At 37.1% G+C, this 576,716-nt stretch overlaps 2 long non-coding RNA genes and 1 pseudogene across 8 annotated transcripts; 1 reads left to right on the top strand and 2 right to left on the bottom strand.

Annotated features, from left to right (window-relative positions):
* Positions 1-305,539: 305,539 nt before the first annotated feature.
* Positions 305,540-424,907, bottom strand: LOC118145489 (uncharacterized). 5 transcript variants are annotated; one of them, XR_013523388.1, is made up of 5 exons: positions 424,738-424,907; positions 373,785-374,134; positions 323,649-323,741; positions 310,567-310,761; positions 305,540-308,403 (listed from the first exon to the last, which is right to left on the bottom strand). It is a non-coding gene; the product is annotated as an uncharacterized LOC118145489 (long non-coding RNA). The 5 variants fall into 5 exon arrangements; XR_013523387.1 differs by having other exon boundaries at positions 305,540-310,761; XR_004730624.3 differs by lacking the exons at positions 305,540-308,403; positions 310,567-310,761; positions 323,649-323,741 and adding exons at positions 337,787-347,829; positions 356,210-356,326.
* An 85-nt stretch (positions 424,908-424,992) lies between these two features.
* On the top strand, positions 424,993-556,987 carry LOC118145488 (uncharacterized). 3 transcript variants are annotated; one of them, XR_013523390.1, is made up of 5 exons: positions 424,993-425,035; positions 427,198-427,299; positions 500,986-501,037; positions 555,414-555,523; positions 555,733-556,987. It is a non-coding gene; the product is annotated as an uncharacterized LOC118145488 (long non-coding RNA). The 3 variants fall into 3 exon arrangements; XR_013523389.1 differs by having other exon boundaries at positions 555,414-556,987; XR_004730622.3 differs by lacking the exons at positions 500,986-501,037; positions 555,414-555,523; positions 555,733-556,987 and adding exons at positions 433,571-433,660; positions 436,984-447,599.
* Positions 556,988-571,138: 14,151 nt separating this feature from the next.
* LOC108593924 (large ribosomal subunit protein uL6 pseudogene) lies at positions 571,139-572,044 on the bottom strand (annotated as a pseudogene).
* Between the last annotated feature and the right edge of the window lie 4,672 nt (positions 572,045-576,716).

The following is a 576,716-nucleotide window of genomic DNA, read 5'->3' as shown; positions in this document are numbered from 1 at the left end:
TTACCTGAGCTTCACTATTTTACAAAAATGAACTCATGTTGGACTATGGATCTGAATATAAAGTATAAATCTAAACCTTTATGAAAACATAGGAAAAAATTCTGTAGGTCCTAGAATTGGATGAAGAGTTCTTCTGATGACAACAAAATATAATCCATGAAAGAAAAAATACATATGTTGGACTTGATTAAAGTTCCTCTTAGTGAACATCTCTAAGAGGATTAAAAACCAAGTAGTGACTGGGAAAAAGTATTGGCAAATATATATCTGACAAAGGTCTTCTATCTAGAACATAAAAAAAATTTAATTAAAAGTTAAATAAATTGAATAGATGGTGGAAAAGACATAGATATTTTAATGAAAATAATATACAGATTGATTGATGAGCATTTGGGTTGTTTACTTTTTGACCATAATAAATAATGCTTCTATAAACATTCATGTACAAGATTCTTCATGTACCTTCATTTCTCTAGTGATTATACCTAAGAATGGAATTTCTAGATTATATGAAAACCTTATTTTTTTTAACTTAACAATTGTTAAATTGTCTTCTAAAGCAGATGTACAATGATATATTCCCAACTAGCAGTGTGTGAGGGTTCTAATTTTGGCACTTCCTTACCAACATGTTATTATCTGATTATTTGTTTCTGATTATACTAGTGGGTATGTAGTAGTGTCTCCATTGTATGATTTTGTTTTTGCTAAACCTATTCATATTTTCTTTTCTTCTTGAGTCTGATTAGTTGTTATTGCTTCCCAGAAAATTGTTTGTAATATCTAAGTTTTCCTACTAAGTAGCACAAACTTTTAAATTGTATTATTCTCTTATTTTTTAGGTATTCTGTATTTATTTATAGCTGTGTCAACGTTTTATTTTATTTCTCTAAGGTTTTGCCTTCTACAATCTTGCTTTATTAATTTTACCAAAAGTTCGCTTATTTTGTCATAATTTTTAATAAACCATTTTTAGTTTTGTTAATCTACTCTAAAAATAATAAAGAAAAATTACATGAAAAGGTGTTCTACCTTATTAGCTATTGAGAAAATGACAATTAAAACCACAGTGGTATGTTGGTATGTGAAATAGTGATGACATCAAATGCTTGCAATAATCTGGAGAAACTGAATCACTCACATTTTTGGTATGAATGCAAAATAGCATATCTGTTTTATGAAACATGTTAACAATTATTTTAAAACTACAAATGGCTTTAGAATATGACTCAGAAATTCTACTGTTTGACATTTACAGAAAAATTAAAACATATTCCCACAGAAAATTACATGCAAATGTTCACAGCAGGTCTATTGATAATAACCCAACACTGAAAAGTTACTCAAATGTCCACTACTGTATTAGTTGCCAAACAATTGTTACTGCATCTTGTATTATTTGAGATTCTTCATATAAATAGAATTAGTGGGATATATTTTATACATAGGCACAAACACACACACACACAAACACATACAAAGAGAGAGACATTTAGAGAGAAATTGAATTTGGTCACATGATTAGCATACTTATGGGCATCAGAAGTCTCATAATCTTCCATCTACAAGAGGGAGATTTGGAAAAGCTGGTAGTGTAATTGAGTCAGTATATGAAATCTGAGAACCGGAGACAAAAAGGAGTGAATTCTTTTTCTTAATCTTTTGTTCTATTTAGGCTCTCAATGAATTGGATGATGCCTGCTCAAATTGGGAGGAACACCTATTTTATTAAGTTCAACAATTCATATTCTAATCTCATCTGGTAATATCATCATAGATACAGTAAAAAACATTTAATATGGGAACCCGTGGCCAATTTGACACATAAACTTCATAATCACAATTCCGTAATATGGAATATTGCTCAGCAATGAAAAGGAACAAACTGTTCATGCATATGACAATTTACATAAACCTCAATTAAGTTGTATTGTTTAAAAACAAACTTAAAGTGTAGAAAAATATTTTCAGAAGGCCATATATTATGTGATTCCATTTATATTACATTTTTAAAGCAACAAGACTAGGAGATTACAGTTACGGAGATGAGGGATAATCGATGTGACACATAATAATTTCTTGTATATGTTTCACAACTTCCTGTAAATTCATAATTATTTCAAAATAAAAAAATAATGAACATATAAAAAAATAATGAACATATACATTTTATAGCTATCCATTAAATTAAAATAATCTAGTGTTCTTTATCATTTATATAGATGACCCTTCCCATTTAGTTTCATATTTCTTATGTTGAAAACCTTGGTTTATAATATTTTAGTGAATGTTTATTGGTGACAAATTATTTCAAATTTTCAATGCCTTACAAATTCTTTTATCATTTTAGTTTGAAAGCTATTTTCATTGTTTATAGATTTCTAGGACGTTTTGTTTTTTCTTTCTGATTCTAAAGATGTTGCTCAACTCTCTTCTGGATTCCATTATTTCCAAATGGAAGTCTTCTGTCATTGTCATCTTTGCTCTTCTGTAAATAACATGTCTCTTTATTCTGGCAGCTTATAGGAGAATCTTCTTATCACTGATTTTAAGCAATTTAATAATTATATGATTTGATGTGGTTTTCTTTATTATTTGCTTTCTGTTCATTGAGTTTTTTGGCTCAATATGTAAACTATATTTATAATTTTTATCAAATTTGTAACATTTTGACATTTATCCCAATGCATTTTCTGCCCAGTCTTTCTTCTCTTTTACAGAGGTTGCAGTTATATGTTGATTAAGCTTTTTGAATTTTTCCTACAGTTGATACTCTGTAAATTATTCTTCAGTCTTGATTCTCTCCATGGCAAATAATAGAACACACTTGAGGTTTTTTTAAGCTTTTTTTTTTCAAGGAGAAAAGGACTTACTACAGGGAAATATGTGCTTACAAGATGCCTTGGAAGAGTGCTCTCTCAACTGGACTTCCATGAATGACTACGATAGCCAGAGTACAAGATTGATTCCAGAAATATATAACTTTAATTAATTGTTCAGAGATCTGGAAATGGTCACCACAACTATTGACTCCAGGGTCACACCATTCTTGCTGAATCGTTCTAGCAAAGTATGAATTCCTTCAGATGTGACTGATTACCTTCCATTATGCTAGGGATCAACTCAAAGTTTTACTACCTTTTCTACAGAAACAGTCAAACAACTAGGGAAAATACAAAAATTAACAAAGTGAAAACAAAACACAATGCCTCTAGAACTGTATTTGCCAAAATCAACAGAAGAGAAAAAGATCAAGCTCGAACGTGATTTCTACCTTTTATAGCATGTGTATGTGCTCTTGATTAATCTCAAGTCACATCTGAAACACTTGCTACTAGAGAATCTGGGAAATGTATTTTTTATTTAGCTTTTCCCAGTTTGTGTCACAAGGAGACACACAAGAAGTAAGGTTGAATAAATGTCATGAGCTTTTTATATCTATCACATTTTTATTCTTGACAGATAGTTCTAATAAGTATGGAATTTGAGGTTGACAGTTTTGTTTTTCAGTTATTTAAAGATATTATTCCACTATGCGTTTTGCTTCTAAATTGACATATGAAGTCAGTCTTCAGCCTGGAATCATATAAATACTGTGTGTTTCCTTTCTGATTGTTTTAATAATTATTCAAGATTTTATACATTTTTATCTTCATGTGTCTAGGGCTGGAGTTCTTCCCTTTTTTGGGATTTTTTATAGCTCTTTATATGATAATTAGTATCTTTCATCAATTCTGGAAATTTTAGGTAATATTTCTTCAAATATTGTCACTCCACGTTTTCTCAGAGAACCAATTGGATGTATGTTAGACGGACATATTCCACCCTTCATGCCTCTAAACCACTACTTTAGATTTCTACTCTTGTTTCTCAGTAATAAATGGACATAACGTTGTTACATACTTTTTACAGTTTGCTAATATTTTGTGTGATTGATATGCTTTAAATTACTCTAACTTTATTGTTTCTCATAACATTCATGTAAAGTGCGGTAAAATAATAGGAATCATTGTTATTACTATTTTCCAATCACAAATACATACACTTACACAGGGTCTAAGACATATACAAAGTTTCTGAGCCTGTATATTTTAACTCTTTACAATGTATTATATTATTAGTTTAAACCCTATAGAAAATAAGTTGAATCACCATGAGTTTATTAAACTATTCTTTTCCCTTTAAAAACAACATAATTTGATGAGACGAGGTTCACCAATTAACTCTGATTAGTAGTTTCAGGGTTTGGTAGGAAAAGATTGGGTAGTGACAATTAGTATAGTATATCATGATTCAAAAATAATTGCAAATGCATACATAAAAATAGGAAGAGTAGATATTCACAGTTGTTATACTGATGTCAGTGTTTCCCTTTAGCATGATTCATGGTTTTTGTTTTGAGATTTTGTGTACTATGGATTCCTATTTAAAGACTCACACATCTACACTATGGATTTTTCAACATATCCATGTAGGAGGAACCAGTTCTTCATCATGGGATTGATTCCAGAGCACACTTGTAGAACATCTATGTTTAGGAAAGATTATGGACAGTTGTTAATCAGTGGTTCTAATAACATAGATGCTATTCCAGAATAGAGGAGGAGCCAAGACTGTGGATTGACCAGAGATAAAAATTCACCACTCAGTGTCCGAGTAAACCAACATGTTTTTCAAACCCAAGAGGGATATTTTAGAAAGAATGATAGATCACTCTACTAGTCATGTCTACTGGTTAATATGTCAGTTGCTTCTGTGTTTTGGGAATACATTGAATATCTCTTTGGGAGGAGATATTGTAAAAAGGCATGCAAAATTTATAGCTCTCTCCCCTGCTTAGCCATGTGAGGATAGTGTTTGCTTCCCCTTCACCTTCCACTATTATTTTAAGTATACTGAGCCATGCCTCCTGTACAGCTTTTGGAATGGTGAGTCAACTAAACCTCTTTTCTTATAGATTATCCAGTCTTAGGTAGCTGTTTATAGTAATATGACAACAGAATAATACAGACAATTGGTATTGGGAGTGGGGCATTGCTATAAAGATACCTGAAAATGTGGAAGCCACTTAGGAACTGGGTAACAGGCAAAGGTTGGAACAGTTTGGAGGACTCAGAAGAATTCAAGATCAGGGAAAGTTTGGAACTTCCTAAAGGCTTTTTGGAAGGGTTTGGCCAAAATGCTGATACTGATATAGACAGTGAAGTCCAGGCTGAGGTGGTCTCGGATGGAAATGAGGAACTTTTTGGGAACTGGAATAAAGGTGATTCTTCCTATGCTTCAGCAAAGGGACTAGAGGCATTGTGCCCCTGCCCTAGAGATTTATGAAACTTTGAACTTGAGAGAGATGATTTAGGGTATCTGGCAAAAGAAATATCTAAGCAGCAAAGCATTCAAGATGTGGCCTGGCTGCTTCTAGAGGCCTATGCTCATTTGCATAAACAAAGAAATGACCTGAAGGTAGAACTTGTATTTAAAAGAGAAGCAGAGCATAAAAGTTCATAAAATTTGCAGCCTGACAATGTGTAGTAAAGAACATATCATATTCTGAGGAGAAATTCAAGCTGGCTGCAAAAATTTGTGTAAGTAAAGAAAAACCAGGCCTGGCACTGTGGCTCACACCTGTAATCCCAGCACTTTGGGAGGCCAAAATGGATGGATCACCTGAGGTCAGGAGTTCAACACCAGCTAGGCCAACATGGCGAAACCCCATATGTACTAAAAATACAAAACTTAGCAGCATGTGGTGGTGCATGCCTGTAATTCCATCTCCTTGGGAGGCTGAGGTAGGAGAATCACTTGCAATCAGGAGGGGGTGAAATTGAGCTGAGATCGCACCACTACACTCCAGCCTGGAAAACAAGGTGAGAGTCCGTCTCAAAAAAAAAAAAAAAAAAAAAAAGAAAAAGAAAAAGAATGAAAAGCCAAATGTTAATAGCAAGAAAATGGGGGAAAATGCATCCAGGGCATTTCAAAGACCTTTGTGGCATCCACTCCCATAATAGGTCCAGAGGCCTTGGAGGGAAAAATGGTTTCATGAGCCAGGCCCAGGCTCTGCTACTCTGTGCAGCCTTGGGACATGATACCCTGTGTCCCAACTACTCCAGATTCAGTTGTGGCTAAAAGGGTCTAAGGTAAACCTCAGGCCATTGCTTCAGAGGTTGCAACCCCCAAGCCTTGGTGGCTTCTATATGGTGTTGGTCCTGCAGTGAGCAGAAGGCAAGGTTTAAAGTTTGGGAGCCTCTGCCTAGATTTCAAAGTATGTATGGAAATATCTGGATGTCCAGACAGAAGTCTGCTGCAAGGGCAGAGGCCTCGTGGCAAATCTGTACTAATGTAGTATGGAAAAGAAATGTGAGATTGGGTCTCCCACACAGAGTCTGAACTGGTTACTGCCCAGTAGAGCTATGAGAAGAGGGTTACCATCCTCTAGACCCCAGAATGGTAGCTCTATTGATGGCTTGCATTGTGTACCTGGAAAAGCCACAGTGGATCTGACCTGCAGAGCCGCAGAGGTGGAGCTGCCCAAGACCTTGAGATCCCACCCCTTGCATCAGCATGCCCAAGATGTGAGGTGTGGAGTTAAAGGCAGTTATTTTTGAGCCTTGAGACTGAATTACTATCCTGTAAGGTTTTGGACTTGCATGTGTCCTTTATTCCCTTGTTTTGGCCAATTTCTCCCTTTTGGAATGGAAATGCTTATGCAATGCCTTTACCCCCATTGTATCTTGAAAGTAAGTAACTTGTTTTTTTATTTTACAGGCTCATAGATGGAAGGCACTTGCTATGTCTCAATGAAATTTTGGACTTTTGAGTTAATGTTGGAATGAGTTAAGCCTTTGGGGGACTGTTGGGAAGGCATGGTTATGTTTTGAAATATGAGAAGGACATGAGAGTTTAGAAGGGCCTGGGGGAGAATGATATGGTTTGATTCTGTATTCTCACCCAAATCTCATGTTGAATTGTAATTCCCAGTGTTGAGGGAGGGTCCTGGTGGGAGGTGATTGGGTCATGGGGGTGGATTTCCACCTTGTTATTCTTAAAATGGTGAGTGAGTTCTCATGAGATCTGGTAATTTAAAAGTGTGCAGCACTTCACTCTCTTACTCTCCTGCTCCACATGTGATGATAGCACTTGCTTCCCCTTCACCTTCCACTATTATTGTAAGTATCCTAAGGCCTCCCAGCCATGCCTCCTGTATAGCCTGTGGAACAGTGAGTCAGTTACCCTTAAGTTGTCCAGTCTCTGGTAGTGTGAGAACAGATGAATACAGTAACATTATGGTTTCTTTTTTAATACTGTAGAAATTTGAAGGTTAAAATGCCAAATATTATGTGGCTAGTTAAGAGTAGATGTGCTATTTAAATCCAGATTGTTTAAGTCAAATTGGTGCCCATTCAATATTCAGGAAACAAATATGTGTAGATGTTTTATCCTTATCTTTCTTGTGTTGAGATTAGGCATAATGACAGCATAGCACCTCCAGAGAAATAGTAGGAATAAAAATAATGTTGGGGGAAAAGGAAAGAAAGAGGATGTGAGTGATTCTTAATTTTAACTTTACCTAGGTGCCATTTCTATTAAAAATCTGTATGACCCCAAAGGAACAGTTTCCAACCTATATTCCAGTTTTTTTTGTAACATTACTGGAAAATAAAAATAGCACTAATAAAAATCCAGAGGCATAGACAGCCAAACAATAATTTGGCCAACAATAATATAAGCAAAATTAAACAGGTTCCTTTACTTAAAATATGTCTTTGCCTTTACTACAGCAGTATAAAGAGAAGTGAACTTAATTGACCGTGAAATCCTTTTGACTTTTTTCCCATGAGCTATAGCACACTTTGTTCACAAAACACGCCTAAAAAACAATGCATCCAGAAATCATTCATCTGTATGAGGGAAATCAGTCCACACTAGAATTTACACAGGAAAAATTAAGGAAAAAATGCATATGCAGTTTTCTCTAAATAGAATTATACAATACAACAAGAGTAGTTTGTTGCTTAGTGTTCTAATTATAAAGACTATATGCCTATATTTCCAGACAGAAAATTCATTATATACTATATTCTTCATCAAAACTGGGCCACAGACTTTAAGGGAACTATGTGATAAATTGTCTCTGGAACTCTCAGTCTTTGTGTTATTGATGTTCACAAGAAATTGCTCAACAAGAAATTTTTATTAAACTACATGTGTACATATTTAGAAAATAAAATCTATTAAGAAAAAAGCTCAAAGATTTATTTTTGAATAGGCATCCAAGGTGGCTTCCTCATTTAGGAGGAAGAATTCTAAAAACTGGCTAAGGGGGTCATGATCCATGAAAAAACTTGACACTTTGGTTTAACTCAAGTCAGCACAAATGGGCCTATAGTCAGATCCTTTTTGACCCCAGATGATTAAATAGACAGTGTTGCTCAATATAGCAAGGGAACTGTGCCCTGACCTCTCTTCTGGTTCATACACTGTTTTTTCAAGACACTACACTATTTGGATTTCTGCATGGGGTAGAATAATAATGCTTCTCTGGGTTTTTTCTTTTAGTTCGTTTTTTAAATGTCTTCAGTAAGTTTCCCCTACAGGAAGATAGAAACAACCTGTGTTGGATAATTAATTTTTAGTATTCTAGATCTTTTAATAGCCTTTCCACACTGAGAGTTTTCTTCTGCTTATGGATTATTTCCAGGGGAGTTTAATAGCCATATGTAATTTAAGGACAATTAGAAACTTTAGCAGGATTCGATTTATTTCCCACCCTGTTCCCTGTATTTCCATCACCAACTCTGCTGTGGCACCAGTCCCTAAGCTGCTGTGAGTTCATTGATTGATATCTGCATTATTTCCCTGAAGATTGTTCTTGAGTGGTTAAAGCTGCCTTCCCCAACAAGCTTGGGGGTTAGGTATCATCCTCCTCCCCTTGCTTCCAAGAACAGATGCAGTTTAGATTCCAAAAATCATATGAAGAGAATGTTGAATTTGAATTCACCTGAAACCACACTACTCCTTGCCCCTTCAGCATTCCTATCATGTTCCTTTCATCCTACTAGTTTCTCTTGAGAACTCTCCCACAAGAAATCAAATACATACAATGCTAACATCAGATCCTGCATTGAGAGAAACTAATATAAAATGAATGCCAAAGAGAAAATACTGAGGAATGAAGGCGCAAGGATGCGCAACCCCAACATTTATCTAAGAATCCAGGGACCAAGAATGACCCAGTGCACTATAGTTTCCTGGCCTATTGACTATGACAAACAAACAAAACACAAGTAGGATTAGTCAGATGTTTGTAAGTCATTAATAATGAAACAGACTGGAGAAACTAGATAAAACTATTAGCTAACAGCAAATGGGGCACTCGAGAAAACAACATAGGAGTGAGTAACATTAATTTTATGTCAAGTTATGATGTAAATGGATTTTAACACTTGTATTAGGCTATTCTTGCACTGCTATAAAGGAATACCTGAGGTTGGGTAATTTATAAAGGCAAGAGGTTTAATTGGCTCACAATTCTGCAGACTGCATAGGAAGCATGGCACTGGTATCTGCTTGGCTTTTGGAGGGTCTCAGGAAGATTATACTCATGGCAGAAGGTGAAGTGGGAGAAGGCATCTCCCGCGGTGGAAGTGGAATAAGGTGGGGGAACCAGGAGCAAAGGTGGAGGGGAGGTGCCATACAATTTTACAAAACCAGATCTTGTAAGAACTCAGTATTGTGAAAACAGAACCATGTGGATGATGCTAAACCATTGATGATAAATTCACCCCCATAATCCAGTCACTTCCCACCAGGCCCCATCTCCAACATTAGGGATTACAATTCAACATGCTATTTGGTGGGGTCATATATTCAAACTATTTCAACACTGAAAAAAAATCTGTTTAGTAGACATACTTATATGCCAGGCTCTCAAAGAATGGTGGATTTAAGAAAGCCCAGGAGAACTCGTTTCAGAAAAAAGGAGCTGTGGGCAAGAGAATAATGCCTTCCAGAGAATATGCCAGGTTAAGAGAGATCAACAACAAAGTTGAGCTAAAGCATCGGTGAAGAAGGTGGAGAAGTATGGAGTTGAGAGTCTAATATAAATAAAAGCAAAAATAATCATCTTTATTCTGACTATTTATAACTCTATTTTGCCTCAGTAAATGACCAGAAATGTAACGCTGAAAAGAATAAAAAGTCTCTGAAGGCTTGAACATTCTTACCATGCTTATTAGAGCAAAATGACCACTATTGCTGATTCTGAAGATGAAAACATGAACCAACGGCATCTTAGACCAAACTTCAGAGATAATAATGATTGGTCACTCACAAGAAGGGTCCACAGTAGCACACTAGTTGGTGGTTGGGCTAACCAAAAATTCAGTCTTATTAAAAAGTAAAGGTCAGTTGCAGATTAATTTCACACTTCACCTTAGTTGCCAGACATATCAAAATAACTCACCATTTCTGAGAAAAACAGAAAAATGAAATAGTAAGTAGTACACTTCAAATTCCACTATTCTTTTATATACAATTTCTTGCTTACAATTAAAAATATGAAACAGGCAACAAATTAGGCAATATTTAAAAAATAATTATGTATGTTCAAGGACTTACAGGCAAAGAGAAAGTGAATAAATGAACAGAAATATATTTATTCTCAGCTAAGAAAGGGAATCTGTACAAAATAATCAAGTCAAAATTCTAGAAGTAAAAAAAATCACATATAAGATAGAAAAAGGAACAAAAACTAACCAAGGAAGAAAACAATGAACATTAGATAAATTTGATACTAGAGTAAAAACTGCGGAAGAAAGGATCAATTAACTTGAAAAACTGAAGAAGGTCAATAAGCATCAATGATGCAGAAGTATATAGAAAAATTTTTTAAAACCAAATAGAATGTAAATAACTAGAGGGACAACGTTAAATAGTCTAAAATATGTGTAAGTGGAGTCCAAGAAGACTAAAAATATATGAAATAGTTTTGCTTACATCTTCATATAAAGGAATCGCCAAGACTTTATCTAAGTGGATCCTGTTTTTGTTTTGTTTTGTTTTGAGACGGAGTTTCGCTCGTTACCCAGGCTGGAATGCAATGGCACAATCTCGGCTCACCGCAACCTCCGCCTCCTGGGTTCAAGCAATTCTCCTCCTGAGCAGCTGGGACTACAGGCGTGTGCCACTATGCCCAGCTAATTTTTCTATTTTTAGTAGAGATGGGGTTTTACCAAGTTGACCAGGATACCAGGATGGTCTCGATCTCTTGACCTCCTGATCTACCCGCCCTGGCCTGCCAAAGTGCTGGGATTATAGGCGTGAGCCACTGCACCCGGCCCTAAGTGGAATCTGTTTTAAGAAATCACCCATGAGGGAGGCAACTCTAAATAATGGAAACCTCAGTGTCCAGTTGAAGAAAGAGGTTTTGAGTTTTTCATTTCTATATTCAGGCATCAGTGTATTTTGCGGTCTCATGCGAGTAATCTAGAAACTATTTACTCTTGTAATAAAGAGAAGAATTCAAGCATTCAAGATGGCTATAAGGGAGATATGCAAAAATAAGATTAAGGCAACTGCTTTTTTGTTTTCAATCAGAAAAAATGTAAATTTAGTACAACACAGTGGCTACTCACTGAAGAGTGAGTTGGAATATCTAGTTTCTAGGCCAGAATTACTCCCTAATTAGTATGGTGAATTTGGGCAGAGTAATTTTCTTTCCCTTGGAGTCCCAGTCTCCATTTCCATAAGATGAAGTATTAGAGATTGATCTTGTGGTCTTATATAACTCTAAGAGTCTATGAAATTAATGGCTTAATTTAGGGATCATTAAACTGTGGCAGAGAGCCAAATCTAGTTCACTGTCTCCTTTTGTAGATAAAGTTTTATTAGAACACAGACATGGTCATTTGTTAACATACTGTCTATGACTGCTTTGAAGCTACAATGGCAGAGTTGAGTAGGTATAACAAAGACCATATGGCCTGCAAAGCATGAAATATTTACTATCTGCCCCTTTACAAAAAAAAATTCACCAACCTTTGGCTTACCTGAATGGAAAGTACACCTGTTAAAACATCCTCAGTGTCCTAATTCAGTATTCAGAATCATAGCCCTGCCTGCCTAATTTTTCTGCTGCCAAGAAGCACTGACTGCCCTTTTCAAGCAATTGAGCACCATATTCCCCTGAGAGAAGATAATGACACTAAATTGTAGTAAGAAGCAGCAGAAAGGGGTTTCAAGGAGAAAGGAATCCATAATCAAAAAATGAATTACAAAACGGAGAAAATATATGCATGTTGTCATCTGCAGAAGATATTTTATATCTATATAAATCTATATAAAGATGTTTTATTATTGTCATTAGTATAGTTGACACATAATTCAATCCTACTGTTTCTAGACATATAGTAGGATTTCATGTCACATGGCAAAAATACCTTTTTGTCATGTGACATAATCACAAGTACAATATATCATCATTTTACATTCCCAGTGATTAAGTTTGAAAATCTTGGGGGAAATTATGGGGATGGACTTAAAATTCTAACTACCACATTTGCTGAACAAGATATGATCCAAAATGACATGTTTTACTTCCATGAAGTTAGTTTTATGAGCCATGAAAATTTTACTATATCTTTTTTTTAACTTATCTCCAGCAGTTAGCAACATTCCAATGACATCTATTTTATCAGCTGGAGTTAAAGAGTAAGATAATATAGATTTGAGACTCCAGCTAACCTGTATTGTATGTAATGAGAAATATATTTTTAATTTTTTAAATTAAAATCTACGTGGAATAAAATACACTCACGTTAGGAGTAAAATCAAATGAGTTTTGACAAAAATATTTGTTAAATATTTATAAAATATCTGGCCAGGCGTGGTGGCTCATACCTATAATCCTAGCACTTTGGGAGGCCAAGATGGGTGGATCTCTTGAGCTCAAGAGTTCAAGTCCAGCCTGGGAAACATGGCGAGACTCCATCCCTACAAAAAATATAACAATTAGATCGGTGTGGTGGTGCATACCTATAGTCCCAGTTACTCAGGAGGCTGAGGTGGGAGCATTGCTTGAACCTGGGAGTCGGAGGTTGCAAATGAGCCAAAATTGCATGTCTGTACTCCAGTCTGGGTGACAGAGCAAGACCCTGTCTCAAAAAAAAAAAAAAAAAAAAGCACACACACACACACACACACACACACATATATATATATATATATATAATCTGTATAATACACACCAGTAAAGACACATTAGGTATGTGTTATTATGCATGTTCCTTCTTTTGCTCAACATAGTATTTTTAAAATTTACTTCAAGTCAGTAAATTTCTCAGTTTATTATTTTCATTTTAAGTGATATTTTATATTAACGTATTATATATTTATATACTTACATATAATATTTGTATGCATAAACATACTAGGTATATATATATTTGGAGACAGAATCTTGCTCTGTCAACCAGGCTGGAGTGTAGTGGCATGAGCTTGGCTCACTGCAGCCTCAAGTGATTCTCCTGCCTCAGTTTCTGGAGTAGATGGGACTACAGACATGCAGCACCATGCCTGGCTAATTTTTGCATTTTTAATAGAGATGGGGTTTCTCCATGTTGGTCAGGCTGGTCTCGAACTCCTGATCTCAGGTGCTCTGCCCACCTTGGCCTCCTAATGTGCTGGGATTACAGGCATGAAGCACCATGCCCAGCCTATATACTATATATTTATAAAAAATATTCTATAATTTTGTATCGATTATTCTGCTGAGTGTCATTTGTATAGTATGACTAAAATTTTTATAAAAATTCTTGAATTATATTTTTCATTTCCTTTTGGTAAATACTCAGGAGTAAAACTCTTGCACAATGTTGGGTTCATGTGCCTTAAATTTACAAGCAACTTCTCCTTTTCAAAAGTGCTTTTATTACTTACACTGCCACTAACAACACTTTGGAGTTTTAGTTTTTCCACATTTTCCAAATTTGATACTATCAATTTATAAAAATACAACTTTTTGTATACATATTTCTCTTCCATTGTATTCCTGTCTCAATTCATTTGTGTAGTTTTGTTTTGTTTTGTTTTGTTTTGTTTTTGTACAAACAGGGTCTCATTATGTTGTCCAGGCTCTCTCAAGCAATCCTTCTGCCTTAGCCTCCCCGAGTGCTAAGATTGTAGGCATGATCTATTGCACCAGGCCAAGACAGTTCCACTTATACTTTCTGAACTTTATGCCACTTATTTCTTTTCCTTGACAACAATTGAGAACCTTAAATAAAATGCTGAATAGAAGTGATATGAGTAGATATACTTTCTATGTTCTTTATTTCAGGGTGAAAGTGTTTAGTCTTTGACAATTAAGTGTAACAGTGCACTAATTTTAGGTGACTATTACCAGACTGAGAAGTTTCCTTTCAATTTGTGACTTGCTGGGAGGTTTTATCATAAAAGAGAGTTGAATTTTGTTAAAAATATTTTTGGCTTGTTTCTTTTTATGGCTGCGTAGTATTCCATGGTGTATATGTACCACATTTTCTTTATCCAGTCTGTCATTGATGGGCATTAGGGTTGATTCCATGTCTTTGCTATTATGAATAGGGTTGCAATGAACATATGTGTGCATTTATCTTTGTAATAGAATAATGTATATTCCTATATGGGATTGCTGGGCCAAATGGTATTTCTGGTTCTAGATCTTTGAGGAATCACCACATTGTCTTCCACAATGGTTAAACTAATTTACACTCCCATCAAAAGTGTAAAAGCATTCCTATTTCTCTGCAACTTCACCAGCATCTGCTGTTTCTTGACTTCTTAATAATCACCATTCTGACTGGCAGGAGATGGTATCTCATCGTGGTTTTGATTTGCATTTCTCTAATGATCAGGGATGTTGAGCTTTTTTAAAAAAATATATTTGTTGACCACACAAATGTCTTCTTTCGAGAAGTGTCTGTTCATATGCTTTGTCCACTTTTTAAATGGGTTGTTTTTGTTTCTTGTAAATTTGTTTAAGTTTCTTGTAGATTCTTGATATTAGACCTTTGTCAGATGGATAGATTGCAAAAATTTTCTTCCACTCTGTACATTGCCTGTTCACTCTGTTGATAGTTTCTTTTGCTGTGCAGAAGCTCTTTAGTTTAATTAGATCCCAGACATGGATGGAGCGGGAAACCATTATCCTCAACAAACTAATGCAGGAACAGAAAACAAAACACCAACTGTTCTCACTTATAAGTGGGAGCTGAACAGTGAGAACAAATGGACAGAGGAAGGGCAACAATACACATTAGGGCCTGCCTGTGGGGTGTGGGGTCAGAGAAGGGAGAGCAAAGGAAAAATAGCTAATGCATTCTGGGCTTAATACCTAGGCGATGGGTTGATAGGTGCAGCAAACCACCATGGCACACGTTTACCTATGTAACAAACCTGCACATCCTGCACATGTACCCAGGAACTTAAAATAAAAATAAAAATTCAGAAAAAATATTTTTCAACTATAGAAATGATCCTATGGGTATTCTCTTTGTACTGTTAATTAATTATACTGATTTTTAATGTTTAAAAATTTTACTTAGTGATATTATATTATTCTAGTTATACATTACTGGATTTCATTTATTTATTATTTTTGTGATATATGTGTGATACTTTTTGTCATATTTTAATCATATTCTGGTTTTAGGATTACATTGCCTTCATAAAACAAATCAATGAGGGATTTATTCTCCAGTATTTGATAAAAGATTAATGTTTAGGATTACATTTTTTTAAAAATGTGCAACAATTAGCCTGAAGAACCATCTGGGCTTGAAATATTCTTTGTGGAAAGATGTTAGTTTAAGAATTTCATTTCTTCATGATGTATAAAGATAGATTTTTTTTTCTTTTTGTCATTTTTGAAAAGTTTTGTTTTTTGGTAATTTATTTCATTTCTTCTAAATTGTTACGTTTATTGTCATAAATTTTTTTGTGTATTACGTGTTGTACTTTTTTTTTTTTTTTTTTTTTTTTTTGAGACGGAGTTTCGCTCTTGTTACCCAGGCTGGAGTGCAATGGCGCAATCTCGGCTCACCGCATCCTCCGCCTCCTGGGTTCAGGCAATTCTCTTGCCTCAGCCTCCCGAGTAGCTGGGATTACAGGCACGCACCACCGTGCCCAGCTAATTTTTTGTATTTTTAGTAGAGACGGGGTTTCACCATGTTGACCAGGATGGTCCCGATCTGCTGACCTCGTGATCCACCCGCCTCGGCCTCCCAAAGTGCTGGGATTACAGGCTTGAGCCACCGCGCCCGGCCTGTACTTTTAATATGTATAAAATGTCTAACAGTACCTCCTCTTTATTTTTTCAATTTTGCATCTCTGATAAAGAAAGCAACTTTTAGCAGTATTTTTTCTTCTGTTTGTTTTCTAATTTATTGTTCTCCACTCTGACCATTATTATTTGCTTCCTTATATTTATTATGAATGTAAGTTACATTTATTTTCCCAGATGTAGATACTTAGTTTTGAGCTTTTCTTCTTTACTGATATGAGGATATAAAGTTACACATTTCTCTGTAAGTACTGTTTTAGCTATTCTATTTCATAAAGTTTGATATGGTATAACTTTACTGTCTTTCAGTTGAAACTGTGGTTTCTATTTAGCTTTTTTTGACATATAAGTTATATGCAATTGTGTTATCTTTTAAATATTTGTAGCTTTTCTGGATATTTCTAATGGTTTCTACTTTAATTCTATTGTGATCAGAAATGCTTTAATACAATTTTAGTCATATGATATTGAGTGATATTTTATTTCCAATCATAAGGTATATCCCTCTTATCACTCCATGTACACCTAAAGTATGTATTCTTCAGTAATTGGATTTCATGCTCTACAAACTTTAATTACAAGTCAATTTACAGTATTTTTCAGAATACTATAAGAATAGAATACTATAGCATAGTATTCTATGGCTTACTAAATTTTTTTATCTAGCTATTTTACTAACTATTTAGTGAGGGATGTTAAAATTCTCAATTACAACTGAATATGTGTCTTTTTACCTTTATTTTTCTGTCAGTTTTTCTTTACCTGTTTTCAAGTGGTATTATCATTTGCATATATCTTCAGGGTTGTCATATCTTTCTTGTGGAATTTTCTCATTATAAAATATATTCCTTCTCTATGATTTATTTCAATCAAATTCTACTTGGGATGAAGTTACTTACACTAGTTCCTTTATGCTTACTGTTTGTGTATTATGTCTCTTGTAGACAATACAGAGTAGTATCTTTTGTTAAAATGCAGTTTGACAGTCTCTCTCTTTTATTCATAGTTTTTTAATTTTTAATTTTTTGTACTTACAGTTATTTAACTTCATGAGAAAACAAACATTACAAATAATATATTTACCTTCTTATGGAGTATTGTTTTTAAAAAATAATTAATTCCTTTTTAAAAAAATTTAATTTTTCTGAGCACATAGTAGGTGTATATATTTGTGGGATACATAAGATGTTTTGATGCAGGCATGCAATGTGAAATAAGTGCATTCTGGAGAATAGGGCATCTATTCCCTCAAACATTTACAAACAATCCAATTACACTCTTTAAGTTATTTAAAGTTATTTTTAAATGTAAAATCAAGTTATTATGACTATAGTCACCTGTTGAACTATTATAGTAGGTTTTATTCATTCTATTTTTTGTACCCATTAACCATCCCCATCTTCCCCTCAGTCCCCACTACTCTTCCCAACTTCTGATAAACACCCTTCTACTCTCTATGTCCATGAATTCAATTGTTTTGATTTTTAGAACCCATATATGTGAGAACATGCTATGCTTATCTTTCTATGTCTTTTTTATTTCATTTAACATAATAACCTCCAGTTCCCTCCTTGTTGTTGCAAGTGATTGGATCACATTCTTTTTTATGACTGAATAGTACTTCATTGTGTATTTGTACCACATTTTCTTTATCCATTCATTGGGTGATGGGCACTTAGGTTGCTTCCAATCTTAGCTATTATAAACAGTGCTGCAATAAACATAGCAGTGCAGATGATATCTTTGATATACTGATTTCTTTTCTTTTGGGTATATACCCAGCACGGGATTGCTGAATTATATGGTATCTCAATTTTTAGTATTTTGAGAAACCTCCAAACTGTTCTTCATAATGGTCGTGCTAATATACATTCCCACTAACAATGTCCCAATGCTCCCTTTTCTCCACATCCTCATCAGCATTTGTACTGCTTGTCTTTTGGGTACAGGCCATTTTAAAATATGGTGATCCCTCATTGTAATTTTTTTGATTTCCATTTCTCTAATGATCAATGATGTTGAGCAATCTTTTGTATATATGCCTGTTTGCCATTTGTATATTTTCCTATGAAGAAATGTCTATCGAAATCCTTTGTCACTTTCTTGATCAGATTATTAGATTTTTTTCTATGAAGCTATTTGTGTTCTACATGTTTTTAATGTATTTAATCACTTAATAGTCAATATAACTTTTGAAATGACTGGTTTTGAGTCTCAAATTTTGCTATTTTTTCTTTAATTGTGCCATTCTGTTCTTTTTTTCTTGGATTCTTTTGAAGTAATCAAGAACTTTTAAATAATCCCTTCATTTCCCTCATTGGTTTTTAGTAATGATGCTTAGATGTCTTAAAGGTTTACAATATCATTTTTAGATCATAACAGTCATGTTACATTTTGTATTCTTCTTCATAATTTAACCCTCTCTTTTGTAATATGTCATCATATGTTGCCAATCTTATATGTTGTCATAATATTATTTCCATATTTATATTAAATACATAAATAAAATATTATTTTTGTTTTAAACATTCAGTTATCTTCTGAGAAAGTTAATGTAATAATAAAAAGATGATCATTTTTATTTGCCTATATACTTACCATTTTCTGTGCTCTTTTATATATATAGATCTGAGGATTTGTTTAATGTACCATACTTTTTGATCTGAAATTTTCACTCCGTAATTTTTGTAGTGCTAAGTTGTTGGCAACAAATTTCTTTAACTTAAATTTACCTGAAAATGTCTCTAGTTCTATCTAATTGTTGAAGAATATTTTTCACTGGTCATAGTTTTCAGGATTTACATATTTCTTTTGCACAACGCAATAAAGATGGTTTTTCATGGTCATCTAACCAGAATTGTTTGTTATAAGATAGTAACAGTTATTTTATTATTCTCCTGCATGTGATATGTCCTTTCTCTCTGAATCTTAGGATTTTAAAAAATTTTGATATTTTGAGTTTTCCTTATCATGTACTTTGATGTAGTTAATCTAAAAACATATTTTTTCTGCTGTGATTTGTTGATCTTCTTGAATTTGTAATTAGATTTTTTATTTTACCCATTTGGTAAATCTGGCCATATGTTTTTGAAAAAATACTTAACCCAATTATTTTTCCTCTCTCCCTGTCAAACATCACTTATAAATATGTTACATATTTTGATATTGTCTTACTGAGATTCTTTTTAATATTTAAAATCTTCTGTTTTTTGATCTGCTAATTTTATTGATCTCTCTTCAATTTCACAATCCTTTGAGACCACTAGTTTATATATCTAATGTTGTTTCAATACTCTAGGATCCAAAAATAAAAACAAATAAATAAAATTCTCCTATTTCTTTTTTTTATGATACATAAAACCTTCTATGATTCAAAGGAATGATGGAACCTACATTTCTCCTTCCTGTTTTTTTTTGGTAATATTTCAAAGAAAATGGACCTCATCAAGCAGCTCCCTGAGACTAAAGCCAGGTAAATCTACAAAGATGGGAAAAACCCAGTGCAAAAAGATGAAACCATCAAAGACCAGAACACCTCTTCTCCTTCAAGGGATCACAACTCTTCAACAACACAGGAACACAACATGACTGAGAAGGAGTGCAAAAATTGACAGAAACAGACTTCAGAAGGTGAATAATAAGAACCTTTTCTGAGCTAAAGGAACACGTTCTAACTCAATGCAAAGAAATGGAAAACCTTAAAAAAAGGTTACATGAAATGCTAACTAGAATAACCAGCTTAGAGAATAACATAAATGACTTGATGGAATTGAAAAACACAGCATGAGAACCACCTGAAGCAAACACAAGTTTTAATAGCCAAATCGATCAAGCAGAAGAAAGGATATCAGAGATTGAAGATCAACTCAATGAAATAAAAAGAGAAGGCGAGACAATAGAAAAAAAAGTGAAAAGAAATGAACAAAGCCTCCAAAAAATATGGGATTGTGTGAAAAGAACTAATCTACCCTTGTTAGGTGTACCTGAATATGATGGGGAGAATGAATCCAAGCTGGAAAACATGCTCCAGATATTATCCAGGAGAACTTCCCTAGTCTAGCAAGGCAGTCCAGCATCCAAATTCAAGAAATACAGAGAACTCCACAAAGATATTCCTCAAGAAGAGTAGCCCCAAGGCATATAATCACCAAATTCACCAAGGTTGAAATGAAAGAAAAAATGCTAAGGGCAGCCAGAGAGAAAGGTCAGGTCACCCACATAGGGAAGCCAATTAGACTCACAGCAGATCTCTCAACAGAAACCCTACAAGCCAGAAAAGAGTGAGGACCAATATTCAACATCCTTAAAGAAAAGAACTTTCAACCCAGAATCTCACATCCAGCCAAACTAGGCTTTGTAAGTGAAGGAGAAATAAAATCCTTTGCAGACAAGATATTACTGAGAGATTTCATCACCACCAGACCTGCCCTACAAGAGCTCCTGAAGGAAACACTAAGCATGGAAAGGAACAAGTACCAGTCACTGCAAAAGCAAACCAGTTGGCAAAGACCAAAAATGCAATGAAGAAAATGATTCAACTAATGGGAAAGAAAATCAGCCAGTAACAAAATGGCAGGATCGAATGCACAAATAATATTTACATTGAATGTAAATGGCCTAAATGCCCCAATCAAAAGACACAGACTGGCAAACTGTATAAAAAGTCAAGACCCATCAGTATGCTCTATTCAGGAAACCCATGTCCCATACAAAGACACACATAGACTCAAAATAAAGGGTGGAAGAAGATTTACCAAGCAAATAGAGAACAACAACAACAAAAAAAGCAAGGGTTGCAATCCTAGTCTCTGATAAAACGGACTTCAAACCAACAAAGATCAAAAGAGATAAAGAAGGACACTACATAATGGTAAAAGGATCAATCCAGCAAGAAGAGCTAACTATCCTAAATATGTACAAACCCAACACAGGAGGACCTAGATATATAAAGCAAGTTCTTAATGACCTAAAACGAGATTTAGACTCCCACACAATAATAGTGGGAGACTTCAACACTCCACTGTCCATATTAGACAGATCAATGAGACAAAAAATTAACAAGGACATCCAGGACTTGAATGCAGAGCTGGACCAAGCAGACCTAACAGACTTATACAGAACGCTCCACCCCAAATCCACAGAATATACATTTTTCTCAGCACCACATTGCACTTACTCTAAAATCGACCACATCATTGGAAGCAAATCCTCAGCAAATGCAAAAGAATGGAAATAATAAAAAACAGTCTATAAAATCACAGCTCAATCAGACTAGAACTCAGGATTAAGAAACACACTCAAACCCGCACAACCACTTGGAAACTGAACAACTTGCTTCTGAGTGTTGACTGGATAAACAATGAAATGAAGGCAGATAGAAAGATGTTCTTTGAAACCAATCAGAATGAAGACACAACTTACCAGAATCTCCAGGACACTGTCAAGAGGGAAATTTATAGCAATAAATGCCTACATGAGAAACAAGAAAAGATCTAAAATTGACGCCCTATTATCAAAATGGAAAGAGCTAGAGGAGGAAGATCAAAAACACTCAAAAGCTAAAAGAAGACAAGAAATAACTAAGATCAGAGCAGAACTGAAGGAGATAGAGACACAAAAATCCCTTTGAAAAACCAATAAATTCAGGAGCTGGTTTTTTGGAAAGATCAACAAAATAGGCAGACTGCTAGCCAGATTAATAAAAAAGAAAAGGGGGAAGAATCAAATAGATGCAATAAAAAATAATAAAGGGGATATCACCACTGATCCCACAGAAATACAAACTACCATCAGAGTTTACTACAAACAGCTCTATGCACATAAACAAGTAAACCAGGAAGAAATGGATAAATTCCGACACTGTACTCTCCCAAGACTGAAGTTGAAACCCTGAATAGACCAATAACAAGGGTTGGAGTAGAGGCAGCAATCAATAGCCTACGAACCAAAAAACGTCCAGGTCCAGACGGGTTCAGAGCCAAATTCTACCAGATGTACAAAGAGGAACTGGTTCCATTCCTTCTAAAACTGTATCAAACAATACAAAAGGAGGGAATCCTCCGTAACTCATTTTATGAGACCAACATCATCCTGATACCAAAACCAGGCAGAAACTCAACTAAAAAAGAAAACTTCAGGCCAATATCCATGATCAACATTAACGCAAAAATCTTCAATAAAATACTGGCAAACAGATTGCAACAGCACATCAAGAAGCTTATCCATCATGATCAAGTAGGCTTCATCCCAGGGATGCAAGCCTGGGTTAACATACACAAATCTGTAACCATAATCCAACACATAAATGGAACCAAAGACCAAAACGACATGATCACCTAAATAGATGCAGAGAAGGACTTTGACAAAATTCAACAGCCCTTCATGCTAAAATCTCTCAATAAACTAGGTATCGTTGGAACACATCATAAAATGATAAAAGCTATATGTGACAAACCTACAGCCAATATCATACTGAATGGGCAACAGCTGGAAGAATTCCCTTTGAAATTAGGCACCAGACAAGGATGTCCTCTCATACCACTACTATTCAATATAGTATTGGAAGTTCTTGCCAGAGTAATCAGGCAAGAAAAAGAAATAAACGGTGTTCAATTAGGAAAGGAGGAAGTCAAACTAGTCTATTTGCAGAACCATCATTATATACCTAGAAGACCCCATCGTCTCAGCCCAAAATCTTCTCAAACAGATAAGCAACTTCAGCAAAGTCTCAGGATACAAAGCCAATGTGCAGAAATCAAGCATTTGTATATATGAATAACAGACAAACAGAGAGCTAAATCAAGAGCAAACTCCCATCCATAATTGCTACAAAGAGAATAAAATACATACCTAGGTATACAACTAACAGGATTTGAAGGACCTCTTCAAGGAAAGTACAAACCACTGTTCAACGAAATAAGAGAGGACACAAACAGATGGAGAAACATTCCATGCTCATAGTTAGGAAGAATTAATATCATGAAAATTGCCATACCATCCAAAGTAATCTATAGATTCAACACTATCCCCATCAAGCTACCAAAGACCTTCTTCACAGAACTGGAAAAAAACACCTTAAACTTCATATAGAACCAAAAGAGAGCCCACATAGCCAAGTCAATTCTAAGTAAAAAGAACAAAGCTGGAGGCATCATGCTATGTGACTTCAAACTATACTGCAAAGCTACAGTAATCAAAACAGCATGGTACTGGTATCAAAACAGAGACATAGACCAATGGACCAGAAGCAACAACACACAACTACAACCATCTGATCTTTGACAAACCTGAAAAAACAAGTGTTGGAGAAAGGACTCCATGTATAATAAACGGTATTGGGAAAACTGGCTAGCAATGTTCACAAAGCAGAAACTGGACCCCTTCCTGACACCTTACACTAAAATTAACTCCAGATAGGTTAAAGATTTAAACATAAAACCTTACTCCATCAAAACACTAGAAGAAAATGTAGGCAAAATGATCCAGGACATAGGCATAGGCAAGGACCTCAGGACTAAAACACCAAAAGCAAAGGCAATAAAAGCCAAGATAGACAAATGGGATCTAATTAAACTTCTGAGTTCTGTACAGCAAAAGAAACCATCATTAGAGCAAACCAGCAACCAACAGAATTGGAAAAAATTTTGCAATCTACCCATCTGACAAAGGGCAATATTCAGAATGTACAAAGAACTAAAGCAGATATAGAAGAAAAAAACAAACAAACCCATTTAAAAGTGGGTGAAGGATATGAACAGACACTTTTCAAGAGAAGACCTGTATGAGGCTAACAAACATGAAAAAATGCTCATTATCACTGCTTCTCTGATTTGCATATCAGAGAAATGCAAATCAAAACCACATTGAGATACCCTCTCACACCAGTTAGAATGGCAATCATTAAAAAATCTGGAGACAGCAGATGATGGTGGGAGTGTAAATTAGTTCAATCATTGTGGAAGACAGTGTGGCAATTTCTCAAGGATCTGGAAATAGAAATTCCATTTGACCCAGCAATGCCATCACTGGGTATATACCCAAAGAACTATAAATCATTCTACTATAAAGACACATGCACACTTATGTTCATTGCAGCCCTATGTACAACAGCAAAGATCTGGAACCAACCCAAATGCCCATCAATGATAGACTGGATAAAGAAAATGTGGCACATATACACCATGGTATACTACATAGCTATAAAAATGATGAGTTCATGTCCTTTGTAGGGACTTGGATGAATCTGGAAACCATCATTCTCAGCGAACTGACACAAGAACAGAAAGCCAAAAAGCACATGTTGTCACTCATAGGTGGGTGTTGAACAATGAGGACACGTGGACTCAGGAAGAGAAGCATCACACACTGGGGGCAGTTGGGGGTGTAGGGGAGAGACCACGGAGGGTGGGGAGGGTGGGGAGGGATAACATGGGGATAAATGCCAGGTTTAGTATGCACCTAAAGTAAAATTAAAAAAATATATATATATTTAAAAGAAAGTAAAATGAAGACCTAGAGAACATTTGTCCAGCTCATTAGAGTCAGTATTAAAAGTGAAATACATTGGCTTTTATTCCTTTGTGTTTCATTGCAGCTATACCACTTTTTATTCCTCTCATCTTTGTGTTATCCAAGGTCTGCAAAAAATATACATAGAATTATGTGCTACACGATCCTCCTGTTATAGTCTGCCTAGGACTGGTTTTCCTTTCTGTATCTAACTAAAATAAAGGGACCAATTAACACTGCTCTTGGCTACCTTCATCCTTCTCCCCTATGGTCTGAAACATATAGAAAATTAAAAGATAAAGCATTGCATCATGAAGTCCTCGACGAATCTGAACTTTAAATATGGAAAGTGCAGTTACTGACTGAAAAAAAACCAAAAACAATAAATGCTAATCATGAACGTAGTGCTTTTGGGTCCTGCAAAAGATAGTTAACTGCAACCTGCACATAAGGCTTACAATCCGAGACAGATGCCACAATCTTGTTCTTTTTCTAATTTTGTTGCTATCTAGTTTTATATCATGACAAGTAACTTTTATAGGCCTCAAATATTTTATAAATAAATAAAGTTAGGGCTTGCATTGAATCAGCATTTCCCAGTCTTAAGTGCCTCTTTTTCTGGTTTCCATAATCTCATGCCCTACATTCCTTCTGTGTAATATCTATCTTTAAAGAAATTGAAAGCTTTCTATTGCCATCTAACAAGCTACTACAAACTTACAGCTTACAAATCATATACAATTTATTAATCTCACAACTCTTACACAGTTGGTGGGAGTGTAAATTAGTTCCTGAGTCCTTTGCAAAGCTGTAATTCAGGTGCTGTCCAGGATTTGGTTCTAACATTGTCTAGATTCATTCAACAAAGAAACCACTTCTAAACTTACTCATGTTGTAAACATAATTTATTTCCTTGAGACTGTAGAACTAACAGCCCTCGTTTTGTTTGTTTGTTTATTTATTTATTTATTTATTTATTTATTTATTTATTTATGAAAGGTAACAAAAGATTGCTCTTAGTTCCTAGAGGCCATCTGCATCCTCCAAAGGACACCGTGGTTCCTTGCCTCATGGCCCCCTCTCCATAGACTTTCTCACATCATGGAAACTTGCTTCCTCAAAGACAAGGGTGAAAGAGAGTGTGTCTGCTGCTGCATCTGATCTCTGATCTAGGCAGGAGAAAGAATCACTCAGACAATGACTCTCAGTATCCACAAGTCCTGAAGTAAAATTAACCAATAATTCCTAAACGTAGAACAATTTCAAAGCTTCTTTACAACAGTCAGAATGGCTATCACTGAAACGTCAAAAAAAAAAAAAAAAAAAAAACCCCAACACATATTGGCAAGAATGTGGAGAAAAGGGAACATTGATACAGTGTTGGTGGGTATGTAAATTAGTCCAATCTCTATAGAAAATAGTACGGAGATTTGTCAAAGTACTAAAAATATAACTGCCATTCAATTTAGCAATCTTCTACTCTTACTATGTAGCTAGCCAGAGGAAGAATAAATCATTATATTGAAATCACATCTATACTCATGTTCTTGCAGCACTACTCACAATAGCAAAGTCATGAAATCAATCAGTGTCCATTAATGGATGGCTGGATAAATAAAATGTGCTCTCTCTCTCTCTCTCTCTCTCTCTCTCTCTCTATATATATATATATATATATATATATATATATACACACACACACATATATACATATACATGTATATATACACCATGAAGTGTTACTTTGCCAGAAAAAAAGAATGAAACCATATCCTTTGAATCAACATGGATACAACTAGAAGCTATTATCTTAAGTGAAATAAATCAGAATTGCATGTTCTCACTTGTCAGTGGGAGCTAAACAATGGGTACATATATATGTTTAGCTCCCTCTGACAAGTGACAACATGCAGAATGGTATAATGAACATGGGAGACTCCAAAAGCTGGGAGGGTAAGAAGTGGGTGAAGGTTGAAAAATTACCTATTGGGGCCGGGCGCGGTGGCTCAAGCCTGTAATCCCAGCACTTTGGGAGGCCGAGGTGGGTGGATCACGAGGTCAAGAGATCGAGATCATCCTGGTCAACATGGTGAAACCCCGTCTCTACTAAAAAAATACAAAAAATTAGCTGGACATGGTGGTGCGTGCCTGTAATCCCAGCTATGCGGGAGGCTGAGGCAGGAGAATTGCCTGAACCCAGGAGGCGAAGGTTTCGATGAGCCAAGATCGCGCCATTGCACTCCAGCCTGGGTAACAAGAGCGAAACTCTGTCTCAAAAAAAAGAAAAATTACCTATTGGGACAATGTTCACTATTTGGGTCATGGATACACTAAAAGCCCAGATTTCACTACTGCACAATATATCCCTATGACAAAACTGCAGGTTTAATCCCGAAATCTGTAAATATAAAATAAAGGAAAAACAAAAAAACATTTTCCAGAGCCAACTGTACTTCCGGTTAGTCTTTAGATAATTGTGGTAACTCTGGATAACAAAGTAGTTTTCAAGTTTTTTTATTTAACAAGCTCTTATTTGAAAATTCAATGTCTTCTGATTATTAGAAGCATGACTAAACATCACAGTGGCATTAGTTTTACAATATAGCTTCAAAATGTCCTGAATAGTCTGAATACAAACATTGCACATAGGGTCAATAAAGTCTTGAATTAGCAGCTTCTGGGTTAAGAGTGTAAACATTTATGACCCAACACAATTAGCACATGTTTTAACAATTTTAAGATAGCTTATTTTTATCGATGGAAATGGAAAATACTGAACTTTGGGTTCTGCAAATGTCTTTCATTTTGCTTACAATCTACCTACAACAGAATGTCTATAGGTGCCAAGTGGATTCAATGATACTTTCTTCTTAAGACAATCACATAACAGAAAAGATGATTTTTTCCCACTACTTATTTGATTTCAATAAAACAAAAGCAACCTCAAAAATTGGAAAGCTGGTTAGCTTCCAGCCCTTTAATTAAAACTTTACGTTTTTGTCTCGTTGCATAGAGAAGAAAAAGCAAGTGTTATTATGTCATCATGAAGCAGAGAGAAACATAAAGTTGGAATAACAACCAGGTTCCGATTAGACAGGTGTTTTTCAAATGCCTTGAGATCTAGATCTTGTAGTTTGAAAGATATGAACTTTATAAATTCCTTCCATTCAGTTTTGCTCATATAATAAACACATTATCCCAGCTGCTGTTTTTAAATAGGAAATATCAAAGTTTGTCATTTTCTTGGATATTTATTTTGGAACATTTCATTGGTAGCAAACAAATATTAAAGCTTATATTACACATAATATTTATTGCTAGTTATTTACCAGCTTTTGCTGCCTGCATAGAGATATTTTTAGTCTTTCTTCTATATGAGCTCATGGTGATGAAATTTAAGACGACTTCCTTTGTTACTTGAAGTAATTTATACATGTGAAACTATTAGTTTGTGAATACAATGTGGTTTAGAACTGCATAATATCAATATTATTCTTTCAATCATGATAAGACTCAGACTCCTCAAGGCTAACAGTCAACCTAAATCCATTCTATATATGTTTCTAGTTTCTGATAAAAATGTAAGCATTTAGGAAAAAAGCCTGTTCTGTTTATTATTCCTAGGAATGTGAAAGTAGTATTCATTCAAAATTTGTAAAGATGTTACACATAAAATACTAAAATCAACCAAAATATCCAAATAGAGGATTGTTCAAGTCAATCCTAGTGTGGACATATAATAAAATATAACACTGAACCATTTGAAATAGCCATTTTGTAGGTGAAAAGCAATTGAATATTGGCAATTTTCTGTGGGTCAGTCTAATATTATCCAGCATTTTAAAAGAAAGAGGATCTTTATGTCTTTATAAAGAAGTGCTCAAAATATGTTTAATTAAATAAAGAAAGCAAATTATAGAAGAATATGCACTGTACAATCTCATCATTTTTATATAGAAATAAATATACTTGAAAATATATGCAAAATTATGAAGTAACACAAATAATACACAAACTCTTCAAAGACGCTTGGAAATAGGGAAAATAGGTTTTTCTATTTACATGGTCATCTATTATTTGATTTCTCTGTTTAAGCATTAATTCATAGCAACACACACACACAGAGACATATACACACACATACACATACACGCTTTATTAGAGCAGGTTTAAGATCACAGCAAAATTGAGGGGAAGTTACAGAAATTTCCCTACGTATGCATTGCATTGTTCCTACATATGCATTGCCTCCCCCCAGTTATCAATATCTTCTAGCAGAATACCATATTTGTTAAAATGGGTGTGCTTAGATTGATATATCATAATCATCCAAAGTCCATAGTTTACATTAGAGTTCATTCTTGGTATTGCACATTCTGTGGGTTTAGACAAATGAGTAATGACATGGCTCTACCATAGTAGTATCATACAGTGGTAATCACTGATTTTTTTTACTATTGTAGTTTTGCCTTACCCAGAATGTCATATAGTTGGAATCACACCATAGGTAACCTTTTCAGTTTAGCTACTTTTACTTAGTAATATACTTTTAATCTTTTCTTTGTGTTTTTTTATGGCTTCATAGTTCATTTCTTTTTTGGTGCTAAATAATATTTCATTGTCTGGATACCTGATATCCTAGCGTTTATTTATCTATTTACCTGCTGAAGGATATTTTGGTTGCTTCCAAGATGAGGCAATTATGAATAAAGCTGCTGTAAACATCTCTGTACTTCTCAGCAAACAGACAGAAGAACAGAAAAGCAAATACTATGTGTTCTCACTCAGAAGTAGATGTTAAACAATGAGAACACATGGACACAGGGAAGAGAACATCACACACTGGGGCCTGTCGAGTGTGGGAGGGCTAGGGGAGGGTTAGCTTGGGGTGGGAGGATTAGGGAGGGATAATGGTTGGAGAAGTATCTAATGTAGATGACAGGGAAATGGATGCAACAAACCACCATGGCATGTATATAGCTATGTAAAAATCCTGCATGATCTGCACATGTGCCCCAGAACTTAAAGCATAATAAAAAACAAATAAATAAATAAAATGTTTAAACTACTTCTAATTACAGCAAATAGAAGTATGTATTCAGGGAAACTTCAATCTATGTTTTTGGGAAGCCATCCTTAAGCTTTGAGCTCAAGTAAACTCTATGCTTAATAATAAAAAAAAAAAAATCTATGTACAAGTTTTTGTGTGGATGTGAGGTTTCAGCCCCTTTGGTAAATACCAAGGAGCACAGTTGCTGGTAAGAATACATTTAACGTTTTGTAAAAAACTGACAAATTGACTTTCAAAGTGACTGTACCATTTTTCTTTCCCACCAACAATGAATGAGAGTTTCTGTGGCTCATTCATTTGGTGTTGTAACTGTTTTGGCCATTCTAATAGGTATGCAATGGCACTTTCTTGTTGTTTAACATATTCTTTTTAAAAATTAAAAGAAATCAGGTTCTTTCTCATCAGTATTACTCAAAGTGCAGTCCATGGATGACACCAATTTACAAACATAATACATACAGATCAAGAGAAGCATTGTAAAACTATTATAACAATTTGATGAGAAATTGTATAGTTACTGAGTCTCACAAAGAAATACTAGAACTTGTATTTAGCATGTCCCATTTAATTGTATTAGTTTAGTAACTGATTTTCATTGTAGTTTTCAAAAGAATCCACCCATGACAGATTAAAAATTTAAAAAAAGAAACAAGATCAATTTTAGATCTTTACTTGTTTCTCTTGTGGGCATTTAGTGCTATAAATTTCCCTCTACCCACTGCTTTAAATGTGTCCCAGAGATTCTGGTACATTGTCTTCATTCTCATTGGTTTTGAAGAAACATCTTTATTTCTGCCTTCATTTGATTACTTATCCAGTAGTCACTGAGGAGCAGGTTGTTGAGTTTCCATGTAGTTGTACAGTTTTGAGTGAGTTTCTTAATCCTGATTTCTAATTTGATTGCACTGTGGTATGAGAGACTTTGCTATGATTTTTGTTCCTTTGCATTTGCTGAGAAGTGTTTTACTTCCAATTATGTGGTCAATTTTAGAATAATTGTGATGAGGTGCTAAGAAAAATGTATATTCTGTGGATTTGGGGTGGAGAGTTCTGTAAATGTCTATTAGGTTCACTTGATCCAGATCTGAGTTCAAGTCCTGGATTTCATTTTTAATTTTCTGTCTCACTGATCTGTCTAATATTGACAGTGGGGTACTAAAGTCTCCCAATATTATTGTGTGGGAGTCTAAGTCTCTTTGTAGGTCATGAAGAACTTGCTTTATGTATCTGGGTGCTCCTGTATTGGGTGTGTATATATTTAGGATAGTGAGTTCTTCTTTTTGCATTGATCCCTTTACCTTATGTAATGCCCTTCTTTGTCTCTTTTGATCTTTGTTGGTTTAAAGCCTGTTTTATCAGAGACTAGGATTTTGACCCCTGCTTTTTTTGCTTTCCATTTCCTTATTAAATCTTGTTCTATCCCTCCATTTTGAACCTATGTGTGTCTTTGCATGTGAGATTGGTCTCCTGAGTACAGCACACCAATGGGTCTGGACTCTTTATCCAATTTGCCAGTCTGTGTCTTTTGATTGGGGCATTTAGCCCATTTACATTTAAGGTTAATATTGCTATGTATGAATTTGATCCTGCCATTTTGATGTTAGCTGGTTGCTTTGCCTGTTAGTTGATGCAGTTTCTTCATAGTGTTGATGGTCTTTACAATTTGGTATGCTTTTGCAGTGGCTGGTACTGGCTGTTCCTTTCCATGTTTAGTGCTTTCTTCAGGAGCTCTTGTAAGACAGGCTTGGTGATGACAAAATCTGCTCAGATCAGAGCAGAACTTAAGGAGATAGAGACACAAAAACCCTTCCAAAAAATTAATGAATCCAGGAGCTGGATTTTTCAAAAGATCAACAAAATAGATAGACTGCTAGCCAGACTAATAAGGAAGAAAAGAGAAGAATCAAATAGAAGCAATGAAAAATGATAAAGGGGATATCACCACCAATCCATACAAACTACCATTAGAGGATATTATAAACACCTCTATGCATATAAATCAGTAAATCTACAAAAAATGGATAAATTCCTGGACACTTATCCTCTCCCAAGAACAAACCAGGAAGAAGCCAGATCCCTGAATAGACCAATAACAAGATCTGAAATTGAGGCAATTAATAGACTACCAACCCAAACATTTGCAGGACCAGACGGGTTCACAGCTGAATTCTAACAGAGAAACAAAGAGGAGTTGGTACCATACCTTCCTAAACTATTCCAAACGAAAAAGAAGGAATCTTCCTTAACTCATTTTAAAACATGAACATCATCCTAATACCCAAACATGGCAGAGACAAAACTAAGAGAGAACATTTCAGGCCAATATCCATGATGAACATTGATGTGAAAATCCTCAATAAAATTCTGTCAAGCTGAATCCAAGAGCACATCAAAAAGCTTATCTATCATGATAATGTCTGCTTTATAGATGCAGAGAAGGCCTCTGACAAAATTTAACAGCCCTTTATGCTAAAAATTCTCAATAAACTAGGTATTGATGGAACGTATCTCCAAATAACAAGAGCTATTTATGACAGACCCAAAGCCAATATCATACTGAATGGGGAAAAACTGAAAGCATTCCCTTTGAAAACTGGCACAAGACAAGTATGCTCTCTCACCATTCCTATTCAATGTAGTGTTGGAAGTTCTGGCCAGGACAATCAGCAAGAAAAAGAAATAAAGTATATTCAATTAGGAAAAGAGGAAGTCAAATTGTCTCTATTTGCAGACGATATGATTGTAACTTTAGAAGACCCCATCATCTCAGCCCCAAATCTCCCAAAGCTGATAAGCAACTTCAGCAAAGTCTCCAGATACAAAATCAATGCACAAAAATCACAAGCATTTCTATACACCAATAACAGAAAACAGAGAGCCAAATCATGAGTGAACTCCCATTCACAATTGCTACAAAGAGAATAAAATACCTAGGAATACAACTAACAAAGGATGTAAAGGACCTCTTCAAGGAGAACTACAAACCACTGCTCAAGGAAGTAAGAGAGGACAAAAACAGATGGAAAAACAATCCATGCTCATGGTTAGGAAGAATTAATATTGTGAAAACGGCCATACTGCCCAAAGTAATTTATAGTTTCAATGCTATCCCTTCAAGCTACCACTGACCTTCTTTACAAAACTGGAAAAAAACACTTTAAACTTCATATGGAACAAAAAAAGAGCCTGCATAGCCAAGACATTCCTAAGCAATAACAACAACAACAAAAAACCAAAGCTGGAGGCATCACACTACCTGACTTCAAAGTATACTACAAGCTACTTTGTATACTTTGGTACCAAGCATGGTACTGGTACCAAAACAGAGATATAGACAAATGGAACAAAACAAAGCCCTCGGAAGTAACACCACACATCTACAACCATCTGATCTTTGACAAACCTGACAAAAACAAGCAATGGGGAAAGGATTTTCTGTTTAGTAAATGGGGTTGGGAAAACTGCTAGCCATATGCAGAAAGCTGAAACTGGACCCCTTTCTTACACCTTATACAAAAATTAACTCCAGATGGATTAAAGATTTAAGCATAAGATTTAACACCATAAAAACCCTAGAAGAAAACCCAGTCAATACCATTCAGGACATAGGCATAGGAAAGGACTTCCTAAAACACCAAAAACAATGGCAACAAAAGCCAAAATAGGCAAATAGAATCTAATTAAACTTAAGAGCTTCTCCACAGCAAAAGAAATTCTCATTAGAGTGAACCAGCAGCCAACAGAATGGGAAAAAATGTTTGCAATCTACCCATCTGACAAAGGCCTAATATTCAGAATCTGCAAAGAACTTAAACAAACTTACAATAAAAAAACAAACAACCCCATCAAAAAGTGGGCTAAGGATATGAACAGACACTTTTTGAAAGAAGACATTTATGCACCCAACAAACACATGAAAAAAAGCTCATCATCACTGGTCATTAGATAAATGTAAATCAAAACTACATTGAGATACCATCTCATGCCAGTTAGAATGGCAATCATTAAAAAATTGGGAGACAACAGATGCTGGAGAGGATATAGAGAAATAGGAACGCTTTTACATTGTTGGTGGGAGTGTAAATTAGTTCAACCATTGTGGAAGACAGTGTGGCAATTTCTCAAGGACCTAGAAGTAGACATTTCATTTAACCCAGCAGTCTCATTACTGGGTATATACCCAAAGGATTACAAATCATTCTATTATAAAGACACATGCACACGTATGTCCACTGCAGCACTGTTTACAATAGCAAAGACTTGGAACCAACCCAAATGCCCATCAATGATAGATTGGATAAAGAAAATGTGGCACATACAAGACATGGACTACTATGCAGCCATAAAAAACAATGAGTTCATGTCCTTTTCAGGAACACTGATGAAGCTGGAAACCATCATTCTCAGTAAACTGACACAAGAAAAGAAAACCAAACACTGCATGTTCTCACTCATAAGTGGATGTTGAACAATGAGAACACAGGGACACAGGGAGGGGAACATCACACACCGGGGCCTGTTGGTGGGTGGGGGATTGGGGAGGAATTGAGGGGGTGGGGGGATTGATGAGGGATAACATTAGGAGAAATACCTAATGTAGATGATGGGGGGATGGATGCAGCAAACCACCATGGCATGTGTATACCTATGTAACAAGCCTATATGATCTGCACATGTGCCCCAGAACTTAAAATATAATAAAAATGTAGCATGATAACTATAGCCAATTAGAATGTAATGTAGATTTCAAAATAGCTAGAAGAGAGGATCTTGAGTTATCACCACAGTGAAATGATGAAGCTTCAAGGTGACTGCCATGCTAACTACTCTGCCTTGATCATTATGTGTATACATGTACCGAAACACCACATTTTACCTCATAAACATATATAATTATTATGTATCGATTATGTACAAAATAAAAATAAATACAGAAAAATGAAATTTAAAAACAGAACTTCATTTCACAAGGTTGATTTATCTCTTGTCACTGGCAATCTTAGAAGGAGCATCAACGAACTTTTGGCCTCCAAATGATAATATGACAATAGAAGAAAGAATCCACACTGCAACAGGTTGATTGCCGTGAACCACCATTCATCAGGTGGGAAACAGTCATTTATCCTAACTTGAAAAATATCTGGGGTGGTATTTGCTTCTTGTAGCCCATCACTCATTTGCCTAAAATTTTACTTGAAAACTCCCTGAACAACTTATATTTTGTTATCTTTTCAAGGAAAGAATGATGAAGCAATGACATTTATTGAAATCACTGGTCTTATTGTGTATCTCATTACTGAAGAACAAAACTTGCAGAATGGTAAAATGGCAAGCAAAATTCATGTATGCTTTAGCTTAGAGGGAATGTTTTATCACGATGAGATACTATGGTATAGGATGTGTAGCACTCATTCCTGGATAGACATATAGATTTAGAAACCAAGGAACAGAAATAGAGGTTGCTCTATTTATCATTACTCCTAATTACCTGCTGGTGACATTTTAGTTTTCAGACTATGACTCTGGACTCTTTGGACTCAGAACCTATAATGTTCAAAGTAAAAATGCTTGCATAAGAGAACCCAACGCCATCCCAGACACGGGTTCAATTACATTGACAACTAGGTGTTGATATGTTTTGCTTCTCCGGTCAGTGAGTAAACAGATAACACAGAAAGTTATTACATGGTTGGGTTATCTATCCTATCAAGGGAAAATAAGGATGCTTTTAAGCAAACAGACATAGAGCAGTCTAGAAACAACCCAGATAATCCCTATGGTGGTTACTTTATCCTACTCTACTTGATATTAAAAGTTAATGTAAGAATGCAGGAAGCATATCCAGGAAACACCAACATACACAGTTTCCTCAGAAATAAAGCTGTGGTTCCCCAGTTGGTTAACAAATTATAAATGACTAAATTGTTGAAAAATTAGCAACCACACAAAGCTAGCTGCTCATATTTCTTCTCTACTGGATAATGTGACTAAGTGATGTATGTAACTTTGCACATGGACAGGCTGAGTAGATGCTATCCGTGTGTGAAAAACACTTGTTCAGGGAAAATAGGCTGTTGGAAAGACAGCCATTCTTAGTTCTTGGAAGCAATAATAGGGTCATTTCTCACTGCCTATATGACATGGTGTGCTCCAGAGAGAGAGAGAGGCAGGCTTCGACACCAGAGCTATTCTCTCACCCTTTCTTTTATAAGACTTGTCAAAAGCCTTAGGTAAAGTGAAAAATGAACCAGACAGCAATGGGGTGAAGAATGAACTTAGGGGTTATGAGTTTTAATCGACTCTGATGTGTCTGGAAGACATTTTCATTATGTGCAAGCTGACTGGGGAATAGTGGGTGCCTTTTCTTTTTGAAAAAAATAATGAATTCGATTTTTTTTTCTATCTTCTGAGTAAGAATCCAATGCTCTTTCATTATTGGGCTGCACTTTTGAAATGCCTGAGGATTATTGGCACTCCAAAAAAACAGGCCAGAGAATTCATTTCTGAGATAAACAGTTTATGTCCTATGATGTCTTCAGCAGGGAAGAGTCTCTGGGGATTCCACTCATAGTATTCTGTGTTGGGTAAAGCAAACATCTGACTATAAGTCAATCTGTACATTTTACTGGATGCAAGAAAAAATAAAATTCTTTCAAATACACAGCTTATTCAAATATCCTTTTATCTATTGATCCATCTATCCATCCATATAGCCATTATAATTAAATTCATTTATTTCTTGAAGGATTATGATGTATTCAAAATTATATAACTTTTATTAAAACCATGAGAAACAAGATCAGAAATCAAATAAAAATGTGAACTGTAAAGAAAAATAGACTAAGGTAAATATAAATAAATATATATATGAAATATACATAATATATTTATAACTAAATATATAAGTATTATACATAATTATATATAAAATTTTATATATTATATAGTATTATACCCATGTATGTGGAATATTGACATATAACATATATTCACATATATAACAATATATTAATATACTGACATTATTTATAGTATAGTACATGCATATATAATGCAGAGAGCACAATCTCTATATAGATTATATATACATACATCATAATATATACACATATATAATATACACACATATTAGATATGTATGTATTATAAATATATGCAAATTATATATGTAATATGTAACATATATCATAAATGTATAATATATGCATGTATCATATATATGTATATATTTGTAATATATGCATTGAATAATATATATGCAGATGTAAGATATATACATCAATTATATATATACACACATACTATACATATATATATTATGTGTGTATATGTATATATTCCATTATGTACATAGATTATATATACATACATTTTAATATATACATATACTACAGATATAAGATATATGCATATATCTTTATCATTATAATAAATGATAAATGCGCACAGCCTGAGGTGGTATGGTTTTGGAATAGTCAGAGAAACACCTAAGGTGATGTAATTATGTAAGTACTTAGTTTGAACTATGGTGGTGAATAAAATTTATAAGAGGTGGAGGGAGATATGTTAGGTAGAATGTTATGAATAAAATTAGTACAATGTGTTGGTGGAGATATTAGCAGTGGATGACTTGACTTTCCTTGCTGCATCAGAAAGTAAGAGCTAGCAACAATGATTAAGGTGTATTCATTCTTTAATGACAAACTTCACAACTCTAATCCCTGGGTAAATAATTAGGTGGTTTTTCCTCTGGTTTGCTGTTGCTGTGGTTTGAGTTTTATTTCAATGTCTTATTTTTTGTCTAGTTGCTTTTTTGTTTGAATTTATTTTTCAGAATTGCAGAAAATTAATGTGTCTTTGCATTTATTCCCCACTTGAGAATCATCCATGAAGAGAGTGTGGTGGTGTCCATGGGCAGTGCAGGAAGAGTTCAAATTCTCAAAATGTGAAGGAGACTCAGTTCTTCAGACCTCAGTGCAGTCTCTTCCAGTGCATTGGCCTGCTTTTCCTCACACAGATTTCTTCAATATGTATTGGCAAATCTTCACAGCTTTTACCCTTGCTGATCTGCATAACAGACCCCTACTAATTCCTAAATTGCAAATTAAGTGCTCGAGACTGAACAGAGATTACATTAAAAACTTCACACTTCATAGAAACCAGCTCAGCAGGAGCAGTCAAGACTCCTTAAGCCATCTTGAAAGAGTGAAAACAGGCTGCTCTTGTGTGGAAACCCATTAAAGCAGGATCTATAGGAGTTGTAATGTGATATTAAAGCTAATTTCCTACAGGCTGAGAGTTTCCTTGGACACGATAAATGATAATAATAATATTATATGGTCTTGTTAAAACATGCTTTATCCACAGCTTAATATGACTTATTATTTAACAAGAAGAGTGTTGGCTATAATCTCTTTCACATCTACCAGCACTTAATGAAATGAAATGAATATTACATTGGAACCCTTTACTGAGGATTGTAGCAAGACACTGTGTGTGCCAGAGTGCAAGTTGTCTCGAGATGTAATTACTCATAATACACTTCTGAGCTGTTTTTGTGATACATCTTATTAGCAAAATTCTCTCTCTGAGAAAATATAAAACAGAGTATAACTGGCAATTGGAAACTCCCCAAATTGGTTTTTTGAAATTTATTTACCCATTAATTAATATATTATTAAAATGGAGCAAAAATAATGTAATCATTTTAATGAACTATATATGGAGTTAGGAGCTTCTGCTCTCAATGCCTTACAGACCTAATATATAAATTTATTTTTTCATACTCTCATTATATTATTCAGTTAGTTTTAGTGAACTGTTCCCAATGGATGGATTAGAATTGTATAGTGTTTCAACCGGAGTCACAGTAAGACTCATGGCTGAAGAATAAATATTTGATATGCTAATGCATTATACATAACACCAAAGCCTCTGACGTGATCTGAGCTTCGCTGTTATTCAACATGGCAGAAGCAGTTGGTGGCTTGTCCTGCAGTCACTTTTCTCATCTTCATTAGTAACTAAATTCTTATATTTTAAAAAGCAACCTATACCCACCTTCTTAGGATAAATTATATTGATTGGACAATTTTGGCAATTCTATTCCTTTCTCTCTATGATGAGAGGGAGCAAAACCCAATTCTAGCCAGTACAGAAGAGTTAACTATCTAGAGACTTCTGGAGAAAAAAATCCCCCCAATAAAAAGAAAGAGCCATAGAGATAAGATACCCTTCCCGCATCACTTCCCTTCATTATTTGTAGAGATGAGGCTTGGCACCACAGCAGCCCTGTCAACAGCCTATAGAATAGCATCACAAATACACTGCAGATAGCAGATAATCTAGCTGGTGTCACAATGAGAAGGCAAGATGTGTTGGTGGCTAGAAATGGGATGATGTCAAGAAAAATGAATGGGACTAAGTAGTATTTTATTAGGAAAAAAGCAATAGAACTTGGGAGATGACCAAAGATTAGCAATGAAAGAGAGCCAAATCATGCAAATTGATAAGATGACTCAAAGAAATAATAAAGAATTAGAGAAAAAATGCGTTTTGTAAAATGCCCTGAGTAACATCAATGTAAGTTCTAGGCAAAGGCAGAGGAAACTGTACAGGAATGGATAGAAGTAAACTGTAGAATATATGGTGGCACAAAATGAAGGAAACGGGTTGTTTCAAGTTGGTGAGAATGGTCCATCAACACTAATAATAAATACTGACTGAGAGTAGGTCAATAAATTCCTTTATTAAGAATGCCTAAAATATTTGGTAATGAAGGAGCTCTTGCCCTTGGCATGATCAGTTTTACTGGGACTTTGGCCTAAGAGTTACCAGAAATTTTGAGGGCCAAAATCAAGTCTCTGAAAGTGTTCACGAATCTTCCATTGCTGGTCACTCTAATAGTTCATTAAAAATACTAGACAACAGCACCAATATGGTTTGCCTTGGTAGCCTAATAACTGCAAGTGAAGCTGGAAATGCAGAAGCTTGCTGATAGTGAATGGACATAAGATTAGGATCAGATATAAGAAGGAAGCCAGAGGCCAAAGGCCAAGTAGAAGCCATAGGCTAGATAAGGCAATTCAAAATAGAAGTATTTCAGAATCAGAAACTTCAGTGAAGTTTCTACTTGATTAGATCTACCTGATTAGGTGTCTACCTGATTCGAAGTCTACCAAAAAGTCAATTTTTATTTCATTCTATATCCTTACCTTAGATCATCTCATCATTATACATGATTTTAATTACTGTTTATGATTATGACTCTGAAACTTATTCTTCCCACCTATACCTTGCTTTTGAGCTTCAAATCAGTATGTCTAACAGCCTAGAGAGTATCTCATCTTAAATGTTCTACCATTTATTACACCAAAAATTAATCCTGCAAAATTGAAATCATAATCTGTCTCTTTCAAACTTGCTTTTCATATCCTCTCAATTGATGTGCTCTTAATTCATTTAGATAGCCAAGCACTCAAGCACTAAATGATGTGTTTGTCATGTATCTTTTTTTTTTATTGCTAACTTCTAATCATGCACCAAGTCTTGTTGATTTCATTTCCTAAATATCCTGCAACTGCATTCACTTATTTTTATCTTCCTTGACATGACTCCTTTCTAGGTCACCATTACCTCTTATCTGATCATTGCAACACCTGCTGATTCGTCCACCTATCACCATATCTGACTCCTGACAATTTACCATGCATAATGTAAATAGAATGGTAATTTCAACATGTATAATTAATTTTTTCATTCTTCTTATTAAAACTCTTCAAAGGCTATCCAGTGCTCTTAGAATAAAGCCTAATTTTATTAACCTATTTTTAAGACTGCTATAATCTGGACTTTACTTATTTCTGAAGTATTATTTCTCACTATTCTCCTTGCTTCTAATTACAGCCTCACAGACCTCAAACTGAAAGATCAGAAGTTACTTGTTCATGTAAATAGTCTTTGTCTCTCACAATTTAGATTTAGGTGCTTTATTATATGTGTTCCCACTGCACTCTAAAGATCCCTTGAAAGTCACTCATATTGTATTATATTTATTATCTTCTCATCCATAAACTATAAGATGACATGAAGCATTCTGACCCATTTATCAATGTATTCTCAAAATATAGTGTCATAAGCAGAAAAGTTTTTCAATAAATAGTATTGAATAAGTAATTAAAAGATTTTTTAAAAATTGTCTTGGATTTGGCATTTCACAGCAGGAATGCCAGTATCCATCGATGCTACATCCAGGGTAGGTATCCCTAACTGATGATGCCACTTTTCTTTTCATATATATATATATATTTTTTTTTCTTTTAATTGTACTTCAGGTTCTGGGATACATGTGCAGATCATGCAGGATTGTTGCATAGGTACATACAAGGCAATGTGGCTTTACAATCCTTCTAAACATGTAGCCACTATCAACCTTCTGGAGTTGGCATGTGAGATAAAAGTTATTTTTCTTCCGTATCTTGAACTATACAGACAAAAACCAAATGAATAACTTAATTTCCTTAAATTTCACTTACATTCATGTCTTTTTTTTAATGTGTTGACATCTTAATACTTCTTTTTTTTGGAAGCATGATAAAAGTTGTATAATTTATTCTAGATTTTAAAAAATTGTTCTACAAAATGTCAACATTTTCCTAATGAAGCTGGATAATAAAACTTAGTATCCATGGTCTGTGTTGGTTTCAGAGAGTCTTGACACAAGGAATAAAAATAAGTCACTCAAAACATTCATTCATCAAACACAGTTATTCCACAGATACATATCATTACTGTGTGTTCAAAATTGCCATGGTTACTCTGGTGAATCGAGCATTACCTGCACCTCTCAAGAGTTTACATTGTATCTAAAGAATAAATCATGTAAGTGACCAAGGACAGTAACGTATGTGAAGTGCTGAGAATGAGTGATGCACGAAGAACTGTGGGGTTACATAGGAAGAACCAATGAATAGTGGCAGGGCAGGGAGAAAAACTCCACTGAAGAAGTGATCTATGACATGAAGCTGAACCTCCAAGATGAGATCTTAGTGCTTTTCTGTAGCCCTACACATAGCGCTAGTCATCATTCAAGATCCTTCTGTCTTCAAAGTCTACTTTCTTCCTGCATCTTTTCCTCAAGTCTCCAAAACCTTTCTTCTGCTCTCCACTTTCAAATTATGACTTTAATTTCTATTTCACCAAGAAAATAAAAATGCCTAGCAAATAACTTCTAGAAGTTTCTGACACCATTCTATCTACCTTCTGCTTGAAGACCCAGTGATCTTTTGATACCTATCTAATCTCCTCCCCTACTGCCATGGTCACTCTGGTGAATCGAGCATTACCTGCACCTCTGAAGAGCTTATATTATATGTAAAGAAGAAATCATGTAATGCTCCCTGCCCTGCCCACTCCCCTGTATGCACATGGGCCTCCTCAGTGTTTCTCCAATAAACAAGGCATATAATCCTGCCTCATGACTGCCGCACTTACTGTTCCCTACATCTGAAACTCTTTCCCCATTTACCTGAAGCACTTGATCTTTCACATCATTCAGATCACAGGTAAGCAGCTACCTTATGTCTAAGGTAAACCTTGGTTGCCTTGCATAATATCACCATTTCTCTCCACAAGTTTATGTTCTCCCAACCCTACTTTATCTTTCCTTGTACCACTTACTCCTAAACACACGACCTACATTCTCTATCCTTGTCTCTGTCCCCTATTAGGAAATAAACTCTATGAGGACAGAAACATTAACAGTCTTATTCATTGTTATCTTCCAAAAGATTAACAGTATTGTTTACTGTTATCTTCCCATTGCCTAAAATAGAGGCTGCCATATATTGAATACTCAATGAATATTTTTGAATGAAAAAATGCACTGAAAGAGTAGAAATGAGCACATAAGTTATATTCCATAAATAATGTCAACTGAATAAATTAAGAAAAGCAATGAATTAATAATTAACAATGCTATGCTGTGGAGAAAAAATATGCAAAGGTCATAATAAAACCTTAAAAGCAACTATTTGATCAACACCTGTGGAAGAAAATAAAGATAAAATAGCAAGTATTTGAGGTGATGGACATGTTAACTAGTTGTTTTAATTATTCCATATTATAGAAATCATTCTGTACCTCATAAACTTATACAATTGTAAATTCTCTCAGCATCTCTTGTTCCCCTCTGTGTCCATGTGTACTCACCATTTACTTCTACCTATCAGTGAGAACATGTGGTATTTGTTTTTTGCCTTCTGTGTTAGTTTGCTAAGGATAATGGCCTCCAGCTCCATCTGAGTTCCTGCAAAAGACATGATCTCATTCTTTTATATGGCTGCATGGTATTCTGTGGCATATGTGTACCACATCTTCTTTATCCAGTCTACCATTGATAGGCATTTAGGTTGATTCCATGTCTTTGCTATTGTGAATAGTGCTGCAGTGAACATACATGTGCATATGGGTGGAGGGTTGGAGAAGACAGACAATCAGGAAAAATAACTAATGGTAGTAGGCTGAATACCTGGGTGACAAAGTAATCTATACAACAAACCTTAATGACATAAGTTTACCTACATAACAAGCATTCACATGTACCCCTGAACTTAAGTTAAAACAATTATGACTTGTCAATTTACAATTTTCAAAATAGAGTAAGTCTGTGTCTTATTATCTTTCAAGATTTAAAGTCTGCCACAGTATCTGGAAAGCAGTAAATATACAGTGAATGTCCACAGTATCTAGAAAGCAGTAAATGCACAATGAATGAATAAGTGAAAAATAAATACTACCTATAAACCCATTAAGGCCAGTACATCACACTTGAATATTTATGTGTTTATTTTGTTTGTTTTTCTTTGAGACGGAATCCTACTCTTGCTCGGGCTGGAGTGCAGTGGCACAATCTCGCTTCACTGCAACCCGTGCCTCCCAGGATCAAGGGATTCTCATGCTGCAGCCTCCTGGGCAGCTGGGATTACAAACACACACCACCAAGCCCAGCTCAGTTTTGTGTTTTTAGTAGAGTTGGGGGTTTCCCCATGTTGACCAGACTGGTCTTGAACTGCTGGCCTCAAGTGATCCACCTGGCATGGCCCCTCAAAGTGCCAGAATTACAGGCAGGAGCTACAGCTCCCAGCCATACGTGGATATGTAACAATATGTGACAATATTTTCAATAAATATTTTACAAAAGAGGGATGTTATAGAACTTTCTGCAAAGTATCATTCCAATATGCAAAAGAATATATTAAAGATAAGTATAGGCATAGAAGGGAATAATAAAAAAATGGTAACAGTGGTTATTTCTAGGTTATGAGACAAAAAAATGAGTCATCTTCCACTTTGCACATAGTCATGTTTTCTATAATATGTATCTTAAAATCAATGATAAACATGTCATAAAAATCACATTATGGCTTTAAAAAAGGAATGGGAGAAGTGAGAAAAGAAAGACAACAACCGGCGATCTGGGGCCTAAGATTCCCTTTTCCCATTAGTGCAGCTTTATGAACAATTCAGACAGTTGGTGTTGTGCACAAAGACCGAGCTGCCATCAGCAGTTTTCAGAATGTCGCTTGAACTCCTGTCAAGTACCATGATATTCATTCATCTTCATCAGCTATAAATTTGGAATTGCAATTCAATTTAAAAATATTTATTGAGACCTTAATATGTGCCAGGCACTTTGCCAGCCATTGAGGACACAAAGACAAGCAAGACATAGCCCATGACCCCATGGCTTTCCATTTAAACAGAGGAGAGGCATGCTTTAAAGAGAAAAATTTTAAAAAGGAAAACATAAACAACCATCCATTAAAAAAGCCACCAAAATTCAGTATATTTATTATAATAAAATATCTACGAAGACAGAGGTCATGTGTGCTTTATCCAAATGTAGTGTCCCAAATGCAGAAGGCAACCAACAGCTATTTGTTCCAGTTTAAGTTAGTGAATGATAAGTGAAGCTCTAGAAGTGTTATCAGAGTGCAGAGTGTTGTGAAACAAAACGCCTTATTCAACTGAAATAAGGGATACTGGTCTTAAGTTCTTAGAGGCAATTCCACAAAAGGTAATACTTTGGCCTGGTTGGTTACTTTTTTGTTGTTTGTTTTTTGTGGGTTTTTTTTTTGACATGGAATCTTACTCTGTTGCCAAGGCTGGAGTGCAATGGCACAATCTCGGGTCACTGCAACCTCCACCTCCTAGGTTCAAGTGATTCTCCTGCCTCAGCCTTCCCAGTAGCTGGGATTACAAGTGTGTGCCACCACGCTCGGCTAATGTTTGTATTTTTAATAGAGGTGGGGTTTCACCATGTTGGCCAGGCTGGTCTCAAATGCCTGACCTCAGGTGATCTGTCCGCCTTGGCCTCCCACAGTGCTGGGGTCACAGTTGTGAAAAACCACACTCAGCCTGACCTGTTTCTTAAATGGGCTGTTCTTATATTTGAAAAGTAAAATTTCACTCAACACATGCTGCATTCAGCAGAGATGGGGAGTAATGGCAGGTGGAAAACTTCTTTGAGGACCTGCTTATAGCTGGTGCTTTTTTTCATTATAGCACCAATGGGATGGAGGAATGAACATATCAAAGAGAACATGTAGAGAGGGAGGAGCATAGATTTTTGAGTCAGAACAATGAAAAATTTAACCATAGCTCTCTACCGATGGTAATAGACACATCTCAAGGTTACCTTTAAAATTAAATAATATATGAAAATATCTACAAAAGTTAGACATAATAAATATTATGTATTAGATTGCTAGGGCTCCCATAACAAAGTCCCACAGATTGATTGGCTTAGAGAAAAAAATATATATATTTTTTCACAATTCTGGATGCTAGAAGTCAGAAACCAAAGTGTCAGTAGCATTAGTTTCTTTGGGGGGCCCTCTCCTTGGCCGATAGAGGCCCATCTTTTCCCTGATTTTTTTTCCATATGGTCTTCCTTTTTTGTGTGTTTGTGTTCTAATCTCCTCTTTTAAAAAGTCATATTGTATTAGGGCCACTTTAATGGACTTGGTTTAACTTAATTACTTCATTAAAGGCAATATGTCCAAATAGACTCACATTCTGAAAAACTGGGATTTAAGACTTCAAAATAGGAGTATGAAGGAGCCACAATTCAGCCCATAAAGCCACAGTTTCCTTTCTTATTTTCCCATCACAATTTTTAGTAGAATTTTGATGTTCTAGGTCATTGAAAGCCACCGGGAAGTAAGACTCCTTCATGCCAAAGCTAAGCAAGAATAATGGCATGACTTGGCAGCAGGAATATTCTTATTTGGGATCAGCATTTATTCTCAGATGAAACCTACATTTAATATACATACATTATGATGTTTTAGACCTGATAGGAAATGGGTAACTTTAACAGCTACTTTAAAATGTTTTGTATATTTATACACAGTCAAACTTTTAAGTGGAAAGAAATTGGGGTTCATAGGCTACTTTCGGCTCATTTGACTACTCCTAAAACTCAATTTCCACTAACATGTTGTATAAGTCAGAAACAGACGTAATAAAACTAAGTATATAGATGCTCCATGTTGCAGAACTTACTGATCATCCCGGGCAAACTCAGACAGGTGCAATATTACCAGCGTCATTTTCTGTGCATAGTAAAATTGATATAAAGAGCAGCTCAATAGAAGAGATACAGTCTGCAGTGAAGAGTTTATAACACTTGTCATAATGGATCTGTCAGAAGAAAAAAATGTTTACAGTTCATTGCAGAATATAAAATGTTTGCTAAATCAGCAGTAAAAGTCGAAGCTCAGATAAATTTGCAGCAAGGGTAGCAACACAACACAGCATAACATAAATACACCCAGCAGGAGAGTAGCAGGAAAAAAAGCAGCAACAACTTAGTTCTGAGCAGGATTTGATTTATGTCATAAATAAATATAATGGGTATTAGGAAGATTAGTGCATTAGAATGTTAACACAAATCAAGATGCCCTGCTCAAAGTGAGATTGCTTGCACAACAATAAACTGTGCCAACATCAGGTGAGTTGTTATGACTTCTTATTGAGCTCATTCCAAGCTGGGAAGTTTCTGCTTGTACTGTAGCAATGTCATCATGATTGATGGTTTTAGGATGTCCTATCGGAATTCATACGTGTGGACCATTGCCTGACCATTGACTTAGCTCATTCTAAATGAGTGGAAAGTTGCCAGATTTTAAGTTTTGAAAAGGCAAAAAAAAAAAAGAAAGAGGAAAAAAGGGAAGAAGAGGGAAAGAGGGAAGGAAAGAAGGAAGAAAGGAAGCAAGGGAGGGAGGGAACAAAGAAGAGAAAAGGAAAGAAAGAAAAGGAGGAAAGAAAGCCATGGTGGGTGGGCAGACGGGAAGGCAGGCAGACTATAAAAGAAAAGTTAATGTTATTTTAGGAAGTGACTCTTCTTTGACAGTAAGAAGATCACTAGGAAGTACGTGTAAAGATCTACAACATCACAGAAGGCTCTGGCAGCCTTGTTGGTCTTTGGTGGCTCTCCCTTTCTGGTTACAGTTGTGTGAATCTGCAGTGATTAAGAAACCCAAGCTGGACAAATCAAATGCTTTCTGTAAGAACTGGGAATTGGTTGTGAATGAAGTAGTCTCTGTGTCATTAAATCTGTAATATGTACGCTCCCCTGGGACATTGCATTCCCTGCAGCCAAACTGCTGGTCTTGGAGGGAGGGTGTGTACTCTCCATGCTCCCAATTTCTGCTTTCAAACCAATCTTCCTCCTACCTTCATAAAAATTCCCATTACTTAGCTTTGCTGTCCTCACCTTCATACTCAAAAACTGTCTCCTCATTCCGTGAAGATTTTAGTCCTTGGTTAACTGTTTTGCTCTTCAGCATTACCCCCATCATAACTACTGGTGATTTTAATGCCCATCCAGATATTATTTCCACCAGCTCCAAATTTCAATTCTTGGCCTTCTCTGACCCAATAATCATGTCCTCTCCCCTACATTTACCACTCACTGCCATAGTGGTATCTTAGGACTAGTTAACACCTGTAAATGCAATTCCTCAAAATTTTACACACCCCACTTACACCATCATCTGTCATCTTTCCAAGATGCTCCTCAGAGCACATTTTCTATGCTGCCAGTGCCTTCAGTTTTTTGATCCCACCTCCTTTTCAATGTCCTTAATTTTCTCTCTGTGTTCCCAGATTGATTCTGCTTTGACAGTTTGGATTTAGTGACCCATGATTGTAAAAACTCCCTTGTATTCATCTACAATTATCTGGCTATTTTCTCATCTGATATACTCATTTGACAAAATTCTAACCTGGATTATATCTATCTTACCACACCTTGGTTAAACCCTACAGCTGAGCATAGCTAAAGAAGCAACATACAGCTATCCTTCCTTGTCTTACTTTAAAATAAGAGACCATTATTCTCAGGTGGACTGCTATGACCACTATTCTCAGGTAGACTCTGAGTTCTGTCCAGCCATCCTAATGACATGGCAGTATCCATTCACTCTCCCACATGATTAGTTAACTTCTTTCCTTCTTTAATTAAAAATCCAACACTGGCCAGGCGAGGCGCCTCAAGCCTGTAATCCCAGCACTTTGGGAGGCCGAGGTGGGTGGATCACGAGGTCAAGAGATCGAGACCATCCTGGTAAACATGGTGAAACCCCGTCTCTACTAAAAATACAAAAATTAGCTGGGCATGGTGGCGTGTGCCTGTAGTCCCAGCTACTCAGGAGGCTGAGGCAGGAGAATTGCTTGAGCCCAGGAGGCAGAGGTTGCGGTGAGCCAAGATCGTTCCATTGCACTACAGCCTGGGTAACAAGAGCGAAACTCCGTCTCAAAAAAAAAAAAAAAAAAAAAAAAAAATCCAACACTTCCTCTTGCCTCCTCTTTCCTAGCTCTTTGCTTTCCATTGTATTTGAGAAGAAAGAAACTAAGGAAATAACTTCCACAAATTTCCATCCAGCTACCTGCATCAATCCTTTCATCCTGTTAAAAAGGAAGAGCTGTTTGCACTCTTCTCTGAGGTCAATACCTTCACTTGTGCACTAGGTCCATCCTGTCTTACTTGCTTAAGAACCTCATTTCAGTAATTCTCCAGTCTCTCCTCCATTGCAAATCTTCCTCATTTTCCATGTTTACCAACCTGGAACAAGATTTCCCATCTCAAGGAACAACAACGAAAACCTCCCTGTTGGCTTTAATCTCTCCAGTCCTTGACGATACTTTCATACCACTTCACAGAACTGTTTTTGTAAATGTCAGCATTGAACTTGTGACTAAACCCAACAATCCTCATTCTAGTTATCATCTTACCAGAATTTGATGCAGGTGATAGATACAGTTTTAAGGCTGTCTTCCATTGGCTTGGAGGGCAGTAGAGGCTCTTGGTTCTGTCTTATTTTACCAGCCTCTTGATTTCACTGTCTTTTTCTCGTCATCTTTTATCACCCAAACAACTAAAATTCTTAATAGTTAGACCTCTGCATGTGTGTTTACTCTCCCTGGATCTTGCTATTCTCGTGTAGACTCATGAATCTAAATACCACTTATCTGGTGCTGTCTCTCAAATGTGATTCTCTATCCCAAACTTCCCTCCTGAAATTCTAATTTATGCATCAGATTTTCTACTCTACTTTTCTACTTGAATGTGTAAAAGGTGTCTCAAATTTTATGTGACCAAAAATCAAATTCCTGATATCCATTCTTATATGTCCTAAAAGCCACTGATCCCATAAGATAACAGTTGTATTAGTCCAGTTGCTGGAGCCAAATATTTATAAAAATTAAGTGCCAGTGGCCAACCTGTGGCCTTTCTGTGTCACATGATTATCTAGATCCTGATCGAATCTTCCCCTACTATAATAACTCATGAAATTTATAGGAGTATGATATAGTCAAGCTGAGTGAGATTATAACCAAGGTTATTATGTACGGGAGCAAACACCTAAAATTAATTGTTGAGGCTGTGTATTGAAATTGACTAACCAGAGTCTATAAGATACAGCTGCACCAGAAAATGAGCACAGAGTACAAGAGAGGAAGGGATCTCAGAGCTACTGGCTTTGCTGGGCTGATGTCAACTTTTCCCCCTCAGCTTCTCTTCCTATGAACTTGTCCATGTGGAGTATATAGTGATTTGGGGATTTCATAAATTGCTCATGTAAGTCAAGATTTCTGCTATGCCATTGCCATGACACAGGAACAGTAAACCAAATGCCACATGTTCTCACATAGAAGTGAGAGCTAAATTATAAAAACATATGGACACATAGAGTGGAACAGCATGTACTGGGGCCTTTTGGAGGGTGGAGGGTAGGAGAAGGAAGACGATCAAGAAAAATAACTACAGGGTATTAGTAATAGGCTTAATACCTGGGTGATGAAATAATCTATACAGCAAACCACAATGATATGTTTACCTATGCAATGAACCGACACCTGTACCCCTGAACTTAAAATAGAAGTTAAAAAAATCTTGTCCTGCATACTTTCTTAAAGCTAAGTAAACATGATACCTATAAAAATTATTATATCCAATGAATTTGGCCATCAATCGGAAACTAAGACCAGTACTGCTGGTCAAGTGTTATTATAGTTTAGAATCACGTTCCACTCTTCCTTCTCTCATCCCACATATCTAATAAGTCAAAAAGTCCTATTGGCTGTGTCTTCAAAATATATCCAGGATCAGATAAAATCTCACCCATCTGCACTATCTCATTCTGATTCTAGCCACAGACAACTCTCTCCTAGATACTGTTATAGCTTTCCTGCTAGTGTTCCTATTCTTCTTGTCCATCCACCTCTTCTAAAACCTGGAGACAGACTGTTTATTCATGATATGACTCAGATGATGCCATTATTTCACTGAGAAGCCTCCCAGTGACTTCCAATCTCACTCAAAGTAAAAATCACGTACTTTCAGTAATCTGTAAGATCGCACCTGGCCTGGTCTGTGCCTCCTTTCACATCTCTTTTCTGTTTCTCTTTCGATAGATCTCTCTGTCTGAGCTGTGTGGGCATCCTTGTTGCTTTTTGCAAATGAAAAGAACTCCCACCTTGAGGATTTTGCACCTGCAGTTCTTTCTACTGGAAGATTCTTTCTCACAATGTTCATATGACTTGTCTAATTCTCTCCTCTAAGGTTTTTGCTCCAGTATCATCTTCTCAGAAAGCATTCCTTAGCTATTTTATTAAAAATTTCAACTATTTCTCTTCTATAATTTCTTCACACTCCTTAATAGTCATTGTCATATTAAACAGTTTATTTATTTATTACCTGTCTCCCTCTACTAGAAAGCAAGTTCTAATAGGACATGACTTTTTGTTTGTTTTATTCATTTCTGTTTTTCTAGCATGTAGAATAAGCCCAGGACTTGATTGGATAAATATCCACTGAATACATGCAGACCATAAAAATGATGTAATGACTATTCTGATGCTTCCCACGGGTGCTCATCTCTGGACCAGTGCACTTGTATGCCTGCTGCTGTGAGTCTACTGTTAATGACACACAAATAGCTCCTTCTCTGAATTATTGACCTTCACCTACCAGGTGGTACCCGGTTGATTATACCTGCCTGGGTGAGCCAATGTATAGCCATATATCTATACCCATAGCCAATGAATAGCTTACATAATGGCACAAAAGATTGCCTCCATGCTTCTGGAAAACACCAACTTTGTGGCGCATTTATTGTCCAGACACTGGAATCAGTCTGAAGGTGGTCTTCAGCTAGAAACACAAACTAACTTACCGTTTTTCCTTTCTCCATCCTGGTTTCTCCACTTCCCTTCTCCTTGCTCTCCTTTTCTAATAAGTCACTAGAATCAGAGACCTCAGCAGCTTAAGCTCTATTTCTAGAGAACCCAATCTAAGATCCTTGAAGAGACTATGAGAATTTATACAAACAAAATCAGGCACTTAGCTTTCAATCTGTTTTGAAGAAAAATAGAGAAGGAGTGAAAGGAGAAACAACTGTCTATAGAACACTTCAGTGAACAGCTCTTAAAAGTGACTTATTATGTCAGTCTATGGTCTTTTAGTAAGCGTATAGGGTAAAATAAAATCTCCTAGACTTCCAATGTAGTTTTGCTTTTATTATGTTACCGGGATTTGAGGAAAATTTAACTTCCAGCTTCAGATGACATGTAAGAACTTGGACATATTTCTTAAATTGAGCCACATATAAAGTTTGAAATTCAAACAGAATGCCTAATGTGCAGGGCTGAAGTGAGAATTATATTGCATTATGTAGGTGAAACCACGTAATACTTCCTGGCATGTAATCTGTAAATCAGCATAGACTTCCACTGGAGAAGGAAGGGTGGAAGTAAGACACTAAAGCAGAATCATAATGTATTTGTTTATAATTAGATACCTTACAACATTATAGGCTGAGTTCCTTTGGAAAGTAGATGCTGCGACAGAGATTAATTTGCAGTATGTTCACTGAGGAGTGTCTTTGTGATCAACATTCATGGAAGGGAAGGTAGGGAAACAGGATTGGGAAGAAGAAAACGTCATATTGATATGTAGGATCAATGGCAACCTTTACAATCCTAAGAGAACTCTGGAGTTTTATTGGCTCCTCAAGTTTGTTCCCTTTTGGATGAATTGGCCAATGCCTTATTATATCATGTGGAACAGTCATTGGATATAGTCTACCATGAAAACGAGTATAACCTTCAGCCAGGCAGCTCTTTGCAGATGAGACAATCTCTACAGGTGTTGAGAACTGAAGGCTGGCTGCTGACAACATTCCCAGAAGCTAGAGCAAAAAGTTGAAGGAGAATCCAGGTGGCACATAATCTCAGTCCCCACAAATCCTAATATATGAGAATAATATAGACACCTTTATTCTTTCTTTCATTCACTCTTTTCAGAACTATCAACTGAGCTCTTACTGTGTAGATGCCACTGTGGTAGGTACACAAGGTATAATGAGGACTAAGACTCAGTCCTTGACCTTGAAGAGTTAATAGTCAAATATGGCAGAAGAACTGTATGTAAACAAATAAGTAGAAGCTGGTGAGTCCTATTTCAGAAGTAAGAAGAAAGTGCTGTTGGAGCACAAAGGACAAAACAAACAACTCAGCATGGGAATTTGGGGAACACTTCACCTTGGCTTCACTACTCATTTATGTCTAAGTAGCTGAGCTGTTTCTATAGACAACTACAAAGAAATTGCTTGCATAATAGATCACTTTCAATAGCTGCTCACTGAAACATTTTAAACTGTTGTTGAGAGCAAGACTTTGTCTCCAGACAAATGTGTGCCTCAAAGTGTCCATTTAGCTTACGGCAAATAGCAAATCAAGCTCTTGCTTAAAATTTACAAAGATTTAGATATGCGTGTCAAGGGATGCATATTCTTTGACTTGAAGAAATTTTAAATGGCTGAAGATAAGATCCCTAAAGCGAGGGGAAGGATTTATTTAGGAAAAAGAAAAGAATCAGCACAACTTATTAACCCGATTCAACATGGAGATCAGACACCAGTACTCGACAAATGCTCGTTGTTATTCAGCCATGCAAATGACTGATTCCATGATTGAACGAATGCATACTGAAGGTCTATGATGATCATTTTCTGAACTTGTATACCTTTATGTTCATTAAAAGCATAAGTCACTCACCAGTAATGAGAGATGAGAGTATTGAGACTTTTATTTGATCACTGTCTGAACAACATAGACTTTAATCACTGATGTCAATATCTATTTCTGAACTTTTAGAGATGCACTAAAATAAAATCTTAAAGAACGTACCAGCCAAACGTTTAAATAAGCATAGGGAAAATAAAGCCTGGTTTGGAGATTAGCTCTGGGAGGTTTTCGTCAAAGAGGGCTTTGGAATCACAAGGCCCTGCAGCTTCTTACTTAAATTCTCTAAGCCTTAGCTTCTTCATCTGTCAGATGAGAAAGATAATATTTTCCCCAAACATTGCAATGTTTAAATAAGACATGTTAAGTGATTGGATCAGAGTGATTTATCCCAAATGTCAGTCCCTTTGCTCTTCCATTCCTGAAAATACTTCTAAGAAAATTACAATGAAAGTCTTTGGTGATTAACAGGACCAGCTCAGTCAGTGAAGGAAAACAGCATTTTATTTCAATGTTCAGAATAGTTAATAAGTCAATACTTATTGTAAATAACTACCATAAATATAACAGTCACCTATACTTTTGTTTATGTAAATAAATAACGGTGATGACCTGTACTGGTATTTACATAAATACATGAGAAGAAAAGTTCCTGTTATGCACAGAAAATGTTGGGAGGCTTTCTAAAACAGTAGAAAGACAATGGACATTTCCACACGGAGACTAGAATTTCAATTCCAGCATTCCTGTAGTATGGCAGTATGACCTTGTGAGGGTGATTACTTAACTTCTTTGAGGTTCCATCATTCACATAAAATTGGAAATTTAATAACTCAATTTTACAGGGATTTTGTAAGGATTAAATAAGATAATATGCATTAAGTATGTCTTGGTGTTTTAGTGAGTCATTAAATGAGTATAGAATCTTTATGGAACCTCCAAGCACATCACATCTGTACATCCTTTTGGTTCTCCTAGTCAACCCCTAAACTCTATAATTATCTGGTTTTTCCTTACCTTATGTTATAAAAGTTTTAAAAACAATTTTTCAAATAGCAACAACCTGCTTTACAGCAGGTTACAAACCTATTTGCCAAATTTGATTTCTATTTATCATACAGTACCCCAAATTGTCATTAATAATATAAAAATAAAGTTCCAGAACATAAACATTGATAGATTTCTAGATCGTTAGAATGCGAATGGACCTTGGAGATATCTTCTCTGCCCACCCCATTATATACAAGAGGAGACTGTGATTATTAAATTCTTCTTCTGGGAGTTGTCATTCAGGCAAGACACTTGCCATGTACCAGATAAGACCGATGTCAGTTCATGGTGAGTTTGGAATCACCTTCAGTTCATAATATGTCCTTTTTTGTGGGTGTTAGTCCGTTTTCACACTGCTGGTAAAGACGTACCCAAGACTGGGCAAGTTACAAAAAATAAAAGAGGTTTAATTGAACTTACAGTTCCACGTGGCTGGAGAGGCCTCATAATCATGGTGGAAGGTGAAAGGCATGTCTTACGTCACAGCAGGCAACAGAAGAGAATGATGAGAGCTGAGTAAAATGGGTTTGCTCTTATCAAACCATCAGATCTCTTGAGATTCATTCACTATCATGAGAACAGTGCAGGAAAGACCTGCCCCCATAATTAAATCACCACTCACTGGGTTCTTCCCATGACACGTGGGAATTGGGGGAGTTACAATTCAGGATGAGATTTGGGTGGTGACACAGTCAAACCATATCATTCCAACCCTGGCCCCTTCCAAATCTCATTTCCTCACATTTCAGAACCAATCACGCTTTCTCAACAACCCCCCAAAGTCTTAACTCATTTCTGCATTAACTCAAAAGGCCACAGTCCAATGTCTCATCTGAGACAAGGCAAGTCCCTTCTGCTTATGAGCCTGTAAATTTAAAAGCAAGTTAGTTACTTTCTAGATAAAATGAGTATATAGTCATTGAGTAAATACAACCATTCCAAATGGGAGAAATTGGCCAAAACAAAGGGTCTAGAGGCCCCATGCCAATCCAAAATCCAGTAGGGCAGTCAAATCTTAAAGCTCCAAAATGGTCTCCTTTAACTCCATGTCTCAGATCCAGGTCACACTGATGTAAGAGGTGGGTTCCCATGGTCTCGGGCAGCTCCAACCCTGTGTCTTTGCAGGGTACAGCCTCCCTCCCAGCTACTTTCATGAGCTGGCATTGAGTGTCTGTCATTTTTCCAGGTGCACAGTGCCAGCTGTCAGAGGACCTACCATTCTAGGGTCTGGAGGACAGTGGCCCTCTTCTCACAGCTCTCTGCTAGACAGTGCCCCAGTAGGGACTCTGTGTGAGGGCTCCAAAACTACATTTCCCTTCATCGCTGCCCTAGCAGAGGTTCTCCCTAAGGACCCCCACTCTGCAGCAAACTTCTGCCTGGAAATCCAGGTGTTTCAACACATCTTCTGAAATCTAGGTGGAGGTTCCAAAATCCTGATTTTTGACTTCTGTGCACTCACAGGCCCAACACCATGTGGAAGCTGCCAAGGCTTGCGGTTTCCACCATCTGAAGCTGCAGCCTGAGCTGTAACTTGGCTCCTTTTAGTCTTTTGGTTGAGATGCAGGGCACCGAGTTCCTAGACTGTACACAGAAGATAAACCCTGGGCCTGACCCATAAAACCATTTATTCCTCCTGAACTTCTGGGCCAGTGATGGAAGGGGCCGCAGCAAAAATCTCTGACATGCTCTGGAGACATTTTCCCCATTGTCTTGGTGATTAATATTTGGCCCCTTGTGACTTATGCAAATTTCTGCAGCTGGCTTAAATTTCTCCTAAGAAAATGGGATTTTTATTTTCTATTGCATTGTCAGGCTGCAAATTTTCTAAACTTTTATGCTCTTCTTCCCTTATAAAATTGAATGCCTTTGATACCACCCAAGTCACTCTTGAATGCTTTGCTGCTTAGAAAAGTGTCTTCTGCCAGATACCCTAAATAATCTCACTCAAATTCCAAGTTCTTCAACTGTCTAGGGCAAGGGCAAAATGCCCACCAGTCTCTTTGCTAAAACGTAACAAGAGTCACCTTTGCTCCAGTTCCCAATAAGTTTCTCATCTCCATCTGAGACCACCTCAGCCTGGACCTTAATGTTCATAATCACTATCAACATTTTTGTCAAAGACACTCGACAAGTCTCTAGGAAGTTTCAAACTTTCCCACATTTTCCTGTTTTCTCCTCAGCCCTCAAAATTGTTCCAACCTCTGCCTGTTACCCAGTTCCAAAGTTGCTTCCACGTTTTTGCATATTTTTTCAACAATGCCCCACTCTACTGGTACCACTTTAATGTATTAACTTATTTTCACACTACTGATAAAGACATACCCAAGACTGGACAATTTACAAAAGAAAGAGATTTGATTGATTGGACTTATAGTTCCACATGCCTGGGGTGGCCTCATAATCATGGTGGAACATGAAAGGCACGTCTTGCCTCACAGCAGGGAAGAGAGAGAATGATGAGAGCCGAGTGACATGAATTTCCCCTTATCAAACCATCAGATCTCATGAGACTCATTCACTCTCACAAGAACAGCACAGAAAAGACTCATCCCCGTAATTCAATCACCTCCCACTGGGTTCCTCCCATGACACATGGGAACTGTGGGAGTTACAATTCACAATGAGATTTGGATGGGGGCATAGCCAAACCATATCATTTTGTTATTAATTAATGTTGAAATAAAGAGTTTTCTATAATCTGTGACTTCAGATACACCTGCACTTGAATATGTGAATTTAACTGTGTGACGTTGAGTTTGTTCCTTTATTTAATTGCAATATGGGGATGGTATTGACTATTGTCCACTGGCACATAATAGTTATTCTATGTACATTCTTTGCCCTTCACATTTATTAATTGTTTGTCTTCATATCAATCTATGAAGTAGGCACTGTTATTATGACCATCTTACAGATAGGAAAATTGAGTCCCCCACATTAAATAATTTGCCAAAATTTACATATGCATTAAGTGGGACAATGAGGATTTGAACCCAAATACACTGGGTACTCATTGAGTCTATATATTACCTGTCACCTATAGAGAACTGAATAAATGTTTTACTCACAAGAGTATCTTTAGAAAATAAAGACCAAAACAATCTGAATACATTTTCTTCAGTGTTCTTGTGGCTGTTGTTTGTAATTCATTCCGTTTCTTAGATTTCTGTTTTGTATACTACAGTATTGGAAACTATAATGCTATAGATACATCATCATCATTTAATCCTTGTGTGATATTATTTAAAAAACAAAAGTTTATGCCTTGAATTAGCTAGGTCCCATGACATTCTCCTCAATGTCCTTCCTGCCCTTGTTAGCAGCAGAATCAGCAGCTGTAGCCAGGAGTGTCAGTAAAGAGACTTGATTGTATGTCTGTGGAATCATATTTAAGGCAAACATTTTAGGTCACTGCAGTTGGGAATAGAAAGTAATTTTGGATTTTGAGTGTGAGATTAATTTCTAAATAGATGAGGCTGAAAAATAGAGTACATGGCACCTGTGTGTACTTTGAATCCAGAGAACAAGAAAAAATATTAAGAACAGCTTACAAACTTACCATGTGAAATATGCTGTAATATCTTTACTTTATCTTCCCTCATAAAAAAAATCCCAGCTAGAAAGATTGCAAGTGAAACATGTATAATAACTTCCACCAGTGGCACCATTTAAAATGAAATAGAATTTTTTCCCCACTCACCTAACTCTCTAACCATATAGGAAAATAAATAATGTAAATAGAAGACAAGTGTTAAACTCATTGGAATGTATGCTGGGAGTTTTCCATGAACATTCGGGCTTTAACAATAATGTGAGGTGATTGTTGGTTCTGGCCCCAACAAGGTAGTCCATTTGTCCCAGGTCCTCCTTCTTACAACTAAAAAACCTGTGACATAAAACCAAAAAAATAAACACAGGAAGTAGGAAGAGTGAAAGATGGTAAAGAAGGAGGGGTGGGTGAGGATGTTGAGAAATGACACAGTGGCACAGTGGTGAATTCCCTGGGTTTACTTATTAGCTCCCATATATTCCAGGCTGGGTGCCTCCAATCCAGAACAGTCAGCAGAACAAAAGCAGATCCGAGAAAACCTGTTAAGCCTAGTTAAACAACCAGAGATGAGATGGCCTAAGAGAGAAAAAAAATCTTTTCAGCAAAATATTGGCCCATTCAAACTAAACACCTATGGAAGACTACCCTGCACCCATCATGGTTTCTGGAGGGCTGATTTAATTGTCAATATCCCACCCCACCAACCTGCAACTGGCGAAAACAGACAGTTGGTGCTATAATTTCTCTGCCTTATGATAAGGATGCCTAGCAATGAGCTAATCTTCCATCCCTGGCTCAATGCAAGTGGGTGCCACTCTGTTTCCCCAACAAGTGAAGGTGGTGTACCTGGGTCTGAGCTGGGAGCTGGTCTCTCTTCTCCTACTCAGCAGAAGCAGGCAGTGGGTACTGTGTCAGCAGAGTCCAGTAGCTAGTTGAGTCTCCACCCCGACCAAGCGGCAAAGGATGCAAGTCAGGAAAAGACAACATCCCACTTTTTCATCTTTGCAGTCAGTGAGAGCTGGTGGGGAGCAGGATCCCCACAAACCACCTCGCACCAAGGAGAATGAGCAAAGTAATTCAAGGCAGGGCTGCCTAGACCTCTAGTTCCAGTCACACAGAACCCTCAGCGCTGTGTCAGACAGATCCAGTAGGGAGCTGAGCCTCCAACCCTGTCTTTCCTTAATGGAAAAAAATGAACTGGTTTGTGCTGAGGCTATACTCTTAACAGCATATCCTCTATCAACTGTGTTTTTTTCCTTTTTTTTTTTTTGGTTGTCTACATCTTCTACAGATGTTTCCTTCTGCTCCCAAATGAAATATTTGTTCTTGAATTCTTGCCTCAGCATCAACTTCTCAAAGAAACAAAGATAAGACATCATTCAACTAATGTACTCAGTATTTTCTAGATTCAAAACATTGTTGTAGGAGTACTGAATTTCTAGAATAAAACAATATAAAGTAAGCTGTCTCTATTCTCATGGAGCTGATACTTCAGTGGAGAAGAAAGAGATCCATCCTGTCAGTAATTATTTAACTTTAGTTTATTATGTGCTCTGAGGAGAAAGGAGGTAACTCAGGGCGATGCAATGCTTATAAAAATATTAATTTCCTTGGATTCATCACAATCCCATTTCATAATACAGGCTCAAATCTACCCTTATGAACAGTTCATCTTCACTACTCTAGCTCTTTCTAAAAATTTGTCAAATGGTAGGTTAAAGCAGCAAACATTTATTTATTAATTCATTTGTATGCCAAATAAAACATTATTAAGAATCTAGCATGTATCAGGTACTGTGTTACAAAATAAAAATCGTTAAAATGTTATACTGGCACCATAAAGTACATAATCAAATAGAACATAACAAAAACGAAATGTTGATCTAAATAGAAGAGGATGACGAAAGAGAGGAAGACCCTGATCTGGAAGCATAGGAAATTTCAGCTTTGAAAAATTCCCAGCCCCTCTAAAAAGAGAAAAATATCAGGATGCAAAAACAAAACAACTCTTCTTTTCACTATTTTTAAAAGTACATTTGATGAACTGAAGGGTTCATAGAAAAAAAATGAATGTATAAAAATATATTTGGCCAGTACGTTTCAATTTATTTGAGTTCATTATTCTTTATCTGTCTCATCTAAAGAGTTCCTTTAGCTTAACAGGAAGGAATTGTGGAGTGCTCACTGGGGACTGTAGGAGCAGGGATTGTACCTCACTCAATGATGGAATCAAATCTCTATCCCATTGTGCCTTTGCACATGTGCTGTGCCAGCCCCCAAGCCCCAGCATCCTTATATTTCTGTTGAGATGAGTGAATGCCAAGTCAATTTAAGAATCATGGCATTGAGCACCAGGAAGGAGTTAAATTATCCCTTGATGTTAGAATACCTTCTGATATCTGCTACACTGAATCACTCAATTCTATTTAAAGAGAGAGGAGCTTAACTGTGAGAAATGTCTTGAAGCCAGTATTACAGTTTCACACGGGTCTTCTCGTCTTCAGTTTGCTGTCTAGTAAAGGTCATTCTCTGGGTTACGTTGACATCATATGAAGTCATTTTATCATATCTTCTTGGTTTTTATCTGAAATTGTACATTTATTTTATATACACCATCACAATGCCAAGATGTACCAAAGATATTGTTAGTTTTCCAATTGTATGCTGTCAAATACCTCAAAATTCTTTATTTTTACCACATTAACCACAATTGCAATGACATCATTAACTGAAAATGTCATTGCTTAATAGTTTTCTCCACCACTAACGTTTGCTCAGCTTCATAAAGGCAGACCCATGTCTATCTTGATCATCACTGACTAATTTTCAGAAAAGTGCTTTATACAAAATAAGTACTTGTTGAATGAAGAGTGAAATGCTAAGAAAGCTACTTTTTATATCAATGCATATCAATCTTTAGTATATAAAAACATCCTTTTCTCTGGCTTCTTCCACAGCTGGAGGTTTTGATTCATTCAATTGGGATGCATGATTTACATTTCTGACAAGCTTAGAAGTGATGGTCAGCCTGCTGGTTTGGACACCGTATTTTGGAGAACATCGGTCTACATGATGTTGGATCACTGTATGGTCTAGCTAAAAAATACGTGACAATGTTTTAGGTCTGAACTTAAATCTTTGTGGCCTACATAGCCCATTTAAAATGTTGGACACAGTGATTATGAAGCAGGAAAAGTAGATAGGAGGCTGTACTGACTTGTCTCTCTGAGTGAAGCCCAGCAGGCCCCTTTCACAGTTGGCTCTTTTTGCTTCCACTTATCCATCAGCACCTAACTTTCTTGTAAGTAAGTTATATAGGACACCAGCAGAACATCAGATGGCTACAGGTTCCTGATACCTAGTACAGCCTGGGAAAGAGAACAAAAGCTCTTATTCCTGATGTAGATTGGCTCAGTCTCCAGCCAATTAATCAGCACTAAAAGCCCCGGAAGTTATTAACTACAAATTCCTGCTTGAGGGAGAGGACCAGGGACTTCTCCAGTGCCCCACATGCACAGCTAACCTCAAAGTTTACTGTATAGCAAACTTTTCCTCATTTTAATAGTAAAAACACACTCCTAGGTGGAGATTTTATATGCTAATGATACTTGCAATGTGCATTAGAGCATGTAGATACCGAGCACATGTGCCAACTGCAGATTTCCATCTGCATCTGTGACCTCACCACTATTTTATATCTATGTAAAACTCCTGTAAAAGAAATTATTCTTAAGGCACTAGCTGCTTTGAGCAGGCTTCTTTTCCTCTTAGGGCACACTTCTGCTTTGCAATAAACTTCTTTGCTCATTCTAACTTTAGACTCACTCTCAAATTCTTTTGTGTGCTAAATCAAGGACCAGGACTGGCCTACTGGCCATGGGTTAGAATGTCTTGTGTTCCCATGTAAAGAATAAATCTGTATAAAGTCATGACCTGTTGTGTGTGTGTATACACACACACACACACACACACACACACATATATACACACACACACACACACACATTTGAGTAGGTCATAAACTGTTGACCCACATTGTCTTTCTCCTAAGTTTTCCTAAAATCTGATTTGTTTCTGAGTTTTAGAAGACAGTTTTCAAAGGGCTTGAAGTTTATATTCACTTTCCTGTTCCCCACCAGCCACAGACTCATTGCCAAAGGCCACATGTCAATTGAAATCTCTGAGTACATACAGTGCTATGTCTCTTACTGACACCACAACTGGTTCATCTGCCTGCTGCTCCCTTTCATTGTAATTCACTACTCATATTGTCCAGCTTCAGAGAAATTTGAATTCAACTCTGCTATTTATTGCAATACTTCTGAGTTAATTGACACTCTAGCAGTTTCTTGGAACAGAATTACAAGTTATCTCTGCTCGCTGCTGGTTTAGGAAGGGTGGCTGACTTAGGTTTTCAGGAGGTATAAAACAGTGAGTTAGTCAAGGAAGATGGAAAGTAGAAAGTAATAGTACATGTACGGAGCACCATTGCAATTGCTGTAGTTCCTGCTCCCATTTTCAGGGGGCAAAGGTGGGCTGCAATTCTAACCCTTTGAATTTTATACACTCTGCTTGTCCTTACCATAAATTTCCCTTTACTGGTGGTTGACTATAAATAAGCCTTTTCCAGAAATTAGGCAAAACAATGGAATAACCATCAGGTCTCAAGCTAATCTTCGGCTCTTTTACTTCAAGCAGATGTGGAACTCTCTGATCTGCTGCTGCTCCGCATGAGAACTGAGACCTTCTCATCTTTCCTATCCTTTCCTAGTCATCTTGTGATTTCCTGGTCTATACAGGGCATATTTCTTCCAAACACCTCCAAGTTTCCAACTTTCTTTAAAAACAAAAATAAATAAATACACTCTTTAGACGGCATTATATTTGGCACATAGATGGTCAAGAAAAAGTGCATTTGGATATTTTCCTCCAAGATTCTAATTTGCCTCTTGGTGTCACAATGCATTCTCAGAAATCATGTATTTCTCAGCACTCTAATGAAACGGAAGGAGCTGCTGCTATATATTAGAAGCTGTCATCAATAACAAATCCATCTAATCACCCTAAGCTCTGAACGGAGAATGTCTTCCCTCCTTCTCATTTACACCCTGTGCTAGAAGTGATTGTTCCTTCTTATTGTCTCCTCTAGCTTACTTTGTGCTATTTCCTGGATCTGCATCTGTGTATCAATCATGTTGGCATTATAAAGCCTTTAGGAAGTGGGATTCTCCTACTTCAGTTTTCTCTTTACCTCCTACATTAGTCTTCAGCCCCCTTTCTTTTTGGTGATTTCAAAATTGATGATTTCTTTTCCTCCTTTTCGGTTTCTTTTAATACAGTCATATGCTGCTAATGATGTTGTTTCTATCAACGACAGACCACATAAATGACAGGGGCCTATAAAATTCCAATATCACATTTTACTGTACCTTTTCCATGTTTAGATATGTTTAGATACATGAAGATTCACCATTGGATTATAATTTACTATGATATTTAGTACTGGAACATGCCTCACAGCTTTGTAGCCTAGTAGCAATAGGCTATACCATACAACTGAAGTATATTATGGGCTATACCACCTAGGTGTGAATATGCACACTGCGATGTTTACACAAAAATGAAATTGCCTAATGACATACTTCTAGGAATGTATTCCCGCAATTTCATGTAGCGTGACTGTATATACCTTTGTATTCTTCAGCTAGGTAGAGCCAAGTTATCACTCTGTCCAATTTACAGAAACTGAAATGTGGGACCCTGACTTTCTGACAGCTTTGTATGTAAGAATAAACAGATCATATTTCCGTTGCCCCAAGAAATTGACTGTCTCTGAGAAAGGTTGTACAAAGCAGGCATAAGAAGAACAACAACTACCATACTTGATATCCGTAGAGTTCTTGTTCACTAGCATCATCACCAATGCAGAGCTTTCGAACATTTTTGGTAAATATTTCCTAGCTGTGGTACTTAAGTGTCCTCATTTAGCAAAAGATAGCCTGAGATACAGAAGAATAAAATGCCTTACTTGAAAATGCACATGAATAGAGAGTGTTACATCTCGTATAGGTGCTCAAAACTATTTATTGGGTTGGATAAGACAGCAAATGAGTTAAAGCCCTTGGAAAATTGTATAGCGATCCAGCTCAGGGGTGTTCGCCAAAAGGTATCATTCCTCTGTACAAGTAGCACAGCATACAGTCATAGGGAGTAGGGGGGCTGGGATGTCCTTATTTCTTCACTCTCTCACTGTATAAACAACGACACCTGCCCTTCTTTGCCTAATACAGTTGCATCATAATTTTAATAACACAAAGAAGCAAGGAAGCATGTCAAATGGAGCTTGTGGCCACAGAGCCTAGCACCATGCCTGTGTTGTATTAGGTTTATGATGGATATTCTCTAGATAAGAAGAATACTGGAGGGAAAATAAAAACAAAGCCATGCGAAGCTCTGCAAATCACACCCTCTCCATTCAAATATTCATGACCTGATGAGGCGGAGAATTGTTCTGCTCTGTTACAATATCTGTCCCCGTTCCCTCTTCCACACATGTAAGCAGCAAGCACTTACTGTCAGATTGTGACCCTGGGGAAGTCATTCATTTCCACTTGAACCAGCTGTTTCAAATAACTTGTGCATGTTGCGTTTACCAACGGAAAATTATACCTTTCTTTTCTTTGATTCACTGAGGGATTTTTATTGGGAAAAAATTTACTAGTATCTTTCAGCTGCTGTGATAGCTTTCGCAGCAAACTTCTCATTATAAGAGAAGAAGTTCCGCAACGTCCTAACCTTCAAGGTCTCTCGTGGTGTCCCGTGAAGGGGAACATGAAGGAAGGTGGAAGGGGAAGCGAGTGTTCTCCTGGAGTTAGAAATCACCAGGGGCTAACTCACACGGGGCTGCTTCTGAGCGCAACTATTAAAAAGAAGCCTGTGGGGCAGGGGGAGACAGCAAAAGAAGGGAGCATTAAGAATAAGGTTCAAACCTTGGATTCCAGATGTTGAGTCATTGAACCCTTATATTGCACCTTCATGAAATGAGAATGAAGATACAACTCTATAAGGTATGTAATATAATGTTTCTAATATATAAGAGGTGCTCAAAAATTGTAGCTACTAATTTAACCTTTAAAAAAAAAGTTCTGCTCTTTTTAATGAGACAAAAATAAAACTGAACACATCACCAGGGATATCATTAGAACAATTTGAGAAAACTTTGAATATTGTTTCCATGCAGGTTACAGAATTGCACCAACAAAAACAGCATTATTCCATGTACCATATTATCTTATGAGATCTAACTTGTAAAAGATAATCTACATTTCTAGAGAACAAGCTCTTTATGGTACCTAGAAATAGTCCTGTCATACAGTGGGGATTCAGTAAGTATACATTTAATAATAAAATGCATGGATTAGTGATACAGGGCATTATGATGATAAACAATAGTGCAACATTTATTTAGTAAGAACTGAGTAGATGGGAAGTTTAGGTGCTATGAAGGATAAACATCCTTAAGAAGACACTGCCTTGGCCCTTTAGCATGATTTGATAGTCAGAGCACATAGGACATATTCTAAGAAGAGTGAATCATCTTGTGACTCGAGCACCAGATTTGGGGATATTTGAAATTTAATGTTAAATATATTTATTTGCAAGTGTGGTATGATATGTTGTAATACATTACTTCAAATTCTGAGAAACCATCAAGAAAACTTGATCCAGAAGAAACGCCGATCAGATGGAAGGAGGAGGATATTAAAATAGTCTGGTGTGCTAGTTTTCCAACTATAACCTACAGGATACAAAGGAATGAGGCAGGGCTTTGAGATCAATATCTTCACTTTCACCAGAGTCAGTGTAATTTTAAATGGGTTATATATTTTAACAATAAGTAGTCTTGGTGAGGAGGGTAGAAGATGACAAACCTCTAATGTAACATGTTGAGAAAAAAATAAGTCAAGTTTGGCCGTTATGAAACAATTACATTTCGGAGTTTGGTAAAAAGTTCAGGTACAAGGAAGAAAAATCAAAAGTTGTTCATGACATGATAGTGCCGGAATAAAGATTAAGTTAAGCAAGATAAAAAACATAAGCGGAAGAGCAGGCTTGACTGTGTCAAGGAACAAAATTTTAAGGAGTTGAGTTTTAAAGATCTAAATGGCTTTCCTTAGCAATTTGTGAGTCCAGAAGCATTCACTCTACAAAATATTATAAAAGGCACTCGACTAACCTGAACAGAAGAAGTGAGTTTTATAAGCAGAAAAGGCTGAAGAGAGCAGAAATAAAGAAAACAGATTGATTGTTGAAAGTCACTCTTCTTATTGGATGAAAGCAAAGAAGACTTCTTTGTCATGCTGGCTCTGGTTAACTGTGTCTCTTTAAATTGATTGGGGTGAATCTTCTGGTTTTTTGCAAACTGCCCGCTTTCTAAGTTCCATTTGATTATCTGGCACATAGCATCAGTATTCCATTCTAGAATTACTCTTTTCTTTTTTGACCTGGTCTTTTATAGCTTAGTGCAGGAGCTCAGTCCAAAACAAAGGCCTCTCAAAAATTTTTAAGAGGCAAAATTAGTTTATTTTATTTAACAGGTGAAAGGACGAACCATCTTATATGTGGAATAAAGTGACACTAATTATTCTGCAAAGAAAAAAACAAGTGACCTCATCAGTAAGATATTCTTTAAGTGTCTTAGATTAACTAAGATTAAGCATGTATCAGGAATTAACTCTCCAAAACTGGCCACAGTCTTCCACCCAATGGCTGCCCCAAACTGGGGCAGAGTCCTGGGATGTCCACCTGGATCTAGCTATGGTTTGGGAGACTGTGAATAAATGGTGGACAAATAACTAAAGGAAACAAGGATGAAAATTATATCTATCAATAAAAAAGTACTTTTTTCATTGATTTCTAATGATGGGAAAGATACATTCTAGCCCCACAGAACTGGAAGTTTTGCTTTGGTTAATCTGATCCTTTCAAAAAGGAAGTGCCCATTTTTCTTCATGAATACATCCCTTCTTTGATGCTTAAGTCTTCAAAATAATGAATTTCTTCTCATAAATAAAATTGAAATGTAAAAATTAAGTAGACTCTCACCATTTTAGCTTTTTGAGTAACCTTATTACATAATCTAAACATGTCACTTAACGAAATAGAAAATGTCAAAGGAATTCTTTGATTTCTCCTCTAGGTTAAAAGCTGCTTAAGGGTGAGGAAAATTTCTTGCTCTTATATTTTCTATGCCTAGTGCATTTCAGGTACTCAGTACCTGAAAAATTAATTTATGTGCTATATTAACTTACCCAAGATGTTTATTTCTTACTTCCTTTTTTCTCTCTCTCACAAATATGTGAGCATGCGCATACACACAGATATAAACATGCATACACATATCAATAACAATCGATGGTTCAGCTCCAGGCAGTATAATATCAACATTGATCACCTGCCAAAATGTAGCTTAACTGGACAGAGCAATTACCTATGTTTCCAACAGATGAAAAAAAACTGTAACAGTGATACAATGAGGAATTCCACACTAATTTGTAATTTTTAGACTAACTTTTCATATATTCATGTCTCTGTCAAGACAAGATGGGAATAAAATTTCAAGGTTACGGAATTTGACACAAGGTTGTCTATGACGTTTTGCTAAAATTACCGCTTGAATAGCTATCAGGACCCAAATTGAGTAAGTTCATATCACAAGTGAAATCAAAGGAGAAAACTTATCTAACAAGAGTTTAAAAGAATGGAAACTCTTTTAAATCTTCCTTCAAGGTGTGAAGATATTTGCAGGCTTTGTTTTAAAAAATGACAGTGAACAGTTTAATCATCCATACATTTATGAAGGGTAAAGAGTGTAATAATTCATACATTTCTAGGGGGATTTCCAATTTGCAAAGTGCTCTCACAGACATTATCCCATTTAATCCTCACAGCAACCACAAAGTAGTGGTTCCAATAGAAATTAGGGTTTCCAGTTTATAGGTGAGAAAACTGGGACATCAAGAATTAATCAAAGGCATTCAGACTGAGTTTTTTCTTCCATTTAAAATGCTTTTATAGTCTCCTTGGTTACATTTAACAATCAACCTGTTGGAAGACAGAAGGGATGCTTCACTACTCTTTCTTAACGGCCGGAAAGGACCACCTTTGAGAAGAGACCATGTGATGGTATTACAGGCAACACACTGAGATGCGCTATTGAAAATGAATCTGGCTGAGCTAATAACTGACTTCAAGCAACTTCATTTTTGCCTTTGAAGTACATTTTATCTTGGTGAAGACAAAGAACACACTATTTTCATTCTACATCGCTGCCTCTAGGATCCATAGTAGCTCAAGCCAATTAAATGCCTATTCAGCTTTACCATTTCCGTTACACTAGGTGGCTCTGCAAAGATAAAAGAAGTTGAACAGGGCAAACCCCATCTGAAGAAGAACAATTCTGCATATTGATTCACATCATCACTGTCTTCTGTAAACTAGGTTGGAAATGCATTCATTTCTAGGGGCTTCTAGCAGTCATTGTTTGCAAAAAAAAAAAAAAAAAAAGCAAATTGATGGATGTATTGGTCCTAAACCATAAAGAGAAAGGAATGTTTGGAATGTCTTCAATGCTTTGTACATATTTTATACCATTTTGGGAACGCACAACAGCTTGGACTTTAACCCATAATGATCTGGGAAGAAAAAGAAAACGAAATGATGTCTGAGCTGAATGTGTCCTGACAAACTGAATTTATGTCTGCCAATGTGAAATATTTATTTAAGCCAGCATAGCAGAGGGTGATATTCCATGGAATAGAAATAGGGACATGAGCTCTAGATGTCCCCGGTAGCTCTCAGTGTTTTAGGCATAAATCATTAAAGTTTGATGAGTTTGTTATAGAAAACCAAGGCAAAGGATTGGTTTACAGTGAAAAATATAGTATATTTGCCCAAATCTTATGTTGACTTGTCATTCCCGGTATTGGAGGTGGAAACTGGTGGGAGGTGATTGGATCATGGGGGGCAGATTTCTCATGAATGGTTAGCCCCGTCCCCTTGCTGCTGTCCTTGTGATAATGAGAGCTTGCAAGATCTGGCTGTTTATAAGTATGTGGCACACCTCTGTCTCTTACCCTGTTACTCATTCTCTGGCCGTGTGATATGCCTGTTCCACCTTCACCTTCTGCCAGGATTGTAAGCTTCTTGAGGCTTCCAGAGAAACTAAGCAGATGCCAGCAGTAGTCTCCCTGTAAAGCCCACAGAATCATGAGCCAAGTAAAAATGTCTTTTCTTTTGAAATTACCCAGTCCCGGGTATTTCTTTAGAGTAAAGCAAGAACAGCCTAATACAAAAACCTAGAATGGATTCTACAATCTATAAGGAACTCTTCATTCTCTAAATGTAGCTAAATCATGTGCAGTCCAAACACTTATATGATGCATCTGACCTATGGCTTAAATTAAAATAATGATTAGCCCTTTCTCCTTGGACCTTCCAGACGAAGCCAACTTTTAATTGAGAGAGAAGCTTAAATCTCACTTAACATAGAGATTCCAGTAACATGTAAAGTCTGAGCTCCCAGGGTAGCCAGGAAAAGTATAAGTTCTAAGAGATAAAATCTCTCATCATGTCAAAACTAGTCTCAATACATCCCTTTGTTTTCAATTTTAACCTATCCTCTGGAAGTAAATAGGGAATGGGGCAAAGGGTATGCAATAAGAATTCTTGAAACTACAAATATGTCTCACAAAGTGTCTATATAGGAAGATGAGTTAAATAATGTTAGTCATTATTTGTCATCATTATCAGCAGTATCAGCAGCAGCAAAATCATCCTAAAGGCTGTGAGGTAGTCTTATCAAGTCTATGCTTTAGCAACTTTGAGTGTAGCATCTATTCTCAAATGTCTCAATATGAGTTTTTAACTTATAAGGCTACAAATTAAGGGAAGAATGTCTTTAGTAATCACATAAAACAAGACAGAAAATGACACTATATATGTACAATTATAAGACATAGAAGAATAATGCATAGAATTATTTAGGCTGACCATGATTTGGTCAAGTTTCCTTTAACCTTATGAAAAAGCCTAATGAAAATAAGAGAGAGTCCCAACTCATGACCTCCCTGATGCAAAATATCTTTTAAATGATCCAATGTCTTCCGCATCCCCATTCATGTACTTGACACTCAGTCTTTCTGTGGGGCAGGTGAATATCACCCAAACTGTCTGTTCTGTTGGTATAGACAAAGAGAATGTGTTAAACTGACTTTGCTCAAGCACTCTCTTCAGAAAGAAAGATCAGATTCAATTATTCAAACTGAATGAGGTACCCAATGGCCACCAGTGAGCTGAGTCTACGATGAAAGTACCATCAGTCTGTACCCTCCAATTCATGCAGGTTCCACATGAAGGGTAAAAAAGAAATAACTTTTTTTTCCAGGGGTACCATACACAAGTTCCTCACATTTCTGTATGTCTGACCTTTGAGACTGCAATTTGTGAGTGGAGTTTGGATATTAGCTTGCATTCCTCCTAAGAACATGGTGACTGCACTTTAGAAGTTGCCACAGACACCTTAAATTATTTAAGGAAATAGCACCAATAGGTCATGTAGCCCTCAGGTGACTATAGATATTGCTCTAAAGTCAGGTTACCATTGATTACTCAGGTTTCTTCTTGGAGGGAAAACTAATGGATTATTTTGGTGTGCTCTTCAAATAGTTATCCCAATGGATATCATTTGGTATCCTAACAGAGGTCATTCAGTTAGAAACACTGGTCAAAATTTGTTTCTGACTCTTTATGAAGCAATCAATGATAACATCTTGGCCCTGAAATACATGCAGGTCGGGCTCACTGTCCAGGGTTATTACGGATGATCAAATTACCCTCGACTTTCTTCCTGCAAACCAACTTAGTGCAATCACTAAGAGATCCTTCTGTACCTGGATTAATGCCATAGGCCAAGTGAAAATGTTGATATAGACTCTCAAGGAGAAATCTACATAGATTTCTAAGTTATACTCTAATAATTTCAACTCATTCAACTTGTTGATTTCAGGATCCTAGGAAGCATTGTTGAGGTCAGCACTGTAGGTTGACTTCATTCTGCTGTGTGAATCCCTGTCGATATAAGATTTTCAATACTACCAGATACAAAAGGAAGTGATTTTTCCACCCTATATTGCTCAGATTAGGGTGGTCAAAGAAGCATTATATTCATGGAAAAAATTGTTAGAATCAAAGACAATGTAGGAATGAGGAGTATATATTTTGGCAATTCTTCATAAGTTCCTCCCATTTCTCCATGTCTTAAAAGCAAAGACACTGCCTCTTTTGGTTCTGTCTTATCTTTTCAAGCATATTTGTACAGCAAATAGCCTCGGAAGACAGCAATAATGTCTCCCTCCAGAGAAAAGGGTAGGTTTGTTTATGGTACCATATAGTGAAGATGACATTCCATGCTAGGCAATGACCAGGCAGTTTTACTGTCTATCATCAAGGATTTGGGTTCTCTAACCTAGAGTTCTTTTCCTATAAACACATATCACATTTGTACATACCAGGTAGTGTTTTTGTTTGTAACATTCCATGGAATCTCAGGCTGTGAGAACCAACACAAATGCTCACACTCTAGAAAGTATTATTGCCATAAGTAACAAAGCTCTTTCTCTTTGACCCAGGAGTCTTATGTACTCTGCCATCTGGCATGAAACTGTGGCAATTAAGTTTTTAGTTTGCAAATAAGATAAAATCTCAGACCCTTCAGAGTTTTAACAGAGGGTGGACATAATTATGATAGAAAATATTCTTATTTTTCTACTATATTTATACCTTATAGTTTTTTTGTGTGATAATGACTGAATTTGTTGTGAGCATAGAAAATTACACTTAAAACACTCAATCTCAAATGTGTAAGCTGACTCTTCATGAGATCATCATGTTTAGTTTTTTTAATTCTCTATGGGAAAATAGTTGTGTTTATCACTTGTGACTATTTTCTTTTTTTTCTTTTTTCTTTTTTTTTTTGAGACGGAGTTTCGCTCTTGTTACCCAGGCTGGAGTGCAATGGCGCAATCTCAGCTCACCACAATCTCTGCCTCCTGGGTTCAGGCAATTCTCCTGCCTCAGCCTCCTGAGTAGCTGGGATTACAGGCACACGCCACCATGCCCAGCTAATTTTTTGTATTTTTTAGTAGAGATGGGGTTTCATCATGTTGACCAGGTTGGTCTCCATCTCTCAACCTCGTGATCCACCCAACTCAGCCTCCCAAAGTGCTGGGATACAGGCTTGAGCCACCATGCCCGGCCGACTACTTTCTTTTTTTTTTTTAAATTTTTTATCGGATTTTAGGTTTTGGGGTACATGAGCAGAGCATGCAAGACAGTTGCATAGATACACACATGGCAGTGTGCTTTGCTTTTCTTCTCCCCTTCACCCACATTTGGCATTTCTCCCCAGGCTATCCCTCCCCACCTCCCCCTCCCACTGGTCCTCCCCTTTTCCCCCCAATAGACCCCTGTGTTTAGTACTCCCCTTTCTGTGTCCATGTGTTCTCATTTTTCATCACCCGCCTATGAGTGAGAATATGTGGTGTTTCATTTTCTGTTCTTGTGTCAGTTTGCTGAGGATGATGTTCTCCAGATTCATCCATGTCCCTACAAACAACACAAACTCATCATTTCTGATTGCTGCATAATATTCCATGGTGTATATGTGCCACATTTTTCCAATCCAGTCTATTATCAATGGGCATTTGGGTTGATTCCAGGTCTTTGCTATTGTAAACAGTGCTGCAATGAACATTCGTGTACATGTGTCCTTATAGTAGAATGATTTATAGTCTTTTGGATATATACCCAGTAATGGGATTGCTGGGTCAAATGGAATTTCTATTTCTACGGCCTTGAGGAATCGCCACACTGTCTTCCACAATGTTTGAACTAATTTACCCTCCCACCAACAGTGTAAAAGTGTTCCTTTTTCTCCACATCCTCTCCAGCATCTGTTGTCTCCAGATTTTTTAATGATCGCCATTCTAACTGGCATGAGATGGTATCTCAATGTGGTTTTGATTTGCATCTCTCTGATGACCAGTGACGATGAGCATTTTTTTCATATGTTTGTTGGCCTCATATATGTCTTCTTTCGTAAAGTATCTGTTCATATCCTTTGCCCACTTTTGAATGGGCTTGTTTGTTTTTTTCCTGTAAATCCGTTTGAGTTCTTTGTAAATTCTGGATATCAGCCCTTTGTCAGATGGGTAGACTGCGAAAATTTTTTCCCATTCTGTTGGTTGCCGATCCACTCTAGTGACTGTACTAGTCTTAAAACAAGAGCATGGGCCGAGCATGGGCCACTTACTAGGAGCAGATTTACAAGAAAACATAGTATCTGTAAATACAAAATGACTTTTTTTTTCCACAAGAGTTGTGTATTTGTAAAGATGGACTAGGTTTATGCTGAGGCAAGAAATAATCCTAAAATTATTGTGACATAACACAAAGTTTATTTCTCACTCACAAATTCCACTGACAACTCCCTAGGAAAGATGCACGTGTGCAATACATCCAGGCTGCTAGATCGTGGCTATTTTTGCTGTCACACTCAACCTACAAAGAGGAAAAGACTGTTGGAATGCTGGGCAGGCATTTCCACTGCCTCAGCATGAAAGTGACATATGACAGTAACTCTCAGACTACATTGACTAGATTTAGTCACATGACCCACCAAATCAAAAGGAGAATGAGAAGTGTAATCTCATATGTAGAAGGAAGACAGTGCTTGTTAATTTTCTATAAAAATGTAAAACAATTACCTTTGTATCCCATCAAATGAATGCCATGTTTGGGTCATTATTGGTTCCCAATGTCTATATGAAAAAGTCAATAAATATGAACCAAAACACCTTCCCTTTAGCTAGAATAGTCACTTGGTTGTCTCTGAAGTTAATGAGCTGCAGGCATTGTGTAAAACCACTCTTGGTGGGGCATGGTGGCTTATGCCTGTAATCCCAGCACTTTGGAGGTCGATGTGGGTGGATCATGAAGTCAGGAGATCATCTTGGCCAATGTGGTAAAACCCCATTTCTACTAGAAATACAAAATTTAGCTGGGCATGGTGGCATGTGCCTATAATCTCAGCTACTTGGGAGGCCGAGGCAAAAGAGTCACTTGAACCAGAGAGGCAGAGGTTGTAGTGAGCCAAGATTGCACCCCTGTACTCCAGCCTGGTGACAGAGCAAGACTCCGTTTCCCCACCCCCACCCCACTAAAAAAAACTACTCTTATATTTCTTACATTTATCTTTCTATGAGATAATCTAAAAACCAATGCTAATTCCCAGCTTCAGTACATTTGGATAGTTATTTCAGTAGTTTAAAGTATAATTTATTATCTAATTTAGTCCTCCTAAAATCCTACAAATTAGATTGTTGTAATATTTCTATCTTTTAATTGAGGAAAGAGGTCAAATGATCTGTTCAGAGATTCAAAGCCTGAATCTCTGGATTGGGGAATCCAGGCAGTTTAGCTCTTGAGACCAAACCCTTCACTACTTCAGTATACCACCTTTTTATAATATTCACATATGACTAGAGCATGCATTTGGTAGGTATTGCCAAGTGATCAATATCTCTTAGAATGATACAGGGACAGTCTTGCTGCAAAACAAAAGAAAAGGATGATCTGGTCTCAACTATGTAGACAGACCCAAGTTTAGTAAAACCCAGAATAGAAGGGTAATTTGAGAGCGAAGAAAATTGAAGACATTTTGTCAATATAAGCTACCTTTTCCTTTATTGTACTTTATAATTTCCATTGTGAAGACTGATGAGACACTTTGGGGTCTTGATTACATGACTTCGTTTTATATCTAGAGTTCACATGATCCCTATCAATGTTTTAAAACCATTCTTTCAGAACATAATTGGGAAAGGCATTATTATATTTGGGGTAATAATCATAAATTGGTGGATTTCACTAGCAGCAGTGTTTAAATTTTACTAATATTAAAAACATAGCATAATTAATTGGCTATCTATATGTTATAATTATAGAACAGATAACATTTTATCAATGCAATTTTATGTCAATTATCTGACTTAAGATTTCAAGCATCCTGTTAAAAAGGTAGAAAATTATTTGTTACTACCATATAGAGATGAAAAATTTTATGGCAGAGGTTAAATGGCCTTATTTATTTTTTAACACAAATTAATTATATGACCTATTTATCCAGGCTGGGTGACAAGGAGTGAAATAAGATACATCTCAGATACAACTTAGATATTAAAGAGTATACAATATCTACAAGACAGAAAGGTGAGTTGGTAATGAATCTAAACTGATCAAATTTAATTTGATTAAGTTTCCATTAGGATAGTATTTTGATGCTTTGGTTCTGGCCTAGTTCAATTAATTATGAACACAAAAAGAAGTTACAATTCAAATTAATTTTGCTCATGGCTCAATTCATAGTTAATATTTTGAAACAACTAAGTACATTCAAAGGCTTATTCCAGTTTTAGATTTGAAATTCATTGTGAGCAAGTTGTTAATGAAATTGGAGCATACTTAGGAAGGAAACAGAAGAACAGAATACAGTTTTATATATATATAACTGGACTCGGGTACCTGTGCACATCCTGCCATCCTGCAGCCTGCAGGATTGTTCCATAGGTACATACATGCCATGGTGGTTTGCTGTCTCCATCCCGCCCCCATGCCCCCATCACCTACATGAGGCATTTCTCCCAGTGTTATCCCTTCCCATCTCCCCCACCCCTTCCTGTCCCTCCCCTCCCCTCCACCCCACTACCTAGTCCAGTGAGTGTTGTTCCCTTCCCTGTGCCCACGTGTTCTCATTGTTCATCACCTGCCTATGAGTGAAAACACATGGGGTTTGGTTTTCTGTTCTTTTGTCAGTTTGCTGAGAATGATGGTTTCTAGATCCGTCCATGTCTCTACAAAGGACATGAACTCATTGTCTTTTATAGCTGCATAGTATTTCATGGTGTATATGTGCCACATTTTCTATGTCCAGTCTATCATTGATGGGCATTTGGGTTGATTCCAGGACTTTGCTATCATCAACAGCACAGCAATGAACATACCTGTGCATGTGTCCTTATAATAGAACGATCTATAATCCTTTGGATATATACCCAGTAATGGGATGCTGGGTCAAATGGAATTTCTTTTTATAGATCCTTGAGAAATCACCACACCATATTCCATAATGCTTGAACTAATTTACACTCTGACCAACAGTGTAAAAATGTTCCTTTTCCTCCACATCCTCTCCAGCATCTCTTGTCTCCAGATGTTTTAATGATCACCATTCTAACTGGTTTGATTTGTATTTCTCTAATGACCAATGATGATGAGCACTTTTTCATATGTTTGTTGGCCGCATAAATGTCTTCTTTTGAAAAGCATCTGTTCATATCCTTCGTCCACTTTTGAATGGGTTTGTTTGATTTTTTTTCTTGTAAATCTGCTTTAGTTATTTGTATATTCTGGATATTAGCCCTTTATGAGATGGCTAGATTGCAAAATTTTTTTCCCTTTCTGTTGGTTGCCAATTCACTCTAATAATTATTTCTTTTTCTGTGCAGAAGCTCTTAAGTTTAATTAGATCCCATTTGTCTATTTTAACTTTTGTTGCAGTTGCTTTTGGTGTTTTAGTCATGAAATCCTTGCCTGTGCCTGTTTCCTGAATGGTGTTGCCTAGGCTTTCTTCTAGGTTTTTTATGGTGTTGCCTAGGCTTTCTTCTAGGTTTTTTATGGTGTTAGTCCTTAAGTTTAAATCATTAATCTATCTGAAGTTAATTTTTGTATAAGGTATAAGGAAGGGGTCCAGTTTTAGCTTCCTGCACACGACTAGCCAGTTTTCCCAGCACCATTTATGAAATAGGGAATCCTTTCCCCATTGCTTGTTTTTGTCTCATTTGTCAAAGATCAGTTGATTGTAGATGTGTGGTGTTGCTTCTGAGGCCTCTGTTCTGTTCCGTTGGTCTATGTCTCTTTTTGGTACCAGTATTATGCTGTTCATAGTCATATTTTAAGAGATTACATACATGCCTCTACTTTATTTAATCTTTATAACTCTGTGAAATACTTGTCATTATCTTCACATTACAGGCAAGTAAACTCAAAAGATTATCTTCACTAAGTAACCTTTCCAATAGTCACCAATGAGAAAAAGTAAAACTTAGAATTTCTCTGATTTTATTACTTGGATGCCCATTTACATTTGATAATCAGTGTATAAATTTCATGTGTGAGATAGTGTGGCCAGTCTATATAAGCAATTATTTATGAATAACTTTCTATTTTTTTCTCTTAGTAAATGTGTAAAAATTTTGTGTTTCATCTGCCCAAATAGTGCAGAGTAAAGGGTTGTCAAGAAAGTTCCTCTTAAAAATATAGTTTAGTTTATAATTTTAATAGCACATTAAACTATTTTCTGTGACAAAACTCACATATGTATACCCTGGTAAACTCTTTTCAACACATCTGTTAGCTTTCATATAAATATGGCCCCTAAGTTATGGAAGATTCCTAAAGTCCTGAGGGAAAATTAGTTCAAATTTATGTAAAAGTAATTTGGAACAGAAAAAGGAGTATAGAATCCACAATTCTATACCTGGATTCAGGAGAATTACCATTTAGATATAGTATTGACCCTGACTCAGGAGAATTGTTTTGATATTAAGAAATATTTTTTTGTACCACCAATATCTTTTCAAGCTAGTGTCCTTCCATTTTTCAAAAAATTATGAACTAATAAAATCTAAGGGAATTCACCAGAGAATTTAAATTCCATACATGCAAACTGTCAGCTTTAAGTAAGTCATGCAAAACTCTATTTAAATGATTCAACCTTTCCCTGGATATGGAAAATGGGAAATGTTATTTGGTAGTTAGAATAAAATGGTTTGAATGGAGAGGAATAGATTAAACCCGCTCACAGTCACTGAGCAGAGATAATAAGAGATTATTTGAAAGTGGAAATAGTCATTTGTGATGGGCTTTGCTGTTAACACACTAGCAAGTGTGAATGCTTTAGAGAACATGGGTGAAACCAGTAAGCATTCCTCCATCTTTGTAAATGAAGCATTCACTGGAGGTTCCTTCCTGCTAGAATTTCTTTCACTTTGCTCTTGACTTTCATTTGCCAACCAGTCCACAAGGGACACAGAATAGAAATACATCAGTGAATTCAAATCAGGAAACCCTGTGGAAACGGTCCTGTGAAGAGAACTTAGCAGGGTGATTCCTAATTGACAACAAAGATTCACGTAAAAGAATGCTATGGGCAGGGCCAGGCGTGGTGGCTCAAGCCTGTAATCCCAGCACTTTGGGAGGCTGAGGAGGGTGGATCACGAGGTCAAGAGATCGAGACCATCCTGGTCAACATGGTGAAACCCCGTCTCTACTAAAAATATAAAAAATTAGCTGGGCACAGTGGCGCGTACCTGTAATCCCAGCTACTCAGGAGGCTGAGGCAGGAGAATTGCCTGAACCCAGGAGGCGGAGGTTGCAGTGAGCCGAGATTGCGCCATTGCACTCTAGCCTGGGTAACAAGAGTGAAACTCTGTCTCAAAAAAGAAAAAAAAAAAGAATGCTAAGGGCATACTATTTTAATTGTGTATGGCAGAGAGTTTTAGAGTACTGCTTAGGACTTAAACAAAACGTGATTCCAACCTGATTTATGCCTTTCTAATTTTTGTGCTAGCTTTTATGGGTAAGTTAATCTCTTTGAGCCTCAGTTTCCTTGTTTGTAAAAGAGAAATAATTGTGGTACACAGTCACCAGGATTGAATTAGGCCATAGATACAAAATGCTTGGCACAATACCTGGTCCACAGTAAGCTGTCAGTAACTGTTATTTAAAAATCAAGACAAAAACAACTCTGTCACAATTATACACTTGGGGACTGTTTGCATATGGAAGCAATATACTGACAAGCATTCTATACTTCATTGAGTAGTATTGGTTAAAGTCTTACTATGCACCTGTGCTGAGTCCTGAAGTTCGCAGACACCAAGATAAGACATATTCTAGAAAACATGTAATTTGCCCTGTCTCATAAATTCCTTCAAGTTTACAAACTTCTGGACTTTTAATATCTTAGCACTTGCAAAATATGGAACTTAATGATAACTCTCCATACCACAATCCCCTCCCTAAACTCTCTTCCAGAGGGAGAAATCAGTTTGCAATTGTCATTGTTTTTTTCTCTCATTCTCTCTACCTCTTTTAAACTGCCTTTTTATGTAAAACGCTTTCTGTGACTGATAAATGTCTTCTTCTATGTGCACTAGTTAATTACTTCCCAAAGCATCTGTTGCTTTTTAGAAGTACATATTCCACATGTTCTTAAAAATAGCTCTTCTTTCTAGAAAATTTAGTTAAGACATTCTGCACAGATAATAAGCAGATAAAGTACCTTCCAAATGTTAGGCACCTATTATCCGTCAGGTATTTCTGTAACAATTTCCTTTAATCCTTTTAGCAAGCAACCCAAAGAGAGGAGGAATGCTATATCCATTTTCCACATCAGAAAATAAAAAGCAGAATCATAGAAATCAAATTATTTGCTACACAAATGATACCTACATTTACCTCTGTATTTGTTTTATTTGTGGGGGAGGGTAATGTTTTCTGATTTGACATTTGGATTGTGGAAATCATAGGATACAGTCATATTACCTCCCTTGTATAAAGAAAATGATAATGATATCACCACTATCAAAACCACTTCCCCAAATACTCAGTAATTTTAGATTACGTAGCATCATCCCTAGCAAAGGGCTTTATATACAGCAAGCAAGCACAGAAGGCAAATTTATTAGGCAAAATTCCAAGATGGTCTGAAAAATTCTGGCCTTCTCCTTAAATATCCCCAATATAATTCTCTTCCCTGGAGTGTGAGTGAAATTTATAAATATACTGGGTCATTATGCCTGTGATCATGTTAGATTATTTGGCAGAATGGACATATCAGATTTAATGAATGTCCCTAATCCGTGACTTTGAGTTAATAAAATAGAGATTATCTCGTTTGGGCCTGATCTAATTAGATGAATCCTTAAAAGAAACCAGATGGATTCAAAGTGAGAGATTACTGCTGCTGGCACTGAAGAAGAAAGCAACGCTATCGTGAACTAAGGATGGACGGCGTCCCATGGCAAAGAACCAAGGATGGCCTCTACTTGCTGAGGGCAGTCTCTGGCCAATAGTCAACAAGAACTGTGGAACTTACTCTGATAACAGCAACAAACTAAATTCTGACAACAACCACACAGCTTGGAAGAGGACCCTGAGCTTCCAAAGAGATTACAGCCTTGACTGACACTCTGACTTCAGCCCAGAGAGACCATGAGTAGAGGATCCAGGACAGCTATGCCTAGACACCTAACCCAAGCAAATTGTGAAATAATAAGTGTCTATTATTTTAAGGCTTTAAATTTGTGGTAATTTGTTACACAGTACTAGAAAACTAGTATGTCAAGTTAAACGTCAAATAGGATGTAGATAGTAAGTACTATAGAAGGTTGGTAAGGTAGAAATAATCAATTTGGGGGATGGAAGGGATGGTTATACTGCTACAGAAAAAGAGTCTTCAACTCAATAAAGATGGATGTTTCATGCCAAAGTTTTCAATTCTGCTTTCCCTTGTAATATGTCATTTTCTTAGATTGGTTTCCCCAGAAGCCAACCCTAAGACAAGGATTCAAGCGCAAAAGATTCATTAGGGAAATGATCTGAGGAAAAGCTGGGCAGAGAAAAGGAAAAAGCCAATTGCAGTTGTAAAGGGACAATATCAAGCAGAATCTCAGAGACAGCTGAATCTCATATGAACATTCATAGTATAATTATACTCTAAACTTTATCCTTACTTGAGACAAGGGTATAGGCACTGCCAATTCACTGCATGCATGAGCACATCGGAAAGCTGCCTCAGTAATTTAAGAGGAGTCCTTGTAAGCCCTTGTAAGAAAGACACAGGTGTGGACAGTTAGAGGAAAAAAACTAAAGAGGTGTATGGTAATTTCCCAGAAATGTATAAAAGGAGGTAAGTGCATACAGCTAATGTATCAGCAGCATATACTAAAATTATGAACCATTAAAAATATTACAATTACCAGTTCAATAACGCTAGAGTGCTACTTATGAAAAAAATTAAAAACAATAAATTGATTAAGAAATTGAGTCTCTGACTACTATTGTTGCTGATATTTATTAGATGACTACTAAGTTCCAAACACGATTTCATTTAATGCTTAGACAACATTAGTTCTATTATAATCTTCATTTTATATTTCAGAAACATTTTGGATCAAGGAGATTAAACATCCTTAACCAGTAGACACCTTGTGGATGAGTGAGCTAAAGTTTGAATGCTTTGAGTCACACTGTGTCCCCTTCCATTCCATTACACTAAGCCACTATGTTTTCAGTAGGCTTGAGTTGAGAAGTTTGCAAACTACATGACAATAAAAATCATAAAAAGTGCTTACTGTGTGCCAGTCTTCCAAATACTTTACATCGTTACCATAAAAGTCAAGAGTGAATGTCTTTATCATCTTTTGGGGTGAAGTGTTTCATATTGCAGTATACCACAATGAGACACACTCTACTATCCATGAAAGATTGTCCTTACAATTTATTTTTCTCTTATTCTCCTTTCTCTCCTTTCTTTTGCTTCCTTCCTATATTGACTTAATGTTTAACAAACTGGCATTGCATAACAAATTACGCTGAAAACCATGATGGTATTCAGTAAGGAACAAAAGATCAATTATAAAACCTGCCTCCTAGGAACCTACAATCTTTTACAGAAAATCAGATGAATGCATAAATGCCTATTACATAAGTTTGAAAAGTAAACTCAGAGAGACTATTCTATAGATATTCAAAGGAGAAAGAAATTGTATATATTAGAAATTTTTGACATTGAACTAGACTTTGAAATGGATTTCTAACTTGTTGCAGGGAAGAAAAACCCCCTTAGGTGGAATGAATAGTATGAACAAATCCATGAAGACAGGGAGGAGTAGTTTTTTCTGCTAATGGGGTAGTTTGATTTGTTTTTAGCAAAGAAAAAAATTAGGTAGAGGATAATGAGGATGGGGACCAGGTTATGAGCTCTAAATGCCAAATTAAGACATTTAGGCTTTAATTTTTGCTCACATAACAAAGTTCCAATTTCTTTTTTCTTTTCTTTCCTTTTTCTTTCTTCCTTTTTTTTTGAGATGAACTCTTGCTCTTGCCCAGGCTGGAGTGCAATGGCACAATCTCAGCTCACTGCACCCTCTGCACCTGGGATTCATGTGATTCTCCTGCATCAGACTCCCAAGTAGCTGAGGTTATAGGCACCAACAACCTCGCCTGGCTAATTTCTGTATTTTTAGTCACAATGGGGGTTTGCCATGTTGGCTAGGCAGGTCCTGAACACCTGACTTCAGGTGATCCATCCACCTCGGCCTCCCAAAGTGCGGGGATTATAGACATGACAAAGTTCCAATTTCTAAAACTGTTTTGGATAAGAAAACAATCAGATTTTGGAAAATACCTTTTTACTCAAGATAATGGTGCATCCTTTCCTTTAATGCAAAGACAGAAGAATGTTTTAAGAGGTTTTTGTTTGTTTGTTTGTTTTTTGTTTTTTCCCACCATTTCACTGGATACCAGAGAAGAGGATAATGTGAGTTGAAGCTCCTCTAAAACATTTTCTTATGGCCAAGGAACACCTGCCACAAGACTGTGTTTATTTTTTATGTCTTTTTAATCTGCTTACCAATTTTCAGTTAGAAAACAAAGCAACTAGAGGCACATTAAGTCTGGAAGCACTGTAATCCTCACCTCTCTCTTAGATCAGCATCACTTCTATTGAACAAGCTTAATTGTTTTTTGTTTCTATTTAAGGAGAAGCATAAAAACCTTATATATGAAACTTTCACTAATAACCTGAAATATCACCACAGAGACAGTCAGGTTATCCTGTGTTTGTTTAGACATCCAATTATTCACTTGCAATGCAGGTATGTAGAATTGAGCACAGAAAATAATGAGCAAGAACTATTAGCAGTTTCATTATTAGTCAATAGATGTAAAAAACACCCTAAAAGAATGGATTTTTGAATGTCTTCCAGGCTGCAATTAAACAACTCAAAGTAAAGTTTCCTTCATTCACAGGTTCTATCACTGGCAATTGTTAGCCACTCTATGCCTCTAAATGTGCATAGGTAGGGTGGACATGAAATTTATTGTACAAAGAGGGATGGTTGTGACAAGGAAAGGAGAGGATATTAATAATATGATAACACAACCAGCATACATGTGAAGTCAGGCAAACTGGGACATGCTGTCACCCAATTTATATAGAAATTAAAGGAAGTTAGGAGATCAAGTATATATCTTCGGCCATCACCAACTTTAGCAGTGAGCGTGGCTTCTAACTTTAGTCAATTTCTTAGAACTTGGGGGAAAAAAAAACTCTGCAAGGCTTGTGAGTGACAGAAGAGTGTGTGAGCACCCCAAATTCTCATTCTGGCTGTAATTTACCCTGGCCTAGGAAGGTGTTTCCATTTTATGGATAGATAACTTTTTCTTAAAAACCTTAGCCCAAGGGTCATATGACATTATTGCTCCAGGGAAGGAAAGAAAGAAATGGGACTTTACAGATTCCCTATCTCAAACACTTCCTTTGAGAAATAATGTCCATCCTGACTCCAAATATGGAAGTGATTCACTCAACTTCTTTTTTCATGCTAGTTATAGGATTTATGAGAAATATACCTTTGGTAATGATAGACAAAAACTACTTTCCAGGAAATTCATCTATGTTGATCTCTCTCTCTCTCTCTCTCTCTCTCTCTCTCTCTCTCTCTCTCTCTCTCTCCCCTTTCTGTAGCTCTCAACATGTAGAATCTCTGGATGGAAAGCTGTTTGTGGGCAGGCAAATTATATTTCAATTCTAGCTCTGCCACTTCCTAGCTGAGTAGATCTTGGTTGGATACTTAACCTAGGTGGACATTAGTTTCTTCATCCCTTTATAACACTCCCTAAAAGCCAAGCACTCTGCTAAAGTACCTTATATGAATTACATCCCCAGGAAATTCCCAGCAAAGGAGCCCCACAGGTCACCAGCATGACTCTTGTGGATGGTGCGGCAGTTCTTGGTGCAGAGTAAATGGGACTGGGGCTCCTTTTGGTCGACGTTTGGAACTCCGAGAAGGCAGAGTTGCCTATTCAGTTGATTGAAAAAGGGACTCAAGAAGGTAGACAGACCCAAGATTCCCGGGCAGAAAAGCACCATGAAACGTAATGCTGCTGTTTTAGTCAGCATAGTGGGTTGCTCAGATTCTGGCACTGGGAATCAACAAGTTGGATGTCCACTGAGAGACCTAATTTGAAAGTCAGTAATTACAAAGATCACAGGTGGATAAATTTACAATGATGGGAAGAAACCAGCATAAAAAGGCTGAGAATACCCAAAATCAGAATGCCTCTCCCTCTACGGGGTATCACAGTTCCTCATCAACAAGGGAACAAGGCCTGATGGAGAATGAGTATGTTCCAAAATTAGGCTTCAGAAGGTGGATAATAAGAAACTTCTGTGAGCTAAAATAACATGTTCTAGCACAATGCAAAGAAACTAAGAATCTTGAAAAAAGGTTTGATGAAATCCCAACCAGAATAGACAAGCTAGAGAGGAATTTAAGTGAATTAATGGAACTGAAGAATACAATATGAGAACTCCATGAAATATGTACCAGTTTTAACAGTTGAATTGATCAAGCAGAAGAAAGGATATCAGAGGTCAAAGGCCACTCCTTAATGAAATGAGAAGACAAGATTAGAGAAGAAAGAGTAAAAATGAATGAGCAAAGTGTCCAAGAAATATGGGACTGGGGGGGGAGGACTCAAGATGGCACTGTGAGAACAACCCAGGATTGGAGCTCGCGTTGAATCCGCAAATGGTGAGTCAGAGCTGCATTTACAGACTGATCTTTGTTGCCCACAGAACGGGGAAACTCCCAAGTATAAGAAGACATGGGACGCTGGCAGTAGGTCTGCCTGGCGAAGCTGGCAGCCGGGGCGGCGGCGGCCGGCCCTACCCAGCAATCCCCACAGGGCGTGCTTGTCCAGGTGCCCTGTTGAACCGGCAACCTGAGACTTGAGAGGGCCGGACTTGAGACTGAACGAGACTTGGACAGTAGCCCAGCCCAGGGGATTGCAGGAACAGATCGTTTGGGATACCCAGTGGGACGAACAAAGCCGCGATTTCAAACTATCCTGAGCAGACGGTCTGAGACGCTCTGTGGGGGAGGGGCGTCCACCACTACCGAGGCAACCCGCCCCAACTGAGATACACGCCCACTGCTGACGCAGCCAGCCGTTGCCGAGGCAACCCGTCCCTACTGAGATACACGCCCACTGCTGACGCAGCCAGCCGTTGCCGAGGCAACCCGCCCCAACTGAGATACACGCCCACTGCTGATGCAGCCAGCCATTGCCGAGGCAACCCGTCCCTACTGAGATACACGCCCACTGCTGACGCAGCCTGCCGTTGCTGAGGCAACACGCTACAACGAAGAGACTCTGCCGCAGGGCATGGCGGAGACCACAGCAGAGCCTGCAGGAACAGGGTGAATCACACAACAGCAGGGCGGAGCCTCGGCAGCCAAACAGTGGCTAGTTTGCCTTCTAGCTGGGCAGGACACCTCATCGAACATCCAAAAATAAAGCCAAAACCCCTCAACACAGAGCATTTGAGAAAAAAAAAAAAAAAGGGTTTTTTAATGAGCTCTGTTGCAGCAGAATCAAACATAGCAGCCTAACAGCCCTGAATGAACAACAGAGCACACAGCTCAGCAATTAAGCCCATATAAACTACAAACTGTCCCCTCAAGCAGCTCCCTGACCCCTCTATATCAAAAAGACTGACATTAGGCAGGCATCATCCTGGGACAAAGATAGCAGAAAAAGAAACTGGTAGCATCCCTCGCTGTGCCACAGCTGCTAGAGGTGCACCCCAGACAAGCAGGGTCTGGAGCGGACCTCAGCAGTCGTACAGCAAAGGGGCTAGACCGGTAGAAGGAAAACCAAGCAACAGAAATACTTCATCATCAACATTCCGGGTGTCCACTCAGAGACCCAATCGAAAAGTCAGCAACTACGCAAACGACCAGCAGACAAATCCACAAAGATGGGAAGAAACCAGCGCAAAAAGGAGGAAAAAACCCAAAACCAGAATACCTCGCCTCCTAGAAAGGACCAAAACTCCTCACCAGCAAGGGAACAAAGCTGGATGGAGAATGACTGTGATGAAATGACGGAATTAGACTTCAGAAGATGGATAATGAGAAACTTTTGTGAGCTAAAAGATCATGTATTAAATCAATGCAAAGAAACCAAGAACCTTGAAAAAAGATTTGAAAAAAGATTCGAGGAAATGATAACAAGAATGGATACCTTAGAGAGGAATATGAATGAATTAAAGGAGCTGAAAAACACAATACGAGAACTTCGCGAAGCAAACACAAGTTTCAATAGCCGAATTGACCAAGCAGAAGAAAGAATATCTGAAGTCGAAGACCAACTCAATGAAATAAAACGACAAACCAAGATCAGAGAAAAAAGCGCAAAAAGGAATGAACAAAGTCTCCAAGAAATGTGGGACTATGTGAAAAGACCTAACCTACGTTTGATAGGTGTACCAGAAGGGGACGAAGAGAATGAATCCAAGCTGGAAAATACTCTTCAGGACATCATCCAGGAAAATTTCCCCCACCTAGCAAGACAGGCCAACACTCAATTGCAGGAAATACAGAGAACACCACAAAGATATTCCGCAAGAAGAGCAACCCCAAGGCACATAATCGTCAGATTCAACAGGGTTGAAATAAAGGAGAGAATACTAAGGGCAGCCAGAGAGAAAGGTCGGGTCACCCACAAAGGGAAGCCCATCAGACTCACAGCAGATCTCTCGGCAGAAACCCTACAAGCCAGAAGAGAGTGGGGGCCAATATTCAACATTCTTAAAGAAAAGAACTTTCAACCCAGAATTTCATATCCAGCCAAACTGAGCTTCAGAAGTGAAGGAAGAATAAAATCCTTTGCGAACAAGCAAGTACTCAGAGATTTTGTCACCACCAGGCCTGCTTTACAAGAGCTCCTAAAAGAGGCACTACACATAGAAAGGATCAACCAGTACCAGCCATTCAAAAATCACACTGAATGCTAAAGAGATTCAACATAATGAAGAATCTACAACAACTAACAGGCAAAACAGCCACTTAGCATCAAAATGGCAGTATCAAATTCACACATAACAATATTAACCCTAAATGTAAATGGACTAAATGCACCAATCAAAAGACACAGACTGGCAAATTGGATAAAAATCCAAAACCCATCAGTGTGCTGTATCCAGGAAACCCATCTCACATGCAAGGATACACAAAAGCTCAAAATAAAGGGATGGAGGAAGATTTACTAAGCTAATGGAAAGCAAAAAAAAAGCAGGAGTTGCAATTCTCATCTCTGATAAAATAGACTTTAAAGCAACAAAGATCAAAAGAGACAAAGAAGGACATTACATAATGGTAAAAGGATCAATACAACAAGAAGAGCTAACGATCCTAAACATATATGGACCCAATGCAGGAGCACCCAGATACATAAGGCAAGTTCTTAATGACTTACAAAAGGACTTAGACTCCCACACAATAATAGTGGGAGACTTTAACACTCCACTGTCAATACTAGACAGATCATCCAGACAGAAAATCAACAAGGATATTCAGGGCTTGAACTCAGACCTGGAGCAAGAAAACCTGATAGACATTTACAGAACTCTCCACCCCAAATCCACAGAATACACATTCTTCTCAGCACCACATCACACCTACTCTAAAATTGACCACATAATTGGAAGTAAAGCACTGCTCAACAAATGAAAAACAAATTAAATCATAACAAACAGCCTCTCAGACCATAGTGCAATCAAGTTAGAACTCAAAATTCAGAAACCGACCCAGAACTGCACAGCTTCATGGAAACTGAACAACTGGCTCTTGAATGTTGACTGGGTAAACAACGAAATGAAGGCAGAAATAAAGAAGTTCTTTGAAACCAATGAGAACGAAGACACAACGTGCCAGAACCTCTGGGACACATTTAAAGCAGTCTCTAGAGGAAAGTATATAGCAATAAGTGCCCATATGAGGAGAATGGAGGGATCCAAGATTGACACCCTATCGTCAAAATTGAAAGAGCTAGAGGAGCAAGATCATAAAAACTCAAAACCCAGCAGAAGACAAGAAATAACTAAGATCAGAGCTGAGCTGAAGGAGATTGAGACATGAAAAACCCTTCAAAAAATCAATAAATCCAAGAGCTGGTTTTTTGAAAAGATCAACAAAATAGACAGACCACTAGCCAGATTGATTAAAAAGAAAAGAGAGAACAACCAAATAGATGCAATGAAAAATGATAAAGGGGAAATCACCACAGATTCCACAGAAATTCAAACCATCATCAGAGAATATTACAAACAACTTTATGCGCATAAACTAGTAAACCTGGAAGAAATGAATAAATTCCTGGACTCCTGTGTCCTCCCAAGCCTAAACCAGGAGGAAACTGAAACTATGAATAGACCAATAACAAGGTCTGAAGTTGAAGCAGCAATTAAGAGCCTACCACACAAAAAAAGCCCAGGTCCAGATGGGTTCACAGCCGAATTCTACCAGACACACAAGGAGGAGCTGGTACCATTCCTTCTAAACTATTTCAAACAATCCTAAAAGAGGGAATCCTTCCCAAATCATTTTATGAGACCAACATCATCCTGATACCAAAACCCGGCAGAGACCCAACGAGAAAAGAAAACTTCAGGCCAATATCCATGATGAACATAGATGCAAAAATCTTCAATAAAATATTGGCAAGCCGATTGCAACAGCAAATCAAAAAACTTATTCATCATGATCAAGCAGGATTCATCCCAGGGATGCAAGTCTGGTTCAACATAAGCAAGTCTATCAACGTAATTCACCACATAAACAGAACCAAAAACAAAAACCACATGATTATCTCAATTGACGCAGAGAAGGCATTTGACAAAATTCAACAGCCCTTTATGCTAAAAACCCTCAATAAACTCGGTATCGATGGAACGTGTCTCAAAGTAATAAAAGCTATTTATGACAAACCAACAGCCAATATCATACTGAATGGGCAAAAACTGGAAGCATTCCCTTTAAAATCTGGCACTAGACAAGGATGCCCTCTCTCACCACTCCTATTCAATATAGTCCTGGAAGTTCTAGCCAGAGCAATCAGGCAAGAAAAAGAAATAAAGGGTATTCAAATAGGAAAGGTGGAAGCCAAATTATCTCTATTTGCAGATGACATGATAGTATACCTAGAAGACCCCATTGCCTCAGCCCAAAAACTCCTGAAACTGATAAGCAACTTCAGCAAAGTCTCAGGATATAAAATCAATGTGCAAAAATCACAAGCATTCCTCTACACCAATAACAGACTTAAAGAAAGCCAAATCAAGAGCGAACTGCCATTCGCAATTGCTACAAAAAGAATAAAATACCTTGGAATACAACTCACAAGGAACGTAAGGGACCTCTTCAAAAAGAACTACAAACCACTGCTCAAAGAAATCAGAGAGGACACAAACAGATGGAGAAACATTCCATGTTCATGGTTAGGAAGAATTAACATCGTGAAAATGGCTATACTGCCCAAAGTAATTTACAGAATCAACGCTATCCCCATCAAGCTACCATTGACTTTCTTCACAGAACGGGAAAAAAACCACCATGAACTTCATATGGAACCAAAAGAGAGCCCGCATAGCCAAGTCAATTCTAAGCAAAAAGAACACAGCGGGGGGCATCACACTACCGGATTTCAAACTATACTACAAGGCTACAGTAATCAAAACAGCATGGTACTGGTACCATAACAGAGATATAGACCAATGGAACAAAACAGAGGCACCGGAGGCAACACAACATACATACAACTATACAATCTTTGATAAATCTGACAAAAACAAGCAATGGGGAAAGGATTCCATGTTTAACAAATGGTGTTGGGAAAACTGGCTAGCCATGTGCAGAAAGCAGAAACTGGACCCCTTCCTGACACCTTACACTAAAATTAACTCCAGATGGATTAAAGACTTAAACATAAGACCTGGCACCATAAAAACCCTAGAAGGAAATCTAGGCAAAACCATCCAGGACATAGGAGTAGGCAAGGACTTCATGAACAAAACACGAAAAGCATTGGCAACAAAAGCCAAAATAGACAAATGGGACCTAATGAAACTCCACAGCTTCTGCACGGCAAAAGAAACAGTCACTAGAGTTGATCGGCAACCAACGGAATGGGAAAAAATTATCGCAGTCTACCCATCTGACAAAGGGCTGATATCCAGAATTTACAAAGAACTCAAACAGATTTACAGGAAAAAAACAAACAAGCCCATTCAAAAGTGGGCAAAGGATATGAACAGATACTTTATGAAAGAAGACATATATGAGGCCAACAAACATATGAAAAAATGCTCATCGTCACTGGTCATCAGAGAGATGCAAATCAAAACCACATTGAGATACCATCTCACGCCAGTTAGAATGGCGATCATTAAAAAATCTGGAGACAACAGATGCTGGAGAGGATGTGGAGAAAAAGGAACACTTTTGCACTGTTGGTGGGAGTGTAAATTAGTTCAACCATTGTGGAAGACAGTGTGGTGATTCCTCAAGGCCTTAGAAATAGAAATTCCATTTGACCCAGCAATCCCATTACTGGGTATATATCCAAAAGACTATAAATCGTTCTACTATAAGGACACATGTACACGAATGTTCATTGCAGCACTGTTTACAATAGCAAACACCTGGAATCAACCCAAATGCCCATTGATAATAGACTGGATTGGAAAAATGTGGCACATATACACCATGGAATATTATGCAGCAATCAGAAATGATGAGTTTGTGTCATTTGTAGGGACATGGATGAATCTGGAAAACATCATCCTCAGCAAACTGACACAAGAACAGAAAATGAAACACCGCATATTCTCACTCATAGGTGGGTGATGAAAAATGAGAACACATGGACACAGAAAAGGGAGTACTAAACACAGGGGTCTATTTAGGGGAAAAGGGGAGGGCCAGTGGGAGGGGGAGGTGGGGAGGGATAGCCTGGGGAGAAATGCCAAATGTGGGTGAAGGGGAGAAGAAAAGCAAAGCACACTGCCATGTGTGTACCTACGCAACTGTCTTGCATGCTCTGCTCATGTACCCCAAAACCTATAATCCAATAAAAAATTAAAAAAAAAAAAAAAAAAAAAGAAATATGGGACCATGTGAAAAGACCTAATTTACATTTGATACGTGTACCTGAATGTCATAAAGAGAATGAATCCAAGATGGAAAATATTGTTCGGGACATTATTCAGGAAAACTTTCCTAACCTAGTAATTCAGGACAATACTCAACTCCAGGTAATACAGAGAACACCACGAAGATATTCCTCAAGTAGAGCAACCCCAAGACACATAATTGTTAGATTCACCAGGGTTGAAATAAAGGAGAAAACTCTAAGGGCAGCTAGAGAGAAAGGTCAGGTTACCCATAAAGGGAAGCCCATCAGACTCACAGCAAATCTCTCAGCAGAAACCTACAAACTAGAAGAGAGTGGGGGTCAATAGTCAATATCCTCAAGAAAAGAATTTTCAACCCAGAATCTCATATCCAGCCAAACTAAGCTTCAAAAATGAAGGAAAAATAAAATTTTTTGTGAACAAGCAAGCACTTAGAGATTTCATCACCACCAGGCCTGCTTTACAAGAGCTTCTGAAAGAAGCACTATACACAGAAGGGAAAAAGCAGTATCAGTCATCCCCAAAACTTACCAAAAGGTAAAGAGTATCTCCATAATGAAGAATCTATATCAACTAATGGGCAAAATAGCCAGCAAGCATCAAACAACAATATTAAACTCACAAATATCAATATTAATCATAAATTTAAATCGATTAAATGCCCCAATCAAAGACACAGTCAGGCAAATTGAATAAAAAGTCAAAATCCATCAGTACGCTGTACTCAGATCCATCTCATAAGCAAGGACACACAAAGACTCAAAACACAGGGTTGATGGAATACTTATCAATCAAATGGAGAGAAAAAAAAACAACAACAGGAGTTGTAATTTTTATCTCTGACAAAATAGACTTTAATAGTAACAAAGACTAAAAGAAACAAAGAAGGACATTACGTATTGGTAAAAGGATCAATGCAACAACAGGAGTTAATGCTCATAAATATATATATGCACCCAATATAGGAACATCCAGATACATAAGACAAGTTCTTAATGACTTATAAAGAGTCTTGGACTCCCGCACAATAATAGCGGGAGACTTTTACACCACATTGTTAATATTCGATGAATCAACGAGATAGAAAATTAACAGGAACATCTATGATTTGAACTCAGACCTGGAACAAGTAAAGTCAGCAAATATTTATAGAATTCTTCACCCCAGGTCTACAGAACATAAGTTTTCTCAGTATCACATTATACCTATTTTGAAAGTGACTAATTGGAAGTAAATCACTCTTCAGCATTTGCATAGCATTTCACAGACTTAAATAAAATATTAGTTGGCTGTTTGTTTGTTATTTTCTTCCCTTATTTCTTCCTGTCTCCGCTGTTCAGCACAATTATCAGCATAAAAGAGGTTTTTAATACCTATTTTTAGATTGCATTCCAAACTGGGCAATAGAGCAAGACTCCTGTTCTCTCTCCCCCTTTCTCTTTCAAAAATTTCTTTCTTTCTTTCGAAGAAAAAATGAAGTACATCATTTCCATTGTCACAAAAGACCTTTGAGATAGATATTATTATTCCCATTTTAAATGATAAAACAGATTATTATCTAACCTCTTCCCGTGCTTCATTTTTATTTATGGCATTTTAATGTCTATATTTCCAAGTAATGTATAATTTACAGAAGAGAGCTTGTGTCTTTTAGGTCAATACAGACACACATCATATAATGCTAAATAAATATTTGTTGAATGAAAAGGTGTATAAATGAATGCAAGAAAGTTGCTAAAAGTGATGTAGCTATTCAGGTTTGGAATTAAGAGTTAAACCCAAGCATTCTGAACTCATAATCTAGATGTCTAGCTACTCCTTTACATTGTCTTCCTGGGTTATAGTGCCATTGTGAATATTAAATGAAAAACTTCTTACAGTAGGAACTCATAGATATGAACTCACTTCTTTTCCTTCTTATTAAATTTGTAGACCTTGGATATACTGGGGAAACAAGCACTAAAACAACTGTCACTTTGTCTTCTCCAACTCTCAAGGGACTCATTCATACTAGAGAACTCATTTAATGATTTACAATGGGTGAATATCTCTTTCCTTGGCAGGAAATCTATTTAAAAAAAAAAAAGAAAGAAAGAAACAGGATCAGTTACTTGATGCATTCATGGGATGGGGTTCAGGAAAACCTATTAAGAAATTACTTTGTCCAAGTCAGTCTCTCTCAACAATATAAGCGACTTTTTTAATGTTTCTTATTAGAGTAAATCCTTGATGTATATTATCATTATCATTATTATTAATGAAAATAGCATGAGCACATACAAAAATGCATAAGTGAGTCATGGTGTACCATTCTAACATTTCCAAGATGTGAATTTGAATCTTGCATGAAAACAGACCAGTATTCACGATAAGACTTACAGCTATTTAAAAACAAACAAGGCAAGAATGTGGAAAAAATTGGAACCCTTGTACATTGCTGGAAGGAATGGCAAATAATTGAACCAGTATTGGAAACGGTTTGACAGTTCCTCAAAAACCTAAACATAGAATTACCATGTGACCCAGCAACCTACTCCTAGATAGATATCAAAAAATCAAAAACTGGGATTCAAATAGATATTTGTATACCAATGTTTATTGAGGTATTATTTACAATACCCAAAAGCTGAACAAAACTTAAGTGTCCATCAAAAAATTAATGGATAAACAAAATGTGATATATACATACAATGGAATATTATTCAGCTATAAAAAGGATGAAGGTCTGATACATGCTATAACCTGGATGAATATTTAAAATTATGCTAATTGAAATAGGTCAGATACAAAAGAACAAATATTGTATAATCTTATTTATATAAAATATGTAGACTAGGCAAATTCATAAAGGCTGAAAGGAGATTAAACCAAAGGATAAGAAAAGACAAGAACTGGGAGTTATTGCTTAAAAAGTTATTGAGTTTTTGTTCGGGGCAATAAACATTTTTGGAAATCAATAGTGTGACGATTGCATGATAATGTGAATGCAATTAGTGCATCTAAATAGCATACTTGAAAAGGGTCAAAATGGCAAATTTTATGTTTTGAATATTTTTTGACAATCTTTAAAAGATAGAGAAAAATAACAATGTGACTTTTTATTCTCTTTAAGTGTCAAATGTAGTAACTCTCACAAAGTAATATAAAAAACTTTTTAAATAGAAAAAGAACAGAATGTTTTCTGAAAAATGAAATTTTTGATAAATTTGAAGAGGCATTAGATTGTGGCAAAGGAAATGCATAACTAACTTTGGGAATAGAATAAGGGAAGAAACACGGTGCAAACTATTTTGCTCCCAAATTTAAAAATTTGAAGACTTTTCGAGAGAAATTTCTGGTGAATGTTATGAGTTTACTTTGGTACAAAACTTCCTGGAACTAATATCGTTGTAATAGTATTTCTCAGCATGAAAATAGGTCTCAAAGTAAAAAAATTTGAAATATTTGGGATTAAATTGATTATATAAGCCCTATAATAAGATTATATAAGCCCAATAATAAAATTATTATTGCAGCTCTGCTCACATTGTTTAATATGCTAATGGACATTGCCAATCACTAAGAAAAAGATAATATCTTCAGCAGTTCCCAAATTCAATTTACCATGTAAAAACATATTATCACTAAGACAATATTTATCCAAATTGCAGTCTTGTTGAGGCTGCCACACATAGTGTCTACTCTCTTCCCAAATGAGAGGCCAAAAGTGATAAACTACAGTTTTGATAAAACATATTCATATCCCTCCCAGAATGAAGATTAATTTTCCCTACTCTCTTAGTGTTAGGCATGCTCATGTAACCTGCTCTGGTTACGAAATGTGAGTGAAATTTCCTGGAAGAGCTTTAGAGAATCAATATGTGGTACTCATTCTTCTTCTATCAGACAAGAAATGTTCTATGTAGAAGCTACTCTGTCAGCCAAAATAGTGATAGACCTGTTTTGAATGGGGGAGAAAAAGAAGGGTGAATGTCAGTGATTGAAAAGGTATACTAACAGACTGTATTACTGCTTAAAAATGTTTTCAACTTCTCCCTGTAGAAGGATTGCATTCCTCTTTTTCAATAATATCAAGCACGGTCGTGGTGACACAAGAAAAGTTCCCTTGTCCCGCTCGTGGGGTGTGTGATGAGGTGTGGCTCACTTCTTCTTCAGTACTTCACTGTTCATACCTCTATGGGAGCATACAGAGGGGCAGCTTGTGGGGCTCCAATCCCACTGCAGTACCTAGGAATGTGTGTTTACAAATGAAGCCACAGAGGGTGTGTGTTACAGGGTGTTTTTTAGTTTCGCCATCCGTAGGTGGCTACCCTGGCCTTATTGCAAGGACAGAGGGCTTTCTGCATCCCAGTTTTCTTGCCTTGGTGTACCAGAAGAATAAGATTATCACACGTGGGCTTGGAGAATGACTGCAAGGTTTTATTGAGTTAAAGAAGCTCTCAGTACATGGGGAAGCCAGAAGGGAGAGGGTTTTCCCCTGGAGTTCAGCCGTTTGGTGGATCGACTCATCTCTGACTGCCCCAGGCAAACTCCATCTGGTTCCACTGGTCAATGACCTGCAAGCATGCTGGCCTCTGCCATGTGCTCTTCTGCCAGCATGCTCCCTGCAACTTCCAGCTGTTTGTGTCTTCTTCCACCAATGTGTTTCTCTCTATGTCCAGCCTCTTGTGTGTGTGCCCGCCAGGGTTCTTGGGTTTTTATAGCAGAGGATAGGGGTGTGGCAGCCCAGGGTGGTCTTGGGAAATTCATTTGGGCAGAGAAACAAAAATGTCTGTCCTCACCTAGGTTTGTGGGCACTGGCACAGCAGGAAGCCCTAGCCAGGGGCCACGCCCTTCCACACTTCTGTAACATTTAAAAGGACTTAAAATGATACAGCACTTCACTTCCCCTCCTCTGTATCAATGGGGCTTATTTGGCCAATTCCATGTGAGCAGAAGTGATGTATATCCTACATAGTGAGCCAGTGTATGGTGTGCCATGCTTATTTTCTCTATTCATCATGCTGGAATTAGTCCAATGGAGTCTGTTCAGTAAGCTTGGATCTTCGATTAAATATGACATAGAGAAGAGCTACAGCTTCAATGTCTTACTCTGCTATGTGTAAGAAATGAACCATTATTATTTTAAACCACTGCAATTTTGGAGTTGTTACCTCAACATAGCCTAGCTTAGCCTGATTAAAAATTAGGAAACTCATCATTTAGGCTAATTAAGTATCCCATCTCCATAGACACTGTGAATGTTCCAGGAATAGGTTATAGATCAATCCTTTCCCAGCATTTTTTGAATTTGAGAAGTTGGTTTCAAGGTAGTAAATATTAAACTCTATTCTTTGAGGAAAGCTGACATTCAATAATCAAGCTACTAAGCATAGATCAGTAGAGTCCCTGGCAGAGAGACAGAGACAGAAATTCAGTACCTTTAAGGTCAGATTATTAACAGATAGAGTTGTTCCTGAAACGATCTGTTCTTCTCAAGTTTGCTTACATGAGCCAATAAATGATCCTCTACTCACATCAGTTTTCTCATTGCTTATATGTGCATTGCTTTTTCATTACCAAAAATGAAACTGTTAAGTAGGTTCCTTAGTTACAGGGCTTGTCAGAGCTTTTTTATATACTAATATGTACTGTGTTTCTCCAATAAGGGGCTTTACCACATATAGTTTTTTCCTCTGATTTATTTTTATTACAGAATCCACCTATGTTTTGTAAACACATTTTGTGAAACTCTTTTTTATAAACAGCTTGTGGCTTTTGAATGTCTTCTGTCATGAAGGGTGGGATTTCAGCTCTATGTAACTTAAATGAATGTTGTGACAACAGTTCAAAATATTAAACTGAGATTTGTGTTCTGATCACTGTAAGTTAATTCATAAGGACATAATTTATACATGGGGACATACTACTCAATGATCATTATTTTCTGGAGAAATCACAGGAAATAATAAAATTCTAATAATCACAAATGAGATTAGTGAACAAAACATTAAGCCTATAGTTATGTGTTGGAAACTTCAGACCAGAATGTAACATACTTGCTCTTATCTCTAATGAAAAACCAGCTATTTTCAAGAATTTGTGATGACCACAAAACTTTATTACTATATTTTAGAGTATCACATCGTTTAGAATATCAGTCAGTAATCTATGCATGAATTATCTAAAATAATTCCTTTCTATACATCTAACTATGTGAACTCAAATATCCACTTCATACCTCAGTCATAAAACAGCTGACCCCAATTGGACCAGATTACATTTTCTTGGGAATTGTAATTGAACCTCCCTATTAGTCTGTTTTTATGCTGCTGATAAAAATATACCCAAGACTGGGCAATTTACAAAAGAAAGAGTTTTAATGGACTTAAATGAATGCCTGGGGAGGCCTCACAATCATGGCAGAAGGCAAAGAGGATCAAGTCATGTCTTACATGGATGGTGGCAGGCAAAGACAGAGAACTTGTGCAGGGGAACTCCTCTTATAAAACCATCAGATCTCTTGAGACTTATTCACTATCACAAGAACAGCACAGCAAAGATTTGCACTCATAATTAAATTATCTCCCACTGGGTCCCTCCCACAACACTTGGTAATTCAAGATGAGATTTGGATGTGGACACAGCAAAATCTGTGGACAAATCAACTTGTAAGCCTGCTTCTGCATGCAACATGAAATATTATATGCATGCTAACATGTAATAACATGTAGGAATGTAACATGTAAGTACACTCAGGATATACGCATAAGCATTTTATACTCAGTGGATGGAAAAGCAGAAAAAACAAGACTGTAGAGGCAAGGGAGATAGAAGCAGATGTTCCATAAAGAGCTGTTTCAGATGGCCTTCCACGCTCAGGTTCTAGTTCCTTTTAATAAGAAGTTCTTCAAGGGAAAATAAGAGATTTGAACAAGAATGACTTGAACATCTTTTTCAGCTCTTAGCATCATTTAATGGTAATAAATTATATAGGAATAAACATATATGACATATAGTGGCATATTAAGAAAGTTAATACATGTCTTATGTTTTTCACATTACAGTACTGAAAAGTGTCTGTAAAAAAATGGTATATATAGATACACACACACACACACACACACACACACACACATATACATATATTTTTTCCCCTATGGCTATTTAAAACATTAGGAGACCAGATCTTTATATAACATGGCATTTAAACACACAGGCTTTGTTGATCTATTAACCTAAATTCACATCCTGTTTGTCACTTACTAGTTATATGGACTTGAGTAATTTCTTAATTCCAGAGTTTCAGTTTAAATTATTGGATAATAGGAGGGATTAACGCCCAGCTCCCAGAATTTTTGTGATTATTTCGTGTGAATATGAAGAGCTTAGCTCATTGTATATCATGGCATAGCCAATTAACACATAATATTGATCTTTAAATCAATTATGTGTATTAAATCAATTACCTTGGTGTCACATAACCCTTTTACCTTACCCACAATATATTGCTCATATACTCTTAGTTTACATAAATAAATATAACAATTAAATAGTTATGTTTTATTCACAGAATTACCCTAGAAGTGCCTTCAGAGCAGGTAACATGGCTTAGAAAAAAATGTGCAGAGGTTATGTACGATTATTGTGATTGAATAAACGGATAAACTCATTAGCACCCTAAATTTATAACAATATACTAGGTTTTGTCCAATAACACAATAGTGTCACATTCACAGGTAATTACCTATCACCTAGGCATAGCATAGCCCCTTAGAGAATAATTTGCATGTTGAATACAAAATATCAGATTTTTATTATTTTTTATCTCTCCCTATGTTAGTTTGCTAGGGCTGCCGTAACAAAATGCCACGAACTGAGTGGCTTAAACCACAGAGATTAATTTTCTCATAGCTCTGTAGGCTACCAAGGTGTTTGGCAGGTCTGGTTTCTCCCGAAGCCTCCTTCCTGGCTGGTAGGTGGCTGTCTTCTAACTACATCTTCACCTGGTTTTTCCTGTGTGTGTGTGCCTATCCCTGGCGTCTCTCTGAGTGTTCAAATTTCTTATAAGGACACTAGTCAGATTAGAGCTTACCCTAATAGCCTCATTTTTAACTTAATAACCGCTTTAAAGATCTTACCTCTAAATATGATTAGATTCTGCAGTAGGAGGGGATATGACTTTAACATATGAATATTGGGGAATACAATTCAAACTGTAACACTATGCTTTCCCGTTTTGTCTTTAATAAGCCTGTTGATTAGCTGTTGAGATTTGAATGAGTAACTTGCTGTTGTATCTTTCTGTGTTAGGTGCATCCATGTGGGTGAGCATGTTTAAAACAAATACCTCACGATATGTGACATGCTTAATGGAAAAGTGAGGAAAACATACAAGACTGCCCTGTTTTTCATCAAGTCACAAGTGTAATTCCTCAGATTTCTGACGAGCTGCAGACATCCCTTGGGAGGGGGATTTGTGTCAAAGCCGCTATAAAATTTGTATTTGATTAAAGATGTTTAAAATCTTCAGGATAGTATCCATTTTACACTTGAAAATTTATGTCAAGAAATTTTGCTTCTCCCTGAGGAGTGAATCTCAAGTGCTATTTGAAGTTGAGGTAAGTTTAATCCTTTGCTTTTTTTTTCTTTTTCTTTCTTTTTTTCTTTTGCCTTGAGTATGCACTGTGTCTCCAGCTGACAGATCTTTATGTCTCTTCTTTGGAATTGCATTTCACACAACCCGTTAATCACCACAGAGAGTCGCCATGATTAATCAATGAAGGCCAGAAAAATGAAAGAGTAACCACTTATCTGTGCTCAGTTTCCTTTGATGCAATACACATAGGGGGAGCTTGAGTTTTATGAGTTTTAAAGCTAAATTTGATTATAGGCTGAACTTTTTAATATATGGAGCTGCTTCATCTTTGCATAGAACTCTGCTCACACAGAAATTTGTTCAAAGCCTATGCAAAGAACTAATCAGAATTAATAATGGAACTAGAAAAATTATTTTTAGAGAGAAACACTGTATTTGTATAGATAATTCTCATTATTTTATGGATTCTTTGGTGCATGGTGATATTGGCTAACAAATTATGGCTATCTCAGTGACAGAGGTTCAACTAACTATTGGTGATTTTGGATTTTAACAAATAAAAATATTTGCTGACTTCTGACATATTTAAATAGGGTTTCTAATTCCTATAAATGGAGTCTTTGAGAGAGACCTATACTTAAAATTTTCTTTCTGAATTCCCCAGAATAATTAAGTTAGCTATCAAGAATCATAGAATAGAAAGAAATCATAGAACAGAAAGACAGGATTTATTTCTATCATACTCAAAGATTTCTTCTTCTTTGGCTGTGGTTACTGATGTATCATTCTTTATCTATTTGTAATAACCTTGCATAACAGCTGTTGCCCATCATTAGATGCCATCTGGATTCCTCTATCTATACAATAGTGCTAGCTGTTATAGAGCTTTTAGAGGAGTTTTAATAATAGATTATAATAGAGGAGATCCTAAGATGGCCAAATAAGAGGCAGCTCTGGAAAGCAGCTCCCAGGGAGAGAGACTCAGAAGCCAAGTGGTCTACACAATTCCAAACTAGGTACTAGGTTCATTTTGTGGGTCTGGTTGGACAATGGGTATAAACCTGCTCCCACTGGAGCAAGGTGGGGCACTGCTCCACTCAGGAGGTGTGTGCAACTGACCAGAGAACTGGGGGATCTCCCCTTCTGGGACTTTGGTTCAGATACAACACTTCATCCAAGCCCTCTACAACCCACAGAACAGGAGATCTTTGCTAGGCTGAAAGCCTAAGTGAGCTGCCTAAACAGGGCAGAACAGCAACTTCGGCTGGTGCCCGGGGAAGTCAGCATAGATCTAGGCAGAAGCACTGGCTGATTCAGAGAAAGCCAAAAAGCCAGCTGGATGGAGATACCCGCCCCCCGGAAAGAAGGGAAACTGAAAACAGGGAAACAGCCCATACAGCAGGTTGGGTCCCCCACCCCACAAAGCCCAGCAGGCTAAAAATCTCTCACTCCAGAGTTTCACACCCAGAACTTCAGCTAAAGAGTGACCAGGAGAGATTGAGCTCGGTGGAGGGAAGGGGAGTGCCACTGCAGAAGCCGGCCTAATTTTTCTGAGTAAATAAAAGAAGCAGCAGCTCCACTGAATCCCTAGCAGCCCAACAGCACCTCTGCAGGCAGACAAAGAAAAGGCCACTTCCCCAAGCAGCTACCTGAGATCAAAACTATATAAATCCAACAAGATGGGAAGAAACCAGAGCAAGAAGAATGAAACCATAAAAAACCAGAATGGCTTTCCCCCACCATGAGATCACAACTCCTCTCCAGCAAGGAAACAAAGATGGATGGAGAACGAATTTGATGAATTGACAGAAGCAGGCTTCAGAAGGTGGGTAATAACAAACTTCTGTGAGTTAAAAAAAACATCTTCTATCCCAATGCAAAGAAACTAAAAGGCTTGAAAAAAGGTTAGAAGAAATGCTAACTGGAATAACCAGCTTAGAGAACATAAACAACCTGATGGAGCTGAAAAACACAGTACAAGAACTTCGAGAAACATACACAAGTTTCAGTAGCCGAATAGATCAAGCAGAAGAAAGGATATCAGAGATTGAACATCAACTCAATGAAATAAAACAAGAAGGCAAGATTAGAGAACAAAGAATGAAAAGACATGAACAAAGTCTTCAAGAAACATGGGATTGTGAAAAGACCTAATCTATGCTTGATCAGTATACTGGAAGATGACGGGGAGAATGAATCCAAGCTGGAAACACTCTTCAGGATATTATCCAGGAGAACTTCCCCAACCTAGCAAGGCAGGCCAACATTCAAATACGGGAAATACAGGTAACACCACAATGATACTCCTCTGGAAGAGCAACACCAAGACACATAATTGTCAGATTCACCAGGGTTGAAATGAAGGAAAAAATACTAAGGACAGCCAGAGAGAAACATTGGGTCTCCCACAAAGGGAAGCACATCAGATTCACATCACAGTGGATCTCTTGGCAGAAACCCTACAAGCCAGAAGAGAGTGGGGGCCAATATTCAACATCCTTAAAGAAAAGAACTTTCAACCCAGAATTTCATATCCAGTCAAACTAAGTTTCATAAGTGAAGGAGAAATAAAATCCTTTATGGACAAGTAATTGCTGAGAGATTTTGTCACTACCAGACCTGCCCTACAAGAGCTCCCGAAGAAAGCACTAAACACAGAAAGGAAAAGCCAGTAGCAACCACTGCAAAAAAGAACCAAATGGTAAAGACCAATGACAAAATGAGTAAATTATGTCAACCAAAGGGCAAAACAACCAACCAGCAATAAAATGGCAGGATCAAATTCACACATAACAATATTAACATTAAATGTAAATGGACTAAATGCCCCAATCAAAAGACACAGACTGGCGAATTGGATAAAAAACAAAGAACCATCAGTGTGCTGCATTCAGAAGACCCATCTCACATGCAAAGAAAGGCATGGACTCAAAGGGATGGAAGAAGATTTACTAATCAAATGGAGAGCAAAAAAAAAGTAGGGGTGGCAATACTAGTCTCTGATAAAATGGACTTTAAACCAACAAAAATCAAAAGAGACAAAGAAGAGAATTACATAATGGTAAAAGGATCAATACAACAAGAAGAGCTAACCATCCTAAACATGTACACACCCAAAACAGAAGGACCCAGATACATAAAGCAAGTCCTTAATGACCTAGAAAGAGACTTAGACTCCCTCACAATAATAGTGGGAGACTAATACTCCACTATCAATATTAGATAGATCAATGAGACAGAAAATCAACAAAGAAATCCATGACTTGAACACAGATCTGGACCAAGTGAACTTAATAGACATTTACAGAACTCTCAACCCCAAATATACAGAATATACCTCTTCTCAGCACCACATCACACTTACTCCAAAATTAACTACATAATTGGAAGTAAATCACTAATCAGCAAATGCAAAAGAATGGAAATCATAACAAACAGTTTCTCAGACCACAGTGCAATCAAATTACAACTCAGGACTCAGGATTAAGAAAATAATTCAAAACTGTACAACTTCATGGAAGATGAAAACCTGGATCCTGAATGTCAACTGGATAAACAATGAAATGAAGGTAGAAATAAAGACGTTCTTTGAAACCAATAAGAACAAAGACACAACATACCAGAATCTCTGGAACACATTTAAAGTAGTGTCTAGAGGGAAATTCGTAGCAATAAATGCCCACACGAGGAGAAAGGAAAGGTCTAAAATTGAAACCCTATCATGAAAATTGAAAAAGTTAGAGGAGCAAGATCAAAAAAACTCAAAAGCTGGCAAAAGACAAAAAATAAGAAAGATCAGAGCAGAACTGAAGGAGATAGAGACACAAAAAACCCTTCAAAAGATCAACAAATCCAGGAGCTGCTTTTTTGAAAATATCAACTAAATAAATAGACTTCTAGTCAGACTAATATAATAATAAAAAAGAGAAAAGAATCAAATAGATGCAATGAAAAATGATGGAGACTTCACCATCGATTCCACAGCAATACAAACTACGATCAGTGATTACTACAAACAACTCTATGCACAAAAACCAGTAAATCTGGAAGAAATGGATAAATTCCTGGACACTTGCACTCTCCCAAGACTAAATCAGGAAGAAGTTGAAACCCTGAATAGACCAATAACAAGGGCTGAAGTTGAGGCAGCAATTAAGAGCTTACCAACTAATAAAAGCCCAGGTCCAGAGGGATTTACAACCAAATTCAATCAGATGTACAAAGAGGATATGATACCACTCCTTCTGAAGACTTAGACTTCTGAAGCTATTCCAAAAAATAAAAAAAGAGGGAATCCTCCCCAACTCATTTTATGAGACCAACATCATCCTAATACCAAAAGTGGACAGAGACACAACGAAAAAGAAAAATTCAGGCCAATATCCATGATGAACATTGATGCAAAAATCTTCAATAAAATACTGCCAAACAGAATGCAACAGCAAATCAAAAAGCTTATTCATCATGATCAAGTAGGCTTAATCCTGGGGATGCAATGCTGGTTCAACATAAGCAAGTCTATAAACGTAATCCATCACATAAACAAAAGCAAAGACAAAAACCACATGATTATCTCAATAGATGCAGAGAACCCCTTCAACAAAAATTAAACAGTCCTTTATGCTAAAAACCCTCAATAAACTAGGTATTGATGGAATGCATCACAAAATAATATAAGCTATTTATGACAAACCCACAGCCAATATCATACTGAATAAGCAAAAACTGGAAGCACTCCCTTTGAAATCTGGCACAAGACAAGGATGCCCTCTCTCACCACTCCTATTCAATATAGTATTGGAAGTTCTAGCCAGAGCAATTAGGCAAGAAAAAGAAATAAAGGGTATTCAATTAGGAAAAGAGGAAGCCAAATTGTCTCTATTTGCAGATGACATATTTAGAAGACCCATCATCTCAGCCCAAAATCTCCTTAAACTGATAAACAACTTCAGCAAAGACTCAGATACAAATCAATGTGCAGAAATCACAAGCATTTCTATACACCAATAACAGAAAAACAGAGAGCCAAATCAAAAGTGAACTCCCATTCACAATTGCTATAAAGATAATAAAATACCTAGGAATATAACTAACAAAGGATGTAAAGGACTTCTTCAAGGAGAACTACAAACCACCACTTGGTGAAATTAGAGAGGACACAAACAGATGGAAAAACATTCCATGCTCATGGTTGGGAAGAATCAATATTGTGAAAATGGCCATACTGCCCAAAGTAATTTATAAATTCAATGCTATCCCCATCAAGCTACCAAGGACCTTCTTCGCAGAACTGGAAAAAACCACCTTAAATTTAATATGGAACCACAAGAGAGACCACATAGCCAAAACAATCCTAAGCAAAAAGAACAATGCTGGAGGCATCATGCTGCCTGACTTCAAACTATACTACAAGGCCACAATAATCAAAACAGCATAGTACTGATACCAAAACAGAGACATAGACCAATGGAACAGAACAAAGGCCTCAGAAGTGACACCACACATCAACAATCATCTGATCTTTGATAAACCTGAGAAAAGCAATGGGGAATGGATTTCCTGTTTAATAAATGGTGTTGGGGAAACTGGCTAGTAATGTGCAGAAAGTAGAAACTGGACCTCTTCCTGACATCTTACACTAAAATTAACACCAGATGGATTAAAGATCTAAACATAAAACCTAACACCAAAAAAACCCTAGAAGAAAACCTAGGCAACATCATTCAGGACATAGGCACAGACAAGGACTTCATGGTTAAAACATCAAAAGCAATGGCAACAAAAGCCAAGATAGACAAGTGGGATCTAAAGATAGACAAATGGGATCTAATTAAACTTAAGAGCTTCTGTACAGCAAAGGAAACAATCATTAGAGTGAACCAGCAACCAACAGACTGGGAAAAAATTTTTGTAATCTACCCATCTGACAAAGGGCTAATATCCAGAATCTACAAAGAACTAAAGCAGATTTATAAGAAGAAAACAAACAAACCCATTCAAAAATGGGCAAAGGATATGAACAGACACTTTACAAAAGAATAAATCTATGAGGCAAAAAAACATGAAAAAATGCTCATCATCACTGGTCATTAGAGAAAGGCAAATCAAAACTACATTGAGATACCGTCTCACACCAGTTAGAATGGCAATCATTAAAAAATCTGGAAACAGATGCTGGAGAGGATGTGGAGAAATAGGAACACTTTAACACTCTTGGTGGGAGTGCAAATTAGTGCAACCATTGTAGAAGATAGTGTGGCAATTCCTCAAGGACCTAAAAGAAATATCATTTGACCCAGCAATCCCATTACTGGGTGTAAACCCAAAGAATTATAAATTTTTCTATTATAAAGACACATGCACATGTACGTTCACTGCGGCACTGTTTATAATGGCAAAGACCTGGAACCAACCCAAATGTCCATCAACAACAGACTGGATAAAGAAAATGTGGTACATGTATACCATGGAATACCATGCAGCCATAAAAAATGATGAGGTTGTATCCTTCATAGGGACATGGATGAACCTGGAAACCATCATTCTCAGCAAACTTACAGAAGAACAGAAACCAAACATTGTATGTTATCACTCATAGGCAGGTGTTGAATAATTAGAACACATGGACACAGGGAGGAGAGCATCACATACTGTGGTCAGTTGGGAAGGGCTAGGGAAGGAACAGCGGGGCTGAGGAGGGTGAGGAGGGATAATGAGGGGAGAAATACCAGATATAGGTGATGGGAGGATGAATTCAGCAAACCACCTTGCCATGTATTTACCTATGCAACAGTCCTGCATGACCTGCACATGTACCCCAGAACCTAAAGTACAATAAAAAAAAAAATAGATTATAGGCCGGGTGCGGTGGCTCAAGCCTGTAATCCCAGCACTTTGGGAGGCCAAGGCGGGTGGATCACAAGGTCAAGAGATCGAGACCATCCTGGTCAACATGGTGAAACCCCGTCTCTACTAAAGATACCAAAAATTAGCTCAGCATGGTGGTGCGTGCCTGTAATCCCAGCTACTCAGGAGGCTGAGGCAGGAGAATTGCCTGAACCCAGGAGGCGGAGATTGCGTTGAGCCGAGATCATGCCATTGCACTCCAGCTGGGTAACAAGAGTGGAAAAAAAAAAATAGATTATAATGAATTCCAAGGAAGATGATTTGTTTAAGCTTTTGCCTCATCAGAGGTGGTCTAACATCACCAAGTTTGAGTGCAGCTTGAAATATAAACTGTTAATATTTGGGCCTCATTTTGACCAAATGTTCTTTTACACTTACATTTCAAGGTTGTGTTCTTTATTAGCTTTTCAAACTATAATACCAAGCTATTCTGTAAAAACACTGAAATAGGAGTTCTTCTCTTTTAACCAAGTGAGAAACCGTTTGGAGGGTCCTACAGAGCTATGAAACTCCTCTTCAACAAAACACATGTAGGTATTTACACGTATGTTTTTGCATGCAAGTTCAAGGTAACAGATCCTTTGATGCTCTTTTGCCAATCTCAATTTTAAAAAATCCTTTCTAATAAATTAATTTGATCCTGAGAATTTTCTGAGATTATTTTTTAGGCTTGCTTTAAGAAATCTCAAGAAGATGGGTATTGCTGCTTAGATTTTGTTTAAAAGTAATACTTACACATAATAATGAACATACTATCTAATCTCCATTTTAAGTCAAGTCAAATAATGTTGCTTTGAAATCATTGCAATAAAATCCCTAGACTGAGGCCATTAAGTCTAGTTAAGTCAGGAATATTTATTGTAAAAATAATCACACATAAAATAAATATTACCCTTATGCACCTCAGAATAAAAGTATATAACTTCCAATGCAGTTATTATACACTGGTAAGTCGTGATTTATATATTGATATGCCTATGGTATAGATTAATGGTAGTCAATTATATATTATTGTACATCAAATGCCTATTTTATATCAAGTTTTGATCCAGTTACTGAGAAAAGTAAATACATATTTGACATGGCCCTATGGATTTATGGATATTAAAATCAAGATAAAACAACACATAAACCAATTAGAGAATTATTATATGCACCAAGTTTTGGAGTTTTTAGAAAAATCTTTTTGAAAAAGAATATCAGAAATAAAATATTGTTTCATAGGGGACATTTGGATAGACAGAGTCAGAGACAGAGTCAGAGACGAAGCATTTAGGTTTATAGCAATTTTTGCTGAAACAAATAAAAATATACATTAATTGTGTTAATTATTTATATCCACCAGGTATACTTGGCTCTTGCTGCCAAGTTTGCACCCTAAATAATGTACTTTAGATTATAAAATAGTCTTTTTTTCTAACATTTGATTTGTTCACATAAATATTTCCAGTCCAAATAAGATCTTGATTAAAAACAGCTATCTAGTTGTATTAATCTGTTTGTGCTGACATAACAAAATATCACAGACTCGGTGGCTTAATTAAACAAGATAAATGTACTTTTTTCACAGTTCTGGAGAATAGACATCCAAGGTCAAGTGGGGTCAGTATCTGATGGGACCAACTTGAGAGGTCCCATCAGACACTGACCCCACTGGCACCTTGTACACGAACTCTTGACTTGTACACACTGCCGTGTTGCCTTATGTGCCCTATGCTCACATGGTGTCTTTGAACACACACAAAGAAAGAGTTAAAGCCCTCTATGATCTTTTCTCAAAAGGACATTAATCTTATGGATCAGGGTCCCACCCCGATCATTATTTAATCTTAATTACTTCCTTAGATGCCCTATCTCCAAATACACACACAGGCAAAGCTAAAACTTCAACATAGGAATTTTGAGGGAAACGCATTCATCTTGTAACACTACTTACAATCAAATAATAATAAAAGGGATAAGACAGAAATAAACAAATAGAAAATGTTCAAAAACACTAAAAGATATGGAGAAGTGTAGAAGTGTCAAACTTCTATTTCTCTCAAAGTAGAGAACCAAAATGTAAACTGGAGAGAAATAATGAAAAACAACAACTGTATGTCTGGAAATGAAAAAACCTAAGACTAACTTTTAGATTAAGCAAGAAATCATAAAAGGAATTTTTAATAGCAATCAACAATGTCTGACCTAATTACTTAAGAGAAAAATATAGTAAAACAACACTTTACATCATTTTAGACTTACATAGCAGTCCAAAATAGACAGTCATATAATTTTCAGTGCTAGCAAGAGTATAGGTAAATTGAAGAGTATAAATTCATACAAAAAATTCTGTAGATTAATTGAGTGGAACTTAATACACCTAATGACAGAAATTTATTTATTTATTTATTTATTTGAGACAGAGTTTCGCTCTTGTTACCCAGGCTGGAGTGCAATGGCGCGATCTCAGCTCAACGCAACCTCCGCCTCCTGGGTTCAAGCAATTCTCCTGCCTCAGTCTCCTGAGTAGCTGGGATTACAGGCACGCACCACCATGCCAAGCTAATGTTTTGTATTTTTAGTAGAGACGGGGTTTCATCATGTTGACCGGGATGGTCTCAATCTCTTGACCTTGTGATCCACCCACCTCGGCCTCCCAAAGTGCTGGGATTACAGGCTTGAGCCACTGCGCCCAGCCCATGACAGAAATTTTTATTGCTGAATATATATCCACTCCTTTCACACAGATTTCAAAAGGAATGAAATAGCTAGTGCTTCTTGCTGTTGTTTTTGATAATAGGACACTGTAGGCACTTATGTATTTTCATAAAGGAAATAAGTTAGTAAAATGAGATGGACACATGCCGTGGAATACTATGTATTCGTTATGAACAGGAAATCAGATGTATCAGTCAACATGAATATGTCTTTAAAATATAAGATACCTAACAAGTTGTATGTAAATCAAAAATATAAGTAAATAAAAAATAATGATTTCAATTTTTAAAAGACACATATTAAACATATTATAACAAATGCTTGTGGGGAGGGTAAGGAATACTACATAAAGAAAAAAGATAAAATAGAACAAAACAAGGAGGGGAACTCCCAAAGAGCAATTAGGATAATTTTTATAAACTGATTCATTAATACAGCTCTTGAAATCTCAAGCCTAAGGTTGATTTTATTTTATGTAAGATAAAACAAAGGATTTGGTAAGATAAGATAAAACATTAGGATAAAATTTAATTTTAGAAGAATAATTTTTTTTCTGAGATGAATAAAAAATTCGAAGCTTAGCTAAAAGAGCAATGAACTGAATTATGAAGGTGGAAAAGCAGATGTGTGAGAAAACATTTATTAAATAGTTTGAAGTTTGTCGCAGAGTTACTTATTGAGAGTAAACTTTGGAAAGAACTATGTTTTTAAGAATAGAAACAAAGTAAGATAATGTAAAATGCATCCAACACTGTTGTTTATCTAAATACAAAGAATTTATAATTGTTGGCTAGGTTGGTCTTGAACTCCTGACTCCAGGTGATCTGCCTGCCTTGGCTTCCCAAAGTTCTGGGAATACAAGCGTGAGCCACTGTGCCCCGCCAATGAGGTGAAACTCTGTCTCCACTAAAATATACAAAAATCAACCAGGCTTGGTGGCATGCACATGTAATCCCAGCTATTTGGGAGGCTGAGGCAGGAGATTCATTTGAGCCCGGGAGGCGCAGATTGCAGTGAGCCAAGATCACACCACTGCACTCCAGCCTGGGCAACAGAACAAAACTCTATATATAAAAAAAATTACAATTGTTATATAAAGGTTTTTTTTTTTGTTTCTATAAATGTAAAAGTTACAAGTACCGGTTTGTTACATGGATGTGTTGCACAGTAGTGAAGTCTGGACTTTTCTTGTAACCATCACCTGAATAACATACAGTGTCATCATTATGTACTTTCTCATCCCTCACCCCTCTCCCATCCTCCCGCCCTAAAGTTTTGTGTCCTGCTCCAGTAGAACCCTATGGCCCTGTAATAGGAGAACTATGAAACAAATGATATGATGAATAGATATAGATAAGATTGATAAAATTCTCAGAGGGTAAATTTTTCTTGGTTCTAAAAATAAAGTCACGGGGGAGGAAGAGGATCAATATTGCAAGAAGTAGAGTAAAATCCATAGAGCAACAGGAGGAAAAGTAGTGATTCAAGGATTTGGTGATACTTTAAATGAAACAGGTTCAAAAAGATTTTTAGAAAAATTATGTAAAACCTATGAAATATTTTAAATGTGATTTATACTAAGTTTTGCTAACTTATGCAGCAGTATCAATTTCAAAATCTCATAGGCTTACCAAAACGCAATTTATTTCTCACTCTTGTCACATGTTGTGGCTGCAGACCAGCTACAGCTCCCCTTTTCTGCCTCATGGGTTATCTTTATTCCAAGAGTCAGACTGAAGAAGCTGTCTCTATTTGGGAAATGACTTTTTTTGTGGCAGAGCAAGATGACTGGCTCTTAAATCTTCACTGGCTCCTAAAGCTTACATTTAGTCATGCTTATGTCACATCCAATCACATCCCATTTGTCAAAGTTAGACACCTAGATCAAGTCCAATATCAATGGGATGGGGTGTATGCATATTCCTCCCAGCGGAGATCCAATAAATCTCATGACAATAGGGGATTTATGTTTCTCCTAAGAAATATGGATAGTTAAGAACAATGATATGATCTACCATAATAATCATAGATAGGCTGGTCCATTTCCTGATACACCACCTTCCTAGGAATAGAAAAAGTTAACTGCTAGTCCATGCTTTAGGGTAAGTAGGTGAAAGGGCTGCTATCATGACACAGGATCTCCAAATACCAGAATGAGGAAGTCTTTGTTCTGGAGGACTAAAATCCATATTAAAAATCTTGTTTAGGCCGGGCGTGGTGGCTTACATCTTTAATCCCAGCACTTTGGGAGGCCTAGACAGGCAGATCATGAGGTCAAGAGATCGAGACTATCCTGGCCAACATGGTGAAACCTCGTCTCTACTAAAAAATACAAAAAATTAGCTGGGCATGGTGGCACACACCTGTAGTCTCAGCTACTCAGGAGGCTGAGGCAGGAGAATTGCTTGAACCCAGGAGGCGGAGGCTGCAGTGAGCTGAGATGGCGCCACTGCACTCCAGCCTGGTGCCTGGCGACAGAGCAAGACTCAGTCTCAAAAAAAAAAGAAAGAAAGAAAGAAATCTTGTTTATTTCCATGGAGTGTGTTCACTTTGGTCAAGCAGTTTGGTAATTGTGTTCCACCAGCGGTAGGTATGTGTGTGCGTGTGTTGTTCTAAAAAGAATAATCTGCAAGTATAGCAATGCTGTAAAACACTTCAATTAAAACTAATTAATACTCAGTTCACAGAATTATATTTCTGCTCTTTTTTTTCTTTTGCAAGAGCCTACTCTGAGCTGGAAAAATTTTCTGGTTCCCACTTCCATCATAACTCTAGGATGTATAATCTGGACTGTGACTTTCTTAACAGTGATGGAAAGATCACTATTACTACCCATTCTTTTTTTTCCAACAAATAAGAGAATTAAATTGTTAGTGTAGTTTTCATGACATAATTTAATTAACAATAAAAATAGTAAGAATTCAGAATTTGGAGAAAAAAATATGAGGGATAAGAGTTGTTCAGCTTGGCCAGAGAGATTAGGGAATGCTACACTGGGGAAATATATAAGTTAGGAAGGGATGTGGGAATAAGAAAACATGATTGAACACGAGGAGGATATAGTAAAGCCAGTGTTGTGCTGAACTTAATTGTGCCTGAAAGCTGATTATTAAACTTTCAAGACTGTGTGAGCTGGTTGTTAAACACAGCCACTATTAAAATTTAAATTAACTAAACTTTTATTAAAAACAAAGATAATAAATACTCAAAGCTTCTCATGTTCTAATTATTTTACTGCTTTTAAAGTTATTTATATTGACTGAATCCATATTATAGATCACATCTATAACAGTGTGCTATTATGCATCCTTTCCAACTCCATGTTTAGTGGTGCCATGTTGGTTGCCTAAAATAGGCCGTCAGGGAAATGTTACACCACAGAAATTGGCAAATGCTACCAGTCAAGGTGAACTCTAGAGTTTTCTTTGTGTGTGTGGGAGCTCTAGATGTTAAACATTAAGCAGCACACCACTGATTACAGCAAAGTATAATCTGATCTCATAATCTTAGAATTTCTCCTTGAAAGAATAGAAGTGTGCGTGTGCAGGTGCGTGCAGCTGTGTATGTGTGTGTGCATGTGTGCGCTTATGTGTATATTACACACAAAGAAGGAAGAAGGAAGAAGGTGGGAAGAGAGAAAAGAGGGACAGAAAGAAAAATAGAAACAACAGAAACGGGGAACTTCCATAACCTTTACCACACTTATTTGTTTCAAGATTTTGTGATAATGAATAAATTTAAAACATGAAATCGATCAACAGTTTTGTGTATAAAACACAAAGGCTCTTTTTCCCTAGGAAGCTATATGCCACCTGTTGTACGTTTCCAAGCATCCTTTGTTTGAAGGGTGATCATGTGACTGAATTCTTTCCAATAGGATTTGAGCTGAAAGATGTATATCACTTTCACCCTTTTTCATTAAATCCTTTCTACAGGGCCTCCCCACTTTCTCATGAGCTACAGAGGTAATGATTGCAGTTATATAGACTTTAGAAAACCCAGGGCTAATGAGGGCAGAACCACCAAAATCTGTTTCTAGCAGCATGAAGCAATCTCTTCCAGATCCCTGACATGGGGCCTTGAACCACACTAACTTGAAAATTTGCTAGACTTTTATGTGAAGGACAAATAATCTCATTGCTCTTGACTTCTTACATTTTGTATTATTTGTTCCAATAGTTTAGCTTATTCTAAGAGTCTATTTTAGGCATGCAAAACGTTTAAAGGATAACTAAAGAGTTTTTTCTTTGAATGATAGATATATAGACATGTGGACCCAGCCAGAGACATAAACTCAATCTGTAATCCCAGTGGATAATATAAATGTGCTTTGCTAGATCGTGTTCTTCATCAGCACTGATCCACTGCATTTCTCTACAGATATAATTTTCATTTTTGGGATAAGAGCACAAGAGAAAGCCCCAAAAAGGGGCTTGATTTTAAAGCAAACCCCAATCTGCTATGCAATTTCAAGATTTGACAAATTATAAGTGGAAAGGAGGAAGAGAATAGAGGCAAGAGATCACAGAAAGAAAAGCTAGAAAGCGAGAAATGGAGGAGGGAAATCTGGTTTTAAGAAAGACCAATGCACCATGTTGATCCATTATTGCTGAAGAATGTCAAATTTAAGACTCTTGATCCAACTTTTATTAAAAAGTAGGCTCTCTGCTTAGTATCTGATGGAAACCACCTGCCAATAATACAGCTTTTCTCCTTTACTATCTAGGAACCCATTTGGAAACTAGGAATGCTACCAGGCCAACTGAATAGCAGCATATTTGTGAATGAATGAAGCCAAATGAAGGAAGTGGAGAAGTGGGAAGTGGTGTTGATCAAATAATTATCGAAAAGGTACAGAAATATAATGAATCTGGGAGCTCAACATTGTGGTACACAACTGTAGTCCCAGCTACTTTGGAGGTTGGAGAATCACTTGAGCCCAGGAGTTTGAGGCCACAGTGAGGTATGATAGTGCCACTGAACTCCAGCCTGGTCAACTAGGTAAGATGCTGCCTCTAAATAAATATATAATATCTAATGAATCCTGGATGCTCTTTCCAGGTGTCTGTACCAACCCTGGAAAGCAAGACATCAACCTTATTTTTTTTTTTTTATTGCATTTTAGGTTTTAGGGTACATGTGAAGAACATGCAAGATAGTTGTTTAGGTACACACATGGCAGTGTGATTTGCTGCCTTCCTCCCCTTCATCTACATCTGGCATTTCTCCCCATGCAATCTCTCCCCAACTCCCCACCCCCACTGTCCCTCCCCTATTTCCCCCAACAGACCCCAGTGTGTAGTGCTCCTCTCCCTGTGTCCATGTGTTCTCATTGTTCAACACCCACCTATGAGTGAAAACATGCAGTATTTCATTTTCTGTTCTTGTGTTAGTTTGCTTAGAATGATGGTCTCCAGGTTCATCCATGTCCCTACAAAGGACACGAACTCATCATTTTTGATTGCTGCATAATATTCCATGGATACCAACCTTATTAAATCATAAAGGACTCTTATTCACTCTGACAGCTGATATGACCTGACATTTTTTAAAAATTTAAAGTTGGCATACAAAATATGATTTGTTATCAAGACTCTTTCCTTTTCATCTTACGATGATAATGATAAAAATACTTTTAAGAACAATAAAACAACTAATGTTGGTTTCTCCCAATTTATAGACACTCTCCTGGGTGGTACAGTCACTGGATGTTCTCACCTCCTACACCATCCATTCTTCTCTATCCTGTTTTGTGCCCTAGTTGTCTGAAGACTGCTTTACTTGAAGTCTTTGGCCCCTGGCTTACAGCTGGATTAGGCCAAGGAAAGACAGTTGCTAGGAGGACAGAAGGAGAAAGTGATCAATATGGATTACACAGTGAAGTTTGAACTTCAGTAAGGGCATCTTTTTTTTTTTTCCTAAAGTCTAAGGGCTTCATAAGAAGTGAGCAGAGCACCTCTTTGTACATCAAAGGGACTACCTGTAAAAGAGGGATTATAATCCACTCCATCCTTGAGCCAAGTAGGGAAAAAAATTGGGGATAAAGAGATAACAAGGATTTTTTTTTGCCTCTCTTTAAGAATTATGCATTCTCTATTAGTCTCAAATGATAAAATTTGCATTCCCAGATGTTTACATCCCAGATGGTTGGGGTAAATTTTTTCTCCAACATCCTTGCTGTGCTATTACCATCATTATCACCATTAATGTCATCCATACCTGTGCTATTAAAGGGATGTTATGAATTGTTCTGGTTTATTGCCACATGAATATTTTTTAAATCAACAGCTTTAATGTGTAGATAATACAGTGTTTACTCACGACCCTTGGAATATATAAAATATTGACATGGCCACTCAAACCTTCTCAACATATTCATCTACCCTCTTTAGCTATCTTTGATCTCTGAATCATACTCACAATTCAGACTTGTTCAGGTCAGCCAAGGTCTACTCAGTCATTTTGCTCTTTTTGGCTTTATCTTAAGTTCTTAAGTTAATAACCTAATGGAACCCTTGCTGTGGAATATGCAGCAACCTATTTGGACGGACAAGTAGGGCTACTTATGACAGCCTTATTTTTTGTGCCAACCAAAGCACTGCAATATGAATTAGTCCCTCCAAACTGCTTACTCCTCGTAATTAAATTTGCTCTAGGAATAGCTGTTTTATAACCGTTACAAATCAAAGTACTGTGCCACTGAAGTATTCACTTGCCGGGAGACTGCGACATCTCATCTGTTAAAAAGATGATGTTTAAAAACAGCCACTTCTCCTTCTCCTTTTCTTTTTGAAAGATTGTTTCACTGAATGGACATTTCCTTGAGTTGTATTGAGGGAAATGGGAGTTGAATCAGCAGCACTTACACAATGTATGACTCCTATTACTGTGCTCCCAGGAGCATAGGGATTTGCATGGCTTAGCAGACTGGAGGCTGTAATGATAGAACTCAGAGTGGGTTGGGAGCACCGGAATGTCTAAGGATGTACAAGGCCCATCGTGTCCATTTTTCAGAGCTCACTTCTTAAGACGCAGACGGTGCTTTTGAGGACAAAGCTAATAGTACCTAATTCCTTGGGTGTTCATTGTGAAATGCTATTATCCATGCTAAGGTAATTTGCTATTAATATGGATGTAATACAAAATGCTGTTAAAATTTCCACTGTAATGCCGCCTTCATAAATGCCTATTGGTTTTCAACAGTTCCTGTTTCATAGTTTGAATTAACCTCTTCGAAGATGAGTGAACATTTTATGCGCAGCACAGCAGTGTGTATCTGCAAATTGAGGGAGAATTAGTTGCTCACCTAGAGCATGCCTTCATCACATGGTCGAACATATGGTACAAATCCAGACCGCGTGACTCACACAAAATGTGCCTCTTCGTCAATTACTGGAAGCTCAACAACAAACTAGAACATATGCAACTAAAAACATGTTTCTTATTTACTTCAATTGAATAATTAACAATTTAATCTGTTGAGCATATATAGTTAGACATTCCTGGGTTTTATGCCTCTGATGAAAATTTAGAAAGATATAATAAAATAGCATTATTTTCTTTTATCAATTTTTGCAATTAGGAGTTAAGAAATTATGAATTAAATACAAGATCAAGTTAAGAACAAATTAATGCTGACAAATTAGAAGGATTAGAACACAGAGACTTGGAAAAGGAGTAAATATTTGAATAAAAATAATTTTGAAATGCAGATGAGTAAAACTGTATCTCTGATTCTGCAAATAGATTTAAAGAAACAGAAGGCTATAAAAATAGTAAACCTTGATAAATGTCTTTTTTTCCATATTTTACTTTTTAAAATTCTATTCCTTCTATTAATCTGCATGAGTGACTCTTGTTCTTATCCAGGGGTCCATATCTCATCTCCTTTATTGGATTGTGGACTCAAGATAAGAAAGCAAGCTTCATTTCGCTCTATAGCCCCTTCAGTGCCTAGTGTGTTGTTTTGCACAGAGTGAGTAAAAGCTGTTTGTTGAATTAAAGTATGAGTTAAGTGGTGGCAATTTACACTGGCTGTATATCATTCACAATTTTAAAATAAATAAATGAGCACATGCTGAACTTCTTAAGCAGATCCCCTACTTTATTTACATTACACCTTTCCTAATTTCCTCAAGGTATATTCTTATGTGTGTCATGATTGATGATCAGATTAGGGGGTTCTGGTTAATCTGGGTCATAGGCTTATCATTAAAAATAAAGTTGTATAAAATTTCTTCTACCAAGCCTTCAAAAGTGGATTAATAAGCCAGACGATTCTTTGCACACATAAATTTAGTGTGCTGATGTTATCCAATTTACAATATGGAGAATATATTTCAATTCTATTTTTTGGCAAAAAAATAATTCTCGGCCTGGAAAGCAATGCAAATAGATGTCCTAAATTTGCAAATATTTGCTTGGCACTGACACTAAATTTATTTAATGCTATGACTTAAACATATTTTAATAGATTTCCACCATAAAAAGACAGTAAAAGAGTTTGGCCTGCTCAAATAAAATGATGAATAAATAAATATAGCAGCTAATAATAGAAAGAAATATGACATAAATAATGGTAAACTGAAAAGTAATTGTAGAAGTTCATGGTTACTGGGCTGAATCTAATATGATACTAAATTTCTACTGGCATTTCAAGAGCTGTCCTAATTAATCAATTGGTAATTGCAGCTATGATTACCAGTTGTGATTATGATTAATTGCCAATATTGATTGATCCTTCAGTAATTCTGGCATGTTCTTCCAAACAGAATCTCTGCTGCATTAAGAAGGATATGAGAGGCATAGTTATTAAAAGCAAATAACCAAACCCTTCATTCTTATTACAAATATGTCCTTGGGGCACAAGATTTGTAATGGTGAAATCATGGATAGATTCACAGTAGGGGAAAGCCAAGAGAGGACAACATTATGCCAGAGATTATTTTAATGAAATAGACTCATCGTGGAGATGGAGTGTCTATTTTATAATGATTCATTTACTTTGGGCTTACATTTATTATACCCCCTACTAGTTGAGCCTTCTTTCATTATAACAGTATGATCTCTTCAGCCCAGCCCAATCACTGCCTTTCTCAGTCCTATGGGGGGTGAAAATAAGTATCTCTGTGTTTTTCTAACTGCCACGTTATTTTTTGTAAAAAAGGTTAATTATTAAGTTTTTAGGGAAGTGCCAGGAACTTCAGCAAAGGAAATACTTTTTTCTGGCTTACATTATAAATGAGAAAGCCTTGAAAGTCATTTTCTCTAATATGTCATTAACCTAGTGCTGACTGGGGGTGGTAGTTATATTATCAGGGAGCAGTGATACCCTGCAGCCTAAAAGGGTGGCTTGTTACCATGGCAGCTCCCCAAAACCACAAATAGAATTGATCTTAGAAGAGCTTCTCACTTCAGACTAAAGTAATGACTTCAGTAAGGTGACATAATTGGAAAACACTGAAAATCTCACTCATTTTCAAAAAAGAAAGAAAGGAAGCCATTACGTATGTTTCACAAGGGCAGGGGACTTGTCTATTATGTTCCATTGTAGCCTGAGAACTTTTTGAACTTTTAAAGTGCCTGATACAGGGTGGAAATTTAATAAATAACTCCTGGATAAATTAATGAACACATGTGTACACTCCCAGATGTTGGGACTTGGCATGTATTGAGCATCGTTCCAATATACACATTTATATATTGCATTGCATACATTATATTGCATTATATACGTTCAATTTTCCCAACAACCACATGTAGGAGGCTCAATTAGTAACTTGTAGGGAATCCATGAGCCCCACAATTTGGTGCACCAGAATGTAAGGATCCATGAGCCCCACACTGGGCACCAGAATGTAGGTAGCCAGCACTACATCACTCTTGAGTACCCCAAGTTGGGTGGTGACAAAGGAATGAGAAAAACATTAAAAGTGGGACCAGGAGGCCATCACTTTATTACGGTGGAGGAGACAGTGAAGGCCCTGAGCTCTGATCATCCACACTATTTATTGATTCCAATCCCTTTGATCTATAGGGTAGGGGTGGAGAGATGGTAGAGTGAATCAGTGAGCCGGAAGTGAGTCAGTGAGTTGTCACTGGTGTATTACCCTAAGGACTGATAACAGTGGTGGTTTGGGAGTTTCACAAAACAAGAACATGTGGTTATCTTTAACTTATTATTTATGTGCAGCTGGTGGAACTTGAGCCTTACAAGGAGGCGACAAGTCTGGCTACGTCATAGTGCTAAGAAGGGGTTTTACATCCTTGAGCACAATGTTATGGTAACAAAGCCTAGATCACCCTGCACCAGAACATGAGGCATGGAGAGGCCTTCCTCCTCAGAGGCCTCCTGTGGCCTTCCACAGACTGTTGTTCCTTGTTTATATGTTACTCATAACCAATTTATGTAGGCACTCTGTAAGTCCTTCCTCCTTTGCAGTGTTTCCCAACAGTAACCCTATTTTGGAAATATGGAAACAACTTTGAAAGGTAAGTAACACAGTCAAATACACATGATTAGTAAACAACACTTGAACCAAAGGAATTGAGCTAAGCTTGCTAAAGCTATAAGATCCATGCTTTTAACTATTGTAATTTTCTGATTTTCAAAAATGTCCAGAAGGTTAATTGCATTTTTCGTCTTTTACAGAACAACCTATGAAGTTACTTGAGTTTATAGCAGAGTTTGGACTTGAGACCATAAGTCTGTTGCCAAATAAATCTCCTCCCTCCACCCACTGCTTCCGCCTTGCCTTCACCTTCTGTGTACCCACTTCTTCAATGTGGATACCCTGTTCAGAGAGGCTGCTCTTCGATATCCAAATGATGCCATTCTCATTCCTAACTCTATGGCCTGGTATATGGCCTTTTATTCGCTTCCAGTTGCCACTGTGACACATTATTACAAACTTAGTGGCTTAAAGCAACACAAGTTTATTATTTTATAGTTCAAGGTGTGAGAAGGCAAAAATCAGTATCACTGGGCCAGAAAGACACCGGCAGGCTTATTCCTTCTGACGGCTCTAGAGGAGAATTCATTTCCTTGCCTTTGCCAGTTTCTAGTAGTCATGTACTTTGCTTGGCTAGCATCCTCTCTGTCCATCTACAAAGGCTGCTGCACACTGTCGTCACACTCTGTTTACAGACTCTGTTCCTGTCATCACATCATTTCCTCTGGCTGATGCCCCCTGCTTCCAGTTTCTAAGGAGCCTTATGACTACATTAGGCCCACCCTGATAACTTAGGTTAATCTCCTCATCTCAAGATCCTTAATTTAATTATGTCTGCAAAGTCTTTTTGACCATATATGGACATATTCACAGAGACGGAAGTGATTTGTCCAAAGTCACATAACAAGCCACAACCTAAGCTCCTGACTAGGCTTAGTTGACTTTCTTCATTAACCTATAGTCACCATAGGAATACCTGGAAATGTAGTTCTTTTGTAAGAATATCTTGTCAGATGTCTGAAGAGTGAAAGAAATGCCAACCTTTCAGTGACACAGCAGGTTGGAAGGCCCACATGGTTTGTTGCTAGACCAAATCATAGCATTAAGTGTTGGAGCCAGAAGGAATCATTAATCAACTCTCTCCTTTTACAACTGGAGTCCAAGGAGGTTAAATGAGGTTTGTTGAGATCATCTTACTAAGAGCAGCATCAGCACTGGAATTCCAGGGGAATTTCGTGTTATCACACTACTTCCCTTTGCTGTCACTTGTAGTTATTGTTCCTTTGGTTTCTTAAATGAAAATTTCTACTCAAGTCCAGCCTTTTCTTTAAATCATAACTGTACTTAATATTGCTAGGATATAATATGAAAGTATTAAAGCTTTTATTGCTGAATAATTAAGAACTGAGGAGGAGAAAATAAAGACTAGATTTTCTTTGTTTGTTTGTAGAAAGTGATTTATGGCCGGGCACAGTGGCTCAAGCCTGTAATCCCAGCACTTTGGGAGGCCGAGGTGGGTGGATCACAAGGTCAAGAGATCAAGACCATCCTGGTCAACATGGTGAAACCCCATCTCTACTAAAAATACAAAAAATTAGCTGGGCATGGTGGCGTGCGCCTGTAATCCCAGCTACCTGAGAGGCTGAGGCAGGAGAATTGCCTGAACCCAGGAGGTGGAGGTTGCAGTGAGCCGAGATCACACCATTGCACTCCAGCCTGGGTAACAAGAGTGAAACTCCGTCTCAAAAAAACAAAAAAGTGATTTATTTAGAGAGAGTAATAGGAGAAGTAGAAAGAAAGAAACAGCTAACTCTCACACTGAGTGAGAGAATCCAGAAAGATGGAATCCAGGAGAGGAAAGCAGCTTCCACACTGAGTGGAAGGGAGTAGAGAGAGATGGAGTTTAGGAGGGGAAGGCAGGCTTCCACGAGAAAGTGTGGAAGGGGACTCCAGAGGGGAAATCCAGGAGAGAGAAAGATGGCTTCCAAGAAGAGAGTGTTCATAGAAGGGGAAAGAAGATTTTCTTACCAAATCAAGTCAACCTGTAATTGTACTCTAGGCCATGTGAGAGTTTTAGAAGGAACTTGAAGGAAGGGTGCTGAACTATTTGTTCTTCATCCTACACCCACTTTCTCATTGAACATCATCAGCAGTTAAAATAAATAAATATGTTAATAAGAAAAGAAAGCGACTCTTATATGGAAGGTCCTGTGCCAGGTACTTTACAAACTATATCTCAGTCAACACATACAACACCTCATGAGATTGATTTTTTTATTAAGACCCTTTATGCTCTGGGCACTGTGGTTCATGCCTGTAATCCCAGCACTTTGGGAGGCTGAGTCAGGCAAATTACCTGAAGTCAGGAGCTCGAGACCAATGTGAGTAACATGGGGAAACCCTATCTCTACTAAAAATACAAAAATTAGCCAGGTGTGGTGGCAGGTGCCTGTAATCCCAGCTACTCAGGAGGCTTAGGCAGGAGAATCATTTGAACCCAGGAGGCAGAGGTTGCAGAGAATAGAGATTGCCCCATTGCATTCCAGCCTGGGTGACAGCGAGATTCCATCTCAAAACAACAACAACAACAATAAGAAACCCTTTATGTTGTAAGTGACAAAGTCCTAACACAAGGCATGTGCTATGGTTTGATGGTTCCCTGCAAATTAATGTTAAAACTTTATCTCCAATGTGGCAGTATTGAGAGGTAAGGTCTTTAAGAGATGATTAGATCATAAGGACTCTGGCTTCATGAAAATGGATTAATCTACCTATGGACTAATGAACTAAAGCATTAGTGGATTAATGAGGCATCATGGTGGATTTATCAGAAGAAAAAGAGACAACTGAGCATACCATGTTAGCACACTCAGACCCCTCACCATGTAATGCCCTGTACACGTCACCTCAGAATTCTGCATAGAGATACCACCAGCAAGAAGGCCCTTATCAGATGCGGCCCCTTGACCACATTTGTGCCTCTATAACTGTAAGAAATAAATTCATTTAACTTATAAATTACCTAATTTCAGATATTCTGTAACAAGCAACAGAAAATAGATGAAGACAATGTTTTAAATATAAATGAGCATTGTGGGTCTCATATAGTTGCAAATTCTAGGACTGTTACTACCCCTTAAAGAGTATGAGTCTCAGAAACTTTTGTTTCTGTCTTCCTCTACCTCTCTTTCTCTTTATGATGTAGCATTATTCCTTACACAGCAGGACAGAATGGGCAACTTGGAGTTGCTGACTTAATCATCTGAACAAGAAGGAGGATGCTGGTTAGCCTGCCTTGGGCCTTGTGCCATCACTGTGACAAACTTTGTGGCTAAGGAGGTAGACATGAAGATTAATTAAATCTAAGTGACATGAACAATTCTAGACCTCTGGACGAGAAGAGTATGGGAATAGGCAGACCGATGAAGACCTCATTAAGTGGGAAGGGGCACTTTCCCTAAGAAAGAAGAGTTCTCTTTAAAAACAGGAGGGCTACTGAACCAGCAAACATAAAGAAATGTTCATTAGGGTGTAATTATCTTTATGTAGGGATGAGTATATGAGATATCAGAAATATCTGATGGTGCTTTTATTGTTTGTACAACTAGTACATAATAGCCCAGACTATGAAGCCAATTTCATCTGGTTCTAATTTGTCCTCTTTCTGCTGTAAGTCTTGCACAACTGTGATATTCATAGATCTTTGTAAGGGATATAGCTTTTCTTTTCAAACATTAGAATTATTATATTCAAGTGAGTAATCGAACTCAAAATAGCACTATTGAATTGTAAAAATGATTATTTTGTTAGGGGGATATAAAATGTCTGTTTCTCTGGAAATTGTTTAGCGAGGAGCATGACTTTTGTTGTGTTTTTAAATGTTTTCAAAGGAATTTCAAAATCTTTTAAGGCCATTAAAGGAGTGTTTTAGTGGCTTGAAATGTCCTTTTACATGGTCTAAAGATTTTTCTCACCTACACAGCCATCATCAAAAAATTACCATCTTAACTGTTCAAATGGAGTAAAACAAATCCTGCTCTCCTATAATGCTAATAGGATATTTAATTGTTCCACCTTTAGAGGATGTGGAAAATTTAGCCAAAGAATAAAAATTCTAAAAAACAAAAATTCTGACACCTTTGAATTCACTTTCAGTAATTTATTCTAGAGAAATAACGACAAGTTTATAAATTTGATTTCACAGGGATTCTTCAAAGTCTTAGAACAGAGAAAATAGAAAATAATCAAAACATTAAGCAATAGAGGATTAGCTAAATGAATTATGACAATGATAATACCTAACATTTGTTGAGTCCATGCAATGAGTCAAATATTGTACACACTATTCATGCCACTTATTTATCTCACTTTATCCTCACCATAAGAAAACATACAAATTAGGTGGTATTACTATTATCTCCCTTATCTTCTTTTGCAGTTAAAAACAATGAAACAAAACAAATAAACAAAGAACAGTCTATGATTTAAATAGATAAAGCTAAATGCAAGAATATCTAGTTTTTAATTAGCAGAGCCCAGACTCAAATTTGGGTTTATCAGACTCCAAAAATGCATGCATTTAAAACACTATGGAATATTGTTATGTATTTGATTAATGACAAAATATTCCATGATTTAAAAAAATTATATAAATCTATAAGCCTGAAGAGGTATTTAGAAAAATTATTAGATTTAAACCAGAAGGCTCAGTTTTTAAATTAATATTTACTTGTGTGTATTTTTATTAACCAACTTGTTAAGCTTGTCTATCTTTATGTAATAAAACAGCCCATTTTTATACACGTCATTTTATTTTTCTGTAATGAATTAATTGTTTACAATGAGGATAAAATACTTTTCTAATTATGAGAGTAAATTAACAATTTCCATTTTGGAAAACAGTAAAGAAGGAAATATTTTGTCTATCATTGATCTCGTTCCATCTAACACAATAATTCCTCTTGCCATTAGAATTTAGATTGTTCATCTGTTGTGTCCAAACCTTCCCAACAAGAAATATTTGATACCTAAGATACTAGGCACCTGGCTAACAGGATAACAAAATAGAATTTTTAACATGGAAGGCTCTAGCTTATAACTGAAACATAATGCTGCTCCTTGGGAAACATCTGCAAGAGCTGAAAATAATTTTTTAAATGAGTTAATCAAATATTTTTCAACCTCCAGAAATATTCAAGATTCATTCAGCTCTGGCAAGTGATTAGGCTTTCTGCTTAATCCCCTGCTGAACTCATATCTTGCTAATCCTGTGTTGTTCCCTGAATGATTGCAAAACTCTGAGTCACTAATGCTCCTGTATAAAAAATAATAATTATTCTTCCCTTAACCAAGAATACTTTTCAGACCCTGCAAAATATCTTTCTGCATTATAAAGATGTAGGAAAACCACACAATAAAAATTATTTTAAGAGGAAACAGATTCCTTTAATTAAATTATTTACTAAATGATAAGACAATGTTAAAGGGTTTATGTCCCTCATATCTCTAAAATTATAAATAGAAAGTTCTAAGTTGTTTTTCACCTCCATCTACCAATGTGCTGTAGTCATTAGAAAGCCCAGACAAGGCCAGAATCACATCCACATTTAACACTCTTCATTGACAGACACCTAATATATAGAAAACATGTTTTTTTCATGATGTAAAAAGCTTTCAAACACAATGTCTAAATGAAGCATGGGTCTTAGATTTAACAGTGACATTTCACAACACCCATCCTCTTGACTTCAGACCACTTTTCTCCTTCCTGAGCTTACAAGTCCACAGGGATTCTTGCCCCAAATCCTGGAATAACAAAATAGCTTTTAAAATGCTCCTGAGGTGTTTGGCCTACTTGTTAAATCTGCTGCCATCAATTGGTGACAAGTGAAGAGGAGAATAAGGGCATTTATAACTCTTCAATCTTGGGTCCTGACTATACATATTAAGGACAGAAAACTTCCCTCTGTCTTTGTGCTAACACCCATGCAATTCCCCAATATTAATAGGCATTTCTTTTATTCCACAGAAATAGAAGTGTTTCCACAAAGAAACCAACAGAATGAATCTTACTCTACTTTGAGCTTTTTTTTTTTTTTTTGTGAGAGAAGGAAAGAAAAAAAAAGGAGTGAAGGAGAGGAAGAAAGAGGAAGAAAAAGAGGGAGAAAGAATGGAAATGTTGCTTTATTCTAAAAAAATGGGTATTAATAATGGCCAATCGATATTTCATTTAAACCTATGAGTAGGTGTGATGTGGTATTGACAAGAATGTATATTTTGTGTATTTAAAGTGGAGAGCTCTATAAATATTTATTAAGTTTACTTGTTCCGGATCTAAGTTCAAGTCCTTGATATCCTTATTAATTTTCTGTCTCATTGAGTCTAAGTCTCTATGTATCTGGGTGTTAGGATTGTTAGCTCTTATTGTTGCATTGATCCTTTTACCACTATATCTTTGTTGCTTTAAAATCTGTTTTATTAGATACAAGAATTGCAACTCCTGCTTTTATTTATTTATTTATTTTTGCTCTCCATTTGGTTGGTAAATCTTTCTCCATCCCTTTGTTTTGAGTCTTTGTGTATCCTTGCATGTGAAATGGGTCTGGATGTGGCATACCGTTGGGTTTTGGCTGTATCTTTTGATTGGGGGATTTAGTCGATTTAAATTTAGGATTACTGCCATTTGATGTTAACTGGCTGTTTTATCCATTTGTTGATGTAAATTCTTTATGTAGATGCTCTTTACTTTTTGGTATATTTTTAGAAAGGCTACTACTGGTTGTTCCTTTCTATGTGTAATGCTTCTTTCAGAAGCTCTTGTAAAGCAGGCCTGGTGGTAATAAAATCTCTGAGTACTTGCTTTTTCATAAAAGATTTTATTTTTCCTTCAGTTGTGAAGCTTAGTTTGGCTGGATATGAAATTCTGGGCTGAAAGTTCTGTTCTTTAAGGATGTTGAATATTGGCCCCCACTCTCTTCTGGCTTGTAGAGTTTCTGCTGAGATATCTGCTGTAAGTCTGATAGGCTTCCCTTTGTGGGTAACCTGACCTTTCTCTCTGGCTGCCCTTAGTATTTTCTCCTTCGTTTCAACCCTGGTGAATCTAACAATTATGTGTCTTGGGGTTGCTCTTCTTGAGGAATATCTTTTTGGTGTTCTCTATATTACCTGGAGGTGAATATTGTCCTGCTTTGCTAGTTTAGGAAAATTTTCCTGAGTAATGTCCTGAAGAGTATTTTCCAGCTTGGATTCATTCTCTCCATCGCATTCAGGTACACCTATCAAACATAAATTTGGTCTTTTCACATAGTCCCACTTTCTTGGAGACTTTGCTCATTCCTTTTTATCCTTTTTTCTCTGATCTTGTCTTCTCGTTTTATTTCATTAAGTTGGACTTCAACCTCTGATATCCTTTTTTCTGCTTGAACAATTCGAGTGTTTAAACCTGTGCATACTTCTCGGAGTTCCTGTATTGTATTCTTCAGTTCCATTAATTCACTTATATTCCTCTCTAAGTTGTCTATTCTCATTAGGATTTCGTCAAACCTTTTTTCAAAGTTCTTAGTTTCCTTACAGTGGGCTACAACATGTTCTTTTAACCCACAGAAGTTTCTTATTATCCATATTCTGAAGCCTAATTCTGTTAATGGGATGTGCTCGTTCTCCATCAAGCCTTGTTCCCTTGTTGATGAGGAACTGTGATCCTGTTTAGAGGAGAGGCATTCTGATTTTGAGTATTCTCAGCCTTTTTACGCTGGTTTCTTCCCATCATTGTAAATTTATCCACCCTTCGTCTTTGTAATTACCAACTTTCAAATTAGGTCTCTGAGTGGACGTCCAAGTTGTTAATTCCCAGGGCTGAAACATGAGCAACCCAGTGTGCCGGCCAAAACAGCAGCGTTAAGACTGATGGTGCTTTTCTGCCCAGGAGTCTCCAGTCTGGCTTCCTTCTTGAGTCCATAATAGGTGACTCTGCCTTCCCGGAGCTCCAAACCTTAGTCAGAAGGGGAACCAGTCCCGTTTACTCTGCACCAAGAGCTGCCACATCGAGGTGCCGGCAAAACCGCTGCGCCGGCCACAAGGCTTGCGCTGGCGACCCGTGCAGCTCCTCCACTGGGAATCTTTTGCTCCGTGATTGACATAAATTTGTCTGAAAGTGTGGCATCCTCTCGTTCACTGCGCTTTCACTGGGAGCTGCAATCCTGAGATGTTAGCGATCAGCCATCTTGAATCGTTCCCCCTACTTTGAGCTTAATGGTCAAATTTGAGGTATGTTGATGTAGGAAAAGGAATACACAAAAGACTGAGTTGATAACTTCCAATAAGATGGAGATAAGAACAGAGGTTATGTGGATTTGTTAAAGCTTCAATATCTAAAAGGTTTATAAGCACTCTTACTAATATGTGATTTCCTGTTCACCAAAGTTCCTCCCAACTCTTGACTTTCTTACCATAGACATTACTTTTCTTTACTGTTTAGAAATGTCCTTACCTCACATATACAATACTGAGAAATAGTTTCTTTGTGTTACAGTGTTTGTAATAAAACTGTAGCATAATCAAATATATTATAATCACCTGAGCTATTACCCCACTTTAGACCTGTCAAAACCTATTAATACAACTAGTTTCTTCCAATAATTGAGAAATTCAGAGTTAAACCAGTATCTGCTAACCTTCTCTCTCACCTTTTTTTCTTCCTCTTTGCCAGCTGTTTTAACAGCCAAAAGAGAGATAGATGTTAGGTATCAACTCATTAATTTGAAAATCAAGGTTTACAAGGCACTGTATTGAATATAACCGGCACCAAAGAAAGTCCAGTCTCTGTGTAAATTCAATCTAAAGGAAGAACAATCCTGTAAAATATTACAGCAGAAATAATTCTGGTGTATACTTGGTCTCTGGAGACATTATCTTTTAAGGTATAGGCTGGAGGAGACTAATGGGCAGAAGTAAGAGCAGTGATTCTCAACCAGAAAACTTTTGAATCCTCTGGGGATATTTGGCAATGAGTGTAGGCTTCTTTGTTTGTTTGTTTTTGGTTATTACTACTGGAGGGCAACTCCAGAAGTGGGAAGACGCCAGGACCAGGGACACTGTTAAATATATACAGTGTACATGACAGAACTACAACAAAGAATTTTCCAGTCCAAAATTTCAATAGTGCCAAATTTGAGAAATCCTATTCCTAAGTGTTTTTAAAAAAATTTCCAGGTATGGTGGCTCACCTGTAATCTCAGAGCTTTGGGAGGCCAAGATAGGATAACTGCTCAAGGCCAGGAGTTCAAGATCACTGGGCATCATAGTGAGACCTCATCTCTACAAAAAATTTGAAAATTAGCTGGTTGTGGTGCCACATATCTGTATTCGCAACTACTTGGGAGGCTGAGGTAGGTGGACTGCTTGAGCCTAGGGAGTTTGAGGCTACAGTGAGCCATGATTTCACCACTGGGCTCTAGCCTGCCTGACAGAAACCCTGTCTATAAATGAATAAATAAATAAATACAGAAGAAGAAGAAAAGACTAAAATGAGGAATCTCTCCAATTTCATATTCCAACTCCTGAGCATGGCATTAACATTACAGACTAATTCCAGAAGTTTTCAATATATAGGAAAAAGCATTTTTCTTAAGTATGTTGCAGAAACTAAAGTGTATAAAGACAGCAAGTGAGAGGAGGCAGGATTTTACACTACATAATACGATGAGATGCTGACAGCTGTGAACTGTAAGAACAACTCCTAAAGCAACCCTTAACTGAGTCAGCCCCATCCCAGCCTCACTGAATATAGCATCAAAAATGATCTTCTTTAGGAGTAATAAACTCCTTGGTCCTATATTCTCAAGTTGTATGAAGGTAGATAAATAAGGGAGCTTTATGAGTTGATGCAAATGGACAGTTGAGGGAAGAAAGAAAACTTTAGTTTTAGAAAATAGATATGTGTTCTTTGCTGTCATCAGTTGCAATACAAAAACCTATGAAGCAAGTATCTCAGAATGTTTATGAAGCCTGTAGTCTTCCCAGTAGGTAAGTATTTCATATGGCCACTTTAATGTTTTATAGAAAATGTGCTATGGTGTGTCTGGCTTATCCAGCAAAGTGATAGTCCAGGGAGAGGAACATAAATGAGTTCACCATCCTCAAATCTGCTTTTTTTTTTGACATATAAGATTCCAGTGTGTACATGTATATCATACTGAAATAATTCCAGCAGTCAGGATTTCTCTTTCTTTTCTTATTATTCTTAATAGAAAATGGGTCATTGGAAGACTCTACAATAAATTATGAATTATTAAAATGTGAGTGAATAGGCAATATTTTTAACCAAGTACAGAAACTTACTTTTGAAAAGCTCTTCAGAGACAAATCTATATGAGTTAGATAACACAACGTATCTCATAAGCTATTAAACATGTATTTAAATATTTTTCAGAGTTTAAGAATCATGTCTTTGAAAAACCTTAAAGATTGTGGGAAAAAAGAAAGATGCAAAAATTATTGGTTCTAACTTTATCAAAGATAAACATAACCATATATATGTTGAAAGAGAACTTTTGTAGAAACTAAAAACAGTAATGGTTATCATTGTTGAATGATTATAAATAATTTTTACTTAAAAAAATTTTTATTTTCCCCAAATTTTCATCAATGAAAATATTTTACTGTGGAGAGAAAAAGAAATGTTATATTTTTAAAAGAACCTACAGAGAATATTTGTTTAATTTAACACATTGCTAAAACCATTTCCATATCAGCTCTATCCACTCTTATCTTAGAAAACAGGGAGAAGAATGAATTTGTAATAATCGAAGGCAGCAAACAACAAAATGTGGCCAAATCCATAAATCCCTTTGCTTAGCAAAGCAATTGTTTGCAGCTGCAACAGTTGGAATCAATTACTGAAGATTTTCATATTGTAATGTCAGCGGAGTTTCTACTTTTGGGGTTGGAGATGGGGAGAAAGCCACTTATGTTGGGCAGAGGGGCTAAAGAAAAGAGCAATTTGATCAGAATGGCTTCATTTCACAAATTATTATGCTATTATCCTGTGCTTGAAGATAAATAGTTTAGGCAGGGTCATAATTTAGCAGTCTCTTAAGACCCTACTGTTAATTAGCATGGCTCTTAAAAAAACTGAGCTTAGTTCATTTCTCACTGGCCCAAAGGAAAGGAAGGCATGTTTTTGTCTTCTATCGGCATCTTTCCAGCTTTATTAGCCTTGTGGTATACATGGTACAAATGGGAGTTCATCTTTGACTGAGAAAACTCAGTGGGCAGGGTTTGAGCCAAGATAACAAAATTTCTGTTAAGAGTTGAGAATAGCACATCTTTAATGCTCGAGATCCACAGGCAGCTCATCTCTCATGTTTTACTTTTGCAAAACTGTTTTTGCATTGTGTTTTGTTTGTTTGATTGGTTGGATTTTGTAGAGCAGCCTATACAGTTTATCAAAATTCCTTCATTGCAAAAGTCTCCTGGGCGTTTGAATTTTGAGAAATGTTGCTTTTACTAGTAATTTTCTCATCATTCATTGGATCTAAGAAATAATTAGGAATGTACAGTTTTACAAAGAAGTACTTACAAAGTACAAACCTGTATATGCATAGGACAATCCCGAGGTCTCTTCTAACCTGCAAACTTTTATATCTTTTGGTCGGCTAGAAATCTCCACTTGAACGTCTCATATACAACTCAAATAAGCAGCAGGCTAAACATTGAATTCTTGATCCACACTTCTAGCATTGTATTTGCTCTATAAAAGCAGGAATTCTCATTGTCACTTATGCAGGAAACTGACATTTTTGACAAGTCTTTCATAAGCACCTAACATGCCGGTGATCTGCAAGTCTTTTTGAGTCTACCTCCAGGTTAGATCTAGAAGCTATCTATTCTCTCCATTTCCACTGTTGGCCTGTTAGTTCATACCACCATTGCAGCCTCTCTTGCTATCACACTTTTTCCCCCCACTCCCATCATTCCCCTTACAGCAGCCAGGTTGCTTCTTATAAATCACAGTTCAAATTCAACCTCTTTCTTGGCAACAGCCTATCGATGTCTTTTAATTCATGTAGACTAAAACCCAGATTCTTTAACATATAACTGATGGTGATTTGATTTATGCTGCTTCTTTAAATTACCTTCTGGCCTATTTCCCATCTATATGCCACCCTCCAGTCACCCTGTGCCCCTTTCATTTCCTCAAACACGGCAACGTTTTCCCCAGCATGAAGGCTCTTTTCTAGGCAAGTTTATGCCATTAAGTTTTGCCTGGCTAAACATTTATCTATTGTTTAAATCACAGTCAAAATGTTCCTTTTTTGCCACAACCCTGGCTGAAACCGTGAATACTTCCCAAAGGTGCAGATTGGAGTCTAACTTGGTGTGTAACTGGAGAAGAGGTCCCACATACCAAAATCAGGCACTTAAACTTTGACTTGAAGCCTCTCTTCCATCCCTGCATTAACTAACCTAGTTTCTACCACTTCAACACCAGAGATACGGCTCTGCTAAGTTCTTGGATTCATTACGCTAACAGAGTAGTTCAAATATGGCTCCTTACATGTTAGTAATAACTTAAGACTTGTATTATACCATGCGCCAAATGTGGTAGCTCAATAAAAGTATAGACTTTTGGATACAAAGTATGGGTTATTTTTATAGGGTTCTTATTTTTTCAAAAGTAGGGTAGAGTAGTGTTTTAATGGCTTAGCTACTACTTTTAAGCATACAAATAAATATAAATTGTACTCTAACACCTGCTGAAATTTGGGTCTTGATGTTATCTAATGTATAATAGTTTCTCCATCGTAAGTCACCCTCACCGAAGAAGATACTTTGAGTTACGCAACCTGAAGACTTATGCAGGCAGTGCCTATAGACACAGACATATTTTTATAGTGTGTTTCTCTTTTGTATTACTTCAACTCCTACACTACTTACATATTTATAGAAGCCTCTGGTGATTCTTAATGATGTTGTTCAGTTTGGTTTCTTAATAATTTCCTTGGTTTTATGCTAATGTTCCTGCTGTTGATTGTTCTTCTATTTTAATTATGCCACACTGTAAGCAGTACTTCTGGGAGTGGGTTGAAGTTTTTCATTGCAGAACATAACAGGTGAAAACAATTTTTAAAGTCCCATTAGAGCAATAGTTTTTCCTTTGCATTTTGGTAGGGTGGGTGGGTGCACAGGGCCCTATCAATAGTAGAAACATCACATTCCTTGACTATAGGAGCTGATGGCTACTTGTAGTGAGTTAGAAAATACAAATTACAGTGGCTAGAACCTATTGAATCCATATTACATACAGACTGGATTAAGTAATCTACGTTCATCCTGCCATTTAATTATCACTACAATATGTAATTTGCATATGTCATATGCATATGCATGTTATTTGCATGCCCATTTGACAAACATGAAAACAGAAGCCAAGAGAATCGCAATTCCATGTCCAAAGGCATGCATAAGCAAACAATGGCAAGAAACAAGGCCTTATCTGACTCTATAGCTCATGCTTTTAACCACTTTCCATTGAAAACAGCATTTAGTTCCATCCTAAAAGTAGAAAGAACATAACACACACACACACAAACACACACACACACACACACTTTCTTGCAATCATCACGTTTTTTTTCAAGTAGTTGTTTATTAGTTTAAGAAGACATAGCTGCAATGCTCAAGGTTGAAGATAAATCACATCACTGTTGCTAAAACTTGGCTGACATAACATATTGTCAAAAGAACATAACTTTGGAATTAAGAGTACTGATTTGAAATGTTGAGATAACTGTGCATTCTCAAGGAAATTAGGTAATTTATTGAACCCTCTCAATCTCAGTTCCTACATCTGTAGATGGAAATAATAATACATATATAAGTAATTTTAAGTACTAAATTAGGAAATGCATAGAGGATGCCTGGACACAATCTCTGTCATACATTTTCCAAATCAATATTAGTATCCTCTAGTTTCTAGTTATATTTTTATCTACAGAATAGTAAACAAATAATTCTCTTTGTTTTTTTTCTCTTGAAACCATCACCAAGGACCACTAGATGCCCTCAGTGATGGCTGCCAATCACTTTACTGATCCTATTTCCTACTCAACCAACTTTAGCTTCACTGACCACCTTGTTCTTTTACTGCAGTAGAAACATTCCAGTTTTAAGGGGTCTTTGCACTGGCTATTCCCATTGCCTTGTGTCATGTTCCTTAGACATCTACTTGATTCGCTCCCTCATCATCTTAAAGTCTTTGTTCAACTGTCACTTTCTCAATGAGGGCAATGAGGGCATTTCCGACTGTCTAATTAAAAATTGTACATATGCACCCCTCACTCTGAATGCCTCCTGAGCTTGAGTCTTCTTGATGTTTTATGTGATTTAATTGTTTTATTTATTGTATGTCTTCCTTAACCCCTGGAATATAAACTCTATGAGAATAGAAACGTTTGTTTTGTTCCCTGGTTTATTCCCTGTATCTAGGACAATACCTGGTATTTAATAGATGCTCAATAAATATTTAGTGAATTAATGAATAATTCTAAATGAACATTTTCAATATAAAAATAAAATTAAGAAAGATCATTATGTATTTCACAGAGTATTTCAACTGCTGTGAAAATCCTCTGGGCTATGTGTTAATGGGATCAGAAGTAAGACTGAAGTATCGGTGTAATTAGAGAAATGTTATTCAGATACAGTATGTTTGATTTTTCATTATCTCCATGTTTTTATAAAGCCCTTCTTTTTTAAGACTTCATTTACTGGAGCTGCTTTAGGTCCACAGCAAAATTAAATGTTTAAAGATTTATTATATACATCCTTCCCTCATATATGCATAGCCTTCTTCATTATCAACATCCTCCTAAGAGTAGCACATTTCTTACAATGAAAGAACCTAAATGGATCATCATCACCCAACGTCTACAGTTTATATTAGGGTTCACTCAGTGTAGAATAACTACACTGAGTGAACAAGTGTGTAATGCCATGTATACACCATTATAGTATCCTGCAGAGTATTTCAACTGCTGTGAAAATCCTCTGGGCTATGCTTTGTCCATCTTCTGTCCCTAGTCCCTGGAAACCACAGATCTTTTTACTACCTTCATAGTTTTGTGTTTTCTAAAAAGGCATATAATTGGAATTACACATTATTATATGTATTCTTTTTGGATTTACTTCTTTCCTTTTGTAATATAGGCTTAACATTCCTTTATGTTTTTTAATGGCTTGGTAGCTTATTTATTTTTAGCAATGAATAATGTTTCATTGTCTATACATACCACAGTTTATCTATACATTCACATTATGCTTTAAAGCATCTTGTTTGCTTCCAAGTTTTGGCAGTTATGAATAAAGCTTCTGTAAAGAATTCCATGCAAATTTTTGGATGGTCATAGATTTCTACTTTTTTGAATACCTATCAAAGAGCATGAATGAATATTAAGCTAAAAGTATGTTTAGTTTTAGAAGAAACTTCCAAGATGGCTGCACATTTTTGCATTCCCACTGGCAAGGAATGAGTTTATCTGTTCCTCCGCATCTTCACCAGCTTTTGCTGTTTTGTATTTTGGCCATTTTAATAAGTATGTAGTGAAAATTTATTGTCTTCATTTGCAATTTACTAATGACATGTGATGTTGGGCATCTTTTCATATGTTTATTTGCCATCTGTATCTATTCTTTGATGAAATGTCTGATCAAGTCTTTTGCCCATTTTTAATCAGGTTGTTCTTTTTCTTAATGTTGATTTTTATATTTTGGATGAGACTCCTTCATCAGATATATCTTTTGCAAATATTTTCTTCCAGTCTGTGGCTCATTCTTTCATTCTCTTGACAATGTCTTTTCCAAAGCGGACGTTTGTTTGTACTTAATTTTAATAAAGTGAGTTTTGTTTTCCTTTATGAATTTTGTCATTGTTACTGTAGCTAAAAAGTGATTGCTACACTCAAGGTTATCTAGGTTCTCTTCTTTGTTAACATCCAGGAGTTTATGATTTTGTGACCTAGGGCTATTATTCATTTTGAGTTAATTTTTATGAAACATGTGAAGTCTGTGTCTAGATTTACTTTTTGGAAATGTAGGTTAAGTTATGACAGCCTATTTGTTGAAAAGCCTGTCTTTGCTCCATTGTACTGCTGCTGTTTCTTCATCAAAGATTAGTTGGCTACATCTATGTGGGCCTATCTTTGGGCTCTCTATTCTGTTCTGTTTCTGTATTTGTTAGTTCTTTAGTTAACATCATGCTGTCGAGATTATTGTAGCTTTGTAACAAATCTGGAAGTTGGACAATGTCACTCCTCGAATTTTGTTCTTCTTTAACACTGCATTATCTTATAGGTCTTTTGCCTCTCCATACAAACTTTAGAATTAGATATTTGGTGTCCACAAAATAACTTGCTGAGCTTTAAGATCAGGCCAAATATATAGATTAATTTGTGAAGGACTGATACCTTGACAAGATTAAGTTTTCCTATCCATCAACATGGGATATATTTCTGTTTATCTAGTTATTTGTAAATTTTGTTCATCAAAACGTAGTCGTTTTCTTCAGATAGACCTTTACCATATTTTACTAAATGTATTCCTACATATGTCATTTTGGGAGTACTAATATAAATGTTACTGTGTTTTTTATTTCAAGTTCCTCTTGTTTATTGCTGGCATATAGGAAAGAGTTTTTTTTTATATATTAACCTTGTGTCCTGCAACTTTCCTATAGTTATTTATTTCTGGGAACTTTTCCACTAATTTTTTTAGGAATTTCTAAATAAACATTCATGTTATCTGCAAGCAAAGATCAATTTGCTTCTTCCTTCCATATATGTATACATGTTCTTTTCTTGTCTTGTCTTACTGAATTACCTGGGATCCTTAGCACTATGTCCTAAAAGATTGGTGAGAGAGAATATCCTTATCTTGTTCCTGATGTTGGTGGGAAAGGTTTTAGTTTCTCACCATTAAGTATTATGTTAGCAATAGATTTTTGGTAGATAATAATATCCAATTTTCTGACCCATATTATTTTCCTTCTTTATAAATAAACTGGCAACAAATTCTATCAATTGTTATTTGTTCTAGAAAGTCTTTATTTCTTCTTCATTTTGAAGGATTATTTCTCAGGGTACAGAATTCTATTTGGTGTTATTTTTTCCTCTCAAGATTTTAAACATTTCACTCCACTCTCTTTCTGTTTGCATGGTTTCTCAGGAGATGTCAAATGTAATTTGTATCTTTGTCCTCCATATGTAAGATATATTTTCCTCTACCATCTTTCAGGATTTTTTCTTTAAAAAAATTGTTTATTTTCTATTTTTAAACCTCCTTATATCTCTTTATTTCTCAATCACCTCAGCTTTATTAACATATAATAAACAAAAAGTATATATATGTATAATGTACAATATGATGTTTTGTACATCATATTGAATATACATGAAATATATGAATACATGATGAAAGTGTTAAATTGACCTAATTAACATATCCATAACATCACCTACTGATATGGTTTGGCTCTGTGTCTTCACCCAAATCTTACCTTGAACTGGGTGTCTATAATCCCCAGGTGTCATGGGAGGGACCCAGTGGGAGGTAATTCAACAATGGGGCCACTATTCTCATGCTGTTCCTGTGATAGTGGGTGAGTTCTCACAAAATCTGATGGTTTTATAAAGAACTTTCTCCTCTTTTGCTCAGCACTTCCCCTTTCAGCTGCTATGTGAGGAAGGATGTATTTTCTTTTTCTTCCACCATGATTGGAAGTTTTATAAGGCCTTCTCAGCCATGAAGAACTGTGAGTCAATTAAACCTCTTTCCTTTATAAATTACCCAGTCTTGGGCAGTCCTTTATAGCAGTGAGAACAGACTAATATAATAAATTGCTAACAGGTAGTGGGGTGGTGCTGTAAATATACTTGAAACTGTGGAAGGGACTTTGGAATTGGGTAACATGCAGAGGTTGAAATAGTTTGGAGGGCTCAGAAGAAGACAAGAAAATGTAGGAAAGTTTGGAACTTCCTACAGACTTTAATGGCTTTGAAAAAAGCTGATAGTGAAATGGACAATGAAGTCCAGGAGGAGGTGGTCTCAGACGGAGAGGAGGAATATGCTGGGAACTATAATAAAGGTCACTCTTGCTCTGTTTATCAAAGAGACTGGCACCATTTTGCTCCTGGCCTAGAGAATTGTGGAACTTTGAAACTGAGAAATTATTTAGGGTATCTAGTGGAAAAAATTTCTAAGCAGCAAAGCATTCAAGACATGACTCAGGTGCTGTTAAAAGCATTCAGTTTTATGTATTCACAAAGATATGGTTTGGAATTGAAACTTATGTTTAAAAGAAAATCAGCATTAAAAAATCAGAAAGTTTGTAGTCTTTCTATAGGCTATATAGAAAAGAAAAACCTGTCTTCCTAGGAGAATGTCAAGCCAGCTGCATAAATTTGCATGTGTAATGAGGAATTAAATGTTAATTGCCAAGACAATGCAAAAATGTCTCCAGGGCCTGTCAGAGGTCTTTACAGCAGCCCCTCCTATCACAGGCCCAGAGGCCTAAAAACATAAAAATGGTCTTGCAGGGGGGTCCAGGTCCTTGCTGTTTTGTGCAGTCTTGGGACTTGATGCCCTGTGTCCCAACTGTGGCGAAAAGAGACCAAAGTACTGCTCAGGCCATTGCTTCAGAGGGTGCAAGCCCCAAGCTTTGGCAGTTTACACATTGTATTGGGCCTGTGGGTGCACAGAAGTCAAGAATTGAGGTTTGGGAACCTCTGCCTAGATTTCATAGGATGTATAGAAATGCCTGGATTCCCAGGCAGAGGTGTGCTACAGGAGTGAAGACCTCATAGGGAACCTCTGCTAGGGCAATGTAGAAGGGAAATGTGGGATTGGAGCTCCCACACAAAGTCCTCAATGGGGCACTGCCTAGTAGAGCTGTGAGAAGAGGGCCACTGTCCTTCAGACCCCAGAATACTAGCTCCACTGACAGCTTGCTCTGTTTCTGGAAAAGCTGCAGACACTCTGAGCTAGCCCATGAAAGCAGCTGGGTGGGGAGCTATACCTGCAAAGCCACAGGGGCAGAGCTGCTCGAGGCCTCAGGAGACCACCTCTTGCATCAGCATGCCCCAGATGTGAGACATGAAGTCAAAAGAGATCAGCTGGGAACTTTAAGATTTAATGGCTGCCCCGTTGGATTTCAGACTTGCCTAAGGCCTGCATCCCGTTTATTTTAGCCAATTTCCCCCTTTTGGAATGGATGTATTTACCCAATGCCTGTACTCCCATTGTATCTAGAAGGTAACTAGCTTGCTTTTGATTTTACAGACTCATAGGCAGAAGGGACTTGCCTTGTCTCAGATGAGACTTTGGAGTTGGACTTTTGGGTTAATTGTGGAATGAGTTAAGATTTTGAGGGACTGTTGGAAAGGAATGACTGTGTTTTGAAGTGTAAGATGGACATGAGATTTTGGAGGGGCCAGGGGTGGAATTATATGGCTTGGCTCCATGTCCCCACTCAAATCTTACCTTGAATTGTTGTTCCCATAATCCCCACGTGTCATGGGAGGGACCTGGTGGGAAGTAATTTAATCATGGAGGCAGTTACCCTCATGCTTTTCTCATGATAGTGAGTGAATTCTCATGAGATCTAATGGTGATTTTCTCCCTTTTGCTTGGCACTTTTCTTTATTGCTGCCATTTGAAGAAGGACATGTCTTCCTCCCCTTCTGCCATGACTGGAAGTTTCCTGAGGCCTCCCCATCCATGCAGAACTGTGAGTCAATTATACCCCTTTCATTATTATTACACAGTGTCAGGCAGTTCTTTATAGCAGCATGAGAGTGGACTAATACACATAACTTATCTTTTTTGTGTGATGAGAACATTTAAATTTTAATGTTTTAGCAATTTTATACTTAGTAAATATAAAATAAGTACTCAACTATAGTCACTTGCTGTACACTATATCTCCAAAGATTATTCATCCTATTTTCCTGAAACTTTGTACCCTTTAACTGGCATCTCCTCATCCACTTCCCCAATCTCCAGTCTTTGGCAACTATCACTCTACTCTCTGTTTCTATAAATTCAACTTTTTTAGATTTCAGATATAAGAATATGCAGTATTTGTCTTCCTTGCCTGGCTTATTTCAATAAGTATCGTGTTCTCTCGGTTCATGCATGTTGTTGCAATGACAAAATTTCCTCCTTTTTTTATGTCTGAATAGCCACCCATTGTGTGTGTGTGTGCGTGTGTGTGTGCTAATTATTTTTTATTTGTCAATGGACACTTAACACTTAGATTGATTCAGTATCTTGCCTAGTGTGAATAATGCTACAATGAACATGAAAGTATAGAAATCTCTTCAACATACTGAGTTTATTTCCTATGGATATATGCCCAGAAGTGGGATTGCTGTAACATATAATAGTTCCATTTGTAACATTTGTTTGTTTTGGAGACAGTCTCACTCTGCCTCCAGGCTAGAGTGCAGTGGTGCTATCTTGGCTCACTGCAATCTCTACCTCCTGGGTTCAAGTGATTCTCCTGCCTCAGCCTCCTAAGTAGCTGGGACTACAGGTACATGCCACCACACCCACCTAACTTTTTTTTTTTTTTTTTTGTATTTTTAGTATGGACAGGGTTTCACCATGTTGATCAGGACAGTCTCAATCTCCTGACCTCATGATCTGCCCACCTTGGCCTCTCAAAGTGCTGGGATTATAGGTGTGAGCCACCATGCCCAGCCCATATAATATTTTGAAAAGCCTCCATACAGTTTTCTGCAATGGCTTTACTAATTTACACCCTCACCAATTAACAGTGCAGAGAATTTCCTTTTCTCCACATCCTTGCCAACACTTATCTTTCCTTGTTTTGTTAATAGTTGTTCTAACAAATATACAGTAATATCACATTGAATTTTTAATTTATATTTACTTGATGACTTGTGACATTGAACATTGTTTCACATACTTCTTGGCCATTTGGATGTCCACCTTTGAGAATTGTCTATTCCTATCCTTTGCCTATTTATTAATTGAATTATTTGTTTTATCTCCTATTTCCTATGTTTGAAAATAATTGTACCTAAGTATAGGTTATTTTGGCATTTGTCCTGCTTGATGTTGTCTGAGTTTTCTCCACCTATGATACTGTGTCTGACATTAATTTGAGGCAATTCTAAGTTACATTGTTTGAAATATTTTTTCTCTTTCTTTTTCTTATCCTTCCTGTATCTCATTGTGAAAGCATTACACCTTCTGTAGTTGTCCTACAGTTTCTGTACATTCTGATTTATTTTTTTCAGTCTTGTCTCATTATTATAAAGATTCATGCACATGTATGTTCATTGTGGCACTATTCACAATAGCAAAGACATAGAATCAACTTAAATGTCTTCAATGGTAGACTGGATAAGGAAAATGCGGTGCATATACACCATGGAATATTATGCAGCCATAGAAGCAAATGAGATCACATCGTTTGCAGGGACACAGATGGAGTTGGAAGCCATTATCCTCAGCACACTGACACAGAAACAGTAAAACAAACAACCCATGTTCTCACTTTATAAATGGGAGCTGAATGATAAGAACATATGGATAGTTTGGAGGGAATGACATACACTAGGACTATCAGGGGTGAGATAAAGCATCAGGAAGATTAGCTAACAGATGCTGGGCTTTACACCTAGGCGATTGATGATTTGTGCAGCAAACCATCATGGCACACATTTACCTATTAACAAACCTGCACATCCTGCCCATGTACCTCTGAACATAAAATAAAAGTTGAAGAAAAATAATTTTCCTGAATCTAAAATCCAATACTACTACTACTCATAAGGTATTTTAGCAAGGTCACAAAATATAAGATAAATATTTTTTTTAGTTATCAGCAATAAACAATTGAAAATTTAAAATTTTTTAAAATAGTGCCATTTACAATATGAAAAGCTATAAAACTTATTTATAAACCTAATAAAATATTTGTAAGATCTGTGTACTGCCAAGTGTAAAACAATATGGAACGCAACCAGTTTTGGAAATTTCTATTGATGTAATCTCAAGCTCAAATATTCTTTTCTCAGCCGTGTCCAGTTTACAAATATGCTCATCAAAGATGTTTTCCATTTTTGTTAGTGTTTTTGTCTGGCATTTAGTTTTGGTCCTTTCTTAGTATTTCCAACTCTCTGCTTACAATACCCCTCTGTTCTTGCATGTTGTCTCCTTTATCTAATAGGCCCTTAGCATATTAATCATTGCTCCTTTAATTCCTAGTCTGATATTCCAACATTCCTGTCATGTCTGCTTCTAATGCTTTGTCCATTTGTTCCAAGGTATGCCTGTTAGTATGCCTTGTAATTTTCCTTAATAGCTTGACAGATGTACTGGGTAAAAAGAAGTGCTGTAAATAGGCATTTAATCATATGGTTGCCAGGTGTTGAGGGAAGGGAAGAGTTCTAGAGTCCTGTGATTAGGTCTTGGTGAACCTATGTCTCTGGACTGTGAAATTCACAAGTGTTTCTCAGTCCTCCCCACCTCTGCGGTGGGACAACATGATGAGAGTGGGCTAGAGTTGGATATTCCTTTTCCTGTGGTCAGTTAGGCTCTGATAAAATCCTGGCATATCAGGCTTTGGTTAAATGGTTTGTCCTGAGAGCCAGCCTTGTTAAGAAGAAAATAGTATTCTGGCATATTTCAAAATGTTTTCTTTCCTCTTCATCTACCAGGAGGATGTGAAGATTTTCTTTTGATATTTGCTATGAGAACCTGGTCAAGCTCCAGAGGGTAAAATTTATAAAAGTCTGGAGGGCTGCTAAGACTGAGTCCCTATGAAGTTTTAACTCTCTGACTTGTCCACACTAAGACTCCAGCAATTTGTTCGGGTTTTTCTACCTCATCTCTAGTTCTCAAGGTGGTTTCTTTAGTTACTCTATACCGTGGTATTTCCTTACCAGTGAAGACCTCCGAGCACACTGAGGACCCTAATATTCTTCCTAAGGAAATAAAGAGTAGATATTGATGTGTTCATCTCAGCCTAACATGAAAATTCTCTGAAAAAGAACATCCAGGGAGGTGAAATGTCATAGGCTACCCAAAGCTATAATCAGTGTCCGGAAGATGCCAAGATGAGACAAGTAGAAGGCAGTTGACTAGACATGGGGAGAAATTTGAGGAAAAAAAAAACGCCTTGCCTACAGGTTTGTATTCATGCAAAGTTTTAATACTCTGGTCACCAGCATCACAGAGGGATTCAAGTAAATACACAGGACACCATAGGGATATTTGCATTTTTATATGAACATTTTTTTAATAATGTCACAGAAAAATGTTAACTAATTTTATATTTAATTAGTCGCTGGGTGTAGAAGAATTAAAAGTGGTTATATTTAGAACTTATTTAATTAAAATGGATAAACTATATTTCGAGAGCATAATATAGATAATCTCACTAAGTTCCACTTCTGGCTATACCGCTGATTTAATTAATAGGAAGCATTGGGGCATATTAGTAAAAAACAAAAACAAAAAGCCCAACCTTTGCTTTTTCCTTTGTTTAGATTACGAGCCATTCTGAGTTCTGGATAAGTGGGTAGTTGATATTAAAGGCAGGATATGTTTATTATTCAATGCAGTAGGCGGCAGTGACATTTCTTATCATTTCAGCATAACTGTGCCAGAGGGTCTGTAAATAGTATTTGCCAAAGGCAATTTTACACATTCATAATATTCTTTGATGTCTGCGCTGGGCCTGGCTGACACAGCCCTGGAGGCTATCTTTCTGCTTCTCTGGCAGGCTGATAAACCAGTGTAGGGGATTATGGAGAAACAACACAAACCCAAAGAATTGAATTTAGTAATTTCTGAATTAAATTCACCTTAAGGAAGCCAATGTCTAGCAGGCTGTGGCCATTTAATACGTTGTTACTGAGTGAGGGAGGACAAGGTTATGCGGTATAAATAATCTCAAACAGGAAATTTTACCTTCAGGAAGCATTCTGGGCAGATGGGACTTCCTTCTGCACAGGAAAGAGGAGATGAGAAAAGTGAAGTCCTCATTCTCAGGAATATGAATAACATTTAATAATGCAGTGGCATTTATTGAACCTTACTCTGTTTGCTAGTGAAAGCACATTGTGTGTATTTAATCTTTTAATCACAGCATTGGACCTATAATATAAGTGAAAAACTGAGTCACAGACCAATTAACAAAGAGTATGCAGCTACTTAAGTGGCGGAACATTAAAACAGCAACAAAACTGCTGACCACATTTTCTCTCATTTATCAATAATGATCCACAAAATTATCCTGTGCTTTTCTTCCTAAAATATATACCTTTCTGAATTATATTAATGTATTTAGGTTGTTATTTCTTCTTATGTTTACTGCTTGTCTTTGTCTAGTAAAATATAAGTTTCATAACAATGGGACTTTGTCTTATTTTCTGCTTGGTCCACCACACCAGGACTACTCCCTGGCACAGAATAGGCAATTGGTAAGTGTTTATTGAATCCATTTCTTAAAGACATAGCAATTTGTCTCAGAAAGTGTTCTTAGAGGCAAAATGAGGCTCTATCTTATGCTAAACATAAAATGGTGAAAGACCCAATTTAATTTCCCAAAATGTGTCAAAATATGAAACCTGTACTGTACTCCAAATCAATGCCAGAGTTTTTATTTTCCTACTTTCAGAATAATCCTGGGTAGGAAAAGCACCTCACAGGCAGGTTTTATAACATTCTGGCAGTGTGGAATTGGTGGTTTAAAAAAAGGCACTTTGAAGACAGATATGGGTTCGATTGCCAGCTCCATCATTTCTTTGCATGGTGACTTTGGACAGGTTTTGTTACAATATGTCTTTTGGTCCTCATTTTGTGTGTGTTATGTCATGGAACTTCAGAAATTTCACTTTTCTCATTCTGGCATCCTAATCAAGAAGATGGTGATTTATAGTTTTACTGTCTACAAAATATCTTTTATCCCTCCACCATGTTAATATTTGAAAGCTCCACTTTTATTGTATGACTTCCATACTGAGGAATTTAGTTTTGTATTTCATTTTCAGGGACATTCAGGCTCTTCAATCTGGCATTTAAGTCATTCTGATGTTTCCTACCTCCTAATCTTTTCAAACTTGCCTCCCTCTGCTTTAGGGGAGACACTCTTCTGATCTTCCCTTGCAGATACCTCTTTCCCCTACCTGTTTTATCCATAGCCTGTACAACCTTCTGTCTTCTGCACCAACCATCTTAGTCCCAGCTGCCTGTTTTGCCTAACAGTGCTCTCAAATATACAACCCATATCCAGGCCCCTCATCCCAGTTGATTGCCTTAATATTCATTAGCATCTTCTTTATGCTAATTTTTTACCAATTTTCTTTTCCTCAGCTACCAGTTTGTAATGTGCTGCCTGCCTTTAAGTTAGCAGTGTTGCATGGATTAAATTTCTCTCTTGAACAAAATGTCCTGTACCAGCTGGGCATTTTTTCTCATTACATCTGTTCCAGTATTAGGTGATCAATATGTTATGGGTAAATAATATACTAATAGCTACCTATACTACTTCATAGGATTCATTGTTTTTAAATATAAAATAATTATTCATTGTTAGTGTGAAAGATGCTGTGATATGGTATCCGAATCCTTATTCAGGAATGATGAACTTCTTCCTTCAGCTTCTGAGAGTAAGGTGGACAAAGGGCTATGCCCTACTGTTCTAATTCAGAAAGTGCCTCCATTAAAGAGAACTGCCTTGCTCAATACTGGGTGCTGCTTCCTGAGCTACCAGCATCTATGACCAGTTTATAGGGGAGCATTAAAGTCGGGCACCCTTGCTCCACTCAGGACTCTGAAGGGTCATGCATTCTTCTGAGATTTTTGTAGAGTGACTTGTAATCTCCATTAAAACTTCCTGGCAGCCTAAGTTTCCCCTCTGTCCATTCCTGCTTCTTTCCTTTCTCTTTTGCAGATATGAATCCCAAGACCATGCTCTACAAAAGCTCCTATATTCTAAACTTCTCAGTCTGAATCTCAGAGAGACCAACGGGTGACATTCACTAATCACACGCTTTTTTTACTCATGAGGAGAGTAGAGGATATGGATGAAATGAGAAGAGAGACAATCAAAAGTGAAAATCAGCAGGAATTGGTGAACCTTATATTTGCTTATCACAAAAAGGTTGTGTTGGTTTTGTTTTGCTTGTTTGTTGGATTTTCTTTTCCAAAAAAGTATTGCTTTTTTTTTTTTAATTTTCATTATCCCTATACATACAAATCATCATAGTCTTTAAAAATTATAGATAGAAATATATGCAAAAAAGAAAATTAAAATGAGAATTGTACTTGAATTGTATAGTTAGAATGAATGAAATGGGGACAGATTGCTAGGCTTTTCCTTATTACAAAAACCAATTTCCAGCTTCAAGGAGAGCCGATTGTATGATTTATTTTATTTAAGAATGAGTATGAAATGTGTCAGAATGGCCTAAAAATGCTCTCTTATGTATTTTTATAACCACAAATTTGAACACTCTAAATGTCCTAAAATAGGAAGAGCGTTATTGCCTTTATCTAAGACTTTAATCTGTAGTTAAAAAAAATACTCCAGTAGCATGCATCATTATATTTGCCCTCTCTGTGAAATCAGCTGTATACAGTCACTTTAGCAGCACTGACTAATTGTTTCAGTTCTGCCAATAAATGTACTGCCCATGATGCCACGTTTTAGTTTTATAAACATTCAGAAATATTCCCTCAAATTGGCTTGCTCCCTAGCAACCATTTTTTGTAAAGATGAACACCTTCGATGGTGAGAACAAGTATTTCAACCCCTCAAAAATAACAGCACAGATTTTTTTTCTATTTGCCCTCCCCAATGAATATTAAGCCTCATTTTTCTTCAAAAGAAAGAACATATCAAGCAAAGATTTTTCACTTCTCAACTTCATGTTAGTGGCAACCATGGGTCAGAAAGTGCTTTTGGGGTAGGCTTGATGCCTGTTTTTTTTGTTCCTGAGAAAAACTGCATTAGAACAAAAAAATGCCCCTGAGATTTAATTATCTTTTTATATTATTTTTTACTACAAAGCCAGTTACTCTTTTATTGTGTTGCTCTGTTGGAAAAAAAAATCTTTAGTAGATGTATTTTTTTTTTTGTAATGGTAAAGGCAGTATAACTTCAAAGATAGAGGGCTCTGCCTTTCTTGTGTCTAAAAAGGAGCTGAGTGCTTTGAATAGTTTCAAGGTGACATGAAGGTTTGGGACTAAAACTGGTATAGAAAAGGTCCAGGATAAGGAATTTGGGGTATTGCCCCTTCAGATGTCATGTACTCTTGCCTGTTTTTAGCCTATTTTGGTTGTTGGTAACATAAAATGTATGCATTTAGGTTATTCACAAGAGTGCTCTTCCATAAAAGTACAAGTTGTTTTCACAAACCTCAGACAGGAGAGGGATAAAAATGAACATCCAGAATAGGCCAATGCCAAGGACTATGAAACAACAGGAAGCCAAGGAAGACCTCTTCTTAATCTTTCCTGTCTTTGTCTTCACACATCTGTTGTTGCTTTAATTGTTCTTTGCCTCACCAGGCTACTTTTTCCCTTTCCTTGTGAAGGGACATGACTACCACCAAAAAATAGAGTTACAGTTTGAGTGTTTATGGCCCTCCAAAATTCTTATGTTGAAATTCTAGGTTAGATGTGGTGGCTCACACCTGTAATCCCAGCACTTTAGGAGGCCAAGGTGGGCAGATCACCTGATGTCAGGAGTTCGAGACCAGCCTGGTCAACATGCGGAAACCCCATCTCTACTAAAAATACAAAAATTAGCCAGGTGTGGTAGCAGGTGCCTATAATTCCAGCTACTCGGGAGGCTGAGGCAGGAGAGTCGCTTGAACCCAGGAGGCAGAGGCTACAGTGAACCAAGATCGCTCCATTACATGCCATCCTGGGTGACAAGAACAAAATTCCATCTCAATTAAAAAAAAAAAAACCACAAAATTCTAACTCTCAATGTGATGCTATTAAGAGGTGGGGGTCTTTGGCAAGTGATTAGGTCATGAGGGCAGGGCTCTGAAAACTGGGATTAGTGTTCTTATAGAAAAGTCCCCAGAGAGCTGCCTTGCCCCTTCCACCATGTGAGGACACAGAGGGTGCCAACTATGAAGGAGAAAGGGTTCTTCATTAGACACAAATTAATCTTGGACTTCCTAGACTCCAGAATTGTGAGAAATAGAGTTTGGCTGTTTAAAGTCACCCCAGTTTATGGTATTTTGTTATAGTGGCACAGATAGACTAATATAAGTAGGTTTATAACGTTAGTGCTCAGCCAGACTGACACTCTTATATTTTCTCAGTTTTTAATTTCCAGGAAAGACTTTTGATTAATCTGTTCTAGAGTGTCTCTTGTCTTTCGACTGTCTATAAATTATGTCCAGGAGTGAAAGTTAAGCTGAAAAACGATGGCAACTCCCATTTCAATTATGTGGCCAAGTTGAAGAAGAAATATAAAGATAAATAATCAGGACAATTATCTTAAAAGTAGGCATTGGAAAGCAAGAAGGCAGAGACAAAACAATAAGTATCCACATTACAATTTGTGTCATGTTTGTGAACTATTAGTCTGAAAAATAAGAAGTGCATAGGAAGGAATATTTTAGGCATAAAACTCCATAGTTAAATTCTTATGTCAAGCAATATACTTGAATGTGGTGTTAGTCTATCTGGAAGAATATCTGGAGACTTATTTAATTGTTAATTATTTTTAATTTTATCTTTCCTCTGTTTATTCATTCATTCATTCATCCACTCATCTGTTCATTCATTCTGAAAGTCGTATGTATTTATCTGATACAGAATTAGAGACAGGTAGAAGCATGGAAGCAAGAAATGTATCCAGGGTAAATCTCAAGGTTAGTGAATGTGTTGGGCAGAGTATGCCAATTGCTAACACATAAATACACACACAGACACACACACACACACACACACAACAATGGCTTAAAATAAAAATAGCTTTATTTTTATCTATTAGAGTCCTATTTAGATCGGGCATCAGAAGGAGTTTGGTTTCACACAGATATTGAATAACTTGGACTTTTTCTATTAAATGATTCCTGCCATTCCTTAGACACCCAGAGTGTTTTGCAGGATCCTTTGCATCTGGCCATCTGACGAATGATGAAAGAGAATGAGAGGATCTCATGACAACTTTTAAAGCAAGGGCCTAAAATGGCATGCCTCACCTCTTCCCACATTTCATGGCTCGGTACTCTGTAACACAGATGCACCTAAGCTTGCTTGGAGGTTACGGTATGAAATCTACTCTGGCACTCACTCAGAAAGTGAAAAAGAAGAGTAGTGCCCTCAGACCCTGAGCAAGAGAAGCCCTGCTGTGGGCCTAATCTTTTAGACACATACTTTCAGGATTTCTTTCAGATATACCACCCCCAACAAGAAATGAGAACGTAAGGCCAAAGTCCAGGAATGCCTTGGATACTGAAATTTTCCAGAAAAAACAATCCCATTGTGTTTATTTCCAGGTGCAGCTTGGTGCTTGTCCATAGGTTCATCTTCCAAAAATGTTGAAGGTGCCTCCTGTATATGAATCACTAAGTGCGAGTGGTGTCCAAGGGCTGGATATTTGTGAAGAATTGGCACAAAACTTGCATGAGCAAGCTAGATGTGCATGATGTAACTCAGTGCAAGATGGAGCTGGAAGTGGAATGAGAAGGGAAAGACCATGCTAAAGGAGTAGGGCCTGGGCTCAGGTCTTCCCATGCTGCCATTTTCTAGCATCCAGAGAGCCTAAGCAACCTAGATTTAAATGTGGTTTTCCATGTTGTTATGAATGTATTTGACCACGTGGAAAGCTGGAATTGCTTTTTATTTAGCAGGTTGCCAGCTTGATTCACAACTCTTAAACATTGAGATGTGTTGTAGGTGGGCATCCATGGATCCCCTTGGCCTGGGCCCCCGAAGTATTGAGGAAGCTCCTTGTGTTGAGCACTAGCTGTGTCTGCCACAATGGACAACCAGTATGATTTTAGGCTTCACCCTGCATGCTTCTAAAAGGAAGGGGAAACTGAAAATAGCTACCTTCTATTAGACAAAGTGAAAAACTTAATTGCTATGTTTCATCAAGCCTGATTCAATGGACCATTTTGCCTTATATTATCCTAAACAGTAATAAACTCTAAAAAGCAACTAATTAAAACCTCTGGTTTAATTTAATAATAAATACCTTTTTTTGAACTCTTGGTATGTGTTGGATACTATGCTAACAAATTAAATTATTCTATTTAACAATTATATCAAGTGTTAGTCCCATTTGACACATCAGGAGACATAAGCTGAGGAGAGAAGCTGCAGATCTAGTATAGGTATGTAGGGTTATCATAATCAAAAGTTTGTATTCTTTTCAGCAATGGTGCTCCACTGTCTTAGGCTGGAATGGATCTTTGATGGCAGGAAGTCCAATGCTCTTTGTGCCCATTTGGATCCTGAATTATCTCTTTTATGGTCCTGTCTGAAAATGGTTGACCTGCCTGTATATGGACACTTCCAGTGACAAGCTCTTTATAGATTTATACATTAGGAAAACTAGCATATTACATTAACTCATGAAATGTGATGCATTTATGTATATGTATCTTATCTGGACTATTTGCTAAGTATCTGGATAGCCGGTGTTAGTGGGTCACGGACTTGAAAATCAAGTTGGGAAAAATAACTGCATTCAAAATTTAAAGATTCCAATTTGCTGAGTTGTCTGTGTTTATTTTCCTTTTTTGTGAAGACAAAGGGATTAGGGAGACAGTTGAGAAGAATGTGGAGATTTTTTTTTTCTGATATTTGGCCTCAAACCAATCCTCCATGGAGATGTGTGTGTGTGTGTGTGTTTGTGTGTGTGTTTATAGTATGTGTGCGTGCATACTACAATAAATAGCACAATCCTCTAATGTATTATCCAGATTGAAAAACTTTTGAGAGTGAAAGTGGGGTGTATTGATAATTATGCATAAATTGAAATAGTCCCAGACAAATGGGACCATGTTCAATTTTGTCACAAATAAAAACAAATATATATATATATGCCCAGGATGCATATTTAGGTGACATTCAAAAAAAGACTAAATATACCAACAGAACACAGATTAGTAACTGCCAAGGCTGAAGCTGGAATGAGGGGAGCACAAGGGAATTTCTGGAGATGATGGAATTGTTCTATACCTTGATCATGATGGCTGCTACATGACTGCATGTACTTGTCAGAGCTCCCAGAATTTGCACCAAAAGTGGATTTTACTGTACGTAAATTCTACCTCATTTTTAAAAAAAGAAAAGTGGTATGGTAAGGAGATCCTGGTGGAAACCTGACTTTAGAAGGAATCCTTTATTTTTACTTTTAATTATAAAGAAAAAAAGTAAAAGAAGTGTCTACCCTCTTAAGAAAAGAAAAGAAACAACATGACATAAAAAACAGTCATTAGATTTACTTCATGACAAAATTAAAGAAATGGTACCAATCTAGAATCATCCCAAAGAAGTAAAATCTAAAAAAAATAGGGGCATTTTCTTCCCTTATTGGCACATACCACATAGCAGTTAGGGGACACTTTGGACTAGAGAATCACCAGTGTTCTGTGTGGGGAAGCAGCGGAAGTGAGGAAGTACTCAGCAAGGAGTGACTCAGGTTCTGACAGAGGGTTAGTCCCTTGTAGGTGGATCCTGGAAACCCAGGACTAAATTGCAGGGGAGGGAGTGCTCAGTAAACTACTCTGACAAAGAAGATTTGTTTGGGAAAATACTTGAGACATCCCCTGAGTAATATTAATATTTGGGGAGACTGTTTTTACAGATGACTAAGTAAGTGGGAACAAGAGATAATCAAATATGGGTTATTCAGATCAATGTGACTGCCTTGATACCATGGATGGTGGAGGTCAGCAAAGCTTGACTTATGTAAAATTTAAAGTATACTATGTAGGAGCATCTTATCTGCCTTATAGGACATCTTCTTGGCAGTTCATGTCATTTTCATATTGGCAATATCACTATTCCCCAGGTCCTTAAAAATACATGGACATAGTTAACATTAGCTCAAGTTTGGTCTGCGATTGCTTTATTCTACATCTTGTCCTAATTTTCCATTTCAAAAGATACATGTATTTAATTTTCCAGGGTAAACTGAGATCTCCAAGACCCATTATACTTCTAAAATTCAAGGATCCTAAAATTAAATTTTTATTTAAAAGCCCTAATCAACTTGGTGCAATTACTGATTTTCACAGAAAGCAATGCACATAGTATAATGAAGGGCCTCAAATCTTGGTCCTATCTCTAACTGTGGGAACTTAAATCCTATCTCCACTTGTGTAAAAAAGGAGAGAATTCATACTACTTTCTCATAGGTATAGGGTTGTTATAGAAATAAAATGTAGAATCAAAAATAGAAATACCTTTGTAACTCTTATACCAGCATGTAACACATAATAAGCATTCACTAAATGTCAACTGTATGGTGCAAGGCATGAAATAAAGTTTCCGGGTTACATGCTGCCTTAATATCTGAGACTGAGTCTCTCAGATGGCCTAACTGCAAGCTCTTCTCCTTGACTCTATTCTTGCAGATAAGGTTCCCTTACCTAACAACTTTGCTTATCATTGAGACCATGCGTAGTCTCCTTATCAATATGGACCATGTAGAGACCATGTACAGTGGCTGCTTATTGCTGAGTAGTGGGTTTCTCAATGCAGAATGATTCAAATAAGTCAATCACATCTTCTCATGGGAGGCAAGATTCATCTCTCCTTGTTACTATAAAGTCTGCCTCACAGAGCCCCTGATTATTCTCTCTGTTCCTGAGAGTAACTCCCTGTGAGTAGCCTTGTATGGCATATGGTGTCCAGCTCCCCTGGGCTGTGAATTTAAGAGACCAATAAACTGTTCTCTATCTCATCTGTGTTGAGGGTCAGGTGTACAGCACTCTTTCTAATAGGGTGAAACAGAGGCAATCAAACAAGCTGTTTCTAAAGACAACTAAAAGTAAAAGTATTAGTGATGTTAAGTAACAATACTATCTATGTGAATACTCTAAAACCTTAACTGAGAAAAATAAGTACCCACACAGACTACAGCACTGAGACTAATTAGTAAAACTTCTTTTATTTTTATGCCTCAAAACTTTACAATGCTATGATTTTTATTCCCACCTAGGAGATTAACCAAACACTGTCGTTTATAGAGAACTATTTATAGTGTAGAAACAAATTAGCAGATTCATTGAAGGATTTGTAACCCTCCTGAAGACTGTTTGGGGGAGTCTGACATAGAACTGTAGACCTCTCCCTGAATCTTAAAGACTTAGGGGTATATATATGGGGATGTGGGTATGTCTATATAAGATACATAGGGATTTTTGCACATCTGCTACTTAAACTAAGCTCATGACCTTCTGAGTGGAGACTGAAGTGGCAATAGCTGAAGAAGTCAAGGAAAGGGAGAAACATATTTGTTCTCCAATGACTATACACACAACCCACACATTCCCAGGCCACACCTGCTATGAGCACTAACGATACCATACAATCAAACACATACATCATATAATGACATGACCCCTATTTGATTGACTCAAGTCTACCAATTTTCCCCAATGAATTGGCTTAAGGGTCTCCTGAGAGAATCCTGTATTATATTGCTCTTGTCTGATATCATTGTCTAACTTTGCTTAGCCATTTAATATCTTATGGCTGCCGCTGTTGTTGTTGTTATCTGTTATCTCATTTGTGGCCATTCCAAAGTTAGTAACCTCTAATGTTTCCAACTTTTAATTGCATGTTGCTGTGCAGAGCTTATAGCTTGCAGTGAACGCCAAGAATGAAGTACTCAGACAATTCCAGCTGAGCGGGGCGGGGGACCATTCTTCTGAGAGAATGTCGCCTCAGAAACCATTTGCCAGGTATTTATCGAAAGGACTTGTATTAACTACAAACATCTACTGGATGGCCATTTGAGGTCAGTCAGTGAGGCACCTGTAACCTTGTACAACACTCCAACTGCAATCTCAGGGGGCTTTTTTCAGTGTTCCTTGTCACACCACACATTCCACTCCCTGTCCTGTTTTGAGGGTCAAGGAGTTTCATTCTCAGGCCAAATAACATACACACAATGCCTCTGTATTTTTCTATGCCCCAACCTCAAATGCCTTGTACATAAGCTTGAATATGTTGCCATGTGACCCCCACAGGCTGGAGTAGCACGTTCACTGCAGTTTTCCTCTTACGGAGTCATGCTGACTACCATGGAAACATAAGGATTTCTTTCCTCTTCTTCACCTTCTGTTTATGCCCATTTTTCTCTCAGACCCCTCTGACCACAGGCCTGGGCATCACTGCCCCCTGCCCTTCACTGTTTCTTCTGTTTAGGCAAGAATTGACCATCACTCTCTTCTCACATTGACAAAAGCATCCTAAGCCAACCAAATTCTAAATGTCTATCCATTCATTTTACTAGATATACACAGATATGTATGAAATTCCCATTCGTTTCAGGCCAGGATCCCTAATATGTAAGATCTGAGAAGTGGCAAAGAGCTCTGCAGCCAGTGTGTTCATTCCAACAGTCATTCATTCATTCCCTCACTCATTCGGGATCTCAGTAAACATATATTGAATCTCTTCTTTGTAGGAAACACTGTGTTAAGCATTGGATCATTTGCAGTCTAGGGCATTTGTTCTTTGAATAGCTGCATCACAATAAGGTAAAGCATTTGTCAAAAACGTAGAAATCCAGATCTATACTTGCTTTCTGAATCAAAATCTCTCTAGTAGGGGCAGCACTAAGTGGGAAAGTTGGGTTCTTTTATGGATGAAAAAAGGCTAAGTTCGAAAGCACTAGAGTTAGAATCATTACTGAAACACTTGGCCAGAAAAGCCAATTCAGTGAGAGTCAGTAGCAGACATGGGCAGGTTATGGGGGTGGAGAGGTTGCGGTGGTACTTGAAGAGGAGATTTGCATCAGCCAAGCGTGTAAATCATAGACAGCTAATAGATGGGGCAGTTCCAAACTTTCCCAACAGCCCTTTCAGAGATGTGGTCTGCTCTCCAAGTGGAGCAGGTCTTGTGGGCTGGGCTGTTTTCTTCTGATTACACAGTGCCTGCATCTTGAGGAAAAGGCATTAGCAAAGTGACTCGACATCAAATCTGTCAAAGCAAAGAGGACCAGTCCATTGCTGGCTGCAGTGACCCTAACAGTCCCTCTAAGATGGGACGTCTAAGGCTTTCTGATGAGGCCACCCACAGAAATAGGGGCCCTACGGAGTATACTCTAAGAGTCATCACTGATGCTTCTCCCTTTACCAGCTTGAAGCCCTGCTGCCTTTCAGGAAAGACACCTGCCTGATTTTTCTATCAGTCTTTAATAGTTAATTCCCTCCTTGTCAGTTAAAGTATTTCAGCAACTCCCTTAGGCCAGATAAATCCAAGTAAGTTTAAATTAGATGCCTCAGCAACATCAGGCATTCAAAAAGCTTCCAGAGAGAGCAAGCCACACCCTTTCCCTCATAACAGACCGAGGGTCTTGAATGAAACCTCTTATTGGGCTTTCTCTGTGGCTCCGGGGCAGAATTGGATACGTTTGTATTACACCTCAGTTGGACTTTTGTAATAAGCCATAGGAAGGATACATGTTACATTTAAATGAAACCTCAACATTTCTCAACATGGCTGTAAAATTCTGTTTTTAGCAGAGTACCGTGAGCAATGCAAAAACCTGATCACTTTCCTCCGATGTTAAAACACATTCAAGGACTCTCACCACCTAGTGAATTGTGCCTTACCTTCTTTTGCTAGAGTAGAGTCTACTACAGTTTAGCCAGACACATGTTTTTCAGTATCGCCTCCACCTCATACCCCAAGTACTGTTATATCTCCAGCCAAACAGTTCTGTGTATTCTTTTCCAGGACAGATTTGCCTGAATATTGATCCATACCTGGGCTCACATCTGTCTTTCTATGGAGAATGCCTTCTGAGCTTATGGAAATTTTGCCCATCCTTTAGAACTCTTTTCAAATACCACCTTCTCCATTATGCCTTTCCACAACCAAATATGGATGAAGTATCTCCAGTCTATAAAGTCTCATAAGACCCTACCCTTCTGTTATCTAACCATAGGAATAGAAAACTCCAGTTCTGTGAAGCCTTCCAGCTCGGTCCTAGTAACAGTCATCTTTATATTGGTCATCTATGTTTTGTGTTGGCCATCTATGTTGGGGTCAACATCTTATGCATAAAATCTTCTCAGTAATAATATTTTGTTGGATATGATTTATTTTCACTTCTCTCTTTTTGTGACCCTCATCCCATTTTTTGTCTCTTTTGTCTTGTTTATATGCTGACGAACAATCCCCTATGGGGTCAGTAAGCAATGCCATCTTCAAATTCCAAACCTTACTGTAAACTTCAGGTGAATAAAGTTTGCTTTTGCTTGTGGGATTAAAGAATGTTTGTAAAGCACTTTGGAAGAAAAAAATCTCCCTGCACATGTTAATTGCTATTGTTAGTGACTTTCATTCATGTAAAATGTCTCAGAGAACTAACACCAACCAGAGACCTTGTGTGGCACACTTAGAATCTCAGCAAGTAGAAACTGGTATTGAAATTGTTAAATGGCAAAGTCTGTTTTGATTCTGAGGTTAACCTCAAGGATAATTATTTTTCATTTTAGAAATCTGGCCAAAGTGTCAGTGACATCTGCTTTGGGGAAGAGAAACAAATTATATTAAAAAGTTCATATCTTGGTTTAATTTTGGCTTGCTTTCAAAAATATTAGAGCAACTAATTTATATTTATGTTAGTGGTTTTGCTTTTTCCATGCTTACCACCTTTTCATGCTTAATGAACACTTTTTTCTTTCTAAAATCGATTAAAAATTCATTATCATAAATGTATGATGATAAAATCTTACCTCTATATTGAGAACTTTTTGTAACTTGCCTTAGGAGGACATTTTTTGAAATTGTTCAGCTAATGTTGATTTGCAAAGTGCATAGCCTCCTGTGTCTTCCAGTGGAATAAGAGCTGAAACAGGGGTTGAGGGCTCTTGTTTATCTCTGCAAAGGCAGTTAATCAGTAGGCATCCAGATAAAAGAAATTTGACTGAAGGAAATCATGAAAACATGCTTTCAGGTCCTTCAATATTTCTAACTCAAGCAATTTAAGCGGTTGAACACATAACAATAATCTTTCTCAAAATATAATAATTCCTGCCAGCATCTATTTTGTAGAAACTTAAGACATAAACAAATGAAAACATAATACTATGACGACAACAAGAAACCAAAGTGTAAAATTATAACAAAATTCCATTTTATGACTTTTCTAACTATGCAGGGTTGCATGAATTGCTTGTATACAAAATATGTCTGATTTGAGATTTCTCAGAACTTGACAAATAAATAGATAACAGTCACCTATAACTAGGGCATTTTTAGGTCTCAAACATCTCCTAAATGCTAGATACTTCTTTATCCTTTCAAGCAGAAATTTCCCTTCTCCAATTTTTAAGATAATACCAATTATTACAGTGTAAATTGTACTTAAAGTGCAAAAGTAAATTTCAGACCAGCACCAATCTAATCAAATCCATTTCATATTTAGAAAGCTTAATCTAAACTAAGTCATATGTTAACATTTATTTACATTAATTCATTAATTTATTTAGCAAACATACTCCAGTTAATGTGCTGAGTGCTCAGTTTGAGAAAACGAAGACACTATTATATTCTGCTGTCAAGAAGCTCGGCCAGTGACTTTAAACCTAACCTTAACCCTACGTCCATCCTATCCCTATCACACATAAACTATAAATCACAAATCTTCATGATAAGGTCTATGGTAGAAGGAAGAACAGGATTCAAAGCGGCCCACAGAAAGGTACAACCAATGAAAACGAGTGGATTTTATTCATTGAAACAATAAACTCCAAACCAAAGTGAGCCAACCTCAGAGATGTTCAGAACAATTCACTGGGATAATGGAGGAAAACAGAGAACAGCTATACATATTTATTGTTATCTTGTATTATTTATTTTTGTTTGTGTATGATTTATATGTGATACAGAACTATATTATTTAAAATTAATTAATAGAGTCCTGGGAGTGATTACTCTTTATTTTTAACGTATGGTGTATACAACAAAAAATCATAGACCACTTATCTTGGAATCAGCAAGCCACTGATTGATTTTAAGATGGTAAAAACGTAGCCTTTTCTACTTTAGAAAGATGACTTGGTGACAATGTGAAGGGTAAATGGAGTAGAGTGAACATGGGCACACATAAAAGTGAAGGATGATGCATTTCTGAATGAAGGTGAGTAAAGTGAAAATGAAGAGTAGAAGACAGGGCTGAGATACGTCAGGGAGGATGAATCAACAGGACTCAGTTTCTGAGGGGAAAGAGTACCTAGAGAGGCCACCTCTCAGATTCTAGGTTTGGTGATTTGAATTAATGGTAGATGATTAATTGGGATATCTAACATAAGAAAGGATTGGGCTAATTTGGAAGAAGAGGAAGCCTGAGTTCATTTTGGCACTTGAGTTGTAGATGGGGGAGGCATCTTTCTAAGTAGAGATGTTCAGGTAGCAGTTGAATAATTAGCTCTTTTACTGAAGAAGGACCAGATGGTGATTCAGATTTATGGGTGCTTTTAAACATAGATGGTAGTGGAGTTGTTTATCTTTTAAATGAGGAGGCCAAATTTAGATTTCTTGGAAGCACTTAAAACCTGGTGCTTAGATGGAATAAATAGTTGCTTCCATAGTCTCATTTCTCAGTGCTAGAAAATTCTTCCTGAAACAAATTATTTGTTACATAGGACTTTATTTGCAGTCCCAAAGATGGGAATCTTGGAGTACATGCAATGAATAGAATGAATAAGACTGTTTAACATTACAATGGCTACAGAGATCAAAACAGGGACATTAAGCTAAATAAAATAATACAGGCTTAGAAAGGCCAATACTGCATGATCCCATCTATACATGGAATCTAAACATGTTGAATTCACAGAAGTAGGAGTAGAGTGGTGGTCACTAGAGGCTGAGGATGGAGGTGGGAAATTGATGAAATAGGGAATGACTGACCAAAGTGTACGATATTTCAGCTACACTGGAAAAGTAAGTTTTGAGACATATTGCACAGTAGGGTAACTTTAGTCAAAAATAATCTATTGTAGGCTGGGCGTGGTGGCTCAAGCCTGTAATCCCAGCACTTTGGGAGGCCGAGGCGGGTGGATCACAAGGTCAAGAGATCGAGACCATCCTGGTCAACATGGTGAAACCCCGTCTCTACTAAAGATACCAAAAATTAGCTTGGCATGGTGATGCATGACTGTAATCCCAGCTACTTAGGAGGCTGAGGCAGGAGAATTGCCTGAACCCAGGAGGCGGAGATTGCGGTGAGCCGAGATTGTGCCATTGCACTCCAGCCTGGGTAACAAGAGCGAAACTTCGTCTCAAAATAATAATAATAATAATAATAACAATAATCTATTGTATATTTAAAAATAACTGAGAGTACATTTCAAATGTATCACTACAAAAAATGTCCATGTAAGAGAAGCGATTGATGTGTTTAGCTTGATATAATGTGTTTAGCTTGATTGATTAGCTTGATACAATCACTCCACATTGAATATATATATAACAAAATATTACATTGTACTAAATAAATTACAGTTATTATTTATTAATTTAAAATAACGTTTTAAAATAGTTTCAAATACAATCACAAGAAGGCAGAATAGGGTGATGGGCAGGATGGCTTTATGAAAGGCTGAATTAAACTTGGGTCATAATAAAAATTTAGGGCCAAGACTGGGCACAGTGGCTCATGCCTGTAATACCAGCACTTTGGATGGCTGAGGTTGGTGGATCATGAGGTCAAGAGATTGAGACCATCTTGGCCAACATGGTGAAACCCATTCTCTACTAAAAATACAAAAATTAGCTGGCGGAACATGCCTGTAGTCCTAGGTACTCAGGAGGCTGAGGCAGGAGAATCACTTGAACCCAGGAGGCAGAGGTTGCAGTGAGCCAGGATCATACCACTGCACTCCAGCCTGGCAACAAAGTGAGACTCCATTTCAAAACAAACAAAAAAAAAATTAGGGCCAAGAAACCTGTAAGAGTTGTATCTAAACAATACAATAAATGAGCTACTATCTGGATGGATTGTAATTACTGTTGATATAATAAAATTTGAAAGTGTCACATGCAAGAGATAATGATACAACACAAAATAGGCAGCCAATTTGATCTGATGATTACTAATTGATGGTCAGTGGATTTTGACTGATAGACTCAGGTCTCTTGGATTTTCTCCTTGTTATTAAAGGGCAAATAAGTGAATACTACAGCAAATTCCAACTGCTTACTTCTAAAAATGTTGACTAATTAGACTCCCATGTCTAGTCATCACTATGAAAAGATGTATATACAGTGTGTCTTGGACCTGGGTGTGTGTGTGTGTGTGTGTGTGTGTGTATGAATGTATGTGATATTAATTCATGTAAATATTACGACTATGAATATACATATAGCTTCAATTTTTTCAGATATATGAGATTTTAAAACTTATACTAACATGTAGGTTTTATTCATGAAACACTTTCAATTTGTGTAGACCTTTCTCAATTTTACTTACTTTATAATATTCTATATTATAGAGTTACTGTAACTTAATGTTAATGCAGTAGAAATTTATAGATCTCTATTCTTTAACTGTTATAAACAATATTTCAGTGATTCAGGGGGTATTTTTAAAATCACAGTTCCCTTGGAAATTATGGCTGTTTATATAAAAATACTTATTTAAATTTATAAATGTCAATATAAAATGCAGTTTGAGAAGAATACACATACTAAAATCATCTGAGGGAATAGCAGAATTATATCTGTTATCTCACACTCTTTCTGGGACAGACATAATTACCTAATTTAAATTGTATACATACCTGCATGTATATATACTGATACATGTATGTATGTATGTATAAAATTTACATGTGTTTTTATGTCTGTAGGGGTGAGTGTTTCTATGTATCAATAATTGGATTTGTATTAGTTAAATGCAAGAATGCGTATGTAATATGACTCCTAAATTTTATCTCCCCAGAACTATATGAGTTGGGTGTAAGGTATACTAACATTGTCTCAATGATATTTGAACCTAAGAAACTTCAATCTGGAAAACATTTTATGCTATTCACATGTCTTCTTTGTTGTCGTTGGCAACAAATAATACTGCCTTCAATTAAATAAACTATAAACTTCAGTAATAGTTTTCCGTTAGAACTAGATTCTGATACTCAAATGTTGTTGTCAAGCTCTTATTTTCTCTCAGCTTTCTTCTGGGGAGATTTCTTCACTTGTGGTATGTAGAGTCTGATACATGATGGGTGTTTTCAAATATTCTTTGAGAGGATGAGGATGATGAGCTGCATTCCTTTTTTTTCTTTTCTTTTCTTTTTTTTTTTTTTGAGACGGAGTTTCACCCTTGTTACCCAGGCTGGAGTGCAATGGCGCGATCTCGGCTCACGGCAACCTCCGCCTCTTGGGTCCAGGCAATTCTCCTGCCTCAGCCTCCTGAGTAGCTGGGATTACAGGCACGCACCACCATGCCCAGCTAATGTTTTGTATTTTTAGTAGAGACGGGGTTTCACCATGTTGACCAGGATGGTCTCGATCTCTTGATCTCGTGATCCACCCACCTCGGCCTCCCAAAGTGCTGGGATTACAGGCTTGAGCCACCACACCCGGCTGATGAGCTGCATTCTTAAAAATATGGAAGAATATTTCTTCTTCCATGTTTGCCAATAATTTGAGCAAAAGTCCCATTATTAAGTACCATTGACCTGGTATGAGTCACTTGTCTATCAATGCACCAATATTGTGAAGGGAGATGAAATGCACAGATGGGCCAGGTGTGTCTCTGAGATATGATACAGAGAAGGATACAATCTGATAAATGTGTTTTAAAGCACAGATTTTGTGTCCAATAGTTTGCAAGATATTCTGAAGGATCTGAATATGTGTATGATATATTCTCTGTCTTCAAAGAATCTACCACCTGGTAAAAGACATTAGCTCTAACACTCAGATATGCACAGGTTAAATTTGATATTATCCACCTTTTTACTGTGAGGATTTAAAAATTCTTTTACTTGGTATGCCTCATGAAATCTTCAAGTAAAACTTTGTAACTCTGTGAAGTCCTGTGTTGAATTATTGTTATTAAACTAAGATGTGTTTGGTATTCAATAATATAAAAAAGTCTTTTTATACATAATTTATATATTTTCCTTTCTATTCTAATCATTACTACATTTCTGTAAACAGACTTTCCCAAAGAAAAATTATCCTGGAAGTCTAATATTGTTTATTTTGTCCACTGGAAAATATACATTTTAAAAAATCTGTTCTTTGCAGGATGTAAAAATAACACTCCAATGAGATATTTGAGTCAAAGCTGTTATCATGCACAGATAGCCACGCTGTAGTTTATTCTTCATAGTGATGCCATATGTTCTGACTTTACTGAGAGCTACAAGTTAAAACTCTCAAGATTGAGGCCAAATGCATGCAATTATTTGGAAAGCCAAGTGGAACTCTGTTGCTTATCCTATCAACTTTTCCATCATCTAAGGTCTTGGCTTAGAATGTTCTAGTGATAATGTAAGAAAATTGTAGCAAAAATATAGCATGGTCTGTCTTCATCTGGAAGGAATTGACAGAAATGTGGCTTTGTCTATCATCAGACCTTCTGTACGGAGAGGATTAAAGCTTATAAATTGACCCATATGAAATTGCCCATTTTTATTAAATGTCAACACATTCAATCTAACATAGAGGCCAATAATCTATATAAATCTAAATTTATCTAGACAAATAAAAAGCTATCAAATTACATGAATATAGAGGACACAGTAAAAATGGATGTAACTTTTAAAATCCTGTGTTGTTCATTCTCGTGTCTAGCTTAGCCAACCCTCTCTTCATTGCTAGTACTAGGTAAACTTTAGCTCAAGCACAGCGGATGTATCACAAATATTTAATTAGTGTGACCCAAATTAATGAAATTGAGGTTCTGCTATATTGCCTTCTTAATCCCATGCACATTGACGTTTTGTGGTAGGGAAACCATAAGCAAGGATTTCGTCATCTCCACCCAGTTACTCCAAATTCGAATAATACTGACTTTAGCATCTCATCCCAAGAAATTGACATAATTAACCACCCTTCAAAGCAAAATAGAGTCTGCTGTCTCCAATGCTATTAAATATGTATTGTGCACATCATCACAGTAAATTTCCTGACAGAGAGTGATTCTACCAAAGTAGATCAAATGAGAACATCACATTGCCTTGTAGCAAGCGTATCCACCTCTATATATTATTAAACAACTTACATCTATATGCATAAAATATAAATGTAGTAGCTGCATAGTATGGAGTCTGAGGAGTCTATGAAGGAGAGTATGTTTAGAGTGTGTTTCCCAATACTTCCAATTCTTAGCTCAGATGAGACACTTACTATACTTATTTCTTCAGGCAGATTCCTTCCTGCTTAATGTAATTAGATGTAAGAAGGAAAAAATAATAATTAAATTATGGGTAGTCCTCTCCTGCAAAAATGTTACATCAAAGTAATGAGAAAGGATACTGAATTAGAAAACCAACCCAGTCCTAGAGTCCCCAAATAGGCTTCTTCTGAAAGTAAAATCAACTTAAATTGTCAAAGGAAAAAAAAATCTGGTCAATGATATTTCATGGCTATTTTTATCTTATGTTCTAGTTGTCCAGAGAAAAAAACATATTCATCAGGAAGATGGCTAACCAGAATAACAGACCCGTCTTTTGCTTAAACAGAATTAACTTTAAACCTTTGAGTGTCTCTGGGTTACAGATGGGAGAATAGAAGTGCCAGAAATTTTGCAAAATTGTTTGGTTTAAAAATTAAAACTAAAAGAACAATGACAGTATGAAATACCCAGACTTTTAGTAAAAACTAAGAAGAGAAGTTGTAGCTAGTTGGCTTGAAGGACTCAAAACTGCATATTCCAACTATTCAGCTATATTCCTCAGGATAATACCAGTGAAACCATTCTCAAAATAATTCCATACCTAGTTATAAAGTTAGCCAGTCATTGGCATGGTAATTGAAAAATAATTTATTCAGAGCAGCACCTACAAATATTTATGTATTTTATATATATATATGTATATACATATACATATATATGTATAGTGTATATGTATATATATACAAACACATTTATGTGAGAGTTGAATATATATTCAATTGAATGAATATAGATATCTATCTTATATATATGTAAGAATTGAAAATACATAAATATTTAAGTTGTTGTTGTCATGAAAATGGCCATACTGCCCAAAGTAATTTATAGATACAATGCTATTTCCATCAAACTGCGATGGGCATTCTTCACAGAATTAGAAAAAACTACCTTAAATTTCATACGGAATCAAAGAATACCCCATACAGCCAAGACAATCCTAAGCAAAAAGAACAAGGCTAGAGGTATAATGTTACCTGACTTCAAACTATACTACAAGTCTATCGTAATCAAAACAGCAGGGTACTGGTACAAAAACATACATATAGACCAATGGAACAGAACAGAGACCTCAGAAATAACACCATTCATCTACAACCATCTGATCTTTGATAAACCTGACAAAAACAAGCAATGGGGAAAGGATTCCCTACTCAATAAATGTTGCTGGGAAAACTGGCTAACTATATGCAGAAAACTGAAGCTGGACCCCTTTCTTACATCTTATACAAAAATTAACTCAAGATGGAATACATACTTAAATGTAATTATTAATAAATTAATACAGATATATTTATTAATATGTTTTTATCAACATGCCATCAGCACTGAGTATTGTTTTAGAAAAAAGAATTGCTTACTTGGTAGGTTAAGATAGATGATAGATAGACAGATAGACAGACAGATACACACAGACTTAAAAATAGTTTCAGACATTTTTCCTTCCTCTGTTTTCTATTATCACATGATATTACAATTTAGTTTATTTAAAGCTTATGGAATATTTTTATTATTTATATTATATATCAAACACTTCTGATTTAGATCTGTTTTCGTGTTCAGTGTTCTACCCAAATTTATTTAGGTTATTAATGATAAACTGCATGCTGAGTACTATCTTTTACTGCTCTTAAAAGATTTTCATGTTATGATCTGTGACTTTCGAATTTTGATGTGCATTATTTTTTCTTGCTCTCTTTAAAAAATAACAAATACATTTATAATTCATTCTTTCATATATACTGTTCTAAATACCTTTTATAAATTATCTAGTTTAATACACATGGCTTCTTCTATTTAACCTATTTTGGACATGAAGACATTGAGGAACTACACAGCTGTTGTAGTAATCTGTACTACAAAGTCAGGCTGTCTCTAAAGCCTGTGTATATAACAAACATACTACATCATTTCTTTACTGTGATTCAACAAGTTTTTTTTTTTTGTTTTCTCTGTCACGAGTTTTTCTAATTATCAGACACATAAAATATCAGATGATGACTTTTTGTTACCGTCAAAAAAAAGTAGAAACCTACTTCAGTTTACATTTCTTAAATCAAAACTTTTTCCCCCTCATAACTATATAGATAGAGATTTTTAAATAATACTCTTCTTGGAAAAACAAGCAGTTAATATGAATAAATAAAATAATGTATTTCATGGAGAAATAAGGTAGGATACTAATCAGATGGTTGGTTTGATTTTGTTTTATTCGGGAATCAGCAAACTTTTCCGTACAGGACCAGGTAGTAAATATTTTCTGCTTTCCAAGGTATGCAGACTGTTACAACTTCTTACCTCTGTTGTCACAGTGTGGAAACAACCATAGGCAGTACACAAATAAATAAGTGTAATTGTGTTCTAATAAAGCTTTGTTTATAAAAGCAGGCAGTGGGCCAGACTTGGTTCCTGTGCCGTAGTTTGCAGATAACTGTTTTTGTTTTTAACACCTGGATTCTTTTTTTTTTTTTTTTTTTTAAAGACAGAGTCTTACTCTGTCACCAGGTGCCAGGCTCTGTCACCAGGCGCCAGGCTGGAGTGCAGTGGGACAGTCTCAGCTCACTGTAACCTCCACCTCCTGAGTTCAAGCAATTCTCCTGCCTCAGCCTCCTGAGTAGCTGGGACTACAGGTGTGTGCCACCATGCCCAGCTAATGTTTGTATTTTTTTTAGTAGAGATGGGGTTTCACCATGTTGGCCAGGATGGTCTCAATCTCTTGACCTTGTGACTTGCCTGCCTTGGCCTCCCAAAGTGCTGGGATAACAGGCTTTTGCCCTTTTCCTTACCAAAAGAATATTATCCTCCATACTGAAGCTGCTTCTTCAGCAAGATCCTATTCTAAAGAAAGTCTTTGGAATACAGCTGAGCTGAAAAGAACTGCAGCTGAGCCATCATCAACTTGCAGCTGACATATAACATGTGCGAGAAATAAATCTTTGATGTTTCCAGCCAGTAGGATTTTGTGGCCATTTGTTAGTAAAGCAAAGTTTATAAATACATAGTCTCTTAATAGATGTACATGATAAGACAGGAACCTATGGGAAATAGGAAAGGTGGTCTGGGATAATTGGCAGAATCAAATACACCTGGCTGTTCAGAAATCAGTTTTCACAAAATAGAAAAATAAAAACACAAGGGTATATGTGCATATATGTGTATCTGTGCACAGACATATGTGTGTATATGTGTAGATAAGTAGGTAGGTAGATAGATTATAGATATAGAGATAGATAAATTCATTTTAGGGAAGAGCAGAATTGTGGGGGAGGACAGTGAATCAAACTACTTTTAGAGCTTCTGTGGCCATCTGGGCTATTCTGGCTCAAAACCCATATATATATATCTATATATATAATAAGAATATTTTAAATATAGATATATATATAATAAGAATATTTTAAAATTGCCAAAACCATAGATATATATAGTTTTTGCCTGTCTAATTTTAAAATATTCTTCTAAATTCATCTTTATTGATTATGCTGTTATTTGAGATTTCCCCCTACATCTTGCTTTCTGGTCTTGTTTTGTCATTTATAGTCTGATTGTTAGCTTTTGTCCTTTTTATATCTTTTTGAGTATATTAAAGGCAATTTATAGGAGGGCGTATTGAGAAATATGTGTGCTTCTATATTAGATTTATTTTTCCAGTATTTTTGGATGCTGTTTTTGTCTTCTTTAAGAATAATGTAAACAGGGCACTCCATATTTTTGCTGATGTGGCTGGCTTACTTGGAAACAAAATTGATATCTTAGGAAGAAAGAGTCAGTGATATTGGTGGTCATCATTATTGGTTCAGTGATATTGGTGGTCATCATTATTTCTCTTCATTGCTGGCATGTTTTGGAACTGTAAAGGGACATTCTCATTTTGGGGAGGACAGATGGAAGTCTTGGTGTTGTAGTGTTTCCTTTCTTTCCCAGATACACATTCCGTTCATAGCAGAGAGGCACTTTGTGCCCCCTTTGCCTTCTCTTCCACCAGGAAACAGTATCATACCATATGCCAGGGAAAATTTATAGCTTACTGAATTCACCTGTATTTCTTTTCTTCTTCAAGAGCAATGTGAGCAATAAAAAATACAAGCTCATGAAAAGACATAACTCTTTTTGTCAGCTGTGTCACTACAATTCAATACATTCATGTACAGGAAGACAGTAGTACAGCTTTACAAACTCTCACCCTTTCCCCTCCACCTTGATACCTTCCTTAGAAATAGCAGGAGAAACAGTCACTTCGTCATATTCAAATTTCATCACAACAGGACATATTAGGTGAGAAGCTAAGTCTTCCAAAAAAATCGAACCGTGTCTCTTCTTGATTTATAGTTTCATTTCAGTATCAAGCTCTTTTTCTGCAGTTTGGGGAGCAGGCTTAGACCAGCCTTCTTATAATTCATCCTTGCTTTTCAACTTGTTTATATTTACCAGTCAGAAAAAAATGATGATTTCAATAGATGAAAAGGAAAACCACAAATCATTTTCTTTATCTCTTCACAGGTGCCTGGAAGAATCATTTATTGGAGAAAAAGGGAATTTAATGCCTTATTCTTCTAATAAGCAGGACTCTTTCAAATAAATAGACTGTTTTAAACTATTTTTATAATGGTTGTTTCAGCAACCATTTTCCTTCTCATTGGTAGTACAAGAAACATGTGAATAAAAGTCCATCATATATAAAGGAAGAACTCTAAAATTGATTGAAAGTTGAAGCAATTGTCTCTCAACAGAAATTACTATATTTCAATGAATATTATTTTATAGCGGCATGTTTAAAATTGATTTTGTTAAAGTTTTGATAAAAAATTAATATATTTTGGATTTTTTTCCCTAAACATCCCCCTAGACTAAGTGTAGGATTGTCAACTCCTATTTATAGTAAAAACTGAATATTGGAAATTTATAGAAATATTATGTAAAAAAATAAAGAACAGAAAGGAGAAAGAGAGGGTGAAGAAACTGTAAAGAAAAGAAACTGACCAAGATTTACTGAATTTAAATACGTTAAAGTTTTCTAAACGCTACTGTGTAGGGTAGGGCCATAGTAAGTGCTCTGTGTGTGCTTAGTAAATATAGAAAAACTCGCCTTCTTGAACCACTGAGTTGACTAGTTAAACAAATAGCATCAAATTTCAAAATCGAATTAATCTTGGGAGCATTACTATCCTCTTAGATCTCGGACAGCAGTATGATTAGCACATTGGAGGAAATTTCTAAGGATTTCCCCTTTTACTCAATTTTGACAGGTCTTATTGATGATGATAAATGAGTTCTGTGTCAGTTTTCTTTTTACAACCTCACTGCCTGCTAACACTGGCACAAGTTTTGATATCTTTTTTATTTGGTGGCAAAGAGCACTGTCCTTGGTGTGAGCACAATTGCTTCAGTTTTGAAATTCTAAATAAGATAATGAGACCCCATGAGTCACTGACAAGGAGAGATTAGATGGAGTGAGAGCTCTGCCTCCAGAGATTTCCAGTAGTTAAAAAGCTGCTTAAACCTTCATTCCACAATGAATCTAACTTCCCAGGGGCTTGACTGTGAACTAAAAGCAAGTTTGGCACTTTGCAAAATCCATTAAGAGGCAGGGTATAAGTTTACAGTGAGAAAAACTATCATGATCTCTTTGAATGAAAATTGGTTGGCAATTGCTGTCTGGACAATTGGTGACAACAACTACAGAGGAAAAACAAATTACAGTTTTGCTATAGTAGAACAGTCAAGAAATTGACAAGTAATTAAATCTTTTACCTGCCACTAAATTCAGAAACCTTTTCACAACTCTAGGTTGTGGCATACACAGATAAATACCCTGGGTAGTTGGCAATCTGTTGTATTAGAGTCTTAATTCAGTGCCTACTGTGCTCAGTTAGTGCTAAAGAATCCTTGTTTTAACACATTAAAGGTGAAAAATATGCATTGCTACATCTGAAAATTCACCCAGGCTTCTATTCCACACAGTTGTTTCTCGACCCAGAGGATGCGTCTTATATGCATTGACCTTCAGCCATTTCATGTGCATGAGATGTGGTAGATAGTTTTCAGCTGGAATTAATCCTGAGCTGCAGACTGACAGAGTTCAGGGTTAGCTCAGGAGCTAACCAAAGGAAAGACATTCATGGGAAACGTGGTTTAGAATCATGGTGAGAGACAACGTGATTTAGTGCTTGTGTCACACTTTTCCTGCTTTTAATTACATACTTTGGACTGCTACTTATCCTCACTGAGCCTTAGCCATCTTATCTTTAAAGTGGGATAATAAGATGCCATAGCCCTCCTATGGGGATTATCTTCATAGATCAAGTAAGATGATAATAAATATGAAAGCTATTGAATCATAACTGGGAAGTAGTGCATGGACAAATATTAGTCTTCATGGTGCTTTAATTTAGTCACCATTTATTGAATGTGTGTCAAGTGTCAGGTTCTGAAAAGGAGCTAGAAATACAAAAATGACTTAAGGTTCAGTTTCCATTCTTAAGTGCAAACATATAATTAATAATAAAATACTCAAATATTCAAGCTAGTCCTAGAAACCTCAGTCCAAGATGTCATAAAGACTTAGACAGATGTCATAGTATTTTTAATTACTTCTTTAACATATTTATGTTTTTGATAGAATAATTGCTCTAAAACCGTGACTACTACTTCCTATTATATCATTCCCCTTCTGCCTACTTTCCCTTCTCAGTACAGATGCTTCCAGTAAAGGCATAATTCCCACTATTACTGTAGAGTGGGCAGAGGGCATGAAGGCAGTCCCAATTCTGCTACTGATGTGGTTTCGATTTGTGCCCCACCCAAATCTCATGTCGAATTGTAATCCCCTGTGTTGGAGGAGGGGCTTGGTGGGAGGTGATTGGTTCATGAGGATGGAGTTTCTCCTTGCTGTTCTAGTGATTTCTCATGCAATCTGGTTATTTAAAAGTGTGTAGGGCTGGGTGCAGTGGCTCATGCCTGTAATCCCAACAGTTTGGGAGGCCAAGGTGGGCATATTACCTGAGGTCAGAAGTTTGAGTTTGGTCTGGCCAACATGGTGAAAACGCATGTACTAAAAATACAAAAATTAGGTGGGCATGATGGCACACACCTCTAATCCCAGCCACTTGGAAAGCTGAGGCAGGAGAATTGCTTGAACTTGGGAGGCGGAGAGTTGCAGTGAGCTGAGATCATGCCACTGCATTCCAGCCTTGGTGACAGAGCAAGAGCAAGACTCTGTCTCAAAAATAAACAAATAAATAAATAAATAAATAAATAAATGGAAGTGTGCAGCATTCCCCCTTCACTCTCTTCCTCCTGCTCCAGCCCTGTAAGACTTTACTTCTCCTTTGCCTTTCGCTATGATTGTAAGTTTCCTGAGGCCTTCCCAGCTATGCTTCCTATACAGCCTGTGGAAACCATGAGCCAATTAACCCTGTTTTTAAAAATAAATTACCCAGCCTCAGATAGTTCCTCAGAGTAATAAATTACCCACTCTCAGGTAATTCTTTAGAGCAATATGATAATGGACTAATACAGAAAATACTGCTTACCCTTCTTTTCCAAAACACCAACCACAACTAACTCCTAGTGTTGTCAGATTACATCTATCCACTGGTGAAAACCTCCATGGACTGAACCTAGAATAATATTTACCTTGTTTACCGGCACTGTGTCTCAGCTGTCATCTCTAATCCTTCTACCCTGTCTACCATGCCCCAGTCACACCGCTTTTCTCCAGTTTTACACAAGCCTGCTCCAGCTACAGTCACTCTTCCCTTATGTAATCTTTGAGAGAGCCACACAATTATCTCCTTCACTTTCCTCTAGTCTCTTCAAAGAGCTAAGTCCAGAAAGGTTTTCTTTGTCTTCTATCTAAAATAGCATGACACTTCCTTTATCAATTTCTGATATTTTATAATTTTGAATTTTCAGTGTCTATTCTTACCTACCCCATGTAGCGCCTTCTACCTATAACTTGCTATTGTCACATGTACTGCATTTAGGGACCAATGCTCATAGACATCCATCACCCACAGTCACTGGAACAGAAAAGCTATTTCTAAAAAATTAACTTGACCTCATTACACTGGCTATGACTTTTAGTTGATGAAAAAACAAGAGTGTATTTGAATGGGCTTTGCAGTTTTCCAGATTGCATAAGGACTAGTATATTCTTCCATTTCGTGCTTCATGGAACCCAAACAGTTTTTACTTATATGTTCTCTCTGCATATAATCTACAGAATTGTGATCTACAGAAAGTATATCCTCCCATAGCTAATAGCTTCTAGCTCATCTGTAGAACAGGAAAAAAAGAGCACATGTATTGCACTTCAACAAACAATCATGTGTCTAATTTACATCCACATTATCTGAATTTTACAGATGCGGAAACTAAGTTTCAGAGATGTCAAGTAACTTGCTTAAGGTGAGTGGTGGGGCCAGGTGTGGTGGCCCATGCCTGTAATCCCAGCACTTTGGGAGGCCAAGGCGGGCAGATCATGAGGTCAAGAGACCGAGACCATCCTGGCCAACATGGTGAAACCCCGTCTCTACTAAAAAAAATACAAAAATTAGCTGGGCATGCTGGCACGCACCTGTAGTCCTAGCTACTCGGGAGGCTGAGGCAGGAGAATTGCTTGAACCTGGGAGGCGGAGGTTGCAGTAAGCCGAGATTGCGCCACTGCACTCCAGCCTGGTGCCTGATGACAGAGCAAGACTCTGTCTCAAAAAAAAGATAAGTGGTGGGTCAAGACTTGGAATCCACGTCTGCATAACTTCAAAACCACTACTATTTAAATGATTCCATTCTTCTTTCTTCCTGATACTTCCGAATTGTAACATGGTTTTAACATGCCTCAAATCCATTCTTAGATCGGCAAACCGGTTGTGGATATTACAGTATCCTCTCTTTGAACACTGAAATTTAACAACTTCAAACAGTCACGGGACCAAGGTCTTCATGCTTCAAATAAACCTGTATTAAAGAAACCTGGCTAGAAGACAGAGATCATGCTTTATTCCCCTCGAAAGGATTTTGTTTAGATTTAATGTTGATGCCTCAGTTAAGTGCTCACTTTGAAAATCAATACAACACTGTGTGCTTGGTTGGCTCAATACCTCTCAGTCAGCATTAATAAAAAAGCAGCCACAAAACAATGCACTTTGACTCTTTATTGCTTGTCTCTGAATCTCCAGGCCTCATAACTGTTAATAGAGTATACTTATTCCTTATACACGATAGCAAGTATGTAGTTCATTCAATAAGTGGAAAACTGAGGCAAGTTGACCTATGGCAAGACACTCACGCACCTTTGTCCTCCCAAAGGGAAAAATCGATGCCTGTTAGTGAGTGCTAACACAGCTTATGTAGCATGGAGCAGAAGTCAGCCCCAGCAGAGGAGTGTTTTTTTTTCCTTCTTCCCTCTTAGATCATGTGTAGAGGCAGTAAATGTGAAGAAAAGCCAGAGGCCCATAAGAATGTACTTTAATTAGCAACTATATGTTATCCTAACTGAAAAAAACTTCAACTACAACAGTCCACAACGACAAGACTGAACACAGAGACTCCCTGATGAACACAAAAAGAATTGTGTTTCTGTTCAAGATAAGTGGAAGGTCAACTCAAATGTGGAGATAAGATGACCAGAATTGCTTTCTCCCTTAAGCTTGGATGAGAGTAGTTAGGCTGAACGAGTGTGCATGGGGTCCCGCACACCATGTTTTGTGTGTGGGTAATTTAGCACACACTCCTGTTAGCTATCATACTTTTTAGTTTAGGACCATGTTGATCGTAAGGTACATCACTAACTTCATGGCTTTAAGGGGAGAAAATAAAAAAGGACAAAGGAACACTAACTCACTAAATGAAAACATTGACTGTCAGGTGAGTCCTAGTTTAGAAAATGTTTTTAAAAATCTGTACATCTCCAAATTAAGGAAATGCTGTATCAATGCCTGATTAGTACCTCTTGGAAAGGCTCTTAGAAGAAACACTTGGAGAAATGTCATTGTTTACTGTAATTCTTCCTGGACTACAATACCTATACAAAGTGTCATTTACCCCTGATATTTATGTTAGCCTTTTACCATTAATTGAGTATGGTAAGTATTCACTTAAACGCATCAATAGGTTCTTACAAACTACAACTTTACGCAAAATGATGTATAATGAAAATAATTTTACCATTGGCTAATTGATATAAAAAATTAAGCTCCTGAGGCATATTTCTCATCATGAAAACATTACTGTACTTCTAAATACAGATGAAAACTCAATATTAAATATGGAAATGCATGTGAGCTATACATACATTTAAAACAATTACTGAAAACAAGTGAGATATTATTTACCCATTTACTCGAGTTAAAAATCATGGATGGCCAGAACCTTATCCCAGCAGCTCAGGATGCAGGGTAGAAACCAGCCTGGAACAAGACCCCATTTCTTTGCAGGGTGCAAGCACACACACCCGCACTCACTTGCACTGGAACCATTTAGACACAATTAATGTGCACAGGTTTGGGATGTGGGAGGAAACCAGAGCACCCAGGGAAAATCCTTGCAGACATGGGGGAAACCACCAGGCTTTACACAGACAGTGGCCTCTGTTGGTAGCCAATTTTTTGTTGTCGTTGTTGTTATCTATGTTATACCAAAATGACACTGAATGAAAGGATGTTATTCAAATGTATTTACTACATGCCTAATAACTACATAGGCACCATTTCATTGAAGTTAGTTTTATAAGTTATCTATGTTCATGGGAGAAGTGGAACTTAGGTAGCTCAAAGAATGTCCTGAATATCATATGGTCAATAAATATACAAATCCATACGTGGGGATTCAAAAGCCGTTACCCGAAGCCTTCACATTACACAAATACTAAGCTCTGGGTTAGGTATAATTTCTTAATTGATTGCAATAGAAAATGACTAAATCTAACATAAGCAGGAACTGAGTTACCAGAAGGATATGGGAATAGACATAAAGGAGGCTAGAGAACCGGAGAATCCCTGGTTATCCAAACTGAAAAACTATTGGACATCGTCTTTGACTGCTACTATTGCTGTGAATTCACTGCAAGCATTTCCAGTCTTTTGGCTGCTGTTGTTAATTTTCAGAGAAAGAGAACACAACTGGCCAAGGTTGGGCTATCTTCCCATATTTTAGTTGTGGGTGAGCAGTGTCCTATGCTTGACTGTTCTTCCAAACCATATCCAGTGTTGGATGCAAGCAACACTCAACACAGTGCATTATTACAACAAGGAGAGAGGATGGGCGCTAGACAGTAAAACATCAAATGATTATTGGAAAGTCTTTATTAGAGGGTTGCTTTGAAAAGCCAACAAAATTATATTAAATTTGGATAGGAGACAGATTTAAATTGGAACAAAAATGTTGTGGTGGTATATTTTGGTCCTGAGTCTTTATGTCATTTTAGCTTACCAATACATCACAGAGCCAGCCCTCCTGCCCCAGTCCTGACCTTCTTCCCCATCACATAACAAAGTGGTCTGGCCTTCTGCTTTATGCTTGGATATCACAGCAGGCATGAACATCTTAACAAAATATCCGAGTTGTCATTGTGTCTTCCTTAATTCATTTTTTAATAAATTAGTTTGCGATTATCTAGTAGGTGCTAAGCAATTAACTTGGTAATAAATACGTTTGATCCTGTTTATGGAGTTTGCATTCTAGGGACATTGGATAAGAAAACCAAAGTAAATTATAATTTTAAAATTAAAAAAAAATTCATATGTCAGACACTCAGCAATCATCTGTGTATGCATATATATGTTTGTATTTTTCATTCAGGTAAAAACATTTTTATATTAAAGACAAGAAAGCTATTAGTATCTCTACCAATTTTTTTCTAAAATAACATTTTCTAAAAGCTATTTTAGAAAAAAATGCATATTTTTAAACAAGTAAAGTATAACATAAAACCATTTTCTTCCTTTTTTTTTTTTGAGACAGAGTTTCGCTCTTGTGGCCCACGTTGGAGTGCAATGGCATGATCTCAGCTCACCGTAACCTCCGCCTCCCTGGTTCAAGCAATTCTTCTGCCTCAGCCTCCCGAATAGCTGGGATTACAGGTGTGCAGCTAATTTTGTATTTTTAGTAGAGACGGGGTTTCTCCGTGTTGGTCAGGCTGTTCTGAAACTCCCACCTCAGGTGATCTACCCACCTCAGCTTCCCAAAGTGCTGAGATTACAGGTGTGAGCCACCTTGCCTGGCCAAAACTATTTTCTGAATAACATTATTGTTATTTAATTTGGGTCTATGGCATAAAATGAATTACCATGTCTCATGAAGTGTTCTGTAAAACTTTTGACTAGATGACTAGAGGATCGTTGAGGACCCTGAAATGTTATTCTCATCCTACCTATCAGGAAATTAGGATACTAGATCAGTTGACCTTTAAGATTCCTTGAAGTTTCAGAATTTCATATCTTGTTATGTATAAACTAAATTCCAATGTGATGATATATACAAGAAAATTCTGTAATCTTACAAGCCAGGACAATAGCATAGAAAGTACTGTAAATAAATAAATGAATGAATCTGTTCAGCAAATATTTATTAAGTCCTCACTCTTTGCATAGTTTTTCAGGACATAGTATGCATGGACTCACACATAACACTGAGAGGACAATTCTGAAGGAATTAAAGCTGTTTCTTAGTCAATATCCACATACAAAGCTTCAAGAGAGATTTATATTTCTCTGTGATGTGAATACTAGGTCTGCAGATGCCTGCTCCCTATTTGTTCAAGTGATTTTGATGAATGTTCTTAATTTTTTTATGGCTCTTATCTGTTGGAGGTTGCCCAATAAGTCTTCATAAATGTCTCAGGAATGACATTCTTCTTCTTTCCTTTAAAAGGACACTATAAAACGGAAAGATTAGACTATATATATTTTTATGTTCCAGGCTTCACTCTGGTAATTAGAGGTAACAATATAAATGAAGTACTGTGATTTATTGTAAAATGAATTAGAATTTCTGGTAAAGACAGTAACATCTTCAGAAAAAATAACAAAGGTGAGCTTTTTATTCTTTAAGAAGGAGATCCTTAGCCATAGTATTCAATATTTTTGCAGTTTCTCTAATACAATCTGAAGTAGGATAGATTTTCTTTTCCCTAAAGTTTGAATGAAAACTTTCCCATGAGCAGTATTATTTTCTCCTTGAAAGAATATTACCTATCCCATTTATCTAACTTTTCAGTTCATATTAATAATAGCATTTTAGCTAGAATAAAAATAAATAAACTGACCCTAAAATAAGCTTTATTTATCATTAGGTACCTACTGCTGCTTATGTGAGTATCGGAACCAGGTATGGAACCCTGGGGTGCTGGATTCTAGCCATTCTCTTCTTGTTAAATCATACTTGGCTCTGATATGAATGTAAGATGTTGGGCAGATGTTATCAAATATGCTTCAATGAGAGGGGATCATAAAGCTCTTAAGTCATTTATGCTTCTAAATGTCAAGTAACTAAATTGATATTCCCATCTGCTTGGAACCTTACTGGGGAGAAAGGAAAATGAGGAATGGAAATTCTAATTCTCTTTCAAAATGACTTCAGTGTGTTATCATGCCAGGGACATCTATTTTTGATGTTTCAAGTTTAGAAAAGAGGGATGGATAACTTTAGCGGCTCTTTTAAATTTTATTTCTTTGAAATGCCAAATCATTATGTGCATTCTCCATACCCATGATTGAAAGCAACGGGTTGTTCTTTAAAGGCAAGAGTGATAAAATGTTAGGTTAAAATGGCAATGGGTCTGCCATTGTTGTTAATTCTCTACATACTTGCCTTTCTTTCTTTTTTAATTTTTTTTCATTATCATAGCTGAGGACCCTCTTTTTCTTTGCCTCTACTCTCCCTACTAACATGACCTCAATTTTCCTCCCTGGATGTAAATTCTGCACTCTATTAACCAATCTCCAAGTTTTTGCAATAAATGGCTTTAGAAATGTAGATGCGTGAAGACTTTACAGCATTTAAAGGATGAGAAATCAAGTCACTGAGACCATTACTGTTGCCCTTTAAGAAAGTGCTTATAGCTAGTACTTAATTGCCATAAGCCAAACACTACATTAAATTATTAAAACATATGTTAATTCTTTTGGTCCCCTATACTGTCAGGTAGCTATCATTATCATTTCCATTTCACAGATGAGGCAAATGAGACATGGAGTGCTTAAAAATTTCTCCCAAACAACAGAACTAGTCAGGGGAAGAGCAAGAGCTAGAACCCAGATTTTTCCGGCTCTTAGCTTTTGTCTTGGGTTCCTATTACTGCTATAATAAATTTAGTTACTGCAGACTTAGTAGCTGAAGAAATACAAATGTATTCTCTTACAATTCTGAGGGTCAGAATCTGGCATGGATCTCATGAGGGCTATGGTCAAGGCTTTCTGAGGGCTGTGCTCCTTCTCAAGGCTCTATGAGAGAATTCATTCTCTCTTTCCAGCTTCCAGAGGCTGCTCACTTTTCTAGGCTCCTGCCTTCTTCCTCCATCTTCAAAGCCAGTAACATCAGGCTGAGTCCCTCTTCTGTTTCCATCTCTCTGGTTTTTACATTTTATTCCTTCTTCTTTTAAAAATCCTTGTGATTTTAATGGCGATCATTAAAAAATCTGGAGACAACAGATGCTGGAGAGGATGTGGAGAAAAAGGAACACTTTTACACTGTTGGTGGGAGTGTAAATTAGTTCAACCATTGTGGAAGACAGTGTGGCGATTCCTCAAGGCCTTAGAAATAGAAATTCCATTTGACCCAGCAATCCCATTACTGGGTATATATCCAAAAGACTATAAATCGTTCTACTATAAGGACACATGTACACGAATGTTCATTGCAGCACTGTTTACAATAGCAAAGACCTGGAATCAACCCAAATGCCCATCGATAATAGACTGGATTGGAAAAATGTGGCACATATACACCATGGAATATTATGCAGCAATCAGAAATGATGAGTTTGTGTCATTTGTAGGGACATGGATGAATCTGGAGAACATCATCCTCAGCAAACTGACACAAGAACAGAAAATGAAACACCGCATATTCTCACTCATAGGCGGGTGATGAAAAATGAGAACACATGGACACAGAAAGGGGAGTACTAAACACAGGGGTCTATTGGGGGTAAAAGGGGAGGGCCAGTGGGAGGGGGAGGTGGGGAGGGATAACCTGGGGAGAAATGCCAAATGTGGGTGAAGGGGAGAAGGAAAGAAAAGCACACTGCCATGTGTGTTCCTATGCAACTGTCTTGCATGTTCTGCTCATGTACCCCAAAACCTAAAATCCAATAAAAAATTAAAAAAAAAATCCTTGTGATTACACTGATCCAGGTATATAATCCAGGATAATTTGCCTATTTTAGTCAGCTTATGAGAATCTTAACTCCATCTGCAACTTTAATTCCCCTTTGACTTGTAATGTCACGCATTTGCAGAGTCCGGAGAGTAGGATGGCCACATCTTTGGGGGCATTATACTGGCTGCTACAACTTTTACATTGTGCCACCTCGTCTCACTAGGATTGCCTCAATAGTATTAGCTGCCTCTTAGAGACCAGGTTAGGTTTCTTTATACATGATTTTACTCGGTTCTCTCAGAGGGCAGGCAGCCTTCTCTGTTATTAACAGATGAGATCGGTTCTGAGAGGTGAGTACCTTATGAACAGTAAAGGGGTGGAGTTAGAATCTACATTTATCCACTCCAAAACCCTGTTCTTTTGTTGTACTGTGAAATTTTGACTAATTTCCCTATTCTTTAATTAGTACTGTTAATTAATAAAGTGCTAAAGAATTGAATGACTCCACCTTTCCCTTTTATAAAAAGAAAAAACCACACACACACACACACACACACACACACACACTCCACAAAAACCTGTTTCCAGTCTTTCTAAAATGCAAGAGCTTATTCCTTGCTTTGGTAAGCACAGTTGGCTGAATTTTCTGTGAAATACCCTGTGCAATGACCAGCATACTAAAGACCCCAGATAAGATTGTTGTTTCCTTGATGGTGTAGAAATCTACCCAATGTCAGGGCAACTGTCAAGGTTCATAATGATCATGGTATAATCATGAGAAAATAGCTCCAGAGGCTCAAATGTGTCATGTCATACTTGTCCTCATCTGTCTTCTGCAGATTTTGGATTTCCTCATCTGTGAAATGGATATGATAACATCTACCTTGAAGGGTAGTGAGAATTAGAGATAATGCATTTAAGACAAACCATCTCCTAAAGAGTTCATCTTAATATATGGTAGAAATCATTCTGATTTCAAATATATGTCTGGTATCTTAGCTGCTTGTAGGTCTGCTTTCAAAAAAGTATGACAATAATAATCGACGTGTTTGGAAAAATTAATTAAATGTTAGTTCTTTTTTAATGAATAATGACTCTGAGGCATCCAGGGAGGCCATGGCAGGGACCCTCTTACTCAAGGTTTCCTGAAAGTGGCAGAGACCGGTATTTAAGAAATTTGAGGCTCAGGTTTATGCAGACTTCTGTTTGAAGTTCAACTCCACGGACTTATGAAACCCTGTAAGTCTAACATCTCCTTTGATTTCTTTTCTGTCTTAACCCTCAAAGTACTGTATAAAACATCAAATCTAGGACATCAATGATTATGAGGTGCAACATTTGTGTGTGTGTGTAACATTAAAATAAACCCCGAAAACACCTATTAAACCACAAAATGTGATTGATTGTGCAATAAGAATTTTAGAACTAATTAAAGACAGTGCTACATACTTTATTTATTTTGTTTTGGTGTGTGTCCTTACACTCTGTGATAACCTTTATTAGGGTAGGGATTTCTTTAATGGTTAAACACCATTATTTCCTCAGCATCAAAATCAGTGCTTGGAACACAATTGATGCCCTCCAAGAGTTCCCTGTATATTCATATAAATAATAAAATGGGGTCCAGGAACTAATAAAGTGTCTTGGCATATAACTGCATTTTTCATAAAGTAATTTGACATACACAGTCTCCTTTGTTTATGACCTGCATTGTGTAACTCAGGTGTGGGAAAGGAAAGCACCTGGCCCCATGGCCTGACTGTGGTCAAGTAACGACCCAATTCTAACTGAGAAACAATATATATTTTTTTCTTGTTTGAAACTATTGTAAAATAGGAGGAGACTGAAGAACTATTTTGATGATTTTATTAACTCCTGCATTGAACTAGCTAGACCAGTCTGTGGAAGTGGGCCAATACCGGTGGATTCAAAGGCATGGTTGACTGGATGGTCAGTTGTTGTAAAAGTGTTGACCCTTGTGCTTAAATGTCACACAAAAATCAGCTGGTGGCTGAACACAGCGGCTCACGCCTATAATCCCCACACTTTGGGAGGCCAAGGTGGGAGAATCACATCAGGTCAGGAGTTCAAGACCTGCCTCTCCAATATGGTGAAACCGCATCTCTACTAAAAACACAACGAAATTAGCAAGGTGTGCTGGTGTGCACCTGTAGTCTAGGCTATTCAAGAGTCTGAGGCAGGAGCATCACTTGAACTTGAGAAGTGGAGATTGCAGTGAGCAGAGATCATAACATCGCACTCCATCCTGGGTGACAGAGTGACACACTGTCTCAAAACAAACAAACAGCTGGAAGATCAATGAGATACGATGGTCAAGAAAATCAGTACATGGCCCAGGGAAAAAATAAGCTAAGTCAGGCCCAGGCAAAAAAAAAAAAAAAAAAAATACAGTGAAAGTGGATTGAAAAATCAAAAGATTTTTAAACATTAAATACCATTAAATACGTATATAATAGATGATAGATGATAAGGTAACACTTGTCTATAGACAGGTATATTTTACAAATAAACACACAACTATATGTTTATAGTGTATAAATATGCACAAGACAATAGTTTTTATACTTTAACATTTTTAAAAATAGTTTTATAAAAATAAGTGAAGTGTATAAATTTTTCTAAAGATAAGATCCCTGGAATCTCTTCTTCCCCATCCCTCCAACAATAGCAACCATCATTAACGATTGGCTGTCACGTTTCTACTCATGTCCTCTAAATCAACTTATACCCACACACACAGCTATACAACTGTTGTACATTTTTAGCCAAAATGATATCCCACTATAATACTTTTTTCTATAAATGATTATATTTACTCAATCATTTATCATATACTCTTTTATGAAATATATACAAATTATAATCCTTTTTAAAAGCTGTATGTTATTAAATAATATGACAGTGTTGTGACTCATTTTCTCATGAAAAATCTTTCAGAAAGTTTCTTTCTTAAATTGTGTATATTTAAGGTGTACAACATGATGTTTTGACATACATATATAGTGAAATGATTATTACATATTCATCATCTCATATACTTTTTCTTTTTCCTTTTTTTTTTTTTTTTGGTAAGAACAGCTAAAATATACTATCTTAGAAAATTTCCAGTATTCAATACAACACCATTAACTATAGTCTCAGTGCTACAAGTTAGACCTTTAGACTTATCCTCAATATTGTGCCCTTTGACCTACATCTAAGAACACTTGTCCTGAGATGGGAAGGGATGATTAGTAAGGGCACTCCCCACCACCAACACACACACAAAAAATTAGTGGGAATTGAATGCCTGATTTAGGAACAAATTCCTTTGTTTTTGTTTCTATGCTTATTTTTCTGTAACTACTTTTTATATATTTATTTGTTTGTTTTAACATTAAGCACATTTCCAAAACAAAAAAGAAAAACCAAAAAACTGAAAAATGAAATCTTGAAGTTGAGAGCTCTGACTTGTTATCCAGCCTGACCTCCCACTTCACACAGAACCCTTCTCTGTAGAGCTTCAGGTCTCTTAAGCTTCTTTCTCATCCTGATATGACCTTCGGCCCCTTCACCTAAACCTTTTTACCTTCCAAAGTTTCGCTTGTGGTCCCGAATCCAAGGACCTTTTTCTGTTTCCTCTGAGGGATTTGGACTCCCTTCCTGTGCTCTGAGGAACACAGAGCAACACAACACGCTGTGTTGGCATTTATCAGATACTTTCCACATGCTACTGTGTTTGCAGATGTGTCTTTCTATTTCCTGTGAAATTATGAGCATCCTCAGGGGAAGGAAATTTACCTTTTTAATTCACTTTGGTGCTTCCTGTGAATAATATGCTGTCTAGAGAAATATCAGCCCTTCTTTTTTTAAGAGAATGATTGAATGTATTAACATATGCATTGCTTTATTTTTTCCCTTTTTTGGCTAATATCTGTGTCTGTGAATTTAATTGACATGTGTGCTGTGTTAGCTTTGAGGTGCAGAATGCTGGAAGGATAATACCTAACTTTGGGTAATCTTAAGCAGTAAGAAGTGGCTATTTGTACAAGGATGGCTTGTTTGCTTCAATTTATTGATGGGGAGAGGTAAGCTAGGTTATATTCCATTTGTTGCCTTAGTGCGAAAGGATGCACCTCATATCTGCAGTATCTTTTTCTCATTAAAGAGTTGTCTTAAGGAAACAACTCAGCAATTGTCAGGGGAATGGCAAAAAGAGTCATTGATTTGTAGTCAGGATAGCCAACTCTATGCTAATAGATTTGCCAATTTTTCAGAGCCTCTTTTAGAATTCAGCTTCCTGTCACCCAGGATAGCACTTTGATTGCTACTTTGAAGTGAAGAATGTCCCTTCTTGTGACCCAAGCTGTCTGCCCCTCTGTCACCAGATGCTAGCTTCTAGAATAAGTTTGTACCTTTCACTCAAATAAATGCCACTAGAGCTTAGGGTGTAAAGATTCACCTCGATGTTTTTTTCAAGATAAATTGTGATGGTAAAGACATTCTCAGGTGGAATGCTGAGGTTCCACTTATGTGGGGAAATATAAGCCCATTCTCCCAAATTCCATGTAGTCCAACAGAATCCAAAATGATAGTTATTTCTTGACAATGAAAATGACCAAGCAGCCTGAGAAACCATTTGATCTTACTTCATTGATAACTGAAGCCCAAATTTCTGAGTGCCTGTGCTTTCCCAGAAAGAAACGGACAGGACAAGACCCAAGTGCAGGTCTGATGATGTTGCCACATGGCTAGAAATGGCTCCTCCCTTTTTCTTCTCTGCTATGGGCTGGCACTGGAGGTGTGTGTGATTGGTTGGTGGATAGTCAGGATGTTGTGTTGAATGGTTAGGCCAGTTCTTATAAAAGCTATCCTGGGTCTTCATTTTCCTTTTCTCCTATTTCCCAAATCAATGTAGCATATCATTTAAATGTAGAGGCTCTTAAGCCAAGCCACACTGGTTAGGACTCAACATTCACCTGTATGTAGCTATAATAAATAAAAGAATTGGGTAAGTGACTTAATTCCTCTGTGCTTCAGTGTCTTCAGTAACCAAATTGGATAGTCATGACATGCTGTGAACAAGTTAAAAGAGTTAACCAAAGTCCAGTACTTAGAATAGTGACTGTCACATAGTGAGCACTCAACCAACCTTACGTGTGCTTAGTCATAGGAGTGTGTAGGAATGAGCTGAGAGCTGATGTCTTCCTACTTCCCCCTTTTTATTTAAAATTGGAGCGAGATCCTCATTTTGCTGTATATTACTCATGGTCTCAACTCTATCTCATTTGTTTTAGTATATTCTTAGATCTTCTGCTTATATTTGAACTGTGAAAAAATAAAGACAGAATGGTATAGAGGCTAAGAGCATGGGTTTAGGAGTCAGTCATACCACATTTTGGCAAGACTGGAATCAGCCCACATGTTTTCTTTTCCTGCCTTCAAAGTCTCAGCCAGAGCCACTATCTAAGGCATATGGAATGTTTTATGTATCAACACAAGCTCCAGTGTAATGTCACAGAGAACCAAAGGACCCACTTCACAGCAAGGATGGTGTGAAATTATAGATATGCTTATGGAATCCACTTGTGCTTTTGTATATCACATCATCCAGAAACTGCTGACCTAATAGAGCAATAGATCAACCTGTTGAAGAAACAGCTGAGGCACCAACTTGCATACAATAACCCGTAGGGATAGGGCACCATCTTCCAGGACACAACACTCCCCTTACATCAACATCCACTACATGACATCGTATCTCCATTGGGTAAGATATATAGGTCCGGAAAGCAATAGGCAGAGCCAAGAAGGTCTCTGCTTTCCATTATTTTCAGTGATCTACTTGATTAATGTGTGTTCCATATCCCTCAACTTTGTGTTCTTTTGGGTTAAGACGATATGATTTTCAAAAGGGAAATGCTTCCACCAGGGAACCACCAAGATATCCATTGAACTTTAGTCTAAGACTTACTAAAGCACCATGGGCTTCTTCTTCCAAGGGATCACCTGGGAGGAATACAATCAACAAGCCTGGTAGGTACAATTCATCCAGATATTTACAAGGAGGAAGAGCTGTTGTCACGTGATGGAGAGACAGTCAATATGGTTGAAATTCAAGATATTGACTTGGATATGTCTTAGTTCTCCCTTGCCCAGTGTTGATGGTACAAGTATAAGTTTAATGGCTGATGCTTCAAAATAACATGGGAAACCCAGGTACAGACTACTCATGAATGAGGATCCTGTCCACTCCACAAGGTGAGCCACCAGGATCAATAGAGGGGATAAGTAAAGGTGAGGGGTTTCTAGAGTGTACAGTAATAGATGAAGGCAGTAATTAGCTGTGACTGCAACACCAGTTATGGCAGTGGGGGCTGCAGTTCATCCTACTAATCTACCACTTGCTTGTATTTCTTTTTCCAGCAAAAGAAGCCCACCAGAACTTTTTATATTATCTAAATATATTAAACTGACAGAAGGGTAAACTATTATATATTCTGTGCTGTGCTATGTCAATCTCTCTTTTAGGATGATATAGTCACCCAACTGCTGATTAGATTGCTGCTAAAAAGTTTTGGTTTTCAGGTGAAGGTTGACTAGCCTCAAAGTTTTCCTTAGCAGTACATCTTACATGCAATTACTGATTGCTACGGTGGTGTGAAGGCCTGAAGCCCTCACCTTAAATTGTGACAACTCTGAAGGGCCGTCCTAGCTCCAGAGCTCCTTACAGCACTGACTGCTGCCTTCCTTTAATACTGCATCAGAGCCTGACTTGTCTCTTTGCTCAATCCTGCTTTCTTTCTTTTTCCTCATGAATATTTATACTGAGAAACGTCATTAGTAAAGTTTTGCATGTGAATCTTTATCTCCTATTTCCCAAGGACTTCAACCTATGGTGAACCTTAACATACACCTATCCAAGTAGGAAATAATGTAGGCAGAAGTTGTCTAGTTCAGCACCACTCCAAAGAACAGGGTTTCATGAGCAAGACTAAACTGTCCGTTAAATAAACTATGATAATTCTCACAAGGCAATACCACACAATCTTCAAACAATAAGAAAAATTTCCATGAAGTATATGGAGATAATCTCAGGACATACTGCAAAGTAAAAATAATAAAATAAAAAAGCTTCATAACAATAAATAATTTGTAATTTTTATGTATGAAAAGACAGAAAATAAAAATAGAAAATATGTGCATTTTCTATTGGGTAGGGTGATGAAAAGCTAGTCCAAGGAAATGATAGGGACAAAATGGTCAAAACATAAAGTGTGGAGGCGGACTCAAGATGGCGCTGTGAGAACAACCCAGGATTGAAGCTCTCAGTGGATGTGCGGAGAGGGTGAGTAAGGAGTGCATTTCCAGATGGATCTTTGTAGCCCACAGAATGGGGAAATTCCCAGGTATAAAAGAGATGCGGGACACCAGGCAGAGGTTTTGACTGGTGTAGCCGGCAGCTGGTGTGGCGGCGGCCCGCACTGTAGTGCAGTGGCACTCCACAGCGCTCCGCACAAAGCGCACTGGTCTGGGTGCCCTGTTGAATTGGCAACCGGAGACTTCAGAGGGTTGAACTTGAGACTGAATGGGACTTAAACAGTGAGCCAGCCCAGGAGATTCCAGGGACACAGCGTTTGGGGTAGTGCAGTGCGACAAACAAAACGGTGATTCCAAATGCTCCCAGTGGAGAGGTTCCCTGAAAGTGCATCTCCATGGGGGAGGGGCGTCTGCCATTACCGAGGCAATCAGCCCCTACTGAGGTACACGCCCATTGCTGACGCAGCCTGCCGTTGCCGAGGCAACCCAGTACAACAGAGAGACTCTGCCACAGGGCGTAGCCCATGGCAGCAGGGCAGAGACTGCAGCAGAAGGGCAGAGCCTGCAGCAACAGGACAAACCTCACACCAGCAGGGCAGAGCCTCGGCAGGCAAATAGTGACTAGACAGCCTCCTAGCTGGGCAGGACAGCACAATGGACACTCAAAAATAATGGACACCCCCCAGACAGAGCATCTGACATAAAAAGGGTTTTTTTTATGAGTTCTGTTGCAGCAGAATTAAACATAGCAGCCTAACAGCCCTGAATGAACAACAGAGCTCACAGCTCAGCAATTGAGCTCCTATAAAGTACAGACTGTCTCCTCAAGCATCTCCCAGACCCCTGTATATCCAAAAGACTGACATTTGGCAGGCATCATTCTGGGACAAAGATAGCAGAAAAAGAAACTGGTAGCATCCCTCACTGTTCCGCAGCTGCTATAGGTGCACCCCAGACAAGCAGGGCCTGGAGCGGACCTCAGCAGTCGTACAGCGAAGGGGCTAGACTGGTAGAAGGAAAACCAAGTAACAGAAATACTTCATCATCAACAATCTGGGTGTCCGTTCAGAGACCCAATCGAAAAGTCAGCAACTGCACAGAGGACAGGTGGATAAATCCACAAAGATGGGAAGAAACCAGCACAAAAAGGAGGAAAACACCCGAAACCAGAATACCTCACCTCCTAGAAAGGACGAAAACTCCTCACCAGCAAGGGAAGAAAGCTGGACGGAGAATGACTCTGACGAAATGACAGAATTAGACTTCAGAAGGTGGATTATGAGAAACTTTTGTGAGCTAAAAGATCATGTATTAAATCAATGCAAAGAAACTAAGAACCTTGATAAAAGATATGAAAAAAGATTCGAGGAAATGATAACAAGAATGGATAACTTAGAGAGGAATATGAATGAATTAACGGAGCTGAAAAACACAGTATGAGCACTTCCTGAAGCATGCACAAGTTTCAATAGCCAAATTGAACAAGCAGAAGAAAGAATATCAGAGGTCGAAGATCAACTCAATGAAATAAAATGAGAAACCAAGATCAGAGAAAAAAGCACAAAAAGGAATGAAAAAAGTCTCCAAGAAATGTGGGACTATGTGAAGAGACCTAACCTACGCTTGATAGATGTACCAGAAGGGGACGAAGAGAATGAATCCAAGCTGGAAAATATTCTTCAGGACATTATCAAGGAAAATTTCCCCCACCTAGAAAAACAGGCCAACACTCAAGTGCAGGAAATACAGAGAACACCACAAAGATATTCCACAAGAAGAGCAACCCCAAGGTACATAATTGTCAGATGCAACAAGGTTGAAATAAAGGAGAAAATACTAAGGGAAGCCAGAGAGAAAGGTCGGGTCACCCACAAAGGGAAGCCCATCAGACTCATAGCAGATCTCTCGGCAGAAACTCTACAAGCCAGAATAGAGTGGGGGCCAATATTCAACATCCTTAAAGAAAAGAACTTTCAACCCAGAATTTCATATCCAACCAAACTGAGCTTCATAAGGGAAGGAAAAATAAAATCCTTTGCGAACAAGCAAGTACTCAGAGATTTTGTCACCACCAGGCTTGCTTTACAAGAGCTCTTGAAAGAGGAACTACACATAGAAAGGAACAACCAGTACCAGCCATTCCAAAATCACACTAAATGCTAAAGAGCATCAACATAATGAAGAATCTACAACAACTAACAGGCAAAACAGCCAGCTAGCATCAAAATGGCAGTATCAAATTCACACATAACAATATTAACCCTAAATGTAAATGGACTAAATACACCAATCAAAAGACACAGACTGGCAAATTGGATAAAAATCCAAAACCCATCAGTGTGCTGTATCCAGGAAACCCATCTCACATGCAAGGATACACAAAGGCTCAAAATAAAGGGATGGAGGAAGATTTACCAAGCAAATGGAGAGCAAAAAAAAAAAAAGCAGGAGTTGCAATTCTCATCTCTGATAAAATAGACTTTAAAGCAACAACAATCAAAAGAGACAAAGAAGGCCATTACATAATGGTAAAAGGATCGATACAACAAGAAGAGCTAACGATCCTAAACATATATGGACCCAATACGGGAGCACCCAGATACATAAGGCAAGTTCTTAATGACCTACAAAGGGACTTAGACTCCCACACAATAATAGTGGGAGACTTTAACACTCCACTGTAAACATTAGACAGATCAACCAGACAGAAAATCAACAAGGATATCAAGGGATTGAACTCAGACCTGGAGCAAGCAAACCTGATAGACATTTACAGAACTCTCCACCCCAAATCCACAGAATACACATTCTTCTCAGCACCACATCACACGTACTCTAAAATTGACCACATAATTGAAAGTAAAGCACTGCTCAGCAAATGCAAAACAACTGAAATCATAACAAACAGCCTCTCAGACCATAGTGCAATCAAGTTAGAACTCAGAATTCAGAAACCAACCTAGAACCGCACAGCTTCATGGAAACTGAACAACTGGCTCTTGAATGTTGACTGGATAAACAATGAAATGAAGGCAGAAATAAAGAAGTTCTTTGAAACCAATGAGAACGAACACACAACATGCCAGAATCTCTGGGACACATTTAAGTCAGTCTCTAGAGGAAAGTATATAGCAATAAGTGCCCATATGAGGAGAATGGAGGGATCCAAAATTGACACCCTATCATCAATATTGAAAGAGCTAGAGGAGCAAGATCAAAAAAACTCAAAACCCAGCAGAAGACAAGAAATAACTAAGATCAGAACTGAACTGAAGGAGATAGAGACACGAAAACCCCTTCAAAAAATCAATAAACCCAAGAGCTGGTTTTTTGAAAAGATCAACAAAATAGACAGACCACTAGCCAGATTGATTAAAAATAAAAGAGAGAACAACCAAATAGATGCAATAAAAAATGATAAAGGGGAAATCACCACTGATTTCACAGAAATTCAAACCATCATCAGAGAATATTACAGACAACTCTATGCACATAAACTAGTAAACCTGGAAGAAATGGATAAATTCCTGTACTCCTGTGTCCTCCCAAGCCTAAACCAGGAGGAAGATGAAACTATGAATAGACCAATAACAAGGGCAGAAGTCGAGGCAGCAATTAAGAGCCTACCACACAAAAAAAGCCCAGGTCCAGATGGGTTCACAGCCGAATTCTACCAGACACACAAAGAGGAGCCAGTACCATTCCTTCTAAAACTATTCCAAATAATCCAAAACGAGGGAATCCTTCCCAAATCATTTTATGAGACCAATATCATCCTGATACCAAAACCCAGCAGAGACCCAACAAGAAAAGAAAACTTCAGGCCAATATCCATGATGAACATAGATGAAAAAATCTTCAATAAAATATTGGCAAGCCGATTGCAACAGCAAATCAAAAAACTTATCCATCATGATCAAGTAGGATTCATCCCGGGGATGCAAGGCTGGTTCAACATACGCAAGTCTATAAACGTAATTCACTACATAAACTAACCAAAAACAAAAACCACATGATTATCTCAATTGACGCAGAGAAGGCATTTGACAAAATTCAACAGCCCTTTATGCTAAAAACCCTCAATAAACTCAGTATCGATGGAATGTATCTCAAAGTAATAAAAGCTATTTATGACAAACCCACAGCCAATATCATACTGAATGGGCAAAAACTGGAAGCATTCCCTTTGAAATCCGGCACTAGACAAGGATGCCCTCTTTCACCACTCCTATTCAATATAGTACTGGAAGTTCTAGCCAGAGCAATCAGGCAAGAAAAATAAATAAAGGGTATTCAAATAGGAAAGGTGGAAGCCAAATTATCTCTATTTGCAGACGACATGATAGTATACCTAGAAGACCCCATCGCCTCAGCCCAAAAACTCCTGAAACTGATAAGCAACTTCAGCAGTCTCAGGATATAAAATCAATGTGCAAAAATCACAAGCATTCTTCTACACCAATAACAGACGTAAAGAAAGCCAAACCAAGAACAAACTGCCATTCACAATTGCTACAAAAAGAATAAAATACCTTGGAATACAACTCACAAGGAACGTAAGGGACCTCTTCAAGTAAAACTACAAACCACTGCTCAATGAAATCAGAGAGGACACGAACAGATGGAGAAACATTCCATGTTAATGGTTAGGAAGAATTAATATCGTGAAAATGGCTATACTGCCCAAAGTGATTTACAGAATCAACGCTATCCCCATCAAGCTACCATTGACTTTCTTCACAGAACTGGACAAAACCACCATGAACTTCATATGGAACCAAAAGAGAGCCCCATAGCCAAGTCAAGTCTAAGCAAAAAGAACACAGCGGGGGGCATCACACTACCAGATTTCAAACTATACTACAAGGCTACAGTAATCAAAACAGCATGGTACTGGTACCAAAACAGAGATATAGACCAATGGAACAGAACAGAGGCATCAGAGGCAACACAACACATCTACAACCATACAATCTTTGATAAACCTGACAAAAACAAGCAATGGAAAAAGGATTTTCTGTTTAACAAATGGTGTTGGGAAAACTGGCTAGCCATGTGCAGAAAGCAGAAACTGGACCCCTTCCTGACACCTTACACTAAAATTAACTCCAGATGGATTAAAGACTTAAACATAAGACCTGGCACCATAAAAACCCTAGAAGGAAATCTAGGCAAAACCATCCAGGACATAGGAGTAGGCAAGGACTTCATGAATAAAACACCAAAAGCCTTGGCAACAAAAGCCAAAATAGACAAATGGGACCTAATGAAACTCCACAGCTTCTGCACGGCAAAAGAAACAGTCACTAGAGTGGATCGGCAACCAACAGAATGGGAAAAAATTTTTGCAGTTTACCCATCTGACAAAGGGCTGATATTCAGAATTTTCAAAGAACTCAAACAGGTTTACAGAAAAAATCAAACAAGCTCATTCAAAAATGGGCAAAGGATATGAACAGACACTTTACGAAAGAAGACATATATGAGGCCAACAGTCATATGAAAAAATGCTCATCGTCACTGGTCATCAGCGAGATGCAAATCAAAACCACATTGAGATACCATCTCACGCCAGTTAGAATGCCGATCATTAAAAAATCTGGAGACAATAGATGCTGGAGAGGATGTGGAGAAAAAGGAACACTTTTACACTGTTGGTGGGAGTGTAAATTAGTTCAACCATTGTGGAAGACAGTGTGGCAATTCCTCAAGGCCTTAGAAATAGAAATTCCATTTGACTGGGCATATATCCAAAGGACTATAAATCGTTCTACTATAAGGACACATGCACACGAATGTTCATTGCAGCACTGTTTACAATAGCAAAGACCTGAAATCAACCCAAATGCCCAATGATGATAGACTGGATTGGGAAAATGTGGCACATATACACCATGGAATATTATGCAGCAATCAGGAATGATGAGTTTGTGTCATTTGCAGGGACATGGATGAATCTGGAGAACATCATTCTCAGCAAACTGATACAAGAACAGAAAATGAAACACCACATATTCTCACTCATGGGCGGGTGATGCAAAATGAGAACACATGGACACAGAGAGGGGAGTAGTAAACACTGGGGTTTATTGGGGGGAAAAGGGGGGCCAGTGGGAGGGGGAGGTGGGGAGAGATAGCCTTGGGAGAAATGCCAAATGTGGGTGAAGGGGAGAAAGCAAGCAAAACACACTGCCATGTGTGTACCTATGCAGCTGTCTTGCATGTTCTGCACATGTACTCCAAAACCTAAAATGCAATAAAAAATAAAAAAATATATAAAACATAAAGTGTGACTTTTTTTGTTATTTTCTGGATTAAAACAATGAAAATAAGAAAGTAGATCATGAAAAACATTTGTTGAACAATGAGCAAAAATCTAGATATTAACTAGAGATTAGATGATATCAACTAGAGATCAACAAGTGCTTTGGAGTTTTCTTAATGATAGTACCATTTTAATTATTATGTAATAAAATTTTCTTATTATTAGAAATCAGAAGTTATTAGGTGTGAAGCATCATGATAATTACATTAGTTTTCAAAAATGTGTGTTTGTGTGTAAAAAGAGAAAAAGAGAAACACACACATACACCCAGGGATAGAGAGAGAGGATCTTAGCAATTGTTAAATAGAGAGTATGAGTATGTTGTTTTCTACACTTTCAATGTATCTCTGTGTTAGAAATGTATAAAACGAAGTGGTTTGGGGAAAAATACATGAATTGTTGATGTTTAAAACTGCTATCAGAAGTCCAGTTTGACTAGGTAATAATGATGGAGGTTTGAATCATTTCTTGCTTGTGTGTACTTTATTCTCCTGGATCAGTTCACACATTTTGGAAAGTTATTTTCTCTGACTCTTCCAGATCAGTGACTTTTTTTCATGCTTAGCAGTCATTTTGATGTATTGATTATAGTAATTATCACTGTCCATCTTAGCTGGAAAAGTGAAATGCTTAGGTCTGCTTTTAAAGTTCCAAAATTGCAGCCAAATCTAGCACTTTTATTTTACATTAGGCATCTGTATACAAAGTACAAAGTTAGTAGGGAAGCTAAAACCACTTGTTAGGGTATTTCTTCTGCCTGGGTAAGATGATCTTGTAATATACCTTTAGGGATTACTTGCCAATTTCTTCTGAGAAATGGAATTACAGGGATTCACAGATGACAAAGGACTATAATATATTAATAAAATGCAAGAATTTCAGGTGGATCTAAAAGTAGGGGCTGAAAATTCACTAATCAATACAGAGTGTATGCACTGTAAAAAATTAATAGATGCTGTGCCACTAAAAGATGGAGTTTATCCTTCCCACTAATGAAATAAAAGTACATTCTCTGTTTCTGCCTCTTTGTTTTTCTCTCTTTCTCCTTTCCTCCCCTCCACCACCCTCCAATCTTCCCATGAATAAAGCAGTCTCAAGTTGACATTTTGACTTCAAACCTTACCTTAATTTATTTTTCCGAGTAACATCGAATAAATACAGAATTTTGTTCTCTTTTATTTGGAGAAGAAAATATGATTTTCTCCATTTATTACTGATAGTTTATAGATTGAGAGCTGAATAAAAAGGCATCATTCAAAACTGAACCAGTATGAGTTGTAACCAAAAGAACATTCATTAATGGGAATAAATAAAAATCATTTTTACATTAAGTAATCCTTCCAAACTTTTACATTTTGTAATGGACTTTCAAAATTTCACTCACCCAGAAGAAAATATAAATAATTCTGGACTTTTCATTCTAAAATGAAAATGATTTGAGATACAGTTATATCATGAATGTAGAATGGTTGTAAGTCTATTTGTGAAATGAGAAATACAAATACAAATGGAATTCCTTTAATCACTGAAAAATGTAATCAATATAGTATTAACCTGGCTGAGTTCTAGCCCCAATGTAGTAACCATTTAGTTTTGCCTAGGCCTGTTCTGCAATCCCCCAGCTATGACAACCTCTGACTACTACCAAGGTAGGTGTCTCCATTTTATATATATGTATTTGAGATAGAGTGTTTTGCTTTGAATGCCCAGGCTGGAGTGCAATGGTGAGATCTTGGCTCACTCCAACCTCCACCTCCGGAGTTCAAGTAATTCTCCTGCCTCAGTCTCCTGAGTAGCTGAGATTACAGGTGCCCACCACCCTGCCTGGCTAATTTTGTATTTTTAGTAGAGACAGGGGTTTCACCATGTTGGTCAGGCTGGTCTTGAACTCCTGACTTCAGGTTATGCACCCACCTTGGCCTCCCAAAGTGCTGGGATTACCCATGTGAGCCACTGCACCCAGCAGGTGTCTCCATTTTAAATAGTCCCTTGCCAGGGCAGGCAGGTCAGCCTGAAGCACACTGACTAAAGTGCCTGGCACCTAGTAATTGGATAGCAGATGGAGACAGCGGCGTTTTAACTCAATTGTGCCTCAATACCTAAGAAACTGGCTTGTATCAATTTTTCCAACTGTCACTTTAGGCTTCCGTAAACAAAATCAAAAGTATATCTTTTTTCTCTATTGCTGGATTCTTTCATAATCTGTTTATTGACTGCCCTTGTGTCAGGTAATTAACATTTTTCTATTAATAGTAGACATTGTTTCAGGAATAATATATATAACAATATAGATAATATACTGCTAATGGTTTAGGTAATATTTTCCCTATTTTTATAAATAGGGGAAATGAAACATATAATTAGTGCATTAACACCTTTAACATTTTGGGACAGCAAATATTTTTGGGGTACATATAATAGCGAGCTCCAAACCAAGACTACTTAAGTACTTCAAGAAAATAACCTAAGAAAAAGGGAATTTTTAACCCTAATTCAATTGTGCCGGTTCGCTTTGATACAATGTCACTAGCACAAACACTTCAGACTCCTGATGACATTATCGCTCTGAAATATGAGAATGATGACAAGAAAAAACAAATAAATATTGCATATGATACCTGCATTAGTGGAGATATATTAAGGAGTCGCAGTAATTCTTTTGAAATTTTGTTTCTTGCCTCAAAGATATCCCACCAAAATCAAGTATGAGTAATTCCATGTATGAATCATAGCATTTTAGAACTAAAAGGACTTTGGGGAGACTATCCAGTTCAGTGGTTCAAAGCCTAGTAGAATGTCATGTTTCTTTTTTAATGTCAACCCACTGACTTAGTAGGATTTGCACTTTTATTGCATGGTTCTATGAAAGTGTGAAATGCAGATAGTTGACCCAATCCAAGGAGACATGGAAGACTTTATAGAAGTGTAATTGATCTGACAGAGTAAGAGGTAAGCAAACAAAGGCAAGGTGAGGGAGGTGATCAAGAGAATTCCAGGTAGACAAACAAATAGCCCTCCTGAGGAGGGAGAGCAAGGCATATTTAAATAATGGGAAGTACCAAAGGACTAAGATAAAGAGATGCCAATGTGAAGCTGAAGAGGTAGGTCTGGTCTGAACACACAGGTTCTATTGACCAGGTAAGGGATTTAATGGTTAATCCTGAATGCAGTGGGAAGCCTTTGAAGTGCTGTAAGTATAGAGGGGACAATGTTCAATTTGCATTTCAAAAATATCGCTTAAGGTGTTCAGAATAGATGAAAGAGGTCAGCAATGAAACAGCAGTAGGCTTACCTATGGTCATTGTAAAGAGGTAAAATATACCAATCATCCTGATGAAATAACTTGAAATTTTGAACTATTTTGAGACATAATTTATAGAAATGAAAACTCATTGATTCTAAGTACTGAGACAATGTAGCCCCCACCAAAAGCAATATACAGAATAGTCCTACCACCCTCCCACACTTTTCTTATAATCTCTGTAGTCTATCCACTATATCCTGGCCTAAGATGACCAATTGCCTCTTTTCACCACTATAAACTAGTTTTGCCTATCCTAGAATTTTATGCATGAAATTATGCTCTATGTAATCTTTTATATTGTCCTCAGAATCACTTTTGGAGTAAAATTCATGTTGCCACATGTATTCATTTTTTTTAAATTTAGTAATATTACATGGCATATTATAATTTATTCATTCACCTCTTCGTAGACCTTTTTTCTAGTTTATATCTATAATGGATAAAACTTCTATAAGCATTTGAATTCAATTTGTTTTGTGAGCATCTTTTTGGTGTGTGTGTGTGTGTGTGTGTGTGTGTGTACTTTAAGTTCTGGGGTACACGTGGAGATCTTGCAGGATTGTTGCATAGGTATACACACGCCATGGTGGTTTGCTGTCTCCTTCCCCTCTCACCCCGTCACCTACATCAGGCATTTCTCCCAGTGTTAGCCCTCCCCAACTTCCCCACCCCACACTGTCCCTCCCCTAGCCCCCATCCCCCAACAGACCCCAGTGTGTGATGTTCCCTTCTCTGTGCCCATGTGCAACACCCACATATGGGTGACAACGTGCAGTGTTTGATGCTTGGTGTTTGGTGTTTGACATCTGCTTTTATTTCTCTTACATATTTGGGAGTAAAACTACTGGATTGTGGGTTAGTATATGAATTATTTTTATGCCCTCCAGCTACAAATGATAATTTCTTCAGCTGTTCAGCATCCTTCCCAACAATTGGTATTGTCAATCTTTTTCAATTTTAGCCATTTCAGCGGAAGTATGGTGTATCTAATTGTGGGTTTAATGTGAATTTCTTTAGTGACTAATGATGATTAGCATTTTTACATGTGTTAACTGGTCTTTTGTATTTCTTATTTTGTGCTTTTTAAAAATTTTAATTCAGTTTTCTCATCTTACTATAGTAGTAAGAGTTCTTTAAATATTTTGAATAAAGTTCACTGTTAGACAAATGGATTGAAAATATTTTCTCTCCAGTCTGTAGAATGGCTTTTAGTTTCATAAAGTTGTATTTTGAAGAACAGCAGATTTTGATAAAGTTTATTTTACCAATATTTTCTCATTAGTTTGCACTCTTTTCATCTTATCTAAGACATTGCTGCTCACCTCAAGGACACTCTCACGTTTTCCCTACGTTTTCTTTAAGCAATTTTGTAGTTACATAATTTACACTGAGATTTATGTCCATCTTGGCTTAATTTTTGTTAATATTATGAAGCAAAGGTTATGAATACTTTTTTCTAGATAAATATTGTTTTAAACACTGTTTGTTAATAAGAATACTTTACCATTGAGTTTTCATTCGCATATTTGTCAAAAACTTGACTGAATGAAGGTGGATGTTTTCAAACTCTATTTAATATCATTTATCTGTACAACTACCTTTATGCTAAAGCTGCACTATTGTAGTTACTATATATTCAAGTAGTATGTTTCCCAATTTTGAAATTTTCATGGTGGTTTTGCATTTCTATATAAACTTTAGAATGAACTTAGAATATACTTTTTTGTATTTTTTAAATGACAATCGTATTGATTGCTGTTGTAAATTAAATCTACAGAGCAATTTGAAAAGAATCACCATTTTAATAATATTGAATATAATATCCATGAACATGAATGTATATCTCTTTTTATTATATATAGGTCATCTTTAACTCCTCTCAGCAATATGATCCAACTTTAAGTCTGTTTGTCTTTTACATGTTATTTTAAACTTATCAGAATTATGTGTATTTAGATGTTACTATAAATTATATATATATTAATAAGAAATAATTTATTATTAAAATATATATAATTCTATGTTTTGAAAAAATATATATTCATGACATAACCATCACTATATCAAAATATATAACAGTTTTCTCTCCCCAAATAATTTCTTCATGCCTTTTATATGGTGTTTTTCTACTCACACAACCTAAAAACAAGTCATCTGTCTTCTGAACCTAGAACTGGCCTTTTCAGAATGTCATATGAATGAAATGGTGTAACATGAAACCTTTTGATTCTGGCTTCTTTCATTTGGCATAATACACTTTAGATTCATCCATGGTGTTGAGTGTATATCAGTAATTCATTCCTTTCTATTGTTGCAATGATATTCCGTTGTATATATAATAAGCCTCAAGATCCCCCCAGTTAAACTGGGAACCCCATACCAGAGCATCTAGCAACCCTGCCCTAACATAAAATGAAGGGCAGCTGGGCATGAATGTTTACAGTGTGTCTTTCATGGGATCCATTTTTGTCTGTCCATTTCATTAACGTCTGACCACCACTCTGGTCCTGGGAGCCTGCACTTGTTGTCTTCCAGGCATCCTGGAGAAAACCCAGCCTCAGCCATCCTTTGGTTCTTCAGATGGAAAGAGCCAATTCAATACATCATCACAATAGAAAATAAGGCTAATCTGAGAGAACAATTATCTGTCTTCAGGTCACAAAAGACAGGACTGAATAATCAAGCAGAGAGAGAGGCAACTTACTGTGTATATTTAAAAGGGAGTAAGTTTGCAGGTGATATCTGAGTGGTCCATTTAAAGGAAGTAGTGGGGAAGTCGGGAGCCACATCTGCTGGACAGAAGAGTTGCCTCTACGTTCTTATCTGACCACTGGCTTGTACCATTTGGGTGTGATGTTCTATTTCTAATGCCTAGACTGCTACCTTTGCTGTGTTGTCCTGTTACATAATACCACATTTATACACTTATCAATTGAATATTTGAAATAGTTCATTTAAAAATCATATATAAAGTGATTATGACATTCACATACAGGTGATTCTGTGAGTATAACTTTTCATTTGTCTTGGGGTAAATATTTAGAAGTGAGATTTCTGGGTTGTTTGGTACCAGTATATTTAACTTTATTAAAAACTCCCAAATTGTTTTTCATAATAGCTATACCTGTTTGCATGTCCATCACAGTGTGCAAGAGTAACAGTTGCTCCTTCTAGTATGTCGTTTGGCAAGTATTCACCAATTTGTATCTGAATATGGTTTTTAATTTGCATTTTCCTAATGACTAGTGATGTTAAGCATCTCTTTGTGTTCATATTTGCCTTCTAAACACCTTGTTATGATGAAGTGTCCATTCACATTTTTTACATTTTGTAATAGGTTATTTGCTTTTTGTTGAGTTTTAAGGTTATATTTGGGTTTATATAAAGAGTTTTTTTAATGTTTCCAGCATATAAGGCTTTTGTCATATATGTGCTTTGCAAATATTTCTTCCTAGTCTGTAGCATTCCTCTTCATTTGCTAAAGTATCATCCCAGCTGATTTCCATTTCAATAAAGTTCACTTTATTTTTTTTTATGAATCATGCTTTTTTTTATGACATCCTAATAGTTTTCCAATTCAAAAGTACACATATTGTTATGCATAGTTCCAGAGATTTTACAGTTTTGACTTTTGTGTTTAGGTCTATGACCCATTTTGAGGTTTTTTTTCTAAATGGTGTGAGATAAGATAAACATATTTGGAGCCCATTGTTAAAACACTATTAGTTGGAAAGATGACCTTTGTTTCATTAAATGGCTTCTGTGCCTTTATCAATATCATATGAGTATCTGTCTATGTAGTAATGAATATATATGTGGATGTATGTACATATATTTTCTGGGTTAGTTATTCTGTTTTATTGGTCAATGAGTCTAAACTTTAACCAATGACAGATTATCCTGATTACTGTTGGGTTTTCTTTTTGTGGTAAGTCTTAAATCAGGTAGTCTTCCAAGTTTATTCTTTCTAAAAATTATTTAGGCAATTCTTGATTTGCCTATAAAATTTAGAATAACATTCCCAATTTCTGCAAAGAAAATTCTCCTGTAATATTTTATTTGGATTGTAATTAATACATAGATAAGTTTAAAAAGTGCTAACATCTAAACCAGATTGAATCCTCCACGTCAGCTCAGCTTTCCATTTATTCAGGTCTTTTGTAATTTACTTCATTAGTGTTTTGCAGTTTTCAGCATTAAGATCTTGCACAGATTTTGTATGTTTCCCCCAATATGTTTAGGTTTTCTTTACTGCTATTTTAATTGGTACTTTTATTTCAATTTTTTCTATAAGAATACAATTGTAGGTGTGTATTAGCCTTGTACTCTGCAAGTCTGTTAGACAAATAACTTTTATGTAGAGCTCTTGGGACTTATGATATAGATAATTTTATTATATGCAAACAGAGACTTTTATTTTTCTCTTTTCAATATACAGCTTTATATTTTTCTTTCCTCTTTGACTAGCTGGGACCTCCTGCATAATATTGAATAGAGATGGTGAAAAAAAAATCTTGCTTTGTTTCCAATAATAAGAGGAAGACATTCAGCTTTCACCAATAGGTATGAGGTTAACTGAAGTTTCTTAAGAAGATGCTCACTTCAGGTTAAGAAGTTCTCTTTTATTCTTAGGGTGCCAATATGGATTGATATTTTCTTTTGCAAAATGATTTTTTGAATCTATTAAAAATGTGGTGTTTTATTTCTTTTTTAGTCTGTTGGTATGACAAACCATATTAATTCAATTCCAAATGCTGAGCCAATCTTGAATTCTTAGTATAAATAGTACTTGATAACAATAGTGGGCCAATTAGTAAACTCGGTAAGTTTGAAGGAATAACTGGTTAACTTGAAATGTCAGTAGCACTTTCCAAACTTGAAACACAAAGAAAAAAGGGTAAAGAAGAAAAGGAGAGTTTAGATATACATATATACACATATTTATGTAGATATACATATAACACATATCTATTTTTATCTTTAAAATATGTGTATATATCAAAAAATATATGTGTACATGTATATACATGTGTATGTATATATTTTTAAAAAGAGTAAATATGTACCTATATACACACCCTTTGTTTTATATATATACACATACATAATTGAAATATGAAACAATAAAATAGTATGCCAATGAAGAAGAAAGAAAAGAGAGTGATTATGATCTGATATGTGGTATAATAGGCTGAATAGTGATACCCAAAGATATCCTGGTCCTACTTCCCTGGAACCTGTAAACCTTACCTCGTATGGAAAAATATTTTTTGCAGAAACAATCAAGTTAAGTATTTTGAGGTCAGGAGATTCACTTGAATTATTTAGCTGGGTCTAAATCTAATCCCGATTATTCTTACAAATGGGAAACAGGGAGATTTTGAGTGAAGAAGAGAAGACAATGTGATCTTACAGGTAGACTGAAGTGATGTGGCCACTCTATCTGAATGCAAGAAATGCATCTTCGGATGCTAGAAAAAGTAAAGAACTGCTTCTTTCCTAGAGCCTCTGGAGGAAACATGAGCCATCAGAAAGGTAGATTTTACCCCAACGCCAATGATTTTGGATTTCTGGCTCCAGAGCTGTAAGAATATATAGAATATATATGTGTACATTGCTTTAAGCCATTAAGTTTATAGTAATCTGTGATAGCACATAGTAAAATATATATGGAATTTCAAAACATCTATAATAGCTAACATACTTCTAAAGAAGTTGATCATATTGAGATTATTTGTTTTACCAAATATTAAGATTTACCATAAAGTTACAGTTTATAAAAATCAGAATATTAGTGTAAGGTTAGATAAATAAGCAAATGGCACAGAATAGAAACTTCTCCAAAATTTCCAACTACATGAGGAAATTTAATATATAATAACTTTATGAAATTTACACTGCAAAACAATAGGGAAAATATGGCCTTTTCAATAAATAGTGCTATGGAAAATAATGAAGTGCAACCATATACCATTTACAAACACAATTCTAGGTAAATTATAGAACTAAAGTGAAAGACAAAACTGTAAAGAAATTATAATTGAAATATTATAGGGTAGGAATTTTTTGTTGTTAGGAAACAGAAAGCATTAGTTAGTCATAAGAAAAATGTTGATAAACTAATTTAGTTTAATTTTAAGAATGTTCATCAGCAAAAGTCACCATTAAAACAGTAAAATTTCACTACAGAGAAGTATTTGCAACACATTAAGCATCCAAAGCCTTGTAACTTTACGTGACACAGAAACCTACTAAGCACTAATAAAAAGCAAGAAAATTTAGTAGAATCATGGTCAACTTTCTTGAACGAGAATTATCAAAAAAGCAAAATGTCGTCCAAATACATAACCCCCGCCCCCAGAGTCACACTGGTTATAAAGAAAATGCAAATTAAAATCACAATAAAATACCGGTCTATACCCATGAAGATAGCTAATATTTTTTAAAGTCTTATAACAGCAAGTATCGGAAAAGATTTGAATAAAATTGGATTTCTCATATATTACTGATATAACTATAAATTAGTACAAATATGTTGGAAAGCAGTTTGATATTATCTAGTACATTCTAAATTATGTATGAGACTCCTTATCAATGTATATAACAACAACAAAAACGTTAGTTAGCATGTGGGCTCCAAAGAGTAAGTTCACACATTCTCTTAGCATCCTTTATAGTAGCCCTGAACTAGAAATAATCTAAATGTTCTTAAAAATTTAACAGATAAATACATTGTGATATGTTCATACAATTAAGTTTTAGACAGTAACTAAAGTGAATAAACTATGCCTTCCACAACAGTGTAGATGGATTTCAGAAAGATAATGTTAATAAAAAATTCAAACATGAAATAATTCCTATTGAGTAATTGATTTGATATAGAGTTCAAAGATGAAGAACTAACCTATGGTCTTAAAGGGTATATACACATGTGCTAAAATAATGAAACAAAGCCAAGAGGTTGATTACATTCATTGTCAATAAAGTAGTGATGGTGAGCAGGAGAGCAAGGAGTTGTGATTAGAGGTGGGCTCAGGAGAATGTGGCTGTGAAACTTCGGCAATGCTTGGTTTCTTAAGCTAAGTGTTGGCTGTATAAGTATTTATGATGATATTGCATGGGGTACAGTTGCACATTTTCTGTGTTTATGTGCCATTTCATAATTTAATTTTTTATTTCATATTAAAACATAAATATAGAAAGTAGTTAAAGGCTACTGTAATTCTCTGAGGAAAAGAGGATGCTGGATTGAAGAGCATTGCAAGTAAAAGGGTTTAAGAGCTATCAAGAGATAGTTATAGGGAATAAGTGTTTGGAACGAAATGATACCGTTCTTCATAGAGTAAGTAGCAAACACTTACGGAGCGGTTACTATTTGTATATGGTTTTCTGTGTAGGTCAAGTATCATTTTCTCCATATGGATAACAAGTTAGTCTCGTATCTCTTATTAAGTGATTAAACTTCATCTAAACCTTATTTATTGTCAGCCTTATTTTGCTTGTAAAGAAATTTAGGCAAAGGATGATGAAACAACTTTCCGACAGCATTAGAGCCAAGGTTTTACTTTCAATTGCACCTAAAATATAACAGTAATGATAATCAGCATAAACATTATTACAACATGACTACTATTTGTCAGTATAACCAATAACCGTGTGTCAAAGCATGAGGTAAGTGCCTTAAATACATAGTCTCATTTAGTCATTCAACAAACCTGAGAAGGAGTACCTACAATTATCTCTTTTTACGTATGAGAAAACTAAATCTTACAGACGTAAAGAGCAAATTACCGATAAAAGATGAATCAAGGTTTAAAATCACAGGTTTCTCCACGACTCAGAATCTAACTATTAATCTCAATTGCTTTAGAAATATGTTAAAAATGAACATAGATTTTAAATTTTAATTTTTACTTTTCAATGACAAAGCAATTGGAATTGTAAAGGTTTTCGTTTGGGTGTTTCCATAGACAATGCTTGTGCCAAATCTTCTCATCACAAAGGGAAGAGATATATTGAAACAATCTAAAAGCCCCAAATTTGTATTATTTCCATTCATACATCAGCTTTCCATATGCCAGTCTGTCACATTCACATTTATCACCACATGGGTATTTTAGTATTAAACTTATCTGAACCTTTTAATGTCAATTTGTTGCTTTGCTGCAGAATTCTCTATCCTAAGCTGAGATGCAAATTTAAATGCAGCAGTTAACTAAGAAGTCACTATATGCTCCAGCCACAAAAAATGTTACTATGCACAAGACTCTACTCTTTTCTATTTCCTCTTTCGCTGGTTTGGTTTCACAACTCTGCATCTTTGGCTCTTTCTCTTGGAATAAATCCCTGGCATTCTGATAACTTGCCAATGTTAATTCTTTGTCATTAAATAAGTTTTATTTCCCTAGTGACGTTTCTCCTCCTGGACTCTGACCTTTGAGACTCTGCTGAAATAATTATTATTGCCAGTAGCAGACCCTCAACCCTCATCAGAATGCTCTGCCAGACTCTTCCTTTTTTTGCTTGACATCAGACATTTCACTTTCTGACACCTACAATTTTGTTAGAATTTCAGTGGCTGCCTCAAGACTGCATTTCATCCCTACTAATGGCATCCATGTGAAGCACGCAAAAATGAGTCTGTATGGCTAATGCATTAACCTACCTGTTAAATAATGGTTTTGGTGGTGATAGTTGATGAAATAAGTAATTTTATGTAATGTGCTACCAAATCCAAAGTCCTAGATTATTTTTCCAAGGTGTCTGTTTATATACAATCTTTGCATTGTACATGCCTTCTCAACCTACATGTATGTATGTATTTATTTCTTCAGCAAACATTAATGAGCACCTGTTTCATATATCATAAAAAGTACCGGAATGAAATAATAAAGAAGAGCAAAACAGTGCTTGATAAAAAGTAGTTTCTCTGAAAACATTTGTTGAATAAATGAATAAATGAAGGAATGAACAAAATGACATACACACTGAATATTGCATACCTTCCCAAGAGTTTGTCTAGCCTTCTCATAGCAGAAACCCAGAATTCCATCATCTCAGGGACATTACTGGCATAGGTAGGGAAATTAGCACATCTTACTTCTGGTTCTAGAATAAGAAGCAAAGGGATTATATCTGAACCACTGTTGAGAGTGAACTTCAATGTCTCAAACTGAAGAAGTGAAAAGAAAATAAGAAAACTATTTACTTAAAGAATGAAAAGACATAGAGAACATGTAAACAAACATTCTGAAACTACCTCATGATGTTAAGGTACACAGAGATGGTGTTAGTGATAGAACAGGTGGAAGAAGAGTGCCTGTCATTTGTGACAATGTGGTTGAACCTAAAAGACCTAAAAGACATTATGTTATGTGAAGTAAACCGGGCACAGAAAGACAAATAAGTAACAACATAATCTCACTTATATGTGGAATCTACAAAAGTCAAAATTATTCTGAAGCAGAGAGTAGGATGGTGGATACCAGAGACTGAGGAAGAGGGGAACTGGGGAAAATCTCGGTCAAAGGATACAAAATTCCCATTAAGAGAAAAAATTTCAAGATATCTATTGTACACCATGGTGACGATAGTTAATAACAATATACTACATACTCGACAATTGCCAAGAGAGTGGATTTTACGTGTTTTTACCATGCACAAAAAAATCAGTATATGAAGTAATACATATGTTTATTAGCTTGGTTTAGCCATTGCACAATGGGTACTTAAACATCATGTTGTTTTAATCAACACCATAAATATATACAATTTTTACTTGTCGATTGAGAGATGAAATGCTGGAGGTTTGGGAGGCTGTGCTGGGTGGATCACCTGACAAGTGTGATACTGGTTTAGATAAGGGCAGCAAGTGCCATGTTCCTTACAGTTCCCAAGCATCCTTATGTGACATAATCCTTTTTCTTGTTTTATATTGTTACAAAGAGAATGAGCTATTATCGAGATGTCTGAAAGTGACAAATCTGAAGACACAACTAGAATCAAAGAAAAACTCACAAAGCATAGTTCATCAGTGTATAATACGGTGGCATGAATCACTAATATTTAAAGCACTTGAGGTTCATCCCCATTAATGATTCTTCCCACAAGAGAGTCTGAGCATAATAATCACCTTGGAAAAATTGTGCCAATGGCCTATGAGTTGTTGAAAATGAAATTTTGTACCTGACCATTCTAGAATTTCATTAACACAGAGGAGGCGTATTTACTACTTATGATACTTCCTTGGGTTGTATTCACTTCTTAACCCACCACATCTAGCTTCTGATCCCAACACTTCTGCAGAAACAACCTTCACAAAAGGTTTTAATAAGTTTCTATTAGTAGAGTTCAAAAACATTAACTCAGTTCTTGCATACTTGGCCTCTTGGCAGCACTTGACACCACAGACCATTCATTTTTCTTAAAACATTCATTTTCTTTAGCTTTCATGGCTGCAACACATATTCATCTTTTTTTGGTTGTTTAACATCTGATTCCTTTTTCAATCTTCAACGTTTTTAAGTACAGGAGTACCTAGGAAGGTTTGTTATACAGGTAAACTGCATGCCATGGGGGTTTTGGTGTACAGATTGCTTCACTGCCCAGGTAATAGATATAGTATCTGATGTGTAACTTTTTGTTCCTCTCCTCCTTCCCACTCTCCACCCTGAAGTATGCCCGAGGTGTCTGTTGTTCCCCTCTCCGTGCCCATGTGTTATCATCATTCAGCTTTCACTTATAAGTGAGAACATGTGGTATTTGGTTATCTCTTCCTAAAGTTCTTGAAACTTTAGTTGTTTTTTTTTTTTTAGATGGAGTTTTGCTGTTGTTACCCAGGCTGAAGTGCAATGGCATCATCTCGGCTCACCACAACCTCCGGCTCCTGGGTTCAAGCAATTCTCCTGCCTCAGGCTCCCGAGTAGCTGGGACTACAGGCGTGTACCACCACGTCCAGCTAATTTTTGTATTTTTAGTAGAGACGGGGTTTCACCTTGTTCACCAGGATGGTCTCGATCTCTTGACCTCGTGATCCACCCGCCTCGGCCTCCCAAAGTGCTGGGATTATAGGTGTGAGCCACCGCGCCGGCCTACTGAAGTTGTTTATCAAATCAAGGAACTTCTGGGCAGAGACTATGGGATTTTCTAGTTATGTATTCATATCATCTGCAAACAGGGATAGTTTGACTTTCTTCCTATTTGGATGCCTTGTATTTCTTTTTTGTTTTTGTTCTTGAGATGCAGTCTTGCTCTATCACCCAGGCTGGAGTGCAGTGACGTGCACCTGTACCTCCCAGGTTCAAGCAGTTCTCCCGCTTCAGCCTTCCAAGTAGCTGGGGACTATAGACATACAACACCATGCCTGGCTAATTTTTGTATTTTTAGTGGAGACAGGGTTTCACCATGTTGGCCAGGCTGGTCTCAAACTCCTGACCCCAAGTGATTCATCCACCTCGAGCTCCCAAAGTGCTGGGATTACAGGCACCCAGCCTGTTGCCTTGTATTTCATTCTGTTACCCGATTGTTCTGGTCAGGAATTTCTAATACTATATTAAATAGGAGTGGTGAGAGAGGGCATTCTTATCTTGTTCTGGTTTGCAAGAGGAATGCCTACAGCTTTAGCCCATTCAGTATGATATTGGTTGTGGGTTTGTCATAGATGGCTCTTATTATTTTGAAGTACGGTCCTTCAATGCCCAGTTTGTTGAGGGTTATTGAAAGGCTTTTCGGCATCTCTTTAAATGATCATGTTGATTTGGCATTTTATTTTGGTTATTTGATGGATCATATTTATTTTGTTATGTGGTGGATCACATTTATTGATTTATGTATATTGAACCAACCTTGCATCTTAGGGATAAAGCCTTCTTGATTCCAGTGGAATAGCTTTATCACGTGCTGCTGGATTTGTTTTGCTAGTATTTTGTTAAGGAGTTTTGCATCTGCGCTCATCAAGGATATTGACCCGACTCTCCCTTTTTCTGTTACATTTATGCTCGATTTTGGTTTCTGAATGAGCCTAGCCTCACAGAATAATTCAAGGAGTTTAACTATTTCTTTTAGATTTTCTAGTTCTTGTGCATAGAGGTGTTCATAGTGTGAGGGTTTTTTGTTTTTGTTTTTTTTATTTCTGTCGGATCATTGGTAACTTCCCCTTTGTCATTTCTGATGGTGGTTTTGGATCTTCCCTCTTTTTTTCTTTATTAGTCTAGTTAGTGGTCTATATATGTCATTACTTTTTTTCAAGGAACCAATTCCTGGAATCATTGCTCTTTCCTACGGTTTTTGGCATCTTAATTTCCTTCATTTCAGCTCTGATTTTGGTTATTTCTTGTCTTCTGCTAGAGGTAGAGTTGGTTCTCTCTTGTTTCTCTAGTTCCTCTAGTTCTGAAGTTATATGTTAATTTTAAGTCTTTGTAATATTTTGATGTGTGTGTTTAGTGCTATAAACTTGCTTTGTAACACCACCTTAGCTATGTCCCAGATATTCTGGTATGTCTTACCTTTGTTGTCATTAGTTTCAAGGAGTTACTTGATTTCTGCCTTAATTTAATTGTTTACTCAAAAGACATTAAGGAGAAGGTTAGTTAATTTCCATGAAATTGTTTGGATTTCTTAGTAGTAATTTCCATTTTTATTGTGCTTTGTAACACAAAGGTCTGAGAGTGTGGTTGGTATTATTTCAGTCCTTTTGAATTTGGTGAGAATTGTTTTCTGTCCAGTTGTGTGTTTGATTTTAGAGTATGTGCCATGTGGTAATGATAAAAATGCATATTCTTTTGTTTGGGGTGAAGAGTTCTGTAGATGTCTGTTGGGTTCATTTGGTAAAGTGTTTTCAGGTCCTGAATATCTTTGTTAATTTTCTGCTTTGATGATCTGTCTAATACTGTCAGTGGGGTGTTGAATCCACTATTATTGTGTGGAAATCTAAGTCTCATTTTACATCTCTAAACACTTGCTTTATGAATTTGGATACTCTTATTTTGGTTGTGTATATACATAAGATAGCCAGATCTTGTTGGATTGAAACTTTTACCATTATGTAATGCTTTTCTTTATTTGTTTTTTTTTAATGTCTTTTTTTTTTAATTAAATGAGAACGACAACCCATGCTTATTTTGTTTCGATTTGCTTAGTAGATTTTTATCCATCCCTTTATTTTGAGCCTATGGGTAGCCTTGGATGTGTGAGGGGCCTCCTGAAGACAGCATACCATTAGATTATTATTCTTTAGCCAGCTTGGTATTCCATGTCTTTTAATTGAGGCATTTAGTCCACTTACATTAAAGGTTCATATCAGTATGTGTGGATTTGATTCTGTCATCATGTTGTTAGCTGGTTATTGTGTAGACTTGTTTGTTTTTTCTTTCAAGAGTAAGTGGTCTGTGTACTTACGTATTTTTTGTAGTGGCTGGTAATGGTCTTTTCTTTCTATATTTAGTGTTCTTTTCAGGAACTTGTATAAGATTCATCTGGTGGTAATGAGTTCCCAGAGCACTTGCTTTTCTAAAAATGATCTTATTTTTCTTTCACTTATGAAGCTTAGTTTGGCTGGAGATGAAATTCATTGTTAAAAATTCTTTTTCTTAAGAATGCTGACTATAAGCCATAATCTCTTCTAGGCTGTTATCCTAGTGGGGCTATCCTTGTAGGTATACTGACCCTTCTTTCTAACTGCCTTTACCATGTTTTCTGTCAATTCAACCTTGGAGAAACTGACGATTAAGTGTGTTGGGGATTCTCTTCTTGTTTAGTATCTCACAGGGATTCACTACATTTCCAGAATTTGAATGTTAGCCTCTCTGGCAGGCTTGGAAAGTTTTTATGAACAATATCCTGAAATACGTTTTCCAAGTTTCTTGCTTTCTACCCATCTCTTTCACGGATGCCAGTGAGTCACAGGTTTGGTGTCTTTACATAATCCCACATTTCTTGGAGGGTTGTTCATTCTTTTGTGTTCTTTTTTCTTTTGTTTTGTCTGATTGAGTTAGTTTGGAGGACCAGGCTCTGATATGTTTTTTCCTGTTTGTTCCAGTCTGCTATTAATACTGCAGTTACATTTTGTAATTCTTGTAGTTTATTTTTCAGCTCTCTGATATAAGTTTCATTCTTTCTTATAATGATCATTTTGTCTATCAGCTCTAGTATTGTTTCATTATAAACCTTAGATTCCTTGAATCAGGTTTCAGCTTTGTTCTGAGCCTTGATGATCTTTTTGTTCTGTCCATATTCAGAATTCTATCTCTGTTATTTCATTCAATTCAGGTTGGTTAAGAACCCATGCTGGGAGATGAGTGTATGCATTTGGAGTAAGGAAGACACTCTGGCCTTGTGAGTTGCCAGAGTTCTTGCACTGGTTTTTTCTCATCTCTATGGGCTGATGTTCCTTTAATGCAGTGTAATTTGAATAAAGTCAGTAGATGTCTGGATGTTTTCGGAGGGCCAAGGCTTTCTGCAAGGTCTTTATTTGTAGCTGAATTACTGTCTTTGGTTATAGGGGAGTATATTAGCAAACTATTTTTGATGTTGAAGTTTAGGCTGTGAGCCAGTAGATGGCATTTAAGAATAATGGCCCATATGTAGGCTCCTGGCTCCTCTGTACATCCTCACAATTGTGGCTGTGCTTTTTCTCAGTTCTCTGAAAGTGTGGGCTCTTCTCCCACTCGAATTTTGGCTGCAGATCTCAGCTTGGCACTCCCAGGTTGCACAACACAGCTCTGGGGTGAGCTCAGGCTTTATATTCCTTCCCCAGCTTGGAAGTAGCAGGGGAAGGTACTTTGGCAATGGCTGTGGCAGAGGGCCTTTCACTTGTCACTTGGGGCTCCACCCTAGAGAGATGCAGAGATCCTATCAATCAGTGCAATCTGCCTGGGGTGGGGTGGCTGTGCAGTGGGCTTGAGTTGGGAGAGCCCTGCTTTGTAGAGAGCAGTAGTGGCAGAGGAGCTCTTGATTGCCTTTGAGAGCAGCAGCTCGGAGAAACGTGGAGCTGCTGCTACTAGGAATGTTCAGCCAGTGGGGTGGGTTGTTGTGCTGCTGGCCTGAGCTGGAGACTCCACTTCATTAGGGCTCACAGGAAAGAGAGCACCATACAGTGAGCCCTTCTCTATATGGTGACTGTCGTGCGCTGAAAAAGAGTGAAGCCCTCAGTCTCTTTATTTCTTCCTCAGAACAAAGATAGCAGTGGCAGTGGGGCTCTCAGTTGCTCCGGGAGCCCCTCCCCAGGAAAACACAGAGCCACCGCCAATGGGTCTGCTCAGCTGAGGGTGCAGCAGGTGTTCTGTGGTCCTGAGACAGGGGGCCCTGCCTGATGAAGAGTGGGGAGTGGAGAGCTCAAAGGGAAGAGAGACTGGGCTCCTTACCCTGTGGTGGCTGTGGTGTGCTGAAGGAGCCTGTGCCCGTGTAAGGACCAGGCCCTTTTTTCCTTCCACAGCCTGAGGGTTCTTAGGGTGGTACCACTGCAGCTGCAAAGGTGGAGGAGGGGCTGTGGGCTGCCTCTGGGATTTCCTTATTGGAGAAACGCAGATCTGCCTCTAAGTGTTCAGATGGGGGCACAGCAGTTGTGGTGAAGTCCCAGATTGGGAGACCCCACCCAGTGAGGAGAATCAGGAACAGGGACCCAAGTGGACAATAGTCTGGCTGTTCTTCCACAAGGCCACAGCATTGTACTGGAGATCCTCCCCACTCCCTAATCACCATACACTCTCCAGAACCTGAGGGCAGCAGGAGCTAGAACTACAGAGCAGCAAAATGGTGGCCAGCTGCTCCCTCTGGGAGCAACAGACCTGCTACCTGCTAGTGAAGTGCAAACTGGCTACCAGCCCCAGAGTCCAGATGGGGCTGGCATGGCCACACTAGGGCCCCAGGCCAGTGGGCCTTATCCTGTGAGATGCAGTGGAGGTGAGGCCTGCATTTCCTCACAGGCCTCAGTGTTCTGGATTCAGCCCCTTTCTGGGATCTTGTGAAGGAGCCTGACCTCCCCCATTGTCAGAGCTGCAGCTGCAATGCAGGGATGCCCAAGGATCCAAGGCTTCTAGGACTCTATGTATGCCTGAGTGGCAGCTGTGCCCAGACTCCATGGAGCTCTCTGTGTCAATCTAGAGGCCCCAGTGGGGAGGTCACAGGGGATCTCCTGAGTCAGGATTGTAAATGTTCGTGAGATCCTCAGGGACTCTCACTCACCATTTCCCAGAGTAGGGGTGGGTCCCCTGGGTCCGTGCCACTCCCAAGTGGGAAGCCATTGTGTCTTGCTCCTCTCCATTCTCCATGGGTCCAGTCGTTTCCTTGATGAACCTCAGTGTGTCCACTTGGATGTTCCAGTTGAAGGCCTAGTGTTTATTGGCCACTCTTTCTTCTCTCCATGAGCACAGTGTATACCATCTGCTTCTAGTCAGCTGTATGACAGAACTTCCCTCTTCTTCTTTTTAGTTAAGGCTCACTGTTGTAAAGTAGAACTTCTCCTTCATTTTGGAAACTGAAAATGCCAGAGACTTATTTTATCAGCTTCCCTGACAAATAGAAACGAGTATATCTAATTCTTGCAGTCAGACACGTCTTCCCTGGACTTTGAATCAGACTTGGCAATGCAAAAGAGAAGGGAATACACAGAATCAGTGTAAGAGACAAAGAGCAGCAGAACTAGTCTCTATATGAAAGTTCCGGATGCAGAAATTACAGAATTTTTAGTGGTAGAATCCCGTGACCCGTGCTGGGATATTATTGATACAAACCGTGGTGCCTGTGTCTGGCAGGATTTTCACTATGTCATCCCTAGAACAGTTTGATATATTTATACTTGTCCTTCACTTCTGTACTTACTAAGTCACATGTTGTGTGTCACACATTGTCTTAATTGACTCTGCCTCAAGAATGATAGAGTATATTCACACATGAATATAATTACATCTAAAAATCTATGCAAAGAAACCAAAATTCCCTCATCTTTCTGTTCTCTTCCTCTTCCTTGCCTTCTCTCAGTAAACATTTTGGCTGTTAAGATTAAGATGATAAATACGAAATGGTCAATTTTCCTTTAGTTAATATCTCATTAAATATTAGGGGTTAAGGACCTAGTTTCAGTTTGGGTTATATCAACTTAATGCCAGATTTATTAAAAAAACTTAAAGTAATTTTAATTCCATCATGCATTTGATGGTTAAATCCCCTAAAATACTTCTGACGTGTCATAGTCTGCCCTCTGTGTAAACATCTTAATTAGTATATTTATGATTAAAATTTCAGATCAGGAAGTGACCCTAAAGAGCTTTACCAACACCACACTTTGGAAAAAGAAGAAAAGCAAGACCAAGAGAGGATAAATGACCAGCTTATGGCTGCATAATCATTGGTAGTTGATCCCTCTATCTGGTTTCAGTGGTTTATTTCCTGTACCTCTCTTCTTACTCTTGAGGTAAGTATAGATGATACTGACTATTAGAACATTTTTCCTTATAATGAGTTCAAATTTATCTTTCTGAAACGTTCTTGCTTCATTGATCCCTAAATATGGGAGACATAAAGGATGATGTTAATCCTTCTTGAAAAAGACCACTATTACTTTCTTTTCAGAATTTCTGAAAAGTCGACTCCAGCAGGAGGATTTTCCTAATTCTTTTAACTTGGTCCTCATATTGTCACTCTCTGAGTCAACCTCACCATTCTTGGCAGTCTCCTGGGCATGCTCCAATTTATTTTATCGAGTAGTAGCTAGAAATGTACATAATATTTATGTTGTACTCTCACCAGCTTAGAATTAGTTTCGTTAGTTCCCATGAATAGGGAAATGTCTGCATCTGACATGACTCATAAAGTCTTAGAAGGAATCTTGGTAGGTTGGAGGTGGTTTGGTTGACATAATGAAAGGAGAACTGTCTCTGAAGGAGACTAGAGGATGCTGCCCTGTAAAATACCAACTGTCTGAGGTCCATGAGAAACCTTTTCTAACAACCTGGGGAGCTTAGGGAAGTCATTTACATCCTTTGAGCCAGTGTCTGAACATGTGTGAGATAAGCCGTATGACAGAAGTGATCGCTAATGTTTTAGCAGATTTGCTCTCGTAGAAAGAACATCAGTGGTTTGATTCTGAGGATCCTGTTCATTCATGTCTTAGTTCTGTTATTCATAAACTGTGTGAATTTGGGCCAGTAACTCCTGTATCTGTCTGGTGTATCCCTCTTTAAAATGGATATGTGGATATGGGAACTGAAACAGAAGGATGTGATTGGAGTTTTATTCCACTTACTATTACATTTCAACCAGCCCACAGAACACACCTCCTTTCATTGTCTAATGCTGCATCTGCATCACAAGTCCTACTCAAATATGGTATTTGGAAAGTCAGAGATGTCACTTCAGGTAGAAGAACTGAGATCCTGGTTTTATGAGAAACATCTTTTTGTTCACAGCGATTTTATTCTTCCTTGGTTTAATTAGTCCTTGATGGGGACTGATGGAGTCATATATTATGTAGCATTTCAACAAGCTTAGAGATTGCCTTGAGCTGCTGTCACAAAAAGCCAGTGGCCAAGACTTCTCAGTAAGACCCCTTCCAGTAATGAGTTGTTTCTAACTTTATCCATATCACAGGCACACAGCTCATTAGCTGGTTTTGAAGAGCAGGGTGGGCTACCAAAGACTATTAGATGTGATTATTGATTGTTCTGAAAGCTGCATCTGGGGATTATCAACTCAGCAAGTGGCAAGCATACTAACAGTGGATGTCTTGCTTCAGTTGAATAACGGGATGACCTAGATTTTGGCAGACTCAGTCAGCTGAAAGAAAGTGTTTTTGTATTTTTTAAACAATCCAAAGGAATCTTCTCCCAGCTACCTCAAATTAGCTTCTGTGCAGTGGGATGGTCCATGAATTATTTACAAGAAAGCACCTGCTCCCTACTCATCTGTTTCTTCAGCAGTGACTTGTCATGCTCATTCCTAGAAGTCAGAAGATGAGCAAGTTTAACAATCTTGTGTAATAATGTCCTCTAGGGACTGCCTCATTTCTTTTTCCCCCTCTAAGAAAATTGACCAGATAGCTAAAGCTTTGCCATATATTGCCTTACTGATGTCCAGTTGCAAGAAGAGCTTTAACAAGGCAGTAGTTTCACTGATGACTAGTACACTTATTCTCTGAGAAAAGACAAATAAAACCCAACAACAATTATAAATCTCTGATGGAGATGACACTATGCATGCTAGGCACCAATTCTTCAGTAGGCACAATTATCTTAAAATGAGAACTGACATAAATTCAGCAGAGAATATGTGCCTGGCACTGTGATAGTTTTGCTACATGTTACTCATCCTGTCTCCATAACCTCACAACCAAGTACTTTTTATTCCCATTCTAAAGACAGTAGAATAATATCGTGGAGGTTGTCCAATATTTCATCAGAACCTGGTATTTTACAAGTTGCTTAAAAACAAATCATCAATATAATTATTTTACAGAGTCTATAATGTAAGCACTAATGTCTCCTTTTTAGAAATGAACAGGCCGGGCATGGTGGCTCATGCCTGTAATCTCAGCAGACCAAGGCAGGTGGATCACCTGAGGTCAGGAGTTTGAGACTAGCCTGGCCAACATGGTGAAACCCTGCCTCTCCTAAAAATATAAAATTAGCCGAGTGTTGTAGCACATTCCTGTAATCCCAGCTACTGGAGAAGCTGGGGCTGGAGAATCACCTGAATCCTGAAGGTAGAGGTTGCAGTAAGAAGAGATCGCGCCATTGGACTTCAGCCTGGGCAACAAGAGTGAAAGTATGCCTTGGGAAGAAGAAAAGAAGGAAAGAAAGAAAAGGAAGGAAGGAAGGAGAAAGAAAGAGAGAGAGAAAGAGAAGAAAGAGAGAGAGAAGAAAGAAAGAACAAGAAGAAAAGACAAAGAAATGAGCAAACTGAAACTGAGAGAAGTTTGCCCTTGGACAGAAAGACTGCCTAGGCGTCTCTGATTAAAAGCCTTAATGACCATTTGTGGAGAACCTTCCATCTATCAAGTGCTTTCCCTGCAGTATTTCACTGCCCTTCCCAACAATCATGCAAAGAAAGTATTCTCATGTCAATGTTTACAAATAAGAATGTGAAGTCTTAAAGAGATTATACTTTTTATTCCGAGGTTATCCAACTAATACATTGTGGAAGTAGGCTTCCAATTCAGGGAGTTTGCCTCCACAATAGTATTTCTTGAAAACTACTTTGCATCCCAGTGTAGGTAATCATGCACTCTGGCTTCATCCCTGGCTAAATCCTTTTGAGGTTAATGACGGTTTTCTGTTCTCTGGGTGCCACATTCTCATTCTGCTGAAATACAGAAGGAGGTAAGAGTAATATCAACTGCATAGGGCTGTTGTGAGTATCAGATGAGTTCACGGCATGTGGAATTATAGAATGATAGCTAGCTATTGTTTTGCCATTGCTATTGGTACTGTTTTACTTTTCTAAAAGTAACATAGGCTGTTAAAAATCTCATTTCAAAAACCTTTCCGTAACTCTGGCAGGATTTTTTGGGAAGTGTACATGTTTTATCTGCAGTACGGAAACATATTACATTCTTTGGGAGAATGCTGGGAATGCAAACCACATCATCCAGCTTCCTTCATGTATTCCCCAGGTGCTCAAAGCATAGGACTTCTCAAGGTGGCCTTGTTATCTGCTGCTCTTCTTTTTGGCAGCTCCTTCCTGAGCATTTAGTTGTCACAGAGACAGTGACAAGCACTGACAGGCCTGCAGACTTCCCCCGGGGAGTCTCTGTAGCCAGCGTGGCTCTACCATGAACAATCACTTTGTGATTGCTGTGCTGTGGCTCCTGCCTGCTGGTTGCCAGTCAGTCAGGTCTTTGCCTGGCAGCCAGTCATTCCCTGGGGTCTGAAAACTGACACAACAGAGCAGAATCTTCTCTTTTTCCATAGCCCAATCAAGCCAAAGGCCCTACATATCAAATTAGGGTTCTTCAGGCCTTCAGCAGCAAAACTCCTTTTTCTCTGTTCACTCTAGGGCATCGACCTAGAGCATTGACCTGCCACGTTCATCTGCCTATGACAGTTTTGGTTACATGTCAGGGAGATTCTTTGACTCTCTTAGCTGAGTTGAACTGAGGGGAATGAAGGTGAATCTTTGGGGTGGTAATAGTCAAACTGAAATTTCATTATCCAGGAGGAGGAGGTTTTGCTCTTAAAATCATGAGGTCTCCTGTCTAAACTGGTGGCTGCTGATGACCTCAAGAACTTCATGCATTATGACCTGAGTAACATGATGTGTCAAAGAATGTAGGTCTAAATAGAAACTGCAATATCTTCATTACAAATAGTTGGAAAAACTTTCTGAGGCAGCTTAATCCATGCTGTGCAATTTTCTTTCTATCTGCACCTCACATGGAAAGAGTTTAAGTTTCAGCATAGACCAACGTGAACTGGAACCCCAGTTTTACCACCAACATCACTGTAACCTTAGGTCAGATATTTTAGCCCTCTAAGACTTATTTGTTTTCCCAGTATGGATAACTCTCATCTTTAAAGGTTATTTTGAGACTAAAATGTGGTGATGATTTCAAAAAGTTAGTAAATACTATATCCTCACGTGACTGCCTCAAATTATCCCCCTCTTAGGAAAGCCTTCACTGGCCCAACCTCATGCCCCTTCTCCCCTCTCATGTTATTTCTGATTTCTCTGTTCTTATATTTCAAAGAACCTAGTGCTGTCTTAAATAATCTTATTGTTTCTTTGCTTATCTTTCTCTTCACTTAGCACCCATTTTCTGTCTTTTCCTGGTGTTCAGAGAAACACCTGGCAAAAACAAGCAATACGTTAAAATTGCCAGTGGCTAAATGACTATGGTTTTTTTTGTTGTTTTGAGACTGAGTTTTGCTCTTGTTACCCAGGCTCGAGTGCAATGGTGCAATCTCGGCTCACCACAACCTCCGCCTCCTGGGTTCAAGCAATTCTCCTGCCTCAGCCTCCCGAGTAGCTGGCACTACAGGTGTGTGCCACCACGCCCAGCTAATTTTTGTATTTTTAGTAGAGACGGTGTTTCACCACATTGACCAGGATGGTCTCGATCTCTTGACCTCGTGATCCACCCGCCTCGGCCTCCCAAAGTGCTGGGATTACAGGAGTGAGCCACCGTGCCTGGCTGACTATGTTGCCTTTTTATGATGGCTGTAACAAATTACCACACACTTAATGGCATACAACACTACAAATTCATTCCCTTAGAGTTCTCTGGGCCAGAAGGCCAAAATCAATATCACTAAGGGAAAACCAAAGAGTGGGGAGGGCTGGGCTTCCTCTGAGCCTCTGGAATGTTGGCTTTCCTTGGCTTGTGAATACATTATTCTCATCTCTGCCTCCGTGATCACAACACCCCTCCCTCCTCCATCTGTGCCAAATCCCTCTCTACCTCTCACTCATAAAGATACATGTGATTGCATTTCAGGTCCATCTGGTTACTCAAGGATGTTCTCCCCATCATAAGATTCTTAACATCGTCATTTCTGCAAAGTCCTTTTCAGCCATGAGACGTCATTCATAGGCTCCAGGGATTAGGATGTGAACATCTTTTGTGGGGAGTGGCATATTCAGCCTACCATTTTCTTTTTACTATTTTTTTATAACACTTTCTTCTATCCTTTCAATTCCATATCACTGACTTTCCTGCTCTCAGTACTTACCATCTCTCTTCCCTGCCCTCCTTCTTTCTACCCTGCCCTACATCTGTTCTTCCGTTTTTCTTTCCATCCTCCTTTCTCAGAGGAAGCACTGAATAGAAATAATCAACACAAGGCCCTACTGGCTTTCAGTATTTTTCACAGGCTATGTAAAATAAAACAAAAAACAACATGTCCCAGCAAATACTTCACTAACTTTGGGGGGAACTATATGGACCTTATTTTATTTGATTTCAGACTATAATTACCATTTGTTCTCAACGTTTAACAGTCCCACTCTTAATAAGGCTCAGTGAATCTGTAAGTAATTATCAAGGACAATCTGTATTTTGGTGAAGAAGGCCAAAATAATTATAACTAATCTAAGATGGCAATTGCTAGGTAATTATTCAGCTACCACCTGATAATTAACCTGTTTTATGTGGATGATCAACTGGCTAACATTTTAATTAGAACCTGATGTAAGTTACTTAATTGTCCTTGAAAGCTAGAGGAAAAAAACTAAAAACGAACCTACCTGCAAAGAGTCTTCACTAATAATTAATTGATTAGTCATATTGGATTTGACTTACAGGACTCCAAGTCATTTGTATGGTGGGTATCTCAGATGATTTTAATTAATTTAGCACATTTTTAGCCTTAGGTAAATACAACACAGAAGTGGAATGTAATCACCATTATAAGAGGTACTATGGCAAACTCTGAGCTATCTTTTGCATTCAGAGTATTGAAGCATTTTCCTCTGTGGAAGGATGGCAAGGAATTCCTACAAAGGAACATGAATTGTCTCAGTGTTGAGGGTTGACCACAAGTTTGTGTGTCCTCTGGCCAGCGTTTCTGAAAAGGTGGCATTATTTGATCCCAGATAATTAAGACTGCAAAAGTTTCCAAAAGGCAGCTTAGTGTCACTCAACAAAAGTAAGCTAAATGTGATTTGTCTGTCTAAATGAAGGACTGGAAATGAAAGTGCTCATCAAGGATGTTTCAGGAAAGCACTTCTTTCTTGTATTTATTTCTGTCTGTTGGAAAATAGAATTGCAAAAAGCAAAACCAAAAAACGGTTGTTCCTTGATGAAATGTCAGGGGCCCTGAAGCTGCTCTCCTGCTAATCCAGTGGACTTATTTCCAGTATAAGGAACTTATTTGAGAACAAATAGGGAACGAGAATGGCATATGAAATAAACTCTAGCTTCACGTGGGTCCTTTGAACGCAGAAGAAATGGAGCTTTGGGTGTGCTGAGACAGAACTCTGGGAAGGATGGGACAACTATATTTTAGCTTGTTCCTGATTACTGCCTTTGATCAAAGGGTAAGAGAAAATACATCCTTAAGGTTATAGAAGGTTCTAAGGAAAACGTGAACTTCAGATTGTTAACCTGGCAGTTCACACCAATTTTGCTCTTGAATAATATAAATTAAAACTATTTAATTTCATTTCTCTTTCTGGCTCCACTTTTTCCCTTTGAATGATAATAGCTAGTGATATGGAGTGCTGGGAAGGGAAGAGTGTGGTCCCTTTAAATGATACCAAAGCAGGGACAGGGAAGTGCTGGGTAGAGAGGTGATGGTCCCTGACCAGGGCTCCACCCCCATGCACCTAGGTGAGGACAGGCACTCCTGCCTTCCCGCCCAGATGCTGCATTTTCCAAGTCCACCCCGGCCTGTCATGCCCCCATGCTGTGCCTATAGAAATCTGAGACCCCAGCAGACACACACAAGATGTCACCCCAGCAGACACCCCAGATGTCCACGGAAGCGGTTGGACATCATGAGGAATACATCAGTGGAAGAAAGACACAGGTGCTGAGTTGTCTGGAGAGCATGCCTCCCCCCGAAAGAGCACGTTGTCTGGCCCTGCAGGCCAGCAGGTCATCCACTGGCTGAAACAGCAGAGTTTGGCCTGAGCAGTTGAAGAGGAGTTGGGCGACCAGTGGTCTCCCATCTGACTCCCCCATCTACTGAGAGCTATTTCTACTCAATAAAACCTTGCACACATCCTCCAAGCTCACAAGTGTCTGATTCTTCTGGTACACTGAGGCAAGAACCCAGGACACAGAAATCCCTCTGTCCTTGTGATAAGGAGGGGGTCTAATTGAACTGGTTAACACAAGCTGCCTATAGACCACACACTAAAAGAGCACCTGTAAACATTCCCACTGGGACTTCGGCTGCAAACATTCACCCCTAGATGCTGCCATGTGGTCAGAGCTCCACAGCCTGCCTGTTTATATGCTCCCCTAGAGGTATGGGCAGCAGCTGACCCTGAAGAAGCGAATCACAGCCCCATCACATGCCCTGCGAGGGGGACAAGGGAACCTTTCCTGTTTCACTAGGATGGTAAGTGCTTCAACAAAACAAGCACCAATAACAAAATGTATAAGAATATCGTTAAACATATCTGGATTCCAGACCCAGAAATCTAGATGAGAAAGGTAATTTTGGGCATATTGCACAACCTCTCTGAGGCTCAGTTTCCCAAACACGGATTCTACAGGTGGAATAGTCAGTTCAAATTCCAGTTCTTCTTACCAACTGTGTGACCTTGTAGTTTCCTCATTTATAAAATTCAGGCAATGGTAGTACCTATCTCACTAGTTACTGTGATGAGTCGATTAGTCAATGTACACAAAGTTAATACCTAGAACCCAGTTAGAAAAGAGTCCAAAAGTGCTCAGTAAATGTTCACTGTTTTTGTTGTTATTGTTATTATTTTCTCTTCTGTCAAAGAAGAAACAATTCCTACTTCCCTGAACTGTGACTAAGTTATTATTGATCCACATGGCTGTCATACAATAAGAGTTTAATCCCTGACCTATATTTGCCAACAAATGAGTTCAATTCTCCCTTTCCGCTGTATGCACCTTCATCCTGGCTTTGTAGTTTCAGCCAGGAAGTCTATTCCTGAAGAGAGTGTGAGTAATTCTATGGTCAAAAGTATATGTATAGTTATAGTGCTTTTCTAGTTCTCCTCCCATTTCTTGAAAGAGTTTTTTCATATAAGCCTACCAGAAAAGGTCAGATGAACGCAGTGATTTGGAGCCACCTTAGTATTCCTGAGGCCATAAGACCTTACGTTCTAGTAGCTGTGTCTACCTTTTTAGTTGAGATTGAAGAGAGAGAGAAGTTAAACATAGATTCTCAGTTCCTCTTCCCCAAAGCCGTAACTCAGATTCTACACAGCATTCCACACTGCAATTCCCATTTGCCCTTTAAAAAGAATTACTGATGGACTGGAAAAGCAGATTGGGGGGGGGGGGGAAAGAGGCATTAAAGAGTTGTGGAGACCAGGAAGAGATTATAACTCTGTTTGGAAGAGTAGGGAAAGAGATGATGCTTGAACTAGTCTTAGGTAAATCCAAGTTTAGAAGAGTGGGATATATAAAAATGTAGTGGTGCGAATAGCATTCAAAACCTGGAGTGTACAATAATGCCTTTATTCCATCTTGATCTTGGAGAACTTATTGTTACTATATTATAAAGCGAGAAGAAAGAAGGAAATGGAAAGATGTTCCCAAAAAGAAGTAGTTTCGGCTTTTACAAATGCCATTAGATTATATAGATTCCTTGGAATACAATTTATACACAGCCCCACTCCTAAGGCACTTGCATCTAACACTGAGTACAAACAGATTTTTAAAAAAAGATGAGTCATGGGCGATGAGAGTTAAAATAAATAACATTCAGCATAACAGGAGGACAAATCTAGCTTAAGAGTCAGGCAAGGCCTTTTTGAAACAATTTGTTTAAGTTGAGCTTTAAAGAAAAAGAAGAATTAAGAAAATCTTAGTCTCCTATTGATCAGCTTGCAAGATACTTATATGTACTTACTTAAAACGTAAAACTTAGACATTATGAATTAGTGTATGAATGTGTGTGTATATATATATGCACACACACAAATAGTTCTTAAAATTAGATAAGTAAATTCCACTTGATAAATTCAATTTTGGTAGACAATACTCTAAAAATGTTAGCATTCTTTAAAAGCTAAAAGTGAACCTTACTGACATGCCAATTTTAAATCACTGGAATACAAAGTTCCCAAAGATTCTTCTAATACTAAAATTCTATAATTCCTTAATTAGTACATAAAATGCAGTAATCACTAATGGGCATTTATGTATCATTTTATAGGAAGTACCTCTAATCTTTTTGCTCAATTATTTCTTGAAATCCTCTTACCATTAGTACATACAAACTCTTGCTAAGTTTCAGGGACTAACCAACAGTTGTTCAATTAAACAAATAGAGATAGTACAGGAAATTCACTCAGCATATCACTCTAGGGTACGGTTGAATAGGTTCGGATCCAGGCTCAGACCCCCCATCTTTTTTTTTTTTGATACAGAGTCTCCCTCTGTTATCCAGGCTGGAGTATAGTGGTGCAATCTTGGCTCACTGCAACCTCTGCCTCCCGGGTTCAAGCAATTCTCCTGTGAGACACATTTTTATAAAGTCTCTAAGCCTCCATTTCCTCATCTATATAAAGAAAACAGACATATAGACAACAGTAAGATGATTTACATAACATAGAATTCTTAATCTAGTGTCTGGCATACAGTTAGCAATTATGACTCAATATCCATACCAACCCTGTACTAAGCATATCTCTCCTCTCCAGATGAGAAAACTGAGTGTCATAAGTTCAAGACGAACAACTTGTCCAAAGACAAGGGATTAAATAAGTTGGATACAAAATCAGGTCTTTTGGGTCCAAATGTATTGGTACTTCCATAGAAGAACAGTTCTGCCTATCACAGAGTTATGGTGTTGTCTGATAAGCTCAGGGGATCTGGGTATCCCCAGCATGGTTCCCCTTGCATGCAGTATACTGAATTGGAGATAAAGAAAAGAATCTGTTTACCTGCCTTGCAACATTCAAACCCCAACCAAGTTCTCAGCTACCACGTCATGAACACACTAGTATGCCTTGACCTACTGTGAGGTAGATCCAAATAATTTGTTACAGCTAATAAACAGATTGGGAAAGTTTGTGAATATCCTGTATTGTTTTAAAGAAAGCAGATTCAAGGTTATCTCTGTAATAACCTCGCTTTCCCTCATTTACATTCAGATACAATTTCTTGAGTGGTTGCAGAAGAAGTGGTGTTTGAGCTAATTCGGGAAATTGCAAATGAGTGCCATACATGCAAATGTCATCTGTCAGGTGCGTCTGATGAGAAAAAAATGTAAGTGCAGCTGCTCTAAATAGTGGAGAGAATACAGCCAATCTCTTAGCAGCTAGGCTATTGCCCATGAAGTCCTTCTCAGTACTTCTTTAGAATTAGTGCCCCCTCCTTTTTTTCGTAGTTTCTGGGTTAACACGAATCCTCAGGGAAGTCCTGGCCCGGGGCTGCTTACTCTGATCAGGCTGCTGCTGTATCCCACCAGAACATTGTCCCTGTCAATGTTCACCTAGATGGGCACTCCCTCAGGACTCGTAAGCCTGGCACCCCGTAGCTCCCCTGCATGCCCGGCCTGCAATGGCAAAAGCCTCTAGAGAAACAGCGATGAAGAGAAAGAGGGGAAAATACAGTGTTATGAAATATGCACCAACTCAACTCCTTGAAATCCTCCTCACAGGTTTCCAGAATGAGATTGAAGTGACAAGGAGGAGGTTGCTCTGATATGTCTCTGGGAGGTGCCTTGATGGCGACTGACAGCTTGTTATGCAGAGGTCTAATTGAACCCAATGGCCTCGTAAGTGAATGCCAAGTGTTTTAAGCCAAAGGGAATATAAGGGACTGATGGGCTTACTGTCTTCATTTTTCCAACAGTGGCATGTGGCATATGAATTGCCATTTTATTGGGGCACCTCTTGCCAATGGGTTTCCTGGGTTTTGCTGTTTTTATAATTAATTACTGACCCTGGAGTGTGTGTCATCTACTATTTAAGGTTTCCCACAAGAGGCAGATTCTGCCACATAAGGCAATAGGGCATTGACTGCAGCTACTTTAAAGAACGATGACCAACAAATAACCAGACGAAGAAGGCATTCCAGTTTCCTGAAGCAGAGCCTTCCTGCAGATGAAGCTGTTAGAAATGAGAAGATTGCAGGAAAATCTTGGAGCAATTTTTTCCTTTCTAACAAAAAGTTATTCAATCTTTATTAAATAATCATTAGAATTGCATTAAGTGTTTTACATAAACGATTTTCTTTCCATCACAAAATGAAACCTGATAAACCCCCATTTTGCAGATGAAGAAACTCAGACATAGCTTAGACACCCAATGATACATATTCAAGAATATTGAGTATTGGGGTAGGGACTTGCTCTCATATCTGAGTTCCAAAATTGTGCACTTTGTGCTGTAACAAATTGACAGTATTTCTAAGGTACCTGCTCTGGACTGAGGATTCTGAGGATTGTGCTAAGAGGGACTCCAATGATCATGTCAGTATTAACAATTATAATGATGAGGATGAGTATAATGATAATGACAATGACAATAGCATAATGTTTTCAGATAGCAACTCATGTTTGCTTTTCTCTTCCTGAATTTTTCTTTCCTTAACCTCTATTCCAGCAGAGACGACCTTCTGTATTTTTCTAAAAGGCTGCAGTGCTGAAAGCAGAAAAATTTGCATCTGATTTTTAAAAGCCAAGTAGCAGAGATAGGAGAGGATTCTAGATAGAGACAGAATGTTTTAGACAGAAATGGGGAGAAAGAAATTACTCCCTGAAATGAGAAAGGAGAAAAGAGCGTCACTACTTTAGGATGGTGTGACGGTGGGAATGAAACTGAGTGGCATTGGAACCCAGAGTGGAAATGGCCACTTGGAGCATTTATCTGGTGGGAAAATAAGCACCCTTTAAAAAAATTCCATGCACTTAAGACTGACATGGACATTGCAGAGCATAGACTAAAGAGGCATATAAATGGCACAGTGCATATCTCACTTTTTTAAATTGTGTATTTTAAGTTCTGGGGTACATGTGCAGAATTGTTATATAAGTAAACTCATGTCACAGGAGTTTGTTGTCCAGATTACTTTGTTATCCAGATGTTAATCCTAGTAGTATAGTTATTTTTCCTGATTATCTCCCTCTTCACACCCTTCCCTCTCAGATGGACCCCCAGTGTCTGTTGTTACCCACCATGTGTCCATGTGTTCTCATCATTTAGCTCCCACTTATAAGTGAGAACATGTAGTATTTGGTTTTCTATTCCTGCATTATCATAGTATGCCAATGATAATTGTTTCTAGCTCCATGCGTGTTCCTGCAAAGAACATGATCTCATTCTTTAGGACCGCATAGTAATACGTGGTGTATATGTACCCAATTTTATCTATCTAGTCTACCACTGACGGTCATTTGGGTTGATTTTTACAATTGTGAATAGTGCTGCAATAAACATATGTCTTTATAATATAATAATATATATTCCTCTGGGTATGTACCTGGTAATGTGATTGCTGGTTCAAATGGTAGTTCCATTTTTTAACTCTTTGAGGAATCACCACACTGCTTTCCATGATGGTTGAATTAATTTACCCTCCCACCCACAATGTATAAGTGCTCCCTTGTCTCTGCAATCTCAACCAGCATCTGTCATTTTTTATCGACTTTTTAATAATAGTCATTCTGATTGGTATGAGATGGAGTCTCATTGTGGTTTTGATTTGCATTTCTCTCACAATCAGTGCTGTTCAACTTTTATTTCATATGCTTGTTGGCTGCATGCTATGCCTTCTTTTTAAAAGTTTCTGTTCATGTCCTTTGCCCACTTTTGAATGGGGTTGGTTTTTTGCTTAAACATTTAAGTTCCTTATAGAGTCTGAATATTAGACCTTTGTCAGATGCATAGTTTGTAAATGACTTCTACCATTCTGTAGGCTGTATGCTTACTCTGTTGACTGTTTCTCTTGCTGTGAAGATGTTCTTTATAGTTTAATTAGATCCCACTTGTCAATTTATATTTTGTTGTAATTGCTTTTGGTATCCTCATCATGAAAAGCTTGCCAGGTACTATGTCCAGAATGTTATTGCCTAGGTTATCTTCTGGGATTTTTATAGTGTTAGGTTCTATATTTAAGGCTTTGATTTTTCTTCAGTTTATTTTTGTATGTGGTATGAAGAAGTGATCTAGTTTTAATCTTCTGCATGTGGCTAGCCAGTTATCCCAGTACCATTTATTGAATAGAGGGTCCTTTTCCCATTGTTTGTTTTTGTCAGCTTTGTCAAAGATCAGACAGTTGTAGTATTTTTGGGCTCTGTATTCAGTTCCACTGGTCTATGTGTCTATTTTTGTACCAGTACCATGCTGTTTTTATTACTGCAGCCCTGTAGTATAGTTTGAAGTTGGGCATTGTTCTTTTTTCTTATGACTACCTTGGCAATTTGGGCTATTTTTTGTTGTTGTTGTTCCATGAGAACTTTAAAAGAGTTGTTTTCTATGAAGAATATCATTATAGTTAGATAGGAATAGCACTGAATCTGTAAATTGCTTTGGCTAGCATGGTCATTTTTAACAATGCTGATTGTTTCCCTTTATGAACGTAAAATGTTTTTCCATTTCTTTGTGTAATCTCTGATTTCTTTGAACAATGTTCTGTAGTTCTCATTGTAGAGATGATTCACCTCCTTAGTTAGCTGCATTTCTAGGTCTTTTACTCTTTTTTGAGGTAACCGAATGGGATTGTTTTCCTGATTTGGCTCTTGGCTTGACTGTTGTTGGTGTCTAGAAATGCTACTGATTTTTGTACATTGATTTTGTATCCTGGGACTTTGCTGAAGTTGTTTATAAGTTTAACAAGCTTTGGGGCTGAGACTATAGGGTTTTCTAGGTAAAGGATCATGTTGTCTGCAAATAATAGTTTGAATTCCTCTCTACCTATTTGGATGCCCTTTATTTGTTTTTCTTGCCTGATTGCTTTTGCTAGGACTTCTATTACTATATCAAACAATAGTAGTGAGAGAAGGAATCCTTGTCTTGTGCCAGTTTTTAAGGGGCATGCTTCCAGCTTTTGCCCATTCAGTGTGATATTGGCTGTGGGTTTGTTATACATGGCTATTATTCTGAGGTATATTCCTTCAATACCTAGTTTATTGAGAATTTTTAACATGAAAGATGTTAAATTTCATTGAAAGCCTTTTCTGCATCTACTGAGATAATTGTGATTTTTGTCTCTGGTTATGTTTATGTGATGAATCACATTTATTGATTTAGGCATGTTGAACCAAGCTTGCATCCCAAGGATAAATCCTATTTGATTGTGATGGATAAGCTTTTTGATGTGCTGCTAGGCTTGGTTTACCAGTCTTTTGTTGAAGATTTTTGCATTGATGTTCACCAAGGATATTGGCCTGAAGTTTTCTTTCTTTTTTTTTTTTTTTGTCTTGTCTCTGCCAGGTTTTGATATTAGTATGATTCTGGTCTCACAGAATGAGTTAGAGAGGAGTTCTTATGCTTCAGTTTTTTTGGATAGTTTTAGTAGGAATGGTACCAGACCTTCTTTGTACATCTGGTGGAATTCAGCTATGAGTCAGTCTGCTTCAGGGCTTCTTTAAGTTGGTGGACTTTTTTAAATTGGTACTCTTTTTATTACTGATTCAATTTCGGAGCTTGACGTTGATATGTTCAGGGATTCAATTTCTTCCCATGTCAGTTTGGCAGGGTGTATGTATGTAGGAATTTATACATTTCTTTCAGATTTTCTAGTTTGTGTTCATAAAGGTGTTCATAATATTCTCTGATGGTTATTTATATTTCTGTGGGGTCAGTGGTAATATCCCTTTTGTTGTTTGTAATTGTACTTATTTGTATATTCTCTTTTCTTCTTCTTTATTAGTCTAGCTAGTGTTATATTTGTTTTACCACTGTTTTTTTGTTTTTTTTCAAAAACCAACTCCTGGATTTGTTAACGTTTTGAATGATTTTTAGCATCTTAATCTCCTTCAAATCTCCTATGCCTGTGGTTTTCTAGTTCTTATAGTTGTGATGTTAAGTTGTTAAATTGAGATTTTTCTAATTTTTTGATGTGGCATCTAGTGCTGTACATTTTTCTCTTAACACTGCCTTAGCTGTGTCCCAGAGATTCTGGTCTCTTTTATCTTTGTTCTCATTAGTTTCAAAAAATTTCTTGATTTCTGCATTTCTGCTTTAATTTTATTATATACCCAAAAGTTATTCATGAACATGTTATTAATTTTCCATGAAATTGTATGGTTTGAGAAAATTTTAATGGTGGCTAACTCAATGACAAATGAATAATCAGTGACCGGGGACCTAACAGGAGAACTCCCTGACCCACCCCAACTACTTGTTAGCAACTGTTGTTTGGAGCTATGTCACAACCATGAGAGAGGTTCATGAATAATAGTTTATCCTCAGTTCTGCAGGTGGAGTCTAGAAAACAAATTCTATTAAAATACTTTTAGGTTAAAAAAAGGAAAGAAAATTTTTAAGAGAAAATAATATGAATTTGTATTTCTTGCAAATCTGAGTGTGTAGACTGATTCATACTTCCTTAAAAATATAATAATCACAAAATAACAACATTACTGGATGCTTATAAATGCATGCCACTCTCAGAATCTTATGATAAATACACTAAAAACATATTTTCATTTACTTCTCACAACTCTGAAGAATTAGATGTTTTTATTAACCCCATTTTATGAAGCAGGAAGCTATCTAAGGTTATAATTCTGTCACCTGCCTTTACAGAGGCAAAGTTTGCTATTTGCCCTGGCCCAGTAATTTTCTTTCTTGGCTAATTCTTTCAATATAAGACAATATCATTTTTACTGTACCCTCACAGTTGTCCTTATTGACTTCACTAAAAATATATGAACCTGTTTATTATGTGAGCCTGAGTAGTACTCAGTAAGATAGAGACATATGTCCTGAAAAAAATCAGAGTTGAATGCCAAAGGGGGAAAAATCATCATTGAACTCTTGGGAAGTTCAGGTATAGATTTAATGAAGGTAAAAGAAGTTTAAATTTGCTTCACATTTAATTTTTAGCCTAATTCATTGAAAAAAAAACCCCAAGATTCCATAGATATGAATATAATAACTAGGGTAGACCAGGTTCTTTTTAAGCAAGTAATTTTTCTCTTTCTCTTTCCTGTCCCATTAATCTATTGATGTTGGGCTTTGCTGTGTGGTTTTACTTTGTTCAGTGTGATCTGAGCAGGTATGGCACAAGGTTGGTTGAGTCTGCTATCTTGGGCATCAGTGACTCTCCATGAGAAGAAATCCAACTCCCACTCCCCTCCATGGGTAATCATTACTCCGTCAATCTCAGCATAGAATTATCAAAAGCAGAATAAACCAATCTCCAGGTCTAAACCAAGTCTGGATAAACTCCCAGTCTAAAAGCAATGCTATCCAAGATGATAGACATATGAACAAGAAATAAATGCTTATTCTTGTATATTATTGAGATTTTGTGCTTTTCTACACATAAAAAGCTAGTGATACAATAATCAATATAAAAGATAACCCAGGTAATCATTTCTTTACTTTTAGTATCTCTCAGGAATCAAAGTTTGGTGAAGTGAATTATGAGGGTGAAGTCCTCTAATATGCTTCTACAGTGACTTATTTTTTTTTTCTGATTCGTATGTAGCTCAGGAACTAAAAGATAGGAGATAAATTTTGGAACATAAAAATCTCTTTCTTTCTAAGTAAAGTTCCATAGAAAAAAAGCAAAGATGTCTCCACCAAGCAATAATCATGAGCATTAATTTTATTTAGTAGGTAGAGATTCAGAAAAGGAAGAACTCAGAGAAGTGTTATCACAAAGACTCTAGTATAAAAGATTAAGACACTCTTTAAGATTCCATTTCTTAATCCCCCAAATAGAAATAATCACAATATCTACTTCATAGAAGATTTTAAAAATGTATTTCATAAGTAGGAAACACCAGTATTTATTATTTGGCCAGTTTCTGTGAAATGTATTGAGGATTCTATGGTGGAAATAAAAGAGAAACATGTTTCATCTCATGGACCATATTGTCTGGGCACCTTAACAATATTTATAAAACCAAATATTTGCAATAATTAAATACATAACTAAAAAATTCAAAAGTTTTTTAGAAATTAAAAGTAATAATACATATAATATGTTTATCTCAGTGCTCAATTAATATTATTTATTAATTAACAAAAGTGGTTAAGGTGATATGGCAGTTATGATCATCAGGGTGAAAATTCTCAGATTTTCAGTACAAGTTCTCCTAGGCTTGGGTTTTTCTTTTTGTCTTTTTATTCTTTCTCTTTTTCTGCCTCTGCTCTCTCTCTCTCTCTCTCCAACACACACATGCTCTCTCTCTCTCTCTCTCTCTCTCTCTCTCTCTCTCTCTCTCTCTCTCTGCTTGCGTAAATGTAAGCATCAGCCACACTCAACAGGTTTTGAAAGTGATGGTAAGCTAATAATAAACTATGTAGTCCTATGTGATCTTAAAAATCAGGTTTGTCTTTCCTATCTCACTAAGGGCTCCTGTACCAGGCAAAATAAAGGTCTTCAGGCAAGAAGGCATCTGTATAAGAATATCCAACCTGCTTTGACATTCTGGGCTTAGGAATCAGTGAGAAAGGAGGCAGTATGGGAGCAGTATGTTGTCCAAAACGTCTCTAAAATTTCCTTGCCATTTGTGTTTAATGAAACCCAGTGAGTTTCCAGCAGATGCTTCTAACAGTCTCTTGGAATACATATTATTTTAAGCTATCTCGGTCTGATAATTTAATATATTACAATGGGGGAGCATTTCAAAAGAGCAACGAAGTGCTTAGATTTTAAGGTCCTGTTTCTAACCTCACTTTTTACTCATAGGTTACTCTCTCTAGTTAAATCACTTAATATTGCTAGATTTTGCTTTCCTCTCCTGTAATTTAACAATGTTGAAGGCTAGATCAACAGGTGTTGTCCATATCCAACCATCTATAATTACATGATTATTTTAATGACTTCTGAAATCTCTCTCTGTGTGTGTGTGTGTGTGTGTGTGTGTGTGTGTGTGTGTATCTATGTCTGTCTGTCTAGCTATCTATTTAAAGATAGACAGGGACCTAAAAACTGACACATTATGCCATTCCAATGGATTTTGCCATGAAAGCTTTGCTTTACATAATGACATCGATATTAAAATTTCTCTAAGGGAAAATCTTTGAGTTTTAACCTTCTATTATAAATCTAAGACTACATACACATAAACTATAGAAAACATATTTCGTCAGTAGTTGAACTTCCAAGTCTAAAATCAATGAGCCAAAGCTGCTCTATTGAGTTATTCCAATAATACCTATCTGCTTTTAAAAGGGCCTGTATCTAATGATAGTCAGAATTGCAGAGCCGAGTAGAATAATAGACTTCATCAGATCTAAACCATTATTTCACAAATGAGAACATTTTTATCTCATTTTATCCTTATGCCAGCTTGGATTTGGTTTGACCTGAGATCATCTCACTATATTGCTGTCACTATTATTAGAGGATGTAGGGAACACGTATTTATTGACCACATACTATGTTAAACACTGTGATAGACAATTGCACACCATTACCTTTGTACCTCCCAGTTTCAAAGCAACACAGATATTAAGATTATCTTTCACAGATAAGGGAATCAAAGCCTAGAGTTTGTCTAAGTTAGACAAGCACTGCTAATGGCAGAATCAGGGTTTGAAACCATCCTTGTTTATTTGAACTCCAAACCCAAAGCTCTTTCCACAGTGCTGTACATTTTATGCCAGTGCATAGGTCCTCTTACCCTAAAACCTCCTGCAATTGATTGTAGAGTTTTGTGTGTAGGCACACACACACACACACACACACACACACACACACACATACACATATACACACACGTATATAATTTCCTTTTTGGGATATAAGTTTTAGCTTTGATTAAATTTTCAAAGGGAGACATGATCCTCAAAATATTGAAGACCCCCAAATGACTATTAATATCATTATTTAAAATCTGCCTTATTGCAAAAATTATTTGGGGAAATTTACTACATGCATGAGTCAGCCCAGGCTGCACAGCATCCACTACATCTCAGTGAGTAAAAATGTCAAAGGTTCATTTCACACCCAGACTCCCTGACCCTATGAGGAAGTTAGGGAGGTAGCTTCTGGGTGGCCCACATTCAGTGAGCTGAGATAACAGAGCCTCCTCTATCTGGAAAGTCCATAGGACATGTTGAAGACAGAGCAAATGGAGAATCAGTGACTGGCTCCTGCATGTACCCATAATATCTGTTCATGTTTAGTTAGCCAAAGTTAGCAACATGACCACACCTAATGACAAGGAGTGAGAAGCATCATCTTTCTGGATGCCCAAAGTTTAAGAGCAAGTATTTTTCATAAAAGGCTAAGAAGTAGAAATTTTCAGCTTTGTGAGCCATTCTGTCACAACTGCTCAGTCCTATTGTTGTAGAGTAAAAACAGCTATAGAAAATAATCAAATGGGCATGGTTGTGTATCATTTGATCCTGAGGGTTGGAGTTACCTGGTATAATGTCTACATGACATAGCTGAATTTCTATCCTGTCCTAACTCTGCTTATTTTTAAAAATCAGGGCACTGGTGATAAAAAGTTCCCTTATTAACCAGACCAGCTGAGACTTGTTAGAACCAAGAAAGCTGACCAAGTTATTTTAAAAAGACCTCAGAAGGCTGGATGTGGTGGCTCACACCTGTAATCCCAGCACTTTGGGAGGCTGAGGCGGACGGATTGTGAGGTCAGGAGTCCAAGACCTGTCTGACCGATATGGTGAAATCCCATCTCTACTAAAACTACAAAAATTAGCTGGGTGTGATGGCATGCACCTGTAATCCCAACTACACAGGAGGCTGAGGCAGAAGAATTGCTTGAACCTGGGAGATGGAGGTTGCAGTGAGCCGAGATCATACCACTGCACTCAAGCCTGGGAGACAGAGTGAGACTCTGTCTCAAAGGAAAAGAAAAAAAGACCTCAGGCTTCATATAATCTCATTTTCATGCTACATGACACTCTCACCATTGCCATAACAGATAGTCACCATGACAATGACCAGAAGTCATCAAAGAACAAGAAGGAAAGCAGTACTCTGGTTCCAGAAAGCTCACCTCCCATTGCCAGAAAAGGCATGAGTATTTCTCCCCTCACTTTTAATGTCCAACCCCTTTATTAGAGAAAGCCTGTATTTTAATTCCCTCACCCCTCACCTGTTGAGAAACTGATTTGTGAGCCATGCTTCCACTTCTCAACTCTATGGCCATCGAACAAAGCCTGCATTGCTTGACACTCATTTTTGGTTTCATGTATTGACTCTGTGACACCGAACAGGGAAAGACCCCATCTTTTGGGGACCAGCTTTGTCAGTAACAAAGGGACACAAAGAAACTTTCAAAGGCAATGGATATATTTATTATCTTCATTGTGCTGATATTACTATGAGTATATGCATATGTCAAACTTATCAAAATGTATCAAATGCAAAGTTTTCATTATATATAGACTAAACTTTAGTAAAGCTGTTTAAAAATAGCATTTGTTTGATTATGATCTGTTTGATTACAATCTGTTTGCAAACTGTCTGCACCTCACTTGTAGAAATTGACTACCCCTCACATAAACAAGATACATTTGTGTGTTAAGTACTCACTTTGCTGCCTGGATTTTGAGATAAAATGTTTTTTAACGAAATAGTGAACATTTCTCTTTAAAGGTATTTTGTCTCTGGCCAGAGACAGCAGAGCAGCCCAAAGCATTTTGTCACAGCACTTTTTATGACTAATTGGGTAACATTAACATGAGTGTGAATTTTTAAGTTTCTCAGCTCAGCATGTATCACCAGCTTAAAGTCTCTTTGAGAAAACACAGCTTTGCACTCACATGCACACAAGCTCATTTGCATACAAAGAGTACTGAGGTCCAAGAAACGATTCTGAATCCTCAGGTCTACTCAGCTACACAGTGGCACAGTCCTGACTTAACTTAAACATCTGAAGAGCAGTTAATGGACACTGTTCACTTTGTGGCTACCCAGGAAGTTAGAAGAAACTTCCACTTATTATGCCTTATTCTTGAGTTTTTGTGAGTGTGTTTACAAATGGTAAATGAGGACTATTCTGAAAAAGAGAAAAGTGCTCCAACGTTGCACACAGAGAGGTGTGATCACATTTTTCTCTGCCCCAACAATGGTTTAATTACTTTCTGAGTACAAAATGTAATCAGATACACAAAGCAAACTTTAAAAGGTGTCTGCCAAACACCATTGTGTAGAAACAAGGTGAAAGCCATCTTCCTCCTTCTATCCTTCTCTTCCTTGTTGCCTTCCTTCCTCACTTTATTTTAGAAAAATAGAATGTGGAGATGTAAATTATTTTCAAGCCCTCCCTAGTATTACCTCTACCTACTTTTTTTTTTTTTTTTGTGAGATGGAGTCTCACTCTGTCACCCAGGTTGGAGTGCAGTGGTGCCACCTCTGCTCACTGTAACCTCTGCTGCCCAGGTTCAAATGATTTTCCTGCCTCAGCCTCCCAAGTTGCTGGGATTACAGGCACCCACCACCAAGCCCAGCTGATTTTTTTTTATTTTTAGTAGAGACAGAGTTTCGCCATGTTGGTCAGGCTGGTCTCAAACTCCTGACCTTCTGATGCGCCCACCTCAGCCTCCCAAAGTGCCGGGATTACAGGCGTGAGCTACAGTGCTTGGCCATCTTCCACCTACTTTTTACAGTTATTGTCCATTGCTCCTCCTTGTGAAATTTTCCGTCTTACAACTTCAAACCATTTCTTGTCCCTTTGTTCTGTTTCTGTCTCATCAAATATTACTCCTTTCTTTCACCCCATCACCACCTGAGTACATACTATACACTTTTAACTGTGGGTTAGAATAAAACAAATAGTCACTGAGAAATAACAAAACTAGATATACGGGGGTAGGATAAATCAGATGTTTTCCTTTTTTTTTTTCAGAATATACATATAAAGTACTTAATAGTCGGAGGATTTAAAATAACTGTCTCAAAAAGTTCAACACTTACATTCAGAAAGCAGAACCTTGTGATTTAAATCTAAATTTTATAAAATCACTTCCTTTAAGGGGTAAAGGAGGAGTCGATTGGGCGAAAGAGAAATATTCTCTTAACTCACATTTCAAATTGCCCTAAACCCACTGCTTCAATGGCCTCTATCCTAAGTCTGTTATCCACAGAGGACTCCATTGCTGATGTGTTGATCCAGGACCCAAGGAGTGACCAGGAGCCTGCTGTTTACAGAAAGCATGGATAGAGCTTGATAGGAAGGCTGGGGTGTCCACATGCTGCAGGGTGTAATCAGGTGTAGGAATAAAGTCAGATGAGGCTCTAGGAGTCCACCATTCTAAATTAAATTATGACTTTTCATCTTGTGGTGAAAATGTCCTCTTATATTCTTGCCCCAGTCCTACAAATGTTAGGCATGGACAGAAACTACATGGCCTAGTCTGTAAAGGGCCTTCCTCTCGGCCACTTCCAAACTCCTGTTTCACTAGCTCTAGGCCTTGTCTGCTCCATATATCACTTTTAGTTGTGATTTAGTGATATTTATGAATAGACATCTTCATCATCAGCCTATAAACTTCTTGAAAGCAGGCTCTGGATGAGATGCACATTGGTGGTTTCAATGTACCTATAACAATATATCTTACAAGTTATGGATAATTCATAATTTTGTCAAATCAGAAAAATGAAGTTTTTTAAAGGGTAGATTTTTCCCTCTTCTAAAATGTGCCAGACACATGATAGTTGGCTCTGTCAAGGTTATCTGGTTATAACGAACACATTCAGGTTAATGGAGAATTCAAGGAGACCCTTAAGATCTGGTAGGGATAAAGTAGGACTGAGATTTATAGGTACTAAAACTGAGGGATTGAGAATGTGACTGTCTTGTTTTCTCTAGGAGAACAAGATTGTTCGTTGCTGCTTCTCTGAGACTGGTTTCCTCTACCTCCCAGGTTTCTGCTCCATTTACTGTGATTCAGTCTTGCCTGGTCTTTGTTTTTCTGGAACCACTGTGTCAGTCAGCATTCAACCAGAGGAACAGAGTCAGCAGGAGGTACATATTAAGAGATTCATTGAAAGGAGTTATATGATTGTGTGGTCTGGCTAGGCAAGTCCAAAATCTGTAAAGCAGATCCTTAGGAAAGGCAAGCTGACATTCTCAGGTCTGGGCTGAAGCTTCTATCCACAGGCAGGATTTCATCTTTCTCGGGTAATCCTTGGTTCTGCTCTTATAGCCTTTCAACTGATTGAATCCTACCTGCCCCAGATTATGTACAATATTCTCTCTTACCTAAAGTCAACTGATTATGACCCACAGCTACAAAATACCATTACAGCAACACCTAGATTCATGTCTGAATGAGTAGTTGGGACCATACTCTAACTAAGCTGACAAGGAAAGGAAGCTATCACACTGTCCCTGGTCCTTCTTTAGCCAGACCCTTTGCTTGGCTTCCCACACTTAGATAGCTTCATTTTTTTTTTTTTTTAGTTAAAATATTCAGAATAAAAGCTCATATTCATTGTTGGCAATCAATGTTGTCTATCCCTGGTGAGGTAAAAGGGGCCACAATAGAATATACAAAACTGCTCCTTCCAGAGACTGTGGTGAAAAATTTCTCTAGAACCTATAGGCATGGTTAGCCAAGAAGTCCATCTTACAGAATGTCTACATTTCCTTGGCTTTCTCCCTTAATACTGTGGAAGTAAGGAAGCAAGCCATGAGAGGTAAGGCACATTCTCAGTCCCTTAATTTTGCATTAAGCTGTCTCAACTGCCAGGAACTTTTATATGGATGAAAAAAGTTTGAAGCATACATCAAGAAAACATTCATCAGAATTTTGCTCATTTACAACTGTATTAAACATAGAGGCAAACCAATAAAATGCAGCATAGCCATAAAACTCATAATTTGTTTCAGATGTAATAATAGTAATAAAATACCCGAGTGAATCTTTTGCATTTTTTTTTCCCTGTGTGTTACGAACATAGCTTAATTCTGTCAGATTTTATCATTCAGACTTGTGTTCATTTGCAGGGTAAATATCTACTGTTTCATAATCTTGCAAGTGTGTAACTTTGATGGAGATTATAAAATTTTACTCACTGATGGCAGCTCTTTCCTTCAGTATAACCAATTAAGTTTTCATCCTAAAGCAAAGTCTTAGAGATCACAGCAGAAACAAACAATTGTCATGGGCTGTGGCTGGGCTAAATGCTAATCGTGGCTGGCTTCCTTCTGCCCACAAAATTTTTGCTTTACAGTGAAATTCAGAATAGTATAAATGAGCTATAAATTACATTTTCATTCTCCAGGCTTCATCGTACAAATTCTGTAAGCGAGTTATACATCTTATATGGTTTGCTTTTGATACCACAGATTGCTGTGTCCTGTGGTTTTATATACCCAAGCTCTCTTGCTAATAAGCATCATTGCCTAAGGTGAAAGAGAAAAAAATGAAGATGCAAAGGACTGAATTCTTGAAGGCACTCACAAGAGAGAGATTTGTAAGAAAGAATATTTAAAATGTAGGCTCGATATAGGTACTTATGGGCTAATTTGTGAAAAGCCTTTATTTTATAAATGATACTGTTTTAGGTACTCTGGATATTGTCATATGTGTGTGTGTGTGTGTGTGTGTGTGTGTGTGCATGTGTGTGGGTATCTATCTATCTATCTATCTATGAGAGACAGCTCAAGTTCCAAAATCTCTCTCTCTGGTCTCTAGATAAGAAAGGTACAGGAAGTATTGCAATATGATTAAAACAAGTCTAATCAGAGACAAAGTGTGTAATGCTTTATGAATGTTCCACGGAGGAGCAGAGCAGATTGTATCCAGCAGAACTAAGATATAACATCGTAAAGGAGTTTTGAACAATGTTAAAGATGGATTTGTTAACAGTAGAGAACTAGGAAATCACATGAGCAATGGCAAAGTGTGGGGAAGCAGAAGGTGCGTTTGGGTACAGGAAGTCATCGTATGTGAGTGCAGAGGAGGACGCTGCCAAAACAATATGGCCAGACCCAGATTATGGAAGATCTTCAATATGAAAATGAGTTATATACTTATTTCCAAGGAATGTGGCAGATCATTCTGCAAACAAATGTAACAAATATGTTAAGGCAAAAACATATCCAGGAAAAAATCTTGCCTTCTTAGGAATCCCTAACCAGCACTCTTTAGAATGTGGTCCTCATCTGTGTGCTACTGGTTCACACTGAGATATGTGGGGAATGCTCCCATGTGAGGCCCTAGGAAACAGGCCTTGCCATACAGTAAGCTTGAGCCTGGAAACAGATCCCCGGTTGGGGGAAATCGAGCTGAGGGAAAGCAGGAACCGAGAGAGGGACTATTCAAATAATTATTCAAAATAATTATGACATTACTTTATGGATATGAGGACTTGGGAGGCATTGTGTCCACTTTCGGTTCCTTATGGTTTATTGCTTCATTGTGTTCATTTTTGGATCCTTGCTACATTAGTTGTAAAATATTAACTTCAGTATTTACAATTGTTAAGTATTTACTGGGTGTAACTTTCTTACCTTGTGATGTAAGGAGACTTGTGATTTTATGGTAAAACTTTGTGTTCCCCTTTATCTCATGAAAATAACTTTTGTGTTTTATGTAAGCAACTCTACTTGTAATGTATATAATCAGACCCTGAGTGCAATAAAGTTGATTGATGAAGCATAGCTTCTCATCCCTCCAGACCCTTTCTGTCTGTCTGTCATCTTTGATCTTCCATGCACCCCCCTATCCAGGTTGGGACCCTCTTGCTGGCCAAGAGCCCCTGGCAGACATGCTGCTCTTCTCAGAGATAAATGCAAACAATAAAATTAAATATATAGACATTTTATAACAACCTGCTATTGCCATCCAAACGCATGTTTTTGTATTTTTCAAACCATGATGGAAAGAAAAATGAATTGGTCTTCACCACAATCTGAGAAGTACCCCAGTGCCTACTCAACTTTGTGCTTAGCATGTAGATATATTCACTTTGCAAATTGAGTCAGAAGTTCTGTGTCTGCTTTTCTCTTTTTCTTAATTCCCTTCATCTCATTGTTCATGTTACTTTTTGATCTTGACATTTTGTTATTGTACAATAATCTTGACCTGTTGAAAGGCAATAATATCAGTCCATAGAAATTAATCCCATGTAATTCAGAGCAAGGGCCAGCAAATTATGGCCTGTGGGCCAAATTCAGTTATCTGTCTGTTTGGTAAATTGAATTTTATTTGAACAAAACCATGCTCATTTGTTTACATTTTATCTATGGTTGTTTTTATGTCATAACAGCAGAGCTAAATGGGCGCCACAAAGATTGTATTGACATAAAACCCTAAAATATTTACAAATTGCTCCTTTGTATTAAACGTTTATGTGAAAAGCTATTGAGTCTTACATGGAAGCTACTCATCATATACCCAAGGTTCTTATTTTTAGGCATGAAAGGAAGCTCAAAGAGCATGCTGCATTAACTAATTTCTCACATCAGATTTGTAGTTCAGCCCAGAAAAGAATGCAAGCTAATGAAATGTGATGAGAAAAAAATGTGATCGTTGTCACTGGTTCCAAAAATCGTATCAGGTGTGTATATCCTACAGACAATAACACTCACATAAAGGTTATGTGGGGAAGTTGAAGTTATTTCAGGTAACAACTGATTTAAAATACTTCATGATTCATTTTTTGCGTTGGCTTCTAAAAGCCTCAGAACAATCAAAAGAAGATTTTGTGCTGGAAGTAGTAGTTTCTTGAATTGGTATATCTGGAATTATATAAAAATGTAAAGATATTAAGTAAAACTGTCTCTCCTTCTCCCTATATACCTTGTTATATATTTGTGTCCCAGTTGCTATTATGGAGCACAACTACTGCTACATAATGTGCTATGTTGTATCCATTTCCACACTTAGCTATATTCTCTGAAGCAAAATAATTGAGGGATTGAGAATAGAAGGGAAGAAAGGCATTAATTCTTTGCTTTAATTCTTTGTAAGACAAAGAAGGGCATATTATCAATCTATAGATAAACTTTTATGATACATAATATTACCCCAATTTTACAATGAAGAAATTGAGATTTAGAGAAGTTATAGAACTTGCCAATGTTGCATAGCTAATGTCAAGTGCATTGAATAAGAAATAATGAGATGCATTTGTGACAAGAACATTTAAAATCTACTCTCTTATTAATTTTCAAGTATATAACACATTGCTAATGACTATAGTTACAATGTTTCATGATAGAGCTCCTGCACTTTTTCTTCTTGACTACCTAGAATGTTGTATTTTTTAACAACATGTCTCAAAACCTTCCTTCCCACACTGCAACTGCTGGTAACAATGATTCAGCTCTGATTCTATGAGTTTGATGTTTTAAGATTTCATATATAAGTGAGATAATTCAATATTTAAATACCATTCTCTGTCTGGTTTATTTCACATAGCATAATATCTTCCAGGTTTTTCATCCATGTTGTGACAAATGACAGAATAGTTTTTAAAGCTGAATAGTATTCCACTGTGTGTGTGTGTGTGTGTGTGTGTGTATCACATTTTCTTTATCCACTCTTTTGCTGAAAGACACTTAGTGTGATTCTGTATCCTGACATTTCTTTCTAATACCCATTAATGAAAATGAGACTTTTATATGATGTCATTAAATCAAATAAAAGAGTGACATATATTTCACATACAGCTCTTTTCTTCTACTGTCATATGTCACAAGGATTCACAGCGTCAGCACTATTAGCATTTTTTTTTTTTAAAGGAGTATCCCTCTGTTGCCAGGCTAGAGTGCAGTGGAAAAATCTCGGCTCACTGCAACCTCCGCCTCCTGGGTTCAAGCAATTCTCGTGCCTCAGCCTCCCTAGTAGCTGGGACTACAGGCACGTGTCACCATGCCTAGCTAATTTTTTGTATTTTTAATAGAGACAGGGTTTCACTTTGTTAGCCAAGATGGTCTTGATCTCCTGACCTTGTGATCCACCTGCCTCAGCCTCCCAAAGTGCTGGGATTATAGGCATGAGCGGTCACACCCAGCCTATTAGGATTTTGAGCAGATAATTGTTTGTGGAGGAAAGCTGACTAGTGTGCTTCAATGTATTCAGAAGAATCCTGGCCTTTATCCTCCTGACGCCAGTAGCACCCTTCTGATTATGACAGCCAATAATATCTCCGGATATTGACAAATGGTTTTGGGGGAAAGGAGAGAAGGAGGGAGGAACAATCAGTATCAGCTGAGAACTGCCAATACAATGGGTTAGATAAAATTTAAGACAATTTCATTGCCTTTCCCTTAAAGACACTTGGATATTATACTGGAAAGGAGAATCTCTGATAATGTGTGGTACACATTAATGTAGAAATGACATAATTTCTGAGTTCCTGCTTAAGGGCTCTTTGAAAGATCATAATAAGCATCCACTTTTGTCCCTAGTTTTACTCTTTTCCTCAATTAAGAATTCTTTTATTTCTCCTTATCTTTATTTGGTTCTTATGATAAGCATTAACCTGTGCTTACCCCACATGGAAACTATTATGATGAATTTGAAGATGGAGTTCTCCTCCTCCTTTTCCTTTTCCCCTGTCTGCCCTTCAGTATGCTAGTGAGGGCATTTTGATAACCTCTCAAATGAACACACATACATGTGTGTTATGTAAAATAACCACTTTCTAATGGTGACCCACAAAAGCCAGTCCTGTCCCTATTAGCTCCTCCTTTTCCATATGCCAAGCTCCATGTTTCTCTAGGTTTAGCTGATTAATCCTAGACTATGTTATTTGCTTATGCTGATCATCTCATGAATAACTGCCCAGTAATTGGTTTTATTTTTTCTAAAGTGCTGCATGAAGTGTAACCACCGGAAAATGTCAGTCTACTTCCAGTTCACTTTTAATTTTTTGGCTGCCTGATAAGCTAAAGAAAGAGAAATATTTTAAGCACATAATCCTAGAGTCCATCCTTTGAAGTAATTTTATTTTCTTATCTGCTGGCTTCTGTTTGCAAGCAATTTGTGCCTTTAATCAATAGTTTATTATTCCATATAGAAAAAAAAGTGTGAACCATTTTTTAAATTGTTTGTTTGCATCTTTTTTCTTTTGTGTCCAGGGCAAGCTTTCTGGCTGGGCTTATAACATACATGATTTCTGGGGACTGCCAAGGAACTCTGACCTCATTCTACCCCAAATATATTTCTAATATTCAGTGTTAGATATCTATTAGTTTTGCATAAGATTTTGAAAAATTAATCAAATCTGGATAAGATATGGCATTGAGTTAATAATTTTGTAGCGTAAGTTGTTATAGATAGGAGAAAGAAAAGATCGTAAATCAGCTCTGGATAGGAACAGCAGAAAGAATAACAGAAAAAAAAAAAAGAGTCCTGGGAGTACTTAAGAGCATCTTGGTGTACTTATCAGTTTGTCCCTAGTGGGTTCTAAGCATAGTGTGCCATTTAATTAGGCTGGATCGAATTATGTATGAGTATGTAGGTATATAAGATTCATGGTTACACTGGAGTAGGAACTACAGAATTTCAATGGGTGAGTTTTTTGTTTTGCTTCTGACAAAATAATACGTGAGAACTATATTTCTGACTAACCCATGCCAAATACAGAAAACTTCTCAATAAAAGTGTGCAATCTGTTTGGTTTTTTATTTTCCTCCTTACTTCATAATGTGTAGATCAGTGCATGTAAATAGTGGCTCCTTAGTAAACTGACATTGAATGAATGAAAAGTCACAGAGGAGAGATGGAACAATTATTCCTCCTTATTCTTAAATCGTTAAATGTAATGTGTCCCCTGTCAAGAGAGTTGTCTGTCAAAGTCTCATTTCAGATGTATAGTACATCTGCATGATTTTATTAGTTTGATAGTAGTTCTGGTGTTCTGGAGATCTGTGTTGTATTTGAACCCCTGGGCATATAAGTCTAGGAGGTAAGAAAGTGGAAATTGTACAGGCTTTGGAGTCCTGAAGAATGAGTCTGTATCCTACCCTCTATTTCTCACTAGCTTCAGTACCCTAGTCCTCCTCAGCTTTAGTTGCTTCCTAAAAATATGGAAAACTGACATGAACTGTGGATTCCCTCCTCTAAGTCAACATGGAGAAACTGCAGATGAGAGAAGAATGTACAGATTGAAGGGCTTTATGGGAAACCCAGGAAAACACTGAACACTTCTGTAAACTGATGTGTAGCAGGGGCACCCTGTGGCACTGGGGTGAAATGCCACAGCAGTTAGGTATGAAAAAGGATTTTTCCTTCTGTTTTACCTCTAGGCTTGGGAAGATTCCTGCTTTCTCTAATATGCAGGGAGTCAGTGTGACCAGCATTGGTCAGACTATCAAGTGTTAGTCATGCTGTAGAGCAACCCGCTGCAAACAAATGTGAACTGCCTCACCCCCTCTAACATTCAGTCATGCTTCCCTCTCCCTTCAAACCACCAGCCATGGTGAATCACCATCTAAAGAGAAGGTTTTCTCCCTTTGCTAGCTTGTTCAAAGGGTTTAAAGGAGAATCCATGATCATAGGATTATGCCTGGTGGAAATGCAGCAAAGAAGGTGGTTGACAGCAGTTCTGGGGCACATTCTCTCTTGTCTCCTGAAATTCACAAGAACAGTGCAAACTCAGAGTGCCTGGGCTTTGGCTCCTCCCTAAACCCAACAGCAAACAGATTTTTCTGATACCCCCTGGGGAACAGGCACTCTCAGCCAAAATAACCAGATGCTCAGGAAATGCAACCATTAGAAAAATATATATCAAACAGAACAATGTTTATTACATACATTTTAAAACAGGAATCAGTAATTTAAACTAATCATGAAAATATTTGCAATGACATAAGGAAAAATGTAGATGAAATGAAACAGGACAATTGAAAAAGTGTAGTAGTTATGCAGCCATAAAAAAGAATGAAGTTATGTCCTTTGAAATTATGTCCTTGGCAGCCACATGAATGGAACTGGAGGCCATTATCTTAAGTGAATGAACTCAGGATCAGAAAACCAAATATTGCATGTTCTCACTTATAAGAGGGTGCTAAACAATGAACACAAATGGACATAAAGATGGAAATAATAGACACTGGGGCTCCAAAAAGGGAAAGGATGGGAGAGGACTGAAGGTTGAAAACTTTGGGTACAATGTTCAATATTTGGATTACAGGTATATTGGAAGCACATCAATCCCCACCATTACAAAATATACCCATGTAACAAACATGCACATGTAACCCCAGATCTAGAATTAAAAGAAAAAGGTGTAGAATTCTTTGTCATGGCCAACAGGGCTCCAAGTAAGCATAATGATTAACTGTAGTGTGGTATCCTATGTAGCATCCTGTAGCAGAAAAATAACAGTGGATAAAACGAAGGGAATCTGAATAGTGTAGACTTTATTTAACAATAATGTATCAATTTCTGTTCATTAATTATGACAAATGGACCATAATGACATAAAGTGTTAGTAATATAGGAAACTGGATATGGGGTATATGGGAGTTCTATGTACTATTTTTGAAACATTTCTGTAAATTTAACTTTATTTTAAAATTAACGATTTATTAAAAATAAGTAAGGACTTTCATTTTCCCGTTTGCTATATAAGGAGCTTAGAAGTTGTAATTATATCCTAACAATAAGTAAAAAGCTAAACAGAATGAAGAATGAACAGTTCTTCATATATCCTTCAGAGAAATGAGTTCACAGGACATTGCTGCCTCCAAAATTTAAGAGGCTGGTAGATGAACACAGAGAATCGCAAATTAACAGAGCAGAAACCCAGGAGCAGAAAACTCTCTGAGAACCAGTACCAGTACCAGCTAAACTGTAACTGACAAATTACTAGAGGCTCAGTGTGGACAGTCTGAGAGTTAAAGTCTTCAGAGATGCCTATCATGGAAGGTGAGGGAGGGGATGCAGCTCATGCTTTTGTGGGTTTTACCTTCAGGAGCCCTCTTCACTTCCCACAGTGAAGATCTGGGAAAATCCCCTTACACATTCTGCAGACAGGGGTGAAGGGAGGCGGATGTTATCATTTTTAAATACACCAGAGCATTCTATTCTTCTTCACAAAGGCTGCTCTCAGAAGAAACTATTTCACCAGAGTCTAAACTACTGGGGTTTGACCCGAACCTAACTGACTTGGTAGAAGGGCAATTTCTAATTCCAGCCCACTCTAGCCATCCTGTCCCACCTAAAGTGAGGAAGGACTGAGAAACCCTGGAGAAGTTCACAGTCCTAGGTACAGGCTTATTAAAACCCTGAGACTTACACATAACACGTCCCCTGCTACAACTTAACCATTACATTACTAAAGTCCTATTTACCACAGTTATTTTTACCCAGTCTATTATGTCCAGCCATCATGAAAACATTACAAAGCATACTAAAAATCAAAACCAAAAAAAAAAAAAAAACAAACAAACCACACAGCATGAAAAGATTCAACAAGCCTCAGACTGAGACTCAGATATGGGAGGGATGTTGGAATCATCAGACCAGGAGTTCAAAACAATAATTAATATACAAAGGACTCCAATCGATAAAGTACACAGCATGCAAGTACTGAGGGACAATGTAAGCAGAGAGATGGAAATTCTAAGAAATATTTTTAATGTTAGAAATAAAAACACCATAACAAAGAAGAAAAATGTCTTTGATAGTCTTATTAGCAAACTGAACAGAACTGAGAAAGATCTGTGATCTTCAGGGTATGTCAGTAGAAACCTCCAAAATGAAAAGTAAAAGAGATTAAAAAACTGCAAAAGTTAAAAGGAATAGAATGTCCAAAAGCTGTGAGACTCACCTGTAAATTGGAATACCAAAAGGAGAAGAGAGGAAGGAGATAAATAAATACTTAAAACAACAATGGCTGAGAATATCCTCCAAATTAATAACAGACACTAAACTATAGTAACAGGAAGCTCAGAGAATTCTAAGAAGGCTAAATGCCTCCAAAATCTACATCTAGGAATATTGTATTCAAACTGTTAAAAACCAAAGATAAAACAAAAATTCCAAGGAAGCTAGAGAAAAAAATAATCTTACCCATATTGGAACAAATATATGAATTATGATTACCTCTCTTCAGAAACAAAGCTTTCAAGAAGAGAGTGGAATGAAATATTTAAAATATAGAGGAAAAAGCCACCAACTTAGAATTGTATGCCTTGTGAGATTATCCTTCAAAGTGAAAGAGAAATAAAGACTTTCTCAGACAAAAATTAAGGGAATTTGTTGCCGGTAGACTTGCATTGCAAAAAATGTTAAAAGTTCCTTAGAAGAAGAAAAATGATTTAGGTTTGAAATCTGAATATACACAAAGGAAAAACATAAGAAAAGGAATAAGTGAAGGTAAAATAAAAATTCTTTATTCTTAATTGATCTGACAGATAAATATTATTATTTGGACAGATTGCTCAAAATAATAATACAACAGTAAAATAAATTATACATATATAGCATATTATTCGTGTATATATATATGTATAATTACATAAACATACCTAAGTGTATGTGTGTGTATGCACACTTTTACATACCTAAGTATATACACACGCATCCACTTAGGTATGCTTATGCAACAGTGAAATGAATGACAGCAACGAAACAAGAAACAGGGAAGAAGAATTAGGATTATTTTGTTATTTATCTGTACTTTTACTACTTGCAAAGCATTTTAATATTCTTTGAAAGTAGATTTAAATTAGTTATAAATGTATATTGCAGAATCTAGGGCAATAATTTAAAAAAAGGAAAAAATTAAAACTGACATACTAAGAAGAGAAAAGAATTCAATCATAAAAAATACTCAATTAAACTAATAACAAACAAATAAAAAGACAGAAGAGTGGAAAAATAGGACTAAAGAGCAAGGGCAACAAATAGAAAACAAATATATTAAATTTAAATCCATTATATCAGTAATTTCTCAAACACCAATAATCTAAATACTCAAATTAAAAGACAGAGATTGTCAAAGTGGCTCAAATAAGACCCAACTATATGTTGTCAACAAGAAACCCACTTTAAATATAAAGACACACATAGATTATATATAAAATGATGAAGAAAGATATAGCATGCAAACACCAATCAAAAGAAAGCAAGAGTGGCTACATTAATATCAAACAGCACAAACATGAGAGCAAGGAAAGTTATCAAGAATAAAGTGGGAGCAGGGCCAAGATGGTCAATTAGAAGCAGTGGCTATTGGAGGCCCTACCACAAAGAACCACAACAGTGTGTGAATTCTGCACTGGCAAACGAGGGATCCAGGTTCCATCATCACAACTGACTAGGCAGCTAGCATGACCCATGGAGAGGAAGGAAGAACAGTGTGGTAGAGTGGCCCACCACGAGAGGCATACAGGGCAGGGGAACCCCGACCCTGCAGCCAAAGGAGGCAATGAGTGAGCATGCTACCCAGCCTTGGGAAAACGTGCTTTTTCCATGGAACTGTGCAGCCCACGGATTGGAACATCTCACTCCCGAGTCTATGTCACCAGAGCCAAGGTTCCCAACCATAGAGCCATGCAAATTCTTGACAACCACTCAACCAGAATCTAATTAACCCTACCGAGCTCCTGGGTGGAGGGGTGGCTGGCACCACAGCTGTGACTGCCTGCTCTCTAAGCCCTTTGAGCTCTTTGAGGGAGGGGTGACAGTCAACACTGGGGCTGATAGCTGCCTAACACACTATGCTTCCAGGGCAGGGGAATGGCAGCAGTCGTATCTCTAGCTCCAGGCCATGCTTTTCCCCTGCTGAGCCAGGGAAGCTGGGTGGCTTGGTTCCAAGAGGTACCCCCTGCAACCCAACACACTGACTGTGGACAAAGTGCCTCTTCAGGCCTGACCCAGAGCAGACCCATCCCCCCTCACTGGGGTGGGAGGTGGGGTGTCTCCCTTCAGGAACTCCAACCACTCCAGCCAGGGGATCAGGGACAGAACTCTGATCTCCCTTGGCCTGAGCCCCTAGTGGGAGGGGTGGTTGCAGTCTTTATAGACCAGCAGACTTCATCTTTCCTCCTGCTAATTCTGAGAAATCTGGGAAGCCCAGAAGGGTGGGTTTCCCCTGAGAGAAGCACACCTCCCCCACCAAGGGACAGTCAAAGTGTTTTGTTAAACAAGTCCTGTTCCCCATGCCACCCAACTGGGTGAGACCCTCTAACGGGGGTTGTCAGATACTCTATACAGGAGTGTTCCTCCTGGCATCAAGTCATTGCCCCTCGAGGTCATAGATCCTAGAGGAAGGAACAGGCACTCATCTTTGCTGTTCCCCAGCGTCCTCCAGTGACATCTTCAGGCACGGGAGTGAACCAGATGAATAGGGCCTAAATGGAACCCCCAGAAAACCTCAGCAGCCCTATGGCAGACAGACCAGACCATTGCAAGAAAAACAAACAACAAACAGCAAGCAACAATAGCAGCACCAACAAGAAAAAGTTCCCATAAAAACCCCTTCCAAGGGTCAGCAGCCTCAAAGATCAATACTAGAAAAACTCATCAAGATGAGAAATAATCAACAGAAACATGCTGAAAACCCCAAAGGTGAGAGTCACTCTTCTCCTCCAAATGATCGCAATGACTCTCCAACAAGGGTGCAGAACTAGAGGGAGGATGAGATGGGTGAGATGACAGAAGTAGGCTTCAGAAGGTGGGTAATAACGAACTCCACTGATCTAGAAGAGCATGTTCTAACCCAATGCAAAGAAGCTAAGAATCTTGATAAAAGGTTAAAGGAGGTGCTAACTAAAATAGCCAGTTAAAGAGGAACATAAATGACCTGATGGAGCTGAAAAACACAACAAAAGAACTTTGTGAAGCATAAAGAAATACCAATAACCAAATCAACAAGTGAAAAAAAAATTATCAGAGTTTGAAGACCATCTTGCTGAAATAAGGCATATAGATTAGAGAAAAAACAATAAAAAAGAACAAATAAAACTTCTGAGAAATATGAGACTTTAAAAAGAATGAACATATGATTGATTGGAGTATCTGAAAGAGACAGGGAGAATAGAACCGTATTGGAAAACACACCTCAGGATATTATCCAGGTGAACTTTCCCAACCTAGCAAGACAGGCCAACATTCAAATTTAGGAAATACACAGAATACTGCTAAGATACTCCACGAGAAGATCAAACCCAAGACACATAATCATTCTCCAAAACTGATGAAGGAAAAATGTTAAAGGCAGCCTGAGAGAAAAGCCAGGTGACCTACATAGGGAAGGCCATTGAACTAACAAAGGACCTCTCAGCAAAAACCCTACAAGCCAGAAGAGAGTGGGGGACAATATTTAACATTCTTAAAGAAAAGAATTTTCAGCCCAGAATTTCATTATCCAGCCAAACTATGTTTTATAAGTGAAATAGAAATAAAATCCTTTTTAGAAAAGCAAATGTTGAGGAATTTTGACACCACCAGGCCTGCCTTGCAAGAGGTCCTGAAGGAAGCACTAAATATGGAAAGAAAAATACTGCTCAAGAAAATAAGAGAGGACACAAACAAATGGAAAAATATTCCATCCTCATGAAGAGGAAGAATCAATATGAAAATGGCCATACTGCCCAAAGTAATTTATAGATTTAATGCTACTCCCATTAAAATACAATTGACATTCTTTACATAATTAAAAAAAAACTACTTTAAATTTCATATGGATCCAAAAAGAGCGTGTATAGCCAAGAAAATCCTAAGCAGAAACAACAAAGCTGGAGGTATTATGCTACCTGACTTCAAACTATACTACAAGGCTACAGTAACCAAAACAGCATGGTACTGGTACCAAACCAGGCATATGGACCAATGGAACACAACGGAGACCTTAGAAATAACACCACACATCTATAACTACTTAATTTCAACAAATATGACAAAAGGAAAGATAAAATATTGAAGAAGTAATGATTATATGTTTTATAGAAATAAGGAAAAATGGAAGGCCTTAGACTAAAGAGGTTCATCAGATGGTAAATAGTATAGATAAAAAAAAAATTCCCCACCCAGACATATTTTAATAAAATTTAAAAACATCAAGATAAAAATACATTTATTAACAGTTCCCAGAAAGAGGAGGTCACAGCTAAAAGAATAAATATCAGAATGACAGTGGACAACTAAGAGTAATATTTATCATGCTGAATTAATATTTTAATACATTGAAATTAAAAGATTTTGAATCCAGATTCTATATCTGTACAAATTATTAAATATGAAGTTTCAATGCATATATCTTTAAATGTGTTATAGCTCAAAAAGTTTGCTATGCAAAGCTTTTTGTCAGAAACCATTCTAAAGAGAGAAGTATAGCCAGTGGATTCCACAGAAGGGATTAAGTCCATAGTATCCAGCCTTTGGGAGTGAAACAAAGAAAATTTTATTTCATTTTTTTGCTGAATTTTAACTGAGATTATTTGAGCACAAACTAAATCTCACTTAGAGAAAGAGTTTGCAAAATATGACATGGTATGTGGAACATGATATGATCCTTCTATCTGCAAATAGTCTGGAAGTACTACTGAATAAGAATAAAAATAAATCTAGAAAAGATGCCATAATCTATCTAGAAAGTCAGAGTGTAATCAAATCATTTAGTGAAAATGACTGCTGTAGAAAAAAGACCTTCAAGAAACAAATAATTCTTATTCTATCCAATGTGTTTGATATGATAGAAAAATATTTAAGATCTTTCCAGTTTTATAAGCTCAGGGTAACCTTCACTGAAGACTGCAGAAAGAGTTAAAGTAACTAAGGTATAGGCACATTTAGTTTATAAATATAGATACCAGAATGCCAAATGTAATTTTCGCTAATAAAAACGACAGCATATTACAACGAATGGGACGAAGTATTAGGCAAACCAGGATTGTTGTGGGTTTTTTGTTCCAATTTATCCAGAAGTTAATCAATGTAATTTCACTAGTTTACTTATAAAAGCAAAAAGGAATTTATATTTTCTTTACTCAATAAAAAAAATATTTTTTTAAAAGTTACTATTTATTTCCAATTTTAAATAAACTCTTTGCACTTTAGAGATATAAGATTAAATAACTTGGCTAAATGTCACTTGTCAAAATCCTGTATCAAATAGTACTCCTAACACGAAAACTTCAGACACTGTCTGCACTTGAAGATGAGTCAGGCTTGTGCAAGGGGCAATATCTGAAGTACTCACATTGTACAACAGAGTGATAAGCAGGACACAATTGGATGCAGTGACACTACCATCACAACTTTTTTATGCAGCACTAGAAAACCTGCCAAAGATAGGAGCGTCAACAACTGGCTAAACCAATTTAAAAGAAAAATGAGAAAAAAGGAAGATATACTATGAAGTCATGATATAAAAAGCAGACTGGGTGTTCTTTTTTTTTTTTTTTTTTTTTTTTGAGACAGAGTTTCACTCTTGTTACCCAGGCTGGAGTGCAATGGTACGATCTCCGCTCACCGCAACCTCTGCCTCCTGGGTTCAGGCAACCTCCACCTCCTGCCTCAGCCTCCTGAGTAGCTGGGACTACAGGCACGCGCCACTGTGCCCAGCTAATTTTTTGTTTTTTATTTTTAGTAAAGATGGGGTTTCATCATGTTGACCAGGATGGTCTCAATCTCTTGACCTTGTGATCCACCCACCTCGGCCTCCCAAAGTGCTGGGATTACAGGCGTGAGCCATCGCGCCCGGCCCAGACTAGGTGTTTCTGATGCAAAAACTAACAATACTTATCTATAAATTTGGAAAGCCTTCTTGCAGTAATACTAGTGGTACAAAAATCCATACAGTAAAATGTTTTATATGTTTATGCCAAAATTAGAGATTTTTGATATGTTAGAGAAAAGTAAACAAAGCTAAAAGATACATAGTAGGAGAAAAGATTGAATAAAAGATTTTTAAAATTATATCTGGAAGATACTGAAAGCTAGTCAAAACAACATCAAAACCAAAAGAAAAGAAAAGGCCAGGCATGGGAGCTCAGGCCTGTAATCCCAGCACTTTGGGAGGCCAAGGCGGGCAGATCAACTGAAGTCGGGAGTTTGAGACCAGCCTGACCAATATGGAGAAACCCTGACTCTAATAAAAATACAAAATTAGCTGGGCATGGTGGTGCATGCCTGTAGTCCCAGGTACTGGGGAGGCTGAGGCAGGAGAATCACTTGAATCCAGGAGGCAGAGGTTACGATGAGCCAAGATTGCACCATTGCACTCCAGTTGGGCAGAAAGAATGAAACTCTGTCTCAGAAAGAAAGGAAAGGGAAAGGGAAAGGAAAAGGAAAAGGGAAAATAAGGAAAGAAGGAAGGAAGGAAGGAAAGAAGGGAAGGAGGGAGGAAGGAAGGGAGAAAGAAAGAAAGAGAAAGAAAAGAAAGAAAGAAAAGCAAAAGATACAAAACCCCAAACCCAATAGATGAAATAGTAATAAATGATGGCTATCAGAGTAGATAATCAACTTATAATGATTTGTTCAATAAACATGTACAGAGAACTGATACTCTGCCACTGATAGACCCTAGGTGTGCATCATTAAATGCAATGGACAAAGATCTTTGCCTGGGCTGTTATAAGACTTTGACTTGGATCTTCCTGGTAATCTTTAGGCTTGCTATGTTCCATTGCTGTGTTACAGATTCCAGCCTCCTGTGTTATAAACACCGTAGTACTTGGAGTAGAACAGGGTGGATGGTTTGACGCAAAAATACTCACTGCTGGAAACACAACTCAGTCAGGGCTGGAGCAGCACAGTAATCAGATGAAGGATACTGAAGACACTGAAGTATTGGTTACATGCCCCCTTTAGACCTGCACTGGTTGTGTACAGAGTTGATTAAAATGTCCCTATTTGAAGTGGCAAGTAAAAAGTCCCTAATTTCAAATCCCAGTTTATTGAAAGAGACCTATTTACTTACACTTGAGATATCTGAAAACACTAATGATGTTTAGTGGCATCAAATGCACAAAAATAGAGTATATTTTGGTATTCAATAATGTACATGTATAGAATACTTAGTTATCTTAATTTATTTAGTAGAAAGAGCATGGGCTTTAGTATCAGACAGATGTTGGTTTAAATTCTGACTCTGAATTTAAACCACTTAAGTGCCAAATCACTTAACCTAACTGTGCTGCAGTTTTCTTATGAATAAAGTAGTTACAGTAAAATCCATCAACTTCTAATTTTTTTTATTTGCTTCAGTGAGGATTGGAGAGCATAATCTAAAATAATTAGCACAGTGGCTGCCATTTATGAGTCCTAAATAATGGGTATCTCTTATTATTATATTGAAGCAACTGAATATGTTGAATCTGCTGAATAGAATATGTATAGTTAGGCCTACATATTTTAAAGCCTCTATGATAGTGAGGACATCTTGATGCAGGACAAGTGTGTGACTCTGTTCTCATGCTGCTAATAAAGACATATCCAACACTGAGTAATTGAAAAAGCATAAAAGGTTTAATGGACCTAAGGGACCTCCCCTCCACATGTCCACATGGCAGGAGAGGCCTCGCAATCATGGCGTAAGATGGAGGAGCAGACCCGTCTTAAATGGTGGTGGGGAAGAGAGCATTTTTCAGGGGAACTACCCTTTATAAAACCATCAGATTTTGTGAGAATTATTCACTATCATGAAAACAGCACAGGGAAAACCCATCCCCATGATTCAATTACCTCCTATCAGGTCCCTCCCATGACATACGAGGACTATGGGAGCTACAATTAAAGATGAAATTTTGGGTGAACACACAGCCAAACTATACCAGCAGGTGAACCCAATAGGGGGATTAGCCAGGGAAGGTTCCTGGCTTAGCACATGAAATAATTCTGGAGTGAGCTGGCCAGGCACAGTGGCTCACACCTGTAATTCTAGCACTTTGGGAGGTTGAGGCGGGCAGATCACCTGAGGTCAAGAGTTCAAGACCAGCCGGACCAACATGGAGAAACCTTGTCTCTACTAAAAATACAAAATTAGTTAGGTATGGTGGTACATGCCTGCAGTCCCAGCTACTCCAGAGGCTAAGGCAGGAGGATCAGTTGAACCTGGGAGGCAGAGGTTGTGGTGAGCTGAGATCGTGCCAATGCATTCCAGCTTGGGCAAGAAGAGTGAAACTCCATTTAAAAAAAAAAAAAAAGAATTTGAGAGTGAGCCAGCTGTAGAGGAGAACAGCTTCATGAAGGTGACAATGTTATAGGTCTGTGACTGCTCCTGCAGAGCAGGGCTACCCCACAGGCAGGGTGTTGACATAGTAGCTCAAGGGCAGTTCTGTAGTCATATTTATGCCCATGTTTAATTACATGGAAATTAAGGAGCAGGTTATTCAGAAATTTCTAGAAATATGGTGATAAATTCTGGGTCATTGCCGTGGAAGGGGGCAGTAATGGGTATTTTACGGCAATGTTAAACTGACACGCATTGATAGATGTGTCTTATGGAGAGGTGCATTCACCCCTTCCCTATTTTAGCCAGTCTTCAGCCTGGTCTGAAGTAAAGTCCTGCCTCTTACCTTATTCCCCTTAGCTAGAAGGAGGATTAGGTACTCCTTCTTAATCTTAAGGGAGCTGCAGAAAGGTAGAGATCCATCTTTTGTAACTACTTTCTCCTGAGGCTATGGAGGCCCTACCTAACACTGCAGGGTAAAAATCTCTGGGTATCTGATCTAAGAGGCCCAAAGGCAGAATGCTTTTATTCTCCAGATCAGTAGACAGGAATGATCGGAAGCCTTTTATGAGCATGGTCTTTAACTGGAACTGTTGTAATGCAGAGGACACTTTACTAAAAAGTTAAACAGGCAGGGGCCAAAGATTTGTAATAACAAGACAGCTGATATGGTTTGGCTGTGTCCCCATTCAAATCTCATCTTGAATTGTAGTTCCCATAATCCTCACATGTCCTGGGAGGAATCCAGTGGGAGGTAATTGAATCATGGGGGTGGTTACCCCGTGCTGCCGTTCTCATGATAGTGAGTGAGTTCTCACAAGATGTGGTGGCTTTATAATGGGCTTTCCCCCCTTTTTGATCAGCATTTTTCCTGCCTGCCACCTCATGAAGAAGGACATGTTTGCTTCCCCTTTCTCCAAGATTGTAAATTTCCTGAAGCCTCCACAGCCATGCTGAACTGTGAGTCAATTCTTAGCATTAGGAAATCACTTTTATAGTCACTAGATTAGTCATGAATATCCCCAGGATAGAGAGTTTTACCTTCTGGCTTTTCTAGAAAATTTCATGGCCTTCTCCCCAGACCTCTAATATATTCCTTTATAAATTAAGCAGTCTTGGTTATGTCTTTATTAGCAGTGTGAGATCAGGCTAATACAGCATCTGTCCAAGGTTCTAGGAGACGTCAAAAGCAGATGAGACTTGGAAAGGCATTTTTGATACTCAACCAGATATAGTTGAGGTCAGTGCCCTGGGTACATTTATGTAACCAGGTAGCTTGCTCATAGATATTTCAAGTGTCAACCTCAACCTGTCTGAAGTTGTTAATATATGTGCAAGAGGTTGTATTAATAACTGCACAGACTCCATCTTGTTTAGCTAGTAAATAATTCAATGCTAGTCTGTTATTGAGAACCACATTTGCCAAAGGGTCTAGAAACTCTTGAATTCTCTTTAGTGCCTACCTGTGTTGGTGGCTTAGGATTCCAGGGTTTGAGTCAAGTTCTTTAGTGTTAATTCATGGTGGACAAAATTACCCCAGGGTGTCACTAGTATTGTTGCTGCCCCAATTATACCAGAGTTAATACTATTGCTCACTTACTTCTGGTGTTTCTGGATCCTATTGGGTTTTACACTGTGACCCCTGGAAGGGAAGGGTGGCCAATATACATTCACCTGTGTTCCTTGTTTTGTTGTGTACAAGGGAAAACTACTTCTAAAATAACAGGCAGCTCCCTGGGGAGTAGTTAGGTGTGTCTTTTTCCTGCTCACAGCCACAAATAAAAATGAGCCCAGTTGGGGCACAAATAGAGGACCCACAGGGTGTAATGTCTGTCCTTTGCTGTCAAGTTGGGACTACAGAAATACATAGAGCTTTTCCCATTTTCCTTCTTTTTTACAGAAAAATATGCATAATTGTTAAATATCATTATAACATAAAAAACCATGCCTAGGCCAGATAGGCTTATTTTAAAATTTGTATTGAATTCAAAAACTGTGGCAATAGAAAATGAGTTTTTATTTTAATTGAATTTGAATTTGCTCCAATAGTCTAAAGGACTCTCCTAATGGAGAGCCCACTGGAATGCTTGTCATTATCTCCATTTCTGAGAAGAATTTCTACTGGACCCAGAAGTTTTTGTAAATCTAGTGTGAGGAAAAGCACTTGGGTTTTTGCTACTTTTCCCTTTTAAATTCTCACTTCCTGAACAGAAGTTCTAAGTACAGTTAGCAATGCATCATGAGAATGAATTATACGTGTTTACTGGTGAATGAACTATTACCAAAGAAATATTTTTATTAAGCAAAATGTAGAAGGAAAAGTATAAATAAGTTCCAATAAGAAATAAACATGCTATTAGAGAAATTCATAATTTTAGGGCAGGAAAAAAGAAAAGGCAAGACCACAATAACCCTAGGGTGGACCTCTACCCCACAGCCTCTGATGGCAAGGGGTGGCCAAAAATCCCAAATGCCAAAAACACAGAATATCCAAGTATCAGCCAATAAGGGTCTGCACACCAAATGTTGGAAACCCCAGAGTATCTGGGAGTCAACCAATGCAGAGTCCACACAATCAAGGAGCGCTCACAATCAAGTGTCCTGCCTATACAATTGCCCAACTACAGTTAACGGAAACTCAAAGCAACAAAACGCAAACTAAACATACATTTTAGAACTAAAATGGCAGAGCAATAAAATTGACTAAAAGGACTATGGAATGGAATGGCAAGGATGTGCTTTGGGGCACTCGAACAATGGGGAACTTTTAGCTGACCACTTAGCAAAGGCTTTTAATATTCCCTAGCTCATCCAATATTATCAGGGGATGGGGAAGAGGAGGGAACCCACACAGATCCACAAAAGACAAAATGGCACTGACTGATCTTCCACATGGGACTCAGGTGAAGGTCTCTTCAGGTTCCCACAACAGGGTGGGCTCAGCTGCTGTGGTGGGAGAGGCCAGCATGAGGTCTGGTAACCCACCACCTGCTGGTCAGAGCAGCAGGTCCCACACAAGGCAGCGTCACTATGGATGGCTGCTCGCCTATTCACCCAACTCCACTGCCTGCCAAGAAAGATGGTGGCTCTGAAGAAAGCCTTTGTCTCCTGTTAGCACTTGCAGTGTCAACAGTTCTTCGGTGTTACAGCCTCAGTGATGCAGCTTTTGTACCCCCGATCACCGACTGCTTTGTTTTCTGTCTACTTGTTGCTGCTCCGCTCCCCCGTGGTTGTCCCTTGCTGTTGCCTTGCTCTCTGCCAACCAGCACTTCTCTCACTGTCTCTCACACTGTTGTCTTATCTCTTCTGCCCCCATATTAGCTGCCACCAGATGCAGGGCAGGCAAGCCCCACATTGAGCTTTAGCCAGGGAAGATTTTGGCTCTGCTCAGGAAAGAATTCAAGCGTGCGCTGGTGGTAGAACAGCTTTATTGAGGGGGGCACAGCTCCTGCAGAGCAGAGCAACCTCATAGGTAGTGTGTTGAGAGTAGCAGCTCAGGGGCAGTTCTGCAGTCATGTTTATACCGATTCTTAATCACAGGCAAATTAAAGAGCAGTTATTCAGAAATTTCTAGAAAAAGGGTGGTAACTTCAGGGCTATAGCCATGGAAAGAGATAACTTCTGAGCATTGCCATGGCAATGATAAACTGAGATAACACTGGTGTGCATGTCTTAGGTAGAGGTGCTTTCACCTCTTCCTTGTTTCAATCTTCAATCTGGTCCAAAGTCAAGTCCTACGTCAATCTGACTTATTGGATGTTAAATCATTTAAAAGAAGATATGTATTACAGTCATACATTTTGAAGTTGTATATGTTCCAAGGAAAAAAAATATAACAAAGAAAACCTGTACATTTATAAAGAAGCCAATTGAGGGGCAAAGGGGGTCTTCAGAATGTCAAGCCAGTAAATTACAGAGGATAAGTCTCAAACCTGATGTGTTTACCTCCTAGTGCTATGACTTTTCTGTAGTAATTCTTCCTTGTTATTTTTTAGTTTTAGTTTATTTTAAATGTACATTTTATGCAAGGCATTCAGGTAAGGATAAAAGGGTGAGTATTCAAAAATTCTAAAATAATGAAGACAGTTTTAAATCCCACAGGAGACAGGTACAAGCAAAGAGGCGCACATAGACTTAAGCGTTTGTTAAAGGCTTAGCGGAAGAATAAATATATCAAATGGCTTCTGAATAGAAGTGGCTTAGGATAGTCATAGAAAATGAAATAGGGAGCATATTGTGGGTAGAAAAAAATATTGTGAGCAAGGGCACAGCATCGGAAAAGAATGAAGTATGATTAGAGAGTAATAAATAGTCTAGCTGAACTTAAGAAGTATTTTCTAGATACGAAGACATATTTTATTAAGAAAGAAAAGGAGGGAGGGAATGTGGCAGGAAGGAAGAAGCAACAGAAGGGAGGGAGGAAGGGAAGCAGTCAATGAACAAATGAAGTATTGAATATCAGGCTGAGGGTTCTGAAATTAATTCAAGAGGGAAATAGGTTTAACTCATGCTATTTTTTTTTCCAAGATCATATGCTGGCTTCCTTCTAGCAAATAAAGTTCAGAATTTGTGATCATAGGTGTACAGAGTTTTGGTTTTAGTCACATAAATGTATAATTCTTGCTGTCACATTCTTGGGATGATAACCCAAAAGAGGGAAAGCAAATAGCATTTCATGCAGGGGGAAGATAAATTATAAGTCCAGTCAGAACCCAAGCAAATAAATAGTGTTTCTGAAACACAAGTCATGACCGTGAAGAATGGATGAATTATTACTCTGGCATTTTCTTTGTTATTTATGTTCAGAAATTGATCAACAGCTGAAGGAACAGAATAATTTATAAATCCAGTACCGTCAAATACTTGTGACTCTCAACTGGTATAACCTGTCCCAGAATTCCTATAAGATTTGATAACAATAGAAAATACTCTTATTACAAGCCTGACATTAATCATCTAATTAACATATTATTCTAACCTAATATAAAAATATGATTTAAAAATACAATAGCTGCTGACAACAGAAGAGTCCACTGACTATATGAAAACGTTTCTCCTTCCTCATCACCTTGTTTAATAAAAATAGATGTAGGTGATGGAACATTTATTATGGAGACAAGTTAACCAAAAATACCTGTCAATTTGATGGAGGAGGTTATCTGTTCAACAAAATATCCAAGCACATGAGGCAATCTGGAAATTCAAAAGGAAAACAGAAACAGCCTGCTTCCGCTTTTGTTTTCCCCAACCTGTCTTTTTGGCCAGAAATAAATATCTAAGGAAAATTGATTAACAATATATACATAGCTTCATGAACATATTTTGCTTCATCAAATTCAGAAAGACTAGAAAGTGATTGGTCATCTCATGAGAGCAGAATTTAGAACAAGAATCTTGTTAGAAACAACTAGTCAATAAATCTCTCTCTCTCTCTCTCTCTCACTCGCTCTCTCTCGCTCTTTCTCGTGTGCTCTCTCTCTCACTCTTTCTCACTCTCTCTCTATCTCTCTGTCAATCACACTCTGTCTAGCAGTTGTGTGGTCCCCAAAGCCATTTTATTCAATGGACCTACACTCATGTGGTCAGTCTCTCAACTAAACTACATTAACTAAATCAACTAAATTAATAGAAATCTGATAAATATTTTAGAATGCCAAGAAATCAGTTTAACAATGAACATAAAGGTTTAGAATTGGCAGGCAGAACAGATGTTTCCTGTCAGCCTATTCGTGTACCATTTTGCTATGGGCTACATACTAAGAAGGGTTCTAATGGGAAGGTATTTTGGGTGATCAGAAAAAGAGAAGTTAATTCGGCAGTTTCAGTGGCTCATGGTACCGACATGATTACTGATGAATGTTGTCCATTCCTAAGTTGGATCTGAAATGGCCTCATTCAGGGGACTCTGCTCTACATAGAATCAGATTAGGCTGGTTTTTTTGTTGTTGTTGTCGTTGTTTGTTCAGGATGAACTGTTTACACTGTGCTTCACACCATCTTCAATTTTCAGTAGCTTAAAGCCACACAGGTTTATTTCTCACGCATACCATGTGTCCATGTTCATCTGGTACCTGTGCTGGCTCAGGGTTTCAGCATGATGAGGGCCCTCACCATCAGGAATCTCACCAATTATTGTTCCAGGAGAGAAAGGAGAGAGGGCAAGTTGTACACTAACTCTTAACTGCTTGGCCTTGGAAATTAAAGACCAAGCATCCTCTCATATTCCATGGTCTAAAGAAAAACAGATGGTCATGCCTGACTTAAAAGCACAGGACATTCCAAACATATTCTGCACCTTAAAAAATGAGAATTAGAATATTCCAAACAGCCCTATTATCTTTCCCAACATTTTCGCTGTTGTGTTCAGCTTTTCTAGATACATTTTTTTTTCCATAGTAAGTTGTACTAAATGACTGTAGTGTGGGTTTAGATTTGCTAATGATATACATTCAAATTCTCCTACATTTGGTCATTTAACTGACATGTGTTTGGTGACTAAGCTCAGCAATACATTTATTGCTTAGTGGAGTGGCCTTGGGATGTCACTGATGCAAGGCTTGAGGTTGAGTAGTCACTAGACTTATGTTTGAGGGTATTGCATTTTATGTATTTCTCTGGGGATGTTTGCTAGGCCTTCCTTTATTCCTCTTTGAGACTGCCCTATACCAAGCTCCCTCTCACTCCTGCTCCTTGTTATGGATGTAAGACACTGATAGCTGCCTCAGCCTTCCTTACAATCTGACTCCTCTCATCTGCATGCTGAACACTTGCAGCACCCTAACCTCTTAAGTATCTAAACTTGCAATGCCCCACATTGAAAAAAAAAAAATTCCAAGTGAAATATCATTAAATGTGAGAAGAATTCATATGCTGGAATATGAATTGATTCCACTGTATACACTTTGTGAAAGTAAAAGTCAAGATTCTGATAGGTTGGCTAGATCATGAAATCTAATCTATATTCCAAAGTCAATAAGGATAATCATTTGGAATCTGTTCAACGGTGCTTTGACTTTAGTTTGCTGCAACATGAAAAACAGTGCAAAGGAAATACATAAATTAAGGATAAGGGCGAGTGTGGTTTCCCAATGTCCCCCAGCACCTAAAGTTCAGTGGTCAAGGCACCCCTACAGGAGAGGAAAAAATGCTTCTTAAGAAAGTCAAAACCTTTTTGATGGCTTACGGGCTATATCAGTACTCAAGGGTCTATATAGTACTATAAAAGGCATTCCTCATGATAGCAGTTATAGATATCTGATTTTCATAGATGTGGTCATGGCTTTCTATATTAGTTTTCTATAGCTTTCTATAAGCTCAAAATGGTTGAGAACATTAGAAAATAATCTGTTAATTTATAGAAAATACCCATAAACCATCAGTGTTATGGCACATCGTGAAAATTTGCTTCATTAAAGCCTGCTTTCATTTGCTTATCATGGAAGTGCTAATGCTTAGTGCTCCCTAATATGTAATGAGATGAGAGGAAATTATGCAGTTAAAATGGAGGGGCATCTACAACCAAAACACCAAGAAACAACCTTGTCAACATATCTAACAAGTAAGATCCAGTAATGAGATCAGAAGAGATATGATTATAAAGAAAAATGTATGTGAAAAGTAGAATTGATCATCTTTTTAAAAGCATTTTAGAATGAAAGAATATATGTAAGAAAAGCAAGTTATGCAAACAACTTATACTCTTGATCTAATTGTGTCATATTGCACAAATTACTTCATCTTCTTCATCTGAAAAAAACAGCCATTTAAATATATAATTTACTAAGATTTCTTAAATTTCCTATGGCATTTATTATGAGTAGTACTTTCATAAACTTGAGGAAAACTCAAGTAATAAACTAAGGCTGATGTGTGTTTAATTTACTGTTTGTAATAAACAATAACTTTTTAATATTTCCGTTGGTCAATATGTATGTGGGAAGTGTGACAATTTAATTCAGTTTCCAAATGCTTTATTTCCTGTCAGATTGGCAAATAGGAATAAAAGCATAATCACCAGCCATCTCTGGCACCTTCTTTCTAACAACTCCTGTCGATATAAGTGAAAACGATCCTGAACCTCAAAAATAGGAACGAGAATAAAGGGGCAGAATTTCAATCCCTACTGTTAGTAGGGTCTATGGAAATCCCATAAAATATTTTAGCTTTACAAGAGAAAAATTCAAGGCAGACTGAAAAGTTACAAGCATCTCCCCATAAAATAATAATAACCACTGTAATTGAATATGGACAAGATAAATGAGAAAAGCAACCAACTTTCCGATGAAATATTTAATGGAAATATTACTTAATAGGAAGAATTGCTGACCTGAAGATGCAAGCTTCAATAAGGAAGAGCAATGAGTGCTCTGGGCTGAAGCTAAATAGATGTAGAAACTGTTCTCTCTGACTGATTAAGAAGAAAAGAGCAATACCTAATTTAGTAGAACAAAATTTTAACTGTTTTCCTTTCTTTTTCTCCATAGGATTCATTTTCTCCCCTCCTTCTCTTTTCTTTTTTTTTTTTTGTTTTTGAGACGGAGTTTCGCTCTCGTTACCCAGGCTGGAATGCAATGGCGCGATCTCGGCTCACCACAACCTCCGCCTCCTGGGTTCAGGCAATTCTCCTGCCTCAGCCTCCCGAGTAGCTGGGATTACAGGCACGCGCTACCACGCCCAGCTAATTTTTTGTATTTTTAGTAGAAACGGGGTTTCACCATGTTGACCAGGATGGTCTCAATCTCTGGACCTCGTGATCCACCCGCCTCAGCCTCCCAAAGTGCTGGGATTATAGGCTTGAGCCACCGTGCCCGGCCCGCTTTTCAATGTTCAAGAAAAATGTTTAAAGCGTGACAAAGAGAAAGCAGAGACCCTTCATGTATTCAGTTATTCAGCAGCATATTTAAAATATACTTTAAACTTAAAAAAATGCTATATCATACTGAACATTGATTTGGGGAGAAACTATCAAGTTGGTTTCATTTGTATCCCTTTTAAGATCACTCTTTTTCTGATAAATATATTTTTATATAGAAAGCTCTTGGGGTTTTTCTTCAAGTTTGTTGAATATTCTGTTGCTTCATGTTCTTTTTTTTTTTTTTTGAGACAAAGTCTCACTCTGTTGCCCAGGCTGGAGTGCAGTGGCAGGATTTTGGCTCACTGCAACCTCCGCCTCCCAGGTTCAGGCAATTCTCCTGCCTCAGCCTCCTGAGTAGCTGGGATTACAGGCATGTGCTACCACACTCAGCTAATTTTTGTATTTTTAGTAGAGACGAGGTTTCACTACGTTGGTCAGGCTGGTCTCGAATTCCTGACTTTGTGATCCACCTGCCTTGGGCTCCCAAAGTGCTGGGATAACAGGCATGAGCCACCATGCCCGGCACATGTTCTAAGTCATATCCATTATGGGACACGTAATCTCTCACGCCCAGAAGTTTCTCTACTCAAAGGCTTGCCAGCTTCTCATCCCTGAAGTCATTATTGAGCCTGGAGTTTTCCATCATCATCATCTGCAGATCTCCAGCATGGGCTGGTTGAAGATTGACGATCTTCAGGAGTGGGATGCTGTGCACAATGGCTCAGCAGGCTGCCTTCAAGTTGAGGTGCGTTCCTTGCTATTTTCACCACGCATTTCCTGTGCTGCCTGACCTGTCTTCCATTGATTTGGGTCTACTCACTTTTGTGTGATAGAATAGAAAAAGTGAACTCTTTTAATTGCAAATGCTGCTTTCATCTCAACACTTGGCTGAAGCTGGAGAATCTACTTCCAAGATGCTGAAATTGCATGACTAGTAAATTGGTACTGACTGGTTGGCAGGAGACCTTTATTCTCACACATGGACTTCACCACTGGGATTCTTGAGTATCTTTATGGCATGACAGATGGCTTCCTCTAGAGCAAGTTCCACAAAAGGAAAAATATGTAATGATTTGTATGACCCAAGCTCAGAAGTCACACAGCATCATTACTGCAACTTATTAATTGGTTATATATAGATCAGCCTATTTATTTGTGCTAGACAGTACTACATGAGTGAATTAATGGCATGAAGTGAGAATTACTGAGAGTCATCTTGGAAGCTGGATAAGAGGGACTTTAGATATTTTGTGTTTACAATGGCATATTTGTAGTTTAAAAAAAAGAGAGTTGCAGACATTTTATTATTATTACCCAAAAGTCACTCCTTTCCTAGACCTATATTCATTATGTTTGCTATAAACATTCCCCAAATCTTAGTGAAGCAGCATTTATTTACTTCTTACATTAGTTTACAGTGGCTGTGGGTCACACTATCTCTCTATTTTGCTCATTTCTTCTCTGCTCAATATATTTTCTCACATTTCATTTGCCAAGCAAGTCACATGCCCAGGCTGATAATGGAAAGTGGAAATATATTCTCATAAAGAGCACAGCAAGGGAGTGGATACTATCATCTATATCACCTGCAGTAGCAAAATAATGGTCCTCAAAGATGTCCATCTTTTAATTTCCAGAACCTGTGACTATATGACATTATATGGCAAAAGGAGCATGAAAGGTGTAGACGGAATTAATGTTGCTAAAGATCTGACTTTAAAATAGGGAGACTGTCCTGGATTACCTAAGTAGACCCACTGTAGTCAATAGAGTCCTTAAGAGTGTAAAAGACAGGTTTCTGTCTTTTGGTTCCTCACCCCACCCCCACAGAAGGAACACAGCCTTGATAATACATTGATTTTTGCCCAGTGAGATCCATTAAGAATTAAGCAAAAAAGCTTTTTCTTTACAGGGAGGAGTAAATAATCAGAATTCAATGTATAGAAATAGGATGAAGAGTTTGGGCCTGTTAGGATAGTAGATCAGAGAAGGTTTTACCCTGATGTCAGCATATTCTTAGGGGGGCATTTCAGGGGGAACTATGTGCTGGTTAAAGTTCAAGAACCTGGGGGTGGAATAAATCTTAACGAAAGTTCGGTTGGCAAGAATTTTGTTCTAATTTGTTAGTGAGAACAGTTCAGCTAATCACTGAGTTGTAAAGAATGGAAATTTGGAGGGTGAATGTCTGGCCATGTCATAGATAAACGAAGACAGCATCCCTAAGTCTTAGTCTATGAAAAGCGTAGCTCTTTGCAGTAAACCCTTTCCCAAGACACAAAAGATGAAGGAGGGATTAGCCTGGAGTAGCCTTCACTGCGTTCCAGGAGTTCAGAGTTCAGGTAAAATTCAACATTGTCAATAATAAATTTGTATTAATAAAGTAATTAAGTTTGTAGTAACTTGTAATGGCAACAACAGAAATATAATAAACCATCCTTTCCATGTAACTTACAGTGTGTGTGTGTGTGTCTGTGTGTGTGTGTGTGTGTGTGTGTGTGTGTGTGTGTTTCTCTTTGCATCTTCTTCATATTTGGCCAATAACTCCATGGTCTTCCTTTTCCCAAAGTGATGATACTGTAGAGTATATGTACACAGGCTGTAGACTTTCATTTTTCTCTACCCTACCTTTTTCTCCTGAACTCCAGACATAGAAATGTAACCAGTACTGAGCATTTGAAATGAAATGAACGTGTTTTCCTATATCACAGACATAGCTAACCTATAACTATCAACACTTAACATGATCCAGAAATAAATGTTTATTGTTATTACCCATGTTTATATATTGATACTTACAGTAAGTGCTGATAAAATATTATCTCATAAAGTTGTTGAAAAATACAGTAAATATATATACACAAAGTGAATTTATAGAGTTAATGTATATGCATATATATATACACAGATACATATAAAATACACACACACACACACACATACACACACATATAAATTGTCTGGGACATGGTAAGCACTAAATGCTAGCAATTACTGATTTTGTAGAAAATATTGTTAGTTTCATTGTTAGTAGATATTCCAGTAGAAATGCTCAGTTGCTGGTTAGATTTCCACATCTAGAGTTCAAGGGAAAAGGCTAGGGTAGAAACAAATGAGAGTCTATAGCCTGTACACACTCTATGATATCATCACCTTGGGGCAAGAAAGAGTGTGGAGTTACTGGCCAAATATAAGAGGAAAAACAGGAACAAATAATGTCCCAGAAGCAAACAGTAACAAGAAACAAGCACACACACACACACACACTCACACACACACATTCAAGGAGAGAATGATCAACTGTATCCAATACTGCTGATGGGCAAGTAATACAATTAAAAATGAGCTAAGGCATCTAGCCAAGTAGAGGCCATTTGTGATCTTGACAAGAAATGTTTCACTGGAGTGGCAAAGACACAGTCTGATTCAAGTGGTTGTAAAAGAGATGAGGGAAATAGAAAAAGCAACTGTAACAAGCTGTTTTAGTGAGTGTTGCTGCAAAAAGGAGGAAGGAAGAGAGGTAATAGTTGGAGAGATATGTGAAGTTCAATAAGGTTTTTATTGTATTTCTTTTACTATTTTTCATAAGGGAAACATAAAGCATATTTATATTCATAGCAAAATGATATACTTTATGAAATCAGCAGGAAGTGTTAATAACGTAGGATAAAGAGTAGAGAATTGCTGAAAAAATATTCTTGAAGAGGCCAGAAAGGATAGTTCCTCCATGGTAATAAGAAGGACAGCAGAGAGGTAGAATGCTGGGGAACGTATAGTAAAGTATTTGACTGTGGGAACACACAGCCTTTTCACTTAATTGTGTTTATTTTCGTAGTGAAAGAGCAAACAAGGTCCTCAGCAGAAAATGAAGACAGAGGAGGGACTGGAGCTGAGCAGAGTCAAAGGTGGCAAGTGGTCGGTGGGAAAGTGAGAGTGGGTGAAACAGGGAATGTACTAGGGTTATTAAGCAGCACGAAAATCGCGCTTGGTGTTGGTGGCTACTAATTTAAAGGGAGATCAGTCAGCCTTGGTTTTCTTAACTCACGTACATCTGAGCAAATTTGTATACAGAGCAAGCAGAGAATTTGATATAACCAGTGTTGAGGTTTTGTCAGCTAAGTCATCAAAGGAAGAAAAGGGAAAGGAAGTGAGAGTATGATAGTCCATGGTTTAGAGGAAGGATGGAATCTAAATCTCTGCATGAAGGGATGTGATTTTACAGGAGAAACAGTTCAAACATCAGATAAGAGTGCAGACTCCAACAAGTATAAAAACAATGAAGTTATGATATTATAAATAATATATTAGAGGGCTGGATGCAGTGGCTCACACCTGTAATCCCAGTACTTTGGGAGGCCAAGGCAGGTGGATCACGAGGTCAGGAGATTGAGACCATCCTGGATTACACGGTGAAACCACATCTCTACTAAAACTACAAAATTCAGCTGGGCGTGATGGTGTGCGTCTGTAGTCCCAGCTACTCGGGAGGCTGAGGCATCGAGAATCCCTTGAACCTGGGAGGCAGAGGTTGCAGTGAGCCGAGATAGTACCACACACTCTAGCCTGGGTGACAGAGCAGACTCTGAGAAAGAAAGAAAGGGAGAAAGAGAGAGAGAGAAGGGGGGGAGAAAGAAAGAAAAGAAAGGAAGAAAGGAAGGAAGAAAGAGAAAGAAAGAAGAAAGAAAGAAGAAAGGAAGGAAAGAAAGACAAAGAAAGAAAGAAAAGAGAAAAAGAAAAGAAAAAAAAAATTAGAAAGAGTCACATGAGACTCAGAGTGGAATACCTGACACTGGGATAATAGAAATGAGTAGTCATTGGAAATAACAATGGAATGAGTGTTTGAACTGAGGAAAATGCAAGAATGCTGGAGGAGAAGAGGTCAAGGAAATGAGAGGTTGAGACTTTGAAAGAATCCAGCATTCTTGCATTTTCCTGAGTAATACTGATTTCTTAGTTCTTAGAGATTTCAATATCCAAATACTAAGAACTAAGAAATCAGTATTATTGGAGTAATGTGGAAATATGTGTATTTAGATCTTATGGCATTCTATTCCTTGAGGAGAAAGAAAGTTAAAATAAAACCGACAAGAACAAAACAAAACAAGATAAAGAAGTCTTCATGGACTTCTCAACATTGTCAAAGCTGACCTTTCCTGAGGATATACAGAGAGGTGGGTCTCAATTACGACGGGAAAAGTTTTCTTCAAAATAACTTCTATCAATGACATTTTTTTTCTTTTTAGATGGAGCCTCACTCTGTTGCTCAGGCTGGAGTGCAATCTTGCCTCACTGCAACCTCCGCCTCCCAGGTTCAAGGGATTCTTCTGCTTCAGCCTCCCGGGTAACTGGGACTACAGGCATACACCACCATGCTTGGCTGCTTTTTGTATTTCTAGTAGAGACAGGGTTTCACCATATTGGCCAGGCTGGTCTCAAACTCCTGACCTCAGGTAATCTGCCCACCTAAGCTTCTCAAATTGCTGGGATTACAGGTGTGACACACAGCGTCTGGTTTATCAATGACTTTTCATATGATTTCGTCAACGGTTGGGCATCTTTTTCTATTAACCATTTATTCTTTGCAATTGTTTAGTTTGACTTCTAATTCAAAACTATAAGTGTATTTCATTTTCATTCATGGGAAGATTTTACTCCTGGCCATGAAATACCAAAGTATATTCTACTTGGAGTTTCATAAGATATCCTGCTAAAAAACAGAGATAAGGGTAGTACTAGTCTCAAAAATCCACATGAATTAGGCCAATAGTCTTTAACCTTTTGTAAGTTGCAGAGTGTAATAAGGAATCAGTGCAGATAATTCATTTACATGTGGAACTTGATTTCCAAAACATAGGCTTCCTCTACATCCTTCATTTACCTAAAATGTGTATTTTTTTTTTTAACAAAAGAACTAGATATAGGAAAGGCTCACTGGGTAGCATGTGTCTAAACCATAGCTCTGAATAATATAAGTAAAATTGAAAATCAAAATAGCATTCAGAAAAAATACTTAAAGAAATAAACAGTAAAATTGTATAAAAAAAGAGATGCTCAGGGCATATAGGCTTTATCTAATTGAGAAAGACAAAAACAAACAAATCAACCAACAAGCAAACAGCCAACCTCAGGCAGACATTTCTCTGCACAACTTCACTATGAGTCTCTGCAGGGGACCCTTTCACCCCATCCTACATACACATACATGTAATTAATGAAGACCACTTACTAGCAGACAGAACTCCATGGGTGAAACCCAGGTAAAACTTTTCAGATTACTTTTTTTTGAGATGGAGTTTTGCTCTTGTTACCCAGGCTGGAGTGCAATGGCGCGATCTCGGCTCACTGCAACCTCCGCCTCCTGGGTTCAGGCAATTCTCCTGCCTCAGCCTCCCGACTAGCTGGGATTATAGGCACGCACCACCATGCCCAGCTAATTTTTTGTATTTTTAGTAGAGACGGGGTTTCACCATGTTCACCAGGATGATCTCGATCTCTTGACCTCGTGATCCACCCGCCTCAGCCTCCCAAAGTGCTGGGATTACAGGCTTGAGCCACCGCGCCCAGCACAGATTACTATTTCTTAAGCCACTTTCAGCAATCAGGTTTTATGCTTTTATGTTTCCTCAGTCTTTATGAGTTGTTAAACATAAATAACACAGATAAATGCATCTCCTTGTATTAGGTGCTCTTGAAAAAAGGAGGCTTCCAGGTGCTCAAACTAAATAGAGTCACTCTATCCTCCACTAGCAGAGATCTCATCCTGATATCAATTTCTAAGTGGATTGGCATCTCTTAGCAAGAGTGAAATTGAACTCCATCACACATCAACTTGTTTGATTAGAAAACCAAAAGTTACTTTCTCCTGGGAAAATTCATGGCCTTTTTGCTATACTTCACAAAAGTAGGTGGGGTGAAGAAAATAATGGAAAGAAATTAAAAGAAACAACCTAGTCAATAATAAAAAGTCACGAAAAAGCAATTATATGGTGACTCATGCCTGTAATCTCAGCACTTTGGGAGGCCGAGACCAGCAGATGGCCTGAGCTCAGGAGTTTGCGACCAGCCTGGGCAACATGGTGAAACCTCATCTCTACTAACATACTAAAGATCAGCTGGGCATGGCAACATGCACCTGTAGTTCCAGCTACTCAGAAGGCTGAGGCAGGAGAATCACTTGAACCCGGGAGGCAGAGGTTGCAGTGAGCCGAGGTCGCACCACTGCATTCGAGCCTGGGCGACAGAGTGAAACTCCATCTCAAAAAAAAAATTTTTTTTAAGTTCCACAAAAGTAACATGTTACCCAGAATAACTATTTCACTCCTCCAAGTTAATTTTTTAATAATATCGAAGCCCATATCAAGATCATGGTTGGGGTAAGGGGTGGGGGACATAGAAGAGAAGTGGATGAAAGACAGTGGGAAAGGACATTTACAAGGAAGGACTGAGGGGACTCAGTACTTATTAAGAAATGGAAAACAATCATTAATTTTTCTCTACCATGCTATACCTGAAAAGTGTAGACATGCTATTATGTATATATGTATGGGTATGTGTGTGTATGTTTGCATGTATGCTTGTGTATATTTCTGTGTGCACACATGTATATATTTATTCCGGCTATGTTAATGTTTCTGTATTGCTTAGGGTTTTTCATAGCCAAGAGCAAATAAAATTTCATTTTACACTTAATGAAGACCAATATTTGTCAAAGTTAGACTTCTGACTCTGGGTCTCTACTTATTAGTTTATATGGATGTATAAGTCTCTCATATAAAAAGGCAATATTGACACCCAATAACAGAACATAGACTTAGAATTGCTACTCTAAGAAGGTTCTGCATGCTTTTACATACTGTTATATATAGCATAACAGTTGAAGTTAAAGCCAATTCCAAAATAAGATGAACTAAACCCACATAATAAAAATGGATAACATTATTTAGATCTTACAATATGCCACGTACTATGTTAAGCACTTTTATTTGATTGCCCCAAAAACCTATTGAGGAAGCTACTATTATAATGTCTGTTTTGTAGGTGAGAAAGCTCAGATTTGAAGAATTATAGATGAGAAAACTCGACTCCCCGTAATGATATACCTGGATAAAAAGCGGCAGAGGTGTATGAAAATTTATCAGCTTATTCCTCAGGAGGCTGAGGTTAGTAGTTGGCACTATTAACCAGTGCATTATATTCAAGATAACCTCGAACCAAGTAGGCACTGAGATTAGTACTCATTACAAATCGCAGATCATTCTCTAAATGATTCCAGTAAGAATAAAGGATCCATTAAACCCACTATTCAAAGAAAAGAGAAAAAAGATATAGAAGATTGTGTATGTATAAAAAATAGTATAATATATATATATAGATGCAGCATTCATGGCAATGCAGTGACATTGCCCAGGGGATAAAACATAGAAGAGCTTCATCAGCATTCACAAATTTCCTAAATATAACATAAAAATGCATTTCTTGTCATATTTAATGACTCTCTATTGCCACTTGGAGTGATTGGAGCTTCCTTTGCAGATTTTGGTGTTGTTGTTGAAAACCTCTCTTTCTCTGTTTGTCAAACCCAACAGAATCCATAAAAAGCATTAGTTCAAAAGTCCTATTGTGGAGCCAAAGCATTACTGAACCACAGTGACAAAGAAAATAAGAGGCACGGATGCCACCACAACTGAAGCCGCAGGTTCGCATGTTCTGGAAAGCAGGCATGTTCCCCACAGGACACATTTGGAAAATATGCTGACCACTCCTCCAAAAATTAGGCACTTTTAGAAATCATATTATGAATATCAATGCCCTGTAAGGTACTATGTGAGAATACACAATAAAATACGGTCAAATCTCGACTGGAATGACATGTTCTTACACAGGCTCAGAAGACCTAGTTTTGCTACCTCTGCACCATAATGCTGCTTTTCAACCTGTTTTCTAACTCCAGTGAGTATCAGTCAGGCCCTGTCTCAATGGGCTTTAATTACCTCATACCTCGGTTCTTTTTCAAATATTATAGAGCGGTAGCCTAATGGCTAAATCACACAACTCACATAATTTTTTTCTGCACAGCGTATACATATAAATGTACATATATACATACACACACTGATACTTATAAATGCATATTCATTATATATATATCATCTCAGTGCTTTAGAATAATGGAGATGCTCTGGCTTCTTCGCCATTCTTTCTTTATACATTTACATTGCCTGACTGCCACTTTATATACTTCTTAAGTCATTTCCATTGTACATGTTTTGTATTCTTACCTAGATTGGGCTAAAGGCAGGCATTGCCTTTTTCACTTTTTTCAGGGCACAGGCATTTCGGCTCATAAATTTAATAGCAAAATTGTGTGCATTTGTGCAGTTTTAGAAAATTTATTATATTCTCAAAGGAGTTTGTTACTCAGAGAAATTGTAAAGGTCTCATAAAGACCTCTAGTTTCCAGTCATTATTTTGTAACCTCTATTATCTTATATGTGGGAGAGAAAGGAAATGTCTTAGCTAAGGTTGATCCTAGAATATATACCCTACTAATTAATGCCAGGCTAGGACTAGAATGAGTTCACCTGACTAGAAGACGTAAGTGCCATTTTTACCACGTCAGTGTTTAGGTTTTTCATCAATATTTGATTCAATCTTTTTAGCAACAGCTAGGTTAAAGAATAATTGAATGTCACAATCTCGATTTTAAAAAGAGACAAATTTGTAACGTTTATTTTTAACCACAGAAGTATATCCATATTGCCTGATTCTTTCCTGGATGTGTTGCTCTGGGGTCATAGAACAAATTTTCAATGACAATGGTGACAAACATCTGAAGGAAGCGACTTCAGTTTCTAGGAAGAATGATGCTCAAGTGTACCTACTAGTGTTGTCTTGCTTAGGAACGCTTTTCTTCCTTTGAGTTACTGTGTTGTGCCTCCTAACTTTTCCATAAATAAAAGTATATTTTAGGAAAATGAGAATGGTATGGGAAAGAATGAGAACTGCTATCCATTCTAGAGACCATCTGGTGCAAATCCAAATGCCATTTCTCCTGACCTAGACTTATTGCTTCAAGTATGATTTTCTTTTGCTTGCAAATCTTTTCCTAACTTTTACTTCATTCACCTTAGATCACATGTGCATTTGGTTGGGCTGTGCACATCCTATGGCAGTGTATTTAGGAAGTGGCTCTTTTTCAGCACTTTTAAATCCCAAGATTAAATACACCCTACTTCAAAAAGATACAATGTTTAAAGCACTAGATCGTTTCAGAAATGCAGAACCTTCTTCACTAGGCTCACACTTCCACTCAAAAAGCCCTTCAGGTTTCACAAGTTCCACCCACCTATTGCATTTCCTTGAAAAGCACAAAGGATGAAAAGAAGCAGATGATCTCTTGAGAAAACTCTGAGTTTGTAATCAATTTCCTGCTGAAAATGACATCAAAAGTAAATTTGAGTCAATTTTGAAAGGCAAAGAAAAATCTCTCTGTTCCTTCTCAGTCAATATTGCTTGTGACTTACAACCCCTTATCTTAAGCTTTTCTTAATTTTTTTCTTCTCCTCTACTCTACTCCCTTGAGGATCAGAGTCCAATCAATTGAAAACTTTTAGGAATAAATACGTGACAATTCCACAAGAAAAAATTATGTAAAGACTAAGAGCATTTAATAGATGAAAAGATTATCAGATGGAGTACAATTTAAAGGAATATAGAAATGATGATACTTCCCATATTAGCAAAAAAATAATAAAAGCCTCAAATGTAGGCTAAAAGTAAGTGGGACAGTTCTGAAGAACTAAAGAATTTTTACTGAGTATCTACCATGAATACTGCACTATGACTGTACCCAGAGGGAAATACAAGGGAATATAAACTTAAAAAAGTCCAACCCTTAAGTTACTTACCATATAGGTAAGGGCATAAAATACAGGCTTGTAAAAATAAATATAGAATAAAATGTTAAGTTATTGGTACAGATAGACAGGAAGCATTAAAGAAGATTTCAGAAATATCCCTGCATAGAATATGGGGCACTTTTAATATTTGTGATAAATTTTTTCATTTATATAATCTTAATTGTTATGGGGAAATTTCACATGCATGATCTCCTATTATTCTTAGATTAACATCATTCCTTAGGTTGGTTCCAGTTAATAAATTGGTAAACTGGGGATTAGAGATTTTACAGAATTTTCTCAATGCTATATGGATGGATAGTGTCAGAATTCTTATTTGAACTCCTATAGTATAAGTTATAGTCCTAAACTGATATAGGATGGTCAAGGTAAATAAAGTACTTCAAAGAGTCATTATATGTCCATTACTTGATTTACCAGGTACATACAGTATAAAATAGGTATTGCTTACTTGCTGGTACCTACACTTTATAAGAAAGCAGAAGTCCTTTCTAGAAGGGTAAGTACAAACAAGTAAGCAATAACTCAGTAACTATTAAATATGATACATGAGCTAATTGGAGGAATAACCATGATCAGATAGCTTTTTCTGAAACTCTTGGAAGGCTTGGATTGTTACAGTGGTGCTCTCCTAAAGTGGGAGCATGTGTAATACAGATATAAAAAGTGGTGCAGGACATCAAGGATTTGAGAAACTTGGGAAAACCCAGTACCTTATCATAAAAGATTCACTGGGGCGGGGGGGCGGGGAATCTTACCGTTTGAGAGAAAAGGAAGAAATGCCAGTGTAGGTAGGAGTCTAATCTTTAAGGAGAGAAAACATGTTTTTAAATGTCATTGCTATGATGTTCTAGGTGCGAAACATCTGAAAAGTTGAATTTCCTAAAGCTTCTTAAGCCTCATCTATTAATAGTATAAATAACCATAAAGTAGCTACATAGATCCCACCTTTAGAGTGGAGGCATTTGTTGCCCAATTGTCAGGAATATTTCTTGCCAACAGCTCATGGATTTGCCCTTCCACAGAAAGGTATTTCCAGCCAAAATAAGCTGCTCTATCAAGGCTGATCCCTACCAACAAGGCAGCCCATTAACCATGTCGCTGTGGGGGGCCAAAGGTGTAGCCACCTCAATGTGGGACAAGCCTAAAGAGCCTTCTCAGCTTCTGAGCTCTGCATGGGACCAGCTGTTATCTTCATTGTAGCCCAATATTATTTCATTATATTATTATTTCATCAGCATTATTAGTTCATCATTATTTCGTTACATTTCAGTTTCTCCTTCTGACCAATCTTGTATTGTTCCTTTCTTCACAGGTGTTACAGAGGCCACTTTCTAATACACTTTCCACACATAGTTTCCCATTTGAATGTTTCTTAGTGAATCTCACTTAATGGAGTTGGTGCCAGGAGTGATTCTAGAATAAGCAAACCCCAAAGTAGGATTCTGGAACTCTACCATCTGCTGTGGTAAGTGGAAATCTTATTGACCCTGGGATGCTCTATTGGTGCAGTCATAAAAACTTTTGCTGGTGATGAACTAGAATGGATTACCTTGTATAGGAATGCTCTAGCCATGCAGTGACTCACAGAAATCATAATATCAAGGACAATGGAATCAGATGACTACTTTTGTAATTTTTATGGGTACGTAGTAGGTATCTATATATATCAGGTATATGAGATGGTTTGGTAAAGGCATATAGTGCATAGTAATCTCAGCATAGAAAATGGGGTATTCATTTCTTCAAGCATTTATTCTTTTTGTTACAAATAATCTAAATACACTCTTTAGTTATTTTCGAATGTACAATTAAATTATTTTTGACTATAGTCACCCTGTTGTGACTATTTGAATATTCATTCAGGAAAATGCATTCTTTCAAACACTTTTTGTACCATTAACCATCTCTACTTTTCCCCACTTCTCCACTACCCTTCCCAGCCTCTGGTAACCACCATTCTATTCTCTATCTCCATGAATTCAGTTGTTTTGATTTTTAGGTCCCAGAAATAAATTAGAACATGTGATATTTGTCTTTCTGTGCCTGACTTATTTCACATAACATAATAAACTTCATTCCATCTATGTTTTTGCAAATGACAGAATCTGATTCTTTTTATGGTTAAATGGTACTCCATTGTGTATAAATTCCATATTTTCTATATCCATTCATCTGCTGATGGACACAGGTTGCTTTCAAATCTTGGCTATTGTGAACAGTGCTGCAATAAACATGGGAGTTCAGATATCTCTTTGAAATACTGATTTCCTTTCGGTTATGTATATTGGTTACTTGATAATATGGTAGCTGTATTTCTAGTGTTTTAGGAACCCCCAAACTGTTCTCCATAGTGGTCGTACTGATATACATTCCCACCAATAGTATACGAGGTTTCCCTTGTCTACACATCCTCTCTAGCATTTGTTATTGCCTGTCTGGATTAAAAGCCCTTTGAACTGAGGTGAGATGATATCATATTATGGTTTCATTTGCATTTCTCTGATGATCAATAATGTTGAGCACCTTTTCATATTTCTCTTTGTCATATGTAGGTCTTCTTTTGAGAAATGTCTATTCAACTCTTTTGCCCAGTTTTAAATCAGATTATTAGATTTTTTTCCTATAAAGTTGTTATCTTAGCTCTTCATTCTATCTGAAATCTAAGGACTACTGTTCAACAGTATTAATGCACTGGAAAACCACAAGGAAAGTTTCAGGTTAACATGCTAGCAATTTAAGGTTAAGTGTGAAATGAAAGTACCTACTATGCAATTTATAAAGAAGGCTTTTATCTTCCTCATTCATCCTGAGGCCAAAAAAGCAAAGATTAAGAAGAGGACTGAGTCATAAGAGTAGCAAAGAAAGATGAATTTTCAGCCCTAGCACGTCCACTGTGCCAAGCTCAATACCCAAGTTAGGAAGGAGACGTGGAGTGGGGATTCTGGGTCAATACACTAAAAATTCTAGAATCCTAAGATTTCCCTGAAGCATCTGGGCATGCAAAAATGTTCCACTTTTTTTTTTTCTCTCACCACCCCTTCTACTGTTTGGAGAACAGGTAGAAGCTTTTGCCTTGTAAGATAATATATGCCTGCCTCAAGATTGATGCCTCCCTTCCTTCTTATATGCCAAATATATATCTGGGATCAAGATATAATACAAGATTACCTGTGTATGGAAGTCCTGGGCTTCCTGAAGGATAAAAGGGATTATGTCCAGAAGAAGCAGCAGGACCCAGAGTACATGTGCAAGCAGGAACCAGCAGAGCAAAAATAATATCATACCTTTTTGACATAGGATCAAAGGAAGAAAAGGCAGGTACTAGATAGAAGGCTGGATAGGGATAAGTTTATTGATAGGAGAACACTCTACTTTGACACCAGATTTTAAATATCCGGCATGGACCCTGTGAAACAGTGTTGTTATTTTATTAAGATGGCTCTTGTAAGCTTAGACAGAGACCCCCGATGCCAAGGGAAAGAGAAATGACAGGATCATGGAAGGTGTAAAAGATGTAGAATATGTAGAAAGGGGAATTAAAACACTCATAGTACTGGGAAAAATGCTAAGTTAAGCTTTTAGCCACTGCTATTAGAGTGGAATCATATAAAGGTCAGGTAATAAGTGGAATATATGTTCATATCTAGCTCATAGTCGCCCATTAGGTACATGAACCCACCCAGTGGTTATTTCCTAGATTCCAAAGTTATAATGGAAATGGACATTGTTGGTAATTCACACAACTTTCACATTGCCTCCTCATCTATGCGGTAAGAACTATTGTAAAGAGTAGGAAAATCAAGTAAAAGCCTCTAAATTTGCTTCTTTTTATCCCCAACCAAGACAGTAAATCAGAAACAGTATCACATCCCTCCCCCAAAAAATCAGAGATTTGTAAAGTCCTGTAGACCTAAAAGATAAATGTGGTAGTCTGCATTTAATTTCCCACTTATCCCCTGTAAAAAATAAGATGAGTCCCAGAGGATTAAAGTAGACTACCCAAAACTCAACCAAGTAGCACCTCTTATTACAGCTGCTTTGGTGACTGTGGTAGGTATGTAAGAGCAGTTTAAGATGGCCTCAAATGTATGCACCCATTTGTCTAGTAAATACTTTCTTTTTTATCTCTAGCAATAAGGGGGACAATATATCATTTATAATCACATAAGATGGACAAGAGTTTACATTTGTATTCTTACCCATGTTATGCTTAACACTCTTACCCTCTCTCATATTACAGTAAAAAAAAAGGATTTTGACTATCTTATTCTACAGAACATTATATTGACTCAATATATCAACAATATAACGTCAATGACATATGAGAAAATGTGCAAGTATGTTAGGGGTATCTTTAAGACACATTAGATTCAGAAAGTGGGTGAGAGAGCCTATGAAAATTTGGGAATCTTACAAGTTATGCTTACCTAGAACATATCAGGAAATTTTATGCGAAAATAAAGGGAAAATTATTGCTTTTCTCATCCCTGCCACTAAGAAGAAAACATAGTTGTTTGGTAGCATCTTTGGCATCTGGAAACAGCATATTCCACACCTGGAAATACTGCTATGATTCATAAGCACAGATGAATAGCACCTGGTTTTCTTCTGTCTGTACTGATCTCCTTACCAAATTGCTTGACCACAATCTTGTTATTCTCTTCTGAATAGCATTTTGATCAGGCTGATAATTCTGTACATCTTTAAGTTCTGCTCCCCTTTTCATTACAAATTCTATCTTTCGTTCATTTCTTTATTCTCATACTTTACTGTAAGCAGTCAAAAGAAGACATGAAGCACCCTGAACACTTGGCTTGGAGATTTCTTTCACCGAATATATTGTCTTATTGCTCCTAAATTCTGCCCTCTACATAGTACTCGGACACAAACATAATTTGGCTAAGTTCTTTGTCACTTTGTAGCAAAAATAAATGGCTTTTCTTTCAGTTTCCAATAAGATATTCCTCATTTTTGTCTGAGATCTCATCAGAATTGCCTCTTCTGTCCATATTTCTATGAGAATTCTGATTATGAACGCTTAATCTCTAAGAAAAAGGACATTCTCTCTGTAGCTCTCCTCTTCTTCTGAGCCCTCAACATAATTACCCTTAATGCTTCATTCCTGGAAGCTTAGGCATTTTCTACTATACACTTCAAAATTGTCCCAGCCTCTACCCATTATCTAATTCAAAAGCCATTTACGCATTTTAATATATTTACTATAGTAACACCCACTCCCTGTACCAATTTATCTTTCTAATCTATTTATGCTGCTGTAACAAAATGCATGAGACTGAGTAATTTATAAAGAACCAAAATGTATTTATTACAGTTCTGGAGGCTGCGAAGTCCAAAATCAAAACACTGGCATTTAGTACCTGTTATCTGCTGAGGGCCTTTTTGTGTCCTCCTGTGGCAAAGGGGTGAACACTGTGTCCTTACTTGGTGGAAGGGGGAAGGGCAAAAAGGGACAAATACTGTGTGAAGAATCTTTCATAAGGGTTTTAATCCTATTCATCATAGAGAACCTCTTATTACCTAATCACCTCCTCAATGTCCCACTTCTTAATATCATACTATTTTAGTGGGGATTAAGTTTTAACATATATATTTGGAGGGGGATACATTTAGACCATAGCACAGCCCTACTTAGGCAGCAGAGATGAAGAGCAAGAGAGATTTTTAAATTCCTTCAATGGCCAGAGCTTCCTGCAGTGTACTTCCTTGTCTACTCTAAATGGGAGAATAAGTGGCCAAAAGTCAGAATAAATACAGCCTCATGGACAGTGCCAAATGCCTTGGCTGATTGGTTAGTCATCTGAAAGAAGAAAGTTTGAAAGATCAGGGACAAGGGAGTCTGGGAAAAAGTTATGTGAATAGACTATGGAACTGAGTCTCCGGTGTGACTATCTTTGTGTTGCATACTTATAGCCACCAGAGATTGTCCACCATCAGAGATTTAAATAACTAAGAAGTCAGAATGACTCAGCAAGTTGACTGCAGCCAGTCATTGTCGTTGTCATTGTTTATTTCAGTACTGGTACAATAGACATATAAAGGAGTAAATAAGACCAGACTGGGGATGGAAACTATCCATGGTCTCAACAGCATGGCCTCCCACTGATCAAAGCCAATGTAACCCTCTCTGCTTGTAAATATCACACCTTTCTTAAGCCACTCTTTCTACCATTTATGAGTCAGTGATTCCTCTTTCCTGGAATATCATATATCCTGGGTTTGGTCCTGTACTTCAAATCAACAGAGTCTCATCCAGTACCACTATCCAACAGCTCACAACTATAAGCTAAAGATCATTTGGTCCAGCTTTGATGCCTATGCATTATTGACAAAGAAAGAATACAGTATCGGACAAACCCAATTGTCTAGGAATATAAGGGGCCTAAGCTGGAATTCCTTCTTTATTGATGCGTTTAAGATTACATCAGAACCAAGTCATTTTGAATAAATGAGTATATATTTTGAATAAATTACTTTTGCTTTTGGAAACTCACAGAGGGAAAAGAATTAAAACATTTTCATAAATAGTGGAGAGTATCAAATATGATGTCTTCATTTTACTTTCTTAACATTAATTGTTAAAGTAAAGTTTAGGAGAGGTGACATATTCATTTAATAAGAAACCTGTTGGGGCACCAAGAGGTAGTGACAATTATCCTTTTCTGAGATACACTCTGGGAGCAGGGCATTTATTTTGTATGCATTTTAGGCATTAAAGGTAGTCATGTATGTCATGGATTGTTAGCTCATTAATAGAGTTATCATAATAGCTAAAAATATGGGGTATCTACCATGTACTACATGTATATATTCCTAAACCAGACTGAAAGCTCCATGCATTCAGCAATTGCCTTAAATTTATTTAGTTATTCATGAATTATACTTCCACATTTGACATTTTGTTTGTAGTAAATCTGTTATTTTGATAGTATTGTTATAGTTTTATATTTGGTATTTTAATAATGCATAGGTTTCATTATTCCTTTTACATTTCTCCATTACAAAAGCAACAGCATATCTGGTGACTCAATTTAAAATGGAATACATGAATAATGTTTATTTACAGATTGATTACTCAATTCGATGTGTGGCTCTTCCCAAGGTGAGTCACTAACTCTCATGTCGTCAACCCAGGACTTTCTTAATATTTTCTGAGAAAAACTATGTCAGTTCCTTGGGTTTCTTTCAGGAAAGTAATATTATTTCCACAGAGAAGAAACAATCATTTTATAAGCAATAAGGTTATTGAACTACTTTGGCTTAGTAAATAACTCTGTTTGCTCCAGGGCACATTCAGAGAAATTTCCAATTCTTGTCATGGATTATGACATGTTTTCCCCTTGATAAAACAACAGAAATGTGTATTGGACATTTGAGCAGATTTTAACCGATTTTCCCAGGACTGCTGCAGGATAAGCTCACCTACCTTCTTCATTGTTTAAGGGTGAAGAATCTCATTGTTTATGCGATTGTTTTTATTTTATTTATTTCCTCTTTTCCTAGGCTACACTTTAATCTTTTTTAAACCTTAGAATTTTTCTAGTGCAAATTAAACTCAAATTATGAAGTCTCCCCTAAACCCCAGAGTCTCCCATTTTATGTGTTCAGGAGAGATTAATGAGATGCCTTGGCAACATTTTAAAACAGAACTCTTTACTCTCCCTCCAAATCAGTCTTCCCTCTTGCCTTCCTATCACCTGTGTTCACCTCTCCCTTCCTATCACCTCTCCATTCATTCATTCAGTCTTCTTTTCACTCTCTATTAAATTCCTGAACTCTGCTCTCAGATGATCATTTAGGATAGAACATTTTCCTCATTTATCCTCATGAGCATGTAAACTTTATAACTTTCGTCTACTAATTGTTGATAATTTGTTGCTAATTTCTGGAACAGTGCCTGACACAAGATAAGCACATAGTAAGTATGTATGCAAGAAATTAATGAATCTCAAGCTCAAATGCCTTCAGTAGTTTCCCATTACATAACAAATTTACCTTGGTATTCAAATGCTTACAATTACATTCTGGTAGTATATAGAATCTACTATTAGAATGATAATGAAGATTGAATAATAATTTAAATTAATCATTATTAGGATAAAACAATCATAACTGATTAGTTGTACAAAGTGTTTTGAACTTTGTCAATTAAAATTAAAAACTAGATAAATTATATACAAGGCAATGTGCTAAGAGATTTTTACAAGTGTACAACTTGATGATGTGAGTTTTACTGTCCATATTTTTCAGATAAAAAAACAGACTTAGATGAACTAATTTGTCCAAGGTCACCCAACTAGTAAAAAAATAGAGTTGAGATTTAAAATGTTTTACATGTATCATTGTTTTACTGTGCAACTTCTCATTTTCTTTACATAGAAGAGAATCAATACTATATGTTTTAAAAAATTAACATTTCGGCCAGGCGCGGTGGCTCACGCCTGTAATCCCAGCACTTTGGGAGGCCGAGGCGAGTGGATCACTAGGTCAAGAGATCGAGACCATCCTGGTCAACATGGTGAAACCCCGTCTCTACTAAAAATACAAAGAATTAGCTGGGCATGGTGGCACGTGCCTGTAATCCCAGCTACTCAGGAGACTGAGGCAGGAGAATTGCCTGAACCCAGGAGGTGGAGTTTGTGGTGAGCTGAGATCGCGCCATTGCACTCCAGCCTGGGTAACAAGAGCGAAACTCCGTCTCAAAAAAAAAAAATAAAAATAAAAATAAATAAATAAATAAACAAATAAATAAATAAATAACATTTCATAGAAGCCTCTTGGTAGGAACAGTCTACTTGCAAATAGCGACTTTTCTCTCTTTGGGCATGAAGGTTTTCTTTCTTGGAAGATCTGAGGGATTCTGGGAGCCCCAGAACAACGTCTTTTCTGCAACTGTGAATTGAAACCTGGCTTGAATGTCATGACTATAATAAACCCTAGAACAACAACAACAAAAAAAACCACTGTCCTCTATCCCTCAGAGTCATAAAAATAAGGGAGTATTTTATGAAGTTCATAAATATACAGAACACTTCTATTTTTATATAATTCCTGCAGCTGTCCAGGGATCCTTTCTTAATCCAAATGGGAGCTACCTAATGAGCAAGGCACTCCCTCTCACCTTGGCATTTCATCTCCTCAACACCTTTCACCCCTCCGTGCCTTTTCAGTAGATGGATCAAGAAGCCTGCTGGAGCTTGAGAGTCCTGGAGAAGCCACCTCTTCCTTGACCCCACCGCTACTCTGTACACAGCTGGATCTCTTGGAAATTGCCAACCCTTCAGAGAATCGTGTTTAACTTCTCTCCTGATCTGGACAAACCACAGAGGACACTTAATGTAAAAAACATTTTAATTTATTTTCCTCTTTCTTTCAGCCTTTGTGATAGCCATCTAGTCCACAGAGGCTAAATGCATGTGGCAGGGGAAATGCATCATCTCTGCATGTGCTCCTCTGACATTTTGATAAGAGCACAGGGATGGGAAGGTGACATGTCCCCTAAGCTACCCTTTTAAAGACATACCTTTTCAGGCTCTCAGAAAGCTTAGTGGGAACCTTTCAGACTGCTGGGGAAGTTAAACATTTGTAAAAATAATCAGACCTACAGAAACACACTTGTCAGGTGTGCCTATAATGTCTCCATAATTCAATATATACTTACATTTAGCTTTTTAATAATTCGACCATTTCCATTTAAAGAAAATGCTATTTTTAACTTAAATTCTTATTAAGGGATATTCATCTTGGTTTATTTGCTTGTTTATGGAGTTTGAATTTTAGGCATGAAAAGGATTGCAGAGATAATTGATATGATTATTTTATATTATTACATAATAAAATTATTACTACATAATATGGAGGCTTACTCAGACCTCAACATGAGAAAGTAAATCATCACGGCTGCTTCAGAGAAACCATGGACCACAGGGAGGGTCTGGCTCCTTCTCCTTCTACTTAATCCACAAGGTGCTCTGCAAAGCCCACTTTGAATATTGTTGAGTTTATCCAAACTGTTCTGGAGAAATGCACAGAGGATTGAAGTGATTTCTAAGGCCACGTCACTTGTTGGTGGCAGAACAAACTCTAAAATGTAGGCCCTAGATGTTCATTTCTGGCTTTGAGGTTAATTCAATTCCTTATATCTAGGGAAAAGAAAAAAATACTTAAAATGGAGATGGCTGTAAAGAACACCAACTTTAAAATGTTCCCAAAGGCTGGGCTGTAAATAACTATCTTGTGACAGAAAAAAAGGCTTCACACTCATAAATAGGAAAGTGTTAAACCACAGTGAAACGTCCCACTGAGGATGGACATTTGTCCTTCTTTGGTAACTTTGGTTCTGACCCACATATTCTCCCTGTCACAGTGAACCCATCTTACACCTGTCCTCTGAGTCCTGAAATACAGAGATGCTCCAGGTGGAAAATACTTAACTTGCTGCTGCTTGGCAGCTGTCCCAACCAATGTTTGTCAAGGTCATTGCTTTGGGGGAACAGCCATGGAACCCCAGGCGTGTATGTGCCAAGGGAAAAGTTGGCATGAACCTGGGGACAGGTAAATCAGTCCTTAGAGATGGAAGCAAGACTGTCTTGCCGTCATCCAGGATATGTTCTTTGGCACTGAGCTGGGCATCTTAACCAGACAGGAGGATACATTCATTTGCATTATAGAAAAAAGCACAACAATAATTTTAGTTTTTGTAGGAAAGTGTTCTTCCAACATCTTCTTTGTCTCCTTGCCATCAGCTTCTCTAAGTCCGTGTTTTTTCTGCTCAAAATAATTACCCTTTTTTCTATTTTGTTTTAACCTAAAGCTCTTCCTTTTTTTCTAGTTCTCCCAGTCTCTTCCTTCTTATTTCCTTTAGCATTCTTTCTTTTGTCTTGTATATTCCCCGCTTTTTCCCTCTGACTTTATTTTTTATTTTATCTTTTTTCATTCTTCCTTTCCTCCTTGCCTCTCAACTTTCTTTTCCACATTCCTCCCCTTTGCTGTTTCTTTCATTTTTACACTTTTTCTTTGTTTCTTCCTTGTTTTCACCATCCTTCTTTTCTTTCTCATCCTTCCTTTATTTCACCTTTTCCTGTTTTTTCTACTCTAATTTTCCCTTTCTTCTCTTTCTCCCTCCTTCTTGTCTCCTCTCCTTTCTTCCTTCTCATTTCTTTCCATTTTTACTTCCTAGTTTTAGTTCTTTTCTCCTCCTGCCTTAACATATTATCTCCTTTCTTCCGATCTTACTTAGGGTTCCCCGAAAGTAAACCATGAGAAAGAAATTTGAGTGCAAGTAGTTTATATAATGGTGGTCTAGGAAGTACTGTGAAGCAGCAGGGAAGTGAGAGTGGGTGCCCGGGAAAGCCAAGAGGAAGTCCACTGATCGGAAGGTTTCTACTGTGGATGACGAGCTCATTTCACCTCGAGTCATCCACTAAGGGGTAAAGAAATGGGGTTATTCATTTACAGACTTGAAATTCTATAAAATGAGGATCCCTCCTTTGGCTATAATTCTTATTCCTTCTAAACTGCACAGTGTGGAGGACAAACATGTCCATGTTCAAAGAATGGCCTCAAACAGGGAAACATGGGGAGCCTCAACATGGGTGAGAATTATCTGGGTTGACCTCCTGCATATGCCATGTTGATAGGAATGGGTAATGTCAACATTTAATATGCCTCTTTTCTTCCATCATTCTTTATCCTTTCTTTCTTTTTTTCCTTCATTAAACAACTATTGAGTATCCACAATATGCCAGGTACTGTGAGTGAATGTAGGAACAGGTAAGTAGGCATAGTTCCAGCCTTCTTACAGAATACACTCCTAGTCTAGTGAAACTGATGAAAATAATTTTTAATCAAATAGTTAAAAAAATGTAAAATGGGAACTGTAATATGCATTAAGAAGGAGAGACTCACAGGGTTAGCAGACTTGATGATATAGGATGGCATCTATTGGGTAGGGACACCTGAGGTAGTAACTTGAAATGAATTCTAAAGGTGACTATGAAATACCTAGAATAATAGGGTGCATGAAGAGCCCTCAAGGGTCAGAGAGGAGTCAGTAAAGAGAATAGGGTTAGCCGAATACTGAAGAGCATCCTTTTTTTGACTATTTGATTAAAAATTATTTTCAAGTATTATCTATTAGATAAAGAATACCTTCTTCTTGTCTTCTACTTTTAAGGGAAATATAAGTAGAAAGGTTTAAGAAACACTTATGTGAGTATCACTGCTGCACTAGAGTGTTTTTAAGACACAGAAATGACAATATTCGGCTAACCGTATTCTCTTTACAGGTAAAACCCCAGGCAACATAACCGGTAGCTATCTTTTTTTTAATTAAGTATAGTGGTTAAAAGCTCAAGTATTAAAGGAAATAGGGAAGAAAAGATGAAGCACAGGCTTTTTCCTTACTGGCTGCATGGCCGTGGGCAGCTTCATTACACTTTCTATGACCTGGTACATCCTCTTTCATCAAAATTACCTAACTCAGAAAAATGCTGTAAGAATTTAATCAGAGCATGTGGGATCTGGCACAGATCTATGAAACTGACTATTGTTATTTTGATACCACAGCATTATTGTGTATTAACTATTGTTACTGTTACTTTTATTACCGTAATTACTTTGAGTCATAGCTATAGGAGGGGGCATCAAGTGAATAGGAGCATACTAGCAGGTCAAATGAGGAAATGGAGGCTCAATTTTGAGAGCTCATGTTCCTTCACAAGGAGATATCCTCATATTGCTTCTAACCCAGTGTCTAATGGGCCTGGACATACATTGCCTTAGGGCCGAAAGGTGCTGAAGCCCAACAAAGCTGGTGCTGAGCAGACAGTGGGATGAATTGCCCCCCAGCACAGCTTGCACTAACAGAGAGCACTGATAGACTGAGAGGAAGCAGGGAGCAGAGGGAGAATGCATTAATGACAAATCTCCTGCAAAAAGGGGAGAGATCAGTGAAAGATTAGCTGAACTGATGATCTTGCATTAGAAGGCCAGCTGTGAGAGGTTAATGGAACATTAAAAGAAGAGAGAAATCCAAAGACAGCCAGCTGCTGCCTGGGAAGGTGGCTTTGAGTCATCAGATTCCAAACTACTATGCACAACAGACAGCCACAGCTGGGGGTGGAGTTATGACCCCAGCACTATGGAACTTGCTGAGAGGGCAGGTAATATTGGCATAGCAGGGTCTAGACTCTGAGAGACAATGTGCTATTTCATCAGCTCCTGTGCCACTTTCCCTCATGCCCTTTTTTGAGTGACAAGCATCCACTAGGATGGAAACCTACTAGGACATATATAAAGAAAAGGTTCTCAGGTCTTTTGCTTAGTCTAGTCCTACATTCCCTATGCTTAAGATCTAAAGTCCTCAACATTGATGCTAAGGGAAAGTGATGAAGGTTTTGTGTTCCCTGAAATTAATTTATTTATCATAGACTTTTCGATCATGAAAAGAAATAATTCTCAAACTGCTTTGATTTCTTGCAACTGACTTGTCAGACAGCCCTACCCTGCACATGATGAACTCTAATACAGAGTAAGTGGGCCTTTGCTGCCTGCCAGCTGCCAGCTTCCACTTCCTCCCCTCAAGACAAGTAAGTGCATTTGAAGACCATATGCATTCGTCTGGCCCTCATTTAGGTAACAATTAGACTAATCAAAGGTAGAGTAGATGAATCTTTTCTGAAAATTAAAAATGAACTAGAAGTATAAAAATACTCAGAATGTTTGAGATTTCATGATATTAATACCTCAGTGGAGATCAGACTATACCTACTAATAGACTACTTTTATGCTTTTTGCTTCATATCTTCATCTGTTTCTGCAAGTTTTAAATCCAGATTCTCCAGTCTCCTAGGAAATTGTGAGTTGTCAATGTAATTTCAAGGATATTTTGGCCTAAACCCAAGGAAAGCAAGATAATGAATAATTCTCAAGACACTAAATATAATTCCAAATTTCATTCTCACCTCTAAGAAAGTATATCTAAATTCAAGTGGATGACGAACAATTTCAGGAATAATTTTCATTCTACTTTTACTCACTTTTAAAAGATTTTCCTAAGCTTTATTACTTGATTATCAGGACAAAAATAAATTATTAAAAACAACTTATAAATGATTATAATGTGTCCATGGTAAGTTGCTTATAGAGAGAAATGCAATAATTCTTTCCATCCTTGCATGTACACCCCTTTGCAACTTGGTTGTGGCACCATACCCATCAGAAAAAGAAATTCACTTCTCCAACCTGTGAATCTCCACTCAGTTATGTGGCATTTTGGCCAATGTGATATTAGCAAATTACACATAGTCAGAGGCTCAAAAGGTGTTTGCACAGTGGGGCTTAACCTCTTTTGTTTATAGTGCAAACTCCAAAACCAGGATGAGAATGAGCCTGACTTAGCCAGATGGAAATGGAGAAAACAGAACAGAGAAGCTCTAGCTGAAGCCTCTAACAAAAGCTATGTACATGGATGTGATCATTATGCATCATCCAGTCTCAATTGAGTCCATTTTTTGGATGCATTTGGACAATGTCAAAATTGTCTCATTCATTTTCTGTTGGTATCTAGAAACAGAATAGAAAACACCCGACTGAATCTAGCCTAAACTGGTGACCCAGGTTATTGTTTTACTTTTTCTTTGGGTGTGGCTTTTCATATTAGCAATAGATAATTGATAGAGAAGTTAATGTCAAAACTTGAATGAGGCCAGGCGCAGTGGCTCACATCTGTAATCCCAGCACTTTGGGAGGCCAAGGTGGGCAGATCACCTGAGGTCAGGAGTTCAAGACCAGCCTGACCAACATGGAGAAACCCCATCTATCCTAAAAATACAAAATTAGATGGGTATGGTGGCGCATGCCTGTAATCCCAGCTACTCAGGAGGCTGAGGCAGGAGAATCACTTGAACCCAGCAGGTGAAGGTTGGGGTGAGCCAAGATTGTGCCATTGCACTTCAACCTGGGCAACGAGAGCAAAACTCCTTCTCAAAATAAATAAATAAATAAATAAATAAACTTGAAAGGTATGGTAATAAAAGATTAAAGTACATTGCATTGCCTTTAAAGTACATTGCATTTGCCCCTGGGTGGCAAAACGAAGCTGGCAAGGAAACGATCAGTGAAGGCTGGACAAATTCCAAACTGCTATTTGAGGCTGCAAAAATGGCAACCCATGTTGTGTGATGATGAGCCATAGGCAAAACTGTTGCCTATGTTGGTGTTGGGCCTTGCTGTGGAAGATTGCTCACAAAGATGCCCCCCTGCCCCCATCAATTCTACCCATCTCTGGCACCGATGGTCGATTTTACATCAAAAGCTGGAGTCTAACTCCCTTCCCCTGGAATTTCCAGCTCTGTATGTTAGGTTATAGGAAGGGAGAGAAGTAAGCTAAAGAAGATACTGCTCAATTTGCAAGGAAAGTTTAAAGAAAATATTAGGGCCCAGGACTTGCTGGGTTAGAAAGTAAAACTATTCACAAATCTGTTCTCCCCCACCAGGAAAAAAAAAAAAAAGATTCTAAGAGTAAGAAATTACCTGAATATTAAAGATCAAATCAGTGTTGTGGTTGTAAAATATTTTCAGGATAAACACGCTTGATTCAGGTAAGCGCTATCTGATTCTGAAAGACATTAGGGTTTCCCAGCTTTGTTTCACAGAGCTCTGCCTTCATGAACCCAGTGGGATTTGGAGTGACGAGCTGGGCATGGTAGAGAGGGATAACCAAGTGAACTAGGGGCTGACACTTTACTCTGCTTTAAGGAGAAAAGTTCTATCTTTTTCTGTTATTGTATTTGGTTTCCATGTAGGTTTTTGATGGAATGGTATTTTCCAAAGCCGATAAGAATCATGTGAAAAGTCCTGGAAAAACCTCTAGTAAAAAGCAGAATGTGCATTTAAACGTAGGTCACTTGGATTCCAAAGGCCATAGTCTTCCTTTCAGGTCATGTTGCTTAAAGGATGGTGGAGCGGTTTTGAGGTTACAGAGTTTTCCTCGTCAGTTGTAGAAGTGTTTCCACTATGTTTGTATTTCTTGAACCGGAAACGGACAGTCCATATGGCAACAATATATTATATTTTAAATCTGGATTGTTCTGGAAGATTTTAATAGGAAAGTTGTATTATCTGATCCTTAAGAAATACTACTAACAGATCATATCATCTAAGCAGGACTGTACAGAAGAGAGATTTCAGAACTTTGTAAATCATTTCATCTATTAATTCATTATTTAACAAATTAGTTTGTTGAAATTAAGATCCTGGGCTAAAAACTGGAGAACAGAAAACAAACACACAGAACCACATCTTGTTTTGGCTTTCAGGAATGTCTAGTTTAGAAGGTGAGGCAGAGAAAATTAATATCTCTGCAAAACAATGTCGTGTCTAAAAGGAAGACACTTCAATAGAAAACTTTGCTAAATCGTTGGAACCCATCCTTTCCTGAACCATGGGCATGTGGATTAAGAACACCATTTAGTGTCTCTTACTGTGGATATACCCTAACTATTTAGGATGTATCATAACTAAATGGTGTTTCTAATTTCAGAAATTATGAAATAAATCATGTTATATAAACTCATTTTTCTTATCACTAAGGGAGATGTTTCTCTCCTCAGATCCAAAGGAATAAAATATAAAAATACAAACTTAAGGGCCTATGAGGTACTAAATGATTTTTATTGTTATTATATTTTCAAGTATGAGAGAGATCCTGGACACTACTGCCCCAGGCATCCTGACTCATGATTCAGTCATTGTCTTAACTTGGTGAAGTGCCTATAAGCTAAACTAATTTACAGGTGCAAAGCCATATCATATGGGGCTGAATAGGTGAAGCACCTCAGGGGATCCCAGAAAAAATGGTTTTCAATGCCAGTTAGCTTCCATATCTTTTGGCCTTCCAGCATTCCAGTTACTTCAAGCTTTACAAGGGTTTACATAGATTGGAGCACATATTTTATTGCTAGCATAGTTTGGTAGTTTTCCAGCAAAGACAGCTACACAAATCATTCTGTCTATTGCTGTACTTGTAAAGGAATCCAGGGCATCTGGGTTGGCCCAATAGCAGAAGATTTGACTTTGAGGTCAAGATGATGAGACACCAGACAAGTTTAAGGAATGTTACTCCAAAAAGTGACCACCCGTATTCACAATTAGAGGTTTGAACACCACTGTTTCAAAGAGGGGTAGCTGGTATATTTTATAATTTTTAAAATAGTGTTGTTGTCCCGCCTATCGTTTAGATTCCCTGGAGTGTTAAATGGAATGAATAGCCACCTTTACAAAGTGTGTGTCTGGTCTTTCCTTAGTTATATGCAGAATATTAATTATATTTATAAGAAGCAATTCAATAAGACTTATTCCGGCACAAATCAATTACTGATAATGGTAGAATGGCAAGAAATGATGGGTGGTTACACGTAAAACTATTTCATAAAATCTTTCTGTATATGAAAGAGTTTGAAATTTCCAAACATTCTCTAAGCTAAAACTATTATAATCCCCAGTATACAGGTAGAAAGCTAGTCTAGAAAGATTAAATAATTTGATCAAAATCACACAGCTAGAAAGGGCTTTAAATGTAGGCTGCCTAGCAATATTGCTTATTGATGTGGTCCTCAGGCAAGTCGTTTTAAATTTATTTTTTACCGTACACAAGAGAAAATATGTTTTATTCTCTCTCATTTATGACGTTAACATCTGTGGCAAAAAGTTCCCATTTGCCTTGAAATCTTCATTTGAAAGGGAAAAAGCACTTTTAGTAGATGATGTTATAATATGGTTTAGAAAGCTCATTATATGAAAGAAAGCACAAAAGGTGAATTTGCTCTACAATCTGCCAGTCTGTTAAATAAGTATATAAAATAGAGCCTAAAATATGAGCCTAAAGTTAAATACCTTATGTTGCAAACAAACTTGTTGCATCAGTGAAAATGGCCTCCTGTTCTCCCTTTTTCACTCCTGACACCACCCGTCTGTTCTTGCCAGCCAGGGGTTTTTCATCTTGCTGTCTTAGAAAGCGTTTTTTCCAGATCCTAAGACACCAATAAACTGAAGTCTGGCCAATGATTAAAGAAAGGTATTTTGACCTTCAGAAAACATTTTTTATGCTTTTTATCTCCAAACTTTTACCTCCCACATTCTACCCCCTAATTCATATTCAGGTCTTTCTTCTACTTGCATGGACAAAATAGAGTTAATAATAGCTAAAACTGTATTTAAAGCTTACTTCTGTTTCAAGTACTTTCCACATATTCTCATAGAATGCATTTCCATGTACCCATATATTATTTAATTTTCACAAATCTTAGGGGCTATGAAATGTTTTTATCACGATCCTTTTGTAGATGAGAGAGATTAAGTTTATACCAAGGAAAAGATACTGAACAGAGATTTGAATGCAGATAGTTTAATCTTGCTACTACATTCTGACCCATCCACTAACATCGTTTCAAGGACCAGTAATGCAGTACATTTATCTAAGTTAAATACTGAGCCCATTTCAACGTTTGTGTAAGATGAACATCATCCAAATAATGTGAAAATGACATTGGAAATCATTTACTCTCAGGAATTTCATTTGTTTACATACAAAAAAGTAGTTTGGGAAGATATTTGTGCTGATAATGGATGCAGGGAATTTTATCTGAATCTAAATTATAATGTGTTGATAACATTTCCTCTCTTGTGAAATGTGATTCTCAATGAAGTCTGGTTGTAAGCAGTCAGTTAGCAGCTTTGTGCTAAAAATAGCACCCCCCAATGCTCAGATTCACTTGTAAGACTTCGAGAATTCTTCCCAATTATACCAAAAGTGCACATATGCAGGGCAGACCCATACTTACATAAATTGAGTTTACTGCATAAATATTCCTCATATTTTTGATACTTTATTACAGAGGTCTGCCAGTTTTCTTTAGAAGTATAAATTATTGTTCAAGAAAAAATGTACATATGTGACATGCTTTTTCGTTTGCAATGTTACTTTATTCAGGCACACTCTAAATTTCAGCTAGTACATCATCTGGAAATATTTTATATCAGTGTGCCTTGGGTAGCAAGACTCTGCCATATTCTAAAGTCATATAAGATACTCAGTAATATTTATCAATTGACTAATTGTGCTGTAGTGAGACAGCATCTGATTTTGCAAAACAATAAATATACATCCACTGTTTGCCTTATAAAATGCAAGATGGAGCTTATTTCTGCTTTATCATTCAAAGATAAAGCTTGAGTGATTGAAGATGCTTGGGAACTGATTATATACGTGAGGGTAGGTAAGATGTGGGCTCTAATAATAAAACTAGCATGTGGCATTGGATTCCCGGGAGTCATTGAGTTGCCTTTCCAACAGAGACCAAGTGCCTGGTGAGAAAAAACAAACGCCGAGAATGGAGAACATAAGTGAGAAATAGAAATATTTTAGGAAAAATAATCCCCTGCCCATTTCCTCCCATAAACTATATAACAATTTCTCTTTTGTTGCTCTTCTCTCTTTCCTTCTACTTTGAAAAATTGAAAAAAGTGCAAAGCCAGGAAGTAAAGAGTCATCTAAAAATTTAATCTTTGGCTTTTTAATTTTTTAGCTGTTTTTGTTTTGTTTGTTTAAGTAGACTTTTATTACTCTAGGGCTCTTCTTGTCATTCCCTTCTTGTAGAGTTGGCAAACATTAAGTGAATAGTTGCTGCGAATACACTCCTTTTCATTACAGGGAATTAATGAGTTTAGCTTATTGGTTCTTTTATTAGACAATGGGACTTTGGTATGCTGGATAAAATAACAGAATAATTTAGTACAAAGTTGGTGACAAAACAGAGAATATATTTAAAACACAAAAGAAAGATGAGGAACAACCCAATCCCATTCCCTTCAGAAAGGCAGTTGGTTTTTTTGCAAATAAAAAAATATATATCAATACTTGATATTTTACCTTAAAAATAATTGGTAGAATAAATCACACGGGATTTAAAAATTCAACAGTTGTCAAAACTGAAAATTATTTTGTGTTTTGGAAAGAAATAGTTTTGTGTTTACTCTTTGATTCAGCTATAATATGTAAATGACACATTTACTTCTTTGTATTTTAATGTTTATTTTTTAGTTTCTATACTTTTGTTGTCTCGAACTTTCTGTACGCTGGTGTTTGGTTCATTTTATAATTCCCATTACATTTTTTAAAAACTTGCTTAAAATCAGAATGTTTATTTTTATCAGTTTTATAATTTTCCTCTTTATCTAATAGGCCTATTATAATGTAGACCCACATATCCCTACTACCTCTGATTTTGATAGTTTTATTGCAAAGAAAACTGAGAGGGAGACACAATCTGCATTAAGGGCACATGGGAAAAATGAGGGAGCAACAATTACATTTTGCTGTGTTGTGTAGTCAACAAATGTCTAGGCTCAGGAAATAGACCGTCTGGGTTCCTGTTCCAGTTCCAATATTTACTAGAGAAGAAAATATGAACAGTTTACATCACTTCATGTTTACAGGAGAAGAAAATATGAACAACTGATGTCATTTCTCTTTGCCTACGTTTGTCTGTCACCTTTAAATTGAGGTAGTTTATAATAATAACACTTATTCAATTAGAGTTGTTGTGAAGTTTGAACTGGTTAATATATGTAAATTTTTAAGAATAGTTTCTGGCACAAAAAAATGCTCATGAAAGTTAGCTATTATTACTCTTTTGTATCAGGATTATAATACTGATTACATTTTGAAATATATAGTGAAATGCAATAATGTTAATTATAGCAAAGACTAGAAACAACCCTTAATTGAGGACATACTCAGACAATAGTTCACTCTTTTTGACTAATGAAGCTAAAATGATTATTCAAAAAATCCTTCTTGTTAAATAGAAGTGAATGAAGCTAGGGTTACCTATAGGACTATATACCTGCTTGGGACTGAAAACTCATTTTATTGCCTAGATGAGGAAACTGAAGTATTTAGAACTGGTAAAGACAGCCTTGGAACAAATATTTTCTGACTTCCTGTTCTAGGATTTTTTTTCTACAATGTTTTGCAGTAGACTAAATAAGCCCTATGCCTCTAGCTAGGCATTTTGAAACTTTCTTCTAGGTAGGACAAAAAAAAAACAAAGTTTAAGCTAAAAAAAAAAATCCAAGTGATTAGCTATGAATCAGACAGCAGTTCTAATTAAAGAATGAGAAGAAATTTATGCAGTTTTGAAGTGTAGTTTCATATATTTAGGTCTAGCTGGACAACACTCCAGTCAGTCCATCCACCACATTTTGTAAAAATTGTTTTTACTATTATTTTTTTCCCTTGAATTAATAGCCTCCTTGTGCTAGGAATCTGCAGAGGGCCCAGTAGCCTTAAGCATTGTACTACTAAACCATGGATTCACCCACTAGGTGATTCTCATGCCATTCCATAAGCATACTAAGTGGTTTCATTCATGTTATATGTAATCCTCCTACCAAATTTTATTTATGCATTTAACAAATGTGAAAATGTAGGCATTCAAAGGGTAAATAACTTGCCCAGAGCTAGCAGCTAATAAGACACCTGTCCAGGATTTAATTCCAGTGTCTCTGGTTCTACAGCCAGATCTCTTTCAGATATATAGCAAACAGCATAATTTCCAGTTGGTCAGTGGCAACTGGAATCAATGATCTTTCTTCAGAGTTTCAAACAGCTATTTTCCTAGTCCCGAGGACAGCCATGGCAGTGGTGCCACCCTTGGGTACCAAAAGAAGGGGAGCATGTGATTTGAGGAAGTGCATTTCCTGACCCTTTGATTACCAGAGACTGCTGAGACTCAGCCATCAATGTTCATTTCTCAGCATTTACTCCTTTATTTCTAATAAACCATTAAATTTAGCCATGTTTTTCAGCAATATTCAAGTGTATAAGAACATGTTTATTTTATTGATATCTTGAGATTCAGAGATTTCCTCACATCCTAGACTAAAATTTCCTGGATCCCTGACTACACCGTTACCATTGCTGTGAGGGGCGGGTTCAGAAGTTCTGCGTGGCCTCACACCACTCAGGATCCCAGTTTCAGTGTTTAATGAAGGAGGTAGAGGAAGGCAAAGATTTTTAAAGTTAAAAAAATGAGAAATACATAATTGTAATTATCCTTGGCTACATAGGTCAGTTACAGTTTGAGGCTGGACAGGCAGTTGTTGGACAGATACCCTTGCCTCAGTATTATTTTAAATAAGATTGTGATGACCTTTGTGCAAGGTTGTGATTTTTGTAGCATTTGTTTTATTATCAGGCATACAAGTGTGAGAAGCCTCTCTTCATGGCATTCCCTGGCTCTGTTTGTCAAGGTGTTCTTAACGTTAGTGACTCTATGTTGATTCTGTCATTTTCATGTTAGAAAACGTTCTTTAGTGCAGAAGTTAATGAAGTTCTGTTCACTTCACTTTGTATTATCTCCTGATTAACCATTTTAGCTTTCTCAGAGATTAAGACTTGCAGGAAAACTAAGGCAATGGAAATGTCCATTTTCTAGGGCAAAGCTAGATTTTGAGTATGGTAACTATGCCAGGACAAACTGAACATTATTAGAGCAAATATGAATATATTGGAAGCAGGATTGTATAATCACAAGACTTAGGCTTTGAGGTTAGGCAGATTTGAATTCTAACATTATTTTTTCCATAAGTAAGACATGCCTTCCCTCAGGCTCAGTTTCCTCATGGGAAATCATACTACATGCATGACAGAGATGAAGAATGAAATCTGGTAATATGTATAAAAATCAGAGCAATGATCCAAGATGGCTGATTACTAGCACTCTTTCAGATGAATTTTTGTTGCTCATAGACCAGGAGATTCCTAACTGAGGAGCCCCACGGGTCACCAGTGCAACTTTTGTGGCCAGTGCGGTAGTTCTTGGGGCAGAGTAAACGGGACTGGATCCCCTTTCAGTCGATGTTTGGAGCTCCGGGAAGGCAGAGGTGCCTATTCAGCTGATTGAAAAGGGGACTCAAGAAGGAAGCCAGACCAGAGATTCCTGGGCAGAAAAGCACCATGAATCTTAACGCCGCTGTTTTAGCTGGCACAGTGGGTTGCTCGGATTCCAGCGCTGGGAATCAACAAGTTGGACGTCCACTCAGAGACATAATTTGAAAGTCAGTAATTACAAAGATGACAGGTGGATAAATTTACAATGATGGGAAGAAACCAGAGTAAAAAGGCTGAGAATACCCAAAATCAGAGTGCCTCTCTCTCACAGGGGATCACAGTTCCTAATCAACAAGGGAACAATGCCTGATGGCGAATGAGTACGTTCCATTAACAGAATTAGGCTTCAGAAGATGGATAATAAGAAACTTCTGTGAGTTAAAAGAACATGTTCTAGCCCAATGTAAAGAAACTAAGAACCTTGAAAAAAGGTTTGATGAAATCCTAACTAGAATAGACAATTTAGAGAGGAATATAAGTGAATTAATGGAACTGAAGAATACAATACGAGAACTCCACGAAGTATGCACTGGTTTTAACAGTCTAATTGATCAAGCAGAAGAAAGGATATCAGAGGTCAAAGACCAACTTAATGAAATGAAAGGAGAAGACAAGATTAGAGAAGAAAGAGTAAAAAGGAATGAGCAAAGTGTCCAAGAAATATGGGACTATGTGAAAAGACCTAATTTACATTTGATAGGTGTACCTGAATGTCATGAAGAGAATGAATCCAAGCTGGAAAATATTCTTCAGGATATTATTCAGGAAAACTTTCCTAACCTAGTAAGGCAGGACAATACCCAACTCCAGGTAATACAGAGAACACCACAAAGATATTCCTCAAGTAGAGCAACTCCAAGACACATAATCATTAGTTTCACCAGGGTTGAAATAAAGGAGAAAATTCTAAGGGCAGCTAGAGAGAAAGGTAAGGTTTCCCATAAAGGGAAGCCCATCAGACTCACAGCAAATCTCTCAGCAGAAACCTACAAACTAGAAGAGAGTGGGGGTCAATAGTCAATATCCTCAAGAAAAGAATTTTCAACCCAGAATCTCATATCCAGCCAAACTAAGCTTCATAAATGAAGGAAAAATAAAATTTTTTGTGAACAAGCAAGCACTCAGAGATTTCATCACCACCAGGCCTGCTTTACAAGAGCTTCTGAAAGAAGCACTATACACAGAAAGGAACAACCAGTATCAGTCATCCCCAAAACTTACCAAAAGGTAAAGAGTATCTCCATAATGAAGAATCTATATCAACTAATGGGTAAAATAGCCAGCAAGCATTAAATGACAATATTAAACTCACAAATATCAATATTAATCCTAAATTTAAATGGATTAAATGCCCCAATCAAGGACAAAGACAGGCAAATTGAATAAAAAGTCAAAACCCATCGGTATGCTGTATCCAGATCCATCTCATAAGCAAGGACACAGAAAGACTCAAAACACAGGGTTGGTGGAAGACTTATCAATCAAATGGAGAGCAAAAAAATAAAAATAAAATAAAAAAAAACCAGGAGTTGTAATTTTCGTCTCTGACAAAATAGACTTTAATATTAACAAAGACTAAAAGAAACAAAGAAGGACATTACATATTGGTAAAAGGATCAATGCAACAACAGGAGTCAATGATCATAAATATATATGCACCCAATATAGGAACACCCAGATATGTAAGACAAGTTCTTAATGACTTAAAAAGAGACTTGGACTCCCACGCTATAATAGCGGGAGACTTTTACACCACATTGTTAATATTTGACAGATCAACGAGATAGAAAATTAACAGGAACATCTATGATTTGAACTCAGACCTGGAACAAGTAAACTCAGTGAATATTTATATAATTCTTCACCCCACCTCTATAGAACGTACATTTTTCTCAGAATTACATTACACCTATTTTGAAAGTGACCACATAACTGAAAGTAAATCACTCTTCAGCATTTGCATAGCATTTCACAGACTTAAATGAAATATTGGTTGGCTGTTTGTTATTTTCTTCCCTTATTTCTTCCTGTCTCCAATATTAAGCACAATTATCAGCATAAAAGAGGTTTTTAATACCTATTTTTATATTATTGCATTCCAGGCTGGGCAATAGAACAAGACTCCTGTTCTCTCTCCTCCTTTCTCTTTCTCTTTCTTTTTTTCTAAAAAAAAAAATAAATCAGAGCAATATTTATTATATAAGAAATGAGCATGGCTGGGCATGGTGGCTCATGTAGTCCCAGCACTTTGGGAAGCTGAGGCAGGCAGATCACAAAGTCAAGGGATTGAGACCATCCTGGCCAAAGTGGTGAAACCCTGTCTCTACTAAAAATACAAAAATTAGCTGGGTGTGGTGGCATGTGTCTGTCACCCAGCTACTGGGGAAGCTAAGGCAGAAGAATCGCTTGAACCCAGGAGGCAGAGGTTGCAGTGAGCTGAGATGGCACCACTGCATTCCAGCCTGGGTAACAGGAGAAGACTCTCTCTCAAAAAAAAAAAAAAAAAAAAAAAGTTCCTGGAACATGTTTTGAGATCAGCCTAATGTGTCACCTTTAACTTAACAAATAACAATAAAAGTCACTATGTATTGAATGAACTCCATACAGTGCTTAGGAATGCAAACTACAAAGCCTGAATGCCTGGATTTGAATACAAGCTCTTTTAACTAATTAGCGACGTAAGGCAAACTACTTAACTCCTCTGTGCCTTGGTTTCCTTATCTATAAAATAGTGACGAAAAGATCTCTGACATTTATTGAGTGCTCCTCAAATGCCAGGCCTTCTTCTAAGCCTTATTATGTATAAACTCATTTATCTTCAAGGTAACTCTACGTACTTCAGTAGTTGAGTACATCTCTGTGCTTCAACCTCCTCATCTGTGAAATAGCAATAGTAATAGTACAACTACTACTATCCATTTGTCTTCAAAATGACTTTATGTAGTTAAGTTGTACTGCTACTATCACTATTTAACAGATGAGGAAGAAAGATTCAGTTGCTTACCCAAGTGATGGAACTCAGATAAAAATCCAGAAAACATGGCTCTGAAATCACTTTGCTAACCACTAACCCTATTCATTATGTACCTTTACCTCTAAGCTTTTCTGTGTATTATCTCATTTAATCCACTTAGAATTATGACAACGCAAGTCACTGCTTCCAGAGTACAGACTTAATTTTCAAAGAAAGACTAAGCAACAACAAGGTGGATTAAATAGCTCAAGTTTACATAGCTAGTATGTATTGCTTCCTGGTTTTGAAATAATGTATTATTAAAACCTAAACCTTACAGCCTCCATTTCTATATCACCTGAAGACTGAGACTTTCACCAAAATATATAAAATCCATTTGTCTCATTAAAGCATTTGGAGTTCAGCAGAATTATCTCCGCTACAGAATTCTTACAACACTCCTGGTACGTACTATGCATTTGGGGTTTTTATTACTCATCCCCACTGTCGCTGGCCTGTGGTCTTGGAAGGACTGTTAGAGAAGCTTGACCAGGGTGATCAGCAGAAGGTTAGTTATACTGGCAACGTCTAAAGTTATCCAACACTGTACCAACACTTGCCTGAAAGCAAGAATTTTAAAGTGGTTTCAATAAGAAAACTATACATAGTTTTTATTTTCTTTTTAACTTACCTATGAACTATAACTATTGTAATCACCTACTCACATTTTTATAACTTTTTTCACTGCCTTTAAAATTAATACATGCACATTACTAGAACATACATAAAATGTATTTATTTTTCAAGATTGACTTCATGGGTTGATTATTTTCCTGGTTTTTTAGTTTTATGTGCTGTTTGAACACTTTACTGGTAATTATATTTACTTTAAAAATCTCATTTAATCATAGTTTATCCTTTTTGTAAAGCTAGGGAATAATCTAGTGACTGTGGTGCTTCCTTATTATAAATGAATATTTTGATTATTAATATAGTATTATTCCCTCTTACCATTAGATTCTGAAATCTCATATATTTTGGAGTTAAACCCCTAGATAATGGCAAAGTTATGTTTTGCTTTATTTTATTTTCATTTGGCATGCTTTTCCGCAAAAAATTTTTGGGTTTTGTATAACCCTAAATTGTATATATTTACCTGCTTCTAGGAGTCATCGCACTATTCTGGTGTTTTACTACCCAGCTCAATATTTTTAGTTTATCTTCTTCTGGTTGACTCAAGTAGCTCTTTGAATCAATGCTTTCTGGGGTTCTTCTGGGCAGCAAAGTTACTGGGATCTTGAATCAGTGAAAATGTCTTAACAAATGAACTTCTACTCAACATAGAGTTGAACCCTGTGTCTTTTGAAAGCATGTGCACATCCTCCATTGGCTTTCTGTGCTGGAGAAATATGTGATTACCTTGATTTTGTTTTGTTAACAAACACATCTCCCTCCTTTAATATAGAATGCTTTGTCTAACACTAAGTCTGGGTTATTTGCTATCAGACAGGAGACTACTCATCAGACAGGATGATTCAATTCAATATGGGGAATTACAGATGTTTTTTGACAGACTGAGAACTTATTAGTTTCATATAGCTTATTTTGAAATCTTACTAGATCTTATTGAAAAATAAAATCTAAGGAAAAACAAAATCAGTGACAGAGAGCAGAGGAAAAGTAGTAAAAAATAAGACACTCACATCTAGCAAACAGCTCTAGCCAGATATAAAATAAAGATAAAAAGAGACCAAATAAACAGGGTCAGCGGTTAGAAAGTCAAGTGGGTGAACTTTCTGAAACTGTAGAGTGATAGAAGAAGAAAGCAGAATCCTAGAGGCATTTGCCACTACTTAAGGAAAAGCTGAAGCAAAAGCAAACGCTGCTCACTGAAACACTGAAAGGCTGGAGAGACAATGTCTGAGGAGCATAAGCAGAACTGCCGGTCCTCCAGAGAACTCTAGCTTCCAAGGCAGCAGCAATAGTTTGGAAACTATGTAGGAAACAGATTTCTTAGGCTTAAGTGATTATAGCAAGAGGTGCAGACTGCTGGCAAAGGCAAAAAATGCCCACTCGCAAAAGAATCTGAGGATGCTTCTGCCACATAGAGACTCCCTCAATTTATCATGGAGGTGCCAGAAACGTGGGGACCACAGAGAAAATGGGAACCAAGAATTTTTTAATATTCAGAATGAGAATAAACAGTAGCTCAAGAAGTAGCTGCCACGTTTGTAAATTTTAAGAGCTAATAAAGTATAATTCTCTTGAAGGTCACTCTGCCTGAAGAGATAGTATATATAATTGCAATTTTCCCCTAGACAAATGGCAAACAAATGGTAATAAGCTATTTATAGTAGATTTCTCCCAGGTAAAAATAACCTCAAGGCTATAGTCCTCAGGGAGACTTAAGTTGACTGGCATTCTAGAAAATCTAATACAAGGAACTCTATCTGCCTCCTCTTAGCCCCCACTGAGTCCCTTCAATAGACCTTAGCCACAGTAAATGCTGAATTTCAAGAACAAAATGACACATCCTAAATAAATTGCTATAGGTGATGGGGACTTTCTTGCTTTTTTTAAAAAAAATTATTATCTGGGAGTTGGGCATCAATTTTGTCTGTCTTCAGATCACTTTGGATCCACTGGAGTTGGCATGGAATTAATTAAATTTCCAGAATCTTGAAAGATGACACTGCTGTGGGCATAAAATGTGTTCCCCCAAAATTGATATGTTGAAGTTATAACACCCAGTCCCTGAGCATGTATAAACTTGTAGATAAAATTTTAGAGGTTATTAAGTTAAAATGCAGTCTTTAGAGTGGACCCTAATCCAATGTGGCTGGTCCTTTACACGAAGAAGAAATCTGAACACACAAAGGACAAGTGCAGAGACAGAGGGATGACTATGGGAGGACACAGTGAGAAAGAGAAAAGCCTTAGAAGAAACCAACCTACCAACATTTTGACCACGGAATTCTAGCCTCTAGAGTTACAAGAAAAAGGATACAGTTTTTTGTTTAAGCCACCAGTGTGCTGTAATTTGTCATAACACCCTTGGCCCACTGCAGTGGAAGACAGTGATGGGACAAATGATGGCCAAACTTCAACTCCTTTTAGGCAAGAGGAAGTCATCTAGCTAGGACACAATAGAATAATAATTTTTAAAATGGGAAGGACTTTCATTTATTTGGACAGCTTCAGAGAGTTGAATTACTTTTGTACTTTAACTCACAAAAACATGATAATTTTCCTTTGGACATGAATTTACAACAGCAAAGGGATTTAAAACCTTCAATGTGCTTATCCCTAGTAATTTTATGTGAAGAAAGGATTTCATTAGGATTTTGGGGCATCTCTATGCTGTGTGAAATTTTATAGTAATTATCTTATTTTATCAGTTAGTCTTAAACAGAACCTCTAAGAGCATTGAAGATGAATGTGGCTAGACATAATTTGAGATAGGAAGTAAATAGTGAATAACTGTTCATCTTTGAGTTTGGTGTAGAACGTGGGAAATTTGTTAATACATATTGAATAATTCATTCTATAGTTTTCTGGAGGTAAAATACACTCTGCCTACCGGTAGTCCCAGAAGTGTCCCAAAGTGTCCATGATCAAGTTTGGGGGTAGCCATCTCGTGAAAACGGTGGCAGAATACTCCTATAGTCATTTGACCTCTGTTTTAGCCCACCTGAGTTGCTAAAACAAAATAGCTATGGCTGGGTCATTTAAAAAGAAGAGACCTATTTGTTCTTGGGGCTCTGAAGGCTGTAAAAGAAGCATAGCACTGACATTTGCTTCTTGTGAGAGCCTTAGAAAACTTCCACTCACAGTGGAAGGTAAAGGAGAGTCAGGATGTGAAGATCACAAAGCAAGAGAGGAAGGGAGGGAAGAGGTTCCAGGCTCTTTTTAACAACCAGGTCTTGAGGGAACTCTCATGAGAACTAATAGAGCAAGAATTCACTCATTTCTGCAAGAATGACACAAAGGCATTCATGAGGTATCTGCCCGCTGACCCAAAGATCTCTCGTTAGGCTCCACTCCCCACACTGTGGGTCAAATTGGAACATGAGGTTTGGAGGGTCAGTTACCGAAATTCCAGCAACCTTCTTCCCCAAAATTGGTTAAAAGGACAGTTACAATGGAATGTCTATTTCTCTGCTCTCCCTGATGCTGTTTTACTCCTTTCCCCATCTTTCTCCATTCCTTTTTTCTTTCCGTGGAGGAGAAATGAGTTACTTGGATTGGTGGGGGACATCTGTTGGTTTTCATTTCTCTTTTGTGTTGGCCAAACCTGTTTGTTAAAATTGTATGAGCCTTGGAGATTTATTGATTTTGTTCATTTCTACTCTGCAACAGGAAAGACGTGATTTTTGATAAGTAGTATTTTCTGTTTGGATCTATACTTGTCCTCAGATGGGCTTCTCAAGATCTGAGCTTAAATAAACAGATGGCAGGAAAGATTAGGACATAGCTTGTGCTAAGTCCTTTCTTCCAGTTTAGCTTACTGACAAAGTTTAATGTCTGTGTCTGCTTCTCAATTCTTTCTAAACAAAGAGAGGAAAGAAGAGTGCAGCTTAAATTAGGCTCACTTAAAACCAAACGAGACTGTTTCTTGTTGTAGTAATAACACATGTAGATGCATAAAGTGGTTTTCTATTTTCTACGGTAAGTTATTTTAATCTCTGGTCTGCAAATGTCCTTTTATGTTTTAGAATATATTCATAACATCAGGCCTTTTTCTAATTTTCTCATCTTTGAGTGGACTACTCTAGAACCAGTGCTTGATAGCCGATACAGTGTTTACACTGCTTTTGACCTAGCTCACAGCTTCTGAACACTTCCTAAGACTTCCCCAAGGCTTACAAAAGGAAGGCAGGCTTAATACCACTAGTATTAAGCAATTGGCAATATATTACTTTTGCCAATTGATTGCCACTAGTTGCCAATTTCCAGTCCTTTTACTTCATGGGGTTAGGTGATCATCTAGCAACTCTATTGACAGATCCTGTGTTGAACTTCTGAATTATTTTGAAGTAGTCTTTTGCTTTTCTTCTAGGCATTGTGCATGAAAACCCCAAACTTCTTAACTGATCATGTTTTGAATGTGATTCTTGATTCTGATCTTCTATCCTTCGGACTCGAACAAACAAAGTGAAACAGGACACTCCATGCCTCCCCTTCGCCTCCCCTTAGCTGTGTTGTATCTTGAAGGTTTGTAATATTCAAAGGTGCAAAATGGGAGATTTTGAGAGGAGTAAAAGAATGGAGAACTGTTCTCAAACTGTTCTAAATTGACTCTCAGGCGTTCTGATTGAATGTAAAGGCCTTGAACTACTGAGAAAAAACCAAGGAATAACTAAAACACTTCTAATTCATTCTGATTGGCTGTGAGGAGACAAGGGCTTACTGAGCAAGGAAATGTTGGCAGCTCTTAATTTTGCATTTTTGTAAAAGGAACTAATGGTTTAATAATATTGCAAACATAGCTAATAAGAGTGGCCAACTAGTCAAATGCATTCAATGGCAATATATTACTTTAAAACATGGCAGTTCTCGTATAGAGACCCACACAAATAAATACTGGAAATGTAATAAAATTGACTTATCAAGAATACTCTTAAATTATTCGAAGGACTATTTGATAAGCATCTTATTTCAGGAGGATGTTGGTGACAACCCAAATTGCATACAAAGAGCAAGGACTGTTAAAACTTTCTTCTGAAGAGACTGTGTATGGTCAGCTGCACATTTACAATGTGTAGTGAGTTTGCACCTCTGGGACCTGAGCTGAGTTTCTTGGTATAATAAGAGAGAGCCTGAAAGCTATAAATAATGGTCTTTCTTTGCCAACCTCTCCCCATACCCCACACAGCATGTATCCTTTCCTATAAATAAGTGTTCAAGTATTAATGGAATATAAGTTTAAAGGGTACCAGACTACTAGCCTGCCTGGGGTACTAACATGGACTGAATCTTCACTGACACTAGGACTCCATCCAAAGAAGAGTCCTATTAAAAGACAGTTTTCCCCTAAACACTTTGTAATTTCATATAGCCTAAACACAACTTATACAGACTATTCCATTCTACAGAGTACAGGTGGTGGTAGGTAGCTAATGTTTGTTGAGTAAAGGAAGACAGATCAAGGAGTCTGAAGGCTGAATTTAATGATCCTTTTAATTAATTTCCAGGCAAAGAAACCAATATAGCACAGAGTCTGAGACTCTGAGGAATGAGATATGGAGATGGAAAAATGGGGTAGGTCACTTAAAGAAATAAAAACTTCTCTCCCTCTCTGACTTATTAGAAAAGCTGGAAGTGCTAATGTTTGCCTAATAATTTCTTGTCTTACCAAATAGGTAAGCTCTGGAATGCATGCAGCAATTCCTCTAGCAGACCATAGCAGAAGAATCCATCTCATCCTTCTAAGAGTTACGATATCCAACTCCTATCAGGGTGTATCTGAAGATCTCCATTTGAGATTATTGCACTAGAATAAAATGTGTGCAACAAGTTAGCTGGGTATAGATTGTGGAAATGGTTCCAATGATGGCTATGCTGAGGTCCCACTTTGTTAGTTTTTATATCAACACCATGAGGTGAGCTGATTTAATACTACATATTATAGTTGAGAAAAGTGTGTCTAACGAAGTTAAATAACATATCTAAATTCAAATAATAAAAGCCATAGCTTGCCACTGAAGCTTGTCTCTCCCTAAAGTGTCCCACTTGCAAAGACATTACTGAATCTTCAATAAAAGAATTTAGAAAAGCATATTTGCATTGAGAATTAGCTAATCTAAAATCCAGGCTCAGAAATGATTTTTAAATGTTTGTTAATGAATTAAAAACACTATTCTGTTTTAGGAAAGAGAACAAACCCATAGAGGTAAAGAAAATATCTGTAACACTAAAATATGGACATAGTCTTATTCTCCACTTGAGAAAGGACTGCACTGATTTGTGATTTATCTGAAGAAAGTCTTATTCAGTCGAAGTTTGAGGGCACAACCTTAAGCCGCTCTCTCTAGCAGTACTTCTTTAGCATATCCATTGAGTTCTCTCTTATTTTTCCGATGAAACACTCAAGGTGAAGTTCAAAAATCCTTTTCCCTTTTTTAAATAAAAAAAGATGCCTCAAACATTATAATGAAGTGGAAAAACCAAGAGAATAGCAAACTATGAAATGTAGAAAATGTCAAAGGGGTAAGAAGAGGTACTTCTAATTGAGGGTGTTATATTTCAGTGAGAGTCTATATAATCCAATTTATCTCTGTCTCTTTCATACATACTCTAACATCATGGCCACACATTAATTGGGAATTTTAATTTCAGTTTGTACTGTGCCCCATGCTGTCTTTCCCAATATTCCTTTCCTTTTCTTTTTCATTTTCTCTTTCCCTCCTTCTCTCTTTCTCCAGGGCTAACTAAAGTTACCTGTTGGTAGAGTATGAGATTGCCTTAATGATATATTTGATTTTAATAACTCCAAAGTGACTGACCTCTTAACTTGATGCCTGGATCTATAAATTAAGGGTTATAACTTCCAAGCCTTATACTTCCTTTCCTAGTGCTATAAGCCAAGAAATACTCACACGCTGAGCATCATCTCAAATTCTTGGACTACTTATCTCTTCCCTAGGATGAAGTAGCCAATTATGACTAGCAATGGTGCTCATTTGCAAAGGATCCAATTATTTTCCTGAGAAGCTGGACATCGAAGTGTTTGGGATGAACTGATTCCATCTTGTTACTTCTGGGAACCTTGCTGTTAACTATCCACAACTTCATTTCACAAACTTCTGTGTGAAGTACAGAATGGCACAATTAAAACTTAAAATCTCCTACTATAAGGAGAATAAAAGGAGAGTGAAACCAAAAAATTGAGAGAGGAGGAACAGAAGGAAGGAAGGAAGGGAGGGAGGGAGGGAGGGAGGGAAGGAAGGAAGGAGAAAAGCAAAGTGGGGGTGGTAGTATGCATTAGCAGAGGAGTGGATAGCTAAACCATAATAATCTGGTTTTATTTTTTCAGGAGGCTTTTGAATTCATGCCTCACAATGTGTTTTTTTCTGTTTTATAAAAATATTCTGAAATACCTCATTCATGTATCACTAATAAAAGTCTGACCCCAATTGCATATAAATTCTTACAAAGTTTCTGTCTTGCTTTATTTCTTGCCTATTTCTGCTTTAAAGGGAGATGCAAAGAACTCAGTGAATGCCCCTTTTTTCTTTTCTGTATCTTAAAATTCAGCTTATATTATTGACACACTAATGGGTTGCAAGCTGTTAATGTTTGAAAAAAATGTCAAAATGCAATCTTAAAGAATAGCTACAAATGATAGAAAATCTCTTTCAGTAACATTCGTTACTGCGCTAGGTGACACAAACTGCAGTGTTTCGCATTTATATATTTTGTTGTCCTGATACCATTTTCATACTGTTCTACTCAAATATAAGCCAAAAAAATATTTTTGAACAAGGTAGACAGAAAGGAGAGAAGAAGAATACAAGCGAGGAGAGAGAGAGACAGACAGAGAGAGAGAGAAGAAATGAAAGAGAAAGAAGGAACATGAAAACCAAGAACTCATTTTTTGTCTATAGGCTGTGTTTGCTAATGCAATTACATTTCAGGAAAAGGCGCACCTTCTATTTTCTGCAAAAGCTAAAGTCCACAAATAACTTTTCTGGGTCTACACTGTGTCATTAAAAAAAAAGCATGGGTCAGACTAGATGATTTCAGGCTCTGAAATCTTATTCAAATGAGCAAGTTGGTTCTGGTAGCCAGGTTTCTGCCATAATGGATATTGTGTAGCAACTATCCTTACAGAGAATTGTTAGTACATCAAATAGCATGGTCAAGCTTGTCCACAAGATAAATTAGACCTCTGGATTAATGTTTCTTGGGCTATTAGGATATTTGCAATTCATGGCAGTTGTGCAAGAAGGCTCAACTGAGACCAGTTTAAACAAGTAAGTTGCTTTTGAAATGTCAACGTGTAAAAAAGTAGAGTTACTATTTATCATTTAGATTTCACTGTTGTTTCTATATAACTTCATTTTAAGAAATATGTGCAATACTTTCATCATGCATCTGTCAACATTTCCACTAAGTTGATAAGATATCTCTAGATGTGATAATCAGTAAGCCCCCTGAGACATTACCCAAAAACCATGATGCATCACTGATGCCCTTGTCATGTGCCAGTCATCTTGCAGATGTTCAGCTGGCTTCAGCAACAATGCTTAATGATAGTTTAGAAATATATGCCATTTTTCTCTTAAGAAATGTGAATCTAATAGGAAATATTTCCCAGAGCTCAGGGGAGCATACATTAGAGTTTAGCTATAGTGCTCTATGGCCCACATATTAATAACAATGTTGAAGTCCAGCAATTGTCTAGCACGCAATAGCCAGTAAATATTTGTTGACAAGTGAATCAATGACCTTTTCACAACCTCCCAGATATCGCTTGAGCTGTAGCTAACTTTTAAAAATACTAATCATACGTAACTAATCTCTACTCTAAAGACTAAAAAACTGAAATCAGAATTTAACTAAGATCCATTCAATGAGGAATTTGTCCCAGGTCTGATTCAGTGTTGTTTTGACCTGTCTAGAACTCACTTCTGGAGGAGGCCGTTGTCTTACTTTACCATTTGATAAAATTTCACTTTTTTGGAAGAAACTGCAGATTCATGTGAAAAGTCAACCACTTTTGTGGATTTTTCTCTATAGATGCCATCCATCATGGTGGCTGCAATGGAGCTCTCTGTATCTGCCACCTCCACAGTGCTCAGCTGTTGTTCCCACCTGGCACCAGAAATGCAACTCAAAGAAAGAAACAGCAGAAGGGAAATAAAACAAGAACAAGAAGCTGGGATTGAAGCCAGATGAGGTGGAATGAGCAGAGGGGCTGAGAGAAATAGAATCTAAATTCTACATTATGCTTTACAACAACCCACCTCTGAGATGGTTGGCCCCATCTCTTTCATCATTCTTCTGCTTCTTGAAAAGGCTTTTATGATGAGGAAAACAGGAATGAGGAGAGAGGATCTAAAGTCTCGTTGCTTCAAAGCTTTAGCTGTTCAATACCTTCTAAGGTTTCTGTGATTCTGGAACTTACACATTTAAAAATTTAGAGCCCCATTTAACCAGCCCTGAAACAAGCAAAGCAGAAGGTAGAGCCAGGTAGCATAGGATTTGCTTTCTGTGTGTAGGGGGAAAGGAGAAAAAGTAGTTTCAGATATCCTTGAAGTAAATCAGGGCAGGTCAAAAAAGAAACAAAGACAGAGATTTAGGACAGACTAATGATGTTACTACCATGGTGAAGTGGAAATGATTATTATTTAGATTTGTAGCCATAGTTTTATGTGTGTGTGTGTGTGTGTGTATTTATATATATACAAATATATAAAAATATATAAATATATGTATGTGTGTGTATGCATATATATATGCACAAACATCAAATTGTACACATTAAGTATATATTATTAATTTCATTCTACTGCACATATATACTTTTTCTGGCTCTTTTCTACATGTATATGTATATGTAGTAAACATTATATAACTATATATGATTAAGTTTTTAAAAATCAGAACAGATAGATGTGGGGGTGCATCTATAATCTCAGCACTTTGGGAAGATGAGCAGGAGGATTACTTAAGCTCAGAAATTTGAGACAAGCCACGGCAATATAGTGAGGCCCTTTATCTATAAAAAATGGAAAAAATTAGCCAGGTGTGGTTGCACATGGCTGTAGTCATAGCTACATAGGAGACTGAGGTGGGAGGATGGCTTTGGCCTGGGAGGTTGAGGCTGCAGTGAGACATGATTGTGCCCTGCACTCCAGCCTGAGCAACAGAGAGACATCTCATCTCAATAAAAGACAAGAAAAAAAAATACTTAAATTATCAAGATCTACAAATTTGGAAAGCAGAGAGAGATTATTTCTTCAGAAGGGTTACAGTCTACAAGGTGGCCATCCTGTAGGCTGGGGAACAGCCTCTGGCCAAGATCAGAAACAGTTTTTGAAGAAGAAAGGGTTAGAATAGGAGCTTTATGCTGAACAGGTTGGCTAAACACACATACTAAACAGGTTACAGGAGAAGCTATAAATATTCATGAAGATGGTCCTGACACATACATATTGAACAAACATACATGCAACATATAACCCGTGTTTACTTTTGGGTATAGATTTAACATTTAAATGTATTATAGTTAGGCCTTATGTATTAGTCTGTTTTCACATCACTACAAAGATACTACCTGAGACTGGGTAATTTATAACAAAAGAAGTTTAATTGACTCACAGTTTCACATGGCTGGGGAGGCTCCAAGAAACTTACAATCATGGCAGAAAGCAAAGGGGAAGCAAGGCACATCTTACATGGAAGCAGGAGAGAGCGAGTGAGCACAGGGAAAACCATCGGATCTACTGAGAACTCTCTCACTATCACAAGAACAGCATGGGGGAAACTGGCCCCATGATCCGATCACCTCCAGCCAGGTCCCTCCCTCAACATGTGGGGATTATGATGTGAGATGAGATTTGGGTGGGGACACAGAGCCAAACCATATCGCCCTAGATGTCACAATGTCATTTGAGGCCACAAAGGCATGCAAGTGAACAATCTCTGTAAAATGGCCAGAACCAGTCCTTGGTTGGTGGTCTATTTATCTGGAAAAAGTTACTGTATGAGTCTTTTGTCCAATAAAAGCTGTAGTAGTGGCTGGTGGGGCAAGGAGTGGGGCTCAGTTAGTCAACATCTGATTGAGCTGCAAATTATTTTAATATATCTTATCTCAAGGCCAGTGTCCATTAAGCTGCTAGAGAAAAAGAAAGACCTCTGGCAATTAGAACACAGTATATTCTTGAAGTGTAGAGGATGTGTGACTTAATGCTTGCCTGTTAAAATTTGGTATCTTATTGCCAAAAAGTCCTGTTTATCATTTGGTATCTTATTGCCAAAAAGAGCCAGTTCTGTTGGTTTTATGATATTTATTTCAACATTAATTTTGATCATTTGGCCCTAAATCATAAAAGAGAGGAGTTATAATGAGGCCTGACTGATGTCTAATCCTACATGGCTGGGAACTAGGTTTTTAAGGTTTTTTGGAGAGTTGCCTTGGCCATAAGGGATCAGCAGGGACTTAGGATTTTATTTTTAGTTTACAATATGTGTGTGTGTGTGTGTGTGTGTGTGTGTGTGTGTGTGTGTGTAGAACAGAGCCAAAAAAGTGTATAACTGTAAACCAGAATGAAATGTTTAGAAACAATTTTTAATCAACTCTATTGAGATACAATCTGCATACAATGAAATTCAAACACGTTGAATATATAGGTCAATGCCTTTTAAAAATTCAGTTGTAGAACCAGCAACCCAGTCAAGATGTAGAGGATTTTTATCCCCTGGAAAGTTCTCTTCATCCCTTTGGAGCTGATCATCTTTATGCCATCTCTGACACAGAGCACCACTGATACAATTTCTGATCAGGATAAACTAGGTTTTCCTGGTTTTGAACTTGATAGAGATACAATTTTTGTATCATCTTTTTTTTCTTCAGCAAAATATCTACGTTTCATTCATGTTATTCAGTTTCAGTCATTTTTGTTTCTGCATAGTCAATGTCATATGAATATGCCATATAATATATCATATGGATATACCACAATTTGCTTGATGGACAATTAGAAACCTTTAATCTTTCAAGGAAAAAAAACCCATATTACAAATATGAGTACATATATATGTAAAATATATGGCAAAAACCTGGAGAGAATACAGAGCTTCAAAAGGGACTCTAAAACAAACAAAGATATTGCTTTGACATCTTTGTTGAAAATTAGTTGAATTAATATTTGTGGGTTTATTTCTTCTTTCTCTTTTCTGTAACATTTTTGTATGAATACTAAATACCTTGATTACTATAGCTTTTTAAGAGTAAGCCTCTATTCCAGGTACAGTAAGTGCTCCAAGTTGGCTCTTCTTAAAGTTGGTTTATTTATTCTGAACCCTACATTTTCACATAAAATTTAGAATCAGTTTGCCAATTTTTATAAAAACTCGTGGTAGAATTGATGGAACCGTGACTGGAATTTTGTTGGGTCTTTCAATCCATACCCATGTTATATCATTTTATTTAGTTAGGTTTTCCTTATTTTATCTCAGTGAACTTTTGTAATTTTAAGTATAGAAATCTTAGACATTTTTGGTAGATTTATTCCCAGGTATTTTATATGTTTTTTTAAAAGCTTTTCAATATTCTGTTGTCCATATATATGTAAGAATATAATTGCTTTTTTGTATAATAAATTTTCATCTTGTGAACTTGCTAAATTCACTTATTAGTTCTAATATTTGTTTTATAGAATTCCTGAGATTTTCTATGTAAACAATTATATAATCTTATTTTATTTCTTTTCAATCTGTTAATCTTTTAAATGACGAAATCAGGAATTCTTACCTTATTTCCAATCTCAAAGGCAAATATTTCAGTCCTTTTTCATTAAGTATAATGTTGATTATAGTTTTTTCCAGATGCTTTTTCTCTGTTTGAGAAATTCCTGGTTTGTTGCATTTTAAAAATCTTGATAGTTGAACTTCTGCAAATTATTTTTATGCATTTATTGATATAATTGTTTCTTCTTTATTCCATTGATAGGCTATATTACATAAATTTATTTTTGAATGTTAAACTAACCTTTAGTAAACCTTAATTGCTTATGATGTGTTGTCCTATATATTCTTAGATTCAATATTTTTAAAAATTTTTTGATATAAATTTGTAAAGAATATGATTTTGTAATTTTTATCTGTATTTGTCATACTTTGAAAAACCATAATTTCTTCTGAGAGTGCTTGATAGAGTTCACTAGTTAAAATCATATGAGGCTAGTGTTTTGGGGAAAATGGGTTTGATAATAACTTTATTTTTAAAATAAATATAGGATTAGTTATTCATTCATTTAAAAATTAGGTTTTCTTTTATGTCATGAAGCATAGTTACAATAGCTGTTTAAAGTCATAGTCAGCTTCTCTGTCTAATTTTTCTGGGGGTTGGTATTCATTGATTGTCTTAGCCTTAGAAAATCAGTTCCCTAGTTCTCTAAATGATTAATCATTTTGGGTCATGCCCTGGACATTGTCAAGGTTATGCTGTGCAGCTCTGGGGTCTTGTCATATGCCTCAGTACAATGTAGAAGTTTTTGTTTTTCAGCCTTGTTAGGTTTAGACAGTAAATCATTGCTTGTACTCTGGGTGATAGTTCAATCTCAGTTCACTTATCTAAGCCATTGTTATACTGGTTTGGTTCTGTCCCATGTTCAGCTCAGAAGTTAAATAAAGTGTTCTGCCTGCAGAGGTTACATTTTTCTCATTCCTCTAATCAGAACCTTAAGTCTTATCAGAACTTTAGAATGCCAGGACACTGTGCTAAACTGGTCTTGGATTCACTTTCAGGGAAAAACCATGAGAGGAAAAATGAGTAGAAAATTTTAATTTATATGGATTACTTCTTTGAGTCGTAAATTTCCCTCATAATCCATCTGCTTGTACTTATTCTCCCTGTCCTGGGTAGTAGTTGTGGTTGTTATTGTTTTAATTTTTTTTATTTTGCCAATAATTTTTAGCCATAGTTAACGAGAGGGCTGGGCAGTAACGGGCTCACAGTGCTGTAACAGAATTACAACTCCACACCTTAGCCATCATTGTTTTTGAATATTGTTTTCATATTAAGCAATTGTAGTTCAAAGCTTAATCACATATATAATTATATTTATGAATATTTTCTTGTAAGTAGATTATCATATAGTCTTGAGTAGAATGTCAGTTTATTCCCACAATTTTCAATTTTTATAACTTTATTTTACAACCATAGACAGAACTCTTAGCACAATGTTGGCTAGAGATAGCAATAACAATATCCTTATCTAATTCCAGGATCTAAAGGTAATGCTTTAAAATCTGTATCTGTCAATATTATATTTGTGTAGATATTGGGTCATTTACATTTATGAAATTAAGAATGTTCCCTTGTATTATTTGTCTATTAAGAATTATTTTAAGTTAAATTATAAATGGGTATTAATCATTTTTCTGAATCTATTTATATGACTATATGCTTTGTCTCTTTTAAACTGATATCTTGGTGAATTAGATTAATACAATTTCTAACTAAAAGCCAAAATTTGTACACATACAGATGCACACAGACACACACAAACACACACACACACACGTACATAGATATCGATAGCCGAATTTTGCTGGGCAATATTTTATTTAAGATTTTATATCTACTTTTAGTGGGTGTTGTTGGTCTATAATTTTTTTATCATGTTATTCTTGCCTTACATTACAATTAAGATTATTGTAGTATTATGAAGTAATTTTGAGAATATTCTTTTTTATGCTTCAGAAATCTTTATATAAATTGAAAATATCTCTCTATCAAATGTTTTATAAAACCCAACAATAAAATAATATGAAATCATTATTGCAATAGTTTTTCTCCCAATGATTAAATGTATTTTAAATTGACAAGTTTTACATATTATTTATTTATTTATTGTTGTACTGTAGGTTCTGGGGTACATGTGTAGATCATACAAAATTTTTGCATAGGTACATACATGGCAAGGTGGTTTGCTGCATTCATCACCCCATCACCTGTATCTGGTATTTCTCCCTATGTTATCCCTCCTCAACCTCCCCACTTCCCACTATCCCTCACCTGGCCCTCCCCAACTGACTGCAGTGTGTGATGCTCCCCTCCCTGTGTCCACATGTTCTCATTGTTCAACATCTGCCTATAAGTGAGAACATGTGGTGTCTGTTTTTCTGTTCTTGTGTCAGTTTTCTGAGAATGATGGTTTCTAGATTCATCCATGTCCCTATGAAGGACAGGAACTCATCATTTTTTATGGCTGCATGGTATTCCATTTTTTCATGTTTGTTGGTCTCATATATGTCTTCTTTTCTAAAGGGTCTATTCATATCCATTGTGTACTTCTGAATAGGTTTGTTTTTTTTTTCTGGTAAATCTGTTTTAGTTCTTTGCAGATTCTGGATATTAGCCCTTTGTCAGATACTTTTTAATTAAAATTTTTAGATTTAGGGAGTGCCTGTACAGGTTTGTTACATGAGTATATCACATGGTGCTGAAGTTTGGTGTAGGAATGATTTCCATCACCCAGGTGTTGAGCATAGTACCTAATACCTTGTCAAAACTTGTTCCTTTCCTTTCTTACCTCCTCTAATAGTCTGCAGTTCGTTATTGCCATCTTTATGTCCATGAGTACCAAATGTTTAGCTCTCACTTATGACCGAGAATATGCAATATTTGTTTTTTTGTTTCTGCTGTTATTTGCTTAGGATAATGTCCTCCAGTTCCATCTGTGTTACTGCAAAATAAATGATTTTTTTCTTTTTTATGGCTACATAGAATTTCATGGTATATCTGTTCCACATGCTCTTTATTTAATCCACCCTTGAGGGGCAACCAGGTTGATTCCATGTCTTTGCTGCGGTGAATGGGGCTGCAGTGAATATGTGAGTGCATGTGTCTTTTTGTTAAAATTATTTATTTATTTTTGAATATATGCCTAGTAATGGGATTGCTGGGTCAAACAGTAATGAAGCAGGATGTTTTCTTGACTACTTCGTGGCACTTGCGACAGGCGTGCCCATGTCTAACCCTCACGCGAGGGAGCATGTGAGCAAAAGACTGCAGGAACTGGAATGAGTGCTTTGGGGCTCCAGGAGGAACAATCCATTTTCTCAGTTTGCCATACTCAATCCCTTGTGGGACGGAGCAAGTAGGCAAGCAAACACAGGATCCAGCTGGCTGCTTTGGGTCACTGGCAGTAGAAAACTCCACGTGGGCTCTATGACAGCATCCAAGTTGGGGTGCCTGAGCCTCCCTGCCCTGAAGCACCAGGGGGCATGTTACAGTGCTCTTTTAGCTCTGTCATCTGTGGATGACTTAACTGTTAACATCTCAGTGGGCACTTTGCCTACTTTGCCTTGTCATGTGGTGCAGCTGCCCTCTGCCATTGAGGGCAAAGGGCCAGTGTGATAGCCTTTTTTGGGGGTGTCCACACTCATGGCTCCCAAGCTCATGTCTAGTGTCCAGGAAAACTTAAGCAGCATGAATGAATTGAAGGGTGGTGAATGTGGAGGATTTTATTGAATGATGAAAGTGGCTCTCAGTGAGAAGGGAAGCTGAAAGGGGCATGGAAGGGCAGGTTATTTTCCCCTCAAATCTGTCAGTCTCGAAGGGACTCTTCTCTGAAGTCAAGCCATATAGCCATCTCTCTGAAGTCAAGTCTCTTCTCTCTGATCTCCAGCCACTTCTCTGCTCCTCTCCAATTGAGTCCAGGATCTTTATAGGCACAAAATGGGTGTTCAGGTGGTCCATAGGTACTTTAGAAAAAGGCAACTGTCGAGTGGGAAAACAGGGATAGAAGTCTCACTTTGGATCACAGGTTTTAGGCTTTTTGACTTGAAAGTGGGACTTTATTAGGGACCTGCCACTGTCTGCCTAGAGTTTTTCTGCCTCCTGCCTCTGTTGTATCAGTAGTTCTAACCTCTTTCAGAAGTCTCCAAACTGCTTTTCACAGGTGCTGAATGAATTTACATTCCCACCAACAGTGTATAAACATTCTCTTTTCTCCACAGCCACACCAGCATCTGCTGTTTGTTGACATTTTAGTAATATCCATTCTGATTATTGTAAGAGGGTATCTCATGGTGGTTTTGATTTGTATTTTCCTCATGATTAGTAATGTAAAACATTTTTTCATATATTTATTGGCTGCTTATAAGTCTTCCTTTGATAAATATTTGTTCATATTTTTTTGCCCATTGTTTTTTTAAGACGGAGTCTCGCTGTGTCACCTAGGCTGGAGTGCAGTGGCACAATCTCATCTCACCTGCAACCTCCACCTCCTGGGTTCATGCAGTTCTCCTATCTCAGCCTCTCGGGTACCTGGGACTACAGGTGCATGCCACCATGCCCAGCTAATTTTTTTTTTCAGTAGAGACAGGGTTTAACCCTATTAGCCTATTAGGATGGACTAGATCTCCTGACCTCATGATCTGTTCACCTTGGCTTCCCAAAGTGCTGTGATTACAGGGGTGAACCACTGTGCCTGCCTAATTTTGCCCATTTTAAATGAAGTTATTTGTTTTTTGCTTGTTCAATTGTTTAAGTTCTTTATAGATTTTGGATATTAGACGTTTGTCAGAAGTGTAGTGAATACTTTCTCTCATTTCTTAATTTAAATACTCCTTTATCTTAATAAGGGCTGTCTGTTTACTCTGTTGATAGTTTATTTTGCTATGCCAAAGCTCTTTAGGTTAGGTCCCAGTTGTCAATTGTTGTTTTTGTTGCAATTGCTTTTGAGAACTTAGTCATAAATTATTTCCCCAGGTTAATGTCTATAATAATATTTTTTAGGTTTTCTTCTAGAATTCTTATAGTTTGAGGTCTCACATTTAAGAGCTTCATAGGCTCACATATGCCTTTTTAAAAATAAGTTTGATGTTTCTTTTTTCTTAGCTATTGTAGATGTCATCCAAGTTTCCAGATTTACTGGCATAAAATGTTAGCATAGTCCTTTGTGAGTTTAAAAAAAATCACAGCAGTGCCTAGAATTTTGTCCCTTTTTCATGTATTATTATTTACATGCATTATCTGTTTTTCTCTTGATCATGGTTAACAAAGATCTGTCTATTTTTATCAGTTTCAAATAATCATCAATAACTTTATTATTAACTTCTTTTGTATCTTCATTGTTGTATCTACCATTCTTTCTTTCTATTTTATTTTGATTGCCTGTTTTTCTTTTCTAGCTTCTGCTGTTGCATTCATACCTCAATAATTTTGGCTTTTTCATATATAAGCATTACTGTGAAAGAACCATAAATTCAGTTTTAGCAACTTCTCACAAATTCGCAATGAAGAAATTATTTTATTGTTTATTTAATTTCCATTATAATCTCATTGTTAACTTTATATTGTTAACAATATATGACTTAATCTCTAGGTGATGCCTTATCTTTAGTTATGTTTCTGACAATGATATCCAATCATAATTACATTATATTCAGAGGACATTGAGTGTAGAATAAAAATTGCTTGGAAGCAATTTGAATTTTTGCTTTAGAAGAAAAAATATTCTTAAACTGTTGTGTACAGGGCTCAGTATATATCTTTGAGATTAGCTACTACATTCTTACAAAATTTATCAATTATTCAAAGAAAAGTGTTAAGTTTTCTGAAGTTGACAAAAGATTTATATTTCTTTTGTAATTTTGGCAGTTTTTTTGCCTTATGATAGTTAAATTTTAAGTTTCTAGTTGAAACTCTTTAGTCCAAACCATATGTTTTACCTTAAAGTTTATTTTTTCTCATATCAGTATAGACATTCCATATTAATTGCCTGTGTCCTGTTTTTCCATTTTTGTTTAATTTAAATACTTCTTTTTATGCTAAAGTGTAGCTATAATGGCCACATAGCTAGACTTTAAAAATTTCATCTGATGAACTCTTAAATAATTAATCTTTTTAATACATAATATTTTTCTTTTTTCCTGCCATATTGAGTTGAGATCTATAATTAATTTTTCTTCTCATTCCATAAATTTAAAACTTACACATACTTATTTATGTTTATTATTTTAAAAATTTCCTTAATTATATGAATGTGAGTATGGTCATTCAATTTAACAAAGCCTAAATTTATTCTATTTTGTTACTCTATTTCAAAATAATATGATGAACATCTAAACTTCAATCTTCATATTCTCTTTATATTTACTATATTTGGTCAAGATTTCAGGTGTTTTATAATAATTTTTAAACTCCCAAATTAGACTGTATGGCTATAATTTTATATATTAATATACATAATATCTGGGATCCTTTTTTTCCCTCCATTCTCCAACATATTTTAGCTAGGACATACAGTTCTAAGTTAAGAACTATTTTCTCCCAGCAACTGGAAAATGCAATTTTACATTAAGTTTTAAGTTCTTCACTTGACGAATCTGCACCAGTATAATTATTTTGATTTATTTATAATAACACTTTTTCTCATTGTATCTGAAACCTTCTCTTTGTTTTGGGTTTTGACATTTTACTGCAATAAATCTTTTGGGGATTGTTTTCATTTTAATTACTTTAGTTTTCTTAATGCTTTGTCAATTAGAAGAAATGTGACTTTTATGAAATCTGGAAATTTTTCTTCTATATTTTTCCTTCTTTTTTTAAAGACATTTATTTATTTACCTTAGTTAACACATAGAGTTCTGTATCATTTTTGTGCCCAACATGAAATTTTGAAATATATATATATATATATATTGAAATGACTAAATTGAGCTAATTTTTAGTATACAATATATTGTTATTCAGTATAGTCACCATGTTGTACAATAGAACTCTTGAACTTACTCCTTTTATGTACCTGAAATTTTGTATACTTTGATCAACATCATTCCAATACCTTTCCTGAGCCCCCAAACCCTAGTAACGTCTATTCTACTGTCTACTTCTACTAGTTCAAGAGGTGTAGATTCTACATATAAATGGAGTCATGCAGAATTTCTCTCTCTGTGCCTGTCTTTATTCACCTAACATAATGTTCTCCAGGTTAATCTGCATTGTAATCAATGACAGGTTATCTTTCTTTTTGAGGCTGAACAGTATTCCAAATTATCTTTTTTCATTCATCCATTGAGGACACACAAGTTGATTTCATATTTTGGCTGTTATGAATATCAATGGGTGTGCAGGTATCCCTTTGACATACTGATTTCATTTCTAGAAACATCAATAAATGAATAAAACAATCCTATTTACAGCAGCTACACAAACTACAATACTTAGGACAAATGTAACCAAAGACACTAGACCTGTATATTCACAACCATAAAAAACAGGTAAAATAAAATGAAGACATAGTCATTCATTCCATGTTTAGTGATTATAGGAATTAATTTTTTAAATGTTTATACTAATCAAAGCAATCTATAGATTTAGTGCAATCCCTAACAGAATAATAATATCCTTCATAGAAAAAGAAAAAAATAATTTAAAATTTGTGTGGAACTACCAAAAAACCCAAACAGCCAAACAATCTTGAATAGAAAGAACAAAACTGGAGGTATCACACTACCTGACATCCAAGTTTAATAAAAAGCTATAGTAATCGAAACAGTATGGTACTGGCATAAAAACAGACACATAGACCAATGGCATGGAAAGCCCAGAAATAAACCCACATATTTACAGTCTATTGATTTTTGACAAAGGTACCAAGAATACAGAATGGATAAAGGACAATCTCTTCCATTAATGATGTTGGACAACTGGATATTCATATGGAAAAGACTAAAATTAAAATCTTATATTGTATATCAAAATATACTTAAATTAAAGACTTATATGTAAGGCTTGAAACTGTAAACTGACTAGAAGAAAACAGAGGGGGAAAGCTCCATGACATTGTTCTGGGCAATAATTTTTTTGGCTATAAATCCAAAAGCACAGACAACAAAAGCAAAAATAGACAAATTGGATTGCATCAAATTAAAAAGCAGTGTAATCACTGAATGCATGCACTGTATTTTCAGCAAGTACAAAGAGGAATAAGCATTTACAAGTTGTATCATTTGGAGTTTATTATTTAATCTTTTTACATAATAGTTTTCTTATCAGTGAGAATGAACATGATCATAATAAGCACAAGGGCTTTGCAAAAAGTGCATGGAGATGTTTTTAAAGTACTGAGTTTTGTACCTGGTACATTGAAAGCAGCCAAAATACGATTTAGTTTTGGTTTATAACACAAATTCTCATGGAATATCTGTGAAACATGAAAGGGAGAATCTCATTCCAAAAGGACGAAAGTGGTAGCTCAAAAGAGTTCATATTCATTGAGCACTTAAAATGTGTCAGGCACTATGGTTGGGGGGGAGGTCTGTAAACTACCATCTGGTGCCAAATCCAGCCTGTTGGCTGCCTGCTTTTGTAAATAAGGCTTTATGATGACACAGCTATAATCAATTGTATTTCTATTGTCTATGACTATTTTCACACTACTACAGCAGTTAGAGTTGTAACAGAGTATATTTCCTTTATTAGAAACAAAATATTTATTATCTAGCCCTTTACGATAAAGTTTGCTGACCCTTGTATTGTATTAAGGACTACAAGTAAAATTTCTTATTTAATTATCTTTTGGCATCAAGGGAAATAGAAAGGTGTGGTCAGTTGAAGAAAGGCAATTCTTGGAAATTGGTATAGTAGCAGGAAACAGAGATGAAGAGTGTGTGGTGAAGAATAAAAATTGAGACAAGAAAGGAAAATGATTGATAGTGCTTAAATATTTCATTCACTAACATTTGAAAATAATGACAAGGAACATATAAGACCAGGTAGGTCAGATGAAGTCTAATTTTCTAAAAATATGTGCACAGCTACCTGCTTAAGTGGCAAAGAACAGACCTTATTCGATTATTTCTCCCCATTATAAGTTATTTTATCTTCACATATTTGCTGTTTGTGTATCACCCCTTTCTTTACTGCTTGCTTAGTCAGTATGTATCTCTCATTCCTAAGAATCAATTTACAAAAAAAAGTCTTCATTCTTGCCAATACTTTATTCAACACCCCTTCCTACTCCCTCATCCATCTTCAGGATTTATGTGTGTGGGTTAATTTTTTTTTCCTTTTTGCTCTATGTTTAGGTCTTATATGAGCTTCTCAATTTTCAAACAGCCACATCCTACACAAATTCTGACTCTGATTCCAATCTGTCTTGCCAAGATTTGTCTGAGCTTGTGAGTCAGTGTTTAAAACAACCTACAGGAACTGGGCTGTAATGATCTTAGGATATTTTACTCTCAGGAAAGGGTTACTGTTTCCTAAGATGGCAGACATACCTAAGTCGAAAATATCAACTCCAATTCCCCAAAGCAAACCTGTTTGCATTGCAGTTCATTTTCAAGAAGGTTGCAATGCACCTACCTCTAGGATTCCCATAACACAATCTTTAGCATAATTTTTGAATCCTCATGAGTGAGATGAAGTCAGTGTTTCGTATATATGAACTATACAGATCTAGAGGAGGAGAAAAAAGCAACATTGACTTAGTCTAGAAGAGTTTCCCAAAGGGGAGAAATTGACATTAAACCTGGAAGTGTGAAAAATGCACTATGGTTAAGTACAACTATAAGGATAATAAGACATGGGAAGATACATAGATATATAGCCTTTGGGACTAATCAAGAATGGTGACAGCATTGCATTCTATCAATTTAGTTCAATTAATGTTTATCTATCTTTTCATTCATTCATTCATTCATTCATTATGTCATTCATCCTATTTCCATTCAGCAATCATTTTAAGTACTAGGCAAGTCAATGGAAATCTAAAGATAAAGAATTCATGGAGTTCAAAGCTCAGTGTGGTCAACAAAGCATACACACACACACACACACACACACACACACAAACACATGCACACATATATAATTTATACACACGCATTTATACAGCATATTTTTATACATATACAGTAATTGCATAATGGTGACAACCATCATTTCCAAACATCTTATTTTGTTCACTGCCATTCTTGTAACCCAAATTTGATATTCATGTAGCCACAGAGGTTCATAAAGGTTAGCCAAATTGCTCAAGGATACACAGCTTGTAAGTGGCAAAGCTGAAAATGTAGCCAAAGTTTGTCTGAATCTAGAGCTGGCCATATATTTTTCCTTTATGTTGTGCTGCCTCTCTGGGAGATGTAAAAACTGCAACAACTTGAAACATATTCAAAGAATAGAATTAGCAAAGAGGAAGAGGTGACCAGCAATAGATGATGCCAGACAAGACAGTGAAATGGTTGATAGGAAAATATTTAGCAAGATTCCTTAAGAACTCATAGTCCTTTGGGAGAGAAAACCCTTCCTCCATGAATCAATTAAAGAGCAGGCCTTTCTTTAATTTAGAATATTTCACAACTTAAGTTTGAAGTTATGGGCTTCTCAAGCAAATGCTTTTTCCACTAGTTTTTAATCCCTGTCCTAGTTCTCTTCATTATATAATAGGCAGATTGACCAGAGAGATCTTCTGGCCAGGTTCTCTGTGTACCTTAGATTGGGGTTAATACAGGATAACTGAATTTGACTATATTAAATTAAAAGAGCCCAGGGTGATTTACATTTCAATCTTTTCCAGTCTGAATTATAGACAGGCACTATGGTCTCTTATTCTGTTCAAGGAGTTCTGGCATGTAAGTAGCAAAAGAATGCTGAGAATAAGTTTAGAATCAAAATCAAGTAAACTCAGGGATTTAGTTGTAGATTGGCATTATTTTTTATGAGCTGAAGCCCTGACTAATGAAATGTGCTTCATGTTGCACTGAAGTTTCTACGGTCAGTGACATTCATAGAAGCTATGAAGTTTTTGACATTTTAGGAGCCTCCACATTGGTCTGAGCCAATGTACCTCAAACTTCATGGGCATAAAAACCACCTGGGGATCTTGTTAAAATGCTGCTTCTGATTCTGTAGGCCTGAGATTCTGCATTTCTAACCAGGTGGTGCCCACACTGTTGATTAGCAGAGCTCATTTAACTAGCAGAGGTGAAGATATTGAAATTACAAGACATAAATAACACTGATGGAACATGGTTTTCTAGTCATCTTGCTTGCTTTTGGTCTTGGAATATATAGTACTAATATATATATAGTAAAATGTATATAACACTTGGAATATATCAACTATGAATAGATAGTTTGCCCAAAGCAGATTTTATTATATTTCAGGATGCAATGAGGAAATACAGAGCTGGTCAAGAAATATGCCATACTCATGGCAGTGCCTCTGAATTATCTGTGGTGAGAACAGTTTCCTCCCATTCTGTCTTAGACCAATAGTTAATAAAAATATATAAATCACTAGAAAAAAGGCACAAAATCAGTATAAAATATAAGCTTTTAAGTTTTTTTTTTCAAATGCTACATTTAGGGTTTGAAAAGAAAAATTTATGTTTTTCAGGTCTGAAAAGAAAAAAATTAATATTTTTCAGTTTCAATGGTCATAAAGTTATCCTGTTTATATAAAGGTTTTACAATGCTAACTCTCAATTTCTATAACTATTTCCTCACAGACTGGCCCAACATGCAGATCCCACTATGAGTAGCAAGGCTCTTGGAATGAGTAGTTCAGGAGGATACATAAATAAGTACATTCACCACAGGATTGCATATGACATGGTATGAGGCTCTGCACACCACAAATACTTAGTAACAACCTGTTAACTGCTCAATGATGATATTGGGTCCTTTTCATCTGAGTGACATTGAAATATTTTTATATTCTATAGTTCCTTTTTGTTTAGATTCCTTCAGATTGCTCCCTTTGGCCTTTTGTTTTAAAAATGCATCTAAACACCCTGACTATTACTGAATACAGAAAGAAATATAAGGTGAAGGATTACCTGTCTTGTGTGAGGTGATAACAGCAGAAAAGAACTATTATGTTAAAAGAGCTTGACAGCTTCAGCGGAGAGTTGCCTGACAGCAACAAAGTTAGGAAGACAGTTTTTCTAGTAATAGAAGTAAATATGCTTAAGTGATATGGGAGAAGAAATGTGATGATTTCAATGACTTTATCAGGTTCATTATGACTAATAAGTAGTCACAAAAGAACACGTGTCATGTTCTCCAATATTGGAGGAGTAAACAATGAAAATATAGGTAGTGTGATATGAGTGGAAGATGAGAACACATTTTAATATAGACTGGCCAGAGGAGACTAAAATGCCATAATTGATGCTATTACCATTTTCATTGTAAGAGGCATGGAGGGTGGGTAAATAGATTTATTGTGTCTCATAACACAATATAGATGTCATCTCTCAAACTCATGATCAGAATCAAAAGGAGGCAGTGAATAAGAGAATTCAACTGGAGACAATTATGGAGAGGTCATCTCTATAAACTGTGAATTAGAAGAGGTGTAACATTCCTGCTGATTTGAACATTTGCCTCCAAAACACCTTTCCCACTCCATGTACCAGTGTACATTCTCTTCAGTGGAAATAAAGTCTGATGTATTTGGCTTGAGTATTTAATTATTGCGTTACTGGGTATTCTTAACTGTGCCTCTCCACGGCAGTATTAATACAAGATGGGAATAAAGAAACTACCCTTTTCCTTCTTTTACAGAGACCTCTTGCCCAAAGGGGTCATTGGAAACTGCTGGAGATTGTTTTGTTCACAATGCTCTTTATTTCATTTTCTCTCAGTCTTTGGGAAAAGTGAATGTATTGCAATTTAGAAAATTGAGTAACACATTCAGAAATGACAACTCTGTACTTGGTTATGCCAAGAGGATTCCCTAGATAATCTCCAAGATGTAAAGACTTAAGACATCATCAGAAAACAAAGACCGTCTTTGAATAATGGATTTTTTTTCCCAGAACATGACACTTTCATTTATATTTCTTGGCTTTCTTGGGATCTCACTTGATTTTCACATGAATTCTCACTCTTAAGAATTTCTTTTCAAACAACTAAATCTCCTGTTATTGTTTATGTTAAATAATATCAGTTTACTGTAGCTTGTTTCCTGGATACACTTTTGTGTGTGTGTGTGTGTGTGTGTATGTGTGTGTTGTTGTTGTTGTTTTGAGATGAAGTCTCGCTCTGTCACCCAGGCTGGAGTACAGTGGTGCGATCTCGGCTCACTGCAACCTCCATCTTCTGGATTCAAGCAATTCTCCTGCCTCAGCCTCCCACGTAGCTGGGACTACAAGCACATGCTACCACTCTCAGCTAATTTTTGTTTTTTTCTATTTATAGTAGAGACAGGGTTTCACCGTGTTAGCCAGGATGGTCTTGATCTCCTGACCTTGTGATCCACCTGCCTCAGCCTCCCAAAGTGCTGGGATTACAGGCATGAGTCACTGCATCCAGCCTCCTGGATACACTTTCATTAGACAAATAACAAATGGGTTTTTAATTTTTATTTGACATTCTTTCCTATGACTAGGTAAAGGATGCTGGACAACCAAGACATGGACAGCTAGTTTGGGAGAATCTAATTTCTTCACTGTTTTTTCTTAATGCTATTTATTTGGTAGAATCTGATAATGGAATGTACTTTTTGGCATGACCTACATACTATTTGTAGGTTTGTGTAAAAGCGATTGCGATTTTTGCCATTGAAAGTAATGGCGAAAAACACAATTACTTTATTGTAGTATATCTTTCTGTTGAGTAAGTTTCATGGTTAAAAGTATTGAAGTCAATCAAATTCTTGTTCTACCCTTTACCAGCCATGAGAACTTAGGAATGCCTTTTTAGCTTTTCTGAACTTTAGTTTTCTCATCTTTGAGATGATCGTAATGACCAAATTTACGTCACAGAGTTTTCCTGAGTGTGAAATGAAATACAACCTTTTAAATTATTACCACAGAATCTGCAATATAATAAACACTCAACAAATAGTAGCAACTATTTGTGAGCCATTATATATTTACAAAATGTATATAAGGTAGGTGATGTTAACTCTCTTTTATCTACCAAACACATGCAAGGTTATTATCTTTTAAATTTTCAGCAACTTGTGAAGCCTGTGAACCATAGAGATATCTGACATCATAGAACTCTAAAAATAAATATACACGTTTTTCTTTTGCCCTCTTCTGCTTCCACCACCATTGGGGATTGGCATGATCCCAAATGGTGGCCAGGTATTGGTACAATGTGACTTTGTTGGAGTAATTATATCCCTAAGGATAAAATAAGAGACTGAGGGGCCAGGCGCAGTGGCTCAAGCCTGTAATCCCAGCACTTTGGGAGGCTGAGGCGGGTGGATCACAGGGTCAAGAGATCGAGACCATCCTGGTCAACATGGTGAAACCCCGTCTCTACTAAAAATACAAAAAATTAGCTGGGCATGGTGGCGCGTGCCTGTAATCATAGCTACTCAGGAGGCTGAGGAAGGAGAATTGCCTGAACCCAGGAGGAGGAGGTTGTGGTGAGCCGAGATCGCGCCATTGCACTCCAGCCTGGGTAACAAGAGTGAAACTCTGTCTCAAAAAAAAAAAAAAAAAACAAAAAAAAACAATAAGAGACTGAGGTCACCCAACATTTCAGATCCTGAATCTTCCCATAATGATCTCCTAGAACTAGTTCGTTGGTAGTCAATAGAAATGATTGACCATATAGCACCTGTAAGGTCACATAGGACAATCTGACTAAAGCTGAAATGTCAAGAGAAGCTTCCAGTTTGGAAATCAAGGATTAGAACAGAGCCCAAAGGGGTTGGGATTTTCAATAAACAGAAATAAATTCTTAATCTACATGCAAAGGCATCTGTTTACAAGGATCAGTGTAAGGCAATCCAGATCATTCAGGACCAAAATACTGGAAAACAGAAAATGTCTACTGACCTTCCTTCTAGGGGAGAGTTCTTGTGGCAACTGCTCACCCTTCTGTGATTTCTCTTGGGTTTATACAACTGTAGGTACCCTCTTAAAAGTATAAATGCGATCTATTGGTAGCTGTCAATCCAGAGTAATACAAAGTTCTATTTATGGTAGCACTAAAAGAGGGGCCAGTGACTATATATTTAACAAACTATTAAATATTGGAACCTAATAAATTATCTCCCCCAAAATGTATCTCAACACCAATTCACTAATGGAACCTGGATTGCTAGCATGAGTTCAGAAGTACCTGTTGCTCTTCTCCATAGCAAAAAGTATATGACTTTCTCAAATCTCAGTCACTAATACCAATTTCTAGGTACCTACTAGAAGTCAACATTTTTCCAAGAAGTAAATCTTAAAAATCAACTGTGTAAATACTAATCTATATTTTCTGAGTTCACTTCAGTCTCCGCAATTTACTAACCCTGACTCTGAGTGAATTATTTCAATATGTTAATCCCTATATATTTAAAATAGGAACTGTAAGACTACATGCTTCAGATGACTGTTGTGAGAGGATAAAATGAGATAAAGCACATGAAACATTCCAAATGATGATTGTCATTAATAGTGTGAGAGAAAAACAAAGTCTTCAAAACAGATGAATAATGCATCAGGAATTAGCATGGAAATAAGAGGCCAAATAGTACTCTGAAAATTCTATGAGAGAGCAACATTTTCTGATGTAAGAGTACAAGACAATCTCACATGAAATGGGTAAATAATACAATGATCATTTCTTTAAACTATTAATTCTGAGAAAAACACTAAATTATAAAAAATAATTAAAAGCACTCATTTAAAAAAATGTGTTCAAAGTGAGAAACTGACAAGAAGCAGCAGCAGAACATCAAAAGAAAGAGAGCTACTGTCTCTTACTCAACAATGAGCAAAAAACCACTTTAAAATTTTTGCTAAACCACTGTAATGAATCCATTCCATCATCTCTGAAAAACACTTTCTAAATAATCATGGAAATAAAATTCTTTGGAGTTTAAGAAATAGTATTTTGGTGAGAAGAAGTTTCATAACTTTAGTAAGACTGGGTATTGAAGCTACAAAAGGGTGTTTTTGAGATAATGTTGCCTTGCTCTAACAGTATTTCCAAGAGACTTCATTTGGTAAATCTAACCTATAGAAACAAGTAATCAGGATTTATATATAAAGAAATTCATTTCAGTATTTTTATGGCAATAAAAATAAATTGAGATTACACAGAAAGATAGCATCGCAAAAGGATATATAATAATTCATCATATAAAATATTACTTGACTATTAAAAGCAATACATTAGATAAATACACATCAATAAGGGAAGGGAGCAAATAGGAAAGAAGAGTGGGAAAAAAGAAAAGAAGTGGTATTCATGAATTTCTAAACTTGATAAATCAAGAAGCCCATTTTAACACATCAGGAAAACCATGACATTTTGCCCCAGGGTTTATGAAAAATGTTCTGTGTTTTTGGTTTTCTAGAGTTTACTTTTAATTTTTTTATTGTTTTAATTTACTTTTTTATTTTATTTTTTGAGACAGTGTCTCAAAAATAGCCTTGGCTGTTTGCAGTGGAGCGATCTGTAGCCCAGGCAGTAGTGCAGTGGAGTGATCTCAGCCCACTGCAACCTCCACCTTCAGGGTCCCAGTACTTTTCCCTTAGCCTCCTGAGTAACTAGGATCACAGGTATGTGCCATCATGCCCAGCTAATTTTTGTATTTTCAGTAGAGACGGAGTTTCACCATGTTGGCCAGGCTGGTCTTGAACCCCTGACTTCATGATCCACCCACCCTGGCCTCCCAAAGTGCTGGGATTACAGGCATGAGTCACCATGCCACCTGGCCAGTTTTCTAGAATTTATTACATGATTTAAAGGTACGGCATTCATTTACTATTGAATGAGAAGCAGTATCCTCACCTAGATATCTGTAAAAATTCTTAATTTATTCAATATCAGCCTATCTACTTATATTTGTGCATAGTTCCCAGCTGTAAATTGGTAGTCCTTGGACTCTGGAAGAATTAACTTCTCATTTGAGAATATGATTAAAAAAAAAGAACATAGCACATATACATAAATATAACTGAGGGAATCTGTGTGACAATGAGGCTGACAAGGAGAACCAAGGTAGGAGATAGAGCTCTGATGATATTGTTGGATAGGCCTGTGCTGAAATTCAGCTCAATTTTCAGGTGTTCAGATAAAATAAGCCAATACATTCTACTCTGAGTATATTTGGGTTGGGTTTCTGAGACTGCAGGTACATAACTTCTTTATCTAGTAGGAAGAAGAGATGGGCAAAGGTGTGATTAGGTGTCAATTTGGTGGCAGAAAGTTGAAATAATATCAATCTGTTGGCATCAGTTTTTTATATTAAAAGAAGGTAAGGTAGTTCCTGAGAGAAGAAAAAGATTATGGAGTTGAGTGTAACAAAGAAAATTCGAAAGAAGTGGGAGAGTGCGGAAGAAAGAAAGAAAATGTATTGTCCTGGTTAAATTAATTTCTCAAGATCTATTTTCAAACAGACATTTCTTATTTTATTCAAAAACATAAAAGCCAAGCAACCTGGCATCTATTTTTAAAAAATTAGAAAACATCCAAGGAGATCTCCTAGCTCCAACTGAGGTACCAGGTTCATTGCAACAGGTCTGGTCAGATGGTGAGCAAAACCAAGACAGGGCAGACCTAGGCAGGGAGGGGTGCTGCTTCACCCAGAAAGTGCATCTGACCGGTGAGCTGGGGGCTCCCCTCCAGCATCCCAGTTCAGAAATGGTGCTTCCCCCAAAGCCTCAGCAATTCACAGAACAGGGGATCTTTGCCAGTCAAGCACTAGGAATTACAAGAGTAGAGTTCAATAATAATCCAGGATGGTGCCCTGGATTGTCACACAGATCTAAGCAAACCCATGAGCCTATAAGCCAGCAGGGGAGAGCCTGCAGACCAAGCTATTGCCCCCTCCCCCTCCTCTGAGAGAGAGGAAGCTGAAAGTGCAAAGACACAGGGTGAGGCTGGGCATGTCCCTCCCCTCCCCAACAAACCCCAGCAGGCTGAAGCACTAACTCTGGGGGGTATCACAGTCAGTGCTTCAGTCTGAGCTGAACCTTGAATGATCCAGCTCTGTGGAGGAAAGGGGCAACCCACCATTAAAGAGGTGGGACTAGGCTTCATGTTTTAACAAAAAACACAGGAAGCCTAAGTAGCAATGGGACGGCGTCCTTGACAGCCCAGCAGCGCCTCCAGGTCAGTGGTATGAGGGGCACCCACCATTAAAGAGGCGGGCCTAATCTCCCAGTGTAAACAAAAAAGACACAGGAAGCCTACCTAGCAACCTGAAGGAGTCCCTGGAAACTCAGTAGCTCCTCAACAGGCAGACAAGTGACCTCATCAGGCAGCTCCCTGAGATCAGAGCTGGATAAATCCATGAAGATGGGGAAAAAAAACAGCACAGAAAAGATGAAGTCATCAAAGATGAGAATGCCTCTTTTCCTTCAAAAAATCGCAACTCCTCACCAACACAGAAACACAACATGACAGAGAAAAAGTTCAATGAACTAACAGAAACAGGCTTCACATGGTGGGTAATAACAAACTTTTCTGAGCTAAAAGAACATGTTCTAACTCAATGCAAAGAAACTAGAAACCTTGAAAAAACATTAGACAAAATGCTAACTAGAATAACCAGTTTAGAGAAGAACATAAATGACTTGATGGAGCTGAAAGACACAGTATGAGAACTACGTGAAGCAAACACAAGTTTTAATAGCCAAATCGATCAAGCAGAAAAAAGGATGTCAGAGATTGAAGGTCAACTCAATGAAATGAAAAGAGAAGGCAAGACAAGAGAAAAAAGAGCAAAAAGAAATGGACAAAGCCTCCAAGAAATATGGGATTATATAAAAAGACCTAATCTATGCTCTATTGGGGGCCAATATTCAACATCATTAAAGAAAAGAACTTTCAATCCAGAATCTCTTATGCAGCCAAACTAAGCTTTATAAGGGAAGAAGAAATAAAATGCTTTATTGACAAGCAATTACTGAGAGATTTTGTCACTACCAGACCTGCCTTAGACTAGCTCCTGAAAGAAACACTAAACACGGAAAGGAACAAGAAACAGCCACCACAAAAGCGTACCAAATGGCAAAGACCAAAAATGCAATGAAGAAACGAAGTCAGCTAATGGGCAAGAAAACCAGCCAGTAACAAAATGGCAGGATCAAATGCACACATAACAATATTAACATTGAATGTAAATGGTCTGAATGCCTCAATCAAAAGACACAGACTGGCAAACTGGATAAAAAGTCAAGACCCATCGGTTGCTGTATTCAGGAAACACACCTCACATGCAAAGACACATATAGACTCAAAATAAAGGGATGAAAGAAGATTTACCAAGCAAATGGAGAACAAAAAAAAGCAGGAATTACAATCCTACTCTTTGATAAAACAGACATCAAACCAACAAAGATCAAAAGAGACAAAGAAGGGCACTACATAATGATACAAGGATCATTTTAACAAGAAGAGCTAACTACCCTACATATATGCCTCCAACACAGGAGCACCCAGATACATATAGTAAGTTCTTAACATCCTAAAAGGAGATTTAGACTCCCACACAATAATAGTGGGAGACTTCAATACTCCACTGTTAATATTAGACAGATCAATGAGACAGAAAATTAACAAGGACATTAAGACTTGAATGCAGACCTGGACCAAGCAGGCCTAATAAACATATACAGAATGCTCCACCCTAAATTCACAGAATATACATTCTTCTCAGCACCACATCCCACTTTAAAATTGACCACATAATTGGAAGCAAATCACTCCTCAACAAACAGTCTATCAGACCACAGCACAATCAAATTAGGACTCAGGATCAAGAAACTCACTCAAATCCACACAACTACTTGGAAACTGAACAACTTGCTTCTGAGTGTCGACTAGATAAACAATGGAATGAAGGCAGAAATAAATATGTTCTTCGAAACCAATCAGAATGAAGACACAACTTACCAGAATCTCTGGGACACCCTTAAAGCAGTGTCAAGAGGGAAATTTATAGCAATAAATGCCCACATGAGAAAAAAGGAATGATCTAAAATAGACACCCTATCATCAAAATTGAAAGAGCTACAGTAGTAGGATTGAAAAAATGCAAAAGCTAGCAGAAGACAAGAAATAACTCAGATCAGAGCAGAACTGAAGGTGATAGAGACACAAACAACCTTACAAAAAAATCAATAAATCCATGAGCTGTTTTTGGAAAGATCAATAAAATACATAGACCACTAGTTTGACTAATAAAAAAGAGAGAAGAATCAAATAGATACAATAAAAAATGATAAAGGGGATATCACCACTGATTCCACAGAAATACAAACTACCATCAGAGATTACTACAAACAACTCTATGCACACAAACCTGTAAATCTGGAAGAAATGGATAAATTCCTGGACACTTGCACTCTACAAAGACTAAACCAGGAAGAAGTTGAAACCTTGAATAGACCAATAACAAGGGCTGAAGTTGAGGCAGCAATCGATAGCCTACCAACAAAAAAGTCCAGGTCCAGACAGGTCCACAGCTGAATTCTACCAGATGTACAAAGAGGAGCTGGTTCCATTCCTTCTGAAACGATTCTAAACAATAAAAAAAGAGGGAATCCTCTCTTAACTCATTTTATGGACCAACATCATCTGGATAACAAAATCAGGCAGAGACGCAATTAAAAAAGAAAACTTCAGGCCAATTTCCATGATGAATATAGATGCAAAAATATTCAGTAAAATACTGGAAAACCAATTGCACAGCACATCAAAAAGTTTATTTATCACAATCAAGTAGGCTTAATCCTGGGAATGTAAGGCTGGTTCAACATACCCAATTCCATAAATGTAATCCATCACATAAACAGAACCAAAGACACCAACCACATGATTATCTCAATAGATGCATAGAAGGCCTTCAACAAAATTCTACAGCCCTTCATGCTAAAAACTATCAATAAACTAGGTATCAATGGAATGTATCATAAAACAATAAAAGCTATTTATAACAAACCTGCAGCCAATATCATACTGAATGGGCAAAAACTGGAAGCATTCCCTTTGAAATCAGGCACTAGACAAGGATGTCCTCTCTTACCACTCACATTCAATATAGTATTGGAAGTTCTAGTCAGAGCAATCAGGCAAGAAAAAGAAATAAAGGGTATTCAATTAGGAAAAGAGGAAGTCAAATTGTCTCTATTTGCAGACAACATGATTGTATATTTAGAAGACCCCATCATCTCAGCCCAAAATCTCCTGAAACCGATAAGCAACATCAGTAATGTCTCAGGATACAAAATCAGTGTGCAGAAATCACAAGCATTTCTAAATACCAAGAATAGACAAAGAGAGAGCCAAATCAAGAGCAAACTGCCATTCACAATTGCTACAAAGAGAATAAAATACCTAGGAATAAAACTAACAAAGGATGTAAAGGACCTCTTCAAGGAGAACTATGAACCACTGCTCAACAAAATAAGAAAGGACACAAACAGGTGGAAAAACATTCCATGCTCATGGTTAGGAAGAATTAATATTGTGAAAATGGCCATACTGCCCAATATAATTTATAGATTCAGTGCTATCCCCATCAAGCTACGAATGACCTTCTTCATGGAACTGGGAAAAAACCACCTTAAATTTCATGTGGACAAGACAGCCTGAATGGCCAAGACAATCCTAAGCAAAAAGAACAAAGCCAGAGGCATCACGCTGCCAGACTTCAAACGGTACTACGAGGCTAAAATAATCAAAACAGCATGGTACTGGTACCAAAACAGAGACATAGACCAGTGGAACAGAATGGAGGTCTCAGAAGCAACACCACAAATCTATAATTTTCTAATCTTTGACAAACCTAACAAAAACAAGCAATGGGGAAACAACTCCATGTTTAATAAATGGTGTTGGGCAAACTGGTTAGCCATGTGCAGAAAGCAGAAACTGGACCCCCTCCTGACACCTTACACTAAAACTAACTCCAGATGAATTAAAGACTTAAACATCAAACCTAACACCATAAAAACTCTAATTAGAAAATCTAGGCAAAACCATCCAGGACATAGGTATAGGCAAGGTCTTCATGACTAAAACACCAAAAGCAAGGGCAACAAAAGCAAAGATAGACAAATGGATCTAATTAAACTTCAGAGCTTCTGTACAGCAAATGAAACAGTCATTAGAGTAAACCAGAACCAACAAAATGGGCAAGAATATTTACAATCTACCCATCTGACAAAAAGCTAATATCCAGAATTAACAAAGAACTAAAACAGATATACAAGAAACAAACAAACCCATTCAAATGTGGGTAAAGGATATGAACAGACATGTCTCAAAAGAAGACATATATGAGGCCAAACAACATATGAAGAAATGCTCATCATCTCTGGTCATTAGAGAAATGCAAATCAAAACCACATTGAGGTTTCATCTCACACCATTTACAATGGTGATCATTAAAAAATCTGGAGACAACAGATGCTGAGAGGATGTGGAGAAATAGGAACACACATTGTTGGTGGGAGTGTAAATTAGTGCAACCATTGTAGAAGACAGTGTGGCGATTCCTCAAGGATCTAGAAATAGAAATTCTATTTGACCCAGCAATCCCACTACTGGGTATATACCCAAAGGACTACAAATTGTTCTATTATAAAGACACATGCACACATATGTTCATTGCAGCACTGTGTACAATAGGTTGTAAATTAGTGCAACCATTGTGGAAGACAGTGTGGCGATTCCTCAAGGATCTTGAAATAGAAATTCTATTTGACCCAGCAATCCCACTACTGGGTATATACCCAAAGGACTACAAATTGTTCTATTATAAAGACACATGCACACATATGTTCATTGCAGCACTGTGTACAATAGCAAGGACTTGGAACCAACCCAAATGCCGATCAGTGATAGACTGGACAAAGAAAATGAGGAACATACACACCATGGAATACTATACATCCATAAAAAATGATGAGTTTGTATCCTTTGTAGGGACATGGATGAATCTGGAAACCATCATTCTCAGCAAACTGACATAAGAACAGAAAACTAAACCATATGTTCACACTCATAGGCCGGTGTTGAACAATGAGAACATGTGGACTCATGGAGAGGAGCATCACACACTGGGGTCAGTTGAGGGGTTAGGGGAGGGACAATGTGGGGTGGGGAAGGAAAGGAGGGATAACCTAAGGAGAAATGCCAGATATAGATGAAGGAGGAATGGAGGCAGCAAACCACCTGGTTATGTATGCACCAATGCAACAACCCTGCATGATCTATGCATGCACCCCAGAACCCAAAATACAATAAAAATATATATATATATCCAAAATTGTACAACCTTAGCACAATTTTTTTTACTATCTAACCTCTTGTCATGAGCAATAACATTCTGTGTGGCAGAGAATTTGTCATTTTGTGGTCTTCCCTTTCTCATTTAACCAGAATTCATATAGTACCTATAATTACTGTCTTAATAAGTAGATTGATTAACAGATAAAGTGAAAATACATTACTTCCTGGTTTTAATTACTATAAAAATATGAATATTATTTCCTTAGGTATATTATTATAATTTTAAATATTCATATATTTTATTTTTTAATCGATGCAATCATGAATGTCTTCATATACAATGGTAAATACAGAATTTCACTTTTCTTTCCCTTATAATTACTCTGAAAATATTTGCAATATATTTAATCACTTTTTCCTGTAGGCTACTTCTTCAAAAGACCTCATCAACAGCTTGACTTCTATTTCTTAGTTCCTGTGGATGCTATTTAGTCATGGCATATATTTAGTCCCTTTCTTCCTAGGTCACTTCTTCAGAAGATGCCACCAGCAACTTGAATTCTGTTTCCTAGTTCTTATTTCCTATATGAATCATTCTCATTTGTGTCACCATACTGTGATGACAAAAGGACACTTGACAAGAAAAATATCAAGTACATTTTCAGCCAGGTTCCAACAACTGTACTTACGAAACTATAGTCACCTTAAAATATATCTATATTCTTATCAAATTTACATAGATTCGTCCTTCTAAAATGATGTAAAAAGAAGGTCTATCGGTAACCAATACAGTACAAACAGGAAAGCACTTCTATGTCACATGTGGACCCAAGTATAAATACTGCTGCCAATACTACTACATGCTAAAATATTTTATCTCTAAATATATTCTCCTTATTGCTATCAACTTTGATTGGAAGAATGACAATATGCATTTGTACAGCCCATTGAAATTTCCAATGCACTTCCATTTAAAAGAGGAAGTCTTGCCATGTTACCTAGCCTGCACTTGAATTCCTTTGCTCAAGGGATCCCACCCCTGAGTATCCTGAGTAGCTGGGACTACAGACATGTAGTGGTGGGCTAGGTAAATGAAGCACCCCTGTTGTGAGTCCTACAAAGAGGTCAGGAAAATTCTGCTTCATCTGGAAATAAAATTTTTGCAGATTTAATTAAGAATCTCAAAACAAAATCATCCTGGTTGTAGGGTGGTCTCTAAATCTAATGACTTGTGTCTTTAAAAGAAGAGGACACACAGCTGTAGAGAAAAAGGCAATGTGGCAATGTGAAGATGATAGTAAAGATTGATGTGTCTACAGATCAAGGAACATCAATGATAGTCAGTAATTATTAGAAGCAAGAAGAATAATATAGAACAACCTCTCCCCCAGAACCTACAGAAGGAGCCAATCCTGATGACACCTTGATTTCATATTCCTAGCTTCCAAAACAGTGAAAGAACACATTTTGTTGTCTTCAGCCACCTAACCTCTGGTAATTTGCTACAGCAGCCCTAGAGACTAATATATTCCCTACTTTACCTTTCTAGCCCAATTTATTGGCTACATCAATGACTGTGTCCCCAGACATGTAAACCTGTTTGTCAAAAGCTGAGATTTTCAAATGCTATCCCCAAACCTGCTCTGTTCACTATGTTAGAAAAGGGCCAGACTGGCGAGGCATGGTGGCTCATGCCTGTAATCCCAGCACTTTGGGTTGCCAAAGTGGGAAGATAACCTGAGGTCAGCAGTTCAAGATCAGCCTGGCCACAATGGAAAAACCCCATGTTTACTAAAAATACACATACACACAAAATAGCCAGATTCAGTGGTGTGTGCCTGTCTTCCCAGCTTCTTGGGAGGCTGAGGCTGGAGAATGGCTTGAACCCAGAAGGCAGAGATTGCAGTGAGCCGAGATCATGCCACTGCACTCCAGCCTGGGCAACAGAGTAAGACTCTTGTCTCAAAAAAAAAAAAAAAAAAAGAGAGAAAAGAAAAGAAGAGAAAGAAAAAGAAAAGGATGATATCATGTGTAGCCACACCAATATTATCACTTAAGTAATTACTTCTGTTCCTAGGGCTTCAGTTCAACCAGAAGTCTATGCAAATAACTATCAAATATATGTCTATAATCCTGATCTGTATTTCTAGCTCTGAATCAGTAAACTCTACTACTCAACAATTCTTTCTCCTTGTCATTTGAAAGACCACTCATATCTAATATAACAAGAGAGCAAATTGTAATGGTTCCTGCATCCGATCACAAAGGTGATCACATTTCACCTCAACACATCTACTTCTACTCTTTGAAATACCTGAATGGATTCCTGTCACTTTTACCCAAAACTTAAACAAGTCCTCAAGACCCTAATTCTTCAACCTCTAGTCAAAAAGCACATTCCTGTTTTCCACCCACAATGGGATACCATCAGCTTTAAAAATGCATCATACTGAATTCTGAATCTCATCTGTTTGGGACGCACTTTCTCCTGCTTCTTGATTGATAATACCTACTATCTATTACTTCTTAGCCTAAAAGTGACTTTCTTAGAAGAGACTTTCTTATTGCCTTAGACTAGTTCAGGCTCACCTATTCGATGTTCTCCTAGCATTATTTTTCTTTATTCTATAGATGTCTTCATAAAATTCTACATTTATGCGTGTGATTATTGGATTGATATTGATCTGGTCTCATATACAGACTATGAGAATGTGCCTTTCTTCTTTACTGTATTTTCATTGTCTTTGCCAAGCATAAAAGGCTGGCAAGAGGAGAAGCTAAAATAACTGTTGAACAAATGCTATTAAATGAATGTGGAGAACATGCTTGGAGTGGGTATGAAACCATGATCATATCAATCGCCATCTCTGAAATTATACAACTTTGATCTACAGAGATTTTTAGAAATGCCAATTTCCATTTCAGAGCGGGAAGTGGGACTTTTATTCAAAAGATGGCAGCATGGTGCAAGGTAGCAGAATGAGGCGTAACCTGGAGTTCCAGTTAACTGTCTATTATCCAGCACTAAACTGCTTCACTGCAATGGAGGGGTGCAGAAAAACTGAGCCCTGCCATGGGGACACTGCTAATTTATGGAAATGTTCAACATCCAGGACTGCTTGTACGTTTCTTCCAGAGAGATATTTATTACTACCAGTGAAGAGAAATACAATAAAAACAATTATTCAAAAACCAATTTCCCTGGTCAGTTCTGTTATACACTGCTGCTACCATCACGAATATTTGTGTTTTAAATAAGTGCTTTTTCATTCTAACACCTTCTACTGCTACTATGTGATTTCAAAGCTGAGAAAACAGGTTACCTGGCTGTATTGATGAAGAGATCTAATATATTTTCTTAGAGGATTTTATTTCCAGTGTGTTTGAGTGTTACTTGTTTATGAAGAAAAAATTCCCATTTTTATTGAGAGTACAATGTCTTTCAGAAGGAAAAAGAGGGCCTATTTTAAGTAGCAAATGAGGTTGGACAATTGGGAGGAACGGGCCATGAAATGTACCTCTAGACAAATCTAGAGAAATAATTTTATGATTAAATCAGGGCTAAAAATCAGAAAGCTAATTTCTTCATCCGAATTTTTTTAAATTATCATGGTGAACAGGATTTTATTCCTGAGCCTGAGCTCTGGCTATGGCACTTTTCAGCTATCAAGTCTTGTCGACTTTTAACTTTTGGGGTTTCTCTTTCCTCAGGTCTTACATGATGACAGTAATTCCAGGTCTGGTTTTCTCTGAGTAGGTTTAGGCATCTCTTATTCAGCAACAAATTTGAAAATGTGGTATACATTATCAAACAATATACATGTCCAGAGATTTTATTACTATGATGAAATATAAGCCAAACTCACCCTTTCACCTCTTTATCTGCCTAATTTCTATGCATATATTAGATCTCCCTTAAATATTTCTTCATCTAGGAGTTTTTCCTTGCCTCTGACCTACCCTGAACTATGTCTATGGTGTCCTCCTCTGAATCATAAGTCTCATGGTGATTGTGCATTTATTTCCCTGTCTTCTTCATTAGACAGAAAACACCTTAAATATGATGACCTTTCCTATCTTTCAAACCACTCTACCATCAGTTCTTTTTCTTATTAATACTAACTCATATGCTGTTTCTTTAAATGGAATCATTTTATTTGCCCCGAACTCCATCAGGTCTTCCACTCTATCGTGACCCAGTTTACTTTCATGATGAAAACCACTCCCTTACAGAACGTCTAGTAAATATTGAGTACTCAATACACACTTTTAGATGTAGGCATGGTTAAAACAATGGAAAATATAAGTCTGTAAAAGTGTGGTCTAAGTAGAATATTACAAAATAGTATGGCCAGGAGTTATTTTATTTTTGGTGTTCAGTGAAAGAGAGACAATTTAAATTTGACAAATGATTAGCACAAATTCATAAGTCCCACCCCTAAATATCTATACCTGTGCTATTCACCTGTTACTATCAAATCAGTTCTTTTTCTTATTAATAGTAACTCATATGCTGTTTCTTTAAAAGTAATCATTTTCATCAAAGGATTAAAGGAATAAGTAGCAATCATCTCCAACTGGCGACACAGTTGATTTGTAGTTATCTTTAGCATCACCTTAGGGACCATATTCCCACAAGTCCCAAATGCCACTCTCCTCCCTCTGTGGCCTTGTAAACAGATTTATTGATACTGCCTTTTCATTTCACTTGCCCACTGCTAGAAAATGAATAGACATGGTTCTACCACAAGGCCTTTATAAGGACTAATTAGCTAATGTTTGCAGAGTGCCTCCAAAATAAGTACTATCGAGATGCTAAGTGCCATTATGATGAAGCTGTGCCTGTGGGATACTCTCAGACAGAAACTGCTTGAGAATGTGTTGCTGTGCAAACCTGAGTGGGATGGTGCAAGAGCACCCCTTAGAATGCAACAACTTACCCCAGAAAGACAAAGATTTCTGAAAATATATGCCTGAGATGACTTTCTCTGAAGCAGGTGAAACTTTGAGAGTAGTCATGGCTAAATAAAAAGATGCCTATCACTCTAAGTCAGAAGCACAGTTTTCTTCTACTGCCTGCTTCCCTAGGGAACTAGAAAAATATAAACAGCTGCTATGGAACTTTGGGCTTCCTAAGAACAAGAGAATTTAATTTCCTTCTCTATACGAAGACTCTGCCTGGTTGCCTGATCTGAAAGTGCCTTGCCCTGATCTCAACCCAATCCTTCTTCAGTGCGACCAGGATATGTATACTAGAGCCAGGGCAAAAAAGACCATGACAGAAGGCTTGAGTCCCTAACCTGCAACTTTTCCTCCTTCCTTCCTGACTTTCTGTATTTTGTCCATTCTTCCAAAAGTACTACTGAGTTTCTGCTACCTTCAGACACTGCTCTAGGTAGAGACATAAGAGAGAATGGAATAGTAAAGGAGGAAGCTCTTTTTTTCTTGGATATCCATGAACTCATCTGGATGTCCAGTTTTTTCCTAAGTATATGTCCTTCTTCTTCAGGGAAAATTATGATTCATGAAGACATAGTATATTTTGACTTAAAAGAGACTTTGAAGAAACTTATTTAACAGATGATAAACCTGAGATGTGTGTGTGTGCATGTGTATTATCACCAGTACCAATACTACTGCTAACACTAATACTGGTAATAATATTGAAGATGATTAAAATAATAATAAATAGAATAATGAGGATGACAAAGATGATGATACCAAACCCTATTTACCATAAGGACTAGATCTGGAGTAGGTATCCTTAAATCATATTTGTACATTGAGAAAGCTTCTTCTCCTTCTGTGGAAAAATGCAGCTCTTCTGAAATACATTCCATCAGATTATACCATCTAGTTATCCTTTTATATACAGACCTTTCAAGCGTTCTTTAACCTTTGAAGGTTTTCATACTGAGTCACTGTATCCTTGATGACTTGAACATTTACAGATGTGATTTACTCGACAATTTAGTATCTCAGTTCTTGATTGTCTCAACTCAAACTCTATTTTTCTTTACACTTCTTTAGCCACTGTTGCAATAAATGTACACCAGACTTTATTATGATCTGTAGTTGAACCACATTTAAAATCTCAATTTCAAGCATCAAAATGTATGATGAAGATTCCAACTAACTTACTCTGCCCCCCACACTCTGGCAATTAATCACTCTCATCTTTAGTCCAATTCATTGATCTTACTACTTATTTTATTAGCCCTGAACTCCATCAGGTCTTCCACTCTATCATTATCCAGTTTACTTCCATGATGAAAACCACCCACTTACATACACTTTTAACTCCCATACTTTACCACTTTCATCTTCCTTCTCCTTCCTCACTTTGATTGTGTTCTTCTGTCAAAATCTAACTCTTCACCTATGCTTTTCCTATTACTAAACATAATGGGAGAAAACACATAGCCATGCTTTTTAGTTTTTGAATTTCTGACCACATGCTACAGATAAGAACTCATCTGCTAGCCAATTCACCCTCTCATTTTCTACTCCTTGTTGATTGATAGTCTTATGTCTTATTTTGCTGGGAAAATAGAAGCAATTATAAGTGAACTTATCTAATTTGCCCACCACCAAATCTATCAATAATTCTGCATCTATACCAAAGCATTTCTCTTCATTTCTGTTACAATGAATGAACCCTACATTCCTAAGAATAATTCTTTCATTGTCATCTGTGTAAGAACATGGTTCTGAAATTAAGTATTCTTGTTTGTCATCAGTTTATCTTTTTCTACTAATTATGTCCATCAGAAAGAAAATGTACTGTAAGATGTTCCATCAAAAAATAAAACAAAACAAAATACCTACACCCATTGTGTCATGAAGCATCTGCAAATATCTGATCATTTCCTGTTCCATTTTATAGCAAATCTTCTCAGATGTGTAGCCTGCACTAATTTTCTTTTCATCTAACCTTTTCTCTTGAACGCACTCTCTTCAGGCTTTACTCCCTACAACTTCACTGAAATGACCCTTGTCACAAGAGACCACCATCTTGCCAAACTCAAATGCCAAATCTTAGTCCTTGTTGACCTCTCAATAGCATTTTACAAAACAAATGTCCTTCTTGAAACATTTTCTTCACTAGACTTCTGGAGTATAGAATTCTGGTCTTTTTTTTTCTGCATCATACACACCCCGCCTTCTCAGTATCCTTAACTAGCCTCACTTCATTTTCCTTATTAATAAATGTTGGATATTCCAGGTTCCAGTCTTGCAATTCATCTCTCCTTTATCTTCACTAGTCCCTAAGATGAACTTTTCTAATTGTATCTTTTAAATATAATGTTCATTGCAGCACTGTTTACAATAGTAAAGACCTGGAATCAACCCAAATGCCCATTGATGATAGACTGGATTGGGAAAATGTGGCACATATACACCATGGAATATTATGCAGCAATCAGAAATGATGAGTTTGTGTCATTTGTAGGGAAATGGATGAATCTGGAGAACATCATTCTCAGCAAACTGACACAAGAACAGAAAATGAAATACCGCATATTCTCACTCATAGGCGGGTGATGAAAAATGAGAACACATGGACACACGGAGGGGAGTACTAAACACTGGGGTCTATTGGGGGTAAAGGGGAGGGCTAGCGGGCGGGAAGGAGCTGGGGAGGGATAGCCTGGGGAGAAATGCCAAATGTGGGTGAAGGGGAGAAAGGAAGCAAAACACACTGCTATGTGTGTACCTATGTAACTGTCTTGCATGCTCTGCACATGTACCCCAAAACCTAAAATGCAATAAAAAATTAAATAAATAAATATCATCTACCTATTTATATATGCTGAACATATAGTTCTAGCTATATACCTAACTATATGCTGAACATATAGTTCTAGCTGTATACATCTCCCAAGTTTCAAGCTTATACATACAACTTTCCTCTCACCAGCCCCTCACTATTGTAGTATACCTCTCAACTATTGCATTTCCAAGGCAGAACTCTTCATTGTTCATTACAATTCTTTTTCTCCCTCTGTCTTTCTTATTTCAGTGATGAGTATCACCATGTACACAACTACCTGTCCCAAGAAATTTATTGCCATTTTTAACTGTTCTCATTGCCTTATTATACCCTTATTCCAGCCAATCTGATACCCCTCCCAGATTTATCTTCAAAATATATCCTGAAGCATTTTCCCCCATAATAAAAGCCACTTTTATCTATTACTAATACTGGTATGAAGGCCTCTGTAGTGCTCTCCCTGCTTTCCTGTTTGCCCACTTCAGTCAATCATCCTCAAAGTGAATTTTGTAAAATTTATAACAGTTCATGCCATGCTTCTCCTCAAAATCCTGCAATGGCTTTCCATACTGTTTAAAAAGTGCTGTATCATCAGGCTCCATGTATGTCCTCCAGTGTCCTTTCTAAGCAGTTTAGACTTTTGGCCTTCTTGGTATTAAAATACATTACACTCATTATTGCCTCAAAGGTTTTGCATTGTTGTTCCTCTTGCCTCAACATTCTTTAGTAGACTGATCTTCATATATCTCTTTTCCTCATCTGTGACTCTTCTGTGAGTACCCTATCTAAAATCAAATGTCCCTGTTAGTCCTTGTATTAATCTATTCTCATGCTGCTAATAAAGACATACCCAAGACTGGGTAATTTATAAAAAAAAGAGGTTTAATTGACTCACAGTTCCACATGGCTGGGGAGGCCTCACAATCATGCCAGACAGTGATTGAGGAGCAAAGTCATGTCTTACATGGTGGCAGGCAAGAGGGCATGTGCAGGGAAGCTCCTCTTCATAAAACCATCAGATCTCATGAGACTTATTCACTGTCACAAGAACAGCACAGGAAAGGCCCACCCCAATGATTCAATTACCTCCCACTGAGTCCCTCACATGACACATGGGGATTATAGGAGCTATAATTCAAGAGGAGATTTAGGGGGGGACACAGACAAACCAAATTAGTCATTAACCATTGTCTCATAAGGCTGGATTTTTATTCATATTATTTATATGACTTTTCATTATATTACAGGCTTATCTGTTATTATCTGTTTATGACAAATAAGTTCCATAACAAAGATTTATTTATATATAATTTAATGTACATTTCTGACTCTGTTGTAGATTGTTGTACATTATGTACATTAATGTACAGCAATCAAGAACAGTGTCAGGGATAAGGCATGCTCTCAAGAAATACTCCTTGAATAAATTAATAAATGAATCTTAACATTCAGTTCATCTATTATACTGATCTGAGAGTAACTTCTATGAGTATGCACAGAGTAAACTGCATTATCAGACTATTCAGCTACTATTTCAATAAATGTATGCTAGGCCTTCTTATGACCCATAGCTGTACCACCTTTAAAGTCTTAATTTCAAACGTAACTGCTCTCAAACTGAATTATCAGACTATTTGCTACTCTTAGGTTCTTTCAATGCCTTCAATTTTAAAAGCAGTTTTTCAATGTTTTAAGATTTTAAATTGTGGGTTACAACTCATTCAAATTGTCATAAGATCTATTCAGTGATTATCACCAGTATTTTTGAAAAATGAAAAAGAATAGAAAACGATGCGATATTACATATATTGTAATGTTTCATAAAACATTGGGTTTGGTAGTATACATGTTGTGAAAAATGGTCAGAATCAAAATCGAGTCACTAATCCTAAGAAAGCGCTAAAAAATAGAGCCAGGCAAGGCCATGAGGAAAGAGTTTAAATCCTTGAATATCTGATAATAAAACATACTCTACAAAGACCAGAATCTTGCATAAAGGCCATCACCTTATTAAAAAAATACTTGTGTAAGAACATCTGCCCAGAAATGGCCTGTCCAGCTTCAGACTAGCACCATCCTTGTTATTAATTACTCTTGTAGCCAAGAATGATTATTTCAAAACAACTACATCATTCCCACTTTTCTCCTCTAAAAACCTTTGCCTTTTCTGCCTCCCTGAATATACATAGATTACTATGGCATGTGTGGTCCATTTTTAATGCCGTATTTCCAAGTAAACATTATTTTCTATTAGTGAGTGCCTCTGTTTGTTATTCAGGTTGACATGTATGATGTCAGAAGTACGATTTTAAGAAGTTCACTATCTGAAGGAATTAGCAATTCTCAGAACTGGTATGTAGGACTCACTAGAGCCCTTTGAGCCCTCCGCCTTCACAGCTTACCTTTTCTGCCCTGGTGAGTCTTTACTCAGATCAATCCTCATCCTTTTGGTAGAGATTTTTTTACTTTACTTGGGTTCTGGTTTGGATAAGGCCATCTCAATAAAGGACCATATAGCCCTCCTGGGATGATTAAAATCTTTTCATCTTTTCTGGTAGTAAGTCCCTTTTGGAATAAAAATAAGTGTCTTTGTAGATTAAATATTCTTTATTTCTACAAAATTTACATTCTATCTGTGAGATATGCCTTCTCTGGTTTGCATGTCTAGTTCAGTATTTTGTTTCATCTGCCTGCCAGGTTAAAATTTCTTGAACACATTCATCTTAGTTTATTTTTAATAGGGTTTTAATTGTATTCTCTTGCTTTTCTCTAAAAACATATTTTAAGAGCAAAAATAAAAATTCTGGAAGGGAATTCAGAATGGCTAAAATAAAAGCCACTAGGGCAGTTGCCATCATCTAAAACACTGGTCTACAATTCTGACATTCCTTCACAGGATTTATAGGATTTTCTTTGTTCCCAAGAGATTAATAAGGAATAAAATGGAATTCTTAAACTTAAGGCATGCCAAATTTTCTGAACTCCAGTCAGCTATATTTATGGCTTATTCTTATGCATATTTTAAAACTGATAGACAAACTATATCGGGGATCATTCAGAACTGTTCATATTATCAATGACCATTCAGAGACGGTCATTATTCTAAAAACCTGAAGTTATAGAGGTAACATACTGTGTCTTCTGATTTTCCTGTTTCTCTCCTTTTTTTTTCTGCCTGCTTTGAATCTGCTGACTTTTCTACCAGTGTTGAGAAAAAATTCACTGCTTATGAAATTCCAGCCAAGATTAAAAAGGAAAAAAAAGTCTTAGTGGTCCTTCAAATTAATGGCCTTACAAATTACAACAGCTCTCTGGTAACCAACAACCTAGAAATCTTTTAGACATGTAAATTCATAGTTATCTACCAATTGTGTACAATGATGGAATGCTTAATTCAAAAATTAATAATCTAAAAAATACTTAATATCTGTTTATAAATGTTAGGCTCTCTAGTCAAAATTTTGGGCTTCGCACAATAATACATCTCTTTCTGTCATAAATTTTTTCTTTTTCCACCATAAAGAAGCTAAAAAAAAAAAAGGGTGAAGGAAAAGAAACTGCTAAAATTTTCACCTATCTGCATTTGGTAATCAAGCAAACTATACGAGCAAACAAAAGATAGATTTGTTATCAATTTAAGACTGTTTTTCTTATACAATTCAACCAGTCCTAGCTAGAATGTAAATTTTAAAAATTTAACTCTAAATTTCTTTTAAATTGATTTACAAAAAAGGGTTAAAGAATTTTTTCATTTAAAAAAAATGAAACTGCCATGGAAACAAATTTACCCAAAGTTTTAGTCTATAGGCTTTATTACATCACCTGTGAAGACACATAAAGTTTAGTCATGTAAACAGATCTCACTTTTGTCAGAAATATAATTTGGACCAACTGTCTTTTATAAACTGACGAGTTTTTTTCTTTCTTTTCTTTTCATTTTTAAACTATCAATTCTAAACTAAAAGCTGTGAGGTCTTTATTTGTGTGTGTAAGTTTAGATGGGTTTACATGTGTATATGTTCATGTATTATATTACATAATATGTCTACATGGTAAAAGCTGGTGTAGTTGTTCAAAAATTCCTTAAGGATAAATGAGTGTTTATATACAAGATAAAATATACAGTAATTAATCTAAATGCCTTTAGTTTGCATGACTCCAAGAAATTGTTAATAAATAAGCTGGTTTTAACATTATTGGTCAAATAGAAAAGAAATGTCTTCAGAATTCTCAGAATGTATTTTTACCTGGATTTACTATTCAGAGAGCTTTATATTTGTCTCTACTATATATTTAAGGTGTCAGGGTTTGAGACAAAGATTATAAAACTATAAATCTACCCTAAAATGGAGTAATCTTTGTGTAATTTTTTGATGTAAAGACCTATTTAGCATTAGTTTAGTGAAAATAGCTGTATGTTCTGAGTTTTCAAGTAAAAAATTTGTACTTAGGTAAACGCCTAAGGAAATAGCACATTCCATATGCTATAAAAATAGTTAACCAGAAAGTAACTTAAAATGATTACCAGCTTTGTCTAATATTGCTAAAAATATACATTAGGTAAAATGTAAATGAGATAAACATTTATAAACAAACTTTTCATGTAATTTGAAATCTTAAAGTTACATTAAATAGCAGATAAACATTAACTGCTGCATTATTTCCAAATAAGATTACAACAAATTATGTTAAAGGGGAGCATGTTTCTAAAATTATAAAATGCTTCTTGTCTATAAAATATTTACATGTTACAGACAATTCAAGTTTTCCTTCTTTCTATGTCTTCAACAAATTTTAAAGTTACTAAGAGTTAAAAATTCTAATTCATCTATATTTAATTTTATATTTTTATATAACTAAGCTATATAAATATTACAGATATCACTATATATAACTTGTATATATAAATATATATAACATATAAGTATATATAAAACTACATATGTAAAGTTACATATATAACTATATATTTATATATAAAATATATATATATGTATTAAATATATTTGCTATATATAGTTATATAGTTATATAGTTACTATATAACTATATGTGTGAAGTTACAGATATAACCATATATAACAATATATTTATACATAATGTATATGTATTAAATATATACACTATATATAAATATATAATTATATAGTTACTCCAGTAAATTATATATGTAACTATATATATTTATATGTCTTAAATATATATAATATATAGTTATATATAATTGTATAAAGTGTACCCCCAAAATAAGATGTTAAATTTTTTTAAACTATGAGTAAGATATAAAAATGTGATATTTATTGAAAAAAACGTATAATTTTTTTCTAATTCAGAAGTTATTTGAAGGCTGCTTTAGAATATAAATTTAGGATTGGGAGGCCGAGGCAGGTGGATCATGAGGTCAACAGATTGAGACCATCCTGGTCAACATGGTGAAACCCCGTCTCTACTAAAAATTACAAAAAATTAGCTGGGCACGGTGGTGCGTGCCTGTATTCCCAGCTACTCAGGAGGCTGAGGCAGGAGAATTGCCTGAACCCAGGGGGCGGAGGTTGCAGTGAGCTGAGATCACGCCATTGCACTCCAGCCTGGGTAACAGGAGCAAAACTCCATTCAAAAAAAGAATATAAATTTAGGAAGGAAATAGAAGCAACATAGAAAGAAAACAAAAAGTAGGAGAGAGAGAGATGTGGAGATAGTTTTAGACATAAAAATGTATTTTTGGTGAGAAAGGTTACAATGAAGAGAAAAATTTTGTATAAGAAAGAATCCTTTACGGTAAATATTTCTCCTAAAGTAAAATAATTGATTATTTAAGAAGAGAAGTATAGGACAAAAGAGAAATCTAAGCATGACATATGTGGTCTCTGTAAGTCATAATAAAGTTCATGGAAAGGAAATTTACAAAAGGAATTATGTGTGTGATCAAGTTAGTTATAATTAAAAGGCAATTATGTACATTAGTCTTTCTAAAGATAGATCTTTGATATTAAAAACATACTAATAAAAAAAACTAAAAAAAATTGTGTCTAGTGTTATAACAAGTTTTCCTTAAGGTATTTATTTACTTTTAGTTGTATTGCATGAGTTATTGATTTTTAATGTTGAAATGTTTCTTTTTGAATTTCTTAACATCTATATCTCAGAAGTTCAACTTTGTTCTACCTTACTGTATAATTTGCAAATTATACATTATTGTCTTCTTTTATGTATCTTCTTGCTTAGTTGGGGTGATAACTCTCTTCTTCAAACTTTTCATGGACTCCTATAACTATTTTTCTCAGTTCCAACTTTTGTTATGGTCAAATACTGAAATGTTTATCTTTAAAGCCTAGAAATGGAAGGTTTTTCTCGAGTATAACTTGATTCTACATTCTTGGCTTTTCTTGATATGTCTGAATAGTTTCATGCAACCAGCAAATTTCCCATGTTGTTACTAAGAGTCATGCACTCCCTTGCTCAAGGTACCATTTTCCTTGTCTGTATTCCTCTATAACATGATGTACAGTCACAATACTGTACCCATTATTCTTGCATCTGATTAAATTCAAGTACCATTGTCATTAGGTTTGACTTTCAGGTAATTTAAGAAGGCTTCTAATTAGAATAAGCAATTGTCCTGCAGAAGGTTTTTCTTTACCTCTTTATCTTTTCAGTAACCGGCCAAAAAATAAAGACATTTCATGTTTTATCAAGATAATTTTCTATGTTATCTTTAAGACTTTTATTACTTAGGAAAACTGAGCTTTTAGAGGCTTAATGTTTCTACATCCATATAACTTTTTTTATTGCTTTTGAAGTCTTTTGATTATAATTCTAGATAAATAAATATTATTTTACACAACCTGTAAATTTTTTAACATTTTTTTTTGTTATTTTAATTTAATTTTTAATAGTTTTTGGGGTATGAGTGGTACCCCAAATTTTGTTACATGGGTGAATAATATAGCTGTGAATTCTGATATTCTAGTGCACCCAGCACCAAAGTAGTGTACATTGTACCTAATGGGTAGTTTTTTATACCTAGCCACCCTCCTACTCTTCATTTTCTGAGTGTCTAAAGTACATTATATCACTCTATGCCTTTGCATACTTATAGCTTAGCTCCTACTTATTAGTGTAACATACATTTTTGTTTTTTTACTCTAGTGTTACTTCACTTAGAATAATGACCTCCAGCTCTATTACAAGGTGATTCTGTTTTGATCAAGTGTTTCAAATCCTTGGCATGTTTCTCCAGAAACAAAATCCTGAATTAAATCTTTTGGGACTAAAATTAAATTTAGAATTTTCTGGTTAAGTGCCTCTAATGCTGCAGAGTATATATATCTCTTCTCTTGCAGTGATGCTAAATAATTTGACTTATTTGATAAATTTTGTGGAAGACACTGTCAAATCATAAGTAATACTTGATACTCTTTCAGTTACACTTATGGTTATATAGCTGATAAATATGTTTTTAAAAATTACACAAATTCATAAGTGTACTATATTACCAGTCATAATTTTAATTATACTAAAACTTCCATACATACATTTGTATGGATATGTCATTAATGTTCCAAAGATTACATGAAATTTATTAAATCTGATAATCCTGATGTGACACTGTCAGTCATGAATCTGGTTACCTCAAAATGCTACATGTAGTCAATTTAGAAATTTCTTTGTCAGTTGAAAACTTTCATCAGATTTTTACCATAAGCTATTTCAAGCTTTCACCATGAACAATTATTGTTTTGAGTTCTTCTCTAAACGCATTTCCAATCAGCTCTATTCCAAAATTGTTTTCTTCTAACGAGTACTCTTAAACTCATATTTCTGATAACTTTAAAATAATGAAACTAAGTGAAAATCTCCAGAATTCTAATTGGAAAAAAACTGATACATTCATATAACCGCTAATCAAGTTAAAGCGACAATAAATTAATTACATGAAATTAAGTAATTGATGAAGATGTTTTATGACTTATAATTAAAACATTGCTGGCTATTTTCTTTACAACCATTTTCCTGATTCAAGAAAATTTTCCTTTGTAAGCTATCTATAGTTTTAAGCAATCTGATAAAGTATACTTTTGTGAACAAGAGTAGAGAAATTTGTTTTTCCTCCCTACTTGGTTTTTCCAAAATTTGGAAACTCTTTGTGCATATTCTTATGTTTTTATTTACATAAGTTTAATAAAAATCTTCTCTGTCTTTGTAAGCAGGATACAATTAGAAACATTGATTATATTAAATATTACCAAGGATTCGACTAAAATGTCATAATTTTAAGTGTGCATAGAATACCCAGCTTAGGAGTTTGCAGCCTTATAGTAAATAAAAATTGTCACTTCCTGGCAGTCTCAAGAACCTTTAGATGCTATGTAAAATCTAAAGTATGCCCTAGTTTGGGTTCCTAGTCTTAAGAGGTTTTTAAATCTGAGATTCCTATATGATGCATGTGGAAAAAAAATAGTTATATTCCTTTTTTTTTTTTTTTAAAGATGGAGTCTCACTCTGTAACCAGGCTGGTGTGCAGTGGCATGATCTTGGCTCACTGCAACTTCCACCTCCCAGGTTCAAGTGATTCACCTGCCTCAGCCTTCAGAGTAGATGGGACTATAGCATGCGCCATCATGACCAGTTAATTTTTTTTAGGGGGGTGGGTTTTAGTAGAGATAGGGTTTCACTATTGTGGCCAAGATGCTCTTGGTCTCTTGACCTCATGATCCTCCCGCCTTCGCCTCCCAGAGTGCTGGGATTACAGGCATGAGCCACCGTGATCAGTCAGAAAAAGTTATATTTCTAAAGAAAACCTATAATACACCTGTTATTAGATTGTTTAGAAAGTTGTATTTCTAAAGAAACACTATAATGCACCTGTTATTAGATTCTTTAGAAAGTTGTATTTCTAAAAAAAAAAAAAAAAAAAACTGTAATACATTTGTACACTGTTTGACTGAATCAGTCCCTGAATTTTCCTAATTTTCTCCAGTATTTGGCTACAACTCTCTAACTGAAAACAAAAGCTACTCTGTTCTTACAAAAAGCACTATAGAAGTTGAAACTAGATGAATTTTAAGAAACAAACCCTGTAACTGATGTATGGACCACATAAAAAGTTCACCAAACTACCTGATGTCATGACCAGAAACACTCTTATTACAAACTAGAAGTTAATGTTTTCATGGTGTAAACAGCTTTTCTCAAGACACAGAAAAAAAAATTCCACATCACATTAAGAATCTTCCCCCATTTGCTACCTTTTGTACTTGACAAGATAACAATTAATTGAAATGTCATAATCAATGGCTTCTGCTGGTAACTTAACAGAAGCTAGCTTAAGAAATCCTTCAGTATCCCTCGGCTGAATTCCAAAAAATATACATGTGCTATTGCTAGTACTACATGCTGATCTAGATAAATTTCTCTGGGAAAAGTTGACGCTCATATACATGAAATAAGCAAACAAGCCACATGCTGACCAAAGACTTCATCTAATTCCCTATGCTTATACAATTTATTCAATTGGTGACCTTCAAGTCTAGGTGTATGGTTCAAAACCATTATGTAAACTGGAATTGTCACATTATTATTAATATGACTGTATTTTCCTTGTTTAGACTTTATGTCTGTTATTATTTAAATTTTTGCAGAAGTACAACTTCTAAAACAATAATACTGATCCTATACTTTAAGCTGGTACCAAAAGACTATGAAACAGACAAAATTGATTTAATAATGAACTCTGAGTAGACTTAATATGAGAGCCAGTCCTTTTAAACCTCCATTGTTACCCAAATATGGCTAAAAGAATGTTGACGCTGACTACTACTTGCTCATCATTCTCCTCAGTGTGGAATGAGACCGGCAACTGGGACAGGTACATTCTGGTGTCAAGGGACAACAAATCTTAACTATAGTATAATTTATCAGTGATACTCTCAGAGAAAGATCTTGATCAAAAGGGGGAAATGTGAAAGTCATCAAAATCCAAATGGAGCCACTAATGTTAAGAAAAGTCTGACAAATAGAGCTGGAGAAGGCTGTAAAGAGAAGGTTGTCAGGCTTGTATACTTTATAATGAAACCACAACCTTGCACAAAGTCTATCGCAACAGTATACACAAAGTATTTCTGCAAGGACACTCACTCAGCAACTGCGTGGCCAAAATTTGACTGGTGTCACCTTTGTTTTAATCTTTGAAGCAATGGAGAATCATTTCAAAATGATTAGGTAATTTTTCTCATTTTTTTCTTTAACATTCTTTGTCTTTCTTTACTTCCGTGATATGCATGTAGTTTACTATGGCGTGTATATTCTTTTTGCAATGCCCAAATAGACATCTTATTTTTAGATAGATTCTCTGTGTCTGTTATTTTGATTGACAATGTATATATGTGTGTTTAATTATAAAGTAAAAATATAAATATTTTCTTAAATTTGGAATTGCAGTTAAAAAATTTTAGAGTCACACTATAAATATATTCTACTGCAACAGAAAGAAAATAGGACTTTTTCCCTTGTCCATGGAAATGGTGAACCCAAGCCAGGAGGGAAACTCAGCCTTAATGAATACAGAGTGCCTGTAATAAAGAGAGACTCTGATGTTGAATTACTCTTTTAGTTGCCGCCCTCTTTTGTTTTGTTTTGCTTTTTTCCAAAGGCAAAAAGACTTTCGACTTCAACAAAGCTTGTTCTGAGATTCCTATGTGTCGTCTTCCGTGCTTTTCCTATATTACCTTCTAAATCCATCCTTTTCTTATAGAATAAAATGAGAATCTCTCAGTCATGCTTCCTGTAATTTGTCTGAGTTTTGGCAAACTGACAACTAGGAGTCTGCCTTTGTAACTTTCTATCTTTCTGATGTGTTCACTGAGATCTCCAATAAAAGACAACTACCTAGGCTAGCCACGGTTTCCATCCTAGTGCTCTTCAATAGGAAACAAGATTGCTCTACCTCTTACAAATGAAATTTCTTGTGGATACTTCTTTCCATTTCTCAGAAATTTGCCAAAATTAACTTCCTTCTCACATTTTCCAGACTCAGTCCTCAGGAGTGTCTTTTGTGTCAGCTCTAAATGAAAAGGACAGAAATGTAAGACAGCAAAGCCAGTCTAAATGGTATATATTCCTAAGACTCCGGAGAACTTTTCCAAGATAAGTGACTATATTTTCAACACTGCCACAAAATTTTACTATTGCCTGAGAAGCAAAGAAATACTAACATTTGTTAAATAATTATTATGTGCTAGGAGTCGCATATACACAACATAAATTAATCCTGTTCTATTTTAACTACAGAGTTTTCTCTTGCAATCTTTTAAATAAATTTAATTTAGCTTCTGAAATTTAAAACTCAGAAGTTTTTACCTAGAATACAGTTTTCTGGGTTCTCTGGAACTATCTGAAGATACAGTCAAGTAATATACAATAGCTCCTGTATTCATTTACTAAGGCTGCCACACAAAATACCACAGCCTGGGTAGGATAGATGACAGAAATTTGTTTTTGTACAGTTCTTGGAGGCTAGAGTTCAAAATCAAGGTGTCAGCAAGTTTGTTTTTTTCTGAGGCTTTTCTGCTGGGCCTGCAGATGGCTGCCATCTCCCTGTGTTTTATAGCATCCCCTCTCAGTCCCTATGTGTGTCATCTTTCTTCTTAGAAGTCCACCAATCATATTGAGTGGGGTCTGCCATATTATCTCATTTTACCTTAATTGCCTTTTAAAAAGCCTGGTCTCCAAATTCTGAAGCCCTGTTTCCAAAGCCCTGTCACATATTCTGAAGTACTCAGGGTCAGGATTGCAATACATGAGTTTGAAGAGAGCAAATAAGTAAACATTCAAACACATATGTTGGATATTGTGATGGTTAATTGTATGTGTCAGTTTGACTGGGCTAAGGGATTCCCAGATAGCTGGTAAAACATTATTTCTGGTATGTCTGTGAGAGTGTATTTGGAAGAGATTAGCATTTGCAACAATAAACTAAATAAATAAGAACACTCTTACCAATGTAGGTGGGAGTCATCTTAAATAGAACAATCCATTTATAAAATTATAATTTCCTTGAGAGATGTGCTGCATCTGACATTCAAGACACTTGGGTTCCAGTTCTGACACTACTCAACCCTGGGCAAATAAATTGCTTCTTCTATATCTTAATTTAGATAAGGTTATTTTTAAAATAATTACGACTTCCGTATGTTCAGTGTTTATGTTTGTCCAGACACTGTGCTAAATATTCCACATATATTTTCTATTTTAATTCTCATAGCCTCCTTTAACTAGATATTATGTTTTTTTAATAGAGGAAGAAACATGGCTAAGAAAGATCAAATGCTTTGTTCTCAGTCATACAGATAACAAGGGACAGTTAGGGATTTGAATAAATTACAATTAAACAAAAATTGGCCTTTTCAACTATGTAGTAAATCAGTCTTGCTATATTAGATCTTTGGAATCAGGCCTTGGCTCAAGGCCTTGTTCCACTATTTGTTACTTAAAATATCTATACCTCAGTTCCCTCTTCACTAAAATGGAAATAGATGCCATATCTTTGACATAAGATTATTGATAGAATGGGATTATTTATACATCTGAAATTCTTCAGCAGTTTCTGTTCCTGTATTTTCATTTTTTTGCTGTTATGTTAATAAGTGTCCATTCAGGCCCTCAGACCTATGCTACATAGATAAAACTGAAGCTTCCAAAGTGACCCGGGAGAATGTACTTTTAACAATATGTTAGATTAGATCACAAAAGATGAAATTGAAGAAATCTTTCTAGTAGCTTCTGGATATTTAGATGGTTATTAAGTCAAGAAATCGGGAACTCTATCTTAACTACCTCTATTCCATAAGATCTTCTAGAGACTCTATTTTATATCAGACACTTCTTTAAAGAGTTATTTAAATTGTATTAAACTCAGTAGTTTACTTACAAATAAATGGCTGATTGTTTTACAAAAGTCTTAAACATATGCATTTTTAGTTAAAATTGCAAGCACAAAATATAAAAACATATGGTTTTAACTAAAAAACCTATAAACTCACACTTCTAGAGAAAAGTGAGCTTAAGTAGAGATAGTATAAGAACTTTTTCTTTTTCAAAATGCCATTTGCCTTCATTAATATTTAAGTGTAGATAAAAGTATTTTTTCATAGACTTCTTAAGATATCAAGTATGAAGACTACTCCAGAGAGGGGATTAAAAGCAAATTCCCTGGTTTTAAAGTGTTAGCTTTTAACATTCATGTAAATGTTTTAAGTAAACCGGGTATAAGTGCATGATTTTAATGCTGTTAAAAGTGTGTAATTTTACAGTTGATGCCAAATTTTGTTGTCTTCAAATAGTCACCATTTGTATCACAATTCTCTCCAAAGTGTCTAAGTCATCTTCCACTGCCATTAAAGTAGAGGGAATGGCAAATAAAACATGAGTCTTTTCTAGTCATCCCTCAAACTCCAAAACAAGCACGGGGCTTTTCAGAGATTGAGAAATGTTTGGTGGCAATATTATTTCACTAAAGAAAGATAATCACAACTTTAAGATGTGGGTCCATTTAAAATATTCTTCCATATTTTAGATATCAAATTATATTTTGTGTATTATTTAACTAAAATCATTTTGTTTTATAATAAAATGATATATATTATAAAAAAGTAAAATCTACAAATATATGGTTTTACTTCTACAGGCACTGTAAATTGTCAAAAGTATGCATATATATATATATATATATTTTTTTTTTTTTGAGATGGGACAAGTACATTCTGGTATCAAGGGACAAGGGACAAGTTATCAGAATCCAAATAGAGTCACTAATGTTAAGAAAAGTCTCACAAATAGAGGTGGAGAAGATTATAAAAAGAAGGTTCTCATGTTTGTATACTTTACAATGAAACCACAACCTCGCACAAAGTCCATCACAAAAGTAAACAAAAAATATTTCTGCAATGAGATGGAGTTTCTCTCTTGTCACCCAGGCTTGAGTGCAGTGGCATGCTCTCGGCTCACTGAAACCTCAGCATCCCAAATTCAAGTGATTCTCCTGCCTCAGCCTCCTGAGTAGCTGGGATTACCACCACATCTGGTTGTTGTTTTTTTTTTTTAATTTTCAGTAGAGACAGGGTTTCACCATATTGGCCAGGCTGGTCTCAACTCCTGACCTCAGGTTATCCACCCACCTCATCCTCCCAAAATGTTTGGGACCCACTGTGCCCAGCCTAAAAGTATATTTGTAAACATCTTGAACTGCTTGAATATCTATGAATTCTTTTATATCTATTTTTATAGTTATATTTTAATTGTGTGTATATGTTTTAATGAAATATACTCATCTTTTGTGTAATTTACTTTGTTACTTTAAAATTATTCTTCCCACATATGAAAAATATTATCCTATTTTATTAAGCTGCACTATGATTTAATCAATTCAGTTACTGTTTTATCCATCCTAATTTTATCTGGATATAATATATATCAATATTTTCCTTATCTTTACTCTTTTATAGCTCTATCATTTACTAAAACTAATTTTGACATGTCTTCATATTTCTAAAGGCAGTCAAATTTTTAACCAAAGAAAAAAAAGAAGGCCGAGTGCAGTGGTTCACACCTGTAATCCCAACACTTTGGGAGGCCGAGTTTGGTGGATCACCTGAGGTCACGAGTTCAAGACCATCCTGGCCAACATGGAGAAACCCAGTCTCTACAAAAATACGACAAAAAATTAGCCAGGTGTGATGGTGTGCACCTGTAATCCCAGCTACTTGGGAAGCTGATACAGGAGAATCACTTAAACCCAGGAGGTAGAAGTTTCAGTGAGTCGAGATTGTGCCACTGAACTCTAGCTGGGGCAACAAAGGAAGACTCCATCTCAGAAAAAAGAAAAAGAGGTTTACAAATGACCATTTCTAGATGAGATATTTAGCAGCAAAATGAATAAAACAAAATATCATTTATATTAAAAGCATCACAAATAATTCACTGGTTTTGTTGTTATTGTAGTGTTTTTGTTTTTGTTTTTTGGTTAAGCAATTTGGTTGTAGTTAGAAAGCAAAAGCAATTTTTCAGATGGATCTTTTCTAACTTAGGGAGACAAATGCTGAAAACAATGGCTCTGTATGCCACCTGTCTTAAAGTCATTACCACAAAACATTCATTAATTTTTTTTTTGAGACGGAGTTTCGCTCTTGTTACTCAGGCTGGAGTGCAATGGCGCAATCTCGGCTCACCGCAACCTCCGCCTCCTGGGTTCAGGCAATCCTCCTGCCTCAGTCTCCTGAGTAGCTGGGATTACAGGCATGTGCCACCATGCCCAGCTAATTTTTTGTATTTTTAGTAGAGATGGGGTTTCACCATGTTGACCAGGATGGTCTCGATCTGTTGACCTCATGATCCACCCGCCTCGGCCTCCCAAAGTGCTGGAATTACAGGATTGAGCCACCACGCCCGGCCACATTCATTAATTTTTTAAGAGAAAAACTTAAGAAAAAATAAAAAGAGACATGAACCAGTTAAGCAAGTGATGAAATTTAGACAATAGTTTTGACATTTGACAGAACATTTTTTTTTCAAGAGATGGAGTCTCACTCTGTCACTCAGGCCAGAGTGCAGTAGCCTGAACTGGGCTCACTGCAACCTCTGCCTCCTGGGTTCAAGTAATTCTCCTGCCTCAGCCTCCCAAGTGGCTGGGATTACACACACCCACCACCACTCCAGGCTAATTTTTTGTATTTTTAGTAGAGATGGGGTTTCACTATGTTGAGTAGGCTGGTCTTGAACTCCCGACCTCATGATCCGTCCACCTTGGCCTCTCAAAGTGCTGGGATTACAAGTATGAGCAACTGTGCCCAGCCAACAGACCTTTCTATGCAGAATGTAAAAATCATGAAGACTGGAAAAGATTCTAAATGGAATAGTCACTTGGTTTTTTGTTGTTTTGTCTTGTCTTTTCTTTTTTCATTTGAGATAAAGTCTTGCTCTGTTACTGAGGCTGGAGAGCCGCAGCATGATCACAGCTCACTGCAACCTTCACCCCTTGGGCTCGGGTGATTCTTCCACCTCAGCCTCCCAAGTGGCTGGAACCACAGGTACACATCACTACACCAGGCTATTGTTCTGTAATTTTAGCAGGCACGGGTCTCACCATGTTACCAGGCTGGTTTGAACCCCTGAGTTCAAGCGATCCACCTGGCTCAGTCTCTCAAAGTTCTGGGATTACAAGCGTGAGCCACGCACCCAACCAAACTAGTCATTTTTAAAGTGGCAGTTGAATAGTCTTCAGTGAGCTCCTTTTTCCTGATGGACACTTTAAGTCTTGAAATTCTGACAATATAGATTTTTAACCTGATGATGTTTATACCTATTAATGGCTTCTATGGTTTTAGAAAGACCTTAGTCATAATTCCATATTTGTTGGCTTCTTAATGGTACAAAGTATTGGGGAGGTGATGATTACTCATTCCCTTTTCTCTAGCTTTTGAGATTTGACACAAAGGATAAGGTATGAAATGGGAAGAACAATCTGATTAGAAAAAAATGGAAATGACAATCATAAGCTTCAGCTACTTCCTGAATAAATTAATTGTCTTGGTAGATAGTCAATCCTCCCAAAGGTACAGAGGGACCACCTGGCTTTCTGAATGCTTTTATAGGTAATTACTGCAATTCATTTTTACCCAGTATCACACAGTTTTAATCACATTGCTAACTTGAATTAAGCAGACAAGTTACCGCAATATAACATGAATTCTATCAGGGAATCAAAATTGTTTGTCCTTGTCTAAAGAGGTGACCGTTTTATTTGACATTCTAGGCAGACAAGGATGCTTGAGAATAAGTATGAGAAAACTGCAAAAATCAACTCAAAACTTTTCTGACTCCCTTAAAAGAACGTCTCCAATTTCAACGCATTTCATTGTCCAGGTAGTTACACAAAGTGCATTAATGAAGTGAAAACATTCTAAATCATTTCTCTTTTCAGCCTAAGTGCTGAAGCATTTTTCCTTTTTACAGGTTTTCTATTATTCTTATGTGAATCAGGACAGCATAGTGTTTTTGTCTTGAAACCTGTTCCTAATTCCTATTCTGCCAAGACCATAGAGACGTTTTCAAACAGTAAGCCCCTTTGCATATGTTGTTTATAGCTAAACAGCAGTAATCAAACTTGGTTTACAGTGAATTAACATTGATGATATTAATCGCAGGTGTGCAATTAGCAGTTGGTTTCTACCTTTGCTCAAAACCACAAAAACATTTTAAATCACAAAGATATTCACAATTTTTTGAATGATCCTTTGTTTGGTGGAGTCAGTTCCTGATATAAACTTAAGGACAAATTCTGTCCTCTACATAAAGGTGAGCATTTTGGTTTATTGGTTGCTACTTTTTAAATCTGTAGCTAATATAAAATCTTAGTTATTTGGGAAGGAGATCTTCTCCTAAGAAATGCCAGGAAAAGCTTTCTGAGCCTCTACTAATTTTTTGTTAAGGCAAACGTGAGCTGTAAGACAAGCCCCTGGTGACAAACACTTACTCCATTGTTCTATTTAACTGTAAACAATTTCATAAGGTTTATTATTTTATTTATAAATGAGAAACTCAGAGTTCAGAAAAATTAAATAAGTTCACTGAGGCTACTAGTGGATGGATGTCAAGGTTTAAACTAATTATGTTTAACTTTAAAGGCCATAATTGTCTCATTAAACCAACTTTTATCTAGGACTTCTGCGTTTCCAAACTTCTGTCGAAAACTGGAGGCATTGGCTGGGATTTGGATTCTGACCTTTAGTAGTCTCCCTCTCTAAGGTTTTGGCCCCATCTGAAGTGAACTCATGTGAGATAAAGTGGCTTATGTTTCCTGCTGAACCCTCACTGTATATTGTCTATTTTCCACAAGTCACAAAATAAACATTTATCAATTGCATCCTATCCCTCCTTGATGGAAAAGCACCTAACCATTTCAGGTGACAAACTGATTAGCATCTCAACATCGTTTTTAGACCAGAAAAGACTGTATAATGAAAGACGTATCTGCCTCTACCATCTTTTCCCCTATTCCTCCCTCTCTTTCATTAGGAGGTCTCTGGCTGCACTTCCTTCCTTTCTCCTCTACACACTTGCCAATCTAATTCATGGCCCAGAGCCTTGGCACTTGCCATCCCCTCCTCTTGGAACCATCTACACCCAGAAATGTGCAGGACTTCTTTCATCTCATTAGGCACTTGTCAGCTTATATATTACCACCTCTGAGAAGCCTTCCTTGACTGCCTTAGCTAAAATGACCTTAATGCTATTAGACTCTTAATCATCTAACATTATGTATTTTCCTACATAGAACAAATTAGGGAAAATGTCTTGTTTATTACTGTATCTGCAGTTGTTGAGCCTTGGTATGAGTACAGTAGGCAATCAGTAAATATTTATGGAAGGCATGTATACATGAATTAATAAATTATGCATCTGACTCTTCATAAGTGATCAAAACACTATTTTTATTGAAATAAAAACAATATACCTCCCTAGACAACAGTTTGTTAATCTCTTGTAAAACTCAATATGTAATTACCATCTGACATGGCATTTGCACATGTAGACATTTATCTTAGAGAAATGAAAATTTATGTTCGCACAAACACCTGTACACAAATGTTTGAAACAGCTTCATTTATCACAGCTACAATCTGGAAACAAGCCAGAGGCCCTTCAATTGGGTTAAACAATTAAACTAGTATATCTATACCATGGAACACTATTCAATAATAAAAATGACTGACTACACTCAGCCACTTGAAAGAACCTCTAGAAAGTTAGGTAGACTGTAAAAAGCCAATCACACAGGCTACGTGCTGAAAAACCCCATTTGATAATATTCTTGAAAAGATGAAATTATAGAGATTGAGATCAGATTAGTGGTTGCCAGGGTTAAGGACAGGAAAGGAGAAGAGAAGAGACATGGGTAGATTTATAAAAGGACAAGATGAGGAATCTTCGTAGTGATGGGACTGTTCTGTGTCTTGACTGCGGTGGTGGATAGAAGAACCTATACAGGTGATAAACTTGCAGAAAGTTGAATGCACACACATTACACCCAAATTAGTGTAAGTAAAATTCTGGAAATATGAATGAGATGGGTGAACTGTATCAATGTCAATATCCTGGTTGTTAATTTGTAATACAACTTTGCAAGAAGTTACTTTTAGAAGAAATTGGAAAATGGATTCTATTTTAAAATTGTATATAAAGCTATAATTACCTCAACATGCAAAGGTTAATGTTAAAAAACAACATATCCTTGAGGTATAAGCAATTTTTAAATATTAACTGTTTGAAAAATGAATAAACTGCTATCCACAAACAATATTGAGAGAAGTTGTGTTAAACAATCTAATTTCATACTTAAATTGTAATTTATGACCCTATTGAAAGAAAAATTCTTATGTATCTTTCTCTCTACAGTATCCTTTTTGTATTCCTCCTTTTCCTTTCAAATCTAAAGTCATATTTTTGATCCACTAGGAATATACATTTCTTGCAGAGACCCTAAGAAAGGCTATTTGTATGGTGAAGCTGGGAGGTGAATGCAAATTTCCAAAAGTGTACCATAAGACCCTGTAGTGAACATGCAATGTAATCCTAATTAACTAAATTCAAAATTGGCTAAGTGCCACTGTGGCAGTCATAGGTGACACAGTACGGGTATGTGTTAGTATGGCTGGCTCTTACCTAAGCACAGAACATCGGTTTGTTAGCTGAGTTCTCGAGAAAAATAACACTGAAAGTTTTATTCTAACATATTCCTTTAATCCAGATTCAAAATTTCTACTTTGGGTCCAGAAAATTGTCAGGTTTAATTGCCATATGTTACAATTTCATAAAAATTAAGATTTTTTTTTCCTTTGAAAGTAGCATGACTTCAAAGTAAGCAAAAATTGGGATTGAAATCTAGTTCTGTCCATTTTTAATTCACTATGAAAACCTAAGGAAGCCATATAACTCTGTACCTCTCATGTCTTTTCATACTTCTCCATTAATCCCCTATCCTATCGCAACCATTTCTTTCTTTTTTTTTTTTTTTTTTGAGATGGAGTCTCGCTCTTGTTACCCAGGCTGGAGTGCAATGGTGCGATCTCGGCTCACCACAACCTCCACCTCCTGGGTTCAGGCAATTCTCCTGCCTCAGCCTCCTGAGTAGCTGGGATTACAGGCACCTGCCACCGTGCCCAGCTAATTTTTTGTGTTTTTAGTAGAGACGGGGTTTCACTATGTTGACCAGGATGGTCTCGATCTGTTGACCTCGTGATTCACCCGCCTCGGCCTCCCAAAGTGCTGGGATTACAGGCTTGAGCCACCACGCCCGGCCTCAACCATTTCTTTCTGTGGTCCTAACCCAGAGTTTGTCGCTATGTAGCCCCTTCATAATCTCAATTGTATTCATCCTATTCTCTGACTACACCTCCCCTCTTTCCACTGATATTTAGTTTCTATTACTTCCACTAAAACAATTCTTTGACGTCAGGAAGACCTCTTTTCCTACTCTCAAACCATAAAGATAGTCTGTATTATTTTCTATAAGTTTACAGCATTACATTTTAATAAAAATGTTTTAGTCTTTTATTTTTGTCTGTAATTTATTTTGAATAGTTTCTATTGCTGTGTCTCCAAGTTCATTCATTTTTTAAAATTCTGCAGTATCCAATTGGCCATTAATCTCAATCAATATATATTTTTTCATTTAATATATCTATTTTTCAATTTCATGTGAGTCATGTCTTATATATTCCATTTCTTTCCAAATCAATTTCATGATGTACTCTTTCTTCCTTAACATACATAGTACATTTTAATAGCCAGTTTCACATACTCTTCTGCAAAGTTTATCAACTTTATTGCTTCTAGGCCTGTTTCTATTGCTTAATTTTTTTTTCATGATTACAGGTCAAACAGAACAGGATCCAGAAGGAAAAAACCAGAAAGGTCCATATATATGTATGTATATGTGTGTGGGGTGTGTGTGTGTGTGTGTGTGTGTGTGTGTGTGTGCAGCCTGAATATCATCTTTTTATTCTGCTGGCTTCTAATCATATATCTCTTATAAATTGTTTTCCAAATATCTTATTATCAGATTTTAGCGGGGAAATATTTTCAATATTCCTTTTGAACTTTCTACTAAACATATCTTCCAAAGGACTCATCAGAACCAAAAAGTCTTAACTAAGATTATACCTTAACCAAGAATGCACAAGCATCTTCAAAGAGGTGTAAAGGAGTCCTCTCAAGATTGGAAACTACTCAAAGACAGTTCAAAGAAACGAAAGTTTTGCTAGCCGCAACTGGGAAACAATGCACATTTTATTGTCTTCTCTGGATATGTTCTCTAGAATCTCAGCTTCTCAGCTGACCCTCTCCACACAAACACTGACCATTCCCATCTGTGTGCCCTACAGATGAAAGACTAAAAGAGACAGTCGATAAGACAGGAAATAAAAAGGAAGGGAAAGGATCACTAAGAAATAAATATCCCAAAAAGTCAAGAGTCACACAAATATCGGACCAATGTTTTCACTCAATCTTTCCTTCCCAGAGTTAAAGGACTTACATCTGCAGAGACTGCTTCCCTGACCAGGAATCAAACCTGAGCCATGACAGTGAAAGCGCAAATCCCAGCTACTAGACCACAGGGTGGAGTATTTTATTTTGCAAATTTCACAGGGAATCCAAGGGAGGCAGTTTGAGCATAGAAGGGATTTTAACTTCCTTCTAGGTCAGAGTCTAGAATCTCAGCTTTTATCTAACTTGCTTTTAGGTCAGTCTCTAGAATCTTAGCTTTTCAGCTGCTCTTTGATTTTATTGAGAGAATTTCTAAGTCTAGCCATGATACCATATGTGTCTTTTTTAAATTATATGATCTGTCCATAAATATAAATAAGGCAATTGGTTTAAAATGAGAGATCAAGAAAATATTTTTTAAATATAAAAGTCATTCAAATTTAAAACATCCATCTTTTGGCCACTGACAACTGGAATTTCCAATGGCGTACATATACCAGTAGTAACCCAGTTCAATAAGCCTCTTCACTGAAAGCCTGGAAAATAATTTTTCAGGTTTACAATAAGTTTTTACCATATGAGCAAGAGGGTACAGAGAGTGTCAGTGGTATGGGATGGGTAGGGCCAGGACAGGGAGGAGACACAGGTTAAGGAAAAATAGATAAAGGCATGCTTAGTTCAGGATTTATTTTGTTTTTAGAAGCTTCCGAATTTTTCCTCAAATTTTTAATTTGGCATTGATATCTCTTACAGGTTCTAGTTCAGATTTTTAGAGTATTTTAGATACCTCAAGATAACAAATTAAAGTAGAAGTCCCTCTCTGACTGTTTAATCTTTCTATGTAGCTGCTCAAGTTGTCCAGGAAGAAAAGCAATTTTTGGGAAATCAAAAGATTCTAGCTCATCACTGTAATTCCAGATCACTTCTAGTGATGTCGGTCCATTGAGAAAGAAATTTACAAGATGAAGTACCATAACCTTTATGCATGAAAGCAGCAGAGGTTCCAGAAGAGAGTGACTCAGTACCTATACCCTTAGAAGTAAAGTCCTCATGATTTCTCCCCAAAAGAGGAAAAATCACTTTGTTGATAACTGGCAACAAAGGACCCACAATAAAGACCTGCACCCCAACAAAGATGGGAGGTGGGGGAAATAAGAGGACTCACCAACAAGTTGTAGGGCATCTGGGAGGCAGTGGAACACAAGCGGTCCTTGCAGATTTTGTGCTCAAATCTGCAGCCACACTGAACACAGAGGAGGGGGGTCACTTTTTATCCCACTCTATTTGAACACCATCTAGTGTCAACGAAGAAAAGGCAAAGACCAAACTGTAAAGCAGTAAGTCAATGTGTTTATTGGGGTCTTAGGAATTGTAATTTGTGAGCCATGGATTTGACTAGACACAATGCTAAATCGTGTTACCAAGAGATGGAGGGGGTTTTGAAAAGGAAGCTAAAAGTGATTACATGAGATGTTTTGAAAGAATCATCGTTGGAGGCAGCTGGCTTTGTACATGTGTTCATATTTCATGGGTTGTTTCTGATCGGGGTTGCAGTGCTGCTGAAATTCCTCTGCTTTCTGGGATGTGGTTGTAGTGGTTTGGCCTGCTTCAAAAGTTCAAGGCAATTTCTTGTGTTTTTGTTTTGTTTTGTTTGCAACATTGCAGGCCTTGCAGGTAGTTCTTTTTAGAATGACTTTCCAATCCCATTTTAGAGCTCCCAACCAGAGTGATGCCATTTTGCATGTCACATTTTTACACTTGCCTTCACTGCTCTCCTCCATAAATTCTAGCTATTTTGTCCTCTGTATACTCCATACTCTGATTTCTCACTGCAATGAAACATGTGGGCTTTATTTGAATACTTCCCCTTTGCCTTGTGGCCTGGAAACTGCTTCTATACAGTCAGTCTGTGCAATCACAGAGCTAACCTTGTTTGCTAATGTCCTCTTAGATGTCAAGTTTTGTGTGGCCTGCTCTCCATGGTCTGAAAACCCTTGTTTTATATATTTGATCTGGTTTTCTCATTGTTTTTAGCAGGAAGATAAATCCAGTCCTTGTTAACTCCATTATGGGCTGAAGCAAATGTCTCTAATTTACTCGTTTATTTTATGTACTTTTTGAAAATCTTACCTACACTAAAATGTAAACTTAATAAGGGCACAGATATCTTTGACAGATTTATTTGGTTAGGTTCCCCAAACACCTAGAACAGTTTCTGGTACATAGTAAATGTTAAAAGTAGTTGTTACATGAATAAGCAAATGAATAAATGAGTATCATTTGATAGTATGTATTCTCATTCTTTATATTCTATTCATTTTTCAGAGAAAACGCTGATCCAAATGAAAGTTTTTATCTACTTGACTCATTTCTGTATGGCCCATATTTTGCCACTGTTTAAGAAAATTATGTAAATTAATGCTTGGAAAGTTCTAAAAATTATTTAACCTTGATAATAATATTTATGATGATAAAGAAGGATAATGAAGAACCGTTTTCTCTCTACCATGCTTACACCTGATACTTCCAGAATACTTTCTTTCTGACACCAGATGTGTGTGATTTTTTTCCCACAGCAAGCAATTCTGCAGTTCTCTGGGGACACAAGCTGGATGTCCTCTAATTCAATTCAATTCCAACACTATCTACCTGGAGTTAGTGCCGATCTCACAGGTTAAGGACTTCACAATACTGACCTCTACCCCTACCTCAGTTGTGTCGTAAATCCAGGTTACCACCTGTGTTTCTGACTAACCACGTATAAATCAGAGGTTTACACCCTCCTCGGTATCAGTCATTTGTTAGAATGGCTCACAGAACTCAGAGTTACAGTTTACTTACTAGATTCCTAGATAATTACAAAGGATACAACTCAGCAATTGTCATATAGAAGAGATACATAGGGCAAAGTATGGAGAAGGGTACAGAGATTCCATGCCCTCCCCAGACAGGCCAACCTCCCAGTAATATGTATTTGCCAAGCTGGATGCTATCTGAAATCCATATTTTGTGTTTTCCCAGAGGTCTTCTAATGAGGCTTCACTTCTAGGTATGATTAAATGTCATTAGTCACTGGTGACCAACTCAACCTTCAGGTCCTCTCAGTCCCAGAAGGTCAATAGTAGAGCAAGAGCTGTAATCCTCTAATCACCTGATTCATTCCCCGGGCAGCCAGCCCCCATTCTGAGGTTCTTCAGGAGCTCCCAGCCACCAGTCATCTCAATAGCATACAAAAAGACTCAACACTGGAGATTCCAAATATTTTAGAAGTAGTGTGCCAGGAATCATAATAAAGATATGTATTCTTTCTTATATAACAGTATCTCAAGAGGAAAAGGTAATAGAGCATTCCAAAGCTTCAAGGGTTTCATAAAGTTCTGCAATGAGGTAACAGAACATTTAAGGTCAGTTTTCTGGTAGGAAGTGATAGAACTGAATATTTATGCTTAGATAATGCAGAAATCTCTCCTCCCTTTATTTCTCACTCTTCCACCCACTTACAGCAGGCATTCTGCAGTCTGGAATCTCTATTAATATGAAAACTCAGCTGGAGAAAACTTAATCAAACAGTCAGTCAATTTTTAAATTAAAAAAATAATAAAACACCTCTAGCCTTAAAAATTACTGTCATTAATCAGTACCAGAAACAGCAGCAAATAATAAATGAATCTAGAACACCGAGGGCAAAGAAAAAAGTTTATGACCCTGTTCAGAAAGACTTGTCCTGGAAAGGCCTCAACTAACAGGGGGAAAAAAAAAGTGCTGTTTGCCTCAAGACTTGAAAAGGATTTTTTAAAGTAGCAACAGAGACCATTGGAGAGAAAAATTATCATCTTAAATACATTCCTACACATGTCAGAAATGAACTGACTTTTGAAAGTTATTACCTATTAATTGGAAAATTACAGAGCAGATGGAACCAATTAATCTACAATTACAGAATTACCACAATCCAAACAAAAATAATTAACTCATTTACAAGATATGAGTTTTTAGGAAACTCTTCCTAACATCTCTAAAATTGGGAAACAAGCGTGACATTTCATAGGCATAGGAGAGTGTAAGCTATCTTTGGAGGCTAAATTTCCCTTCGGGATAAAAAGGGAGTTGAAGTGTGCATGGTTACTCCTAAAGAAAAAATCCAGAGGGAAGGTATGTTTAGACCATTTATTTGAGAAGGTTTGCTTCATATTGACCATACATGAGAAACCGTGTTAGGTGCTCATTATTCAGTAGTGAAGCAACAACAACAAATAGGAATCCTGCTATCATGAAGCCTACAGTCCCGTGAGAGGCAAATAGCAAATCACCACCAATAACGTCAAATTGCAATTGACACTGAGAAGAACGAGGTAGTATCGTATGAAACAAGAATGAAGATTTGTACAAGTTAGGGGGGCTGATGACAGCTTTCCCAAAGATACCTTTTGAGGTTATATACTTGGAATTATCAAGAAGAAAGCAGAACTAGGACAGGAAAGACATTCTGACATATGGAACAGCCTATGCAAAGGCTTTACCGTAAAAATAAACATATTGCTAAATGGGGGCTTTTAAAAGCCAGTGTGACTGAAATGCAGAAAGCAAAAGGAAGTTTGCTTATAACTATAGGGTTAAAGCTTTCTAAGACTAGTTTTAAAAGTTTAATCTTGTTTTTCTGTAAGCATTAGAAAATTATTGAAGGATTTCAGGGGCCATGGAATGCCGAGATTGAAGTCGTTGGATTTATGCCTTACAAAGAGCTCTAGCTGGAATCAGGAAAATGGATTAAAGGGAATTCAGTAGTTGCGAATCATCTGTTTTCCAAGTCAGGATTTTCCACTTGACCATACTCCATTTTGAATTATGCCTTAACCTGTGTTCATAAGTCTTGCCTGCTCAAATATATTTTCATCTATCTCAGGGCAGGTCATTTAACTTTTATTTCTTTCTTCTCCATATAGCTACCCATGAAGCTTTCAAGAAGCTGAGATTCAATCTTAGCACACTCCATGCTTAAAATAAAGTTCACAACATTTAGAATGATGCCCAAGGCTTTTTGTGATGCAGCCAGATGTTATCTTTCTAGCTTTATCTTTACCTCTCTCACTGTATACGTTGTCTTTCAAGCTCATTAAACTACTTATTATCCCTGAGGTACATCATGCTTTGTAAAATGTATTGTCTCATCTCTCCTTCCAGACTATCCTTGCTTTCTTCCCCATAACATTTTGCTTGTTATCTTATTTTTCTGTGTGAACACATCTTTGGTACTTCTCCATTCCAGCCCATAATAATTCATTTGTCTTATATTTTTGCGTAGTGCATTGTGTATACCACTCTATGCATTTCCAATCCCATCATTTGAGGTGAGTACCCTGAATCCTGAGACTGGGTGCTGTTTGTTTTTGTTATCTGAGAGTTCACTATTTTGCCTAGCACATAGTAGTGTTTCAACAATTATTGTTTGTCTTATTCTCAGTTTGTTTCCTTGCCAAGTTCAATACTGGGAAGAGCGTTTAATGATGTCAACAAGCAGAAGGTTAGGGACCATAAAGGAATAAGGAAAACTTTTGAAAGTCTCTAAAAAGTCATGACAAGTCCAGGTAATAACAAAGGCTCACAGAATGAAAAGTACCACATTTTCTAAATGACTGGCAAAACAGATAAAATACTGTAGCAGATGCTGCAAGAGTTACAAACTTGCTACTCTAGGACAAAACACTCAAAAAGATATTCAGGGAAATAAATATTTGTTAGACTCATAAAGAGTCTAACAAACTCATCTATAGAGAAAAATAATAAGAGGGAGTCTCAATATTAGCATTCAGATACATCCCCGATCCAGAAATCTTTTAGTTCCCCTGGAGCCCTTCTTAGGCTGTGTCTCTGATATAACTGCAACCTGAACAATGTTGATTTCACTCTCTCTGGGGAGCTGACTATATTTGTTTCAATAACTATGTTTTTGTAGGTATTTACTACTTTATACTATGTGGAAAATCTGCCAGCTAGTACCCAGAGGCATCATTTCCTTCTTTATTTCTTGGCTGTTAAAAAGAAAGACAGACAATTTGTCAAACATTTAAATAAAATTATGGATAAAAGGTTAATAGAAAAATGTATCCTTTGGGTGTTTCCATCAGATTAAGTATTAATGAATATTAGATGCATAAACAATATATTCTCAGATATGATATTTTTATAGTATGATTAAGAGAGAGAGAGCATCAACGATCCATTGCCCAAACAGACCATATGTGTTTACTAAATGAAAGGTATTGGGACAAATGGAGATAAATATTTCCAGGTATAATGGCATGAGATCTAAGTGTCCCATTTTTGTATTTTTAAGAAACAGTGACCCCCAAATACAGAATCTCAAAAAAATAAGTTTCAAAGTTGAATCATATATATACTATATGTCTTTGATAGATGTCATAAAAATGGTACTTCAGATCTGTGGATTTCCTCCCCAAAACATATAACCTTAGTGGAATCATCATAAAAGCATCAGACAAATGCCAGTTAAGAGACAATATACAAAATATCTGACCAGTACTTCTTAAAACTCTGAAGGTAACCTAAAACCAGGAAAGTCTGAAAAACTGTCGTGAGGCAGGGAATTAAAGAAAGAAAGAAAATTTAAAATCAAAAAGAGAAAAAAAACAAGTTCTCTGTATTAACCTGAAGGCAGTTAACAGGCAAAACCCAGGCCCAGGAGAAAAACCTTGATGACATCTTAGAAGTCAGAGCTCAGAGGAATGCGCTCTGGAGACTTTTCCAGGACTCCCTCAACATAAGGAGGGAAACATAAATTTTCCTTATACCCTTACCCCTATAATATGAGTAAGCTTAGAAATTTATATGTCTCTCTCCTGTATAACTTCATGTAGTCTGTTTTGTATCTAAACAACATGTTGAAGGCTAAGAGAAATGCCTAAGCAGGCCAGAACTGCCAACACCAAGGGCCCAGGACAAAGGCTAAAAGATAAACTCACCTGAGATTCTGTCCTAATCAGCCCAAGTCCAAGATGAGCATCAGGCCCGCATACCAAGAGTCATAAGTAAGCCGGTCACAGTTTTGATTAACTGCTTGTGTTCTTGCTTCAGTAAAACCTGCTTCCTGCTTCATGATTTCACGCCTCTGGATGCATAAAAGACACTTGCTCTCTTTGTCCATTGCTCAGACATTCTGGATGTGAATCCACTGAGCAGGTGTACACCTTAAATAAATCTTCCTGTAACCTCATCATTCTCTCTGGTTCCCTGATTTCCCACAACAGTCCCAGCCAAGATGGGAATAAGGAGACTTGAGAAGCAAAGGTCATGTCGTATCCTAGATAGTAGGCTGGAAGAGAAAGAAGGTATTAGTCAAAAACTGAATGAGTGAATGAAATCTGAATGAAGTATGGACTTCAGTTAACAATGACTCAATACTGGTTTATTAATTATAACCAATGTATTGTACTAATACTTGATGATGATAATGAGGGAAACTGTGCAGAGAGTATATTCACAATCTCCATACTATCTTTGCAATTTTTCTGTAAATATGAAACTGTTCTAAAATTAAAAGGTTATTGCATTTTTTTTAAAAAGTTCAGATAAATTAAAAATCAGACAATAAAGATATACTTTATATGAGTATCCCCCATGCATTAGGGGCATACTTGTAGTAAAAGTAAAAATGGGGGGGTATCTAAATTTCAAGTTTAACTGGGTAAACATATTTTATTTGGCAATTCTACATCTGGAGTTAATGTCTCCCAATGTAATGATTTCCCACAAGTTTTATTCCAATATTATTGTCTCCAGAAAAAACAAAACAAAACAAAAAAAGAGAATTGGTTTCAATGTAACCTAAACAGAGAAATGTGAACTTTGCTCTAGGAAGTAATATCCTACCACTGAAGGAGTGAGGGGGCTGATCACCACTGTAAACCAAGGTGAGGTGTTGAGGATGTTACACTGTTGAGACTGAGGCATGAATACAAGAGTGCTTTTTGATATGAGGGCACTCAGTTATGATTCAGGATTCAGTGTTGCATTGAGAACAGGTGGAGACAATTCTAATGTTTGTCGGTGTAAACAAAAAAGTATCTGAGACAGATCTCGATACATTTAGAAGTTTATTTTGCCAAGGTTAAGGACATGCCCAGGAGAAAAGAAAACAGATTCACAGAAACAGTCTACAGCATGTGGCTTTTCTCCAAAAATAATTTTGAGAACTTCAATATTTAAAGGAAAAAAGTGGGCTGAAGGGAAGAGAGAGAGCATGGTAATCCATATGTTATAAGAGAAAAGGAGCGGAGGAAATGCCAGTTATGATCAGTAAATCAGCATTTTACACAAGATAAAGTGAACTTAAAGTAGCTATCTGTGGAGATATTTAATCTGTGGAGAGATTAAACAAAAAAAAGGCAATTTTTTGCATGACAGCTTTCAGCTCTTTTTTTTTCCTTTTGGCATAGTGAATTGGAGTCCTGAGTTTTTATTTTCCTTTAACATTGAAATCGCCTTTTAAAACTGGAATAAGAAAAATGGTTTTCAGTCAAAGAAGTGGAGGCACCAAACTGCTTTTGAAGAGGAGGGATGGAGAGACCAGAAGTTCAAGGAGGTGGGCTGCCAGAAATGAGTTATTATATAAGACTTAAGAATCTGCCACTTGAACATGTTTCTCAAGGAATGCTTAGAATAGTTGCTCTACAACTTTAGTGTTGTCAATGAAAAGAGTTAAACTCTGTAAAATATTTGAAGAGATTTATTCTGAGTCAAATATGAGTGACCGTGGCCTATGACACAGCCCTCAGGAGGATCTGAGAACACACGCCCAAGGTGGTCGGAGTGCAGCATGAGACATCAATCAAATATATTTAAGCAATACATTCCTTTGGTCCAGAAAGGTAGGACAACTTTAAGGTTGGTTGGTGGGGAAGTGGGGTTTCTAGACTTTAGGTAAATTTAAATAATTTCTGGTTGAGAATTGTTTGAGTTTGTCTAAAGATCTGGGAACAACAGAAAGAAGAGTCCAGTTAAGACAAAAGATTGTGGAGACCAAGGTTCTTTTGAAGTCTTATAGTGGCTTCCCTTAGAGATTATAGATGATAAACATTTCCTATTCAGATCTTTAAAAGGTGCTAGACTCCTAATATCTTCAGGATTGGGAGGGCCTGTAAGAAAAAGATCTAGCTAGCTTAATAAAGATTCTCTACAGATGCAACTTTACCTCCACAAAAGATGACTTTGCAGGGTCATTTCAAAATAAGGGAAAAAAACATGTTTTGGGTTAAAATATTTTTACTTTCTTGTCACATAATGTTATGCCAGAGTCAGATTGGAGGGTAAGTCATGATATACAGGCTTAAATAAAACCCATCTGATGAGAATTTATGGTTTGTAGACCCCAGACCACCTAGATAGGAATTTGGGTAAGATAAGAAAAAAAAAAAAAAAAAGAACCTTAGAGCTTAGTCCTCAGTGTGTATCCAAAGTACCCAGAGATTTTTTTAAATTACAAATTCTTATTCAATATATCTGGAGTAGCACTTGAGATTGTACTGCTGATATGGGAACCATACTTTTAGTTAAGACCTAACAGTGTCTTTATTAAGATTTTAAGAAATACAGTTATGTAGGGGGCACCAGGATGTTGGAAAAGCTTGGAGTTGCCTATTTTCTAAAGGCTGGGGTTCACAGTGAGAGATGGTACAATAAAATTGGTATTTCTAATATTATAGGGATAAAAAAAATCTCAAAATGACAAACTAGAATTGACAACACTGAATTGACCTGGAGGCTAGAGTGAAAATAGGATTGCCTTTACCTGCAGGAATCTAGAATGATAGCTAATAATGTTCCTATGAACAAAATGTATTGTTACCCAGTGATGGTGTTGCTTGGTTTGTATAAGAAAAAGGAAAAGAGAGAGGGAGAGAGAGGGAGGGAGGGAGGGAGGGAGGAAGGAAGGAAGGAAGGAAGGAAGGAAGGAAGGAAGGAAGGATTCTGAAGGAAGGAAGGAAGGAAGGAAAAGAAAGAAAAAATTGAGAACTCTTGTTAGCCACTGAATGGAAAATAACTTGCTCAGTTTCTAAATCTAAATCAGTTGAGCTCTAGAGCCTATTGATTCAAAGAAAGCCTGAGTCTAATTATCAAAAAGGATCCTGAAAAGCTACTCCAAATGTATAAAAAATAGTTATCTAATTCTTCTCTGAAGGGATCTAGGTCATTAGTCAGGACTGGTGTACGTCCTAGTGAATGTAAGCTCCTATAAGATATAGTTAGGTACCACTTCAAACAGCGTGGCCAGTTCCTCTATTCTTTATTCTTCAATTTCAAGTACCCCTCCCCCACCTTTACTACACCCTAACCTGTCTAAACATGCCTAGGCATGCTACAGCTCAGTCCACATTGCTTTCCTTATGTGGAAACAGATTAGCTTTCTAGTCTCCCATAGGTGACACCTTTCTTTCCTCACTTTCTCCCCCATTCCATGTCTACCTTATCTAAGAAAGTTTAAATGTTTAGCCAATTGGGACTAGTTTAGATTGTGCAATCCAACCCCAGCCAATGGGGGAAAGACGCAGAGGCAGAAGCTGCACTAGGTATAAAAAGCCCTCCTATCCTTTGTTCTGTGTGCTCTCATGGTGACCAGACTTGAAAGCAGCACTGTTATGCAGAAGTAAATCTGCCTTGCTGAGAAATCCTTTGCTTGAGTGCTCATTTGCTTTGCAACTCCATGCTTTTATCTCCACACACCTTAACAATTATTGGGATTTTTCTTTCTTTGAATTTGCAGGTCAATAATATCAGCCATTACTTTCAGACAGGGCTTGCTTCCAAAGAGCCTTAAAAATGTTGAAATTACTAATGAGGGCATTAAATTTGGAGTTGAATTATGTTGTTTAGAAAATTTTAACGACTTCAGAAATGACTCAATACTCACACACCCATATTTCAGGACTTTATGTTCCTTTTAGGGAGGAGGAGGGGCATAAGTGTGTGAGTGGGGCATCTTTAACGTCACACATGTATATATATTCATGAACACAAAAATAAAAATTGACACTTATTTGTTAATCCTATTTTTTCCAATAGAAAGTTATGTTATCATTCTCTGTTGTGATAATAATTTATTTATAAACAATTTTTGAAGATCTTGGTGGCTGAAATGTTTCCTCATTATATGTAGATATCTATTTCTATTCATTCTTCCTTTGATTTTCTTCATTTTTACCAGTGTCTAAACTTGCTTATGCTAAATATTTAAATATAAAATTGTTTGAGGTATTTTTCCTCTGAGTTCTCCTAAATTACACAGATAATTTCTAGCAATGAATAAATTTCTAGCAATGAATAAAACATTTGTGAAACTGAATGTAATTTTTTAAATAAATGGGATTCTTTGGTGGTTATGTGTATTATTTTTATCTTTTTTTTCCTTTTTCTTGATGTAGAGCATGCATAAATAAAAGGGTACATATCTTGGGTATACACTACAATGAATTTCCAAAAAGTGATCACACTCATGTAACAAGAAATATTAATATTGCCCAAATTAAGCAATATTAATATTTTGATGCTATTGTATTATCTTTAAAATTTATTTTTAGATGATTAGCATATAAATATACAATTATTAATTTTGAAAAAAAAATAGAGCAGCACCTCCATCTCAGAAGTCATCCTCATTTCTCATCCCTGTCACCAGACATACAAGGGCAACTATTACTCTCACTTCAGCACACTTAAATAATGGTTTCTGGTTTTTAATTTTATGTGAATGAAATTATATACTATGCACTATGTTTGTATCTTCGTTTCTTTTGCTCAACATATTGTTTTTGAAATCCACCCATGTTGCTGCATGTAATTGCAGTTTATTTAATTTCATTACTGTATTCCATTTCATTATCATCCTTTCCATTATTTATGGTTGCTTCCATTTTCAGTCTATTACAAATAATGCTCCTATGAACATACTTGTATAATATTTTGGTGAATGTAAGTATGGAGTTCTTTTGGATATACACCAGGGAATGGAATTACTGTGTCCTAAATTATGAGCTAATTCAGTTTTAGTATATACTGCCAAAGAGTTTTCTAAAGTGGCTGTCTCAATTTATTCTCTCACCAGAAAAGTATGAAGATGCTTACTAACATTTGGAATTGTCAAACGCATTTATTCATTTTAGCCTTTCTGGGAGTTTTAATTTGCATTTCCATGACAGCATATAATGTTAAGCATATTTTACATACTTTAGTGGACATTTGGATATTTAAAAAAATTAAATATCTGTGCAAGTGTGTTGTCCATTTTTTCCTATTATCATTTTCATATTTAGGTATAAAATTCCTTATACTCCATGAATATTGTTTTTTTATAGATATAAACATTAGAAATATTTTCTCTCATGTTAGCCTGCTTGTGACACTCTTCCTTATATATTTTAATTCATTTTAACTTTAGCATCTCGTTATCAAATTTTCTTTTTAAATGAACATTTTTATTAAAATCTACACCATTTATACGAAATACCATTTTTCCCCACTGAATTGCAATGTTTCCTTTGAGAAAATGGAGATCACTGACATCTAAGTCAGTCCAGTTCTAGATTTTCTTCACAGTTACATTGGTCAATGTGTTTATCTGTAGGTCAACACCATACTCTTTTAATTTTTACTATAGCATTATGTAAAGTGAACATTAATATGATAGTCCTCTGACTTCATTATTCAGAATTGCCTTATTCTGTGTCCTTTGCATAAATTTCTGTACGACTTTTAGATTCAGTCTTAATTTTCACACATACACATGTGTATTGCACACATATACATACATACAAATCTGTTTATTTGAAAGTCATTTTAATCTACAGATAAATGTGGGGAGAATTTATGTCATTAAAATACTGAGTCCTTCAATCCATGCACACTAAATATTTCTTCATCTTTAAAATTCACTTTATTGTGACATAATTTACACAATAAACTGCCTCCGTTTAGAGTGTACAGTTTGCTAAATTTAACAGATGGCATGTACCCATAAAACCATCATCACACTCAAGATACATAAAATCTCCTTCACCTTTATGGTTCATTTCTGCCTTAGCTTTAAGTTTCAGACAAAACTGATCTGTTTCTTGTCACTAGAAATTATTGTGCATTTGCTACACTTCTGGCTTCTTTTACTCAGTATGACGTTGAGATTCATCTATGTTACTGTGTTTATCAACAATTAGTTCATTTACATCTCCTGTATTATATAGATATAACATTGTTTATTAATTCAATTGTTAATAGAAATTTTGGTCATTTCCAATTTGGGGCTACTGTAAATAAAGCATTTCTTTTAGGTAAATATGTAGTAGACTCTGTGGGTCATGTGATAGGTATATATTTCTCTTTTTATAATATCAGCAGTTTTAAAAAGTGGTTATACCATTTTACATTCTAGAAGAACGTGAGAACTTTCCTGTTTCAGAAGCTTGCTAATAACTTTAATCAAGCAAGTTTTATGTTTTACCTGTAAAATTATATTTATGTAAAATTCATGTTTTCTCACTACTGTATAATCTGTCCACTATCTAAGCAATTGGCTATTTTATTTCATCCTCACAAAATATTGTGAGATAGATATTATTCCATTTTTACATTTTATGCAACTCATGTATACAGAAGTTGAGCTGAATACCTAAATTTTTGCAGTGACTAGACAGTCGTGGAATTGGAGTATGAATTCATGTATGACTGTTAGTCTTTGGGATCTTTGGTTATACCACGCCATTTTAAAAAGTACAGTCTTCAGTAAGAATAAAGATATATGTATACAATTTTGAGTAAGCATTGTAAGGTTATCTGTATTTCTCTACTATACTAACAGACAGGAAGATAGCATAGTGCCTGAGAGAAGCTCAGTTTCTGGGTTCACAACTTAGCTGATGTGGAGGCTAAAGCAACTCCATCTTGGATGCTAATCTGCCACGTTGGTTTCTGACTAGCCCCAGTTCCAGAAAGTCCTCTAAGAGAGTTCCTTTTTACCTATTGTTTTTTATGTAAGAGCAGGTATTTACCATCAATCCTGCCTTCAAGTCAAGCAACCTTGATGTTATCCTACTTCAGTTGTTCCACACATCCGTGATGAACCACCTTTCCTGTGGTATATAAGCCCTAGTTCTGGGTGATAATGGAATAGAAATTCACCATTTTGTCTGGCTGCTATCCAAGACACAGACAAGGTTTCTGTTGATATGTCCCTATTAAACATTTATTTCTGGGAAACTGGATTTCTCAGCTTCTCTCTTTGGCCTCTCAGCTTCCACTGAATTTAGGGTAGGTTTGCACAGACCTGCACTCTGAGAAACAGCTGATTGCTAGCTAGCACAGTCTTTTAAACCTTGACTGACTTACTTTTTAAATGTTTTTAATAAAAGAATAGGGCTTTCTTATCGATGCAATGTAATTAAGGCAGGTAAATGCTTATTGTAGTTTCTTACACATAGGAAAAATAAGTATTACTGCCTCCATAACCTGGTGCTAAATAGCAAGAGCAATAGAAGCAAATAAAACTAAAATTAATAAACTCTTGAAAAACTGCATACTTTTATAAAATGTTTAAGATTTTGGCCTCAAAATTAAACGTAAATATTAAAATTAGTAAGAAATGTATAATTATATTGACTTGAAGTTCTTTTTTTTATAATTTGATTGTTAGAATGCACATCCTCTCAGAATAAGAGCTATAACTACATTAAGTTAGAATTTCAAGTGGTCACATTTCCCATTAAATGGAGAGTGCCGTGTGGAGAGTACTTTGTATAGAAGAAGGCCAGAAAGAAGATAGCCAATTGAGGACATGAGAACAATATGCAAGTGACATTGCAAGAGCTCCTGAGAACAGACTTATCTAAAATGTTTTTGTTAGTTTCTGAGATAGATCAAATTGGATTTCTGAGGGTTATACTTAAAGAGATTCACCTAATACACAGGTTCAATGTTTTTTTGTGTGCAATCAACACCCCTTTCCTGAGCTTCCTCTCTTCATTGTAGTTTGCCTATTCATTTCTTCAAGGGATGCCACATTTTACTATAGATACAGGAATTATCATTCAAAGTTATTGAGAAAAAAATAAAAATTTCTAATTTACTTCGTGGAAGAATATCAGAAGTTCATTTCTCAGGTATGATGACACAGGTAAGTGTATACCAGGTCATACAGCTGATCACTATGCTGGCAGATCAGGCAATCTTGTGTCTACAGGCCATTTCACTATCCCAGTGAACATTCTTAAAGTATTATTCATTATTATTAATTTAGTATGTCTTTGCTGGAGTAACATATTGTGGCTTTTTTACTCCCATAGTTTGGCAAGCAGGAGTGTTACAGCTCTTTTGCTTCTGCAGTTCAGCAAGTTTCAGGTTCTTGTTCTGCAACCAAGAAAAATAAGGCATGCAGACACCAGAGGGGGTAAGGCAGAGTAGAATTTATCAAGCCAAAAAAAAAAAATGCTCTCAGCAATGAGCAGGGATCCGAACATGAGTAGCCATCTGTGAGGCTGAGTCCAGAGTTTTTATGGGCTTGGAATTGGGGAATGCATGCTGACTGGTGTATGGGTGGGCTTAGAAAAGGCACCATTTATTGGTTAAAAGACATCATTCAGAAAGAACTGGTCAATAGAGGGTAAGACAGGATAGAAGACCTCACTTCAGTCTGTGAATTCTTTTTTGTTTTTTTATTTTTTTTTTAGAGGGGAGTCTCACTCTGATGCCCAGGCTGGAGTGCAATGATGCAATCTCAGCTCACTGTAACCTCCACCTCCCAAGCTATTATCCTGCCTCAGTCCCCCAAGTAGCTGGAATCACAGGCACTCACCACCACGCCCAACCAATTTTTGTATTTTTTAGTAAAGGTGGGGTTTCACTAAGTTGGTCAGGCTGGTCTTGAACTTCGGACCTTAGGTAATTCGCCTGCCTCAGTCTCCCAAAGTACTGGGATTACAGGCATGAGCCACCGTGCCTGGCCAGTCTGTGGATTCTATCCAGAACCGGTAGCTCAGTTTTCAGGTTTCAGACAGCCCTCAGATGGTGTTTCACTAGGGACCTGTCCCTATCTGCCTAGGAATTTGTCTCTCTCCTGTCACATCAATATCAAGTACAATCTTTCTTTTCCCCAATACCACTTTATTGAGATATAATTGATAATAAAATTATAACTGCATGAGGCAATAGATGGCTAACTTGACTGTTGTATTCATTTCACAATATATACCAATATCAAATAATCGCATTGTACTCCTTAATACAGGGAAGAGTACTTAGGTATACAATACAGTGTTATTAATTATAGTCACTATGCATTAGATCCATGGAATATATTCTACACATAACTGAGAGTTTATATCCTTTACCAGCATCTCACCATTTCCCCCATTCCCTATCCCTTGGCAACCACAGTTCTGCTTTTTGTTTCCGAGTTTCACTTTTTAAGATTTTACATGTAAGTGAGATAATACAGTATTAGCTTTTCTCTAACTGGCTTACTTCACGTAGCATAAATGCCTGCCATATTCATCCATATACTTGCAAATGGAAGGATTTCCTTCTCGTTTAAGGCTGAATACTATTTCATTGTATATATTCACCATTCATTCAGCAACAGATACATAGATTGTTTCTATTTCTTGGCTATTGTGAATAATGCTGCAATGAACATGGGAATGCTGATATTTCTTTGAGATACTGATTACATTATCTTTGAAGATATATCCAGAACTAAGATTGCTGGACTGTATTCTAGTTCTTTATAATTTTTAGAGGAACCTTTATACTGTTTTCCATGACGCTAACCTGTTTTCTAAATGTCCCAATTTACATTCCTACCACCATTGCACAAGAGTTTCCTTTCCTCTACATTCTCTCCAACACTTGTTACCACTTTTCTTTTTGATAATGTCCAACCTGGCAAGTGTGAAGTGACATCTCATTCTACTTTTAATTTTTATTTTCCCAATAATTAGTGATATTGGGAAACTTTCCATTTACCTGTTGGCCATTTGTATGTTTTCATCATAAAATATCTGTATGAGTCCTGTGATCATTTGTAATCTGAGTATTTGCTGGTTTAAATGTGTGTTTGTTCATTTGCTATGATGTTGTATAATTTTCTCATGTATTTCAGATATTAACATATTATCAAATATATGGCTTGCAAATATTTTCTCCCATGTTACAGGTTGCCTTTTTACTTTCCTAATTGTTCCCTTGCAAGGCAGAAGCTTTTTAATTTGATGCAATCCCATTTGTTTATTTCTTTTTATGTTGCCTGTGCATTTGATGTCATAAACAAAAATCATTGCCAGGATCAATATCAAAGAGTTTTTTCTCATTTTTAGGAGTTTTTAAAATTTTGGGTCATGTAATTAAGTCTTAAATCCATTTTGAATAATTTTGGAAGGAATGGTATAAAACAGGAATCCAATCACCTTTAAAAAAATGGACATCCAGTTTTTCTAATATCATTTATTGAAAAAATTATACTTTCCTTAGTTTGTATTTTTGGTCCCCTTCTCAAATATTAGTGGCTCTATACACATGGGTGTGTTTCTGAGCTCTCTATTCTTTTCCATTAGTTTATGTGTCTGTTTATATGACAGTACTATACCGATTTGATTACTATGGCTTTACAATATACTTTGAAATTGAAAAGTGTGATGCCTTTCCCTTTAGTCTTTCTCAAGAATGCCTTGGCTATTTTGGGTCTTTTTGGTTCCATAAAAAATTTAAGAATAAATTTAATCAATGAGGTAAAAGATTTGTACTCTAAGAACTATGACATTAATTAAATTGAAGAATAAACAAATTAAAAGAAATATATCCTATGTTCATGAATTGGAAAACTTAATATTATTAAAAATGCCCATACTCCCTGCTACAGTTTGGAGATATGTTTCCCTCAAATCTCACACTGAAATTTGATCCTCAGTGTTGGAAGTAGGGCCTAATGGGGAGGTGTTTGAGTCATGGGGGTGGAATCCTAGTAAATGGGCTTGGTGCCATCCTTGTGACAATGAGTGAGATTTTCCTTTATTAGTTCCTGTGAAAGCTAGTTGGAAAAAACAAAAAGGCTGGTATATCCCTGTCCACTGCTTCCTCTTTCACCATGTGATCTCTGCATATATTGGCTGTCCTTCTCCATGTGCCATAACTAGAAGGAGTCTGAGGCACTCACCAAAAGCAGATGCTGGTGTGATGCTTCTTGTACAGCCTGCAAATCTGTGAACCAGATAAGCCTCTTTTTTTTTTTTAATAAATTATCCAGCCTCACATATTTCTTTATAGCAAAACAAAATGAGGCAGAACAGCCCAAAATGATCTATAGATTCAATGTGATCCCTATTAAAATTCTAACAGCATTTTTCACAGAAATATCAAATACATTATTGAATGTCATATTCAATGAAATAAATTGAAAACTAACTTTCTTTGATGGAGAAGCTATATGAGACAATAACAGTATCATGTGATTCCCCATTAGACAGATCTGCATTTCAAAGGGCAGGATTTGTTGTTTTCCTTTTTCATTTTATTTATTGATGCAGCCTGAAAATCAGGAACAGTGATGGAAATGTACCAGCCATTCAATAAAGTTCTGTTGAGTAAATAAATAAGTTTTCATTTCAGCTCTGTCAAATACTGACTTTGTCACATTGGAGAAATTATTTAATCTTTCTAAACATGTTTTCTACAAATGTGAGACTTGTAGTATTCCATTATAAAATGTAGGAAGATGCAAGAAGATTCTTTAAATATATGTTGAGTGATACCAAAATGTAACCCACAGAGAGAAACAAAAAAAAAAAGTTACATATGCTTAGTTTAAAATCTTAAGTTTTTGTTTTCTTAAAAGATGGGGTATTCACCAGAGTGCCTATGGCCATAATAGTAAGATTTTTGCAAGAACTGTATCTCTTGACCTAATTCTCAAATAAGTGTTTCAATGAATAAAAAGATTTATCTTACAAAAGCAAAGCAGAAATGATATGCCAATGTGGAGATCTTGCATGTGTGAGAGTGTCAAATTATAAGGATATTATTGGGTAAACTTTCAGAAATAATCTTCAGAAATAATTTGGTTATACATTTGGACAATGTTTTGGCATAAATATTGCTAAGTGTTCCATCTATGTCTAGTATCTTCTGGTTCCCATTAAAATTCATTTCTTGTACTATAAAGGGAATGATAATCTTTTGATTTATTGACAATCCCATGAGCTTCTATGTTTAAGTTCATGGGACCTAATGTACTGAAGAAAGAAAATATGAACTATGCTGAATCATTTTTATCCTTCTGTATTATCTATACACCACAAGCAAGTATTTTTCAGGTAATTAACTTGGTGTATTCCATTGTACCTATACTATAATCTGAGTCACATACATCTCTTGCCTTTTTATGTAACTTATGTCAATTGGATAATGATGCTTATAAAAAAACTTTATTTTCAGATATAAGTTATTCAATTATTTGCTGAAATATAGAAAGCTCACATCTGGTTTTCAGTTTTTTATAAAAGGGTGATACTTTATTTTTTCTTTGAAATCTGCTTTTTCTAGTGTGGATGTAGCTAATTAATCTTTCTTTAGTGTTAACATGGTTTGTTTTCCAATCCAAATAAAGTACTTTAATATATTTATGTTTTTTAAAGTATATTGCTTATAAACACCAAATACTTGAGTTTTGCTTATATATCCTATCTGATAATCCTTGCCTTTTTTATTGCAGTGCTGAGATTGTGTACATGTAATGTAATTACTGATATGACTGGTTATGTGCATCATCTTTGACTGGTTATGTGCATCATCTTTCTATTCATTTTCTATTTGCCTCAACTTATCTTTATTACCCTTTTTCATTGTTCTACGGTTTCGTTTTATCTCCTCTGTTGACCTATTGTAATAACTCTTGTCATTACTGTTGTTTTTTAAAGTTGGTGGTTATTTTAAGGTTTATGGTACACATCTTTATCTAAGTCTACTTTCAAGTGATATTATATCACTTCATGCAAAAAATATATAATTTTATATTTTATTTATCTCTTAAATTGTGTGCTATTGTTTTTAGACATGTTACCTACATATTATAAAACTCAAAGTATGTTTTTATTATATGTTTAAAAGTCAGTTATTTTAAAGAGATTTAAATTATAGGAATAACATCTTATATGTTTGTCTATGTAGTTACAATTTATAGTATTCTTCATTCTGTCATGCTGATTAAATTTGCTTCTGGTATTATTTTTCTTTTCAAGAAAATTCCTTTAAAATTTTGAAAACTACAGGTCTGCTGCTGATGAAATGCTTTTTATGCCTGTGAAGTATTCTTTAAACTATATTCATAAAATGTATTTTTTCTGGCCATAGAATTCTAGGTTAATATGTTTTTTGTTTTGTTTCTTTGTTTATTTTTCTCCTAGAACTTAAAAGGTGTCTGCTATAGTTTGGATATTTGACCCTCCAACCTCATGTTGAAATTTGATCTCCAATATTAGAGATGGGCATAACGGGAGGTGTTTGGGTCATGTGAGTGAATCCCTTGTGAATGTCTTAATGCCATTCTTGTAGGAATAAGTGAGAACTCACATTTATGAGTTCCACTGATAGATGATTGTTAACAGGAACAAGGAACCTCCTTCCCCCTCGCTCTTAATTTTCTGTCTCTTTGTGTGATCTCAGCACATCAACTTCCCTTTGCTTTCCACCATGCTTGGAAGCAGCCTGCAGCTCTCATAAGAAGCAGATGCTGGTGTCTTTCCATGAGCCAACAAATAAACCTCTTTTATCTATAAATTGCCCAAGTGTTTCTTTATAGCAACACAAAAAAAAAAAAAGGAAAAAGAAAATTGATATTAAGAGAGGAATGTTTCCATGCAGATAACAGAAAAAAGTGGAAGTGGCTTTGAAACTGGATAATAGGCAAACATTGGAAGAATTTTCTGGGCTCAGGAGAAGCCAAAAAAAAAAAAAGAGGGAAAGTTTGGAACCTCTTAGAGTCTGGTTAATTGGTCATAATAAAAATTCTGATAGAAATATGGATAGTAAAGTCCTTCTGATGAGGTCTGAGAGAGAAATGAGGAATTTATTTGGAACTGGAGGTTGCCCTTGTTACACTGTAGTAAATAACTTGGCTGTATTTGATCTCCGCCCTAGTGCTTTGTGGAATGCTGAATTTTACCAATTTTTGAGGCAGCCCCTCTAATCACAGACCCAAAAGCCAAGGACAGAGTGGTTATGAATGAACAATCAGAGGCACCACTTCCCTAAGCTGCCTCATAATGCTGTTCCCTGCATCCTGGCCCCAGGTGTTGCTCAGATCGCAACTCCAGAGAGCACAAGTCATAAGACTTGGTGGCTTCCATGAGGTGTTAAATTTGCAGGTATACAGAATGCAAGAGTTGTAGAGATTCGGCAGCTTTCACCTAGATCTCAGAGAATGTATCAGAAAGCTTGCGTGCCCAGCTAAAGGCCTGTCTGCCGCAGGTGTGGAGCCCCCTCAGAGAGGCTCTACTAAGGCAATGACTCGCAGAAATGTGGGGTTGGGGCCTCAGCAAAGAGACCCCACTGGAGTACTGCCTGGTGGACCTGTGGAAATGAGGCTGGTGCCCTCCAGACACCAGAACTGTAGAGCAAAGAGCAGCATGCAATTGGAAAAGCTATAGGCATTCAACTCTAACCCATGGAAGTAGCCATGTGGGCTACACCTAGCAAAGCCATGGGACAGGGCTGCCCAAGGTTTTGGAGGCCCATTCTTTGTACTGATATGGGATACAGAGTCAAAAGCAATTATTTTATAGCTCACGGATTTAATGTCTGCTCCACTGGGTTTTAGACATGTATGAGCCTGTTACCCCTTTCTTTTGTTCTATGTTTCTAATTTGGATTGGGAATGTTTACCCAATATCTCTTCCATCATTGTCTCTTTCAAGTTAATAACTTGTTTTTCAGTTTACAGGCTTATAGCCAGAAAAAATTTGCCTTGGGTTTCAGATGGGACTTTGGACTTCGGACTTTGGGGTTGGTACAGGAACAAGTTCAGACTTTTGGGGCACTGTTGGGATGAGATTGTTTTATTTTGCAGTGTGACAAAGACATGAGGTTTATGGTCCAACGATAGGATGTTATAGTTTGGATACTTAGCCCTCCATACCTCCCTAATGCTGAAGGTGTGGCTGAGAGGAAGATGTTTGGATCATGGAGATGGATCACTTGTAAATGCCTCGGTGCCATTCTTGTAGTAGCAATTGAGTTCTCAGTCTGTTACCTCCAAGGTATGTTACTTCCACTGAGAGTTCCCTGAGAGCTGGCTGTTAAACAGAGCCTGGCATCGGCCCCCAATTTTGTGCTTCTTCTCTCACCATGTCATCACATGCCCGATTCCCTTTGCCTTCCACCATGAGTGGAAGCCACCTAAGACGCCCTAACCAGAAGCAGATGCTGGTGTCATACTTCTTGTACAGGTGAATAACTGTGAGCTAAACAAACTTATTTCCTTTATAAATGACCCAACCTCAGGTAATCTTTTACAGCAACACAAAATGGACTAAAACAATGTTGCTCCACCGTCTTCTCACCTGCATGGTTCTTGCTGATAAGTCTGTTCTCATCATTATCTCTGCTCCTCTGTCTTTTGTTCTCTGGCTTGTTATTTTAAGATATTCACTTTGTCACTGGTTATAAGCAATCTGATTATGATGAGTTTATGGTACTTTTAATCATGTTTTCAGTGTTCGTGTTGATTTTCTTGAATTCGTTGGTTAGAGTTTTCATTAAAATTAAACATTTTGGACATTATACTTCAAATGTTTGTTGGGTCCCTATCGCTCTTCTTTTTGGGAGCCTCCAATTATGTTGTTTAAAGTTTTTCCAGAGCTTACTGATGGGCTTCTCAATTTTCGGGGGTTCTTTTTCTCTGTGTTTCATTTTGAATGAATTTGTCGTGTCTTCAAGTTTACTAATCTTTTGCGAAGTTTAATTTGCCATTAACCCTATTTGGTGTTTTTGTTTTTGTTTTTTCCTTCAGATATCAAGATTTTCAACTCTAGAATTTCTATTTGACTCTTAAAAATCTTTCATCGTTCTATTTAACTTTTTGGAAATCTGAAATACAGTTGCATTAACTGTTTGCTATCCATGTCTGCTAGTTCTAATATCTGCATCATGACTGGGTCCTTTTTAATGAGTCAGTCTTATCCTCATTATGGCTTGTATTTTCCTGCTCTTAACTAGCAATCCTTAATATGCTTCTAAATATTGTTGAATTCTACCTTGTTGAGTGCTGAATTTTTTTTGTATTCCTATAAATATTTTTGAATTTCATTCTGGAACATGGTTAAATGGCTTGGAAATCATTTGATCTTTTCATCTTTGATAGGTGGAACTAGAGCAATACTGTTCTAGGGCTCATTATCCCCCATTACCAGGGCAAGAACCTTCTTAGTGCTCTACTAAATCTCCACTAATCATAAGGTTGTTTTTTGTTTTGTTTTGTTTTTCTAGTGGGAACAGGTCCAACCACCAGCTATTCATGTGCACTTTAAACTATCACAACTAACCCGCAGAGAGGTTCTTTCTCTATTGTCAGATAGTTTCTTAAATGCATATGCCAATTAGCACTCCGCTAAATGTTTGGGAAGTGCATCTCAATGCCTAGAATTCTCTCTTTGCAGAGCTCTCCCTTCCCTGGGATTGTGTGCTGTGAACTGTAGCCTCCCCAGTCCTCCTTTTGTCTCTCTGGACTCTTGACTTTATCTCCTCAACTCAGAGAATCCATCTGCTTCTTCCTGGATTTCCCCTCCCTGCAATTTAGCATAAACACATATCAAGCTAGCACTGTAGTAAGCTGAGACAAGCGTAGGGTTGACCTCATTTGTTTCTCATCTCTGAGGAAACAATCTGAAGCGATATCAACATCAATATTTGTCTCCCATACCACATGAAAAAGTTTTCTTTCTCAATTAAAAATAACTTTCTCTTTACCCCAAGTTACGTTACAATTACATGTCCTTTTTCTACTTTCCTCTACATAAAAGTCCTAAGAAGAGTTTTTTACTCACGATCTCTATTTCCTTATTCTTTATTCAAGCTACTCTAGTCAGGCTACAGCTCTGAACATGCCACTAAAAATGCAATCCTTAAGGTGCCCACTGAAAGATATATTGCTGAAACCATGGACAAATCTGTTCTCATCATACTTGGCAAATCATCAGCATTTAGGGTATGATGACCATTTGTTCCTCCATAACAGTTGCTTTGCTTGTGTTTCAGGGAACTACACCTGAATGGCTTGTTCTTGCCTTGTTGGCAGCAATCTTCTTTGATTTCCTGGCTCTTCCTCATCTCTCTGCTTTAATGTAGGATTTTCTGGGGACTCAGTCTTTAATCTTTTCTTGAATTCCATATATACTCCTTCCCATTGTGATCTCATTTAATCCCATGCCTTTAAAAACCATCTATATCCTTATCATTCGAGGTTTTAAACTCTCTGCCCAGAATTGACCCTGAACTCCTGGGTCAGTAACAAAAAATACCTATCTTAAAATTCAATATTTTGAATTGTGTTTCTAACAGCAATCTCAACCTTAAAAACGCACATCTGATCTTTCAATTCCAAACCTCTTCCTCTTTCAGTCTTTCCTATTTCAATTACAAAATAATTACTCTACCTATGTATTCCTTGAAGTCTGGGGTCATATTTGACTCTCTTATAACATATCTTCATGCAGTTAGCAAATTCTGTTGACCCTGTTCTTATTTCCCAAATCTGGCCAATTTAGTAATTTCTTGCTATCAGTTTGGACAAACACACTATCATATCTTGTCTAAATTACTGTAATTATTTTCTGACTAGAGGCACAGAATAGATCACTGTGCTCAATTTATTCTGTTCTAAACTGAACAGCTAGACTCATCATTTAAATATATGAATAAGTTATATTTGTGGGGAAAGTCCTCCAATGATGTTTCACTGCTCTCAGAGTAATTCAAAGTTCTTTTTAGGACCTATCAGTCCTTATGCAATTTGAACCTAAACTGATTCTTTGATTCAATCTCTTGATTTTCTCAAGAATCAGTTTCTCAAAAGATTGTTTTATTTGATTCTGCTTCAGTCACACTGGTTATCTTGTGATATATATATTTTAAGTAGGCACTATCTCAGTGTAGGAGTTCTTAACACAAACAAAATAAGCTGCCAATGTCTAGTTAATCAATTAAAAGAAGGACTTCTATTCTGGTTGATATATGAATGGTTAAAGGTCTGGGAAGAGGTGAAAGAAATAAGCCTGTGGCTTGCTGTATAAAGTAGACCATTTAAGAAGAGGGCAGTTTAGTGAACACAAAAACTCCCATGACTTATTCCACTTTCCTGCTGCTGCATCCACAGAAACAGAAAAAGATCCTCCTTACGTGATAGATCTTAAATTGGTGATTTGTTAATATCTCTGCTGAAAACCGAATCAAGAACTGGAAAGTGCTAATCTTGTAGGTCAAAGTTTTTTTTATATGACATTTCTCGGAAAATACTGATTCTTCACTTTACTATAATCTTACTGAATGAGAATGTCTGAAAATCACAAGCACCCCGTAAACACATATAACTAATGTGTACCCATAATAATTAAAATTTTTTTAATTAAAAAGAATGCCTAGTTAGTAGCTTAGACATGTTAACATATATCAGTGTTTTAAAGAAGCTTATTGTATAATTTTTATGCTTATCAAAGTACAATCCTAGCTGCACAAAATATTCTCTGGTGATTTTTGTTTAATGCCAATAGTCACGAATAACCCCAGAAATTTGATTTATAAGAAAGCAGGACTGAGAACCCATGGTCCAACATAGGTAGAGATTAATTTTGTTGGATGAATAACAACTTATTAAAATATGAATTATTATATATCTATAATCATTGACAGTTTTGCTGTCCTAGTCTTTCTTCTACTGTCTTTGTCACCATAAGGGAAAGATTAAGAAACAAATAACTCACTTTCACATTTGTATTTCAGAAAGTATTCATTATTTATTTGTGACAATTTCTATCCTTGTTCTGCTTTTGCCTTCTTAGCAAAACCAAAGTTATCTTTCTAGAGCACAACCAATTACATTATTTCTATATTTAATAATGTGTTTCTGTTCTCCTTTATTAATCAAGAGCCTTTTGGTTATAAGTGACAGAAATCCAACTCAAGCCAGCTTAAATTTAAAAGAAAAAATTTAACTATTGGCCAATGTAACTAAACAGATTAGAGCTGAGTGTAAGATTCCGTAGAATTACACTTCTTTCCATTTCTCAGCCCTAATGTTTTCCACTGGCTCATTTCTTAGTCATGTTCTTTCCTCTTTCCTGTAATTCCAAAACCACTTTTTCCCAGTTTAACATCCTCAGTAACCTAAGCAAAATTTCTAGAATTAACCCAGATTTATCCAGGTTGAATCATGCTTACATATATTTTATAGCCAAGCTATGGCCAGAGGGTGAACTGATCTGGTTAATCAAGCATGGACCTCACATGAGTGTATATTTTTCTGTTTTTGAATGAAACTGTTCACCTAGGTTTGTTCCACTGAAGATATGTAGATTGAAAGTGATGAAAGAGTAGTTTCACAGAAGAAAAATAGAAGATTTTTACTAGGAGAAGAAAGGAAAATCTCTGGAACACAAAATAACACAAAAGGATATATTTAGAATTGTTTAATTAAAGTTTTATGCTAGTCCAAAACCCATTACTATTTGTACCCTATTTATCTCTAAAGCCCTAAAGGCAGTACTCTCCTTCCTTCACCCAATATTTCAGTCATATTAAACTGTCTCTGGAACATGCCATAGTTATTATTATTTTTTTTTTTTTTGAGATGGAGTTTCATTCTTGTTACCCAGGCTGGAGTGCAATGGCGTGATCTCGGCTCACTGCAACCTCCGCCTCCTGGGTTCAGGCAATTATCCTGCCTCAGCCTCCTGAGTAGCTGGGATTACAGGCACATGCCACCACGCCCAGCTAATTTTTTGTATTTTTAGTAGAGACGGGGTTTCACCACGTTGACCAGCATGTTCTCGATCTCTTGACCTTGTGATCCACCGGCCTCGGCCTCCCAAAGTGCTGGGATTACAGGCTTGAGCCACCGCGCCCGGCCCCGCCATAGTTATTTATACACCTTTCTTTGTATGTGTTGTTTATAATAAGAATATTAGCCAAATTTTGATTTTTCTTTCAAGGCATATATTTCAATTATCTATTGATATGCAATATACTATTCCAAAACTTAGTGACTTTCAGAAACCATATTATTGGCTCATGAATCTACAATTTGCTCAACACTTAGCAGAAACATCCCAACTCTTCTTAATAAAGTGTCAGCCATAGTAGCTCAAAGAGCTGGGAACTACCAAGAAGAAGCTGACTTAAGTCATATATTTATGACTTAAGTTCTCACTGTCAAATGGGTGATCAACTGGAGCCATTCACAAGGACATCTTCATTCTACTCCATGTGGCTTAGGTTTCTCATAACATAGCAGCTAGACTTCAATGGAAAAAGGTACAAGCTGCTTGATTTTTTAAGACAGGGAAACTCCCCAACTTTACTTCTGTTGTATACTCTTGGTCAAGAAGGGTTACAAGTCCAACCTAGATTTATAGGGAGAGAAAATAATCCCTCTTCTTTATGTGAGGAACATCTAAGGAGCAGCATACATATTTAAATGGTAGTGGTGGTACGATAGGAGATTTCTATGGCTCTTCTTTGAAGATCACCTGCTGTGGCATAAGTGAAGCTTAAATATCTCAATTGTTAGTCTAGCTGTCTTTATGTATTTATTTTTATTTATTTAATTAATTTTTGCAATTGAGATGGAATCTCACTCTGTTGCCTAGGTTGGAGTGCAGTGGTTTGATCTCAGTTCACTGCAACCTTTGCCTCTGGGGTTCAAGCAATTCTCCACCTTAGCCTCCTAAGTAGCTGAAATTACAGACGCATGATACCACATCAGGGGATTTTTTTTTTTTTTTTTTTTAGTAGATGGGGTTTTTCCATGTTGGCGAGGCTGGTTTCAAACTCTTGACGTTAAGTTATCTGCCTGTCTTGGCCTTCCAAACTGCTGGGATTACAGGTGTGAGTGACCATGCCCAGCCCAGACTGTCTTAACCTCTCAAAATCACCAAGTAAAGTAAATCCTTTTCTTGTCTTCCTTCTTTTCTTAGAAGAGTGTTTTTATAGTATGTTTACAGATTTATTGAGGGAGCGAATAGGCTCATTACAGAAAATAAAAAAATATTTATATAAATTTAGAAAATATTTGCCTAATAAACAGATTTCTCTTTGCAGAAATCCTGAGAATTCATAATGTGTTAATGTGTCTTGTGAACCTCCCAGGGATAGAATATAAGTTGGATAAAGCACAGGGAGAGCCATAAAGTAGAACATTTCTCAATATATTTGACTTGCAATTCTTTATACAAAGCAATTTCTGGGACAAATATTTTATAACACATATTTTAGTAAACATGACTTACCAGTTTTACCTTAAAATTATTTGAGTAATTGTCTTAATTCCATCTGCAATCTTAACTCCCTTTGCCAGACAAACTAATTGGAACAGGTTCTAGAACATGAAGCTCTTTTGGAGGAGAAAATTATTCTACCTGATACAATAAAAATATGCAGGAACAACATAATTTCCATATATATATGTATATTCAAAGACAATCAAATTGTGTGTGTGTGTGTGTGTGTGTGTGTTATATATATAACACTGTAATACTGTGGCTCCCCAATCATGGGGATTTTGTTGTCTTTCTCATTTTATTTTTAACACCTATTCCAGGCCCTAACACATAGTAGACATTTAGTAAACATTTTATAAGGAAGAGATAAAAAAGAGGGAGGCTGGAAGAGAGAAAAGAGAGCTTTCACACCCTTCATTATGTAAACACAGTCTTGATATATGCCATCTGACCATTTATGCAATGCCTGATTCATTTGTTAGAACTCAGTCCTTCTGTGAAGATTCTTTGGGAAATTTGTCATCATATCAGGCTAGCTAAAACTAGACTGCTCCTGCATATTTCCATTACAGTATGAAGAATAACATCACCCCTAAAGATTTCTACATCCTAGAATCAATTATAGTTAATTTGGCAAAGGGAATTAAGGTTGCAGGTGGAATTAAGGTTGCTAATCAGTTGTCCTTAAATAGGGAGGCAGATGACAAACCAGAGCATCATGGTGTGAGAAGGACTTCGCCAGATGTTGCTGGCTTTGAAAACAGAAAAAAAGGACAATGAGCCAAGAAGTGTGGGTGCCCTTTAGAGCCTGGAAAAGGCAAATAGGCAGATTCTCCCCCATAGCCTCCAAAAAGAAAACATTCCTACCAATATGTTGATGTAAGTCCAGTGGAACCCATTTTGGGTTTCTTCCAGAACTGTAATATAATAAATTTGTTTTGTTTTAAGCCACTATGTTTAAGGTAATTTGTTACAGCAGCCATAAAAAACAAATACATTCATGGATAATTGCCATATTTTTAATTGACTTGTAAATGAAAATAAATTATATAGAAGCAACAATGGTGCAACCCTAACTACACCATTTATTTTAATGGATTAATTTTTAATTATTATTAATTATACTATGTAGTATGGTAGTAAATACACAATACTCAACAGTTCTTTGTTTTAAATTACTAACCTACATTAATAGAGAATCTCAGTATAGTTTTGGTCCTGCTGTAATTCATAAGAAATGTACTATAGCAAAGCATTAATGAGTATTTGTGGAATATGGAAATTATTTAGGCTATATAATTCTGATAAGAATTGTTTTTAAGGATGTTATTTAGTATACAGAAGCAGAGTAGAAAATGTTTTATAAAATACACATTTCAAACTGTGAAAATTCTAATAAGATATAAATAATTCACTCAAAGGATATTCAATTATTTAAACTTTCTTTCTTCAAGTAGCCATTGAGTATCTACTCTGTCATGATCTAAGATGGGTTAATATACTGATAATTAATACATGGTCTCTTAAGGTTCAGATATTTTATTGGAGGAAATAGAACAATGTTTAATATGAGTAAAGGAGGCTTTAATGATAAGTAAAAAGTAATATGAAATTTCAGATGAGAGTTTAACTATTCAGAGTTAAAAAGAAAAAGACTTTACCAACTGAATAATATTGCTCTTGACCTTCAAAGTATTCAGATAAACATAGTAGAAAAATAGATTCAAGGAAGGGGAGAAGGCACTCACAAAGGCATTTATACCTCAAAAATGGTTGAGATATGGAAAGTAACTTGTGGCATTTAGATGGAGACTGTGTGTGAGTGATGGAAGCAAGATGGAAAGAAGAGAGCATATTGAGAAATTATCCTGGAAAATCATGTGGGGGCTAAGAACATGAAAACTTCCAGAAACATTAAGGATGTTGTACTTCTTCTGAAAGGATATGGAAACAGTTTTAAAAAATGTTAAGCTGACATATAACATGACAAATTTGTTTCAGAGCAATTTAAAGGTACAGACAATTGATTCAGAGATGCTGCTATTTAAAAAGATGAATGAAGAAGGGTAGAAGGCAGGACCAGCTTGTAGCTCCCACTCGGACAGACAGAGTAGAGTGTGGAAACTCACATGATAAACTCTTGCAACATACCAGGAAAGCTGAGAGAATCCTCAGACCCTTTATTTAAAGAAACTGGTCACTGCTACAGGATTTCTGAGATGCCAAAAAAATATAAGTTGGCTTGCTTTCTCAGAGGGGAGGCTGTTGGTCTTGGGCCAGTTCTGAGCCCTGGTCACTAGCTGCTTGGAAATAGACTCAGTGCTATTTGTGGGACACGGTGGGAGTGAACTAGCCTTTAGGACTGTGGGCTGCATGGGACCAGGGTGGGGCTTGTGACTGATGACTCTGCCCCAGTTCTCTGATGACCTGTATGACACAGCAGAGGCAGCCATAATCCCCCTTGGAACATAACTCCATTGACCTGACAACCATACTCCCATCCCCCACAGCAGCTTCAGAAAGCTCCACCCAAGGAGAGTCTGAGCTCAGACACACCTAACCCTGCCCCCACCTCATGCCATTTCTCTACTGGCCCTGGTAGCAAAAGAAAGACAAAGGACACAATCTCTTGAGGGGTCCATGGCCCTGTCTTCCTCCTGAGAAATCTGAATGCTTTACCAGCCAACCCTAGGGCAAGTTTGCTTTCTCCTTATAGTACCACAGCTGATGCAGTCTTGAAAGCACATGTCGTGGCTGCAGGCCAATCAACACAAAACCCAACACACTAAAGAAAAATACAATAAAGGAATCTATCAGTGTCTACTTCACTTCCTAGCTGCCTTCACCAGAGCAGGTACTGGTATTCATAGCTGAAAGACCTAAAGACAGATCACATCACAGGACTTTTTGCTGATACTCCCCATTACCAGCCTAGAGCCTGGGAGCTCTGCTGAGTGGGTAGACCCAAGAGGGCAAAAACAATCCTTGCAATTTGGCTCTCAGGAAGCCCCATCCCTAGTGGAAAGGGCAGAGCACCACATCATGGGAGCATCCCATAGGACAAAACAATCTGAACAGCAGCCCTTGAGTCCAAGATTGTCCCTCTGACATAGTCTACCCAAACGAGAAGAAACCAAAGAACAATTCTGGAAATATGAGAAAACAAGGTTCTTTTAACATTCCAAAAAGATCACACCAGCTTACCAGTAATGGATCCAAACCAAGATGAAATCTCTGAATTGCTAGAAAAAGAATTTGGGTTTATGATTAAGCTAATCAAGCGGGGGGCGGGTACCAGAGAAAGATGAAATTCAACTTAAAGAAATCAAAAAGATGATACTGGATATGAGAGGAAAAATCTTCAGTGAAAAATCTTTAGCATAAATAAAAACAATCACAACTTCTGTAAATTGTGATTTCCAGAAATGACAGTTAGAGAAGTGCAAAATGCACTGAAAGTCTCAGTGATAGAATCGAACAAGCAGAAGAAAAACTTCAGAGCTCAAAGACAAGGCTTTCAAATTAACCCAATTTATCAAAAACAAAGAAAAGTCTGGAAAATTTATTTGAGGGAATAATTGAGAAAAAATTCCCTGGCCTTGCTAGAGGTCTACAAATCTAAATACAAGAAGCTCAAGGAACACCTGGGAAATTCATCACAAAAACATAATAACCTAGGCACATAGTTATCAGGTTATCTAAAGGCAAGATGAAGGAAAGATTCTAAACAGCTGTGAGGCAAAAGCAGCAGGTAAGCTGTAAAGGAAAACCTATTAGAGTAAGATTTCTCAGCAGAAACCCTACAAGTTAGAAAGAATTGGGGTCCTATTTTTAGCCTCCTTAAACAAAACAATTATCAGCAAAGAATTTTGTATCCAGAGAAACTAAGTTTCACAAATGAAGGAAAGATTCAGTCTTTTACAGACAAACAAATGCTGAGAGAATTCACCACTACCAAGCCAGCACTACAAGAACTGCTAAAAGAAGGCCTAAATCGCGAAACAAATCCTCAAAATACACCAAAATAAAACCTCCTTAAAGCATAAATCTCACAGGACAATATAACAATAAGACAATGGGAAAAAAAGAGTATTCAGGCAACAAACAGCACCATGAATAGAATAGTACCTCACATCTCAATACTAAGGTTGAATGTAAATGGCCTTACTGCTCCATTGAAAAGATGCAGAATGGCAGAAAGGATAAGAATTCACCAACCAAGTTTCTGCTGTCTTCAGGCAACTCACCTAACACGTAAGGGCTCACATAAAGTGAAGGTAAAGGAGTGGAAAGAAATAGTCCATGCAAATGGACACCAAAGGCAAGCAGGAGTAGCTATTCTTACAACAGACAAAATGAACTTTAAAGCAATGACAGCTAAAAAAGACAAACAGGGATATTATATAATAATAAAAGGTTTAGTCTAATAGGAAAATATCAGAATCCTAAAAATGCTTTTAAAAAATCCTAAATATATATATACCTAATACTGGACTCCCATATTTGTAAAACAATTACTACTAGACTTAAGAAATGAGATAGATAGCAACATAATGATAGTGCAGGACTTCAATACTCCACTGGCAGCACTAGGCAGGTCATCAAAACACAAAGTCAACAAAGAAACAGTGGATTTAAACTATATCCTAGAACAAATGGACTTACCAGATATTTACAGAACATTCTATTCAACAAGTGCAGAATATACATTATACTGATCAGCACATGGAATGTTCTCCAAGATAGACCATTTAAATGGGCACACAACAAGTTTCAGTAAATTTAAGAAAATCAGGATTATATCAAATACTCTCATAGAACACAGTGGAATAACATTGAAAACCAACTCAAAAAGGAAACCTCAAAATCATACAAATACACGGAAATTAAATAACCTGCTTCTAAATAATTGTTGGGTTATTTCAACAATGAAATCAAGATGGAAATTTAAAAATTATTTGAACGTAATGAAAATAGTGACACAACTTACTAAAACTTCTGAGATACAGCAAAAGCAGTGCTAAGAGGAAAGATCACAGCATGAAATGTCTAAATCAAAGTCTGAAAAAGCACAAATAGACAATCTAGTGTCACACATCATGGAAATGGAGAAACAAGAACAATCCAAACTCAAACCCAGAAGAATAAAAAAATAACAAAGATCAAAGCACAACTAAATGAGAGTGAAACAACCACCACCACCACAGAAAAATGAAACAAAAAACTGGTTCTTTGAAAAGATAAATAAAATTGATAGATCATTAGTGAGATCAATCAAGAAAAGAGAGAAGACCAAAATAAGCTCAATTAAAAATGAAACAGGAGATATTACTACTGATACTACAGAGGTACAAAAGTATATTCAAGGTTGCTATGAACACCTTTATATACATAAACAAGAAAACCTAGAGGAGATGGATAAATTCTTGGAAATATACAATCCTCCTAGATTAAACCGGGAATATATGGAAACTCTGAACAGACTAATAATAAGCAGTAGGATTTAAACAGTAAATTAAAAATTGCCAACAAAAATATCTGGGACCAGAAAGATTCACAGCTGAATTTTATCAGACATTCAAAGAATTGGTACCGATTATATTGACACTATTCCACAGGATAGAGAAAGAGGGAATCCTCCCTAAATCATTCTATGAAACAAGTATCACCCTTATACCAAAACCAGGGAAGGACATAACAAAAAAGAAAACTACAGACCAATATCTCTGACGTACATAGGTGCAAGAATCCTCAACAAAATACTAGCTAACCAAAGGCAATAGAATATCAAAACGATAATTCATTGTGTTCAAATGAGTTTTATACCAGGGATTCAGGGATTGTTTAACATTTACAAGTCAATAAATGTAATACACATAAGATAAACAGAACAAGTACCACATAAAATGGAACAAACATCACATGGTTATCTCAATAGATGCAGAAAGAAGCATTTGACACAATCCAGCATTCCTTTGTAATTAAAACCCTCAACAAAATCGGCATGGAAGGGACATATAAGGTAATAAAAGCCATTTATGACAAGCTCACAGCCAACATTATACTGAACAGGGAAAAGTTGAAAGCATTCCCCCTGAGAACTAGAACAAGACAAGAATGCTCACTTTCATCACTTCTATTCAACATAGTATTGGAAGTCCTATCCAGAGTGATTAGACAAGGGAAAGAAAAGGCATCCAAATCGGTAAAGAGGAAGTAAAACTGTCACTATTTGCAGATATTATGATCATATACCTGGAAAATTCTAAAGACTCATTCAAAAAGCTCCTAGAATTAGTAAATAATTCAGCAAAGTTTTAGAATAAAAAATTAAAGTACACAAATCAGTAGCTTTGCCATACACCTCAACAGTGATCAAGCTGAGAATCAGATTACGAATTCAACCCCTTTTACAATAGCTGAAAAAAAAAACCACCTTAGAAATATACCTAACCAAGGAGGTAAAAGACCTATACAAGGAAAGGAACAAAACACTGCTGAAAGAAATCATAGATGATACAAACAAATGGAAACACATCCCATGCTCACAGATGGGTAGAATCAATATTGGGAAAATGATCATTTTGCCAAAAGCAATCTACAAAATTCATACAATTCCCATCAAAATATCACCATCATTCTTCACAGAACTATAAGAAAACAATTTTAATATTCATATGGACAACAACAAAAAAGCCCACATAGCAAAAAAAAAAAAAACAAAACAAAACAAAACACTAAGTAAAAAGAACAAATTGGGAGGCATCACATTACCTAACTTCAAACTATACAAGCCCATAGTCACAAAACCAGCATGGTACTTGTATAAAAATAGGCACAAAGACCAATGGAACAAAATAGAGAACCCAGAAAAACAGCCAAATACTTCCAGCTAACTGACCTTCAACGAAGCAAACAAAAACATAAAGTGGGGAGAGGACACCTTATTCAACCAATGGTGCTGGGATAATTGGCTAGTCACATGTAGAAGAATGAAACTGGATCCTCATCTCTCACCTTAGACAAAACTCAACTCAAGATGGATCAAAGACTTATCTAAGACCTGAAACCATAAAAATTCTAGACGATAACATTTGAAAAACCCTTCTAGGTATTGTTTCAGGCAAAGATGTCATTATCAAGAAGCCAAAAACAAATGTAATAAGAACAAAGATAAATAGATGGGACTTAATTAAACTAAAAAGCTTCTGCACAACAAAAGAAATAATCAGCAGGGTTAACAGACAAACCACAGAGTGGGAGAAAATCTTCACAATCTATGCATCTGACAAAGGACTAATATCCGGAATCTACAAAGAACTCAAACAAGTTGGCAAGAAAAGAAAATCCCATCCAAAAGTGGGATAAGGAAATGAATAGACTATCTCAAAAGCAGATATACAAATGACCAACAAGCATATGGAAAAATGCTCAGCATCACTAATGATCAGGGAAATGCAAATTGAAACCAGAATGCAATAGCAACATACTCCTGCAAGAACAGCCATAATAAAATAATCAACAAATAATGAACGTTGGTATGGATGTAGTGAAAAGGGAACGCTTTTACATTGTTGGTAAGAATGTAAACTAGTACAACCACTATGGAAAACAGTGTAGGAATTCCTTAAAGAATGAACAGTAGATCTACCATATGATACAGCAATCCCACTAGTAGATATCTTCCCAGAGGGGAAAAAGAAAGTTATTATACAAAAAAGATACTTTGACACACTTTTATGGCAGTATAATTTGCGATTGCAAAAATGTGGAGCCAGCCCAAATGCCCATCAATAAACAAGTGAATTTTTTTTTAATGTGGTACATATATACAATGGAATACTACTCAGCCATATAAAAAAACAAAATAATGGCATTTGCAGCAACCTGGATGGAAGTGAAGTTGATTATTCTAATTGAAGTGACTCAGAAATGGAAAATCAAACATTGTATGTTCTCATTCATAATTGAGAGCTACGCTACCAGGATTCAAAGGCATAAGAAACACATAATGGACTTTGTGGACTCTGAGAGAGGTGAGAGATAAAAGACTACACAAATAAAATACATGTGATAAAAATATATAAAAAATAAAATGATTTAGAATTGCATGATGAAAACTGAAATAAGGAAGATGGTGGTTGGTTGAGACTGTCTGGAGATTAAGAAAATAGACATTGAAGAAGCAGATCCTGTAGGACTTGGTGATTAGGAAAAGCTGTAATGAAAAACAACTAATGGTTATAGTTTAGTCAACTGGTAAAACTACTCTTTCTTATTCAGATATCAGAATAAGTCAAAACATATATGTTGCTTATTATAGTTAGGATTCTTTTTCATGTCAATAGAAAATGCAAATCAAATTTGTTATATAAAATAAGAAAATACAGAGTTGTATAAACCTGATTTCAATAAGAACTCAAAAGAGGCTTGAGGCAGTGAGTCAAACAATGTGATTCAAAAATAGTTTGTATCTTCTTTCAACTCTGTTTCTGTGGCTATTTTCTTTACATTCAGAGAACGGCCTCCAACAAATATATTTACATGTCAAAGCTTGCTAAATGTCTTAATGATTGTTTTCTATATTTTACAAGATTTATATAACAAAAATCAATAGGTCTCAATTCCATTTCTAGAACAGAAAATAGAAGATTATAATTTAAAGAGCCCCTGAATGTATGCTTCTCAAAATGTAGAATTATACTAAAAAATAAATTATAAAAACATATTAATTTTATGCTGATAAAATACACATAACATAAAATTTACCATCTTAACCATTTTTAAGGATACAGCTCAGTGGTGTTAAACATATTTGTGATATTGTTCTGCAATCACTACCATCAATCTCCACAACCCTTTCTTCTTGCAAAACTAAAACTCTGTACCCATTAAACTGTAACTTCCTATTTCCCTATTCTGTCAGCTCCTGGCAACCAATATTCTACTGTATCTCTATGATGTTGACTATTCTACTTCATATAAATGAGGTCATTCTGTATTGGTCTTTTTGTTCCTGATTTATTCACTTAGCAATAATGTCCCCAACATTCATCAAGGTTATAGAATGTGTCAGAATTTTCTGAAGGCTGAATATTATCTTATTGTATGTATATACCATATTTTCCTTATCCATTTTCTGATGGATACTTGAATTGCTTCACATTTTAGCTGTTACGAATATTGCTGATATAAATATGGGTGTGCAAATATCTCTTTGAGAGCTTGTTTGTAATACTTTTGGGTATATAAACAAAAGTGGAATTGCTGAATTATATGGCAATTTTATTTTTATTTTTTATTTTCAAATAAATGTGAAAACTTGTGCACTGGAAATAATAATAATACATCAGCAGGTCATCTGCATATCATTAGAGAAATGTCCATTAAAGTATTTTGCTTATATTTGAATTGGATTTTGTTATTGGGTTTTGGAAGGTCCTTATATATTTGTGATATCACTTACAAGATACACAATTTGCAATATTTTGTCCCATTTGTGGGTTACCTTTTCACTCTGTTGATAGTGTTTTTTGGTGAACAATATTTTTTAATTTTTATGAAGTCCACATTTGTCTACATTTTTTGCTTGACTTTGATGTCATATACAAGACACTACTGCCAAATCCAGTTTTGGAAAGCCTTTGACCTAGATTTTCTTCTAAGAATTTTATAGCCTTATGTCTTACGTTCCAAACTTTGATCCATTTTAAGTTTTACATATGGTGTTAGGTATGAGTCCAACTTCATTTTTTTTTGTTTTGTGTGTAAATATCCAGCTTTCCCAGTACCATTTGTTGAAAAAACTGTTATTTTCTCATTGAATTGTCTTGGCATTCTTGTTAAAAATCATTTGTCCTTATGAGTGATGATTTGTTTCTGGGTTTTTATTCTATTCCATTGCTCTATATGTCCTTCTTTATGCCAGTAGCACAGTATTTTAATTACTGTATTTTTGTTGTAAGTTTTGATTAAAAAACTTTGAGTCCTCCAGCTTTGTTTTCATTCAATATTGTTGCTATTCAGGGTTCCTTGAGATTCCATATAAATTTTAGGATGGGATTTTTTATTTTTGTAAAAAAAAAGGTCACAGGTTAGAGCTTGAAATCAATCTGTAAATCACTGTGTGTAGTATTGACATCTTAACAATATTGTCTTCCAATTCATAAATGCAGGATACTTTTCATTTACTTATGGCTTTCAAAATTTCTTTCACCATTTTTTGTAGTTTGAACTTACAAGTTTTTTTAAACCAGCTAAAGTTAATTCTTAAGGAATAATAAAATCTTATTCCTTTTTTTTAAACAGCTATATTGAGATATAATAAACAGACCATGCAATTCACTTACTTGATATATATAATTCAAGTTTTTAGTATATTTGCAGGGTTTTACATTTGCCACCATGATTCACTTTTATAACATTTTTGTCTTCCCCCGACCAAAAACAAAAAAAAAAAAAACAAAAAAAAACCTCTGTATCTTTTAGCAGTCATTCCCATTTCAGTTCAACCCTTCTCCCAGCCTTAGGCACACCTTAATCTACTTTCTATGTCTATTGATTTGTCTTTCTGAGACATTTAATGGAAAAGGTTCTGAGTATTTTATTCCTATTATGATATGGTAAATGAGATGATTTTCACAATTTGTTTTCAGATTGTTTATTGTATATAGTGTATTACACTACTTTGCCAAATTATATCCTTAATTAGTTTTTAAATTTTTGTAAAATATTTAGGATTTTCTACATACAAAGTTATACAATCTGTAATTAGACCTAATTTTCTTTCTTTCTTCCCAATTTTGATGCATATTAAATAGTTACTTATATTTAATATTTTCCTAATTGCTTTGGTTAGAACTTGCAAAACAATGTGGATCATAAATGGTAAAAGTGGGAATCCTGTCCTTGTTTCTGATCTTAGAGAAAAGGTATTTTATCCTTCAAGGGTAATGTTTGCTGTGGATTTTTTAATATATGGCTTTTATTAAAATAAAGTAGTTTTCTTGTATTTCTAATATGTTGAGTGTTTTGAAATAATAAAAGAGTGTTGCATTTTATTTAATGCTTTCTCTGTGCCAACTGAGGTCATCATGTGATTTTTCTCCTTTTTATTCTCTTAATGCGGTGTATTCCATAGATGAAATTTTATATGTTGAACCATCCTTACATTCTAGGAATGTTCTGATAATATGATGTATAATCCTGTTAACATGTTGTTGAATTTAATTTGATAGTATTTGTTGAAGATTTTTTGTATTAGTGTTTATAAAATGTATGGTCTATAGTTTTATTTTCTTGTACTGCCCATGACTAACTTTGGTTATCAGAGTAATTCTGGCCTCATCAAATTACTTTGAAAGTTTTACCTTCTCTCTAATATTCTGAAAAAGATTGAGAAGGATTAGCATTAGTCTGAATTTAAATGTTTGATAGAATTCACTAGTGAAACCATTAGGTTAAGGGTTTTTTTCTGTGTGGGGGGGTGAGATTTTTGATTACTGATTTAATCTCCTTACTTGTTATAGATTTATTTAGATTTTCTATGTTTTCATAATTTACTGATGGTAAGTTTTATAAATCTAGGATTTTTTTTCATCTAGGTTATACATTTTAGGGAAATACAATTGTTAATACTATTTTAATAATCAATTTTATTTTTTCTTAGAGTAGTAATGTTCCCATTTTCAGATTTTAGTAATTTGAATCTTTTTCTTAGTTTATCTACCTAAATATTTGTAAATTTTGAATTTTTAAAGTAGTTTTGATTTTATTGATTTTCTTTATTATTTTCCAGTTTCTATTTCATTTATGTCTGCTCTAATATTTATTATGCCCATCCTACTGCAAGCATGGATTTAGTATGTTCTTCTTTTTCTAGTTTCTTACATTGTAAAAATTAGATTAAGTTAAATCAAGATCTTTCTTTTTTATAATATAAGCATTTATAGCTATAAATACCCTACTAGCACTTGCTTTTACATGTGTCACATGCTTTTGTATGCTACATTTTCATTTTCTTTCATCTTGGCTATATTCTACTTTCTCTTTTGATTTCTTATTTGATCCATTGGATGACTAAGAGTGTTGTTTAATTTGTAAATGTGTACATTTTCCAGTCTTACTTTTATTATCGATTTTTTAACTTCATCCTGCTGTGGTTGAAAATATTTTGTATAATTTCTGCCTTATTAAATATATTGTGACTTGACTTTTTGATTAACATATGGTCTATCATGGGAAATTTCCCAAATGCTCTTGAGAAAAATATGTACAGAGCCCACTCCTTTATTTGTGAGAAAATACTTTCTATGACCTCCAGTAGATGTCTAAAACTGTGCAGAGATAATATCAAATCCTATATACTTGATACGGTTTAGCTCTGTGTCCTCACTCAAATTTCATGTTGAATTGTAATCTCAGTTTTGGAGGAGGGGCCTGGTGAAAGGCAATTCAATCATGGGGTCAGTTTATAATAGTTTAGCACAACCCGACTAGTGCTGTCTTGTGATAGAGTTCTGACAAGATCTGATTGCTATAAAGTGTGTGGCATCTTCACCCTCCCTCTCTCTCTTATCAGCATGTGAAAAGCACAGCTGCTTCTCCTTCCTCTTTCACCGTGATTGTAAGTTTCCTAGGTCCTCCTGAATAGTGGATGCCAGCACAGCTCTCAAAATTGTGAGCCAATTAAACCTCTTTTCTCTATAAATTACCCAGTATCAGAAATGTATTTATAACACTGTGAGAATGCAATACAAAAAGTTGTACCAGAGAAGTGAGGCATTGCTATAACGATACCTGAAAATGTGACAGTGACTTTGGAACTGGGTAAAAGGCAGCGGTTGGAACAATTTGTAGGGATCAGAAGATGGGAAAATAAGGGAAAGGTAGAAACTTCCTAGAAACTTGTTGAATGGTTGTGACCAAAATGCTAATAGCGTTATGGACAATAATTTTCAGGCTGAAGAAGTCTCGAATGGAGATGAGAAACTTATTGGGAACAAGAGCAAAGGTCACTCTTTCTATTCTTTAGGAAAGAGACTCGCAGCATTATGCTCCTGGAACTTTGAACTTAAGAGAGATGATTTAGGGCATCCGTCAGAAGAAATTTATAAGCAGCAAAGTGTTCAAGAAGTGACCTGGCTGTTTCTGAGAGTGTATGTTCATATTAATGAGTAAAAAGATTATCTGAAACTGGAACTTAAATTTACAAGGGACACAGAGGACACAAGTTTAGAAAATTAGCAGCTTGGCCATGTGGGAGAAAATAAAAATCATTTTCTTTGAGAGAATTCAAGCTGGCTGCAGAAATTTTCAAAAGTAAAAAGGAGCCAAATGTTAATAGCCAGGACAATGGAAAAAATGCCTCCAGAGCATTTCAGAGACCTTTGTGGCAGCCCCTCCAATCACAGGCCTGGAAGCATAGGAGGGAAAAATGATTGCATGGACAAGACCCAGGGCCCCACTGCTAGGTGCAGCCTGGGGACGTGATGTCCTGTATCCCAGCTGTTCCAGCTTCAGCTGTGGCTAAAAGAGCACCAGACATGTCTCAGGCTGCTGCTCCAGAAAGTGCAAGCTATAAGAAGCCTTGATGGCTTCCATGTGTTATTAAACTTACAGGTGTACAGAGGGTAAGACTTGAGGCTTGGAAGCCTCCATCTTTCAGAAGATGTATAGAAATGCCTGGATGATCCTGGAGAAATCTTCTCCAGGGGAAGAGCCCTCATGGAGAACCTCTACTCGGACAGGATGGAGGGAAAATGTGGGGTTGGAGTCCTCACACAGAGTCCCTATTGGGGCACTGCCTAGTGACACTGTGAGAAGAGGGCCAACATCCTCCAGACCCCAGAATAGTAGATCCACTGATAGCTTGCATTATGCATCTGGAAAAGCTGAAAATACTCAAGGCTAGCCAGTGAAAGCAGCTACGGGGGCTGTACCCTGCAAAGCCAAAGGAGTGGAGCTCCTCAAGGCCTTGGAAGCCCATCCTTTGCATCAGTGCAGCCTGGATGTGAGACATGGAGTAAAAGAGTATTTTGGAGCTTTAAGATATAATAAATGCCACACTGGATTTTGCACTTGTATGGGGCCTATAGTCCCTTTGTTTTGGCCAATTTCTCCCATTTGGAATGGGAACATTTACCCAATGCCTGTATCCTCATGATATCATGAAAGTCATTAACTTATTTTCTATTTTACATGCTAATAGACAGAGAGTTATTTATCTTGTCTCAGATAAGACTTTGGACTTGGACTTTTGAGTTAATGCTGAATAAGATAATACTTCAGGGGATTGTTGGGAAGGCATGATGGATTTTGAAATGTGAGAAGGACATGAGATTTGGGAGGGGCCAGCAGTAGAATAATATAGTTTGGGTCTGTCTCCTCACCCAAATCTCAGGTTGAATTGTAATCCCTAGTGTTGTGGGTGGAGCCTGGGAGGAGGTAATTGGATCGTGGGGTTTGTTGCTAATGGTTTAGCACTGTCCCCTTAGTCTTGCCTTGTTAGAGTTCTCATGAGATCTGGTTGTGTAAAGTTTGTGGTACCTTTCTCTTCACTCTCTTTCTCTCCTGCCATTGTGGGAAGATTCTTGCTTCCCCTTCACCTTCTGTCATGATTATAAGTTTCCTGAGGCTTCCTATTAAGCCTGTGGAACTGTGAGTCAATTAAATTTTCTTTTTTTCATAAATTACCCAGTCTCAGGTAGTTTTTTAAAGTAATGTGAAAATGGACTAATAGAGAATCAAACAGTAGCTCTTTCTAAAGTAATTCAACAGGAATTAACTTTTTGAATTTGAATACCTTGTAACAAATAAAACAAGTAAGAAGTTATGTATATATAATTATTAAATAAAATCACTTGAATAAAAAAAGCAAGGGTTATGAAAAGACTTTATAGAAAAGAACTCTGAAATGTTATTTGTTTTAGTTTGATTTTACTGCAGCAAAATACCTGAGGCTGGGTAATTTATAAAGAATAGAAATTTATTTTCTCAAATTCTTGGAGTCTTGGAAGGCCAAGATTGCAGTGCCAGTAGACTTGGTGTCTGGCGAGGAAAACTTCTTGAAGTTTCCTCACGTGATGAGAGGGATGGAGGAGCAACAAAGGGCAAGTTAATTCCCTATCAGAAGAGCAGTGATCTATTTATGAAGGTTAAAGCTCTCATGATCTAATCATCACCCAGAGTACCCAACTCAGTATGATTGCACTGGGGATTAAATTTGAACATGAAATATTAGTGACACTGATATAGTTTGAATGTGTATCTCCACCAAAATTTCATATTGATATGTAATCCCTGGTGTTGGAAGTGGGGCCAGATTTCTCATGAATGCTTTAGCAGAATCCCTCTTAGTACTCTCCTTATGATAGTGTGTTATTGTGAGATCTGCTCATTTAAAAGTATGTAGCAACTCCTATGTTTCTCTCTCTTGCTCTTGCTCTGGCCATGTGACATGCCTGCTGCCCCTTCACCCCCTACCATGATTGTAAGTTTCCTGAGGACTCCCCAGAAGCCAAGCAGATGCCGGCATCATGCTTCCTGTATAGATTGCAGAACTACAAGCTAATTAAACCTATTTTCTTTATTAATTACCCAGTCTCAGGTATTTCTTTACAGCAATGTGAGAACAAATTAATATAGACACAATCACTCAAAATATAGCATTCATTAAACATATAAAAATTGTTCAACTTCACTGATCTAGGAATTATCAACATGAGACAAACATAAATGAAATACACAAAATAACCCATTATTTTATGTCCATTAGGTAGGCAAAAATAAATTTTGACAGCAGCTTGTATTTTTTGTTTTCATTTTTGTTTTCAGATGGAGTGTCACTCTTTTGCCCAGACTGGGGTGGCACAATCTCAGCTCACATCTACCTCTGCCTCCTAGGTTCAAGCCATTCTCCTGCTTCAGTCCCCCAGGTAATTGCAAAACATAATTAAACTGGTAATCTGTAAACTATATGAATTACAATTGTACTTGATTATATAGTGTCGAAATTTTCTAACATATACAATATTTCTGTGTCAGGATATTCAGGGAAGCATTGTTATAATAGCAATACACTAAAAATGGCTGAGTTGGTAAATATGAGAAAAACAGTAAAATGTAATATATTTGTATAATTTAATATGTCATATCAATTAAAAGGAATGAACTAGACTTCTTGTGAGTCACAGGTAGACTAAAAAAACATAATGTTGAGAGAAATAGGCAATTTAAAAATGAGACAAAGATTATATATGTGAGTTTAAAAGTTTAAAAGGGCAAATCTATATAAATGAGTTTGTCTATTTACCTATCTATACCTATCAGAAATCTTTACACATTCCTGAATCTATTCATCTTTCAGTCAACCCATTGTTATATCCATCCATCTAAAATATTTTTAAATGGACTAGAATAATATACATTGAATTTATGAACATAGTTGCTTGGGAACTGGAATGTAGTTTGCTGAGATGGAAATGGAGATAATGCAAAATAAATTCAACTTCATTTGTAATGCATATGCTTTTATGATTAAAAAAAATAGGAGTGGTGGCTCAAGCCTGTAATCCCATCACTTTGGGATGCCGAGGCAGGTAGATCACGAGGTCAAGAGGTCGAGACCATCCTGGTCAACATGGTGAAACCCCGTCTCTACTAAAAATACAAAGAATTAGCTGGGCATGGTGGTGTGTGCCTGTAATCCCAGCTACTCAGGAGGCTGAGGCAGGAGAATTGCCTGAACCCAGGGGGCGGAGGTTGCGGTCAGCCGAGATCACGCCATTGCACTCCAGCCTGGGTAACAAGAGCGAAACTCCATCTCAAAAAAAAAAAAAAAAAAAAAAAAAAATAGACAAAGCAAATTTCACAAAATACTACTTATCTATTTTAGGTGTTACAGTTACATATTATACCTTCCATGCTATTTTTTAATTTTAATCATCTTTCTAACTTATCTGAAAACTCTCCAAATGAAACAATTGAACATGTATAATGATAGAGTTTTAGTCCTTTAAACCTGAATATATCTTTGTTGAATAGTGTAGTTAAATAGTCATCTGCGTGCAACATCTGTAATATGCTGAGAAACAATTCATAAGGGAATGAAATTGACATTTTTCCAGAGTACCCAGATCTATGCAAACCTCACCATGTTAATTACTTCTGCAGTGAAAGAATTGGCTCCTAGAGATGAAGTAATTACAGACAATCAGAAATAAAAGAGAACCCAAGAGACTGTCCTAAAAGAGCCTGTCATTGGAGTGATGGAGAAACTGAGGTTCACACGTGGAAGCAGCAACTTGGCAAAAATTATACATTCTCATCATTGGAAGTAAGTTTTCTTGACTTCTAAATGTGCATACCACATAGAATTACAGGTGCTTCTTATGGGAACCCAAATTTCTTTTTCCTGTTTCAATGACTTTTGCTTCTGGGCAAAAGCAGTGAAGTCAGAAGCAATATCAATTAGTCATATTTGTAATCTGCCCTGAGCCAAGTAGCAGGGGTTGAGCACATTCAACAGTGATTTACCCCAAGGTCTAGGTTGCCATCTCTCAGCTGTCACATCAACTCATGGGAGATCCCTTGTTCCTATGTCTCCATTCTGGCTGTGCCTCCTGTGCCTTTGGCTTCACCCTCACTGATTTCAGGAAGACAAAAATTGGGTAAACGTCCTTCTTGAAAGATGCAATTTTGCAGGTTGGGGGCTAGAAAAGTTCTTAATAAAGGCTAGAATTAATTAAAAGAGAAGGTCAAGAGGGTTTAACTACCTAGTGCTCTGTAGGGACAACAGGTCACACATGAGTGACTGGTATTGATTAAGCATTTTGATTGCCTGCTTAGACAGTCAATCAATACCAAAGAGATTCTTCAAAATATTAAACAAAATGAAGACAAGAATTTTAGCTTGGAGCCTGAATTTTTAAAGTTTAAATAAATCTAGGAGGAAATCTTTGTGCATCCAGGTGAATTGCAGTGGAAAAAGCAAAGGTGGAATGATGGATTATTGAACTGCTTGGAAAGCAACAGTTGCTGCCTGTGGCTCTTGTAATTCACTCTGGAAAGATGTGTCTTGAGGCTTGTGATAAAAGTATATCAGATGTAATGAGTATATTTTTCAGTATCAGCATGTAAGGGATATTTTTCTTTCAATTAAAGACAAAAAAAAGCAACTCCTTATTGGAGAATCTATTTCAAATGCTAAAGGAAAGTGGTGACAATTTGCTGTTTTCATTGTATAACTGAAAATAGCCAAACAGTACTAAAAGTAAGACTTTCAAGATGTCTAAAAGAGAGGCCATAGCAGAACTAAAGGATCATGCCATTTCTTCCCCTAGAGGCAAGAACTAGTGTTTATATGATACTTAGTACAGGCCAGGAAATGCTGACTCACTTAATTCTCACAATAAAAATCTGAGGCAGATATTAATATTATCATTATTATGTAGATTATATCATTATATATATACCTAACGTCACTCAGCTGTTAATATCATAGTTATTATTTGAATCGAGGAAGCCTGTATTCCCTACCACGAGAATAAATTTTTCAAACAAACATACATCGAAATTACATGGAGAACTTGTTCAAACAGACTGCTGGGCCCAACTTCCGGAGTTTCCCATTTAGTAGGGCTGTAGTGGGATCCTGAATTTGAAATCTAACAAGATCCAAATTACTTCAGATGCGGCTGGTCTAGGATTCTACTGCCTTTGGTTATCGCACTTAATAGCACTTGGTATGTCATTACTTTCCTACCTAGGATCCTGCAGCACTCATGCTGCAAATGGCACAATACAAGTGTGACAGTTAAACGGGCATTCCCTTAGGGTCATAATTAATCACCCAGTCATAACACCACAGATATGTAAAAGTTTTACATATCAATAGACTAGGTAAGAAAAATGAATACAAGTGCACTAATGAAAAGTTAAATGTATCATGTGTTTTATTATGTTTTAGGTTTAGCTATGACACACATTATAAACAAGGCAAATCATTTGTGAATTGAATTACAAATATAGCTGTGTTGCCATTTTCTATCATTCGATGCTAGTGGCCCTATATCCAATTATTTGGTGATGATTCATATATTTTTATACCCCTAAGCTGTTTCTTTTGACTAGAAAACTCCCTCATTTCTTACTGACAAATAGACATCCTACTCACTCTACAATGGAGATTGAGTGGAACCTTGAAATGTGTGAAGTTTCCTAGGGTTACAAAGAACATGAAATAATAGATAACTGTTCCCTGAACTCGATTATAGCAAAAACAGGCTGAACTCCAAGTCAGTAGCTTGAAACCATCAAAACATGAGCTTTGTTAATTCTTGTCAAAACAGGATGTCTTCATCTCTATCATTGTCCTTTTCCCATATTTACTAACTTTTGCTTTGACCTTAGGCAATGAGTACCTTGAGTTTAGGAACCAGAATAAATGAAATAAATGCATAACTGAGGTCTTGACTTTTCTAACCTTGCCCAATATGAGATTCTAGGAAACAGGCTATATCAGAGCTTATCAAAGAACTCTAAATTTTCGTGAAGTAGTTTTACAGAATTTCAATTAATACAATGTCCTCACAACCATTGAAGTACAAAACCTGTAAAATGATGTTCAGTCCAGCAAAATTAAAGCCCTTGAATTGCATGAAACCCAACTTCTCTTTAGTAGAGTTTGCTTTATCCTTAAATTCTCCATTACTCCATTCGTATAGTCTTACAGAAGCACCACTTAGCTTTGGAAGTTAAAATCAGATAAACCTGAGGACAACTTCTTAACCTTGTGTCAAAACAATGAATGCTGACAATCTTGCTGTTTGACTCTTATTCAGACAATTGGCAGGGAAAAATGAATTCCTCAAGATCTTCCTTCTTTCTGAGACACCTATGATGCTTTGGTGTTGATAGAACTTAGGGTCAAAATCAGAAAGAAATTAGCCATCTCTATACTGTCTGGATGCAAGTTAGTCTTCCTTGTGGTTTGCAGTTTAAAAGGGAATTAGTAATGAAATACTTGGAATTCAGAGAGCATGAGGCACCACAGAATGAGTACTTGTCATGGTAAGTACTAACCCCATGAATGCAAAATGTGGGTTTTACAGGTGACAACTGAAGCTTCAAGTTCTTGAGAAATCAGAGCAGTGGAAGATCCAAGATGCCAAATTAGGTCTCAGATTCCAGATTCTATGTACATAGATCTTGTTATTGGAAGCTTCACACTGCCTGACTTCAAAATATGCTACAAAGCTGTAGACCAAAAACAGCATGGCATTGCTATAAACACAGATACATAGACAAATGGAACAGAACAGAATATCCAGAAATAAATCTACATATGTACAGCCAACTGATTTTCAGCAAAAGAGCATACATTAAAGAAAGGACACCCTCTTCAATAAATGGTGCTGTGAAAACTGGATATTCATATACACAAGGGTACAACTAGACTCCTATCACTTGCCATACAGAAAAAATCAAATCAAAAAGGATTAATGTCTTAAATGTGAGACCCCAAACTATAAAACGACTAGAATAAAACATAGGGAAAACACTTGAGGCATTGGTCTAGGCAAAATGTTTATAGTTAAGACTTCAAAAGCTTAGACAATAAAAACAAAAATAAACAAGAGGGATTATATTAAACAAAAAGGCTTCTGCACAGCAAAAGAAACAAGCAACAGAGTGAAGAGACAAGTGTAGAATGGGAGAAAATATTTGCATATTATTATCCAGTAAATTATTATGTCCAGAATATATGAGGAACTCAACAGTAATAAAACAAATATTTTGATTAAAAATGGACATAGGATTTGAAAGAAACATTTCTCAAAGGAGATATAAATGGCCAACATGTCTACCAAAAAATGTTCAACATCTGTAATCATCAGGAAAATGTAAATCAAAACCATAGTGAGATGTCATCTTACTCCAGTTAGAAGGGCTATCATCAAAAGCAGGAAAAAAACTAGCAGACACTGGTGAGAATGCGACGGAAAGGGAACTTGTACATGCTGTAGGTGAGAATGTAAATTAGTGCAGCTACTTCGACAAAGAGTGTGGAGTTCTTGCAGAACACTAAAATTAGAACTACCATAGTATCCAGCAATCCTACTGCTGGGTATTTATCCAAAGAAAAGGAAATCACTATATCAAAGGGATACCTGCATTGTCATTTTTAACACAGCACTATTCACATAGCCAAGATTAAGAATCAACCTAAATATTTACCAACAGATGAACAGATGAAGAAAATGTGGTATACATTGTGAAAGGAAAAGAATTCTTGGGGCCCTCAAATCACTAAGCTGAAGAGAAAAGTCAAGCTGGAATTGCTTAGGGCAAATATCCCCCCTATTCAAAGTCACCCCTCATTTGGTGAGCCTCATTTGGTGAGGCTAATCAGAAACTCAAAAGAATGCAACCATTTGTCTCCCCATGTCATGGAAACCCCCTCCCGCCTTCTAGGTGACCTGTTTTCATCTCGAGTTGTCTCCCCTTTCTGACTGAACCAATGTACATCTTACACATATTGACTGATGTCTCATGTCTTTCTAAAATGTATAAAACCAAACTGTGCCCTGATTACACTGGGCACTTGTCATCAAGTGTCATGGGTGCAAGTCCTCAACCTTGGCAAAATAAACTTTCTAAATTAACTGAGGCCTAGCTCAGATTTTCAGGGTTCACAATATGCACAATAGAATAGTATTCAGCCATTAAAATGAACATTGAAATTCTGTCATTTACAGAAACATAATGAGCCTGGAGGACATTGTGTTAAATGAAATATATCTGGCTCAGTAAGATAAATACCACCTGTTCTCACTCATATGTGGGAGCAAAAAAAAAAAAAAAAGGTTGAGCTTCTAGAAGTAGAATGTAGAATTGTGGTTATTCGAGGCTGGGAAATTCAGGGGAAATATACTTTTTAATAGATATAAAATTACATGTAGGTGGGAAAAATAAATCCTAGTGTCTTGTAGTGCTGTATGCTGCATAATGATTATGTTCAATAATAATTCAGTGTATATTTTCTAAAAGTTAAAAGAGGACTTTGAGAGTTCACAACACAAAGAAGTGATAAATATTTAAATGATGAATATGCTAATTACCCTAATTTGATCATTACATAGCATATACACATATAGAAATATCACTCTAGTCCATATATATGTAAAATTATTGCAAGTCAATTGAAAATATACAAAAATAATGCAAAAAAATGCAACAAAGTAATGAAAAAGCAACACTAGCAACAACAAAATGAAACTCCACAGCGTTAATCATGCACACTGTGCTGTGAACACTATATTAATCTCAGAATATTACTAATTTTTTTCAAGACAGAGTCTTGATCTATTATCCAGGCTGGAGTACAGTGGCATGATCTCGGCTCACTGCATCCTCCGTCTCTTATTTTGCAAGTGTTTCTCCTGCCTCAGCCTCCCAAGTAGCTGGGACTACAGGCATGTGCCACCATACCCAGCTAATTTTTGTATTTTTAATAGAGACGGGGTTTCACTATGTTGGCCAGGATTGTCTTGAACTCCTGACCTCAAGTGATCTGCCCGCCTCGGTGTCCCAAAGTGCTGGGATTATAGGTGTTAGCCACCAGGCCTGGCCTACTAATGTTTATTAAGATGGTTTGTATTAGTCCATTTTTACGCTGCTGATAGACATACCTGAGACTGGGAAGATAAACAGACTTAATGAACTCATAGTTCCACATGGCTGGGGAGGCCTCAGCCTCAGTCATGGTGGAAGGGAAAGGATCTTCTTGCATGGCAGCAGCAAGAGGGAATGAAGCAGCAGTGAAAGCGGAAACCCCTTATGAAACCATCAGATCTTGTGAGATTTATTCACTACCACAATAACACGACATGGGAAACTGCCTCCATGATTAAGTTATCTCCCACCTGGTCCTTCCTACAGCACTTGGGAATTATGGGAGTACAATTCAAGATAAGATTTGGGTGAGGACACAGAGCCAAACCATATTGTGGTCCCTATACTTTGATAATTTTATGAGAAAGTTATATACAGTAATCTCCAGGTACTCTCTCTCCAGCCTTCACTCAGTCATTCAAGAAATACCCTAGCTCTGAATTCCTCTCTTACTCTGTCCTTCTAGAGACACTCCTGTGTGACTTCCACAAGCTCTGCACTGCAGCAGGTTTAGAAAGAGGTGCAGTAATGAAAACGACAGGAACTACAGGGCCACACACTCTTGTGTTTCAATTCTCAATCTGCCACTTTGATTAGCCTTGTGCTAATTACTTCCTTCATTCAAGCATTCTTTTCCTCAACGGATGTGGTGAAGTGGAATGGTGATAATGTCTCTCAAAGTGTTTCATAAATATACAAAAAAAAATTGTATATTCCACTTTAGAGGGGCAACAATAGTTATCAGTAGCAATGGGAAGGGAGAAATCTCTTTTACACTAAGCATTGTATAAGGATGGAGTATTAACAGAGGAGGAAATGAATGACTTCTTTAGGCCAGCTCCCTAGAGGTGGCAATTACCAAGAACAGTTAAGCAGGTATTTCACCCCACTGGCCAGCGAGCTCAGACCCACAGTTGCTCACTATCTCTGACATGGGTTCTGCTGAGAGGCTTTGAAGAGAAGAGGATTACCTGGCAGCTTTCCCACTAGGGACTGGAATATTGAAAACTGCAGCTTCTGTAGAGAGTGCTAATAAAACCTTGAGCCGAGCTCTCTCTGGCCCGTGCCGAGTGCAGGCACTTGGCTTTCTTTGCTTCTCATGAATCATGATACACGGCATGCTTTGACTCTTTTTAGCATCCTTGGTGAACCCAGGTATTTTAACTCCCCAGACATGGGGTAACCAGCCCATGGTGCTCAATTCCTAAATATAGATGCCAAAATCTGTGTACCTACTATGTGCCTGGCATGACATACCACAGATGACCTCTGGAATTATGTATCCTTTTAAGGTTATAGTGCCAAGTTGACTTATTTTGGGGGCTCCCCATATGAGAGACTTTATGACAACACAGTCCACCCCTAAAAAATACACAAGTTCTTCTTTCCTCATGCTCTGTAGTAACAGTATAGGCACATGAGCTAGACTTGGCCAATTGGTCATTTCTTATCATTACTTTGAAGTGAAGTCAGTAGGTTAAGGAAACATGAACAGCATTCAGTAACGGCAGCAAAGACGTGTGGCATCTCTGGCGGCTGTGGCGTCTGGGCTGGAGGTAGCTCCCAGTACTGACCATGTTCTTCCCGTGGTACTGTGACCATCCCTGCAGTACCTTGACAACTGGGGAGCTTTCCTTAATTACTAACAATTCTTCACTCAATGAACTGTCCATGATGCTTTCAACAAATTACCTTTCTGCCTGTGTTAAGCAGGTTTCTATTACTATTGGCAGCCAAGATTTACATAAATATTGTGATATTGATATTAGAAACACTAACTTAAAAGAAATAAAAATTATATTCAGAGAAATTTAAACATGTTCCCCTGGACGTAAGTCTGACAAGTAAAATATATAGGTGCTTTCTTTTCCATCTAATTATATCGCATATTTTCACCAAAAAGATCTCATAGGTTCATAGAATTGTAAAGCAGAAAGAACCATAAGAACCATCTTATCTGAAGAGTCCATTTCAAGGTAAGCGTGTTCTGAACTAGACAGGGTGAGTATAGCAAATGTACGGCAAAGCAAACTCAAACATACCAACCTCTTTTTTTTCTACCTATGTGCTCTTTCAAATGCAAAATTTGTTTCTTGACTATGAGGGTGAGGAAACACGCCTTGTTAGAGTGGAAAGATGACATTGAGCTTGATAGATTGAAAGGTTGACAGGGTACCTTTTTCTGACTGTATAAAACTCAGTTCTGCTTCAGGCATAATGAGAGATGAATAGGTAAAGAATTAAAGAAAAGGAAATCTGGGAAGTTTAGACTTTAACACCGTAAGCGAAAAGTAAGATTCTAAGTCCTACCCTCCCCGCCCCCAACTGACTGAAAAGACCATCTCTTGGCCAAGGGGACCACAGAGCAACCTTGAAAACTGAGTTTCCAGCCATGACTAAATAGGAGTTCCTTATGCCCTTCTCCCTCACCACAATTAGGCTTTCTTCTCTAAGGGCTTACCAGAAATCAGCCCTTTCAAAGACTCCACCTGATATCAACCAACAGCCTGATGCTTCCTCTGTTTCATGGTTGATAAGAGACCAGGGACTATGGAGTGCTTATGGCCAGTCTTTGGAGACTGCACAGTAAGGTTTTTTCTGTCCTCTGCTTCACCTTTTGATGTCAGAGGGCCAAAAACTTTATCCTCAGTATCATGCTGGTACAACCATCAATTTTGTACTTGAGTCCAGTGAGGGGGCTGCATTTGTCGGGGTTTTCTAGAGGAACAGGACTAATAGAAGTGTGTATGAAAGGGAGTTTATTAAGGGGAATTGACTCACATGATCACAAGGTGAACTTCCATGATAGACCTTCTGCAAGATGAGGAGCAAGGAGGCCAGAGTGCCAGAACCTCCAATCTAGGGAAGCCGACAGTGCAGCCTTCAATCTGTGGCTGAAGGCCCGAGGCCCCTGGCAAACCACTGGTGTAGGTCCAAGAGTCCAAAAGCTAAAGAATTTGGAGTCATTTATTTGAAGGCAGAAAGCATCCAGCACGGGAGAAAGACGGAGGCCAAAAGACTTAAGTCTTCACCTTCCGCGTTCTTCTGCCTGCTTTTATTCTGGCCATGCTGGCAGCTGATTCGATGGTGCTCACCCAGACTGAGGGTGGAGCTGCCTCTCTGACTACACCTGACTCAAATGTTAATCTTGTTTTAACACCCTCACAGACACACACAGGAATAATACTTGGCATCCTTCAGTCCAATGAAGTTGATACCCAATATTGACTATCACAGAAGGACAAGGCTCGTCAGAATGGCCACCATGCAGGCTAAAACCCTTTATGAAAAATAAAGCTCCCTTTTCCAAGTTTATGAACTTTGTCATTCTTCAGTTGACAGCATGTAGGAAGTACTAATTCATGAAGGAACAGAAGAATGATCCTTTATAATGCTATTTAATTTTACATTTATGTACTGCTTTCTAGTTTATTAATGGTAGTATTGGGAAGAAAAAGAATCTGCTTTAATGCCTCTGTTTCCCTATACTTACTCTCTAATACGGGCTTCAGGGCCTCTTTGTTCCACCACTATGCTACTGTAAGAATAAAATTTCTAAGCCACCCCACCCCACAGCCATCTGAATAGACCACTCCTCTCAGGCAAAGGCATTCCAAAGTTAACCATGTGAACCCAAAAGTATCTAAAATGGATCTCAATCAAGGTGTAAGGTTTATGTTGCCAAGGTTAAGGATGCACCAGAGACACAGCCTCAGGAGGTCCTGATGAGATGTGCCCCAGGTGGTTGGGGTGCAGCTTGATTTTATGCATTTCAGGGAGACATGAGACACCAATCAATATATGAAAGATGTACCTTGATTCTGTCCAAGAAGGCAGGACAAGCTGAAGTTGGGGAAGGGGCTTCCGGGTCATAAATAGATAAGAGACAAACCATTGCATTTTTTATTTTTGAGTCTCTGGTTAGCCTTTAACTAAATGCACAATTTGTATTTGAGAGAAAGGTAAAGGAATAGTCATGTATGCCTTAGTCTGGTTTAGTGTAACAATAGGGCAAAGAAGGCAATCAGATCTGTCTTTGTCTCAGGTGGGAAGAGGAATGACTTCGAGGTTCATAGGAATTTCCTTGTGGGCAAATTTTGAGGGAGGTATGTAGCTTTAAGAAAAAATCTTTGTATCTATTTTATTTGAGAATAAAATAGGAGGCAGGTTTGCTTGATGCAGTTCTCAGCTTGACTTTACCCTTTGGCTTAGTGATTTGGGGGGTGGGATTCCCAAGATTTATTTTCCTTTCACAACCTGAAAACTAGTTCAGGCTGTTACAGGTAGTTAGATAGGCACGAGGAGGGCAGGAGAGGGCTCTTTCCGCACCCACTAGAAATGTCAGGTGATGGTTTGCCAATTATCAGAGTGCCTCTCTAAAAATGATAATTGGCAGCCCAACCAGGACCAGGCAGAGGCCATTTCGTGATAATCCACAGCTATTATCATTAAAGTGTTAATTGAATGCAGATGCCAGGGAGAAAAAGCTTCCTGGGCAGTCACACTAACAGACTAAATGGTGAAAGATGATCTTCTGGGTACACTCCGCTGGAAAAACGGAAGAAAGCCTCGGATGGGCATGAGTGCGACTTTCTAAACACACTGCGTGTGCTCAGTTCCCAAAGGTAAGGAGGGCATTGGGCATGAGGGAAACCCACCCTAAGGATAGAATCAAGGGAAAGAGACAAATCTATAAAGCTCTAAGATTAAGGTTAAATGTTCTCTTTGTCCTTCAGGCACGCCTCTTGGATCTCTTCTAAGTGAGCTTTCCTTTCTTTCCTGTTCTAAAGCCATTATTCTTTTTTATTGTTATTGTTGTGTTTTGAGAGCGAGTTTCGCTCTTGTCCCCCAGGCTGGAGTGCAATGGCACAATCTCAACTCACCACAACCTCTGCCTCCCAGGTTAAAGGGATTCTCCTGCCTTAGCCTCCCAAGTAGCTGGGATTACAGGCATGCACCACCACGCCTGGCTAATTTTGTATTTTTGGTAGAGATGGGGTTTCTCCGTGTTGGTCATGCTGGTCTCGAACTCCCAACCTCATGTGATCCACCCACATTGGCCTTTCAAAGTGCTGGGATTATAGGCCTGAACCACTGTGCCCCGCCTTAAAGACTTTTTTTTTTCTTTGAGACGGAGTTTCGCTCTTGTTACCCAGGCTGGAGTGCAATGGTGGGATCTCGGCTCACTGCAAACTCCGCCTCCTGGATTCAGGCAATTCTCCTGCCTCAGCCTCCCGAGTAGCTGGGATTACAGGCACGCACCACCATGCCCAGCTAATTTTTTGTATTTTTAGTAGAGACGGGGTTTCACCATGTTGACCAGGATGGTCTCGATCTCTTGACCTCGTGATCCACCTGCCTCGGCCTCCCAAAGTGCTGGGATTACAGGCTAAGACTTTTTAAATAAACTTGCATTCCTGCTCTAAAACTTGCCTTGGTCTCGCTTTCTGCTTTATGCTCCTCAAAGCCTTTCTTCTAAGGAGGCAAGAACTGAAGTTGCTGCAGACCCATGCAGATTCACCGCCGGTAACTCAGGGTAACTCAGACACCTGCCACCAGTAACAAGGTCATGACGTGAAGGGGGAATCCATGTCCCTCATTATACTCTCCTGTCTTTTGGAATTCAGGCCAAATGACCAGCATTCACATTAAAATGGATGTGAACACTGACGAAGTGAACTCTTTGAAGCAGTCTAGCCTGACTCTCCTACAGCATTACGTGGCAGATAGCACACCCTGAAAGAAATTGAAATATTGTACCCCAAATTATATTTTTCTGATATATATTGGAATGGTCTTGCAAAGCTGTCTCCTGTGAGAAAAATCTACATTCTGCAGAGAATCCCCATTAGTTCATTAGTTTCGTTTCCCTGATCCAGGACTGAAACAACTTTGATAAGAAACATTGACAATCTATTTTTCTCTGAAGCCTTCCACCTGGAGGCTTCCTCTGCATAATGGGAATCTTGGTCTCTGCAACCCCTTATCTTAACTCAAACATTCTCCTTTATTGATTCTATGTCTTTGGATAATAACTTAACTCTTTCAACCAATTGCCAGCCAGAAAATCTTTGAATCTCTCTGTGACCTGGAAACACCCCTCAGTTTGACTTATCCTGTCTTTCCAGACTAAACCAATCTACATTTTACACGTGTTGACCAATGTCTTATGTCTCCCTAAAATTTATAAAATAGGCTGTAGCCTGACCACCTTGGGCACCTGTTCTTAGAATCTCTTAAGGGCTGTGTCATGGGCTATTGGTCACTCATATTTGGCTCATAATAAATCTCTTCTAAATATTTTACAGAAGTTGACACTTCCCATTGGTACCATATACCTAAGAGAACTTATGACAAGACATTGTACTCTTCCCAATTCTTCTTGGCAGTGTCAGCTGTGAAGTTCTTAAGGGTTTCCTACCTCTGTTCCCTTTGTCCCAGGCCCCACTGCAGACCCAAGATAGCATGTGTTAGCTGTTAAATGAATGAATACATTAAAAGGTGAGGTGAACATTAGGAGAGAGAGGAGCCTGAGAGAGTACCTGCAACAAGTGTATTTTTATCAGCATAAATCAGATGTTCAACAAAATTAAATCTCCTGATGTTCTCCTGCTGCTCTCTTCTAATTAGAGTTCTCTCCCCAGGTAATGTCAAGAATTTAAAGTTGTCAATTAAAAGATAATGTCATCTCTTCTGTCTTAAAAGAGTCTCTTGTTTATATGCTTACCTTTAAGGATTTTTTTTTTCTCCCATTCCCTCCCCTTTTTCCTTTATTCGAGTAGATAGTTCTTGCAAGGAGAAAAATCCAGAAACTCTCAATTGGCTACCTTGATCTGATCCTCTTCATGAAGAAACTTGGACTTCTCCCTGCTTCACAGATGGGTTATGAGGCACTCCAAAGAAAGCGGCATTCTAAGAAGTATTATGACCATCTCCTTGGAAACCACGTGGCATCACTTTACCACATTCTTTTGGTCACAAGGAGAAGGAATTATATACCAGCTGTTTTTGGAGGCATGTGTCAGGTAAGGCTTAAAATTAAGGCCCAAACTTATGTGGAACTGTAGCAATATAAATGTATTCGGTCTTCGTTGCTGCTTCCTGGTGTAGAGCTACTAAAACTCTAGAAATTTCCTGAATGATAGGCATGTCTTTTGTTCTTCCTATGGTGGCCTACTGAATGACATTTGATTTTATGCTAATGATTGCTTTAAGGTGGTTCCTTAAAGCTTCAGGAAGGGGGTGGTCACCAGAAAAATCAAGAGGTCACCAGAAAAACCAAAATGTTGGAACATTAAGTTCTACCCACACACTCTAGAGAAGAATATACGGGGAGGCGTTGAAGAATACGCTCTATAAAAATGTGTCAACAGTGAGCCTTGATGGGCTTCCAGATTGGTGAACACATACATTTGAAGGGGAGAAGGAGAGTCATTCATACTCTAACTCGGCAGAAAGGCTCCTGGGCTCAGGACACCTCCTTTATCTGGCTATTTATGTGTATTTTTTGTTGTGTTCTCTGTAATAAACTGGTAGATGTGAGTAAAGTGCTTCCCTGAGTTCTATGAGCAATTGTAGTAAATTATCGAACCTGAGGGAGGGTTGTTGGAGCCCCCAATTTATTGTCAGTCAGTTAGAAATAGGGAAGATGTGAACTTATAATTGGAATCTGAAATTGCAGGAGTCTTGTGAGACTGACCCTTAATCTGTGGGATCTGATGATAACTCTAGGTAGAGAGTGTAGAAATTGAATTGAGTTATAGGACACTCTGCTGGTATCAGAGAATTGGTCAGTGTTGGAATAAAAAACAATGTACATCTGATGTCAGAAGCAGAGAGTGTAGAAAAATAAATAATTGTTTTCCGAGCTGTCTTGGTATCTGGTGAAACTCGGAAGTCCTTGAATAGACTAACTACCAGTTTCTCTCACTGCTCTGCTTTCACACATAAGGTCTTCAAACCAAACAACCCTCCTTGTCAAGAGGACTTTCTGCTTCTGAGCAATGTGTTTCAGTTGGAATTATTTAAACAAGCCAATCACATCCTCCAGAAGGAACTGAGATCACATCATCTTCTTGTTACTACAAAGACTGCTTTTCAAAGCTCCTCATTATTCACTCGGTCCCCAAGGGTAACCCCCATGTGGCAGTGCATGGCCTGTGGTATCCTTCTTCCCCAGGCTGTGAGTTCACATGTCTAATGAAATGCTATTGATTGCATGTGTCCAGTGTTACCTGCCATGTGTTCAGCCATCTCCATAACCATTAGGTAGAAATCCCAGACTAACCCGTTGGGGGTGATTGAGAGAGCACTGCAAAATCACACTGCACAGAGCATGTTAGATGTAGGAGAGAATATTTTATTGCAGTCATCTTTGGAAAATAAAATCCCCATTGACATCTCATTTTTCCCTCTTCCAAATGGGATAGGAGAGCTCCGTAATATACCATCAATGAACTTAGAGGCCATCAAGAAAATTATGTTATTCAGGATTAATTCTATTTTTGTTGTTGTTTTTTGAGATGTAGTCTCACTCTGTCACCCAGGCTGCAGTGCAGTGGTGTGATCTCAGTTCACTGCAACCTCCACCTCCCAGATTCAAGCAATTCTCTGTCTCAGCCTCCCAAGTAGCTGAGATTACAGGCGTCCACCACCACGCCCAGCTAATTTTTTTATATTTTTAGTAAAGATAGGGTTTTATCATCTTGGTCAGGCTGGTCTTGAACTCCTGACCTCGTGATCCACCCCCCCCCTCGGCCTCCCAAAGTGCTGGGATTACAGGCATGAGCCACTGTGCCTTGCCCAGAATTAATTCTTATCACTGTCTTTATCACTAAACTGCTTTGGGTGGATAATCTCCATTCCAAAGCACCATTTTTGACACTATAGTACCCTCTTAAAAGATGAAATGTGTGGGAAATTTGTTTATTCTTTATTCTAGGTGTGCTACTCTACTTATGAGATACCTGAAACTACACCCAGATAGTCTAGAAGGTACGATGTTTCAGGTGATGTCCCTAGTAAGCCATGGGTTGGTTTTTAGTGGTAAGTTTTCACTTAGGCCTAGTCAGTTTTAATTACAGGTTTTAAAGTCTTCTATGGCATCTTGAGTCTTTCAGGTATATTTGGAGATTTTGTGTTTTTGTATTTTTATTTTTTAGTGATAGGGTCTCCCTCTGTCATTCAGGCTGGAATGCACTGGCACAATCATGGCTCACTGCTGCCATGGACTCATTCCTGGGCTCAAGTCATCCTCCCACCTCAGCCTTCTGAGCAGCAAGGACTACAGGTATGTGCCACTATTACCCTGCTAACTAAAAACATTTTTTTGTGGTGTGCCACCATACCCTGCTAATGAAAACAAAAAATTTTTTAAGAGACAGGGTCTTGCTGTGTTGCCCAGACTGGTCTTGAACTCCTGGACTCAAGTAATGCTCGTGCCTCAGCTGGAATTATAGGCATGAGCCACTCCACCCAGCCTCTTAGGAGGTGTTAATAAGTGTTCTGTGCTATTAAATGAGACATGTTTCTATGGATCTGTTTGGAAAAGAATCCTCAGACTTAGAGCACTCATGGGTGTCACTTTTACTGAAAAATTCATGTATGTCTTGCCGGCAGTTACAGAATGAAGTCAGCTCCATGCTAAAGAGCTAGTACGGCAACATGTGTTGCTAAAATTAAACCATTCAACTTTCTGACCATGTTATATTAGTGGAAAAACAAAACAATTAAATCTTTTAAAGAGATTTATTCTGTGCCAGTATGAGTTATCACAGCCAGAAAAATCAGAGTCTCCAAGAGTCCTGAGAAAATGCACCTGAGGTGGTGAGATTACAGTTTGGTTTTATATCTTTCAGGCAAAGATATAAATCAGTCCATGCAAAGTATATGCCCATTTTCTCTGGAAAGCTGGGATATCTTGAAGCAAGGGCATATTGGTTATTACCTCTTTTTTTCTTTTGTTTTTTTGAGACAGAGTCTCGCTGTGTCACCCAGGCTGGAATGCAGTGTGCTTTCTAGGCTGATTGCAACCTCTGTCTCCCACATTCAAGCGATTCTCCTGTCTCAGCGTCCCTCTGGGATTACAGGCATGTGACACCACACATGGCTAATTTTTGTATTTATAGTAGAGACGGAGTTTCACCATGTTGGTCAGGCTGGTCTCGAACCCTTGATCTCATGATCTGCCCACCTGGCCTCCCAATGTGCTGTTGCTGGGATTACAGGCATGAGCCACTGTGCCCAACAGGTTATTAATTTTTTTTTAATAAGATGGAGTTTTGCTCTTGTTGCCCAGGCTGGAGTGCAGTGGCATGATCTCAGCTCATTGCAACCTCTGCCTCCAGGGTTCAAGCAATTCTCCCCCTCAACCTCCTAAATAGCTGGGATTATAGGTAGGTGCCACAACACCCGGCTAATTTTGTATTTTTAGTAGAGACAGGGTTTCCCCATGTTGATCAGGATGGACTCTAACTCCTGACCTCAAGTGATCCACCCGCCTTGGCCTCCCAAAGTGCTAGGATTACCAGGTGTGAGCCACCACCAGACCAGGTTATTACTTTTTTTTCCTTTTGAGACAGGGTCTCACTCTGTTGCCCAGGCTGGAGTGCATTGGTGCGATCTTGGCTCACTGCAGCCTCCGCCTCCCAAGTTCAAGCGATTCCTCTGCCTCAGCCTCCCGGGTAGCTGGGACTACATGCCAGTGCCACCACACCACCAGGTTATTAATTTTAATGGCAAAAACCACAATTACTTTTGCACCACCAAGATATATATATGTATTATATATGTGTGTGTATACTATGTATATATGTATGTATATATATGTGTGTGTATGTATGTGTATATATGTGTGTGTGTATAGGTTGTATATATGTGAGTATACTTTATATGTATGCATATGTGTGTATATGTATGTGTGTATGTGTGTGTGTACGCGCGCGTGTGCACGTGCAGTCCCCTTCAATCCCAAGGTTTACTTTCATGTTCTAGGTATCCAAGATCATGCTTACTCATATTACAGTCTCTTACCTCTTTCCAGACTTACTGATTCTCATTTAGATTCTTTTGGATATAATTGTTCCTTTATCTTCTTTTCTCACCTATTGTGAAGGCATATACGCTATGTCTTATTTCTTATAGGCTTTCTTTTCTGCTTTTCAGTAAACTTCCCTTTTCTCAGAACTACTTACCTCATGAAAATCAATTCCATTGACTTGTAAAGCTATTATTACTTACAAGGCCTTTGAGAGTCCACATTCAAAATCAAAAACAATATATTTCTCATTGCAATCCTGAGTTAGTAAATTAATTCTTGAGTTTTATCACAGTATCTGGCACCTAAATGTTCAATATATATTGCTTTTTATTAAGTTGTTATTTTTATAACTAATGAAGGATCAAACAAGTATTTAAGAATAGAGGCAAAGTATAAACTCAGGTTTATTGGTTCTAAATCCAGCAATTATGTAAACACAAAAACTGTTTAAAAAGGATTAGTTTGTCAAAAATATGCTACATGAACTAGAGGAAATAGAGAATGGAAGAAAAACCATTCATATGTTTCCTAACAAGAGATGTTCTGTACATGTAGAATGAATAAATAAATGTTTCCTAACATAGAAAAAGTAAGAATAAGGCCAGGTGCGGTGGCTCACACCTGTAACCTCAGCACTGCCGGAGGTCGAGGCAGGCAGATCAGCTGAGGTTGGGAGTTCAAGACCAGCCTGACCAATGTGGTGAAACCGTGCCTCTACTACAAATACAAAAATAGCTGGGCTTGTTGGTGAGTGCCTGTAATCCCAGCTGCTTGGGGGTCTGAGGCAGGAGAATCACTTGAACCTGGGAGGAGGAGGTTGCCTGGGCAACAGAGTGAAACTCCTTCTCAAAAATAAAAAAAGAAAAGAAAAGAAAAAATACTAAGAATAATGTTCAATGGGTAGACCTGAACATGGTAATAGTGTAAACATTTTAGACTCACATGACACAGTAAGTCTCATCTACAGATTATCACAGCTAAATCACAGATGGTGGATTTTAAAGTTTGGTTTCAAAAATACGGCATAAAGATACATATCATACTAGAAAATACTGCAAGAAAAATTATATAATGGGCTTATTAATTAAATGCCTGTATATAAGTCTCATATAATTATGTATATCATTACTGATCTAGCCCAGGATATTTGATATTGGTCTTGTTAGAAACTGAAAAATAAGTCTCTTTCTGGACCATCTTTTTAGAAGTCTTTGGCTGGACCCAGTACCACAGCTACTTCACTTATTAACAAAATAGAGAACACAATAGTTGTTAGAGAATAATCACTATTCAGTAGTCACCCCAAAATATTTCCAACTGAGGGCATACATATTTATACACAAACATAAAAATGGCTTTGTTACAGGCACAGGAGTTCTTACTCTCAGAAACATGTAATAAATGAAGAACTGGAGAGAGGAACTATAAAAAGAGAAGCAAAGGGGGAAAAGATGAGAGAGAGGGCTGAGGAAAGAAGGAGGGAAAAAAAAGTAGAGAGATAGAAAAGAATTGAGATTAAATGATGATTTAGGAAAATTGCCTCAAAAAACAAAATCTCAATTTTTGATATCAGAACTTTCTAAATTACCCGATTCATCTATTTACATAAATGTCTCCTCTTCCCGACTAGAATACAAGCTCCTTGGAACCAAGCAGTAGCTTTGCTAGGCTGATCTTTATAACTTCCTTAATGTGCTATATAGAATTATGTACTTAATAAATGAATGAGAGATTAATGAAATGCAGAAATCATTGAATAATAAATGAATACATTTAAAAAGAAACAGATTAGACATCCAAAAGAATTAATTCTCTTAACAGAAATTATTATGTAGCAGGGCTCGGCACATGAGTAAGATCGTGGCTTTTTACGTGTGTTCTCAATATGTTCTGCAAAGTTCTCCACTCCCTATCAGAAAGCCTGAATTTTTCTATTAGAATTCATTGCTTTGACCTGAAGGGCTTTTTGCCTTTAAGGGTTGTCTGTTAAATTACAAATATCTCTGGGATATATAAAATGTGAAGCTATTTTCAGATGAGTCTCAGGAGGGATTAGCTGATGGCTGGTTTGGGCGAAGGTATGTGCCCAGGCAGAAAAAGAATAGAGAAAGGAAAGGACCTAAATGAAAGGAAAGTTTAATATGCCAGGCGTTTTACATATGCTATCTCCTTTAATCCTAAAACAAACAAATCCACGCTGTGCCATAGCTATTATTATGTCAATTTTTACTGAGAGGAATCAAGTTTTATAGAGGTTAAATTCCTAGCCTGAGATACCCAGCCAAAAAGGAGCAGAGTTGGGAATTTGAACAGAGATTAGTCAGATTCCCTTTTCCATCAGGTAGTGCCCGCTGACAAAGGCCAGGAGAAAATTTTAGGTCCCGAAAAGCCACACTGTATATTTAGTGTGGGAAATATTGTGGTATTTTTCTGGCTTGTTTTTCTGAAAGGCAGCTAACCATTTGTATTAGTTCACTAGGACTGCCATAACGAAGTACCACAAACTGGGTGACTTAAGAGCACATAAATTATCATCTCATGATTTGAAAGGCTAGATTTCCAAAATCTAGGGGTGTCAAGGCCATGCTCCCTCTCAAGCTTTTAGGGAATAATTTTTTCTTGTCTCTTCTAGCTTCCAGTAGCCCCAGCAGTTTCTTCATTTGTGGCCACACAACTTCAATCTCTGCCTCTATCTTCACATCCTCTCTCTCTCTCTTTGTGTCTCTTTGGGTCTTCACATGGTGTTCCTTTCCCTGTGTATCTGTTTTCTCTTCTTATAAGGACACCAGTCACATTAGATTAGGATCAATCCTAATTAAATATGATCTCATTTTAGCAAGATTGCATCAGCAAAGGACCTATATGCACATAAGGCCACATTTACAGGTACAGGACTTAGGATTTCAACATATCTTCTTAGGGGACACAATTCAGCCCACACATAATTTATATCACTTGATTTATTCTGCAAATATAATATATCGAAAACATACTTTCACCAAACGGATCATTTCAAAGAAATGAAGGGAAAGGATGAAATCAAATAAAAAGAAGGATTAGAGTTTGTTTCTTTAAAAATGTTATTTTACTGTCTTATTGGAAGCATGGGTCTTCTGCATTTATTTGCATTCACTCTAAACAAAAAGTTCCAGAGGGATTAGTGACTGAAGAGCTGGGTTCTCTGTATTATATGAATAAAATGTTGAGCAAGTGCTTCTTGGCTCCATTTCCCAGCAAAGCAACTCAATATATTACCATTTTGGCGATGAAACTGCTTCAAATGAGATTACCTCTGCACTGAATCTCGGTTGCTGTTGGAGGTGATTTATCCTTCTAAATGACCAACGTATTTGCAAGACCCTCTAGAGTGATTGACTTTCTATTGCACGCAAAGACTTTAATAATCAGAGCTGGAGCAAAAGCACTTTCAGTCTTAGGAGGGCCTAAGACTCCTTGAATTTTATTTTTGAGGGTTTACTTTATTTTTTGTTTGTTCCTGCATTTGTGGCGTGAAGGCTTCAAGGGCTCTGTCAACACTAGCTTTATTATTTTAGGGGCAAATAATTTATACTTGATATCTTTGGGGTATCAATTTGAGGGTATAAGCAATACAGGAGCTATTTTGTTCCTTTAGATAAGCAATTGGTCACAGCAATGGAGCAGTTTCAGAGATTTCTCTATAGGCTCATCACACTGTCCCCATTCTGCCACATCTTTGTCTGCATCAGTCATTATTTCTACGGCTGACATTGGGGAAGAATCTGGAAGGTTTGTCTCCTAACCAAAGTACACTCTTGGTATTCCCTTGCAGAATGCCTTGCTTTACCGCCTCTTGTAACAGAGCCTTTCTGTGAGCAAATGGCATCTACGTCCATAGAAGTGTCTGCAAAGTGGAGAATTAATGTGGCTTGTCAGAACATCTTGGGATCAGAAGATTAGAGTGAGATCTTCCAAGAATTATTAGAATTCCATCTCTAATACTGCCTGCTCTGGAGGGTAAATGAGCACCTTGAATGGGATAGTAATTGAATGAATTCAGATATAAAGCTAAACACACAAACACACACACACACACATACACACACACACACAGTTAGCACTGTCTAGTACTTAATTTTGATTTAATTCATATTCTGTTACCCACTTTTAATTGCATCACTCCATTCAAGAGGTGCAGACAGAGGCAAAGCACATTCCAGGAATTCATGGAGCTCACAATGCAATACAAGAAACATGACAGGTACATGTCTTTAAAGGAGATAGGGCACTAACCAAGAAGTCTTCATCATTTCCCTCAGCTCGACTAAACTTTAGTCAGTCTTCTTTTCTAGCCTCTGAACTTGCCCTCATCCTGGTCCTTACAGAATCCAGATGGCCTAAACACAGAAATCTCGTACCTCCCTTTTATTAGAGCATTTACTTTAGAAAACTTGTAACTCTAAATTCTTTTTCTGCCCCTTTATGATGTAAATTTTAAAAAGTGTTTTTGCTACTTTTACAACCCAAGATTATCTTTCTGAAGGACCTGGGTGCCATCTTTTGAAATGCAATCATTAAGGAAGATGCAACCCGAATCTCCCAGTGTCTGTGGGAGGGCAGGAGCTTAACCAAGGTGGGTACTTTGCTCCAAGCTGTAAAATTACCTCCTGTCAAGAAGATAAAAGAAAGTTTACTTTTTCTGTGGGTAAGGTCAGTTAGCAAACACAGGTTACCTGTGTTGTTGTTTGGTGAGGGGTGCTGATTTAAGGACTTTGGGAAACCAAGGCAGGAGAATGCTGAGGTCAGGAGTTCGAGACAAGCCTGGCCAAACTGAGGAAACCCCGTCTCTACTACAAATTAAAAAAATTAGCTGGGTTTAGTGGCAGGCACCTATAATCCCAGATACTCAGGAACCCAGGGCAAAAGAATCACTAGAATCTGGAAGGCAGAGGTTGCAGTGAGCTGAGATCGTGCCACTGCACACCAGCCCAGGCAACAAAGTTGAGACTCTATGTCAAAAAAACAAACAAACAAAAAACTCACCTGCCCTTTCTTTGAGCAGAGTAGAGTTCAGACTACATTCAGGTTTCTCCCCTCTATTGTACTGGTTTTGAGTTATATTCTTTCTTCCTGTTTAATTTGTTCCAGTGCAATTTTTCCTTCCATAGCACCAAGATACATACTCTGAAAAGTTCCACATCAGAATAATAAACATTTTACTGGGAAAGTCATGGAAGGTTTCAAAACACTGGGAAAACATAAGCCAAATCTTTGGATTTTAATGAGTAGCATTTTCAAAAGGAAAAGTAAGAAAACAAAATAAGCAAATATAAGAAGTGAAATTTACCAACTCGTCAAAAAATCAAATTGACACATAATTTTCACTCAATTATTAAAGCTAAGTTTTGAGTTTCTAGTCATTCACAATGGATGAGTGCATGATGATTGCAACTATTAGAATGCCATTGGTGCAAGCTCTCAGGCTCTTCTGCTTTTCCCATGATTCCTTTGTACCTCTGTCTAACCATCTCTTTATTTATTGCCCTTTAATCTTCTTTTCTTCTGTCCCTCCCTTATCTTTATCTCTCTACATCTAGACTCTTCCTCTGTACTCTTCAGCCTTTCTTTTCACCCCATTTTCTCTTCCTACAAAAAAAGGAAACTGGAACAGAGGAACCTCACAGGCAATTCTCAGTCACTGCTCTTTAAAAAGGGTGAAAAATACAGAGTAGAGAAGCTGAGGCCTCGGTATGCTAAGGGGCTGAGTGAAGTAGAGAGAAAAAAGGTAGCATTTTCAAATTAAGATACTTCAAAAGAATTCCAAAATGATAGGATTTTAATGTTGTCAATGGAATATAGGAAAACCACACAGAAGAGTGCAGTACAACAGAACTCCTACTCTGAGAGCAGAAGGCTAACCCTATTTCTGAGAGAATAAGGAGAGGAAGAAGTTTTTGGAGGGTGTAGATGGGAAGCTGTGCGGAAAGTCACCCAACAGGAGCCGTGACTTTTGGTTTGTGGATGGGGTCAGTCATAGCTACTACATTGGAAAAAATATTTCAACCTTTTGATCCTACCTTCTTTCAATTTTTTGGTGGTGTTTTCCATTGGCCTAACCCTTCTGAAAGTCAAAAGAGCCCATCAATGCCATCCCCTCAGATCAGTCCTGAGGCAGAGTTGGGAATGGAGAAGTGAAACTTCTTGGTTTCTGTTGGTCTGGAGGAGCAAATGTAAGATATTTGGCACAGATAAAAGTGGAAAAACAGGGACAAAAAGGAAGATTAAGGACTTGAAAACCCAGAGAGGATGTGGGACACTAAGGAGCTGAGAAAAAGAAGATAAAGGACAGAAGGAAAGAAATCTGAAGTAAGGAGCTAAGAGAAGCAGAAGGTCAGTGGTTTCTGAATGTGGAGTTCTCACTGTGCAGTCCTCCTAGAATCTGTCAAACCATTAAATAAAAATTCCCATAAACATTATAAATAGAAGCAATGAAGAAATACGCCTTTAGGGAAACCAGGATCTTTGGTGAATTTGGCAAATTGTCATTGACAATGATCTTTTGGCAAATGGAATAGACTTTCAATAAATTGATTTTACTGAAATCAGACTGCTTCCCAGGAAAGTTGTTAATTAGAGAAGCTTGCAGAACATTAGTTTTGGTTTGGCAGAATATTTAGTATCTGATAGGGAATATTGGTGTATTACGGAGGCTGGGGTCCATATCAGTCAAGAGGCTATCAACTTCTAAGTGTCTAACTCACTCACGGCCTCGCCACCATGTTAAGAGCTGAGTGAGCGAAAGATAACTGTAGACTTAAACAATATAATTTAATTAATAATAGTGAACATATACTGAGTATGTACTATATGCCAGGTACTGTACACAGATTTCCTTTTTGCATAACTCTCGCAATAACCTGTGTTGGTTATTGCCAATTGACCTACTACCCCACATTCATCCTCTACCTTGTTCCATTGCCTGGATGATTGACTTCTCCAGATATCATCCCTTGCCCTGACATTTGGTTGGGTTTGATTGAAGAGAAACAGTGGTAGGAGATGGGAGAATAAGACAAGGGTTTGGATACGTAAGCTTACCTCTGTGTACCCTGCTTCCTCCTGACCTCACTACCAAAATTTCTGGCACTGGCTGAGTCAATTCTTGTGATGTGACCACTTTTCCAAACCTTCAAACTTTAACCCAACTTTGTAACAGCGTTCCTTTAAGGCCAAAATGGAAAACGCAGTTGTAACTGAAGATCTGTCATTATCTTTAGTCTCTGGGTACTTGATTATTCTTTATTGCTGTTGTTAACCTTGCATACATCTTCTGTAAATAGATACTTTATTAACTTTTATTGAGTTTGAAATTTACTTCCTGCCAAGAGCAGGACAAATGCCATAACTCAATAAGAAAGATATTATAAAGGTCTTCTTCGACTTTAATTTTTATTTATTATTATTATTTGACATAGAGTCTCATGCTTGTCACCCAGGCTGGAGTGCAATGGCACGATCTCAGCTCACTACAACCTCTGAATCCCAAGTTCAAGTGATTCTCCTTCCTCAGTCTCCTGAGTAGCTGGGATTACAGGTGTCCACCACTGCACCCAGCTAATTTTTGTATTTTTTAGTAGAGATGGGGTTTCACCATGTTGTCCAGGCTAGTCTTGAACTCCTGACTTCAAGTGATCCACCCACCTCGGCCTCCTGGAGTGCTAGGATTACAGCATGAGCCACTGTGCCTGGCATATTTTATATCTATATAAATTGTATACATATATAAATTATTTCTCTATATGTCATATCCTATATATAAGAAAATTAACAGAAGTATTTTTTTTCCAACGCTACACTGCTAAAAAGCAATATGACTAAAACTTAATGGTAACTAAGTATAAGTGGTCTCTAAAATCTTCTATAATTTTTTTTCCTATATTTCTTCTCAATAACCAGGTTTTGAAGTACGAGGTTCATCACTATTCTACACGGAGCTCAACTGTCAAAGTCTGAACTCTCCAATATGGTAGTCACCAGCCACATGTATCTACTCAGTGATGGATAGGTAGCTAGTGCCACATGTTGAAATGATAATGTTTTACATGTACTTTAAATATAATATTATATATGTTTTTTTCTCCCTTTTAAAGGAATGTGGCTACTAAATTTTAAAAGTTACATATGTGGCTTGCCTTATATTTCCATTAGGTAACATCGAAAAGGTCACCCATTGGCCTTTGACATGCCTTGACATAAGGAGGTTTCTCAGTGTCAATAGTTCAAATTAGCAGAAATTTGCTCAAGTAGATCCTATCTCAGAGTGTTTTGTGTGCCTGACATACAGAGTATAGCAGAATTCAGGGGCATAGGTAAAAGCCAAAACACACACGGAGGGATGATAGAAAGCAAGTATGAGAGAAGCAGTTGTGATTTACCAGATCAATGAACAAGAACAAACCCATTCAGTAGAGAGAATACAGGCAACTTAGTTGGTGGAGTAGAAACAGATATGGAGAGGAGTTAGTTCCATAATGATTAAATGGTATTATAATGAAGCATTGAAGAACTTCTCATTATCAGTAAGAGAAAAGAAATGTCTTGTTAAAATAATCAATTGCATTGTTCGCTAAAGCATATTCTGGTTGTCTTTGAAGGCTGCCCTTTCATGAGGTCAACACTTTCTGTCATATATTACTTTGAATACATCCTCACTATCGAGCCTCAGTGATTAAATGGCCCTCATTACTTGTTCTTCTGTCTCAAAGAACCTAAATAATCCAGAACTATACAATGGAAGGACTTGAATAGAATGGCCTATGATTGGATGTGGTGGTCCAAGTTTAAGAGTCCCTACAACCATCACTTCTGACACCAGTGAAAAGTTCCATGGTTCGTAAGAACCCCTTCACTTCTGATACCAATTGCAAGTTTAGGGTTCCTAAAAATCACCTTCAAGTGTAATCATGTGTTAGACGAACTCTGAAAGCTCATTGAAAGTTGTTTATACTCAGTTATAGCTTAGTACAGCAAAAGAATACAGATTAAAATCAGCTAAAGATTGGAGAACATAGGGCAGGGTCCTGGAGAGTTCTGAAAATGGAGCTTCCAATTGTCCTCTCCCAGTGGAATTGTACAGATAGTGCTTACTTTGCCTAGCAATAATGTGTGATAATGCATATGGAGAAGTGCCAGCCAGGGACATTTACTCAATCCTTGATATCTAGAAATTTTACTAGGGCCTTGGTCACATAGACAAAATTGACTTCTGACGTGACTAATCTTAGTCTTCAGCTTCCGCAGATGTTGAGTTGACAAGCATGGCCCGTGGCCTCCCCACATAAATCACATTGTAGCATTAGACTATCAGGTGTGACCCAGGGCCTTTTGGTAAACAGAGACAGTCTTATCAGGCAGGACATACCTATGGTTTAGAGATGACCTTTCAGGAGCCATAAAAAAGGGTGAAGCAATTCTCTGCACAAAGTCAATCTTATTTTTTTTTTTGAGATGGAGTTTCACTCTTGTTACCCAGGCTGGAGTGCAACGGCACGATCTCGGCTCACCGCAACCTCCGCCTCTTGGGTTCAGGCAATTCTCCTGCCTCAGCCTCCTGAGTAGCTGGGATTATAGGCACGTGCCACCATGCCCAGCTAATTCTTTGTATTTTTAGTAGAGACGGGGTTTCACCATGTTGACCAGGATGGTCTCGATCTCTTGACCTCATGATCCACCCGCCTTGGCCTCCCAAAGTGCTGGGATTACAGGCGTGAGCCACCGCGCCTGGCCCAGTCAATCTTTACTACACAGGGGACCTTGGTTTCAGTGATCAGTGATGGAGGGCCTTGAATGTAATGACATCTCTCTGCCCAAACATTGGGTAGGCACTGGGGGATATATTGGATAAACGCCATTCATTCAGTGCCAGTATAGAGTTGAGAAGAAAGAAATGTGTTTAACCTGCTTTATTTTCTTCTATGTATTTTCTTTACCCTTCTATTTATATCTATTGTTATTGCCCTCTTTTTTTTTTTTCTGTTTTCTGATTGTTGATGCTACATTTTCTCAGTAACCTAAACTCTTTGTGATGACCCAGTAGTTTATGCAGAACAAAGACTATTCTTTCTCTTTCTTGGAGAATATCAGAAAATGCTTTAATCTTGTACTTTTGACTAATATAGGGAGAGGTAATATTATAGAGAGAGGCAATACAGTCTTTCAAATACATACATTTTCCAATTTATGTTGGTGGATTTCTTTTCTAACAAAAGCAATTTCTTTCCTCCAAAGATTTATGTCATCTAAAGAGAGGGTAAAATTTTATCTCTCCATTATTATAGTATTGTTACTGGGGGAGTACCCAGCTTGTAGGTTCTTGGCCTCTCTAACCCTGAATAATGGGGAAAGGGCCCCAGAGGCTTTGTGTGTTTACCCTCAGAATAAAATTGTGGACCCAAAGAGTTTTGTGGAAGAGCAATTTATCAGACAGAGAGAGAAAGAGAGAGAGAAGACACCTCCCATGCTGTTGTGGAAGAGGAACCCAAAGAGGGAAATCCATTCAGGTGGGAACAGCTGAAGTTTTAACCCTTGAGTTATTCCCTCCCCATTCATGTTCTCATCCAATGAGAGGAGTTCTTTTAAACTTCCTCTGGATGATTGATCTTTGACTCTGATACCAATTGGCTACTTGTTTTATAGCCCTGAGTTACAGAGCTCCATCCTCTCAGAGCTTTCAGTGGGAATTTGGGACAAAATTCCCTGGCTTTCCCAAGATCACACAATGAATTTTACCTGCCCCGCGTGGAAGAGTTGCTCAAAGAACCCCAGCCACTTGAGGCAGGGAGCCAGGAAATGTCTGCATTTGAAACCCTCTGGTTTCTGGATGGAGGCATGGAGGAGGTGCTTAAAGAGCCCTAGCCACCTGAAGTGGGGAGATGGGAAATTCCTGTACTTGAAACGCCTCCCCTAGCAGACCCAGGAAGAGACATTTCTTTAACACAGCCCCTCAGTAGGTTATCAAGAAAATTATCCAATTATTATGAAACCACTTTTGCAAAAATTATGACAGTGAAAGAAATCTAGCATGGCTGACTCCGTTTTGCTTCTATCCCCACAGGCTGGCTATCCTTGTAATTTCTAGGTGTAAGCCAACCTAACCATGGGAGTAATTTAGTTTATTGTTTAACTCTGAAGCAAGAATGATAATAGTCTCTCCCTAAAATTGGCATCCCTTAATTTGGGGACTGACATCGCCTTTGTAAAACTAATAAAAGAACACAACATTATGATTATGACAGGGTTCTTGGTATGTTTTGGCTGTGTCCCCACCCAAATTTCATCTCAAACTGTAGCTCCCATAATTCCCACATGTCATGAGAGGCACCTGGTAGTAGGTAATTGAATCACAGGGCAGGTCTTTCCTGTGTGGTTCTCATGATAGTGAACAAGTCTCACGAGATCTGATGGTCTTATGAAGAAGAGTTCTCCTATATAAGCTCTCTCGCCTACCAACATGTGTGCTGTCTCTTTGTTCTTCCTTAATGTTCCGCCATGATTGTGAGGCCTCCCAACCATGTGGAACTATGAGTTCATCAAATCTGTTTTTCTTTATAAATTACCCAGGCGTGAGTATGTCTTTATTAGCAGCATAAAAACGCACCAATACAAGCTTGAATTCTGCTAAGATGTAGGCATAGTTAAACAATAGTTAGCCATTGTTTTTCTATAATCCCTTTCAGCTCATGTGTCAAGTGGCCATGGGTCAAAATGTTTGTGACTTCCCCAGTTGCTCCCATAGATAATATCACTATTGTAGAATCTACGATTAGTCTTTTGAAATGTTTTCCAGGCTTTTGCATTCTGGTGATTGAGTGACTCCATCCAGGCTTGTGACTCATTCAGCTGGCCCTGTGGTCCCCACCCAGAGGCTACTTAGTGCACAAGGACCATTTTCCGTACACCTATGATTTTATCCCTAATCAGAAGCACCCATTCCCTAGCCCCCTTCCTGCCATATTATTCATAGAAACTCTAGTTTGTGTTGAATTCTTGGTGAGGATGATTTGAGTAGTAAAATCCTGTACTTCTGCTCCACTAGCTTTCTGTTAGTTAAACTTTCTCTTTACTACAATACTACCATCTCTGTGAGTTAGTTTTGTCTGTGCAGCAGGCAAGAAGAAACTATCAGCCAATCACAGTTACATGGAGGACTATTCAGCATGAGATAATCTTTTAAATTCAAGTCCGTTTAATGTTTAGGCACAAGATATTCTTCTCTGAGATAAAGGTGTCTCCCAAACACCAAATTTTAGAGACAATAGAAAAGATAACAACCAAAGAAGTTTTCTATGTCCTACACAGCAAATAAAAGGAAGAAAAAACCATCAGCAATACCCTATCACAAATGGAGCCTACAACACATTCTAAGATAAAATGTAGTAGACTATCACCAGGAATTATAGGTAATAAAAAGGAGAAACAAACAATAACAAAGGAGTTATTGTAATAATAAAAACCTAACAATAAGACTGACTGAAATAAGCTCAGCCTTGCCAAACTTAATTCCATGGGAGGAGCCCCCATTTGAGGTTTTCTTACTTCTTTAAACTTACTAGCTCTTGAAGTTAAAAAGCCTCATGCAATATGGTAGTAATTATTGCTGCTCATTAATCTTTTATACCTTATTACTTCCCAGTCTCTAGAAAGGATTACATTTCTTAGACTGCCTTGTTTAGCTGGGACAAGTGATAGCCCTGGCCAAAGAGAAATGAGCACAAGAAATGTGCGTCACTTCCATTAGAATAATTTAATTGCTCGTAAAAGACTCTCCAGAGCTTTCCCTTTTTGTTTTTTAATGATAACTCTTGATTTCTAGATGGTGGTTTTTCCATGAGAATGAAATGTAATGGCAATGAGCAAAGTGAGTGCCCAGCCAACCAGAGATTGACAGGTAATATAAGTGAGGTATAAACCACTTTTGTTTTAAGCCAGTGATATTTGGTAATATTAACACAGTTTAATCTGACCCATTCTCACCTATACCCACAACTATGAGAAATGATAAGCAAAGTCAACCTAGCAGTGATTATAAATAACATTATTTTCTTTCCCTAAGTTTTGACCCTGAAGAATGATAATCTAAAACTCGATCCTATCTTCATTACAGATTTAAACCTCTGGAAAGGGTTAATTAAATTGTGTTGGCTGGGCATGGTTACTTACATCTGTAATCCTAGCACTTTGTGAGGCCAATTCAGGTGGATCACTTGAGGCCTGGCCAACATGGTGAAACTCCATCTCTACTGAAAATACAAAAATTAGCTGGATGTGGTGGCATGTGCCTGTAATCCCAGCTCTTGGGAGACTGAGGCATGAGAATCACTTGAACTTGGCAGTCAGAATTTGCAGTAAGCTGAGATTGTACCACTGCACTCCAGCCTGGGCAACAGAGTGAGACTCTATCCTAAAAAGTAATAATAATTTTTGAAAATGGTGTTTACTGCAGTTCACAGTGAAAAATGTAAATTGCATCTCATTCAAATGGACCCAGAATAAAGATAGCTCTAAAATCGCCTCATTCTGTATATTGCTAATGACTACTGAAAGGTGTGGAAATATGATCAATACCTCCAAATGAAACATTTCAAGCATTCAGGGAAGAGTGCTATTTAAGGTGAATATCAGTATTACTGGATTTTTACATTTAACGTAGAATGAGTGTGGTGGGATACAGGATTGCCCATCTTTCTTCCAGCAGCACTAGTCTACCACTACCTGTATTACAGGCCAGATGTGGACTTTATTTTACATACACTAATCTCCTTGAAGTATAATTTCAAAATATATTTTAAACTAATCTAGTGTTTGACTTGTTTGTTTATACCTTTGGCCTGTTACAAGTGTTAAGGTGGCAGAAAGTAAACGGCAAAGAACCATTCTTTCATTCATGTAATCGTCGGCGTTGATGGCAGGATCCTTACACTTAGAAGCTGTGCATAAACCTGGAAAGACAACTGGGAGGAGGATGATAATGTGACCATAAATGATATACAAAACTTAATTCTGGAAATGTTTAGAGTGCCATCAAAACTTTAGGTGGAAGAATTACGTGTGTGTGCAAACTGAGATGCGGTTAGATCCAAGGGTCTTTAAATGAATTGATCAACAAAAAAGAATTTATGAAGCTCCTGTGCTGTTTGACCTTTTAGACCCTGTAGTCATCTGATGAAATATTTAAATAGCCATATATATTTTTTATGCTGTCAAATTAGAAGGCATCTGTTACTACAGTTACTCCATTTGTAGATGCCGGGGGGGAATATGCATATGCAGTATTGCTAAAACAGGTCTCTTTTAAGGTTTTTAAGGTTTCAATATTGCGACCCCAAATCAGCCAAAGGAGTAATAATGAAAAACTGTAAATAAAGCAGGTGAGCTTTGGACCATGCTACATAATTAATGGTGAAATTCATGGGATTGGTAGAAAATGTAATCATTAAGTGACTGTCCAGTGGCCCAGATATCAGACCATACATGTATTATCATGTCCTTTGACAACACTATTCCAAACTCCTGGCCTCAAGTGACCCTCTGACCTCTGCCTCCCACAGCACTGGGATTATATGCCTGAGCTACTGTGCCCAGCCTTTGACAATACTAGAAACCCACGTTGCATAAAGAAAGCAATTACTAGAAGCATATGAGCAAGAAAACCATAGAATAATTATTATTGCAAGCTTTCTCATCAGAGACAGAGGTCCCAGTCTCAGCACTGTCATTTTTTAAAACTGTGGCATTATGCCTGTTTGTTCATTCAACATATATTTATTAAGCATCTATAATGTATTGGAGTTTTTGTACTGGGCACTGGGCACACTTGGTAGAACCAAGCAGACAAACAAGCAAGAGGCATAGGGACTCCTGTCCTCACTAAGCTTATAGACTAAGATAGGGAACACAGAAATCAAAGAATCATCAAATAAATTAACAGTCTTAATTGTGAAAAATATTACCAAGGACAGCATATTAGAGGAGGAATTGACCTAGTCAGGCTCTCATCTTCAGGTTGAGTGACATTTATACACGTATCTCAGGATTACGGTGAAGATGAAGAAAATTAATATATATTAACAGCTGACATAAAATAAGAACTGTACAAATTTTCCCTTTCTGTTTTCTCTGTTCTTTTAATTGCAGGTAAATGAAGTACATGAATGAATTTCCAGATAATTGTTCTTGCTTATTACATGATTCTGAAGTGTTATGAATGGGTTTTTTTTCAATTGTACTTTAGATGCTGGGGTACATATGCAGATCATGCAAGACTGTTACATAGGTACACTCGTGGCAAAGTGGTTTGCTGCCTCCATCCCCCCATCACCTATAACTGAAATTTCTCCCCACGCTATCCCTCCCCACCCTCCCTCCCGCTATCCCTCCCTTACTCCCACCAACAGACCCCGGTATGTGATGATCCCCTCTCTGTGTCCACATGTTCTCATTGTTCAAAACCTGCCTATGTGTGAGAACATGCAGTGTTTGATTTTCTGTTCTTGTGTTAGTTTGCTGAGAATGACGGTTTCTAGGTTCATCCATGTCCCTACAAAGGACACGAACTCATCGCTTTTATTAGGAAAAAATGCTAATGGGCATATTTGATCTACACTACACTCTTCACTGTTACCACTATGTGTACTTTCATTCTCTCCTCTTGACCTATTCCAAAGAGCTGTTTTTGTTTTTTTTTTTTTTTTTGCTTGTTTGTTTATTTGTTTTTGAGATGGAGTTTTGCTCTTGTCACCCAGGCTGAAGTGCAATAGCGTGATCTCAGCTCACTGCAACCTCCACCTTCTGGGTTCAAATGATTCTCCTGCCTCAGCCTTCTGAGTACGTGGGATTACAGGCATGTGCCACCACGCCAAGCTAATTTTGTATTTTTAGTAGAGATGAGGTTTCTCCATGTTGGTCAAGCTGGTCTTGAACTCCCAGCTTCAAGTGATTTACCCACATCAGCCTCCCAAAATGTTGGGATTATGTATATAAGCCACTGCTCCTGGCCCCAAAGCTGTTCTTTAAAAAGTTTTAATTCAGAAGGTCACCATTTGGCAAACTCATTTTTCTATTCTCTTTTAAAGTGCAATGAGATCTTGCCTGAAAACATACTTAAGATAAAAGAATCTTGAAAGTTGTCACAAATACATTTTGCAAATACAATATCCAAGACAATAGAGAAACTTTATAATAAATTTCAGTATAGAAAGAGGGAAACTGCACCAGGCATGGTGGATCATGCCTGTAATCCCAGCACTTTGGGAGGCAAAGGCAGGTGGATCATGAGGTCAGGAATTCAAGACCAGCCAGGCCAACATGGTAAAACTTCATCTCTACTAAAAATACAAAAATTAGCTGGGCATAGTGGTGCACTCCTATAATCCCAGCTAGTTGGGAGGCTAAGGCAGAAGAATTGCTTCACTCAGAACCTGGGAGGCAGAGGTTGCAGTGAGCTGAGATTGCACCACTGAACGCCAGTCTGGAGGGAGACTCCAACTCCAAAAAAAAAAAAAGAGGAAAATTGCAACTTTGTAGAAAATATGAGAAATAAAACTGTAAAAGATGAACTGAATCTCAGTGGTAGAAACAGAATTTTCATTTAGGCCTTATCCAGTTCTCTTTGAGGTGAATGAATAATGAAACATGGGGAAATTAGAAAATGTAATAACTCGCTTTTCGAGAATTCACAGATGTTTCTTGAGAAGTGTATCAGAATTTTTTTCAAACCTGCCTTTTTTAATAGATCTTGTTCTTTTGGAATAGGGTAGGGTGCACATCATGTTGGTCTAGCAGTCACATTATGAAAAGGCAGCTACAATGCTGATGGATGGGGGAAATATTTGGGAGACACAATGAAATTTAACATTCTTGGTTTTGGGAGGAGACAACACTGTATACCTTTATATCATAATGACTTACCCCTTACACAGTCATAAAAATAGGTATGAAAAGCTAGCTGAAGCCCAGACATCATTCATAGTTTGCTCAGGCTAACTGAAGTAAGGAGATTCTGAAACTTAAAAACCACCACCACAACAAATTCTTAAGCCTTTTGTCAAATGATGCACCGGGAAATAAGTGAGCCAAAAGGGAATATCTCTGCTTTTAATAGGAGAGAAATATAGTAACTAACCCAAAAGAGCTCTAGGTAAAGATTTTTAGTTTCTGTAATAGTATTCCCAAAGTGTATGCATTAGGGAAGAGCTGTGTAACGTAAAGCAGGAAAAAAGTCTTTTCTTAGACCATATGGTTTGAAACACTTAGGCTCCTAAGGGAATCTAACTGTTGGCATGTAGGAAAAACATGAGGAGACAACAGTATGAGGTTGTGTGTCATGTACTCCTATCCATTCATTACCGTCTGTCCCTCGTATTAGCAAGGACTCTCTAGAATGGTAGAGAAAAATTAGATTCAGAGAAAACATGAGAGCAGAGATGCAGGTAAACCTTAGAGGAAGGGATCCTGTGCCTGCTCCCTAGGCCAAGTCCCAGGAAATGGTGAACCATCAAATGCATTCATAGAATTGAAAAGTAGAGTCCTGTGCCAGCAGTGAGGTAGCAAAGGCAATTGAAGGAAAAGAGAGGCTGGATCTACACCTGGCATAGGCAACAAAGGAGTATCGTATTATGTCTGACATGAATTGATCAACAGCAATAAAACCAACTAGAAGTCTGCTTCTTCTTTAAATCATAATTTGCAGGTTATTCTAAATAATGTTGATAATAAAATGATTCTTCCAGAATCATTTTATTCTTGGTCTTAAGTTTTAAATAACTGCTGCAGCTAATGTTGACTTTTAATAACAGATGCGTAAGCTAACAATTCGCACATAATTTTGAAAATTTATCTTTTATTCTGTATTGTATTCAAAATAGAAGTTTTTCAGTCAATTCCTAGTTTTTCCATTGATCTGTGTAGTGAGTTAATCGTAGTTTCCAAAAAGATATGTCCATGTCCTAATTCTCCAAACCTGTACATGTTACTGTATTCTAAAAGGATTTCTGTAGAAATAATTAAGGATCTTGAGATGAATCCATCCTGGATTACTAGGGGAGGAGGACCCTAAATTCAATGACAAGTATTCTTAGAAGAGACACACACGAGAGAGACACATAGATAAATGGAGATCATATAAAGACAGAGGCAGACATTGCAGCAGTACATAAGCCTAGGAATGCTGACAACTACCAAAAGCTGGAAGATTCAAGAAAAAGGTGAAGGAAATGTAGAGCTGCCAACACGTTGACTCACACTTGTGGCCTTCAGGACTGTAAAAATAGTTGTTTCTACTGTCTTAAGCCATCAGTAAATTTTATCCAGCCACCATAGAAAACTAATATAATCCCTAATTCACAAACTTAGCTATAAAAAAGTCATTGCTAGGGTAACTTTAAATGTTGAGAGCTATCTTTGTTCTCATGCATCGTTGATGATTTTATACACTACCTTTTAAAAGAATATTCAGAAGCAACAGTGATAGCACAATAATTATAAAAACATGAAAACAGAACTTGAATTACTTTACTTCTGCCGTAATATATGATTAATGACATTTTTATTTGTGCTTTAACATTTAAAATAGTAAAATGGAGTCTGAAACATAACAAATAATACTTTTGTTTGGTAAGGATATGTTTTAGTTCGTAGCATAAATATTTTATTGAATTTAAGTAATGTCCTTTATATTTAAAACTTTCATCTTTTTATTTTCATTATTATTAAATTATAATAGTGTTATCACAGCAATAGGGCACTAATTGTTTAAATATTTTTCTCTCTTACCCATCCATACATTAATGTAATAAAAATGCATAAATCTATTTTTCTTTTTTGTATTACCATTTTTATTCATTATTTTTTACTGGCATAATTATATACGCCAAATTTAATGAAAGACAATTTTTACTCCTTTTCTTTTTAACTGTTATTATATTTTATGTCATTTCATAATAATTACTAAATATAATTTTGAAATATAGAGGAGAGTTAAAAATGAGCTCTTTGGGATGTAAATATGCTGAGAATGCCCACAGCTGGGTTGTATTCTGGTTAGAGCCCAGTGGTAGGGCAAAATCCTACAGGAGAAATGGCAATTGCTTTACTAGGTAGATGAGAATGTAGTGTCATCAGGGTTCCCTTGGCCTAGAACTCTTTGGAATCAGGAGAAGTCTCGTGTGCCTCATAAGTGGTAATAATGAACTAAAAGAGTCATCAGACTCATAGACAGTGCTATGATAACTTTTGTGAATCAAAGTCTAAAGAAAACAGTAAAGAATGCTGGGCTTATGTGATCCAGGTGATACTTAGAATTATGCCTTTTTATTGTTTGCCACTGATATCTATGTAAGCTTCCTCAAATTCCATAATAAAAGCAGTGAGTAGTGGGGCATCTAGTCTACTAAGAATATATCTCTACCTCCTTTGCAGAATTAGAGCTAAAAATAGAAATTTAGCTACATTGAAAAAATAAAAAGTTGCCTTTCTATATTTCTACATTGTGGAATGGAATGCAAATCTGTAACATACATTTTCCAAACAAAGTAAACTGAAATGTAGGTAAGGTTACTGACATGATCGAAGGTCTCACAAGTAATTGTAGAAAGTACTAAAATTCTGACCTAGGTCCATCTCATTTAAACACCAGCCCTTCTACCATGTTAGGCAATCACCCCAGAAACTACTAAAACTTCTGGTCCATGGACAAATGATAAGCTGGGACTATTACAGGGGTGGGGCAAATTGTGAGCCCCTAAGTTTAAAGAGGATTAGTTCCTCCTAAATTTCTGATAATATTTATTCTTGGCCTAGCTTGGAGGAGCAGGATTTCCCAATACCAAGCTGAATTCATGTTTCCGAATCTCAGTTCTAACTCTCATCAGCTGTATGATGTTGGGGAAGTGTGTCTGGCTGTCAGTCTCTCCTATTTTCATCTCTTAGATGAGGAGATAATGAATTCACAGAGATATGCAAAGATTAGAAATTGTAAGTATAAAACACTTGGAATGTAGTAGCACATTATAAACTGGAGCTATTTTACATCTTTCTGAAGACACAGCATTCCATAGTGGTTGCAGATATTACTATCATTCCACATACAACCTCTGGTAACTAGTAGTTGAGAAGATGTCTTAACTGAGAATGAATGTTTTTATATATTCATTGATTATTTTTGTTTTTGCTGACAATGTTGAGTATCCAGGCATGCCTGATGGATACAGAGAAAGGTTCAAACTAGATAGGGCATTAATTTCCTTTAAATTTTCCTTCTGTTGTAACTTAATGATCTTCTCAGCATGAAATTGATTAAGAAATACACATTACTTAATTCTCTTCATAATCACCTAGTGTGAAACTTGCAAGAAGAACTTTTTTTAAAGAAAGGGTAATGAGCCAAAGGAGGCATGCAGAGGGGTTAGAGTTTGGTATTCACATAAAAGGTTCTCCCTTCTTATCAAATGCCCAGATAAGCAGAATTCCTTGCTGAGCTTCACAGATGGATCAGGAATCTGGAAGTCTGGTACTTGGTAAAGAAAGTGGGTTTAGAGGATAAGAAGTAGAGAACAGGCACCAACAGATTGTGACAAACATGAAAATGAACAAATAAATAAGTCATCCTATTTGTGAAAGGAAGTGAGGGACTATGTTAACTTCTCTTCCCAGGTCCACAAGGGGCATGGTTTCAAAGGCAAGAACTTCCCAGCACCATGCCTCCATCCACCTCTCCATCCAGGAACCTAGAGTTCTTTGTCTAACTTTCCCATGCTCCAGCTTGGTAGAAAGCCCAGGTGAGCTTCCTTTGTTCAGAAAGCCTGCCAAAAGCTCCAAGGGAGGAGGCTTTAATTGCAGGCCAGGCAATCAATCCAATATCAGAGTTGAAAATCACTCCAGAGGAAGTTTGGAAAAACTCCTCTCAATGGACAAGAACTTGAATGGGGTGGTAGTAACTCTGGGGTTGAAATTCCCCCTACTCCCTTACCTGTAGGACTCCGTCTCTGGATCTCCATGGGAGCTGTCTCTCCCTTTCTCCCTATAGGGATTTCCCTCTCTGCGATCCCCTCCCACAACAGCATGGGAGCTCTCTCTACTTCTCTCCCCGCGACTCCTCTGCCTAATAAATCGCTCTCTGCAAAACTCTTTGGGTCCAATATTTACTTGAAGGGGCCCACTGCGCCACCAGGGCCCTCTCCCCATTCTTGGGCGAGTAAGAGCCCAAAAACCTCGGGCATATTCCATCAAGGAAGGGAGCTGAGCCCTGTCCCCTCACCCAACTCAGTTACAGAATAGTATAATGGGGAGTGAAGAGTGTATCTGAGAGCAGACTGTATTTAAAAGAGACCCTATAAAATAGTTTTATAGGAAATTAAAAGAGGGAAGGATGCAAACAGGCATCTGTGATAAACACTTCATTTTGCCGAAGATAGCTACCAGAAAGTACAAAGAACATGCGGTTTTGAAGACAGAAAGTTGTGGGACTGACTTTCTTCAAAGTTACTAATTGTGCAAGGTTGGTCAAGTTTCTTAACTTCTCTCAATCAATGTCTCCTTCTCTGTTAGGTATTATTTGTTTTTTCTTCACTTTTTATTACTTAGGAGTCAACTTCCCTCCACTCACTATTCTATGCCTTTGATAAAGGTATTAAATTTGATACAAATTCTATGTCCCTATGCACATCAGTTCTGGTTGACTGAGCTCATTTAAGGCCATCGTGACATCTTCAGTCTGAGTTACATGATGACCTGTCAAGGTGAGAAGCTAATAATTTTTTCTGTGTGTTTGCTTGGAGGATGCATGGAATGAGAATGGTACCTCTCTTAGACCTTTGCAAAAGGAGGTAGCCTGGTATCTTGTTCTTTAGAGGATCTGCTATGACCCTTCTTTAGCCATATCCTTTCCTATTAGGCAAGAATTCTCTGAGGCTCCAGGAATGTGCCCACACTTAACACCTGTCGTCTTCTGAATCATGCTGTAGAGACTCAGAATGTAAGAATTCCCTGCCTTCATTGACTCTGACAGGGCTTTCAAGGAGGGATCTGTCTGGTGGGTTTCTCTGGTGATGTACTGACCTCTAGACCTCAAATAAGGGTGTTTGGGTGAGAAAACATGGATGGGGGTTGGGGACCTGAGTTAGCCCCAAAGCATGTGAGATCTCAAATGCTATGGAGCAAAGAATAGCAAAAAAAAAAAAAAAAAAAAAAAAAAGTTGCTGGACCCAGGCCAACCCTCCTCATGTACCCAAGTTTGTCGTGGGACCATGAGGTGTCTTAGAATTCTAAAGTCAAGCCTGACCTTCCATGTCATTACAAAGATCAGGATTTTTTTTAAACACCCTGTTTTCCATCTTTTAAATATTTAGACATATGGCTGACTATTCTCCATTTGTACTCTTGCTGATGTGAGGGGAAATTCATCCTCTCCATCCTCCTTTTAATGGCAAAAGGAGGAAGCTGCATTATACAGCATGGATGCTAATTTCTGAATCACTTGGCTATCCTGTTTATAGGGCATCATCTCACTCCAGAGTTCCAAGATCTCCAAAGCACAGAACTTCCTCTGTGTTTTGATCCCATGTATCTACCCTGAGCCTCTTTCTTTAGATAGGCTTTTATGTTTGGCAATAAACACATTGGAAAATGGCCAGTGAAACATCATGGTCTATTCCTGTTAAAGTTTTATAGCTGGAAGAGTGGCACTAAAAGAAGTATCAAGGAGTGAAAGAAGTCATATAAAATTCAAAGTTCTTCCCATGTCCAAATATTCCTCAAACAAGGCCCAAGAAAAGGAGAAATTAGGCTTTAGCATTCTGAGACACCTCATGCAAGTCAGCACATTAGAAGAACAATTACTATAGAGAAAAGAATGATTCATTAAGGATGCTGGAAGCTTAGACTAAGAATATGATTGAATGCACAGTGGCTCACACATGTCATCTCTACACTATGGGAGGCCAAGGCAGGAGGATCATATGAGCCTAGGAGTTTGAGACCATCTTGGGCAACATAGCAAGTCCATCTCTAAAACCTTTATTTATTTATTTATTTTTTTGAGACTGAGTTTCTCTCTGTCACCCATGCTGGAGTGCAGTGGTGCTATCTCAGCTCACTGCAACCTCTGCCTCCCAGGTTCAAGCAATTCAACTGCCTCAGCCTCCTGAGTAGCTGGGACTATAGTGATGTGTCACCATGCCTGGCCAATTTTTTAATTTTTAGTAGAGATGAGGTTTCACTGTGTTGGCCTGGCTGGTCTCAAACTCCTGACCTCAGGTTATACACTTGCTTCAGCCTCCAAAGCGCTAGGATTACTGGTGTGAGCCACTGTACCCAACTACAAAACTATTTTTACAAAAGAGAAAAACCTAGTTGGGCATAGTGATGCATGTTTGTAGTCCCAGCTACTTGGGAGGATGAGGTGGGAGGAGCACTTGAGCCCAGGAGGTAGAGGTTGCAGTGAACTCTGATTGTGCCACTGCATTCCAGCCTGGGTGACAGAGCAAGACCCTGTAACAATAATAGTAAGAAGAATAACAAATAAAAAAGTATGTAACTGGCACATTTGGGGAGCTGAAGTTAAGGTGGGGGCTTTAGTAGGGAAGAATGATTTGTCTTTATTCCACTTAAATTATACTTGATATGGCTCAGTAGAAGGAGACAAAATACTCTCCTGGAATTTCAAGTTTGTGATAGGTCAGGGCCCAATGTCAAGTGCTTAGATTTGGAATAGAACTTTGTCTGGCCTGCCTTTGGAAAGCCAGAACTAGGAATGGTGCATTCTGGGTTTTGGCCCTTTCAAATGCCCTTGTCATTTGCATTCAGAATACCTGGACTCCAATGACTTGGACAAATCTTTGTACCTCTCTTAGCCTGAGCTTTCTACCTCATGGAATTGCTCTCAAATGGTGCATGAATATGGCCTTAATGACCTGCAAAATTTTATTACTTGGTGGCCATATGCATAACAGAATTGGTTATTGCTTAGAAGTTATTATTAAGAACAGTCAGTTTAGGAATTTCTGCTACAAGGCAACTGTTCTCCTCTCTTTTCCCTTGGTTCAATTTGATTTCCTTAGAACTTTAGAGCACAGCAATGAGCATTTTACATATTTCTCAAAGTTATTCAGAAATTAATATAGTGGGATTGTTATCTCTATTTTTAAAGTAAGAAAATTCACAGAAATGTCAGTGCTTTCCTATAAGACACACATCTACCAAACATGACTTTGGATTGTCTACAGACTACAAACATGCCTTCTGTGTATTGTCTACTCACTAATTAGTATTCACAAAAGGTTTCAGTTGTCTTATTCAGGTTTATTGCTCATGCGCTTTTCTTGTCAAATTCATTCTAGGATAATTCCATACTCTTAAATTTGTTTTTAAATAAAATCCATTTCCTAAGCCATTTCTTATTCTATAATTAGATTTCTAAAATATTTTTAACAAATCTGAAGAAAAGCAGTATATCCATCTTGTATTCTAACCCCTCCCAAACTGCTTAGATTTTGCATGTGTCTGGGTGGATGGAGGGACTGTCAATTTCATGACTAAATGTAACAGTAGATCATGGCCAGCAACTGAGGAGGTAGATGTGTTATATGATGGAAAAAGGTCTGACCCTAAAGACAGAAAACCAGTTATCCAGTCATGCTTCTGACATTTGGTAGATGTATGACTTATGAGAAAGTACGGCTGTTTCTGATTATGAGTGTTCTTACTTTAAAAATAGAGATAATAGCCCACCATGTTAATTTTCAGACAGCTTTGAGAAATATGTAAATGATGGTCACTGTGCTCTAAAGTCAAGTTTTAAGGAAAATCAAATTGAACCAAGGGAAGAAGAGTAGCCCAGTTGTAAGCATATGGAACTTAGTAAATATTTACTGGTTTGCTTAAAACTTTGATTGCAAAGGAAGAAATTTCTGTGGAATGTGATACACAGAGCAGTGTAAAGATGTTTTGCTTAGATAGAATTAGAGCAGATTTAGAGAACATGGGAAATAAAGTAAAAATAGATTCCTCTGATTCAAATGCTTTTTTTCCCATAAAATTGATTGTGGCAATGATTGCACAATTTTGTGAATATAGTTAAAAGCATTGAATTGCACATTTCACATGTGAATATTGTATGGCATTGAATTATATATCAATAAAGTTCTTTTTTGTTTTGTTTTGTTTTGAGACATAGTCTCACTCTGTCACCCAGGCTAGAGTGCAATGGTGTGATCTTACTTCACTGCAATCTCCACCTCTCAGGTTCAAGCAATTCTCCTGCCTCAGCCTCCAGAGTAGCTGGGTTTATGGGCACACACCACCATGCCAGGCTAATTTTTGAACTTTTAGCAGAGACAGGGTCTTGCCATTTTGGCCAGGCTGGTCTTGAACTCCTGACCTCAGATGATCCACTTGCCTCGACTTCCCAAGGTGCTAAGATTATAGGTATGTGCCACTGTGTCCAGCCTAAAGTTCTTATTTTTAAAACCCTCCTTTTTTGGGTATCATTTTTATAAAAATTATTTCTTATTTCTTATTCCAGTACACATACTCTACTATAAACACAGAGGACCACTTGTTTTTCCCTAAAGATCCACTTTCTTTATGCCTTTATTTGTGGTGTTCCTTCTTTGCTAGTACAAACTCTGCCTCTTAAATTCCCCTACATTTCTCAAGGCCAGGATTAGGTACTTTCTTTGCCAAAGAACCCTGCCTCAGGACCACCTCCCATGAAATTAAAATCTCTTTCTTCAATGTAATCAAAAATATTTTCTCTCAAACTTCTTATTTTAAAACAAATGTCATTGTTTAAAAATTGTCTGATTTCAATTTTTGTTTTGTTTTACAATAAAAGTGAAGTCAACCTTATAAGAATGTCTCAACGTACATCAGGGGGCCACCTCCCTTGATCTGTAAGGCATGGTAGTTTATTTGCTTATTTATCCCTTCATTTTCTTCTAGGCTCATGCTTTTCATATAACACTCACATGATAAATGTTTATGAAATTTGATGTAATTGCCGTAGCAGAGAAATTACCTAAGCAAAAAATTTATTATATTCACTACTACATTAGCCCAGAAAAAAAATGGTGCAGATGTGAAACAAGGTGAATATTCATCTCATAAAGCTTCATTTACAGTAATTTAACACCAAAGTGTGATAAACTAATACTGAAGGATGTATTTTTTTACAACACAGGCTAGCATTTGGATTCATCAAATGTTACTGCTAAATTTCACATTCCTTTTCTTGCCTGCTGTCTCCAATTAGAGCATTCTGTTTATCCTTTAGGATTATTGACACATTATCTGGGACAGATTTTGAATACTATTCTCTATTTGCTTAAAATTGAATTATTTCTTCTCCTACCTTCATATCTAAAAAACTGAATTCACTTTTAAAGGAGAAATAAAAGGCATATCTTATACTTATCCTTTTAGCAGATTTATTAATTTAAAGCATTTATATAAATGGGCTTCAAGATGTTACTAATTTTGTATTATACTGTATTTCCTATAATGGAAAATTATTGGTTTTCAATTTTTTTGGCACATCGTCTTAATTTGAGGTGATCACTTTCTCATAAATAACATTCACTCGATTTTGTACTTCTGTACAGTATTCTCTTTCTATATTGACATATTCTCTCAATGCAAAGGTGAAACCCTCAGCCTTGCTACTGATATGTTGTGATGTGCTTTGCAGAGTTTCTCTGGGGCTGCAAGGGCTTGGCAGGCAACAAAGTGTCAGAAGGAAAAGTTGCTCTGATGGAGATAGACTTTCACAAAGAAGCACATATTGTGACTTGATACTTGGTTACTCATTTTATGTGTGTGTGTGTGTGTGTGTGTGTGTATGTGTGTGTGTAAATTGACATAGTTACAATATTTCTATTTAACCTAAGGTAGATATAAATGTAAAGGGAAAAAGTGGGTTCATAGAAGTCAGATGACCTTCTTAGAGTGACAGAGCTAGTAACTGGCACAGTGGGAGTTAAGAAACTCAGATATATTTGCTCCTAAAACTTGTGCCTCTGTGACTTGCATAAAGCTTCGGTGTTCTGCTTAGATGCCGTTGCCTTTTTTTTTTTTCTTAGACAGGGTCTCACTCTGTTGCCCAGACTGGAGTGCAGTAGTGTGATCTCAGCTCACCACAACCTTTACCTCCCAGGTTCAAGCAATTCTCCTGCTTCAGCCTCCTGAATAGCTGGGATTACAGGCATATGCCACTACCACCTGGATAATTTTTGCATTTTTAGTAGAGATGGGGTTTCACCATGTTGGCCAGGCTGATCTTAAACTCCTGACCTCAAATGATCCACCTGTCTTGACCTCCCAAAGTGCTGGGATTGCAGGATTGAGCCACCATGCTCAGCCTTTAGATGCCTTTCTTAACTTCCAAATCTAAATTAAATCTATTCTCTTTTTCAAATACTTACACTTATACAACTGTAAGCTAATCTCAGTTTTTTTTTCAGCTACTTGTTATGAATTATTGTATTTCAATACTTGTCATTGACTCATTTTGACAGCTTCATACTTAAGTTTGCAGATCGCAAGTGTTAGTGAGAGGTAAAAAAATTATTTTGTGTAAAATTTCAGGATAACTAAAGTATATTAACATATTTATATGTAATAACTGAAACCAAACTGGGATATTATTTGCTGAAATAAGTCATCTTTCTGGGAAGTCACTTCTTAGAGAATGGTTGTGTATTTTATATATAATATCAGTTACTATATTTCCAAATGTTAGAATTTGAGTTCAGAATTCTAAAAAGATGTAACTGGATTTTGCAATATGGCCGCCATTTCTGATATATCAATATTAGTTAATGTTTCTTGTTATGTACATAAAAAGTATAAAATATGCACAATAAATAAAGTAATCCTTCCTTCATTCACTTGTTTTGCCAGCACATCCTGCCCAGACATGCTCTCCTATGCCATGTTAATAAATATAGATAAATAGAATTTCCAGCTATTCAAACACAACCATATTCATCTCCATGGCTTCCACTATTACCTCTTGTATTACATGCTCCACATTCTTTCCAAGGTGTTTTTTGAAATCACAGTTCTGATGTTTTTCTCTTCTTCCTTTCTTTTATTTTTTAGACAGTCTTGCTCTGTCACCCAGGCCGGAGCACAATGGCACAATCTTGGCTCACTGCAACCTCCGCCTCCTAGGTTCAAGTGATCCTGCTTCAGCCTCCCAAATAGCTGGGACTATAGGTGCGTTCCACCACGCCCAGCTAATTTTTTGTATTCTTAGTAGAGACGGGGTTTCACTGTGTTAGCCAGGATGGTCTTGATCTCCTGACCTTATGTTCTGCCCTCCTCGGCCTCCCAAAGTGCTAAGATTATAGGTGTGAGCCACTGCACCTGGCCATCTGATGTTTTTCTCATGTTAAAAACCTTTACTTATTTCCCATTGCATGTTCAATATAAACTTTTAACTTGGCTCACAATAATCTTCATAACCTGTTTCCTGTCTCTTCAATTTTATTTGATTTCTCTCTTCATCCTTCTCTATTCTCCATTTCATTTGCTAAATTGCTTGTAACTTACAGTCACGAGAAGTATCTCCCTTACCTTTGAGCCATTATTTTCTTAGTGTAAATATAAGAGTGTGCTACTTCAACTGTATCTATTTCACTCTTATTGAGGATATGGCTTCCCAGCCAGATTGTATTTCCCACTATCTTGGCAATTAGGTAAAGTCACATGATCTGATTATTTCCCAGGGGAAGGTATGCAGAAGCAACATGTGTCATTTCTAGGCCTGGGTCTAGATATATTATGGTGTTTTTCACCTTTTGCTCACATCTTACACAATTTGGAACCTAAATATTATGTGACCAGCTTTGGCGATAACATCAGACAACACCTATGCATTAGGAAGATGAGCAGCAAACTTGAAAGGAGGTAATGGCCATAATTGTCAATGAAATGTTGCTGGCCTAGGCATTCATATTCAGTTAAATATGAGAAATAAGGTAAAAAGTTTTAAAGTTATTGTTTTGTTGAGCCTCTGTATTATACCATCTCAGCTTTTGCTTCATGAAGAAGCAAACTCCTTTTTCTTTGCGCTTCACTTGGATAATTCATACCTATCCTTCACATTGCCTGATTGATCCCTTACCTCAAGCCTAGGGATCTTACTTATGTTTTTCTAATGGTATCTGGTTCTTTAAAATATTACCTAATATTTATTGAATAGTTATATATCAGACACAGTTTCAAGCATATATGTTATCCTATTTAATATAATATTCTTTTTTGAATATTCAATAACAGACTAGAAGAATCTCTATATTATAGATGAATCTCTTTCTTATAGATGAGAAAACAGTTACAGGGAATCTCCATACTATAGAATCTCCATGCTATAGATGAGGAAAACAGTTAGAGAGAGGTTAAGTATGGTTGTATTTTCCAAAAGAAAGCTGCGACAATGTTTCTTACCTTATGTGACTATAATACTTCCTCTATTGAAAGTTAGGTTTTATGTTTCTTATCCCTGAATCTGGATGGATTTGTCACTACAGAAGAGATACTCTGTGACTTCCAAAGCAAGATTGGGAACTGTATCAGTGGCTCCCCACTGGCTCTCTTTAGGCACTCATTTTTTGGATCCTTGAGGAGCCAGCTAAAAGATCTGGGGCTGCCATGCTCTAAGGAAGCCCATATAACACAGAATGAGTATAGACAGTGTCTGGCCAACAGCTCACCCGGGCTCCAGGCAGTGTCTACTGCTAGACATGTGAATTAGAATACCTCCTGATCATTCCAGCCCTCAGCCATGCAGTTACCGTGGGAATTTTGAATCCTCTTAGTTGCAGTTACAAGCAGTAGAAATACGTTATCATTATATATGTTTTTAAATCCATGACCATTGAATATGTGAATGTAATAGTATGACTGCTTTAAGCTGCTAAGTTCTGGTGTAACTGGAAAATTGCCCAAAGGAAAAAACTAGTAAGTAGAAAATCTGAGATTTAAATTGACAAAGTCTGATTCCAAAGTCTAGTTACTATATCACTTGTGCTTAGTTTCTGAATATTCATTTGTTTTTACCCCAAGTCAATTTAAAATGCCTATTCATTTTTTTTTACCCCAAGTCAATTTAAAAACTACATTAGAGTAGGGCCTTTTCTTATTTACTCTGAGAGAACCGGATTTTTATTTTTATTTTATAAAAATTTCTGTATCCAGCCAAGTGCGGTGGCTCACACCTGTAATCCCAGCACTTTGGGAGGCTGAGGTGGTTGGATCATGAGGTCAGGAGTTTGAAACCAGTCTGGCCAACATAGTGAAACCCTGTCTCTACTAAAAATACAATAATTAGCCAGGCATGGTGGCAACATGTCTTTAATCCCAGCTACTTGGGAAGCTGAAGCAGGAGAATCACTTGAACTCAGGAGGTGGAGGTTGCAGTGAGCCGAGATAGTGCCACTACATTCCAGCCTGGGCAACAGGCTGTATCCTATAGCTCAGCACAGTAGATGATAAAAAAAATTCTGTATCCTATAGCTCAGCACAGTAGATGATACATACTAGGCATTAAACAAATGTTATCTTGATGAATAAATAATTGATAGCATCTCTTATTGGAAGAGCTGTGAGCACTGACTTCACCTTGTGAAATTCCATAACCACCTAATATGAGCTAATGTTTGTGAACCATCTACCAGTTGCCTAATAACATGCTAAATTCTTTACAAGTGTTAATTTTTACATCCCCATAATGTAGGGATTATAAGAGATCCATTTTACAAATGAAGATATGGAGATTTTGAATTAAGAGTTTCCTCAAGCTCCACAGTAATGAAAAGAAAGAATTTGAATCTGGATGTTGTTTGATGCCATTCCATGCTGGATAGTCTCCATTTACCTCTCCTCCTCTCTACCCTTCACCATACTGTACTTTAAGCTGGGAAGCTAAACTCTATGGATTGTGTCAATCAGTCCCTCTTTGCATCTGGCTGGTGATTAGGTTTAACACATATAAGGTACCAACAGGAGACAGAGTGCCATATAAGTTAGTGGTTTATGGTATTCACTTAGCCATCTCTCCATCAGGCTGTGGGTTCACAGTGATTGCATTGCTCTTATTACGGACCACAACTTCTGCAGGGAAGGCTTCTTAGCTAATTTATTTCTAGTTATAATAACAAGTTCCCCCTACCAGTGTCCTCAGGCCTAGTAATAGTAGTCGATTCCTGTTATTGCCAGCCAGGGATTTTTCTGAACATTTTTAACACCTTTGTAAATATTCCTGCATTAAACTCTGTGTATTCCTTCTGAATGTGCCTTCTTCAGATCTTCCCTAACATATGTGCACCAGGACAGGGGAAAATGGAGACACATATAGCGTATGTCTAAATTTCTTGGTGACTGAAATCATTCTATTAAATAAGGTATTTACATTTTTTTCCATTCTCCTACATTGGCAAATACATCATTATAAATGACCTAGCAGGCCGGATGTGAATATAGGATTATTGTATCTCTTGGAATTGCATGCAAGAACGTGGAGCCACCTTGGCTTTCCTCTCTCTCCTCCTTTATATGCACCCATCCTGCACCTTGAGGGGCCTCTTGTACACGTGTATAGATACCCCAGCCTGTATATTTAAGGTCTGCAGACACACCGTTGTTGCTTGGCCATCCATTGAGCTTATGGGTTTACATACTTGTGATGTGTTCTGCCTTATGATGAGTTAAATCTTTTGAAAAAGCCAATTAAGAACTTCTAAGTTGGTATGGGCTATATAGGTGGCAAATTTCATGTGTGTCAACTACCTAAAGCATGCTCAATAAGAAGGGACATGGGCTGGGCACAGTGGCTCACACCTATAATCCTAGAACTTTGGGAGGCTGAGGCAGGTAGATCACGAGATCAAGAGATCAAGACCGTCTTGGCCAATATGGTGAAACCCAGTCTCTACTAAAAATACAAAAATTAGCTGGGCATGGTGGCATGCACCTGTAGTCCCATCTACTCAGGAGGCTGAGGCAGAAGAATCACTTGAACCTGGGAGGAGGAGGTTGCAGTGAGCTGAGATCACACCACTGCACTCCAGCCTGGTGACAGAGCAAGACCCCATCAAAAAAAAAAAAAGAAGAAGAAGAAGAAGAAGAAGGGACATAACCCATTGGACTACAGACTCTTTGTCTCATGGAGTGGGATGTGAGTAGAAGAGGAGCAGAGAAGAGTCCTCTAGAACATGGAGTTCCTCTTTGGTAGCCTATGACAGAATAGGTCATCTCTGCCTTTTCTATTCCTGGGTAATCTATCACCTCTCATCCAGTAGATTTTGTAGCTCAAGAATCATGGAATATTTATTGGTGAAGTCAATGATTGATGTGCATCCGTGAATGATGTGATGATTGATACGCACCTTCTGAGCAGAAATCTTGTTTTACTTCAAGGTTTTAAAATAGCTGTAGATGTAGAATTCTTTACTTTTCTTTGAATTTGGAAGTTTGGCTAATAGCTATCACCATAAATGTCTTGGATTATGCACCACTTGCCACTTGCTGCAAAAGTAATTTTGTGCCATATGGTTTATTCTTTATATTTCCAAATAATCAGCCTCCCTAAGGATAAAAGAAATTCTACCAGAAATTTTACCAGGACTCTAGGTGACAAACATAATACCTATCTAACTACTGGTGATATGTCTTTGGCTTCAGAGAATCCCTAATGAAAGCAAAGCCAGGTTAAATATATATATTAAATATAATATGAACATATCTATAAATATATGTTTATATATATTTGAATATAATATATTTAAATATATATATATCTGGTATTGCTCTCATTAGAATAGCCATATATATGAGACTGTTTCTAAATTTTAGGAATACATGTCTATTATTAATATCTAGAATTCTAAGATTCACACTACTGTGTTTTACAGTTATTGTTAGTGATTTGGAGTGCTCCCTGATAGTGTTTTCCCATCTAAAGAAGTTAATCTACATGTTCAGTTAGAGTTTTCAACCCTTCCTGGAAGAAATAAGACTCCAGCAGTTACTTTTAGGTTAGCAATGTGTATGTTTGACAAGCTGGTAGACGAATAATTCATCACTACCACTTTCAAATGGGAAGTGCCCACTTGCCTAATCACTGTGACTCATGGTACCTGATCCAGAAAAATATTCACAGGCTAAGTTGATCAAAGTGGCAGATAGCTACGCTAGGCTTACTTTATGGTTTAGGTACTCCCCCTTAAGAAGGTCATGGAGAGAATGGAAAATGCAAAGAGAATAAAAATCTAACAGGGAACCCTGGTTGAAAAATATCCAGTGTTCAGGTTACAGTGCCCTGAGCAAATGAATAAGTTAAATGGCAAATGGTTTGCTATGCATGTATTTTTATTTTTTTAAATAGAATATATAAATTCCTTGTCCTGCAAAGAGATCAATTTAATTTCAACTTTCTTAGGATAACAGAATCACTAAATCGGAGAAGACATAAAGATTGGTGCTATTTAAAGCATGGTCCATGGCTGGCTTCAGTCAGCAAACAGTTGACTATTGGTCCATGGTGCCATAAGCATAGAAAGTAAAAGCATTTAAGACTTTTATAGCAATTTGGGTTAAATTTTTTTTTAATTTCACAAATAATTGAGAAAACAACTAGCCTTTTAACATTGAGAGTTTGAAAAAAGTGCTCTGAATTACATCCATCTGATTCATTTATTCAATCATTTTTTCTTCAAGTCAAAAAACTATTTTGAACACCCATGATGTGGCAGTCATTGTACCAGAGACTGGAGGTAGAATGGTGAAAAAGGCCAACTATGGTTTCTTGCCCTCAGTAAAGCTCAGAGTCCACTTGAAGGGACAGATATAAATACGGAATTATAGTTCTGGAATGAAGACATACAGAGTAATGTAGGGCTGGGGAAGGATTGTCTGGCAACTAAAGTTTTATATATATATATATATATATATATATATATATATATATATATATATACTATCTAAAAAATTAAATTTTTAATTTAATTTTTTTTGGCCTGTCATATTTACTCTTGACCTCAGGACTCTTTTTACCATTTCTCCTGTTTAGAATGTTTCTTCATTCTAAACTATCTAGTATATATATATATATATATATATATATATATATATATTTATATATACTATCTAGTATAGATATATATATATCTATATATACTATCTAGTATATATACTATCTAGTATATATAGATATATATATTGATATATATAGACAATATATCTATATATATAGACACACACACACACACATATACATATACATTAATGACCTTAAGGGTATTCTATTACCATGGAAGTCAAAAGTTGAAGGTATGTTTACTCCTGCAGAAAAATATGTGAAAATTGAACAAGAACCATCAAATGAGAAAAGCAAAGTCTATTTATTTGGACCTTGCTAGAGCAAGAGAGGAAGACGCTGTCACTTGCATTTTATCTAGTATATATATATATATATATAGTATATATATATATATACTAGATAAAAGGAGGGATGAAGAAACATTCTAAACAGGAGAAATGGTAAAAAGAGCCCTGAGGTCAAGAGTAAATATGATAGGCCAAAAAAATTAAATTAAAAAATTAAAAAAATATATATATATATACACATAATGTTTTGGTTTAAGCAGAAAGCTGTGAAGGAGTAGGGTGTGATATGACAAGTATGCTAAGCCAGACTAAGACCTTTGTGGGTCTTATTAAAGAAATGTTGCTTTTATTCTAAGGCTAGTAGAACAGCATGGAAAAATTTTAAGCAGAGTAAATAACTGATAAGGTTATATTTTGAAAAGTGTACTCTTATTTATGAATAGAAATAGATTATTGGGCATGTAAAGAAAATCAAGAAGGGTTTAGATCATTTATTTATTTATTATTTATTTATTTATTTATTGATTGAGACAGGGTCTCATTCCATTGTTGCCCAGGCTGAACTGCAGTGACGCAATCACAGCTGACTGCAGCCTCGACCTCCTGGGTTCAAGTGATCCTCCCATCTCAGCCTCTAATGTAGCTGAGACCACTGGTGTGCACCATCATGCCTGGCTAATTTTTTCGTATTTTTAGTAAAGATGGGTTTTGTCATGTTGCCCAGGCTGGTCTCAAACTCCTGGGATCAAGCAATCTGCCTGTCTCAGCCTCACAAAATGCCAGAATTATAGATGTGGGCCATCACACCCACCCTAGACTCTATTAAAGGTTAATTTGTATCCCCTATAAAAGATATGTTGAAATCCTAACCTCTGGAACGTGCACTTTAAAATGTGACATTACATGGAAGTCTTTAGAGAGGTAATCAGGTTAAAATGAGGTCATTAGGGTGGGCTCTAAACCACTTTCATGGGTGTCCTTATAAAAGAGGGAAATTGGGATGCAGAGATACACTTGTACAGAGGGAAGAAAACTTGGAGACAAACAGGGAAAAGACAGGCTTGTGACTGAAGTGATGCATATACAAGCCGAGGAATGCCCAAGACTGCCACCAAATATGAGGAACGAGGAGAGAGGCAAGGAAGAGTTGTCCCCTACAGCCATCAGAGAGAGCATTGTCCTGCCAACACATGGGTTTCCAACTTCTAGCCTCCAGACCTGAGACCATTTTCTGTGGTATTAAGCTACCCAGTTTTTGATAGTTTATTTCCATAGCCTTAGGAAACTAAAAAAGATGCTATTGCAGAATACTAGGTAAAAAATGACAGACTCGGATGGAAATGGTGATGAAACAGAAAAGTGGGTCCTTACTCTCAGGATACTGGTAGATATTTAGAAGGAAAAATGGGCAGGGCTACATAAATGGATGTGGATGTGATATGGTAGCTAAGGAAAGAAGAAGGTGTCAGTGATGACATCTAGGATTCCAGCTTTCTCAGCTAGGTGAATTGTGGTGCCATTTATCAACTTTGGAAACACTAAAAGGGTATTGGGTTTGTAGAGGAATAGGAAGATCACTGACCCATATTCAGTTGTGGTGCCTTGATACAACTCAAGAGGTAGTAGGATATAAGGTCTGAAGTTCTGCTGAAAGATCTGGGAAAAAAAAAATGTAAATTCAGGAGTCATCTTTATAGAGGTAGAGTGATAAGGAAAAAAACATAGAGGAAGAAACTGAAGAGAGCTTTGGACTGAGCCCATGAGGAATACAAATTAAGTATATGCAAAAATATGTATTTATCATCCAATCATGATGTGATCTTAAGGAAAAAGCCTGAATATGTAATGTGTACAGAAGCATGCATACACACACAAACACACATACCATTATATATGTGTGTCTCTGTGTACATATACATACACACACACACACACACACACACACACACATACATATACATTAATGACCTTAAGGGTATTCTATTACCATGGAAGTCAAAAGTTGAAGGTATGTTTACTCCTGCAGAAAAATATGTGGAAATTGAACAAGATCAGTCAAATGAGAAAAGCAAAGTCTATTTATTTGGACCTTGCTAGAGCAAGAGAGGAAGCCGCTGTCACTTGCATTTTGTCAGCAACTCCAAGGCAGGCAGAAGAGTGAGAAAGCTTTACAGTGGAACACAAAGAGAAGACTTTAGGTGTTCCCTGATTGCTGGCTGCTGGCTTGGGGAAGCTGGAAGTAGGCTAACCAGAAGTGGGACATCCTCTGTGATTGGTTGAGGACACATATTTGGCTTTCTTTAGTTGGCCTTAAGAAGCAAAAACAAGAAATTAGGAAATCTGCCAGTTATCACTCCAATCCTGGCCATTTGGGCTTATTGTTACAGAAGTTATTATTTAGGTTCCCGATTTGCTACTGAGATACCAGTTCTCTTGTTCTCATCCCTGGTGCTGTGATTGTACAAAGTGCCACAATTAGAGGAAGCTGTCTGAGGGACATATAAAAACTCTCTGAACTAATCTTGCAACTTTTGTGAAGTCTAAAATTTTTTTAAATAAAAGAAATTTGAAACAGAGTACATAGTGAATATTTCCAGATAGAAGATTTCAGATGATTTTATGTATGTATGTATATGTACTTCTATATACTGCCCAAATAAGTAATCATTTTATTCCTTTGAAATAAAAATAATTTCAAAATTAAGATTTTAAAAACCCTAAATGCTGCCCAGACATACGCCTCTTGTGAACTGAACCTCTGGTTTTCAAAATAATAGCACAGTCACATAACTAATCACATTAATTTGAGGCTTATGGGTCAAGAAATACAGATTTAAAACCTTGATTATTTTTAAAATGTGTTAAGTCTTGAAAAATTAAGCCATTCCAAATGGATTTTTTTTTTTTTTTGAGACTGAGTCTTGCTCTGTCTCCAGGTACCAGGCTGGAGTGCAGTGGCGCAATCTTGGCTCACTGCAACCTCTGCCTCCTGGGTTCAAGCAATTCTCCTGCCTCAGCCTCCCGAGTAGTTGGGGCTACAGGTTTGCACCACCATGCCCAGCTAATTTTTTGTATTTTTTAGTAGTGACAGAGTTTCACTTTGTTAGCCAGGATGGTCTCAATCTCTTGACCTGGTGATCCACCCGCCTCAGCCTCCCAAAGTGCTGAGATTATAGGCATGAACCACTACGCCCAGCTCAAATGGATATTTCTTGAATAATACTCATAACAGCACCAAATGAAAGAAGAAGGAAACTTTATGGAAAGACTGTGTTGTGATAAACTAAAACCCGGATATCAAAATGGACCATAAACTGAATACTCATGAATATGAAGAAGTAATGATAGCTTAACAATTTTTTAAATACAAAAAGAAAACATTTGATGACTCTGAAATTCAGAAACAAGCATATAATGAGAATTACTCTGAAGTAGCATGGATTAGCATATTATTAAAGAACTGTATACTATTATAGAAACTGTAGTTTTAAAGGACAGAATTCAAATTCAACTGGGAACAGTACCAAAATAAGTAGTAGAGGAGAAATGTAAAAGAATTCAGACTTGTTATATTATGTTATGTTATGTCGTGTTATGTTATGTTTAACGGAAACTTAGAATGTTTCCAGAATATGCTAGTTATGGGGCATGAAAGACCTATGGAAAACATAAGGCATTATCCCTGACTTCCAGAAATTTAACAGATGGGTTAATAAGGCAATATGCACATGAGACTGGAGGAGAAACTATGGTGAAGAGATAAATAAATTGAACTAACATATTCTGTACAACTAACAATACGGGCGGTCAACCAAGTGAGAAAGCAGAGTTGAATAGAGTTATCAGGGAAGGTTTCATAAAGGACTAAGGAACGATGCATCCACACGTGTCCATGTGTTTCAGCTAGAAAAAATAGAAGATGGATGTCCAAAAGTTGGTCTAATACTTTTGGCTTACTTATTTCACATATTAATTTATAGGAAACAAATATTATGCTAAAAATATTCTGCCTCAAATTTCAGAGCATTAGAATCATTATGTTTAGAATCAGTTCTTCCTTTCTCTCTTTTATTTTTTTCTCTCTCTCTTTTTCATTCTTCTTTTCTTTCTTTTTCCTCAAAAAAAAGGAAAAAAGAAAGAATCATTATGTACCACAGATATTGTATTTTTATAATAATAAATTATAATAATAATTATAATAGTACTTAGCATTGTGGAATATCATTTTGTATTAAATACTATGCAAAAATGTTATGTATATTTTCTTCTTCCTGACAAGAACCATTCCAAATATGTATCATTATTATGCCTATTTTAGAGTTAATTTTAATGGAGTTTTAAACAGATAAAATAACTTGTTCAAGTCAATCAGCTGATAACTAGTCAGCATCCATATTTGTTTGTCACTAGCATTTGGACTCTTCTCTAATATTCCATATTGCCTTTCCCTCTTTTAGAACTGCTATAAGAGCGAAGGCATGAAGTCAATCCTGCATTTGATCAACTAGATATTAGATGAGGAGCTACCTAATACAAGTATTTTATTTGTCTCTGCCCTGAGCTTAATTCTTTAAGCCAAATTGGCTTAATCACAGTCAATTCCACCTGTAAAAGTCAGTGTTGTGATTTTTCTCTAACTTGATCTTAAGGTATTTCTTTGGAAAGTGGCTATAAATTATAGCCCTGTCCTGATGGAGCTCCAGGGGAGGAACCATGGATGTTTACAATGTGCCTTTCATGCTATATTTCTTTAAACTGGCAGGGACCCTAACACCTAAGTATCCAACTTGTTACCAGGTATTGCTCTCACAAACTTGTTTATATTAGAAGACACCCTTGTGGCTCTTGTCTGACCTGTGCTAAGGTTATTATTAGCAAAATATCTACTCTCTAGGAGAGACCTGACTGAGAGGAGACTCAGGTTTGGGTGAGTGGTTTGAGACACAGAGAAGACAGAACAATGAAACACATAAAATAACAAAAGCATTTTATTACTTATTGATCTGTGAGAGAAGAAGGGTGCCCACAAGGGCCCACAGAAAGTCCTGAAGTAGAAGGAAACTCAAACAGTTGGTGGATGGGGAGGGAAGGAGAGAGAAAGAGAGAGGAACCCTGAGGTCTATGCATTTATTAAGGTCCATGGAAGTGATCTCTTTGCCTTTCCCAGGGAATTGTGGATTGGATAGTTTATGGCAAATGTAAGTCTGGTATTAACCAATGCTTTATTGTTATTTTACAGCTCTAAAATGTGTTGGGTTTTGGATCAGTAAAATGAAGAATAAATAGGCTATATTCCAAATAACCACACAAGAAGGGGAAATTTTAACTAGGCCAAAGGTGATGGGGCATTGCTGGGTTTCAGATAACTCATCCTATACACAAAAATAGATGCTGAAATAGCAACTATATTAAATAAATTTATGACAGTCAGATTTCTACGCCAGATCCTGCTTAATGTTATAATCTAAGACCAATCCCTTCCTTTGCCTTGTCTTTGAGTTCTTGAGAGATTGTATTCATGTAAGTTTCCTGAGGTCAGGAGAACTTATCTTCATCACATGGATTTTTATTTTGACTCACCATAGTGGTGGCTTCTGAAATTCTATATAGGAAGACCAGAGTGATTTTCTCTTCAGAGAGCGTGTTGGAGAGAGCAAGGACCAGAGAATTTATCTTGAATCTGTAGTTGCTTAGGATTCCACTGTTTTGGAATTAAAGTAATTGTAGACTGTAATTTATAGAAGATGTCATAACTATTAATGGTCTACATTAAAGATTATTATTATCCTTTTATATTAGGTCACAATGGAGAAGACTGATAAATTTACAATGATAAATTGTCACTGCCATTGATTCCATTTTTTGACTCCTTAGGTCTCCCATTTCCATTATATCCTGCCTGTAATCCTTCATAACTTAATACAATCCTGGGCCAGGTCTTTTACCAACAAGCCAATTAATTAATCAACACAAAGTACTTTAAGCCTCTCCAATTGATAAAGTACTATGTAAGCAGTGCTTCTGCACTGACAACAATTACTAAGACTGTATTTTGTGTGTGAGGGATAATTACTAATGCATTTATAATTTCCACTCTACTATTTAAATATCCATAACTGAGAATATTACTTATAAAAAGTGTTTCTCATGTCTGTAATAAAGAGGAATATAAATAAATAAATGAAGAACTTATATTTCTTTGAGGATTTATTCCATCTTTGAGATGGATTAAAAAATCTACAGAAATGCAAATACACTTTTAGTAACCAGTGACTTAACCAATGACCCTTTGGTGATGGAAGTGCCAGTGCAGTATTAATTCCTGGACTCATTGTATGCTCAGCTGTAGATAGAATACTTTCTTTGGCCACATTGAAACCATATTTTGTAACAATTTTTCTGCTATCTTACTGTCAAATGTATTTTGAAATTATGTCAAGTATATACTGGTAAAATATGTCTTATTATCTATATATAGATGTGAATTGAAATGTTTAAGCACTGTCGATGTATCTTCCCATTAAGGACAGAAAAAAGTAAATTGGTATATATAAAGAGGTTTGAAAGATTTATGGAAAGAACAAGCTCTGGAGCTCTTTTCTTGTCATTGACTTTTGAGTTTTGTAATGATATGCCTTGAAATAGTCTTGTTTGAATTGAATCTGCTTTGTGTTCGTTGACTTTCTTGTACCTCTATATTCATATCCTTTCTCAAGTTTGAACACTCAAATCTCTCATTCAAACCTTTCTCAAGTGTTGAATGTTCTCTGCCTTTACTTCTTAGAAAAAGCTTTCTATCCCCATCTCTATCTCCACGTCCTTTTAAAGGTCAATAATGTTTTGATTTTTCCTTTTGAGGCTATTTTCTAAATCTTAGAGACACCTTTTTAAATTATTTTCTCTTTTCTCCTTTGTGTATTTTCATGTAGGTTGATGTTGAGCTTGTTAATTTTTTCCTTTGCTTGATTAATTCTGCTGTTGAGAGACTCTGATGCATATTTAGGTTTGTCAGTTTCTCAGTTCCAGAATTGTGCTTGATTTTTAAAATTATTTATCTTTTTTTGTTAGATTTCTCAGATATAATTCTGCATTTGTTCTCTGTGTTATCCTGAAGTTCATTGAGCTTCCTCAAGACAGCTATTTTTACTTCCCTGAGAGGTCACATGTATCCACCACTCTAGGATTCATCACAGTGTCTTATTTAGTCTGTTTGGTGAAGTCATGTTTTCCTGGAAGTTCTTGATGCTTGTGGACATTGCTGTTCATTGATATCTGGGCATTAGAGTCAGGCATTTATGCTGATCTCACTAAGTCTACACTTGTTTGTAACCATCTTTCCAGAGAGGGCTTTTCAAAACTTCAAAGGGAATTGAGGGTTTTGACCTGAGCCTGTGGTCACTGTAGCACTTCAGTACTGGTGGGTTCCATAAGCTCAGGAATGCTGAGATTCTTGCAGACTCCTAGATACACACCCTTGGTGGACTTCGGGAAGATAAGGGAGACTTTCCTGGGTTCCCAAATGAAATCTCTCATTCACCTCCCTCACTTTCTCCCAAGCAGCAGTGTCTCTTCTGGAGTTGGAGGAGAGGTAGTATGGGCATTCACGTGGCCATCACAGCTGGCACTGTAGTAGGTCGTACCTGGAGCTAAAACACTCTCAGACCAGCACAATACTGGGGCTTGCCAAATGCCTGCAGCCGCTCTTGCAAGGTTGCTGCTGCTATTTATTCAAAGCCCTAGGTTACTTTAGTCAGCAGATGGTGTATTCTGCTGGGACTAGGTCTGTCCCACCAGGAAAGTATATTTTCTCCTGGCCCTGGGCTAGGGTAGGGGGCAGTCTAAAAATGCTATTCATGAGAAAAGGCCTAGCACTGGGGCTTTAGGAATCTGTCCAGTGCTTTATTTTACTGTAGCTGAGCTGATGTTCAAGGTGTGAGGCAACATTTTTTGTACTCTTCTCTCTCCTTCCCCTGAGCAGAAGGGGTCTCTCCTGGAGCTTCACTGCCTGGAGTTTGAGGAGGGATGATACAGGTACTGATGGGGCTGCTGCAGTGGATATCCATCTGGGTTGTAACCAAAGTCCACTGTCTCTATGTTCAGTGAAGCACTGGGGCTTACCCAAGGGCTGTCGTCACTGCAGCTTGACTGATACTGATATTCACTTGTGGCCTCAAGCCACTTTATTCAGCCACTGGTGAAGCTGGCTGGGACTTGGACTTCTCACACTGGGACGAGAAATATTCCTCTGACCAAGGGCTGGTCTAAATGCTTCCTCCATGGGCACCAGTGTAATTCTGCCTGGTATTGTGCTTTCACTGTGACAAGGCAGCACTGAGTTCTAATGCGAAATTCCACACTTGCTTTGCTGTCAGTCCTCAAAGAATATAGATTCTCTACCCATGCTGAGTTGTTTGGAATTTGAGAGAGATGTAGTGTAGGCAGTGTAGGACAGTCCTTTCTCCCTTCTTCAACGCTTCATTTCTTATGATGCTAATGCCAGGAGACTATGATTGCTCATTTAATTTTTTGGTTCTGACATGGATAGTTGTTCAGTTTCGTGTTCCTGTGAGGGGACGATCACTGGAGGTTTCTATTTGGCCATCTTGCTCTACCTTCTTCCTCGATCTCATTTTAATACTAGATTTTATGTCAGGATAAGAGGGGACAAACTGGACAAGAAGGCAAGTAAGATGAAGTGTCAGTGCACAAAGTCCCATAAGAAGAGGTGAGAGGCATAGGATCAGGATTTCACAATTTTGAGAGGAGACAGGTTGAAAAGTATTGCTTATAAAAGTACATCTAAACAGTATCAAAATTATCTAGCAAAGTTTAATGTGAAAGCTAATCTGTAGTAATAACAAAAATATGACATGGATATTATATAATATCAAAATACAAGGCATTTCATTATGTCATATTATATTACTTTATGGCCTGTTATTGCATTGTAGGATTGTTTAGTATTATAATCTAGTTTTGCAGAACTATTGCTTGTAAAATGTTTGTCCATTTCCTCCCACTGTTCATTTCACTCTATCCCCCAAAACTGCTTTGCCTGAGAACTACTTTCCCTTTAGTGAGGATTTATGATTGTTGTTCTAATGCAGTCCAGAGGGGAACCCTGGAAGCTCGCTTTCCCCCACACATCGAATATGTACTTGCCGCAAAATCAGCTACCTGGTGAGTTAAAACCCCGTAATTGCAATAGCAAAAGGAAAATTACTCAAACAGATTTAGTTAGTCACAGTAACAAGACTTATAACCTTTATGAAGGCCTTTGGGCCCTGATTATTCAGCAGCTGCTGCCCAGATTAAAACATACTTGTGTCTGTAGCAGTTCATTTGCATTTCCCTTCCCCAGAAGCAGGCTGTCTTTTTCTGTTGTGGTACCTGACCCATTTTTGAGGCTTTCTACCCCTACCAATAACAAAGTCTCTCTCTCTTGTTCTCCCACTTAAAAAAATGATTAATAACATTTAATAAATCCAAGGGCCTTAAAAAATAGGATTTTTAAATTATGTAGAAGAACAAGCTCTAGCCAGTTTCTAGCTGAGCAGCAGATCAGTTATGTCACCAGCCAATTTCCTAAAGGGCCAAATTTTTAGAGGCTCTAAAGAAGTTACTGCCATAGGAGAGGCTGCCATGATAAATGATTCATCAAAGATGATTATCCATACATTTTGGTTACAATCACTGCCATCTGTTTATTACTGCTTGTTGTGGGAATGTCAGAGCTGGGGATACTCTCTGTTGTCATCTTGATTAGGTATCATATAATGACTTTTGAGTTGAGCAATTCTGAAACCATTTCTTTTGGGCGGTGGGGGGACAGGTGGTGATTGAAAGCTAGATCATTATGGAAATTATTGCACAGATGTTTCCTTGAGTGATTTAAACTGTTGCCCAAGGTTAAAAGCATTGTCAATTCCCATTGGTACTAAAACAATGATTTGTGTATTTTGGACCATAGAGAAGTATCCACAGACAGGAGATGACTGGAGAACAAACATAACGTATCTCTTTCTTCTTAGACATTTCTTCAAAGAACAGATACTCTGTTTCCATTCAATCATACCGTTTTTCTTTTTTAATCTGACCAGGAAAAAAAATGAGAAGAAAAAGAGCTTGTTTGCTATGTTTGTGGTTTGTTTCTGTTTCTTCTTGTGGAGAAGCAGCAATGAGTATGTGTGGATGTATTAACTGCCATACATCTCACTTAACTCTCTCATCTGTATCTTCATACATAAAGGAACATCCAGGGAGATAGAAAAATAGAGATCTACAGGTATAAATGTACATATCTATAGAGAGAGACAGAGAGCGAGTGAGACAGATTGAGAAAGAGATTATATTACAACTTTTTGCATTTATTGGTAAGACTGGGTACATAATTTGTGAGGCTCAAAGCAAAATGAAAATGTGGGGCCCCTTGCTTTAAAAAGGAAAGCTAGTAAGAATTTCAAGATAGTGACAACAGTGCATTAAACCAAGCACCGAGCCCTGTGTGACTGCACTGGTCACATGACAATGGAGCCACCTCCACTGGGTTCTCAGTAGATACCCCTTAAAGAGACTAGATTAGATCAACCTAGTTCTCTTATTTAGCTTGCTGAGATAAACAGTAGGAGATCAAGAAAAGATCTGTAGCAATACAGCTTATACTGACATTAAACTGGGGCATTTGAAGATGGGGGAAAAAAGGACCCTTTTCTGATTTGCATTAAGAATCTTTTTTTTTTATGATTGAAAATTGAATGCAAGAAGAGGGAAAATAAGGCTAGTGCTGCTTTGTCAGTGATTTAATTATTTTCCCATCTACACTTGTTTTTGAAGCTTATCAGAGCAAAGGATGGTGTGGGCAGCCCAGCTGTCACTGTTATCATTGTGGCTCGGCGTGTTGTAGTCCCGATTCCCATTGTAATGCAATTAATCTTTTGCTTTGCACTAATGGATGAACAAACATATTTACTGCAGCATAAAATCCTAATTATTTTTTGAAAAGATACATAAAGGGAATGTAAATTAATGGCAAGTGACAATCGTGATAAATGCATACTATATCTTTTAATGTCAGGATTCTTCTGGTGTAGATTAAGCTCAGGTTTGAATAGAAAAGCTGCACCAGGCCGGGAGCAGTGGCTCACGGTGGGCACCTATAATTGCAGCTACTTTGGAGGCTGAGGCAGGAGAATAGCTTAAACCCAGGAGAAGGGGGTTGCAGTGAGCTGAGATCGCACCACTGTACTCCAGCCTGGGTGACTGAGCAAGACTCCATCTCAAAAACATGTTGCACCACTTCCATTTGTCTGTGTGAGGACACATACACATAATTCTGAAAATCACTTCTTAAGGGTGACTTGCACTTTTAGAACACATTGATTAGAAATTATAGTATGTTGACAGGGCTGGTCTCAATAGAGTGGTATTCTTCATGGGTTACTCTTGAGCTCTTGGTACTACTACTTTTAAAAGGATTATTTGTTATTACTTGTTTTTATTTAATACCTGAAGCAACAGCAACAAATATTAAATTATTTCTTTAGTCTATTTTAGCACTGTCGTGGCCACATTCACAAAAATTATTTTACTAAATCCTTTACAATTGCAATATGAAAAAATTTGACAAACGGCCGGGCGCGGTGGCTCAAGCCTGTAATCCCAGCACTTTGGGAGGCCGAGGCGGGTGGATCACGAGGTCAACAGATCGAGACCATCTTGGTCAACGTGGTGAAACCCCGTCTCTACTAAAATTACAAAAAATTAGCTGGGCACGGTGGTGCGTGCCTGTAATCCCAGCTGCTCGGGAGGCTGAGGCAGGAGAATTGCCTGAACCCAGGAGGCGGAGATTGCGGTGAGCCGAGATCGCGCCATTGCACTCCAGCCTGGGTAACAAGAGCGAAACTCCGTATCAAAAAAAAAAAAAAAAAAGAAAAAATTTGACAAACAAGCATTGAACAGCAGAAGTCAAATAAAAAGTAGTACATGTTGTATAATTCCATTTACATAATGTTCGATGACAGTAAACACTGATATTTTTTCTTTTGTGAAATTAGTAAACCTGTTTCCTTTAGAGTCGGGAGTGACTCATAGGGATGCTTCTGGAGTGCTGGTAGGGATCTCTTTTTTGATCTGGGTGCCAGTTACATAGATGTTTTCCATTTGTAAATATTTGCTAAATTATGCAGTCAAATATGTTCACTTCTACTTATGAATATTTACTTCAATAACACCTTTAAAGAAAATCTTTGCTCTTTCTATGTTTTATCAGTAATACTGACTTTAAACCTGAGATGTAGGGTAGGTAAGCAACGGAGCATGTATACACATTGAACAGGGGCAGAACGATGGTCTGAATCAATGTCTGCTTTAATTTTAAGTAGCATCTTCCACCACCGTAACATTGACCTCTGGGCTTTTCTGTCCGTTCACCTACAATGATGAGCAGTCCTAAAAAAGCTTAAAACGGCATTGTGTGTTTTGCTGTGGAAAAAGTGATGATGCCATTGTGGGGGAGTTGAGACTGTAATCCCCCCACTTCCCCTTTTAAATTCTGTTTACAATGTGATTTCCAACATGGGGAAGACAAACGGATCTATGAAAGGGAAGACTGCTCCAAGTTGCAAGATCATGTTGCTGGTTCATCGTTACTGGGGTGAAATGCTTCCCTTCCATTATTGCCGTGTCTTCTATAGATGGTAGTTTGTGTGCTAAATAGTCATGAAAGACTCGTGTGATGCACCAGGAGAGTTGTAAAATATTTTGTTGGAAGCAACCCAATTAAAGTGTTATTCTCTTATGTGTAATATGTCAAATGTATTTAACCTGCCCCAAATTCTATTTTATAGTGATATGTTTAGATTTCCGCCATACTTAGGCATCGCAGCTCTTCATTATTCTTTTGCTGTTGTTCCATCTGACACCATTGTATGTCTTCCTTTCTAAATGCCTCCAGTGACTTTTGATGGCCTTAGTCAAGATTTAGTCTAGGAATAAATGTAGGGATAATGTGAGGATTGTCTGGGTTCTGTTCTTGTTAACCCCTTTCATAGCTCCTTGTGCTTCACACCAAAAACTTGAGAAACGGAACAAACCTATCAAGATTGACTTACCCTGCCTTTCTAGAAATTCCTTTGTACTGTGTTTCTGTCTACCTAGATCCTCTTTAGACACTTTCTACTCTGAGTCCCTGACACCTAAGCTTGCTGTTTTTCCCTTCTTCCTGTTTATTTTGTTTCATATCAATGTAGTCATTCGGTTTGCACATGATATGTGAACACGTCACCTTCATATGAACATTGCTATGTCTGCCATGCTGCATCGCAAACTCAAAAAAGGACACTTCCTTTCTTCTCCCCAACAGACACATGAACAAATGAAATTCCACAAATGAGTTTCCAGAATGGTAATAACTGATTATTAATCAAATATAATTTTTAATTTCTGGTGATCCTTGTTTTAATTTCAGAGAATCCTAGCCTGATTACAGTAGAATAGCAGGTCCTGTTCATGAAAAAACACAGAACTCTAGAGAAGCTGGATCCTACTCATGCCTTAGTACTAAGTAGAAATCATTGAGAAATAACCATTTCTTCTTTATGGATAGGCCATTCTATTTGGAGAAATGAACCAGGCAGAGTCAAGTAAATTGCAGAATGTCTAATAATTCCCTGATAAAATGAGCAAAATAAAGTACTACACTGGAATAAAAGTCATTTCACAAATAAAATGGCTTTATTACTTTTGAGGGAGTTCTTGACCTTTCAGCCTTTCTACTGAAAACTCATCAGAGTAAAAATAAATTATTTTATCTGATATATTTAACAACATTTCACATGAATTTAGGACTGCTGAAGGGAAATAAAAATCCTCTTAGTCTGAAAATCTCTGTATTGCAACCTTTTTTTTTTAATCTTTGCTTTCTTATATCAATTAAAAACCCTCAAAAATAATGTATATTCCATATATTTTACATTATTTGATATATTTGTATTTTGGTTATAAAATTTAAATATAAAACCTACTGGTAATTTAGTTAATACCATTCCTGTGAAACTGTTTATTCAGAATAATAGAACACCAATACATGTTGGTGGTAGAAAAATTAAGTCCATAAAATGATGTTTATAAAGAGTTTTAATAACATGGAAACATCCCAAAATCTAATATTACGTTAAAAATAGCAGTACAAAAAAATTTACATTCAATGTGAATTCAATTGGTAGAACATAGGAACAGTGAAACAGACTAAAAGGAAATACACCAAATAGTAGATTACCTTGTGCGGTGTGATAATGGAGTGAGATTTTCCCCTCCGATATTCCTTTTGTTTTTCTATACTTCCTAAACTTCTACAATAAAAATGTATTACATTGCTAATGAACAACCAAAACAACAGCAGCAAGAAAAAAAAATAAGCAAAAATCATTGCTTCTGGTGTGTAGAAATAAAAATGATAGTTGCCAATCGTTATCCTGTCACCACATAAAAAGAACAGACTGTGTTTTGATAGTAAATTATGTAAAATATTTCAGATTTTGCAAATAATTTATGGGTACACATATCAGAGCTAATCCCCCTATTTTCCCTGTCTTCATTTAAAATTTAACTCAAAGTAATGAATTGCCACCCCCACTTAAACAGGGGATGCTCTTAGTACCCAGTCACAGAGCCAGGACTCAGTGGGATCCAGAGCTTCACTTATATAAATTCACATGACAAAATACTCTATATTTTTAGAAACATAAATCAAGCACTATTTCTAAGACTTAAGCTCTTGCCTGCCACATTTACTTGGGGTTTAACCTAGATCCGTTTAGAGAGGAGGAGCTGAGAATTTCATGCTACGTAACTATGGACAAAAACCTCAGCTGGATTTCCTGTATTTCTTAAGAACTTAGGCAAAATACACAGTTATACTTTGGTGGAGTAATTACACTTGGTGATTATATTTTGATGCCGTCTTCCCAAGAGTTTCATGTGAAGGACACCTGTGTTCCCTTATTAGATATTTTCCAGAAATAGATGTCTTGCCTAAATTAGATGTAAGTGCAACTTTTGAGGGTGAAATTTAGTTCTACATTTGAATGCGACGCCACCGATTGCATTTCCTAGTAGGAGTCTTCTACCAGCGGTTAAACCCAGAGTGTCAAAATGAATAGGTCCTTCTGTGTGAAACAGAAGCTCATGTTCTTTTTACTCATGTCGAGTTGAGGTGCTCAGTTTCTGAACAAAGAGGATGAATATAGAAGGTTTGGTAAGAAAGAATGTCATTAAACAGTCATTGTTAGATCAGTCCGTTCTCAGTTTTCTTTTGCAGAGCAGAGTTCTTTGCAATGGTAAGAACTACTTATTATACAGATTTTATGATGGAGACTGACAGACTCTATTATGGCCAGAGTTAATATGAAGCCCCCAATGATTCCATTTGGGTGACAGATAAACTATGCCTTAAGAAATTAAAGGTGACTTTATTTACAACAGTAAATCTGAAATAATGACTGAAGAAGCAGTGTGGATGGTGGTCTTTCTGTGACATCTTCTTGCAGGTCAAAGTATGTTGGCCTAATTTGACTATAAGAACGGTTTCTACATTAGAGATTTATGTGCCATGCGTAGTTAGCTGTGATAGTCTACTCATTTAGAAGTCAAAAGGAAGCTGGCTTAGACAATAGCCCCTGGGTAATTCAAAGATCAGAAAAGACCAGAAAATAAGGCTTTTCATGTAATTTAAAAGAGCATGTGATTTAACTTAGAAGAGTAACTTAGAGAGAAAAAAAGGTTATTTTTGAATGTTTTCTGATGGATGAGGAACATGTGAAAAACCCCTGAGCTGAAGGAAGCACGAGCTGTCCTAGCCGTTCAGGCCTTCGCCTGCAGGGGTGCCCTCCTTCCCACTCCTCTCTAAGACAGCAGAAGGGAAGAGGTAAATCTGGCCTCAGAACAACAGCAACAGAAAAATTCTGGGTCGGGCGTGGTGGCTCACGCCTATAATTTCAGCACTTTGGGAGGCTGAGGCGAGCAGATCACTTGAGGTCAGGAGTTCAAGACCAGCCTGGCCAACATGGTGAAACTCCATCTCTACCAAAAAAAAAAAAAAAAAAAAAAAAAAAAGCTGGGCATAGTGGCATGCATCTGTAATCCCAGCTACACAGGAGGTTGAGGCAGGAGAATTGCTTGAATCTGGGAGGCAGAGGTTGCAGTGAGCCAAGATCGTGCCACTGCATTCTAGCCTAGCTGACAGAGTGAGACTACATCTCAAAAAAAAAAAAAAAGAAAAAAAGAAAATGAAACAAATCTGGAAACTCAGCAGCTGATGGGGACAGCAAAAGCCAGAGGTTCCCAGACATCAGATAGGCGGATGCTATCAGGGATAAAGGTTTGACGTAGTGGCATCCACACTGAGGGAAAATCCCAGCAGTGGTCACAGAGGCAGGGTCTGCGGGAGAGACGAGGTCTAGATTATCACACCTGTGTTGACAGGATGCCTGTGTGGCAGTGAGTAGAGGAAGATGGCTTTCTGTCTAACCTGGCGTACGTCCCAGATTTTCACTGTTTGATCTACGGAGGCTATGGCCAGGAACCAACTACAGCATGGGTTCAGGGTCACATGTGTCACTTTCTTTTTGAGGTTCCAAAGCTGCAGAGAAGAGCTCAGTTCAGGTGGGAACACAGAACCGAGGCAGGGGTGAGGGCGGGAAAGGCAGGACCTGGGAGAATACACCTCTTTGCCGTCCATGTTTAGCAGGATCACATTCCCCACATTGTCTCCTATGACCACCATTCAGCTACTGGCAAACACATCCAGGCTACAAAACCAGATGCTGGAGGGAGAGACTGTGTTGTAAGATTCTTGGGGACAGACATAGGCCTATTTACTAACTGTTGCTGCTCAGGTGAATAACCCGCAGCAGGCATTCAATACATATTTGTTGAATAAAAAAAAAACAACAAAACCACCAGGTGCTGTGTCTCACTCCTTTAATCCCAGTACTTTGGGAAGCTGAGGTGGGAGAATGACCTGAGGTTAGGAGTTCTAGAACGGCCTGGCCAACATGGTGAAACCCCATCCCTTCTAAAAAAAAAAAAAAAATACACACACACACACACACACACACACACACACACAGTGTAAGTATGCTTTTTTTTGTTTTTTGAGACGGACTCTTGCTCTGTCACCAAGGCTGGAGTGCAATGGCATAATCTCAGCTCACTGCAACTTTTGCTTCCCAGGTTCAAGCAGTTCTCCTGCCTCAGTCTCCTGAGTAGCTGGGACTACAAGTGGGTGCCACCACAACTGGCTAACTTTTTTTATGTTTTTAAAATTTTAGTAGAACTGGGGTTTGACCATGTTAGCCAGGATGGTCTCTATCTCCTGACCTCAGGTGATCAGCTCATCTTGGCCTTCCAAAGTGCTAGGATTACAGGCATGAGCCACTGTGACCAGCCATAAGCACGTTTTTCTAGTTAAATGCATGTAAGCATGTTTGTTTTTCTCGTTAAATGCCAATTGTTTGATGTCAAATTAGTATACTACAGTGTGCTTACTATAATAATTAAATAGAGTGGTACCTGAATGAATCAGTTGTGCAGTAGCTACTCATTTTATCTTATAGGCTGAGTTATTGTACTAGTTTTCAAACACATCAACCTTTCTTACACAATACCTAGCTTTTCAAGTCTCGAAGAAAATCCTCAAAAGTATGAAAGAATAATAGCTTTGTGAAGAAGGTCATTGGTAGCTTGATGGAGATAGTGTTGAATCTATAAATTACTTTGGGCAGTATGGCCATTTTCATGATATTGATTCTTGAGAACTGGAAAAAAAAAACAACTTAAATTTCATATGGAACCAAAAGAGAGCCTGCAGAGCCAAGACAATACTAAACAAAAACAACAAAGCCAGAGGCATCATGCTACCTGATTTCAGACTATACCACAAAGCTACAGTAATATAAACAGCATGATTCTGGTACCAAAACAGAGATATAGACCAATGGAACAGAACAGAGGGCTTGGAGGCAATGCCACACCTCTACAACCATCTGATCTTTGACAAACCTGACAAAAACAATGGGGAAAGGATTCCCTATTTAATAAATGATGTTGGGAAAACTGGCTAGACGTGCGCAGAAAGCAGAAACTGAACCCCTTCCTGGCACCTTACACTAAAATTAACTCCAGATGGACTAAGACTTAAACATAAGACCTAACCACACAAAAACCCTAGAAGAAAACCTAGGCAAAACCATTCAGGACATAGGCATAGGCAAGGACTTCATAGCTAAAACACCAAAAGCATTGGCAACAAAAGCCAAAATAAACAAATGGGCCCTAATTAAATGCCAGAGCTTCTGTACAGCAAAAGAAACAATCATTAGAGTGAACCAGCAACCAACAGAATGGGAAAAAAATTTTGCAATCTACCCATCTGACAAAGGGCTGATATCCAGAATCTACAAAAACTAAAACAGATTTACAAGAAAAAAACAAACAAACCCATCCAAAAGTGGGAGAAGGATATGAACAGACACTTTTCAAAAGAAGACATATATGAGGGCAACAAACATGAAAAAAATGTTCATCATCACTGGTCATTAGAGAAGTGCAAATGAAAACCACATTGAGATATTACCTCATGCCAGTTAGAATGGCTATCATTAAAAAATCTGGAGACAGATGCTAGAGAGGATGTGGAGAAATAGGAATACTTTTACACTGTTGGTGGGAGTGTAAACTATTTTGACTGTTGTGGAAGGCAGTGTGGCACTTCCTCAAGGACCTAGAAATAGAAATTCCATCTGACCCAGCAATCCTGTTACTGGGTATATACGCAAAGGATTATAAACCATTCTATTTTAAAGAGACATGCACATGTATGTTCACTGCAGTGCTGTTTACAATAGCACAGACCTGGAACCAACCCAAATGCCCATCAATGATAGACTGAACAAGGAATATGTGGCACATATACACCATGGAATACTATGCAGCCATAAAATATGATGAGTTCGTGTCCTTTGTAGGGACATGGATGAATCTGGAAACCATCATTCTCAGCAAATGACACAAGAACAGAAAATCAAAGGCTGCATTTTCTCACTCACAGGCAGGTGTTGAACAATGAGAACACTTGGACACAAGGAGGGGAGCATCACACACTGGGGTCTATTGTGGGTGGCCAAGGGAGGGAGCGTGAGGTGGTGGGAAGGTCAGGGAGGGATAACATGGGGAGAAATGCCAGATATAGGTGACGGGAGGATGGAGGCAGCAAACCACATTTCCATGTGTGTACCTATGCAACAATCCTGCATGATCTGCACATGTACCCCAGAACCTAAAGTATAATTTAAAAAAAAGGAATAATAGGTTGTTGACCACTGTGATAGATTTATTAAATAAGGTAGAGAATTTTCTTCAGAAACAAGAAAGAAAAAGTAGAAACTGGACATTTTCTATGGATTGAATGAAAACATATTTCATTGCATCACATCCATTTCTTTAATTCTACAGATGTTCAGTGGACCCATGCCAAGTTAAAATAGCCATATTTGGCAAATTGGTTAAATTAAACAAAGCACTTTCATTGAGTACCAACTTTTTATCTGGTACTGAGTGAAATGCCAGGGATTCCATTAGTGATTAAAATAGGGCTCTTGACATAGATAGAAGAGCTTATACCCTGTGTAGTGCTAAAACCTGTAGCAAAGGCTTAGGAATAATGTGTTTTTCTAATTGTTTCTAACTTTATCTAGGCTACATTTTCAAAGAGTAAATATATAATTAATATGTTTTAAAGCAACCCTCGCTATTAATTATACTATTTGCAGAAACATGTAGCTATCTTCAAATGGACAGCTATCAGTAAATAAGGCAATGTTATAATATGAATCATATAAGGAATATTTGTTATAATCTTTAGGGTCTGCTAGTAACTAATCAATACTTATACGTAGATGTGGTTGTGATATGCTGACAGCAAAGACACCTTGGGCTAAGAAGAGATGGCTACAATTTAATTGCATCTTTCTGATTATTTAATACAACTCTGCCCATAGTTTCCAGTAGTTAAATACTAAATAATTATCTTCATTAATTCTTTCACAAATCAGCCCTAATAAGATAAAAATTTCAGATGAATTCTTCTTTACTGTACTTTTTTAATTGTATAGAATGTTACATGTGTATAAATGATCCTTTGGGAAATGTCATCTTTATTTTTTCACATACAATTCATATGTTATGGAACCATGTAGGTAAGCTCATGGAATCTTGTAGGATTTTTATGTTGTAAAGACTATGACAATATCAAAACATCTATATTTCACCCATCCCATAAGTTTAAGATAGAGCTTCTAAATTCTAACCTCCAGAGCAGATGTCAAATACCAAGGCCTACCCTCAATTTCATATAATAGAATGACTGTCAATGGATTATGTTAGGAGAACAGAATTGACTTCTATTTTTGTGATATTGTGATTTCAGAAGAATCATTTTGCTCTTCTTCTACAACATTTTATCGTTTGCTATCTCTCCTTGGGGGCTTTTGTGTAAAGAAGAAATATTTTGCCTTACAGATATTTTTACCTGCCTCACTCTCAGTCACACTTAGAAAACTAACATGCAAAAAAGAGGTTAAATAATTTAACTATAAATTAAATAGATGTGTGTTCATATGGGAATCTTAAAACACTTAAAATCACTCTTCGGGAATATTTTATTAATGTGGTGTTTGGAACTTTAGACATGCATTTCAGACATGAAGATAAAATACTAAGAAATTGTTTATGAAGCATTATTGAGTTATTAAGGGAATAACAATAGGTTGGCCATTTAGAAGACTAGTAAGTAAAGTGAAATATACAGATTAGCCTTCAACAGAGACCTTCAGATTCAGATTACCGATCCTTGTCTCATGAAAAAGCTATCTCTCTTTTCAAAATTTCTTTCTGTCTCATAAACAATTACAGATACACAATAAAGTTATTTAAGGCATTTGGAAAAAAAATTTTTTTTTTTCGAGATGGAGTTTTGCTCTTGTTACCCAGGCTGGAGTGCAAAGGCGCGATCTCAGCTCACCGCAATCTCCGTCTCCTGGGTTCAGGCAACTCTCCTGCCTCAGCCTCTGGAGTAGCTGGGATTACAGGCATGCGCCACCATGCCCAGCTAATTTTTTGTTTTTAGTAGGGACAGGGTTTCACCATGTTGACCAGGATGGTCTCGATCTCTTGACCTCGTGATCCACCCACCTCGGCCTCCCAAAGTGCTGGGATTATGGAAAAAAATCTTTATAGGTAACTCACAAACAAATTCACTATTCAGCTGCTGAAAAGGTTTATGAAAGAGGCAGCAAAAATTATGTTAATGTAATTTAAAAAACATGTAATTCATAAATGGTGGAATCCAGAGAGACAAATTTGATGTTTGTGGGATGGAAAATTGGATAAATTTTGTTCGTGTAACATATGCAACAGTTTCATGTCATCATTCACAACATGTTGACTTCCTATTATCTTTTTGCTGATTTTTAAAATTCATTCAGTCAACAAATTTCATTGATCTCTACTCTGTACTTGAGGACTATGCTTAGTTCTGGAAATACCTGTGAATACAACTGAAAACCAATATAATTATTTTACACAACATTTAATCTATGACCAAGGGTATCCATAAGAAATGAAAAAGTCAAAAATATTGTCCTCACTGTGTGATGAGGTCGGGGGGTAACTCAATGATGATAAAATGAAGCAATGATAAAGAGGCATAAAAGATAGTCTGAGAGTCATTTGTAGGGGATTATCTCAGTATAGAGATTTCATAGGAAGTTCTCTGGAGGTGAGACCTGAGTCTTAATCTCGAGAGATTCTACCATATATATATTAATTTAACAACTGTTGGCTACCAAGTTCAAACTACTTAGCCAGGCACAAAACAATATAGAAAAGAATAAGGCAAAGCATGTACTCTGAGGAGTTCCATAATTTAATATGTCTATTTTGTGGAGACAGTCGTAAGAAGAAAGAAAAAAGTTACAGTAAAAGTGTCTGGGAAACTAAAAAGAAAGGAGCATCATCATCAAGGGAAGTAAAGTTGTTGGGAAGATTCACTAGTGAAGTATTTATATTTTGATCTTAAAAGAAAATAGACACTGTGGGTCTGGGAAGGTGAAGAGAGAGAGTAAATGTCTTTCTCCATATTTCTCCTACTATGTACTACTAAATCCTATAATCAGACATAAAGCAACAGAAGTAATAATCTAACCTAATCTAAAAAGTTTAAGAAGGTAAGCTAGAGCCCTCTTGCTTCAAGAAATGGCACAATGGTGAGTTTACTGGTTTTTCTTTTCTTTTTCTTATATAACCCAGACTTGAAGGTGAAGAAGCTGGCCACCCAGAAACACTAACAGTTGCCTACGAAAACAAAGCTTCCTAAAACCATGTTAATAAGACCAAAATCTGTAGCACAATAAGTGCTCCATTCTAATAAAATGCCACATAGAACCATATGTCTCCCCTCCAGCCACTCAAGCCAAGCTTGAGGGTGGAGCCAACAGTTCCACACTTACTATGTTGTAACATGTGTCTCATCCCATCCACCAAGACAGTACCAGAGAGGATTGAGTAGAAACCCAAACATATTATCCTCCCTTACCCTGCTAGGAGTAGTGGTGTCAAAGGAAGCCTAGCAGAGAGCTGGGGCCTTTACCACTCCCCAGCAGCAATAAAGCCACTTCTATGAGGTCAGTGAATGATACAAGGGTAACAATAATACTGCATTCATGCTATTTCCAAGCCCCTTCCTCTAAGCAAAGATCTATTGGTGAGCCAGAACTCTGAACTCCACCTGACAGCAAGAAGAAATTACTCCTCAGATGTTAATGAAATCTGAGTGGGGAAGCTTAGTATGTATCTCCACCTGAATATGACCCACTCTTCCTCTGTCAGAGCAATGTCAGAAAAAGCCAGTGTAATTTCTAGGGAACATGCAAAGTTGGAAGGCTATAATTCACTAAAAATATGCTTGTTAGGGCCATTTAAGACAATTCAATGTATAAAAATTTAAGTTAGGCCCCAGTAGGCTTTTAAGCAAACAGATTCAAGCCTGCTGTGAAAAAATAAACAACATAGGGCCAATTGACAAGGGGGTATTTTTTCTGTTAATATGACAAAATGCACAGTGAGCCACAAAAAATGCTTGCACCCATGGAAAAACAAAGTGTCTGCAAAGAAAAGAAGATATGAAGAAGAATCAAATAGAAAACTTAAAACTGAAAATTATTATAACCACAATAAATAACTATATGAATGAAGAAAAAGACAAAATAGAAGGACTAAGGAAATAAACAATGAACTTGAAATAGAACAACAGAAATTAATCACCTTTTTAAAAAGACAAAAAATAAACAGAAAAAAAAGAGGGAAATAAAGCCTCAAGGACCTGTAGCACAATAACAAATAATCTGTTCATGTCACTGGAGTTTTGGAAGGAAATGAAAAAGAAGGTTGGCTGAATAAATAATTGAAAATATAATGAATAGAAACTTTCCAAAATTAGGCCAAAAATAGAAACCTGGAGTTAAGAACCCAAATATACATTATAGTGGATAACCCCAAACAAATTCATGCCAAAAAAACATAGACAAAAAGTGCAACACTAAAACAAAGAAAAAAATTGAACAAGGAGAAAAGAATTATCTTACACAGAAATAAAGTAAAAATAAGGAAAGAGAGAGAAAGAAAGAAGAAGGAAGGAAGAGAGGGAGGGAGGGAAAAATTTAAAAAAAGGAAGAAGGCAGGGAGGGAGGCAGGGAAGGAGGGAGGGAGAAAAAAGTTTTTAAAAAGGAAGGAAGGAAGGAAAAGGAAGGAAGGAAGGAAAAGGAAGGAAGGAAGGAAGGAAGGAAGGAGAAGGAAGGAAGGAAAAGGAAGGAAGGAAGGAAGGAAGGAAGGAAGGAAGGAAGGAAGGAAGGAAGGAGAGGGAAGGAAGGAAGGAAGGAGAGGGAAGGAAGGAAGGAAGGAGAGGGAAGGAAGGAAGGAAGGAAGGAAGGAAGGAAGGAAGGAAGGAAGGAAGGGACGGTGCAAGGTACATCAGAAATAAAGAAGAAAGAAAGAATTTAGATGGCAGTGGATTTCTCACCATAAACCACTGAGGTTAGAAAGAAGTGGCACAGTATATTTCAAGTGCCTAAAGAGAAGAAATGCTAACCCAAATTCCACATTCAACAAAAAATATTCTTCAGGAATAAAAAAAAAATCCAGACATTCTCAGATGAAGAATAAAACTACAGAAATTTACCCTCAAAATCCTATGTTTAAAAAAGGCTAAAAAAGTTTTTGAAACATAAAGGAAAAGATAGAGAAAGGAAGCTTAAAACATCAAATAGGAAGAGAACAACAGAAAGAATAAAAATATGAGTAAGTACATTTTTATTCTCTTGAGTTTTTAAAGTTATTTTTGGCACTTGAAACAAAAACACCTTTTATAGTGGTTCTCAATGTCTATACAAAAAATATTTAAGACACTTATAAATGATAAAGGGAAAGATATATAAAATGAGGTAAGATTTTTATACATCACTTGAATTATAAAACAGCAACACCAGAAGTTTGTGATAATTTATATATATATAGTGTAATATTGAAAAAAACACTAATAAAACTAAACAAAGAGATATACTTAAAAATACTATATAAAACCAACATGGAACTCTAAGAAATATTCAAGCAATTCACAGGAAGACAAGATAAATGAAACAGAGAAATAATCCAAAAAATCAAATGGCTGACTAAGCTCTAATACTTCAATAATTACATTAAATATCAACAGTCTAAATACAGTAATTAAAAAATAGGTAGATTGTATTTAAGAAATTAAACCCAATGATATGTTGTCTACAAAAATTCATGTCAAATATAGTATAGAAAATTTGAAATTTAGTAATTGGAAAAAGATATGCCATACAAACATTAATTTAAAGAAAACAAAAGTGGACATATTAATGTCTAATAAAGAAGATGTTAAAGCAAAGAAAATTATCAGAGATAGATAAGAACATACATAATTATATAAAAAATCAACCTACCAAAAAAAACATATTTTAAATATATATGTGCCAAGCAACATAGCTGCAAAATATATGAACCAAAATTGATAGAGATCCCAGGCAAGATGACCAAATAGAAACAGCTCTGATCTACAGCTCCCAGCAAGACCAAGGCAGAAGGCGGGTGATTTCTGCATTTCCGACTGAGGTACCTGGTTCATTTCATTGGAACTGGTTAGACAGTGGGTACAGCCAATGAAGAATGAGCAGAAGCAGGATGGGGTGTCACCTCACCCGGGAAGTACAGGGGTTCAGGAAACTCCCTCCCCCAGCCAAAGGAAGCCATGAGGGACCATGATGCGAGGGATGGTGCTATCCAGCCCAGATACTACCATTTTCCCTGCAGTCTTTACAACCCACAGACCAGGAGATTCCCTCCAGTGCCTGGGTTTCAACCATAAAACTGGGTAGCCATTTGGGGAGACACTGAGCTAGCTACAGGAGTTTTTTTGTTATTGTTGTTTGTTTGTTTTAATGCACCCCAGTGGTGCCTGGCATGCCAGTGAGATAGAACCATTCACTCCCATGAAAAGGGGGCTGAAGCCAGGGAGCCAAGTTGTCTTGCTCAGTGAATCCCACCCCTATGGAGCCCAGCAAGCTAAGACCCACTGGCTTGAAATTCTCACTGCTAGTACAGCAGTCTGAAGTCGACCTGGGATGCAGGAGCTTGGTGTGGGGAAGGGTGTCCTCCATTACTGAGGCTTCAGTAGGTGGTTTTTCCCTCACAGTGTAAGCAAAGCCCCCAGGAAGTTCAAACTGGGCAGAGCCCACCACAGCACCACAAAGCCACTGTAGCCAGACTGCCTCTCTAGATTCCTCTCTGGGCAGGTCATCTCTGAAAGAAAGGCACAAGCCCCAGTCAGGGGATTATAGATAAAACTCCCATATTCCTGGGACAGAGCACCTGGGGGAAGGGGCAGCTGTGGGTGCAGCTTCAGGAGACTTAAGTGTTCCTGCCTGCTGGCTCTGCTAAGGGACAGACTGCCTTCTCAAGAGGGTCTCTGACCCCTGGGCCTTCTGATAGGGAGACATCTGCCAACAGGGGTCGACAGACACCTCATAAAGCAGGGTCTGGCTAGCATCTGGTGGGTGCCCCTCTGGGACAAAGCTTGCAGAGGAAGGAGCAGGCAGCAATCTTTGCTGTTCTGCAGCCTCCACTGGTGATACCCAGCCAAACAGGGTCTGGAGTGGATCCCCAGCAAACTCCAGTAGACTAGACCTGCATAAGAGGGGCCTGTTAGAAGGAAAACTAACAAACAGAAAGCAATAGCATGAACATCAACAAAAAGAACAACCACACAAAAATTCCATCCAAAGGTCATCCACATTAAAAGCAAAGGTAGATAAATTCACAAAGATGAGGAGAAACCAGCTCAGAAAGGCCGAAAATTCAAAAAACCAGAATGTCTCTTCTCCACCAAAGGATCACAACTCCTCACGAACAAGGGAACAAAGCTGGATGGAGAATGAGTTTGACAAATTGACAGAAGTAGTCTTCAGAAAGTGTGTAATAACAAACTGCTCCAAGCTAAAGGAGCATGTTCTAACCCAATGCAAGGAAGCCAAGAACCTTGATAAAAGGTTAGAGGAATTACTAACCAGAATAACCAGTTTAGAGAATAACATAAATGACCTGATGGAGCTTAAAAACATGCATGAGAACTTTGTGAAGCATACACAAGTATTAATAGCCAAATCAATAATGCAACAGAAAGGGTATCAGAGATTGAAGATCAACTTAATGAAACAAAGCATGAAGGCGAGATTAGAGAAAAAAGAATAAAAAGGAACTTAATAAAGCCTTTAAAAACATATGAAATTATAAAAAAAATCCAAACTTACATTTGATTGGTGTACCCGAAAGTGACAGGGAGAATGGAACCAAGTTGGAAAACACTTCAGGATATTATTCAGGAGAACTTCCCCAACCCAGCAAGACAAGCCAACATTCAAATTCAGGAAATACAGAGAACACTACAAAGATACTGCTTGAGAAGAGCAACCCCAAGACACATAATTATCAGATTCACCAAGGTTGAAATGAAGAAAAAAATGTTAAGGGTGGCCAGAGAGAAGGGTCAGGTTACCCACAAAGGGAAGCCCATCAGACTAATAGCAAATCTCTCTGCAGAAATCCTACAAGCTAGAAGAGGGTGGGGGCCCATATTCAACATTCCTAAAGAAAAGAATTTTTAACCCAGAATTTCATATCCAGCCAAACTAAGCTTCATAAGTGAAGGAGAAATAAAATCCTTTATAGACAAGCAAATGCTAAGGTATTTTGTCACCACCAGGCCTGCCTTACAAGAGCTCCTATAGGAAACACTGAATATGAAAAGGAAAAACTGATACCAGCCACTGCAAAACTCAGGACTAAGAAACTCACTGAAAACTGCATAACTACATGGAAACTGAACAACCTGCTCCTGAACAACGACTGGGTAAATAACAAAATTAAGGCACAAATAAATAAGTTATTTGAAACCAATGAGAAGAAAGGCACAACATATCAGAATCTTTGGGACTCAGCTAACTCAATGTTTAGAGGGATAATTATAGCATTAAATGCCAACAAGAGAAGGAGCATTAAATGCCAACAAGAGAAGTTGGGAAAGATCTAAAATCAACACACTAATAGCACAGTTGAAAGAATGAGAGAAGCAAGAGCAAAACAAATTCAAAAGCTAACAGAAGACAAGAAATAACTAAGATCAGAGCAGAACAGAAGGATATAGAGATATAAAAACCATTCAAAAATTAATCCAGGAGCTTATTTTTTGAAAAGATTAACAAAATAGATAGACTGATAGCCAGACTAATAAAGAAGAAAAGAGAGAAGAATCAATTAGACACAATAAAAAATGGTAAAGGGGAGATCACCACTAATTTTACAGAAATACAAACTACCATCAGAGAATGCTATAACACCTCTACACAAATAAACTAGAAAATGGAGAAGAAATAGATACATTTTTGGACACATACACCCTCCCAAGACTAAACAAGGAAGAAACAGAATCCCTAAATAGACTAATAACAAGTTCAGAAATTGAGGCAGTAATTAATAACCTACCAATGGAAAAAAAAACAAAAAAAAAAACAAAAAAAAAAAACAGCCCAGGCCCAGATAGATTCACAGGTGAATTTTACCAGAGTTACTATGAGGAGCTGGTCCCATTCCTTCTATTCCTAACAATAGAAAAAGAGGGACTCCTCCCTAACTCATTTTATGAAGCCAGCATCATCCTGATAAAAACCTATCAGAGATACAACAAGAAAAAAAATTTCAGGCCAATATCCTTGATGAACATCAATGTGAAAATCCTCGGCAAAATACTGGCAAACTGAATCCAGCAGCACATTAAAAAGCTTATCCACCATGATCAAGTCTGCTTCATCCCTGGGATGCAAGGCTGGATCAACATACACAAATTAATAAACAGAGTGCATCATATAAACAGAACCAATGACCAAAACCACATGATTATCTCAATAGATGCAGAAAAATTGTTTGATAAAGTTCAACATCGCTTCATGACTAAACACACTCAGTAAACTAGGTAATGATGTCACATATCTCAAAATAATAAAAGCTATTTATGACAAACCCACAGCCAATATCATACTAAGTGGGCAAAAGCTAGAAGCATTCCTTTTGAAAACCAGCACAAGGCAAAGATACCCTCTCTCACCATTCCTTAACATAGTATTAGAAGTTCCATCCAGGGCAATTAGGCAAGAGAAAGAAATAAAGTGTATTCAAATAGGAAGGGAGGAAGTCAAAATTATCTCTGCAGCTGACATGATTGTATATTTAGAAAACCCCATTGTCTGAGCCCCAAAAGTCCTTAAGCTGATAAACAACTTCAGCAAAGTCTCAGGATGCAAAATCAGTGTGCAAAAATTGCAAGCATTCTTATATACCAATAACAGACAAACAGAGAGCCAAATCATGAACAAATTTCCATTCATAATTACTGCAATGAGAATTAATTACCTAGCAATACAACTTAGGAGGGATGTGACGGACCTCTTCAAGGAGAACTACAAACCACTGCTCAAGAAAATAAGAGAGGACACAATAAATGGAAAAACATTCCATGCTCATGGATAGGAAGAATCAATATCATGAAAATGGCCATATTGCCCTAAGTAATTTATAGATTTAATGCTATTCCCATCAAGCTACCATTGACTTTTTTCACAGAATTAGAAAAATCTACTTTAAATTTCATATAGAACCAAAAAAGAGCTCATATAGCCAAGACAATCCTAAGCAAAAAGAACAAAGCTGGAGGCATCAGGTTACCTGACTTAAAACTATACTACAAGGCTATAGTAACCAGAACAGCATGATACTGGTACCAAAACAGATATATAGACCAATGGAACAGAACAGAGGCCTCAGAAATAATACTATACAACTACAATCATTTAATCTTTGCAACCTCTGTCTCCTGGGTTCAAGTGATTCTCCCATCTCAGCCTCCCAAGAAGTTGGGATTACAGGCATCTGCCATCATGCTCAGTTAATTTTTGTATTTTGTAGAAATGACATTTCACCATGTTGTCCAGGCTGGTCTTGAACACCTGACCTCAAATGATCTGCCTGCCTCGGCCTCCCAAAGTGCTGGGATTACAGGCATGAGCCACCATGTCCGGCCTCATTGAGGTTTTATTCACAATAATTCCAAGCTGGAAACAACACATACACCTTTAACTGGTGAAAGAATAAACAATCTGTAGGAATAAAATAAGCATCTGAGTAGTATGCTGTAGGCATACTACTCAGCAATATAAAGAACAAAGCATTGTTATATACCACAACTTATATATCTCCACAGAGATATTTTGGATATCTTGGCTTTATCAATGTCATTATTTTAGTTATAATATTGTACTATAGCTTTGAAAGATGTTTTGCAACATTGGGAGAACTTGGTAAAAGGTACTTGAGATCTCAGTGTAATATTTCACACAGCTACATGTGAATATACAATTATGTCAAAATAAAAATATTAATAAAAATAATAAGGAAAATTTGGCTGATAGAAAAGGGCATTCCAAATAGAGGTGAAATGGAAGTTCATGACAGTTTTGAAAGGATTTGAAAGGCATGGTGATATACCATGTGAGATATCAATGTGATATACAATGTGGTAGAGTGATTTCAAGATAAAATTTGAAGAATGTGGTATCACCTTTTGAAATAATTGCACTCCACAGCAATGGGTGGCAAGTTGCAAATACAGAAAAAATGACTTGAGGTGAGGTCTAAGTAATTTTTTAAAAATTTATTACTGAAAATTAAAGATCAGCAAAGCATTGTGACATTGTATTGATAGACTTCAAATTGATAAAATTTTACAATAATTGAATATTGGTAAAACCAGATGTGTTAAAATCAATATTTAGTTATTTCTATTACATCATTCTCCAAAGAGTATACAACACTTTGCTATCATTTTGTATCATTTTTATCCAAGATAGGGATTATGAATCCATTATCTAATTTTCTTATGTGGCAACAGTTAAATTGATGATGCATTAAAAGGATGTATGAAATTATGTACACTAAATTGTGATAATCAAAGATTGTGACTGATAACGTTCTAAATGTGTTTTCAAATGCATTTTCTGGTTTCAAAAAGTACAAATAAAAATGATGACATCGATTTTGTGTACATTGAATCAGAAGCATCCATCTCCCATGAATGAGCTGAGTTTGCAATCCAAAAATTAATCTTTCTAAGCTACACAGCTCTTTACTTCACAGCGAAGCAATGAGTACATTTGGTCAAGTTGCAGAGATTCAGCCATCAGAACTGTGCTGACAATTCTAATTCACAGTGGAATTTGGTTTTACCAGTCCATTGCTCATTAGAATTTGCAATGCTAGCAGAAGAACAATGTATTTTTGTTGGTAAAGTCAGCAATTGTAGCACTAAACCACACTTTGGAACAAATAGGAGAGTGGCACTTTTAAGACTATAACTGCATTTTAATGACACAACTGTCTACATTCTAAGCATAGGTCAAATCTGAGACTCAAAACCAGATGGAAATATTAGGTGAAGGGATAGTGGCATTCTTAAATCTCATGCCTACCTGACAATGACCTTTAAATTAAATAGCTTTTTGTCTATAAAAAAGGAACCTAAGAATTATATCTCAATTTCTGTATATATTTTACATTCATACATTATAATCTCGTAAGCCACTAATATGTAAGATAAATGTTCTATTTGTGTTTTATGCCTAATAATGCTTATAATAAGTACAAAATAGCATCTCAGAAGATAGTGGTACAAAATTATTATTTCAATAAAAATTATGGTAGGTATGAACAAGTGAACTGAATGGTGATTTGCTGTGAGGAAAAACTACATACTGTCAGAATACCTGAGAGTAATTTGTAGATCCTCTTTTTAATACTAACATTAATATTAATATTACATCCAAAATGTAGACTCTGGGTCAGCAACCTCAGTGTAACTGGGAGGATGAAAGAAATGCAAATTCTCAGATCCAGCTTCAGACTTACTGAATGCAAAATGGAATATTTATAAGATATGGTGGTTTGTAATGTTTGTACATTAGTAAAATATGTATCTGAGTTGCATATTCCTGATCCGTATATTGGGAACAATATCTTTATGGCAGGATAATTATAATGACAATGTGGCAAAATTTGTGAAAGTGCCCTTTTAACTAAAGAGGGATTATAAGGTTTGGCTATGTCCTCACTCAAATCTCATCATGAATTGTAATCTTCACAATCCCCATGTGTTAAGGTAGAGAGCTGGTGAGAGGTTATAGGATCATGTGAGCAGTTTCATCCATGCTGTTCATATGATAGTGAGTGAGTTTTCATGAGATCTGATGGTTTTTAAGTATCTAGCATTTCCCCTGCTTACACTGCTCTCTCCTGCAGCCATGTGAAGAAGGTCCTTGCTTCCCCTTCCCCTTCTGTCATAATTGTAAGTTTCCTGAGGCCTCCCTAGTCATGTGGAACTGTCAAGCCAATTAAACCTCTTTTCTTTATAAGTTACGTGGTCTTGGGTATTTATAGCAGCTGTGAAAATGAATTGATACAGTAAATTGGTACCAGAGAGAGTGGGATATTTCCATAAAGATACCCCAAAATGCGGAAGCAACTGGGTAACAGTCAGAGGGTGGAACAGTTTGGAGGGCTCAGAAGAAGATAGGAAGATATGGGTCTAGGCGTAGGAACTTCCTAGAGACTTGTTGAATGATTTTCACAAAAATGCTGATAGTGATGTGGACGATAAAGTCCTAGGTGAGGTGGCCTTAGATGGAGATGAGGAATTTTTTGGGAACATTTGGCCATTCTTGCTATGCTTTAGAAAACAGACTAGTGCCATTTTGCTCCTGCCCTAGAGATCTGTGGAACTTTGAACTTGAGATAGATATTCTGAAATTGCAACTTATGTTTTAAAAAGAAGCAAAGCATAAAAGTTTGGAAAATTTTCAGTTCCATGATGTGATAGAAACGAAAAACCCATTTTCTGGGAAGAAATTCAAGCCTGATGTAGAAATTTGCATAAATAGTGAGGAGCCAATTGTTAAACACCAAGACAATGGGGAAAATCACTCCAGGGTATGTCAGAGATCTTGTCAGCAGCCCCTCTCATCACAGGCCTGGAGGTCTAGGAGGAAAAAAATGGTTTCATAGGCCAGGTCCAGGGACCCCTTGCTGTATGCAGTCTCGAAATTGGTTCCTGCATCCTAGTTGCTCCAGCTATAGCTAAAAGGGGCAAAAGTACAGCTCAGTCCATTTTCTCAGAAAGTTCAAGCCCCAAGCCTGGCAGTTTCCACATGGTATTGGTTCTGCAGGTGCACAGAATAACTGAAGTTTGGAAACCTCTGTTTAGATTTCAGAGAATGTATGGAAATGCTTGGATATCCAGGTGGAGGTGTGCTGCAGGGGCAAAACCCTCCTACAGCACCTCTGCTATGGCTGTGCAGAAGGGAAAGTTGGAGTTGGAGCCCCACACAGAGTCCCCACTGGGGCAATGCCTACTGAGACTGTGAGAAGAGGGCCACCGTCTTTCAGACCCCAGAATGATAGATCCACTGACAGCTTGCACAGTATGCCTGGAAGAGCCACAGATGCTCAATGACAGCCATGAATGCAGCCAGGACAGTGGGCAGTACCCTGCAAAGCCACAGGAGCGGAGCTATACAAGGTGTGTGAGGCCACCTTTTGCATCAGCATGCCATGCATGTAAGACATGTAGTCAAAGAAGATTATTTTGGAACTTTAAGATTTAATGACAGCCCCACTGGATTTCAGACCTGTATGGAAGCTATAGACCTTTGTTTTGTCCAATTTCTCCCCTTTAGAATGGGAGCATTTATCCAATGCCTATATCTCCATTATATCTTAGAACTAACTAACTTACTTTTGATTTTATAGGCTCCTAGGTGGAAAGGACTTGCCTTGTCTCAGATGAGATTTTGGACTGTGGACTTTTGGGTTAAAGCTGAAATGACTTAAGACTTTGGTGGACTGTTGGAAAGGTGTGACTGGATTTTGAAATATGAAGTCATTAGATTTGGGAGGAGCTAGGAATGGGATGACATGGTTTGGCTGTGTTCCCACCCAAGCCTCATCTTGATTTGTAATCCCCATAATCCCAACATGTTGAGGGAGGGGCCTAGTTGGAGGTGACTGGATGATAGGGACAGTTTTCCTTATGTTGTTCCCATAACAGTTAGTGAGTTCTAATGAAATCTGATGGTTTTATAAGCACTTGGCATTTCCCTGCTTATACTTGTCTCTTCTGTTACCATGTGAAGAAGGTCCTTGCTTCCCTGTTGCCTTCTACGATGACTGTAAGTTTCCTGAGGTCTCCCAAGCCATGTGCAACTGTGAGTTCATTAAACTTCTTTCCTTTATAAATTACCCAGTCTTGGGTGTTTGGAACAGTGTGAAAATGAGGAAGTCAGCACTCAAATAAAAAATGGGGAACAAAAACAAAGTAAATTTAAATTTGATTCTGTTTTTAAAGAAGCAGTGTTATACCCGAGCCAGTTTAAACAGAAGCATCATTCACTGAGTTTGTTCAGAGTCCATCTTGATGCTGGCACCCCAGAGTCAGCTAGAGCTCAAACCTCTTGGCCAAGAACAAAGGGTGGTCCACATTTTTATACCAGTTTAGGGTCAGGGGGTGATAAGCAGATTATTACAGAAGCAGAAGGAGCAAGTTAGGGGAGAAGGGGGGCCTAACAGAAAGTTCTACTTAAAAGTGTTTTTTGACTCAGGATGTGGGGTAGCAGTGTGGGGTAACAGTTACACAGTTGCAGATACAAGATGTACAGGGCTGGTGGGCCCTGTTTCTTAGAAAATTGGTTACAAAGATGCCAGGTGTCTCAGACCACAACCTTTTGGAAAAGAATGCTTTACCTAACTCAGGGTGGGCAAACATAGCTCAGTGTGGGCAAAATGGAGTTGGTAGGATTGTTTAGAATGTATTCATTATAGCCAAGCTCAAGCTAGGGTATTTCAGCAGGACAGATATAATCCTCAAGAAACTGAGGCACATGTATATAAAGAAGTACATGTATAGTCATGCAGGTCAGAAAAGCTAGTACAGACACTGCTCTCAAACACTACTTATTTTCCAGAACAATATTATGCCTAAGTACAGGACAGGGTCACAGTAAGTACTGAACAATCTTAGAGTGGGAAGATCTTACATTTCTTGGACAGTGTAACTGGCAGCTACATGTATTTATGGGAAACTTTGGGGAACAAGGAAATCTTTCCTGAGATACTTATTTCGTCTGCTTTTGCCCTGCCTCTACAGTTTCTGTATTACTCCATTCTTGCACTGCTATAAAGGCTTACCTGAGACTAGGTAATTTATGAAGAAAAGAGGTTTAACTGACTCACAGGATATACGAAAAGCATGGTTGGGAGTCCTCAGGAAACTTACAGTAATGAGAGGAGTGTGAAGGGGAAGAAAGCACTTAACTTCACGTGGCTGAGTAAGAGAGAGAGTGCTACACACTTTTAAACAACTAGATCTCATAAGAACTCACTCACTGTCTTGAGAACGGCAAGGGGAAAATTTGTCTCTGTGATCCAATCACCTCCCATCAGGTCCCTTCCCCTACATTGGTAACTACAGTTTGACGTGAGATTTGGGTGGGCACACAGAGCCAAACCATATCAGTCTCTTTGCTCAATTAAATTCAGAACAAAATCTAACTTTAAAGACTATTAAGAATGTGTGTGTGATTGTAACCCAAGTATAGCAGAAATACTGCACTCAAATCAACTGGTCAGGCTGAGCTGTGTTTTTTTCCCCAATGAACGTGACCCTTCCTTTTCTCCCTTAACCCTACTGCACTGTTCTACTACAGTATAATTCAGGTAGGCTCTTTCTCTTATGAGAAGTAGCAACTGACTTTGGCTATCTTATGAAAAAAAGAAGTTAATTGTGCAGATTTAGTTCAACTTTTGGTAAATGGAGAAGCCTCTACTTCTCTTCGGTTCTCTGTATCCACCAGTGTGCTCTCATTTTCACTTGATGCATTCTTTCCGTTTTGATAAGCCAGCCTCAGATGGAGCCAGAGAAATGTGCAAATCTGATTTCCATACCCTCAAATTGGCAGACTCTTTCTTGGCAGGCCACTCCATGGGGCACCTAAATGCCTGCTGAGGCGATGCCTTTGGAGCAGTGGTCCAGCACTTATTTATTGTTGGCTCTGCAAGCTCTGGGAAACCACTAATATTTTTCCTTAGTGACATGGTCTCCAGTAGTCTAATGCTATTCCTGAGGGTTACTCCAGGAAACATGGCAAACTCAATACCCTAACCAAGCAACAGACTTTTATTTCTACCTTCTTTTACTACCCAAAGTTTGTCCTTTAGTTCTTAGCCCTGTAGGCTCCAGTATCCAGCAGGTTCTGCTAAGCACGTCCTTTCTGTGGAAGACAAACACAATGATTGACAAGAGCAGTACAACCTGAATTGTCTTCCCTGATACATATAAAGGAATTTCAATTCTTCCTTATTATTTCACTCAGATGCCACTTATTCTATGAAGTTGCTTGGGGAAAAGCAGTGTGCAACTTTTTGTTTCATAGAAAAGGTCTACACACAGTGTTTGCATTTGAGATCTTGGGAGTGACCAAGATATTTTTGGTACTCAAAAACTACTTGTTAATTTAAAAAATGAGTGCAATTTCTTGAGTTAGTCTGGTTAATTTATGTTAATGTGCTGTGTTAGAATTTAGACAGCACTGTCTCATCTTTACTTCTATGACATTGATAGAGAATCCATTTTGAGTATCCACCCTTTCAATGTTACAACAAAAGGAAAACAACATTTGTTTGGGAGTACATGTTCTGGTGGATGCATACTGACCTCAAATGATCATTTCTCTATCTCCCAGTTGTATGCAAACAATGGAATTAATAATTCATTTAGAAGTTTTCCAATATCAAACTGTCATTTATAGCAAGATTATCCAACTCTTTTCCCATCGCAGAGTTTTGTAAGTGATAATATGCATAAGGCACATGCCTGAAGTAAACAGAAGAGACTTCAGGTGGTAACTAACTTGGCCCTGCTTGGCTGCCCCAGGGGATGAGGTAAACAATATATCAATGTTTACCTCATCTCCCTTATGATACACTGTTTACCTCCTCCCCCTTGCACCAGTATGCTGGGAGTCCAGCTGGGGAGCCTTGATTATGCTATGACAATTCAGAAACCTGCTGTATTAGTCCATTTTCATGCTGCTGATAAAGACATACCTGAGACTTGGTAATTTATAAAGGAAAGTGGGTTAATGGACTCACAGTTTCACACAGCTGGGGAGTCCTCACAATCATAGCAAAAGACAAAAGAGGAAAGGGACTTCTTACATAGCAGTGAGCAAAAAGAAAATGAGAGCCAGTCAAAAGGGGAGAGCCTTATCAAATCTGCTCCCTTATTAAACCATCAGATATCGTAAGACTCATTCACTACCACAATAACAGTATAGGGAAAACTGCCCCCTGATTCAATTATCTTCCTCCATGTCCCTTTCACAACATTGGGAATTATGGGAGCTGCAATTCAAGATGCTATTTGGGTGGGGACATTGCCAAACTATATCACCTGCCTTCTCAATTTTTTTAAAAAAATCAGGGACTATTTAGCCACCTTTAAATAGCAGACTCAAAAACTCAGATATATTCTTTCCTACATATACTGAATGAGTTTTAGGAAATCAAGAGCAGCAGAGGGACCAAAATACAAGAGAAAGACAGATTTCTGGATTGTCCCCATTGACTAGCAAAATGCTTTACAAGTAATAAGTGCCCAGTAAATACCAGTTGATTTAAAGTTTACCTTCTGCCCTAGTGATAAACTGTTCTATTCTTTTTTTCTTTCTGTATTGATAGGATTGAAAATGCCCTTTAAACATTAACCCTGTCACCTTGCAGATGCCTTCAGGTAAGGACCACTTGTCTATTTTAATGTACTCCTTCCTTGTCATTTATACCTGCCACTTTCAAGTTGATTTTTATCAGATATGTACAGTCTCATTTGTTTCTATGCACAGTTCCTTTTCCTTTTGCTAAGGATCTGTGGGCAGCATACTACTTCTTTCACATCCTTAAAACATCTCTCTTCTGTCTTCTTTCTTAAAACAGTAGCCTGTTTTTTTTGTTGTTGTTGTTTTTCTTGCAGAAGAGGTAGGCTGGGCTACTGGTTTAAAGGCAGTCATGTAGCCAAATTCTGAGCAATGAGACATAACAGTAGTCTGATGGGATATGGGGTCTGGGGGAGGAGGGGTGCTGGGAGATGCTTTTGCTCAAAGAAGGTGACAAGAGGGAGGTGAATTTCTATATTTTGAACCAGCTCTGGCTTCCTGCCTTGAGTATAGTGAGAAAATGAGATGTAGAGCTGCTTCAGTCATTTTCAATCATAAGGGAAAAGCCAAGAAAATTGCAGACATGGCACTGGAGGCCCCAACCTTGTTAAGTCAATGAACCTTCACCAGAAACTGTCAACCTCCAAATTTTTTTTGGATGAAGAAAAAAGAAAGAAACCTGTATTTCTAAAGCTCTGTCAGGTTTTGTGTTACTTGGAGTCAAACCCCATGATGATTAATGGATGATGTGAGGTTATCTAGTCATTATGCCAGTTCTCCACAGTCTCACATGACTTGTGATATTTTTTTCATTTTAGAATTTTTCTTATTGACATTTCCTGAAGGCAATGATCATAAATTTGTCAATTCACCTGAACAAATGTTTATTGTCTCATTCCTCTAAGACCGTGAGCTGATGAAGGACAATGTTTTATTTATCTTTTCATGTCTAGTATTTTGATGAAACATATAATAGTTAGTCAATAAATTCATCTTGAATAAATTAACTTACATTTTCTTACTGTACGAGGAATTGTGTTAGATGCCGGAGAAACATATATAAACATAACATGCTAACTTAAGTCAATAATATATCTCATAATTTAGATGATATTTACCTGCATTTTTTTCTCTCCAAAACACTATGAACTTTGAGGGCAGGATCTATCTCTGCTTTGTTCTTATGGATCACCATGTTTTAGCAAGTGGTTTCAAATCTTAGGCCTTAAAAGTCTAATGAAATCTAATAAATATGTGTCAGATAAATATGCTCATAACTTCCCACCTCATGGTTGTATCTGAACTCTGAGAAAGTTTCCTTAGGAAACTAATGTCCTCATGCTCTTTGGTTTGTGTCTTAGTCTATTTGTGCTGCAATAACAGGTATCACAGACGGGTAATTTTTCGATATAAGAGAAACTTGTTTCTTACAGTTCTGAAGGCTGGGAAATTTAAAGTCAAAGACCACCAGGTTTGGTGTCTGATGAAGGCTTCTTTCCTCGCTTTTGAAATGATGTCTTGTTTCTGTGTCCTCCTGAAGGAATGAACACTGTCTCCTCACGTGGTTGGCAGAATCAGAAGGGGAAAAGGGACTTAAGCTAGCTCCCTCCAGCCTATGCATAAGGCATTTAATGATTTCTACAAAAGGCTCACCTCTTAATACCATCACAATCAGGATGAAGTTTCAGTGTGTATCTGGGAGGGGCATATATTCTAACTATAGCTCATGGGGTACTTTCATCAAACTCCAACTTTTAAAATATTTTCTCCCCTCTTAGTCCATTTAGAATCTTGTTACCATGTTCTGTGCACAGTTTTAATTTGTCTCTTTCTCTCTTTCTTTCAATAAGAATAAACTCAAAACTTTTGTACATATGATGAGTCTACTCTTTAAAGTCTTGACAATGTTATGTATGTAATATTTTATAAAATTTCACAAGTACTTTATTATACCTATCCTTTGAAATCAGTATTAGAAAATATAAGAAAATAATTTTTATAATCCTTCTAGGATTTTTACATGAACTCTACATCTCTTTCATATTTATTTGTTTATTTGTTTTGCCAAATCGATTGCCTTTCATAGCTGTTAAGAAGTAAAACTAGAAGTTATCAGTCCTAGGCTGGAGATTGACCAGAAGTGGTTTCAAATGGCATTTGATTACACTTCTCTATGATAATAAAAGTGAAAGAAAATAAGTTGTTCCCACAAAAAGATGATTGTACCTGACAAGCAAAGCTGGTGGCTTATTAATAATTAAAAATATTTCTGTGTTCTGATACTGATGGAATATTTAATAGCTTGTTAAGTCAATATCAATGTACCATTTATTATTCATTAAAGATGAATGTAGTGTAATGGCTATGAATTGGAATGTGTTACATTGAGATTATAAAGGGCACGAAAAGTTGATTTATTATTTAGAAATTGATTAAACTCTTCTGATCTCAATGACTAGGATAACCAATCAGATTCCATAAACAATTTTAATAATAATAATAATAATAATAATAATAAAAGGGTTGGTGGCAGTAGTTAGCTAGCTAAGGGGGGGGATGCTCAAGACAGTAACTAAAGTCAAGGCTCTGCTTCAAGTCTTCATATGAGTTTCTTAGAGAAGAAAGACTTACCCAAGAATGATTTCCATATTTTCCAAAAGGATTTTCTTCCATTTCTAGTATGAAGATGTCCTAGGCTCTTACTGTTAGCACAGCCAAATTTCATTCAAGAGCTTTAGGTCTGAATGACTTTTTTCACTTCTCAGATACAATTGGTTGAGTTTTTGGAGAGCTTTAAGAACGATTCATTTTCCTTTTTTCCTAAGTCTTTTGAATGTTTTACCCAGATTAGGGCCAAATACAAAACAAAAGCTTTTTCTCTAATTCTTCTTTTAAGTTTTTCTTACCCTCTGTGCCACTAGAAGTGAAATTCTCAGCTGACAAATCATTTCTCCTTTTGAGACCTCAACAGTCTTTCCATTATAGGCTATGGATACTACCTACATATGCTAAAGGGCTTTGATTTCTTACTATTAAAGTGATGTCAAAAAAAGTTGGGAGAAAAAGGAGGAAAAAATGTTTGTTCCAAGAAAAGGTATTTTCCAGGATTTCTCCAATGAATTCACATCTTGTATATAGCTGAGCTAAGAAGAATGAGATTTAATTTGGTAAAAGTTGCTATTTTTTTTTTGAGAAAGACAGACTTGAGCCATAGCATGCAGTAAAGACAGCATCTCCATATCCCAGAGCATGTAAAAGCCACAGTTCATATCCTTCACCTACTTTTGAATAGGTTTGTTTTTTTCTTGTGTATCTGTTTTAGCTCTTTGTAGATTCTGGATATTAGCCCTTTGTTAGATGTGTAGATTGCAAAAATTTTTTCCTATTATGTTGGTTGCCAGTTTGCTCTAATGCTTATTTATTTTTCTGTACAGAAGCTCTGAAGTTTAATTAGATCCCATTTGTCTATCTTGGAGAGTGGTGAGAGATAACATGGGGAGAAATGCCAGATATAGATGAAGGGGGAATGGAGGCAGCAAACCACCTTGCTATGTATGTATCTATGCAACAACCCTGTGTGATCTGCACATGTAACTCAGAACCTAAAGTATAATTGAAAAAAAAAGAAAAAAAATGTTCAGCCTAATGGTGGGGGAAAGAATTTCACCTTGCAATTAAAAATTAATTAGAAACCATAAAAAAAAAAAGAGTCACAGTTACATCTGAAGTCAAGAAGCTTATGTTTTGGTGCACAAATGATTATATGCTTCTTTCTTGTTATAGGAAATTATTTGTGTGTTTTTGAAAAGAAGTTTAAATAGCATCCTGATAGAGAAAGATGACATTATCGAAGGGAATTAGAATGCCAATCCCTAACCTGTCCCTTGGTAGCTACTATGGTTTTAATGTTTTTGTTTCTCCAAAATTTATTTGCTGAAACCTAACACCCAAGGTGATCGTGTTAAGAGATGGAGTCTTTGGGAGGCAATTACAGCACTGAGGGCTCCACTTTAATGAGATTGTTTGTTGTTTTGCCATATGAGGACAAAGCAAGAAGATGCCATTTGTAAGAAATAGATCCCTTACCAGACATTAAATCTACCAGTGCCTTAATCTTAGACTTTCTACCGGTAGAATTTTGAGAAATAAATTTCTGTTCTTTATAAGCTACTCAGTCTATAGTATTTTGTTGTAGCAACAAGCACAGCCTAAGACAGTAGCAATGGTGCACCGAATTGAAAGCTGCATAAGTGCTTCTTGATTTTAGAAACATTGAATGATTGCTATGTATCAGGCACAATGTTAAACTTAAAGCCAATTATGTGATAAAACAGTATAATTTGAACATAAGGAAGCAATGGATGAAGGCATAATCTCATTAATAATGGGTCAGACTCTCTGACAATTCTCCAGTGTTAGAATATAAACCATTCTAAAATGAGGCAACATGTAAAAATTTTGATTTTTCTTGGATTTTTATTTTGTTAAATTAAAAAGTTATAGGCAATCTGTACTCTATAGCATCCTCTATTATTTAAACCTAAGATAAAGCATGGGTCCCAGGAGCAGATTTGGAAGAAAAGTCCTTATGCTGTTTTGGATTACAATTAATTATCTTCATTTTCCTAGAATTTTATTTCTCAAAGCCATAGTGTATGCCTGATCATAGCTCAGCCCTCATCAAAGCGAGAGGAATATGAACTTACAAAGTTTAAGTTCTGAAAATGTTTCTCTGAAAGCAATCAAATACTTGGATTTATTTGAAAACCAATTTTATACTATGTCCAGATGTGATCCAGGATGTATTTAATTGATTTAGAAAGCTTTAATACCTTATGTGAAGTTGCTACTTCTTCTCCTTGTATTCACATATTCACTCCAGTACAGCTGGGCTAACACAATTGGCTGGCATTATTATTATGCAGATTACCAATTAGGTACTCCAATTGATGATCCAATTTTCTTAAAAGCATTTTAAAAACTGTCTGTCTTTCAGGATTCCAAATATTGTGTGGTCATTTTGGGAACTCAGTGTTGTTCTATCAGTACCTGTGCCCATCTCAGAGACAATCATTCTATTTTCCAAAGATAAACTTCATTTTCTATCTCTTTTACATTCTTTCTTTGATTATGGTTCTCTCAAGCTGATTGAGCCAATATGAGGATGTGTTATACGGCTGATTGATAAGAGTGATTTCTAGTTAACTGTGTTTTCAAATCACAGCCTTTTCCCTCATTTGAATTCCTATTTATTCATTAAACAATGTGTACCATGTACCTCTTAGATCTAGGTATTCTTCTTGATGTAAGTGTGCAACAGGAGGCATGGTGGACAATGGTTCCTTTTGTATGGAGCTTACAATCTACTGGGGGTTCACCAAAGGCAGTGGCAAGGGAGAGAATATCAAAGTAACTAAATGCAGCAATCAGAATTTTTTATAGTACTAAGAGCTATGAAAATAATTAAACCTGGTAATATATACAGAATAGTAGGGTGTTTGTTTAGATTACATTTGTTTAGATTTAGTCAGGGGATGGTTTTCTGAAGTGCTAGTATTTGAGCTGAGGTCTGAATGATATAAAACAGCTCTCCATGCAAAGACCTGGTTGCAAATAGAACTGTAAGTGCAAAGGCCCTAGGATAGGAACAAGCTTGCAAGTTTCAGTGACAAATAAAAGGGTGGTGTGGCTAGAAAAGCAAGAGTAAGATGTAGTATCTCAGTTGGTGCTCCCAAATGCTAGGTCCTAGACAAAGTTTTGTAAGAGTTAAAGAGGAAAGAAACACAAAACATGGCTTGACTGTCAAGGACAGGTTTATTTTAGAAAAAACCTGTGAAGGGCTTCTGGCTTATTTCAGTCAGGAGCACTTTCTCTTACAGACTAAAAGTATATATTGGTTTCAGGGTGAGGGGGCTTATTACAAGCTTGGAATGTTTCTGTGTGGGGGAGCAGTGTTACGGTGGGGTTGGAATGTCTCAGGGCGGAGGGGAGAGTATTTTGGGGCTGACTTCCTTCTGGCTGGAGGATGTTATCTTGGGACTAGCATGTCTCTGGTCAGGGAGGTGTTTGAAATGTTTCTGGTTTGAGATGTTATTTGTGGTTTATGGTTATGCTGACCTCAAGCATTATGCTCATGCCCTTTGGATTTAAGCAGTTTTGATTAAGGTGAGCTTTAGAATGAGGTGCTTATCTATGATGGCAGTGTTCTTGCTCTGTGAACGCTATGTGTCACTATTGAAAAGTAAAACCCAGGGAGCAGAAGCAGGCACAAGGAGGGTGAAACCTAACAGAAAGTGGAGCCAATATGAGGATATGTTATCAAGCTAACTTTTATCAGGTAAGAGAGACTGTTGGCTTGCTCTTTAGGAATTCTCCGAGAAATCATATATAATGTCTCAAGAGGAAGAAGTGAGAAAAATTACCCACCACCTACCATTTCCCATTGATCAAATGTTTGAAACACAATGTATTATTTTCCTGCACATCTGGAATGTGCATGTTTTGGCAACAAGTGGGAGTCTTGTTTTCCCACACTACAACGTCAATAAAGAAGCCCAGGACAGGAGGTGTGGGGCACACTGGGAAGCATGAAGGAACTTGTCAAGTTGCAACTGTGTGAATACAGTCAGGGCCTACCAAGAATGAGCATGTGCAATGATGACTAGAACAAGAAACCAGAAGAATCAGAAATGGCATGTAAGTCATTTATTGCAGAGAGAGACATTCAAAATGGCTTAGGAAAATTAAGCAAGTGTTAGAACTTACTCAGTCTTAGGGGTCGTATACAAGGTCTTGATTTTATTCTACGTATGTTGGAAAGACCCAGGAAGTTATTACGCAAGATAAAATTTCATATGTTTTATATTTTAAATATATTACTCTGCAGTTTAGTGGAGAACTACACATCAAGAGTAAGAGTGGAATATTTTGTTAGAGCAGAAGCTGGCAAACTATGACCTGTGGATCGCCCATCTCCTGTTTTAAAAAAAAGTAATTATTGGAACCTAGCCACGCTTACTCATTCCATATTGTCTGTGGTTCTTTATGCACTATTGAGACAGAGTTTAATCATTGCAACAGACACCATATATCCTGCAAAGCCTAAAATATTTGCTATGTGACCATTCGCAGAAAAAGTTTGCTGAACTTGAGTAATTTTTCTACAACGTAGTCCGACTGTGTTATTATCTGGCCTACCATCCTTCCATGGTTCTCTTTTTCTTGGTTATCTGCTCCCTTTATGATGTGTTATTACAGTAATGTTAATATATAATAAAGCCTTATGTAGAATGCAAATCTTTCTTTCAAAATGTATGTTACTTTCTATATGCCATGTTGTTTAACTCAAAGCTAAGTGATATGCTAAGAACCAGTGCTTTATATATGTTAAGTGTATTAGTCAGCTTTGTTGCAGTTTTTAAAACAGGCAAAATCTCAGTTGCTTACCAGAGCAAATATTTCTTTTCTTTTGCATAGCTTGTTAGCAGTTGTAAATGAGCTGCTAAATCTTTTCCCTAAGAGTTTTCTTATTTTGGAATCTAAGTTGAAGGAATAGCTATTATTTGGGATATACTATTTTCCTGGCAAAGGAAAACAATAATAATGGGTGGAAATTCACAAGTCTTTTTAAAGTTTTTGCTTTAATGATACACACATTACATCTGCTCATATACCATTAATCAATGCACGTCAGATGGCCAAACTCTAAATCAATGGAGTGAGGATGTGCATTATTCTGTGGCTGAGTGGATTCAGCAAATCACCTATTAAGAAGAAAGTAAATTACACTTTTCTAATAGGAAAGATTGGAGGAGGGGAATCGCTGGTGTATTGACCCAGCCCCAAATCTGCATTTTATTGTCTTGCCTTGTGATACTGGAGCTGGACCCTGTAAACATTTCTCCTTAGTTAATTAGCTCAATTTTGGTCAGTAGAGGTCACTGGAGGGACACTGCAAAGCCATAGCAGGAGCAAAGGGTTTTCCTTCCCAAAGTTGCAAGATTTAGCAAGCAAATAAAGGATTCCCAGTTAAATTTGAATTTCAGATAAATAACAAATAATTTATTTGTAGTATAACTATACCCCAAATATTGCATGAGACATACTAAAAATCATTCATTGGTTAATTTATATTTAGCTCAGTGTCTTGTACTTTATCTGGCAAACATATCATGGTTCCAGTGAGGGTTTTTTAATTTTTAATTTTTATTTTGGTGTAGCAGTCAGAAGCTCATTGTGTAGGAGGCATGGTAGGTCACATCAGAGGTCCCCCATCAGCTGCAGTCTTACCCCCAGCAACTTTCTCTGCATACATACAAGCTTCAAATTAGACCAACAGGATGCATGCTCCTGTGGTAGGGCAGATACACTATCTCCAAAGCATTTGAATCTCAGCCTTGAGGGGACAGTCTTCTAAGCAGTTTGTCACTTCCTTGTTCTCTCTCATTTTGGTAGCAGCTGCTTCCTGCATTTGCTATATGTGTGCCCATTAGAGTCCTATTTTATCTTTTTTCCAAGTTAATCAAGCACCTTATATTAGTTTATGGTTAATTATACTAAAATTTTCATGTTCAAATTACTGATGTGTTATTTGTCCTGACTAGACCCTGTCTAATATGATTGAGCACAATAATACAATCTATCACACAAGATAATAAGTACCTATGAAAAACTATTTGATTCCATTTCACAGAAAAGAACCTGTCTTAAGGAATTAATACAATGATGAAAAGTCACAGACCTAGTGAGTAATGGAAGGTTGAGTCAAAAGTAGGTCTGGATGTCTGTGGTTTCATGTTCTCAATTTGTCCCTGATTATCTTTCTAGCCACTAAATGGAAGGTAATTTCAACATTTACTCTACGTAATTAATATATAACCCTATAATTATCAGCTGGAAGAGTGAGTGATGCCTTCTTCTGCTGTTTATGCCTACTGAATGTAATTACTTCATTGTTTCCATAGCACGTTTTTCCCATCTTACAAGAGATTTGGGCAGAATGAAACAGAATTGGGAGAAATTCTATGATGGGTTAAACTGTGTTCACCTCAAATTTCTTAAGTTAGGCTGGGCATATTGGCTTATGGCTGTAATCCCAGCACTTCAGAAGGCCGAGGCAAGTGGATCACCTGAGGTGAGGAGTTCAAGACCAGCCTGCCCAACATGGTGAAACCCTGTTTCTATTAAAAATATGAAAATTAGCTGGGCATGGTGGCAGGCGCCTGTAATCCAGTTACTCAGGAGGCTGAGGAAAGGAGAATCTTTGATCCCAGATGACAGAGGTTGCAGTGAGGCAAGATCTTGCCATTGTACTCCAGCCTGGGCAACAGAACAAGACTCTGTCTCAAAAAAATATATATATATGAGTTAAGGTCCTAAACCACAATACTTGGAAATGTGACCATTTTTCAAGATAGAGCCTTTATAGAAGTAATCTATATGACTGATGTCTCTATGAAAAAGTGAGATTTGGACACAAACAAATGTACAGAGAAAAGACAATGCAAAGAGACACCAAAAGAAAACAGCAAAAGAAAAGAGAGGCCTAGAAATTTCTTTTTTCAAAGCCCTTAGAAAAAGGCTAAAGCTGCCCAGACCTTGATTTCGAACTTCTAGCCTAGGACTGTAGGAAAACTTCTGCTGTTTAACAACTCAGTCTGTTAAAAGTAATGGCAAAAACCACAATTACTTTTGCACCAACATAATCCTTTCTTATGGCAGCCCCACCAAATTAATGTAATCACAAGCAAGTATTATTCTTTTCAAAGGAAGATGCTGTGAATTTTCTCTCTTGTGCTTTTCTAATAATAGAGGTATTAAAGTTGTTTTATTTTTCTGTCCTTTTTATGAAAATAACATGGATTATAGTTGAACTTATTATAACCTCTTGCTCCATGAACTTCATATATGCAGCAAGAGGTTATAACACCAGAATACATTCGAAGTCTGATATAGGGATTGGGATTAAAGTGTTACCAACGTGGTTCATATCTCTATACCTTTATGTGGTTCATGAACCAGCAGCATTGACGTCACCTGGAAATTTGCTTAAAAGGCAGAATTTCAGGCCTCACCCCAGAATTACTGAATCAGAATTTCCATTTTAACAAAGCCCTTATGTGATTATTGTGCATATTAATGGTCAGAATTACCCTCTTCCTCTACAACAACAACACAAACAGAAAACACCGAAAACAACGAAACAACTTCTTTTAGTTTACCTTTATTCTTAATTTTACACATTCCTAAAGTGATATTTTAGACTATTAGCGTTAGCTTGTTGGAAGCATTGGAAACGTTTAGTTGGTTACAAGCACATCTATTTGATTCACAGCTGGTTTGGAATCAATTACCTGAAACTGAAATACCTCTCAAAACTCAATAATGTGATAATTGTTCTTAATTATTTCACTGTGAATTTTTTACTGCCTAATTGTTACTTGGATCCTAATAAATGGATTCTCAAAACCAGAGAGTTTTTTGTTCTACCACTGCTAGATGCAAGAAGCCTTGCCACATACATTCATTCTGTAACTCTTTAATTTGTGAATATTTCAGCATTCTGGATAAATAGGTAAAATCAAATGGGACTCAAAGAAAACCAAAAAGCACGCAAAAACACAACGTAAGGAATTTCTAGCTATATTAATCAATTTTTGTCATCTTCAGATTCACGTTTGATAACATTAATCATCAGCAGAATTTTCACAAAACAAAACACCTAACAAATATTATCTGCTGCATTTGTAACTGAAATAAAATTCTGCTGGAATCCACTTCATTTATGTCTTTTTTTATGTAGTTTTTCCTAACAAAAGAAGAATCATTCTTCCCTTTTGTCATTGAAGTTGTATGGTTTTGTTTTTATTGGGGACATGGAAGAGTTCTCATTTATCTTCAAATCAGGAAGAGAATTAAAACCTCACCAATTTTGCCTGTGGGATTTGGATACCCAAAGCATTAAAAAGAAGACACTCTTGTTCACTGCTAGTGAGAGTGTAAATTTGTGAAACAAATAGAAAGAAGGAGGTACTCTGGCAATATTTACTGGATTTATAATTGTTCATTTATTTTAATTCTACAATTAGACTTCCTAATTTTATTCTAGAGCTATATTTGCATAAGTTCAAAATTACATGTGAACAAAGTTTTTGTTGCAACATTGTTTACAAAGGCAACATTATTTACAAAGGCAAACATTTTGAGACATCCTAAATCACTTAAAACTGGTTAAACATAAACGTTTTATATAATGTTTTATATGCAAGTATTTGTATAAAAAGAGGAAAAGATTGCATAGTTTTAGCTGTTCATGTTTCCATAAAATGTATCTGGAACTATATACAAGATATAAATGCATATGAGGAGAAGATATGGATGGAGATAATTATTTTTACTGTATAATCCAATTTGCTTTCTGATTTTGGAAACATTCAAATAAAAATTCAATTAAAAAATAACAAAAGTAAAAAAAAAAAGAGATTATGTCCCACTGCAACAGCAGCAAACTAAACTATAAAATTCTGTATAATTGGATCAGTATTGGAAGGTTCTAGAATAACAATCTGGTTACTAAAGTCAATGCAAAAAAATCCTCTGACTTAAGTTTAATATCCAGACTAAGCAAGTATTTGTTTTCATCCTGTGTCTGGAGAAGGTACACATTGGAAAACGCTCTGAGATGACTTTACTCTTGCTCTCAATTGGAATGCACATAGTTGTCTTAGCCTATTCGGCTTGTTTGGTTCCCCCAGTGTTCAGTGTTTGTGCGACCACGCTGTGCTAGGCAAATTCTGATGAAATAAACTGCACGAATGATGAGAGATTCCCACTGTCCCAAAGAATCTAAACATGGCTCTGTCTGTTTCATGCATCAGGGTCTCTTGGCCCCTCCCTGTCCTCTAGTAATTAATTTCCTAACATGCTTTCTTTTCAGTATGGCACGCTGCAGGTGCTGGTCACCCACAGGGCACCCCCCTGCTGGTAATTAGCCATCATCAGTTTTCTATAAGAATATTCTCCATAGAAAATGCAGGTTACTAATCAAGATACTCATACTAGATTTTCACCTCAGAAAATGATTATAGAATATTAGGAGAAGTAAAAGCACAGAACAGAGGCAGTATAATAAATGGACTTTTGTGAAGGTGCTAGATGGCTTTATGCTTATTCTCTTCCAGGACTATGTAAATCACTTTTCTCTCTACGTTTATAGAGACATAATATACAGATATCAACTATTTGCTCTCATCCAAACATATCCCACTGTTTTACCTTTCTAAGGCTTTGAGCATTTTGTTTGCTCTAACAGGAATGCCTTTCTCTTGCCATCTATCTTCTGAACTAAGATTTATCCTTCCAAATAGATGTTGCCTTTTGAGTGAATTTTCTTGGATTTGCTTTTTTGTGTCTCCCATTGAATTAATCCCTCCATCTGGGCTGTTGCTTTTTGTGTATATGTCTGTTCCTACAATGGTGGCATAGTGTTGAAATTATTGTTTATATACCTGGGGAACACATTTTATTAAATCTGCTCATGTGTTCTAATAAGAGACATAATTTTCCAATTTATACATTTGATTTTTAAAAAGGGCTATAAATATAAAATCACATTAAATTACACATTTTATGGTTCATTCTTGTTAAAAAATATGCTTACATATTAGGACTGTCTCACAAAATGTGTGGTCATTGATATGTAATTATAAAATAAAATATGTATAATTATATGTATGCATGCATGAGTATATATATAGTACATTTGCCTTATATTTTAGAGAGTCTGTGAAGTGGCATTCATAGCTAAGGAAAGGCATGTGTCTTCACAACCTCCTTATATGCTTCCATCTTCTCTTGTCCTCTAGAGGAAGAATCATGATTTTTATTGGAGAGATTCCAGAACATTTGCCGGGTTGTGTTTATAAAAGAGTGAGATCACTGGCTGCAGAGGGTCAGCACGTGGCACTGGAATTCTGTTTCTGTCTTTTCCTGCTGGATCTGGCATGTAAAGTGTGCCTAAATTCTAAATTGTATTTAGCTCCTATACTTATTAATTTGATCTAATCCAGCTCACTGGAGATTTTCACCAATGTGTCAAGCTTAAAGACAACTTACGAGTTGACATTTATTGCATAATTTCTTGTGTTTTATGTTCCTTGAGGACCTTGTGAGGCAGAGAAGCAAGGCAGCCTGTGGCAAGAATCTGAGGTTTCCTAGTTTCCTTACCTTAATATCTTCTACTAGTAGCCCAATCCCGGCATTGCTGCTGAAAACCAGATAATTATTTCGTTCCTTAAACATGTTACAACAAACTCCTATTATATTTGTTTCTTCTTTAAAATACTTTTATGGCATCTGCTTGAATATGTATATTTAGACACTATGGAAAGTTTGAATTGGGGTAGACACCTTTAGGCCAGCATGGTTAATGGAGAATATTGCTATTCATTGGTGTATGGGTAGAAATTCCAGGATTTATTAGTATGGATATCTTGAGTTATAGTATTAGTATTAGTGTGTTTGGCATGATGTTTGTGATAGGAGTGAGGAAGAGACATTTTTGGTATATGTTATCACTTAAGGAAATGTTCAACGTGTTCTTTCTCAAGGGTTCAAGACTTCAGAGTTGACAAGATTGCTGTCATAGTATAGCGCAAACCTGAGAACAGATTAATCATTCAAAATAAAACATGGTTGGTGAATTATAGGTTGAATGCTGTATCTTTTTAACACCTGGCAGTAATGTAAGGAGGGCATCATAATTTATAAGGTTTCATGTGTTTTTCCTCCTTTATTTCCTCAAGGAAATGAAAACAGGACCAAATATTTTGCCAAGAAATCTAGGAAATTTTGTTCCAAGATCTTAAAAACAATTTGTACCACCAAAATTGAGGCTAACTAATATTCAAAGAAACATACTTCATTAATAAGACCCTGCATGGAATGTAGAGCTTGGTTGAATCTGAACGAAACAGTTGTTTAAGACTTTGGTCTTATACTCAATCCCTGAGGCTTTAGCAATAGCAACGTTTTATCAGCCAAATATATAAAGTCGGAAAATAGCCCCTCCAAGTGACTTTAACAACACCCAGGCTGGTCCATGTAACACATTGTAATGTCAAGCTACAGTTGTAAAAGAAAATTCTTAAGCAAACATCTCACAACAAGGTACTTATAAGCAAGTCAACATGCAAGATAGGATAATAAAAATATTCCTTCAGCAAGAAATCGCCTTGTTATGCAGTACTCAGAAAAATACAAATGCTGCAGGATTCCTTAAAGACAGAATGTCATTATCACCTTTCCACACAGGTGCCTGGGTTTATCATTTAGAGTTGTGATTTTCTTACAGATATAGATAGATAGATAGATAGATATGTTTGTATGTATATTTAAAAATTATAAATTGAACTGAGCCCACATGATCTTTGTTTGTGCTATACCGAATGAATCTGCCCAGTAATTATTAAAAGAGAATTTCTAGTTAAATGCTGTGATTCTAGAATTGAAAATTCTATATACATTTTAAAAACAACAACATTTCAGGCTACTTTCAGACAAATATTTAGAAGATCTGGCCACCCAGAACCCGCATTTCCTTAAGATATCTTGATTTCATGTTTCTAGCTTCCAGAAATATGAGATAATAAATTTCTGTTGATTTAATCCACCTAGTTTTATGTAGGACTTTGTTACAACACCCCTAGGAACCTGATGGAGTCATAAAATCTTTTCTAAACTCAAAGGCTAGACAGATGCAAAATACACTGACTCCTATTTTAATGGCCTTCAGTCTTATGTTAATCTGTTCACATATCTGTCTTTACACTTAGTACATGAGGCTACTTACCTTTGAAACCATGTCCAAAAATTGTGTACTTGGGAAATGTGGACTTTTGATTTAATATATGATCACTGGAAGCATGTCTAGTAATCTCATTATAATCAGTGCACTTTAAATGATATTTTTTTCATTTTATAAAGATGCATAACTAAGTACTGATGAATTTTGCTTTTGATTTTAAGGAAACTTGTCAATTCATAGTAACATTCACACTACTGCCATTAAAGAATGTCAGACGAGCAATTTGCTTTGAAACTGGTTCCTTTAAACTTAGGTGGCAAAAACTGCTCCTTGCTTCTCCAATAACCATGCTACAACTCTTTATTCATAGTATCACACATGTTCGGCCATGCAGCAAAATTTGGATTAATGAAGTATAGTCAGTGGCTTGATTTCTGGGACATCTTAAAAGTGGGGCATCTAAACTGTCATGCTCTTTTGAGTTTTGCCTTTTACCTTCCTCCAGCCTGGAATCTGAACTAGATTGCTAGCAGGCATCTTGTGACCATAAGATGACAGGGACCGTCTTGAAAAGATACCAAAATCCTGGGTTGCTTACATTTATATCAACTCTGAACTGGTTTCCTTATTATATGAGAGAAAAAAAAATCTTTCTAAAAACTGCTGTAATTACAGATATCAGTTTATAGCAGCTAAACTCAAAACCTTGATAGATACTCTCATCTAGCTTCAGGTTAATTTTGTAAGCTTAAGAATTAATACTGATTAAATTATTACCATATGTCACACAATGTAGGTACCATTTAGTAGTCCTCAGAATGTAGGACTATTATTATACACAGTTCACAAAAAAAAAGAAGGGAGATTCTAAAGAAGATTTAATGACTGGTTTTATGTAAGATATTGGGAGAAATATTTTATCTTTCCATGCCTTAGTTTCCTTAACCTGATAAATGAAAATAATAATGCTAAACTGCATTATAAGATTGTGGTGTGAATTAAATAATCTGAGATCACTGTGATGTAATGAGGGCTATATATGTGTCAGCCATTATTGAAATTTTAATGGATAACTGGTCTGACTACATAACATTTTAAAGACCATATGATACCATGTTATCTTTTCAAAAATTTGCATTAAAGTAAATATCCTAATTTATAATGGATATCTGACCTGTCTCTTAGGACATCATAGATCACATACTGTCATTTTCTGAGGCAAAGATATAGAAACTGCCACTGCAATTAACCAGGTGCCATAGTAGGTATTTTTATATCTTTGATCTTAAATACTTCTAAGGACCACAAAGTAGACATTATAGTCTCTATCTGATATAAAACAAGGAACATATAGTTCTATGATTTGTGCTAATAATCAGGGGTAAATATAATTCTCAAACTAAGGTCTTTTAATTCTGAGTTCAGTGATTTATCCCACAACAGAACAGCTGCCTCAGCTTCTGTACATTAAACATGAGTGTGTGTGGATGTATGTGTGTAATTTAAAAAGACCATATTTTGGAATTGTATCCTTATTGTTCCAATTTTTAAGGCAGCCAGCATTTAAATTGCCTCAATTAAAACTTTTACAACCATAAAGTTGTTTTACATTTTGAATTGATGTTGGTAATATCTTCATACCTCTTTTTGCAATCATAATTCCAAATAATTTTACAATGTTTGAACGTCCTGAATCATATTGCCATTTTAAATTTCTACTTTTAACTTGTCATGTAGTGTATACCTAAGAAATCTCTTAATTTACCTATCAAACATATTATACAATAATACATATACACTTTTCCTTCTACTTTTTTTTCTAATCAAGTTATGTAACTTGTATGAGAAGTACCAGTTTCTTGTTTAGAAAGCTAGGATTTTATAATTTATCGAGAAAGAACTCAGGCATTGACTATAGTCTGACCAGCATATACTGGTGCTGGTATCAGAGATAAGACACTATACAGAAAAGAATTCTCTCTTACCCATAATCTCTGCATTCCCCAAAGGATCATGTGGGCTTTGTCTAGGGTAAGACCAAGGAGTAACCTAAATTTCAATGTCAATATAACCTTGTGAGCTCTCTGAAATTTCACTGACAACTAGCTCTCCATTTGTAATTGGAGTGAGGTCTAGCTGTCATACTCTGCAGGCAGAATCCATGGAGAATTGCTGTTCAAATTGGAAAGGAGTTTCCTCTCATTAAAACCAAAAGAAACCAAGCGTAAATAGCATGCTGTTAAGTCAACCACATGGTATTGGCTCTTCTACTCCCAAGAGGGACAGTGAATGGATCAGGAAGAATAGCTTTTTTCTTGGGCTATTAATATCCAACTCAGGGGAGGCCCTAAAGATGCAATGCTCAAAATGGAGATCTTAATGACAACAGTGTACAAGAATGAAAAAACAATTTGGATTAAGATAACATGGGAAATAAATCAGAAGTCATCTTTCCTTTACAATAAGTCTTCATCCTTTCTATATTTTCCTGTAAATACAACTATTAATGGCTAAACTTTCATGTTCTTGTCACTTTATAAGCATTAGGACATTTTAATCATAACCAGAGCAGGTTGGAAATATGTTAAAATATTTAATGTCTTCGGCTTTAGAAACAAACTTCTGAAGGTCATATATCTGTGAGATCTTGGAAACTACTTATCCACCTTACTTTTGATTTTCCTCCTTAGCAAAGTTTTCTTACTAACAAAAATGGCAGTATTTGCCTTAAAAGATTATACAAAACAGTTTCTGTAAATATAGAATAGTGTCTGGCATAGATTAATCACTCAGTTATTATTATTGTTGGGGTCTATTTTACAGATGAGGAAACTGTATCAACACTCTCCCAAGATGAGACAGTGATTGTGCTATACAAGGATTTGAACATAGCCAATTTTACTCAGATATTTTAAATTCTCATAGGATTATTGTGAAAGTTAAAAGATGCAATTTACACTCTAAGTGCTCACTAAAGTGTACTTTCATTACTTTCCTAGCTGAATAAGATAGATTCCCTCTCCTAAGTTCAAATATGTTTTCACCTAGAAACTTTGTGCGTTTTTATATTTGCCTCATTTGCATTAGTAATAGGATGCCAAATTCAACCTTTCCTGTGGTTAAGCAGACACACAGGTCAATAAAATGATAGGTATCAAGTTTCTCCACATCTAACAGTGGTGTGATATAATACCCATTAAGAACTTGTGAAGGAGATGGGTCAAAATTAGTTACCAGTATTAGGTATTTATACATTTCCAGTGTATATGACAACATAAAGGTACAATTTATTTATTAACTAAACACCAGAAAAGATTTGGGACCACTCACATATTTCAATGGTGAGAACAAAAATAACTAGTCTACAGTGTGAATTTGTAGATATAATGAGAGAAAGACTGAAGTTGTTTTCTGCTAAAATTCTTTTGGAGTTAGCCTATGTGAGAAACCAGTAACACATTAGTGGCTGTGTGTCTTATATTCATTGTTTGCAGTATATTATAAGCTATCTGGGTCCAAGAACATGCCTTCTTTTCTTATGGGTCCTTACAGTTTATGCCAGAGTTTGTGCTCCACCCATATTATTGACAGATTGAAGATGCAATCAACTCACTAATCTCAATGATTTTGATGACCACTGATGAAAAAGCGGGACTTTGGTATGGATTATACACTACCATGTACATATCATAATTTCTGTTTCAGCAACTCTCTGGACCAACTGTATGCACTCACCAACAGCTCCCACTGATTTGCAAGTATGCACACAAGACTGAAGGCAGAGTGTTGCCTTCAATATCATTAACTCAATATCATGCATTCCGCCCTTTGATATTCATTCTATCATCTAATTATGTAGGCTTGGAGAAAAATTAAATTGATAAGTGATTATATCATAATTTCCTTTCAGATAGTCAGAAGTAAATTGGCATTGGTAACTTCAATATTACATCATGGGACAAACCGAACTTTGCAGTAAAAGGCATATCTGAAAACTTGTGGCTTCACAGCAGTCCAACTAACATGGAAAAAAAATCAATATAGGCTGGGTATGATGGCTCTTGTCTGTAATCCCAGCACTTTGGGAGGCTGAGGCAGGCAGATTGCTTGAGCCCAGGAGTTTGAGACAAATCTGGTCAACATGGTGAAACCCCATCTCTACTAAAAATCCAAAAAAAAAAAAAAAAATTACCCAGGCCTGGTGGCTCATGCCTGTGTAGTCTCAGCTACTTGGGAGGCTGAGGCATGAGAATCTCTTGAACCAGGGAGGCAGAGATTGAAGTGAGCTTAGATGGCAGCAGCCTGGTTGCTTAGAACTCCAGCCTGGGTGACAGAGTAAGACTCCATATCAAAAAATAATAATAATACAATTGTTGTACATTTACAAATGAGCCAATGTTTAAAATGTGGAAAACTGTTATACCTGGTAACATTGGACCTGTGTCTTACATAGACATCATTTTCTTTAGCCTGGGAACACGTGAGTACTTTAGAGTAAGATCTGTATCCTTCAGACTAGAAGAGTTTACTCTAGTCACAACCCCTTACGCAATATATGGATAAACACTTGCACATAACCTGTGTCACCCAGGTACCTTTCCTGCTCAGCCACTTTACGACATTTTTCCTCCAGCATTGATCTTAAGTACATGAATTGACATATGGAAATAAATTTCACTTGTACCTTCTGGTCTCAAAGTGTACATTAGGGTAGGATGAGTCGTTAATGTCAGGTGTACTGCTTCTCATAACCAGACTCATCACTAGTAGCATACGGCACTGATTCTTGAAATTCAAACGTGGCTGCAGAATTCTTCTTAGTAATCCAGGACATCTAACAAATGCTCAGAGTTGGCATATAAGGTATATTAGTTATTTATTGGTATGTAATGATATTATTAACACCACAAACTTAGTGACTTACAGCAACACATATATTATCACACGGTTTCTGTGGCTCAGAAGCCTGAACACAACTCAGCGAGATCTTCAGGCTCTCACAGGGCTTCAATCCAGATGTTGGCTGGGGCTGGATTCTCAACAGAGGTTCTACTGGTGAAAAATCTGCTTCCAAGATCATATAGTTGTTGGCAGCAATCTGTTTCCTTTTTTTTTTTTTAAGATGGAGTTTCCCTCTTGTTACTCAGGCTGGAGTGCAATGGCACGATCTCGGCTCACCGCAACCTCCGCCTCCTGGGTTCAGACAATTCTCCTGCCTCAGCCTCCTGAGTAGCTGGGATTACAGGCATGTGCCACCATGCCCAGCTAATTTTCTGTATTTTTAGTAGAGATGGAGTTTCGCCATGTTGACCAGGATGGTCTGGATCTCTTGACCTCGTGATTCACCCACCTCAGCCTCCCAAAGTGCTGGGATTACAGGCGTGAGCCACCGCACCTGGCAGCAATCTGTTTCTTACGGATTGTTGCCCTGAGGTCCCCAACTTCTTGCTGACTGTTGAAGGCCAGTTCTCAGTTCTCTGCCATGTGGGACCTCCCAATGTGGTGATACAAACCATACAGGAAAATACTGGGTAGAAGAGGGAGATTTCCTGCCAAAGGCCCCACCCTTAAGCCTAGAAACTTGCAGCACTAAAAGGAGGCATTTAGTGCACTTGCAGGCATTTCTGTTTTCACGCCCAAAAGCTGCCTTTTGGCCCACCATACTCCTCTATTCTGCACCCATATAAACACCATACCCCACGTTCTAGAAGCAGACAGGGAGATGAAGAGAAGAGCAGAAGAAAGGCATAACAGTGTGGCAGAGAAGGAGAGAAGAGAAGGGGCATTTCAACGCCAAGAGGAGTTTGGCTGGGGATGGTCAGAGAGGAGATGAGCCACTGATCATCTCCAGGGGAAGATCGTCTTCCCACTCCATCCCCTTCCCAGCTCACCATCATCCTGCTGAGAGCTACCTACACCACAAAATGAAACCTCAGCATTCACCATTCTCAAGTCCATGTGCAACCTGATTCTTCCTGGATGTCGGAGAAGGACCTGAGTACCAAGAGGGTACTGAGCTGGTTGACACTTAAGCCATTCGTGGACAGCAAGGCTAAAATTCCGAATTGTAACACATGCCCATTTGGGCTTTGGGAGTTGCAAGTTCCCAGCCCTGTTGCCATCGGGCCAGAGCCCAGGGGCACTTGCCCCACGTCCTGCACCTGCCTACCTGCCTTTGTCCCCTCTCATAAGGGATTTGAGCAGCAATGGTGGCCAAACAGATGAGCACATCCCTGTCACGCATCCTGAGAGGGGTGAGGGAAATTTCTTGTTTCATTGACAGCTTCTTTACTCAGAGGCAAAAAAGGAAGAGACTCTCCATGCAAGATGTGGTACCAATCTTATGTAATGTAATAACATATATATAATAACATATATTCTGTCATTTTTGCCATATTCTATTGGTTAGAAGCAAGTCGCGGGTCACTACATGCCTAAAGGAAGAGGATTACAAGGGAGTAGATACCAGAAAGGAGGAATTTTAGGAACCACCTTAAAGTCTATTGACCACATTAGGGGAAAATACTTACCATCCTTGACAAAGGCTTATCAGTATTAGTTATATGGAGGGCAATTTTGACTTTGCTTAAGAAAAATACCTTTAACAATTAGAACAACTTGTGATGTAAGTATGATGGCAGGGGCAGTTCAAATAGAAGTTTGTAGGAGATGGAAACATTTAATGCAATGGAGTGGGGCTAAGATTTGGCTGCTTGAAATTTCCTTAAAGGCCTAAAATTCTGTGCTACTTTATGATGAGTATTATAAAAAGTCATAATATTGTGTGTTTTAGGTGGAAAGAGAAGAGAATGATATGTGCCTTAATCCATTTGTGCTTCTATCACAAAGTACTTGAGAATGGGTAACTTATAAAGGATAGAAATTTCTTTCTCCCAGTTCTGCAGGCTGGGCAAGTCAAGATCAAGATGCTAGTAGACTTGGTGTCTGTTGATGGCTGTTTTCTGCTTCCAGAATGGCATCTTGTCACTGTCTCCTTCAGAGGGGATGAACAGTGTCTTTACATGGCAGAAAGGGAAACAGCAAAAAGGACCTAGCTAGTTTCCTCCAGCCATTTTATAACATTTCTAACCATATTCCAGGAGTACCCCCACCTTGTGACTTAATCACCACATAAACGTCCCACCTTTTAATATTATTACATTGGGGTTTAAGATTCAACATGATTTTTGAAGAGGACACAGACATTCAAATCATACCAGTAGTTATTTCAAATTCATAGCTTTGGGTTCATTACAAAAACTGCATACTTGCATTTGATAAAATATGCATAATTATAGAATTGTAAGAACATCCAAATAGAAACTATTTTCTGAAAGTACTGATATGGACAGGAGACAGGAAAATAGTGGGTAGAAGAGGGAGGTTCTTTGGCAAACGCCCCCACCTTCCAGGCTGGATACCTGTGGCCCTAAATGAGGACAGACTTTACTGTTTTCATGCCCCAAAACTTGTTTTTTGACCCGATTTGGGGTTTCTAACCATATAAACCTCAAAACCCAGAACCCAGAAGCAGATGAACAGACAAGGAGATGAGGAGGTGAAGAGGTGAGGAGACAAGCAGACAAACAGAACAGCATGGCAGGAAAAGAGAAGAGAAGGAACATCTGAACACCGAGGGGAGTTCAGCTGTGGGCAGTCAGAGAGGAGTTTGGTCACTGGACAGATTAACTCCAGGGAAATATCACCTTTCCACACCATCCCCCTTCCTGATCCTCATCCATCCCACTGGGAGCCACCTGTGTCACTCAATGAAACCCCTGCATTCATCCTTCAAGTCCTTGTGTGACCTGATTGTTCTAGGACACTGGACAGGAACTCAGGATACAGATAGCTGTCATACTTGCCCTCTGCCTTTTCAGAAAGGCGGAAGGGTCATTAAGCTGATTAACACTTCAGCCGTCTGTGGATGGCAGAGCTAAAAGAGCTTTGTAACACATTACAGGTACAAACCTCTAAGTATTATCTTGGGGCTAGAGTCCAAAACACTTACCCCAGCTTCTGCACCTGCTCGTCTGCATGGTCTACCTCCTGTAAGAGGTTTGAGATCACTGCAGTTGAACAAAGAGCCACACCTCTGTCACATACCTTGAGAAGGAGGCCAGAGAACTCTCCCGTTTCAGTATTTATTGAGTATCTACTGAATGTTTGAGGCTGTTCTTTCAATGGGGGATACAGAAATAGCCAATGACATATTTTCTTGACTTTATAAAGTCAAGTTTACAATTGATGGTAGAGAAATGGGGTTCAAAATAATGCTAAAATAGGGTAAAATAAAACATTAAATCAAATATCACACTGTAATAGATACACAGTAGTTGGTCTCAGTTTTCTTCTTTCTGACTGGAAAAGTAAAAAATGTGTAGACATGAAACTCTAGCTTTATAAATATTTTCCACTATTGTTAATACATTAAATAGGGAGTTGCTGAAATAGTTGTGAGAAAAGTTTTTAAAGCTACACTTGAGAAAAAGAACATTTCATTGAGTCTTGGAGAATAGTAGAAAAAGGCAAAGGTGTTATTTATTTCCATTAGCCATTTTATTTTTGTTAGAAGCCACGTAAATTTTGAGATTCACACACAGAAACAAAAAGGCATTAAGTGGTTTTTTCACTATAAAACATGTAAACCATTATGCATTTTGATTGCAGGTAAAAATTCAATTAACCACTGATGGACCACATCCAAAATTAATAGCAGAAACAGAAAAATAAAAGACTCCTCAGCAAAGACAAGTAGAATGTAAGCATCACATAGGCCAGAAACTTTGCTGTTTTCTGTTTATTTTTGTCCATTCTCTTAGGTGACCCAAGCATCTGGGATTAGGTATGGCACATACCTACTGCTCAATCAATGATTGCTGATAAAGAAGAATGTTGGAATTCTTTGACTTCTCTTTATCAACTGTAGGTAGCACTAGCCTGCATGCAGGAAAGAAGGATATAGGATTAACGAAATGAAGAATTCGGGAGTGGTTTACTCTAACAATATTTTGTTGACTCTCATTTGTATTGAAAGGTGCAGGAAATATGATTTGCTCCTGCACAGAAGGTACTGAACCCTGTGTTTCTGAGTCTGTAATTAAATGTGGCACTTATCTGAATGAGCACATGCCACTCTTCTTGCTATACAGTGCCGCTTAACACAGCTGAAATAGCCCAGCAATTGCACGGAGCACACTGCAGAGCTCTGTTGTACCCTGCGTTATAATTAGTTTCTGTGATTATGTGGATTTAAACAAAAAGATAGGTGTTTATCTTCATGATGCACAGAGTGGCAGTGGCAGGTGGCCCCATTTCACAGAATATGGCTCCAGTCCAGGATGTCATTTGGAGAGGTGTCAGTTGCCACAGAGAAGTTAAGTCTGTGAAACTGAAGAAGGTGAAGTTATCACAGGGGTCTTCTCACACTTCTCTGTAGGTGCCCACCTTTGCCCACCTTTGCCCACCTTTGCCTCAGAATTCAGTTGGTGCCTGATGTGGAATCAATTGTGTCCCCTTCCCAGAAAGATATATTGAAGTCCTAACCCTGGTCCCTGTGTCTCTGACCTTATTTGGATTAGGATATATGCAGGTGTAATCAAGTTAAAATGAGTCATCGTATGTATAATTCATGGTGTCCTTAAAAACAGAGATTTGAAAACACAAAGGGCAGAGGAAATAGGTCACTTGATGACCAAGGCACAGATAGCAGTGACTCGACTGCAAGCCAAAAAATGCCAAGGGTTACTGGCAACAAGCAAAGGCTAGGAAGGCACAAGGACAGATATTTTCCTACAACTCTGAGGCAGCATGTCTTTGTAGATCTCTTGATTTTAGACATCTGGACTCCAGAGCTGTGAGGCAATTTATTTTTCTTGTTTAATGCCACCTAGTTCGTGGTAATTCGATATGGCAGCACTAGGACTTTTATAAGATGCCTCAGGTTGAAAAAATAAGCCCTAGAGTCAGAAGTTTCCTTGCCTAATCTCTCTCACCTCAGTGCCTCATTTCTACTTTCTTTCAGGGAGCATGAGCTCTGACTTAGGGAGGAGTAAGTATTCTAAGCCTTTTTTCAGAGCCAGTAATTTTCTTCCAGTTAAAAATCGTTTAAACTAAACTAATCGTCTTTGTTCATTCAGGCTGTGTGACAAAAATACCACAGACTGGGTGACTTCAAAAAACAAACATTTATTTCTCACAGCTCTGGAGGCTGGGAAGTCCAAGGTCAAGGTGCTAACAGTTTGATTGTCCCTGGAAGGCCTGCTTCATAGATGACCATCTTCTCCTTGTGTTCTCATGTGGCAGGAGTGAGGGCAACTTTCTGGTGTCTCTTTTTCATGAGGACACTAATCCCATTTCTGAGGGCTCCACTTTCATGGCATAACATCCAGAAGGTCCTACATTCTAATATCATCACACTGAGGGTTATAATTTCGTCATGTTAATTTTGCTATGACACAAACATTCAGCCTATAGTAGCGACTCCCCCTTGAAACTCAATGCTCTGTGATGAGGTTCACTAAATCTAAACATATTATGATATAAAGCTGAAAAGAAAATAAATTGGGGACAACTTACAACTGTTTTTGGAAAGGAAACAAATTAGCGTAATATGCTAACAGATAGGTATTTAAAAGCATTTTCATTTTTAGAAAATATTGCTAAAGAAATTATATGTACACAAAAATTTAGCTACATGTTAAGTATTAATTGTTAAACATCATATTACTTGCAATAGGGAAAAAGCTTTAAAAATGGAAATATCTATGAATATCAGATTATTAAATAAATTATGTTTTTCCTATATGAGGATATACTACATAAGTATTTTAAAATGAAGCTGTGGAATAGTCATTTTAATTTTTTAAGTTTTAGTTGTATTTTATTTATAATTCAGCCATAATAATTATACATATTATGTAATATGATGTGATGTCTCCATGCATGTATACATTGCATAACAAGTAAATCAGAATAATTAGCATACTTTAAACATTTATCATTTTGTGGTGATAACATTCAAAATTCTTCCACCTATTTTGAAATATACAATACATTGTTATTAGCTATAATTACCCTATATTGTAATAAAATAAGAATAGTCATTTTAAAATTATGCTCCGAAGAGGTTGTAGATATCTCAGGAACATTTCAGTGAGTTTTTTAGGAGGTAGCTGAGGTCAGGATCCTCTGAGCTTTGCCCCATTACCTTCATTTAACCAGATCTGCTCTATTGCACCTCTTTGTTGAGTTTCTGAGTAAAATGCCATTAAAAAAATTATTATGTGTTGATTTCTGTCCCCGCAAAAGGTGTTGAGGTCCTAACACCCAAGACCTGTGAATGTGACATGATTTGCAAATAGAATCTTGCAGGTGATCAAGTTAATCTTCATAGTGGGCATAAACCCAATACAACTTTTTTTTTTTTTTTTCAAATAAGAAATTTCGAAATAGAGGCAAACACAGGGAGAAAACCATGTGAAGATAGGGGCAGAGTTCAGGGTAATGCACCTTAAGTCATGGAAAACCAAACATTACCAATAAACCAGCAGAATCTAGAAGAAAAGGGTATAAAACAGACTTTTGTCATAGCGTCCAGAAAGAACCAACTTTGTCAACACCTTGGTTTCTGACTTACAGCCTCCAGAACTGTGAAATAAACATATTTCTGTTGTTTAAGCCATCTTAGTTAAGGTTGTGGTACTTTGTTGCAGTAGCAGTTAGAAATTAGTGCATTTCTAGTGCTAAAAGAAAGTTGGGCAGAGCACGGTGGCTCACACCTGTAATCCCAGCACTTTGGGAGGCCCAGGCAGGTGGATCATGAGGTCAAGAGATCTAGACCATCCTGGTCAACATGGTGAAACCCCGTCTCTACTAAAAATACAAAAAAAAATTAGCTGGGCATAGTGGTGCATGCCTGTAATCCCAGCTACTCAGGAGGCTGAGGCAGAGAATTGCCTGAACCCAGGAGATGGAGGTTGCAGTGAGCCAAGATTGTGCCATTGCACCCCAGCCTGGGTAACAAGAGCAAAACTCCGTCTCAAAAAAAAAAAAAGAAAGTTGGATGCTTCTTTGTTACAAAGAGATATATATATTTATATATACACAAATTATTTATGACCTCTTAAGTCAATAAATTTTTCCTCTTTACATTTTCTTGCTCTTGGTTTTCTCACTGTTAGTTCACCTGTTGAATTAATTGTTTTATTTTATTTATTTATTTATTTATTTATTTTTAAGTGATGGGGTTTCACCACGTTGGCCAGGCTGGTCGCCAACTCCTGACCTCGGGAGATCCGCCCACCTCCCCCTCCCAAATTGCTGGGATTACAGGCATGAGCCACTTAATTGTGTTCATTGTTTCAGGAGGAGCTATAATAATGGTAAAATAAAAGGTTTGTTCTTGAGCTCTGAGTTTGAAATTCGTATTTTCTAGTTCGTAGTTGAGGTCAGAATGTAAACCTTCCACATATTATTTATCATCGCACTCCATCAAAACTCAGGGTTAATACAGAGAGTCATACAGATTAGGGGAAATTTCAGAACAAGAAGCCCCCTTAACCCAAAGTGCAGACTAGAAGGACTCAACTGTCTCTAGAAATTTGTTGGGAAGGGCAAATGTGGTTCAACCTGGGGTTACAGCTGAGTAGTCAAGCCACATCATCAGGGCATAGGACATGAGAATCCTGGCTACTCTAGATTAATTGCTTTATCTTCTGAAGCATGTAAAGCTCTGTCTTCTGTGGCATTTAAGTTGTTTGTGAGCATTGTTCGGTATGGTAGCATATATTACTGTCCAACAAATATTCCCTCCCTATTACCCTCAGCCATGAGAAGCATGAATTTCCTGCCTCATCTATTGTGGTTTTTGCCATTAAAAGTAATGGCAAAATTATTTTAATTGCCACTACTTTCAGTGGCAAAAACCATCATTATTTTTGCCCCAACCTAATACATTGGGCTTGATCATGTGATTGGCCATAGTCAATGGAAGACACTGAGACATAACGCACATTTGAGCAAAAGCTTTAAAGGTATGTGAGCTCTTGTTCTTCTTCCCTCTGCTATGAGAAGAATATATCCCAAGTAAACATTCCTCTTTCAGCTTAAGTCCTGATATGAGAGATGTATGGGGGAAAATACCTAAATCTACCTTATAACCTGGAGCAAACCCACCACAGCCTCAGACATGTAACAATTATGGTTTTTACTCTCTTGCATAATTTTATTTTATGGATTCAGAAACCTCAGCAAATGAAAATCTTTTGGGAAAACTTCTTTTGACAATTGTATGAAGTTTTTCGGTACATTTTTTTCCATGCACATGGCGACCCTCTGATCATCCTGTGTTTCAATGATAATATTTTGATTTCACTATGCAAGCCACAATTTTTCTGCCTATAAGGAATTTAGCAAACTACTGTCATAAACCCAGGAGCCCATTTCTGCCTGGTATCAATTGCAGCAGCTGTAACAGTGATGTTCACACTTACTTCGTCATTGGGGGCAGAAGATTTCCTATTTGTTTTGAGATGCTCTATGTATCTTTTAAAAATGATAGTATTTTATGCAGTGTTTCCTCTCTGTGGTAGTTCATATCAACTTGGTTAGCTAGTTTATCTTTTGGCACCTCATAATAAAAAATTTTAAGTTACCTATCTATTTATTTGTTTTCAATCAGAGTTTCTCAGCCACAGTTGCTACTCAGCAACCCCTCCAAAAGCATTTGGAAAATGGAGGGGGCATTTTACATTTTGCAGTGACTGGTGAGTGCTATTGACATGTAGTGCCCAAAGTCCTGTTAGGCTAACTGTCCTGTGTGTACAGTAAAGTCCCATACAACCCTAATTTTTCTAATTTATTTCTCACAGTGCCTGTTGAGAAATTTTTCTTTAACATAGAATCAACTATTGGCTTGTGAAATAGGTGATTGTATTAGTCTGTTCTCATGATGCTAATAAAGACATGGGCAAGACTGGGTAATTTACAAAGGAAAGAAGTTTAATTTACTTATGGTTCAGCATAGCTGGAGAGACTTCAGGAAATTTACAGTCGTGGTGGAAGGGGAAGAAAACCCGTTCATCTTCACATGGCAGCAGGAGAGAGAAGAATGAGTGCCCTGTGAAGGGGGAAGCCTCTTATAAAACCATCAGATCTCATGAAAACTAATTCACTATCATGAGAACAGGATGGGGGAAAGTGCCCCCATGATTCAATTATCTCCCACAACATGTGGGGATTTGGGGAACTGCAATTAAAGATGAGATTTGGGTGAGGACACAACCAAATCATAGAAGCTGTGATATCCATGGAAATCCCCTATGATGATCCACTGGGGTGCTTCTTCTGATAGGCAAAAAAAAAAAAAAAAAAAAAAAAAAAAAAAAAAAAAAACAGAGAAATCTAGGACAAAAATAATCAAGTGAGAAATCTTGAGAAAATTATTGTCATTGACATCAGCAGACAACCAGTGAGAAAGATAACTTTGATCCTACCTTAGGGTAACTTTGCAAGGTTCTTCCTGACCCTCAAGAATCCAGTTACATGGATGACACAAGTCTTCCCTATGCACAGGCTCAGGAAAAGTGGGAAATTAGGAATCTCCTTCCTGGGAGCCTTCTATGTAACACAAAAAGGGAGTTTTAACAGTCTGTTCCCACGCCAGCTATCCAATCACTGGGAAACCACTACCTCATAAGATATGACAATAACCAGACCTACTACTGATGAGCCATGATAACGTTTCTGCCAAAGCATTTGAATTAAATAAATAGAAAGTTAAATAGAACTCCTGAACAAGAAAGAGAGATAAGCTAATCAACAAAAGGTATAGCAATGTTTATAGGCTGTGCAAAAACCATGATTTCTAATTATACATTCATGGCCTGGAAGATGAAATGGAAGAAATATCCTAACATAGAAGGCAAAATTATTGCATAAAGACATGTAAATAGTGAATGAAAATATAAGAGGCTGGCAGGAGAGCTCTAGGAGACCCAGCAGACCAAGCTTGCAAATTCAGGGACACCCAAAAGGGAGATTAAAAAAGGAAGTTTCAAAATACATAAAAATTACTCTAAGCTTGAATTATTATCAAATTGTTAAAATTACCCTAAGTTAAAAGAAAATTAAATCTGATTCATTAGGATAAAAGAGTTTACATTGCAAGTTGAGTTGGTGATAAAAAAAAAATAAGACATCTAATCAGAGCTTCATACATTTCTGAAATATAGTAATAAAGAGAAACTCTTGCAAGCTTTTAGGAACAAAGAATAACTTATCTCTACAGGTGAAAGCAATCAAGCAAATGTCATTCTTATCTGGAAGCTAAAAACTGTAACATAATACCTATGTCATTTGGAAGAAAGGGACATCTACCCAATAATACTTTGTTCTGCTGATGAATAATTAAACTGCCAAGAAGAAGAAATAAGAAAAAAAAAAACATAGTATGGTTGCACAAAACTCCCTAGTTATCATCAGTGTTCCCTGTGTGGTGGAAATATCGAGAAAGAACTCTGAAGTGTTAATGTCCATATGTTGTAGTTATCCATCAGTTTGTGAACATTATTTCTGTTTGGAAAATGTTATTTGATTTATCAGGTTCTTTTGCAGCCCAGGAAAAGCAAATAAACTATGTTTCACCAACCATGTGTTCCTGAGCTCTTGGATTCCGTAGAGAATGACGTGTGAAAAGGAGGTGTTGCATGGAGTTCACATGGCAGGGAAGATGAAGAGGTGGCCAGTTTTCAGATATGGTTGTGACTGGTACCTGATCTATGTTTCCTGTGCTTCACTATGGCAACATGAGAGGTTCTTCTGGAGCAGTCTCATGCGTTCGTGTGGGCATCATAATATATGTCCTACAAGTCTGATTTTCTGGATGTTTTCGAGATTTGGAGACTACTGAATTATGCCTAGTGTTCCATTATTGAAATGCTGAGCATGTGGGAGTTATTTATACCCTATTTCTCAAGGTCATCACCAAGGTCTGATTGCAAAAATTTAAAAAAATTACAACCTCAGTCATAAATGAGTTAATACCCTTATTTTTCATTTGTTTAAATTAAGAATGTGTTTTAGTATTTGCATTCAAATATCCTGACTTACAGAGACTTTTACCAAGCCTGAAACAAATCAGAACAGAGACTTCAAGATAGGTGAGGGAAGATAAAGAAGAGAGGTTCACAGTTAATAGTTTAACATAAAAGGATACTTATACATTGTCTGGGAATGTATAATATGAATCCATATCAGAACTCATGACTATCTGGCAAGGGAGAATCTATAACAGTTTGCTACTACAAGGATTAGACTTTCTCAATAAAACTCAGAGACGACTGGGGAAGAGTTGAAATAATTTAAAATTTTTCAGGTTATTGTACTGTTTTGGTATGTTAGTGAAGGTCCTCCAAGAAAGAGATGCCAAGATAAGATTGAACATGCAAGGATTTTATTAAAGAAAACACTTGTGGGCCGGGCGCGGTGGCTCAAGCCTGTAATCCCAGCACTTTGGGAGGCCGAGGCGGGTGGATCACGAGGTCAACAGATCGAGACCATCCTGGTCAACATGGGGAAACCCCGTCTCTACTAAAAAAAATTACAAAAAATTAGCTGGGCACGGTGGCGCGTGCCTGTAATCCCAGCTACTCAGGAGGCCGAGGCAGGAGAATTGCCTGAACCCAGGGGGCGGAGGTTGCGGTGAGCCGAGATTGCGCCATTGCACTGCAGCCTGGGTAACAAGAGCGAAACTCCGTCTCAAAAAAAAAAAAAGAAAACACTTGTGAAGGAAAATAAAGAGAAATCAGGGAAGACGGGGAAAGGTATCAGACTTTCATGTACTTGTGATTCCTAAGTTAGGGAGAAAGGGAAGGGATTAGATTGCGGTGGGGGCAATCTAACCTGCCATGCAATCCAAGAAAGTTGTGGCAAGTCCTCTGAGGTGTCTTTGAGCTGAAGTTAGTTATCAGAGGAGTCTCCTGTTTTCAGAAACAAACTACCATGCCTCTGCTAAGCTCAGCCATTGACAGGGAGCAATCTGCAATGAGCATTGTCTCAGCAAAACACATCGATAGATTTCAGAACCCAACACATAGAGCCTTACATAAATTCTACTGCCTGTAGCTAGACATCTGCAAGGTGCATTTTCACGGCTAACATGCATGCATATGAGAGGATGGAAGAAATATTTCTTCGTGTAAGGAGTTCTTGGTATCTTATTTAAAATAAATAATAGAGAAATACAAGTTTGAAAAGAGAAGGTAACAATTAAATTGAAAAATAAAATAGAACATCTGTTCTTTAAAAACAGGCAATATGAAATGAATAGAAACTTCATTAAACTAAGAAATATAAAAAGATAGTGAACAACAAGGTAAAATAATATATGGAAAATGAGAATAAATAAGTGAATATTTTATTAATACCATTGCATGTAAACAGATTAAGTTCTTTGAAAAAGACAAAGATCATCAGAATTTTTTAGGTTATATTGTATTTAGGGTAAACCAAATTTAAAAGTAAATATGATGGAAAATTTTTAAAAATTAGCAAACAGCAGTCAAATAAAAACTAAAAGAAATTGGGATTGGTAACATTCAGTAAAATAAGTATTTTTTATTTTAAAACCCTGTTGTAGATGGTGTTGTGTCCCTTAAAAAGATATATTTAAATTCTAATCTCAGTACCTATGAAAGTGGTGTTATTTGGAAATAGGATTTTTGTAAATGTAATCAAATTAAAGTGGGGTCATACTGGATTAAGGTGAACTGTAAATTTAAGGATTGGTGTTCTTAGAAAAGAAGAGGAGATTTGGGCTCAGAGACACAGGGAAGAAGACCACGTGAAGACAGAGGCAGAAACTGGACCATGTGAAGACAGAGGCAGCTACAATCCTAAGAATGCAAGGGTGGTGGGCAACCATCAGAAGCTGGAGGACACGGGGACAGATTCTTCCCTACAGCCTTCAGGGGAAGCATGGTCCAGCCAATGCCTTGATTTTTACACTTCTAGTCTCCAGAAGAGTGAGAAAGAAACCTTTGTTGTTTTTTTACTACCCATTTCATGGTAATGTGCCATAGCAGTCAAAGGAAACTAATACAAACTTTGAACAAGACAAACAGAAATAATAAAAGTTTAAACAGAAGATATTACAACTATGTTGTCCTATAAGATATTCACTAGTCATCTATGTGGGTATATAAATTTAAATTAAAATAAAATAAAATTTATTGCATCCACCACATTTCAGGTATTCAGTAGCCACATGTGATTGTGATAACCATATGGGACACTGCAGATGCAGAATATTTCCATCGTAGGAAGTCCTACCAGAAAGCTCTGCATTACAGTTATAGATAAGTCATGGTATCAAATTGTAGCCAAATATATGAAGCAAAACCTATTACAATGCAAGATGAACTTGACAGAAAAAAGGGAGCTTTTAATATATTCCATTAAGAATTAGGAAGATGCATACAGAAAAAAAATCAAGTCAGATAATTGAGTAACTCAATCAGTGTACTTAAATATGCATCTCTTGGATATGTAAAAGTTTTTCTTTTATGTTCACAAAACATGTATGCATTATAGGCCAGAGGGTAAAGCTTAAAACATTAAAGCAATTAGAGTTCTCCTAGGCCCATTCTCTAATTGTGATCCAACAGAAATAAAAATAGCTGGGCATGGTGGCTCACATCTGTAATCTCAGCACTTTGGGAGGCTGAGGCTGGTGCATCACCAGAGGTCAAGAGTTCAAGACTAGCCTGTTCAACTTGCCTGTTAAAACCTCGTCTCTACTAAAATTACAAAATTAGCCAGGTGTGGTGGCACATACCTGTAATCCCAGCTACTTGGGAGGCTGAGGCAGGAGAATCGCTTAGGCCTAGCAGGCAGAGGTTGCAGTGAGCTGAGATTGTGCTATTGTATTCTAGCTTGGACATGAAGAGGGAAGCTCCCCCTAAAAAAAAAAAGAAAAGAAAATAGAAAAAGAAAGCAATGAAAATAATTGGTGTAAATAGTTTTTAAAAAATTCACTCCATGGTTTGTAATTGAAAATTATGTCCCTAGAAATTCCTTGAATTGAAGAATATTTACAAAGAGAAATTTCAAAGTATTTTGATAGAAGGGAAGTAAAACATAAATACTATACAGCAAAACTTATAGATCTCAGCAAAAAAACTGTACCAACTGGATAGAATATAAGCCTACTGATGATGGAAGATTTTTTAGAAATGGAAAAGAAACTTACTACCAATCTTGATAAGTAATAAATATCAACATTATGAACCAACAGGTACGAAAAGTAAGAATTATATCTGTAATCCCAGTACTTTGGGAGGCCGAGGTGGGTGGATCATGAGGTCAAGAGATCAAGACCATCCTGGTCAACATGGTGAAACCCCATCTCTACTTAAAAATACAAAAATTAGCTGGGCATGGTGGTGCATGCCTGTAATCCCAGCTACTCAGGAGGCTGAGGCAGGAGAATTGCCTGAATGCAGGAGGCGGAGGTTGTGGTGAGCGAGATCACGCCATTGCACTCCAGCCTGGGTAACAAGAGCAAAACTCTGTCTCAAAAAAAAGAGTAAGAATTATATAGCTAAAATTAAAATATATATGTATATTTTTGTAGAAACTGATTTTTACCCCCAAAGGCCAATGCAAGGCATTATTGAGAGCAAAATTATATAATGTTAGGAATGATAAAGAATCAGACTCTCCATTTTAACAAGCGCTCTAAATAATTAGTATACACATCAACAGCTGAAAAGCATTGATGTAAGGATGGGTAGTAGACCTTGTCTGTAGCTATATTCCCTGCCTAATCTATGTGAACTCATTCATTTACACGTCTTAACCTGTAACCGTAATCTCACTGAAATGGTAATGACTAATAGACTTATATCGTCAGTCTCAATTCACTTTGAGTTTCCTACTTACTAGATATTTAAATCTAATATATCCAAAATTGAACTCCATTTTCCCCAGTCTGATCAAACCTGATCTTCACTTATCTCAGTAAGCAGCATTCACCTAATTGCTCAAGTCCAAAACTTGGAGATATTCTCATTAGTCTTCTTATATCATATGTTATCTTCTATCTATTATCCAACCTTGTTGACTGTGTTCAAATTTTATCTCAAATCCAACCTTTTCACATGATCTTCAGGCTTCCTTCCACTAAGGTTGGCTTAACTGTTGCTAGACAGTCCTCCATGGACTTTACTGAATGAAGAGGATTATTAACTTGATATTGGCAAAAGCAAGCTTTTTATCTGGGGCATGACAGAGAGGTTTTAAGGATCAAGTTTACTGTGTGTTTGAACATTATAAATTTAACATTCAGTGGCTTCTTTCAAAAGTAAATGCAGTAGTCCCACCCTTACTCATGGAGTATACATTCCAAGAGGCCCAGTGAATGCCTGAAATGACAGGTAGTACTGAACCCTATGTACACTAGGATTTTTCCTATACTTGCATACCTATGATAAAGTATACCTTATGAATTAGGCTTAACAATAACTATGGTAAAATAGAACAATTAGAATATGCCAGCATTGCTACTCTTGCACTTTGGGGCCATTACTAAGTAAAATAAGAGTTACTGCAACTCAACTACTGCAATACCATGACAGTCGATCTAATAACCCAGATGGCTACTAAGTGACTAATGAGTGCATAGCTCAGGCAGTGTAAATACACTGGACAAAAGGCTGATTCATGTCTCAGGTGGGGCAGAGTGAGATAGTGTGAGATTTCATCATGCTACTCTGAAGAGTGCCCAATTTAAAACTTCTGAATTGTTTATTTCTAGATTTTTTCATTTAATATTTCTGAACTGTGGTTTAACTCAGGTCACTAAAACCTTGAAAAGTGAAACCACAGATATATGGGAGACTACTTTAGCTGTTTTGACAGATAAAGAAACTTAAACAAAGGAGGCTGGACCTTGTATGAAGTTGCTCAAACTGTAGCAAAAGTCATGTTGGTTGTGTCAGAAAAGGGGAGGAGGTACTTTGGTCTTGGCAGTAGTAGGAGGAGATTTAATAAACACAAACCGGCTCTGCAGAGTCAGCAATGAACAGGACAGAAGGGCCTTTACAGTCACGGTGGTAAAAGGAAAGGTAGTGTCTTACTAGCTTTAATAGGAAAGCTACTGTATCTTATTAAACAGGCACAGCCTTTTCTGAGCAGGTATTGCTAAGGCATGAATTTACATGAGATTCTGCTCATTTACATACCTTTGGTTCTTCTTAAGGTGTTTGTCAGCTATACGAAGTTCAGAAAAGTATTTCTTTCAGACATTGTCTAAAATTCTGTTCAAAGTTATTGTGATTTTGAATTGTCACCAGTGCTTTGGAAGTAAACTTTGGAATAATTAACTTTGAATTCCCGTGACTTTCCCACAGGCTCAAGGCATTCACAGGTTCAACTTGAACATAAATGCTCTGATAATAACTTTAGAATTCTCACACTTAAATTTGGGTTTCATCCATAGAAGGTAGGTACATTTTGTTGATAAACAAAAGAAAGATTTGGAGTACTTTTTGAAAATGTTATTAAGATGATATGGCATTTTTTCAAGTTGAATCTGAAGAAACAAAAGCTATAAAATACTATGAGCCTAAAGGCTAAGAAGGTTTCTAAAGTGTCCAATACAAAAAATTATTGGAAGTTCTCTTTTTAAAATTGCATTTAGGGATCCTGTAGTAAGGATCACTGGGAAAACACCTCTCATAGATTCAGATAATGATTTGAAAAAAGGATTCCGAAAACTAGATTATTTTGGATACAAGATGGCTACTAACATGAGAATAAAGTACTCAAATAATGTCTAAGAAACTCAGCTACCATATTTTATTTTTAGGTGAAGATAGTGGAATTGCCTGATTGTGCCCTGAGGAAAGTGCTCCAGAGATTTAAAGAACTGGAATGTTAATGAACGGCACAGCAAAGATGAGGCATACTTTAGAGAAAACAGGAAGGACATGATAGATTGAGTCCAGGTTTGGGTTAGATATTAGTCAAATAACAGTGTTTCCGGGTGGGGAACATCTCAGGGAAGCAAAAGTAGACAAAATTGAACAATGACTGACTCCAGTACGTGTAGAATGCACTTATTTTTTATAATGGAGGAATGTGCTAGAAAACTTCTGAAGGAAGTTTTGTTTCAGCAAAACAAACATCTGGGCTAGAAAGCAAAGTCAGAGGGAAAGGAAAGCAGGTGCTGGATAACAGCAGAACCCTAATTTACGGTGCATGTGGTTGCAAAGAAAAAGAACAAACTTAGAAGCAAGTTACACTGTGAGGAATTTAATGGAGCTTCCTATAGGGAGGCAGGGAACACCAGGAATTAAAATATCAGAAGCACATGAGGGACCTCCTGGAGAGAGAACACGGAACACTCCTTAACCCTACACTCTCCTCAAAGCTTCTACTTTTCCCATCACTTAGTATTATTAGTTTCTGTTCACTCTCTTCTAATAGGTGTGTAGTGGTATCTTCCTGAAGTTTTAACTTGTATTTCACTAATGGCTAGTGACATTGAGCTTATTTGATATCCATGTATTATTGTTGGTGAAGTTTCTGTTCTATTCTGTGGCCTGTTTTTTTTTTTTAATTTTCTCTATATATTTTTAGAAGCAAAGTTTTAAATTTTTATGAAATAAATCTTTTTTATTATAGATCATGACCTTTGATATATATATATAAGAACTCCTTCATCTAAAATCGCAAAGATTTCTTTTATGTTTAAGGTTTTTTTTTTTCTTTTAGGTTTATAGCTTTAGTTTCAGATTATAGATCTATATTATTAGCATATTTTTAGGTATTATCTTTAGGTTCATGAAATGGGTTGAAACCTCATTAAGATTTATTTTTGTATGAATAAATGTCCAGTTCTTCCAGAAAACTCTCTTTCCACCAATGATTTGCTTTTATAATTTTGTTTTAAGTCAGTTGACTACATATGCTGGGATCTCTTTGTAGGCATTTTATTCTGTTCCCCTAATCTACGGTAGTGATCTTTCACCAACACCATGTGGTCTTGATTACTGCAGCTTTATAGCACATTTTGAAATCAGATAATGTTAGTCGTCAAGCTTTGTTTTTGTTTTCAACTTTGTTTGGCTATTTTACTTCCTTTATTTCCATATGAATTTTAGAATCAGCTTGTTGATTTCAGTGAAAAAGTATCTGCTGATATTTTTTTTGGAACCCCAAAAAGTCTATAGACAGATTAGTGGAGAATAGAAATCTATCCTACAGTGAGTCTTCCAATTAATCTTAATATTGCTTTCAATTTATTTAGGTCTTTGAACTCTTTTTGAGTGTTTTGTGGTATGTATGAGTTCACAATGTCGGCCTGACCTTGTGAGTGAACTCCTCATCAGATGCAGTACATATTCTGTTAGAGGTATACTTAAGTATTTCATTTTTGAAGTTACTATACCTTATATTGGTGTTGAAGATAGCTACCTTTGACTGGGTGGCTTATGTCTGAAATCCCAGCACTTTGGGAGGCCAATGTGGTTGAATTACTGAGGTCAGGAGTTGAAGACCAACCAGCCTGACCAACATGGTGAAACCCTGTCTCTACTAAAAATATAAAATTAGCTGGGTGTGGTAGCAGGCACCTGTAATTTCAGCTACTTGGAAGGCTGAGGCAGGAGAATCACTTGTACCTGGGAGGCGGATGTTTCAGTGAGCTGAGACTGCAGGATTGTACTCCAGCCTGGGCAACAAGAGTGAAACTCTGACTCAAAAAAAAAAAAAAAAACTACCTTCAAATAATTTTATACTGCTTCATGTGATATGCAAGAACTTTAGAACAATATATTCCCAAGTTCTTCCTTTCATCCAATATGATACTGTTCTCATGTATATAACTTTTCATAGTCTACAAATTCAAAATACATTGTTAATTTCATTTTTTACCTTAGAGAACTGATTATTTTAGGGCAACTAAAATGAGAACAAAGGACACATATTTATCTAAATTTTTACCATTTCCATAAATAGTTTTTGTGTGTGCATGTGTGAATAGTGTTTCTGTCTGATATCAGATTCAAGAAACTTCTTTTACATTTTTTTAATGTTGGTCTGTTGGTAATAAAGTATTTTAGAATTTGTTAGTCTGAATAAGTCTCTTCTTTCATTTTACAAGTACGTTTTTACTGGGTCTAAACTCTGTGTTGACAAATTTTATCTTTCAGTACCTTAAAAATGCCAATTTTTATCTCTTTCTTACAATGTCTCTGGCAAAAAAGCTGTTGTAACACTTAATTTGCTCTCTCCATAGAATGTGTTTTGTTTCTAGCATCTTTCATGATTTTTCTATTTGTCTTTCACTGTACCCAGTTTGACTGTGAAGAATTTAGTACTGTGCATGTGTATGAGAGAGAGAGAGAGATAGTGTGTGTGTGTGTGTGTGTGTGTGTGTGTGTGTGTGTGTATGTAAGTAATAGTTATATTGTTTTAGGTTCTTTGAGTTTTTCAAATTTGGGGTTTAACTAAGTTCATAGTTATTAGAAAATTCTTGACCATTATTTTTGCATATTTTATCTTTTCAATTCTCTGTCTATTCTCCTTCTGTTATTCCAGTTTTTTAAAAAAATAACAGCTTGTATCATTCACAGAGCTCTGGCACAGAAAGCCAGCACTCACATTTTGTCTAACCTTTGAGATACCTGTCTGTCCTGAAAGTTTGAGCTAATCGTGTTGCAACCTCAGCTTATTAATAGGTTGAAGAATGGTAATAATTTTCTAGATTACATCATTTTCCATATTGTTATAGTGGTAACAACCCTGTTTCTTTCTGAATACATATTAATCATAGAATGAAAATGATAACTACAGTATTATTCTTTCTTTCTTTCTTTCTTTCCTTCTTTCCTTCCTTCTTTCCTTCTTTCCTTCTTTCCTTCTTTCCTTCTTCCTTCCTTCCTTCTTTCCTTCCTTCCTTCCTTCCTTCCTTCCTTCCTTCCTTCCTTCCTTCCTTCTTCTTCTTCTTTTCTTTCTTTCTTTCTTTCTTTCTTTCTTTCTCTCTCTCTCTCTCTCTCTCTCTCTCTTTCTTTCTTTCTTTCTTTCTTTCTTTCTTTCTTTCTTTCTTTCTCTCTTTCTTTCTTCTTTCTTTCTGAGACAGAGTTTTGCTCTTGCTGCCCAGGCTGGAGTGCAACCTTGGCTCACCAGAACCTCCACCTCCCGGGTTCAAGTGATTCTCCTGCTTCAGCCTCCCAAATAGTTGAGATTATGGGCATGTGCCACTACATCTGGCTAATTTTCTATTTTTAGTAGAGACGGGGTTTCTCCATGTTTGTCAGGCTGGTCTTGAACTCTCGACCGCAGGTGATCTGCCTGCCTCAGCCTCCCGACGTGTTGGGATTACAGGCATGAGCCACCCAGCCCAATCTATACTTTCTTATATAGAGCCTTCAGAAATACATTCACATATATAACAGTTATTCTATCTCCATTTTATATAAATCATCATTTTATTTAAATCAGTATTTCAGTTTTAACTTTTTATAATCATGCAAATATTATTTATAGCAGGATGAATATTATTTTAGGAAATATATCTTTCTTATGCAATATTTTGCGTTTTTTAGGAGTTCAGAGCTTCCTTATTTTTACTTTGCTTGCTTTTATTTATATATAACTAATTCATCTACAAACTGTCAGGCAGAGAAGTAAATGTAATCACAAAATAGTGATATGCTTATGATCTGACTTTTGAGGGCAAGCGGGTAGCCCTGATTGTAGTGCTTGTTAATTTAGAATGTAGGTACTCTTGCATGTCAAGTTTCAAGCTATCAGTATTTTAAAATGGGATGGCAAAAGTTTTAAATATTTAACCATTGATTCTCTATAATCAGTATGAATTAGTGTCTTATACTGCACAGGTTTTAATAACAAAATACCATAGATTGAGTGACTTAAACAACAGAAATTAAGTCTGACAATTCTGAAGGTTTAAAAAGTCTCAGGTCAATGTTTGGCAGGGTTTAGTTTCTGGTGAGGGCTCTCTTCTTAGCTTTCAGATGGGACGGCTTCTCATTGCATCCTCACCTAGCTTTTCCTCTGAATATGGGGAAAGAAAGAGCAATCAATCTCCTTTCTCCTGTTGTAAGGACACTAATCCTATCAGATCAGATCCCACCCTTATGACCTAATCTAACATTGATTGTCTCTGTATATGCCCTATATACAAATACAGTCACATTGGGGGTTAGAGTTTCAATGTGTGAATTTTACTGGGACAAAAATTCAGTCCATAGCAACTGGCTTCAGCACACCACTCACAACATAATATAAAAGTTTAACATTTTTCCTTGGAGTCCTATCAGTTTGAACCTTCCACTTTCCTGCTTGAAAGTGTAGTAGGTGCTCCCTAGGACTGTTGAACTGACATCTTGGGACCCGTTCCTCATGATCCTGAGATTCACCTGTTATGTTAGTAGCCTCTTCTTGGATGAGTGTCTTCTTCTTTCTTGATTTACTCTCAAAATTCAAGTTACTTCCTGAGAGAGAAAGCAAGGGAGGCAATTTTTAAAGGACACATATTTTTATTCTACTTTGATAGTTTACTGGGATGTTATTAAGTTGAGTTCTAGGCTGGAGATACTTTTTCTTCAGAATTACAATAATTCCATTGTTTTATGGTTTTCAATGTTGCTCTGCAAAAATATGGTATTCTGATTTTAATTATTTTGCTTGTCACATTATTTTTCTTTCCTAGAAGCTTTTAAAATATACTTTTATCAGCTACATTCTCATATTTCATGATAACATACATAACAGGCCTTGAATTTTGTGAAAAAAGCAAGCAAGGATGAACAAAACATGTAAAAAAGAAAAGCAACATAATTTCTTTTAACATGGAAAGTATGACTGTCCTAGAAAACAACAGACAGCTAAAACCTGCTTTTTCCTTTTGAAAAGTTTCTGAAAAAACTCAAAAGCATATTCAAAGAAGTAATGGCTAAGGCCAGGCATCATGGCTCATGCCTGTAATCCCTGCATTTTGGGGAGACAGAGGAGGGTGGATCACCTGAGGTCATGAGTTTTTAAGATCAGGCTGGCCAACATGGTGAAACCCTGTCTCTACTAAGAATACAAAAGGCCAGGCAAGGTGGCTCAAGCCTGTAATCCCAGCACTTTGGGAGACCAAGGCGGGTGGATCATGAGGTCAAGAGATCGAGACCATCTGTATCAACATGGTGAAACCTCGTCTCTATTAAAAAAAAAATACAAAAAATTAGCTGGGCATGGTGATGCGTGCCTGTAATCCCAGCTACTCAGGAGGCTGAGGCAGGAGAATTGCCCAAACCCAGGAGGTGGAGGTTGCAGTGAGCTGAGATTGTGCCATTCCACTCCAGCCTGGGTAACAAGAGTGAAACTCCACCTCAAAAAAAACAAAACAAACAAACAAAAAAGAATACAAAAATTAGCTGGGTATAATGATGGATTTCTGCAATCCCAGCTACTTGGGAGGTTGAAGCAGGAGAATCCTCTGAGCCCAGGAGGTGGAGTTTGCAGTGAGCTGAGTTCTCGCCAGTGCACTCAAGCCTGGGTGACAGAGCAAGATTCTGTCTCAAGAAAAAAGAAAAAAAGAAAGAAAGAATGGCTGAAAAATTCTTAAATCTGAGGAAGAAAATGGATGTTCAGATCCAAAAACACAAGGTCATCAAATAAAATAAATCCAAATAAATCTACACTGAGACACATTATAATCAAAACGTCAAAAGTCGGAGACAAAGAGAAAACTTTGAAGCAGCAAGAAAAAAGTGACTGTTCAGCTATAAGGGACACTTCCCTATTCCCTTCTTCCTGACATAAAACTTCCAGCAGATTTTTTCACCAGAAACTTTTATTTCAGACAAGAAAGGTAGAGGTAATATATTTAAAGTGCTGAAAGAAAGAAAAACAAAAAACTGTTAACTAAAAATATTGTACCTGTATTTTTTTTAGTAAAGGAGGGAGAAAGATAAACTTTTTCTCAGGTAAACAAATGCTAAGGGAGTTCATTACCACTAAGTCTCCTGTACAAGAAATGCTGAACAGATTAGGTTGAAATGAAAGAATGCTGACGAGCAATCTCACAGCTTAAGAAAGTATAAAACTCATTGGTAAAGGAAAATGTAGAAGATGGCACTGTGAGAACAACCCAGGATTGAAGCTCGCGGTCAATGTGCAGAAAGGGTGAGTCAGGGCCACATTCCCAGATGGATCTTTGTCGCCCCCACAGAACGGGGAAATTCCTAGGTATAGAGGAGACGTGAGATGCCAGGCAGAGGTTTTGGCTGGCGCAGCTGGCGGCCGGTGTGGTGGCGGCCCATGCTGTGGCGGCACTACACAGCACTCCGCACAAAGCACGCTCATCCGGGTGCCCTGTTGGGCCAGCAACCTGAGACTTGGGAGGGCTGAAGTTGAGACTGAATGGGACTTGGACAGTGAGCCAGCCCAGGAGATTCCAGGGTGACAGTGTTTGGGGTAGCGCAATGGGGCAAACAAAACGGCGATTCCAAACACTCCCGTTGGGGAGGTTCCCTGAGGCCACAGCTCAGTGGGGGAGGGGGACCCGCCATGACCGAGGCAAACTGCCCGTACTGAGGTACACGCCCATTGCTGATACAGCCTGCCATTGCTGAGGCAACCCGCTACAACAGAGAGACTCCGCCGCAGGGCGTAGCCCGTGGCAGCAGGGCGGAGACCACAGCAGAAGGGCAGAGTCTGCAGCAACAGGGCGAACCTCACACCAGCAGGGTGGAGCCTCAGCAGGCAAATAGTGACTAGACTGCCTCCTAGCTGGGCAGGATAGCATGGCGGACACTCACAAGGAAAGCCCCAACCACTCCAAGACAGAGCATCTGAGAAAAAAATGTTTTTTTTTATGAGTTCTGTTGCAGCAGAATTAAACATAGCAGCCTAACAGCCCTGAATGAACAACAGAGCTGACAGCTCAGCACTTGAGCTCCTACAAAGTACAGACTGTCTCCTCAAGCAGCTCCCTGACCCCTCTATATCCAAAAGACTGACATTTGGCAGGCATCATTCTGGGACAAAGATAGCAGAAAAAGAAACTTGTAGCATCCCTCACTGTTCCGCAGCTGCCATAGGTGCACCCCAGAGAAGCAAGGCCTGGAGTGGACCTCAGCAGTCGTACAGCAAAGGGGCTAGATTGGTAGAAGGAAAACCAAGTAACAGGAATACTTCATCATCAACAATCTGGGTGTCCACTCCACCACAAAAATCTGCGAGACCCAATAGAAAAGTCAGCAACTACACAGACGACAGGTGGATAAATCCAAAAACATGGGAAGAAACTAGAGCAAAAAGGAGAAAAACACCCAAAACCAGAACACTTCGCCTCCTACAAAGGACCAAAACTCCTCACCAGCAAGGGAACAAAGCTGCATGGAGATTGACTGTGATGAAATGATGGAATTAGACTTCAGAAGGTGGATAATGAGAAACTTTTGTGAGCTAAAAGAACATGTTTTAAATCAATGCAAAGAAACTAACAACCTTGAAAAAAGATATGAAAAAAGATTCGAGGAAATGATAACAAGAATGGATAACTTAGAGAGGAATATGAATGAATTAAAGGAGCTGAAAAACACAATACGAGAACTTCGCAAAGCATGCACAAGTTTCAATAGCCGAATTGACCAAGCAGAAGAAAGAATATCAGAAGGCGAAGATCAACTCAATGAAATAAAATGAGAAACCAAGATCAGAGAAAAAAGTGCAAAAAGGAATGAACAAAGTCTCCAAGAAATGTGGGACTATGTGAAGAGACCTAACCTATGTTTGATAGGCGTACCAGAATGGGACGAAGAGAATGAATCCAAGCTGGAAAATACTCTTCAGGATATTATCCAGGATAATTTCCCCCACCAAAAAGACAGGCCAACACTCAAATGCAGGAAATACAGAGAACACCACAAAGATATTCAGCAAGAAGAGCAACTCCAAGGCACATAATCGTCAGATTCAACAAGGTTGAAATAAAGGAGAAAATATTAAGGGCAGCCAGGGAGAAAGGTCAGGTCACCCATAAAGGGAAGCCCATCAGACTCACAGCAGATCTCTTGGCAGAAATGCTACAAGCCAGAATAGAGTGGGGGCCAATATTCAACATCCTTAAAGAAAAGAACTTTCAACCCAGAATTTCATATCCAGCCAAACTGAGCTTCAGAAGTGAAGGAAAAATAAAATCCTTTGCAAACAAGCAAGTACTCAGAGATTTTGTCACCACCAGGCCTGCTTTACAGAGCTCTTGAAAGAGGCACTACACATAGAAAGGAACAACCAGTACCAGCCATTCCAAAATCACACTAAATGCTAAAGAGCATCAACATAATGAAGAATCTACAACAACTAACGGGCAAAACGGCCACTTAGCATCAAAATGGCAGTATCAAATTCACATATAACAATATTAACCCTAAATGTAAATGGACTAAATGCACCAATCAAAAGAGACAAACGGGCAAATTGGATAAAAATCCAAAACTCATCAGTGTGCTGTATTCAGGAAACCCATCTCACATGCAAGGATACACAAAGACTCAAAATAAAGGAATGGAGGAAGATTTACCAAGAAAATGGAGAGCAAAAAAAAGCAGGAGTTGCAATTCTCATCTCTGATAAAATAGACTTTAAAGCAACAATGATCAAAAGAGACAAAGAAGGCCATTACATAATGGTAAAAGGATTGATACAACAAAAAGAGTTAACAATCCTAAACATATGGACCCAATGCAGGAGCACCCAGATACATAAGGCAAGTTCTTAATGACTTACAAAGAGACTTAGACTCCCACACAATAATAGTGGGAGACTTTAACACTCCACGGTCAATATTAGACAGATCAACCAGACAGAAAATCAACAAGGATATCCAGGGCTTGAACTCAGACCTGGAACAAGCAAACCTGATAGACATTTACAGAACTCTCCACCCCAAATCCACAGAATATACATTCTTCTCAGCACCACATTACACCTACTCTAAAATTGACCACATAATTGGAAGTAAAGCACTCCTCAGCACATGCAAAACAACTGAAATCATAACCAACAGCCTCTCAGACCATAGTGCAATTAAGTTAGAACTCAGAATTCAGGAACCAACCCAGAACTGCACAGCTCCATGGAAACTGAACAACTGGCTCTTGAATGTTGACTGGATAAACAAGAAATGAAGACAGAAATAAGGAAGTTCTTCGAAACCAATGAGAACGAAGACACAACATGCCAGAATCTCTGGGATACATTTAAAGCAGTCTCTAGAGGAAAGTATATAGCAATAAGTGCCCATATGAGAAGAATGGAGAGATCCAAAATTGACACCCTATCGTCGAAATTGAAAGAGCTAGAGGAGCAAGATCAAAAAAACTCAAAACCCAGCAGAAGACAAGAAATAACTAAGATCAGAGCTGAGCTGAAGGAGATTGAGACATGAAAAACCGTCCAAAAAATCAATAAATCCAAGAGCTGGTTTTTTGAAAAGATCAACAAAATAGACAGACCACTAGCCAGATTGATTAAAAACAAAAGAGAGAACAACCAAATAGATGCAATAAAAAATGACAAAGGGGAAATCACCACAGATTCCACAGAAATTCAAACCAACATCAGAGAATATTACAAACAACTCTATGCACATAAACTAGTAAACCTGGAAGAAACAGATAAATTCCTGGACTCCTCTGTCCTCCCAAGCCTAAACCAGGAGGAGGCTGAAGCTATGAATAGACCAGTAACAAGGGCATAAGTCGAGGCAGCAATTAAGAGCCTACCACGCAAAAAAAGCCCAGGTCCAGACGGGTTCACAGCCGAATTCTACCAGACACACAAAAAGGAGCTGGTACCATTCCTTCTGAAACTATTCCAAATAATCCAAAAAGGAATCCTTCCCAAATCATTCTATGAGACCAATATCATCCTGATACCAAAACCCGGCAGAGACTCAACAAGAAAAGAAAACTTCAGGCCAATATCTATGATGAACATAGATGCAAAAATCTTCAGTAAAATATTGGCAAGCCGATTGCAACAGCAAATCAAAAAACGTATCCATCATGATCAAGTAGCATTCGTCACGAGGATGCAAGGCTGGTTCAACATACGCAAGTCTATAAACATAATTCACCACATAAACAGAACCAAAAACAAAAACCACATGATTATCTCAATTGACGCAGAGAAGACATTTGACAAAATTCAACAGCCCTTTATGCTAAAAACCCTCAATAAACTCAGTATCGATGGAACGTACCTTAAAGTAATAAAAGCTATTTATGACAAAGCAACAGCCAATATCATACTGAATGGGCAAAAACTGGAAGCATTCCCTGTGAAGTTCGGCACTAGACAAGGATGCCCTCTTTCACCACTCCTATTCAATATAATACTGAAAGTTCTGGCCACAGCAATCAGGCAAGAAAAAGAAATAAAGGGTATTCAAATTGGAAAGGTGGAAGCCAAATTGTCTCTATTTGCAGACGACATGATAGTATACCTAGAAGACCCCACCGCCTCAGCCCAAAAACTCCTGAAACTGATAAGCAACTTCAGCAAAGTCTCAGGATATAAAATCAATGTGCAAAAATCACAAGCCTTCCTCTACACCAATAACAGACTTAAAGAAAGCCAAATCAAGAACGAACTGCCATTCACAATTGCCTCAAAAAGAATAAAATACCTTGGAATACAACTCACAAGGAACGGAAGGGACCTCTTCAAGGAAAACTACAAGCCACTGCTCAACGAAATCAGAGAGGACACAAACTGATGGAGAAACATTCCATGTTCATGGTTAGGAAGAATTAATATCATAAAAATGGCTATACTGCCCAACATAATTTACAGAATCAATGCTATACCCATCAAGCTACCATTGACTTTCTTCACAGAACTGGAAAAAACCACCATGACCTTCATATGGAACCAAAAAAGAGCCCACATAGCCAAGTCAATTCTAAGCAAAAAGAACACAGTGCGGGGCATCACACTACCGGATTTCAAACTATACTACAAGGCTACAGTAATCAAAACAGCATGGTACTGGTACCAAAACAGAGATATAGACCAATGGAACAGAACAGAGGCATCGGAGGCAACACAACATATCTACAACCATACAATCTTTGATAAACCTGACAAAAACAAGCAATGGGGAAAGGATTCCCTGTTCAACAAATGGTGTTGGGAAAACTGGCTAGCCATGTGCAGAAAGCAGAAACTGGACCCCTTCCTGACACCTTACACCAAAATTAACTCCAGATGGATTAAAGACTTAAACATAAGACCTGGCACCATAAAAACCCTAGAGGAAAATCTAGGCAAAACCATCCAAGACATAGGAGTAGGCAAGGACTTCATGAGCAAAACACCAAAAGCATTGACAACAAAGGCCAAAATAGACAAAAGTGACCTAATCAAACTCCACAGCTTCTGCACGGCAAAAGAAACAGTCACTAGAGTGAATCAGCAACCAACAGAATCGGAAAAAATTTTTGCAGTTTACCCATCTGACAAAGGGCTGATATCCAGAATTTACAAAGAACTCAAACAGATTTACAGGAAAAAAATGAACAAGCCCATTCAAAAGTGGGCAAAGGATATGAACAGACACTTTACAAAAGAAGACATATATGAGGCCAACAATCATATGAAAAAATGCTCATCGTCACTGGTCATCAGAGAGATGCAAATCAAAACCACATTGAGATACCATCTCACGCCAGTTAGAATGGCGATCATTAAAAAATCTGGAGACAACAGATGCTGGAGAGGATGTGGAGAAAAAGGAACACTTTTACACTGTTGGTGGGAGTGTAAATTAGTTCAACCATTGTGGAAGACAGTGTGGTGATTCCTCAAGGCCTTAGAAATAGAAATTCCATTTGACCCAGCAATCCCATTACTGGGTATATATCCAAAGGACTATAAATCGTTCTACTATAAGGACACATGCACAAAAATGTTCATTGCAGCACTGTTTACAATAGCAAAGACCTGGAATCAACCAAAATGCTCATCAATGATAGACTGGATTGGGAAAATGTGGCACATATACACCATGGAATATTATGCAGCAATCAGAAATGATGAGTTTGTGTCATTTGTAGGGACATGGATGAATCTGGAGAACATCATTCTCAGCAAACTGACACAAGAACAGAAAATGAAACACTGCATATTCTCACTCATAGGCGGGTGATGAAAAATGAGAACACATGGACACAGGGAGGGGAGTATTAAACACTGGGATCTGTTGGGGGAAAAGGGAAGGGCTAGCGGGAAGGGGAGGTGGGGAGGGATAGTCTGGGGAGAAATGCCAAATGTGGGTTAAGGGGAGAAAGGAAGCAAAACACACTGCCATGTGTTTACCTATGCAACTGTCTTGCATGTTCTGCACATGTACCCCCAAACCTAAAATGCAATAAAAAATTTAAAAAAAAAAGGAAAATATTAAATAAACAGAATATTGTATTACAGTAATGGTGGTGAGTAAACAACTTTTAATTCTAGCTTTAAAAGTAATTATAACTAAAGAATTATTAAAAGATATGCAGTATTAATATATATAAGTTGTGACATTAACATAAAATATGGGCCGGCGTGGTGGCTCACACCTGTAATCCCAGCACTTTGGGAGGCCGAGGTGGGTGGATCACAAGGTCAAGAAATCGAGACCATCCTGGTCCACCTGGTGAAACCCCGTCTCTACTAAAAATACAGAAAATTAGCTGGGCATGGTGGCATGTGCCTGTAATCCCAGCTACTCAGGAGACTGAGGAAGGAGAATTGCCTGAACCCAGGAGGTTGAGGTTGCAGTGAGCTGAGATTGCACCATTGCACTCCAGCCTGGGTAACAAGAGTGAAACTCCATCTCAAAAAAAAAAAACATAAAATGTGTGTAAGAGGAAAAGTTAAAATATAAAATGTTTTTGCATGTGACATAACTTGTTGTATACTTAGAACATATTGTTATAACATACTTTTATGTAAGCCCTAAAAGTAAGAAAGAAGAAAAGCTTAAGAAGTTAGAGACATATAAGGTGAAAAGAATTAAAAATAAATTACAAAGAAAAAAATAAGATTAGTAGAAAACAACTAACAAATTGTTAATAATAAATCCTTCCCTGTCAATAGTTATTTTAAATGTAAACAGATTGAATTTCCCAGTCCAATTACAGAGAGGGCTTAATGGATTAAAAAACTAAGACCCAATGATATGCTGTCTACACGAAATTTATTTTAGATTTAGGGACTCACATAGACTGAATGTGAAGGGATGGGAAAATAAATTCAATGCAAATGATAAGCAAAAAGGACCAGGGATGGTTTTACCTATATTCAACAAAATAGATTTTAAGTTAAAATTTGTCACAGTCAACAAAGAAGAACACTGAATATTGACAAAAGGGTTAATCTTTTGTCAATATATAATTATATCAGGAAGACATAATTATATGTGCACTCCCTTAGAGAGCTCGTAGATATATAAAGGAAACATTTACAGATCTGAATGGAAAAATGGACAGCAATACAGTAATAGTAAAAGACTCAATACCTCACTTTCAATAATGGACAAAACATCCATACAAAAGATAAATAAGGAAACAGAGGACTTGAATAATACTATAGATCAAATCGATCTAACAGACATACACAAAACATTCTAACCAATGGCAGCAAAAGACACATTCTTCTCAAGTGCGCATGCATTTGAGATCTATCTTTCTCAAGGATAGATCACTTTACGTCACAAAACAAGGCTTTAAAAATTTAAGAAGACTGAAATCATACCAAATGTTTTCTTGCCACAATGGAATAAAATTACAATATATAAATACCATATAATTCACACATAAATTGAAATCAAAGAACAGTCTTGAACAACCACTCAAGAGTCAAAGAAAACACTTTTTAAAAAATTAAAAATTACTTTGAAACAAATGAAAACAAAAACATAGCACAACAAAACTTATGAGCTGCATCAAAAGGAGTAATAAAAGGGAACATTATAACAATGTTTATTTAAAACAAAATCTCAACTAGGCGACCTAAATTTCCACCTCATGGAACTAGAAAAAGAACAAATTAGCCAATAGTTAACAGAAACAATAACAAAAATTAGATAAGAAATAAATAGAAAATAGAAAAATAACAGAAAAAGAATGAAAATGAAAGTTGAGTTTTGAAAAGATAAACAAAATGGACAAACCCTTAGCTAGACTAAGAAAAAAAGGTAGAAGACACAAAAAAATAATATCTAAAATGAAATGAGACATTATGACTGATGTCACGGAAATAAAAATAATTATGAGACTACCATGAACAATTATATGTCAAAAAACTGAATGACTGGAATAAATGTATACATTTCTAGAAAAGTCTAAGCCTAAATCATGCAGAAATAGAATGTGAGCAGACCTATAATTAGTATTGATATAAGAGTTAAGAAGAAATTACTTAGGTAGATAGTGAGGGTATGGAGGTTTCTCAAAAAGTAAAAAATACCACTATTATACAATCTAGCAATACAACTATTATTTTATCCAAAATAATTAATATCAAGATCTCAAAGAGATTTTAGCACTTGTATGTTAATTGTAGCACTATTCACAATAGCCAAGATGTAGAAGTAATCTAAACACCTTTCATAGATGACTGTAGAATATGCATACAATAAAATAGTATTTAGCCTTAAAAAAGAAGGAAATTGGCTGGGCGTGGTGGCTCACGCCTATAATCCCAGCACTTTGGGAGGCCAAGGCGGGTGGATCACGAGGTCATGAGATCAAGACCATCCTGGTCCACATGGTGAAACCCTGTCTCTACTAAAAATACAAAAAATAAGCTGGGCATGGTGGCGTGCACCTGTAGTCCCAGCTACTTGGGAGGCTGAGACAGGAGAATTGCCTGAACCCAGGAGGCAGAGGTTGCAGTGAGCCGAGATCGCGCCATTGCACTCCAGCCTGGGTAACAAGAACGAAACTCCATCTCAAAAAAAAAAAAAAAAAAAAGAAGGAAATTGCGCAAGGCCTACCACCACGAATGAAACTTGAGGACATTATGCTCAATGAAGCAAACCAGTCACAGAAAGAGTAATACTGCATTATTCCACTTATATGAAATCTCTAAATAGTCAAATTCATAGAATCAAAGAGTGAAATGATGGTTACAATGGGCTGGGGGGAGCAGGAAATGAAAAGTTATTCATCAACAGGCATAAAGTTTCAGTGAAATAAGATGTGTAAGCTCCAGAGATCTGCTGCACCACATTGCATCTATAGTTAATAATAATGTATCATACAATTGAAAAGGAAGTAGATCTCATGTTAAGTGTTTTTACCAAACTAAAATAAAATACATAAAATAAATCATATAAAAGGTTGTTAATAACACAGGCTGTCAATGGAGGTCCAGAGTGTACAGCTTTGAGCAAGCCCTGGAAACATGCATTTTTAAGCAACTGTGTGATGATTGTGAGCAGTTCCTGAACCTACCTTTGTGGTTTATTTCTAGAAGAAACATGCTTTAGACCTAACATAAATCTAATGAGGCAGATATCCCTTTTCCTTTCATGATCTTCATATTCACTTGTCATATTCTTCACTTCTCAATTTATTGACAAATTTTTTTTTTAACCCTTTTCTGACCCTTTGGAATCTCCATGTTAGGTGTCTAGATGCTTCTGGATTTCTTTCACAGTCTTTAAAGCTCATGCATCTATTTTAATAAACTGGTGGCTGATAAGCCTTTCTATATGCCTTTCATCTTCTTTAGGATCCATTAGCACGAAGTACCCTTGCAACCACAGTTATCAACTACAAAGTCAGAAAGGAAGCATGTCATCTTCCATTCTGGCCCTCAGCATTTCCCTGTAAAACTGTTTCCTGGTCTCACTATTCTTCTGGGCATTCAATATATATTCATTATTCATTGAATATCTTGAAAATTTTTGACCTATGTCACCATCCTAACAGATACTTCGATCTGTTTTTGGACAATGGAAAAATACTTCAGTTTCAGAAAGCATATTTGAACTGTAATACTTAACACTGCTCATCAGTGGCCTGCAAACCCCTTGGCAGATCCGCAGCAATTATGTCTATTTCACCAGGTGTAGGTTTTAGTAGCAGAGTTCCTAACTAGCTAAATATTAAACTCAACAAATATTTAGCTCACTGCCCCATATAACTGAGAGTGATATTTGTTTACATATATGTATGAGTATTTTTAAAAACCAGTCTTTTATTTTTATTTTCTGAAAACACTATCATGTCACATTCCAAGAAAGTACAAGTTAAAAAAGTTAATGTTTATGCTGGTAGACGAAAAGATAAAAGAAAAGAGCTAACACTTTCATACACTCAAATGAATTTATCAACCCACCTTACACCATAAGAGAGGTGATATTAATTTTTTCAAGAATGTTCATGTACTACAGAAAGAATATATGTGAAATTCAGAGGAGACTTTAAGCTTACTTTCAGAGGGAATATGTTATGGTCTGTTTTCCTTTTTTAAAATTTAATTTAATTTTTTTTTTTTTTTTGAGACAGATTCTCGCTCTGTCACCAGGCTGGAGTGCAGTGGTGCAATCTCGGCTCACTGCAACCTCCGCCTCCCAGGTTCAAGCAATTCTCCTGCCTTAGCCTCCCAAGTAGCTGGGACTACAGGTGCACGCCACCACACCCAGCTAATTTTTTGTATTTTTAGTAGAGACAGGGTTTCACCATGTTGGCCAGGATGGTCTCGATCTCTTGACCTCGTGATCCACCCACCTCGGCCTCCCAGAGTGCTGGGATTATAGGCGTGAGCCACCTCGCTTGGCCTTGTTTTCCTTTTTTAAAATTCAAGTGTTTTAGCCAGGCACCTTCGGAAGGCTGAGGTGGGCGAATCTCCTGAGCTCAGGAGGTGGAGACCAGCCTGGGCAAAACGGTGAAACCACATCGCTACAAGACATACAAAAATTAGCCAGGCATATTGGTATGCACCTGTAGTCTCAGCTCCTTAGGGGGCTGAGGTGGGAGGATTGCTTGAGCCCAGGCTGCAGTGAGCCATGATTGCACCACTGCCCTCTTGTCTAGGCAACAGAGTGAGATCCTGTCTCCAAAAACAAAACAAAACAAAAAAACTATTAAAGTATGTAAGAATCAAGTGTTTCAAAGGGATACTCTATAAGCAGAATAGGACTGGAATTTGATTTGTGTAGGTCGTATCCACAGGCTCTTCTGGCCTGCATTTCCATGAATGGAAGGTAGGACATGTGTTCCATGGTAGAGTGAATTCTACTGACAGAATAGTAGAAACTGAAGAGGATTGGTTTTATCTCCATATGAATGCTTTGAGTCTACCTGGTCACTGCAAAACACCGTATTAACTTTGTATAAGTAATGAGGAACTTTATTATTTTTTTTTATTTTTTAATGAATTATTAGCAAAGTGTGCTCCTGTGAAAAAGAGGTGTGGATAGCCAGATGCTTACATACTATAGTTTTAGGAGTATTACTAAAAGAACTAGTATAAAATGTTACCTCCTGTAATCCAGATTTAGTCTTTGGCCATTTATTGCCTGGGGAATTTACAATAATATTTCTTTCCTTTTTTTTCTTTTTTCGAGACAGGGTCTCGATCTGTTGCCCAGGCTGGAGCTCAGTGGCGTGATCTCAGCTCACTGCAACCCCAGGTTCAAGGGATTCTCCTGCCTCAGCCTCCCGAGTAGCTGGGATTACAGGTGCCCACCACTACACCCAGCTAATTTTTGTACTTTTAGTAGAGATAAGGTTTCATCATGTTTGTCAGGCTGGTCTTGAACTCCTTACCTCAGATGATCCGCCTGCCTGGGTCTCCCAAAGTGCTGGGATTACAAACGTGAGTCACTGCGCCCGACTTACAATAATATTTCTAACTGGTTTATGTGACACTGATCTCTTTATTCTACAGTTCTTCCCATAGGCAAGTGTGGGCAGATTTCCAAAGCAAAGTTGTAATCAGGTTTAAAGGCTGCAGAGAAACCCCATCATCTAACCAAGAAAATAAAAAGTCCAAATTGAGTTGTGATTTTTAAAATATGTATTTTTTATTACTCATTAACTTATTTATAAATTTTTTCTAATTGACTGATACGTCCTAGAATGTGCATCACCAAAGCTTCTAGCCATAACAAACCACTTCAAATTTAATGCAATATATATTTTGCAATCCTTCTGTCTTTTCTGACAGAGTCCCTCTTTCTGAAAAATCTCTTTTACTTCCATGGTTCATCACTTCCACATTAGACATATATCTTATTATTTGTAAAGCTCAAAATAATGTAATCTGTGTGTATTTGAATCTGTTTCTTTGCTTTACCTAAGAAAAGAATATATTAGTCTTTCTGATTAATTTTGTTTTTAAATTATAAGGTATTATATTTGTTGCAAAAAAATGAGGAGGTAGCATATAAAACAGTAATAGAATGTTCTTCACTATTAATTGTCCCACAGTACTTTTAATGTGTATTTTGCTTATGAATAGCATACATAAAATATATAAATCATGAACCTATGTCTTTGTAAAGTTTCATGAACTGATCACACAAGAAATCAGGACCCACATCACGGAAGAGTCCAGTAGCACCAAACCAACAGCTGCTTATTTCTTCTGATTGTAACTCCTACCATAGAGTAACCATGACTCTGATTCTTATTAGCTTGGCTTAATTTTGTCTCTTTAGAGCTTTCTAGAATAAAATACTACTAATTGCCTCATGTCTGCCTTCTTTTGCTCAGCATTATGATTATGAAATTCATCAATGATCCTGCATATGTTTGTGCATACATAAATACATCTATAAATACATACACACATATTTAATATTCTTACTTCCTTTCTTCTCTCCTTCACTTGAGACCACACTTGCCCCAGGATCTGATGGTGCTCTTAAATTCTCCAGCCCTTCTCCCCCTCCTCAGTTTCTTTCTCAGATGTGTTTCTCTTAACAAATTTGTCATGTAATTCTCTCTTTGTAATGGCTTCTTAGAGAACCTGAACTGATTGCTTTATCTACTATAATTCTATTTCTCTTTTATTTGGCCACCTGTTTTTATGTTCTTTATCATACTCACATACTTTGCATTATAAAAATTATTGTTCCATTCAATGATTACAATTTAATACATATAAATTATTTGCTATAATTTAGGTAGTTAACCTGCCTTATAACATGAATCTCTGATTTTTTCTTGATTTAGTATAATCGAATACAAATGATTACATTTAACACTGTTGATAATATTAAAATGTTAGCAACTTTTATCTTCATCTACAACCCATCTCTGTTTCTGTGTGACTGTGGCTGTGAATACCTTACCTAGTTGATATTTAATAAGCTTTATTGATATATAATTAATAGACAATAAAATTTACCAGTCGTAGGTTTACAATAAGACATGTTTTCACAAGTTTCAGCAATCATATAACCACCATCACATTCATGTTGTAAAGATTCCCATCAGTCCCCAAATTTTCCTTTGTTAAAAATCCTCTCTTCCTGCTTCTAATTCTTTGTGACTAACTGATCTGTTTTTTGTCAATCTAATTGCTTTTTCATTTTACATTTCACATAAATGGAATCATAAAATACATAGTCTTTGTCCTCTGGCTTTTCTTCTCTTCGGAAAATACCTTTGATATTTATTCATGTTGTTAAGGGTAATGGTGTTTTTTTTATTCGTTTGCTTGTTTGGCGTGTATTTTCTTAGGCTTTAATCAGCTCTGCCGAAAAGTCAAATCACAGTCTCACACTTGCTCCTTTAGTGGTAATACCTTTTTTTCTTTTCTGGAAGATTTTAAGATTTACTCTTTGCTTTGATTTTTACTGGTCTTCTTATGGTGGACATATGATTTTGTTTTGTTTCATTTTTGGTTTTTGTTTGTTACCTTTGTATTTATGTGTGCTGGAATTTTCAAATATTCTTAAATCCATACATTGACACGTGTCATAGTTTGGAAAATTATTGGCCATTGTCTCTTCAAATAGTGCTTCTGACCCATTTTTCTGTATTGTTCTCCTGGTAGTCCAATTATATAAATAGTAAGGGTATTCTTTGAGTTCCATGAGTCTCTAAAGGGATTTTATTTTCTGTATTCTTATTCTATTATATAGTTTCAGTTTGGATTATATAATAAGACATGTTGATGAATCACTTGAGGTCAAGAGTTCAAGACCAGCCTGGCCAACATGGTGAAACCCTGTCTCTAAAACAAACAAACAAACAAACAAACAAAAAAGGCTTCCAATTTTCTTATCCTGGAACTAATTAATCTAATCTAGTATTAAAGCATCCAGTTAAAAATTTTAGACATAATTCATCAGTTCTAGACTTTTGATTTGATTATCTTTTAAGGGTTCCAGTTATTTTGTGGAATTATTGCTATCTTCTTCATCTTTTTATTTAATTACTTAAACATATTATTTCAAAGTCATTGTCCAATATCTTGATCACCTATGAGTCTACTTTTATAGTCTGTCTCTTTTTTTTTTCTGGTTTGGGCCCTGTGCTTCTTTCTGTGTATTGGTTTACTTTATACTTTTTTTTTCTAATGGAATGCCAGATACTAGTTTAAAAACTGTAAATGTTATTGATGATCCTACCTTTCTTAAGAATGGATTCACTCATTTCTACACTAGTCAGGCATGGTGAAGAATAATCGTATCAATTTGTGGATGGTGCTGAGTCAAAGCCAGAGTGAAGCCCTGGTAAATGTCACTGTCAGGATTTTTGTCAAAGACATTCAACAAATCTCTAGGAGGTTTCAAACTTTCCCACATTTTCCTGTCTTCTTCTGAGTCCTCCAACCTCTGCTTGTTGCCCAGTTACAAAGTTGCTTCCACATTTTCAGGTATTTTTTCAGCAACATTCCACTCCCAGTACCAATTTACTGTATTAGTTCATTTTCTCACTGCTGATAAAGTCATACCTGACACTGGGGAGAAAAGAAAGTTTAATTGGACTTAACAGTTCTACATAGCTGAGGAGGCCTCAGAATCGTGGTGGGAAATGAAAGGCACTTCTTACACGGCAGTGGCAAGAGAAAAATGAGAAAGATGCAAAAGCGGAAATCTCTGATAAACCCATCAGATCTTGTGAGACTTATTCACTACCATGAGGAGTATGGGGGAAACCTACCTCATGATTAAAATTATCTTCCATTGAGTTCCTCCCGCAACACATGGGAATTATGAGAGTACAATTCAAGATGAGATTTGGATGGGGACACAGCCAAAACATACCACCCCCCTACTCTTTAAACAAAACTAGACTTCAGAAAATATACTGAGAAGATAAATAACTGTGGAAATTAGGTCTCTAATGTCTACCATTTCTCTAACCATCAGCAAAGGCCTTTTAAGTTTCAGCTCCTATATATTTGGCCTCCTTCTTATAGCCCAAATCATTAAATGTTTCCTGGGTAAAAGCAATTTCAGGGGGTTAAGTTTATCTCTGATGGCCTTTCTCTACTGAGTGTTTCTTGTTTATTGTTCCTGTTCACTGTATCCGACAGATGATTTTCATATTTTATTCAATTCTTTCATTGCTATAGGTGAGCCTACCATCTTGATATTAGTTACATTTTTCCATTCACAAGTAAAAAGCTTTTCTTCTATAGAATTGAGTTTTTTAATCTATTATATTTTATGGGAGTTTTCCTATATCTAGCTATTTCCTTGAAGAGACTAGGAAACCATGAATATCTTGTTGGAAGAAATCATCATTAATGGAAAATTTTTTGTAATACATACACCTTTATACTTTCAGAGTGGATTATAGCAGATTCCTTGGGTCATCTCATAAATCATGTGTACTATGAAAAGAAAAATTTTTCACATTTGAACACACACTGAAATATTGGATATAATGGTTGTGGGTTCAGTAACATATCTATCTCATTAATTTTTCATCTAGACTTTGGAGACCCTGGTCAAAACCCCTACAATGAGGTTATTAGCAAATAAGTGACTTTTCTAATTTGTACTGTCACACTTTTAGAGTCCTATATTATTATCACAAAGCATTATGGTCCTACAACTATTATTTTAATGAAAAGACCAAGTTACTAGTAACAATACATTTAGTGAGCATTTGTGACTTTTGGTTGCTCTATATTTAAATTTGTATGCTGAAATCAGTTTAATGGGCTTTAAGAAAATTTTATCTTTTCCTTTTGATGAATCAAGATATTTTATGTTACCATTACAAGAGTCAACAGATATCATGGAAGCTTATTCTACCCCAGAGGTGTTTTCTTCAATTAGTGCTTTCAAGAGGTTGGGCAATAACCTTGGTTTTATGAGTTGAATCATCTCTTCCAGGACTCTAATAGTAACATGGACAAGGAAAGCATAGAATTTATAGTTAGAGTGTGTAAACTCTGGTATTGATGCCTCAAAGAGATTTCTGTTACTGAGACTTTTTGAGTTTTCTGGTAGAATTTACTCCATGACTCTTTCAGAAGATCCTCACTGTGTCTTTTCAATAAGCTCTCCTATTTGCTTTTAAATAGTCAACTAACATGCCCAAGTAAACACATTAACACATCATCAGGCATTAAGCCCTATCGTAACATAATTTATTATTGTTTACTTCCCTTCCAGAGCAAGCAGGTCATAAGACTGGAATATTTTAATTAATGTAAGGGGAGAGGAGCAAAGAGATAGGGCAGTTATATAGCATACCACATGAGGGCAGCATACATTACTATAAATTGATGAGCTTTCCAAATTCTGTAAATTTACCATGTTTTTCCTCTAAAGTTAATTCTGAGGATAACATTCTCAACAGTATCATCATTTTTATTAACTTTATCATTTGTATCCTTCCTATCTGAATATAGCATAGTAGTTTTTAAAGCAATCTTTCTTTCCTTCTTTATTTCTCTTTCTCCTCTTTCTCTTTCCTTCCTTCCTTTTCTTTTTTCTTTCCTTCCTTTATTCCTTCTTTCCTTCCTTTCTTCTCTGTTTCTTTTCTTCTCTCTCTCTCTCTTTGTTGAGGTGGGATCTTACTCTGTTGCCTAGGCTGGAGTACAGCAGCACAATCATGGCTCACTGCAGCCTCTAACTTCTAGGCTCTAGGGATCCTCCCAGCTCAGCCTCCCAAGTAGCTGGGACCACAGGCATGCACCACTGCTCCTGGGTTTTTTTTTTTAATCCTATTTATAGAGACAGGGTTTCACTGTGCCGCCCAGGTTGATCTTGATCTCTTGAGATCAAGCAATCCTCCCATTCAGCCTTCAAAGTCCTGGGGTTTCAGGAGTAAGACACCACATGCACCATAAATCAAGTTCTTGTACCTTAGCATGTTTTTTTGAATCTATGAGTTTAGAAATTAGTATATTTATGTTATAGAGATATTAACATATGGATTTTACAGTCAAACAGCCATGTAAAGTCAGAATCTCTGCTCTGTCCCTTACTAGTTATATGATATTATATAACAAGTCATTATATGACATTGAGCTTATCTTCTCTAAACTTTTAAAAGATGATAGTTATATAGTAGTTTTATGAAGACTAAATGAAATGGTATATGTAATGTGCTTGGCACAATGCCTATATTGTGATAAGAACTTAAAAAAAACCTTAACATGGGGTTTTCAAGATAGCACAGTAAGAAGAACTCAGGATCGCAGCTCTCAGCGAATGCTCAGAGGGTGAATCAAAGCCACATTTCCAGACGGATCTTTGTTGCCCACAGAACGGGGAAAGTCCCAGGTGTAGGAAAGACACGGGATGCAAGTGCAGCTGGCTCGGCTGTTGCGGTCACTTCGGCTGGCGCCGCAGCGCAGGCACTCCCCAACAATCCACACAAAACACATGGGCATGGGTGCCCTGCTAAACTGGCAATCTGAGATTTGGGAGGGCAGATTAGCATATCCATCTGATTAAACGGGACTTGGACAGTGAGCCAGACCAGGAGATTCCTGGGAAGTGGAATCTGAGCCAGTGCAGTGGCTAGCTGCATGGGAAATCACACAGATCCCGGTGCTCTAACAGTGGGCGACCGAAACACCTGGGAGAGAGCCATCCATTCAACTTAAAAAGAAAAAAAAAAGAAAGGTGCTCTGAGGCAGGGAGCCAGGCAAGCAGGCTCGGCAGGTTTCACCCCCACAGAGACAAACAAAACGGCAACTCGAAACGCTCCGGGTGGAGAGTTTCACTGCAAGCACAGCTGAACCCAGGATGGTGCAGCTCGGTGGGGGAGGGGTGCGCCATTAACGAGGATATCCGCCCCTACGGAGGTACCCTCCCATTGCTGACACAGCCTGCTGTTGCCGAGGCAACACACCATAACAGAGAGACTCCGCTGCAGGGCGGAGCTGGTGGCAGCAGGGTGGAGCCTGCCACGGAGCCTGTGGCTGCAGGCTCGGGCAGAGCCTGCAGCAACAGGGCCCACACCACATCAGCAGGGCGGAGCCTTGGCAGGCAGATAGTGACTAGACTGCTCCTAGCTGGGCAGGATAGTGCCATGGACACTCATAAATAAAGCCCAACCCCCGCTGAGACAGAGCATCTGAGGAAAAAAAAGGGGTTCTAAGAGTTGTGCTGCAGGAGAATTAAACGCACCTGCCTAACAACCCTGAATGAACAATGGAGCTCACAACTCAGCACTTGAGCTCCTATAAAGTACAGACTGTCTCCTCAAGCAGCTCCCTGGCCCCTGTATATCCAGAGTCACCTCAAAAAGGACTGATCAGACTGACATTAGGCGGGCACCATTCTGGGACAAAGCAGAAAAAGAAACTGGTAGCATCCCTCACCATTCTGCAGCTGCTACAGGTGTACCCCAGACAAGCAGGGCCTGGAGTGGACCTCAGCAGTCGTACAGCAGAGGGGCTAGACTGGTAGAAGGAAAACGAAGTAACAGAAATACTTCATCATCAACAATCTGGGCGTCCACTCAGAGACCCAATCGAAAAGTCAGCAACTACGCAGACGACAGGTGGATAAATCCACAAAGAGGGGAAGAAACCAGCACAAAAAGGAGGAAAACAACCGAAACCAGAACACCTCGCCTCCTACAAAGGACCAAAACTCCTCACCAGCAAGGGAAGAAAGCTAGACGGAGAATGACTGTGATGAAATGATGGAATTAGACTTCAGAAGGTGGGTAATGAGAAAGTTCTGTGAGCTAAAAGAACATGTTCTAAATCAATGCAAAGAAACTAAGAACCTTGAAAAAAGATTTGAAAAAAGATTCGAAGAAATGATAACAAGAATGGATAACTTAGAAAGGAATATGAATGAATTGAAGGAGCTGAAAAACACAATTCGAGAACTTCACGAAGCATGCACAAGTTTCAACAGCCAAATTGACCAAGCAGAAGAAAGAATATCAGAAGTCGAAGATCAACTCAATGAAATAAAATGAGAAACCAAGATCAGAGAAAAAAGCGCAAAAAGGAATGAACAAAGTCTCCAAGAAATGTGGGACTATGTGAAGAGACCTAACCTACGTTTGATAGGTGTACCAGAAGGGGACGAAGAGAATGAATCCAAGCTGGAAAATACTCTTCAGGACATTATCCAGGAAAATTTCCCCCACCTAGCAAGGCAGGCCAACTCTCAAATTCAGGAAATACAGAGAACTCCACAAAGATATTCCGCAAGAAGAGCAACCCCAAGGCACATAATCGTCAGATTCACCAGAGTTGAAATAAAGGAGAAAATACTAAGGGCAGCCAGAGAATAAGGTCGGGTCACCCACAAAGGGAAGCCCATCAGACTCACAGCAGATCTCTCGGCAGAAACACTACAAACCAGAATAGAGTGGGGGTCAATATTCAACATCCTTAAAGAAAAGAACTTTCAACCAAGGATTTCATATCCAGCCAAACTGAGCTTCGTAAGTGAAGGAAAAATAAAATCCTTTGCGAACAAGCAAGTACTCAGAGATTTTGTCACCACCAGGCCTGCTTTACAAGAGCTCCTGAAAGAGGCACTACACATAGAAAGGAACAACCAGTACCAGCCATTCCAAAATCACACTAAATGCTAAAGAGCATCAACATAATGAAGAATCTACAACAACTAATGGGCAAAACAGCCACTTAGCATCAAAATGGCAGTATCAAATTCACACATAACAATATTAACCCTAAATATAAATGGACTAAATACACCAATCAAAAGACACAGACTGGTAAACTGGATAAAAAAACAAAACCCATCAGTGTGCTGTATCCAGGAAACCCATCTCACATGCAAGGATAAACAAAGGCTCAAAAAAAAGGGATGGAGGAAGATTTACCAAGCAAATGGAGAGCAAAAAAAAGCAGGAGTTGCAATTCTCATCTCTGACAAAATAGACTTTAAAGCAACAATGATCAAAAGAGACAAAGCAGGCCATTACATAATGGTAAACGGATCAATACAACAAGAAGAACTAACGATCCTAAACATATATGGACCCAATACAGGAGCACCCAGATACATAAGGCAAGTTCTTAATGACTTACAAAGAGACTTAGACTCCCACACAATAATAGTGGGAGATTTTAACACTCCACTGTCAATATCAGACAGATCAACCAGACAGAAAATCAACAAGGATATCCAGGGCTTGAACTCAGACCTGGAACAAGCAAACCTGATAGACATTTACAGAACTCTCCACCCCAAATCCACAGAATATACATTCTTCTCAGCACCACATCACACCTACTCTAAAATTGACCACATAATTGGAAGTAAAGCACTCCTCAGCACATGCAAAACAACTGAAATCATAACCAACAGCCTCTCAGACCATAGTGCAATTAAGTTAGAACTCAGAATTCAGAAACCAACCCAGAACCGCACAGCTTCATGGAAACTGAACAACTGGCTCTTGAATGTTGACTGGATAAACAATGAAATGAAGACAGAAATAAAGAAGTTCTTCAAAACCAATGAGAACGAAGACACAACATGCCAGAATCTCTGGGACACATTTAAAGCAGTCTCTAAAGTAAAATGTATAGCAATAAGTGCCCATATGAGGAGAATGGAGAGATCCAAAATTGACACCCTATCGTCAAAATTGAAAGAGCTAGAGGAGCAAGATCAAAAAAATTCAAAACCTAGCAGAAGACATGAAATAACTAAGATCAGAGCTTAACTGAAGGAGATAAGAGACATGAAAAACCCTTCAAAAAAATCAATAAATTCAAGAGCTGGTTTTTTGAAAAGATCAACAAAATAGACAAATCACTAGCCAGATTTATAAAAAAGAAAAGAGAGAACAACCAAATAGATGCAATAAAAAATGACAAAGGGGAAATCACCACAGATTCCACAGAAATTCAAACCATCATCAGTGAATATTACAAACAACTCTATGCACATAAACTAGTAAACCTGGAAGAAATGGATAAATTCCTGGACTCCTGTGTCCTCCCAAGCCTAAACCAGGAGGAAGCTGAAACTATGAATAGACCAATAACAAGGTCTGAAGTCGAGGCAGCAATTAAGAGTCTACCACACAAAAAAAGCCCAGGTCCAGATGGGTTCACAGCAGAATTCTACCAGACACACAAGGAGGAGCTGGTACCATTCCTTCTGAAACTATTCCAAATAATCCAAAAAGAGGGAATCCTTCCCAAATCATTTTATGAGACCAACATCATCCTGATACCAAAACCCGGCAGAGACCCAACAAAAAAAGAAAACTTCAGGCCAATATCCATGATGAACATAGATGCAAAAATCTTCAATAAAATATTGGCAAGCCGATTGCAACAGCAAATCAAAAAACTTATCCATCATGATCAAGTAGGATTCATCACAGGGATGCAAGGCTGCTTCAACATATGCAAGTCTATAAATGTAATTCACCACATAAACAGAACCTAAAACCAAAACCACATGATTATCTCAATTGATGCAGAGAAGGCATTTGACAAAATTCAACAGCCCTTTATGCTAAAAACCCTCAATAAACTTGGTATCAATGGAACGTATCTCAAAGTAATGAAAGCTACACCATGGAATACACCATGGACTATTATGCAGCAATCTGAAATGATGAGTTTGTGTCGTTTGTAGGGACATGGATAAATCTGGAGAACATCATTCTCAGCAAACTGACACAAAAACATAAAATGAAATACCCCATATTCTCACTCATAGGAGGGTGATGAAAAATGAGAACAGATGGACACAGGGAGGGGAGTACTAAACACTGGGGTCTATTGGGGGGAAAAGGGGAGGGCCAGCGGGGGGGGGAGCTGGGGAGGGATAGCCTGGGTAAAAATGCCAAATGTGGTTGAAGGGGAGAAAGGAAGCAAAACACATTGCCATGTGTGTACCTATGCAACTGTCTTGCATGTTCTTCACATGTATCCCAAAACCTAAAATGCAATAAAAAATTTAAAAAAAAACCTTAACATTACTACTTTTTCCATTCATTCCAGTTAAAAGGTAAATAAGCCAAATCTTCACAATGTGAAAGGCCTCCACAAATACACAAATGAGGTAGGTAATAAAACAAATTTATGTGTTTTTACTCTGACTTCAGAATTCTAGCATTATTCTTTAATATACATGCCAATTAATTGGCTATATTTGGTGCAAGGAAGAAAAGAGAAAAACTATATTAAAGAACAGAATGAATTTCTTTGAGAATTATACTATTATTCCCAAATGGAAAGTAATCTGAGAGAAATAACTCTTTATAAGAGACATCAGTGTTCATATCTTTACTCTAAATACTCTCCAGAAATCAAAGCCTTCTAGAATTACTGTATATTCTTGGAAAAATAAAACAAGCCAGACAGTCCCATTTTCAGTGAGTGGTTTTTATAATCCTTGAGAAGCCACAAAACAGAAAAGGATTTCTAAATATGAGGAGGGAAATGTGACTAGTACATAGAAACCATACATTCGATTTACTGTAGAGAAGAAAATTTTAAAGAAGCTAACTTTGTGATTTGAATTGACTCTATTTGTTCATTTCAATGAAGCCATTCAAAAAGTAATAGTCCCTTGTAATGAAAATAGAAAAACAGCATGAATAGGTGAGATACAGAATATGTTAAAAAAGGGAAAGGAAAAGCTCTGAATTTGTTAAAAATGAATAATATTTTCATAAAATTTTAGAGATAGAGATAACTTTAGAGGTGTTAGTCCATTATTTTCCTTTTAGAGATGAAGAAATGGACAATCAGGGACCTTTAATACGTTTTTCAAGTCCATACGATTAGGTAGGGGCAAAACCATGTCCAGACATTCTGATTCTTGTATCATTATTTTCCATTTTCAACAGAGATTTCTTTTTCCAACTGCTTATCTGCTAACTTTGAATACAAGCTATAAAAATTCAATAAATTTCTGATAACTTTTTCATGGATTTTAAAAAGTTTAATGAGTATTTGTTGGGATCTGGCTCCAAAGATGACACCACCTGCATCACATATCCAAGTGTTTTCTTGTTTTTCACAAATAAAAACAATTGTAACAACAATTTCAAGCGTATTTGAAAGCACATGTACAATATTTCAAAGATACTAGCACAGTCTAGCAGAGTATAAAACACAAAATTTAAATTTCGAGACGGTCAGCATAATGGTACTTAATGGCAGCAGTGAATTCCATTGCCATTTGAATCCATTTACCCAGAGTCTTTTCTTTTGCATAAAGTAACCGTGGAGTTGGTGAAGAGTCTGTATCTAAATGTCATCTGTACACTCCCGGGAATGGGTGAGGAGTAACTGACAAATAGATGTGAAGGGGAATTGAACAATGAAGTTCTCTACCCTCACCTCCAGAGTACAAGTCCCCATGATGCTTCATTTGGCTCTCTAGTCATTATTCTTCTCCTCCTCCTTATTGTGTCACGATAGCTAGAGTCATTATTTAAATATTCACACGTGACCTTGTCTCATCTTGATAAAAGCCATTTAGAGGTTGCTGTTGTTTTTCTGATTACGCATTTACTACTGTTACTACCCAAAACTTTTATCATTGGATCAACATGTGGCTAAATTTTTCTAATTGTTCAGGTCTCAACTCAAATGTCTCTCCCATCACTCAACTAACTGCTCTACGCTATAGCAGACATTCTCTGTTTCATAACTTGTTGTATTTTCTTTATCATTTAGTACTGAGATTATCTTATTTACTTCCAAATTTACACATATTTTACCTTTAGGTAATTCAATCAAGGCTTACTTGATTGAGGTAGAGGTAGAGATAACTTTAGAAGTGTTAGTCCTCTAAAGGTTAGAGGTTATATAGCAAAGTATAATGCTTCTTGAAGCAAGAAACTTTCTATGTTTTTTATAGTTATATTCTTTCTACCAAAATATATCTCTCAGATAATCAGGAGCTCAACAATATTTATTACAAGGGTGAATATATTAATACATATTTGAGGTACCTGAATCTGCCGTGTTCTTCTGGTTTCTTTTTGGGATTTTTAATTTATAATTCTACAACTTTTTAGAGCCTTGATTGACTTACTTTAGGAATTGTAGGAACCTGATTAATAGTTGCCTAAGGAGAACTTTCACTCCATAGACACTATATATTTGGAGAGGAAATTGAGGCAGCAATGTGGTTTAACTACCTCTGGGGATCTCCCTGATTACATAATTACCAACTCCTTGGGTTTTCCGTTCTGTTAAATTTATTTCCTGTTGTAATATCTACTGGCTATTAGACTAAGGGACATTTTTAATTAAGATAATATATATAAGGAAATGCAGAAAATAGGAAAGAGTAAATGGGATTTGATTGCTGTAGCTCCATCTTTAGCTAAATAATCCATAACTATAGTGTCCTTTGAAATTCTGGACTCTGAGTGTATTAGTTTTCCGTGGTTGCTGTAACAAATAACCACACACTAGGAGGCTTAAGATAACAGAAATTTATTCTCTCACTGTTCTGGAGGCCAGAAATCCAAAATCATGGCATCATCAGATGTACTCCTTTTGGAGGCTCTAGAGGAGAATACAGTTTTTGCTTCTTCCAGACTCTGCTGGCTGTTGGCATTTTCTGACTTGTGGCTGCATCTCTGTACTGCATCTGTACAGTACACTTCTCTCTCTGTCTCTCCCTCTCTGTATTTCTCCCTCTCTTCTTCTGTCTGTAAGATTCCTCTGCCTTCCTTTTAATTAATCAATTAATTAATTAATTTTGAGATGGAGTCTGACTTTGTCATCCAGACTGGAGTGCAGTGGCACAATCTCGGTTCACTGCAACCTCAGCCTCCTAGGTTCAAGAGATTCTCCTGCCTCAGCCTTCTGAGTAGCTGGGATTACAGGTGCCCACCACTACTCCTTACTAATTTTTGTATTTATAATAGAGATGGGGTTTCGACATGTCGGCCAGGCTGGTCTCAAACTCCTGACCTCAGGTGATCCACCTGCCTCAGCCTCCCAAAGTGCTGGGATTTCAAGCATGAGTCACCACTCCTGGCTCTCTGCCTTCTGTTTAAAAAGATACACATGATAACATTTAAGACATTTCAGATAATCCAGAATAACCTCCTCATCTCAAGATCCTTTAGCTTAATTATTTATACCTACAACAAAATTGACTAGATAAGGTAACACAATAGCCACATATTCTAGGAAAGAAGACCTGATATTTTTTATGTCTGTCATTCAACCCACATGGTTAGGAGGAATATTGTTATATGTCTATAACATCCCTTCATGATAGATGAATGTTCACAATTGCCTTGCCAGTTAAGTGGTCTTTCAATCTGTGTTTCAAATATCCAGAAGCATGGTGCTCAGTACCTTCCCAACAGTTTTCTGTTCATTCTTATTGTTAAAAAGTAAATAAATTCCCAAGAATGAGACAAATCTCCCCAGTGTCTCTCTAGCCTTTGCTGTGTATCTACTGTTACCTAAATCCAGTCATCTATTTAGTCAGGGCAGCCAGGACCCAAGGGGACTAAGTATCATATGAAGATAAATTCTGAAAAATTACTGGAAGCCAATATGGCAAGTAAGTTTGCCCTGACTACTCTCCGTTGTACTAAAGTGGCTAGGTTTCTGCTTTGGTTTCTGTAGCTGAAACTAGAGCCCAATCTGAAGCCTAATTTGCCTAGATAAGATCCCGATACCTTTCTGAGTTTGTGTCTTTAATCTTTTCCAGATTGAATCTTGTTCCCCATATCCACCCTCCTATATACTCCTTAGCTGTTGACTTGGATCCTGTTCTGAATGGACAAATCAGTTGGAAGTATCCACTTTTGATCTGCTACATGTTTCAACTAGCAGATTGACCACTTTCAGTACCAGAGTGACCCTGGAACCAGTAGGACAGCATTCTATGTTTTTTTTTCATGCTAGGATCTAGCCCCAAACTAGGGCTAATTTCCCCAGCCTTGTCCATTCACTTATTTCATCCAGTTTATTTCAGTTAATCTTCACACCATTTTGAAAGAGATGCTTCTATTATTCCCATTTTACAGAAGATATACCTAAGACACAAGGAGGTATAACTTGCTTTAATTGACATGGCCAGCAAGGGGAAAGGACCATTTGCCTTGAGTCTGGACTTAGCCAGACTCTGAAGCTATAAAGAAGTCTCATCTTTCTTCTGTATTGAAGTCCATCTCTTAAATATATTATTATGCTTTTCCTTCTCCAGGTTAAACAATTCCTAGAAACTCTTCATCTTGTAATACATTTTCTATCTCCTTCTTTTCTTCCTTCTTTCCTATTTTTAAAAAATTACTTATAACACAAATTATCATTCTCAGTTTCTCTCTCTCCCTTTTTCCACTCCTCTTTCTTCCCTCCTCCCTTGCTCAAATAAGGCCTTGCTTGTCCCTAACTCCAATGCCTCAGATCTGTCTAAGCACCTAACCAAATCACACTCCCAGATTTTCTTGTATATTTATCATTTCTTCAGGGCCTGGAAGAGCCACTTTTCTTCACTGTAGAGAGGTATCAAATTTGGTTACCATTATTTTTTGTGCTACTTAAAGCCATTGATAGAATGTTCGACTCTTTTTGCAGAAGTGTAGTATCATAATAGTACTGCAAAGCGTGTCAAACTGGACATCTTTCAGGCTAAGTGAATTGTGAGGGACCATTCAGTGTGAATGGTTATCCATCATCTGTAGCAATATTTCTCTTTTCTTACAGAAACCCCATTCTTTTTGTTCATAGCTCTTTTTATATCTCCTCTGATTAACATAATGTCATTCCAAGTGCTTTTATAAAATTAGTGGGTTGGTATTTCTATATCTTTTTGTATGATTGAAAAATAAACTTCACTTTGCATGAGTTTTTTTTAAGAAAACGTCTCAAATCAATAGAGGTTTTTATTGTATCATTAAAGAATTGCAAATAGGTCTTAGAAATTACCTGGTATTTTGTTTCTGAAGCTGGACAACTAAGTCTCATCAGACTGCTGAACTGTTCCCTTTTTAGAGACATAGATAATATCCAAAAATTTTCCAATATTCTTGTTTTTAACTGTTACAGTTTGTTCAATCCAAGTAGCTGAATTTGAAACAAGCTCAATGTCATTCTTCAAGGATAAACTCATCTTTCTGGGACTGAGATACTGAACAAGCAGCACCTGGCCTTTGCAGATGTATTTTTCACCCACGAAATTTCGAATTCAACAAGATCTCCTTTGTCATGGGTAATGACATTGATGGCGAAGTGAGCATGTATGGACCTCATGCTACAATGGAAGCCCAGTGCAACCCCCTTGCTCATGTTCTATTCATGACTACAAACAGTGCAAACAGTGGTCAGCTCCTTTCTATTTCCCCACCATTTGCCAACCCAGAGCCTCTTCTTTCTCTTTCCCAGGAGACTGAGATGTACATTGATGTGATTGAAGTCCCTCTGCAGGGTCTCTCTGGGGCCCTTCACAATATTTGTTTGTCCCTTCAGAGTGATATTGACATTTTCAGGAATGTCGACAGTCTGATTGATGAGAAGGTCTTTATTCTCGCAGTAGATGCAGCAAAGAGCTACTTAATTTTTAAGAAAGAATCTTTCTTAAACAAAAAAACAAAAACAAGTGGCATGTTTCTTTCACAGCCCTCAAGGGAACCTAATATAAGTAGGTAACTAAAAGTCAGTAGTCCTGATATAAGAGGGATTGAGAAGAAAAAGAAGGCTACAGAAAGATGAAAAGGGCATGTAACTGAATTTGTGTTTAGATCTGTCTTCTTGCCAGTCCGATCTCTAGTCTATTATGTCCAACATGATTCAGAAGTATAACAGTCATCTCACTCCTAACTGAGCTTTGATTAGTCCCCATTGCCCCATGACATGACTGTCACTCTTTCAATGTTCTCCTTTTAGTAATGGATATATGTTTCTCCTAGTTGCCCAGATAGAAATATTGAAGTCACGTTAACCCTCTGTTCCTCTTACACCACATATACAATCTATGCATAGATTCTGCATACTCTAACTATATGCTGGATTTAAGCACTTCTTACTGCCTTCACCGCAACAGCCCAGGTCCCTTCTACCACAGTCTTATCTGGATTATTGTGGATGTCTCTTAATTGGTGTCTCTGTTTCCATCATTGATCTTCCACAGTTTATTGTATACATAGCAGCAGTACACATAAGTCTACTATGCCATGTCTGTACTTAAAACCAACAGCCTCTCATCACACCCAAAGTAATTTCCAAATCCCTTAACATGGTGTATAAGGCCTTAGTTTATTTGACCTTCAGATATTTCATTGTTCTCATTTTTACTATTTCTCCCTCTCTCCTTATACTTCAGATTCTGTAGCCACATTGCTGTTTCCAGAAACTCAAACATTTGAAATACACAGCCTCTTAGGAGCTTTGCATCTGTATAAAATGTTCTTATGCCCAAATGAGTATGGCTCACTTAGAGCCATGAATCCTGTCACACTCTGCTGATGCTACTCCATCAGTCAGGGACCTTCCATAACTACCTTACTGGAAATAAGTAGACATTGCTTTTTTTTTCTTAATGGCAGTTGCACCATGAGACCTATTGCCAACTGATACCCATTTGATTTGTTTTCCATCTGCCCCATGAAGATAAGAACAAGGTATGTTATATTCAGCTGGCTTCCCAGTTCCTGAAATAGTGTTTCACACATTTTAGGTACACAATCTATTTTATTCCAGTGAATGAATGAAAATATAGCAAGCCTTTATGGTTTGAAACTGGAGTAAAGTAGAATGAGAATAAGTCATAGAATCAGGGAGAACTTGAGTCTGAATCTTTTTCTGGTTCTGCCCACCTTAACTCTGGCAAGTTGGTTAACTCATACATGGATAACATATATGATTGCATATATGGATAACATATATATGTGGGGGAGAGAGAGAAAGAGAATAACACATATAAATTACTTGGCACCATATATGGTCCCTGGAACTCAATAAAGGTCACTTTCTAACCCTGCCTATTGGGCTCTGCCTTCTCTAAGTATCCCACTCACCTTGCCTGGATCATGTCTTGACTGGTGTCTTAAAGAACTTCCTTCCTATCAGAAAGAACTCAGTTGAGACCCATAAGGCTCCCACTACTAAGATAATTGGGGCATCTGTGCCTGTGCTTGTTTGTAAGCTTGGCTTGTTACAACCTGTAGACGTGTTTTTCGACAGATGTTTGACATCATTTGTCTTCCAGCACAGACAGTACCTTGATATGTGGTGCAGTGTATATTCAGGTTGAAAACTGCCATCTAAATTAGTGCTACATGAGGCAGTTTACCCAGAGCCTCATGCTGCTACTGCTAAAGGACGACTCAAATCCTCTGGCTGTGTGTGGGAGGGAACATGACAGTTCCATTTAAATACCTCTGCAGATGCACTAAGTTCTGAAAGACACATTCTCTGCAGCGCACTGTGTTTCTGTGCAGTCATTCTGTCTGTTCACTCTCAGCTGCAGTCTAACAGAGAGGGGAAGAGATGGCTTGTGTTCTGAATCAACATGTCGTATCATCAGCCTAATGGTGAAGAGGCTGACTTCTGGACGCAGACTGCCTGCATTCAAATGCTGACTCCACAACTCCTTAGCTATAAGGCCTGGGCACTCCAACAGCCTCAATTTCCTCATCTGGAACTATTATAGTACTCATCTTTTTGAGTCTTTGTGAGAATTAAAGAATACCTTTCAAGTAAGGCACTTAAAAGATTTTCTGGAATGTTATAAGTTTTAATATTAAGTACAGATGATTATTATCATGCATAGAATAAGGTGGAAGAGGAGCAGAATTATGAATATTAATCTCAGAAAGGGCTACTTAAAAAACCTGGTTGAATCTCCTATAAAGATGGCATATAACTAACTCTAATACGGACCAACGTGGAAACAGAAACAAAATGTACCTAAGCAAGTGGGTTCCAGGGGAAGGAAAAATTCACTGGAGGCTGAGGATGCGTTAAGCATGCTCTGTATGAAGAGATCACCTAAACAGGCTTTGGGTGAGCAACAAGCCTGTTTATTCACTCGGGTGGAAGCTGGCGGAGTCCGAAGAGACAGTCAGCAGAGGGTGGTGGGATAGGAGCTGGTTTCATAGGTTTGGGGTAGGCAGTGAAAAGTTACAGTTCAGGGTGATTTTTTGCAAGCTGTGGGGGTTGTCACAGGGTCCAGTGTCACACGGTTAGCTTATCAGTCAAGGCAGGAACAATGAGAATATGTTGCACGGTCTGTTAATCAGGCACTGCAGGAGCTAGCTATTCTTCTTCTTTTGTGGTTTTCCTTTACTCCTGTCTTTCTGGCTCTGGAAGGCCATTTGGAGGTGTATGTGTACGTCACAGGGGTCACCATGGCTTGACTATGATGTAGTCTATGGTGCAGTCAGTTCAAAGGACTTTACAGGATGGAAGTGAGAAATGTATAGGAAGGAAGGAGCTGATTTACTTGTGATCCACAAACTGAAACCTATTTAAATAGGAGTAAGCGATATTTGACATTAAGGAAAGACACAGACATGTTTAAAACTATCTTAATATGAGAAACTCTGAGTTCAGAATCCTTTTATCACATGTCTTGAAGCTTTTAAGTGAGGAATTAGTATTCACATTGGCCAAGGTTGATGGGCAAGGTGGTAGGGAGCCTTTATTATGCACCAGGAGCAAAACCGTTAGCTTTTTTACCCTATCCTAAGCTTCCCAGAAAGGGAGTTCCTGTCTCCATTTTACAGATGAGAAAACAACTCTAGTGGGTTAGGTAGATTAAATTTCTCTTAGCTAGTAGAATCTGGCCTTAAACCCAGATTTACATTGTGTAGATTCCACATTCTTTCTACATTTTCATGCTACCTGCTAATAGATGCTGAAATTCATTCTTTTGATTGAATGCAGAATGAATGAATGATTCATTCTTCTGAATGAATCATGAAGAGGCATTCCTCAATCCCTCTTGGTGATTAGCTCTACATGACATAGCCTTTCTTCATGGCATAGCACACATAAAATACAGCAATATTTTTCAGGCATGCTGAGAAAACGAGATGAGGTTGTCCTTGGCTTCTGGCTGCCCTAAGCCCTGCCTGGACTGAGGAAATAGTGTATCTAAAAATACCTATGCATCTTTGATCTCGGTGCACTTACGTGTTATATACCTGGGCTGGAGGACAGTGACCCATTAACTCAACCATATTAGCTGCTCTTGCCCCTGTTTCTTTCTCTGGGTTTCACTCAACCTCAGGAGAACAGATGGCACAAGGAGATCAATGGCTCAAAGAGCCCCACCACGAGTCCTGCTTAGGAAGCCACCAGCAACTCTCCTTTGCCACATGATTGAAAGCTCTGTGCAGAATAAATTTCAGAAAACGAGCATCCTCTCCAACACCATTCCACATTTTCACTGTGCCATGAAACACCATATGTATTTATATCACACGAGTGGCAATGTTTAGAAGAAAAACCTTTTAAGTCAGTTTTCACATTATTCCAAATGATGGGAAAAGATCATTTTGTTTCTCTCTTAGGGATAGAAAGGCAGCTTTTTTTCTTTTTAATTTCTTACCAGCCATCCAAAGGATCTGGTGTTTCCACACCTGTGACAAATATCCTCTAAGATGTGCAGTGTCTGGGACACATCTGGTTAGATCAGCAGTGCTTGTATAACTAGACTTAAAATGGTGTGGGTTTCTCCTTCCTGACTGAACAAACTTAGCATCCCTCCCACCTTCACTTTGACTATATTTATAATCCTGTATCCAATTGCATCTGGGAATTATTTCATTGTCTACTTCCTGAACCCGTTTATTTCACCGGGCTATGCTGTAGGGTCAGCCCTATACTTGGAATCCAATTGTTTGTCTTTGACACATTTGTGCTTCAAACTAAGCCTTATGTACTGGGCCTTCTTTCCTTCCAAATTTGGAATTTTATTTTGCTCCATGACCTTCAGACATCCACAGACACATGCCAACATACACACTTCTGTGCCAAGTAAGGTTCCTTGACAACCAGCCTGGGCAGAGCTCCAGGTCTCCTGCTTACCTGGGTGAGTAACACAGGAAGTAGCGGGGGGTACAATGCAGAGAGGACAAGAATAGCTTCAGTAGTGGCAGCTGGGAAGAAATTGTAGGAGGCAAGTGGGTTGATTCCCTATATATTACATTTTTTGACTCGGAAAGCAAAGATAAGTTAACTTTTATGTGACATGTTATAGTTTTTGCAATGCTTCTTACATTGCGCTATCTGTTTTTAACTCAAAGAAGTAGTTTTATATCCATATGTTGGGCCTTCCAGAAGAACACTTTCTCTATTGCACTGATCTCTATTGCACTGTTAATTTTAAGTACCAATGAGTGGCTACAGTCCTCTAAAAGGTCAACTTTTTAGAAGCATTAGTATTACCTTATGTGTTATCATAAGCTTCCAGAAGGGGATTTGTTTTCTAAGCCAAGAGAATTCAGAGACTTCAGCTCCAACTCATTGAGGTTGCTATATGGCAAATTCAAGTTATAGAAGAGCTTAAA

Source organism: Callithrix jacchus, chromosome 10, assembly GCF_049354715.1.
Source record: "Callithrix jacchus isolate 240 chromosome 10, calJac240_pri, whole genome shotgun sequence".
Taxonomy (NCBI): Eukaryota; Metazoa; Chordata; class Mammalia; order Primates; family Cebidae; genus Callithrix; species Callithrix jacchus.
The sequence above is the reverse complement of the archived record's forward strand: the minus strand, read 5'-3'. Positions and strand labels throughout refer to the sequence as shown.